This window comes from Martes martes (assembly GCF_963455335.1).
Source record: "Martes martes genome assembly, chromosome: 1".
Taxonomy (NCBI): domain Eukaryota; kingdom Metazoa; phylum Chordata; class Mammalia; order Carnivora; family Mustelidae; genus Martes; species Martes martes.
The window spans coordinates 155,233,968-155,810,683 of record NC_137888.1 but is presented as its reverse complement, the minus strand read 5'-3'; the positions used below and the strand labels follow the sequence as shown (position 1 = coordinate 155,810,683).

Below are 576,716 nucleotides of genomic sequence, written 5' to 3'. Positions count from 1 at the left end.
CCCTACACTCCCATACTCCCTTCACCTCCTCCATCCCCCACATCCCCGAACTCCCCACACCCCCACACATATCCCACACCCCTATACTCCCCACACCCCCACACAAACCCCACACCACCATAATCCCCACACCCTCACACATTCCCTGTACCACCATACTTCCTACACCTCCACCATCCCCCTACATATCCACACTCCCCTCACCCCCATATTCCCCACACCCTCACACACTCCCTACACCCCCACACTCCCCAGACCCCCACACATATCCCACACCCTCACACTCCCTTCCCATACCATCACACACACCCTGCACCCCCACAGCCACCCACCCCACCCCACCCCAGCACCAACATTTCCAGAAGGACAGCCCCGAGTTAGCAGCAGCTCATAGTTTCTGGAGTAGAACCAACCTGGATTCAAATCTTCCCAGCAGCAGGACCTTGAGTGAGTCACTTAACCTTGCCAAGGCTCAGTCTTCTCACGCAAGATATGAGAAGATAATAACACCTTCTCCATCTCCTAAGGGAACTAAATGAGATCATGCAGATAAACCATGCTTGTCTCATGGTAAATACTCAAGAATTGAGACCCTTTATATGATTTTTGCTTCCGCAGAGAACAACTTAGGGGGAAGCCGGGCTCTCCTACAAGAGACTCTCTGGAGTATTTAAAAACAGGGGTTTTCCCTCTCTTTGTGTGTACATCAGGGTGGTGCATGGCAAGGGGGTCCCCAGTATTTTGGACAAGACCTGAGCTTCCTGCTCCCCAGTGGGCAGTGGTGTTGAAGATTCCTACATCAAGATGATCTGATACTCACAGGGCACCTAGCCATTTTAAAAGTGTACTCTTCTATATCAACTTTTTGAAATTCGCATCAATGCAGTAGTATGCCAATCCTAATGATTACACTGTCTTTATTACTTGTCCTACTTACTGATGAAGAAATAGGCCCACAAAAGGTAAATCATATAGCATATCAAAAATATTTTTTAATCTTTTATAGAAAGCACGTTGAAGATATTTTTTATTATGCTTTCCGATGTCCTTTAGATAAGTACCCAGCAAAATAAATTCCCTTTAGAATTTAGCGGCAGATGAATACCCAGATAATTAGAATTCTATGACCTGGATTTATTTTTCCTTTTTGTCTTGGCAATCAGAAGACTATGGGATATATTTAGTTCTCAGTCTCAGCAGTTACATATTTTGGTATTTTGCACTATGCTAGGACCAGGGAAGACTATAAAAAGTGGAGGGCATAGTCTGTGTCCTTCTGCAATTACAATTTTTGTGGGGCAGCTAAGTGACGGCCTAAGACCCATTCCGTGGGTACCATGGCAATCCTCCTGAGGCTGGGTGGTCTAGTTAACTCTCAAGGTGCCAGGGCTGGGGGTTCTCGGAACCCCCCAGTCTCTCAGACTGGGCTTCCGAGAGCCCCCAGCCCTCATGCCCCCTATCATCGACTCCCTGAGGTCCTGTAGCTGGGACTGCAGTGCCCAGAACTCAGGCCTTTTGTAAATACGCATCAGACAGAAACCAAAGAGCAGAAAGAAAGCCTTCTGGATGGGAACCTGGGTGGCTCAGTGGGTTAAAGCCTCTGCTTTCGGCTCAGGTCATGATCCCGGGGTCCTGGGATCGAGTTCCGCATCGGGATCTCTGCTCCGCGGGGAGCCTGCTTCCTCCTCTCCCTCTGCCTGCCTCTCTGCCTACTTGTGATCTCTGTCTGTCAAATAAATAAATAAAAATCTAAAAAAAAAAAAAAAAAGAAAGCCTTCTGGATGTCCCCATGTGGTGCAGGGTCAGGAGCTCCACAGCTGGGAGCTTGCCCAGCCAACAAAGAATTCCCTCCCACCACCTCCCAGCCAGCTTCTGGGACTGAAACCCACAGGTGAGACATCTCTGGCTCCCCAAGGCAGGCCCAACCTGGAGGAATGAAAATGGGGCCTGTGACTGGGCTGGAATTACTCGAGAGGCCGGCAGCTCCCAATCTCTTCTGCAGCGGCTTCTGCTGGGCTGGATTTGGAGATTCTGAAGAGGCACTCGGTTTCAGTCATGCTGCCCTTCCAGCCTCCAGTCAGATCCCCCTGTGTGGGCCATCACCCCGGTCCGCGGGCAACGTCCTCAGGGGAGGCAGCTCCCTCCAGGTTGCTGGGCGTTCTCACAGCAAAGCTGCTTCCTCCGGCGCCTGAAGCCTGGAGTTGATTTATGGTTCATTTTCAGTACACAATAGTGTAATTTTGTGAAATGATAGCAGTATCGATTCCAGAAGATTTTCTCTGTGCTGAGATGAAGGCTAAGGTGCTAACTGCAGCCTCTGAGGGAAGGAACGGCACTTCTCCCCACTTCACCGACTTAATCCGCCTGACCCTCCACTTAGATGGGACCGCCGAGAGCCCCCCAGCCAAGCCTCGGGCCTCTGTGTCCCAGTTCACAGACCCCCATTCCTCCCGAGGGGCCCTGACTGTGAACGCAGGGTGGAAGCAAGGAGTCAGATCAGGGCCCCAAGGAACCTACTCACTCTGGGTTTGGGGATGCTCAAAGAAAGCCACCGTGAGGAATGGACTTGGATCCTCATTCTAAGTGCATTTAATGTTTGCTTCCTGTCCTCTCCTCGAGGCAGGAAAGGAAGCACCATTGACCTTTGAACAACATGGGTTTGAACTGTGAAGGTCCGCTCACACACGGATTGTTTTTTGATGAATACAGTATGGTGCTATAAATATATTTTCTCTTCCTTATGATTTTCTTAGTACATTTTCTTTTCTCTGGCTTTCTTTCCCATAAGAATGCAATGTGTGATACCGATAACATACACAGTATGTGTTATTTGACTGGTTATGTGGTCAGTAAGGCTCAGTAAGGCTCCCAGTAGACAGCAGATTAGTTCTAGCTAATTTTTAGGGGAGTCGAATGTTACTGTGGATTGTCAACTGTGCAGGGGGTTGGCATTTCTAACCCCAATGTTGTTCAAGGGCCAACTGTGCTACCTTTCAGGATTGAAAGCAAAACAGAAAATATGAATCAGTGAATGAACGGATGAGGGTGATGAGTGAGAGAAAGAGGAGTGGAGGGAAGAACAGACAGAGAAAATAAGGAAGGAAAAGAGAAAAGGGAAGGAGGGCATGAGAAAACTAGAAATTCTCAAAGAGTACTGTCAAGGCCAGGTGGGCCAGAATTTTGATTAGAACTGAATGGTCTGCCAGTTCCAACATTAATTTCAGACTGGGATTCTTTGTGGCAGACTGTGAGACGCAGGCCCCTTGTCAGAATCATGGGGCTGTCATTCCACCGCTTCTGGTAATGGCCCAGAAATTTTTTAGAACACAAGATACCAGGCCTGGATTCTCAGCTAAATGGAGATGGACCAGTTTGAAGGAGAAATGCAGCCGTCTGGAAGATGATTAAAAGTTATGAGTTAGGAATGACAAGCTGAAGGGGCTGGGATAAGACCAGAAGAAGAAATCATTGGGGGTGTCTTGATGGGTACGATCTGCCTTCGATGTCCAGCAGGAAGGAGATGGCACCATTTTCCCATTAATTTACTCAACAAATATTTATTGATCATCTATTATGAGCAGACACTGCTGGTTCTTCTGGAGTTTACAGGCTAGAAAGGGAAGCCAATATTAAATGAATCAATTCAGATATACACGCAATTACAATGTCCCCTAAGTGTTTGAAGGAAGAACGCTGAGTTCTACCAGAGAGAGAAGCTGGGGCCCCAATGATTTGGGAATGGGCCCAGAGTCAGAGAAATCCCTCAGATCTGAGGAATGAGAAGAACCTAGCAGGGGGAGCCTGGAAAAGACTTTCCCACTTATTGGTGATGTGTGGAGCTTGTTTTCAGGAAGGCCAGTGTGGCAGGAGTTTGGGGGAAGGAGGGATGGGCTGACTCAGGGGGAAGACTGTGTAGGGCCTGATGAGCCCTACACAGAGTCTGAAGGTTATCCTGCATATGATGGGAAGCCATTGGTGGGCTTAAAACAGGGGAGAGGTACGACTTGAATTGCCTTTTTAAGAAAATCTCTCTTAAGCCATAGAGAGAGCAAAGTGGGGTGGAGGGTGGGGAGAACAGTTTGAGGGTGACTTGGTCATCTGGGCAAGCATAATGTGGCTTTGTCCAAGGTGAAAGGGAGAGAAACGGACAGATGTGTGTCCTAGTTTGAGGAAGGGCGGACAGGACTTGGCGGAGAGCTGGCTGTGGGAAAGGCAGAGCAGAGGACATGACTCCTAGATGCCCAGTAGAAGTGGCCCTGCCTGAGAATGGGAAGACAGAGGATCAAAGAAGAGAGAGAAGCTTCCATCCTGAGCCCGGAAGCCACACTCTCTTCTGGCGCAGCAATGGGCCAGTCTACTGGCCCCCATGCCCCCATGGGAATGTGTGGGCAGGTGGCAGTGAAGGGGCTGCCCAGCCCGTGCAGGACTTTAAACTCTGCGTGAAGATGCCCACAAGTTGGCAACATGGAAGGAGAAGCTGAGTGGGACTGAGCTGTGGAGAAAATATATTCATATTCTCAGTGGTGACCTCAAGACACTTGAGAGAGGGGTTCTGAGTCACTGTAGGGCTGGCTCATCATGGGACCATGATTTTGATCACTTATGTACATAACCAACTTGTAGAAGCTGGAACAGCCTATTGACTGGACTGTTACAACCCTGTTGGATCCTAGAATGAGGACCACGAAGCTGGAAGGAGCCCAGGAGGTCACCTATTCCAAACCCTCCTCTCCACCTGAGTCCCTTGCGGTGTCCCAGTGGGGTGGCCGTTCCAGGCCGGCCTCTCCAACCACCAAACAAACAACTCAAGGCAACATGACCCATCCACGGCACCGCAAGACTTTCTAACCACCACCCACAGTGAGAAATACCTTTCCATGTCATCCCACTGCCTGTGTGTGCACGCGCAGCACACACACAGACACACACACACACACACACACACACACACACACACACAACTACCCTGAAACAATAATTGGTCTTCCTGCATAAAACGCATCCTGATATTTTTTGCTGTTCCACTGCAAACACTGGTGGTCTCAGTCCACTAAATAGATTTTATAGCTAATAGGCTGTGGTCCAAAAAAGCACCAATTCAGGGCACAAACTGCAGACTCTCAGGTTTCAAGCAGACAACAGCAAACACAATTCTATGCTTCTTCAGTTGCTCTGCTTGGTTTAACTCCTTGGGAGCCATCAGATTTTATTTATATAGTATTTTAAATGAACATAAATAATTTTGGTTTTCCTTCTTTCTTTTGGGGGATATCTACTACACAGACTAGTTGTCGATGCCTTTATCACCATGTCCCGAGGCTCCTCTTGATAATATAAAATGCAATAATCCACCAAAGCTACAGTTGCTATATGTGGGCCATTGGCACTTTATTGAGGGGAAAGTTTCTTTTTTAAAAAGTCTGTCATGTCAATAATTGATCAAGGTAAACTTTCAATTTTCTTATTATTTTTGTTCTCGAGAGAAGTATTTTGTGACTCTACAAGGAGGGGGAAAATGATAACAACATACCTCTGGGTCTATAAACCTTTTTAATAAATGCACATTTGGAAAGTGTATTTGTCTAGCAGGTACTCTTCCCTTAGCTGATGTCCCCTGTCTAGATAAAGCCAGGTACTGGGAGAATGGGGAGAGATGCGGAGAAATGGGGGACCCACTGCAGAGCTCACTTATCCTTGGCATCAGTTTAGCCTGACCTTTAGCTCCAAATACAACATGGCTTAGATTCTTCTCAGTTGACAACATTTTTAAAATAAGACCTTTTTATTTCAAAAGTAAATAAAGGCATATTGTAGAAAATGTATCAAATACTAACAAAACCTAAGAGGAAAGGGGGAGGAAGGAAAGTGAGAAGGGAGGGAGGGAAGAACTAAGGAAAAGAAAGAAAAGAAGAAAATTAAATTCAACAGAAGTCTTATCCCCTGGAGAAAACCACAAATAACATTGAGGTGTATTATCTGTGAGTTAATTCCTCAAATTGCTTCTGATCTCACGCATACGAGTTTCCCAAGATTAGTTCTTGTTTCAGCTCAATAAAATTCTCCTCACCATCTCTCTGACCTAAGGGCTGCTCTTGAATTTGGTTTCACAGCTTTGCAAAAGCCCATGATCTCACTAAGTTTGTATGTCATCTGCCTTCTTTTAACACATATAGACTGATAGACTGACTCACTCCAAACTCAGCCTTGGTCAAATAATTCCTACACAGTGTGGGGAGTGCAATGAACTGACCAGGAAGTTGCAGCTGTTGCTATTGTTTTCCACTGGATTTCTGAAACATAGAACTTCCTGAGAATGGTGTCTAAATCTTATTAATGTTATCCCCACAAGATATATTACAATGCCGGATGCATAGTAGGTGCTCAGTAAATGTTTGTGGAATTAAACTGCAGAATGCTGAGTTCATTACTGGGTCACTTCCAAGGACAGACTGAGAACATTTATTGATGATTTAGTCCAGGCAGTTGGTCTTTGAGAAACCATGAGTCAGGCTAGAGTGATTACCAAAGGAAAAAAAAAAAAAGCAAAAAATAAAGGAGGACCCAATCCTATTTGACTGCCAAAAAAGCTATTATATTCCCTGATGGGAAATCCAAAATCTCTGGTCTCAAGATGGCAGAAGACCTTCCAAGTTCCTGCGTAGAAACATATTCACTCTTGAGACTGGGGCATCCATGGAGTCTGGGGTGGCAGCTGCAAATTGGAGGGAGATGCTTATACCACTCTCCCCTTTTTTAAAATGGTGCCTGAGAGTTTGGTCTCATTCTTATAGCAACAACAGGCTTAGAACATTTCTTGATGGTGTCTTGTTTTTAATCTCCTTCCATTTTCAGTGGCCCATATGTCTTTGGCTTGGATTCCCAGTCTCTATCATTTGTTCTGGGATTCAGAGGTCCATTTGCTGTTGGGTCAACTGGCATGAAGTTGTTAGTACTTCTCAAGGTGAATGTTGTCTCTGGTTGCTAGGATTAGCCATGAGGGGACTAGTCAGTACTTACTAGTACAGTCTACCCCATGACATCTTTCTGTAATTGATTTAGGGAAACTCAATCCCTAGAACTCAGTCCTTTCAAGACTGGTTTCTTCCAAATGACAGCTACCATCATACACCCAGAGATTTTCATGGGGTAGCAGTTGCTGTTCTTGTCGGATGGCTTCTCCCTTGTCCCCCACAAAGCCTCCCCTATGCACTCTCCCTCCCAACAGCTAGCACTGCCAGTTTCCCTGAAAGGCAGCCCCTCGGGCTTCTCTAGTCTCTTTGCCTGTGTATACTGGGAGCAGGAAGTGCCTGAATATTTGATTCTGGAGATAGGCCTCAGCCAACCACCCATTGGCTCTATCCCTGGGAAGACCTAGAAACCCTGGAGCAGCCCATTCTCACACTTGGGGATGGTTAATCATTGTACAGAAAGGACCATGTTGCAACCCAAGGTTATAAACTCACAGCAAGTACCAAATGGTTAAGTATAATCAGAAATCTTAAAATCCCAAGATAGTTATCTGAGGCCTTTTGCCTAAGCAAGAGTCAGGGTTCTTCCCCTAACCCTCTCAAAAAGAAACAAACTATACATTACATGGTAATTCATCTTCGAAATGCTTGAAAACTTCAAGTATAATTGCTAAGTAATGAGCTGGAACGTGCAATGAAAGTGCCAGATTTACCACCTCCTCAGCCCCTGAGCTACCTTCTACTGAGGGCCCTCTGCAGACAAGGACATGAGAAGGGATGGAACCAGCAGTGTTCAGCAGGAGACAGAATGGGGAAAAGAAAAGTAAGGAACAGTAGAATTGCCTTGAAGAGACCATCACCCATCATCCTATTATTTACACATGCACACCAACAAGGTAAAAATTCAGGCCTCTCTCCAAATCTGAGTCCACCTGGCCAGGTTTAATTAGTAATTTGTCCCTGAATCTCAGATATGAGCAATGGATGGACTTTGAGACCATCACCTGAGGGTTAGGACTTCTGAGTCCCTCTTCAGCTGTTTAGGTCACAGGGAAACAGCCAGAAGCTGGTCCCCTCTCTGCCATGTCAGTGAAGGTGGAATCTCCAACTCCTGGCTGCTGTGGCAAATCAGAGACACAGTACAATGTGAGACCCAGGAGCACATTTCAGGTTTGAGTTGTCCTAACCACCCCAAAGATCTCCCTGAAACACTGTCTGTTGTGTTGTCTCATCACTGAAATGTATCATATTGCTGCCTGAAGTCAGAAAGAAAGCTCGCTTCTGCTATCTTTGAAGACCAAAGAGTAACATTGGCTGGCCTTTATTGAGCTTCTAGGGTGTCCCAGATGCAGTTCTAAGTCCTTTGGCCATACCACTTAATCATCACCACAATCCTATGAGGTAGGTCTTCTTATCTCATTCTGCCAATGAGAACACAGAGGCACAGAGAAGCAAGTAACATGCTTGAGTTCACGCCAGTGCTCAGTGTGTTTGTGGGCAGGGGTACTAATAAGCTCTAAACCCAAGGATCCTTGCTTCAGAGCTCATAGTCTCCCCTGCTATTTTATGCTGCCTTTCTCTAGAAAAGTTTTACAAGAAAATTAATAGTTTTTGTTCATGATTAAGTATTTTACTATAACTCTTGTCCCCCCTTAACCTACAAATACACAAGAGAGCTTTGAAGCTGCCAACCCTTCACAATATTCCACAATGAATTAATATCCTAGTTCGCCCCCTATAGTCAATGACCTTTCTCTGGACGTTGGGTCTGGGAAAGGGGAATGGATTTGAAGGCCAATAAACATTTATTCAGAGAGAGGTTAACTGTGAAACAGGACACTGCAGGGCTCTGGGATGGAAGGCTCTGGCAGCCAAAGACGATGCAGAGGGCACTGGGAGGCGGGAGTAGGAGGGGCTGTCATAGCTAAAGAGGCATCCCAAGAAAGGAGAGAGAGGACCAAATGTGCTGGGAAGCATGGGGCCACTGAAAGTCTTCTCATGTTCAACCTGGGCATCCTGCCCTGAGTGCTGCTGGCTGCACTATGCCTCAGTCTTACCTTCCATGTCCTGGAGATTTCTGCTTGTGTTAGAGCCAGTAACCTAGTTTCCAGCTACATCCACACCTACCCCTGCAAGAATACGGCCCTAACCATTTCCTCATGCACAGGTGGCCACATTCCATTTCCATCCCGTTTCCGGGACCCACCCCCTCCATCTCTCTGGCCACACTGATTGGACCAAAGGAAGACACCTCTAGCAGATGTTGTCAATGCTCCACTCCTGTATTTGGCCACCTGAATTCTTGGCAGCTGCAGTAGATAGCTCCAGCATGCCAACACCTTCTCACCTCTGGAATTGTGTCTTTCTTCTCTGTTAGGGGTTCTTTCTGTCACAGGGACCTTTGTCAGAGCAAAGGGAGTGGAGAGGCTTAATGGCCCCAAGGTCAGCCTTCAACCAGTTGGAGATGAGAGTTGGGAGATAAAGTCTCCCCTCCTGCTCTGTATGGCAGAGGGTTTCCAGGAAGATGGGAACCTACTCCTTAGCACACTCTTATTAGGTTTCCTCCTTTCCTTGTCTCATTCCCCAGGGTTCCAGCAAGCCCTGAGGTTAGAATTTGGATGCATGCAGTCGGTTTGTTGGGCGATTCCAGAAAACCTGGTGAAGGAATGGGGAAGCAAAGAAGGGAAAAGAGAAAAACCCAAAAAAAGGAGGTGTTATGAAACAAGTTGCTTCCAGAGACTGGTGGGAGACTTCTGAGCCATCTCACAGTGAAGAGCCAGGGAGGCTGGAGGGACTGTTCTACCTAATTCCTTCCCTCATTGGTTGAGAGTTGCCACCAGGAGGGAGCATCAAATTCCTGGCACTTCAGCGCCAAGCCTTCTTTTTGTCTGGAGAACACTTCCCAGCAAGAAGACCCAGAAAGCCATCAGTGTGTGCAAGGATGTCTGCAGTGACCCCCAGGGTGGGCCCAAGGGCTGTGGGCAGGGCCAGTGGAGTCTTGCTATGTCCTGAAACTCAAGCCATCAGAGACCTAAAGAACAGAGGCATCTATAGCATAGACCTCTTGTCCTAATTTCATTACAGAAGATTCCATTCTATTTCTAAACATTGGCTCCCAGAAGTTGTCCTGTGTTTCTAGAAACTCCAGAAGCAGAATCATGCTCTGCTGAGCTGAATAAATGTGCCTTCTTAGGTCTGCCTTTCTTTACGTTTACAAAGGATTTGGGCCTTTGTTATGTCGAAGGAAGAAAAAAAAATGGAATACTTATTCCGGCATTAAAGATTACTATTGCGGGATATTGCACCATATCTTTTTTTCTGCTGAATTATTAATAAAGCTTGTTTTTGTTTAATGCCTGCTAATAATTTCTAAAAACAGATCTACAACTTCAGCTGTAAATGTGTCCATGAATCACTCTACTGAAAACCCAATTTTATGGTTAGTGAAAACCTCTGACAATAAAACCCCATCTTTTCCTGCTTCCTCTCTGGAATCCCTGCAGAATGGCAGACAGACCAAAGCAAGACCCAGGAAGACAAGAGGCAAAAGTAGAAATAAATCTTCCCAAGTCTTGAACAAGAACAATCTTATTCAAGAAGTAATGAAGATGTTGAAAATCTAGAAAATGACATTGAGACAAGCCACTCTCTTACTTCTGACTTTGAGTCAGGCAGGGAAGGACACTCCCACAAAACTGGGGGAAACACGTTCAGTTCAGATTCTGAAATCCCTTTGAGATTTCCAAGAGAAAATGTCAAATAGACCATTGGAAAGATAAATCTACAGAAAACAGTGAGTTGTCTCCTTAGCAGTGGGACTTAAAGCTGTGGTCTTGGATGGATCCTGGAAGGTGAGGAGCCTTTGAGGAAACCTGTCTCCTTTGCAGGCTTAGGTGTCCACCCAGAAGACCTCAGCCATCCAAAAGCTTCTTCAGAGAGGCAGGAGAGAGCCCAGCGAGAGCCCAAAATCAAGTGATGACATGGAAGACGAGAGAAAAGAGTGTGTAGAAGGTAGAGGGGCTCAGCAGTGTTTAGCACTGTCGGAGATATAGGCACATTGAGAGCTGAGAATTGTCCCCTCGACAGTCCCCTAGCAATATGGGCTGATCATGAGGAGAGTAGTGTTGTCAGAATGAAGGGAAGAAACCAGACTAGAGCAGGCAGAGTTACTGGTGGGGGTGAGGGAATGGGACAGGGACCACAGAGCTCACTTCTAGTTGATTCGATAGTGAAGGGAGGATAGAGAAGGAAGGGGACTATGGAGGGTGTGAGGGTTGAAGAGGATCTTGTTTAAATGGGAGAACCGGGGCGCCTGGATGGCTCAGTGGGTTAAGCCTCTGCCTTCGGCTCGGGTCATGACCCCAGGGTCCTGGGATCGAGCCCCAAGTCGGGCTCTCTGCTCGGCAGGGAACCCGCTTCCTCCTCCCTCTCTCTGCCTGCCTCTCTGCCTGCTTGTGATCTCTGTCTGTCAAATAAGTAAATAAAATCTTTAAAATAAAATAAAGTAAATGGGAGAACATGACAGTGTTCCAAAAGCGGCAAGGACCTAGTGGTGGCACAAGGTAGTGGCACGTGGGATGGGGAGCTCGGTGTCTGGGCTGCAGCAGATAGCAGGAACCCAGCACCACATCCTTGCAGCACTCACGAGGATCCTGCAGCGACAGCCAGTTTCTTGCAAACACCTGTGGGCCCATCTGTCTTCACGCCTCTCTGGGGGCTTCTTCTGGAACTTGGAGAGCTTGCCCGTCTGTGCTGTGCCGGTGCCATCTGGAAGTGTGGGGAGACCAGGCCTCAGGGGCCACACTCAGGGTAGGGGGGTGGGATCACGGACAGGTCCTTCAGCTTCCCTGTCCTCAACCAGCATGATTCTAGCTGCGTCCCACACAGCCTCCAAGAAGGACCCCTCGAGACACTGAGGCCCACTTACCTGAGTGGTACTTCGCTCAATGAGCCACTCTTGGCTGACTCTTCTCCCTTCCCTGCCCCACCCTCACTTTTTCCCTAGGCTTCCCCGGATCACCAAGCAAATAAACGTGCTCACCCAACTTCCTGTCACATGGTCTGTCTTCGGGGTGGTGGGGGGGGGGGGGATCTGAATGGAAAATTTAGGGCAAATTCCCTAGGAAAACAAGAGGGGTTTTCCCCACCACCGGTGAACACATGGGAGGCAAGACAACAGAGAAGGGTTTTGGGTGAGCTCCTGTGTTTGGCATTAGGCTGGTGGTGAGTCTTCTCTGATGTCTCCTATGTTCTCTGTAACATGAGAAGTTGGGTCATCAGCCAGAAGAGAACGGGGAAGGCACAAATCAAAAAGGAGAGATACCTGAGCAGGGAAAGCAGGAGGGAATGTGAAGGGTCCGTTTGTGGCTGGTGATCACAAATTTGTGATGAGTCACCCTGCCTGTCATGTGACCTCCTCCAGCAGTGCTCGGCTGCTCTGAGACAGGTGAAGAGGAAGTGGGCAGCTGGGCTCACCCAGAGGGGCCACAGAGGGGGGTGGTGGCAGCAAGAGTCATCAGTAGTGTGAGCCTCTGCTGGGTAAGGAGGGGGTGAAGAGAGGAGGATTTGGTGGGTTACGGTGTTAGATGGGAAAGGCTCTTTCTGCTGAGAGTCGGCTAATAAGCAGGCCTTGAGCCACATGCTATCTTGTCACAACTACTCAACTCTGTTCTTGTCGCTCGAAAGCAGCCGCAGACGACCCATACACAGATGTGCAAGGCTGTGTGCTAATAAAACTTTATTTACAAAAACAGTCAGCATGCTAGGTAGGCCCATGGCCACAATTTGCCTAGCCCTGGATTAGGATAAAGAGGACAGCTGGTTTGGTAAGTTCAGAAGTGGTGCTCTCCAGTGTGGACTGGGTCAGGGTGTAGCCAGGAAGGGCCGAGGGTGTGAGGGAGAGTGCTGACGACAACGAGATGTTGAAATGCTGAGGGTATGGGCTGTGGATGTTGACATCAGTAGGATGGAGGCAAGAGGAAGCATGTGATCCTAGTTTCGAGGGCCTGACCACTCAGCCAATGATGGCAGAGAAACGTACTTGAGTTCCACAAGCACCTCGAAGAAGCAGGGTGGTTAACCAGGGAAGCCAGTCATTGTCTGGGATTTTCCAGAGTGGGAGAGGACCAGACATAGTAGAGGATGTGCTTGGCAGAGGTTAAATGGTTGAGAGACCCGCTGAACATCAAAGCTGTATATTCTAAGGGTGCCCGGGTGGCTTAGTGGGTTAAGCCTCTGCCTTCGGCTCAGGTCATGATCCCAGGGTCCTGGGATCGAGCCCCGCATCGGGCTCTCTGCTAAGCAGGGAGACTGCTTCCTCCTCTCTCTCTGTGATCTCTGTCTGTCAAATAAATAAATTTTAAAAATCTTTAAAAAAAAAAAAAAAGCTGTATATTCTATAGTGAGAGATCAATTGCCCTTTGGAGGCCAAAGAAGCCACTGAGTATCATGAAAGCGCCTACATTCTCTCCCTGTTCCCAAACAGATTCATCTGTGAGAAGCCTGTTTCTACTTGGCCTCTCCTTGGCCCTAGAGCCATCTATGGCTCACCACTGCCCAGCACATAGATCCCAAATATCTTAGCAAGACATTGAAATAAATCCACACCACTTGTCCCCAACCTACTCTTCTAGCCTGTTCACTATTATGCCATTACGCATCAGCAAGCCTAAGATTTACTCTTTCCCATACCCACTCCACAATGCTAGCTTCTTCCCATGTGCCTTTAGCAGAAAAACCCTTTCTCTTCACCTCCAACACCTGCCCATTCTTCCAGGCCCAGCTGGGAAACTTTCTCCAATGACCTTGGCAGACAATGACCTTGCCCTCCTCTCTGTGCCTCCAGAACAGGACTAGGGAGAGTTTACAGCCTGCACAGGCTGAGAACGCGGCATCCCTTTAAACCTGACGTTTTCAAATGGCCTGTTCATGCTGGGGTGTGCTGCAGAGGGGGCAGAAAAGCAGCTCAAGGGAGGGGTCAGCCTGTGTTGTACTGGTGCCCCCAGCAAGCTGCCCAGCTCCCAGCTCAACACGCCTTGGCAAAGCCGATGCCCTTCCGCAGTGCACTCTCGTGACCTGCGGTGGCCCCTGGGTGTTCTCCAAGCCACACACTCACCATCTCAGACTCTCCCTCCCACGTGAGCAAACCTTCCCCTAAAAGACATTCTCGGAAATATCACTTTCTCCTCCCCCGTGTTCCCTGTGAGCCGCGGCAGCTCTAGTATGAGTGGTTCTCGGCTCCTGACCCTGCTGCTTGGCCCACCCCTGCCTAGCACCTCTCTTGGCTCCCTTGTGCTGCAGTCTGGGGCTGCCAGTGCCCCCCCCCAGAGACTGTGACCCCATGAGCCCACTTTTGCACATCTGTGGCCCCTGCACGGTACCCGGCAGTCAGCGGGGGCTTCATAACACAGGCCCAAACTGCCTGCAGCCCCTTGCTTATCTCTGCCTCCCGCTCTCACAGGCTGCGTGGGCTGCCCAGTTTGGAGGACCCATGGAGCTGACCCTTCATGGCTTTAGGGGTGCCCAAGCCATGGGGGGTCTGAGAGATGTGGCATGGGCCTCAGTGGCATGTTCAGAAAAGCAGTTGCTTTAGGATGACACAGCCTGGGCTCCAGGGAACAGAGCTCTGTCCTACATAGACCCTTAGGTGGCATGGGTTTGGTCCTGGACAAGCTCAACCCCACAGGGAAGCACATGGGAAGCTCCATGGCCATCAGCCCCAAGAGCAGCCTGCTTCCCCACAGCCTCACCTCCCTCCTAGAGCCCTCGCCAAAGGGGCTGGACCTTCAAAGGCACAGGACCAAGGAAGCAGCAGCAGCTGCTCCACCAGAAGGCGGACCCTCCCACCGATCCTCCCACACCCCTACACACACACACTTGGGCTCCTGAGGGCAGGTGTTGCCCTGGAGAGCCAAGACTTTGGTGGGTATGGGTGCAGCTCCAGGCGGGGTCCCTCTCCCTTCCCTGGAACTAGAACAATCTGGAAGCACCCACAGGGGCCAGCTCCCCTCATCAATTCTGCATCTTCCTGAAAATGTACTTTTAAGCCCCTTAATTGCATTTTAGAGATAACCCTGCAAGCAAAGTGGCAGGAAGAGAAACCATAGAGAGAGCTTGGTGGTCAGGCTCTTTGTTTTAAATCAATCAAACATCTGCGACTAATGCAGCTTTGGGCTGCTCCTCAGGAAGCATTAGCCCTATTAGTGGGGGCTGGCAGGAACACAAAATAAGATATTTATGGGTTGGGCACGCGTGCATTACCACGGGGACCAAGGGGCTGGGGCAGAGAACGGCACAGGTCAGCATGTCTGCTCACCTCACCTCGCCTCGCCTCGCCTCACCTAGGGCGTCCACGCCAAGCGGGGGAACAGAGGGCCCCACACATCCAGGCACAGCCATACACAGCAGACTCTGCCTTCCGGTTCCAGCCCCAGTCATAGCTGTGAGCCGAGCACAAGTCTCCTCATCTCGCTGGGCTCTGGTTCTCAGTCATAGAACATTGGATCTGAGCAGCTGTTCTGTGAAGCCCCATCTTGGGTCAGGACTGGAGCATTCTCAGGACCAGGGTGAGGAGCCAAGAAGGGACAGGACAGGACATGCACATGGTGCCACCAGGACAAAGTAGCTGGTGAGAAGTTGTTAAAGACAGGATACCCGATACGTGATTTTAGGTCATTGAAGAGCAGCTGTCTGGCAAAACAGTTAATTAAGGTGCTGGTTTACAAGCAACAGCCTTATGCCTGTGGTTGCTTTGGGAGTAGAATCTAGAAGGAAATGTGCTCTGCAGCGGCTAGAAATTAGAGCAAAGATAACAGAGAAGCCATAAGGACAGGACAGAGAACAAGAGGTCCTAGAAATCCTGCACCAGGCCTGGGGGTGTGTGTGCTGGCCAGCAGCTGGGGCAGTACCTGGCAACCTCAGCCAATAGCGGCCAGTGGGGTTTACCAACACAATGAAAGATAAAGGCAGGCCACTTTTCCCTCTCGCACTCTGATGCTGGGGCTGAGGCTGCCGAATCCTTCTCAGGGCAGTGGAAAGAGCCAGGGAGGAAGCCATGGAGACAGCCCCAGCTGGTCCCCACTGCAGGGCCTCGTCAGCAAGTTCCTCAGAGGGTCTCAGGATGGCAGAAGAGGTAGCAAACTGCTTCCTTCCCAGGACTGTTGTGGTCCCGGAGTAAGAGCACAGGTGTTCATCAGGCTGTATCAGTTAACGACCGCGTGGAAAAAAGTACCACAACACCTGGCTACTGAAAACAACCATTTTTCTGCCCCAGTTCTGCCCCTCAAGCTTGGTTCCACAGAGCTTCTCCTGTTGGTCATTACCATGGTCACGCAGGAGGCATTAGTTATCTGAGGCTCACACGGGCCTGGAGAGTCCTAGATGCCCACACTCACACTGGGCCACCTTGGCTCTCCTCCACGTGGTCTCCCCAGTACGTGGGTCAGAATTCTCTACATGGCTGTGCGCTCGAAGAAGGCAAGCAAGCCTCGACATACGGGGCTTATCAAACCTCTGTTTGGGGTGAGTTTGCTGATGTCCCATTAGCCAAAGCAAGTTAGGTGGCCAAGGTCAGAGTGCACGTGCGAGGGGATCACACAAGGGCAACAGGAGGTACACTTCCTTGGAGGCCATGCTTACAACGATCCACTACAATCACTTGGCACAATGCTTGGGACACAAATGCTCAAGAATGTGAATGCTACCACTATTCATTTCTGTGTGCGGACACCAGCTCCACTCCCAGACGGGCCTAGAGGAACCCAAGAGCCCTCGGAAGGGTAACAGCCTCTCCCAGCACAGCGCAGTCCGGCCGTGAGGACACGGCCCGCTAGACATCCTAGGGGATTTCCGTATTTCCTGAAAGGCTCAGCCACCGGCTTCTAGCTGCTGCCCAGAGTGGAAAAGGCCCTTCTGTGGGCAGCTGGCCCCAAGGGCCCCTTTTCCATCAGCCTAACTCATGCCCCAAAGGTGGAAGGACAGATAGGGTGACCAGGGGGCTCAGCGTGCCATCCTCTCTGTGCCCTGCTCACTGTTGTCTGCTGCCCCTTCTCCTTTCCCTCATATGCTGCAGTCTGAGCTTCTGTGCCTTCACCAGCCTAGGGGGATTGTAGATCCCGTCATTTCTGGACCCCAGGACCTGGCATACGGTGGTGCTCAGGAAACGTGTACAGAATGGATAGAGATGGTTGTTGGAGAGTTCTAGAAGGGAGCTGGCAGGCAGTGGGTATGCAGGTTAGGACATTCCAGAAGGTAGCACCTTCCTTTAGGAAAGAGTGAATGGACGGTGTTGCCTGAACCGAACCGTACAGACTCCAGTCTGTGGGCCGCTGGCGTCACCCGGGAACTCGGGCAGATGCAGAGCCTCGCCGCGCCCCATGGAGTCCACACCTGCACCATAGCATGATTGCCGTGTGCTTTGCATGCGCAGTGGCTTGAGAAGAGCTGGTCCAAACGACAGGCTCGCCAACCGATCTAGTCCTGGGCCAGAGGTTAAGGGGGAGTAGGCCAGAAGGTCGCTTCCGAATCACACTGTTGCACCTCTGACACCTCCAGTCCTTGCCGTGATTGTGCTACCTCCACTCAGAGTATCCCCCGGAGCCCACCTGCCCTGTTCGGAAGCTCTTCCTCTTCTCTGCATGGAATCCCGCAGCTGCAGGTTCTACCTCAGGTTCTCTTCTGGGCCCGGAGACCAGACATGGGCTCAGATGTGGGGTGGAGATTATTCTTCAGTGAGACCTGAAATCTACCGTGAAGTGTTCCTAGGCCAGAGGATCTGAGGGGCCAGCTCACCTCAAGAACAGTGAGGAAGGAGGTGGTTGCCATTCCTATCCTTTCCAGCCTCAGGTATCCACACGCCGAGGACTCCTGTGGAAGGTTCGTGCCTAAAAATAAGCACGGTATCATGTGGGAATATATAGGGATGCACGCGGTGCCCGCCCACCTTTCTGAAGAACCTGCTGGGACCTATCTTTCCCAGTGATCTGTGGCTCTGGTGTTCAACATCAGCTCTGATTTGCTGGGCAACATGAGGCAAGGCCCTTGACCTCTCTGGGCCACAGATCCTCCTCTGAATAGCAAGAGAAAAATAAAGATTGTCGTAAAATATTGGCTGTGTTTGAGCTAAGAGACTATTTCTCTCAGAGAAATTTCTTCTCTTCTGGGAGGAGAAATCCCTTAAAGGACCCTCTCAGCTAGGAAACTGTCCAAGCAAAAGAAAACAACTAGAAATCTGTCTCCAACATGAAATTAATCATCCTCGAGCAGCCATTTGACCCAGTCGCTTTGCTGTTCAAATGATTTCCAGGATTTCCAAAACCTGTTGTACTCACCCCAGATTCCCCGGTGGGGGTCCTTGCCACATCTGCCATATCGCCCTCTCTCCAAACACTTGGCCCCTGTCTGATTCTCCTGCCAGTGACCAAGCTTGACTTGCACTTCTGAGTATGTGCTCCTGGGCTCCTAACATCTCACCTCCTCTTCCAGGAAGCCTCCTCTGATCATCTCCAGCCAGACATAAGCTCCCTTCCTCTGGTACTTCTGGGTTTCCAGGTAGTCCGTCCGGTAAGGATCCTGCCATCTGTGGGCCACACCCACCCCTTCCCAGGGCCAGGCTTCTCTCCTCAAGGTTACTGCTTCTACTACGAAGCCAGCACAGCGCCATCCCCACCATGACAGTGCTTCTCACACTTTCCAGTAAAATCTCTTCAGTGGCGGAGGACACTGCTTAAGTCCCATGAGTCCACTAGGAAAGCCACGCTAAGCAGCCTCCACCTCCCATCCCTCCGCCAGCACAGCAGTTCTTTGCTCCTGTTTTAGCATTAAAAGTCACGAACCTTTGCATTCCACACAGTCATTATATATATGTTTTAATATAAAAATCATGATGTCCCCCTGTCCCAGTCTTCCCTGCCACTGATGCTCTGGGAAAATGTGCAACTTCCCATTGCCCCACAAAAGAGGTCTGAAGCCAAAATGCCAATTGCTGAGTCCAGGAAAACGGAGTTGGACAGACAGTTACAAGAGAAGGCCTGCTCCTCACCCAGCCAGCTGGGCTCCAGATGAATGGGAGGCGGAGCCAGGCCTTACGCTTGTACCTCATTCTCTGGCAAAGCCCTTGACACCTCACAAAACACCTTCACAACGTGAATGCCATCTTACTTGGGGTCATGATGAAATGCAAGGGCAGGAGAGTAGGAGATATTATTCTCATTTTATGGAAAGTTTCCTTGCTACTGGAAGCCCTGTAACTAGAAAATCACAGAGGTAGAGCTGAAAAACCTAACTTTCCTAATATGTGGAGCTTCCTGCTCTCAGGACAACTAGTCAACCAACACGACCCGAGGCTCATGTCCTACGCCTCACAGAGGACGCATGGAGATCGCCCAGAGACAACTCATCCGCAGCCCTACTGAGGGTGGGACCCATCTCCCAACCTCACACACACACACACACACACCCTCACCCTTGGGCCTGCAAATGCGTGCTTCTGGATCAAAGTCTTTAGGAGCCCCTCTCTGACATCCTTCCTTGGTGTCACCCATACCAGCAGAGAGAGCCTCCACACACACCCAGAGCTGGGGGGCCTGCCTTCTGGCCCAGGATGCTGAAAAGACTGCAAAGGAAGTTGGAGGGAGAAAGCTGCCTTTCTCTTCCATTTCCTCTCTTCCTGACCCACTTCCCATTTCCTGGCCTGCAGAGGGCGAGGCTCCTGAGGACACAGCCTGAGACAGGAAATGAGAGGGCGTGCAGGAGTTGCTCTGGAGCAGAGCTCACCACAGTGGTGAGTGACTCTGAAGGTGGGTGGCCAGGAGGCACGGCTGACTGGAATCCTGGCCCCTGGTGTGCAGGGTAGCAGTTTGCAGGAACCCTCTTGCAGAGCTGCCTGGGATCTGGGTGTGCCTGTGGGTAGGGCTCGGTGTCACAGGGTCACCCCCCTGCAGCTCCGCACCACAGTCTCTGCCCAAAGGAGCTCCCGGCCCCACCAGAGGGAGGCTGTGCCCCAGAGGATTTCCTCTGGCACGTGGGAGCCATGACACTCTGGGAAACCACTCTGAGACTCAGTTTCTTCACCTTCAACATGGGATAAATCCCGGGATCCCATCAGCCTTCCTTGGAAGGCCGTAACGGAGGTAGGTGCAGAATCACTGTGGAAAAGGTTTCCAAAGATGATGAAATCCAGTCCTTGGCCGAAACCCCAGGGAGTAGACAGCTCATTTTGGTACAAAAGGGGCAAAGACTGCAATGATGTCAAGTGGAGATGGGGGGCAGAGGAGGCTCCACCCTGCCCAGGGCAGTAGTCCAGAGGGCAGAACACTGTCACCCCTGCAGGTGTCAGGTGAGCTCTCACTGACTCAGAGGTCCTCATAGGCCAGGCATACAAATGGCCTGTGACCATTGCAGATGGTACCCTCAGCCCACAGCCACATGGGCACTCGGGCTTATGTTGCCAGAATCTCCAGCTTTCAAGAGAAGCTGGAAGTCTGGATGTCGATGCAAAACTTCCTAATTTTATAAAAGTTGGCATCTACTTCCATTAAAATAGCAAAATCATCTAAGCAACTCCTCACAGACCAAAGCAAATACACTGTCTCCATATGCTGTGGCTGCAAAAAGGGGCCCCTCCGGGTGCTGGAATCCCTGAAGGGAGCCTCCAGCCCAAGTTGCGGAGCCAGGAAGCCAGGGTGTGACTGAGAGGGTCGCCCGGTAGACCAGCTGCTCTGAAGCCTGGGTGGGGAGCTCCAGCTTAACAGGAACAACCAGAGAGGCTCCTCGCAGCGCCCACCCCCTGCCGCCAGGGCCTGTCTGTCTCTGCAGGGCGGCAGCTGCGCAGGATGACTTGCAGGTTTTGCTGGCAAAGCACCCTGGCTCGTGGCTGGGACGTGAGCAGCAGCTCCTCCAGCTGTCACCGTGCACGGCCGTGGGACCTGTGAGCAGGACCAGGGGCAGGAAGGGACACTGCATGTGCCCCTGTCTGCAAAGCCCAGTGCAGCCGGGCCAGTCCAGCTCACCCCATTCTGGGGATTCATCTCCCCTCTCCTGCCAGATGGATCTCCTTACAGGCTCTGTTTTCCCAGTCCGTTTCAGTCAGCGGCTATTGGCTAATTGATTGGGTTTTTGTCCCTTCTGCTCCAAAGGCAGTCAGGAAAGTCCTCACACATCTCTCTGAAGGGGAAATATGATTGAAGAGGAGGGATCTGTAATTGTCCTAAATCCTGCTCTCTTGGGCCTGGAAGGGGCCTTCAAAGGCACCCCCAACTTCTCTTTTCCCCCAGAGGTCCCAAAAAGACATCCAGAGAAGTGAGAAGGCACCCAGACCCCCATTCCAGGGGAAGACCTCCTCCCTAAGTGGAGGTGTCTTTGCTCTTGCACACGAGGACAACTGTACACAGCATGACCTAATGAAGCAAAGATGTTTTATTCTTTTTGAAATGTGTGATTGAAAAAAGCCATCTCACAGCTGAAAAACAGAGTCTCAAGCAGAAGATCAGGCTGCTCTTAATAAGGCTTTGTTGATTTTCTCCCAAATATTCCAAAGTGTTGATGGAAATAATGACCGCTAAATTAAATGCTGCAAAAATTAGTGGTTCAAGTCCTCTTTCCTTCCTCAAGCCTTTCTGAATCTGCAAACTTCAGACTTTACCGTGAAGCACGTCCTGGAAGTTTTTAACAAATTCTGCTTAAGACACTTCAGAACTCTCATCCCCCAAATAAAGAGTTTTCGTACAGATTTCCTTCTCGTATAACCACTTGTGGTAATGAAGTTAATATGATAAAAGCATTGCCGCTTTCCATTAAATTGTATTGCTCTCAAATGAAATCAAAATCAAACTTTAAATAAAAAAGCCATTTCAAAACATAGACATTAAGAAATGGAAGCTGCAGGGGCGCCTGGGTGGCTCAGTGGGTTAGGCCTCTGCCTTCGGCTCAGGTCATGATCTCAGGGTCCTGGGATCGAGCCCCACATCGGGCTCTCTGCTCAGCAGGGAGCCTGCTTCCCCCCCGCCCCGACTACTTGTGATCTCTCTCTCTGTCAAACAAATAAATAAAATTAAAAAAAAAAGAAAAGAAAGAAATGGAAGCTGCAGAGAATGAGCTGGTGGTCACCAGATTGGGGGGAGGAGGGGTGAAATAAGTGAAGGAGATTAAGAGGTATGAACTTACAGTTATAAAATAATTAAGTCATGGAGATGAAAAATACAGCATAGGAAATGCAATCAATCACATTGTAATAATGCTGTGCAGGGCCTGGGTGACTCAGTTGGTTAAGCATCCAACTCTTGATTTCCACTCAGGTCATGGTCTCTGGGTCGTGGGATTAAGCCCCATGCCAGGATCTGCCCTCAGTGCAGAGTCTGCTCAGGATTCTCTCTCCCTCTCTCTCTGCCCTTCCCCAGCTCATGCTCTCTCTCTCTCTCTCTCTCAAATAAACAAATATAATCTTTAAATAATAGTAATAATAATAATAATGTTGTAATAACATTGTATGGTGAGCACACTTACGGTGGTGAGAACTGAGTCACACACAGAATCGTCGCATCGCTATGTGGTACACCTGAAACTAACAGAACGTTGTGTGTCATCTATACTTCAATAATAAAGACATCCAAAATGAAAGGAAAAAAAGACAAAAACTTGGATTTTCACCTCACAAAAGGCAAGAGAGAGAAAGAAAAGAAGGAGAGAGCAAGAAAGAGGAGAGAGAAGCAAGCCTCTGGTGTTGGCCGCAGGAACACATCCCGGAACGCCACTCAATCTCCCTCAGCTCCAGATTTCTATAGGCAAATGGGATTAAAATAATTGTCCTTAGTACCATCCAGAGAGCTGTACACTCACAGTGGGCACAGTTTTCTGGCTGATACTGTACTTGAATCAAACGTTGACCATATATGTAGTAGTCTTTGTTCCTACCTCCCTCCCGGGAGAATCTAAGGGTGGTAGAGGACAGAATCATGCCTGTCAGGTCTTGGCTGGCAAGAGGCAGAGGGAAAATGGGCTATAAGAAGACAGGTTCCATTGGCACCGCCAAGCCATTTACATAAGGATTTAACTTCCCTGTCCCACGTTTACCCACCTATAAAGTGGACACAGTGGTCACGTGGTAAATGCCAGTGGGGTATGCTAATTCTACAACTATGACTCCCAGCCCTCTCTCTCCTGTCTCATTGAAATACCCAGAGACCTCGGCTTGGGTTTCTTCCATATGCTTTCATTCTGGGTGGCAGCTGCACTCTGCCCAGCCCCCCACACCCCTACAGGCTTCACCTGTGCTGGGGTGCCTCTGGGGTGGCATGGTGTCCCTACTGCAGGCCTTCTCAGGCTCTACTCCCCCTTCTCTGTTCACAGACCACCTTCTTTCCCTCTTCATTAAGGGTTTCAGCCTCCCTCAACCAAAGTATCCTTGTGTGAAAAATAAAAATAAAAATGGACAAAGGATTCAAGATAACAGGTTCAGATTCAAAGAAGGCTTCAGGCAGCAGGACAAGGACAGAGGCAAGGCCTTCACCACTCAGAGCATCTTTCCTGACTCTGAGTGGCAAAGTGAGGCACCCAGAGTCACCAAGACAAAAAGTGGCAGCCAGAATTAGAGCCAAGGTAGTCTGGCTCCAAGGTCTGGTCCCACTCTCAGTGGGGAGGAGGGGGGCCTGGAGGGGGTGGCTACAACCCCATCCACCCTATCTTCCACCACGTCCAAACCCTCTAAGCTGAGGGCTCACTATGACACAGTGGGCCACCAGCCTAGTGGCCACCCAGCCCACTGCCTTCCCACCACTCCTGCCGCAGGGACAGGAGTCGGTCCACCCAGGAGCCGCCCCCAACTGGAGGGTCTGGAGGGTGTGGAGGGAGGTGCTGGCTCCCAGCTCTCAGGACTTTGCCTTCCCAGTTCTGGTATATAGGTCACCCTTCAGATCCCTCGTGTGATGACTCACTGCTCTTCTCTGTCACAGCCTGATAAAGAACTTGAGCCATTAAGAAATGGAACAAATTACTAAATGGGAGGCACAAGAGAAACCCAGGATTAAATTAGTTCGTTATTCATAAATCATAAATGACTCTTCCTCTCACTGATTCTCGTGTCTCTCTCTGTCTGCTGGGCTGGAAACAGCCACGGACTTCTACTGGCAGGAGGGCAGGGAAGGTGCCCAGGAGGCCCCCTTCCTCCTCCACGGGGCCTGCGAGGGTGGCGGCCACCTTCAGGCCAGGCACAGGACCTGGCTGGCCCAGGCCCCGATGGGCTGCAAGACCTTGAAAGCCAGTAGCAGCCCAGTAGGGTGGTCTCTGCAGGGCCTGCTGTGCCATGGGCATGGCTCTGCTCCCTGCACTGGCTGGAGAGGCCTGAGTGGTACAGTGCATGGGTCACCCCTCAGGGGCTGGTTCCCTCCGTGGGCCACATCACCTCTGTGGAGCATGTTTCCTCTGTAGGCCATGTCCTTCCCCTGTGGGGTGTGTCAGCTCTGTGGGCTACATCACACCCGAGGGTCATGTCATCTTGTCAGAACATCTGACATCTTCAAGGTGTGTGTCAGGCACCATGTGTGACATGTCTCTGAGGGATGTCTCCGATGGGCGTGTCCCATGACCCAGAGTTTGATGCCTTCTGTCCCCAGTAGAGACAGGACCAGGCTGGGTCTCTCCGGGGGCGGGGGGGGGGGGGGGGGCGTGGTCCTGCCTGGATTGGAGCCAGGAAGGAGAAAGACCAGCGCACCCAGGGCCATGGACGCCAGAGCGAGTGTCCCCTGCCCAAGAGGAGATCCCAGCCATCCCTTCCGCCACGGCCCCTCCCTCTGGGTCCGCCAGACTCCAGCGCAGGTGGAGAAGGAGCCAGGCCAAGTCTGGCGGGGATGGGGAGGAACTGGGAGGCGGAGCCTGGCGGGGTGAGGAGTGGGAGGCCGGATCTGGCGGAGGGGAGTGCACCCTCCCAGGAGGAGCGCGCAGAGGGCCGCGAGCGAGAGGTGCCTCCCCCTGCTGGCCGGAGCTGGGAAAAGCACTGCAATAAACCCGGCCCAGGCCCGGTGTCCTCAGAGGTGGAGGTTTCAGGCCCACCTCTGCTTGTTGCTTCCAGTACCACCCAGGCTGCAACACGATTTCGATATTGCATGGCTCCCACGCTGCGGGTCAGGGATTCCCAAACAAACAGCAAGATTGTTCTGGGACTATTTGTGCAAGGGTGTTTTCTTAACCAGAGATTACTGGGATGGTGCAGATCACCTGGACCTCTTTCCGTGCTCCAAAGGGCCGGCTGCGCTTCAAAGCTGAGAGGGGCTGAAGCGGAGGGAAGGACCGTGAAAGGCCCCTCAAACAGTCAGCGGTGCTCTGAGGCTCTGCCGGCAAGAAGCCGGCACAGGTTCTCGCAGACCAGTAGTAAGCGCCCTGCACAACCAGCTGCCCTGTCCCAGGGGCCCTGCGCTCTCTGAATCCTGCAGCCACCCTGTACTCATCGCGCAGGTGAGGAAACTGTGGCCCAGTAAGTGACTTGAAGCAAGAGGCTGAGCCTGGATTGTAACCCAGGTCCTCAGCAGTTCGACCCCTGCTTTATTCACATCAGTGAATCTGGGCTCATGGGGACACCCACGCGCTGTTACATCACTGCAGCCGAGGCAGGCGTCTGTGGCACTCTCCTGCTCTTGCCACACTGTCCTGGCTCTGCTGACGTCCTACTGGGAGGAAGGTCAGATTTTTCCACACTCTCAGTATCCCAATTCATCTTGTCCACTTTCTCGGATTTGGTCACCCCAACCCTGCCTCTTGCTTAACTGTTCCCTGGGGCCAACGTCCAGTCTTCGCCAGACAGGCACTATTCCTACTAAAGCCAGAAGTCAGAGCCTCCTCCCTGCAGCGTCACCCAGCCCCGGTTGCAGCCAGCTCTCAGAATCTGGCTCTCAGAATCTGCCTGCAGCCCGTAACAGCAGGTGCCCAGGCCCGTCCCTGAAGCCCTGAAGCTCCCGGGGACCCCATGAGCCATCTGAGTTGACACTGATTTTTACAGCTTTGCAAATAATTGCCTCCCTTCCAGTCCTCTGAATGCACTAGAAAGTTAAAGGGAGAGAAAGAAGTCTTTTTAAAATCCCCCAGCTCTCTTAATTAACATGCAGAATGCTTTTCTAGCAGTGCACAGGCTGTGATAAAACGGGAAGCTTCTTAACACAACATATATTTAATCCGTGGCACTCACTTCCACATGAAATTCAGTCAGATATTTTAAGGAAGTTAACAGGGCTTTCGTATCGAACCGTGAATAAATGCAGGTGTGATAAATACGCTCAAGCTACTGAGATGTTTTATCAAAGGATAAAGGTGTAGAGTGGGGGGGGGGCAGTTGAAGGACAAACCTTAATTCTAATTCTGCACATTGTCAAAGAGGGTCAGAGAATTTATTGGACAACGCTCAGGCTATCTAATGACCCGTTGCCTCTGAAAAGTCAATTAGACTTGCTCATTTGTTCTGTGTTTCCAAAAACTAATTCAGGCCTGCTATGTGTCAGGCACAAGGGAGGCCTCGACTGATGAATAATGCGGTTCAGATCTCTGCTCTGCCCCAGACCCAGGCTCACATCTCCCGGGACAGTGAGCAGATATACAGATGAAAGTGTATTGGTTTAGGAGCTCCTGAGGAGCATCTCAGGTGTAATTGGAAACTGGCCCCCACACTCAGAGGGCCAGGAGAGACTGAAGAAGGAGGCCGGCCCCTCCATGGTGGGTGGCGGGTTTTATAAGCAAAGGGAATTATATACAAGGCTTGTCTGGAGTGGCAGCAAGACAAGTGTATCTCTCAGCCACACAGCACATCTTAAAGGTTTGTACAGAGGCCTTAACTGGGTTCAGTCACATATACTATCCAGATGGTCTCCACACCACATCACCACCTCAAGGCCATGTCCCTAGACCAGCCTCTGGGACCAGGAAGGGAAGGGAAACCCATGTTTCAAGGACAGGGGAGCCTCAGATCAACCAGTATCAGCTTCACAGGCCCATTGGAGGTCATGTTTTCTTGATGAGCTCCCCCAACAGAGCAGTAATTTCCAATTGGGTTGAGAAACAAGAGTAAACAGAGGGTGTACAGAGAAGACATCTGTGAGGAGTTGACACTTAAGGTGGGATGTGAAGCATGAGGAAAGGCCCACCATGGGAAGAGGGAACAGCCTGTTCAATGTCCCAGAACCTAGAGGCCCTGGGTGTGGGGGGACTAGAAAGGACGCGAGTGTTGCTGGGACAGGTGAACAGGGCAAGCGCTGAGGACCAGCATTTGGTTGGAGAGTTAGGCCTTCCTACGTATCCTCCACCCACCCCCAACTAAAGTTTGCATCTGCTAAAAATCCATGGGGAAAGGATGACTGGTTTGGCTGCTCTGTGAGGAGAGTAGCTCATCACAGGGGGAAAAATCACGCTGCATCTCACATCACATACGAATCCGGAACACCTCACAGATCCAACAGCGTACTCAGTGTGAAAGCCAGCAGAAATAAGGAGTTAATCACAAGGAAAGGAGCAGAATATCTTTGTGTTGTTGGGATGAGAAAGAGTGTTTTCATCCAAAACACATAAACTTCAGATAATAATTGGATGAATTTAGCTACATTGAAATTAAGGATTTTGTTTTTAAAAAAAGAACACTTTAGACAAAGGCTAACAGCTGGGTCAAGACTTGGAGAAGATTTACATTGTGTAAAACCAAGGGATTGATATTTAGAATAAGGGCTGGCAAAGTACAGCCCACAGGGTCAAGTGCAGCCGGCTGCCTGTTTTTGTAAATAAAGTTTCGTTCAAACCCAACCACGCCCATTTGCTTATGTACTTTCTGTGGCCACTTTTGTGCTAAACCAGCAGTGAGTCATTGTGACAGACTGCATGGCCTGCAGAGCCTGAAATTTAATATCTAGCCCTTTACAGATAACTTTTGTTGGCCTCTGATCTAGAATATGCAGGGAATGGCAGCAAAGACACCAAGAAAATTCACAAATCTATGAGTAGATAATCCATCGGAAAAGAAAGGGGCCAGATAACTATACATGATAAAATGAGTGATCTCCCCAGGATCCAAAAGAGGACATAATAAACCAATACTGAGATCTTCTCAGAGATAGGTAGTACCAAGTGCTGGTGGAGATGGGGAGAAATGGGAACCGCAAGCCAGCAGGTTAGAGTGTAAATGTCATATAACCATCCTGCAGAGAGCGTCCTGGCTGTATGGGCTCAGCCGTGTGAAATCACTGGTACTGAACCTGAGAAATTCCTGGGAAAGCCACCTGTGCCCATGCCCCATCCCAGTCACCTAGACAATAACGTAATGTGCGAACCTTGTTGATGGCCCACCCTCCCTGAAACTCTCCCTTCTCTCATTTTTAGGAGAACCCTGGTGTGTGGGTCATGTATCCTCTTTCAAAAACAGCTCAAGTGTTGGGAAGGGAAGCAGATCCCGTCCCTAGCCGGGCCAGGCTGGGGTAGATTGGTTCAGAAATGGGCATATGGCCAGATGTACGGCACTGAGATTCAAAGCAAGGTTTGTCAGGAGGTTCGGAAGATGTCTTTCCTTACTCTGCTGAAATAGCTCCCAGAATCAGTTCTGTATCTTCTCTTCCCTCGAATGTGAGCAGTGGATGGGATGGCTGGAGTATTTAGGGCCTTATGTCTGTTTGGAAGAGAATCAAGAAAGAAGAATCCCAGGAATCAGAGCTGGGACTTACACTACCTTAACCCTAAAACCCTCCTGTCCTCTGGGCTTCCGGCTGAGCGACTGAGAAATTATTTAAGCTGGTTCATGTTTGATTTCCTACTTGCAGCTTAGGGCACCCTAATCAATAGAAGCTGTTGGAAAGCTATACTTGAGAGGGCATGGAACCTATGCCTCACTTCCCGGTCTCACAGAAGCTAGTCCCCTGACCCTGCGGACCCCCTCCCCCCGACACACACACACACACACACACACACACACACCCCAGCCTCGTGAGGGAGAGGCAGAGGAGAACTGGCTGAGGGCACATGCACGCAGGGACACCTGAGGGTTCCCTGCATTTTCCCACCTCCATGGGACAGAGTAGTGCCTCAGGGCAGTTCCCCAGAGGCAGAAACTAAGATGGGAGTTCTTGTAGAAGCGCCCTAGGAAAAACCCAAAAGAAAATGAGGGGAGCAACATAGGGCAGAAGAAAGAGCAAAGCCAGACTGTGGTCCCAGCCGGAGTCTAGCTACATCCTGATCCCACAGGGAGCTCTGAAGCACGAATTATACCACAGACTTGCTCCCACCTTGGTATGAAAAAAAAAAAAAAATTCAATCTCTGTCCCTGGTTCCTGGAACAGACCCCCTAGCACCTTTGGGATCCCCCAGAGTGGTTAGGAGTGTCTTTTTGTATTCTAATGAGACAACCATGACTGGAGGCCCCTCGGTAGCTTCAGGATGGGGCTGGTGGCCAGAAAGACAAAGCTATGATTAGAGGGTTGGAACCTGCAGACCCAACCCCCAACCTCCAGGCATGAGAAAGGAGCTGCAGCTGAAGCTCAGTCACGAAGGTCAGTTATTTAATCAATCATGCTTATGTAAGGAAACCCCCATAAAAACTCCTCAGTGGTGGTGTGGATAGCTTCCAGGCTGGTCCTGGGTGGGTGGTAGCCCCGAGAGGGCATGGAAGCACCACACCCCTTAACTGTCTTCCCCCGCCCCCATTCCCTGCCCTGAGTATCTCTTCTGTTTACCTCTTCCTGAGTTGTACCTTTCAAAATAGATCAGTAATAGTAAAGAAAGCACTCCCCTAAGTTCTGCAAATCATTCCAGCAATTATTGAATCTGCAGGGGGTTTGTGGAAGCCCCTAAATTTGTAGTAGGCTAGGCAGAAGTGTGGGCCTTCTGGGCAACCCATTGGCAGTTGGCATCTGAAGTAAGAGCAATCTTGTAGAACTGTGAACCCTTAAACCCTATGAGGTTTTATGTTAATTCTGGGTGGTCAGTGTCAGAATTGAATTGTTGGACACTGGGTTGGTGTAGGAGAATTGCACAACTGGTGTTGGAAAAGACTCATTGCATCTGGTGGCGGGGAAAGAACGTCATACCACCTTAAAGCAGGGGATGGTCTTTTGTAGACTGTCCTCAATCAGTCCTGGCAGTAGACCACCCTGGGGAAGAAGACCTCACCTGCCATGGGCCAAGGGCAATTCTCGTGGAAGGCAGCTGTGAGCTTTTAGCTGGGAATGCTCAATTTCCTGGGGCGATGAGCTCTCAGAGAAAAGGTTCTGGGTGAGGCACCACTGGAATCCAATGTTGTCAGTACAGCCAAATATCTCTATGCCCTCAGAGAAGGCATTGAAGGAAGTGACTGGGGGAGCTGGTGGCAAAGACTTGTGGCTGAGACAAGGAAGAGGTGGCAATAGATCAGAGCGGGACTATAGGCCATGGACAGACGAGGACATCATGGCAGACGCCAGTGTGGCGGAAGTCAGCGTGCACTGTCCCATCACGAAGGTGTCAGCCCTTCGTGATGGATGCCAAATGCCAGGGATGCCAGATGACAATAAGGACCCACGTGCCCCCACCCCTTACCACCACCACCAAGGCCTAGACACCACAGCCCATCACCCCTGGCACTCTACCCAAGGACAAGGGGAAAGAGACACGGTCCCAAACTGACTACAGTGAAGTTTTTCACCACCAGGCAGAATGGGACTCCAGGACAGAAATGGGAGACTGAAAGCCAAAATGACACTGGTTTCCCAGTTACTGATTTGCAATCACTGCATGTACTCCTGCTAAAACATAAAAGAATGTCATTAACAGGAAAACACTACCAGCAAGTTCATTAATCATGGTCATTTTCACACTTCCATGGTCAACTACAAGCCTAGTGGTTTAAACTGAGGCCTCCCTACTCAATTATAGTGTTTAGCAATTAACAGTTCGCCCCCTGCCCTGGGCCTGCCCTGGCTTTCAGCAAAAGATAAAGTGCTTGAATTTCACAAGTGTCCTTTGTAGGAATTCCCCCTCCCCTGGGCAAAGGGCAGTGTTTGGTGTCACCAGAACAAGCATCTGTTGCTGAGTGAACAGGCCCATTTTCAGTGATGTTGCTAACGGCCTGGGCTTGTCTATGACCCCCGAGGTGAAAAAGGGCTTTGATGATTCTCTGGTCCTTCACAGGGCAGCTGGGTGACCCAGGAAAACTACTTCCTTCAACCTCAATTTTCTCATCTGTACAATGGGGATTATAATAGAAACCTCCTCAAAAATTTACATGACAATGCATATCTAGTGGCTAGGAAAGCCTGGCATGTAGTGCTTGATTAATTCTAGGTATTAATTAGTATATAGTAAATCTTCCTAAAAGGCTTACTGATGCGCCTGTACAGAAAAGTGCACATACCATAGTTGTACAGGTGGCTGAATTTCCCCCAACTGAATGCGCCCATGTCACCAGCACCCTGATCATGGAAGGGAACATTGCCCCAGAAGCCCCTTCTCATGGCCCTTCTGCCTGTACTCCCCGACACTGGTAACTGCTCTCCAGACATCCACTAGCATAGACCACATATGTCTGGTTTTGTATTTACATAAATGGACCCGTCCCGCATGCACTCTTTTGTGGCTTCCTCACTGCACCTGTGCGATTCGCTCATGTTCCAGATAGTTCTACTTCATTCATGTCCAGCGCTTTATACTGCTCCACTATGTAAATACATCTTCATCTCTTCCTCCGCTCTTTAGTTTTATGGCCCTTGAGGTGGCTTTAAGTTCAAGGTGATTATGAATAAAGCCGCTGTGAATGTTCTGGCCCTAACTCTTCATTTATTTAAACTTTTTATTTTGAGACCATTGTAAATCCACATGCAGTAGGAAAAAATAATACAGAGAGACCTGGTGTGCCTTTTCTCCAGGTTCCCTCAATGGTAACATCTTGCAAAAACGGTTAGGAGTGCATCACAACCAAGATATTGGCATTGATACACTCCACCACGGATCTTGTCCAGATTTCCCATTTCGCTTGTACATGTGTGTGTGCACCTGTGTGTGTGTGTGTGTGTGTGTGTGTGTGTGTTGCGGGCTACACATTTTTATCACCAGTGTAGGAATATTCACTGCCAGCCAAGACTCTGGGTCAGTTCAGTCACCAACAGCCAGTGAGGAATACAAGAGCGCACTTGAAAGTGAATGACATGCTAATGGCAATTTGGGGAGTAACTCAGAGCCAGAACCCCACCCCCACCCCCGGCTAAGCCACTCTGGATTCCTGACCCTCAGAACAGTGAGAGAAGTTTTGTTCTCTTAACCTGCTATGTACTGAGGCAATTTGTGATACAGAAATAGATGAGTAACACAAATACCTATATCAGACCCTCGTCACAAATGTAAATCTCTGGGCTTTACCCCAGACCTAGAATCTACCGAATATAAACTCCCCCGGCAATTCTGATGAGCAGTCGTCATTCGAATCGTGGCTCTGCCACTAACTTCAGGCAGTTACTTCCCTACCCTCGGTTCCATCCCTTAACAATGGGCATAATCATGCCCACATAGGAGGGGTTTTGTTTTTTTATTTTGTTTGGCGTTCTGTGTCTTGTCTGGCCCTTGGTTAAAGGGTTCTGTACACACAGCACAGCAGAGGGCCCTCTGGGTGCCCTGCCCATATCCCCTCCCTCTTTCAGCGTGGGCCTGGGGGTGTGGGGGTGACTGCAAGCACCTGCATGGCTTTGCCTGAGACCTTTCTCTTGCTACTGGGGCTCTTCTTGCTTCCTTAGCAGCAAACCAGAAGTGCTGGGACTTAAGAGCCTCCCCACTCCCCACAACCAACAGCTGACAGGAATTGGTGTGTAAATACCCCAACTCCCTTGCCTCTTGGATAGGACGACTGGTGGCTAGTTCTACACTCCTCCCAGAAGTCTCCAGCAGAACTGAGTTCCCCTCACCCAGGCAGCTCTTCGCTAGATAATATACCATTTATTGGCCTCCTTCCCTTCTCGAGTCATACCTTACTTCCCAAGACCTACATGGTCTTCACTGCCCAAATTAACTACTTACACCAATACTCTTGGCTCAGGGTCTGCTCCAGGGGAACCAGACTAAGGCGAGCACCTCACCCAGGATTGGCAGTCTGTGTTCAGCTAATGGTTTTTTGACTGTATATAAAATGTTGCATGTCTGGCTAATTAAAGGACCCAGGAGAAAATTAATAGGCTAATGACAAACTGTGAGAAAGTATTTGCAGCACTGAAAATCCAAGTTAACTATCTAGGCTTTCAAATATACAAAGTTCACTACAAATTAACAACAACCACAATCTCAAGAGAAAGTAAATGGAAAGCAGTGATCAGGATCAAGCAATGCATGGGAGGGGAGCCCAAATGGCCAACAAGTATGTGAAGAGACGCTCCAGATCAGCAGTGATCAGAGGAATCCAAATTCAGACCAGACGTCCTCTTACATTCACCAGCAGAGGCAAAGGTTTGAAAGGCAGGGAGGTGGGACCCCCAGTGGTGCTGGGAAGTTTAAGCTAGAACCACCTCTCTGGGCAGCTTTTGGTCAGCATTGAGCAAAATTCAGAATCCACTGGTCCATCACCCCACAGTCCCACCTCTGGGCGCATAAATCCCGTGGAAGTTCTCACAAAATACCACGTGATTTATTGTGACATTTTTATGTTGGGGAGCTGGAGGCAGGCTAGTGCTTTTCACTAGGGGAAATAAGTAAACTGTGACAATGCAGACTTTAGAATAATATTCAGCACTCAGAAGCAAAACAGACATCTACAAAGCAACATGCCGAGTGAGAAAAGTGGAACCAGGATGAGATTTATAGCAAAATTCCATTATGTAAATTAAAAACCAACGCAAGGCAGTCCTGCATATTTACAAGGCTGTATACATATGCAAGGACATACACCCAACACATTTAAAAGGGTGGCTGGGTGGGGGCTAGGATGGAGAGTCGCATCAAGAAATTAAAAAATGACTTAAATGAGAAGAGCCAAATTTTAAACCATAAGATGATAACACAGGAGAGGCTCTTCATGACCGTAGAGTAAAAAATAAAATTCTTATGCAAAGCACAAACCTTAATGAAAAAGACTGCTAAATCTGGCAATATTCGAATTTGAATTCTTTCATCCAATACATACCATCTAAGAAATGAAAAGATAAACCACAGACTGAGAGAAGATATTTGGAATGCATGAGGCTGAAAATGGATTGGTACATAGATTATACAAACTCCTCCAAATAATGGCCAATATTTATTGCATACTATTGAATACTTACAAAGTGCCAGCCACCGCACTGTTCAAGGCACTTCACATGGGTAGATTAAAGAGAAGGCAATAAGAAAAAAATACACTGGCAAAGGCAATTCACGGCAAAGGCAAATGACACAAGCAATTCTTGGGTTACTTTGTGTGACATTATGCTAATATCACAGCACACAGAAATTGTGTTCCCTCTTTGCTTGGCATCTCAAAACTCTGCCCCGACTCTCAGAAGGTGAGACGGCTCAGTAAAAGCTCTGATAGCGCTGGGGAGCCGAGATCTCAACCCAAGATCCTGACCCACTCTGACCTTCTGTCCCCCTTTGGGAAGATGATAGTATCTCCAAGCATAGATTGAAGTGCGTAGCCCAGTTAGTAAACACCTCATACATGGTTGTTACTTTGATGGTGCAAAATAATAGTAACTCACATGTGGTGAGGACATGGCCCCAAGCTTTCTCATGCATATTCTAAATTAATGTCCACAGCAGGCCTCTTGAGTAAATTGCTGTTATTATTCCCCTTTTGCAGATGAGGAAGTTGAGTCTTGGGGAAGTTAGGAGGCCATCTGGGTAATGCAGCAAGATCTAAAGTCAGGCCCATGAGGCGCCCTTCCATTCCATCATTAACACATTAGCTTACCAAGGCCAACTTTCAATCCCAAGAAGTATCTGGAACCATAGACATCTTCGGTTGATGAGGCTGAATGTGTTTCCGAGTAAGGCAGGTTGGGGAGAGGGTTGCAGATGTGAAAATATGTATTCAGATCCAGCAGTGTGGGGGAAGTCCCAGAGCATGCTTTCCTACCAAGCTCCCAGGTGATCTGAGACTCCTGGTCCTCACACCTCCCTGAGGAGTTCCGGGTCTGATGGTCACGAAGCCATTTGTCACACACCAAGTAGGCTTGTCTTGTTATGTATGTCAATTCTAATGCTTTGTGTTTGTGCATAGGGACAACAGGGGGTTCTACAAGTTTACAAGATGGTGCACATCATCACACACACCACAGAGGGCAGAGTTCACACCCAGCATGAGTTAAACCCCTCTGCACTTCCGGGTTCACTGTCTTAATACAAGATTGCTCAGGGTGACTCAGGCAGTGACTGTTCTGGGCCCTGGTCAGGTGGCAGCTGATTTTCAGGAAGAATGAGTCACATGGTTTCTTCATCAGTTATGGAGCTCCTGTGATGAGCCAGAGCCTGAACAGTCACGACAGGGAAGGCCAGAATGAACCTATCCTGTAACCAGAAGCTCGAGGTATTTCTGTAAATGCCTTTGGTGGACCAGGTGGACAAAGCTGGGAAGGTTAAGTTGCCCAGGAATTTGCCCCAGAGTCAGTCACTGGCCACAGAAGCCCTCTCCTGAGGCCAAGAGGGGAAGCTGATGGGAGGAGAAGAGTCACCAGGAGAAGCAACAACAATAGTGGGAGGGCAAGGGAGGGAAAGGAGCCGAGGAGCCAGCAGGTGTTCTCATCCCCTCCTCTTCCCTCACCCTCCTGCCAGGCTGGCTCACCTTGCCAGGCCCTGGAACCAGCCTGACTATACGTCAGCCACCAGTGACAAAATCTGTGTCTCTTGGCTCAAATTCTTGAGAGGTAAAAGCCAATGGTTCTGTTTTGTTCAGTGGGCAGGGTGGATTCTTTAGAACTGGCCAAGGTAGCCCAGGCCAGGAAACCTGCCCACTGTGGTCCACCCCTTGCCCACCATGGGCTCACACCCTTTTCCCATACAACACTTCTAAAGGATCTTCCATTTGCCAAGACCCAATGTCACAGTCAAGTGAGTACAGCTGGGGGTGATTCTGCTCCCCACTGTTCCCAGAGTCCACAATTTCCACTAATATCTATCACTCTCTGCGCTCTAAAACAGTCAAGGCCAGTGTTACTGCCCAACAATTGTGTAAGCTAAGGACTGTCACGGTAGATGTCACCAGCACTAATCTATCCCACACACGGCAATGAAATACAGGGTAACTTCAAAAACACTTCCCATATGAAAAGGGTTGAGGCAGGTCCGTCTCCAGGACGGCACCTTACAGCCTTACACTGGCCCTTAGTCCACAGCAAGGCTCCTAATTCTGTACACGATCACAGAGCAGCAGTACGGGTCCTCCTCACCCAGCAGCCATGGAAAGGTGGGATTCTTGGGAATTACCAGAAGTGGGATGGCCCTGGGGAACTCCCGTGAGCATCACTTGCTGACTGTCCTCCCCGGCACAAGAGTGACATCTTTGGTCAGCAAACCGGGCTTCCGGGTGGGCAGGGACCATAGCCTTGTCATCTTTATATTCCTTTCAGTGCTTACTAACATATGGTCTCTGTCCACATGGGCTTTGATTCATTGTAAAAAAAATATCCTTCAGGGTTGAGAAAGTGCAGAATCTCAATGCTTGGTATTCAGAATGGAGAGTGGGAGAAGGGAGAATGGCTGGTTGCTGTTGGATGACAGAGAGATGCCTGGACAGATTAATTGCCAAAGAAGGAGGTTGATGTGGGATGGAGAGCAGGTGCTGTACTGGACTTTTTTTTTTTTCCACTCTGAAGGGCCAAGTGAGGCAGGAACAATGAGGCTTTGCTCTCCTTTTTATACCCATCTCCTCCAGGACAGGCCTCCTTCCACCTGAGAGCCAGCAAATGGTTTTATCTAACAACGAGCTCAGATAGGTAGATAAAGACGCTAATGGATTCCAGCCCTAGCAAGGATATGGAGGCAACAGGCTGGCTCAAGGGAGGGATACCACCATCGATTAACGCATCTTCCTGAAGCACAGGAGGAGGAAGGGAGCTCACATCTGCCCTCCCCATTCTGACATCAACTTAATAGGCCACAGACCTAGAATTTAGGCTTGTGCCATTGTTCCACATAATCATAATATTACTCACGGAGTGTTTGCCGTATCCGAGCAATAGTCTCGGTGCTTTACATTTAAGTATCATTTAATCTTGGGCCAATCCTGTGAAGAAGACGCAGCACTGTCCCCGTTTTCCAGGTGGGTCTCACAGACCTAAGTGGATTACTTGAGGTCACTTGCAGCAGACACAGTCCATGCCCGTCAACTATGCACCTTCACCGCAATAAGCAGTCCCTGTGTCACTTTGTGGGACCTCTGCCCTCAGACTGCCAGAGTCCACTTTGCCTATCTGCAGGAATGCCTTTTGTGCCTGGGAATTCAGGTCTCCTGAGGGAATCCTTAGCCTGGGACTGTTGGGTACAGGAGTGTAAATGTTCTGTTGTCTTGCCTCTGAGAGGGAGCTCTGGGGTATGACCTACAGTGACTCCAGAGCTTCCAGAACTGAGCCAAGTGGGAGCCCCTGTCCAAGGGGATGTTGTTTGATGCTGTGCATTTCACCTCTGCTTGATCCCGCTTCGCTGGTCTCGACTGACTCTTCTGGGAACATTCTCATGAAGCACTTGCAAGTAAAGCCTCATCTCGGGGTCTGCTTCTGGAGAAAGAGACCTGGGACATCACTCGGTTGTGAGTGCCAGAGGCTTAGTTCAAATTCAGGTTCAACTATCTGTTGTATAACTGCCTCAAAAAGAGCACCACCCAGGATGACTCAGTTGGTTAAGATCCCAGGGTCCTGGGATCAAGCCCTGCATTGGGCTCCCTGCTCACCAGGGAGTCTGCTTATTCCTCTCCCTCTGCCCCTCCCCCTGCTCCTGCACACTCTCTCTTTCTCAAATAAATAAATGCAATCTTAAAAATAAATAAATAAAAGAGCACCACCCCACCAGAAACAATGACACCAGCATAACAGCAAACTCCCTAATAGAAAGATGGAAGACAGAAACTAGAACTCTCACCGTTGCCAGGCTTGGAAAGCCTCCGCCTGTGGACCACCTGGAGCTCTAACACCCCCACCCTGATAGTCTTGCAGACTCTGGTGCATCTTCCCCTGACAACATGCCCAGCATAATTATGGTGGAGAAAGTCATTAGAGTTTTGGAAGCTAAGAAGACTTTCCTTAGCCTGCTAATTTTTTTTTCTTTCAAACCTCTCAGCAAAGACTCTAAGTTAATGGATCAGCCTACAGCTCTGTGCGTTCCATTGTTCTCTTTTCCACAGCCCAATGCAAGCATGCGTCTTTGATGTGTGTGAATTAACATCTTCTGCAGCTCCTCCCACTCACTGAGAGAAGGGAAAGACCCTTGCTACCAGCACTTGCTAGTCACACATTCTTACACTAAAGTGGCAGGGACACAAAATGCCTCAAGCTGGGGGTGGAGGCCAGAGCCGGGAAGAGAGTTTTTTCCCTGTCTCACCATGCTTGGGAAATCATCCTAGAAGAGGGAAAACAAAATACCATCGTTGTTAATATAATCTCACATAGAAAGAAAGGAATGTGTCCTGTGACTGTCACAGAAACCCCGTCTATCCAGGGTCTCCTGGAAATGCTGAAGTCCGTGAATCTTGGGGCCCTCACTTAACCCCTCCCCAGTCCTCCAACTCTCTCCCAGCACATGCCTCCCTCCCTCCCCACTGCACGTCCCACACCCAGCCAGAGAACTTTTGTGGAAAGGTTTTGAGGTGCCTTTTGAGTGAGATGATCTAGAGGATTATGTGAGGTAAGAGGACATCTGAGATTGACTGAAGGAAGAGAACAGTCTAGAACATTCTTCCTTTAATTGGGGGGGGGGAGAATTCTACTTTGTAAAGCCAGGTTCTAGGTTCTTCTTTGCTCATGCCCACTCAGAGGCAAGCACTTTTCAGAGAGACTATGGCTTTCTTCAAGAGCACTTACCACTATAGGTTGGCCTCACGAGAGCAACACACGTAAACTTCAACCAGACAGATGCCTTATCTTGCCTTGCCTACATACATTGAGTACTTTGTTTGCTGTTTCCCAAATATTTCTAGTTCATCTTCCTCCATGACTATGATGGGATTGCTTTCCTGGGCCCCTATAGTTGCTTGAGGACATGACTGATTCTAGCCAATAAGTTGTCATGAAGTGGCTTTTAATTGCCAATGCAAGGTCCTGCGGAACCCTCTTTTCCCTGTGGTGTGATGACTAGCAAGTTCAAGATAGCAATACTTCCAACCGCCTTTGCTTCCTGAATGACAATGAGCAGACTCTTCCCATATCCATAATGACCCACAATGAACACATTAACGAGTAAGAAATCAGTCTCTGTTGTTTAAGACACTGAGATTGGTGTTGTTCTTACCATAGCATAACCAAGCCCATCTTGCCTGAAACACACTGTTACCTACAGTTTGGATAACTAAACTCGGTGGCAACTAATGTAATATTTTCTAAAGAATATAGATAAATTACAACTAAATATATAATAATAGGGAGATATCCTTAGGAAAAGCAATGTCTATCAATGAATGATATAAAGGGGGAAAAAAAAGGTAAAAACTGATGTCAGATTATGTTAAGAGATGAAAGCAGGCAACTTGAGGGGATAGATTTTGCCCAGTGGATGAGTTTTAACAAAGGATCTGGCTGGCTCTGGAGGCCTTTATTGGGAATTATGAAGCAGGAGAGTTTGGGCAACAAAAACAGCAACCCAGGTTACAGACCCCTAATGCCAGAACCCCAGCGGAGGAAAGAACACTGTAAAATTGTTCCCAACGGGGCAATAACACCTCCTTTGCTTCTACCAATAGGGGTCAATCAGTCCATGTTACTCAGAACATTGGCACAGTGAGAAAGACGTTGCTACATAATATTCATTTTCCCTTTGTTATTAATAAAATGCAAATTTTGTCCTCATTAGCAATGTGTTCATTAAAAATACTCCCTTTTTGGATTTGAGTTGGTTAAGCAGCTGACTTGGTTTCAGCTCAGGTCATGATCTCAGGGTCCTGGGATCAAGCCCCACGTCAGGCTCCGTGCTCAGTGGGGGATTTGCTGGAGGGCTTTCTCTCTTTCCCTCTCCCTCTGCCCCTCCCCCAACTCACACTCTCTCTTCCCCCTTTCTCCCTCCCTCTCTCTCTCTCTCAAATAAATAAATCTTTAGAAAAAAAAAAAAAAAAGACTCCCTTTTCCAGACTCCCTTTCAGCTAGGGATGGTCAGGAGACCAATTCTAAACAATCCTAACCAATTCTAAAGTATACGGGGTAGAGCTTCCTGAAAGCTATCGCTCCCCTGAAGGGCCAGACCGAAGTAGCTTGTGTCTTTCCCATTTTGCCCTTCGTTCTGGCTGGAACAAGGAAGTGATGCCTGGAAGTGCTGCCGCTTTGCTGTGAGAGGAAGGGTGAAAGCCGCAGAGTCCAGAGAATGGGGCAGAAAGACGAACCAAGCCTGAGTCTCCGACCCAGCCTCGTGAACGGTCCCTACACTACCTCCTGAGACATCTTGTTAAGTGGGAAAGCAAATTCCTGCTTGCTTACACTACCTAGGCATGTCCTTATTACACCCAGCTGAACCTACTCCCCACCAGTACACCTGGGAAACCGCAACTCACGGCTAGGGGCTGGCCCACACAAGGGTCTTGTTTGACCAGCAGAGTGTTTTAAGTAGTAATATTTTAAAAGTGGGACACTTCATTCAAATTCCAAATCTCTGGCTTCCTTTGCGGAGCTAAAGGGCCTAGGAAAATTGGGCCTGCCTTCCTGTAGGGCTGGGCAGCCCTCTGCGCACCTGGGGCTCCCTCTCACTAAGGCAAGGGACACCCCTGAGCTGGTTTACTCCTACAGACCCTCTACCCATCCCCGAGCTGCTCCAGCCACGTTTGGCTTGCTTGGCCATGAGTCTGTGAGCCCTTGGGAAGGAAAGACACGGGCTTGTGAGTGGCCACCTGCTCTGAGTCCGTTAACCAACGTCTCTCATGGATATATTAACAGCTACCAGAAGGGACTGTGGGTCAGAGGGGAAGATGTAAAAGCACTTCACGCACTGTCTGCTATTGCAAATAAATCACTTAGAACCCTTCAATAAATCTTAATTCCCTTTCTCTCCTCTGTACTTTGAGCCATCCCTCCTCCTGGGACTGGATGACTCAGGGCATGATCTCCCAGGCTTAATCACCCCAGTGTCCCTTCCAAAGGCACTGTCCCCAATTTGGTGACGTACAACCTCTGACTTCTGACTTTCAGAGGAGGTGCCCCATAAAGCCTCCTTCACCAACAGCAGAGCTGTATTCTGAAAATTTCCCTTAGTGAACATGAGCCTAAGTGACCAGTGGGTCCCCCTTTCACACCGGGACATTCGTCTGTGTCCCTTGTCCATCTGGACATCCCTCAAGGATTCTGAGCCACAAAAGGGCCATACTCCTTTCTCTGCCTTCCCCCGCTAATCTGGGTGAGCCTGAGGGTGGGAGTCAGATTGAGGTGGGAGAGAAGAGGGGAACAGAGGGAGGGCACAAATGAACAGTGGCTGAGAGAGAGGCACAGCCTCTGCATCAGGAGGGATGTTCTGAGAGGGCCTGTCTCTCCCCTGACCTCTCTGACTGCCCCCAACACACATGTGACACATTTGTGTCTTCACAGCATCCAGCCCAGTCCCTGGCATGAAGCCACCGCCTGGCCTCCCCAAGTCTCCTCTGACTCGCCAGGCCATGGGCCCCACCCCCAGCTCAGGTGCCTTCTGGAGTTGACCATCCTCTCTCCTGACCGCATTTCTATTTCTCCCTTACTGTGGGGGAGAGGGGTCACCTCCTGTCCTCTCTTGGAAGCTGTCACCTCCCAGGCCCACACCCACACCTCCTGAATAAAATTTTTCTCCACAGAAACCTTCTCCCCACAGCTACAAAGACATATTTGCACTTTTTAATGGGGCCATATGGGAAGCTTTTACCCTGGGGAGGGGACAGCTCCTCCTGGCCGGCAGAAGGCTGGCCCATTTCTCCAAACCACAGGGCAGAGAGGATTTTCCACAAACAAGGACTGCAGGCACCTCCTTCCTCGCCCCGGTGGCAGCCCTGTGAGGGCCCTCACTGCAAGTTCTGGTATGTTACTAACTAGCCAGAAACCCTAACAAATCTCATGATTTGAATAATAAATATCCAAGATTCCCTGTGGAGTCCCTCTGTAATACCTTCTGTTGTAGCCAGGAATTACAGATTTTCTTTATGAAACCCCCACCTATATACAAGGAAACTAAATCTAGGAAATCAGTAATATCGAAGATAAGCATGCTGGCCACAACTGACTGACTTTTTCTGTGTGTGTTAAATATTTCACTGCATTTTCTCAGACCTAACTGAAAACTTCTTGACGCTTCTTGTAACTTCTCAACACGAGAAGGGCCACCCCCGCCCATCACACACCAGTGCTAACTCCCAGTGCAGCCCCTGCCACCTCCACGTGTGCTGGGCAGCCACATGCAGGCATGCATTCGTTTCTTCATTCATTCTCTCACTGTACAGTTATTCAGGTCTTACTCTGTGCTGTATTTTCCAGCAAGTTGGAGGTATTTCCCAGATATTGGAGGAAACCGTTGTGAACAAGACCAACAGCAAAATCAGCCCGTGGGTTCTCAACCCCATAGGTAGAAAGAGAAATGAGAACTTCAAAGAGGGCTAGCAAGGAAAAACACAGGGGCGGGCGGGCGGGAGGAGAGGGAGTCTCTGACTTTGAAGCACATCTCTTCAAGGTGACTTTTCCTTCTACCATTCCTTCCCTCCTTGATGCAAAACACTTATTGAGCACCTATTATGTACTGGGCATTTGGCCCTCGGATAAAGCAGTGACTAGAAGAGGCCAGAATGCCTGCCCTCCCGGACCTTACATTCCAGTGGGTGGAAACAGAAGAAAAGGACTAGTATAGAAACTATGTCACATGGGATATTATGGTGGGTCCTTATCCTGAGGTGACAGTTGAACAAGCCAAGGGGAGGGTGAGTGGGGGAAGATCCTTCCAAGGAGAGGGAACAAAATTGCCAAGGAGCTCTAGGTAGAGCCCAAAGGGTACTGAGATAAGACCTACGTGATGAGAAGGAATCAGCCAGGCAGAGCCAGAGCAGAGGGTGCCAGGCCAAGGGAGCAGCAGGGGAAGGCTGTGTGTGACCAAGGAGCAGAGGGGACGTGAGCAGGTGTTGCAGAGCGACAGCTCTCCTGGATGGCATGTACAGCCGACAAGCCAAACATTTCATACCTCCATGTCTTGGCAGATGCTGTTCCCAGGTGGGAATGCCTTTCCCACCCTCTTCTTAGAAAATAGAAAAGGAACACTCATTCATTAAGGCTCACTCCTCCTATGATTTGTCTGTCTTCTCCCCCTGGGCAGAAAGACTTGCTCCCTCTTCAGAGTTTCATTGTTAACTGTGGATCAGTCACATTAAACAGGAGTTAATCTACTAGGAAAGACAGTAAGTATTCTATTTTTTAAAATTTTTTATTTAAATTCAGTTAGCCAACATAGGGCACATTAGTTTCAGAAAGACAGTATTTTAACATTCTCAGCAAGCACTCAGCGCTGGGCTGAGCTTGGTCAGTGTTCAGTAAATAGAACGAATGTTTGTTGACTGGCTGGCTGGTGGGTGGTGGGCCATCTCCGAGGACGGACTGCAAGCAGCTCAAAAGGAACACTTCCTGGTTTAGCCTCAGCCTCTGCCCTGGGCACGACGCTTCTGAGACCATCTTCTCCCGAGGGTGGGTTGGGCGGAGAGCAGCCAGGATGCCTGCATTTCCCCCTCTTTGAACCTGCCACACACACGGAGCAGCCGGAGGAAAGACGGCAAGTGCAGGGCGCGCGGAGGATTCTCTCCTGGCTCAGGCCGCAGCGCTCCCCCACCTCAGATCCCTGCTTCTGTCCTGACCTCATTCGAGGGCTTTCTGCCTGTGCCGGTTCTTTCATCCCTCAGAGCTCCAGCTCTTCTCCCTTCTCTGCCTTCCAGTGGCATCTGCTTCCTAACGCGCAGAGAAGGCCGAAGCCTTCGGGAGAATCCCACAGGCTCCCCCACCCCATTATGTGAGCTCTGTGCCTCAGTTCCCCTTCTCTGCTGTTACTAAGTGGGTCTTGCCTACCAAGGGTAACCCTCCCACCGGACACCCCATTCCCCATCACACTGTTCAGCAGCTCCGGCCATTCTCCCCTCTCTGCTGCAACCTTGTCACCATCACACAAGCGTGTTCCTGCTTCTTCTATCTTAAAGGAAAAGATCCTCTCTCAACCTCACTGTCCTTGAGGTGTTGCCCATTCTCATTCTCTCTACACCAGGCACTTTCAAAGGCTGTGTGGATTGCTTGTCTCCAGCTCTCCCTCCGACGCCCACTGTGAGCCCCACCCCCACAGTTCCGTAGGGCCTCCCCACCCCCACCCCCACCATCTGCCTGCTGTCACTCTCACTCGTGCCTGACAAATGTGAGCCTCCCTTCTGCCCGGTACACATACCCCACATTCTCTTGGTTTTGCCTGGCTGGTTCCTCATCGCCAACATCAACACATTAATGAACCCCCAGCATACAGCCTTTAGATAAAAAAAAAATTTAAAAAAATAATTATATATATATGTATATATACATACACACACCCTCATTCCCTTGATTACCTCATTTAATCTCCTAGATTTAAATGCTATCCCTCACACACACACAAATAAATGTCTACTTCATAAACTTCACAAGAAAAAATCCACTTCCACAAGCAAGAGTTCCTGTTTTCACAACCTTCCCTACCTAGGAAGGAGTTAGAACGAAGTCCTGTGGGTAGTAAGGATTGCCCCTCCAGCGAGGGAGGGTTTCCCAGCTGGGGGCTAGTAAATGTTTAACAACCAGCTTTCTCCGAAAGCCCCAGTTTGGACGGTATGTCACTGACTGTGGTACAAACACCTGCACCGTGGCTGATCTTCACGGAGATTCTCACAACCATCTCACAAATCATCAGCTCCCGTGAGCTGGTAGGAGCCAGCTCTGGCCCTGTCCTGGTTTTAGCCCAAACTCCTTTATCGCACCATTTGACCTAGTCTCCTGAAGAATGAGTAGGGAGGGGACATACACCCAGTCACTGTGACAACACCTTGTGTGTATTATTTAAGACTGGTATTAGTTAGGGGTGCCTGGGTGGCTTGGTCAGTTAAGTGGCTGCCTTCTGCTCAGGTCTTGGAATGGGGAGAGCAGGGAGCCTGCTTCTCCCTCTCTCTCTCTCCTTCTGCCATTCTCCCTGTTCTCTCTCTCTCTCTCTCTCTGTCAAATTAAAAAAAAAAAAAAAAGACTGGTATTAGTTAGTATGTTGATTCCATTGCTTTAATTTAAAAAGACCCAAAAAAACTTGTACACCAGTGTTCATGGAAGCATTATTCACAATAGCAAACAGGTGGAAACAACCCAAGTGTCCACCAACAGATGAATGGGCAAATAATGGTAAGTAGCCACAATGAAAGGCTGTTCAGCCTTAAAAAGGAATGAAGTTCTGACGCAGGCTACAATGGGGATGAGCCTTGAAAACTATGCTAAGTGGATAAGCCAGACACAAAAGGACGAACATTGTGTGAGTCCACTTATATGAAGACCCAGAATAGTCAAACTCATAGACAGAAAGTAAAACCGTGGTTCCCAGGGGCTGGTGGTTGGGGGGACTGAGGAGTTCGTGACTCACGGGTACAGAGTTTCTGTTGGGGATGATGAAAAATTCTGGAAATGGATAGTGGTGATAGTGGCACAACAGGGGCAATGTACTGAATGCCACTGAACTGTCCGCTTAAAAAGGCTTCCAATGGTAGTTAATTCGATGTTCTATATATTTTACCACAGTAAAACAGTTTTAAAGAAGACTCAGAATAATAGAGGCTTACACACCATTTCTGTGGCTCATGAAAGTCTGAACAGGTGGTGCTGCTGGCCAAGGCTTCTGCTCCCTGAGTCCGAAGCCACGGCCACGTGGGCTGTCCCCATCATGGTCCACACAGACAGCTTCTGCTGTCCGGATTCCGACAGCACAGCAGCCAGCAAGAGGAGGGAACGTGGGGGCGGGGCCACGCTCGTTCCCTTTGTGAGTATGGGCTGGATCCTGCACACAAGACCTCCCCTTTTATCCCATTAATCAGAAGGTATTTATCTAACCGCAGCTGAGGCTAAAATTTCTACTACTCCATAAGAGGGGGAGAATGGATATCGGGATGTAGTTAGAAATCCCTCTCAAAAACCATAATAATCTTGCGGAGTTGCCACTATTACCCCCATTTTAGAGAAGAAGAGTCTGAGGCTCAGAGTGATTAACTCACCCGAAACCTGAAATCCTGAAAAACCTGAAAACCCTGTTCTGTCTGGCTGGGAAGCCTGCGCCCGTTCCACTACACAACACTCATTCCCTCCAAGGAGTGACGTTCACCTGATGTCCCCTCCAGAGATATTGCAAAGAAGAGCATGGGCTGGCTGGGGCGGGGAAGGGGAGCCACACAGACTCAGCCCTAGTGGCAGCTGGGATGGTGGCTGTGAAGTGACTTCGGGTTGCTAAATGGCTGTCCGCATGGCACATGCTGGAGTTGCCTCTTCCCTGGCCTGCGGGAACTGCTTATTCAGTGTTCAGGAATTTTCTGAGTTGGTTGGTAAACACAACCATTCTAAAATTAAATCATATACATTTACAATTAAATTATAAAAACAAAGCTAATACTCAGATGTGTCACTTCCTAGTTATTTCACTAGGGTTTACTATTCTTTACGCTGTTGGGGTTATTTGTGTCGATGGTTCTCTGCGCGGTTTACGTATGGTGTAATGGAGAGCTGCTGCCCATTTCCTGCCCGCTCTGTGTCCAGCGACATCGCTCTGGTAACTTGATATCAGCCTTGGCAGGGCGGGGCGTGTTAGCAACACAGCAATCAGCCAAGGTTACGATCAGAGCGTTTGGCCACTCACTGGCAGAGCACTGCACCTACATGGAAAGGTGGTAACGATGGGGTCAAGGGGAAGCAGCCCGCTGGGCCCTGGTAGAGAAAGCACGCTCCTCCATCCCTCTGCATCCCTCCTGCATTCTGACCGCTCAGTATAAACACCTGCAGAAGAAAACCTTCCTAACTGCCCTTTTTTTTTTTTTTAACAGCAGTTTCACGTTCATTTGAAGTTCAATTAGTTTTTGCCTTGCATAGTTGAACGCTCGGTTATTAGGCACGCGCACATTAAGGATTAGTATGTCTTCTTGGAAAATTGACCCCTTTATCATTATGTAAGGCCCTTCCTTATCCCCAGTAACTTTCCTTGCTTGGAATTCTGCTCTGTCTGAAATTAATGCACAACCACTCCAGCTCCCCCGATACGTGTTACATGGTATGTGCTTCTCCATCCATTTACTTTTTTTTTTTTAAAGATTTTATTTATTTATTTGACAGACAGAGATCACAAGTAGACAGAGAGGCAGGCAGAGAGGAGGGGGGAAGCAGGCTCCCTGCTAGGCAGGGAGCCTGATGTGGGGCTCGATCCCAGGACCCTGAGATCATGACCTGAGCCAAAAGCAGAGACCTAACCCACTGAGCCACCCAGGCATCCTCCATCCATTTGCTCTTAATGTATGTGTGTCTTTATATCTAAAGTGGGCTTCTTGTTGTGAGCAACATATAGTTGTTCTTATATGTGAGCAACATATAGTTGGGTCTGGTTTTTTGATTCACCCTGACAATCTCTGACTTTTAACTAGTGTACTGATGTTTAAAGTGATTTTTTTATATAGTTGGATTAATATCCATCATATTCACTACTGTTTTCTATTTGTTGTCCATGTTCTATATTCTTATTTTTGCCTTCCACTTTTTTTCAGCCTTTTGTGCTTTTAATTGAGTGTTTTATTCTTCCATTTCCCTTCTTTGTCAGCATATCAGCTATACTTCCTTTCTTACCTTTTTATTGCCCTAGAGTTTGCAACAGACCTTTGCAGGTAATCCAAGTTCGCTTTCAAATAATACTATAGCACGTCACAGGTAGCGTGAACACCTTATGGCAATCATCATCTGATTTCCTCCTCCACCCCTTCTCTCCTTGCCATCACTCATTTCTCTCATACATAAGCAGATATGTACACTAGCATACACTGTCAAAGGCACCATTGGCATTGTGTTGAGCAAATGCATCTGTTAGATCAACTAAAAATAAAAAAAATAAAAGTTTTGGGGGCACCTGGGTGACTCAGTCAGTTAAGCATTCAGTGTTTGATTTCAGATCAGGTCTTGATCTCAGGGTTGTGAGTTCCAGCCCCACATTGGGCTCCATGCTGGGTGTGGAGCCTACATTTTAAAAAAAAAAAAAGGAAAAAGAAAAGTTTTTATTTTATTTCCATTACACATATTTTATACCATCCTACAGTCCTTGGATATTCTGAACTTTTTTTCCCCCCTAGGCCTTGTTCTCCTTTTCAGTTTTCAAGGACCCTATTTATTGATATATCCTCCAGCTCAGAAAGCCTTTCCTTAGCTGTGCCCAGTCTACCCGGAAGCCCACCAAAGCATTCTCGGTTTCTGTTAGTGTTCGATCTCTAGCAGTTCTTGGTTTTTTTGGTTCCTTCTCAGGATCTCCATCCCTGCTGACATGGCCTATCTGCTCTTACACGCTGTCTACTTTATCCCCTGGAGTCCTCCGCATACACATCCTAGCTGCTTTCAATTCTGGCCTGATCATTCCATCAGCACGGTCCTGTCTGGTTCTGACGCTTGCTCTGTCTCTGCAAATCGTGGTTCTGTCCTTCCGTGTGCCTTGTGCTTTCTTCCTCAAGCCAGAGATGAGGTGCTGGGTCAGAGGAACTGTCAATGGGCCTCCGGGGATGTTCCGGCAAGGTGTGGGGGAGGAAGCCTCCCGCAGTGCCACGGGCAAGTAGGGCTCAGTCTCCTAGTGAACGAGTACCCCTGGACTGTGAACCTCACTTGAGTTTCTCAGTTTATACACACCCTCCCACTTAGGTGGAATGGATGACCAGAGTCGGCTGCAGCTGGGAATTGACCTTCCTCCAGATCACTCAGGCTCTGATTTCCCTTGAGACCAGGCCTTCAGGAAAACAGAGTGCTTGGTGCATTGCAAAATGGTTATTTTCCCTCCCTCTGCCAGGAGCCCGAGATTTTTTTTTTTTTTTTTTTTTTAGATATTTATGGTGGGATCCAGGGGAGCCTCTGGAGGTAAGTCTCATAATACTGTAGGGCCCCCCTTTCACTTGGGCCCCCTGGAGCGAGCTCAGCTGTGCACACTGCACCCCAGCAATGGGCCAGTTGCGGTAGAAGTTTCCCCACCCCTGCACTCGCTCCTGCCACACCTTCCACTCCCAAGTCTCTGCTCAGGGAAGCTGGGACTCCTTGGATTCACCCGTCTCCCCAGTCTTGGGACAGTGGTTGGCCCGTGTCCTCCTCTCTTTCAAGGGTCCCAGAAGAGTTGTGGATCTCCGTGCCTGCAGCTCCTCACTTGCCGGAATGAAATGGCGACTTCAAGCTCCTCACACGTGGAGCTGAAACCCTAAATCCCTGCATGTTTAGAGGTGGAATTTCTGGTAAAGTGTTCAGGGCTCGATGGGGATAAATGATCTGGGCTGGTGTCCACATGCCTATTGCAGCTTTCTGAGGCGCCACTCATGGCTACCTGAGCCCCCTGCCCGCTTCCATTCTAACAAGTCGCTGTGTGAGTCGAGGGCCCCCTTCCTCCCCAGAGGCTGGAGGCCAGAGCCAGGAGGGAGAAGGGATGGGTGCGGACAAACGGCTCTCTGCCGTTTGAGTGGATAACGCCTGTTTCCCTCAGGTGATAATGTGGTGCCCCCTGCCCAGCCCCGGATTCATTATGTGATCTGCAGGCAGTTGGGGGCTGGAGGGTCAGGAGAGAAGACGGACAGCCAGGCAGATGCTGAAGGTAAACCTGTGCGTGATGCAGCCGGGGCAAGAGGCTGCTGCTTCCCCAGGAATCCATGGTCAATGCCTAAGAGCTCGGCTTCCGTCTTAACAAGACACACACACAAACACCCACACCTCCCCTTCAGAAGAGAGAAAACCAAAACCAAAACCAAAACCAGCAGTAAAAGACAGGGAGCCTCCTGCCTCGTTTTTCTGTGCTAAAAACAAAAGTAACGTGGAGAAAACTTGAGCTAGAATGAGAAGCTGAATTCCCTCAGCTCCAACTACAGCCTCCTTCTCTGCAAGGACGGTCTTCACCGTCCAGAGACGTGTTCTGGCTCTGCAAAGGCTCAGAATGGGCTGGCCATGTCCATGTTTGGCCCCAACAGTTAAGCCTTTATGCCCCTGGCTGGCTCGGGTGCCAAGTGCAGGCTGTGACCTTGGGCCAGGTAGATGCGAGGTGCTCCTGCCGGAGATAGCCAGCCACACGGCAATCCTTCATGTCTGCCACACACCCAGCAACGCTCTGATGCCGTGTTAGCGGCTGAGGTTCTCAGCGGGGCTTTATTCGCCTCTCCAAACCAAGAAGGGCTGAAACATTCACTTCACCATTTCCAGCTCTGTGGCCTGAACTCGTTCCCTTATTTCTGACTCTGAGCCTCTGTTTCCTTTTTTATAAAATGGAGTGTGAGGGCTCCATGAGCTCAGGACATGGGAACACTGAACAGATGTGGGTATCCTTGTCCCCTCCTGCCCCCGTCCCCACCTTCCTTCCAGGAGATGGCAAACCCTCTTCTCCTTCATTCTCTACAACACACATTATTCACCCTCATTTCTCTCTCTTCCCCAGGGGTCAGGCTCCTGTCAGCGCTGTCGGCTGAAGGGACTCTTTTCAACGCATCTGACCACTTCCAAAATTCCAGGATCAAGGTCTCTAAAAGAACAACGGCCACCCCCCCACCTCGGCTACTCCCTGCTTCCCCACTTAAAGTCTCAATGGTGTCCTGGAGCTCCCAGGCTGCCTTAGCTCCCCTTTGCTGCTGTCCAAGTGACCACAAGGTTAATAATAACTTAAAGCAACAGAAATCCACTGTTCTGGAGTTCAGACGTCCAAAATGGGCCTCTCTGAACTAAGATCAAGGTGCCCACCAGGCTGCGCTCTTTTCCCCGAGGCTCAAGTGGAAACTCAGTCTCCCGGCATTTTCCTGCTTTCCCGGGCCCATGGCCTCCTCCCAACTTCAACGCCAGCAATGTCCGCTTAAGTGCTTTGCAGCTTCACATCCCTGTGACTTTGCCTCTCCTGCCTCCCTTTTCCACATTTAAGACCCGTGGGACTACACTGGGCCCGCCTGGATACTCCAGGATACTCTTTCTACACTAAGGTCAGCTGATTGGTGACCAAAATCCCTCCTCATCATGGACACAAATTAAGGCACTGTCATCTCTGGGGACACCATTATTGTGTCCATCGCACAGGCCCAGGTCAGAAAGCCCTACGGGGTCTTCTCCGCACAGCACAGCCGGAGGAACTTTCAAAACACAAGGCAGTCAGCCATCCCTTGGCTGCCCTTGTCTGCTGATATTAAGGAAAAGATCTTGAACCAAATCCCCTAGGCCTGGACTGTCTGGCCCCTGCTTTACCCTTTGGCTTCATCTTGAGCCTCTCTCCTCGCCTTTCCCTCCTCCTGACCTACAAGCTTCAAATAGCCCCGTAGCCCCCACACCAGCTCTGTCCTGACACTTGGTCTTCGCAAGTGCTGTTCACTCTGGGTGAACTGCCCTTCTCTTTCCACTCCTTGTGTTGTGTGTCCTCGGCTTCTAGGTCGTGGCCTAAAGGTCACTTCCTCAGGCCTTCACCCCGCTGATGAGGCCGTCCACCTCTCCACCCTTGCATTTGCCATGACCCTTGCATTTGCCATCATTTGTTTAACAGCTACTCAGGTGAAAACTGCCATGGGAACAGTGTAGGCAGCAGAAGGACACCCCTTCCCCAAGGATGTTCACGTCCAAACCCCCAGAATCCGCGAATGCAGTCCCTTGCTGCCAAAGGGGCTTTGCAGGTGTGATCAAGTTAAGGCTCTTGAGATGGGGAGATTAGCCGAGATTCACCAAGTGGGCCCAATGTCATCACAAGGATCCCCACAAGAAGGCTGCAGAAAGCCAAGGGTCAGATGGAGGAGCTGGGGGCATAGAACTGGAGGTGGGCGTGAAGTGCTGGAAGGGGCTTGAATGCGGGGACACAGACAGCCTCCAAAGTTGAGGAAGGCCTTCGGAAGAAGCCAGCCCTGTGGACACCTGGATTCTAGACTTCTGACCTCCAGAACTATCAGATGGTAAGTTTGTGTGGTTTTAGGCCACCAGTCTGTGTTAATTTACTACAGCAGTTTGTAGGCACCTGACCCAAGCAGGCGCTGAGTCTCTACCTACTCGACACGGTATCGCGCGAGGCCAGGACAGAGCTTCCCACGTAGTAAAGGCGTCCTGTATAGTAGAGATGAATGAAAAGTGAACCTGGCAGGAACTGGCTCCCTAAGAAAACGCCCAGTGTTCAGAGGTCACGGCCCCCAGCCCCTCACGGCCCTTCATGTGTCTGCTTCCTCTCTGGGCCGCGCTCAAAGGAAACAATGTGGAAAACCATTCCTTAGACCTCACGGGTGAGCTACGATGAAAGGAAGACCAGGAGGACGTGCTGTAGCTTTGGGAAAGATCAGGACAGGCTGCCTCTTCCACTGCTGCCCAGCCTGACAGGGCCACAGCCTGTAGCCCCTGAGCCTCTGGTAAGGAAGCCAAGGAAGAGGCTCTCCTGAGGGAGCAGACTGTTCCAGGTCACTTAGTCATAGGAGCAGGGAGAGCTTCCAGGGCCTCCGACTGATGGGGTGGTGGGAGGAGGGCATAGTGCCCTACGATGTACATGGTCCCAGGGAGGTGCCAGGCCAGGCTGCCTAGACTGGGCACCCTGCACCCCCAGCTCCCTTGCATCCCCGCATCCCATCCTGCTCCCCCTGCTTGGCTGGGTGCCCAAATGAATGGAGCTCACAGCCAGAACCTTGACAGCTTCTCATGTTTGGAAAGCAGGGAAGCAACAAAGGAGGTGTGAGTGTAGCAGGAGGCCGTGGGTGGAGAGAATGAACCGCCGGTGGGGGCCGGGGGGGCGGTGGTGAGGTTAAGGAGGGAATCCAAACATATCCACAGTGTTTATGTCCTCAAAAATAAAAGAATCTGAATATGGCAAAATGCTAACGTTCATTGAATCTGAGAGTGGGTTATATCCTTTCACTTTTTCTGCATTTAAAATATTTTAAGAAGAATCGAAAAACGGACAAAGTACTGCTCTCTGATATGTATTCATAAAGGAGTCCCACAAATTCTCTATCACACACACACTGCTTTTTACAGAGGCTGACTGCCCACCCTTTCTCCTTTTCTTCCCATCATTAAATCATTTTCTGTGCATGTAGAATTTATAGAATTACAGTACGTAGTCTTAGTGCTTTTTAAAAATTCAATGAGTTTTCTTATCAATTTAATTATTTCAACACATTGTTCGAGTTAATTAACTTTCACTGAGTTGATTTACTTTTATAGTCAAAAAAGGTTTTTAAGCTCAACAAAAAAGATTTTTAGAAGTCAACATAAAAATGTATGTTTATTGTTGAAATTGTAGTTTTAAAAATATTTATCTGCATTTTCCAATCACCGGACCAGCCAGTACCCAGACGTAAACTCTTTCCAGATTTCGTATATTTCCTTTTGATTGCATTTAAGTACAAGGGGAAATATGTGATTGGCACAGGTTTGTCTTCTTTTTTTCCCCTTAGCATTGCACCATAAGCATTTTATCATATTACCAAGAACTTTTTCTAAGCATCATTGTAATGGGTTCTCAACATTCCTTAAGGTATACGTTCCATAAATTGTTTGTGCTCCCCTCCCTGCCAGCATTTAGAATATTCTGGTGTTTCCCTGTAGTGCTGAGGCCAGCATCTCTGTGTGTGAATCTTTGACCCGCAGCGTGTTCGTTTCCTCAGGGCATTTTCTAGAATTGGAGTTACCAGGTGAAAGTGTGACACACAGTGCGTGCGTCAAGCTCTTGGCACCAGCTGCCAAATCCCCACTGCAAAGGATGTGACCCAGCAATGTGGCCGTTAGAGAATATCTGTGAGCCAGTCAGCACAGCAAGAATTTCGGAAACCTATCTCGCTGGTGTAATTTGCTTTTCTTTCATCATGAGCTAGCTTGAACATTCTTTTGCTTAACTGCGTGGAGCGTTTTCCTGTCTGATTGGCTCCTGCTCTCCCCGGAATCTGTGCCCCGTGCCCTGCCTGCATGCACACGCCCTTTATCTATGAAGGACAGCATCCCTTTGTCTACTCGGTCCTTGAAAACCATTTTGTCCCAGTCTGCATTAGCTTCTGCTTCAGGTAAGCCGAGTCTTCGATTCTAGAGTGGCAGCTCGTCCTGTGACCTCAGTTCTGGGATGGTCCAGAGGTCCCGGACCTTCCAGTTTTCCCAGCGTTCTCTGGAGGACAGGAATAATGACTGTTCTGTGTGTTACGTGTTAGGGCTGAAATCAGAAGAGACTTATTTCTTCGGGAGCTTTTAACTTCTGAATTCAACTTCTTTTTTTTTTTTTTTTAAGATTTTATTTATTTATTTGACAGACAGAGATCACAAGTAGGCAGAGAGGCAGGCAGAGAGAGAGGAGGAAGCAGACTCCCCGCTGAGCAGAGAGCCCGATGCGGGGCTCGATCCCAGGGCCCTGGGATCACGACCCGAGCCGAAAGCAGAGGCCCCAACCCACTGAGCCACCCAGGCGCCCCTGAATTCAACTTCTTAATGGTTATAGGACTATTTAACCATTAAAGAAGTTCGATTTGTAATTTAAAAGCTCCCAGAAAGACATCTCTAGGCCCATGGTTACAGTGGAGAAGTCTACCAAACACTGAACAGTTCTAGAGCTTTTTAAAATGTTCTGCCTGAATGATTTTCTAGATCTAATCCTTTCTCTGTTACTACAAATTTTCATTTTAACCCAAAATGTATTTCTAGTTTGTATGTCTAGTTATGTATTTGTCTTCAGTATTGACCACTAGAATATGGGCTGCATGCTTCTTAATCACCATGTTCACTTTATATTTTAGCAAATTCTCCATTCCTCCAATGGAAGCTTCAATTCTCTTTCCTTTCTCTATATATTTCTGACTTTGCTGATAGAATTTTAAACATGTGCTGAGAGAAATGGAGGCCACCTTGTACCAACTGCCTCTGAGAGTAGTGGGAGGTGGGCTCTTTGGATTTTCATTGGCATAAAAACAAAAGCAGCGGGGCACCTGGGTGGTTCAGTGGGTTAAGCCTCTGCCTTCGGCTCAGGTCATGATGCCAGGGTTCTGGGATCGAGCCCCGCATCGAGCTCTCTGCTCGGCAGAGAGCCTGCTTCCCTGCCTCTCTCTGCCTGCTGCTCTGCCTAGTTGTGATCCCTCTTTCTGTCAAATAAATAAATAAAATCTAAAAAAAAAAAAAAAAGGCAGCAAAAAACCACAGGGGAAAAAATCAGTTTCCTGCTTTGTCATCTTTACTTCATACAAAGGTTGGTTTCCCTTACTTGCTCTCTGGGGCCATGGAGGGGCTTGCTGTTGGTGCCATGATGAAACATGGCACTGGGGCCCCTTGGAGGCAGGAACCAGCTCCTAACCCTGAGCTCCTTGTCTCCCTCTTCCAGACTGTAGCACAGTCAGACAGAAAGGCCAAAAACAGCAGGGCAGCTAGGATACTGTTTGGGGCAGTCACTTTAGCTCTGTCCTAGGGCCAGCAGAAATCTCAAGAAGTCCCCTCCGCCAGAATTCCAAAAACCAGGCTGTATGTCCAGTGCACCGAGGAAGCTTGTTAAATACAGACTCCTGGCCTCCAAGCCGAGGGAGACTGATTCTGTAGGCTGGGCCTCAGAAGCTTTAACAAGAACCCCAAGGTTATTCTGCTAGGTGACCAGTTTTGGAAAGCTTCATTGCAGGGCCTTCCTCGGCCTCCACAAATCTGTCCACCTATACACGTCTCAGAACCCATGAGAGGGCTTCTTTCTTTGGAGATCTTTTTTAGAAAAACATTTTTGGGTTTCCCTTCCTGGTGTGATCAGTTCATGAACTTTCCTAATTCCCCTTCAGCTCCTGAGTACACAGCTGGCACCTGAGCGGGACACCCACAGGACCTAGAGTCAAAGCAAGAGATGAGAAGTCTGCTTGAGTTTAATTTCTGGGCAAGCAGTATGAACGGTATCGCCACATAATGTGTCCCCAGCTCCACAGCCAAGATCAGGACTTTAAAAGCAGCAGGTGGAGAAGCTGTTGTTCTCACCAGAACCAGGCCTGTGAGTCTCCTTTGGTAGGTGATGCTCGTGGCCCTGCTGAGCAGGCTAGCCCCTCTCGAAGCAGCGGACTTACGCATCTCCCACCAGGACCTCCTTGCTCTACTGACCACTCCCTATCTGGCTCCAAGTCCATTTCTTCCGCCTTTTCTCATTCACCCCAAGTCCTGAGCACCACATCCATATCCCAGGATCTGCTGGGCAAATGCCCCCATCCAGAGCAGAGCTCCTCATGATGGTTTTTGCCCACGGCCGGAGCTTGTCAGGCAAACACGTTTTCCATCTTGCGTATCCAGTCCTAGCCAAATGCGCTCAAAGCAGCACCTGCTTCAAACCTTTCTTGCACTTTGTCCTGCTCTTGATCTGCTGGAGCAGCTACTGCTGAGAGAGGCCAAAGGTGAAATCAGCTTGACACGGCATCACTGCATCACTGTGTGCCCAACTGCCCTGGGGGCCCAGGAATGGAATTCAGAGGAATTGAGGACTTAGATCTTGTATCTTGTTAGTCCGTCCTCAGATGTGCGCTTTAGCCTCATGGTTTTCCTTCTGTAATGCTGATCAAGCCACTCCCTGCTTCCACGTTGGAGCAGAGCCCCACGAGTGCTGTGAAACGGGAGGGCCACAGTCCATGAAATCAGGTCACCTGGTGGGTCTGCTTTCCTCGCACTCTGGACAACAGGACTTCACGTGATCTTGCATTCTCTCTCTCTCTCTTTTTCAAAAAAAGATCGATTTATTTATTTGACAGAGAGAGAGCAGGAGTAGGCAGAGTGGCAGACAGAGGGAGAGGGGGAAGCAGGCTTCCTGCTGAGCAGAGAGCCCAATGCAGGGCTCTATCCCAGGACCCTGAGATCATGACTGGAGCCGAAGGCAGAGGCTTAACTGACTGAGCCACCCAGGTGCTCTGATCCTGCATTCTCTTGACAACTACTGGGAATCTGATTTTCTTTTTTCTTTTTTTTTCTTTTTCACAATTTTATTTATTTGACAGAGAGAGACAGAGCGAGAGGGAACACCAGCAGGGGGAGTGGGAGAGGGAGAAGCAGGCTTCCCCCCAAGCAGGGAGCCGGATGCGGGGCTCATTCCCAGGACCTCAGGATCGTGACATGAGCCAAAGGCAGACGCTTAACAACTGAGCCACCCAGGTGCCCGGAACCTGATTTTCATGGAGGGCACTACCTTTGGGCAGGTTAACTGGCTCTCCCACTTTCTTCTCCAAGGTCCTTCCACTTTCTGTCCCTCCCACCCCAACAAGGAGCAGGGTGATGCTGTCCAGAGCCTAGCGCTTAGCCATTCCCAGTGTAGGACAGTCTAGATTGTAAGGCTTGTTTTCTTTTTATCTTACCCTCAGGACTATCATGTACAATTGTGCAGGCTGTGCACTGCACAACACCACAGGATGCCATTTACACAGACTAAGGTGCATGAGGCAATGCCTTGCTAACCCTAATCATTCACACTTCTTGTCTCACCCAGATACCTCCTGATCTGTCTATGCAATGTGCCTCTAAGTCAGGGGTTGGCAAACTTTGGCCCACAGACTGGCTGCCTGGTTTTGTAATATTGTATTGGAACACAGCCACACCCATTCATTTACATATTGTCTACGACTACTTTTGCACTGAAAGGGCAGAGTCAAGTAGTTCTGGCAGAGACCATATTACCCACAAAAAAAAAAAAAAAGAAAGAAAGAAAGAAAAAAAAATACTATCTGGCCCTTTACTGAACGTGTGTGCCAATCCCTGCTCCAAATGGAAGGTGGATCTTTATTCTTTCACCCCGTTGTCCAAAGCCTCCAGCTGTAGCTCCCAGTGGAGGGCCTCCCCAGCGCTCTAAAATCACCAGAAAGTTCAGACACACCAAGATTTGTCCATAGGCTCTGATCTCTCATTGTGCAAATCATTTAGCCTCTCAGGGCCCTGTCTCGCCCATGGGAGCGGTGTCAGTGGGACCTATGAGACCTTCAGCCAGTTCTTAAGCCCATTTTACAGTGAAGAACCAGAGTCTGGGAGGTGATTTCTCACTGAGGTTGAGAGGTTCAGGTGAGATGGGTCATGAAAATGTTTGTGGGATGCAGCTGACACCCACTCATTGTCAGTTTTCTTAGTTTCCTTTCTTTGTCTTCTTCTCACCCACCCCAAAGTCCCCCTCCTCAAAAACCTTCATGCCCCATATGAGGATGCAGCCAGGGATCCCTGATGGGCTCAGGAGGTGAGCGGGACGTTTCTAACAGATGCTTGGTGTCCTGGGTTAGGGTCTGGAGGCCATAGTTAGGAACACCAAATATCATTCTGGAGATCTTCACACCTCTGAAGGAGTGCCCACACCAGGATGGCCCTATTCCCCAACTCCAGGTCCTGCCTCCTTCAGCCCATGTCACCATTGTTTAGAAGATGGTCCCCTGTCCATGCGGGCCCTCAGGGAGCATTAGCCAGGAGAGGTCTCCAGCTGAGGGTAACCCCGCTGTCTGTGCTGGCCGTAGCTGAGGGCCTGCACTGAAATTCCAATCCAGAGATGGCTCAGGGCTGGGTGAGGAGAGAGGACTTTCGTTCTCTGGCTCAACATCTTTAATACCTGTATGGCTCCCATCGTTCATTCTGAAAAATCCAGAAGGAGTCCCTCCAAGCTTTCCTTGACCACTCAGTGGCAGGGGGATAAGGAGACACAAAAGAAGTCAAGTGGGTTGAGAACCACAGAGAAGTCTGGGTGTGGGCAAAGCAGCAGGGAGAAGGCCATGTTTCATTATTGAACCATGAATCTCAGCACTCAGGGTCCCAAGTAAGTGAAGCTCTGCTCTGTCCTTATGGGCCCAAGAGGACTGTTACCAGCTTGTGTCCCCTCCCAGACACCGAGAAAAGCAGCGTAGCTCAGCAGAGGAAATCTACTGAAAGGGAATTTCCTCCATCAAGTTTCCCAACCTGGTGGACCATGACTGGTGGTGACAAAGAGAAAGGTCAGAGCCCACTGAGGATGCCCCCAAGGGCTGGCACCTGCCATCTAGACATACCTGCCAAGATGAACTCTTACATGGCTGCTTTCCCCTGGCCCTAATCTCCGTCATGCTGACAAAGGAGCCGGGGCAGTCTGGAGCCCAGAGCCACCAGACTTTTCCTCGTACTCTCTCTCCCTTCTCTCATTTATGCCCCCACCTCTTCTTTCCTACAGTCAAGCCTCTTATAAACATTCCAGGTCCCCTTTCAGAAATTCAGTTTTGTTCAATAATTATTGAGTACCCACCCTGAGCAAGGCATGAGCAGTTCTACTTAGAGGTCCCATCATCAACACAAATGTAAATTGCCTATAAACTAAAGACTACTCATTTATTTAAATATACCTAGTGCTTTAGTGAAAAGCTTCCTGTCTGTTTTTATATCTCACCATTCCCCCATTTTCCTGATGACATACACCCTCAAGCAGATTTAGGAAATTCCACACCCCTGAGTGCTCCCCTTTAAGGTAACTTTCTTGGATCAGAAGTAGATCTCTAGTAACAGAGCCTGAGACAAGAATTCTGTGTTTTGGGTTTAAGGAGGTGCTCAGGAGAGAGGAAAGCAGATGGAATGGGAGAAGGAGGTGAGTACGAATGTGGTTCCCACGGGAACTCAGATCCGTGAATTGTACCACAGACTCAGTCCCACATGGAGGCAGGATGAGGGGATGCGGGTTTCTGCACCCCTGTGTCAGTCAGTCACTGGGTGCGAGGGTGTAGCCTCCCAAGCAAGGACAGTCCTGTTTGGCCCAGGGAAAATCTCCAGAGAAGGAGCTAGCTATGAATGAGCTACTAGTGGCCGCCCTCCCGATGGAGGAACACTACAGCACCCAATCGGACTCACCCTGGAGAGAGCTCTCTGTGGAGGGACAGATCCCTGAATGGATAAGAGAGATTTTTTCATCTCAACCTCTCATTCCACAAACAAGAGAACTATGGTACAGACAGGGAGGGTGACTTGCCAGGGCCACTCAGCTCACCTGTGGTAGAGCTGAGGCAAGAATCTAGACTTCCTGACATGGCTTCAGAGGGCGAGGACTGGCCTATTCTCGTGCCAAGAACAAAACGGTTATAGTGTTAATGAATCAATTCTCCATAATGTCATCTAAAAGGCATTGATGGAGGGGGTGAACATAATGCAGTCACCACCCTTCGCACACAGTATTTTAAAATTTATGGTGGTATTTGTTGTGGAAAAGTGTGTACATATCCCAAAATATGTTTTCCTCCCTGAGTAAAGGACGTTTAAAAGGAAGTGCTATATTTGTTCGAGTTTCTTGGAGAGAAACGTGATTCAAATGTAAATGGCTGTGAAGGGCAGGACTAGGACAATGGTCCAGATGTGAAAGGCAAACACAAGGGTATGCTGTAGAAAATTTTGTTCTTGAATGTTTAAGCTCTTTTTTTTTTTTTTATATGGCATGGCTTGAAATTTTGACCTTAATACAGAAAACTGCCACATCAGTTTTATAATGCAAATTTAAAACAACCTATTCATGGTGCCAGACTCTGTTTTCTCAAGACTGCTTTCATTTGCAGCAAATTGATACATTCATTCAACAAATAGTGACTGTATGATTCCATTTGAAGCCATGTGCTGATATTTGGGGGCAAGACATTTACTCTGTCAACTTCAGGGAGAATAGGCAACGCTTTTTGTAAACCAAGTGTATCACCAAGTTTCTGGTATCTGACAGACCCGACTGTGAATGCATGCAGTGTCAAACAAGCTCAAAGTTGTCCTGCTGACCTCTGTTGCCTTTGTGTGATCTCCTCCCCTGAGTGTGGATGAGATATGTGACTTCTTTTAACCAATAGAGCCTGGCAAAGCTGATGAGATGTTACCTCTCTGATTATAGTACACAAGTGTAACTTCCGTCTTGCTGGTAGATTTGATTGCCTTCTTAGCTTATAAGCTTTGATGATAGGAGTGACCACCCTGGGGAGGTTCATATGGCAAAGAAATGAGGGTGGCCTTAGCTGCCAGCCACTTAGGAACAGAGGCCCTCCAGCCATCAAGCTCTGTGGAACTGAATCCTCCCCCAAGTAATCATGTGAGCTTGGAAAGCTGGTCCTTCCCATTCAAGCCTTCAGATGAGGGCCCCACCCTGGCCACCATGACGGTAGACTTGGGAAGGACCCTGAGCCAGAGGACCCATAACACCATGCCTGGATTCCTGATCCACAAGCTCTGAGATAATAAAAGTGTGTTGCTTTAAGCCACTCATTTTGTGGTTATTTGTTACACAGCAGTAGGTGTGCAAGGATTCGCTGAGGAAAATGCCTACAGAAGGGAGAGAGCTAGAGGAGGTAGGGTGGGGATGACTTGTGTGAAAGCAGAGGAAAAAGAAAGAAGTTGGGCAAGAAGGTCACAGACAGCAGCACAGCTCCAGGGAGGTTTCTGGCAGTGGCCAGGGAGTGACCACTGAGGGAGCCCTGCATCGGGCAGGGACGCCTGGCTTCTGAGCACCACTGCACTCAGTCACTGGCTGGGGCTGCCTGGGATAGGTGTGGCCTTGAGGGAAACGCAGATGGGTCTGAGGGGAGGCTTCTGGGGCTATAAGCTCCTGCGCCACCTTCCATGGTCACCTCACCCTTTTCTGAGAAGTGAGGCCACTTCCTGCAGCCACTCCTCTCAACTTAAGCTCCATTCTTCAGCATGTGCCCAGACACCACCTGCAGTCTCAATCTCAGCACGCTGTATACACCATCACAGTGCTCCTAGGAATTGCAATTATGTGCATATATACAAATCAATGCCTTTTAAGCTGCTCCCCTCCCCAACTTTAAGGGCAATGAGGGCAAGGAGTTCATCCATTCTATTCATTTTATTCAGCTCACTGCCTGTCTCCCACAAATGCACAACACTTACTTTTGAATGAATGAATAAAGATTCACAATTTGGGTGCCTGGGTGGCTCAGTTGGTTAAGTGTCTGCCTTGGGCTCAGGGCATAATCCCAGGGTCCTGGGACCCAGCCCCAAATCGGGATCCCTGCTCAGCGGGGAGTCTGCTTCTCCCTCTCTCTGCCCCTTCCCCTCCCCCCACTCGTGCTTGCACATGCTCTTGCTCTCAAACAAACAAACAAATAAATAAATAAAATCTTTTTAGAAAAGGATTCACAATTTGTTTTGTTTTCTCTTGTAAATTGCAGATAACGGAATTTAAGCCCCATTGTTTTAGAGTATTTGTTTTTTCCTAGTTTTGATTTTGTATTATTTGAGAGTCTGTCTTTTTAATTGAGGGCAAAATAATTTCATATTGCTGGTATAACAAATTACCACAAAGTCAGAGGTTTAAAATAGCACAGACTTATTATCCTACAGTTCTGGAGGTCACGAGTCCAAAATGGGTCTCCCTGGGTAAAAATCAAGGTGTGTTCTTCCAGCTGCACTAGGTGAGAATCCATTTCTTTGCCATTCCCATCTTCTGGAAGCTCCCTGGTTTCCTTAACTTGGGTCCCCTTTCATCATCAAAGCCAGCAATGGCTGATCAAGTCTTGCTTTCATTGCAATCACGATGACCCTGACTCTTCTGCCATTGTTGCCAACCTCAAATTCTTTCTTTTTTTTTCAAAGATTTTATTTATTTATTTGACAGAGATCACAAGTAGGCAGAGAGGCAGGCAGAGAGAGGGGAAGGGAAGCAGGCTCCCTGCGGAGCAGAGAGCCCGATGTGGGGCTCGATCTCAGGACCCTGGGATCATGACCCGAGCCGAAGGCAGAGGCTTTAACCCACTGAGCCACCCAGGCGCCCTCATCCTCAAATTCTTAATATAGGTTTTAATTGGAACCTCCTCATTTTCATTTTATACTGAGCCCCACAAATTATACATCGTATTACCTGGGCTTTTGCATGTTCAAGAGTATTGTTATTTTGCTTTCACTCTTAATGATAGTAAACTGGGTGTAGAATTCCAGGTTCAAAGTTTTTTTTCCCTCAGAACTTTGTAGATAGCTCACACTGGGAAGATGAACAACTGGGTGCCAGTCTGACTGTTGAAACTGTGTGTATTATCTCCCTCTAGAAACTTGTAGAATTCTCTCTTTATTCTTAGCCAAGGATCCTTGGTATCTTTAAGAGTTTGCAATTTCACTAGGTGATGTCTACATTTGACTTTTTATCCCCCCCACTATTGCTTCTCACCACCTGGGGGCACCTCAAGGAAATTCATGTCAAAAATGGACTATTTTCTATTTTCTATTCTCTATTAAAATAAAAATTTTTTAAAGTCTCTCTCTCCGGAATGTCAATTAGATGGAAGATAGATCTGGGAAATCCAACATTCATGTCTGTCATCAGCTGTCCCTCCTATTTTCTCTCTTTGTCAGGAGGTTTCTTTGACTTTGCCTCCAAGTTACGTCTCTGGGTAAGGCTTCTTCCGCTGGCCAAGAGCAGCCCTCAGGAGAAAGGTCAGTGTGAACCACCAGCACCAACACCAGCAGCAGCTAATCCAGGAAAGTCCCCGGTGGCAGTTCACCAACAGCTTCTGCTCCAAGGAGTAAACTCTCTATAAAATAAGTGTACCGGGGCGCCTGGGTGGGTTAAGCCTCTGCCTTCGGCTCAGGTCATGATCTCAGGGTCCTGGGATCAAGCCCCGCATCGGGCTCTCTGCTCAGCAGGGAGCCTGCTTTCTCCTCTCTCTGCCTGCCTCTCTGCCTACTTGTGATCTCTGTCAAATAAATAAAAAATCTTAAAAAAAAATAAAATAAGTGTACCTTCCCACAGAGCTGTTACAAGAATTAAATAATGTTGCAAACCTCATCGTACGCAATTAGTGTTCCATGAGTGATTTTTCTGATGAAAGATGGATAATATTTAAATACAGCTTCTTAAGATTTTGGTTCAAATGTTTTGCCTGCTTCAGCTTTCCGGATGCCTCCCCACCCCAACCCCCACCCCCACCCCCAGGCCAGCTGCAACTCCTTTCTTTGCAACAATGCCTTTACCTTACAGTGTAATTGACAGAAGTTCACAAAGAAACAAGACTCCCAAAGGGCTATGACCCCGTGGGGAAGAGTCCACCCCTGATTCATTTTCTTGACGGGAGTCTCTGAGGCATTGAGTACAGAGCTGGCCTGTACTGTTATGACATTTATTTGAGCACCTTCTATCATAGAGCAACTTGTAATCATTCTGAAAAAGGTTATTTCAGCCTCGCTAAAGTGCTGGTAGCTTTGTGAGATCTGGATCAAAACTTAGCTAGACAACCATGTTACTACTTTGCCACATCCGTAGTTTCTATAAAGATCCTGTCCGCTCTACACCATGGCAGACCAATCCTACGCTATCATTTATAATATTTGGCTAATGTTGTAGAAGGACTTTGAATGAAAAGAACTCTAAAGGGGATGAGACTTTGAGTCCAGTGTCCCTGCGGACCACTCATTAGCTATGTGATCTTGGGCAAGTCCCTTCCCCTCTCCGAGCTTCATTTTCCTCCTTTGTAAAATGGGAACGGTTTTTGGAGATACCTTCTATGTGTGCTTTGCCCCATTCCCCACCCTGCACAACTACCTGCTATCCTTAGGATGAAAGTCAAGCGTTCCTGAGATACACGGAGCAGGGAGTAAGGATGAAGTAAGTATCAGCTTCTTCCTTGCTGCTCAGGCTGTCTCCCAGGAACCAGGAAACCCTCGCCTTCACATGCAGTTTGGCCACTGGCAGATTATCAAGAGCACTTGGGAACTGTGGTGAGGCGGCCAGCAGCTTGAATGCTGAGAGAGGGTCTCTACACCTTCCCACACCCAGGGCTTCGTTTGCAAGCCTCAGTGGTGGCTGTTGTGAGTGCTCAAGCTTTCCTCCTCGTCTTCTGGGTTCTCAGCAGTGTCTCTAATCGTGGAGAGGTATGTGTGTGACACCTGACTTCATGGCTGGCTCCAGTCCCCACGGGCCAAAGATTAATGAATGATGAGGTAGCTGTCAGAGCACCAACTCGTACATCACAGGACTGTGATTGTCAGGATTCCAGACCCTGCTTCCTCAGTGTCAGCATAGTAAATAAAACCCCTTATTAGTTCAGATCATTATTTTCAAGCTCCTTTGTTATCAGCCGTTGGACAGTGGACATAATGGAGGGAATGTGTCAGAAGCATCACCTTTTAAGGTTTTTATGGGTTAGTTTTAGGGAATCATGAAGTTTCCATCAGCAATGCGGAAGATGAAAAGCATTCATCCCTCAAGGCTTTTGCTGATTTCCAGATGAATAAGACTTCACTAATCTTATCCTATAGTCAGATAGGGGTTCTGAGTAATGCAGAATATTGCAGTACTTTACCAACTCAAGTTGCTGGGAGCTTTCTGATTTATGAGGACTTGGCATTTCTCAAGCTTTTAACCATTTTGCTTTTCTTGGCTTAGTAAAAATTTAAAGCACTAGGGGTATTAGATTACAATGAACCAGCAAGGCTCCAACCGTAAATATGAGAAATAAATTCCAGAGAGGGCAGAGGCCTTAGGAACAGTGCACTGGGAAAGTGTTGCAAGTTTCTGGAGCCATTGGTGGGCAGGGTAAGCAAGGCCTGTGAGGCCAGTTAAAGCTAAAGATAGATGGGCCAGGGGAAAAAAAAAAGAAAAGCTTTAGAGAGAAGAGACAGAACTGGTGGTTTCCAGACGGGATATTGACTGCAAACTATATTTGGTTTTCATCTCAGCTAAGTGTAGAGCCTCATTCTCTAAAAGCAGTGCAAATACCACACCACTCTTCCTGCCTTAGCTAATTCTTATTTACATTTTTCCAGTAAAGAGAAACATACACAGATTGCTAGATGTGGCCACAACAGGCTGATGGTGAGTAAAGGAAGTACAGAAATAACATGTGAGTGTGTCTTACAGCAAAACAAGCCTCCACCTAGCCAAGTCTCAAGCTTGTACAAAAAGAGCCCTGGAAAACAGGAGTCCCACTTCCAGGACAGCTGGGGAAGACCCTCCTGGGGCCCAGCCCACCTGCTGACAGCAGCTGTCCACGGGACAGTGTGAAGCAAATACCACACGAAAGCCCTGGACAACGAACAAAAGCAAGATGTCAAATGGAAGGGACTTGATACTAGGAGTGAGAACAGCTTTTTTCACAGCTCTTAGCCTTGAAGAAGGCCGTAACTCAGGGCCACAAGGTAGGGAGGGGCCCAGGACTCTGGCAGAAAACCAGCAGTTCTTCTGGCTTCAAGAACCAGCGGACAGAGTTCCAGGCAAGCACAGCCACTGCAAAATGCGGGGAGTCCTGGAAAGGAGAGAGCCAGACAGGGGTAACACAAAGTCTGAATATAATCTCTGCCCCGATTTCTGGTAGACTACAGTGAAGGATAAAATAATTGAACGGAGACCTCAGCTGCCACCAAGACACAGCAGTTGCAGTTTGAGTCCAACCAAATTAACTGCCTGATGAACCAAACAAAAAACTGATATTTCTCTGTCAGATGTATTAAAGAGATGGGCTGGGGTGGAAAGGGGTCAGGAGGTCTATTGAAAATGTAGATTCCCAGGCCCTACCCACAGATCTGCAGAATGAGAATCTCTTGGCTTTAGTGCCTCAACTCCATTTGCAACAAGCAGCCTGGATGACTCAGACATAGGAGTTTGAGACTCACTTCTTTAAGCCCTGGCAGAGTCCACACCTCATGCTCAGATTCGGCCGAAACAGGCTGCAGTATCTCTTTGGCTGCCAAGGAGATGTGTCAGCTGCCTACATCTTTGGTGCTGGCCACATGAAGCTGAGAGGTCATTCGGAAGCCTAGAGGAGATGCCTCACCCTTAAGATCATCCCTGGAAACGTTTTGCTATTGAAGAGGGCCACAGAGAGTCCCTCCACCGTCTCCTGCGGGTTAGTGCGAGGCCTCCTTCCTCTGCCATCTTTGACTCCCCATATCCCCTCATTCGGGAAGCCCCCAACTCCACTTCACGGAAAGAAGCTCTTTCTTTTTTCTTTCTTTCTTCCCCTTCCTTCCTTCCTTCCTTTGATTGTATTTATTTGACACAGCCAGAGAGGGAACAGAAGTGCGGGAAGTGGGAGAGGGAGAAGCAGGCTTCCCGCCGAGCAGGGAGCCTGATCCAGGGCTCAGTCCCAGGACCCTGGGATCATGACCTGAGCCAAAGGCAGACGCTTAACGCCTGAGCCACCCAGCACCCCGAAGAAGCTTTTTCAAGTCTTGCATAGATACATGTTAAAGATCTGCTGGTGTTTTCACAAATCAGCAGACAGATAGCAAGCTGCTTGGCACGGGAAGGTGAAATACCAGTCACTCGTGTCTGGCATCCTGGTCTCCACATTTCATAGCTTCCATTGCTGTACGTTCCCATTTAAACCATTCACAGATAAAAACTAAGAAATACCTTGTAATCAACATGACAAACACAGCAGTAATGTTTACAAGGCACTTATCCCCCGACCTGGTCATTATGACTAACATGTCTGATCTTACCAAGGAAAAAATGGGCCCGGTCATTTAGCTCTCCATACCTGTCTGCTCAAGTGTCCGGTGTCATACGATGTGGTAAACCTGACTTGGAACTCTAAGCCTTCACATCTGTCAGCCTTGACCCCTCTGTCAAGATGAATGCTTTCTTTTTAATAAAGAAAAAAGTACACATTGGTTATTCTAAATTTTCAATTAGTGGGCACTTCATGGGGAACTTTAAAGCCTGAGCATACAGAATTTTTTTTTTTTAAGATTTCATTCATTTATTTGAGAGGGAGAGTGAGCGAGAGAAAGAGCATGGGAGGGGAGGTGGGGCAGCAGGCAGAGGGAGAAGCAGGGCCCCCCTGCCCACTGAGCAGGGAGCCCCAACGCTGGGCTGGATCCCAGGACCCCAGGATCATGACCTGAGCCAAGGGCAGATGCTTAACCAACTGAGCCACTCAGGCGCCCCCAGAATTGTTTTTAAAGTTTAAAATATATAGTGGAATAAAATTTCTTACTCATTCATTTAGAAAACTACTTGCTAAGAATGTTTTTCAATTTTAAATCTGGGAGCTGATCTAATTAAGTGATCCTAAAGCCAGGCTATAGCCAGAAAACAAATACATTTTAATCCCTTCTAATTTAACATAAAAATAGGAGAGATATGGGGGTGCATAGGAGATGGGGAGAGAAAGGTGGAGCTTAACAGACATAGAGATATAGAGATAATTCTAATTCAGGTGCCCCTTGTAACAAGTTTAAGCAAAATTAAACAAATGCAGAGGACAGTTTCATGCTGTGACTGTTTCTATTTTAGAACACAGACAGACCAATTCTGACTTTATAGCTCAATTTTTGGTAATTAAATTACTGAGGCTTACAGCCTTCCAAACTGAACACCTGTCCCTCTTCCCCCAGCCTGGGACTGCATATCCTCACAGATAGCCCCTTTAGTTATTTTCTTACATATTTGGTATTAACTAAGGTTTTTTTTTTTTCTATTTATATATTTTTACCAAAACATAATGAATGCACAGGATCCAAAATTTATAAGAACATATAAAACAGACTTACTTACTCTTCTTCAAAGTTAACCACTAACAAACTCATGCACATATTTATCCTCCCCCAAATGTCCATTTATATGAGCAAGAAACTATATCTTTATGTGACTTCAGAGACACACTATTCTATATGTATGTGTATATTTGTGTGAAAATATATTTATGTGTGTGATATATATGTATATCTCATGTACATACTATTTTGAATTTTTTCATTTTATTATTTTGAAAAATTTCCAGTCATTTGTAGATTTAAAGATCTACCTCATATTTTTTCAGCTTCATTATTATTATTGGCATATAAATAAGTTTAAGGTATACAATGTGGGGTGCCTGGGCAGCTCAGTCATTAAGGTCTGCCTTCAGCTCAGGTCATGATCCTAGAGTCCTGGGATCGAGCCCCACGTTGGGCTTTCTGCTCAGCAGGAAGCCTGCTTCTCCCTCTCTCACTCCTCCTGCTTGTTTTCCTTCTCTCACTGTGTTTCTCTCTGTCAAATAAATAAGTACAATCTTTAGGGGGATAAAAAGGTATACAATGTGATGATTTGATACACCTAAATATTGAGATCCACCTCATTTTTAAGGGTGCATAATATTCCAGTGTATGGATGACCTGGAATTTAATCATATATGGCGCTCTAGACTTCTAATATTACAATGTCGCAATGAAAATCTTGTAGATGTTTTTGCACATCAGTGCTGGTGTTATTTGTGAGATCGAAAACTGGAAACAAAATTGCTGTGTCAGGTGGCATTTATAATTTTACCATATAAATTACTGGTCAAAGGGTAATAGCTTTGGGGTGCCTGGGTGGCTCAGTGGGTTAAAGCCTCTGCCTTCGGCTCAGGTCATGATCCCAGGGTCCTGGGATCGAGCCCCACATCAGGCTCTCTGCTCAGCAGGGAGCCTACTTCCCTTCCTCTCTCTGCCTGCCTCTCTACTTGTAATCTCTGTCAAATAAATAAATAAAATCTTTAAAAAAAAAAAAGGGTAATAGCTTTTATAGTCCTACCAAGAGTATATGAGAGTACTTATTTGCCCTCAGCTCTGCTAATACATCACCTCAACCATTCTCTCCCGCAGCCCCATCTTCCCCCCATCTCTGCTGGGTTATTCATCAGGTTCCCCCTCCAACTATTACCACTTGTCTGCTCTTTCTTCAAAAATGTTGTCTCTACTGGCAGCCTCCAATCTCTCCCCATTCTCTTCCATCCTTAGATTCCTATTATGTAAATTCCTTTTTTTTTAAAGATTTATTTATTTGATAGAGACAGACACAGAGAGAACGGGAACACAACACAGGGAGAGTGGGAGAGGGAGAAGCAGGCTCCCTGCTGCGCAAAGAGGCCAGTGCAGGGGGTTGGGGGGTGGATCCCAGGACCATGGGATCATGACCTCAGCTGAAGGAAGACGCTTAAGGACTGAGCCACCCAGGCACCCCTATTATGTAAATTCTTAAGTGTGCATAAAAATAAAGTAATAAACCCCTACATAAGCCTCCATGTATCTGTCCCTCAGCTTCAACATAATATTCTGCTCATTTTATTTCCTGCTTCTCTTTTTCCTAGAAATCCCTAAATCCCAGTCATAATTTCAACCATACTTTAGAGTGTATCTCTAATAAATAGGGTTTTTAAAAAACCAACAAACATAGTCATACCATTATTTCACCCAATAAAATTAGTAATTCTTTAATATCACCTGATATCCAATCCATCTTAAATTTTTCTGTATCAAAAAAAGTCTAAAATGGTTTTGTTCAAATCAGGATCCAAACAAGTTCTTTAAGCTCCCCCAGTCTGTAAGTCTCAACCATCCACAGTCTTTATTTTACACCTTCAGTTTGTTGAAGAAACTGGGTTATTCGTTCTATGAAATTTCTCACTTTTCTGTATTTGGTGCACTGTTTAACATGTTCAGTATCCCATGCGCTTACAAATGGATCATTGATGTGGAGGGCTGATTTACATTCAGGTTCAGTTTTGTTTGTTTTGGCCAATAATTCATCACGGTTGGTATCGGGTCCTTGATATTGCAACACATTGGAGACATTAACCTCTGGCTGTTCCTTTTTTTAGTAACACTAGGTTTGCAGGTTATCAGTCTGAGTCATGTAACAAAATGTTTTCCATCAACTTTTCACCTAACACTTTTAGCAACCTGGATCCATTATTTCACTAGAAGTGAATTTCTTAATCCTATCATTTCTCTGGCATTTAGCCAGGATTCTCAAGTGAAGAACTTTCCCTTATCAAGTTAACCTGATACAAAAAGAGGTCAGGATAAATGCTTTTTATTTTTTCGGTTAGCCATTTTCTTTTTTCTTTTTAAGATTTTATTTATTTGATTGAGAAAGAGAGAGCTCAAGCAGGGGGAGTGGCAGACAGAGGGAGAGGCAGGCTCCCAGTTGAGCAAGGAGCCTGACATGGGGCTCAATCCCAGGACCCTGGGATCATGACCTGAGCTGAAGGCAGATGCTTAACCAACCCAAGCCACCTGAGGCGACCACCCAGGCGACCCCTGGTCAGCCATTTTCAAAATAATGGTTTGGTGCCCTAGTAACCTAGGCGACCACCTGGTCAGCCATTTTCAAAATAATGGTTTGGTGCCCTAGTAACCTCCAAAGGTGACCCAGTTTTCAACTATTGTTACAATTTTGTGGATTTTTATGTATCTTGTATTTCAACCCACTATCCTTTTTTTTTTTTTTCAAAGATATTTTATTTATTTATTTGAGAGAGAGAGCATGAGAGGCGAGATCAGAGGGAGAAGCAGACTCCCCATGGAGCTGGGAGCCCTATTCGGGACTCGATCCCGGGACTCCGGGATAGTGACCTGAGCTGAAGGCAGTTGCTTAACCAACTGAGGCACCCAGGCACCCCCTCCACTATCCTTTCTGATGCTCAAATTTCTCCATCTTTAAGTTGGCTCCTGGGTCCTTGTGACATGAACTTACTCTCATTGCTTCCTTGCTTTCAGACACAAATGGTCCAGCCTCATCTTATCCTTTCCCTGTCCCTTTAGTGGGACAGTCTTGGTACTAGGTTGGGCCTCACCACTGGGCTGTGATTGCTTCAAGAACTTTCAGTGGAAAAAAAACTATGTGATTTGTGTTTTTCAGAAAAAGAAAAATAAATCACAGTATTTTACTGGTATTTACAATTTTAATATACAATTGCAGGGTTTTTATTTAGGTCTTGTATCTCTGTGCTAAAACTCTTGGTTTGTGATTTTCCTAACATAATATATGCTCTATCATCTATAAATATGCAGTTTCAAAATAGTAGCACCAATATCATTGTTAAAAATAAAAATACTGAATGCAGTTTCAGATTTCTTTGTGATTCTCTGGTCTGTAGGAAACATAGGATACATTTCATTAGGAAACTGCAGACAAAATGCTGTGTTTTAAAGTCACTTGAAAAAATTCTATATGTGGTTTTACTTCCAGCTTGATACAGTTAACTCTTAGTTTTAAGAGGGTTTTTTCTTTTTCTTCAGTTATAGGAAGCACTGAAAGGATCTGAACGTAAAAAGTATAAAACAAGATACAGATCTAGGTGCCATCACTATCCAGCTCCCTCCCACCACTACAAAGGGAAGTGACTTATTAGTTCTTGGTATAACATACTTTCCATTGTGTTAAAAACTAAAGAAACAGATGCATACTTGTTTGTTTTAATTTGTCCCCTCCCTTCCTACACAATAGTTAGCATACCACAGATCCCATTCTTCACTTCCTCTACTCTAGAATATAGTCTACAGCAATTGTCCTCACACATACAGCTGTCCTGTCACAGCTGTGTAGGATTTCATTGTATGGAGTTTGTACCACAGGTTCCTCCATCAATCCCTCAGTGGAGATTTAGGTGGCCTCCAATCTTTAGTGGTTATAGTGCTGTAATGAAGATCTTTGGGCATACACCATCTCAGATTTTTGCCAGTGTGTCTCAGATTCTTGGGAGTGAGACTGCGCAGATAAGGAACAAACTTATATTTAATTTTGCTAGTTATTAACAAATTCCATCCATAGGAATTTATACTTTTCAGAGTGCCTATTCCCCACTGTGTCAGCAACAGTGTATTGTGTAACTTGGATTCTCCCCACCTGATTAGGTAAGAAATGGTGGTGTCTTGGTAGCTTAAATTTGCCCTTCCCTTAGTAGGCACACCCTCCTGTGTTTAAGGGCCATTTGTATTTTATTTTCTGCGAACTATCTGTTCATATCTTTTTGCCCATTTTTCTTGCAGTTTCTTCTCAAAGTTTCAAAATTCCTCATATGTTAGAGCAATGTATGCCTTCTTTAACAAATAGTGCAAATATTTTTGCCAGTTTATTTATTTACTTTTTAACTTTGGTTTTTTGGCCATCCAAAACTCTTTCAGTTAAAGATGCAAACTTTTCCACTTGCTGCTTCTGGATTTTCAGTCATAGGAAAGTGTTCCCTCCTCTCAGATCACAAAGGAGTTGATACATATCTTCTTGCAGTTACTTAGCTTTCATTTTCACAGCTGGGTCTCTGATCCATTCAGATTTTATCCTTGTGCAGTGTGAGAAATGGATTCAACTTTGTTTTCTTTTGTATAGTTAACCACGTGTTTCTGAACACTATTAAGTCTTCTCCATCAATCACATGCTTCCATTATCATATACTAAATTCCTGGATTTTATATTGTTCTTAGTAATGTTATGATATCCAATAGGGTTATCCCTCCTCCCTCTCGGTTCTTTTCTGGGGCTCTTCCGGCTAGTATTGTTTATTCTTCCCAATAATTTATATAGGAAAGAACTTGTTTTATTGGGATCTAGTACACCCATCTCTCTCTCTCTCTATATATATATATATAATATATATAAGTATGTACATATATAATATACATCTATATAAACAGAGACACATCAAAAGTGTTTTCTAAATAATACTCTGAAACCAACTCTAGGCAAACTTTTTTTTGAAAATTCATTTTAGAAGGAAACAGACATCGCACTAAGGGCTGCATGAACCCAAAATAGCCCATGTATGGAGGTCAGCACAGTGCAGAGCAGCCTCCCCTCCCAAAGCCAACAAGCGTTACTACACACCCACTGGATCCATGGTCCTATGGTAACTAGTATAAACTGACTGGGCTATACCAAAAACTCAAGAAAATATACAGCAGCTGACTTGTTTAACTATCACAGTAAAATTTATTCTGTAAAATAAAGCTGAAGTACGGTGTGTACAATTTAGCAAAGATCAAATACTGTAATAGAATTTTTTAAGGAAACATTTAGCACCCACTGTATTTTTAGGAATTTAAGGATTGTGACCTTCTCGGCTAGTTCAATATTCACAAAATTACATATTCTATAATCCAAGGGAAAATTTAACTTTTAAAATGAATTATGACAGTATTTCTTAAACAAAGCAAAATCAGTTGGTAGGAAAGTAAGTTCCACTTGACATTTGGGTACAATTTTCCTGAATCACTTTGCACATCTGTGGTCAGAAACTCCATTTACTAAGTGAACTAGTAACTTCCCTACAAGGGCTGAGAGCAAGTTTCCTTTGCAGAAACTTTCCTGTGAAAACTGTCACTTACGCAATTAAGAGAGACTGGAGAGTGTGTCAAAAATACAAAAATATTACCCAAACTATTTGTGTCACTTGAAGCCTTGTAGCTAGCCCTCTAAGATACTAAATAAAAAGTATAGACTACTTTTGTTTGTTAGGTAGAGGAGTATGAACCTGTCTTGGCTCTCATGTTACCTTTTGCAGTAACCTAGTTAAGGTGCCAACTGAGACAGACTGTTCACTGGGAAGCTGTTGTGCTTCAGTATAATTTGCCTATTCCTTTGTAGGGAAGACAATGTTGATGTTTCTGGCACTTAATCCACAGTGATACAACCTTACATTTCCTAACTACAGATTTCCTAATTAACCATTTAAAACACCAACAGACAAAACCACTAAACCTTTATTTGCATATAAACAGCTCACTCTTTTTATTTACATAACCACCTTTCTCCTAGACAACCAATGTTAGCCAACATAAGGCAAAGATGCCTTGTTGATGACAATCCTATTCAATTTTCTTTTTTGGAGGGTCTTCTCAGCAGCCAGTTATCACAAGGCAATTTTCACAGTTGCAAAGAAGTTTTCTTCATTTTAAAACAAGAAAGTGTTACACCTGATGGTAGTTATTGTCAAATAGTTCAACCTTATATAGCTTTTATAATATAACTTCAAGTATGTGTATTATTTAACCAACACAAACCTCAAAAACAAAAACCCAACAACCAAACACTATCCCATTTCTGGTGCCATGAGATGTAAGAGCACCACCTATTTTTCTATTTTAGTGGTTAAAAATGGAATCCAGTTTTAGCACCCATCTACAGGAGTCAGAGGTTAGTGACAATATATGATTGGCTTACTGGAAGACAGCAGTCTTAATATCCCCTCAGAAGGACATCTATTCCTTACGCTGCATCCTGGCTCATGGAAAAGAATAGTATTAATGGGGGGGGGCAGGGAAACGACACACTTTTAGTTAAGGCTTTTTAGTACTTAAATCACTTAAATATTAATGTCATATTTCCCTGAAGTATAGAATTATATCACATATAAAATATCCTAAGGAATTATGTGGTTGCAGATACATCAGGATAGACCACACTTAAAATGTTAAACACTGCTTAAATACAGAACAGAGGAAAATCAGAAAAATTAATGCTAGTGATCAAAATCCCATTTTTTAGCCAAAATAGTAGGTATCTCATCACTCCATTTCAAAAATGAAGTGAAAGATTCTAAACAAGTGATAACTTTTCACATTAAAAACACACAAAACTGTGATTAACTATATCAGTTATTAGACATGGTAAATAGAAGCAAAGAAAATAAAGTGCACCATTACAATATATAAAATTATAGACCCAGTAATCACCTTTTAAAATTGGTAATATAGACTGAAATATAAAAAGTACCTGTCATAGCAAAGTTAGATAGAAATGAAAAAATTCAGTTGAAAAATTTAATTTTTCAGTACAGGAGAGGGGCAAATAACCTTTTATTAAAGCTATTACATTTGTAGACTCCTGACTATTTTGATTTTGCATAGGAGAAAGGAAAGCCATTCTTCTAGAAGGCACTAACTGGTTTAAATGTGCAAGCAACTTCATAAAGAAAATATGTGCGAAGTATAGTCAAGAAGACTGCTGGTTCTGTTGTTTTATTCCTTACTCTGCACAGGAGACTGCACAGTATTGCTGAGGAACTCTATCAGTCAGCAGGCTCTCCCACATCCTCTTCGGTGTTCTCAGTCCACAGTGTCACAGATCTCCTTTACTTTCTGGTTGAAGTCCTCTGGTTGATCTGCATACACATAATGCCCTGCCCCAAGAATGGCCTGAGAAAGGAAAAGGAGTCGCAAAAGCACTTACTTAATACAACACAAAAGTAAAGACATTTAGCAATGAAAGAGAGAACAGCTACACAGAAATAAAACATAAAAGAATGAGCAACTTTCATGTATTTCCATCAAATACACAATCTGAGAATAGAAAAATCTACTGGACCTTAGTAAAATTTTATATGCAAAAAAAAATTCCAAACTGACCACTAATGACGGGGCCAGCAAATCAAAATGAATCAAGTGAGAACATGCTGCCTTGTGAGGTGGGAGTGGGACAGGTGCCACTGGCATGTCCCACACCCACCTCGGAGATACCACGGCTCTAAGGACAGGCACGGCCAGTCTGGACATGAAAATGTGTGTGGGTCAAACCCTGTCCCTCATCACAAGTGACATCAGGTCCTGATGGAGGCTGGAAGTCTAGCTCAGATCTGAAAGCACGGTGAAAGTGAAACCTCACTGAAAGCGAACATAACACAGCAGGATTCACCTACAACTGAAAACCCAAACTAAGCCACACACTTACTATTGTCTTCACATATGAATGTGGTCGTAAAGACTGGATGCTGTTGCCAGAATTGCCGTCTATGCAGGATCGGGCGCCGTAGATCACCGAAACCGGAATGTCAGGGTGCATTTTACCAATCCGCTGGAGCATTGGCCTTTTTGCCCATCCATAAGGAATAGTCATATTTTTGAACGCCGTCTCACCACTTAAAGAAAAGGAAAACAACATACACATGACTTCGAGGGATGAGTATGAACTGCACCCCCACCTCCATGAAAAACACTCACGTTTAGCTTCTCCCCCATTTAAGAAAAACCTCAGTCTGAATAGAAAATAATATACTAGGAAGTATAAGAAACAATTCCCACAGAAGATACATGCTTTTGTTTGATAAACAAGGATGCTCTGAATTCTAGTGGATTAAAAGTCACCTTCTTCTAAATCAAACATGCAACCCTATCATTAAATTCCCTGTGGGAGAGTTAAAATGTTTTTTTTTTTCCTACTGTAACTTGTTTCAAATGTAGAAGGTAACTTTTCAACATGTGCATGGCACCAGGTTTTTACCTGTTATAGTTAAAAAACCAGTACCAAGATAAGAAATGTGGAATGTGTATTTACATTTTTTATTTTCTACATAGAAAGACATTTAATGTTTAAAAAAACCTTTCTACCTAAGGAGAGACTGTGTCTCCTGCAGCTAACCCATTCTTAAAGACAGCAAAGGATTCAACTAGGAACACGCCTGTCATATGCCAACTAACCAATCCAGAGCCATGCCTCTTCTGTACTGCCCACACATCCAGGAGGGATTTCCTCTGCCTTAACCAGCCCAGGGCCAGGCACCAGGCAATGAGATCACCCCTACCTCCTAGAGCCCACCGCAATTAGTCAACTACCCAGTCCTAAACTGTCTGCCACACCCCTCCTTGCCTTTCCTGAAGAACCCAATGAAAGTTCTGGCCTCAACTTTCCCTTTTACTGTTTTCTGCCACCTGACCAAAATCTGCTGCTTCCCTGAAACCCTCATGGCATTCAGTGACACCCCCCTCCCCGGCCCAGGACCTATGAGTATAATAAACTTTGCTTTCTTGAGCCTTTGTATCTTTTTCCTTTGCCCACACTTGACTGATCATCACAAGAAAGAGCACACAGCACTTTGCAAACTCCCAGGATAGACCCACTTTGCTGTCACTTCTGTTTCCTTGCAGTACTAGGCACAACTCTGAACTGTCTGTTATGAAGAATTAAAGTTCTACCACAAGAAAGACAACAAACCAGCACTACACAGACACACGTAATCCTGAAATGTAAGTAAATAAAGCATGAAGACCAAGCAGTAAACCAGGTGATGTACGTGGAGCTCAGCACTAAAAACTGTTGGAACAAGTCAGTAGCATGTGAAGTCCTTACCCACCAGACCCAATGGCCTAGTGAGCCACAAAATGTCAGTCTCTTCAGGACCCCAAAACCTCTCCAAGCTTCCCTCATTCTTGGCAGAGAACCTCTAACCTACTTTATTAAAAAAGACTAAGGCTATCGTTCCACCCCAACAGGTGCCACAGCCTCGACCCTTTAATAAAGCAGGTGTGCATGTACTATGCCAAAACTGAGGGAGGCTGGCTCTTCACCTAGCCTCTCGGCCTTGTACCCGAGCCTCCACCTTGGAAAGGCTGAGGTACCACTTCCAGGTCCTGAAGTATGGCCCATGGCCCACCTACACTGGAGTCATCTGAAGCATCAAAATCATAATCTGAAGCATAAAAATCAGCCCAGGATCACCGAATCAGTCTTAGAAACAGGGCTCGGGAATCACATATTTGACAACCCCAGCAATTCTGGTACATCATAAAGCCTGAGAACTGGAGCTCTTCTCTGCCTACACTGTGCCTGACCCTCTCCCTAGCAACTCCAGGGTCTTGTCTTCCAGGCTCCTTCTAGGTCCCCACTATCTTCAGGCTGTTTTCTCCACTGTTGTCTTATATCTCATGTCCATAAGTCATATATTTTAAAAAATAGGAAACCCCTCTCTCTGTTTGGCCCTCCTTCTTCCTGTGGCTACCATGTTCACAGGCTCTTCCTCCTTCTTTCTCCCCTCTTCTAATCACTGTCAAAATACCTGCAAAACCCTCCTCCCAGTCTTCAGCCTCACTTACTCTTCACCCATGTAGCTGTGTTTGTCATGCTGATCCAGGATCATTAAAAAGTGCTCGCCAAAAGAGGGGTGCAGTCATCATGTGAACTGGAACCATGCTGACTGGCATCTCCCATGCACTTGGGGAGACTTAATACCCTTTTGAACAGAAAAAGTTTCTAAGAAGATCCACGGTACAGGAAACATCTACTTTTGCAGTTCAGTCGCCCTTTTTTTGTAAAGTATGCATACTCAGTTTGGAAATGCTGTTTTACTTGAAATTCTTCTTTACCTCTCAACTCCAGCTACCTCCTCGAGGTACCTAGGACCAAAGCTTCCTTAACTTATCCATAAGCACTTTCAGGGAAGACAGTATATCCTGCTTAGTCTCTCATCGGCATCCAGTACAGTGTTTTACATACTAGGCACTCCATGCATAAATAAGTAAATTAGAAGTATTAGTCAGTTAACTACTGATAAAAATTTCCTAGAGTCCTCCCATGTTTTCAAAGAAGAAAAGTGTAAAACACTGACATAGTAAATTCAGAATCCTCACCCTTACCTTGGAGTCTGCACATTACAGTGGTAGATGTACTCTGTCACCGTGTCATCTTCAAACATTGACGAATACTTCCGTTTGAAATCAGGCCTTAAACGCTGCACTAGACTTAAACCTAAGTAAGAGGAAACAAATGTTTTAAATTATAGTTTACTGATAGACTAATAGAGAAAGGTTTTGTGTTTGCTTATAGAATGTATGTTATATGCATACAAATCTACACATATTCAAGTGTATACTTCAGGTAGAAAAGAGCACAGATCCTAGAAGCTGCTCTCCTCAAGTTCCCTAAGAATTAAAATAAGATATAAGGAGTATTCCATATTACCTTACAGAAGTACTTCAGGAGCCCAAAACATACAAGCTAATTTTCTAAAACTTGTTTTTGTAGGAAAATAAATTCTATTAAACATGGCAGGAGAGTAGAGCAGCTCAAGTTCTCTTATTAATTTGTATTTCTCCCATAATTATAACACATTAATATCTAAATGAAGCAAACTGGAATATATAAGTCTTTCTGTGCAAAAATAAATCCAGGGTTTCTGCTTGGGACATTGCCAATCCTCCCAGCTAAGGACATCTACTCCTGAGGTGAGAGACAGGGGCATCCTTTCCCCAGAGGAAAAAGGATGAAGAGTAGAAGCCTCCATCTGGTCATTATTTTCCCTCCTGGGGCCCCAGGGGCTAGCCAGTTTCCCTTTCTGCTATCATTGCCCATTATTCTAGCAAAGTCTTACTTCTTTCCTGGCTCTCCTTCCTGCCTCTGAAGGAACTGTACAGCTCCACAGAAAATTCTTATGACGCAGTTGACTTTCTAAATTCTGTCCCACCCTGACTACGCACAAGCAGTAGTGGGAAACAGAGGGCATGGCATGAGAGGGCCCTTCCTAGGCGTCCTCCCTCCCTTGTCTCCTAGTTTCTTTTCATACTTTACTCTTCCCATAATTGCTCCCTGTGTAACTGTAATCAAGCACAATTCATTTATATTTCAGGACTGCACAGACTAAATGAAGTTCTTAAATAGTCCATCAAAGGAGGAACAAGTACCTAAGAGGAATGACTCTAGTCGGGAGGGGTGAGGGGTTAGGGGTGGGAAAGAAAGGCTATCTGTCAGAGCACTGAGGGAGTGTGGTGTGGTCACCCATCCAATCCCCGTGCAGTCCCATGGCTCTCCTTATCCCAAATGGAGGCAGTAGGACAGAAGAGCCAGAGAAGACCATTTTCCATTCATTCCTTTCTTCTTGCTCAGAGTGCTGCTTTGCGGGATGGGGCTTCCTGCCATAGCAGCCATCAAACACCATGAGGAAAAAGGTCAAGAGAATCATAGTTGCAGGTCCAAACCCCAACATCAATGAGCCAGCTACTATAGAACGAATGCTAAAACTACCTGCCTCCATCCTGTTTGTTAAGGCAATAATGAAAGGCCCTATGGTTTAAACCACTTACGTGTTCAGCTACTTGAAGTTAAAAGGACTCCTCACTGATACAAGTTATAAGAGGGAAAGTGGAGGTCCAGAACACCATCACTGGTAACAATGAGGGAAAGGACAGTCCCTGGGCTTTGGCATGGAAACAGAGCAGCTGAGGGACAAATGAAATTAAATCAGACACTAAACACTGGTACTTCAAAATGTGACCAGAAACACAAATCAGGAGTCCCCAAAATCTCTGTGGAAAAGGATGATTTTATCTTCTTAACATTCTGACACTATGGGGCAAGAAGGGAATCTGATCATGTGATCATACCTGTTATCCCCACAGGCAATCATTGTCAGGCTCTGTGATCTGCCCAGCTGGGTATCATCAACTAGCCAAAGGCTCTCTAACGTCACCAACAGGTCAACATGCGGCACTTCTCCCCATGCCCTGGGTTGACTAACCCCAGGGCTGCATTTCCCACCTTCTCAGTTTTGCCAATTACCTGTAATATTTACAATATAAAGACTCCTCTTTGAGATGATCCTGGTTTCATTATTTTTATGCATTGGCTGATATTTTTTAGGGGAGGAAAAATAGTAATTCAGTAATTCAAAGGAGGAGGAGAAAAAGAGTCAGCTTGTTTTTTAAGATTTTGACTAACAATGGTGATCAGTATATACTCCTCTACTGCCAATCTGTAAACATTTTGCCTTCCTAGGACACAAATATAAGCACTCACCAAAGGGTCCTGCAATCCTGAGGCCAGCTAAAGGATTAAAGGGAGTCAGTGCTGCTCCCAAGGCTCTGATCCACACTGGGATTGGTCTGTCTTGATCAGCAAGGTCCGGTCGCTCAGGAAAACCCCAAGGCTCCACCAAAATGAGATGATTAACCCTGTTGGAGGAAGAACAGGTATATAATTTCATTTGGAAAACTCACCCTAGGACTCTAAAGAATTAACATGATTTATAGAGCAAAGGTAGAAAAAAACCACCTTCCAAAATTTCACATTAAAGAGAAGATCAATGGCTGACCAGTTACATTATGTTATTACCTGTAAACTTTCAGACTTGGTAGGACTTGAGAGGTTTATGGTAGGAGGAGAGTTTCATTTTTCATATATGTAAATGTGGATAAAGAAGGGTATGTGGAAGGGCACAGAACTGTGTGGCTACTCTTGAGGAATGGTATTCATTGTTGAAGCTACCCCCAGCAGATGATACAGATCACTGACAACTCAAAAAAACCCAATGGTTCCATGCAGCACAAGGCTGACACTGCAGAAATGACTGAAGAGTAATATTACACTTATAAAATAGCTTCAGACACCAACAACAGTTCTCTCCTGTAAGCCAATCATTCTAAAAATGTAAGAGGCATTAGCACTTTAGGTGGGTTCAAAAGGACTTTTAAGGGAACTTTTCACAAACACAGAGCTAATGTAATAATGTGGCAGAAATTTCTCCTCGTTTGGTGAACATGAGCACATGGGTAGGGCTACCCACAGTATCATGATATACTGACCTCAGCTTCTATTCCTAACCTTTTGCTAATTTTCTTCTTTACTGACCAAAGAGATAGAAAATTTTCAGCCAAATCTCATATAAAATTGTTTTGTATCACTAATAGTTCTAATTTTTCCATCTTCTGAAAACCTCTTCCTGCTAGGGGAAAACCAAAACTATCAGCAATACTTCCATGTGCCTGCATCATGGTATTATATGTTATTAAGATTCTAAATAAGGCATAAAGGTCTTCATGACACAAATGATACTCAACTATAACCAAAACAGCCATCAAATGCCAGCAAAAACTTTCCAAGGATGAATGGACAATGCTTTCCAAAGTCATAACTGAAACCAGAACATGGGCACAGATGGCTATTATTCCCAAAACAAAATGTTTTATTATTTTTGCCACCACAGACAAGGATGAGTTAGTAATGAGTCCTTTGCTTTGACTGCATTTTCTCAAACAGAAAGCTTTAGAGCATGGACCTAGTGCACAGAGCTCTAAGGGCCCTTGGAGCTCAGCCCAATCTTTCATCTCACGGATGAGAAGGAAGCTGAAATGCACTATGTGACCTGCTCTAAGACATGTAGAAGTAGGGCTAAAACCCCCATTTCCTGACTCCCATATACTAACTGATGCCAACAAGTCACTGGGTAGAAGGCTCTCTCCCAAGAACAGACCAAGCAACATAAGATAACCTATCAGTAAAGGTAAAGTTTAACTTTTATCAACTCTAGGCCAGTTCTAACCCTACTCTAGATTTCAAAGCATCAGTAGAATGTAACTACCAATCTGTGTAGAGATATGTGATAAGTGAGCTTTCCATATACTTAAGAGTTCCTTCACTCTTAAAAGTTTTAGGAGAGTATTTTCTTTTTTTCTTTCTTTTTTTTTAATTTTATTTATTTATTTGACAGACAGAGATCACAAGTAGGCAGAGAGGCAGGCAGAGAGAGAGGAGGAAGCAGGCTCTCTGAGCCTGATGCGGGGCTCGATCCCAGGACCCTGGGATCATGACCTGAGCCAAAAGCAGAGGCCCTAACCCGCTGAGCCACCCAGGCGCCCCAGGGGAGAGTATTTTCTAATAGTGCATGGGAAGGGGGATGGAAAGGAGTTTATTTTTTAATGGCAGAGACTAACTGATAATGACTTCTCCCTAAATTCCTGTTACTACAGTCTACAGCGAGATCTGGAGGAGGGGAAGGGGAAGGGAAGGCATGCCAGAGGTATGGGTGGAATTAATGAAATAGTCACCTAGTTGAAAGCAGCAAAGATTTCCAATATATCAAAACATACTTTACCCTGAAAGATAATTAAATTTTGTGATGAATTTATTTTGATATCCTGCCCAGTTTGCTCTCAGCTCTTACCTGCTAACCCAAGAAGGGAGGACAAAGGAAAACATGAAGGAGGGGAAGTCTCATCTATCTCTAGCTAAGTGATTGTTGTTTCCACCTTCGTTTTAGCTTGCCGTGTTTGATATGGATCTTCAAAATAGTGCCCCTAGATAAAAATTCCAGTTTAACAAATCATGCAAAGTTTATATAGTAAAGAAGATAACTCTTTAAAAAAATTTTTTTAAAAAGATTTATTTGACAGAGAGAGAGTAGGCAGAGAGGCGGGCAGAGAGAGAGGAGGAAGCAGGCTCCCTGCTGAGCAGAGAGTCTGATGTGGGGCTTAATCCCAGGACCCCGGGATCATGACCTGAGCCGAAGGCATAGGTTTTAACCCACTGAGCCACCCAGGCGTCCTAAGATGACTTTTTTTTTAAAGGAAGTGAACTGACCCAACAATTTTTCGATCTGTCTTCAGCTTAGCATGGTGCTTAGTACATAGTAGGTGTTCAGTAAACATATGGAGTATTGTGTTTTTCCAGGTTTCCTTTTAGTCCTTGTCTATAAGAATATGCAAATTTTATAAACTATATTCATAGGGGTGCCTGGGTGGTTCAGTGGGTTAAGCATCTGACTTCAGCTCAGGTCATGATTTCAGGGTCCTGGGATCCAGCCCCATGTTGCGCTCCTCACTCAATGGGGAGTCCGTTTGTCCCCTGCTCATACTCTCTCTCTCTGTCAAATAAAAAAAAAAAAAAAAAAAAAAAAAACCCAAAACTATATTCATAGAATAAGCTAGGATTAGTCCAATCTGGATTTTTCTGGTCCCCAGATGACATTATAACACCATTATTTCTTATAGGAATCTTACAGGTCACTACCCATTAGTGGGTAGGAAAATTTACTTAGAGTCAGTCTGCAGTCTTTTTTAGTTATATAATTTGAAATAGAAAAATATGTAACAAGCCTTCCATGCCACTTTTATTTCAGACACACATATATATAATTCTTATTGAGGGGTTATAGTAAAAAAAAGTCCGAAAACACTTTTTTAAAAGCTCTGCAAAATTGTCTAAACTAGGGGTGCCTGGGTGGCTCAGTGGGTTAAAGCCTCTGCCTTCGGCTCAGGTCACGGTCCCAGGGTCCTGGGATCGAGCCCCGCGTCGGGTTCTCTGCTCAGCGGGGAGCCTGCTTCCCTTCCTCTCTCTCTGCCTGCCTCTCTGCCTATCTGTGATCTCTGTCTGTCAAATAAATAAATAAAAAATCTTAAAAAAAATTGTCTAAACTGGAGTTATATATCATCTCCATCATTACACGTAAAAGGCCTCAGAAAATAACTGTCACTTATTTTGGTTTTAAGACTCATTAAAAAGATAGACCATATGGAGCACTTAGGTTGTGGCTACTGAATAATAAATATCTAGTAAATGTTAGCTAGTTATAGTAGCAAAACTAGGAAGACTACTAGAGAAGACTTTTTTCAGGGAGCGTGGGAAGACTCACATGGAGCTGGAACCATATGAGCAGTGAGTAATTTAATTTTTATTCTTCAGGAAAGCCTGATCACAGGTTTTGGCTCACAGGTTATAATGTTGCACCAGACCAAGTTCTCAGGCTATCTTCTCACCAACTCTTCTAGTGAAAAGATTATCTCCTTATCTGATATAATTTAATTTGCTTTAATGTATATCTAAACTATTATAGTAATCTAGATCTAACCCTCTAATATTCCATAGCAGGTAGCCTGATGGGATTGTTAGTTCATACCCAGGAGTAAGGAATGGGTCTAGCCAGACAACACACTTGAGTCATCCTATCAGACATCTTTGTCAAGAAACAAGAGACTGATTCAAAGTACAAAGGGGTGCCTGGGTGGCTCAGTGACTTAAAGCCTCTGCCTTTGGCTCAGGTCATGATCCCAGGGTCCTGGGATAGAGCCCCACATCGGGCTCTCTGCTCAGCAGGGAGCCTGCTTCCTCCTCTGTCTCTGCCTGCCTCTCTGCCTACTTGTGATCTCTGTCTGTCAAATAAATAAATAAAATATGGAAAAAAAAAAAAAACAACTACAGGAAAAACAAAGAACTGGCAGAGCAGGAAAAAGAGAATAGCTCATCAGCTTCTAAACACTTAAAGAGGCATTCCTCTTCCGGTTAGTCATCAGAGCAAGTCTTGAATTTAAAAACGGTGAATGGTGAGCAGATTACAGCCTAAAGGGCAAAGCAGTGGCTAACATCTGCTCCAAAATGCTGGGATAGCTGAGTCTGAATGCTAACAAGGGTATATTATATAAACCTGACTTTCAAGAGCTTTAAAGTCAGGCACCAGGCAGAAATAATAAAATAAGAACACTCAGGCTCAGATCCAAAATGCACAAGAGAATCTATAGGACACACTTATACAACAAGGAAAGGAACAAGGAAAAGGAACAGGAAGAACTCTAGTCAGTGTACAGGCAAGGCATTCTCAAAATGTAATTAGCCCCAGGTATTTCCCCTTGGCTCTGAGCCTCTGGGGGGAGAATGCAGCAGGCCCAAAGAACAAACAAAAGATCTCCAACTTCAGGTCAAGTAGAGCAGCCTTTCTTGTAGAGAGAGGAGGACAGGAAACACTCAGCCCACTCTGCACATTCAGGAAATAGAGCCAGGCAAGGCTGCAAGGTCTGATGACCTCAAAGTCATTTTGTGCAGAAGTAAAGACCAGTTTGTAACCTCTTCTATTGTACCTATTCTCTTTGCTAAACGCTTTCTAAGTTAATAAAAGTTTCTATAGTCTCCTTTTCCTTAGTTTATAACACGGTGTTTATGGTGTCCTGAACAGCAGGGGCCAGAAGGAAAGGAAAATTAACAGCAAAAAGTGAGTGCACACACGAAAGAAAGGTGACAGCATATTGGGCTATTCATGTTGGCTTGGTCTACTCTCTCCCCAGGCCCACATTAAGGGATCAGGCAGAATGGCAGCCCACGACACCTCACACCACGAGTGGCCGTACTGCTTGTGACACAGCACATTAATTTACAAGTGAAACTACAATGGCATCTCTATTACACATCACAGTAAGAAAACTGAGATGAACAAAGGTCATTTGAAGGGATGGAACATGGGAATCAGGCTGGGGCCCAACTACAAACCAGTTCCTAACTTCTCTGCTCACCAGTCACATGGCCTTTCCTGAATGGCTCAGATGTCTACATAGCAATTTCTGTCCCCATTGCATAGAATGTTCTCCTGCTACTTCCCTTTGATACTCAACCTCAGCTTACATGGCACTTCTTTAAGGTACCACATTGGGCCAGGTTCTCATCAAGAGTTCTCACAGACCTGTCCACTCCCCCCTCACAACCCTCAACAGCTTCCTACTCTTCGGGTGGTTAAGTTGTGTCTCTTCTCCAGCACACCTTAAGCCTTCTAAACACAAATAGTCACTCGACATTCTTTAAACACAATTGACCTACAGGAATATAATGTTAATGTTACAGGATTTTAGTCATCACCAATATCTCAATGGAGGAATCGTCCAGGTGCTTTTACATAAAGCATCATAGTTGCTAAATGATCAGTTTCCAACCATATCAAGAATCAGAAAATATGTGACCACTGCCACAGGTTACGCCATAAAACCACTTCTGTGGACAGAGGCATTCTGCTGCTCATAAAGATGAAGCACCCCGGGTTGATCTAATGTACCAAAAATTAGGAAAAAAAAATGAATTGGGTTTTACCCATTCTCTAGCAAAGAATGCTTCCTAAACAAGTATATTAATCTGGTAAACTAGGCACTTTCATTCTTCTCCTCAAACTGTCCTATAAAAATAAACAAGGAAAAGGGGCACTTGGGTGGCTTAGTTGGTTAAGCCTCTGACTCTTGACTTTGGCTCAGGTCATGATCTCAGGGTCGTGGGATCAATCCCGGTGTCAGGCTCTGCACTCAGTTGGGAGTGTACTTGAGAGTCTCTCTCCCTATCCCTTGGCCCCTCCCCTCACTCCCGTGCACTCTCATACTTTCTCTCTCAATAAATCTTTAAACAAACAAACAAACAAGGAATAAAAGAATGGGGCTGCCCATAAAATGAGGACAGAAATAGCTTTGGACTAAGTAAAAAAAGTTTTGTGGGGCACGTGGGTGGCTCAGTGGGTTGAAGCCTCTGCCTTCGGTGCAGGTCATGATCCCAGGGTCCTGGGATCGAGCCTCGCATCGGGCTCTCTGCTCGGCAGGGAGCCTGCTTCCTCCTCTCTCTCTCTGCCTGCCTCTCTGCCTACTTGTGATCTCCGTCAAATGAATAAATAAAATCTTAAAAAAAAAAGTTTTGTGTTTTTTTTTTCCTGCATGCATAGAAACAGTAATTAAGTAGAATTAAAGAATTAAGGAGAAATTGTTTTACTTCAGAAAGAAAAAAAAAAAAAAAAGGAAAGAATATATTTGATATACCTGAGGAGGCAAAGAATTAAGTAGCTCTCTCAAAGTCCATTAGGAGAAAAAAAGAGACAAGGAAAAAGGCACAGTGAGTGAAGGAAATTAAATGAATCTCATTTGATCTCTAGTAGACCATTTCCTCCTTCTTCTCATCCTTCTCCCTGCAAAATCTTTCAGAAAAGCAAAGATTTACTTTAATCTCATGACAGCACAATAAAAATGTCCCAGTGGGGAAGGCTATGCACATGTAGATGTGGGAATTATATGGGAAACGTCTGTACCTCCCTCTAAATTTTGTTGTAAACTTAACACTGCTCTTAAAACACACACACACACACACACACACACACACACACACAACAAAAACTTTTAGAAAAGCTGGATCAAGTGAGTTAGCTAAGAGATATTTAGAGCACATAGCTCCATCCTCAGTTAATATCGTTAAAAGATAAACTAGGCATACTGAAAATTTTAAGAGTTTATTTGAGCAAAAATCAATTTGAATATAGCAGTGCCATACCTGAGTGGTTAGGTGTGCTCCACCGAGAAGGACAGAATAAAGACTTACATAGAAAAGGTGTGGAAGCAAAGAAACTATCTGATTGGCTTAAAGCCCAGTAGGCTATTTGTGATTGGTTGTTCCTAGGTTTTAATTTCATAACTTTGAAATACTTACAGGCTTAGATTTTGGTTTGCTTATGTAGGCCACCAGAGCATTAGAGCCACCTCAGTCCGATGGCTTCCTTGTTTCATTCATTTAACACTGGGCACCCACTATGTGCCAACCACAGTGGTCTGACTGAATTTCACTCAGGATCTGGGATATTGAAAATCCAGAGAACCTCACTATTTTGAAACGAACTTGTGTTTAATAATGTAAGTTATGGGGGTGCCTGGGTGGCTCAGTGGGTTAAGGCCTCTGCCTTCGGCTCGGGTCATGGTCCCAGGGTCCTGGGATTGAGCCCCACATCCGGCTCTCTGCTCCGCAGGGAGCTTGCTTCCCTCTCTCTCTGCCTGCCTCTCTGCCTACTTGTGATCTCTGCCTGTCAAATAAATAAATTAAATCTTAAGGAATGAAATATAAAAAAAAATAATAATATAAATGCATATAATATTATGCAGTGAAGAACACAGGCTTCAATATCCAACACGGTCTATACAGTTCTTCTAAAAACTCAGCCAATTTAAACATGCTAATTATTTCAAGAATTCTCATATTTATCTATTTACTAATACTTAGTGATTCTTGGTATTGACATAGTACTTTAGTTTTATTTCCTAGCATTAGGTACAAGCATTCAAAAACCATTTTCTAAAATGTAGTCATCCCAATGCAGGGATCATTGGCTTTGCTTTAGATACCTGTTTTGCCCACCATGTTGTTCAAACTATGTTACTATTCTCTTTCATAGATTATTTCAAAGTGTTCATTCTCTTCTGAATCACTGATTTCTTCAGAGCACTTCATAACTGCAAATGAAAACCTCACCAACTGACAAATAATAAATAGCCATGAAAGGTCAGGATCCTAAGACTTAGGGGTTTCATGGCCAGAGTCTAGCCCATATAGTCCTGTATCACGTTGCCAAGGAATAAATACCACAAGATAGACATAATAAACTCCTGATAAGAAACAAAGGAAGCCCAACCAACCCCCACCCCAATGGCCCTGTTTTCTTATGCCAGAAAGGTATCCATTTCATCTTCTCTTACTTTCCATTGTGAATAGAACACAAAAAAAGACAGTAAACCCTAAAAGCCAACTAGAAAAAGAAAATTTGGATTTCTTTTGAGAGAAGGGGTCTGCCAAGTGACAAGACTACACCATCTACCATACACAGAACTACAAACTCTCCAGAAAAACCAAGTGTTAATGCTGAAGTTGAGATAAAGAATCTACAGAGAAAAAGTCGGCTATTCCAGGGGAAGAAAACTTCAGTTACACACAGCTGCTGTTCTACACTTCAAATTCTGTGTTAACAGCACACCTGGAGTTATGCAATGGGGCAGCTTCACAGGTGCATATGTGCAGTCTGAAAATAACCATCATCCCATTTCTTATTCATAGCTTCAATGTCAAAGTTGGTTGCAATTTTGGATTTAAAAATTAGTCCAATGGAAAAATACATTGGCAACATAAAATGTTTTTTTGTTTCTTTCCAAAAGTTAAGCCAAAAAAAAAAAAAAGCTTTTTTTCTATTTTCGTAGCACTCAAATGACCTCCACTCAGAGTTGAAACAAATAATAAGATATAGTATGAGAAAATAAGGTAAAGATAGGAGATATTACAAGATTCCGAAGCAAAATTCTGAAGTCATTAATTCAATTACTTTGAAAAATAATTTTGTAGCCATAAAGGTAGGGCACAGCATAATAAAAGCCCTGTCAGATACAACTTCCAGATATATTTTCTGTACTTTACAAGTGAGAAAACTAAAGCTTCAAGGTTGAAGGATTTGCTCTAAGCCCAAAGATAGCACTGGCACACAGGGCTTCTAATTTCTCACCTTTGCATTTGTCTTAGAGCTTATTATAACCTGGAAAAGTTAGGCAAAGACTGCTCGATCCACAGGTCTAATGATAACAATAATGATAAACAATACCACCAAAACAGTTTTTACTTGTGGCTTAAATTGTAGACATTCTAAGTTTGGCAAATAGAAAGTCCTTTCTCAAGCCTTCTACCAATGTGTAGCATGTGTCACAGAAAACCCTGACATCATTATTTCGGCTATTAAATTGGCCACTGGTTGTGGCTATTTGACCTCCTTTAAGAGAATCTGTCTTGTAAGGCTCAGACAACAACTACCAAGGACAAGAACTAGCACTTGGGTGCCTCTCTTCTGTCAGTTTCACTTACCTTGATGGGTACTTCAGTGAGTAAGCAGCAGCCAAGAACCCACCCAAGTTGTGTCCAAGCAAGATCATTTTGTCCAGTCGTAGGGCACATCTCCACTCTTCAATGGATTCCACAAACTGATTCTCCACTTCTTCCGCATCACTGTCAAACCTGGGCCTACTGCTTCGTCCAAAGCCCAACAGGTCAAAAGCATAGACGGGTCTATCTGTGCAAAGATCTCCAAAATTCAGTGCCCAGAGTCCAAGTCCACCTCCAAAACCATGGAGGAGGACAAGTGGAGTCTTATTTGAAATATTATGAGATAACTTCAGTGTCCATATTTTATTTCCATTAGATATACGAACAGGCTCTTTTTTGTATGTGCAGGGGACACCTAATGAAAATATAAAAAAGAAATTCTGCTTAGCTTCACTACTTCTGAGAAGGGGAATATTTTAAGGGCAATCAGAAACAAATAATCTAGAAATTATCTGGTATCCATTCATATGAGTTTAGCCTTTATTAGCTCATTCCTTAAAAAAAAAAATTACATCTTATTCAAGCAAGTAATTCTCAATTACCATATTTACACCTAAGTGGGAAGTTCTATCTCAGATAACTCTCAAGTACCTTTGGACTTCTTTTCACATTCATCAAATGAGGGTCTTACACTCTTAGAACTAGAGAGGAACTCAGTGCTCACGGGACACATTATTTGAAGGTCTCTAACTTTGCAGACAATAACAAAAGAATACCTTGAATTTGTCTAACAGCTGAAGAGTAATCACTGAAGATTGAAGTCAGACTCACTTTTCCCTAAAAAGTAACCATGAATTTAAGGATGGACTAGCAATATCTGCACTGAACACCTAATTGAAATCCTGAGTCACTTCAAAGTTTAGTAGGAAAGAGGTGACAGGGTATGGCAGGAAGTCCTGGCATGAGGTGCCAGGTAGTATGGGTTCACGTCCAACAATCTCCCTGAAAAATAGAAATAATCGCAATTTTGTAGATAAAAACTTTTACTTGTTTTCAGTGCTGTAGGACTCAATACTTGAAGTCTCCCCCAAGTTGACTAAAGATAAAACCAATTTGAAATTCCTTTACATTAAATTATCAACTGAATATAGACACTTCATATAAAGCACTTATTTGTGCATACTCATCTGCAGAAGACAAATACTGGAGAACTGGGAGTTTCTGTGCTTTAACCAAAGAAATAATCTCGGGTTTTGTACCACACAGTAGCAGCGAAGAGGAAACGCAGCATTCACTTAGAATATTAACAGAGCCCAAGCCTCCAAATGGGGGGAAATGCTATACCAGTTTAGAAGAGATGGTCCAGCAGCATTAGAACCAAACCAAACCATGTCAGCATTTTGAACACAGATGTCTGCATATTTCCATAAAAACCATCTGTAACCTCTAATAGATAGCTCACTCACCCCACTGTATTACAAGTCACTTGCTTTCACATCTGATACTGAACCAAGGGCCAATTCTCATTCCTATTTGCATCCCTAGAATTTAGCAGTAGGGGAATCCTTATGTTTGTAAAATGCATAAATTGAGCATCTAGCACCCTTTTATATCTTCTGACAAGATTTTTCTTTATTTTAGTAAACCACAATGTCAACTTTTCCAGCTTTGTAGAGAACAAGATTACCCAAGTATACAGACTGAATAGAAATTTATTTTCATGCTAAAAATGCATGTAAGATGACTAACTATCTCTTCCTATGGATATATTCAGTTACAGTCGCTTACTCCTGAATCATTCAAATGCACAAATAAAATTCATTTGTGGTAGAGAGAATGAAAAGGAGGCATGGGCAAACATCTGCACATACATCCACAGTAATCATGTATGTGAACTGCTCCTCTGAATCCACACCTAAAATATATCAGCAGAACAAAATTACACAATTAGCACCATTGCTTAAAAGTATACCCAAATGGGCGCCTGGGTGGCTCAGTGGGTTAAAGCCTCTGCCTTCAGCTCAGGTCATGATCTCAGGGTCCTGGGATTGAGCCCCGCATCGGGCTCTCTGCTCAGCAGGGAGCCTGCTTCCCTCTCTCTCTGCCTGCCTCTCTGCCTACTTGTGATCTGTCAAATAAATAAAAAAAAAATCTTAAAAAAAAAAAAAGTATACCCAAAGATACCAGGATAGCCCTGACAGTACAAGTTTGGGTAAATTTCACTGCTCATAAGAAATTTTGTAAAAAGGTTTCCACACCACTAAAATGCACAATTAAAAAAATCCTAGGAAACTAAAACCAGAGGGAACCCTAAGGATCATCCTACCTCTTCATTTTATAGATAACAAATGGGAAACTGAGAAAGTGACTTACCCAAGGTGCTGACATCATCTGGTTGCATATCTGGGCCTGGACCAAGTTATCTTGTTCTACTCCAGTATGTGCTCCATTCCACAAAGCTACCTATTCTGGAACACCTAGAGCCTATTATCAGATTGTAGTCAGGTGCCTTTGGGCAGTCCCTGAGACCCTTTCAGGCAGTTTATGAGGTCAAAACTATTTTCATAACAAAACTAAGACAACTTTTCACTCTCATTCTTTGATGGGTATGCGGCAGAGTTTTACAGAGATCACTAGATGTGATTACCAACAGCCTGAATGCAGAAGCAGATATGAGAATCCAGCTGTCTTATATTAAGCCAGAAATCAAAGAGATTTGCAAACAATGCTACTTTTCTCACTGTATTTCTATTTGAAAAGTAGTTATTTTTAGAAAACATGTTATTTATTTTAACCTATAATGGGTTCCTATTATTTTTAAAAGAATAACATACTTCAAATAATTCAGTTTTAATTTCTAATTGGTAAACAGTCATGGTTGTAACTAATAAACAAAGCTCCTTAAGGCCCTTACTAATTTAAGAGTATAACAGGGACCCATGACCAAAAGTTTAAGAACCCCTGCCTTCCAACACTTCTGTACTTGTTGATGACATGGAAAAGGGGAAAAAGCACTTTTGCCAACAAACTAACACACCACAGAATCTTATCTCCAGTTTCTGGGCAATGTGATCTTAGCAAACAGCTCAGGCAACTTACAAAAAGAAAACCTTACATTTTAAAATTTTCTCTTCAGCTTCTTTAAGGTGTGATGTAGATGTAGGGCACCATGTGGGAAGCCAACCAGTTAGCCATCCTGACCTAGAGCATCAAAAAGAAAATACAAAGACATAAGTTAATGCTCTTCTCAACTTCCAACTGTTACATTTGAAGAAAAGCAAAATAGGAAACTTACTGTCTATGTGATAGTGAAGCTATCTACATCTGGCAGAATCCACCTAATACATACAAAGTATTGTGGTAAAGTACTGGGGAACAGACATTCAACTTCAGCCTGTGAATCTACAAGTAGATATCAAAATCCATATTTATGGATAGTCAGACTCCAAGTAATCAAGCAGAAATAAAAAATAGGCAGAACAAGAAAAGACAAAAAAAAAAAAGGCATTCACCCCAACCCACTCTAAGAAAGCCTCTTACCAGGGTGGAAATACAGAAAAGGTAAAGACCATGAGTGGGTTCACTTAAATGGCAGGCTCACAAGCAAGTATAAAATCTTAAGGTTGAGAGAAGAGAAATCTTATTAAAAAGGAAATTGGTTTGGGGTTTTTTTTTGTTTGTTTGTTTGTTTTTAAAGCTTCAGAGTTCATGATTCAGAGTGGGAATGCACCCCTAATACAAATGCAGAAGTCTGGCCTATGTATAACTTGCCTAGAGTGACTGGGTTAACTGTTAGTGAACATCTCTGGGATCCAACAAATAGTAGATGAAAAGAATGACCAGGCCTTTGGCAGAAGATAGTTTAAAAAAGAGAACAAGGAATCAAGCTTGAGGCAACAAGCAAGGAAAGGTATCGGAACAGGATGCTGGAACAGACAGGCTTTGCTCATAGCCAGCCAAGGAGAGGATAAGCATATAACTCCTGGCCTGGTGGCAGCAGACCACAGGCTTATCCTAACAATCTGGGCTAATGTGGAGCTCCAGCACATATCTGACAGTTAGCAAGGGCGTTAGCACCTGACCAAGAGTATTTAAAGTGAAAGCTTTCTGATGAAAGAGAAAATGAATCAGAGGAGGAAGAAAGACAAACTACTATAGGTTTCAGATGTAAAGTATGGCCCTGAACCAAGGTTTTGGCAACAGGGATGGAGACAAGAAAATGAGGCCAAGGAATATTTAAAAATAAACCAGGCTAAAAGATACAAACTTACAACTAGACAAGGAGTAAGTTCTGGAGATCTAGAGCACAGCATAATGATTATGGTCAATAACACTGGATACTTCAAAACTAAGAGACTAGATCTTAAATGTTCTCACCACAAAAAAGAAATGGTAATTACATGATGTGATAGAGGTGTTAGCTAAATCGTAACCATACTGCAGCATATAAAGGGTATATATAAATGTATCAAATCAACATGGTTGTATGCCTTCAACTTATACAATGTTATACGAAAGGGGGCAGGATCTAATGGAGGAAACGGGTGACCCAGCAACTATGATTACATGATGGAATTAATTCGTTTCACAAGTGTTTATTGGGCACTTACTGTCATTCGGGACATCAATTATCAAACAGAAGTAAGAGTGATTAGTTCTTCTTGAGGGCATCAGGGAGTTGCTTTTGAGCTAGATCTACATAAAATGAATGGGATTATTTCAAAAGGTAGAGTGGCAGTTCAGCCATCCCCAGTGAAGGAAAGGGCAGGAACACATGCACATAAGGAAATGCATAATGTATGTTCTGAGATAACAAACGCATTGTTTCCAACGGCTGTTCTAAAAATTACCACAAACTTGGTAGCTTAAAACAACAGAAATTTATTCAGGGCCACACTCCCAACAGAGGCTCTGGGGAAAATCTATTCCTTGCCCTCTTATTGGTTCTGGTGACTGCTGGTATTCTTTATCTGTGGCAGGGTCACTCCAGCTATCTGTGTCCATTACCACATGCCTTCTATGTGACTTCTCCTCTCCTGCCTGTTTGAAATCTCCCTCTGCCTCTCACTTATAGAATCACTGGTGCTTGCATTTAGGGCCCACCCAGATAACCCAGGATCATCTCACAGTTTCTTTTTATTTTTTTAGATTTTATTTATTTGAGAGAGAGAGAACATGAGAGGGGAGAGGTCAGAGGGAGAAGCAGACTCCCTGCTGAGCAGCGACCCTCCCACCCCCGTGGGGCTTGATCCCAGGACTCCAGGATCATGACCTGAGCTGAAGGCAGTTGCTTAACCAACTGAGCCACCCAGGTGCCCCCAACTCAGTTTCTAACTCTATTGGTTAAACTGGAAGTTTGCAAAATCTTTGCCATGTAAAGTAACACTCAGGGCACCTGGGTGGCTCAGTTGGTTGAGCCTTCAGGTCGGGTCATGATCTCAGGATCCTGGGATCAAGCCCCGTGCCTGGATCCTTGTTAGGCAAGGGGGCTGCTTCTCCCTCTCCCACCCCCTTTGCTTATGTTTCCTCTCTTGCTAGGTCTCTCTCTGTCAAATAAATAGATAAAATCTTAAAAAAAAAAAAAAAAACCCGGGCGCCTGGGTGGCTCAGTGGGTTAAAGCCTCTGCCTTCGGCTCAGGTCATGGTCCCAGGGTTCCAGGATCGAGCCCAGCATCGGGCTCTCTGCTCGGCGGGGAGCTTGCTTCCTCCTCTCTCTCTCTGCCTGCCTCTCTGCCTACTTGTGATCTCTGTCTGTAAAATAAATAAATAAAATCTTTTAAAAAAATTTTAAAAAAAATCTTCAAAAAACCCAAAAAACAAACACAGGTTCTGAGGACTAGAAAATGGACTCATCTTTGGAGACCATTATCTTTGGGGATGACTACCACAAATATGAAGCATGGAGTGTGTTCCAAGATAAAATATTTAAACACCCAATAAATGGTAGTTGACATTATACTGATGACAACAAAACAATTCACTAAAATTACGTGGCATTAATTAGTAATTCCTAAAATAAGAGTTTTAACTAAGGTTCAGAAGTACTTCAGAAATAGAGGGGCGCCTGGGTGGCTCAGTGGGTTAAGCCTTTGGCTCATGTCATGATCTCAGGGTCCTGGGATCAAGCCCTGGCATCGGGCTCCCTCCTGGGCAGGGAGCCTGCATCCCCTTCCCCAACCTCTGCCTACTTGTGATCTGTCAAATAAATAAATAAAATCTTAAAAAAAAAAAAAGTACTTCAGAAATAGAAATGACAAAGAATTGTCATTTTGCATGACTCCTTACCTCAAAGGTAAGGCTACTTCTAGCTGACCTTCAATAGAAAACTCAGCCCTGTTCCAACCTTTTACTTGACACTCTTAAGTATCATTTTTGTCATTTCTTATTCTGTTTTCTAGCCATACAATATTCCCTATTCTCTCGCTTCCTGGTCCTGAATATCCTTGGAATATGCATCTCCCCTTCTCTTCATGATCCATTATACCTCTCACCAACCTCAGATTAGATTTCATTCCCCCTTCCCGATATACCCAAACCAGATTAGATCAGGATAGCAGGATATCACCCAATTCTCAAGATCGATTCTCTTCCTTTTCGAGTTGTATTACAACATTCTTATTTACTCACCAATATCCTCACCCAACTGTATGATCCTTAACGGTAAGAACTCTGTGTTCACCAATGCATATTATTATACATTGATGTTATAAATGAAGTTTTTGCTTCATCTGAAATGTACTGACTACAATGAATTACAAGTGGATCACTTGAGTATTAAGAGAATCTTCTGGGATGATAGTGACATTCTTTATCTTAACAGGTGATTGGATTACACAATTCAGCAAATGAACACTTAAAATTTAAGCATTTCATCATAAAACAATTTTATGCTAAAAAGAAAAAAGTAAAACAGGTTGGATTTGATAACTGGTTGGATAGAAAAAAGGTATAACAGAGGATTCCTAGGTCCTGACTCAGGTACCACTAATAACCATAGAAAACACATGAATAATAGGTATGAGTAGAGAACTGTGCTAAGTTTGGATGGGTGGCTCTAACATCCAGCTTTTTCTAAGCTTTGCAGGCTCATCCTACATTTGCCTGCTTATAGAATTTCTCTGGGCATTAGGTAGAAGAGCTGCTTGGTAAGTGTTTTGCAGAATGATTAATTCATTCACAATACAGGGTATTCTCAATCCAAGTCACTCCCATTTTGTAGATCTGAAAAGGTTTAGGAATGTTAAGCACCAGATCCAAGAGTATTAAGGTAGTAAGGAAATGATACAAGCAGAGATTTAAATCCAATTCCAAGTGACATCAAAGACCTTTTTTCTCAGGTGACTACCTTCCTTAAAATATGTGAGGCGCTATCATGACCTACAGGATAAAGTCACAGGACAAAGTCACATTCTTTAGGCCTGCATGGAAAAAAAGATACATAATAGCCTGCATTATAACCAGGCTCCATTCCAAATGTTCTCTGTGTTAGTTTCAAACCTTCTACATTAACAAGATCAGAGGATATGACCCCAGGTATGCCCCACAAATGTTTCATATAACTTATTATCAAGGTAAAAAACATAATAGAAACAAACATTATTATTAGTCTATTTGTAAATATATAAAGCTATAAATTATCAAGGAAAAACAATTCAAGGTTTTAGCAACGAGTTTTTCAATCATTCAACAATTATCAATTGTTTAAAAAAAAACACTGTTAACAAGCAGTTAAAAGAATCTCATGATCTTTGGAGCTTAAAATTTAAAAAGTAAACATTATTAAGCTGAAGCTGTTTTGTCATTGACCAGGAATGGTCATCAAAGTCTATGTTAGGCCACAAAAATATGAGTTAGTACCAAGAGGAAGTTACTTACAACTCAATCTCATCAGTTTTCTTAAATAGCCCTCAAATCATAGCACAGTTCTTTGCCAGAGAGAATCAGAGGTCAGTACCAAAAAGAAAAAGAAAAAAAAAAAGTCAAATGAACTATAGTCTACTATTGCTCCAACTGCCATCATGTTGGGGCAAAGAAAGCACAAATGCTATCTTCGTTTCAGTCTTTAAAAAAAAATTTACATTCTCTGAATACCTACTAAGTAAGTACAGGTCCTCAAGTTTAAAATGTTATATAACAGACTGCAATAGGAATTATGCCAACCCTCCTCACAAAACCAATTTTCAAAGGATAGGATGTCTTGTCCACTCATTTTTGCCTCCTAGTGATGGGCTTAGCACAAAGAGAAAATGCAAAATAATGTTTTTATGTTTGCAAGTCTAGTGCATTACACTAAAAATCAGGGCTCTACAACCACAAGAGCCACTAACCCTCTTCAGGTTTTCACAGCAACTTTTTCATCAAAGCAGATAATTGTTTTTAAGTGGAGTTTTTCTGAAGTATATTTAAACTGAAAAAATCCATAAACAAAGCATAGTAAAATATTTTATTTTCACTCAATGGAATTGTAGAGATTCCTCTCTTCTCCTAAGCCTTGACAATATTTCTGTCTAATCACCTTTGCCTAAACCAGATAAAATGTTTTAGAGAAACTGTCTTCTACTTCTTTCTTAGAGATACTCTGCCTAATTGAGTCCCACACACATAACTGGCTCAAGGAAACATTTTTAAAGAGTGGAAGGAAAGCTGGGGTCTATCTTTTTTGTTCTTCACTTGATTACCCTTTGTTCTCAAAGTCCCACAGCTGAACTTGCAACATCTATTGCTTCAACTTTCCAAACACCCATTCAGCCTCATCTCCTGTCTTCCAGGTAAATTAAACTCGTCTTCAAAGAGACCCTCTGCCCCTTCCACAAAATCTCCTATGTCCTCCGGTGTTGTTCTAGGCTTAGTGTGTGGAAGACTGAAACTAAGAAACCAAGACTGAAGCTTGTCAGATATCCAGCCATTCTTCTAAGGTCACAAAATCTAAAGTAAAAATTAAATTCATGTGGCCCAGCTATAAAACAGTAAACAAGATACAGGGCTTCCTCCTCACAGCTTTGGAACATAAACAGAAAAGCAAAACTCAATTTCCCTGTTTTATTTAAACAGATAATCAATAAACACCATCATCCATTACTGAGGCCCTAACTTGGGAAGCAACCCAAATGTCAATGGCAATATAAAGAAAATGCCATTCACCATAGGGACTACACCTATTTAAGACAACAGGAAGACATATCAAAAAGTGCACCAAAAGGTTTTCTATGCAGCCACATCAGCTGAGCACTGAACTCTCAGCAAGGCTGAGGATCTAAGCCCTAAAGCATCTTAAAACAACAACAACAACAACAAACCCAGTACAAGGAATCTTGCTTTATAACTCTGTAATAAATATAGAGAAAGAATCTTTAGTCAGCAGACTTCCAAGTGAAAAGAAAAAAAAAACCTTGAAAGACTACACTAGAGGTGGCATTCTAAGGAAAGACAAAAAAGATGTGCTTAACATATTAACAGAATTTATTAACTTAAGAATCTGATTTTAAGCATCCTGAGTTTGAGCGATAAAACACTAGAATTTTTTCTCTTAACTTTCTACCTAATCTTTTTCTTTTTTTTAAAGGATTTTATTTATTTATCATAGAGAGAATAAGCAGGGGGAACAGCAGGCAGAGGGAGAAGCAGGTGGCCCTCTGAACAAGGAAACCAACACGGGTCTTGATCCCATGACCCCAGGATCATGACCTGAGCCACCCAGGAGACCTTACCTAATCTTTTTTTTTTTTTTTAAATAATATTGTACTCAGGTGCCTGGGTGGCTCAGTCCTTAAGCATCTGCCTTCGGCTCAGGTCATGATCCCAGGGTCCTGGGATCCAGCCCTGCATTGGGCTCCCTGATCAACAGGAAACCTGCTTCTCCCTCTCACACTCCCCCTGCTTGTTGTGTTCCGCAACCCCCTCTCTGTAAAATAAATAAGTAAAGTCTTTAAAATAATAAATAAATAAAATAAAATAGCATTGTACTTATACCCTACTGCCATCAACATTTAAGCTTCCTTGTAATCCCTGTTTTGTTCTCTTAGACATAGCTGACTATCTATAGTATTACCAAACCTGAATTGCACAATCTATAAATATTGTGAAACAGGTTTCAAAGATTTCTGAAGAAAATATAGTAAAGTCTGGCCAATTTCCACACACTGTTGGCCACTTAAATAACATTTCTAATTAGGTTATAAGTAAAGAGGATTTCATTATGTTACAATTTTTTTTTTAAATGGCCTCCATCTCTATACTGGTACTATCAAGAGAGAAAAGTTGTTTATTACTGCTCTCTATCCTACTCTAAGTACAGTAGTCTCTCTCATTTAGAGAAACTATGATGTTTTGCTTCTTTTGTAAATATCCAAATTGAAGAGAGGTATGAATATACATATTCTTCTGAAATAATTCCTCAACCAATGAATGGTTAACGACTTTCAAACAAGACATTACAACACTTTTGCAAATAAGGGCCTTTCCTGGGTAATGGAAAATCCTATCATGCCCTTTCATTTTAAATAAATAATAGCTCACATGATTTGAATTATCACTAACCATTAGGTCAATCAAGCCCTCTAATACACTATAACACATTAATTCACATTCTTTAACTTTTTACCCCCTATATTTCTAACCTGTAACTATGAAAGACCCAGAGTTGGAGAATCAGTATTTTAGACACAATCATGTGCTGGTGATATTTTCTCCCCAATTGTCTCCTACCTTTTCTCATACAAACCATCCTGGAGTCAGACACAGCACCAAACACACTTAAAAGAAAACTACAGGTGTACTTTTAGATTTACACTGCTTAACAAATCCAAGTGGCATTTCATGTTACTTCTAAAATAAGTTTATCTAATAGATAAAAACTAAAAATCCCAAGTCTCAAACTGAATAATAACTTTTAATAAAATCATTTTTCCACATAATTCTTTATGATTCACAACCAGGAATGAGGAATTATAGAACAAAGAGGTTAGACTAAAAACCCAACAATATAGTATTTCTGAATGGCTATTACAAATAAGTCAAATCCTTAAGAACTCCATTCAGAGTCATCTGTAATTCTCAAATGTATTATCCAGTGTTGTTTTTATTAAGTGGACCATCCTGGAACTTTACATTTGTCTAAGTTCTTCCTCACAGGCCTGAAATCTCCATTTGCTGGGTCTGTGACTGGCATTTTGAAGAACAGGCAAAAGAATGAAGTATGAGTTGTTTCACCCAAGGTCAAGAAGTAGAATCATATTCCTAACCTCCCAATATAACTTAAGCTTATGATCTTAGTTGTTGTCCTCGTCACATTCAAACTTCGAATTCTTATTGAGTGTATCAAAGAACATCTCTTGATGTTCTTTGAATACCTTAGGGTGAAAAATATCAGGTTATAAAGCTGCAAAACATACAATAACTAGGTTTATCTTAATGTTTGTGTCAGCATAAATTTACAATATTGAACTGTTTAATTCAATAAACATTTATAGAAGTTTACTATTTATGAAACCCATTTAGGCTTTACCAGACATTTGAGTAAGACAAAAGCTTTGACTCCAATGAGCTGACAAAACAAATAACTACACTACAAAACATGGTATAATTGCCATAAAGAAAGCTTAGGAAAATACTATAGGCCTTCAGAGAAGGGAGATCATAATCTGTTTTGGGTCAAAGAAAACAATGTGAACCAATACAAGGGAAACAGGATGAGCAAAGAACATGTTTAGGAAACAATGAAAGACTGGCTAGAGCCCAGGGCACAGGGAGAAAATAAGACTCCAAAGGCAGATAAGAGCCAAGCTGCCTACAAAGGGCTTTAAGTCTGGCTGAGCACCTATAATAAAGCCGCTGTGTGTAGCTGCTACAAACAAGACTGTGCCTCTTGGGGAAAGAAAAGTAACTGATGAAATAAGCTATGCTGAAAGCGTAGGAACGTTGGGTTCCTATGTTATTTATGTTATTATAAATGGGTTATTAAAGACTGCTATAGGGGTACCTGGGTGGCTCAGTTGGTTAAGCATTTACCTTTGGCTCAGGTCATAATCTCAGGGTCCTGGGATGGAGCCCCACATTGGGCTCCCTGCTCAGCGGGGAACCTGCTTCTCTGGCTCCAGCTCCCCCTACTTGTGCTCTAGCACAAGTAGTGCTCTCTGTCAGATAAATAAAATCTTGAAAAATAAATAAATAAAGCCTGTTATAAACCAGAAAAGGGAATATGTAGGGTCAGAATGAGGTGATTTCCAGGAGGCACTGGAACTTAGAATCTGGTACTTAGAATCTACTGGACTTGGTATTCAGGGCCATGAAGATGGAGGGGGGCAGTGAAAAATCAGGCCACAGTTCTAAACCCAGATGACCAGAAGAATATAAGCACCCTAATGAAAATAGGTAAGTTAAGGGCAAAAAGTGGACTCTTTGTACTGTTTAGTTCAGGGGAAGAAAGGTGAAAATGACATCCAAGTCTGCACGTGTTACATTTGAGGAATAAAGTGTAAACATCTGGCACACAATTAGAAACATCACCAGATTTCTAAAAAGGGCTCCATCATGAGAATAAGATTTTAGTTCTCTCCACAGAAAAGATGCTTCAGGGAGTAGAAGTAAACAAGACAAAATATGAAAACACAGATGAAAGAAGAAGTAGAATCTGGGAGAACTGTGACATTTAAAGAATGAAAATAAAAAGAGAACCTAATAAAAGTGACTACTGATCTGAGCTTAAGGCATGAAGCAAAATGTCTTAAGAGTTATAATGTCTGGTAAGAATTTCAATAAGGAGAAGCTATCTTTACAGTGTCAAATACTGAGAAAGACCCAAGGAAGATAAGTACCCCCCCCCCCGGCAAAAGTCCACTAGAATGTATCATTGAGAACTGCAGTGATTCTTAAGAAGTTGGGTAGCAAGGATTTGGGAAGGAGAGATGGCAACAGAGAGGAGTCATTGATCTTAGCGGTCTTTTAAAAACGGCAAAATCCACTATCTTATCTCCAAGGCAAAGGACTATAGTCAAATTCTAATGTAAATCCAGTAGGTGGCTGGTAAACCTACTGGAGGAGAAGGGGAGGAAAAAAAATCCTTTACTTGTAGCACTTTATGATATCCATGATATAAATACTACCACCATGGCTGATTTCAAGCTGCCAAAAGTTGGCAAAATTCTTGAAAGTTTAGCAATGGTTGCTAGTACAAGCCAACTCCAACACACCACTGCAAACCACCTATTTTACTGTCTGCTCTGTAGCTGAGCAATTCTGTCACAGCTTTCCTCTAAACTCAACAGATCATTCAACTTAATCATTCTTTGGGACAACCTCACAGCAATTCACAGAAGTCTTCCCTACTCTTGTTACATTTAGCTTTCTCAACTGTCTTGCAACGAAAAGGATTAGATGTTGAAAGCCAAATGGCTTCCAGGCATGCCTGTCTTCACTGAGAAAGTCACAAAGGAAAAAACAAGATTCATATGCGCCAAAAAGCCTTCCTCCAGCGTTTTATAATTGTTTCCTTTGTTAATGTCAATTCCCCATCTAAACCTGAAGTGTCTTAAAGATCGAGAACTTGATACAAGACCTATTTTCTCACAACCTCTAATGGTTCTTGGCATAGTTCCAGTTGATTAACCAAATTAAAAAAAAAATAAGCTCTGTATCAATGCAAAGATTAAGTAACAAAGTGTTAAGAGAGTAAGCAAGAGACAAGAACCAAACATCCCTCATGAGTCCCAGTTCTACAGAGAAGCACCACTGATACGGCAGATGATATTAAACTAAATCTAGACACCTGGGGAGCTCCAATCCAGCTCTGCCACTCACTAGTGGGCTGCTGGTAGCCCTTTCAGTTGCCGTTGCAAATGAAAAATGGACAGTAATACTGTGCACACAGGGTTGATCTTAGGTTTAATATAAACACATTTAGGCAGCACCTCACAGGACAAGTAGTTGCTCGTCTTCTTGGTACAGTTCAGAAGACTACACTAGTATGCACACTGGATATTGCTTAAGTACATTGCCAAGAGTACCAAGGAGGCCCACCTCTGTCATGGGACTATGGCTCCTCAGCCGCTAAAGATATTTTATAGTCTGTCCCCAATGACCTGGGGATATCACCCCATCCACAAATTCCTTTCACAGTCATGCCCTGGACTCCTGGGCCCCAAAAGAATATGGTGACCAAAAAGTCCACCTAAAAGAAGTTTCAGAAAGATAAAAAAGTGTTATGACAAACTAGGTGGGAACAAGCTACCAGTTAGGTTCCTACTTGTGTCCACATGGGGACATTCAGCATCTTACCTCAACAAGGAAGTTTATCAAGAAACCAAAACAATGGACCCATTCATAATGTCAACAAACTTCAAAAGAAGAACCTAGTTTCTAGTATTTCGAAACTGTCACCTCACCCCCTCCCCCTATCTTTCCAAATACAACTGTCTTCATAGTACTTCATATTACCTTTATCATTTAGGTTATGTTTCATATGCAAGTTTCTCCAGACATCTTAAGTAGAATTATCAAAATATTAAACATATATACAGAAACACAAAAGTTTACTTTCCAAAGGAAATGACCAGCCTTGAGAAATATGGCAATAATATTCGTAATTTAATTTTTCCACTAATTGTTACCTGTCTACTGACAAGGGCATGAAGTTTCTAGCTACAAGTGGAAGAGAATAATTTAAACTTAGTATGTCTGTATGTCAAAAAGTTTCACGTTAGACATCTGTCCTCCAAATTCCATAAAGTTTTCTACATATACATGTGTTCTGAGGCGCAAACACACCCACTTCTCCGGTAACACCACAACACTTAGAAACAAAGGAAGATCGCTGAAAGATTATTAATTCTGAACCTGCTGTTCATACAGTGTTAACATTCTTTCTACTAAGTATCTATAAATTAAACGCTTTCTGAAACCCAAAATTATATACCCACGCCCTCAAACCCCTTTCCCTTTCGCTGCGCTTCTCCTTTCCCCGAGACCCCCCAATCTCCTGCATTTTCCAATACGATTTAGGGTTCTCCACCTCCTGCAGCCCCAGGGAAGCGCCGCCCCTTCCCCCGGGCTCGGGAGGTTCTGCCCAGGCGGCGCATTCGTTCTCATCCCGGGCTGGACGGAGAACAGGGCGCACCTGCAGCCAGAAGCCGCGCTCCGAAGTGCACGAATGACTGAGCCGTTTCCCCTGGCTCGAGGCAGGTGTGAGGACGGCCGGTCACCGCCTGCCGGCTGTCCTGAGGCACGCGGGTCCGAGGAGTCCCCGGATGACGAGCCGGGGGTGGGTGCCGGGCCACCCTTGCCGCCGAGCCCGCGGAGACGCTTACACAACATCACGGCGGCCCCTCGGCGCGGAGGTCCTGCGGCGCGGCAGGGTAGGATTCACACCCTTCCTGCGCCTCCGCGCCTAGGGGCGCCCGGCAGGGACAGAGCCAGGCCGGGGCGTCCTCGGGGCGCAGCGCGGTCTCACGCCGGGCCGCACAACAGAGAGGCAGGCCGGGGTAAGAGTCCTCGGCTACGCCGCCCGGCCCGACCTGGGCCCCTGCAGAAGGAGCGATCCCGAACCCCACGAAGTCGTAGCCGCACTCACCTCTCGCAGGTGTCCGCCGAGTCCACCTCCTCCTCCTCCGCCGCCATGGCCGCCGTCACCGCGCGAGCGCCGGACCGCGCCTCCAAGCCGGCTGACAGGCCGACTGGGACAGCAAGAGCCGCCGCCGCCCTTAAGGCCACCGCCGCCCGCGCATGCGTCACCCACGACACGGCCGCGCGGCCGCGCGCGCGCGCGCGTGCCCGGCTCTCTCCACCCACATTCACCAGCTGCGCGTGCGCCCTAATGCCTGGCGCGATCCTGTGTGGGCGCTGTGTGGGGCTGTCAACCCTGGAACCGGTAAGATTCACCTGGAAATGTTAGGTAGCAAGTGGCTTCAGTAATACCCGTGTTAATGCATCAAACGCTAATATTAACTGTCAGTGCTGGGCACGAGGCAGGCATTCTGGAAGTACCCTGGGACCTTCGCTGGAGGAGCTAAGATAGTATCCGATAGACTCTGCATCAGCGAATGGGACTGCAGCAGTAGAGAGGACTCTGGCCTCCGCCAGCCGGTCCCTCCAGGTGGGTAGCCCAGTGGAAAGGGTGGCTCAAGACTCTAAAGTCAATATTCACTGATGTGCTGGGGTTATAATAGTGGCCAGAACCAGCAACTGCCGTTAGTCTCACGTGGTGTATGTATTGGAGGGATGTAAAGTCAGTGTTTAGGGACTTAAGAGTTCTTGAGAGGGATTTCCTAACATAAATGTCAACATTCTTGACCCGTTTTCAAGTCTTTTAGCCATCGGATACTGCCTGGTTTTGTCAAAGTCAATGCATATTGACGATTTTAAATAGAAGTTATTTAAGAGAATCTATGTAGAAAGGACACTTAGACCCTCCTCTGTCCCCTGAAAACAGGAAATAAATCTCCATGTGATAGGTACCCTCTGTGCACCAGGACATACATAGACAGCCTTATCACCAGAGATGGGAAATTTAGAGCCAAGAAGGCTTTGTAAACAACCCTATCTACTTTTTACTAATTTATGACCCCAGCCCAAATTCGGCTTAGAATTCCTTACTAATTGAAGCTTTCTCCACAGATATATTGTCTCCTTGTCTGCAAAGCATAAACACTGCCTGCCTTGGGCATTTTTTAAGGTCTCAATTTCATTATTGGGCCTCTGTGTACATGTAGTAAACCATTGAATTTTTTTCTCCTGTTAATCTGTCTCATATAAATTTAAGTCCAGTTGGAAGACCTTGAAGGTAGAGAAGAATTTTTCCCTTCCCTTCACTGTCATTCATCCATTTTTATCTACTGTGTGCCTACTGAGTCCACTATGTTTTAGTAGCTGAAAAACAATGTTCTAAAAAGGTCTGAGACGAGATCTCTCAAAGTTCCAGGACAACCTGGTGCTATTTCTAAATCTACTAAATCTTCTTTTTTTTTTTTTTTAATTAGAGTTTTTCAAGTCTTTTTTTTTTTAAAGATTTTTATTTATTCATTTGACAGACAGAAATCACAAGTAGGCAGAGAGGCAGGCAGAGAGAGAGGAGGAAGCAGGCTCCCCACAGAGCAGAGAGCCCGATGCGGGGCTCGATCCCAGGACCCTGGGATCATGACCTGAGCCGAAGGCAGAGGCTTTAACCCACTGAGCCACCCAGGCGCCCCTAAAAATTGACCTTTTTAAAAACTTAATTTGTGAAAACTTCCTACAAAGAAGTTTTTCAAATAATTGAATAATCGCCCGCATGGTAGAGTAAGATAGTCATAAATTCTTTACTGCTTCTCACATTGAAAATTGGAGTCTTGTTTTCTCTCCCCTTCAGTCTGAGCTGTGATTTGTTTTGACTACTAAAATGTGGCAGAAGTGATTCTGTAATTTCCAAGACTGGAACTTAAGGGATCCATAGCTTCAATATTTACCAATTCTTATAATTCCCCTTGAAAGTCTGATATCCGAAGCTCTGCTGGCCATGTGGAGAGCACCAGACTTCTAAGATTTCCAGCCCACTCTCCACTGAATGCAGCCGAATGAATGACACAAACTGACACCATGTGGACTGAAATATGTGTCCAGAGGAGCTTAAATTCCTGACCCAGAGGATGGTGAAAACAAAATGGTGATTGTTTTAAGCCACCGTATTTTGAAATTTTCATTTCCCTGATGACTAGTGATGCTGAAATCTTTTCACATGCTTATTTGCCATTTACAAATGGCAATGGCAATGAAATGCTTTCAATGAGCTTTTCAATGAAATGTCTGTTCATGTCTCTTGCACATTTTCTAACTACTTTAAGAACTTTTTATGTTCTCTAGATACTAGTTCTTTGGTCTGAAAATATTTTCTCCCATAGGCAGCTTATATTCTCAGTCCCTTCACAGGGACTTTTGCAGAACAAAGTTTTTAATCTAATGAAATCCAATGTATTGATTTTTCAATGGGCTTATGCTTTGATGTTGTCTAAGAACTCTTTGCCTAACCTGAGGTCCCGAAGATTTTCTCCTTTGTCTTTTTCTAAAAGTTTTATGGTTTTTCATGTTACATTAAGTCCATGATTCATTTTGAGTTAATGTTTGTATAAAATAAGAGATTTCGGTCAGGGTGTTGTTTGTTTATGGCCTATGGCTATCTAATTTCTCCAGCACCATTTGTTGAAATCACAAATAGTTTTGACACATTGTTCAGTAGCCTTTTATGCTCTTACAAAGGAAGTATGATGTGTGAATTATGGTAGATATTTATGGGGTAAGGAGATTGGGGGGGGTGCTGAAGATGTGCTCAAATCTTCCTTCAGGGAAGGGCTCATTCCCTTAACTGCTGTGAGATTTTCAATGGAACAGCCTTTGGCCCCTTCAGGGAACACCTCACCTACAAAGATCCATCTCACCAACGTCCTGCCCTTTGGAGGAAAACTCACACCTAATAATAGCTGAAGTTAGGAATACAAAGGGCCAAACATTTCCACCCAAAATGGGACAATTCAGATGAGCCTTTATCACAGATCAGCTTCTTCTCAGTCTCACCTTCACCCTCCTTCCCGTCAGTGTTGATCACAAGGGCATTCCATGAACATTAAGCTCTCAGAGATTGCTTCCTGCAGAGGCCAAACTGTGATACTTGTTTTCATTTGTATTTAATAAGCATGGCATTTGGTTTAGGTGTTGACAAGTGAAAAGGTTATAACTTGGTGGTTTTTATACTATGATTATAATAAGGACCAGTCATGACAGGAAAACTTGCCTCAGAAAGTCTACTCTCAACACGCACCACTGCAAATGAGGAATGGAAACTGAAGGTAGGGAGAGGACAAATGTGAGTGGTAAGATTCGCACAGGCATGCATAAAAAAGAAAGAAAGATCACAAGTGAAAAAGAGTGAGAACTGCAAGATGCTGTCCCCTCTTTTACCATGGCTCGTAGTGATGCCGACACTGGGAAGGTAGATGCGTGGGTCAATATCCAGAAGTACAGCAGGGCCAAATCTCCCATCAACATTTGAAGGTGGGGGGCAGAGAGGAGAGGGGAAAGGGGCTACCATTCAGTTTCCAATCATGTCCCCTGCCCCAGGAAATTTGAAGTCATGCTGATTTGGGAAGAGAATTTTAACAGTGTTCTTTTCCTCTACCTTCCATATCATTTGATTATAATAGAAGAACCCTTGATTTTTATTTTCAGTAGCATCAGTGTTTCTTTCTATCTTTATTTATTTATTTGACAGAGAGAGAGATCACAAGTAGGCAGAAAGGCAGGCAGACAGAGAGCTGGAGAAGCAGGCTCCCTGCTGAGCACAGAGCCTGAGGCGGGGCTCAATCCCAGGACCCTGAGATCATAACCTGACCCGAAGGCAGAGGCTTAACCCACTGAGCCACCCAGGCACCCCAGCATCAGTGTTTCTTAAAACATTGATGGAAAAACTTTTTCCTACCATATTTCAGATCTTTTAACCTTTATTTTCCTTCTGGTTGTTTTTTATCAGCACATGCTGAAATAATAGGTTTCCTCAGAAATCAGGAAAATATCCTCTAAAATGTTGACATTGAAAATGTCAGTTGCCTTTCTGTGTTTGAACTTACAAGAGCAAAAACCCTTCTATGTAGTCATTATTTATGCCCCTGAACATTTTGTAGCAGAGGCAGGTTTACACAGTAGCAGAAAGTGTTCATACCCATAATTCCCTCTGACATTAACGTTGGCTCTTGAATCGCTCCCTCACCACTTTGAAAATGCATCCTTCGGTTTAAAACAGCTTATTGAATATCCATTCCATTTAGTCGGCACTCACAGCAGAAAACAAACAGCAACTGATATCTTGGCTCTATTACATTTTCTGACAAGTGGGAAATATCTGTTTGGGATGCAATAAATACTTGGTTCTAAGTAATTCAGCAAATTGGCTTATTTAGCTTGAGCTCTGCAGGGAGGCACTGAGGGAACAATTCCTACCCATCATTGATTCCACATTGAAATATGTTGATTGTCCATGCCCGCAGCTGGAAGAATTTTGTGGTGGTATGAGTGAATGAGCAGTTAGTGGAAATGCTGTCCTAAGTCACTGTAAAACTAGCAGTAATCTTATTGCTTACCTACCTTAGAGCCAGCTCTTATCAGCTCACGAGAGTCAGTTGTTAAATATTCAGGAATTTTTGAGCTGGATATGAAACCTTGGAACTTTGAAATTGGGAAATATTTGTGCCACAGAAATTAGCAGTTGAAATCTGGGTGTTTGTTGTTGTTGTTGTTGTTTTAAAGATCTGGTTAACCAGCACACAATTGCCTACTCTACCTTAGTGTAGGAAAGTTACAAAGGAGATGGTACGATGATTTCTGTCATGTGGAATTTAAGAAACAAAACAGATAAACATAGGGAAAGGAAGGGGAGAAAAAAATAAGACGAAATCAGAGAGGGAGACAAGCTGTAAGAGACTTAACTCTAGGAAATAAACTGAGGGTTGCTGGAGGGGAGGTGAGTGGGGAATGGGGTAACTGGGTAATACATTAAGGAGAGCAAGTGATGGAATGAGCCCTGGATGTTGTATGCAACTGATGAATCATTAAACTCTACCTTCGAAACTAATAATATGATCTATGTTAATTAATCGACTTTAACTTTTAAAAAAGAAGATGGCAAGCAAAAAAATGAAGGTTTCATAAGAAAATGAATAAACTCAAGTAAACTGAAAATACACAAAGAAACAGATGACAAGGATATAACAACTTTCTGTAATGGTACACAGGTATGCATGAACATATTTAAGCACTTAAAAGATAGAAATCTGATTATAAGATCAAGCAAGTGTGGTAAGGATTCATGAAAGTGAGTCTCAAGTAAGGCTTATTTTCTTTTAAGTTGAGGTATATAGCATGGATCATAATAATTACCACAAAGTGAACTCCTCCACATTAGCACAATCCAGATGATTAAGGAAATTTTGCAGGAGAAAAAGGGACACTAGAAGAAAGCAATGGAGTAGGCAATGCAGGTAGGCATGCAAGAGAAGAAATCATGTGCAGCTCCATAACAGATATTTGAGCTTGAAGAATATCAGTTGGACAACATAACCTTCTCGGGATTTTTATTTTGTTTTAATATTAAGATGCTGCAAATCAACGTATGAGAACTTTTTTTAGGTGTGCTGATGAATATACAGTTAATAGCTAAATTTAGGGCTTTTCTTTGAGTAACTCTTCTCCTTTGCGATTTGATGATACTGCTTAGCTATCCTCCCCTCTGAGCGTAGTCTCAGATTTGATGGACCCTTGACACTTAAGCAACACGGGCTTGAAGTGGGTGGGCCCACTTACACGTGGATTTTTTTTTATAAATACAGTACAGTGCTGTAAACATGTTTTTTCTCTTGTGATTTTCTTAATGACATTTTCTTTTCTCTAGTTTACTTTGTTCTAGGAATGAACTATGTAATCCATATAACATACAAAATATATGTTAATTGTTTATGTTATAGTAAGGCTGCCGGTCAACAATAGGTTATTCATAGTTAAATTTGGGGGCATGTGGGGTGCCTGGATGGCTCAGTTGCTTAAGCATCTGCCTTTGGCTCAGGTCATGATCCCAGGGTCCTGGGATGGAGCCCCACGTTCAGCTCCCTGCCCAGTGAGGAGACTGCTTCTCCCTCTGCCTCTCCCACTGCTTATGTACTCTTTCTCTCTCTGTCAAATAAATAAATAAAATCTTTTTTAAAAATTGGGAGAGTCGAAAGTTATACATGAATTTCCACTGTGCAAGGGGTTATTACCCCTAACCTCCACTTATTCAAGGGTCAACTAATTTCTTTACTTGCAGTAGGGGAAATGGGTTATTATTAAATATCTTTCAAGTTAAGTAGCATATGCAGTATGTACATTGCTCTCTGCTTCTTTTGCATTAACTCCCCAGTCTCCTAAAACTAGACTTTTAAACCATCATTTTTGTACATGTGTGCATCTCTGTCTTTTTGGAGGGGGAGAGTTGTATATTATCAAAAGTGATAATTTTAATGATAACGTAGTTTTACTGGATTGAATCTATCCTTTCTTACCATAAAAATTTATTCTGCAGAATAAAACCTTTCAAACAAAAATTACACCGTAGCATGAGATTACACTAAAATGATTTAACCAAAATAATTATACCCTCAGTAGTGAACCCATCCTATAAGCCTTGATTTTCTTCCTTGGGTCCAGCAGAGCTTCTAGTTCTCCACATCTGAGTCTGGTCACAGACCACTGGAGGAATATCAGAGTCCTTGTCAGTGGCTGCAGTTGGTTATACTTTTGTTAGTGTACTCGCCAACTGTCACTGGGGTTGGTCCTATCTCGCCTGAAAGATAATAATTCCTTGAGAATAGAGATGTGTTCTCTACTTCCTTTATAATTCTCAGAAGCTCTTAGAACTATCTTGGAATCTGTACACTGTGAAGACGAAATAAACCGTTTGTTGACTGAGTTATAGCTCAGGTGTAAATAACACCTGCAAGGAATTAAAAATGCTACCTGATTAAGCCAATTCATCTAACCATCATTCTTAGCAGTTATTAGCATTTTCATGAAACTAATGGGAAATCAGGGAATAGAGGTTCTATTACTTACCAACAACTATACAGAGAAATGGTAGCAAGAACCAAGAGTAATTTTCTCTGTCTCATTGTATCATACCCCTAGTGTGGTGGTGCTGGCTGGCCCATGAGGAGGTGGTGGGTTGTTAAAAAGCTATCCTACCACCCACCCCCATTGTTCAAACACTCTCCTGGAGTTGTGTTTCTAGCAACGGTGATAGATTCTGCATCTATTGCAGGGCTGTTGAAAAGACTGATGTAGCTGTCTCCGAACTAGACAAGACTAGTTTTTTGGCCTTCTACCAGCCAAAGGGGTAATTTAAAGCCATAAGGCAACTGTCACCAGCCAGAGGCCACATTCCCATTGCCAATCAGCCCATCCAAGTAGTGCTGTAACCAGTAGATTAGAACAGCTGAGACCTCTGTTGTTAACTAAATTTGTGAAGCAGTCATTCACATGGGCCTTTTAATTATAAGAATGCTGAATCCACTCTTTTTGCCAAGTTCCAATGCTGAGGATTGGGTTGGATGGATTATTTTTCACCCTAACGGGAAACTTGGAAATCCAGTTGGTCCAGTCATAGAAACATTACGTAAAAAATACCACTAAAGTCTGCTTAAAAGTTTAGGCTCGTAACCACAAATCTCCCAACCTATTAGGAAACTAGGAATGATCTCCAGATTTAGGCCCCAGAATTTCATTTAAAAATAAGAATATGGGGGTGCCTGGGTGGCTCAGTGGTTTAAAGCCTCTGCCTTCGGCTCGGGTCATGATCTCAGGGTCTTGGGATCGAGCCCCGCATCGGGCTCTCTGCTTGGCGGGGAGCCTGCTTCCTCCTCTCTCCCTCTCTGCCTGCCTCTCTGCCTACTTGTGATCTCTGTCTGTCAAATAAATAAACAAAATTAAAAAAAAAATAAGAATATGCTTTGAGGGGCACCTGGGTGGCTCAGTGGGTTAAAGCCTCTGCCTTCAGCTCAGGTCATGATCCCAGGGTCCTGGGATCGAGCCCCGCATCGGGCTCCCTGCTCAGCACGGAGCCTGCTTCCCTTCCTCTCTCTCTCTGCCTACCTCTCTGCCTACTTGTGATCTCTGTCTGGCAAATAAGTAAATAAATTCTTAAAAAAAAAAAAAAAGAATATGCTTTGAGTATGATAGAAAGGTAATAGAATACTACTTCAGTATGATAGATACGTAGATGTAAAGACATGCAGCTATAGCCTCTTCTTTTCCCCTCCTCCTGAATATCTTGCCAGCATAACTGTAATTATCTTTATTTGGTTGAAAACAAATGAAAAGAAAGCAATTATCACTCTAGATAAACTATATAGAATCTCCGTTGAATTTAGGTACCTTGTATAAATGTTTAACCATTTAAACAACTTACAGAATGATGGCCAAGTTTAGTTAACAGTTGGATCTTCCAAGTCTAGAATGAGATGTTTTCATCTCCATACAATTGCAAATATTAATCTTTTCCTTTCTCATTGTTTGAATTATCACTGCAGTTTATAGCCTTTACTCAAGTGGAAGATTTTTTTTTTCTCTTGAAAGAAGGAAAACCAAAAGACATTAAATATTTTCTTTTGAATTATTCTTCAGCGCTCAAAATACAGGTTTAATTCAAAACCAGTGCTCGCACTTTGAATAGCATACAAATCAGGATTTGAATTAAAAAACATTGAATCTATGAAAGAAATATAGTGTTGTTTTAAAGTTTCTTTAAAATATAAATGACTTAAAATTACATTAATATAGTTTTTTAAAATGTATTGAAAACAAACAAACAAACAAAAACCCCAGTTAAATATGTAACACTAAAAGCACATGCTAGGGCACCTAGATGGCTCTGTGGTTTAAGTATCTAGCTTCAGTTCAGGTCATAATCCCAGGGTCCTAGGATCCAGCCACCCAAGTTGGGCTCCCTGCTTCACAGAGAGTCTGCTTCTCCCTCTGCCCCCCACCCCCACTTGTTCTCTCAATCTCTTTCTCCCCCAAATAAATACCCAAGGGTTTTTTTTTGTTTTTTAAGATTTATTTAACAGAGAGAGAGATTACAAGCAGGCAGACAGGCAGGCAGAGAGAGAGGAGGAAGCAGGCTCCCCACAGAGCAGAGAGCCCGATGCGGGGCTCGATCCCAGGACCCTGGGATCATGACCTGAGCCGAAGGCAGAGGCTTAACCTACTGAGCCACCCAGGTGCCCCTCCCCCAAATAAATAAATATAAAAAAAATTAAAAACACATGCTAGAACCTATTTATAGTTGTATATTTAAACATCCCCCAGTTGGGAAATATAAAAGTAAAAATTTCATGTAGCAATCAGTTCCCTATCTTGCTCACAAAGAAACCATTTCCCAACTTTACTCATAATGATTTGAACAAAATAATAAACTATAAACTAGTTAATTCAAGTATCAGAATTGGAGCTACAGTCAAATAGTAAATCCAAAATACTTTCCTAGTAACTCATACTCTGTTCCTGAGCAGAAGCAATGTGTTTTTAGAGAGGTGTTGATCGAAGGGAAGGTAAATGAAAAGGGAGGCAGTAGAGCAGTAAATAAAGAGAAATTTACTGACTTTTCTGCAATAAACTGACTTAAGAATCACCATTCTGGAAGGCCAAGTTTTTTCTTTACAACAGAAAAACAAAAACAAAAAAAAATACTGTCTTTTCTTCTTAAAGCTTTTTTTTTTCTGGTAAAATATATATACAGAAAGGTACACAAACAAACAACTATCCCCATGTTTTATTATAAAGTGAACGCTAATGTGTTTATCACCCAGGTCAAGAAATGGAACATTTCAACATCCCCAAGAACTCCCTCCTATGCCACTCAATCATTACTCCAATTCTCTAAAGTTAACTCCTCTCTTAAGAACTAACACCATAGTTTAGTTTTGCCTGGTCTTAACTTTACATAAACAGATTCATAAAGAATGTGAACTTTGGTGTCTGGCTTTTTCCACAGAACATTTATCCATGTGATTGCAATTCCCTATAGATGTACATGTCCACTGTCGGAAGATATCACAATGTATTGATCTGTGCAACTGCTCTTTCTTTGATGACTTGCTTTGTGACCTTAGAGCTGTTTGAATAGTTTATTCACTTACAACCTTTTGTGTGCCTTGGTGACCAATCTGTTCCCATGGGCTTGAGGACCTATCCATTTCCATGGGCTTTAAAAATACACCTTTATTTAAGATATATTAGTTTTCATTGTTCAAGTTCTCAAAAGGGGATTTTTAAAGCTATATTTCCAAAATGATAATTCAAACAACGAGAAAGGAGAATATTTCATATTCTTTCCAAGGACTATTTAAATAGCAACAGTTGTGTGCTTTTACCTGGAAGGAAAGGGGAGTAGTAGGCAAAAGAGAAAGAAGAAAACTCAAAGTACAAATACAAAATACAAATACAAAATATTTAAAATCCTAGAAAGTAACATCAGACTGCTCAGACTGGATACACATCTTATAGGAAAGACCTAAGGACTGTGTAATTTGTTGAAATCTTTAAATATTCCAACACAACAAATAAAAGTAAAACTGCTTTTAAATATGGGATTTGTGAGGACTGATACTCTCTGTATCAGTTTGGTCCTTTGGCTTCAACCACAGTAACTCCCTTGAGCCATTTCAAGCAGGAAGAAATGAACCTAGGCCCCTGGGTGGCTCAGTGGGTTAACCGACTGCCTTCGGCTCAGGTCATGATCCTGGAGTCCTGGAATTGAGTCCCACATCAGGCTCCCTGCTGGGCAGGGAGTCTGCTTCTCTTGCTGACCTCTCTCTTCTTATGCTCTCTCTCTCTCATTCTCTCTCTCTCTCTCTCTCAAATAAATAAATAAAATCTTAAAAAAAAAAAAAGAAAGAAAGAAAAAGAAATGAACCTGAAGGAACACAAAGGCAATATGGTACCTGGGAAGCTGGATAACGAGATCAGCATACAGTCTGTCCCAGAACCTGGAGAGAACCTCAGCAGCCACCTCAAAGCAAGAAGAATCTGAGCAATTGCTGCCAGTCAGATGGAATTAAACTAATTTTCAGTCTCTTTGTTCTTCAGCTCAAGATTCGTATTCCAAGGGGTGAGCAAAGAATTGCTTTGATGTAAGTCAACTACTTTCTCTTTAACTGGGCAGAGTAATGGAAGGAGAACTTCAGTGATAGTCCCACAAGACCTTATGCAGTGATTGAAGGGTAATCATAACGGAAACTAATGAGCTCATAGGAAAGAGAAATAGTTGCAGAGGAGCCCCAAACCAATAATATCTACTGTATTCTCCTACAACACAACTTCTATTTTGGTTCCAACATGGGCCAAAGGAAATTAAAGTCCCTGCTTTATGGATACAGTTTAGGAAAAGGACAATTTAGGTCATTATTGCCCCCCACCTTCTTCAGGCTGGTGGATTGCTGAGATTATTGCTGTTCCTAGATTTTATTTCTGGGCATTTTTGGCCTGATTTTGAAAAATTAAAATAAAATAAAAACCAGAAGTTGCAAGAAGTCAGTGGAGCTCCTTGGAAAAGAGCAAGACTGGAGAAGGAACCCAGACCATCACACTTCAGTGAGTTGTAATGAATCATTCTCAGAATGAAAAGATTCATTTATTTTTGGAGAGGAGTATATTCCCTTCTAAGGTTTTATTTACAAAGATACTTATAAAAAAAAAATGGAAAGGAAAGCCCTGCCCTACATCTTTAACTGTTACCTGCAAAGAATGAAAGCCCTTTCCTTTTACTGGAATCATTGTGTAACATTTACAAAAATATCTCTCTGGTCACTGAAAACTGGTAGAAGGAAAATGATTATTAGAATTTCTAATTTAAAAGAGAATTACATAGTCTGTGATCACTGTGCCTCATGGAATTAATCTGGAAAAAAAAAAAAAAGTCAGTGACCAAAGTAACATCCGTCATCCCTGCTGCTTCAAGCTGTAATTCATTTAATTCTTTTGCTAAGAGCATACTTGTATTTGTGAGCATTCGTGACATCCTCATGTCAGAAAAACCCAAGGGCTCTGCCCACAGAGTGAGAAGTCAGAGGTCGGGTCAGTTTTTTTCCATCAGGGCAGTGCACATATTGTTTATGGCAGGCATCCACCCCAAGGACTGGGGACAGGAACATGCCTGTTCCAGCAGTGGGAATTCCATGAGCATGATCATCTGTCCTCCCTAATCCATCTTCTGGCTCTTCCATACTCAGAATAGGGGAAGAGAAGAATATAAGGAAGAAGGTAAAGAGCTTTCACCTGGCTGGTATCATTTGTGTTACTAGTTCTCACTCAGCTGACATTGGCTGGCTGTCACACCTCCCATGGCAGTGAGCATCCCCTGCTAGCTCTTTGATGAGAAGACTTGTAGTTTGTTGGGAGACCTCAACACAGGGGAGCTCCATTCCAACCTTTCCTGGTGTAGGTAATGATAAATTGCAGTTGGAGATCAGTAAAAATAAAAACGTAATTCATTCCATTAAGCCTACCCACCCTGTGATTTCTATCCGCATCCAAAAGTCTGCAGTGTCTGCCCAAGATGTTGTCGGGGGTGGGGTGGGGGAGGAGACTCAAACTGAGTATTTTAAAGACAGAGGAATAAAGTGATGGCCCTTTGCTATTTGTACTCCCCTTTTGGGGGTTGGTGAAGAGGTAAAGTAACTTACATGTGGTCTATGATGTCAAGTTCCCAAAAACCCTCTCAATCCAGCTCAAATGATAATGAAGTTTATAGCTATAGATTTAAGTCCAGAAGAAAAGGGGCTTCAGGGCTGACTAAATCTGGTGGCTCTGGCTCCATTTTCCTGTAAACCTCTTTTCTCTCTTCCTTTTCCTGGTGTCAGCTGCATCATTAGAGACATTGGGGATGGTTGCAAAGGTCTGGGCTCCTATCTAGGTGTACCAAAGGCCAGGGAAAGACTGGTTACTTCTAGAAGCTTCTAGAACTGCTAGAAGCCCCCTAGCAAGCTGTTCTCTGCATCTCATTGACCTGTATTATCATGATTATCTATGAATCACATGTTAAACCAAGTTCTGTCTGAGGGAATGGGATATTTTGTTATCAACTTTTCCTGAGTACTGGGGTTCTTGGGATTCTAGGAATGAAGAGAGAACAGATTTCTGATATCCCCCAAACAATTATAATGACTAGATCTAATCTCTTACTGTTACGCACTTAAGTTGTTTCTAATTTTTTCACAAAAGTTCACGAGGATATATAACCCTGTACATACTCTTTTGAATAACTCTTGTGTTATTTCTTGGAATGTAATTCCAGAAAGGGAATTGCTCAAAGTAGTAACGTATTTCTAAGCATTTGATTTACATTGCCAAATTGCTTTCAGCCCCATTATTCCGAGTTACACACTCACCAGAAGTATATGAAGATCTTATTTTCCCAAATATTCACCACCCATGGGTATTATACTTTTTAAAACTCTTCACCAATCCAGTGGGTGAGAGAGGCATTTCATTGTGCTTTAATTAGCATTTCTCTAACAACCAATAAATGTTAATATTTTTATATGTATTTGTTGACTAGTTCTATTTCTTATCTTGTGAATTGTCTGTTCATATTCTTTATATTTCTGTTAAAGTATTGATAATTTTCTTATTGATTTTAACTACTCTTTATATATTAAGGATATTATTAAAACTGTGTCTTGTGTAATACATTTTATTAATAGTATTTTTGATAGAGAAATTATAAAAATAATTTACAATCAAGTATAGAAATCATTTTTGTTAACATTTTTTGCCTTGGTAACATGATCAGAAAGGCCTTCTTTGACTCTAGATCACATAAATATCCAACTAAAATTTTCAACTATTTAATCCTTAAGTAGTTTTATTGAGATATAATTCACAAACCATAAAATTCACCCATTTAAAGTGTAGTATTCGGGGCAACTTGGTGGCTCAGTGGGTTAAAGCCTCTGCCTTCAGCTTGGGTTATGATCCCAGGGTCCTGGGATCGAGCCCCGCATCAGGCTCTCTGCTCAGCAGGGAGCCTGCTTCCTCCTCTCTCTCTCTCTCTGCCTGCCTCTCTGCCTACTTGTGATCTCTGTCAAATAAATAAATAAAATCTTTTAGAAAAAATAAAGTTATTCATCAGTTTTTAATATATCCATGGAGTAGTACAACCATCACCATTACCTACTTGTAGATTTTCATCACCCCAAAATGATTACATTTAAAGATTTTTATTTATTTATTTGACAGACAGAGATCATGACCTGAGCCGAAGGCAGAGGCTTTAACCCACTGAGCCACCCAGGCGCCCCCCAAAATGATTACATTTAAATATGATTAATTTTGGATTAATTTTTTCACAGTTAGATAGGGGTCCAACTTCATTCTTTTGCTTGTGAATATCCAGTTGCCTGAGCACCATTTATTGAAAAGACTATTCTTTCCCTATTGAATTGTCTTGGCATTCTTGTTGAAAACCAATTGACTATAAATGTATTAGTTATTTCTGGCTTCTCAGTTCTATTCCATTGATGGAGATGTTTATTTTTCAGTACTATGCGCTCTCTCTTTTTCTCTCTCTTTTTTTAAAAAGATTTTATTTATTTGACAGAGAGAGACCACGAGAGAGGGAACACAAGCAGGGTGAGTGGGAGAAGGAGAAGCAGGCTTCCCTCAGCAGGGAGCCCTATTAGGGCTTGATATTGGGGCTTGGTTTGGGGCTTGATCCCAGAACCCTGGAATCATGACCTGAGCCAAAGGCAGACACTTAATGACTGAGCCACCCAGGTGCCCCAGTATTACACTCTCTTAATTACTGTGTGTTTATAGGAAGTTTGGAAATCAGGAACTGTGAGCCTTCCAACTTTGTTCTTTCTCAAGACAGCTGGCTGTTATGGATCCCTTGCATTTCCATATGAATTTTCTCCTCTGTTACTCAGTTTCTGAAAAATAAATAAATAAAATAAAATAAAATGCCAGCATCTGGGACTCTGACTCATATTACACCAAATCTATAGATCACTTTGGGGATATTGTCATCTTAACAATATTAAGTATTCTGACCCACAGACATGGTATGTCTTCCCATAAATCTAGATCTTCTTTGAAAAGAAAGCTTGTCTTCTAAGAAAGGCCACCTTCCTTATCACTTCCAGCTCCAGAGTTGTAGAACTAGAAGAGACAGATAAAGCAATCTTAACAGCAACCGGCCCAGGACTATGCTGTGAGAGGGAAGAAGTGATTTGAGTCAGATATGACATTAAGTTTTGGACTGGACTGGAGTATGAATCACTAAAAGGGACTGGAACAAGATATCATCTGCCCTTGATATTGTTAAGATCAGGCAAGGAAGATCAGACACAATGGATGAAGCATGATTGGAAAAAGTAAAAAAAAAAAAAAAAAGTTTTTCACATTTAAAACTCAATGGGTTAAGACTCCAATAAACCTGTATGCACAAAGCTGAATAAGAGAAAAGCTCTGCTCTCAAGGAATTCATCATCTTGCCTGTACCAACTTTGCCAAGACTGCCCCTTTTACAGAACGAAATCCTTTGAAAAATGTTATGAATAGTGTTTTTACCCTAAACCTCATCCAAATTTCACATCCATTATTTTGCCTAATTTATTGCCCTCCAAAAATACAACTCTTACTGTCAAACAGCTTTTGTGCAAGGAAAAGAGTATTAATTGAAAAGAACACATGCTTGCTGGCACATCAGAGGGATAAGAAATAAATGGTGTGATGAGCACTTTATTATTCACTTTATCCAAAGGTGCTGCCTCAAGGAGGTCATTATTGTACTCTTTGTGAAAGGAAGGTAATACAGGTGTTTGTTATAATTATACTTCCATGAGTGCATTTGAGGCTGTTGACTTCTTTCAGACAGAGTAAATTGCTCATTTATTACATTAATGTTAACACACACAACTTAATGCACACCATTTGTCAGATGGAAAATAAAAGAAACTGAATTAACACAATCAGAACACAGCTGGCTTAAGATAATTATTTAGGGCTATGGGGAAATGCTCAAAACAGCCTAAAACTTAGAAAATAATGATCTGGTACTTTAATTCTTGCATGTGTACTCTTCCCTAATACCTACCCAGAAATTCTTTGGTAATAGGTTTTTTATTGAGGTTTTTAACTTCTGCAAAAATAATTTCTGATTGCAATTTTTTTCTGTGATTCTCTGTGATTTACGAAAAAAAAGTTAAAGTTACTGCAACTTATTTTTTTAAGCTTAATTTCCTGTTGCTTCTTTTTCTAACCATTCAAAAAGGACACCAGACTTAATATCCTTGATGATTTTGCTTAATAATTTCATGGCTTTCCTCAACTTTTAAAGCAGTTTCTTTTCAATTACCTGTTATTTTTCCTATCTTGCACTCATAAATGGCCTTTTACCTACCTAAGACCTTCCTCACACCTCCCTGCCTCCTACCCAGATTCTACTGTGCTGGATGAATTCCACATCCTCTGTTTCACCTCTGAACCCCAGAAGTCTTGTGAAATTCTCTATCCTCAAGTGGGTGTGTGTATCAGTCACAGAATGATATGTATCTATATGGATTAGAGGGAACTTGCCAGAGTATGTGTGTGTACAACAGAAAACAGGGTTTATGATGAACTCAGAGTGGAGTGGATGAAGGACTAGTCTCATAGGCAGACATCAGCATTGGACACTTATATAGAGAAAGCATTTTTTTTTTAATTTATTTGACAGACAGAGATCACAAGTAGGCAGAGAGGCAGGCAGAGAGGGAGAGAGGAGGAAGCAGGCTCCCCGCCAAGCAAAGAGCCTGATGCGGGGCTCGATCCCAGGACCCTGAGATCATTACCCGAGCCGAAGGCAGAGGCCCCAAACCACTGAGCCACCCAGGCGCCCCAAGAGAAAGCATTTTTAAAGTAGATTTATTGACGTATAATCCACATGACATAAAATTCACCCTTTAAAAGTATCTGCTCCAATAGTGTTTAGAATATTCACAGTGTCATGAATTTATCACTGTCTAATTTCAGAACATTTTCATCATCCACCAAAGAAAACATTAACATCTCTCTGTCCCACCAGATTTAGACAACTGCTAATCTATTTTCTGTCTCTTTAGATGTACCTCTTCTGGATACTCATATAAATGCAATCTCACAATGTTTGGCCGTGTGTGTCTGGCTTCTTTCACTTAGCATATCCATGTTATATCCCCTGTCAATACTTGATTTCTTCTTATGGCCTGATAATATTCCAATGTATGGACATACCACATTTTATCCATTTATCAGTTGATAGACATTTGGGTTGTTTCTACTTTTTGGCTATTATGAATAATGTTGCTACAGACATTCACATTCACATTTCTATGTGGACATATTCTTTGAGTTCTCTTGCATATATACCTAGGAGTGGAATTTTTTGGTCATATAGAAATTATATGTTGAACATTTTGAAGAATAACAAAACACTTTCCAAAGCAGGCACAACATTTTGCATTCCTATCAGCAATGTGTGAGGGTTCCGATTTCTCCACATCCTTGAAATTACTTGTTATTATCCTTCTTTTCTAGTATAGCTATCCTATGGGATGTGAAATTTTATCTCATCATGGTAATGATTAGCATTTCCCTAAGTACTAATGATGTTGAATGTCTTTTCATGTGCTTGTTAGCTATTTGTATATCTTCTGTGAAGAAATGTCTGTTCAAATCATTTGTCCATTTTTTAATTGAGTTATTGGTCTTTTTATGCCGGGTTGCAAGAGTTCTTTATAAATACTAGGTATAAGTCTCTTATCAGATAAATGACTTGCAAATACTTTCTCCCATGCTGGGTGAGAGCTTTATTGATGATGTCATTTGCAGCAAAAAGTTTTAAATTTTTATGAATACACATATATCTATTTTCCCCCTTGGTTCTTGTGCTTTTGATTTCTTATTTAAGAAACTATTGCCTAATCCAAGGTCATGAAGTTTTAACCTATGTTTCCTTCTAAAAACTTTATATTTTTTAGCTCTGATTACATTTACATCTTTGATCCATTTTAGTTAATTTTTGTATATGGTATGAAGTAGGGAACCAACTTCATTCTTTTGCTGGTTGTTCTTGCATCATTTATTTAAAAAAACAGTTCTTTCCCCAGTAGCTCCCTTGCCAAAAATCAATTAGTCATAAATGTAAGGGTATATATCTAGACTCTCAATCCTATTTCATTGCTCTGTCTATACTTATACCAGTACCACACTGACTTGATTACTATAATTTTGCAATAAGTTTGGAAATCCAGAAGTGTGAGTCCTCCAACTTTGTTCTTTTTCAAGACAGTTTTGACTCATTTGGGTTCATTGCATTTCCATATGAATTTTATGATCACTTAAAAGTGTAAGTCAAATTTAGGTCAAATACAAGTGAAAAGGACAGCTGGAATTTTAATAGGAATTATTTGAGTCTGAGATCCAGTTAGGGAGTAAAATGTAAAAATGAGATGTTTCCATTTATTTAGGTCTTTAATTTCCTTTGCTGATATTTGGTAATCTATAGGTCCTTTTATTAAATTAATTTTAAGTATTTTATTTTTTACATTAAGCTGAATATCAAATTTTTTGTTAATTTACTTTTCAAAATTTCATTGCTAGAATATAGATATACAATTGTTTTTTTATATTAGTCTTGTATCCTCCTAACTGGTATGAATTCTAATAGTTTTATTGTGGATTCTGTAAGATTTTCAATATGCAAAACCATGTCTTCTGTGAAGAGAGATAGGTTAACTTCTTCAATTTAAATATGGATATCTCGGGGTGCCTGGGTGGCTCAGTGGGTCAAAGCCTCAGCCTTCGGCTCACGTCATGATCCCAGTGTCCTGGGATCGAGCCCCGTATCAGGCTCTCTGCTTGGCAGGGAGCCTGCTTCCCTTCCTCTCTCTCTGCCTGCCTCTCTGCCTACTTGTGATCTCTGTCAAATAAATATATAAAATCTTTAAAAATAAATAAATAAATATGGATATCTCTTACTTCTTTTTTTTGTCTAATTGCCTTGGTGAGAACTTCTAATACAATTTCAACTAGAAATTGTAAGAGTGGATTTCCTTGTCTTGTTTCTGATAAAAGGGTGAAATCTTTCAGTGATTCACCATGAAGTGTGATACTAGCTGTGAATATTTTTTTGATGTTCTTTATTAGGTTAGAGAAATCCTTTTGTATTTCTAGTTTGTAGAGTGTTTTTATTTGAAAAGGGTGTTGGCTTTTGCCAAATGCTTTTTCTGTGTCTATTGATATTATGTGAGTTTTTTTTCTTTAATCCATTAATATTGTATATTACATTGATTGATTTTATTTGTTAAACCAACTTTGAATTTCTGGGATAAATCCCACTTACTCATAGGGCATTGGGGGTCTTTACATCTTCATTCATAAGGGATAGAGGCCTAGTTTTCTTGTAATTATCTTTGGTTCTGGCATCATAGTAATCATATATTTGAGAGTTATTCTTGCTCATATTTTTCAGAGGAGTTTATAAGAATTGGTACTAAAACTTCTTTAAAGGTTTGATAGAATTCACTAGTGAAGCCATTTTCTTTGAGGGAAGTTTTTAAAATTACTAATTCAATCTCTAGTTATTGGTAAAGTAAGATTTTTAATATCTTCTTGAGTTAGTTTTTGTCTTCCTGTTAATTTTTTCTTTTCATCTAGGTTATCTAATTTGTCATCATATAATTATTTATAGTATCCCCATATTCTCTTTCTGATTTCTCAAAGGTCAGCAGTGATAACTCCTCTTTTATTTTTGATATTAGTAATTTGAGTCGTCTCCCTTTTTTCTTGTACAGTCTAGGTAATGGTTTGTCAGTTTCATGGACATTTTTAAAGAGCCAACTTTTGATTTCTTTGATAGTTTCTATTATATAGATATATATATAGTTTCTATTATTGTTGTTGTTTCTATTATTATTTTTTTCTATTATCTATTTATCTCCTCCCTAATACTTATTATTTCCTTCCTGCTGGTTTAGTCTGCCTTTATATTTTTTTTAATTTATTAAATTGGAAAGTTATGTTATTGATATAAGATTTTTCTTCTTTTTTAATATAGGTATTTACAGCTATAAATTTCAGGCAGAACATTAGCTTTATTCCACAAATTTTGCCATCTTGTTTTTTCATTTCATTAATATCAAACTGTTTTCTAATTTCTCTTGTGATTTTTTTTCTTTTGCCCACTGTTTATTTAAGAGTGTGTTGCTTGATTTCCACATATTTGAGAATTTACTAATTTTTCTTTTATAATTGATTTCCAGTATTATTACTTGCTATCAGAAAACATTCCTCATATATTTCAAATTCTTTTAGATGTATTAAGGCTTCTTTTATGGTCTGACATATGATAATCCTTGGAGAATGTTTCGTGTGCACTTGAGAAGAAAGTAGTACTTTAATTGTTGTTGCGTGGAGTGTTCCATAGATGTCTGTAAGGTCTCACTGGTTTGCAGTGCTGTTCAAGTCTTCTATTTACTTGTCAATCTTCTGCTTCGTTACTCTGTTCATCAATAAAAGTGAGATATTGAAGTCCCCAATTATAATTGTTAAATTTTTCTATTTTTCCCCTTCAATTTTTCATTTTGTGGTTCTGTTGTTAACTATGTATATAAGTATTATATCTTCCTGAGAGATTGAATGCTTTATCATTATAAAGTGTCATTCTTTTACACTAATAACAATTTTTGACTTAAAATCTAATTTGCTTGTTATTAGTTTAGCTCTCTTTTACATTACATTTCACATTAGGTCTCTTTGGGTATTTTTGGCACAGTATATATTTTTTTCATCCTTTTGCTTAACCCCTATTTGAATCTTTCAATCTAGTTGAATCTTGTTTTTGTATCCATTCTGCCAGTTTGTGCCTTTTGAATGGGATGTGTATTCTGTTTGCACTTAGTACAATTATTCATAAGGTAGGATTTGCATCTGACACTTTGTGGGTTTTTTTTTTTCCCGGCATGTCTGATGTGGTTTTTGTTCTCCATTGCTACCTTCTTTTGTGTTAAATAGCTATTTTATAGCATATCATTTTAATTCCCTTGTTTCTTTTACTGTGTTTTGGAGTTACTTTTCTTAGAGGTTGATTATGTGGAAATTAAAACTGAACTTAAAACTATCTTATACGGATTAATACTAACTTGATGTCAATAGTATAAAAAACTTTGTTCCAAAATAGCTCCATTCACTCCTCCTTCATTGTACTATTGTTGTCAGACAAATTGCATCTTTACACATATAACCTCTTTGACACAGTTTTATAATTATTGCTTCAGCAATTGTCTATTAAATCAGCTGTGGAAATAAAGGAGTTATAAACAAAAGTATATTCATACTATCTTTTATCTTCACATATGTACTTACTTTACTGGTACTCTTAATTTCTTCATGTGGATCCAAGCTTCTGCCTGGTGGACTCTCATTTCATTTCAGCCTGAGGACTCTCTTCAGCATTTCTTATAAGGTAGGTTTACTAATGATTAATTCTCTCTGATTTTGTTTATCTGGAAAAGTTTTATTTCTCCTTCATTCCTAAAGGTAATTTTTCTGTATATATTAGTACTTTGAATATATTATCATACCGCCTTTTGGCTTCCGTGGTTTCTGATAAGAAGTCAACTCCTAATATTACTGAAGACCACTTGTACATGAGTTTCTTCTGTTTTCAACATTCCCTCTTTGGAGGCAACCCACAGAATGGGAGAAGATATTCACAAATGACAGTACAGACAAAGGTTGATATCCAGGATCTACAAAGAACTTCTTAAACTCAACACACACAAATAATCATGTCAAAAAATGGGCAGAAGATGTGAACAGACACTTCTCCAATGAAGACATACAAATGGCTATCAGACACGTGAAAAAATGTTCATCATCACTAGCCATCAGGGAAATTCAAATTAAAACCACATTGAGATACCACCTTACACCAGTTAGAATGGCCAAAATTAGCAAGACAGGAAACAACGTGTGTTGGAGAGGATGTGGAGAAAGGGGAACCCTCTTACACTGTTGGTGGGAATGCAAGTTGGTGCAGCCACTTTGGAGAACAGTGTGGAGATTCCTTAAGAAATTAAAAATAAAGCTTCCCTACGACCCTGCAATTGCACTACTGGGTATTTACCCCAAAGATACAGATGTAGTGAAAAGAAGGGCCATCTGAACCTCAATGTTTATAGCAGCAATGGCCACGGTCGCCAAACTGTGGAAAGAACCAAGATGCCCTTCAACAGACGAATGGATAAGGAAGATGTGGTCCATATACACTATGGAGTATTATGCCTCCATCAGGAAGGATGAATACCCAACTTTTGTAGCAACATGGACAGGACTGGAAGAGATTATGCTGAGTGAAATAAGTCAAGCAGAGAGAGTCAATTATCATATGGTTTCACTCATTTGTGGAGCATAACAAATAACATGGAGGACATGGGGAGATAGAGAGGAGAAGGGAGTTGAGGGAAATTGGAAGGGGAGATGAACCTTGAGAGACTATGGACTATGAAAAACAACTGAGGGTTTTGAAGGGGTAGGGAGTGGGAGGTCGGGGGAGCCAGGTGGTGGGTATTATGGAGGGCACAGATTGCATGGAGCACTGGGTGTGGTGCATAAACAATGAATTCTGTTACACTGAAAAGAAATTAAAAAAAAGAAAGAAAAGTCTAATATCAATAATTTACATTCAAATCTCAGGAAATATAAATACTAGATCAATAAATGCAATGTAACAAAAATTAAATTAATTACAATGTAACAAAAAAGGAAAAGAAAAAGATAGGAATAATAAATACTGGAACAAAATCAGTGAAATCCATGGAGAAAATCAAGGAAAAGAAAAAAAATCATTTGAAATTAGGTGATTTCAATTAAAAAGTGCACTTGTTTTGTGAGGAGCACTAGGTGAGGAATCACTATATTATACACCTGAAACTAATATTACGTTGTATCTTAACTAAGTGGAATTTAAATAAATCCTTACAAAAATGATTAATAAAACCGATAAAACTCTAAAAAAAAAAATCCCTCTTTGGCTTTTGACAGTTTGATTCTGATGTGTCTATATGTGGGCTTCTTTGAGCTTATTGTAATTGAACTTTGTTGAGTTACTTTGTGCAGATTAATGTTTTCATCAAATTTGTGATGTTTTTGGACACATTTTAGAAAATGTTCTTTCTGCCCCTTCCTCTCTGTTCTCTCTGAGACTTTAATGATGTGTATTTTGATATGACTGATATTTTCCCTCAGGTCTCTGATGCTCTGTTCCTCTTTACTCATTTTGAAGTGTATCTAGTGATTTTATTCATTTTAGTTATTGTACTTTGCAACTCCAGAAATTGTTAGATTCCTTTTTATGATTTATGTTTGTTTTTTGACATTTTATATTTGGTGAAATATCTTTCTTCTACTTGACTTCTTTAGACATAGCTTCCTTTATGTCTTTGAATGTATGTATAATAGTTGGCTTAAAGTCTTTCTCTAGTAAGTCCAACACCTGAGCTTCCTCAGGCACAGTTTCTATTGACTGCTTTCTTTCCTTAATGTGTGCATAGATCATACTTTCCTGGTGTGTGTGTGTGTGTGTGTGTGTGTGTGTGTGTGTGTGTTTGAATGGCATAATTTTTTTGTAGAAAATCAGACATTTTGTGTGATATAACCTGGGAACTTGGGAAATCAGATGTTTTCCTGCCTCCCCGGGGTTGACTATAGTTCTTGCTATTCATCTGTTGTTGCTGTTGCTGTTTGGTTGGTTTCATGACTTTCCTGATCTAATTCTTTAAAGTCTGTATTCTTTGTGATATGTTGTACCCAAAGACTACTTGGGTAGCTTAGCAATAGACTAGTAATTATGATTTTCTTGTATTCCTAGATCCAATAAGTCTCCTGGCTTTTCCTGAGGGGTTTTGTGTAGTGTTGGGGCAGACACTTTACAAGCTGGTCTTAGTCTTCACTTCCCGTTTCTACAGAACCTCAAGCTCAAGCAGAGGTGAGAGATGCACACTGTACTGTGCATGCATGTGGCATCTATATTCCCAGGAATGTGTTAGCGCTTTGCAAAACCCCTAATGGGCATCTCATTCCCCAGTTTTTCCTTATGTTTTTTGGTCAGTCTCTTGTTAGCTGCAAATGACCTCAGGCAGCTTTAACATTTCTATATTACTACTGCTTGTGGATTAAGATACTTTAATATCTGTATAACTTCTGATTTCTGAACTGTTATTCTCATCTATAAATAAAGAAACCACATCTTCCTTTTTTTTTCTGAAGATTTTATTTGACAGAGATCACAAGTAGGCAGAGAGGCAGGCAGAGAGAGAGGAAGGGAAGCAGGCTCCCTGCTGAGCAGAGAGCCCAATGCGGGGCTTGATCCCAGGACCCTGAGATCATGACCTGAGCTGAAGGCAGAGGCCTTAACCCACTGATCCACCCAGGCGCCCCGAAACCATATCTTCCTTATCCATTCCTCCATTGAAGGGCATCTTGGTTCTTTCCACAGTTTGGCGACCGTGGCCATTGCTGCTATAAACAGTGGGGTACAGATGGCCCTTCTTTTCACTGCATCTGTATCTTTGGGGTAAATACCCAGTAGTGCAATTGCAGGGTCTTAGGGTAGCTCTATTTTTAATTTCTTAAGGAATCTCCACACTGTTTTGCAAAGTGGCTGCACCAACTTGCATTCCCACCAACAGTGTAAGAGGGTTCCCCTTTCTCCACATCCTCTCCAACACATCTTGTTTACTGTCCTGTTCATTTTGGCCATTCTAACTGGTGTAAGGTGGTATCTCAATGTGGTTTTTTAAAAATTAATTTATTTTAATAAACATATAATGTATTTTTATCCCCAGGGGTACAGGTCTGTGAATCGCCAGGTTTACACATTTCACAGCACTCATAGCACATACCCTCCGCAATATCCATATACCCACCACCCTCTCCCATCCCCCCTCCCCCAGCAACCCTCAGTCTGTTTTTTGAGATTGAGTCTTTTATGGTTTGTCTCCCTCCCAATCCCATCTTCTTTCATTTTTTCTTTTCCTACCTCCCCCCAACCCCCCCACATTGCATCTCCACTTCCTCATATCAAAGAGATCACATGATAGTTGTCTTTCTCCTATTGACTTATTTCGCTAAGCATAATACCCTCTAGTTCCATCCACGTCGTCGCAAATGGCAAGATTTCATTTCTTTTGATGGCTGCATAGTATTCCATTGCGTATATATACCACATCATCTTTTTCCATTTATCTGTTGATGGACATCTAGGTTCTTTCCATAGTTTGGCTATTGTGGACATTGCTGCTATAAACATTCGGGTGCACGTGCCCCTTCGCAGCACCACGTTTGTATCTTTAGGATATATACCCAGTAGTGCAATTGCTGGGTCATAAGATAGTTCTAGTTTCAGTTTTTTGAGGAACCTCCACACCGTTTTCCAGAGTGGTTGCACCAGCTTGCATTCCCACCAACACTGGAGGAGGGTTCCCCTCTCTCCGCATCCTCGCCAGCATCTGTCATTTCTTGACTTGTTAATTTTAGCCATTCTGACTGGTATGAGGTGATATCTCATTGTGGTTTTGATTTGTATTTCCCTGATGCCGAGTGATGTGGAGCATTTTTTCATGTGTCTGTTGGCCATCTGGATGTCTTCTTTGCAGAAATGTCTGTTCATGTCCTCTGCCCATTTCTTGATTGGATTATTTGTTCTTTGTGTGTTGAGTTTGATAAGTTCTTTATAGATTTTGGATACTAGCCCTTTATCTGATATGTCGTTTGCAAATATCTTCTCCCATTCTGTCAGTTGTCTTTTGGTTTTGTTAACTGTTTCCTTTGCTGTGCAAAAGCTTCTGATCTTGATGAAATCCCAATAGTTCATTTTTGCCCTTGCTTCTGTTGCCTTTGGTGATGTTCCTAGGAAGAAGTTGCTGCGGTTGAGGTCAAAGAGGTTCCTGCCTGTGTTCTCCTCAAGGATTTTGATGGATTCCTTTCTCACATTGAGGTCCTTCATCCATTTTGAGTCTATTTTTGTTTGTGGTGTAAGGAAATAGTCCAATTTCATTTTTCTGCATGTGGTTGTCCAATTTTCCCAGCACCATTTGTTGAAGAGGCTGTCTTTTTTCCACTGGATATTCCTTCCTGCTTTGTCGAAGATTAGTTGACCATAGAGTTGAGGATCTATTTCTGGGCTCTCTATTCTGTTCCATTGATCTATATGTCTGTTTTTGTGCCAGTACCATACTGTCTTGATGATGACAGCTTTGTAATAGAGCTTGAAGTCTGGAATTGTGATGCCACCGACTTTGGCTTTCTTTTTCAATATTCCTTTGGCTATTCTGGGTCTTTTCTGGTTCCATATAAATTTTAGGATTATTTGTTCTATTTCTTTGAAAAAATGGATGGGATTTTGATAGGGATTGCATTAAATGCGTAGATTGCTTTAGGTAGAATAGACATTTTCACAATATTTGTTCTTCCAATCCATGAGCATGGTATGTTTTTCCATTTCTTTGTGTCTTCCTCAATTTCTTTCATGAGTACTTTATAGTTTTCTGAGTATAGATTCTTTGCCTCTTTGGTTAGATTTATTCCTAGGTATCTTATGGTTTTGGGTGCAATTGTAAATGGGACTGACTCCTCAATTTCTCTTTCTTCTGTCTTGTTGTTAGTGTAAAGAAATGCGACTGATTTCTGTGCATTGACTTTATATCCTGACACTTTACTGAGTTCCTGTACAAGTTCTAGCAGATTTGGAGTGGAGTCTTTTGGGTTTTCCACATATAGTATCATATCATCTGCAAAGAGTGATAGTTTGACTTCTTCTTTGCCAATTTGGATGCCTTTAATTTCTTTTTGTTGTCTGATTGCTGAGGCTAGGACTTCTAGTACTATGTTGAATGTTGAACAGCAGTGGTGATAACGGACATCCTTGCCGTGTTCCTGACCTTAGCAGAAAAGCTTTCAGTTTTTCTCCATTGAGAATGATATTTGCAGTGGGTTTTTCATAGATGGCTTTGATAATATTGCGGTATGTGCCCTCTATCCCTACACTTTAAAGAGTTTTGATCAGGAAGGGATATTGTACTTTGTCAAATGCTTTTTCAGCATCTATTGAGAGTATCATATGATTCTTGTTCTTTCTTTTATTAATGTATTGTATCACATTGATGGATTTGCGGATGTTGAACCAACCTTGCAGCCCTGGAATAAATCCCACTTGGTCGTGGTGAATAATCCTTTTAATGTACTGTGGGATCCTATTGGCCAGTATTTTGGTGAGAATTTTCACATTTGTGTTCATCAAGGATATTGGTCTGTAATTCTCTTTTTTGATGGGATCCTGGTCTGGTTTTGGGATCAAGGTGATGCTGGCCTCAGAAAATGAGTTTGGAAGTTTTCTTTCCATTTCTATTGTTTGGAACAGTTTCAGGAGAATAGGAATTAATTCTTCTTTAGATGTTTGGTAGAATTCCCTGGGAAGCCGTCTGGTCCTGGACTTTTGTTTGTTTGGAGATTTTTGATGACTGTTTCAATCTCCTTACTGGTTATGGGTCTGTTCAGGTTTTCTATTTCTTCCTGGTTCATTCGTGGTAGTTTATATGTCTCTAGAAATGTATCCATTTCTTCCAGATTGTCGAATTTGTTGGCGTAGAGTTGCTCATAGTATGTTTTTATAATTGTTTGTATTTCTTTGGTGTTGGTTGTGATCTCTCCTCTTTCATTTATGATTTTATTTATTTGCGTCCTTTCTCTTTTCTTTTTGATAAGTCTGGCCAGGGGTTTGTCAATCTTATTAATTCTTTCAAAGAACCAGCTCCTAGTTTCGTTGATTTGTTCTATTGTTTTTTTAGTTTCTATTTCATTGATTTCTGCTCTGATCTTTATGATTTCTCTTCTCCTGCTGGGTTTAGGCTTTCTTTGTTGTTCTCTCTCCAGCTCCTTTAGGTGTAGGGTTAGGTTGTGTATTTGAGACCTTTCTTGTTTCTTGAGAAAGGCTTGTACCGCTATATATTTTCCTCTCAGGACTGCCTTTGTTGTGTCCCACAGATTTTCCGTTGTGTTTTCATTATCATTTGTTTCCATGAGTTTTTTCAATTCTTCTTTAATTTCCTGGTTGACCCATTCATTTTTTAGAAGGATGCTGTTTAGTCTCCATATATTTGCGTTCTTTTCAAATTTCCTCTTGTGATTGAGTTCTAGCTTCAGAGCATTGTGGTCTGTAAATATGCAGGGAATGATCCCAATCTTTTGATACCAGTTGAGACCTGATTTATGACCCAGGATGTGGTCTATTCTGGAGAACGTTCCATGTGCACTAGAGAAGAATGTATATTCTGTTGCTTTGGGATGGAATGTTCTGAATATATCTCTGATGTCCATCTGGTCCAGTGTGTCATTTAAGGCCTTTATCTCCTTGTTGATCTTTTGCTTGGATGATCTGTCCATTTCAGTGAGGGGAGTGTTAAAGTCCCCTGCTATTATTGTATTACTGTTGATGTATTTCTTTGATTTTGTTATTAATTGGTTTATATGGTTGGCTGCTCCCATGTTAGGGTCATAGATATTTAAGATTGTTAGGTCTTCTTGTTGGACAGACCCTTTGAGTATGATATAGTGTCCTTCCTCATCTCTTATTATAGCCTTTGGCTTAAAATCTAATTGATCTGATATAAGGATTGCCACCCCAGCTTTCTTCTGATGTCCATTGGCATGGTACATTGTTTTCCACCCCCTCACTTTAAATCTGGAGGTGTCTTCGGGTCTAAAGTGAGTTTCTTATAGGCAGCATATTGATGGTTTTTTTTTTTTATCCATTCTGATACCCTGTGTCTTTTGATTGGGGCATTGAGCCCATTAACATTCAAGGTAACTATTGAGAGATATGAATTTAGTGCCATTGTATTGCCTGTAAGGTGACTGTTACTGTATATTGTCTCTGTTTCTTTCTGATCTACTACTTTTAGTGTCTCTCTTTGCTTAGAGGACTACTTTCAATATTTCCTGTAGAGCTGGTTTGGTGTTTGCAAATTCTTTCAGCTTTTGTTTGTCCTAGAAGCTCTTCATCTCTCCTTCTATTTTCAATGATAGCCTAGCCAGATATAGTATTCTTGACTGCATGTTTTTCTCGTTTAGCGCTCTGAATATATCATGCCAGTTCTTTCTGGCCTGCCAGGTCTCTGTGGATAGGTCCGCTGCCAATCTAATGTTTTTACCCTTGTATGTTACAGACTTCTTTTCCTGGGCTGCTTTCAGGATTTTCTCTTTGTCGCTAAGATTTGTAAATTTTACTATCACGTGACGAGGTGTGGACCTATTTTTATTGATTTTGAGGGGCGTTCTTAGCATCTCCTGGATTTTGATGTTTGTTCCCTTTGCCATATTAGGGAAATTCTCTCCAATAATTGTCTCCAATATACCTTCTGCTCCCCTCTCTCTTTCTTCTTCTTCTGGAATCCCAATTATTCTAATGTTGTGTCATCCTATGGTGTCGCTTATCTCTCGAATTCTCTCCTCATGGTCCAGTATTTGTCTCTCTTTTGCTCAGCTTCTTTATTCTCTGTCATTTGGTCTTCTGTGTCACCAGTTCTTTCTTCTGCCTCATTTATCCTAGCAGTAAGAGGTTCCATTTTTTATTGCACCTCATTAATAGTTTTTTTTTAATTTCAACTTGGTTAGATTTTAGTTCTTTTATTTCTCCAGAAAGGGCTTTTATCTCTCCGGAGAGGGTTTCTCTAATATCTTCTATGCCTTTTTCGAGCCTGGCTAGAACCTTGAGAATCGTCATTCTGAACTCTAGATCTGTCATATTACCAATGTCCATATTGATTAGGTCCCCAGCCTTCGGTACTGCCTCTTGTTCTTTTTTTTGTGGTGAGTTTTTCTGCCTTGTCATTTTGTCCAGATAAGATTTGCTTTCTCCTCCTCTGGAATTCTGCTGTTCTTGGTGAGTGAAATTGGTCTTGGCTGGGTTTCTTTTTGATCTTCTGGGGGAGGGGCTGTTGTAGTGGTTCTCAAGTGTCTTTGCTGCAGGCAAAATTGCACCGCCCTTGCCAGGGGCCGGGCTAAGTAATGTGCTCGGGTTTGCTTTCGGGAGCTTTTGTTCCCTGAGCACTTTCTGTAGAGTTCCGGAGGACGGGAATGAAGATGGCGGCCTCCCAATCTCCGGCCCAGAGGAGCCGAGAGCTTGGGGTCCTGCTCCTCAGTGCGCCCTTAGAGAAAAGTACCCAACCGCCCCTGCCTCCGTGACCTCCGGTCGCACCTGGAGGAAAGCAGTAAATTGCTGGCACTTGGAGAAAAGCGCCCAGTCGCTTCCGTCTCCATGGCCTCTGGCTGTGCTCTGAGCCCACCCAGCCTGTGACCGGCTCAAGGTAACCCGGGCTGAGAGCTCACTCCTCGGCTTTGTCACTGTAGCCGGCTTCCCCGCTCTAGTATCTGCGAGCTCTGTGGCACTCAGACACCCCCAGTCCTTCTGTGACCCCGTGGGACCTGGGGTTATGCTGACCCTGCATGGGCTTCCCCCCGGTTTAGCCCCTGGAGCAATGTCCCTCCCTGGAGCAGAGTTTTAAAAGTCCTGATTTAGTGCTCCGTTGCTCCGCCGCTTGTCGGGAGCTGGCCCCTCCCCCGCGGTCTATCTTCCCGTCACTTTGGATTCACCTCGCCGCCGGTCCTACCTTTCAGAAAGTGATGGATTTTCTGTTTCTAGAATTGTTGCTCTTCTTCTCTTCGATTTCCCATTGGATTTGTAGGTGTTCACAATGGTTAGATAAGCTATCTAGCTGATCTCCTGTTACCTGATGTCATCTCAGCCTGCTACTTCTCTGCCATCTTGACCTCAATGTGGTTTTGATTTTAATCTCCCTGATGGCTAGTGATGATGAACATTTTTTCATGTGTCTGATAGCCATTTGCATGTCTTCATTGGAGAAGTAAGTGTCTGTTCATGTCTTCTGCCCATTTTTGGAAATGATTATCTGTTTTGTGTGTGTTGAGTTTAAGGAGTTCTTTTTTTTTTTTTTTAAAGAAAGTTTTATTTTTTTAAAAGATTTTTTATTTATTTGACAGATAGAGATCACAAGTAGGCAGAGAGGCAGGCAGAGAGAGAAGGGGAAGCAGGCTCCCTACTAAGCAGAGAGCCCGATGTGGGACTCAATCCCATTACCCTGAGACCATGACCCAAGCCGAAGGCAGAGGCTCAACCCACTGAGCCACTCAGGTACCCTGAGTTGGAGGAGTTCTTTATAGATCCTGGATATCAGCCCTTTGTCTGTATTGTCATTTGTGAATATCTTCTCCCATTCCGTGGGTTGCCTCTTTGTTTTGTTGACTGTTTCCTTTACTGTGCAGAAGCTTTTGACCTTGATGAAATCCCAAAAGTTCATTTTCACTTTTGTTCCCTTTCCCTTTGGAGACATGTCTTGAAAGAAGTTGCTGTGCTAATGTCAAAGAGGTTACTGCCTATGTTCCCCTCTAGGGTTCTGATGGATTCCTGCCTCACGTTGAGGTCTTTTATCCATTTTGAGTTTATCTTTGTGTATGGTGTAAGAAATGGTCGAGTTTCATTCTTCTACATATAGCTGTCCAATTTTACCAGCACCATTTATTTTATTTTTATTTTTTTACCAGCACCATTTACTGAAGAGACTTTTTTCCACTGTATATTTTAACCTGCTTTGTCGAAGATTATTTGACCATAGAGTTGAGGGTCCATTTCTGGGCTCTCTACTCTGTTCCCCTGGTCTATGTGTCTGTTTTTATGCCAGTACCATGATTTCTTGGTGATCACAGCTTTGTAGTAAAGCTTGAAATCAGGTACTATGGAGTATTATGCCATCAGAAAGGATGAATACCCAACTTTTGTATCAACATGGACAGGACTGGAAGAGATTATGCTGAGTTAAATAAGTCAAGCAGAGAGAGTCAATCATCATATGGTTTCACTTATTTGTGGAGCATAAGAAATAACATGGAAGACATAGGGATATGGAGAGGAGAAAGGAGTTGGGGGAAATTGGAGGGGGAGATGAACTGTGAGAGACTATGGACTCTGAAAAACAATCCGAGGGTTTTGATCGGCGGGGGGGCAGTGGGAGGTTGGGTGAGCCAGGTGGTGGGTATTATGGAGGGCACATATTGCATGGAGCACTGGGTGTGGTGCAAAAACAATGAATACTGTTACACTGAAAAGAAATTTAAAAAAATAATTAAAAAAAAAGAAAAAAAATGCTTTTCTATAGCAAAGGAAACAGTCAACAAAACCAAAAGACAACCTACAGTATGGGAGAAGGTTTTTGCAACTGTTTTTCAGATAAAGGGGTAGTATCCACAATCTATAGAGAACTTAACCAAACTCAACACCCCAAGGACAAATATAATCCAGTCAAGAAATGGACAGAAGACATGAACAGATATTTCTCCAAAGAGGACATATGAATGACCAACAGATGCATGAAAAAATGCTCACCATCCCTCAGCATCAGGGAAATACAGATGAAAACCACAATGAGATACCATCTCACACCAGTCAGAATGGCTAAAATAAACAAGTGAGGAAACAACAAATGTTGGTGAGGATGCAGAGAAATGGGAACCCTCTTAAATTGCTGGTTGGATTGCAAACTGGTACATTCACTATGGAAAACAGTATGGAGTTTCCTCAAAAAGTTAAAAATGGAGCTACACTATGACCCAGCAAGTGTACTACTAGGTATATATCACAAAGATACAAATGTAGTGATCCGAAGGGACACCTGCACCCAATATTTATAGCAGCAATGCCCATAATAGCCAAACTATGGAAAAAGCCCAGACATCCATCAACAGATGAACAGATAAAGAAGATGTGGTATACATTTATACAAAGAAATAGTACTCAGCCGTCAGAAGAACCCCCAAAATCTTGACATTTCAATGACATGGATGGAACTAGAAGGTATTATGCCGAAGGAAATAAGTCAACCAGAGAATTACAGTTATCATATGATCTCACTCATATGTGGAATTTAAGAAACAATACAGAGGAGTATAGAAAAAGGGAGGGAAAAATAAAACAAGATTTAATCAGTGAGGAAAAAAAACCCATAAGAGACTCTTTTTTAAAAAGTTATTTTATCTTTTAATTTCAGTGTACCAGAATTCATTGTTTATGCACCACACCCAGTGCTCCCTGCAATATGTGCCCTCCATAATACCCATTACCAGGGTCCCCCAACCTCCCACCCCCCGCCCCTTCAAAACCCTCAGGTTGTTTTTCAGAGTCCACAGTCTCTCATGGTTCGTCTCCCACTCCAATTTTCCTCAACTCCCTTCTCCTCTCCATCTCCCCATGTCCTCCGTGTTATTTGTTATGCTCCACAAATAAGTGAAACCATATGATAATTGACTCTCTCTGCTTGACTTATTTCAGTCAGCATAATCTCTTCCAGTCCTGTCCATGTTGCTACAAAAGTTGGGTATTCATCCTTCCTGATGGAGGCATAATACTCCATAGTGTATATGGACCACATCTTCCGTATCCATTCGTCCGTTGGAGGGCATCTTGGTTCTTTCCACAGTTTGGCAACCGTGGCCATTGCTGCTATAAACATTGGGGTACAGATGGCCCTTCTTTTCACTACATCTGTATCTTTGGGGTAAATACCCAGTAGTGCAATTGCAGGGTCATAGGGAAGGTCTATTCCATAAGAGACTCTTAACCATAGGAAAAAAACTGATGGTTGCTGGAGGGGAGGTGGGTGGGGGGATGGGGTATTAGGGTGATGGGCATTAAGGAAGGCACACAATGTAATGAGCATTGGGTGTTATATACAAATGATGAAGCATTGAACTCTACTTCTGAAATGAATAGTACACTATATGTTAATTAATGAAATTAAATAAAAATAAAATTAGGAATAAGAATATGTTTACATATTTGTTTATATTTTCAAAAAGAGGTGATAGAATTAGTTACCTATAGGGGATGAGGAAATGGAAAGGGAGAAAGCTGGAAGTGAAACTTCAGTGATTTTGATTACCTTTTCATACAGTTTATACTTCAGGTTCAGGTAAGTGTTTTACATATTTAAAAAATTAAAATGCAGGTGAAAATAAGTATATTATACAAAACAAGATTTTTGGTGTAAGAAAAGTGAGATGCAAAGCAAATATTAAATTAAAATAATAAAACACTATAAGATTAAATTTGAATTGAGAATAACCCTATGGACTCAACTTTTAAAGTGCGTCTTTCCTATATCTGTGTGCCGAGAGGGCCAGGAAGCAATGATAACCTAGTATCAGTGAACACCCTTGCCCCCAGATCTTGGTTTCTAAATATGATTTCTCACCAATAAGGAGAATGTACTTATTCTTAGGAGATGCATGTTGAAATATTTAGAAGTAAAATAGTATGAATCTACCTGTGGGTAGGTGTGTGTGTGTGTGTGTGTGGTAAGGATCCAATTATTGCACCATGTAATCCCCTTTCCCACACTCGGCATCACTCTGAAGAGTTGGTTCCAGCTGCCCACACTCTCTTGTGGACATGGCCTCCATTCTGAAAATTAATCAAAGTCTGAAAAGATGTAAATTACTAAATTGCATGTCTTTGAGCCTCAGAGACCCTAAAGATGAGCAATGCCATGTGAGCTTTAATTTTCTGCTTAAAGCTACTTGAATCCTTTCAATGTGAGATATTTAAAATAGGACACACGGGACTTCAATCTTAGTGGTCAAAAGTAGTTCATTGAAATACCATTTCCCAGTGCTTCTTTGGTTTCTTCGGCTGTGAGAGCTGAGAGTTTGCATTAGCAGTTACTGGCTTTGCTGTGGCTTTGATCTTTCCACAGGAATTGGGAAATGTGGGTTCTTCTGGGGCTCCATGATTAACTTGTTATGTAGCTTGGGGGCAAGTCATATTGCATTTGGGATGTTTGTTTTTCCACTGCCAAATATGAGTGTTGGACTCGATTTTTTTTCCACTGTAAATTTTTGTGATTTTGAATTTTCTCCAAGTAGAGCAATGTACCTGCAAATAACAGGAACAGTGAGAGAGAGAGAGAGAGAGAGAAGAAGAAGCCTTCATCAGATATGAGGTGCCACCTGGAGTAGTTTAATCTTTTCCAGCCATTTTTTTTTTTATTAATCCTGTATCAAATTCTTTAAACATGTTAAAAATTGGTAAGAGGGGTGCCTGTGTGGCTCAGTGGGTTAAAGCCTCTGCCTTCGGCTCAGGTCATGATCCCAGGGTCCTGGAATCGAGCCCCACATCGGGCTCTCTGCTCAGCAAGGAGCCTGCTTCCCCTTCTCTCTCTGCCTGCCTCTCTGCCTACTTGTGATCTCTGTCTGTCAAGTAAATAAATAAAATCTTAAAAAATAAAAATAGGTAAGGGCAGTAGGTGGTTCCTTGATTATAAGAACAGTATTTTGGGATATGACTTTACTGATAATTATCCTTAATTCCTACAATAATTTTTTGAAAGATTTTATTCATTTATTAGAGAGAGAGAGCACACAGGAGCAGGGGGAGGGGTAGAGGGAGAGGGAGAAGCAGACCGACTGCTGGACAAGGAGCCCAACACAGGGCTCAGTCAGAGATCATGACCTGAACAGAAGTAAATGCTTAACCAATTGAGCCACCCAGGTGCCCCAATAATTTTTCTTAATCTAGGAGCAAAACATGGGTTCTGAGTGGTTCCAGTGCAACAGCTCCCTGTGTCTGCAGCTTATGTGGCTGCCTGCATGGCCATGCCAGAGCTGAGTGACACTGGGTAATATGCTCCCAAATAACTCATCACAGCAGTACCACCGACTCACAGTAAATCCTTGGCTTCCTCACATGTCTGAAGAATTAGACACTCAGCTGTGACCGTCTGTCAAAAGTACTGGAATACGAAATGCACTAAGCATGAAGTCCTATTGAAAATCATTTCAGTCTCTTAATTATTCAGTGGGTTTCTCAGAGTCTGACCAACCTTCAGGATCATTATTATGAGCACCATTTATCAACATAATGTGGCAAGGGAAAAGTCTGTTTGAAAAGAGTTCTGTTTGGTAGAACTCTGCAAGGAAGAAAGGTCACCATTTTGTTTGGGTGTGTGTGACTCTACTCTGCTGCTGGACGGTGAGAGAATGGGAGTATTGGAAGCAGACCTCCAGAGTCTTCTTGCTGCCAGGGATAGTCAGCCATTCTGCATAAACTCCTGTGTGGAGGCCTGGTGGGAGAGGGTGCAGACTGAGCTGGTGGTCGGGGGAAGAAAGAATAACTGAAGCCAGGCAGGGATGGCAAATTCTCCATGGCCAGTGGTGCAGCTTTCCCCGCTAGCCAGTTATTTTTTTCAGTCCAGTCAGCATTGATCATGCTTTATTATGCTTGTGCTGGCTTGGAAAGAGCATCAGAATGGAGCAGGTTGAATGGAGAAGCTTCAAGCAAAGTCTTTCCACAGAATTAGCTGAGAATACACTTTTCAACCATTTTTCTCCATCCCCTTAAAACACACAACCAATATTGAAAGGTACTGTGGAATTTAAACCTATTAAATACCTATGTGCCTAGTGACTGATATGTTTAAGGATCAATTCTTAAAGCAAATCATTGCAAAGTGGTCCATTTTGGAGTGACTGGCCAGCAACATTATTTTCAGACCCCCTCAGTGTCCTCCCCTCCTTGCCACCAAACATGTATTTCTCTGGCCCCAACTCAGGACTAGGCTTGCTTAGGCTAAGGACACACCTCTGAATTCAACTGGTTGTGTTGATATGACAGAATAATGCTGAAAAATTTCTAGGCTGCCATCCAAACAGGCTCATAGTTGACAATACTCTGATCTGTTAGATTCTGCCTTCTGGAAGAAACAGAATCATCTATATTTCCATCACAAATGGATTCCTCAACTTATTTTAGCTGTGTGGATCTATGTATTAAACATTAGCACTAGGAATGTTCCACAAACACCTGGAAAGATGTAGATGTGAGTGCCCTCACATACCAATGTCAGGGTAAGCTGGGTGAGTCATCTGATTCTTGGAGTTGCTTCACTGCACTGATTTAAAATACCAAGTTCAGGGGCATCTGGGTGGTTCAGTTGTTTAGTGTCAGCCTTCCGCTCAGGTCATGATCCCAGGGTCCTGGGATCAAGCCCCACCTTAGGCTCCCTGCTCAGCAAGGAGCCTGCTTCTCCCTCTCCCTCTGCCTGCCATTTCCCTGTTTGTGCTCTCTCTGTCAAATAAATAAATAAAACCTTTAAAAAAAATAAACAAAAATAAAATAAAAAATAAATATCAAGTTCTCTGGGGCACCTGGTGGCTCAGTCGGTTGGGCATCAGACAATTGATCTCAGTTCGAGTCTTGATCTCAGGGTCATGTGTTCAAGACCTGTGTTGGACTCTATGTTAAGCATGAACCTAAAAAAAAAAAAAAAAGAAGAAGTCAAGCTCTTTGACCACCCTGCCTTTGCAGCCATTCAAAAGAAGTAACCTAATTCCCCTCCCCTTGACTGTGGGCTGGACTTACTGACTTGCTTCTAACAAATAGTAGGATGCAGAAATGACAGTATGACTATGGGGATTAGGTGACTAAAAGGCATTAGAACTTCCTGTTTACTTTCTCTGATCCTGTCCTCTTCCAGAAGCCACCTGCCATAAGGAGTCCTCTGAAGAAGTCCATGTGTGAGGACCTGAGGTGTATTCTTCCAGCAGCCACAAGAAAGAGCCACCCTGGGGGCACATCCTGGTGCCCTATTTGAGTCATCAGATAATCGCAGCCCTGGATGACGTCTTGACTGCAAACTTAAGAGAGATCCTGAGCCAGAACCACCCATTCCTCCGCATTTCTGACTCTCAGAAACTGTGTTAGGAAATGAATATTTTGTTGTTTTAAGTCACCATGTCTGGGGTAATTTGTTAAAGCAGCAATAGGTACTACAGGTAGGTGCCTAAGATAGCTGTTGAGAGTTCCCTTTCTTACCCCTCCACTTGGTGGTGCTGCCGTGCAGCCACATACACACATACACAGGCACGCATGCATGCTCCGGAAAGAAAACTATCTCACCCTACAGAGTTGGTACTACTCCTGCCCAGTGCACCCTGAGAGTCAGGACCACTGTTTCACACTATGTGCCAAGCACCTGCTCTCTGGATACCTGTGAGCTAAGTATTTTTACCCTCTAAATACATAATGTAATTGTAATAAGCTTTTCATTTTTCAGAAATTCTAAGGTATGAGAAAAGATCTGTCATTGTATTCCATCCATATCCCATTGAACAGACTGGATATCCAATATTATATGCATTTGTTTTGATTTTGACAGTTAAAAATCCCATGAAAATGACAAATGCTTAAAGGGAAATACAAAATTTCTAATTTGTATTATTTTTAGCATTCTATAAACATATCTTTAAAAAAATTTTTTTTAAGATTTTACTTATTTATTTGAGAGAGAAAGCACGAGAGTGAGAGAGCATAAGTTGGGGGAGGGAGGGGCAGAGGAAGAAGGAGAACCAGACTCCCCCCTGAGCAGGAAGCCTGATGTGGGGCTTGATCCCAGGACCCTGAGATCATGATCTGAGCAGTGGACAAACACTTAACCAACTGAGCCACCTAGGCACTCTCTACGAACATATCTTGAAAAAAGCTTTTCTTCTTAATTTTTTACAAATTTTGATCAAAGAAAATTAAAACAAATCGCATAATTTCAACAAATATTATCTACTACTTGCTTGTGATAAAACATATTTATCTCTCAATTATTCATCTCCTCAATTATAGTGCTAGTTAGAAGGTTATCCTTATAAATGAGTTATCCATAAATGAGTTTATGGTCTAGTGAGTCAATGATTATTGAAACATTTGGTTTTGGAGAAGGCACATTTTTCCCAGGAATAATTTAGAGCTTGGGTTCACAAAGACAACATTAATAATTTTTAGCTTTAATTTAATTAGAAAAATAAGATGCCTCACTTTAATCAGCTTTTATTTGAAGAAAAAGCACAAAGATAAATATAACACACATTTTTCGATACTTCTGGAGGCTTCCAGAAAAACCTGACTGATTCCCCTTTGGGGATTTCATTATCATTCATTCATTGCTACCCACAATATATTTTATATTGTATTCAGAACACGTACTAAGTCCCACTAGCTCTAAGAGGCGAATGGCAACTTTCTGATTTATCATCCAACAACTGGTTACTTTTTTTTTCTTTGCTCCTAATTTTTTTCTTTAAGGTGAGAAATAAAAAGCAAGATGTGAGCGAGGGCCATGGATCAGCTGGAACTGTCAGGTTAGGTCTACAAAGTGAAGTTTCTGAGAGTCAAGCTCCTCTGAGCCACTGGTGCCTGAAAGGCCAAGAAGACATCGTTCAGCTCAGGTATAGTACACACAGCCCTGTCCACACCCTAATCAATTAGGTGAGAGCAAAGTGCCCTGACACTTTGTCTCTTATGTCCTTCCTTTTTCTTCTTAATTTTGCCCCTAATTTCTCCCTAATTCTATTGTGTTTAACTGGGGCCTTTCCAATGGTGACAGAGGTCCGGGTTGTTTTCAGTTTTTGAGGCTTGCAATACATTAAAAAATAAAGAAATGTTAAAGCAGGGTGCTAAAAAAATTTTTAATTGCTGAGTAAACACTTGAAATATCCATATTTAACAAAATATGTCTTTTTTTTTAAGATTTTATTTATTTGACAGAGAAAGTCACAGCAAGAGAGGGAACACAATTAGGCGGAGTGAGAGCGGGAGAAGCAGGCTGCCCATTGAGCAGGAGGCCGGATGGGGGCTGGATTCCAGGATTCTGGGATCAAGACCTGAGCTGAAGGCAGACGCTTAATGCCTGAGCCACCCAGGTGCCCCCCAAATATGTCTTTAAAACAAAAATACAAGGCAATACAATTATGCTAATTATAAGGTAAAGAAAGGATTTGTGAAAAACACTAAATTCATTATACATAACCATTAATATTGTGGTCTGTTACCGGGACACAAATTGAAAGTAACTTAATATCAGTGAGATCATATGACAATTGTCTTTCTCTGACTGACTTATTTAGCTTAGCATAGTATCCTTTCATTCCATCCATGTCATTGTAAATGGCAAGATTTCATTTTTTTGATGGCTGTGCAATATTCCATTGTATATATATATAAATTAAGAAACAAGATAGAGGATCATGGAGAAGGGATGGAAAAATGAAACAAGACCAGACCAGAGGAGGAGACAAACCATAAGAGACTCTTAATCAAAGGAAACAAACTGAGGGTTGCTGGAGAGGAGGGAGTAGAGGGATGGGGTGATGGACATTGGGGAAAGTATGTGTTATAATGAGCACTGGGTATTATATAAGACTGATGAATCATAGACCTGTAACCTGAAACAAATAATATATGTTAATTAATTGAATTTAAATAAATAAAAAAGTTACTTAGTAGACATTTTTCAATCCTGTGTGTATTTCTATAATTACTTCTATACCCTCAGAAATGATGTTTTAGCTCAAATTTGGGGGCATTTGCAAATGTGGACTATGAGCCAATGGCCTCTCTTGGTTCTGTAATGACCCATGTACTAGATGCAGGCAGAGCCCAGACATATCCCCTCAGGACCTTCCATTGGCCAGGATCTGCAACTTGTTGCCTGAGGGCACCTCTGGTGGCAGGAGCACTGGCTTCCCACAGACATGGAGGCCAAAAGTACCAAAGAACTAACCTTCCCAGCTAGCAGTCCTTGTGCAGGAAACTGAAGTGTGTTTTCCACTGGCCCTGGAATTGCCCAGTGGGGTTCAGCCCCGGCCACCTTCAGGAGTGACCTGTGTGATGACACAGCCTCACTCCCGGTCTCTCTTCCTCTCTCCTCTACCCATGTCCCCTGGTTCTCCTCCCAATGAACTGCTTGCCCTCAAATCCTTGTCTTAGGGTCTGCTTCTGGGGACACCCACACTAGGATGCTGTTTCTTGCTTATGTTTTTTTTGTTTGTTTTTTGGGTCTCTTTGTTAAGGATTTGCTATATAAAAATACTTCTCTCTTACACACTGGACTACTCAAAGAGAAGCTATTAGAGTTTACCAAATTGGAGGAACAAAATAAACCAGAACTATAATATCAGATCAAGTCAGACTGTTAAAACCTTTCCATTTTCTACTTCATCATATAGGTTAAAGGGTTATATTTAAAAGTCACATATATAAAAGTCACAATTCATTTTCACCTATGCACTTAGGTTTACTGGACAACACTTACATAGCAGAGTAAAATCTGTAGGGTATATTGGAGAAGTCAGATGGAGGGATTATCTCTGTCTAAGGTAATTGAAAGGACTTGAAGTGATGCTCAGGGCCCTCCAGGGTGATAATCGCCAATATTTGACATAAGTGCGGAGCAATAAATTAGATATGGGGCCTCAGAGGCTCAAGCTAGGCTGCCAGTGTTTTGTTTGTTGTGAAGGAAGGAAGTAGGTGTCAGCAACAAGGTGTCCTAAGCGATGTGGGAGGCGTGGGTTCTCCATTAGTACATTTATTTCTCCTACTCTCATTATTCTTTATAATTAGGTACCTTGTTCCCCTTTACATGCATGAGCTCAGGAAGTGGTCACCAATGGGGAATGCATGAGTAAACGAATTCAGGAATTTCAAAAGTCACTGGATGAAACTGCACTGTTTCTCATTTTAGATTGCTTCATCTGTCTTAAATTTGATTGTTTCTCATGGGTGGGGATATGTGGAGGAGTAGACAAGAATTGGAGGTAGAGGAAAGGCATGAGTATCAATACACAAACCCCAGTCCTTATGTGTGGGGGGGTGTGTATAGAGGGGTGGATAGGAAGGCAGGGGAGGAAGGAAGACAGGAAGATCTTAAATCTCTAGGAAATTCAAAATAAGCTGGTTTCCTCTGGGGAGAGAAAGTGAGTGGTAGAGGATAGGGAGAGAGACATACTTTTCTCTGCCTACTCTCCCACAATTTTTACTTTTGTACTAAGTGTCTGTGTTAATTAACTTTTTTTTAAAATTCAAAGACATGTGAAAAGGAAATCCAGTAATCTTTTGTCCTCTTACAAAGTCTTGTTAACTCTGAAATTCTGCTACCTGTGCAGCCTGTAGTATATACAACTGACCTTGAACAACATAAGTTTGAACTGTGAGGCTCCACTTAGACGTGGATTTTTTACGGTACAATACTGTAAATTTTCTCTCTCTCATGATTTGCTTAACATTTTTTTTCTCTAGCTTACTTTATTGTAAGAATACAGTATATAATCATACAACATGCAAAAATATGTGTTAACTGTTTATGCTATCAGTAAGGCTTTGTTAAATAGTAGGCTATCAGTAGTTAAGTTCTGAGGGAGTCAAAAGTTATACACAGGTTTTTGACTGCTTGTGAGTGTTGGTGCCCCTATCCTTTGTGTTGCTCAAGGGTGAAATATACTTCTGTTGGGAAATTCATGAGTTGTGTTTGTAGCAAGACCATTCCTAACTGTTGGGAAATAATTCTACATGAATCTTAGGCATATCTACACATCTTCTGAGTCAAGGCACTGAAAACCTTTGTTCCAAATTATCTTTTGAAAGATGTTTGTATAGAAAATAGCCTTGAAGCTAGAGCTGGTATCTCTGTGTGGAGCAGAGGGCAATTTGTTTTCTGTTTAGGATTATAAAGATAATGCTTCCCTCAGAAGTAAAGTTCAAGCGCGCTTGCTAACAGCCCCTTTAAAAGACCAGAGTTACCGAAACTCAGAGTTTCTGAGCTATGATGCAAACCCAGTGAGTGTGCAGAATCCACCTGGGCTGCCCCACATTGCCCCCACGGGACATGGGGGACAAGGGGAACTCACACAAACACAGAGCTCACACTGCCACCTATGCAATGAGTCATCAAGTCCTTTGTCTCTGACCCAGGAGTCCCTTGTCTTCTGTTAACATCCATGAAACTGTGACAGGTTAACTTACTTGCTCATAGGTATGGTAAAATGTCATACCCTTTGGAGTTCTTGACACTAATGATATAGATTTTGGTAGTTGAAGATACCCATCTCAATCAAAATCTAATACTTAGGATGAGCAGTTCCCTTCAGGTGAGCAATTTCATAGAGGAATTCTATTATATCAATGGCTTTATTCCAGGAATGTATTAGATATAGAGAAGACACAGAAAGGACCCATTAGCCATTTAGACTGTTCCCTGCTAAGACAGGAAATTGAAATAACACTGGGAGCCAAATTATGTCCTTGCTTATTTGGCAGATGTCAAATCGTCATTACTCTATATTATAGGTTTCCAGTAAAAACATGGTGGAAATAAAACAACACTTTCCCCAGGACATTAAAAATATTTACATGATATTTTGTCTACTCTGGCAAAAAGTGTTTGTACTCAATAGTTACAGGGAGGATGGAAACAGTTTACGTATTTGTTTCTAGGAGGATAAGATAGGTGTTTTAATATATAAGCATGAATTTCTATTTTGGAAAAATATAAAAAATAAAAAATTTTTTTTTCTGTTTAAGTCACCAGTCTATGGTATTTTTGGAATAGCAGCCTGAACTAGCTAAAACACTCATCTTTGACAAACTGGGAGACCCCTGGACCGCACAACCACATGAAACAGATGGGAGAGTACCCACAGCAGTGAGGCTTAGTAGGGACCCAGACAGAAGTGGAGCAAGCACACTCAGGGTTGCAGGTGTCACATAGGGCCGGGGGGCACTCCACAGTGAAGGACCCAGTGGAGAGGGTGCATCAAGCCAAGTCTCAGAGCAGCAGCAGGTCAAGAATGAAGGTAAAAGCAAGGAGGTAGGGCTGCACGAGGACACACACAGACCCGCCACAGATATGCAGGAAGTAGTCTGCCAGTGAGTAGAGAGAAGACTGCACCATGAGCAGTCCTCCAGTGGCCTGTTTTTGGGTGGAAGAAAAGCAAAGGCCGAGCCAATTTGCCAAGTCAATACTGAGCCCTAAGAAGAGCTTCCAGTCAGGGACGTGGACCCTACCCACCATACCCCCTGCCAGTGACTCATATGGAAGAAAGTGAGGCAGGAGGTAGACACAAGCTGGTGGCACTTTGAAAAGAAGTGAAAGTGTAAAAAAAAAAAATTGAAGAATTTTTTTGAATTGAATTCTTCAATTGAAGAATTGAAGGAAAACTGGCCACCTGTCCCTGGAAAATAGACATGACAGCAAATTCAGGAGGAGCCATGGAGAGCCAGAATGAAAACAGCAAAATAGTTTACAGAGATTAGAGAGACTAGGTTACAATCTTGAGTCTGGAGGTGAGAGTAGGCCTCATTGAGAAAACGACATTTTGAATAGTGTTGGAGGAGTGAAGGAGTTAGTGGTGTGCTAGGGAAGAGTGTTCTAGGCAGAGGGAAGAGCAGGTGCAAAGGCCCTGTTTGAGGCAGGGACAACAGTGTTATTTGGTGCATAGATATTCGTAAGTATGTTATCTCACTGTGAATTCTACACATAAGCGTTCCAAACTCCCTTTCTTTGTCTTGTTTAATGCTTTTTGCTCTGAATCCAACCATCTTGGCTTTATTTGTGTTTATATTTGCCTGGCATGCTTTTGGCCATCCTTTTATTGTAAAACTGAAAATTACTTTAGGTTGTCTGTTACGTAGAATATAGAGCTGAGTTTTCATCCATCAATTTGAATATTTTGTTTATTTGCAAGTGATTTAGGTGTGGTTACCATAATTGGCCAAATATGTTCGTCTTAGTGCTGTTATATTATTTCACATTCCCAGTTCTCATCTTACTTGACCTGCCCTCAGAATGTGGCACAGCTTCTTCTTCATTCATGTTCTTTACTTGCTTCTGAGACGTCCCCTCTCCTACTCTCTTGGCTTACTTCCCATCTGACTGGCCAGTCTCTGCAAAACTCCTCTGCTGTTTTTGGTTCTTGGTTTGACCTCTCACTGTTGGAGCTAAGGCCCTGGGCTCAGTCCTTGGTCCTCTTCCCTAGTGGCTCCTGCACCTCTGGGGGACCCAGGCAGGCCTGCAGCTTCAAATACCAGGTTGTGCTAACACTCTGCAAAGGCATCCCTCCAGCTGTGCCTTCTTTCCTGACTGCCAGGGGCCTGTATTCCAACTCAGATTTCCAAAAGGGATCTTAAACAGTGTGTCCAAGACAGAGGTCCTGACTCTCCTCCAAACCCACTCCTCGCACAGTCTTCCCTACTTCAATTAATGACATGCTGTCACTGGTACTTCATATCCAACATGTCTGCAATTCCTGAGAACTTTACCTTCTGGATATTTCTAGAACCTCTATGCTTCTCATCACTGTACCTCTCTGGTATAGTCCATCTCTTGCCTCAATTACTGTAATAGTCCGCTTCTGTCCATGTGCCTCTTCTGTGTGTTCTCAACACAGAAATCTGAGTGATCCTGTTCAGATGTGAGGCACGTAATACCACTCATCTGCTCAGAATTCCTCAATGGCTCTCTATCACTTTCAGAATAAAAGCTAAATAAGGAAACCTACTAATAGAATTCATTATTAACAAGAAAAAAGTTACTATGAATGTCTTCATGGATGATGAAAAGGCATGTTAAAAAATTCAGCATTCATCCTTGATAAATAAAATACTTTCAATGAAATAATAATTCATGGATTCTTACTTAATAATAAAATATATTTATCTCCAACCCAAAGTCAACCTCCTACTTGCTGAGTAAACACCAGAAGCATTTCCTTAATATCAGAAAAAAGAAAAGAAAGCAGGAAAATTCTAATTATTTCCAAATTATGTGACTATGAGATCAGTCACAGTCACAATTACCTGACTTGAGTTCAGGCAGTAGAAGTTAGGAAACTTCTTTGCACCAAGTTCCAGTCTATTTTCAAGCTTCCTGGTATCACATAGCAGTAGTGGTTGTGGACGCTTCTTGATCTAACTCTGAAATCCATGGATCACAGGTTAAACTGTCCATTCTCCATACTCAGGCACTGGGTGTGGTTCTAGCCCTGGTCTGTACACATTTGGTATTGGAAATGGTTGCAGGAATCAGGCCCTCAAGATGGAAGTCTGGGATTGGATCTGACCTGGCTAGGTTTGAAGACAATGGTGACCTTGTCACCAGAGGAAAATGAGATACTATGAATATAGGGCACACAGTGGGAAAAGTTACCTAAACGGTCATCTGTGGTCTCCTGGAATGACCAGTTTACTGAAGGCAAGACTTCAGTGGCTGCTGTACTAGATAGTTATGATGGGAATGAGGGAATCAGAAACTATCAGGGTGGGTTGGCCTTTTCTCACTGTACTGGAGAGTTTAAAGAAAGAAAAAGATGTATTGCAAAAGTCCAAAAATACAGAATGAAATTTAGTATGTGATAATGATGGCATTTAAATCAGTAAGGGAAAGATGGGTTATCAAGTAAACAAAATCAGGCAATTGTGTCGGTACTAAGATATAAAGTAAAGCTAGATCCATTCCACTTATATCAAAACAAATTCCTGATAAGTCAAATTTTAAAAGGAAAAATGTGACTCATGAAACATTAAGAAAAAACCATGGAAAAATTTTCAAAGTAATCTAAGAAAGGTAAAGGTCTTTCTAAGTCTGATACAACCTGGAAATACTAAGTAGTAAAAGAAAAGTGTGGTAAAATTAATTAATTAGAAAAGGAAAAGGCCTGCTTGCTAAAAAAAACAAAGCACAAAACAAGCAAATAAAACAGCATAAGTAAAATAAAAAGATGTGGCAAACTGAGAAAAAGTTTTGACATTCATATCTAAGAAAAGGATTATTTTTACTATTAAAGTTTATCCAGTAGAAAATTGGACAAAATATATAGAGAATTCATAGAAGACAAAATACAAATGTCTCGTTCATACCTGTAATAAGAGAAATGCAAATTGAAACATTTTTTCATCTATCAGTTTGGTAAATTCCAGTTCTGGCCAAAATGCAGTAAGTCGACTGTAGCCTGTGTACCTCTCTGACTACTATTAAAACCTCTAGATAAAATATGCAAAAAAGGCTTTACAAGCTGGACAAAGTGTTTAAAACTCCTGATTGTTTTTTCTTCTCCCTCCTCTGTCCTGAGGCTAGTCCCAGTCCCAGTGCTGGGCTGCTGTAGTAAGGTGACATGGTTATCTAAGAGAATCCCTGTTACTTTCTTCTCTTTTCCCTCATCACTGCCTTTACAATAGCCCCACAACAGATAGAAAGCCTAGGAAACTTCAAGAGCAGCCTAGCTTTCTGGCCAGCAGAACTGGAAATAGGTCCTGGGAGCCACAGAATATGAAGGAAATCCCGCAAAGGACAGAGGAGATGGGAATCCCTAATTGTGTGTTGTGGTTTGTTATGTAGAAATCCATGTCATTAACTCACTCAGGTCCGCTGTTTGTGTTGTCCAACAACTAATCTGTCGTACTTTACCACAAAGTTTTAATTTGTTAATTGTAGAGATGAAATTAGATCTTCCATGTGAAAGGTATTTCTTTATATTTCCATTCAAATTTTGTTTTTGCCAGTCCTTTTGGTCATATAACTATCAGAAGATAAAGTTATGTGGAGGGATGGCAATTCAAGTTCAAGGGGTGAGAAGATAGGAAGACTACAGTTTTAAAAAGCCTCATGAGTACTTAATGTCTAAACCTACTGAAACTCAGAAACAATTTGTCCCAACTTGCAGAAGAGAGAGAACTTCTGGATATAGCCATGTAGGACTTACTAAAAGACAGGCCCTTGAGAGCTGGTCAGTAAGGTTGTGAGCTGTGTTGATGGAGTATTGGAGTTCTAGAAAGAACAACAGCCCCTAGGGAGTAACCAGCCTTCGTTCCTTTCCCCTAGTTTCCCTCCTTCCTGTCTGGAACCTGCAAGAAGGGGTGGAGGAGTGGAAGAGCAGACCTCACTCCTCTGGCTTGGCAGGACTTGGAGGCATCCCTCCGGGCTGAGATGGGTATGGAGGGTGGGGGGTTGGGGTAGTCCTTATAAAGCATTCATTCATTCATTGTTTTCTTTCATTCCACTGAGTTATTGGGTCTGTTGCGGATCTAGGGCTGTCCCAGGCACTGGAAATATACTAGTGGACAAAACTGACAAAAATTTCTGCCCTTGTGAAGTTTACATTCTAGACAGAGACTGAAACTAAACATAATAACATTAAACAGTTAAGTGAGGAGGGCTGTGGAAAAAAGAAATAGGAGAGCAGGTAAGCAGATGGTGAGGCATAGAGGAGGAAAGGGTGGGATTCCGCTCCCTTGAAAGTAAACAACCTTCATAATTAAGGAAGGCAGAGGGAACCGCCAGGCCAAAAGCTCTGAGGTGGGTGGTGCGTAGGATCTAGGAAGGTCAGGGAGACGGAAGAGGCTACAGCAGAGAAAAGGGGAGAGTAGAGGTCTTCTGAGAGAGAAGGGAGGCGGGTATTTGCTTTTATATTTGAAAGTGACAGGAAAAGTGGAATCTGGACCGTAAGAGACTGAAAGGAGGAAAATGTGAAGAGACATACAGGCTTCCTTGGCTCTCCGAAAGCGGAGCATCAGCCTAAATCGAAAAGCGAAGACTAATCCCTCCACCCCCACCCGTCGCTTTCCCAACGTTCCCTTTACGAAAGACCTACGTTAGTACCCGTGTTCGCTAAGGGAAGGAAACCCGAGGAGGACTGCCGCTTTTACGAAAAAAGCTATTACTCTCGGTAACAGGTCTCCCGCGGGAGCCTGGATACGAGTAATTCTTTTTCAGCGGACCTACTAGGTCCCGCCCCCTCTCGGCGCGACGGCCCAGCGAGGCCCCGCCCCTCATAGGAAAGACAGCCCACAAGACGCGCCTCTCCCACTGTGGTCCCGCCCCCCCCGGAATGACAGCTCGTAAGGGCACGCCCTCTCACCGTGGTCCCGCCCCCCACGGTGCGACTGCCCCGGGAAGTCCCGTTCCCCACTCTGTGGTCCGACTCCCTCTCAAGAGTGACAGCGCGCGCGGCACGCCTCTCCCGTGCGCCGCCCCGTTCCCACTCCAGGCCAAAGGCCAGCTAGGCCCATCTCACTTTTCTGCCGCGCCGTTCGGGTCCGCGCCTGGAGCACTCCCTGCTAGGCCCCGCCCCGCTCAGTGCGACGCAGTGCTGGGCCCCGCCTCTCCCGGCGTGGTCCGGCCCTGCCTGAGAGCTCCGGCGTTCTGGGCCCCGCCAGGCCTGCCACACCCAGCGCCCGGCGCGCCCGCCCCTCAGGCCCCGTCCCGCCCCGCCCTCGAGCGTCCACGGCCGGGTCGCGCTGGCTCTCGGGCCCGCCTGCGAAGACGTGGAGTGCCGCTGCGGCCGGTACGTGGGGGAGGGGACCGCAGACCCTCTCGCTGCCGGCGGCGCAGAGTCAGGGTCCGTGCGGAGCTGAGCCCGGGCTGCCCCGCCGCGGCGGGGCGCCTCCAGGGACGCCGCCGGCCCTCCTTCCTTCCCGGGGTACCTCCCAGTACTGGCAGTCCCAGGAATGGGGAAGTGGGACGGGAATGGGCGCAGATGCGGGATGGGGGAGGGAGGGCTGAAGGTGTTGGGGAATGGCAGTCGCAGGTAGGGGCTGGGGAGAGCCGAGATTTGGGGAGGGGTTAGGCGGTGGAGGGTTGAGCAATGAAAGAAACGTAGTGAGGCCGAAACCTGGGGCTGGAATTTGGCTGTGGGGTTGGGGGTCTTCAGAGCTAAGGAGAATGAGGTCGTGGGCGGGGGTGGAAAAGACTGCGAAGCTTAAGGGCGTGTTTTGGAAGGACCAGCTCAGCGGGGCTCAGGATTCACGCTTCCCCCAGACAGTCCCGGGAGCCGGGGGGCGGTTAGGGTATGTCAGAACGAAGTGTGGCTGGAGGGAACTTGCGGGGTCATGCTCTCTTTCACATCAGGGTGATTGGGTTTCCAAGCTCTTGACTGGGACACACTGTACAGTTTAAGTAATAAATGCAAGTCAGGAGCAGTGCCTGGGACACCGAAGAAATGTGGATGGAATAGAGATTTCCTTTAGGCTGCTTCTGTTTTCCCGGTACCTTCACAGCGCCAGGCTTGGTGTGCGCTGTCTGCGGCAAAACACTGTTCCCCAGCCAAGACAGCGTGCGGAGGTTCCGGACTTAAAAATAAATACAGTTGAGGTTCACTCAGACGGAAAAACAGTTGTATCCCATTCTCTTAAATCCTGTGGAGTTTAATTTTTAAAAATCTAATCCCGTGGAGTTAAAAAAAATCTTTATTATTTGTCTCCTTTCAATTTGAAGTCACACTAACCTACAGAGCTGGATGTTGTCTAAGGGCCTATTCTGTATGGTACATAGTTTTCAATTCACTGTGGAAAGTAGACCATATCTGTTCTGACCAGCTATTGCTGAAAGAATCGTAGAATTGCCCGTGAAGAATGAAATTTAAAAGGTCTAAAATAATGGAAGGGAATAGAAATGGCCTGGTAAATTGGAGTGTATGCACTTAAAAAGCCAGTGAAACTTTTTTTTTTTCCCATTGTAGAAACTTGGAACATTGAGAAAAAATAGGATGAAAATTAAAATCCCATGTAATTTCACCAACCCTATTCACATTTGGGTGCAATTCTTCTTAATTCTTTTTGTATTTTATTGTGTATTAAATGTACATGTTACATAATCGAGATCATATTGTTATATTACTTTGCTTTTTCCCCACTTGGCATTTTCCTGGATCATTAAAAAGTTTCCTTAAATATCTTTTTAAATGGTTGTATGGTTATCATATGGATTTATTCTTTTATCACATATTAGAGTTGTTTTGTGTCAAGTGCTATGCTTACAGGTGAGATTTGGTGTTGCCCCAGGTTCTCAGACATCATTCCAGCCCAAATAAGCAAAATTTTGACAGTGTGTGGCATAATGAGAGTAGATAGAAAGTTTGAATGAGAAGTTTGTTGCTTCACTTCATCGGTCAGTCTGTGGCAAGGCTCAATTGGGTGATTCTGTGTCCAGGTGGCCGCCTGCTGGTGTAGCATCTAATCAGGCCTGGGCTTGGGCTACTACGGCCAGGCTGTCTTCAGTTGTCTCACCTGTCCTGCGTCTTCCTGTGGAATCCTGATGCCACCATGTTCCCAAGTATGGGAATAGGCCTCAGCAGCTTCATTACCTTGTTGGTGTCACTGAGTGTCAAATTCTAGTGAGGGTGTGTGTGTGCAGTGCTGATTTTCTACTATCAAATTTGCCCACATCTGATATAACACCAAGAGGCAGCTGCCTTAGGTCTCAAAGAAGGAATATCCCACAGTTGCTCTCATAATTAACTGCCTATTGGAGGTTTCAGAGGATGTCTCTAAGCTGTCTTTACCCTCAGGGCCTCTGGAGGGGCCCTGTCCTTCTTCCTTCTAGCCCTGGCCATTAAAATTGCAACTTTTCTCCTGAAGAAATCCCTCTCATTTTCCAGCTCAATCAGTGTGGCCCTTCATTTTTCTCTCACTGATGTATTCCTATTTTGCTTCATGACAGAAAATTTTGTAATTTTGGTTTATGTTTCTCCTTAAGTCTGAAATAAGGTGATTTCTGAAGATAGCAGGTGCATTTCCTTCTTACTAGCCTCTTAATTTATAATTCCATTGTCCCCTCTCCACCAGTTCAGGAAGAGAATACAGGGTCTCCTATTCTTTTTTTGATCCTTGATAAAATATGCACATACTCTCAGCCCCTCAACCTCCCACCCATGGTTGAACTCACAGTGTGTTTCTCTTCATATGTGCGTTTCAACCTCTATGGACAGGATTTACCTGTTATTATAGGCAAGTGATTCCAGTAGCTAAAGTAAAAGTCATGTGAGTCCAGTTCATTTATAGGCCTCTCTTTGACCCTGTGTGCAGTTCAGCACATGCAAAGAGCAGAATTTGGGATGGCTCTCTTATGCCCCACAGTATCTATGGAACCTGTATGCTAAGCCTTTTAGTCCTTCCTGGCTGCTGTCCTGGCTGACAGCCTGGATAAAAGGGGGAAATTGGTTCTGGTTGTAGAAATCATGCTACCTTCCAGTGTCTAAGAAGACTACATATGTTGAATCATTGTTTTTAGATTGGCCCCAAGTAGTACCATGAGCCTTTCTTCCCATACTTAAAGCCCTCATGTCTGCCCATCTGGTATTTTGGTCCCATGTACTGATCCTGCCTGGTAATGGTGGACCAAGTTCCTATTAAGATCCTCTGGTAAAAGCAGATTACAGAACTCAGCTTAGGCCAAGGCTGCCATGAGGCTTCTTGTTTTCACCACCTTAGACTTGCTATTCACACCACTGGGCTAGCCAATTGGGAGATGTAGGTTTAGGGCACGCCTGGATTACCCTGTCCTGTAAACTGTAAAATTGAATCCTCCTTACCTGTACCCTGCTGTGTACAGAACAGGGACAGGAATCCCCCAAGGAAAGGGCATCACAGAGCTGTTCCTATACAGAAATTTCCTGAGCATTAGGTTCCCCTAGGTGGATTACAGGGACTAGAAGAAGAGACCACAGGAGGTGTTGCAGGGTGGGGAAGGGGCATCTTAGGTAACCAGGTTTGTAAGTACATTGTGGCTCAATGGATGGCATAAGCGTAGGACAGCTGAAAACTGCAAGCATGAACGGAGCAGAGTTGGTCCTGAAAGGGCTGTCATCAACAGTGTGGAAACCTCAAGAGCATTTTCTGTACTAGAGCCTCAAAGGGGTCAAGTCTTACCAAACTCCACTAAAAAGCCTTAGTGGGCCTTCTCCTCCACCCCCCACCTGCCATTCACATTGCTCAGAGCAGTGTCCACACAACACTGACACTTGTGTTAGTCTATGAGACTTCTTTGGAGCTAAAGCATGCCGCTGCACAGTGTGGGCAGGCCAGTGTTCCTTCTAATGATGAGACTGTAAAACTGACTTTATGGACTCAGTTCACAAAAAGGACAAAAAAACCCACACCTTTTTCATGTCATTCAAAGGGCACTGGATTTCAGTCCCATATCTGCCACATATTTGTGTGATTTTGGGTCTGATGAACATGATATGGTGAGGTCATGGAACTAAATGACCCCAAGGGTCCTTCTGCTCTAAAAATTCTATCACTGTGCAGCCCTCTGGTGCTTTTGGCCATTTGCTTCTGGATAGGAGCGGGTGTGCCTAGGTACCGAGTCCTTTCATTGTGTATACTGTCAGACAGAAGGCTTTTCACCATTAGTGAACTTTTACTCCAGTCTTTAAAGTTTGGCAACTTCTTTTGTACAAAGTTGGTATGTTTTTAATCTGGGGACTAGAGCAAAATATTATCTTGTATTATAGTTTTAAAAATATCACTTGACCTTTACTAAAGGGTATATTTTATACTTACTGTTGAAAATGCGGGTCTTTATACTATTCTATATACAACTATATGTGGTATATGTATATAGTTCTATATACAACTGTATATACAATATATTGTATATTCTATATACAACCGTAAAAGCCATTTTTTTCTAATTATAAAAAAAACTCTTGCTCATTAAAATTCAAATCAAAAAGAAAAATGTAAAGAAGAAAATAACAATCAGTTTAAATCCTGCTACTTAGACATGGCAGTTTGGAGAAATATATCTGACTAATCACTGGTGGCACATTTATTAAAATGCATGCTGGGTGGCTTAGTCAATTAAGTGTCTGCTTTCAGCTCATTCATGATCCCAGAGTCCTGAGATCAAGTTCTGCCTGCATCAGACTACTTGCTCAGCAGGGAGCCTGCTTCTCCCTCTGCCTGCTGCTCCCCCTGCTTGTGCTTTCTCTCTCTCTCTCTCTCTGACTAATAAATAAAAAAAATCTTAAAAAACAAAACAAAACCCGCAAACAGTGTAGACTGAAATGTGTGTTTCCACACACGGTTCAGGGTCTAAGCTCTGGCCTCAGACCACTAGAGTTTAAATCCCAGCTTTCCTGCTTGTTACTGTGTGACATAGGACAAACCTACTTACCCTGTTTGACCTCAGTTTTCTCATCTGATAAATGAAAGTGATAGAGTTTCTTCTTCATGGGGTTGGTGTGAGAATTTAATGAGTAGCCCAGTGCTTTGCATGTAGTAAGTCCCCAGCAAAACTAGTGTTGTCATTTTGCTATTAGTATGGATTGTATTTATCCATAACTGGGATCATGCTTTGCATTTTTTTTTAACCTTACAATGTGTTCTAAAATGTTCTCCATGTTAATATAATTGCATCTGGATGCTAGTATTGATGGTTCTGTTGTATAGTTGTGACACACTTTATGTATTTAGCCAATCTCCTCGTTAGACTTTCAGGTCGTAAGTTGTTTCTTTTTCATTTCTTTGCTGTAACTAGAACCCAAAAATAAATAAGAAAGAGAAAAAAAAAGTTGTCATGAACTTTCACTGTATATATATATATATACACATATATATATACACACATACCTATATATATATGTGTATATATATATATTCTACTTTATTATCTCTTTGGCATGAATTCTAAGAAATAGCATTGTTGTGTTAAGTAGTTGGAGTATTTAATATTGCTTTTAATACTGCCACACTGCTTTCTGGAAAGGTGGTATCAGGTTATATCTGTCAGCCATGTGTGAGAGTGCCCAATTTTCATTTTCATTTTTTTTTAAGATTATATTTATTTATTTGACAGAGAAATCACAAGCAGGCAGAGAGGTAGGTAGAGAGAGAGAGGAGGAAGCAGGCTCCTGCTGAGCAGAGAGCCCGATGTGGGGCTCAATCCCAGGACCCTGAGATCATGACCTGAGCCAAAGGCAGAGGCTTAACCCACTAAGCCACCCAGGTACCCCAAGAATGCCCAATTTTCTGCACCTGTTCCAGAACTGGCTTCTGTCCACCTTTCAACTTCAGCAAATCTGAAAAAGGAAAAGCATCTTCTACTTATTTTTCATTTCGTTTATTAGTATGTTTGAACATCTTTTCAAGGTGTGTTGGCTGCTTGTATTCTTTTGTGACTTGTGATTTCAGTTTTTTGTATTTTTTTGTTGATTTGTAGGAACTCTTTGGATATCAGAGATAGTGACACTTTTGTTTGTAATATATTGGAAATCTTGTTAAGGTTGTCTCAAGTAATGAAAGGTGTATAGTATCTCAAATGAGAATAAATCAGTGCATAAGTATTTATTATGAATCTCTAGCTGATGCTCATATACATGTTTAGAATGGAAACCCTCATTTAGTGTCTCAAAAAGATTGTTTTATGACCTGGTAATTATGAATAAGGTAGGCCTTTTATTACTGACATTAGGCAATGCATAATTGCCAGAAAACTGCCATCTTTGATGCATGTCCACATGTACTGTGCTGAACCTTTGATTGTGCCCTTAACCTTACCATTCTTTCCAACATGTCTCTTTATTTACTCTGTCCCATGTCCCAGGTCAGAAGTCTTAGAGTCACCATGTGCCTTTTCCAAGTTGAAGGCTGTCTGGTTTTCAGCCTCCCTTCCCAGAAAGTTAATCCCCGCCTCCTCCGGCTGCCCTGCCCCACCCGGTTACTGCTGTTGTACTCAGGCCTTGTGCTAGAATGATTTGGCGCACACTTGCTTCTGCTAAAAGACCATGAACTCCCCAGAAGTGAGTGAGATGGGACCTGACTGACTTTTGTACCTTCAGACTGTCACAGCATGGCCCAAAATAAGTACTGCAGTAGTGTTCGTTGCATTTGATACTTCCTTTTAAAAGTTGATGATGCTTAAGTCTCTATAATTTACTGGTAGATTAACCATTTTTTCCCACTTTTTGTTATGAAAAATTTCAGAAGTTCAGGGGAATTGAAAGATGAAAAACACTCACAATCTTGCCCCCTAAATTTACATATTGAGATTCATATCATTCTGACATGTTGCTAATGCTCTGCTCAGAAACCTACAGTGACTCCTTTCTGGCCACTGGAGCGGATGTGAAGTGTAGCATTTCTTATCCTTAAATGGTCACAGCTCACAAAATGTTGCCCTCTCTGCTCTGGTCAGGCCAGTCTTACTGTTCTTCTCCTATTCTGTCTTTATTTTTGCATAATTGATTTTATACATGTTCTTTCCCTGTGTAGAACATGCTTCTCTCCCTTTTTTCTTGTTTAAAAACTTTTGCACATCAAGTGTTCTGAGTTCCCATAGCTCTAACTGCTATCTTTTATCATTATTTCATTCTGTATAATTCCTGACCATATCATTTTAACTGTTGGAAAGGGAGTACTGGGTCCTATTTTGATCTGGTTACCTTCATAGAGCCTAGCATGCTGACTTTGGATTTGGCTGGCATTTTAGAATAGCATTCCTGAAGCATTTGTGCTATGATGTGAATCCAGAATTGATTTATGATACTTACGTTGCCCCAAAACTGTGCTCTGTTAGAGAAGAACAAAAGCTTATCACTGTCAAGTCAGATTACTCTGGTCTGTTTGATCAGCTTGTTGCAAGATCATGGTTCACCCCAAAGAGTGGAAAGGTATTCTGTGGTGTTGATCACTCCTTTTGTGATTATTCCCAAGAATTGATTTGAACATGTACTTTGGAATCATTAAAACTTGTATCAAGTACAAAGCTAATACAAGTAAGTCTAAAGTCTAGAAATCGTCCCTGATGTAAGTCACTGGGTCAAAGAGATGCACATGAAAAACATTTTAGAGAGAGGCCATTAAGCCTTCGTGACTGATGCCATTTGGGGTGGGGTGGGGGGGTCCAGGTTGACCTGAGTATTTTTCAGGCTTGGAAATGAAGATAAAGGTGATGTTCCTGAGAAAGAAAAACTAGGAAGGGAAGCTGATGCTGGGGACATCAACTCCATACTGAAACATGAATTCAGACTGTGTTAGTTCCCTGTTCTTACTGACCTGGTGACTCCCATCATTTATTTGACAAAGCCCAGTTCCTTTGTAATCAGGGTCCCTTGTTAGTACCTGCTCATTCCCATCCTAGCACCCTGCCCCCCTCCCCACACCCACAGGTAGTGCTGCAGCCATACTTAATCACTTGTATTCCTCTGATTCTGTTGGTTGTTTTTCATCATTATCTGTAGGGGAATATTATTTCCTCTACTTAGAATGCTGTCCAAGTCTCCCCGGCAAACTCCTATTCATTCTTCTGAATCCTGTTCAGGTGTCACATCCCTCGTAAATACTTTCTTACTTTAACTTCCTGTGTGAGAGCACATTTGACAATACTGTCCTTCCCTTACCTGAATGTCCTCCCTGCCGTGTTCTGAGCTGCTTACAGAAAAGGATGGTCTTCCCCCTGACTTCACATGGGCCTACCTCACATGTGTGCTCTGAACCATTAGTTGAGCCTATTGTGTAACCCAACTAGATCATGAAAAATCTTCCTTTTCTTGGAAGCCAGAATTAGGTGTAGTTAAGAGAAAATACAAATATATATATTTGTCTATATATTTCTATATATTTCTCTTTTCCATTGTAACCCGTGTGCTTTTTATTTTATTTTAATTTTAGCATGTTTGTAAAAGATGAAAGTGACCTTATCAGCTTTGGATACTTGTGAGAGTTCCTTCACCCCTTTGGTCGTTCTAGAACTGGCTCAGGATGTCAAAGAAGAAACTAAAGAATGGCTGAAGAACAGAATTGTCTCTAAAAAGGAAGATGGAGGTAAGTAAAATAAATATAACTCCGACTCAGTCCTGATTAGTGACTAAAAATATATTTTCAAATATGTTTTATAGTTATTTCATTGATATATTTCTAAAATTAATAATCCATTTCTTTGCTCTTTATTATTCATCTGGACTTGAAAAGAGATCTTAAATCTACATTAGACTATAAGTGACATGAGTGATTTTGTTCACAGCTATAAACGCTGTGTCTAGTACACAGCCTGGCACATAGTAGGTCAGTATTTATCAAATGAATGAACAAGTATCTATTGAGTGCTCTCTACGTGTCAGTTATGATGCTAAGGTAAAGATTAATATGGTCTCTGCTTGCAAGGATGTTACTGTCAGTGTAAGGAGACTGAATGCCAATTCCTGGAAATTGAAGTAACAGGTAAACGCCCCCTCCAAAAAACCCTAATGAAAGAGCTGTTACACAGCAGTGCGTGATACTTAAAAATGAATTGTATGTAAACTAGCTGGAAGAGTAACGGGAAGACAGAGGTAACACTTGGTGATGGTTTTTGGGCTCGGAAAGTATGGCTTCATAGAAGCCAAAGCTTAGCTCTCTCCTAGGGTGGAAAGGGATCTAGATTGGGTGAGAGAATGGAGGACATTTCACATGAGCAAACACTTCATAAAACTACACAAAACAAGAATTGTTTTGCGCTTGCACTTCACCTAAAAATTCATCTAAAACTTTAAAAAGTCTCCAAACACTGAATAAAACTTAGATAGACTGGGGCGCCTGGGTGGCTCAGTTGGTTAAGCGGCTGCCTTCGGCTCAGGTCATGATCCCAGCGTCCTGGGATCGAGTCCCACATCGGGCTCCTTGCTCAGCAGAGAGCCTGCTTCTCCCTCTGCCTCTGCCTGCCACTCTGTCTGCCTGTGCTCGCTCTCTCGCTCCTCGCTCTCTCTCTGACAAGTAAATAAATAAAATCTTTAAAAAAAAAAAAACTTAGACTGTTTTAAATAAAGATTTTGACTGTGAACCAAAATGCTTTCTTTATAATAACACCTTGAATCAAAGTGGAATTTTTAAGTTTTTGCAAACAACTGAACCAAACGAAAACTTAAAAACAAGGTACTTTCTTCCCTAAATCTGAGGTGTTTCTCTGGGCTGGAGTCCCTTCTTTAAAATTCCTGTGATGGGACGCCTGGGTGGCTCAGTTGGTTGAGCAGCTGCCTTCGGCTCAGGTCATGATCCCAGCGTCCTGGGATCGAGTCCCACATCGGGCTCCTTGCTTGGCGGGGAGCCTGCTTCTCCCTCTGCCTCTGCCTACCACTCTGTCTGCCTGTGCTCGCTCGCTCTCTCTCTCTCTAACAAATAAATAAATTAAAAAAAAAAAAAAAAAATTTAAAAAAAAAAAAATAAAAAAAAAAAAAAATAAAATTCCTGTGATGGGGGCACCTGAGTGGCTCAGTCGTTAAGCATCTGCCTTGGGATCGGGTCCTGATCCCAGAGTGCTGGGATCAAGGCCTGCAGTGGGCTCCCTGCTCAGCTAGAAGCCTGCTTCTCCCTCTCCCACTCCTCCTTCTTGTGTTCCCTCTCTCACTTTCTCTCTCTCTGTCAAATAAATAACTGAAATCTTTAAAAATGAAATAAAATAAAATTCCTGTCATGGAAGAGCATTTGTAGTGCCTAAGAGGGAGGGACTCCAGTGTATTCCCAGTCTTCCCTGCTCACTGTGTGCCTTCAGCAGAGAAACACAAGGATGACGTGGGGGTGGGCATCTTTCTACCCTGCTGGGAAATATGAAAAGAACGTTCCAAAAACATATTCTGATCTTTCAGGTAAAGGTAGTGGATTTAACACTCATGTTTACTTTTACTCTCTTTCAAACATGACAATAAAATGATTTTTTAAAAAGAGATAAGTCCAGTTTGACAAAGAAAAAGGAAAGAATATAGCAGCATCATCATTTTGGAAGCTAGAAACAGGTGGATGAGTGGTAAATAGCTTCTCAGACTTGAAAAAAGTCAAAGTTGAAGGTGGCAGGGGTATAAATTGAGGTCAGTTTAGTTTAACACCACAGAATACTCCTAAAGCCTTAGCTATTAGTGACTTTAGGGGCTTGCAGAGGTGGAATTAAGTAGTACCAAGAAAAAAAAAAAAAGAATTGACTGAGATTCATGTAAGAAATAGATCCCCAGATCCCTTCTGTATTCTGCCATCACAGCAGAAGACTGAATGCAAGATGCTTGGATTTTGATGTGGGGTCTTTATGCACAGTTGAAAACAGAGATTCTCTACTGAAAATAGAATAATAACTGAGTATTATTCCCCCTATCCTCCATCCTACCAATCTCATATCTAATTTAGTTTCTAAAATGTTAGCAGCTACATTCAAATCATTTAGGAAGCAGGTTGAATAATCTTTCTTAGGGAGTCTGATCAAAGACAAAATAACCAAAGGTGGAGAAATCAAGAGAGTTGACCATGGAAAACAACCTGGCTAGATGACTATGTATTCAAGGTTATCTTTAATGAGTTCCATCTAAGCCTTCAGAACTTAAGTACAGCCTCCTAGAATCCCATTCTTAAATATGCACATACAATAAAAGATCACCAAACATCTGAGGAAAATCCCCAACATGAAAGAGAAAGCTAAAACTAAACAAAAAGATAAAAACAGCAAACTTTGGGGCGCCTGGGTAGCTCAGTGGGTTAAGCCTCTGCCTTCGGCTCGGGTCATGATCCCGGGGTCCTGGGATCGAGTCCCTCATCGGGCTCTCTGCTCGGCGGGGAGCCTGCCTCCCTCTCTCTCTGCCTGTCTCTCTGCCTACTTGTGATCTCTCTCCGTCAAATAAATAATAAATAAAATCTTTAAAAAAACAAAACAAAACAGCAAACTTTGCCAAAGAAGAAAATTTAAAACTCAGATCTCAGTTATGAGAAGCTAGGACAGACCTAGAGTTGGATACTCTTGATAAATCAAGAGATCAGGAGTTGGATACTGTAAAATACTCATTTAGGAAAAAAAGCTCATATATAAAGTAGAAGTATAAAAGCAAAATTTAAAAACTTGGTAAAAGGATTAGAAAATAATTTTGATAAAACCTCCCAGAAAGTAGAGTAAGAGGGATAGAATTGGGAACTTTGACAGAGAAAAAGTAAGGAAGTTAGAGGACTAGTCTAGGAGGTACACATCTGAATAAAAGGAGTTCTAGAAAGTGAATAGAGAAAAAGGAGAAGAAATCATCAAAGGGAAACTTAAGGTTGACGCCATGCTTTTTCAGATGGGAAGGGCCCACACAGTGCCCTGCACTGTAGATGAAAATGGCTTACCATTGGAATGTTCTAGGACTCTGGGAATGGAGAAGATACTACAAACTTTAAGACAGAAAGACAGTAAGTCACACATAAGGGATCAGACTTGTGAGCAGAAATACAGGAAGCTAGAATGCATTTTCTAAAGGAAATCAACTTACTTGTAATTCTTATTTATTTGGAAGATAGATTTGAATTTTGTTAATACATTTGTCTTATATCAAACTAGAAATAATACTTATTTAGAATGTTTTCATTTTTGAAACTTCTCTAAGATTGTGCTTATCTTTTGTTTTTGAAGGTGCCCAGCTCCTGTTTAGACCACTATTAAATAAATATGAGAAAGAAACACTAGAAAATCAGAACTTATATCTTGTTGGTGCCTCTAAGATTACACTGTTACTGGGTGCAGAAGCAATAGGTTTGGTAAAAGAGTGTAATGATAACACTATGAGAGCCTTCACATATGGAACGCGACATAACTTCAAAGATTTTGATGGTGAGTCCCAGGATTGTTTCTATCAGAATCAATTTATTTCAAAAATAAGTTACTGATGAGTAGATCAGGGGTCATCAAACATTTTCAGTAAAGGACCAAATTGTAAATATTTTAGGCTGTGCAGGCCATATGCTTTCTCACTGTTATTTGACACTGCCTTTGGAAAGCAAAAGCAGCCATAGACCATAAGAAATGAATGGGTAAACTGTTCCACTAAAATTTGCTTATAAAATATGGTCCATGGGCCTTACTTAGTTATTTAGTGGGTAAAGGATAATGGTAAAATTCACCTCATTTAGGAGGATTCACTTGCCCAAAAAATACTGTTTTCTTTTTTTTTTTTTTAAGATTTTATTTATTTATTTGAGAGAGAGAGCACAAGTGGGGATGGGAGGGGCAGAGGGAGAGTGAGAAGCAGAGTGTGATGCACAACTGGATCCCAGGACCCTGAGATCATGACCTGAGCCAAAGGCAGGCATTTAACCTAGTGAGCCACCCAGGTGCCCCCAAAATACTATTTTCTTATCAGACTATCTTCTCCCTCATTTATGGGAGAGATGTTAACTCCAGAAGGGACAGGCCTAGGCTTGTGAGTTTGAGGAAGGAGAATTTGTCACACAGCCAAACTTCAGGTCATCCCTAGTTAGAATTAAAGAGCATGTGGCTTTATGCCATTGGTATTAGTTGAGATCAAGCCAAGTAGCTGCCATTTGGATGTTTATACTATATTACATAAGAACTAGTACTGTAGGCCCTCCCATTGGATGCCTGAAATAGCAGGTAGTACTGGACCCTGTATGTGCTGTTTTCCTATATGCACATCCCTATGATAAAGCTTAAATTGTAAACTAGGCACAATAAGAGATTAACAACAACAATAATAAAGTAGAACAATGATAACAATCTACTGTAATAAAAATTATGCAAATGGGGTCTCTCCCTTCCTCAAAGTGCCTTATTTTACTGTACGTACCCTTCTTCTTGTGATGATGAGCTGATAAATTGAGGTGAGGTGAATGACCTAGGCATTGGAACATAGTGTTAGGCTACCACTGACCTTCTGATGATAGTTGAGAGGGAGGGGATCAGCCACTTCTGGACTGTAATTCATGGGGTAACTAACTGCCTGGAAAGAAAAAACTGCAGAATAAGGGGGTAACATCATACAATGATTGAAGAGTTGTATTATGTGAGGGCAAAACAATATTTTTATTCTTAAAGAATATCTAAGGTGCTTTATGTTCTGCTTAATTTATCAGTTTTATACTTTGCTAACTCCTTTTGTTATTTGTTTATATCATCATTTCTGTAATCCCAAGTTATATGAATATTATTAATTTTATTTTGGCTATTAATGAGAAAATAACTGGAAATTTTTGCTTTCATTTAGATGACAATAATGACTTCCTTACAATGGCAGAATGTCAATTCATTATCAAACATGAGCTTGAAAATCTTAGAGCCAGAGAAGAAAAGATGATCCCTGGTTACCCCCAGGCAAAGTTGTATCCAGGAAAATCATTATGTAAGTCATTGTATCAACCAGCTTCATGAATACACATTCTAATGCAATTATCTTTTCTTAGTAGACATGAATAACAAGTTAGAAAAGCTTTATTTTTTTTTCCTCTTACTGAAAAATGCATAGAACTTTACAATAACTTATTTCTGTGTGAACATAGCTTTTGCTACTGGAGCTTCATTATATTGTACCTTTAGATCAATGTATTTGTTTTATATGGTTCGCTACTTATTAATTGCAGTCTCACAGCATTCAGTTAGCTTAAAATTAGGTGTGAATGCATACACGTATTACTCATATTAAGATTAGCAAAGTTTACTTTATGTCCAGACACTCTAGGGAGTCTGGGGAGGAATGAGAACAGGAGCCATCACCTTTTCCTGGAGCCCTCTTTCCATCTCTTCTCATCTCAGTGAGAACTTGGGAGCAAGGCTTAGGAAGAATCACAAAGTGACATAATACCTGAATGCAAATCAGCAGTTTGCAATTTTGTGATTTTGTGTCATTCCATTTGAGTGAGAATACTAGTTTGCAGATGGAAGTGCTCACTACAGTGTGTAATTTCAAGTTTGCCTCAAACCACTCCCCGACCAGGTGGTGGCAAGGCCTCAGAGCATTTTTGCTGTCCAAATGCACTTTAAACATGTAAGTCACTGTGTTCTCTAGGCTGCATAATACTATCTTCCAGTCTTTACCCACTCCTCCGGCCCCAAGCCCTGGGAGGACAGATGCCCGAGAACCAGTCCATTTCAGATTTTCTCAGTTATCCCCAAATATATAGAGTTAGTTTGATCAAACCGAGATCCAATCATAGATCACCCACTTTGTATGGTGGTTTATCTCTTAACTAACTCCCTTTCTCTTAGTGTGATAAAGTACACATAACAAAATTTGAAGATTGAAGATTAAAAATCTTAAAAGATTTTCAATGATATAAATATATTCATAATATTGTACAACTATCATCACCATCCCTCTTCAGAGCTCATTTCATCTTGTAAAACCAGAAGTCTGTATCCATTAAACAATCAGTCTACCTCCCTTCTTCCTCTGACTCTGGCATAATCAACCAGCTTTCTACTTTCTGTCAACATGGGATGTGTTTCCATTTATTTACGTCTTATTTTGTTTAGCATTGTTTTGTAGTTTTTCATTGTGTGCATCTTTTGTCTTTAGTTAATTTCTAAAAAATTAATTAAAAATTCTTTACGATGCTATTATAAATGGGATTGCCATAATTCCTTTTCACAGTGTTCATTCCGTAATTACCTTTTCAGATAGCTCATTGTTAATGTATAGAAATGCAGCTTGTTTTATTTATTCATTTTATATCCTGCTACTTTTCTGAATTCATCTATTAGCCATGACAATGTTTTTACAGAAAAGTTAGGGTTTTTCTACATAAAATACAATATTGCTCATCAACACATAATTTTACTTCTTCTTTTCTAATTTGGAGGCATTTTTTTCTTCTCTAATTGTTTTGGCTAGAACTTCTAATTCTATGTTGAATGGAAGTGGTGAAAGTGGGCTTCTTTATCATATTCCTGATCTGAAGGAAAAACTTTAGTCTTTCACCATTCAGTATGAAGTTTGCTGTGGGCTTTTCCCAGATGGATTTTATTATGTTGAGGTAGTTTCCTTCTATTCCTAGTTTGTTGAGTATAAAAGTGGTGACTCATATTAAATGCTTTTTCTGCATCAATTGAGTTGATCATGTAGTTCCCCCGCCACCCCTTTCTGTTAACATGGTGAACACAGTAGGCTTTTACTGGAACTATCCTTGCATTCCAGGAAAAAATTCCACTTTCTTGCTGTCTCATCTTTCTACTGTGTGGCTAAATTGAATTTGCTAGTATTTTGTTGAGTATTTTTGCATCATTGTTTATAAGGGTTGGTGATCTGTAGTTTTCTTGTGGTATTATTGTCTGGCTTTGTATCAGGGTAATGCTGGCCTCATAGAATGACTTAATAGCACTCCTCATTGGGGCACCTGAGTGGCTTAGTTGGTTAAACAATTGCCTTCGGCTCAGGTCATGATGCTAGGGTCCTGGGCCAAGCCCCTCCTTGGGCTCCCTGCTCAGTGGAGAGCCTACTTCTCCCTCTCCCTGTGCTGCTCCCCCTGCTGTGTGCTCTGGCTCACGCTCTCTCTCTGTCAAATAAATAAATAAGTAAAATCTCTAAAAAATAAAAAACAGCAACAACAAAAAAGTATTCCTCATCAACTTTGGGGGAAAGTTTGAAAAGGATTGGTATTAGTTCTTTAAGTATTTGGTAAAATTCACCAGCAAAGTTGTCAGGTCTAGGGTTTTTCTTTGTCAGGAGATTTTTCAGTGTCCTTACTAATTCAATCTCCTTCCTAATTAACAGATTTTCTATTTCTTATTACCTATGATAGCTTTTCATGGTAGCTTTTGTATTTATAGGAATTTGTCCATTTCATGTGGGGTTACCTAGTTTGTTGTTAGATAGTTGTTAATAGCACTCTCTTACAATCCTTTTTATTTCTGCAGAATTGGTAGTAATGTCCCCATTTCTACTTCCGATCTTAGTAATTAGTAAGTTAAGTCATCTCGTTTTTTCTTAGTTCATCTAGCAAAGTATTTGTCAATTTTTTTGATCTTTTCCAAAAACCACCTTTGATTTCTTTAGTCTTTTCTATTGTCTTTCTTTCCTCTATTTTGTTTGTCTCCGCTCTAATCTTTATTATTTCATTCCTTCTGCTGGCTATGGGTTTAGTTTGTTCTCCTTTTTCTAGTTTCTAAATTAAGGTAGTTTGTTCGTTTGAGGTCCTTAGCCATAAATTTCCTCCTTTTTTCTGTGTTTCCTGAGTTTTGTTGTGTTTTTGTTTTCATTCATCTCTAAGTATTTTCTAATTTCCTGTGTGATGTCTTCTTTGATCCATTAGTTGTTTAAAAATGTGTTTTTTAATTTCCACACATTTGTGAATTCTTCAGCTTTCCTTCTTTACTGATTTCTAACTTTATCCCATTGTGGTCTGAGGATACTTTTTACGATAGATACTTGTAAATCTGTTGAGACTTAATTTGCAGCCTAACACTTGACTGATCTATCCTATCTCAAGTCCCATGTGCACTTGAGAAGAATGTGTTTTTGGTCATTTATTGTCTAATTTACATGTGAACTGGATTTTGTGGACTCCCCTGTCTCTGAGTTATGCTGTAGGTATGTGCTATGGATGCTTTTGTTTGTTCTCTTGTTGATCTGTATGGCTTGCAGAAATCTGAATGTAGGTACTGATTCTTATTTGTCTACATTCCTAGTTATCTGCATATGTCTTGATATTGATTATATTGTAGCAGTTTTTTTTGGACATATATTTTTTCAATGTGTGTATTAAAGATTACAATGATTGCAGAAGAATTTTTTCAGTAAACTTTTATGAGTTATTGGTTGTATTTACTTTCTTCTTGTCTTTAGGTAAGCCAGTTACATGTGTGTGGACTCTTAAATATTCTCTGAAATATTTTTAAGGTTTTATGTAATTTCTTAGGCTTGTCTACCATTTTCCTGTGTTTTCAGTATTTCCTGTTAGCTCTAATTATGACTTTGCATCTGTAGGAGTTTTATGTGTGTCTTAAATCAGTTTTCTGAGCTCTCACCTTCAGCTCTTATAGCTCTTCTTTGGGTTTTAATTTCAGGGAGATGGCTTACTTTCATTTCTTTAATTTCATAGGCTTTCATTGCTCAATGCTATAATTTCCTGCTGTGTTTCTTCTCTGCCTTTGTTTCTGGTTTCCTTTTCCCTGTAATATTTCTGCATAGTTCTATGCCAGTTACTTGTGGTTATTACTTACTTTCTAGAGAGCCCTTATTCTTCCAGACCACTATCTTTTCCAGCAGATGCAGCTCAGGGATCCACCATGAGTCCTTTTTGTCCACATCTGGGCAGTGGGGCAGTCCCCACTCCTCAATGTCCAGGAGAACCCTGCCCCTCTCCTCCTTGACCCCATTGTGCAGAGGCATGGATGCTCTTAGCTTAGCCTGGGCTGACTTTTTAAAGCCTTGTCTCATGGTTTGTGATTTGGGTTTATAAGTGTTTTTCTAGTTTCTTCAAAGATAGGTGTTTCCCTTTATCTGTCTTGTTTCCTTTGCTGTTTTTAACTTTTATCATGAGCAAGAACAGGGCAGAGGCATCTTTCTGCCACTCTTTGTTACCAGGAGTTCTACATTCTGTATTCACCAGCATTTTGGTGCCTTTCCAGAATTTTAAATCTTTCTTAATCTCTTAGTGGAAATAAGACACAGCTGGGTACAAAACAGACTGAGGTACCATCTTGGTTGTTAATGTCAGCCTCCCATTTCTTCCTGTTTATCCACATTCAGATTCTTATGTGGAAGTCCCTGCTTCCTTCTGCTAGCTTCTGCACAGGTACATCCTCTTTCTGTGGCTGGGACAGACTGTGTGTGCATTCCCACCACATGGGACTCTGGAGCAGCAGTTTTCCAAATGCTCCCAGCTGGTTCAGAGAGAAGTTTTCAACTGAATGAAAACCTTGAAAGGAATATATGTAAATGGATTTTTCTTGGGTATATAGGTGCCCTGTGTGGTGTTCTAAAGCTGTAATAGAAATACTTTTCTTGCTGGCAGGATGGGGGTTTTATAAACAAGGATCTCCTCTCTCTCACTCGTTCTTTCTTTCTTTTTGGTAATACATATAAAGATAATAAAATCATCTCATCGTGGTCATTTGAAAATTTTTTGTACATCTGAGGTAAGAATCATATTTCCATTGTCAAGGCTGGATTTTCAAAATCTGCATTATTGTTTTCCTTTATATATTTGAAAAATGTGATCCCTAAAATGCTGTGTTATAATATTTGGTTGAAGAAGAAATGGGATATACATATGGGCTATGGATAATTATAAAGCGTGAACTGTTTTCAGAGTGCAAATATTAGAGCAAATAAAACTCAGAGTAACCTAAAATCTTAGATTTCCATGAAGTTAATCCATAGCAATAAGTAGAAAAGCTTTTTTTCTTTTTAAGATTTTATTTGTGAAGGAGAGAGAGGGAGAAGTGAGAGGCAGAGGGAGAAGCAGGCTCCCCACTGAGCAGGGATTTCCCCCCAACCCTCACCCTCCCCTACCGCGCAACAGGGCTCAATCCCAGACCCCAGGATCATGACCTGAGCTGCAGGCAAACGCTTAACAGCCACTCAGGTGCCCCCCCCCCCCTTTTGGCCTTTCAGTTTCACGGGAGACACTCCCTGGGTGTCCTCTTTCCCACAGCTAATTGGGAGCAGAGATTGTAACCTGCTCATTGTGATCCCATCAGCACTGTGAGAGCTAGCCAGGCCTTTCATGAGAAACTCTCCCTGCTATTGCAGGTTTAATTTGATTTTATATGCAATGATTGTGATTTTGTTTGCCACAACGTTCTGTTTTAATAGCTTGCATTAAGTAGATGGCAACTTTTGTTGGGGTGAATGTGACCTTGAGCCAATTAGGAGGTCCTGGGTGCTTGCAGTCAGGCTCTCCCTTGTCTCACAGCGAGCAATGTGGACGGACGTCTAAAAGTATGTCTCTACATGTGTCTTTGTCGCATTCATCTTGGTTTTCTCTGTGAGCTGAGATCACTCAAAGACTCTGCCTTCTCCTGTTGGTTTCCAATAGTTAATAGTCACGCAAGTAACACAATGAAAGATTTTCTTTAGAAAAAGGAGTTAAGGGAGCTGGGAATTTCTTATATATTGACTGTATCTTAAGGGATGCTATTTAGGTTGAAGCTCTGTCTCCAAATGTCTGTCAGAAGATTATCACGTTTTGATTGATGGGAGATGGCACAGCTCATCTTTAGTTTTATATTGTCATTCTTTTAGGACATTATAGTAACTATTTCTGAATATCTTCTGTTTACACATAGAGTGGTCAGATACACTCTGTCTTCTAATATTATTAATAGACCTTATAAGAGTAATAAAGTTTCAAGTAAATATCATGTAGCAGGCATGTACATAAGAAAATTTAACTATTAATACATATATATCTCTATATTTCTCTTTCTCTCTATAAATACATCTATCACTGGGTGCATCACCATATGCAAACACACACATACACAGACATATGCACACATACATGTACTGTATTTTGGTGCATATATGCAGTTTTTCTATTAAGCAGGATTAAAAACAATACAGGAATATAAATGTATTTTGAGAACACAGGTTATTTCTGAGAAGCAGTCTTTTCCTTATTGAGACACGAGTGGTGTGTTCACACCTGACTGTTCGAGTGCAGTGGGACGTGGGAGAGGGTGCTGGGGCATGGCAGCAACTTCTCCTCTTGTGGGTGCTCTGTGCGCTCCTCATCCCTCTTCTGGATTGGAGGCAGCATGACCTGCACAGAGACGCTGTAAGGAGACATGAGAGAGACTTTTGTTGTTGCTTTTGAAATAAGCATGTGTTAATTAGCCAAAGAGAGAAGCAACTGTGTTAGTATTATTACTGTGTTATTTAATTAGGTGTTAGATAATTAGTGATGACTAGGTTAGTTATCACTTCCCTTCAGTTAGATTTTGCTTTGTTTAGCAAAATAATCATTAAATGGCTGTAATAGTAAGAACCCCTAGTATTTGACAACAGATCATTAGAAGTCTTTTTTTTATTTTTAAAGATTTTATTTATTTATTTATTTGACAGAGAGAGAGACATAGCAAGAGAGGGAACCACAAGCAGGGGGAGTGGGAGAGGGAGAAGCAGGCCTCCCGTCAAGCAGGGAGCCCAATGCGGGCTCAGTCCCAGGACCCTGGAATCATGACCTGAGCCGAAGGCAGATGCTTAAGGACTGAGCCACCCAGGCGCACCATTCAGCATTCTTAAAGGAAGGAATCTTGGTTTAGGTTGTTTAGTTTTATTTTTTTTAATGGAAATATAGTTGACATACAATATTTATTAATTTCAAGTATATGGTATAGTGACTAGACATTTATTTACTTTATAAAATGATCACCATCAGAAGTCTAGTTATAATCTGTCACCATATGAAGTTGTTACAATATTATTGACTATATTCTCTGTGCTGTACTTTATATTTCCATGACTTTCTAATTATAACTGAGAGTTTATATCTCTTAACTCCTTTTACTTATTTCTCCTATCCCTTGATCCCCTTCCCTTCTGGCAACCACCAGTTTGGTCTCTGTATTTATAAGTCTGTTTTGATTTTGTTCATCTGTTTTGCTTTTTTTTTTTTTTTTTTTAAAGAGAAAGCTTGAGGCCAGGGGGAGGAGTGGGAGTGCCAGAGAGAAAGAGAGAGACTCTTAAGCAGGCTCCATACCCAGTGCAGAGCCCAACACCATGGCTCCATCTCACTGCCCCGAGATCATGACCTGAGCTGAAATTGAGAGTCAGACACCTAACTAACTGGGCCATCTGGGTGTCCCTGTTTTGCTTTTTAGACTCCACAGATAAGTGAAATCATCTGGTATTTGTCTTTCTCTGTTCGACTTTTTTCACTTAGCATAATACCCTCTTGGTCCATCCATGTTGTTGCGAATGGCAAGATTTCATTCTTTCTTTTTTATGGCTGAGTAATATTCCACTGTATGTGTGTTTATATACTACATCTTCTTTATCCATTCATCTGTCCATAGGCATTAGGTTTATTCTATATCTTGGCTATTGTGCTATTGCAGCTATAATGCCGCAATGGACATAGAAGTGCAGATTATCTTTTTGAATTAGTGTTTTCATTTTCTTCAGGTATTTACCCAGAAGTGGAATTATTGAATGTTATGAAATTCCTATTTTAGCTTTTTTTTTTTTTTAAATATTTTATTTATTTATTTGTCAGAGAGAGAGAGAGAGCCAGAGAGCGAGCACAGGCAGACAGAGTGTCAGGCAGAGGCAGAGGGAGAAGCAGGCTCCCTGCCGAACAAGGAGCCCGATGTGGGACTCGATCCCAGGACGCTGGGATCATGACCTGAGCCGAAGACAGCCGCTCAACCAACTGAGCCACCCAGGCGTCCCCCTATTTTAGCTTTTTGAGGAAACTCCATACAGTTTTCCATAGTGGCTGCACCAATTTAAATTCCCACCAGCAGTCCTTAAGAGTTCCTTTTTCTCCATATTCTTGCCAGCACTTATTATTTTTTGTCTTTTTGATACTAGTTGCTCTGACACAATGACATGTCATTGTCATTTTGATTTGAATTTCCCTAGTGATTAGTGATATTGAGCATTTTTTCATGTGTCTGTTGGCTTTCTATATGTATTCTTTGGGAAAATGTTCAAGTCCTCTGTCCATTTTTTTAATCAGATTTTTTGTTTTATTTTGTTTTGTTTTTTGGTTGCTGAATTGTATGAGTTCTTTATATATTTTGATGTTAACCCATTATCAGATATATCATTTGCAAGTGTCTTCTCCCATTCAGTAGGTTGCCTTTTCATTTTCTCTGATGGCTTCCTTTGCTGTACAAAGGTTTTTAGTTTGATATAGACTCAGTAGTTTATTTTTGCTTATGTTGCCCTTACCTGAGGAGCCAGAACCAAAAATATATTGCTAAGACCAATGTAGGAGTTTACTGCCTGTATTATTCTTAGGAGTTGTACGGTTTCAGCTCTTATATTTAAGTGTTTAATCCATTTTGAGTTTATTTTTGTATATGGTGTAAGAAATTGATCCATTGATCAAATTTCATTCTTTTACTTGTAGCTGACCAGTCTTCCCAACACCATCTGTTGAAGAGACTGTCATTTCCCCATTGTGTATTCTTGTTTCCTTTGTTGTAGATTGACTGACCATATATGCATGGCTTTATTTCCTGGCTCTGTATTCTGTTCCATAGATCTACATATCTGTTTTTGTGCCAGTACCGTTCTGATTATTATAGATTTGTAGTATAGTTTGAAATCTGGGAACGTGATACCTCCAGTTTTGTTCTTCTTTCTCAAGATGGCTTTGGTTATGAGCTTGCCTGGGTGGCTCATTTGGTTAAGCATCTGCCTTCGTCTCAGGTCATGATACCAGGGTCCTAGGATTGAGCCCACATTGGGCTCCTTGTTCAGCAGGGAGCCTGCTTCCCTGCTCATACACTCACTCTCTCTCTCTCTTGTTATCTCTGTCTCTCTCAAATAAATAAATAAAATCTTTAAAAAAAAAAGAGAGAGAGATAACTTTGGTTATTTGGGGTCTTTTGTGGTTCCGTCCAAATTTTAGAATGATTTGTTCTAGTTCTATAAAAAATGCCATTGGTACATTAGAAGAAGGAAGGGAAAAATGAAGAGGGGAGTGGAAATCGGAGGGAGAGATGAACATGAGAGACTGTGGACTCCGAGAAACAAACTGAGGGGTTTGTTGGGGGGGCGGATGGGGTGGCCTGGTGATGGGTATTAAGGAGGGCATATACTGCATGGAGCACTGTGTGTTATATGTAAACAATGAATCTTGGAACACTGCAGCAAAAACTAATGATGTACTGTATGGTGACTAACGTAACATAATAAAAAATAACAAAAATAAAATGGGATTTGGGGGAGCTACTAAAATATGCAAAATTATAAAATAAAAATAAGTAAATGAGAAAAAGATGCCATTGGTATTTTGATAGTGATTGCCTTGAATTTAGATTGCTTTGGTTAGTATGAACATTTTAACAATCTTAATTCTTCCAATCCATGAGCACAGTATATCTTTCCATTTATTTGTGTTAATCTTCAGTTTCTTCCATCAGTGACTTACAGTTTTCAGAGTACAGGTCTTTCACCTCCTTTGTTAAGTTAATCCTATGTATTTTATTATTTTTGATGCAATTGTAAGTGGAATTGTTTTCTTAATTTCTCTTTATGATATTTTGCTATTAGTGTATAAAAACAGAACAGATTTCTATGTATTAATTTTATCTCATTCATCTTAACTGAATCCATTTAATCTAATAGTTTTTGGTGCATTCTTTAGGTTTTTCTATGTATAATATAATGCTATCTGCCAATAGTGACAATTTAACTTCCCCTTTACCAATTTGAATGCCTTTTATTCCTTTTTGCTGTCTGATTGTTGCAGTTAGAACTTCTAATACTATGTTGAATAAAAGTGGTGAAAGTGGATATCCTTGTCTTGTTCCTAACCTTGAGTTTGATGTTATTTATGTTTTATGTTACATGTGGCCTTTATTATGTTGATATATACTACACCCATTTTATTGAGAGTTTTTTAAAATCATAAATGGATGTAGAATTCATCAAATACTTTTTCTGCATCTATTGAGGTGATCGTATGATTTTTATCCTTCATTTTATGAATGTTGTATATCACATTGACTGATTTGAGGATATTGAACCATCCTTTCATCCCTGGAATAAATTCCACTTGATTATCATGTATAATCCTTTTAATGTATTATTGAATTGGTTTGCTTATATTTTGTTGAGGATTTTTAACCATATTTTCATCAGTGATACTGGCCTGTAATTTTCTTTTTTTGTAGAATCTTTGTCTGGTTTTAGTATCAGGGTAAATTCTGGCCTCATCGAATGAATTTTAAAGTGTTCCTTTCTCTTGAAATTTTTAGAATAGTTTGAGAAAGATAGGTATTAAATCTTCTTTAAATGTTTGGTAGTGGGGCACCTGAATGGTTCAGTCAGTTTAGTGTCCGACTCTGGATTTCAACTCAGGTCATGATCTCAGGATTGTGAGACTGGGCTCCATGTTGGGCTCTGTGCTCAGCATGGAGTCTGCTTGAGATCCTTCCTCTCCCTCTGCTCTCCACCCCGCCCCCCCTGCCCCCCCTCCCCCCACCCCGCTCACACTCTCTAAATAAATAAACAAACAAACAAACAAAATCTTTAAAAAAATAAATGTTTAGTAGAATTCACCTGTGAGGCTGTTTGGTTCTGGTCTTTTCTTTGTTGGATGTTTTTTGATTACTGATTCAGTTTCATTACCAGTAAGCAGTCTGTTCAGATTTTCTCTTTCTTCCTATTTCAGTCTTCCCTGAAAATTGAGTGTTTCCAGGAATTTATCAGTTTCTTCCAGGCTGTCCAGTTTGTTGGCGTGTAACTGTTGGTGGTAGTCTCTTATAATCCTTTGTGGTTTTGTCAGTTGTAACTTCTCTTTCATTTCTAATTGTATTTATTTGGTCTCTCTACTCTCCCTCCCTCCTTCCTTCCTTTCTTTCTTCTTCTTCTTCCCCGTCTCCCTTCCCCCTCCCCCTCCCCCCTTCCCCCTCCCCCTCTCCCCTCCTCCTTCCCTACTCCTCCTCCTTCTTCCTCCTCCTCTTCTTCTTCTTCTTGTTTATCATTTTTGTTTATCCTTTGAAGAACGAGCTACTAGTTTCATTGATCTTTTCCATTATTTTTGAGATCTCTATTTCATTTATTTCCACTTTGATCTTTATTATTTCTTTCCTTTTATTAACTTTGGGCTTTGTTCTTTCTCCAGTTTATTTAGATGTAAGGTTATATTGTTTATTGGAGATTTTTTCTGGTTTCTTGAGGTAGGCCTCTATTACTGTAACTTCCCTTACAGCTGCTTTTGCTGAGTCTCATTGATTTTGGGACACTGTGTTTCCATTTTCATTTGTCTCAAGGGGTTTTTTTGTGGGAATTTTTTTTTAAATTTTCTCATTGATATATTGACCATTGATTGTTTATTAGAGTTTTTTTTTTTTTTTAAAGATTTTATTTATTTATTTGACAGACAGAGATCACAAGTAGGCAGAGAGGCAGGCAGAGAGAGAGGGGGAAGCAGGCTCCCTGCTGAGCAGAGAGCCTGATGCAGGGCTCGATCCCAGGACCCTGAGATCATGACCTGAGCCGAAGGCAGAGGCTTTAACCCACTGAGCCACCCAGGCGCCCTGTTTATTAGAGTTTTGTTTAGCCTCTATGTATATAGATATATATTCATTTTTTCCTTGTAGTTGATTTATTGTCTTATACCATTGTGGTCATAAAAGATGCTTGATATGATTTCAGTCTTCTTCAATTTATTGTAACTTATTTTGTTCCCTAATATGTGATTTATCCTGTTGAATGTTCCATATGGACTTCAAAAGAATATGTGCTCTGCTGGTTTGGGATGAAATTTTTTGTATATATCTGTTAAATCCATCTGGTATAATGTGTCACTTTAAGGCCACTGTTTTTTTTAATTGATTTTCTGCCTGGATGATCTATCCATTTGTGTAAGTGGAGCATTAAAGTCCCCTACGATTATTGTATTATTCTTAGTTTCTCCCTTTTTGGCGGTTAATATTTGCTTTATGTACTTAAGTGCTTCTATGTTGGGTACATAGTTATTTACAATTGTTATATCCTCTTCTTGGATTGATTTTTTTATTATTATGTAGGGCCCTTTCTGTTATACAGTCTTTGTTTTACAGTCCATTTTGTCTGACATAAGTATTGCTACTCTAGCTTTCTTTTCATTTCATTTTCATGGAATATCTTTTATCATCCCTTCACTTTTAGTCTGTGCAAGTCTTTAGATCTGAAATGAGTCTCTTTTAGATAGCATATAGATAAGTTTCATTTATTTATCCATTCAGTCACCCTATATCATTTGGGTACACTTGGCAGACTTTGTCCATTTATATTTACTTATTGATAGGTATGTACTTATTGCCATTTTGTTAATTGTTTTTGTAGTTCTTCTGTGTTTCTTCTTCTCTTGCTTATTCCCTTGTGATTTCCTGGTTTTCTTTAGTATTTGAATTTAATGTTTGAATTCCTTTCTTTTTATTCTTTGTGTATCTATTATAGGTTTTTTGTTTGTGATTACCATGAGGTTCACATATAATACCCTATGTATGTAGCAGTATGTTTCAAGTTGATGGTTGCTTAAGTTTGAACACATTCTAAGAACACTACATTTTTACTCTCCCCCTCCCTGTTTTATGTTTTTGTCATCATATTTCACATCTTTTTATTTTGTGTATCCCTTAACTAACTGTTGTAAATATTGTTGACTTACTACTTTTGTCTTTAACCTTCATATTAGCTTTATAAGTAGTTGATCTACCACCTTTACTTTATATGTTCACTGTTACAGTTAGATTTTTTCTTTCAAAATTTTCTTCTAGTTATGGCCGTTTCTTTTCTGCTTACAGAAGTTCCTTTAACATTTCCTGTAAAGCAGGTTTAGTGGTGATGAACTCTTTTGTCTGGAAAACTCTTTATTTGTACTACAGTTCTGAATGATAACCTTGCTGCATAGATAACCTTGTTTCTCTTTGTGGATTTTTCCCTCTCAGTACTTTGAATATATTGTACCACTCCTTTCTGACCTGCAAAGTCTGCTGAAAAATTAGCTGATAGTATTATGGCTGTTCTCATGTATGTAACTAGTTGCTTATTTCCTGCTGCTTTTAATATTTTCTCATGAATTTTTGATATTTTCATTATTTTTGTATCTTGGTATGAACTTCTTTGGGTTCATCTTTTTTGGGGATGTCTTTCCTTTTTTGGATCTGGATGTCTGTTTTCTTGCCCAGGGCTCTCTTTCATTTTTGGACCTGGATGTCTCTTCCTTGTCTGTTTTAGCTATAACTTCTTTAAAGAAGTTTTCTGCTCCTTTTTCTTTATCTTCTCATTCTGGGACCTGTAAAATGCAAATGTTAGTATCCTTGATGTTGTCCTGAAGGTCTCTTAAACTATATACTCAGTTGTTGTTTTTTTTTTAAGATTTTATTTATTTATTTGATGGGGGTGGGGCAGGGGGAGAGAGGGAGAAGCAGCCTTCCTGCTGCGCAGAGAGTCTGACATGGGGCTTGGTCCCAGGACCTTGGAATCATGACCTGAGCCAAAGGCAGATGCTTAACTGACTGAGCCACCCAGGTGCCCCAACTATCCTCGGTTTTAAAAATTCTTTTTTCTTTTTGCCATTCAGCTAGGGTCATTTCCATTACCCTGTTTTTCAGATTGCTGATCCATTCTTCTGCATCTGAGCCGAAGACAGATGCTTAACTGACTGAGCCACCCAGGTGCCCCACCTATCCTCGGCTTTAAAAATTCTTTTTTCTTTTTGCCATTCAGCTAGGGTCATTTCCATTACCCTGTTTTCCAGCTGATCCATTCTTCTGCATCCTCTAATCTGCTGCTGATTCCCTCTAGTATATTTTTCAACTCAGTCATTATATTGTTTGGCTCTGATTGGTTCTTGTTTTGTATTATTTATCTCTTTCTTGAAGTTTTTGCTGTGTTCATCAATTCTTCACCTGTGTTTGGTGAGCATCTTCATGACCATTACTTGAAAGTCTTTTTCAGGGAGATTGCTTATCTCTTTTTCATTTAATTCTTTTTCTGAGGTTTTATCTTATTCTTTCATTTGGAACATATTCCTCTGTCTTCTCACCTTGTCTCTTTATGTTTGTGTGTTTTAAGTAGATCAGCAACATCTGGTCTTAAAGAAGTGGCCTTCTGTAGAAGGTGTACTGTGGGGCCCAGAAGTGCAGTCCCCTGCTGGTCACCCGAATCAGGAGCCCCAAGAGTGTCCTTTGTGTGTTCCCTCCTGTTTTGGGTGAGCCACAACTGTTGTGGCCTAATGGTAGATGGGAGGCTCTTTCGGGGAGCACCAGTTAAGGTGGAGGTGGCCTGGTGGGTGTGGTGGGGTGGGAGCTACTTTGGGTGGGGGGTGCCTTCCAGGGTGGGGAGAGTTGAGCAGGGCAGGTCTGCAGGGGAATACCAGGGTGGGGCTAACAGTGCTAGCTAGGTAGATGGAGAGTGTCAGAAGTCTTTCTCACCAGTACTAGGCCAGCTAGGTAGGGTGAGAAAAATGGCATCTGCCAGCGCTTCCATTCCTTGAGAATCTTTCTGCAGTTCCCTGAACCTCTGGCACATGTCCTAAAGTTAGTCAGTGAATCTGCTTCATATATGGCCCAGGTACTTTCAAACTGCTGCCTTGGCACTGGGTCTTAGAGCAAGTATGTGGATGGGTCTTTTAAGAGTGGAATCTTGGTTTCCTGTAGCCCTCTTGCTCTCTTGGGATTAAGCCCTGCTGATTTTCAAAACCAGACATTTTGGGGCCCATCTTCTCGTTGCAGGTTCCTGTGGCAAGATTACCCCATGTGGGGCTTGAACGCTTCACAGGGAGGACCTCCCTGTATGTGCTATCCCTCCCACTTGTGGGCTGCCATGCTGTGGGTTTGGGTCCTGATTAGACCACTTCTCTGCCCCTCTTGTGCTTCTCAATGTGACTTTTTCTTTCTAGCTGTGAAAGAGCTGTTCTGTTACTCTTCAGGTCATTCTCAGACAGAGTTGTTCTATATGTAGTTGTAGTCTTGGTGTGTCTGGGGAGAGGTGAGCTCCAATCTGCCATCTCCATCCTCCTGGGAAGCCGTTGTTTCTGTCTTTAAATAGGCCTACACAGCATCTTACCTTTGAAGGTAAGGGGCATTTTAATTACATTCTTCGCTGACAAGAGAAAGTTAAAGGATTAAAAGACAAACCTCTATTTTTAGAAGCTGAAATTGGAACCATGCTTTTGGCATTGGTGGTGAAGAGAAGCCTGGTAATTTAGGACTTGAGGCTTTATATTCTGAGTCTTTCAGTTCACGGTCCTTTTTTTAGAAGTAGCTGGTTTTTATGCCTGCCGAGAAAGTCATCTATAGTAGAATGCAGTCAGTTTTTTAAAAAGAACTTAGAAATAGTAAAATAATTTAGATGTTGTCAGTTCAAAGTTGAATAACTTGACACAGTAACTGAAAAGGATAGTGATGCAAGAAAGAATAAAGTACAGCTGTGCATCTTCAAATAAGAGAGAAGAATCAGAACAGTTGTGGATGATCGACTTTCACTCATGTGAGTGAAAGAAAAACTCACTGAAATACTTCAGAATAAAAACATTAAAAAATGGACTTGACAGCATCAGTGGCTAATATAACTTAAACCATGTATCTTTTCCTGCTAATTAATGAGTATGTGCTTTTTTTAGTCATTAAGGATTTCATCACATCCCTTGCTTTTCAAGACTTTTTAAAAAAAGATTTATTTATTTATAGAGAGAGAGCATGAGAGAAGGGGTAGGGGCACAGGGTGAGGAAGAGGGAGAATCTCCAGCAGACTCTCTCCTGAGCGTGGAGCCCAACCTGGGGTTCGATCTTATGACCCTGAGATCACGACCTGTGCTGAAACTGAGTCTGATGCTCAACTGACTGAGCCACCCAGGTGCTCCTTTAAGACTTTTTTATAACTTCTGTGTGAAATATAATTGTAAGACTCATCGATTAAGGACTTTTCTTTCAGACCCAGGCTTCTTCCTATTGTTGGTATCACACATCTCCTGTTTAGGATTCTTTGTTCATTTCTAAGAAGTTAACTTTATTTTTATTATTTTTATGTTTTAGAGCTGGAGGGGACAGGGATAGAGGGAGTGGGAGAGAGGGAAACTGAAACAGGCTCCACACCCAGGTGTGGAGTATGATCTGGGCTGGATCTCACAACACTGAGATCATTACCTGAACTGAAATCTAGAGTCAGACGCTTAATTGACTGAGACACCCAGGCGCCCCTGCTTTACTTTTAAATTACTCTGAAGATTTTCTGATAGGGCCATCTGTCGAAAATAGCATCTTTCTTTGTTATATATAGTATTTCTACAGGGAAAACTCAAAACATACTTTGCTTCGATGTTGCAGATGTTCATTTTCATCCTCCTTGAAGGGCCTGTTGCTTAATATGCTCATCACTTGTCTTTGGTGACAAGGTAGATAGGAGATAAGAGAGGCAGCCCTTGGAAGAGCCTTGAAGAGCTCAAAGCTTATCAGTGGATGAAAACAGCAAAGCATCTTTTCTTTATGCAAATTCCATCTTATAAGCAACTGTACTCTTAAGTTAGAGACTCTACTAGAAACTTGTGTAGAAAGTAGTTCATCTCCCCACATATGGCTCAAGGCACAGCATCAGAGCTCTTCATGTCTGCTGATCACATCCTGTTAAGATCTGAAGACCCACACACCCAGTGAGTCACTCTAAATAATTTATGGATGAGGGCGCCTGGGTGGCTCAGTGGGTTAAAGCCCAGGGTCCTGGGATCGAGCCCTGCATTGGGCTCTCTGCTCCGTGGAGAGCTGCTTTCTCTCCTCTCTCTGCCTGCCTCTCTGCCTACTTGATCTCTGTCTGTCAAATAAATAAATAAAATCTTTAAAAAAAATAATTTATGGATGTGAGAATGCCCTGTTTTCACATATTACTAGGGGATATTGTCTTTGGGTAAATTCATTTGTCTCATTCAAGTATATGTGCATGAGTGATAAAATCATACTAGTCAGCTGATTGCTGAAAGTATTATTTTATTTGGTTTTGTTATTTGCTGTTTGTAAATGTAAGCCTTTGTTATCAGATTAGAAAAGATGAAAATGATTCTGCAAATATTCAGTATCATCAAGGATGAAAGGAACTGAACACTGTCTTCTTACCTTCACTGTGGTGGGAGGACAGATTAGTAAAGTCTTTCTAGGGGCAATATTATAATTGCTGTTCAGACTTAAAATACATATGCTCTTGGACCTAGCAATTCTACTTCTACTTCTAACTCTACTTCTAATTCTACTGCTAAGTATGTCTGAAGAAATAGTGGGCAGGTGGGAAAAGATATGTGTATAAGAATTTTAACATTTGTTTATTTATTAAGATTTATTTATTAGAGAGAGCAAGCGTATTTGCAGAGTGGGGAGGGGCAAAGGGAGAGAATCTCCAGCAGACTCCTAGCTGAGCATGGAGCCTGATGTGGGGCTGGATCCCACGACCATGATTCCATAACCTGAGCAGAAACCAAGAGTGGTATGCTTAACTGACTGAGCCCCCTAGGCACCCTGAATTTTAACATTTATAATGGCAAAAAAAGAGGGGGCGGGGAACAAGTATTTTTCAATAGAGGATTAAATTTTAGCACTTCATACAAGGGAATATTATGATCCTGTTAAAAAGGACATTTCATGTTCTAGGCAATGGCATTGAAAAACATTTGTTTTACACTACTATATGAGAAAAGATTACAGAACAATGTGTATAGAATGATCCTACTTTTATTTTTATAATATATATTTATGGATGTATGTTTTGAAGTTTGGTTTTAAACAAAATTGTTGTTTACACTGGTTATTTTTTGTGGGAGGATCTGTCCAATTCTAATTTGTACATTTCAGTATGGTTTATAATTTTACATAAAGTTGTATTGCTTTCATAGTTAAAATAGTCAAGATATTTACACTGCGAAGAACAAAAGAATATATACCTTCAGAGTAGGCAGTATACCACTGCTCCTTGTACAACACCCCTTCCATACTGGGCTGGCTCTCTAGCATTTGAAGAAGTATATCACGAGTGATCTCAAAGCCATTTTATCTAGTCTGGCCCATTTTCCGTCTGCAGTGAGAAGATTGCTCACTTCTGGCATCGTGATTCAGGTGTTCCCACTGCATGATAATGAAGCCCTGAAGAAGCTTGAGGACAGCTGGTACACGCGGTTTACTTTGAAGTATCAGCCCCTAGGTATGTGTCAATACCTGTTCTCGTAGGGAAGAGGAAGGACTACCAACCAGATGTCATGATTCAGCAGTGGCTTGTTTCTTAGCATATTGGGTAGATGTTTAATGCTCTGCTGGGCAAGGCTCTGTGGGCAAAAATTGGGGTTAGATAAAATGGTGTCACTGGTAGGGAGGAACCTCTCTACCCTATTGCATGACCTATTTAGTAATTTCTTTTATTTCTAATAGCATCTCAGATGGGCTGAATGGCAAGCTCTCCTTAACTTTCACCAACAACACAGGCTATTCAGAGTGGCCTTCATGAGTACATGTCCGAGTTGGAGTAGAACAGATTTTATGAGAATTTCATTTGACTGTGAATATCTTGTATTGGAAAATTTCTGTTTCTTTAGAGCTAATCATTTGAGCAGACCAAGCTGTGCTCATTTTTAGGGGCAGACTAACAGGCCTAGTTTGTAAGTATCTTGGTGTATATTACTGAATCTATGCATTTTCTCTGAATACAGTTATAAGAGTGTCCATTAGGTTATTTGGTATGTGTTAGCATTACTGTATGCAAACTGACTTCAGAATGAATATTCAGATTTTTTGACTTGTGTTTTTTAAGCATAAGGATTATTAAGCTGTTAGATTTTATGATAAGCATTGCTATCCATATTTCAAGGGTGTTTCTCTTTTGATTTTGTTCAAAGGAATCCCTCTAAAATAATTTTATTTCCAATTTCCATTCCTGAAAACAGCTACTATAATATTGTCACAGTAAATAAAAATCTGTTTTTAAGATGAAAATTTGAAATTGCATTTTGAATTTTTTCTTGAATTCTTTGAAAGGAAAAGTTCATTTTTGATAGTTCTAGGTAAAACACTAGTTGTTTTGTATTACACTAATTGACATTTGTGTGGCATCTAGATGTAGTAAATTTAAGTATTGCCTCTAGGACTTGTAGGTGATAGTATCCAGTAACTGCTTAGAAAGTGAGGGGAAAAGTGAGTTGAGGGTGGAGGCTGAGCATGGTTGTGGTGGAGGGTGTGAGACTTTGGGGAGTGCTGGGACTAGGGATAGCAGGTGGGGCACAGGCAAATCTTGACCTTCCCCTTAAGATCAAAAGAGGGAGGTCATGTGATTTTGGAGACCAGGACCATGAGCACCTTTTTTTGTAGTTGTTGTTTTTCTTTTTCATTTTTTGGATATCCTTTAACCTGATTCAGATTTGAGGTGACCTGATCATACCAACTATTTTATCATGTTCCTGGGTTAGTTGGAAGAATAAGGATAGCGGGAAATAGCTTATCCCAGTTTACTCTGACCTGTCTGCATAGACTGATCTGACACATTATCTTGAAGTTTTAACTGCATGTAACAAACCAAGAAATAATAACCCCATTATTGTACCTCCCCAGCCCCTGCATCGCACCCTGGTCCCAGTGCAGGATGCTTTTACAGCCCAGGCACTCGCCCAGGTAGATGCAGCTGGCAAAGGATGGAGTGTTCGAGAGACCCCTTTTGAGTTAGCTCATGTTGTATTTATAGAGTATTTAACAGTGATGTCATTTGTCCCTTCTTTTGCCCAGTTCTTATATGAAGGTATAGATGAAGGTGTCCCGTGGCTGTTCTAGAAGTTAATGTGTAGAATATTGTTTTATACTTTTGAATAGCTTTTCTTCAGTGTATTGAATCATTTGCCATGGCACATTGATGAAAATTTATATTTTTGGACAGTGGGAGCAGATACTGTGGATGGAGTCTTCTTTGAAAAGAACATCTATAGCTATGATATTAAAGTGAGAGAAAGGTAGAGAACATAAACCCCCAAATTAAAATGGCTCACTGGCTATGACTGAGTTTAGGCTGGATCATGGATATTTGAGATAAGCCCCAAGCTGAATTTTTCTTTGGGAAGAGGGCATCTATCAGATAAGGGAGTAAAGAGGAAACAGATCCTGGGTGCCTTTCAGAGCAGCTCCAGCAGCTATGGCCTGGGCTCTAAGCTGGGGCAAGTATTGGGCTCGATCTCCAGGCAAGTAGGGTCTTGGTACTGCATGGAAGATAGATATACCATTGTACACTGATTGAGAAATGAGAGTATTAAATGATCCCTCACTTAACTACAAAAATAAATAAGTTTACTTGAAATGGTGAAAGTCTTTGGTAGTCTGTACTTACGGTCTTTTTTTTTCCCCCCCTTTCATTATAGACCGTATTCGTGGCTACTTTGGGGAAACAATCGCTCTTTACTTTGGATTTTTGGAATATTTCACTGTTGCCTTAATCCCTATGGCGGTCATTGGGTTACCTTACTATTTGTTTGTGTGGGAAGACTATGATAAGTATGTGATCTTCGCCTCCTTCAACCTGATCTGGTCCACAGTGATCCTGGAAGTGTGGAAGCGTGGCTGTGCCAGTATGACCTACAGGTGGGGGACACTTGTCATGAAGAGACAGTTTGAGGAGCCCCGGCCGGGATTCCATGGGGTCCTAGGTATCAATCCCGTCACTGGTAGGGAGGAGCCTCTCTACCCCAGCTATAAGAGGCAGTTGCGCATTTACCTGGTCTCTCTGCCCTTTGTGTGCCTCTGTCTCTATTTCTCCCTGTATGTCATGATGATTTACTTTGACATGGAGGCCTGGGCCTTGAGTCTACACGAGAGCAGTGGATCGGAGTGGACCAGTGTCCTGTTGTATGTGCCCAGCATCATCTATGCCATTGTGATTGAGATCATGAACCGCCTCTATCGATACGCTGCTGAGTTTCTAACTTCATGGGGTAAGACGTGATGCTTGCATTTATGTCTTATTTGCCTATAGGAAATGTTGCTTGGATCATAGGATTCCCATCCCTGCTGCTTTGCAAAAGCAAGGAGATGTTGCTGTGGGCTCACTATAGAGACATAAGGAGGAATTCATCAGCTTTGTGGGTTCTGATGCTCTCACCTCTTGGTTATTGTGGCAGTCACAGATGAATGTTGGTTACTGCACTCCAGGTGCCCTGCTAACTCTTTGTCCGTGGTACCTCATTTTCACCTCAGGACACTATGAAATGGAAGTTATGTCACCATCTTAGGGATAGAGACACTGAGAGTTAAACAATGTTCGGGCAAATTGTCGAGCCAGGCTAATCCACACCTCTCTGTCTAAAACCTGTGATCCCAATACTATAATTTTGTATTTTTTGTGGGGGGTAAAGTAGGTTGAATTAACTTCAGATACTTTGGCTAGTTGTACTATGTCTGGTGTCTGAGAGCTGATGGTCTAGTGGTTTAGAGCACCGAGGACTGCCACTGGCTTTAGTAGAGCGGGTACTCTTGTGTATATATACATCTGTGGCAAAAGGGAAATGGGTATAGTTTAAAAATGGTTGTGACTGGCCATTCACTCTTTATTTATTCACTCAAACAAGCAAATATGCACTGTTATTCCTTAGGAAGAAGTCTGTATCTTAACTTAATGGACTATAAAGATATTTAAGTTATTTTTATCAGTCATTTAACAACTACTATTTATTGAGTGCTTTCCTTCTGCTGAAACTGAACTGAAGTTTTATATTACTTCTTATCCTGACAGTGATGCTGGGAGGAGGGGGTGTTAGCAGTTTTTGTAGGCAAGGAGGCTGAGTATCCCGAGGTTAAGTGACTTGCCCAAAGACAGACAGTGGCTGAGTAGCTCAGTGGGGTTCCGGTCCAGACAAGCGTAACACCATCTTTCTGCAGGGTGACACTCCTCAAGAATCTTCTTTGTTCTTTCACCCGACTGTCTCAGGGCCTGTCCTGTGTCTCCTTTCCCTAGCTGGGGATGGAAATTTGAGTTGCCCTTTAAATTAATCCTTGTGGGGCGCCTGGGTGGCTCAGTGGGTTAAAGCCTCTGCTTTCGGCTCAGGTCATGATCCCGGGGTCCTGGGATCGAGCCCCGCATCGGGCTCTCTGCTCAGCGGGGAGCCTGCTTCCCTTCCTCTCTCATTGCCTGCCTCTCTGCCTACTTGTGATCTCTGCCTGTCAAATAAACAAATAAAATCTTTAAAAAAAATTAATCCTTGTAAGACACACATACAGAAACTTTACTGCCCTCTTTAGAGGTTGCTCTGTTTTACTTATTCAGGGTCTTTTCCTGGGTGGCTGTCTATGGGATCATTTGCCAATTCTTCCCACATTTCTTCGTTGCAGTAATACTTTAAAAATAATTACAGAACACAGTGCTCTCACAGTACTGTGAAAAATGTGTCCCAAGTGTACTTTCTTCCTGTGAGATGTTGTTGTGGGTTAAGTGGTAACCATGAATGGCAGTCTGGCGTGTTCACTCACTGAGGCTCTGTTGCCTGACGTCTCTGGCTCAGCTCATCTGCCTTCACCCCACGATGGCCTCCCCTACTGTGTGCTTATGTAAGAGAAATTTCCTCTCCTTTCCAATATTTTAGAGAATCACAGATTGGAATCTGCCTACCAGAATCATCTAATTCTGAAAGTTTTAGTGGTGAGTATAGTTTTTATATACAAATCCATTTGAATTTTGAAACCTATGTATATTAGTTAATAGTTAGGAGGATAAATAGGAAGCCTGGCTTCTAATTTACGATCAGATAGTTACTATATTTTGTATAGGCAGGGAAGGATTGATTAAGTGAGTATACATATGCATTCTGTAGTCTTACTACCTATGTGTGTGTTGTAAGACTCCAAGTATAGAAATTAGTAGTGTAGCCAATTTCTAGTTATTTAAAAATCTAATTAATGATGTTATAGACATATTTCTGTTCTTTTCCTCCTGGTGACTTCTTTGTTTCACTCTTCAACAATTCTTCCAATTCAGTTCAGTGATGGACCATTACATTTTTTGAAAGATGTACCATTAAATGAACCATTAATTTTGTGAAAAGTCTAAGATTTTCTCAGCATGTTTTAGTGGGTAGGAGGAAAGAAATGGAGAGAAGGCATGGTGTAACCTGCTTGCTCTTTGTGTAAAAGCTCACACATTATGCCTCTTTCCATCATTATAAATAATAAATTCCAGCTTGGAAGCCCCTCATTTATCAGGAGCATTTATCTCAGCCACTAGTAACATAACTGAGGATCAAGAAAGGTGCAGAAAGAGTCCTCTGAACTCTCAACTGTACATTACTCCTAAGAAAGGGTTCCAGAGAAACAAGTTTTTGTTCCAGCTACAGAAATCATTCTAAGAAGCTTATTGATCTAGTTTTTCAGGCTTTAACAGATTAGAAACTACTGATAGAAAGGTGCTTAGGTTTCTGGAAGGAGGTAAACTTAGGCAAGAGTGGTAAGGAAATGGAAAATTTTTCATAAGTAGGTAATAAAAATTCAACAGTTTAAGCAATTTGGACATAGAAAAGGTCCAAGCAGTCATACATACCTAAAAGTCTGGGAAGCCCTCAGGCTAGCACTGGAAATAATTGATAGTCCAAATGCCAGTGTTGTCTGGCCATCCTGGAATCTCTCTGTGGCGAAGGGGAGTGCCAGGCTTGCAGGAGGGAAGCACTGCTAGTGAGGACTCTGGAGAGATTCCCCCTTGCCAAGTCCACATGACTCTTCAGATGGACAGGGGGTACGGTGAGGTGGGGTGAGCAGGGACTGAGCCCTCCCCGGCTATCTGGGCTGCTGGTTGAGGGTGGGAAAGGCTGGTGTGTTGGAATGTAGTGGAGATGTGCTCGAACTGTCCTGGTCTCCCAAAGCAGTTGTCCTCCAGGCTCTAGGCAGGTACCAGAGTCCTCCTTTGCTCACCCTGGTGTTCTTTCCAGAGTTTATGGACATGCTTAGGGAGGAGGAATAGGGAGAAACAAGTCTATGCCATCTTGTCAGGACTGGAAGTCCCCTCATTACATTTTTAATGCTATATTTATGGTTTTGTTGAAGTACTGTAAAGCAGTGTGAAATCTTGCTCTCTCTCTCTTTTTTTTTTTTTTTTGGGCAGTTCAACTTTCTGAATTGTTTTGCCTCGCTTTTCTACATTGCCTTTGTCTTGAGGGATATGAAGCTGTTGCGTCAGGTGAGTGAATAGCAGAAGGTATCAGTCTTTCAGGTTTTAAAGGTGCTTTCTTATATTCAGGGAGTGTGATTGTCTTCACATTATTATTTTTACAAATAAAATCTTATACTTTGTATCTTTCTAAGCCAACTCTAAATAAAAAACCATTAGCAATTGCACTGTATATCATACTCAACTGAAAACACTTGTAAAATTAACCATGTAGTACTGGAAAATAAACCATTCACCTCAAAGCTTGTAAAAGCAATTCTAATGAAGAAAGTGTATTCCTTAATTGAAGTTTTGTGTGTGTCCCAGAGTGAGGGGTGATTGATAGGACTTTAAATACATTTCATTTTGAAATGAGTAAGTTGTGAAACTTTAGAGACCAGCAGATCCCATGCAGTGCTGAGTCTTTTCTGCAGTGTTTAAGAAGTCTGATGTTACTTTGGTGTGTTGCCATTCTTGGACCACAAATGCCAGGGAATGATAAATTGAGTACAAATTATTGCTATCTAAATTATCTTTTTTATAATTGAGCCAGCTATCAGTAAGTGCTATTCCTTCCTGATTTTAATATACTGTGGTTGTTAGTAAAAAATATCAAAAGCTTAGGCTTCATAATAGTGTTTATATGAGAACTTGGGATCATTTTTTAGGAAATTGTATAATCAGAGACAGAAGATTTTGTAGTTATGGTTCTAACAGCTTGCATAAAGTAAAATTAAATGCTATGTTCTTAAGAACACTGGAAATAAGTCAATCAGAGAAAGACAATTATCATATGACCTCACTGATATGAGAAATTTGAGAAACAAGACAGAGGATCATAGAGGAAAGGAGGGAAAAATGAAACAAGATGAAACCAGAGAGGGAGACAAACCATGAGAGACTCATAATCTCAGGAAACAAATTGAGGGTTGCTGGAGGGGAGGGGGATGGGAGTGATGGGGTGACTGGGTGATGGACATTGGGGAGGGTATATACTATGGGGAGAAAAAAAAGTTTAAAAAAAACAACATTACATATATTGCTACTTTTTTTGAAAATTAAAAGTTCAGAATAATACATTTTGAAATTGATTAAGTTGGATATACATACTGTCTTCTGTCCTGCCTTTAGTGTATTAGTAGGGTATGACTTCTCATTTCTAGTACCTTAGAGAGTCTCCTTTTTAAATAGGAGATAAGGGATAGGGATAGGGGAGGACTTTTTTTTAAAAAAAGAATGTAATTTTAATACCAGCAAAGGTGGTATGTGATGGAAACACTCCTGTCCATCTGGGGTTAGTAGAAATTGACATAGCATTTCAGGAAACTACTTGGGCAGCTTTGCCAAGAACCTTAATCCATCCCTAGTAGATCATCAGAGATTGGGCAAAGAATCATGGTACACAGGTATCCAGGTGGTGGTATTTATAGTAGTGAAGGTTAGGAATAATACAGTCAACAACAGTTTATGGGCTACTTGTATTTTTACATGTGACTGGAAAGAAATATCCTAAGATGTTAGTTAGCATGGTTCCATCATGCATGTGGAATTATGGGTGACTTTTTCTCTTTTCTAGGTTTTCTACAAGGAGGAAGGATGTGTTCGCTTTATAATTTTTTTTTTAAGTTTTGCCAAACTACTTTTTTTTTCCAAAGTTGCCAATATTGTGTAGGTTATTATGTTGTAGCAAGGATGAGATGACAAAAATCACAATTTTAAATAAAATTGTTCCCCTGCCAACTCGTAATTGATTTGTTTCTTATTATAATCTTATTTATATTACAACTTTTTTGTATTTTAGTATGTCTTAACTGAAAAAAACAGTAAATTGGAAACATTATTCTAGCACCTAGCATTTTTGATCATAGTTTTTATTAATAGTGTACTATTTGTTGAAGATTCCATTTTTATTTACTGCGTGATTATACAGATTCCATGATCTTATTAAGCTACATTGTCAGATTCCATTTGTGTGCTTCTTTTTAGAGCTTGGCCACTCTCCTTATTACCTCCCAGATCCTTAATCAAATTATGGAATCTCTTCTTCCTTACTTGCTCCAAAAGAAGCACCATGTGCAGGTGAAGAGGAAGGTGCAGGCCTTAAAAGCTGACATTGATGCTACATTATATGAACAAGTTGTCCTAGAAAAAGAAATGGGAACCTACTTGGTAAGTTTGAATATTGATGAATTAACCATTGACTCAAAGGGAATGACAGTCATACACTGAGCGCAACAAATGTGTATACGCTCACTGTCTCAGATGTGGCCACTTTCCTGCCAGTGTCTTCACCAAGAGCTATGTTAAAGCTTAAAAAAAGGTGGGACTGGGCGTTGAAATGTTGCTGTATTCCATCTGAACTTATGCCTACCAGCAGCAGAAGGAGTTTGGCTGTTTCTGTCGCCACTCTGCAGAGGTTTGAGGGCCATTGCTGCAAAGATGCTGGAGCCTGGGCGGGATGAGAAGGCTGTGGAGAGGCAGCTCTGGCTGGCTCAGGGTGCTGCCGACGCCTGGAGGAGACTGAAGCCTGCTGCTGAACTGGAGGGCCTATCTGCAGATTCATTTCTAGCTTAAATTACTTAGTGGAATGGTAAATGTGACAGAGAATGTCTGAGTTCACCAGGGATCTGCTGGCAGTGTGGCCACTTGTAACTGTGAAGCATCTAGCTCCTGAGACCTGACCATATGTTCATGGGCAAGGGGTGTCGGGCCCTGTCTGCCCCAGGTCACTGTTTCTGTATCCTACACCTTCCTTCTCAGCCTGGGACTCTCCTGAGGGAGACAGACCCTGCAGTGGTTCATCAGGGAGGGTCCGTTACTGGCAAACTCTCTTAGTCTTGTCTTCCATCTTGGTGAATCATCTCGCGAGTTTCTTGGCTCACGTGCCTCTTTTTCTGATGTGCATGTGAGTTTTAGTTGATACGTTCATCTCAAGGAGGAGTATATTCTCTCTCTGCCCACTTTTCCCTGCCTTGTTTTCACAACTGTCCCATGAGCTGTTAAGTCCTTAGTCCAGACCCAGGCATTTGTAGCCCAGAGCTGCCACCTTGTGATGACCTTGGAGATTTTGGAGAGCCAGTAGGTAGCGTGATGTTGACCCAAGCTGTAGTTCCAGAGTGGCAGTTGTGGCTTTTTTCAGCTCCCTTTCAGGGACAGTGGAACACTGTCCTGCCTCCTGGTTTTGTGCAAATGGCCTTACCTTTTTGGCACTTCATGACATCTGATAATACCTTTATGAAGGAAGGTAAGATAAGTGTGGCTTTTCCAGTTATGTGGCTCTGGAGTGGGGTGCCTTTGTCCCCTGCCCCACAGATGCAGATCTAGCTGCCACTGTTGGCCAGGCTCCGGCTTACCACCTTGCATTCTGTTCCATTTCTCACCTATGCTGCTGTTTTTCTAGTTTTTGAGTGGTAATATGCCTGTAATAAAAATACATGTATACACACTAGCATTTTCTGTCACTGCTCTCTTTGGGAGAGAATGTGATTCAGAGTATAAATTTATAGCACACTTGACCAGTAACACGATTTATGCTTATTCGTGAAGTGTCAGAGAAAACACAGGAGTGTATGTACACATGCACACACACAACACAGAGGCATGTGCACTCAGTACGAGTTAAAGGAACATATTTGCACAGTGGGATGCCATCTTGCCTGAATTGGTTGAGGGCTAGCTTACTGTGGCCTAAAGACTCCGTCTAATTCACACTGCATCCGAATCCTTTCCTTGCTTGTTCTGGGGACTGGTATTTCTGACTGTATATATTTTTCGTCCTTCCACTCTTTTATGGAAGACAACCAGCAGTCTTTCTCCCCCCGGCCCAAGCTCTTTATTCCGTTGCCTCTGCATCTCCTTTCATTTTTACATGCCTCTTTTCCCAGGGCTCACCTGGAGCTCCCACATCTCCCATTTCCCCTTCTCCCTGCCCCACCTGTCAGCAGCCCCCTGTCCCAAACCAAGCAAACCCTCACACTTCTCCTGTTTGTGTCCTGTCTTTCCTGCCCCTCACAGTTTCTTGAAATAATTCTCTATATTATTATCATCTCTACTTCCCTACTTCTCTTCCTGTAATCAGTTAGAATCTGCTTCCATCTCTTTTTCCTCCGAATTATTTGGGCAAACAACATCATCCCCTGAAGTACTCCAAATCAAATTCACACTCTTCTCTAGACCAGTTTCTTCTCCTTTTCCCCTGGCTCAGTGAATGATACACCATAATTCAAACAGTGTGCCCCTTGCCCCAGCAATTTTAATTCATCTAAGAATTGTAGAATCTTAGACCCTGCCAGAATCTTAGACCTTCCTTTTTTTGGTACTTGATGACATCCGATAATACCTTTATGAAGAAAGGTAAGATAAGCGTGGCTTTTCCCATGTTAATAAAAGGCAAATGAAGTTCTGTGTTCTTAATCACTTGGCCACTAAATCAGGAACAAAATTCAAGACTCTGCTTTTCCCATGTTAATAAAAGGCAAATGAAGTTCTGTGTTCTTAATCACTTGGCCACTAAATCAGGAACAAAATTCAAGACTCTGCTTTTCCATTCAATGACAGTCTTTCTGTCATTGAACACAGGCTATCTGATGTGAAGTAAAGGAAGGAGAGCACTAGTTTCTCTCGCAGTCCTGGGTCTGTGCGTGAACACTGGGGTTGGCAGTGCTACTCCTTGGCTTAGTTGCAGGACCCTGTGTGATCTGATACGTTTTGTCCTCCTCCTCTCCTATATGTCCCCCTCTACTCTCTTCACTGGAGTGACAATCCAATATATGTTATTTCAACTCTCTCCATATATTGGGAGAGAGGGGACATGCTTTTTGGTCACATTTGATCTAGGTCATTGTTTCCCATGCACTGATCCTTCCCTCTTGATGAATTTTTCTCCTCACTGACATCAGTGAACTTAGAACTGTGTTTTCTGTAAAGCTCATCCTGACTGCTATATGAGACTCTAAAATAATATTACCAGGTTTGGGGGGAAAAAACCAATCCAACTGAAACATAAAAAACATTGTAAAAGTAATACTTATTATGCACTATAGGAAACTTGGATAATGAAGGACAGAGTAAAAATTAAGGAAAAAGAAAACCTCCATAATGTCCCCACCAGGGGTAATCTGCTAGGGTCTTCTGACCTTGCTGTCAGCCATAGGGCTAAGGCTGAGTCACGCCTCGGTCTGCACTGTGCACCACTCCCCCTCGCCTGTGAACAGCCAGTTCCCATCCACCTGCATAGCTGCGTGAGTATGAATTTGCATGGCGAGTACTCCAGTTAGAGCAGCATATTGCCGCACAGTAAATGAGCTGCCTTCTAGTAAGACAGACATTAAGAAATTTGCTAAAAACATAAACGAGTGTTACTCTTTACACTGAATGTTTTTGTCTTAGAAAATGTACTTACTTTTCAAGCAGTATTTTATTGTTGTTAATGTTTTTATTTACATGAATCAATGAGACTTTTTTTTTTTTTTTTACAGTTTTGAGTTTTAATTTCAAATATGGTAAACGTCATTAGGTAGAACTCCTACAAACAAAAGGCCTTTGGTGTCCTCAGTCATTTTTTTTTTTTAATTTTATTTTATTTTTTCAGTATTCCAAGATTCATTGTTTATGCACCACACCCAGTGCTCCATGCACTGCATGCCCTTCTTAATACCCACCACAGGCTTGCCCATCCACCTACCCCCTCTCCTCCAAAAACCTGTTTGTTTCTCAGAGTCCACAGTCTCTCATGCTTCATCTCCCCCTCCGATTCCCCCCATTTCACTTTTCCTTTCCTTCTCCTGATGTCCTCCATGTTATTCCTTATGTTCCACAAGCAAGTGAAACCGTATGATAATTGACTCTCTCTGCTTGACTTATTTCACTCAGCATAATCTCTTCCAGTCCCATGCATGTTGATACAAAAGTTGGGTATTCATCCTTTCTGATGGAGGCATAATACTCCATTGTATATATGGACCATATCTTCTTTATCCATTTGTCTGTTGAAGGCCAAGATGACTCTTTTCACAGTTTGGCAGTTGTGGCCATTGCCGCTATGAACATTGGCCATTGCCGCTATGAACATATGGCCCTTCTTTTCACTACATTTGTATCTTTGGGGTAAATACCCAGTACTGCAATTGCCCTGTCATAGGGAAGCTCTATTTTTCATTTCTTAAGGAATCTCCACACAGTTTTCCAAAGTGGCTGCACCAGCTTGCATTTCCACCAACAGTGTAAGAGGGTTCCCCTTTCTCCACATCCTCTCCAATACTTTTTGTTTACTGTCTTGTTGATTTTGGCCATTCTAACCGGTGTAAGGTGGTATCTCAATGTGGTCTTGATTTGCATCTCCCTGATGGCTAATGATGATGAACATTTTTTCATGTGTCTGTTAGCCATTTGTATGTCTTCTTTGGAGAAGTGTCTGTTCAGGTCTTCTGCCCATTTTTTGACGTGATTATCTGATTTTTGAGTGTTGAGTTTGAGGAGTTCTTTATAGATCTTGGATATCAGCCCTTTGTCTATAGTGTCATTAGTGAATATCTTCCCCCCTTCTGTGGGTTGCCTCTTTGTTTTGTTTACTGTTTCCTTTGCTGTGCAGAAGCTTTTTATCTTGATGAAGTCCCAAAAGTTCATTTTTGCTTTTGTTTCCTTTGCCTTGTCCTCAGTCATTTTTAAGAGTTTAGAGCTCCAAAGACCAAAAAGCTTGAAAACTGTAAATCTGGGATAACCTCCCTGCCTTTTTTGTTTTTCAAGGCATTGGCTCTGGTGCAGCCAGGTGGTCCCCTTGTTTCCTCATAAGATTCAAGCTTAGCAGTTACTGAAGGTATCATTATTATACCCCATCAGGGGGCATGATGTCAGGTTGCCAAACCCGCCCCCCCCCCCCCCCGCCCGTGTGGGGCCTCCTTGTTCTATCCCTTGATTGACCTGATGATAAGCAGATTGTAGAGGCGGTTTTTCACTTTGTAATGAATCTACTACTAGATACTTTGAGACTTTGCTGTTGATTTTTGTATGTTTTATCAAGCAACCTTGCTGAATCCTGCCATTATTTCCAATCAACTTTCTTGGATTTTCATGTAGATGGATATTTCAACTGTAAATAAATAATGACTGTTTTCTTTCTTCCTTCATCTTGATAGTTATTGTCTATTGGGTTCACTAATATGTTCAGCATAATTTGGACAGAATTAGTTACAACAGGAATCTTTCTCTTGTTCCTGATTTTTTTTCTTCCCTCATCATTGAGTGTGATGTCACATGTTTCTGGTAGATAACTTTTTATCAGTTTAAAAATGGCTCTTTTCCCCTATTTACTAAGGGTTTGTATTGTGAAGGATGTTAAATTTTATCAAATTCTTCATTTATTTCTTCTTTTGAGATTATCATATTAAATAAAGTGTTTTCTTTTTTTAATATTTTTATTTACAATAATATATTTCCTAGTGGAATACCATGTTACATTTAAATGATTAACTTCACTTGGTAAGTATTTTTAAATACATATTGTCATATTGAATATGTCAGTATTTTATTTAGGATTTTGTGTCACTTAATAATTTTCCTTTCTCGATCGCTGAGGGCAGGGTACCCATGTTATTTATCATGGTAGCTCTCTGCAGACATTCAATATAATATGGAATAAGGAACAGTTTAAGGAGAAGAATGGTCAGCCTTGATGTCTGTGTGCTGCTTGCTGCCCTCAGTGTACTTTTTCTTTGTCCTGCACTCAGCATAGGGAACTCTCAGACATGGTGTTTCTCCAGGGCTGGTTTGAGGAGCCAGTGTGATGGATCACCTGAAACCTGAAACTTTTTTTCATTCATTTAATAAATGGATGTGTAAAAGTAGTTATAATTTCATAGCAAGTATTGTTAATGACTTCTTTGTTTTTAAAATTTTGTAAGTTTGTCTTGGTTGGTCCTTGCTAACTTGCAGCTGATAGGGTAGAGTGTTTCTTAGTTAATGTATTTTTGTTTATGTATGCAGTTATTTACTTTGTCGAATGTGCATTTTTTTTCCTTCTTGCTGTTGGAGTATGTCCCTGATTTGCTAAATTTACTGGCTTAAAAGTGCTCAGTAGTGTTAAGAGTACTGATAAAGTGTTAACATGTGCATACGACACTCACTTGATGTGTGAGATAGAAACAGAACATGTGGTGTGCTGCTGTGTGGGGTAGGGACTCCCTGGGTGCTGTATGCTAAAATGCCAAGAAGACTTGGGCATGCCTCTGGAGGCTGCCTAGCGGCACATCCAGGAGAATTTGTCTATACATCTCTGCAGAGGCCCAGCCTTGTACTGTTGGAGCTGAAACAGTGGTTTTGAAAGCCAAATGGAGGCTATCAGGATTTCTTAAGACTGAATTGTGGTAAAAATGGCTTACTAGCTAAGATTTTCACTCTTTCCTAACTCTTTATTTCTACACTTTTCAGAGAAATGAATCGATGCTATATCAGTCGGTATATTTTAAAACCACATCTATATGCCGCAACACAGCATAAGGAAATACATAGAAGCAAATGCAACCAAAGAGTGGTTTAGAAACTACTCACCACTGAATCTCCAGCTGAGTGCCAACCCCCCGCCTCTCTCTGCCTCCCCCCTCACCCCCCCCAGCTCCGGAGGCACCCATGAGCCTTGAAAATAGCCAGAGACTAACTCAGAATCCCTGGGTTCCTGCTTCGTCCACATACCCAGAGCATCTGGAGGAAGCACTTTCTGCCATTCCCAGTACTTATGTTTGGGTATTTTCTATTTTAGTGAAATACAAAACAAGAAAAGAAACTGACTAGAAGTGGAATCTGACCTACACTAAGCTCAGCTACTGAGCCTAATACACATGTCTTGGTGAAAGATGGACTCTGAGATACCATAATAGTAATTATAATAATTCATTTTAGAATTATTCTATATAATATAGAATATGTATAGAATATAATATAGAATATTTAATAATATATTACATAAACATATACTTATATATTTTTATATAATTCATCAAATTTATATAATTTATTTATATAATTACATATTCTTTTTTAAAAGATTTTATTTATTTATTTGACAGAGAGAGAAGGATCACAAGTAGGCAGAGAGGCAGGCAGAGAGAGAGGGGGAAGCAGTTTTCCTGCTGAGCAGAGAGCCTGATGCAGGGCTCGATCCCAGGACCCTGAGATCATGACCTAAACCGAAAGCAGAGGCTTATTAATCCACTGAGCCACCCAGGCGCCCCTATAAGTATATATTCTATATATAATCTCTGTATATTCTAGATATATTCTATATAATTATATGTTCTATATAATCTATATAATTACATATTCTATTATATAATGCCTATATTATATAATTCTAGATATTATGTAAATATATAATAATATATAGTATATATGTATATATACTATCTCTAGTGTATAGTTATACATATATTTATATTTTATAGAGAATATATGTAGAACATATTATAGAATATATACATATAAAAATACTTGTCACAATATTTTAAAGCAATATATATTATATTCTATATACTATAGAATATTAATGCTTAATAATTGCTTTAAAATATTGTGACAAGTACTTTTACTAAGCTGGAGTTGTTGCAGCCTGTGCACTTGGATGGTCATGAGGAGGCCTGAGGGTGCTGGAAGTAGGCAAGCCTGGCTTTAGGCCTTATGAGGGCTGGGTCTGTCACTCAGTCACTGCATGGCGTAGAGCACTGCTTGGCTTCTCTGGGTCAGAATAAATGTGTGTTGTGAGTAGTGGGCCTCTAGTGAGGAGTGAGGAGTTTGAGTAGCATGTCATTGGGTCCTGGAGAGTTGTGATGTCACTCAAGTGGCAAGTGAGAGTCACCAATGCCCAGGCATCCTACTTCGGTGAAGGCTCCTTTGTCTAATTATTAAGTAACTGAGTAACTTAACTCATACTGATGTTTATGTTTCTCCCCCACCAAGCTGAGGGCATAAAATGATTGTTGCCCCTTTCTTCCTTTAGACTAAACCTATTAAAACCTATTAGCAAGGTTTTTAAACATAGTTTGAGAAAGATTTCTTCCTGCTTCTATGGTTTCCCCACTTTCTGCTGTGGATTTTCTCGTTGGCCTCTTTGGTATACCTGCTGCTTCTGATGGAGTGACTCTCAGGAGGTCCCTTGTTACTACCAGCTTTTTTTTTTCTTTACTTTAAAAAAAATTGGGATCTAATTCACATGCCATAAAATTCACCATTTTGAATCAGTACAATGTAATGATTTTTCGTGAATTCACAAGGTTTTACAACAATGGCCACTAAGTCCAGAATGTTTCCTCATCCCTGAAAGAAATCCCACACCCATTAAGCTGTCAGTCCCTACCCCAGTGTCTGTCAACCACCAGTGTGCATTCTGTCTCTGTGGATTTGCCTGCTGTATGCATGTCATGTACATGGAATCCTCCAGTATGTGGCTTTTGTGTCTAGTTTCTTTCACTAAACATAGTACTTTCAGGGTTCATCCATGAGATAGCATATATTCATACTTCATTCCTTTCTATGGTTGGATAATATTCCCTTGTATGAATATACTACATTTTATATATTCATTCATCAGTTGATAGACATTTGGATTGTTTCCACTTTTTGGCTATTAGAAATAATGCTGGTATGAACATTTGTGTGCAAGCTTTTATATGAACATATGTTTCTTATGAACATATGTTACCATAGGCTAGGTCATATGTTCACTCTCTGTTTCACTTTTTGAGGAACTGCCAGACTATTTTCAGAGGCCATGGTACCATTTTATATCCCTGCCAGTCCATTTTTTTCTACATCTCTATCAACACTTGTTATGTAAGATTTATTTATGAGAGAGACAGCATGTGCACAAGTAGGGGGAGGGCCAGAGGAGGAGAGAGAGAGAATCTCAAGTAGACCCCATGCTGAGCACAGAGCCAGACTTGGGACTTGATCTCATGACCATGAGATCATGACCTCAACAAGACCAAGAGTCAGACACAACCAACTGAGCCACCCAGGCGTCCCTCCCCTTTTTTAATGAGAGCCACACCTAATACATGTGAAATGGTATTTCATTGTGGGTTTGATTTGCGTTTTCTTTCTTTCTTTCTTTCTTTCTTTCTTTCTTTCTTTCTTTCTTTCTTTTTAAGATTTTATTTATTTATTTGACAGACAGAGATCACAAGTAGGCAGAGAGAGAGGAAGGGAAGCAGGCTCCTTGCTGAGCAGAAAGCCCAGTGCGGGGCTCGATCCCAGGACCCTGGGATCATGACCTGAGCAGAAGACAGAGGCTTTAACCCACTGAGCCACCCAGGCACCCCTGATTTGCATTTACTTAATGCCTAAAGATACTGATCATCTTTTCATGTGCTTTTTGACCATTGTGTCTCTTCTTTGGGGAAGTACATATTCATATTCTTTGCCCATTTTTCATTGGATTATGTGTCTTTTTATTATTTCATTGCAAAAATTCTTCATCTATTCTGAATATAAATTTCTTTCTTTCTTTTTTTTTTTTTTTTTTTTAAAGAGAGAGTGTGAGAGGGGTGGAGAGAGGGGCAGAGATGGTGGGAGAGAGAGAATCTGAAGCAGGCTCCCTACGTAGCACAGAACTTGATCAGGGCTCAGTCTCATCACCCTGAGATCATGACCTGAGCTGAAATCAAGAGTTGGCTGCTTAACTGACTGAGCCACCCAGATGCCCCTGAATATAAATTTCTTATCAGCTATATGATTTGCAAATATATCTTCCTGTTCTGTGGGTTAGCTTATTTTCTTGAGTGTCCTTTGATGCATAAAAGTTTTTAATTTTGATGGAGTCAAGATTTCTCTCTTTTTTGTTGCTTGTTCTTTTGCTGTCATCTCTAAGAAACCATTGCCTTATCTAAACACAGGAAGATTTACTTACTCCTATATTTTCTACTAAGAATTTTATAGACTTAGCTTTTACATTTAGGTCTGATCCATTTTGAATTAATTTTTGTAGGTAGTATGAGGAAGGAGTCCAGATTCATTCTTTTGCATGTGGATATCCAGCTGTCCTACTACCATTTGTTTTAAAAAAATCATTTTTTTCTTCATTGAATGATCTTCACATATTTGTTGAAAATTGTAAGTCTATAGATACATGGATTTGTTTCTGGACTCTCAGTGCTATTCCTCTACATTTCTATCCTTATGCCGGTACTACACTCTCCTGATTACTGTAGCTTAGTAGTAGGTTTTCAAATCAGGAAATGTGATTTCTCTAATTTTGTTCTTTTTCAAGATTGTTTTGGCAATTCTGGGTCCCTTGCAGTTCATTATGATTTTAGGATTAGCTTGTCCATTTCTTTTAAAAATGCAGTTGGAAGTTTGATTGCATTGACTCTATTCATCAATTTGGGGATTATTTCCATCTTAATATTAAGTTTTCTAATCTGTAAACATGGAATGTCTTTCTGTTTATTTAAGTCTTCTTTAATTTCTTTCAGCAATGATTTGCGGTTTTCAGTGTACAAATCTTGCATTCTGTTAAATGTATTACTAAGTGTTTTATTCTTTTTGGTACTATTGTAAATGAATTTTTAAAAAATTTCATTTTGAGGTTGTTCATTGCTGGTTTCTAGAAATACCATTGATTTTTGTATGTTGATCTTATATCCTGCAACTGCACTTTAGTTTATTATTAGATTGCTTATAATTAGACCTGATAATCTTTTGGGGGGGTTCCTTAGAGTTTTTTGGTATGTAATATCATGTCCTGGGCAAATAGAAATAGTTCTACGTTTTTTCTTGTTCTGGATGGCTCTTATTTCTTTCTTTGCCTTATTGTTCTGGTCAGAACCCTAAGGACAGTGTTGAATAGCAGAGTTAAGAGCAGACATTCTTGTCTTGTTCCTGATCTTAGGTGGGAAGCTTTTAATTTTTCACCATTAAATATGATGTTAGCTGTGGTGATTCATAGATGCTGTTTATCAGTTTGAGAAAATTCTGTGTGATTACAATTTGTTGAGTGTTTTTATCATGAAAGGGTATCAGATTTTTTTTTCTGTATCCATTGAAATTATTATAAATAATTATATAAAGATATATATTTAGGGATCTCTGGGTGGCTCAGTTGGTTAAGCATCTTCCTTTGGCTCAGATCATGATTCCAGGGTCCTGGAATCGAGTCCCACATCAGGCTCCTTACTCAGTGAAGAACCTGCTTCTCCCTCTGCCTATTACTCCCTCTGCTTGTGCTCTCTCACTCTCTCTCTCTGACAAATAAACAAAATCTTAAAATGTATATATATTATATAAATTATATATATCTATCAAATTTTGTTGTGTTTATGTATTTCCTTTTGTTTGCTCTAGATTTAGTTTACTGTTCTTTTACTAAATTTATAAGGTGAAAATTTTAGTTGTTTTGAGATCTGCCTTTTTTTTTTTAATTTTTTATTTCTTTTCAGCGTAACAGTATTCATTGTTTTTTCACCACACCCAGTGCTCCATGCAATCTGTGCCCTCCCTAATACCCACCACCTGGTTCCCCCAACCTCCTACCCCCTGCCCCTTCAAAACCCTCAGGTTGTTTTTCAGAGTCCATAGTCTCTCGTGGTTCACCTCCCCTTCCAATTTCCCTCAACTCCCTTCTCCTCTCCATCTCCTTTTGTCCTCCATGTTATTATGCTCCACCAATAAGTGAAACCATATGATACTTGACTTTCTCTGCTTGACTTATTTCACTCAGCATAACCTCTTCCAGTCCCGTCCATGTTGCTGCAAAAGTTGGGTATTTATCCTTTCTGATGGAGGCATAATACTCCATAGTGTATATAGACCACATCTTCCTTATCCATTCGTCCGTTGGAGGGCATCTTGGTTCTTTCTACAGTTTGGCAACCGTGGCCATTGCTGCTATGAACACTGCGGTACAGATGGCCCTTCTTTTCACTGCGTCTGTATCTTTGGGGTAAATACCCAGTAGTGCAATTGGCAGGGTCATAGGGAAGCTCTATTTTTAATTTCTTGAGGAATCTCCACACTGTTCTCCAAAGTGGCTGCACCAACTTGCATTCCCACCAACAGTGTAAGAGGGTTCCCCTTTCTCCACATCCTCTCCAACACATGTTATTTCCTGTCTTGCTAATTTTGGCCATTCTAACTGGTGTAAGGTGGTATTTCAATGTGGTTTTAATTTGAATTTCCCTGACGGCTAGTGATGAAGAACATTTTTTCACGTGTCTGATAGCCATTTGTATGTCTTCATTGGAGAAGTGTCTGTTCATATCTTCTGCCCATTTTTTGATACGATTATCTGTTTTGTGTGTGTTGAGTTTGAGGAATTCTTTATAGATCCTGGATATCAACCTTTTGTCTGTACTGTCATTTGCAAATATCTTCTCCCATTCCGTGGGTTGGCTCTTTGTTTTGTTGACTGTTTCCTTTGCTGTGCAGAAGCTTTTGATCCAATGTACAGAAATCACTGGCTTTCTTATACACTAAAAATGAAAATACAGAAAGGGAAATTAGAGAATCGATTCCATTTACTATAGCACCAAGAACCATAAGATACCTGGGAATAAACCTAACCAAAGAGGTAAAGTATCTGTACTCGAGGAACTATAGAACACTCATGAAAGAAATTGAAGAAGACACAAAAAGATGGAAGACCATTCCATGCTCTTGGATCGGAAGAATAAACATTGTTAAAATGTCTATACTGCTTAGAGCAATCTATACTTTTAATGCCATTCCGATCAAAATTCCACCGGTATTTTTCAAAGAGCTGGAGCAAATAATCCTAAAATTTGTATGGAATCAGAAGAGACCCCGAATCGCTAAGGAAATGTTGAAAAACAAAAATAAAACTGGCGGCATCACATTACCTGATTTCAAGCTTTACTACAAAGCTGTGATCACCAAGACAGCATGGTACTGGCATAAAAACAGACACATAGACCAGTGGAACAGAGTAGAGAGCCCAGATATGGACCCTCAACTCTATGGTCAAATAATCTTCGACAAAACAGGAAAAAATATCCAGTGGAAAAAAGACAGTCTCTTCAATAAATGGTGCAGGGAAAACTGGACAGCTATATGTAGAAGAATGAAACTTGACCATTCTCTTACACCATACACAAAGATAAACTCAAAATGAATAAAAGACCTCAACGTGAGACAGGAATCCATCAGAATCCTCTAGGAGAACATAGGCAGGAACCTCTTTGATATCAGCCACAGCAACTTCTTTCAAGATATGTCTCCAAAGGCAAAGGAAACAAAAGAGAAAATGAACTTTTGCCTTTTTTTTTTTTAATGAAAGCATTTATACCCATGAACTTCTATCTGAGCTCTGTTTTTACAGCATCCTATAAGTTTTGATATATTTTATCTTAATTTTCATTCATCTCAAAGTATTTTCTAATTTTTCTTGTGATTTCTTCTTTGACTTATTGTTTTTTAGGAGTATATTGCTTAATATCCATACAGTGTGTGAATTTCCCAAATTTCCCTCTGTTATTGATTTCCACTTTCATTCCATTGTGGTCAAAGAGTATTTTGTATGATTTGTAAGCCTTTCAGATTTGTTGAGAATTGTTTTACGATCTAACATCTCATCTATCCTGAAGAACGTTTCATGTGTACTTGGGAAGAATGAATATTCTGTTGTTGGGTTCAGTGTTTTGTAGATGTTGATGTGGGGCTGCAAGTGAAAGGTCAAGAAAGAATTGCTTTCTGTCCACAGGGACAGGACCTTTGGGCAGAAGGAGTTACACTTTTGCTTTATGAATCTGGTGGTTATGTGCTTAATACTCAAGGGGGAAGGGACATGTAGGGAGTGTTAAATCGTAAGTGTTTCTTCAAATTCTAGTCGTGACATTACTTTTGCAAGATTTTTCTTGTGCTTATCAATCAATTTGACCGAGATTAACTATCAGTGAGATGTACAGGTAGTCTTGAGATCCTTTAAGAATGTAGCAACAAGCACTTAATTTGATCCTTATCAAACTTATGCAGGCCATAGATCAACCTACTGGGCTAAAGGTGAACATTTTTCTGCTTCTGTCCTTCATCACATGTCTTTAGGTCTCTCTTTTTGTGGTGGGGAATGCTTTCAGCAGTAAACCAGGGAGTTTAAAATTGTGCCTTAACATTCTCTTCCTGCTTAAGCAGAGGTGAGATCTTAGACAGAGCCTTCTAAGATCTTTCTTGAGATTATGCATGATCCTAGGCATGTGCCTGGTTGTCTAGATTTCCAGGAAAATGTTGGAGCTTTTCAACCCCCTGTGAATGTCTGTTTCCTTAGCTTGCCCTTTTGAGCTCCCTGGCTAGTCTCTTGTTTGCCCCAACTGCTATCCATTACCTCAGGCAGACCGATGTTTAAAAATTCACCTGATATACCCAGGGAGAAGCCTTTAGCACTCAACAAGATTTGGTGAAGTTGAATAAAGATGGGTCTTTCAAGTGAGGTTTTCTGGGGTCCTACTAACCAGGTCAGATAATGATCTCCCTTTGGGAATGAGGCTTTCAAAGATCTCCAGGCCCACCTTGCTGCCTCTGGTCCTGGGAGTGCATGCTGTTTTTGGTTTGTTTGGTTTTTTTTCAATGTTCCTACAGAGCTGGGGAATAGGAGATGAGACTAGAATAACTTAAATGCCAGAAGATTGAGATGTTTGTCATGACTGTATGCAGCCAGAATTGCTACAAGCCTTTGGTTAATTTCCAGAGTACCCGAAAAGTTGATTCTGACACATTTTGCCATCTTTTCTATTTTCATGGAGGGGCTAACTTCTGGAGGTCCTTACTCTTCCATTTTCGCTGACATCACTGATACAGGAACGACATTAGTTTCGAAGCCAACAGCCAAGAAAGAATTTTTGAGATGTCTTTAGTGCAAAAAGGTGGTTTTATTAAAGCATGGGGACAAGATCCCTGGGCAGAAAGAGCTGCACTGAGGGGATGAGGAGTGTCCCATTATAAACTTTCAAGTTGGAAGGGGGTTAAGCGTAGTATAAGCCTTCCATGTATTTTAGAAACAAGGTTTTCAGGATCCTGAGGGGGCTAGCTCTTGTTAAGAAAAGGCCATTCATTATTGTTTAGTAAGCCTTCAATCATTAGACCCTTCAGATATATATACTTGGATCATATGCGTGGAGGATGATTGCCAACATGTATCTTGGCGGGGGCCGGGGGTGGGTGGTGAGATAAAGGAAGTTTCCAAAGGAATTTTTATGTTAAAGTAGACTTTACAGCATCCTGGGGGTTTGGGCCTGACTTTGCCTTTTGCCCTTAGCAAAGTATTAATGTTGAGGCAGCTTAGTTCTTAGAGGAAGGTCACTCTGCTTGTTTTAAGGACTTGTCAATGGGCTGTAAGTAGTGAGGAAATTTAATAATTTTTCTTTTGCCTTTGTTTCCCATATCATCCCCACCTCGGTTTTTTATTGGAAGGTCAGGGACTGAGATTCTGGGGTACCCATGGTGTGAGGGGGCAGTCATGCAAGATTTTTTTTTTAATTTAACTTGATTTTTCAGTGTTCCAAGATTCATTGTTTATGCACCACACCCAGTGCTCCAAGCAATATGTGCCCTCCTTAATAAGATTTCTAATGGTGATATTGAATCATTTCTTTTCAGTTGATCAAGAGCAAACATCTTTAGCTTTGCTGTTATTATGTAATAATTCAGTGATTTGGCACAATGAAATGAGTAGCTAAATCATTTTTTCATTCTTTCAGGAACTTACTTATAAAATTGCTTTTGAATTTATGTAAAATCTGTTGTTGAAAAGAAGAAATTGAGAGGAATTCTGAGATTTTTTTTTTTGGTTGGAGGCCGGTGTCTTGGGCAGTATTGCTAAACGTTGTTCCTGTTATATGATATAAAACAATGCCTTTTTTTTTCTTGTGGTTTACATTTCCAGGGTACCTTTGATGATTACTTGGAATTATTCCTTCAGTTTGGTTACGTGAGCCTTTTCTCCTGCGTTTACCCATTAGCAGCTGCCTTTGCTGTGTTAAATAACTTCACTGAAGTTAATTCAGATGCCTTAAAAATGTGCAGAGTCCTCAAACGGCCATTCTCAGAACCTTCAGCCAATATTGGTGTATGGCAGGTAATTAATTGGTGTATGGCAGATAAAAAATTGTTCCTTTGGGGGAAAAATTAGCAAAATGGAAACTTATGATTAAAAACAAAAGTGCTCAGGAGAGATTTGGAAAAACTGGATGTTATCCTGTTTATTTTTATTTATTAATTTTTTTGGCCACAAACTAGCTGTGTGACTTCACATAGTTATTAACTTCTTCTGGACCTTGCTTTTCTTGTTTTTAAAATTAGGGATGGAGCGGGGGAGGTAAATTATAATTTTTATGACCCTTTCAGACGTAAAATTCTAATAGTTTTCTAGGAAAGTAACCAGCTGGGATTTTACCCATTAGGTGGTAAAGAGGCCCTCCCACTGCAGTGTCAGTGCAGGTCATGTGGGGAGCCTGGACTTCCACACTTACCCAGGAATAATGAGGTTCCCTTTCTAGTTTCTGCTGCAGTGATCTCAGATAAAGCCTAATGGAGAGTCAGACATTTCACCACCACCCAGCACAGCACAGGCCACATGGGAGTGCACATGAGCCATTTGTACCCCTCCAAGCAAAAGAGATATCAGTGGGGAGGTTAGTGGGAAGCCAGAACTCTGATCCCTGTCCAGTGATAATAAGGATCCCATCCCCCACTTTGGGTGTCAGTGGTGTCCAAATGGGCCACCTAACAAGATGTCACTTCTTTCCCTGCTGGAGTGATGTCAGAGGAACCAACTAAAACAAAAGTTTTAAATAAAATGTAGAATCTTATAACACCCAAAATGTCCAGGGTTCTATTAAAAAATCATCATACCAAGAACCAGGATGTTACCCCCCAAAAAAGGTGATGTAGTCAGTAGATGCCACAATCAAGGTATCAGATGTTAGAAGTATCAGACAAAAATTCTAAAGCAGCCTTGATAAAATGAATACACCTAAAACAGATGGAAAAATAGAATATCTCAGCAAAGAAATAGAAGATATGAGGGAGAGGCAAATAGATATTTTAGAAGTGGAAAATATAATTAAAATAAAAAACTCAGGGGCGCCTGGGTGGCTCAGTAGGTTAAAGCCTTTGCCTTCGGTTCAGGTCATGATCCCGGGGTCCTGGGATCCGAGCCCTGCATCGGGCTCTCTGCTCAGCAGGGAGCCTGCTTCCCTTCCCCTCTCTCTGCCTGCCTCTCTGCCTACTTGTGATCTCTGTCTGTCAAATAAATAAATAAAATCTTAAAAAAATAATAAAAATCTCAGTGGATGAGGGCAGGAGCAGAATGGAAGAAGTAAAGATCAGAAACTGGAAAACAGTGCAATAGAAATGATTCAGTCTGAATAGCAGTCAAAAAATAGCCAAAGTAAATACAACCTCAGAGACCTGCATGGCTCTAACAGAAAATCTAACATTCCTGCTGTCGGTGTTCCAGAAGGACAGGAGAAAGGAGGGGCTAAAAAATATTTGAAGTAATAATGGCCAAAACTTTTTGATTTGGCAAGAGAACTAAAACTACAGATTCAAGAAATTGATTGAATCGCAAATAGAATAAGCCCCAAAAGTCTGTGCCAAACACATTGTAACTAAACACATGAAAACTAAAGACAAAGAAACACTTGAAAGCACCAGGAGAGAAATGACTTGTTCCCTACTATAGGGGAAGACAATTAGAATGACAGCCAGTTTTTCATCAGAAACCATGGAGGCCGGAGGCAAGTGGCATAGTATCTTTTAAGCACCTAAAGAAAAGTACCATTAGTACAGAATCCTGTATTCAGAGAAAATATCCTTCAGGATTAAAAAGAAAATCAAGACACTCTTAGATGAAGGAAAACTAAGAGAATTTGTTGCCAGAAGACCTATCCTAAAAGAATAGCTAAAAGAAGCTCTCTAAACTTAAGGAAATGACAAAAGAAGGGACCTGGGAGCATTAGGAAGAAAAACCATGGTAAGCAAAAATACAAGTAAACATATTAGACTTTTCCTGTCTTGAGTCTCTAAAGTTATATATGACAATTGAAATAGAAATTATAACAGTATCTAATGATTCTAAATATATGTAGAGAAAATATTAAGATACTATACAGAATGGTAAAAGGAGGTGAGGTTTCTTTATATCACTCAAACTAATAAATGATGACACAAGTAGACTGATTATATATAGACGGTCCCCAATTTACAATAGTTCAAATTACAATTTTTTGACTTTACAACAGTGTGAAAACAATACGTATTCAATAGAAACCATACCTCAAATCTTTAATTTGGATCTTTTCCTAAGCCAGTGGTATGCAGTATGATCCTCTCTCATGATTCTGGGCAGCAAGCTGTATAGTCATAAGGGTCAACAGCCGATACACTTAGAACTGTCTGTACCCACATAACCATTATGTTTTTTACTTTCAATACAGTGTTTAACAAATTACATGAGATATTCAACACTTTATTATAAAGTAGGCTTTGTGTTAGATGATTTTGCTAATGATGATAGGCTAATCTAAGTGTTCTGAGTACATTTAAGGTAAGCTAGGCTAAATTACGATAATTCGGGTAAGTTAGGTATATTAAATGCATTTTTGTCTTACAATATTTTAAACTTACAGTGGGTTTTTTGGGATAAAACTCTTCAATCAAGGAAGATCTACACAGACGCACACACAATATAATATGAAATGTATGTAATATATAAAGCATATCTATATAATCATATATGTATGTAATGTAATACCTAGAGCAACCATTACAAAGCTACAAAAAAGATACATTCAAAAACAGATAAATCAAAATGTAGTTCTAAAAGATGTTCAAATAACCCACAATAAGGCATGACAAGTAAAACACAGAAATGGAAAAACAGAAGGAACAAATGGAAAACAAAGAAACGGCGAACTAAAGTCCTAACATATCAATAATTATATTAACTGTAGAAGGTCTAAAGATACCAGTTAAAAATTGATATTGGCAGAGTGGATTAAAACACATAACCCAACTATATGCTGTCTGTAAGAAATTGAGTTCAAATATAATGCTATAAGCAGGGTAAAGGTAAAAGGACAAAGAATAAAAAAACCCATGTATAGAACTATTAATCAGAAGAAAGCAAGAGTGGTTGTATTAGTATCAGATAAAGTAGACTTCAGAAAAAAAAGAAATTCACAGAGAGGAACATTCTATGATGATAAAAGGGTAAAATTACCAAGAAGACATAGCAATCTTAATGTATCTGCCCTGAACAACAAAGTTTTAAAATTGTGTGAATCCAAAATTTATAGAACTAAAAGGAGAAATAGATAAATCCACAGTGATAGTTGGAGACGTCAACATTCCTCTCTCAACAGTTGACAGAACAAGAGCTAGAAAGTCAGCAAGGGTATGGAAGAACTCAGCACCACCACCGTCATCAGATAACAGAATCTAATCCGTGTTACAGAGCACTCTGCTCAACAATAGTAGGGCACACATTTCAAGTCCTTACAGAACATTCAAACTGGGGAAACAAACTTTAGAAATTGAAATCATGTATAGTATGTCTCTGACTACAGTAGAATCAAACTAGAAATCAGTAACAGAACAATAACAGGGAAATCTCTAAACACTTGAAGACTAAATGACACATTCCTTAAATAATCATGGGGTCAAAAGAAAGTGTCAAGTGAACTCAGAAGACACGGAAAACGAAAAGACAGCATATCAAAGTTGGTGAGACATAGCTAAAGCTGTGGTGACCGGGAAATTTGTAGCATTAAATGCATACATTGGAAAAGAGGAAAATGTTTCAAACAGTAATCTAAACTCCTACTTAGGAAACTGGAGACAAAGAAACAAAACCAACAGAAGCAGAAAGAAGAAAATAATAGAGTACAAGTCGATGAAATGAAAAACAGAAAAATAATAGAGAAGATTAATGATATTAAAGAGTTGATTCTTTGGAAAGAGCAATATAGTTGATAAACCTCCAGCAGGACTAAAGCAAGAAAGAAGAATCAACCATTATAAAAATGAAACAGCAGATATCACTACAGACCCTTCAGATACCAAAAGTATAAAAGGGACTATTACAAGCAACTCTACACATATAAATTTTTTTAAATTTATTTATTTGTTTATTTTAATAAACATATAATGTGTTTTTATCCCCAGGGGTACAGGTCTGTGAATCGCCAGGTTTACACATTTCACAGCACTCATCATAGCACATACCCTCCCCAATGTCCATATCCCCACCACCCTCTCCCATCCCCCCTCCCCCCAGCAACCCTCAGTCTGTTTTTTGAGATTGAGTCTTTTATGGTTTGTCTCCCTCCCAATCCCATCTTCTTTCATTTTTTCTTTTCCTACCCCCCCAAACCCCCCCACATTGCATCTCCACTTCCTCATATCAGGGAGATCATATGATAGTTGTCTTTCTCCGATTGACTTATTTCGCTAAGCATAATACCCTCTAGTTCCATCCACATCATCTCAAATGGCAAGATTTCATTTCTTTTGATGGCTGCATAGTATTCCATTTACACATATAAATTTTTTTAAAAAGATTTTATTTATTCATTAACAGAGGGAGAAGGAAAAGCAGGCTTCCCGCTGAGCAAGGAGCCTGGTGTGGGACTCGGTCCCAGGACCCTGGGATCATGACCTGAGCCGAAGGCAAACGCTTAACCAACTGAGCCATGCAAGCATCCCTATACATACAAATTTGACAACTTGGATAAAATGGACCAATTCTTCCAAAACACAGACTACCACAACTCACCCAATATGAAGTAGATAATTTGAGTAGCTCCATAACTGTAAGGAAATTGAATCTGTAGTTACAAATTTCCAAAAAAGAGATGCCCTGGCCCAAATGATTTTACTGGCAAATTCTAATTTAAAGAAGAATTAATACTGATTTTATACAATTTCTTCAAGAAACAGGACATGGGAGTATTTCCCAATTCACTTTATGGAGCTGGTATCATGTGATAGAAAACCAGAGAGAGTATGAAAAAGGAAAACAACAAACCAATATCCCTTGTGAATAAATATATAAAACATCTTAATAAACTGTTAGCAAATATAATTCAGCAATCTATAAAAAGAGGTATGGGACCATGACAAGTAGGATTTAGTCCAGGGATGCCAGCTGGGTTCAATATAATCCTACCATATTCATAGTCTACATGGTTATATCAATCAATAGATATAAAACATAGAAAAATAGAAATTGGTAATGAACATTTATTTTTTAAAAACCTAAAGCTAACATCATACTTCTTGGTGAAAGACTGAATGCTTTCCTTATAAGATTAGGAACAATGCAAGGAAATCCACTCTCACTACCCTTATTGAACATAGTACTAGAAGTTCTAAGTAGCATAATAAGGTCAGTGATACCTCCAGTTTACCATTGAGGTCCCTAGCTGACCTCAAGTATATGAGCATATCCAGTCAAAGTCAGCTGAGACCAGAATTGCTTGGATCAGCACATCCTAAATTGTCCACCCACAGAATGAGGAGTTTAAAAAAATGGCTGTTTGAAGTCACAGAGTTTGGGGTGGTTGGTTATGTAGTAATAGCTAACTGACTCAGTACTTGTAATAGATCAGTTCTCCTTTAATTTACAAATTTATAAATTAACCTACAAATTAATTCACAAATGTACCAGTATCCCAGTGAAAGTTTTTCTTTTAACTAGGTAAACTTATTGTCAAATTCACAGGGAAAAATAAATGAAATAGAATAGCAAGAAAATTCTAAAGAAGAATAAGGACACTTACCACATATTAATACTTACTATTAACTTCAGTTATTAAAGTAGTGTGATAGTGGTGCGTTAGTAGACAATCACACCAGTGGAACAGAATAAAAAGTCCAGAAATGCATTATATGGTATAGGTGAAATCTCAGTTCAGTAGGGGAAATGACTATCCATTAATAGCATTGAGATAACTAGGTCTCCAGATAAGGGGGAAAAAGTTTGCTGTTCTAAAATTACAAGATAACAGGACAAGACTCAGAATGGGAGAAAATATTCATAAACATACGTCTTTCAGAGGACTCGTATTCAGATTAAGAACTCTTAAAACTCAATGAGGCATTTCAGCCAATAAAAATGCAGATAATGATTTGAAGAAGTACTTCACCAAAAAAATATGCAGATCATGCTGTATATGACTTCAATTATATGACATTCTAGAGCATACAAACTAATTCATAATGACAAAAAGCAGATTAGTGTTTGGGGCCAGGTTTGAAGAGAAGGTTGGATTACAAAGGGTCATGAGGAATCTTTTGAGGGGAAATGGAAATATTCTGTATTTTGTGGTAGTGATTTTATAGGTAAATACAACTATCAAAACTTAATAAAGTGTGTACCTTCAGTGAATGCAGTTTATCACACAAATTATAACTCAATATCGCTGTATTTGAAAAATCACATTTTTTGGTAAATGTATTAAAAGTGCAGGAAGCCAGGCACTCTTATATGCTACTGACAGGAGTGCAGCTTGGCATTATTTATCAAAATTATGAATGCATGGTACCTTTGACTCAGGTAATCCATGTTTAGGAATTTATCATAATTCCACACTTGTTAAATGATGTATTTACATGATAACTAATTGAGCATTGTTTGTAACAGCAGCTAATGCCTACCGATAAGGAAATAGTAAAATAAGTTCTGGTACATCTATGCAATAAAATATTTAAGCAGTTGTGACAAAGAATGAAGGCTTTCTTTGAGATCTGACATAGAATATTCTTCAAGACATTTAGTGACAAAAGCAAGGGACCTGACACTAAGGGTATATACATTCAAGTTTGTTTATATTTGTATATAAAGTGTCTGGAGAGGTACAAAAGAAAATAATAGTGATCATTTTGTAGGGAGAACAGGAGCTGGTTAGGGGGGAAGGGATACACAAGGGCAAGGAGACTCTTCACTTTTTGCTTTAAAGAGAAAGTAAACAAAGTCCAGAGTAGGTTTGTTATAAAGAAAACTATGGAAAAATAGATTACACAAGAATTCCTAAAATAAAAGATAGCAGAAATTCTCCATGAAACAATATTCAGTTTGGATCCAATCATGTTTCATTTTGCTTCTTTTAAAATTTTAATTTCTGGGACACCTTGGTGGCTCATTTGGTTAAACGTCTGCCTTCGGTTCAGGTCTTGATCCCGGGCTCCTTGCTCAGTGCAGAGCTTGCTTCTCCTTCTGCCTACTGCTCCCACTGCTTGTGCCCTCTCTCTCTCTGATGAATGAATAAAATCTTAAATTTTTAAAAAAAATTTAATTTCTAAAAGTAATTGCATTTCTTAGAATTAGTGGGACTTTTTTTCTGATCTTTTTAAAATAACACACAATTGACACATAGTGTTATATTTGTTGCAGGTGTGCAACGTAGTGATTAGATAAGGCTATATGTTATGCTATGCTCACCGCAAGTTAGCTCCCATCTGTCACCATACATTGCTACTGTAATACCATTGACTGTATTCCTTATGCTGTGCCTTTCATCCCCATGATTCTTTTTTTTTTTTTTTTTAAGATTTTATTCATTTATTTGAGAGAGAGAGAAAGAGAGAGCATGAGAGGAGAGAGATCAGCGGGAGAAGCAGACTCGCTGCCAATCAGGGAGCCCGACTTGGGACTTGATCCTGGGACTCCAGGATCATGACCTGAGTCCAAGGCAGTTGCTTAACCTACTGAGCCACCCAGGCGCCCCCCCATGACTTCTTCATTCTGTAACTACAGGTCTATCTCCCATTCCCGATGGTTAAATTATTAAGTAGTGGTCAAGTGTTACACATTAAAGGAAAGAAAGAGGGACCGAGCAGTGGTAACAACATTTCCACAGTCAGTACTCAGTAGTGTGCTCCATGAGACTCCTCATGGGACCTTGGATCACTCTGTTAAGTAGCTGAGTGGGGGCATCTGTATTTTCCTTGAAGTCCCACAAGTAAATGCCACTAGAAAAGGATCACTGTTATGGTGCCTCAGGTATAGTTGAATCAGATGTGTGTGATGTGTCAAAGTAGGGCAGTCACAAAATAAATTCTATTTGAAATAATACCTGACTGTTTTTGAAAGTGAAACATTTTTTTCTGGTGGCCCCATTTTAGGTTCCCTGTAGATATGAGTAGAGTAACTTTAACAGTGTACTCCTCTAGGGTGTATTCCAAATTTTCAGGTCCCTGGCCACCTCCAGTTGGGAAGGTAGAACATACTGCTTTGGATATTCAAGCCATTAGTATCTAAGATACCTTGTAACAGTGTGGCTTTTTATTTTTTATTTTTTTTATTTTTATTTTTTTTTTTTTAAAGATTTTTTATTTTATTTTTTATTTGACAGAGAGAGAGAGAGAGAGATCACAAGTAGGCAGAGAGGCAGGCAGAGAGAGAGAGAGGAGGAAGCAGGCTCCCCGCTGAGCGGAGAGCCCGATGCGGGGCTCGATCCCAGGACCCTGGGATCATGACCTGAGCCGAAGGCAGAGGCTTTAACCCACTGAGCCACCCAGGCGCCCCTAGTGTGGCTTTTTAAAGCTGATTTTAAAGAAAATCACAGCATTATAGAGAAAAAGCTTAAAATGTACTTGGAATATTTAGAACAAGGGAAAGGCTTTTGCTTTGATTTTAGATAATACAAAAAAGGTATGAGGAAATATGGAAGAGGTCATTGTGGTTTTTAATTTCACATTTTTTGTTCTTTTAGTTGGCTTTTGAAACGATGAGTGTTATATCTGTGGTGACCAACTGTGCTCTAATTGGAATGTCACCACAAGTGAACGCCCTCTTCCCAGAGTCAAAATTGGACCTCATTTTGATTGTAGTAGCAGTGGAGGTAAGTGAAAATTTAAACCTGTTTTAAATAGTCTCCACATCAGATGCCTCTGTTAAAGCAGAGATGACCTAAAGCAGTGATGTCCCCAACTGTCAATGACTAGCAATTTAGTGACATCCATTTCCTGGGTCAGGTAATGGAGAGCCATGAGGTTTGAGGCTGTGCGTTTCTGGTTGTTTCCCAGGTATGAGAAAGTCCCCATGGTGCAGATGGGAAAGTGACCTTTCCAGCCGTTGTACTGACCTGTCCAGTGCTGAGTAGATAAATCCTATTTGAAAAAGAATTCTATAGATTTAATATTTTTTAAGTTTCTTCTAGGGATCTGTCATTTCCACTTTCTTAAGCAAGTAAATTGTAAGAAATGCTTTTTGATTAACAATTTAAATCTCATTAGCAACAGGTGTAAAATTCATTGTGAAACTCTGAAACACTGAAATGTGACATATAGTAAGAAGACTCATAATTTCACATACAAAGTACAAGCGGTCTGTCTGTGTACTTTTTTTTTTTTTTTTTTACAGATTTTATTTATTTATTTGACAGAGAGATCACAAGTAGGCAGAGAGGCAGGCGGCGGTGGGGGGCAGGGCGGGTTGGCAGCGCAGTTGGGGGAATCAGGCTCCCCACTGGGCAGAGAGCCCGATGAGGCTCTATCCCAGGACCCTGAGACCATGACCCGAGCTGAAGGCAGAGGCTTAACCCACTGAGCCACCCAGGTGCCCCTGTCTGTGTACTTTTTAGGTTTTCATTTTATCATGTTTCTCAATATGGCTTTACTGTAACGTTTTGAAAATTCAGTACTGACCAATTGCAAAGGGAAGAATTTGCAGGAATTTTTTTATTGCTAGTGATTATTATTGCCTGGAATATTGTGACCTTTCATTTTTAGGTATTTAAAAATAGAACAGTTGTGGAAATTTATTAAAATAGAATTTAGCAGGATTATAGAGTGGCCTAAGGCCTTAGGCCTGAAGGCTGACTAGGAATGAAACTATGAACTTGTACATTTCCAGTAGTGGCTGAAGAAATAGATTGTGCTTTGCTGTATTTACTCTTTCTGTGTATTTAATAGGAATCTGTGTTCATGGTAGATGCTATATGCAGGGTATGCATTTGGAGAATGATTTTAGACAGTGAGTAGGAGGGAAAGGGAATGGCTCTAGCAGATAAAAGTGGGTCTGTTTTGAATTTTGAGAGTTGAATAGGATTTTGGAGAGCTATTTGTAAGGCTGATTTCTCACCTGTGTGAGAGATCAAAACAGGTATTTTAGGGGATGGCCAGCTGCCCAGGCTCATAGCATACCTTCTAGATATAGGATATGGCCCTTAACTTTGCCAGTACATCCAGAGTTAATTAAGCTTTTGGGGCTGACTTACATTTAAAACTAATGAGTCTCACAAAGGACTGACCAGAATGCCAGGCAGTTAATTTACCATAAGGAGATCTTTCCCAATGACTGTAACAGTTGGTGTTATAGTGAAATTGGTTTATTAGATTTCTTGGTAAAGTGGGAACCAGAGAAGAGCAGTATGTCTTGAAAGACAAGGAAATGGAAACCCTGAAAACCATCCCTTCCCTGAACTTGAGCAGACCTCTGCCACAAGCCAGATCTGGGTATTCCATTGCCAGCTTCTGAGCAATGCTGGATGTGTTCACTGCCCACCTCTTGATTTTGCCTTCACTTTCTCTAGATTTCTGGCCAGTCCAGTGTTGCGTATATTGCCTTTGCCACTGCTTTCTTTTGTGTTTGGTGATGTCTTAGCATCGGCTAGCCAGGGCCTGCTCTTACTTAATTTGGGAGACTGCCTGGCCTCTGGGGCTGTTCTTGCAGCTGGCACTCCCCCAGGGATTTGCTGGCATGCATGGGATGGGGCCCCAGGATTTCTGCCACATTAGTCTAGAGTGTCCAAAAGTTTGGTCTTGCTATGCCTCCCCTGTGCTGGCCTTTGGCTGGAGAGCAGGCTTTTCTGGTTGATTTTTGTTTGTGCCCATTGGCATTTCTGGTTCTGCTTCCTCAGCCCTTAGTCTGACACATACGAGGTAAAGAGGGATCCCTGGGAACTCACCACCATGTTGCTCCTTAGGGTCCTGGGGTCCCTGGTGAGTCTGTTTTCTTTCTACCCTTCAGAGTTTTCTTATGTTTATTTTATGTATAATGTCAGTGGCTTTTAGTTGTACTTAGCAGGAGGAGTAGTGAAGAGTACTTCTATTCTACCTGCCCAGAAGTAGAAGTCCTCACTTTTTTATTCCTTTTTTTCCCTCTCTTTGGCTTAGGACCTTTGCCCTTACAAAGTCCTTTCTTTGGGCCTAGCTAGCATACTTTTATTCCTTAAGTCTCAGCTCAGATGTCACTGGGCTCCCAGCCTTTTCTGATCCCTCCATCTCTTCTGGATCTCTTCTGTTAGTCTCTCACGAAGCCTTCATTGTCTTCCCTCATGGTGATTATCCCACTTATATGCCTGGCATTTCCTGGTAGGCGTGTTTATGTAATGTCTGTTTCTCCCTGTGCACTGTCAGCTTCAGAAGAGCAGGGACGGTGTCTACTTTTCTATTAAGTAAATCAGACTACTAGCTAGAATAGTAACTAAAACATGGTAGGTAGGCATTTCAGTGTTGACATGAATGTGGAATTAATAAATTAAGCTATTAGAAAGGGAAATGGGCACTTTTTTTATTTAAAAAGGAAAAAATGGATATTATTCTTTTGGTTAATTTATATTCAGTATTAAGTTATGACTATATTTGTGTATAAAATTTTCTTCTAAGTTCTATTTAGAGAACACAAGGTGGCAAGTGCTCATTTTTTTTATTCCTTAATTAAATTATACTCAGTATATAAAACTTACATGTATATGACACTGAATCTGGTGCTAAGGAAAGACAAAGCTGTCTTTCTGTGTCTATCCTCAAGAACTCTGCTTCTTTTTTTTTTTTAATGATTTTTTTTTTAAAGATTTTATTTATTTATTTGACAGAGAGAGAGATCACAAGTAGGCAGAGAGGCATGCAGAGAGAGGAGGAAGCAGGCTCCCTGCTGAGCAGAGAGCCTGATGCGGGGCTCCATCCCAGGACCCTGGGATCATGACCTGAGCCGAAGGCAGAGACTTAACCCACTGAGCCACCCAGGTGCCCCAAGAACTCTGCTTCTTAATGTAGCTGAGAAGATGTGCACTTTTTGACCACACAGACACACACACACGTGCATATCTCTGCGTGCAGACTGGTTAAATTCATCTACTAGAAATGCAACTATGAAGTATGACACACAGACACACACACGCATGCATATCCCCACGTACAGACTGGTTCCATTCATCTACTAGAGATGCAGCTAGGAAGTATGAATGACGTGCCAAGTGAATGGTCAGTGGCAACATGGAGGAAGATAATCATGGAGAGCATCCGAAGACAGGAGACCCTATGCTGGCTTTATCTTCTCCCTTCGGTGACGTCTGGGGCCTCCTGTCGCATATTTTGGGAAGGCTTGGGTGTGAGTGAATCCTGATTTCCCAGAGCAGTTTAAAAGGCAGTTTCTTGGGGGCACCTGGGTGGCTCAGTGGATTAAGCCTCTGCCTTCGGCTCGGGTCATGATCTCAGGGTCCTGGTGATCGAGCCCCACATCGGGCTCTCTGCTCAGCGGGGAGCCTGCTTCCTCCTCTCTCTCTGCCTGCCTCTCTGCCTACTTGTGATCTATCTCTCTCTGTCAAATAAATAAGTAAATTAAAAAAAAAAAAAAAGGGCAATTTCTTCCATGCTAGTAGAGACTTCTCACTCTGAATTCTGTAACCTACTCCTAAGTTAAGGATCCCCGGCAACCTGAGGGTGGGAGATAAAAGCACAGCCCAGGCTGATTTAGAGTCAGTCATGACTTAGAAGAAAGATAGTTTTCAGCTTAAAATTAATCCACAGAGGCCAGAATGCCAGCAATGTTTTAGGCCATTTCATTACCAGCTAGACTTAGACCTATAGACAAGAAGTATTTCCTTGGGTTACCAAGATTAAATCCTTATAGGATAAAAGTGATCATTTTGATATGTATTGGTTTTTTTTAAAATAAGATAACTCATTAGAATGTTATCAACAATTATTAATATAGAGATCATTACTAATATTGAGATCACCCAGAGTTAAAGGTAAGGGGGGATGAAGAGGTGGTAACTAAATGTATACTACTCTTTTCATTTTTTTATTGTGATAACGTAAACATAACAAATTTAGCACTGTAACCTCTTTAAAATTTTTTAACTGTGATAAAAAAAACACGTAATATGAAATTTACCCTCTTAACAAGGCATTGACTGAAATTCTGTATCTCTTAAACACTAACTCCCCTCCCCACCCCCATTCTACTTTTGTTTCTATGAATTTGATTACACTAGGAATCTCCTATAATGGAATCACCCCATATTTGTCCTTTTGTGTCTGGGTTATTTCCCTTGGCATAAGGTCTTTAAGGTTCATTCATACTGTAGCATATGTCAGAATTTCCTTCCTTTTTAAGAATGAATGATATTCCATTGATGTATATACCACATTTTATTTATCCAGGCATCAATCGATGGGCATTCATATTGCTTCTACATTTTAGCTATCATGAATAATGCTACTGTGAACATGGGTATACAAATAATCTGTTTGAGTCTCTGTTTCACTTCTTTTGAGTATATAGCCAGAAACAGAATTTCTGGATATATGGTAATTCTACATGGAATTTTTTGAGGAAATTAACTGTACCATTTTCCATAGCAGCTACACCATTTTGCATTCCCATCAGCAATGTGGGAATTTCATTCCAATTTCTCCACATCCTTGTCAATACTTGTTATTTTATGCTGCTTCTTTTTGTTGTTTTTTTTTAAGTAATAGTTACCCTAATGTGTATAATGTAGTATCTCATTATAGTTTTGATTTCCCTGATAATCAGTGATATTAAACATCTTTTCATGTGGTTTTTGGCCATTTGTATATCTTTTTTAGGTATCTTCAAGTTCTTTGCCTATTTTTAAATTGTGCTGTTTGCTTTTTGGTTGTTGATTTGTAGGAGTTCTTTATTCTGGCTATCAATCCCTTATTAGATGTCTGACTTGCAGATATTTACTCCCATTCTGTGGATTACCTCTTTGTTCCCCTGATACTACCTCTTGTTGCACAGAAGTCTAATTTTTCTACTTTTTCCTTTTTTTGCCTGTGCTTTAGTGTCATATCCGAGAAATCATTGCCAGATCTAATGTCATGAAGCTTTTGCCCTATGTTTTTTTCCAGGAGTTTTATAGTTTTAGGCCTTAAGTTTAGGTGTTTGATCCATTTTAGGTTAATTTTTGTATGTGCTGTAGTGTCCAAATTCATTCTTTTGCATGTGGATATTCAGTGCTTCCAGCATCATGTAGAAAAGACTCTCCATTCCCCAGTAAGTGGTATTGGCACCCTTGTTGAGAATCATTTGACCATATATGTGAGGTAGTTTATTTCTGGACTCTATTCAGTTTCATTGGTCTATCTATATGTCTGTCTGTTTTAAAACCACTTTATTGATGTGTGATTGACATACAAAAAGCTGTACATATTTAATGTATACAACTTGATGAATTTGGTGATGAGTATATATCTATCTTTATGTCAGTTACCATACTGCTTTTCTTACTGTAGCTTTGTAGTAAGTTTTCATATCAGGAAGTGTGAGGCTCCCTACTTTGTTCTTTTTCGAGGCTGTAAAAGATTGTTTCGGCTGTCAGGTATGTGTTTGTTTTAATGTGCTTGTAGTAACTGAAGATACTTACTGATTTTTTAAAAACTATTGATTAAAAGCTGGGTTTATATTGGCACAGATTCATATTAAAATGTCTTCCCTTTCTACCACAGTGGTATCTTTGAAGATTTATTTGTTTTTATTTTATTGACATTCTTCCTATTGCGAGGACCCCAGCTTTGTTTTCTAAATTGAAAGTTTTGTGTGTTAGAACAAAATCTAGCTCAGAGAAACTGTTAGAAGTAACCAAGAAATTAGTAAGTTAGCTAGTTTTATTTTAGTGTTGCTAAGACCTGAGCTGAATGCCATCTGGTCTTGTAATGAATCCAAAAAGTAGAAAGTTTAATATAAATTAGAAAGCATACTTTTTTGGTTTATTACCATGCAAGTTTGTAAAATCATACTGAAATTCTAATTCAGAATGTTATAGAAGATTCCCTAAAACCATCCATGGGTCAAGTTAACATGTTTCTGTGTATAAGATTTTTCCTTTTGATCTGTAGAAGTATTTTCAAATAAGGAAGTAAAATGTTAAAATTACATTTAATTATATGGGTTTTTTTTTGAGACTCAAGGTAAACTATCAGTATTAATTGATATGGTTTTGGAATATAGATGAGGTTCTGTGGGGTGCAGTCTGGAGCCTATGATCAAGAAAGAATTCTTGAGACATCTTTAGTGCAAGATGGTGGTTTATTAAAAGCACAGGGACAGGACCCGTAGGCAGAAAGAGCTGCTGCCCCAGGAATGTGAGGGGTGGCTGATTATATTGATTACATTATATTGGGGGAGGTAAGGAAAAGGGAGGTCTCAAAGGATTTTTACATGTTAAAATAGACTCCCAGGGTACTGGTGGTTATGCCATTGTCGAGTTAAGATTGTTTTTCCCGCTGGCAAGGCATTAACATGAAGACAGTTGGGAGATTCCTGGAGGAACATCACACTCTGCCTGCTTCAGGTATCTGGCAATGGGCTGCAGGTTATAAGGACATTTGATTGTATCTACAGTTTCTTCTGGAAGCTAGGTAATTGATAGAAATGCTTTGTTCTTGTAGATCGCTAAGACATTTGTAAGCTGAGGGAAACTCATGTCTTGCAGGATTGTGATCTCTGTAAGTTAACTATTTCTTTTTCCTTTCCTTAGCTTTAGGGCAGTCAGGAGTGCCCGAGGGATGTCAAGTAAATCCCATGTTGGGGGGAAGGGGGTTGTGGGGTGTCAGCTTGTGCTTTGTCCTCAGCTTGCCTTCTGTCCCCTCACCCTTAATTATTAAGTTATAAAAAACGTTTTGTCTGTAGGACATTAAATTAATAGCATGCTATACTTATGTATATTCATTCATAATCCCTAAAATAATAGAAATTTCACTAATTCAAACCCCCCAAAATAAGCCATAAATAAAGTTCTTATGTAAATTTTTTAGCATCTTGATGGAAACAGCAGTTTAAGAGATCTTATTTTAGTTATTTTCTCCAAATTAAGTAACATCAAAAACATGTTTATGTGATTAGAATTTGTTAACAAGACAAAAGATACTTAGAACATGTAACAATTTTATAAAGCTGGTGTTGAGAGTATTCTCATAATTTTTAATTGTGGATGAAGTTTTTCTTGTTCAGACTTTTAAAGTCAGGAAACTTTAGCTTTTATTTAATTTTTGATTCTTTAGGTTAGTTTTGTTTTGTTTTAAAGCTTGACATAGTGCAGCGTAAAATTCAGTAAAAGGCAAAAATGGTCAGTAATGTTTGCTGGTAAGCACCAGGTCATATGTCACAACTTTTGTGTAATTACTGCCATCTAGTGTTTACTTCAAAAACAAAGGACACTTGAACGCTACTTTTATTGCTAAAATGTTACAAAATTATGGGCTATCAAAGAATAGCCTACCAATGTATGAAAACATGTGAAAATTCCATTTCTAGATTAAAAATAGCCAAATAATGGAAGTCTTATGTCCACAAGTTCAGCCCATAAGATTAAATCATCATCCAAATAATTTCTTTTAAATAATAATCATTATCCACATTTTTGAGGCAAATTTCATTTACTTTTTAGATGTAATTTCAAACAAAGGATCACTACTGGTTTGTTTTTGTTTTTGTTTGTTTGTTTGTTTTGCAAAGCATCACTTCTTTAAATGAGGAAATGAGGAATCGCACAAGAACTCCCAATTCCTAAAAAATAGAAATGACCTAAATTTTCTAAATATCACATGTTGGTAATCCATTATTTTAGTATTAAATACATTCACAGTTCTCTTTTAATTCTAAACTTGGCAAGATGAAGCAGTCATACATTCTGAATGTGGACCATTCACCTACTAAACGCTACTTTTTTCCTCAGGTGAAAGTGAATTAACTATTCACCCCAGAAGTGTTATACTGCATTTCTAATGCTCAGGTCCTGGTGCCTAGCAAGCTAATTTGCACCATGCATGTTTAATTGGTAGTTTTAAAAATATCGCTTAATTACAGTTTCTTAAAAAAAGGGGGGGGGATGTTATGTGATTTCCACCCCCCCACCCCAGAGCTGTCTAGAAACAGAATTGATTCTCACCTGCTTGTAATGACTAAGGTGTCTTTTGAGAATGGACAGAGCCCTTTGAGCTCTTTTATGCCCTGACTCACAGGGTTTATTTTTCTATTATTTATTTATTTACTTACTTTACTTACTTATGATCTTAACTATTTATTTATTTATTTAGAGAGAGAGGTAGAGCATGAGTTGGGGGGGCAGAGGGAGAGAGAGAGAATCTGAAGCAGGCTCTAGCCTGAGCAGGGAGCCCAGCGAGGGAGGCTTGATCTCTGGACCCTGAGATTGTGACATGAGCCGAAATCAGGAGTTGGGCACTTAACTGACTGATCCACCCAGGTGTCCCTATTTTTCTATTCTTTAAAAATGGTTTCAGACTTTAAAAATGGTTTCAGAAAAGCTGCAACTCATAATACAGGTAATTCCTATATTTATTAGGATTCACTCATTTTGAACCTTTTGCCGCATGAATGCTCTCTCTTACTCCCTCTCTCCGTTAATTCGTATTTACATCTGTGTGTATGAATACATATGGGTACTTCAGAGTGTGGAGATTCTGTCCCTCTCCTGCTCCTTAGTGCACCATGGCCCTGGGCCAGTCACCTCATCTTGTAGACCTGTTACCATTTTTTCTTTTATAATTTTTCTTATTATGTTAATTATTATGCAGTACCTCATTAGTTTTTGATATAGTGTTCCATGATTCATTGTTTGTGCATAACACCCAGTGCTTCATGCAATCTGTGCCCTCTTTAGTACCCATCACTGGGCTCACCCATCCCTCCACCCTACCCCTCCTCTAAAACCCTCAGTTTGTTTCCCGGAGGCCACAGTCTCTCATGGTTCATCTCCTACTCTGATTCCCCCTCTTCAGTTTTCCCTTCCTTCTCCTAATGTCCTCCATGCTATACCTTATGTTCCACGGTTAAGTGAAACCATATGATAATCTCTTTCTCTGACTTATTTCACTCAGCATAATCTCCAGTTCCATGCATGTTGACACAAATATTGGGTGTCATCTTTTCTGGTGGCTGAGTAATATTCCAATGTGTATATGGACCACCTCTTCTCTATCCATTCATCTGTTGAAGGGCATCTCAGCTCCTTCCACAGTTTGGTTGTTGTGGACATTGCTGCTATGAACATTGGGGTGCATTTTCACTATACCTGTATCTTTGGGGTAAATACCCAGTAGTGCAATTGCTGGTATGCCTGTTTCCTTAACTACAGATTGAGACCAGGGCAGCTTCTCTTCAGGGATGTACTGAGGAGTAGAAATGACACATGTGACCCTAATCACAAGGGTCTGGCCTTGTGCAGATTCTTGGTAAATGCAGGTTGTGTTACCGCTCTTACAAGACAAGATACAGACATGATTGTGCATGTGAAATTCCACATACAGAGCTGGGCATTTGGCGGAGGCCCAGAGCTGAGAGCTGCAGTTCCAGCTGGCTTGGCAGTGGCAGAGTGAAGCTGTCGTTGTCTTGATTGTCACTGTCATCATTATTTGTTAAGCAGCATAGCAACATGGAAGTAGCTTGGGGTGTCAGAGGCCAGAGGTAGCTGAATTAGCACCTCCGCCCTTCCTCTTCGTCTCTGTGTGCCACGGTGGCTCAGATGTAGAATGAGGGCGTTGGTCAATCATAGCGGAAGCGACAGACGCCAGGTCTGATGCGGAGGAGGACTTGAGAAAGTGGTAACGGTGAACAGTGACACCGCTGTTAATGGGTTCATATTTTAGCAGCTAGCTTGTATGTGTCCCTCCTCTCACAGATGCCTCTCCCCGGCTCTGCTCCCCCCATGCAACAGTGAATTGGTTTTGTTTGTGCTGCAGTTTCTCGATTATATGTTAGTCTCTATCTCATGTTTCCATCTTGTGACAGGACTCCCATTTTTCTTCTCTTCCCAATCTTCCTGCTCCCACACCTCAGTCCAGCCCTCCTTCCTGCCCATCATCTCACCAAGTCTTGCTGATTCTGACTTTGAATATCTGTTGCGCCACTCTTCCCTTTGACCATTGGTGTGGTTTGAGTTCAGGCTTTTACCATTTCCCATTTAGACTTTTTTGTAAATTTTTAAAATTTTTATTTGTTTGATACAAAGAGAGAGAGCGCGCAGAAGCAGGGGAAGTGGCATTGGGAGAGGGAGAAGCAGGCTCCGCTTCAGGAACCTGATGCCGGGCTCCATCTCAGGATCCTGGGGTCGCAACCTGAGCTGAAGGCTGACACTTAACCAATTGAGCCACCAGACGCCCCATCTAGACTTTTTAAAAAACAACTTTATAGATATAATTCATATATCATACAGTTCCCTTATTTAAAGTGTACCTTCCCCAACTCTCACTTAGACTTTCATAGCCACCAGTGTGACTGGGTCCTTACTAGCCTTCTGGCTTTATGCTTTCTCTCATCTGCTCCGTGCTTTCTACTTCTGGCCCGGTTATTCCAAAACAAAATTCTGATCATATTTCTCCTCTGCGGTGGTCCTTAACACGAATCTCTAGAGCTTACAGAAGAAATGCCTAGGTTGAATATCAGAGTCTTTACAATGTCTCTTCCCCTGCCGTCCCTTTTTATATTTGGACACCCCAGAGCCCTTCCTGCAAGTTACCGTTAGCATTTACTAAAACTGTAGGACAGTGATGCCTTTCTTCTATCAGAAGGAGCCTCCTGAAAGCATTGGCAAGGACAGGCATGCAGTAAATACTCAACAACTGAAAAGTGTCCACTGAATCGCTTTTACTGTGTTTTTAAGTGATTAAGCAATTGCTTGTGAAATGGTTTTTTTTTTTTAAGATTTTATTTATTTATTTGGCAGACAGAGAGAGATCACAAGTAGACAGAGCGGCAGGAAGAGAGAGAGGGGAAAGCAGGCTCCCTGCCGAGCAGAGAGCCTAATGCAGGGCTGGATCCCAGGACCCTGAGATCATGACCTGAGCCAAGGGCAGAGGTTCAACCCACTGAGCCACCTAGGTGCCCCTGTGAAATGTTTTTTAATGAATAACTATAGTCATGTTTGGTGGTTGTTTTCACAGTGAATATACAGTTAGTGGGAATTATTCAAGAATTAACTTTAACTTTATAATTAAAGACTTGGATATATTTTGGGGAGGTATATCAACAAAACCCTTAGGTAGAACATTAAAATGGTTTATAAAAAAAGGTGAGCTTAACTAGGCAGTATGACACTGTGGTTTAGAACATGGCCCTTGGGGTCAAATCCTGGCTCCACCATTGATAAGCTATCTGTCTTTGAAAGAGTTTAGTACCTACAATTATTATGAGGATTAAATGTATAAATACACATGGCATGCTTACTACAGGGCCTGGCAAGATTAAGTATTCAGTATTTGTCAGTTGTTTGTTTTAGGAAGACAATCTCTTCTCATAGAAGCCTCTTTACCTAACTGAAAGGTCTGATTAAATTCTGAGAATTTAACTGAAAGGCTTGACTGGGAAGAAAACCACAACCACTATTCTTCTGGTACCACGTGCAGCATCAGCATGTATTGGGCTCCTAGGAAGGTTTTTGACCTTTGGATTAGGGTACTTTTGAATGGAATTGTTGAGCTGGGTTTTTCCCTTCCCCCTTTTGTTTCCTTTATTTCTGTGATAATCATGGGAATTTTCTGGTCTTTCTGTACGCTGGCACCCTCTTCATTTTTTATCCAAATGAAACATTGCTTTATGTTCTTTTAAAGGTGTTGGAATAATTAAAGATAGTCAAGGCAAATTCTTTCACTGAAAATAGGTATTGGGTGCTTAAACTATGCCAGGTATTACCAAGATACAGCCCTGGCTTTAGCAGTGCTTGCAGACAGAACCCTCCAGGAGATGGGTCAGTGATAGAAGGCCTGCTTTCCAGCCTCCCCAGGTGACCCCCTCCGTTCCCCTCCCAGCAGTGCCTGGACTGGCGCAGGTGCTCCCAGCCCGCTAGGTGGAAGACAGTGAAGATGTCTGCTCACTGAAGTAAGTGCTCACCAAGAGGCATTTTGTTTCCCAATCTATGTATGGCATTCTTGTTACTGTAATTGGCATAATTTCATTAAGTGGAATGAAAACTGATGAAATGTGTGTGCTAAAACAGAGAGAGCCATCATTTCTATGAAAACCTTTGGAAAGACTCCATAAAGACAAATTATTATCAGATTGGATAAAGATGAGGCAATTATAAAAGATTAGGGACAAATCATAAAAACATGGACAGCTTCCAGGTTCTGTTTTCACTTTGCTCCACATGTGTCTGTAAGTTTTCATTCTTCTTTAAAGAAAACAATCCTGATGATCTTCAACATTGTCTCATGGGTGTTATTTGTGTATGGAAGACTGTGGAACTCTATCCCTGGGTCCTATCCGAAGAAAAGGTCTTGGCCCTACATTAAAATCTTTGCAAATAAATGTACATTTAAATGTTTGCTGAAATAAAACATGAAAGATAGGCATTTTTATGATTCCTCATTTCAGCTACTTTGTTGAATAACTGGTCTCAGGTATGGCATCTTTATAAATGAGATTCTTCTGTCCTTGGGGAGTGTGGAATTAGGGGTCTGGCTTATAAATTTGTCAGTTGGTGGGTAATACTTGTTTTGAAGAACCAGTTTAATAACCCATTTCCTTTAGGAAACCTCCTCCATTAACAATATCCCAAGCTCAAAATGTTGTGTTAGTATTCGAGGTCAGATCCCACTTTAAGAAACACTTAGCTGCTTTTTGCTTTGGAATTTTGTTTCAAAAATTGGGTCAGGTTTGGGCACGTGGGTGGCTCAGTGGGTTAAGTCTCTGCCTTCGGCTCAGGTCATGATCTCAGGGTCCTGGGATCGAGCCCCGCATTGGGCTCTCTGCTCAGCAGGGAGCCTGCTTCCCCCTCTCTCTCTGCCTGCCTCTCTGCCTACTTGAGATCTCTCTCTCTCTGTCAAATAAATAAATAAAATCTTTAGGAAAAAAAATTGGGTCAGGCTTGAATTATCACTTTCTCAACATCATAGACATTGATACATTAATTGGATTGGGTGAAATAGTATCAGTTTGACCAGCGTATAATTTTCTGTTATATTTGTTATATTATAATTGTTTTTTTGTTTTGTTGTCACTTCTGTTTTCCTTCTGCCGCAACTTTACTCTCTAGCTTAAAAGTTTCAGAAGGCTTTAGTTTCTTTTATAGTCCCCCAAGGTGCTGTGTTGCAAACACTGGATTAAATTAGAAGCCATGTGAGTGTTTTATAGATTCTAAGGTGCTTATAAATGTAAGATGTTAATATTACTGCTGTCATTTCTTCCTAATTAATAAAACATGTTCCCAGTCCCATTATGTTATGTTATATGTTACTAAAAATCAACTATTTCCAAAGAGGTTAAAAACTATGAAAGGGAAAACTTCCTACATACTTTAGTTAAAAGCCCTTATGTTCCAACTGAAGGAATAGAAATGCCATGTTTCACACACACGTGTGTATATATGTGTGTGTGAGTTTGTGTCTGTTTGTGAGAGATACGATATGCCTAATCAGAACCTGTAGACCACGGTTCTCCTCTGACAGCCGGGGCATAAGGAGGAAGATGAGTTGCAAAGTATAGGGATGTGATTATCCCTGTGCTGCTGTCAGTGGGCCCCAGCTGTAACCATTTCTACAAATGCAAGCAAGGTTATAGTGCTTCCATTTCAGGTTCATTGTAGCACGTCATGGGGAAACTAATTGGCACCATCTATGTGAATGACTAAGTCTGTAATGTGGTCACTGGCACACAAAGAACTCAGGTTGAGGGAGTATTTCAAGCAAAAAGGTGGTGGGATTGGAGCAGAAAAAATACCACTGGTTGATATTCTTTTATAGTCATCAGTTGTAGAAGCTCAACTCCAAGGGGAAGGTGCAGCTCTGTGGTAGGTCAACAGCATCCTTCCACTGAGGGTTTAGGAAGGACATATAAGCAAGGCTATGGGGAGGGCTCGTTGCCGTTGTCTTCTCTCTGCTGTGAGATTTGTCCTATGCATCCATTCTAAATTTTCAACATTTAAATTTACTGCAGGGTGATTGCCACGGATTGGGAATAAGGTGTGTGTTTGATTACAAGGGTACAGCACAAGGATAGTTTTTGGAATGATGGATTTCTTCTGTATCTTGATTATGATGATGGTTTCACACCTCACTGCATTTGTAAAAATTCAAAGAGCTTTATGAGTGATTTTTACTCTGTGTAAATTTAAAAATGAATTTTATTTTATTTTATTCTATTTTTTTAAAAAGATTTTATTTATTTATTTGACAGAGAGAGACACAGTGAGAGAGGGAACACAAGCAGAGAGAGAGGGAGAAGCAGGCTTTCTACCGAGCAGAAAGCCTGATGTGGGGCTTGATCCCAGGACTCTGGGATCATGACCTGAGCTGAAGGCAGATGCTTAATGACTGAGCCACCCAGGCACCCCTAAAAATGAATTTTAAAATGTATAAAACTTTATTGAAAAGCATGCTTTGAAAAATCTTTTGCCTGTGGCTCAGGGTATGTTTGCAAGGTGAAAGAAATGATTTTTTTTTTAAGATTTTATTCATTTATTTGACAGAGAGAGAGAGACAGAGCAAATGAGACAGAGAGAGAGCACAAGCAGGAGGGAGGGGGAGGAGGAGAAGCAGATTCCCCACTGAGCAGGGAGCCTGATTCCAGGGTCCTGAGATCATGACCTGAGCCAAAGGCAGACTGAGCTACCCAGGTGCCCCAGTGATTTTTTTCCCCCAAACTAACTGAGAATGAAATTACCTAATACCAGTTAATCTAAAATTTGATTTTGTATAGCAAGTGGCTTTTTTCAAGCTCCAAATAAGATTTTAGAATAGAATTTTCATAAATTCTGCTAAAGGGAACATGCTAAAGATGTATTGGGTTTTCCATTCTTCAGTTTCTCATAATGCCTGTCAACATTAAAGGAGCTGCTCATGCAGAGTACTGTTTTGCTGATTGGGGAAAATTAATGAGGTGAGCCATAGTTCAGACATCTGAGAATTCACTGATCATGCTTAAGAACAAAAATGAGCCACTGTTTTCTATTTTGTTGCTTTCAGAATGTGGGCCATGTGCATAAATGCTGATAGTTGTATGGAAAATAATATGGTATTGCTGTTAAGCTTTTCAAAGGCAAAGATATTTGCCTTTGTGCTCATTTTGCTCATGTGCTTCTAAAATCGTCAGTGCGTGGGCAATAGGCAGTAGCACACTGGGAGTGATCGAGAGAGAATTCCAGTGTTATAAGGAGAGAGGGAATGAGGTTGATGTCCACTAGTGGAGTCATCAAAAACCATAAGTTTGTATTTGGTAATTTTTAAGTAAATAATTTCAAACTAAAAGAAACATTTTAAACAATTTGGAACGTTACATTTGTTCATGAGTTTGACTTTTCTAGGGAATGTTTCAATAGTTCTAAGTTAAAAGCTGTTTAAGGGTTTAACCTAAAGAATATTTTCTTTTAGATATAAAAGACTAAGTAGTATGTAATTGTGATCTAACCGAAAATTGGTTTATCAATTGGGTAACAAATACTTGAGTACTTACTTGTAGTTTTTATGCTTTAAAATAAGGGTCAGAAAAAAATAAAATAAAATAAGGGTCAGTGACCTTTCAAATGGGGTGCTAAACCGTTTGTTTATTCATTCCTTTGGAAGAGAGAGGTTTATATTCTGAAGTCCCGAGGAGGGTCTTATCTCGAACCCTGATTAACTGATACAGTTCTTAAGTCACTTATTAGCTGAGATTAATGGAATTTGCATTTTTGGAATTTTTTTTTCCCCTGTTGTCTTGGTCAGAACATCACTAAAACTTGCTGTCAGTGGTACTCACCATAGTTCATGGTGCTTCCCTCAGTATGGCTCCCACACTGGGCTTGCTGGTCTGCGAACTGTTTGTGGTAGTTTGCAGAAAGATAAGGAGCTCATGCTAAAATGTAAATCAGCAGGCTGCTTCCTTCATTGCAAATGTGTAGATATGGAAAGCAATGTCAGCTGAACTCTGAGCATCCTTCCTGAGAGATGATGTGCGTTCTGGCACAAGTCTTGGAGTCTGATGGTATTGTTTGATACAGTTGCATTTTTGTTGTTAGCCGATACAATGGAAATTACAAAGGGTATTTCCTTACAGAAATAATGATCTTCTTTATGTAAATGTTTTAATTTATTCTGTGAATATAGTGTATTTACATGGCTCAAACTTGAAAGATTCAAAAATGCAGTGATAAAATCCCTCTACTTCTATCTCTCAGTCAATAAATTTCCTTTCCTGGGGGTAGTCAATGTACTAGGATCCTTACATCTGCTTCCTGGGATAGTTAATGTGCAGATAAACAAATATATATGAGAATAATGATTTATGAGCAGAATTTAGTGGATTCATTTTACATCTAGTTGTTTAGTACAAATAATGCTGTCAGTAATTTTTTAAAATTTTGCATAAATTTTTTATGTCCTATGTGAGATGACCTCTCATGTTGTTGAGCTTTAGAATTGATGACTTGAGTGGTATTTTACAAGGCAGTTTTGACCTTTCCAGGATAGCAGAAATTCATGCGTTGTGAGTAGATGATGGGTTGAAAGATAATGAATGACTGGTGTGCTTGTAATTTTAGGTTTGGGTCTGTTAAACCTACAGGTTAGGAAAAACAAAAGCTGCTTATTAATAACAAATATTTTGTCCTGCTTGTCATCAGGGGTAGTACCAAGATTGGGTTGGGGTCCAAGGAAAGGAGCAGTCTATTTGTGTATTTGTCCTAATTTTTTAATAAGAGTGAATTTCTTTAAAACTGCTTCTGAGGCCAAAGCTTTTTTAAGCAGATAATCGTGCAACTCTGGGAAGAGAATCAATTCCAACAGTGTCATTCAACAAAACTGCCCTGGGTTAGGGAGTTTTTGAAGTTGTCTTTTTAAAAAACAAGCTTCATAAAATTTAAATAAATGTGAAATAGGTATATTCTTTGACCCTGAAATTCTACTTGAAATAATTTATCCTCACAAGAGAAAATTTAGGATGGGGTAGTTTAGGCTAATGATACAGTTCTCTGGATGGAGTTTTCAGCCTGTTTCTCACTCTCATTTACTACTGTGTTTCTCTTTCTCAATAGCACTTCACATCCTTTGGCTTTCTTCTCATTGTCATCCTCTGAAATGTATTACCACCTCTTTTCTGCTGACAACCCCTACTTTAGGCTTCTTTGTTGTTGGAGTTTTCTCTGACTGCTTCCTGACGTCTGGGTCTGTGTCCTGGGCTAGGAGCACCAGAGATTTACTGAGCCCTTCTGGGCTTGGCATAGAGGCCACAAAGGCAGAGAGAAAAGGGAACATCTGTCTGGTATGGAACAGAACAATTAAATCCCTAATCAGAGAATGATGTCTTTGGAGCACGGCACACATTTTGTGTGAATTCTTGATAGGACTGAGAAAGGAACTGAGCACGCATAAACCTTACCCTATCACTGTGTCTTTGAATCTTTGGGTCGGTGATCCTTGGATGCTTTGGAGGGATTGTTTTGGTTGTTCTGTTTTGTTTTACTCTTTCACGGGAAAAAACATTAAAATAAAGTGAATTAAAATTAATTTTGTTTTGAGTGACTATAAAGACATAGCATGAGGGATTTTGGAGGTTGATGGAACTGTTCAGTACTCAAAATATGGTGGTGGTCATGCAAATCTATGCATTTGTTGAAATTCATGGAACTACACACAAAAATGTCAACTTTATTATATGATATAAAATAAAATTTAAAAACAAAATAACTTGAACAATTTCGTGTACCCTGCAAATAGTGGTACATCTGTGGATGTCATTAATTAAGGAATCACTATTATACTGGATGAACTGTTGTATGGCCCCATTATAAATATTGGGATTTCCAAGAACATTATTTCCCAGTCTATAGCTACTTCTCCTACCTTTTACACACCTGTCTGTATTTTCATATTTAATGAAAAATCAGTTCTAAATTGAATGAGGATAGCCAGTCAGGGATATTAGCTGATAGTTTCATTTGTTTTTTTTTAAATCCTTAAGAAGAATTTTGAGCCAGTTTGTATGGGAAGTTTAAGCAAAAGCAAGGCATTTGCAACCGTGAAAGCATCAGTTACTATTGCATCTTTAGAGAGAAAGAGAGGGACTCCTCGTCCCTTTGACTATCAGAACTTTAGTCTCCTCTTTGCATTATTAATATTGCTGTGGGAGTTATTGAGACTTTAATCCAGGCTGCCTATGATTCTGCTCTTCTCCTTGCTGGAAAGGAACAATTGACGTCACACATGGGGCTGCCAGAGGATTGATAGGGTAAAAGTTGAGGATATATCCATGGTGGCTCTCAGTGAGGAGAATCTCTATTTAGTGGGCAAAACATCACTGGATTTATGACAGTGCTTTTGGCTCTCTGATTATGGTTTTAATTACCACCTAAACCCCAGAATTGTGAGATCACGTGTTGTAGAATATTTATTTCAAGACCTGCTATTAGTATTTTTAAAGCAATTACAAAGCAGAAATATAATATGGTAACTTTGTTTCATACATTAAAACATTAATGCAAGAAAACTCTGCCATAGACATCAGAAAGAAGATAATTTTTAAAGATTTTATTTATTTATTTATTTATTAGAGAGGGTGTGTGTATGTGGGTGCGGAAGGGGCAGAGAAGGGGGAGACAGATAAACAGACTCAGCACTGAGCGGAGCCCAAGGTGGGGCCCCATTCAAGCTGAAATCAAGAGTCGGATGCTTAATGGATGGAGCCACCCAGGTACCCCAGAAAGAAGACATTTTTATCTGAGTCATGAGAGGCTCTTATTTTACCTTCATTCTTGTAAAACAGTTTGGGAAATTAGAATAATCTATGAATCTTAAGATTAAAATCAAGTAGAGTATGGTGAATTCTGTGGATAAAGAGTAAGCCAGGATTTGTAATTTTAAAGAAGGTTAAAAATATTTCTCCAAAGTAAAATGGAGTTTGCTTTTAGTTTTTTTTTTTGTTTTTTTTTTTAAGATTTTAATTATTTATTTAACGGAGAGAGAGATCACAAGTAGGCAGATAGGCAGGCAGAGAGAGGAAGGGAAGCAGGCTCCCTGCTGAGCAGAGAGCCTGATGTGGGACTCGATCCCAGGACCCTGAGATCATGACCTGAGCTGAAGGCAGAGGCTTAACTCACTGAACCACCCAGGTGCCCCTGGAGTTTGCTTTTAAAATATATGTTGATTCTTGAGAATCTATTATTTTGCTGTGTCTTCAGAATAGTTGACTATTACTTAAACAGTGTGTGAATGTAGTCAAAAGTTAGAATACCTATACTTATGGTCTTAGACTCCTTTTTTTGTCTTCTTGCCTGGAGTTTATAATGGTATTGCACATAGAGGTTTTATTTAAGAGAATGTTTAGATTTTCCCTTTTAGATAAATACATGCCATTTAAGTTTGAGGCATTTTCTGTGACTTGACATAAGATCAGGCATTTAAATGTTCTACATGTGCTTGAGAATAAAATAGGCCCTTTATTATACTCATGTAGTGTTATCAGTGTCTGTATCTGTTTTTAAGCTCCACCATTGTAAACATGTTGTTTAGGTCTCCTAAATTGTCCATTCATCTTTTTTTATTTTAAAGATTTTCTGTTTATTTATTTGATAGAGAGAGAGAGAGAGAGATCATAAGTAGGCAGAGCAGCAGGCAGAGAGAAAGCAGGCTCCCTGCTGAGCAGAGAGCCCAATGCCGGGCTTGATCCCAGGACCCTGAGATCATGACCTGAGATGAAGGCAGAGGCTTAACCCACTGAGCCACCCAGGCGTCCCTCTACTCATCTTGATTTAAGAGTGGTAAAGTCTTCTATTAAATACTATGCTCCTATTACAAAGCATCTATTTATTTTCTGGTTCATGAATGTAATTACTATGTTACTTGATACGTAGAGATATGTAACTGCTGTATTTTCATTTTGAATTGTGACCTTTAACATTATAAAAATATTTTTCATTTTTAATGTCTTTTGACCTAATTTTGCTGTCTGATATTAGAATTATATCCCCTCCTTTCTATTTTTCTGTTTTTCTTTAGTATACCCTTATTTTTAACTTTCCTGAATCACTTTCATTGAGGTGTGTCTCTTGTCTATAGCATAAGATTTAGTTTTCTTCTGGAAGACAGTTTGAAGTATTTTAATTGATGCCGTTGTGTTTGGTCTCAACTTTGTTATGTTATTTTGTGTTATGTATTCTGTGGTATTATGTTATATTTACTTTGTTTTCTCTCTATATGTTACATACTCTCTTTTTGTGGGGAGGTGTTTAGGAAGATTTGTTTTGTATCTTTATAGTTACAGCTATCTCAATGTCCTTAATTATCTTTTTCTTTTCTTAGATTTCTACATTTGGTTTGTCAGTTTTAAAAAACATCCCTTGATTATGTCTTATCTGTTTGACTTCATTAATGTATTTTCCTTTCTCTTTTCTCCTCTCATTATTTCAGTTGTATTATTTCTACATTGTCAAAATATTCAGCATTTGCATGTATCTTTTTTAGCCCTAGGAGACAGTCAAATCTCTCTGGTGCTTGCCACACTCTGCCAAGGTTTCCCTCTTTAGTCACCTCTTTTTTCATGAAACTTGTTCTCTAGTGCGTTGTTTCTCCAACAATAATGGGCATATGAATCATTTGGACTTCTTGGAAAGCGCCTAGATTTTCATTCCTTACATACTTCCAAATGATGTCATTGCTGTGCCAATGAACCCTACTTTGAGTAGCAAAAGTTTCTTCAAGAAGAGTTTTTAAGTTCTTGAATGTTTAAGACTATTCTTCTATAACATTAATGTTTGAAGGACAATTTACTGTATAAAAAATGTTTTGGTTCGGTTTTCTTAAAATTTCTTGAAAATGCTACTGCAATGTTGTCTTGGTTTACTGCTGTCAAACTTTGATGTCAGTGTGACTTTTCTCTTTTTATGAGTGATTTGGTCATTTGCTTTGAGGCCTGAGGGTTTATGATTACTTTTTAAATTTATCTTTAAAATCTACTAGTTTTATAGGTAGGTATATGTCTCAAGAGTTGACTGGTCCAGATCACAGATACACAGTGGGCCTTTTCAAATGTAGTTTTAGGTCTTCTTTTACTTCTGGGATATTTTCTTATCTTCTTATTATTCTCATTATATTTTTAAATATTAATTGCATTCTCTTGTTTTGTTTTTCTTCAGGGTCTTCAGGTGTATGTAGGTTGGATCTTCTTTTCCTGTCTTCTGTAGCAATAATTTTATTTCACTTTGACATCTCTATTTTATTTTTGTCATCTTGGCTTTTCAGTCCTTTCTTTTCTTGTCCCTTATTTTCATTTCCATCTATTCTCCCTTGGCTACTTTGTGGTTTAATCCTCATTTCTAAGATGATTTTGTCTTTTTCTTTAATTCTTTGCTAGGTTGTCATTCTCATTTCACATCTTCCTCTTTGTTGGTTTGTTTGATATTTCTGTTCTGAGTTTTTAGATTTTTTTACTTGGAGGTTTCCTTTCATATTTGCAAATGCTTAATATAATTTAATTCAGGTTTTAATCTTGAGTCATAACTTTCATAATTTAATTCAGGTTTAAATCTTGAGTTATAAGTTTCCTGTGGTTTCTGTTTTGTTTTATTGGTTTTTTTAATCATTTAAAAAAATTTTGTTGGTGAGCAAATCCTAAAACTGAAACCCATTGATTCTCAATGTCTGTTTTATATTCCTAATAACTCTGTGCAGATGCTATTGCTGTTTTTATGTTCATTTTGAAATGAATGATTTTCCTGGGCTAGCTTTACTATTTCGAGTTGGCAAGGGTGAGATTTACTCTATGGTTTTCTTAGCTCCCTAGTTCACAGTGCTCCCTTCTTCTGATATGGCAAAAACACTGTATCTTTTTTCCCCCTTTTTCTTTGGTTAAGCACTCTTTTTTTTTTTAATTGAGATACAATTGACATATAATATTACATCAGTTTCAGGTGTATAACATAATGATTAGATGTTGTGTGTATTGTGAAATGATAACTACAATTAGTCTAGTTAGCATCCAACACCATACAGTTACAAAATTTTTTTCTCATGATGGGAACTTTTAAGATTTATTCTCTTAGCAGCTTTCAAATATTCAATACAGTGTTAACTATAGTCACAACATTGTATGTTACAGCCCCATGATTTATTTATTATATAACTGAAAGTTTGTACCTTTTGATGCTCTCACCCATTTTATAGGGACACTGAAGTTGGTTCCATATCTCAGCTATTGTAAGTAATGCTGGGTGCATATGTCTTTTCAAACTAGTGTTTCCTTTTCTTCAAATATGTACACAGTAGAACTGCTGAATCATATGGCAGATCTAGTTTTGATTTTTTGAGGTACCTCCATACTGTTTTCCACAGTGGCTGCACCAATTAACATTCCCACCAACAGCACACCACAGGGGTTCTCTTTCCTCTGCAACCTTGCCAGCACTTGTCATTTCTTGTCTCTTTAATAGTAGTCATTCTAACTGGTGTGAGGTAACATCTCATTGTGGTTTTGATTTGCAAAAAAATGCCATTTCTTTAATGAGTACCTTCTTTGTGGTGAGAAGTGTGAGTGTTGCTCTGGGTTGTACAGGACCATAATTTCTACCTTTTACTTTCTTCTTTCCAGTAATCACTAGCCTCCATGAGATACCTGATCCTTCTTTGTAATCCTTTCCCCCAGAAATGGTGCCTTCCTAAGACTACAATCTCTGGTTCTGTTCATTTTCAAGCTCTGTCCTTTGGATTTTCCAGGAAACCCTCTGATCCACTTGTCTCAGACAAGTTTTCAGTAGTTACAGTGGAAATTTCTTTTCTTGTGGGTGATTTTATTTTTGTCCAAACACTCCTAGAACTCTGTTTCCCTCTCTACTTTTTTTTTCCCCCCAAAGTTTCTGACTTGACTCCCCACATAGATATGGGCTCTAAAGCTGGTGTTACTGGATTTGGGTGTTGATTTCCCTATTTTCATGTAACCTGTCTCCTAGTTATGTTGTAGTCATGAATAATGGATACCTTCATTTGTTCTCTCCTTGTTGATCCATTTGGTTTTGTTTGTTTGAGGATGTATTGAGCAGTTTGGATTTAGGTAGCTCCATTAACCTATAAAAACCCAGAATTCTGTAATAGTATTTTTATCTGGAAAAAATTGAGTTTATTTTGATGTTTTCAGACAGTTTTAATATACGATACTCATTTATGAACTAAAGAAGAATACTTCATCTTCTGTTTAGCTTATACCATATTTTATATTACTTGGATTGTCATTATACTTATTTTGATTTATACCTAGTTCACTACAAAATCCATTCTTGTCAACATAATAGTAAACTTCTAATATATTACCTATAAGGGGCATACTGGGCATGTTGTAATATTTTAATTGGATAAGAGGCATTTTGAAATTCAATTTTTATAAATACATAAGCATTGAACAAAATGTGAAAACTTTTCCGAAAACCTTGTTACACGTAAATCCTTGTAACTTTGTCCCACGACACTGAAGAACAGCATAGCATGTGTGTATGTGTGTCCATCTATGTCTATGTCTGTTTGTGTATGTATGTGTGTTTGTGTTATATCTGTTGTATGTGCAAGCATGTGCCAGTTGAAGTCAGTCAAGTTTGAAATTATTTAGACCCTGAGAGAATTTTAAGGGACCTCTACTATTACTTCTTAAAGTAGGGCTGAAATAAGGATAAAGGTGGTATATCCTGTAATATTTATAAGATGTTTTAAGTGACTATTAAAATTATTTTAGGGAGCTTGTTATTAAGGTATCACATACATATGTATACTGGTTATGGGTGTCAAGCTAAGTGGAGTTTCAAGAAGTGCACATATCCGTAAGACCTAGAACAATGTACCAGAAGTCCCTTCTTGCCCTTCCAGTGAGTGCTAACCAAAGTAACCATTTTCCTGACTTCTGTTGCCACTTAGTTTTGCCTCTTTTTAAATTTTGTATAGATTGTATCATATACTATGTTCTCTCAATATATTTTTTCAGTGATCTCAGTCTGTTGCAATTTTTTCCCAGCTGTGGTGCTTTTTAAGCCGTTTTTTCCTCTGACATGTTAATTAATCATTTAGTATCGCAGTGTTGATATGCATGCTGACACTTCTGGTGGCTGGCAGCAAGCGGCAGTGCCACACAGACATGCTGTTTCAGCATTATACAAGTGATCATAAATATTACATCTCCAAGTCCAGTGAGGAAATTCTCAAGATGATGGCTAATTAGAGAGATTAATAAAATATGGGTATAGTTAAAGATGTGGTGACAGAACAAGACAATTAGTATGTTGCTAATTCTGAGAGTGAGTCTAAAATGAGAAAGATAATTCTGCAGTCCATATGTTAGTCACACCCCTGACTAAAGAGATAAGTTGGCAGTCTTTTTTAAGCTTCCTCATTTTCATCATTTGATTGGTTTTAGTTCTCTCAATGTGCTGATTTCAATGACTTTTTTACTTAATACTTTCTAAGTATATTATGTGATTATGCTGGAGTACATTGAATGTTGTAATTTGAAAATAGACGTGATCGCTCTGTTGGGAAACAAACAAATAAATCCAAAACATTGAGATGATGTTGGCACGTCATAGCAGCAAGCAGATCCTTGGATTTGGAGGGATTGGTTCCCAGAAAATCCGAGGTTTGAAGTGACCAGTCTCCATTAGATTCCTCATAAATTGGTAGCATTTTGATATTGAAAACAGAAGAAGAATTTGCTGTGGAAAAGAGCAGATTTGGAAACTGGGCCTCTGCTGGTCCTAACTGCATCAGCCTCCCCACCCCCACCCCACCCCCTGCCAGTCAGGTTTATTTAGGAACTTAGGAAGAGGAGCGAAGAGAGAACGTGGCCAGAATGTTCTGTGGTGTTGTAGAAGGGAAGTGTAATGGCCTCTACCTGCCCCCTCCCCAAGGTTGATTGTGCTTGCTGCTCCTCTCCCCCAAGGCACAGTCACCTGGCAGTTACTTGGGGACTGCCTGTACCTTGTTCTGGGTCCTGAGCAGAGGCAAGATTCATCCCTTGCCCCTTGGAGCTTCATCTAGTGTGGACACAGAGCACCAAGTAGTCACACAGAGAGATGTAAAATGGCTGGAGTGTAGAGAAGAACTCAACCTCCTCAGGAGTCAGAGAGGTGTTATTTTTGAGGAGGAGTGACCAGTTTCATGGAGCCTGGAGTGAGGGGCTAGGGACAGGACACTTTGGGCAGAGAAGAAGGTGGTCCTGCTGAAGGAGCGTGGAGTCTCTGGGGCAGTTCTCTCCTTAAAAGCCTTCAGGCTCTCTACCATTTTCAGGATTGAAATCCAGATATAGTTTTGCAGTCCGTCTGTGAAATCATACAGCTCTTCCCCCCTGCTCTCCTTCCCACACTTTAATAACACCCAGCTCCTTGATGTTCCTCCAAAGGACTGAGCTCTTCCCTGCTTGGTAATTTAGGTCTGCTGCTTCCTCTGCTGAGAACCCTTGTCAGACATACTTAGCTGAAATTGCTAATTTGCAAATTGGTTTGCCTAAAGACATGGTGCAGTGAACATGAGTCATTCTTTTTGATCTCTGAGCATCTAACCCCCTTTTGTGTCCACAGAATCTCTGACCTTGGAAGGCAGAAGCCCCCCACGCCCCTCCACTTAGCACCCAGGCAGCAGACAATGCTGGGTGCTCCCTTCCTAGCCTCCCTTGCTGCTGGGGCATGGACATGGGCACATGATCTGTATTCCGGCAGTCATAACCTTGCCACTGCAAACTTGGAACTGGAAGCTAGTGGTCCCAGCAAGGTGGTACTGTGCAGAATCCACTCTGGTGAGGGATGCCGAGGCAGTGGCTGTTGTCCGGGGGTTAGGTCTCTGTCTTGCAGCTGTGGCCCTAGCATCCTTATGAAATGAACTTGGTGCTTGATTCTGGATGCTGCTCCTGGCTGAGTGACTGCTAAACCTGGTTCTTTAGACTTTTTAGAGGTTATGCCAACTGCCTGATTTCCTTTGAACAAACCCCTTCTTTGTCCAAATAAAACAAAATTGGGTGTTTGTAGCTTCCAAAGAAGAACCCTGCTTGACTCAAGTAGATTCTAGCATTAGTACTTTCAAGAGCAGGGGCAGAATATAGTTATCTATGTAACTGCCGTGACATGCCCCTCACGCGTAAGAATTGTAGGAGTCTCTTACCCTGCAGGTAAGCGAATAGTCACAATACTTACCAAGAGGAGCTTGTGCTATGTATATCAGTGATGTAACTCGAGTCACAAAGCTTTCCCAAGAAAAGAACATAAAAATATTGCTATGATAGTAAAGACGGTAAAAATGTGGGTGTAGGAATAGCTGTGGGCCTTTTTATTACATTTTCTATTGTTGGTTAAGTATGAAAAACAATATTTGCCATTTTGACCATTTTAAGTGTACAATGCAGTGACATTAATTACGTTCACTGTGTGTTCCCTCACCATTAAGCATTAACTCTCCAGACTCCTTTCACCCAATCCCTCCTGACCTCTACTTTCTGTCTCTGTGAAGTTGTATATTCTAGGTATTTCCCGTAAGTGATTCATAGAATTGTTTGCCCTTTTCCGTCTGCCTCCTTCACTTACCATAGTGTTTTCAAGGTTCATCCATGTTGTAGCCTGTGTCAGAACTCAGTTCCTTTTTATATCTGAGAGATATTGCATTGTATGGATAGACCACATTTTGTTCGTCCATTTATGTGTTGATGGACATTTGAGTTGTTTCCACCTTTTGGCTATTTTAATGTCATTGTAACTAATGCTGCAGTGAACATTGGCATATGGTTATCTGTTTGAGTCCCTACTTGCAGTTCTTTTGGATACGTATTGAGGAGTGGAATTGCTGAATCATATAGTAATTCTACATTACATTTTCTGAGGAACCACCAAACTCTTTTCCCTACAGCTGCATTATTTTACTTTCCCACCAGCAGTGTACAAGGATACCAGTTTCTCCATGTCCTGGCCGACACTTATTTTCTGGGTTTGTTGCTCTTGTTGTTTTAATTATAGCCATCCTAGTGGGTGCAAAGTGGTAATCTCATTGTGGTTTTGCTTTTCATTTCCCTGATAGCTAGTGATGGTGAGCACCTTCTCATGTATGTAGAGCTTCTCTACTGTCTCATTTGTGCCAAGAGCAGCTGGGTTAGTTAAGTGAAGTTTCATTCTGTAATTGGCATTTTTTCCTGGAAGTGAGCAAACAGAGCTGCTTTACATGTATCATTGTATCACCAAGTCCAGTTCTTAAACATAAGACTCCCCTGTAAATAGTAGTAAAGGCTTGACAGTTAGCAGGGTTTCAAAAATCATCCCCATTCTTCAAACTGATTAAGGGTATCTATACAAAACCTCCAGCAAACATCACATTTATTGGTGAAAGACCGAAAGCTTTCTCATTAAGATCAGGAACAAGACAAAGATGCCTACTCCTGACTCTTGCCACTTTTGGTTAACATTTCCCTGTAAATTCTAGCCAAGACAGGTAAGAAAATGAAATAAAAGCCATCTAGATTGGAAAGGAAGAAGTGAAACACACCATCATTTGCAGAGGACGCAATTTAGTTAATAGAAAATGCTAAGGAATTCACTAAACAACTATTAGAACTAGTAAATGAGTTCAGCAGGATTGGAGAAGACAGAAACAATACACAAAAAGGAATTGTATTTATATACAATAGCAATGAGCAGTCAAAAAATGGAATTAACACAGTTCCATTTATAATAGTATCAAAAAGCATAAAATGAAACTTAATACTGTTAAGATGGCAATACTCCTCAAATTCATCTACAGATCCAACATATTAAAATCCAAACTAATTTGTGTGCAGAAATTCGTCCTAAACTTCATATGGAAATGCAAAGAACCCAGGATAACTGAAAGAATCTTGAAAAAGAATAATGCATGAGGACTCATTCTTCCCAATTTCAAAACTTACTACAAAGCTACAGTCATCAAGACTGTGTGGTACTGGTATAAGAATGGAGATATATATATATATATCGATCAGTGGAATAGAATTGAAAGTTCAGAAATTAACACTCACATTTATGGTCAGTTGATTTTTTTTTCCCCCCCACAAGAGTGCCAAGACAGTTCAGTGGGGGAAAGAACAGTCTTTTCAACAAATGGGGCTGGGACAACTGAATATCCATATGGAATGTACACCATGTACAAAATCATGTACAAAATGAACACCATGTACAAAAGTCAACTCAAGGTGGATCAGTGACCTAAATGTAAGACCTGAGTTTGAGGTGGGTGTGAGGAAATGTTTTATGGACCAGGCCTGGAAGGTCATTTCTTTTCGCATTCTGCTGTCTATGGAAATCAGCCATAGCCATTGGGAGAACATGTGGCCACTGGAAACCTGGGGAAATGTGTTCCAGCTCTATGTCCAAAAGAAAGAAAAAATTTATTTAGGTGAATAGCTGGCATCTTTGCTACAAGGAGGTTGCTTTGCTGTTGGTTATTCTGGGCCTTTGCAGTTTTGAAATTCTGTTCTTTTACTAGCTCTTCCTCGTTGAGTCCTGTAGTTTTAAGAACTGTGAAGGAGTGAGAATGCTAACACTAAATTACTTTTTCCTTGGACATAGAAAAAAGAGGAAAATCCAGCCAGCAAAGTTTTTCACAGCAATCCTGTTTGCAAAAATATTCTTTCGTCTTGTAAACCTACCTGTTTGCCAAGGCATGATGCTGGCTTGAAACCATGATGATCTCCACTCATTTCTGGCCTGTTTCCATGCATGCTGAAAAGGTAATCCTTGTCCTCAATTGTGCTATCGAAGCTACATAAAGCTTTTGAAGATGAACGAACACTTCTTCATAGGAAACAAACCAGTAGTAGCTCGGAGTGAAAACCAAATGCATATGTTAGATTGCATGCATCAAAGATCCTCTGGAATGGCCATCAGAAAGTTGAACATTTCTTCACTGGGAGCACAGGATCCTCATCTCAATGGCAGGATCATGGGAGTTAATTTGCTTATCCATCCAAGTCAGAGTCCCTCGAGGGCATCTGTTTGGTGAGTTTGGTATATAGTTAATTGAAGAAGTCATACTCCAGCTTTGAGCTTATAATCTAATTATAATGCACTCTGTGGATATGATTACAGAGACTGAAGGAAGAGCAAAAGAAAAATAGAATACAAGAGGTGCTATAAACAAGGCACAGTGCTGTTCATTTTTAAGAACCTGCATTCTGCAGTGGCTTGAGGGATCTTAGCGAGATACGTGGTAGAATCCTGAGCTTCTCTGTTATTTCCCTCACCCTATAGCATATTTCTGATTTCAAATGTGTTTAATATTCTTTCCTTTATTTTGAGTTCTAGGCCTAAGTAAGCTAAATATTGCATTAAAAAAAAAAATCACAGAAAGACTATAAACCAGTACTGGTTGAAGTGTGGTCTGCAGACTGCTATTAGTCCACAAAGTGTTTGATACCAGTCAGCAGTGAGATTAGCTCAGAAGTAGGGTGTTAAGTGTTTCAAAATGTCTAAGGCAGTTTGACATTGCTGTGACATTAAGCATATAGCCAGTGGTCTCATGTTGTTGAACGAGGTATAGATGAAGCAGAGTGGTGTGCGACTTGCATGTTGTGCAGCTCATTTTGATCACCTGTGGTATGCATTAGTCTGCTCTCATTGCATAACAAAATACCACAGACTGGGTGGCTGTTCCAACAACAGAAAGTAGTTCTCAAAGTTCTAGAGGCTGGAGGTTCAAGATCAGGGTGTCAGTGGGCAGATTCCATTCGGAGGCCTCTTCCCTTGTCTTGTAGGTGGCCGCCATCTTGCTGTGTGCTCACATGACCTCTCCTTCATGTACATTCAGAGGAAGGCAGAGAGAGAGCTCTTTGGGAGCTCTTCTTATAAGGACACTAGTCCTGTCACATCAGGGACCCACCCTTATAGCCTCATTTAATCCTAATTATGCGTTGGTCAACCCTGTCTCTAAGTTATAGCCACAGTGGGGGTTAGGACCTCAACATATGAATTTGGGTGGTACATAGTTCCATTCACAGTAGGGACATAGGTAGGTCCATAATGGACTAGGAATTTAAAACATTGGTCCTTAACCACGAATAGTTTGAGAAGCTGTGCTGTAGACATAAATGGGGGTAATAACTTAATTACAAGTAAATATTAATATCAGAGCAGGAAACAATTTGCTGTAGGTTTTAACGTTTGAATATTCTTGAAGCTTATGTATCTTGATTTTCAATAAAATTGTTTGTGGGAAATGTTGACCCTTTGGAATAGATTAGATTAAAGACTGGAGAAGATGTATTGAGTGGTTAATTCTTAAAGAGGCCTGGGCTTAAGCTGGGTGTAATTACTGTACGGTCACTGCTCTTGTAGAGTAGCTGTCTTGTCTGTGCTACGGGCTTATAAATCCGTGCCTCTGTCTGCTGGCTCTGCTTTCTGGCTGCCTGAGGACACCTCCCCATGGCCATTCTGTAGGCACCACTATACAGCCACTCAGAAGTGAGGTCCCCCTCCCAGGGACCTCACTCTTGTGCTTTCTCCTTTCTCTGGTTTTCTATTGAAACACATGCGATCACTATCTTCATGGTAACTCACTTTGAAACCATGGAACATGTTTGCTTTCCTCTTTGCCTTTAGAGATTTCTTTTGTCTCCCACCTGCTGATTCTGCCTCTAGAATGCCTTCTCCATCAGCCTCCTTCCTGAGGCGCCGTCAACCTTGTACCAGGGCCCCTCTTGTCATGCCTCACTGGAGCATTTCAGTGAGCTCTCAGCTGCTCTCTTGACTTCGGTTTCTTCCTGTACCATCTAATTTGTAACACACATCTCACCTGTGATCTGAAAGCCTTTGGTTGTTCCCTTTTTCATAAAATAAAGTCCAGCATCCTTAGCAAGGGACTTAAGATCCTCTGTGATCTGCCTCTTAGCTGTCTCCCCTCCCCTCCCCCACTGCTCCTTTCACAACACCACAGCACTGCGGTGTCTGTCTGCCTGGAGTTTCCTTAGTTCTTGAATTTTCTCCTATCTAGTTGCTGCTATTAGAGGATCCCTTGGTCTTCAAGGACCAGCTTAGACATCACCTTTCCCTGGTCTCCCCATTTAGAATTAATGATTATTTACTGTGCTTCCATAACGTGTTCTGGTGTCATACCATGTTTCCCATGTATTCTCTCTCCTCTGACTAGTGTTGACATGGTAGCCTTTTTTTTTTCCCCCTCAACATCCTTCTCCTAACCTATTTCTGTCTATATTTTAAGGATTTTTTTTTTTTAGGCAGCATATGATTAGGTCTTAATATTTTTTTAATTCTTTATTTAAATTCAATTTAGTTAACATAGAGTGTAGTATTGGTTTCAGGGGTAGAATTTAGTGATTCATCAGTAGCATAGAACACCCAGTGCTCATTCCATCAAGTGCCCTCCTTAATGCCCATCACGCAGTTACCCCATCCCCCCACCCACCTCCTGTCCAGCAACCCTCAGTTTGCTTCTTAGAGTTCAGGGAAAATAAAATAGGTCTTACTGTTTTATCCAGTTTGAGAGTCTCTGCCCTTTAGTTGGGATGTTATGGCATTTATATTTAACCTGGTCATTGATATAGTTAGATGTGAGTCTACCCTCTCACTATTTGTTCCCTTTTCTGCCATCTAATGAATTCACAGAAGTTTGTGTGGATGTGTGTGATTCCACCATCAGGGGCTCTAGCCCTCTCCACACTCTCACCCCACCTCACAACCTGGGCCATCCTTGAGGGACAGCTTGTGACCCCTGAGTTTAGGTGACAAGACTATGTGCTGCTCTACAGTTCGGCCCTTGTACCATAGACCTCAGTGTCCTGTGCCTATCCTGCCCTGATGCCTGCAGGCACAGATTTAACCTCACACCGAAGAGCCCTTCTACTTCGTGAGTGGTTTCTGAGCTCCAGAGAAGCCGATAGCAGGCCTGTTCTTACGGCACTGCATACATGCGCCCCTCTGATACTCTCTGGTATCAGGGCCCATTCAGGGCACACATCCTAAATCTAAAAGTGGGGTGCTAAGGTGGCAGCGCACACATGAAGGGCAATGACAGTATCAGACATGAACCAAACCAGGCAGATGTCCTCTGCCTGACTGTGTATTCACAATCATGATTTGCATGTGAAGAGAGATGCTTAAGTTTGTTTTACAAAGGATTATTTTCAGACAGAAATAGAGGTTGGTTGTTAGACAGACATTAATTTAATATGGAAGAGCTTATGCAGACTCCACTCTCAGGCTAAATAGAATTGGAAATGTCATTCTAGGACTAGGACCTTGTTAAAACATTTTTCTGAGATTTTGCAGATACTGTCAAGTCAATAAACTGATACATGGACTATATTTTGTAAATTTTTAAAAAATCTAATTTGTGTTACTAGAGCAGCAATAAAAAGGCGAAGTAACCATAATGTATAAGTAAATTATGTTGGAAATATAATAACACTCTTTTTTGTATGTATTGCACTCCATCATTTTATTGCCATTTTTTTTGTTTAACTGTCTTTGTATCACTTAAAGCTATAGTGTCTAAAAATGATATCATTAACCTGATCATGAAATTTTGGACATTGCTTATAAAAATTCACTAATTGGTCACATTAATCAAATAATACTATTTTTGTTCAAAATAATTATAATTAAACCATGAAATGGGATAACCATTAGGTAGTTAATTTTTGTCACCTTGAGAACAGTACCAAAACTAAATGTGATTATGTCATATTTAACATATTACTATTTAAAAAGATAATCTTTTTTTCCAACTAACTGGAAATACAAATAGTGTGCAGAATGTGAACTCAAGCTGACTTAGTAGTATTATTGGGGAGTTTTTCGTAAATCTGGTGGGTTTATTTAACCATCAATTGAATCAACTATATAAGCTCCCTTGTACAGTGACATACTCAGTTAGGTCCTAAAGGCTTGGGAGACCAAGGCTAGTCAGACCATGGCAAAGTAATGACTTTATGATTTTTTTCATTGAAATTTTTATTGAGATAATTGTAGGTTCACATGCTTGTAAGAAATAATACACAGAGATCCCATGTACATTTTCTCCAGTTTCCTCCAATGGTAACATCTTATAAAACTATAGAGCCGTGTCACAAATTAGGGTATTAACCTTGATACAATCTACTGACCTTGGTCAGATTTCCCCAGTTTTACTTGTGCTCGTGTGTTTGTGTTTTCTATATTATATATATATATTCTATATATAATAATATAATTTCTATATAATTATTTCTATATAATTCTATATACATGTGTAGGTTTGTGAGTTCACCATCATAGTCAGGATACAGAACAGCTCACTAGTCCTTTAATAACCCCACCTACCTCTGCCCCCTCTACCCCCACCCTCTGCATCTCTTACCCCTGGCAACTACTACCTGTTCTCCATTTACAAAATTTTGCCTTTTAAAAAATGTCACATGAATGGGATGCCTGGGTGGCTCAGTCAGTTAAACGTCTGACTCTTGATTCTGGCTCAGGTCATGATCTCAGGGTCCTGGGATCAAGTCCTCCGTCAGGCTCCGGGCTCACTGGGGAGTCTGCTCGAGGATTCCTTCTCTCCTTCCCCCTCTTCCCTATCCCCTGCTCATACACATGCGTGCACTCTCTCTCTCTCTCTCTCTCTCTCCCCCCACCCGAAATAAATAAATAAATCTTTTTAAAAAATGTTAACATGAATAAGTCATGCAGTATATACCCTTTTAAGATTGGCCTTTTTCACTCAGCCCAGTTTCCTGGAGATTCATTCAAGTTAGTGTGTGTATCCGCAGCTTGTTCCTTTTTATTGTTGAGTATTATTCTGTGATGTGGGTGTACTGCAGTTGGTTTAACCATTCAGCAGTTGAAGAACATCTTGGCTGATCCCAGTTCAGGGGCTGTGAACATTTTTGTACAGATTTTGTGTGAACTAAAGTTTTCATTTCTCTGGATAAATGTCCAAGAATAACATTGCTGGGCTCTATTTGCATGTTTAGTTTTATAAGAAACCACTAAACTGCTTTTCAGGGTGCCTGTACCATTTTGCATTTCCACCAGCAATGGGTGAGGGAACCAGTTTCCACATCCTTGCCAGAATGGTGGTGTCACTAATCTTTATTTCAGCCATTCTGATGAGTTTATATTAATATCTCATTGTGATTTTAATTTGCATTTTTCTTACAGCTAATGATGTTGGACATCTTTTCAGGTGCTTATATGTCATCTGTATTTCCTCTTCGGTAAAATGTCCATTGATGTCTTGTGCCTATTTTTTTTTTTTTTTAAGATTTTATCCATTTATGAGGGGTGGGGAGAGAGAGAATATGAGCAGGGGAAGGAGCAGAGGGAGAGGGAGAGACTTCCTGCTGAGTATAGAGCCTGATTCGGGGCTTGATCCCGGGACCCTGAGATTATGACCTGAGCCAAAGTCAGATACTTAACCCACTGATCCTGTCAGGCACCCCTGCCCATTTTCTAACTTGGTTTTTCTTTTTAGACAGTGAGTTTGTAAAGTTCTTCATGTAATCTAGATAGTAGTCCTTTGCTGGATATGTGGTTTGCCAATATTTCCCCCCAGTCTGTAGCTTCATATAACTTTTACAGAACAGAAGTTTTTAGTCTGGATGAGGTCCTTTTCATGACTTTTATGGCCTTTAAAAAAAAAAATAGGGAGAAGTGCCTTCAATAGAATTAGAACATTTTTCAAATTAATTTTATTCCTCTTTTATTCACTTTCTACTTTCCCCCACTTTTGCTCTCTCTTTAGCATCATAAACTTTTTCTTGGTTGTAAAAAATACTGTTAATTATTCAAACCATAATTTATTTCAAGTGTTCTTGAATAAGTATGTTTATACTTTCCTCTTACACTTTACAGACATCTAGAGCATTTCCTCTTTATTTGACCACATTATTTGTAAGCATTTCTTGGGATTGTTCATTTATTCACATGCTAACTGTAGAATTTTACCTTTCTTTTCAAAACCAGACCCATGTGCTGGTGGCACTTCATTTTATCACAGTTAATAGTGATAGAGTGGCTCCCTAGAGCTTATAAAGAACATCCCAAGGTTTAAGATTCGTTGGCTCTACTTATGTAAAGGCTCCCACTATCTATGGGGTTCTAGAGACATGCCTTTACTTTCTTTTTTTTTTAAGATTTTATTTATTTCAGAGAGAGAGAGAGTACAAAAGCATTAGCAGGAGGTGAGGCAGAGGGAGAAACAGACTCCCTGCTGAGCACGGACCATAAAGCAGAGCTTATCCCGGGAGCTTGGGATCATGACCTTAGCCCAAGGCAAATGCTTAACTGAGCCACCTAGGCACCCTGAGATGTGCCCTTCCTGAGTGCCCTGGTCACTCAGTCACCAGTGGCTGATGAACTATAACCACCATCAGAAGTTTGGGATGTTTCCTTTTTCTGTCTTTTCGTGAGGGGTTGGCCTTAGCTATGAGGATGTCCAGGCAGTGCTGGCTGATGGAGGGCCAGTCTTCCAGGGACTAGCAGCAGCAGGGGTCATGGGAGGAGAGTTGTCTCACACACTTGACCTGTCTGCATGTGGTGCTGGTTGAGGAAGCAGCTGTGGGCAAGGAGCATGCCCCAGTTCCACGTGAGTCCTGGGCCTGTGGCAGATCCTGAGCCTTGCAGGATGCCTGTTCTTCCTTCCTGTGAAGAGCAGAGAGCACCCGCCCTGTCTCTCTCAAAGGACTTATCAGGACAATTCTCAGTTCTCACCCCCACCCCCACCATCTTATCTGGACTCTGGCTAGAGAAGAAAGCACTGGTGACTTTACAGAGAGAAATGTGTTTATCAACTCTAAGGTAAAAAGGTAGCAATGTCAAATCTATTAGCAAATAAAGCACTGAAGTCCTTTTTTTTTTTTTTCCCAAACCAGATGAGTTCTAGAGTCTTCCAGTAAATAGTAATTACAACTCATTCAGTTAACTCAGTAAGGATTTGTTAGCACCTCCTCAGTGCCAGACATGTTTCTTGGCAATGATGATACAGCAGCAAGCAAAAAGAAAAAAAACTCTGCCCTCATGCAGTATGTATTTTAGGGTGGAAGATAGATAATGAGTAAGATAAGTAAATGTTTAGTATTAAAGGTAAGTGCTATGGGGAAAAATAAGGTGAGGAAGGAAGATGGGTAATGTTCTGATGGGATGGTGAGAAGGCTTCGAAGGGAGAATGACACTGAGTCAGGACCTGGAGTCAGCCTCTGAGGTGGGCCTGGGCCCAGTGTGTTCAAGAACAGAGAGGAGGCTCATGTCACCACACTGGAGTGAGCAGGGATAGAGGAGATGAATCAGACATACGACAAGGGGAATGGGAAGGCAGCTCATGTTGGGCTTTTTGCGGCATGGGCAAGACTGTGGTGTGACTCCAGGGAATGTGGAAGTCACTAGAGGTTCTGAGCTGCGGGCGGGGTGGGGGGTGGTTGGAAGTGCGTGTTAGTGAGGCCACTCTTGGCTGCTGTGGTGACACACACTGGAGGAGATAGGGGCAGAAAGAGCAGTCGAGAGGGCATGGCAGTGATCTGGGATAGTGATGGCAGTTTCCTTGGCCAGGCCAGTAAGTGTGGGGGCACTAGGGGGGGTTGGGTTTTGTATATATTCTCAAGGCAGAATCAGAAGGATTTGGTAATAGGTTGCAGGTAGGATGGGACAAAAGCAAGGCATCAAGGATGACCCCTGAGTTTGGCCTGAGCAACTTAGAGAATGGAGCCGTCATTTATGAGATAAGGATATCATGAATCAGTTGTGGCAAGTAAGGTCTAGATAGTAGTTTAAGAGCATTAGATCTTTTTAAGAAGTCTGTGATTAGCAAGCATACACAAAGTGTAATAAAGTATGCTTATTTTGAATTGAAGTTTATAGGAACACTATATCATATATTTTATTCATCAAAGAAATTTTTGGATGGAATTTTTAAAAATTATTTACATCTTAAATTCCTTACCTTTCTTTAGCTCTTCTAAGAGAAATGGTGCAGCTATCTGTGCTACAAGTTGAAATGTAAAATTCATTTCTTCTGCAAGTATCTTTTATCTCTATTTTGCATCCTCATAATATCCTGACCCTATGGTGGAAGAAGAAAGGTATGACCTCTGCCCTGAGGCACCATGACTGTTTTGTTAAATGTAAATAAAAGATGTGAAAACTGCAGAGTAGTGACCAGATTGAAACAGAGTCCCCTGGCTGACAGCTTTGGCTTCTCGACTGTGTGTGTACACATCACATACCCCTCTGGAGTATCTGTCACAAAATGACAGTGTTTTGGTTCTACAGTCTGAAAGATGGCATGAAAGGAACGTGAAGAAAATGTGATACCTCACCCCTGATAAGTAAGAAAGCCAGTCTGAGGTTCTGAAACACACCTCAGGTAAAGGGTTTTGATGTAGCATAATTTGGGGCTTCCCTGGAACCTGGGTAAAGCCCCGGAGATGATGACATCTTATGTAAACCGCATGCCCTTCAGTCAGTCCACTAGTGAAAGCTGTCAAGGGAGTCAAGCCTGGAGGCAGTCCCTGGGCTCAGCAGGAAAAATGCTCTTACACTTAAAGCAACTTTAATTTGAATCTGATTTTCCCATAGCAGAAGTAGTGTGAGTGAGAGTTTTATTCTGAGCCGGGATCCAATGTTCGACTATACCTGGCGCACTAGTCAGTATACAGCTTTGTCCTTAGGAACCCAGTTCATAGTCATGCAGCCTTAGTGATTCGGACACCATCTCCTTTACTGGAAAGCTGCTTTTGTTTTCCTGGGTTCTCAGTTTTACTGGAGCAGATCAGAGAAACTGCTGTGGTACTTAGGGAATGCCAAAGAATTTCATCCGATTTTTAAACCATCTTTGAAAGAGACTTTGGACTAGTTGGTGATTTTTTGAGAAACTGATTCAAGAATAATTTTCTGGAAAGACTTTCTCCTGTAAATGAAGTAAACCAACAACCCGAGTTTTAAATACCTCCCTTCGCAATGGCAGAAAAAAACAGGCCATTGCAGCCATAGCGGTAATCTCTTAGGTAGCTGTTATGTGTCTCATCTGCTTTGTAATTGTTACTTAATATTTCTTAGTGGAGGTGTGGGTCAAGCTCTTCCTCTGGTTCCTCTGCCTTTGGCCTTTTCGTTTGTTTGTATTGACTGTGCTCATCTGGAGCTCCCCAGCCCTTTACTGCACCATGACGGAACAAGACTCAGGGTGTCAGTGCAAGCTGCGCTCAGGGTTGCTACGCAGTAAAAAAAAAAAAAAAAAAAAAAAAAAATCCCTTCCTTCTCAGCTGTAACACCGCCTCACTAGAGCACAGTGTTTAGTTGGATGCGTGATCCCGGGCAGTGATGAGATCCCTCTTTACATGACAGCGTCAAAACATTGAGTCAGAGCAGCTGCAGCAGCCTGTGGAGCTTGGCTGGGATTGGCCTGAAGTCTGTTAGAAGCCGGTCCTCTTTTTTTTTTTTTTTTTAAGATTTTATTCATTTATTTGACAGACAGAGCTCACAAGTAGGCAGAGAGGCAGGCAGAGAGAGAGAGGAGGAAGCATGCTCCCTGCTGAGCAGAGAGCCTGACCCGGGGCTCGATCCCAGGACCCTGAGATCATGACCCAAGCCGAAGGTAGAGGCTTAACCCACTGAACCACCCAGGCACCCCAGAAGCCGGTCCTTTTTAATTTCTGCAGAGATGGTTGTGAGAAAATGATCTTTTTTTTTCAAAAAACTTTTAAAAACTGTAGATAGTTAACATATAGTGTAATATTGGTTTCCAGAGTAGAATTTAGTGATTCGTCAGTTGTGTGTAACACCCAGTGCTCCTCACAAGTGCCCTCCTCAATGCCCATCCCCCAGCTACCCACCCCCCCACCCCCGCTTCCCTCCAGCAGCCCTCACTTTGTTCTCTGTGAACTTTTTTAATGTTGTGGTTGCAGCTCACTTCCCTTGGCCTAATGCCCGTCTTTTTTCCTGGTCTCCGAGCATCATACAGCCTTGCTCTGTCTGTCCCCATCCCATCACTCATGGGTGCTTACATTGACCTTGAAGGGGCAGAGAAACTTGCTATGTGACTTAGGAGCCATCACATTTGATCTCTGGGCCTACCCCTCTCTTTATCTACTGGGATGAAATTTGCAGTGCACTATCTGTAAGATGTGGATTTCCCCAGAGGAAAAGGACTGGATGATACAAAAAATAAAAATAAATGATCAAAGAAAGGTAGAAACCTCTTCAAAGTATCTGAGAGTATTTAAAGGTATTTAAGCCACTAGAGGGAGCTCATATTGTTCTGATTTCTAAAAACTATACTGTTTAACAGATTGATTTTATTGGCTGTAGAAAAGGATACCTTCCACCAATGACTCATGCATGCACAGTTTCAGGGATCTCCATCAGTTTGCTTTTAAGTTGAAAACGGGAGACCACCAGGTCCAGACCACTGTCTACACCGGGGATCTTGTGCTCCATGTCACAGAACGTGGTGCAGGTGAAGTGATTGAGCAAGACCTTTGCTTGGCTCCAGGGTCTCAGGCTCCTTCCCCTTCATTTCCCCTTTCACCCTCTTCCTCCCAATAAGCCCTGCAGATTTAGTCCCATTTAACAAAATGTCAGGCATGTGAAACTATTATGCTGGGCTTTGGGCAGTTGTGAATAATACAGCCATCCTTCTTGTTCAGATAAGACTCTCAGGCTCACAAACACCCGGGTATCGTGTGTCGTGGCCTCTTTCCACCTTCTCTTCACCTCCCCCCAGATGGCTATGTCCCAGTGATTTCTCTGGTTCCCTCACCTCTTCAGATTCTCCAGGTTTCCCATCTTTCCATTAATGGAGTTCTGTTAGTGTTTTATTTTCTGCCGAAGGCCTTGTGCATAGAAAGGATTACTCAAAATTACTTGCATTTTAATATTCAGGTAATTAAAACTGTGAATATGAAAAATAGTGTTTCTGATGCTCAACTTATAGGCCTTTGTTTTATTTGTAAATCTAGTAAATTTTACATGAAAATCATAATCGCTTTCATGTATATTCTGAATAATATTCAATAAACTTATAAACAAACACATTAGGATTCCTTAAACTATTAACCTCCACACAAAATTAGTTAATTAAGTTAAACTTTATTTGCAGACTTTATCTGACTCAAACATGTTGAAAGCTTGGCAGAGCATCCCTGGACTCTTAACAAGCAAGCTCTTCTGAGCAATAAGCAACTCAGATCAAATACATTTAACTCGAAAAGTAGGTTAGAGTCTGTTAAGCATTTCAAACGTTAAAAGAAGAAAGCACAAAATAGCTCAATGAGTTTTAGAAAATGTTGTTGTGACCTTGTGATAGGATGTACCCAAAGTTGTTTATATTCACTTCTTCACCCCAGGGCTCCTCATCTACCCAGAGGGGGCAGAATTACTGTCTCAGACCCACACAGAGCTGAGGTTAGGGACTTGGCAAGACTGAGCCAAGGCAAGGACTGGGAACGCTTCCAGTATTTCTACCGAAGCCACAGTTTATTGAGCCCATTTGATAGGGATGGCTTTATAGTCCTAAGACTTTTGAAAAGAAAACATTTGGAACTTATAATAGCCCTTCTACTCCAGATACGACTGATTTTGTTACTGAGAAATTTGGGCTAATTCAGTTCTTCACCCACCACCCCTCCCAGTCCTCCTGCAGACCTTTTACAGGTTGCTTCCCCTTTTATTGGTTTCTATGGCCACCATTCTAGACTGATCTATAAGAAGTCAAATAGACTGGAAGCTTATCCAGCCTTTGTAAACCTTCATAGATTACCCCAGGCCAATGCAGAATGCATACACAGACAAAGCTAAAATATTTATTGGGATCATTTCTGTAACGGGCACATTTGCCTCTGTGTGTGTATGTGCACATGTGCACACACACATCTTAACTACTGCATCTTTTCAGGGTTTAAAAGACAAATCCTGTCCTCAGGTTAATTACATTCAAGGGTGATTTTAGTACCAATATCTGTGGAGTTATAGTCTAGGATAAAAGCTTAATACATCACACGACCACATTTCATTGATTCTAAGGGCACATTTTCTCACTTTAACACCTCTGAAAGTGACTGCATTTCACAGTGGCTGCCACGATAGAGTTGCTGTTGCCAGTACACGGGTGTATTGAATGTTTCTCCTGGTAGCATGATTTGGCAACTGCAACTCCTCCTGGTTTCAGCCAACAAGCTGTTGAGCACTCTTTGAAAAAGGGAAAATGAGCCCTGGGTGGTGCAGAAAACCTCTCCCTGACTCCTTCTGTTTAGATCCGGCAAGGAGCAGCATTGGAACTTACAAGTGGGTGTGTCAGCGGCTTGGAGGGGTGGCCTGGGTGCATGGTAAACCCGCCTTTAACCACTGCTGCGCCCCTGCACTGCTGGGCTGCCCGAGGAAGTGGCTCTCTGCTGACACCCTGAGCACCCTCGACTCTGAGACAAGACTAGATTCTGAAGTGCTGGGCTCTGAATGTGGGGGGTTAAAGAAAAAAAAAAAAAAGAGCATGTTAACTGGTGTATCGTGCTTTGTTTTCTTGTATGTAGCGTAAGAGTGATGATTTTAAAAACTTTTCTGAAATTTTTTTTCTTTTTTCTTTTTCTTTTCTTTTTTTTTTCTGAAAATTTTTAAAAGCCCCTTCAAGTTGGGATTCTAGGTGATGAAAACACATGGTGTAAGATTGGGTGAAATGAGGTAGCAGCAGGAAAGGGGCGGTTTCCACCTGTTTCTCACCTCTTCCTCTCCCAACACCCAGTTTTTTCACACCACGCCAACTTCAGCTTCTGTGCCTCGCCACTGCCCCCTTCCTCTGGTCAGTGGCCTTCCCATCTGCCTACTGAAACCCTACACTTCCTATAACAAACCCTTCTTTAGTAGACTCTTCCCCCATCTGGGGCATTTCTTTATATTCAGGGTCCTTCTCTGGAGGTGTGTAATTTGAACCACACATGAATATCTGTTACTATGGAAATGTTTTGTGTTTGCTTCACGCCTGGATTCCACATCCGTAATAGATTGTTAAGTTCCTTGTGATAGGGTCTGTGTCTTCTGTGTTCCTGTCATATTACCCGTAATGCCAGCATTGTAGTGTGCTCACTTGGTAAATACTTGTTGATTTTAGCTGGGCTCTCAATTTTACTAGAAGTCAGAAATATGAAAACTTTTTTAAAGTCTTTATTTTTAATTTCTTTTTTTAGCAACGGAGAGAGAAAAAGAGAGAGGGTGAGGGGAGGGACAGAGGATGAGGGAAAGAGAGAGACAGGGCTCAATCTCATAACCCTGAGATCAAGACCTGAACCGAAATCAAGAGTCAGACACTTAACTAACTGAGCCACCCTGATGCCCCAGAAATATGAAAACATTTTGAGAAAAACAGGGGCAAATGCTTCAACTGGTCCCTCTTCAGTGGTTTTTCCACATGAGCTCTGGGACTCTGATGAAGAATGCTGTAGGTGATCCCCTAATTTTGCCAGGGGTATGATTTTTTGCTTCTTGCTCAGTATTCACCGCTACCTTAAGTTACTCAGGTCTGGGGGCGTACTGCAATGCCCAAGCACCACAGCCTCAAGACTGTTGCATTGCAAAACCATTTGATGGTGAAAAGAACAGACATACCCAGTAGCTTCCCAGAAGGTGGGAGGGAAAAACAGCCCCCTGCTCTACCTGCCCATGGCCAGACAGCAACCCTGTCAGTCACTGGGGCCTTATTCTGCTGCACGTACTACACCCCTCACAGCACCAAACAAGGATTCAGAACTTCATGCCTTAAAAAAAATACATGAGCAGAGCAAGTCTATGTTACTTCATTCTTTAAGATAATTGCCATGTTGTTAATGACTTGATTTACAGCTGAGAATTTATTCTGATAGGGACAAAATCAGTGAGTCATTCCATATAAGAAGTACAGAGATGAAGTAACAAAATAAGAAATTAAACAACATTAAGATTTGTACCATGAATGTCACTTTAAGGTTCTCTAATTTTATGTTTAGATTAGCTCAATTTGTATTGCTCTTTTCCTTCTCTCTTTGAATATATCATAAAAGCAATATCAAAGATATTATATTTGGGAACCTGGGTGGCTCAGTGGGTTAAAGCCTCTGCTTTCGGCTCAGGTCGTGATCCCAGGGTCCTGGGATCGAGTCCCACATCGGGCTCTCTGCTCGGCAGGGAGCCTGCTTCCTCCTCTCTCTCTGCCTGCCTCTCTGCCTACTTGTGATCTCTGTCTGTTAAATAAATAAATAAAATCTTTAAAAAAAAAACCAAACATATTATATTTGAGTGGTGCCTGGGTGGCTCAGTCAATTAAGTGTCCGGCTCTTGATCTCAGCTCAGGTCTTGATCTTAGGGTTGTGAGTTCAATCCCTTGTGTTACTTAAAAAATATATGTCTGTGTGTCTGTGTGTGTGTGTGTCTGTGTGTATTTGGGGTAAAAGCTACAGCTTTTAATGAACTTGCTGCAGGGGGTCTTTGCCCAAATCACAGGCGTGTCAAGGGTCCATGGGGGCAGAGGGTGTGTGCAAAGTGGTGGGGTTATGGGAAACTCAAAAGGTGACATCTCCCCCAGCTCTAGGCCTCTCCCTGCTGGGCGTAACAGGAGCCTGAAAGAGAACCCCTCTTTCTTTGGATCAGAAAAAGAACAACAGGAATGAATCTTGTATGGATCGCCTGGTGTCCATTTACATTTAAGTTTATGTTAAACATTTAACTCACTTGGAAATTATTTTTATTTTTGTGGTAGGAGTCCAACTTTGTATTTCCCAAATGAATAGGCATTTATATTCGTACCATTTATTAAATAAGCCATCTTTTCTAGCAACCTGAAATCTTTATCATGTATGTTTTACGATTCTCTGTTTTATTTCACTGACCTTTCTGTCTCTTTTTGAGCCAATCCATATTGTTTTAATTATAGTTGCTAGCGTTTTAGTATTTGGTATGACAATTTTTTCCCTAAAATTTTCCCTCCTGGGGCGCCTGGGTGGCTCAGTGGATTAAAGCCTCTACCTTTGGCTCGGGTCATGATCCCGGGGTCCTGGGATTGAGCCCCTCATCGGGCTCTCCGCTCTGTGGAGAGCCTGCTTTCTCCTCTCTCTCTGCCTGCCCCTCTGCCTACTTGTGATCTCTGTCTGTCAAATAAATTAAAAAAAAAAAAAATTTCCCTCCTATGTTTTTTTCCCTAAAAATTTGTTGGTAATTCTCATACATTTATTTTTCCATATGAACTTGAAAATTATTCAATTCAGTCTAAATAAAATCCATTGGGTTCTGATTGAAAGTGTGTTAAAGTTATATATGAAAAAAATGGAAAGATCAATACTTTGTGATAAGTTTGCCTATCCAAGAACACTGTATTTAGGGTCTCTGTTTATCAATGTCTTATTACATACCCTTCAATAAAAATTTATGATTTTCTTCATATAAGCTCTGTACATTTCTTGTTTTTCTTTGGTAATTCATTACTTTTATTGTTTCCATGAATAATATTTTTCTAATCAATTTCCATTCCTAACTACTTATTACTAGCATAAAGAAAAGCTTTTTTAAAAAAATAATTATATCCAACAATATTAAGCTCTCTTATTTGTTATAATTGGTTGTTACTTCTTTCTTGGGCTTATACTGTAATGTAGATCATGTTTTTTCTTCTCTGCCAATACTTAATTTATTTGTGTCTTCTATTACTGCATTAGTAGCTAGGGCTTTCAAAAACAATGTTGATTATAAACATGGTTTAGTCTTGACTTAAATAGTAGTGGCCTTCGTATTACACCATTGAATAGGTTGTTTGTTTTAAGTTTGTAGTAAATGGCTTTGATCTTACTCTATTTTAGGTAGTTGTTTTTTGCTTGCTTGTTTTAATTAGGAATGACTTTTGAATTTTATCAAGGGTTTTTTTAGTCTCTATGCTTTCTTGATAGGGTTTTTATTTTTTCACTTTTTAAAAAATGTAATAAATTATGCTGATAGCTTTCCAAATGGTGAGCCATGTCAGCAGTCCTGAAATAAGCCATGCTTGGTCATGATATATTGTTCTGTTCATTCACTGCTGGATTCTACTTGCCAGCACTGTATTTAGAATTTTTGCGTTTATATTTATAAGTGAAATTGGTCTCTGGTTTTCTTTATCAAGTTTTCTATTAAATATATTCCAGCTTCCTTTTTCTTTTCAAGATTTATTTATTTATTTATTTGAGAGAAAGAGAGAGAGAGAGAGCAGGGGGAGGGGCAGAGGGAGAGGAAGAGATTCCTCAAGCAGATTCCCTGCTGAGTGCAGAGCCTGACATGGGGCTCCATCCCAGGATCCTGAGATCATGACCTCAGTTTTAGTACAGAGCAAGTACCTGTTCTCTGATGCTGTCTCTTACCCAGTATTAATAAGGGTATGGGATAGCACCAAGCTTTTGATCTTTACCATTATTATTTAAAAATATGATCTTGCTACTTTAGAGGAAGAGCTCTAAAATGCTTTTTCACCCCTCTGTCCAGAACTGCCAGGATTTGCGTTATTTATTTATTTATTTATTTATTTTGCTTTTATTATGCTTATGTTGATATAAAAAGAGTTTCAGTAATTTTTAGGCTGAAGGCTCATTGCAACAAGGCGGGAGAGCTATCTATGGAGAATCAAGGCTTTTGTGTTGCATGGTTGGAGATCTGAGAAGGGGAAGGGACACAGATTTAGCAAGAAAAAGAGAACAGGGCCCCTTGTGGAAAGCCTGATTCTACCCCCAGCTCCCTCACTGGATGACTATAAGCGAGTCTACTGTGGCTACAAGTTGTTTTTGCCTCATCCATGTGTCATGTTCATAACTGCGTGCTGCAATTACTTTGAGGGTCGGAAGAAATAATAATAGCCAAGGACTTCAAGATCCTTAAAGCGCTACATTGATGCAAAGGGTACTTTTATAGAATTATTCTTTTCAGATTATTATCAATAAAAGGAAAAAATTTTTTTAACCATGAAATAAGGAGTCTCCCTCCTATTTCCTGTGAAAGGAAATTTTTATTTGTAGGTGTTTAGATAGCTGTTGATTTATTGTAAACCATCTTCTTTGATCAGAACAGCTACTGACCATGAGCTAATAGAACAGGTTTTTAGTTTTTTAAGTAATCTCAATTTTAAAGATGTTACACTGTACCCCAGTGAGCGAGGCCAGGTAACTCTTTTAACTTCCAGGTGCCTTTGCAATATTTATTTAGAGAGTAATAGGTCATTTATCTTGTAGGTGTCACTACCTACCCTTTCTGCCTTCTTTCTAGTCCTCATAGAGAAAGACCTTTTTTTTTAATGCCCTTTATTTAGTCACCTGGAAATTAGATGCTTTTTATTTTTTAATAGCAAAATGCTCCTCTAGCACAAAAAAGGAAGAGAAAAATGGTTTTCTTTAGCATGTCCTCACAGTACCAGCTGACTGAATCACACATGTTTTGAGTACCTGAAATAAAAGTTACTGAAGAGTTCACATCATCAAACTGTGTACTAATCTCCGTAGTATTGTGATGAAAATACACTGCAGCCTCCTTTGGCTCCCATGTCTCCAGTGCTCACCCTGAGAGGGCAAAATCAGTTCTGTCAGCTTAGAGCAGGCCCCTACTCAGCAGTGCAATCAGCTGCGAACAAAGAAAGTCCGAATTTGGAGTCAATGGGGGAGACTACAGCCCCCACCTCTACTCATTCACGGACGGTATGGACTGATGAACCCGTGGAGCAGGGTGAGGCACCCGGGCAAGCGATTACAGTCATTTATGTTTAGTGCATGGTTGGCAATAAGGCCAGGTGTGGAGTGGTGCCCCAGGGTGCGTCAGCATGAGCGCTTACCCAGAAGTTAGTTACAGAAGCGTGGCTTCCTTAGTGAAGTCGCCATCTTACAATGCAAAGGCAGAGAACAAAACATGCCACCCAAAGGAAAAACTGCCAGATTCTTTCCAGATACCAGAAAAATACGCAGTTACTAAATTTTTCTAAGGAAAAGGCCTCAGATCTGGAAGCAGATCTTTTTTATTCTGGGTAAAGTCACTTAAGGAAATTGTTCTTTCCACAACAATGAGCAAAAAGCAAAGAAGGGAATGAAATACTTTTCTCAAGGAACGATCGCCTTGTTGGATTTCTGCTTTGTGACATTTGATGGTGATCACTCATTAGGGCCCAGAGCACAGGAAGCCAATAGCAAATAATCATTTGTTCCAAGAGAAGATATAATTAAATAATTCCTAAACATGACCAAAAATTGAATCTCTTAAGAGACAAATTCAATAAGCAGTCTCTTTCTCTAACATCAATGTTCTAATTATTGGACTGCCTGCCCATTACTTTTTTCTTCTGGAAACTGCGCCCCCACCCTCTGCAGCCCCCGTGCCTGACTGCAGCTGTGCCTCCACCCTGTCAGGTTCCCTGCCTCATGGCAGGTATGGGAGCATCCAACCTAGGCTCAACCATTCGGCCCTTCCTTGGAGGGTTTGGAATTGCGCCCCAGGGCAGCCTGTGTCCATCTGGCTGCTCTTCTGCAGAGGGGAATTGTGTACTCAGGAGCTGTTGTTCATGGCCCTTTTTGCCATGTGGTTTGTGAAACAGCACCCCTCAGAAGGTAGAGAGCTGCCAGAAGTGAAACTCCCAAAAGAAGAGGTTTCAGGGGCCATGGAGGGTGAGCCTGGTCATCTGAGTGTGTCCTCCCATGTCCGTCTGGAGGGCATGGCTGTACTGGGAGCAGTTTAGGGAGCAGAGGTGTTCAGGAGGTAGCTGGTTTCCCACTGGGAAGCAGGTGGCGTAACTTAGATAACCGTTGAGGTGCTTCCAACCCTGAAATCCCATGGTTCCCTAAAGGCACAAGCGAGGTATCGCTCTTAGTACTTGACTGTAATTTAGAAACTGAATCTTACAAATCTTTCTGCTTATGGTTGACCAAACATATTGTTTCTTTTTTAAATTATATTTTATTTTTTGAAAGTAATACATATTCATGATGTTAAAGCCAAATATTCCTTTAAGACTAATAACAAAGTAACACGTCACTGCGCTTTTCTAATTTCCTGGAGTCAGTGACTCAATATTTTAGGTCTTTCTTCTGCTAGTTACCTCTATGTTCCTAAATAATGTGTTTTTCAGTTTTGTTGACTCCCTGCTCTGTGATATGAATGTTTTTACACCCGCATACACTGTTCTTCTATCCCCCTAATACCGTTTTACATCCCAACTTTTGGTCAAATTCATCCTTGATGATTCTATTATTTTGCAACTATTATGCACAGATAAGCATATAGTGTGCCATGGTTATGTTTCCTTAAATGTAATTGAGTTGATAATTGCCTTATTTTTTATTTGCTTCATTTTCGATATACCTGTTATTGATTCTGGAACATACTGTGCTTAAACACATCAGACATCGTATCAGTGTTATGTTTTGTTGTTTTCTATGGAGAGTGTATTCCTGGAATCTGAGTTGTCCTATTTCAATCTGGGCAGATTACTTGTCCTTATTTCCAACTTCTTGAGAATTTGCTTTTCTTTGTTCCCCATACCATTTCTTAGTCCCCTTCCTTATTTTGGCAAGTGCATGAGAGAGATTTTGGAATCTTGTGTGAAAACATCTTTGTTCCCATTTTCCCTCCAAATTTGGAAGGCATTGCTCAGTTCCCTCCAGCATTGCCATTGAGAGGCTGATTTCATTCTGATCCCCAGTCCTTCATATGTGACCTCATTCTCTCTAGAATAGTTTCCAGAATCTTCTCTTTATCTCCGATATTCTGAAATTTTATAGTGATATTCTTTTGTGGTTTGGTGATTGTTGTTTTTTTTCTTTCCCAGCAGTTGAACATGACACTTGCAAACCCCTGTTCTTCATTTCTGTGAAATGTCTTGAATTGTTTTTTTTGACAGAGAGAGAGAGAGAGAGAGAGATCACAAGTAGGCAGAGAGGCAGGCAGAGAGAGAGAGGAGGAAGCAGGCTCCCCGCGGAGCGGAGAGCCCGATGCGGGGCTCGATCCCAGGACCCTGGGATCATGACCTGAGCCGAAGGCAGAGGCTTTAACCCACTGAGCCACCCAGGCGCCCCTTGAATTGTTTTTTTGAAAACGATCATTTCCACATCTCCTGTCTTCTCTATTTCTGGGCCTCTCTTGCATTATCCAGACTTACCATTTGTTATAGATCCCCCCTGCTTCAGTCCCGACCATTGTGTCTCCTTTTTTGGTTTGTTTTGCTCTGTGTTTGTTTTTGTCTATTTGAGAAGCCTTTCTCAACTGTATTTTCTAATTGTTCTATTGAATTTATTTCTATCGTATGTTTAATATCCAAGAGCTCTTCTTTGTTTTCTGAATATTCTCCCCCTGCCCCTTTTAAAAATAGTGTTCTGTAGTCTGTTTCAGGAATGCGACCTTACTTGTCTTCCCTTCCCTGCCTTGTTTCTGTCTCTGCCTGAGTCTCCTGTCAGATGAGGGCATGTGCTTAGGCATGGCCAGTCTCTTGGCAGGTCCTAGAATCCGCCCCAAAGCCCCTCCAGGCCTTGGAGCCCAGCTCCTGAGCTGCCAGCTGTCTGGGCACTGTGGGCTGGCCTTGTGGTGACATTTGGGAGGAGGTGACAGCAGAAATAAGTTCATCTGTTTGTTCTAGAAGCCTCTCACACCTCAGAGTTGCATTTTGATTTTAACCATGTGGTGATTAACTTTTATCCTCCTTAGTCTGTTCAGTACTGATGACTTAGAAATGCCTGCAACTGTAAACTGGGTTTTTTCTTTTTCCTCCATTCTTTAATTCTTTTAAAGCTTCCTTCAGGGCAAACATACCAATCACAATTTAATAAAGGTGGTTACTTCTCTGATTCTTTTCTTATCTTTAAGCTCTAGAAGTTTGATGATTTTTTAAAAGATTTTTTATTTATTTATTTGACAGAGAGAGAAATCAAAAGTAGGCAGAAGTAGGCAGAGAGAGAGGGAGAAGCAGGCTCCCCACTAAGCAGAGAGCCCAATGTGGGGCTCAATCCCAGGACCCTGGAATCATGACCTGAGCCGAAGGGTGAGGCTTAACCCACTGAGCCACTCAGGTGCCCTTAAGTTTGATGATTTTTGGTACATCATTGAATTTTGGATTGCCAGCTTCTATATTATTTCACTTAAGTTTGATATTTATTTTTTATTTCTTCTTTGACCTACTTGAAGAAGAAAGTAACAATGAAATTAAAAATGCAAATAGGATAATGAGGTTAAGAAACTTTTAGAGGATATCTGAAATAAAACTGGACAGTATGTGCTTATCCATCCTCATGAGATGAGATACTTCATCTTGTGCTTAAGTTGTCCTGTCAGCTGAAGTGAAAAAGGAAGGTAGTAAATCTTCTTTTGTTATTTAAAAAAAAAAGAAGAAGAAGAAGGCGCATAAACCAAGAAATAGAGTCTTAACTATGGCGAACAATGATGGTTACCAGACGGGAGGTGTGTGGGGGGATGGGTGAGATAGGTGATGGGGATTAAGGAGAGCATTTGTGATGAGCACTGGGCGATGTACGGAAGTGTTGAATCACTAAATTGGATACTAAATCACTTACACTAACTATACAGGAATTAAAATAAAAACTTAAAAAAAAGCAGAAAAATTCTTCTTCAGAGAAAATTAAACTCAAAGATGACCTTATCATATAATTCCTTGAAGAGGAAACCTTGATTTGCATAATGTACAATGTCCTCAAGGATAGTTTTAGAAAATGTGTGTAGTGTGCCGTTCGGATGGTTCAGTATGGTTTCTAACGTGCCTTAACTTAGTAGAGGCATTTCCTTAGGGGGCAGTGAAAATATTACTTAGGCACTTGGCTTTGCTTTTTTTTTTTTTTTTAAAGATTTTATTTATTTATTTGACAGACAGAGATCACAAATAGGCAGAGAGGCAGGCAGAGAGAGAGGAGAAAGCAGGCTCTCCATGGAGCAGAGAGCCCGATGTGGGACTCGATCCCAGGACTCTGGGACCATGACCTGAGCCGAAGGCAGAGGCCTTAACCCACTGAGCCACCCAGGCGCCCATTGGCTTTGCTTTTTTTAAGGTGAGAGCTTTTAGGTGCTCTCACTTTAAAATAAAGACAGAATTTGGAAGTCTAATGACTTATTTGATTTCTCAAGCTTTTGCCAAATGGTAGATCACAGTCAGTTTATTCTTGAATTATCTGCCACATAAGCATGGTGTCAGTATTTCATAGTGTTTAAATGAGAAAAATTGTACCAACCAAGAACGCAACATAGAGATGAGACTTAAATTTTTATTGAATTAATTACTTTTGCCTGAAAACTTCTCCCCAGGTAGAAGGCCAGCCTACGTTATCACAGGCATAAGCTATCAGAGTAAACAGAGCCACTATGAGGTGGGAACTGTTGCTCAGTTTCCTTACCGGTGAGATGGGGATAAAGTTCGTACCTCCTGGGATTGCTTTGATTTAATATCCTTTTAGAGGAGGACCTGGTACATGATATCACATGTATTAAAGCAAAGCATAAGAAGCAGGCCTGCTTCTGCAGAGACTGCCTCTGGTAACATAATTTCAGGACACCCTGGCCCTGGCCCACGATACGTGCCTGTTTCTATGAGGCTCGGCCCTCTTCTGCCAAAGTCCAGGGGATCTGCCTGTGTGTGAGTGATACTTCTCTTTCTGCTCATAACCAGCAGCAAGAACCCTCTGTGCTAAGATTATACTTTGTCCAAGCAGGGAGGCCACGTCCACTCACCTTCCTGGGAGCTGTGTGTATGACCCCACCCCAGGTTCATCTGACAGTAGAGGGAGGTGTAAGGACATCTGAGATGGGGTCTAGGATCTGAGGAAGTATATGAGCTGTTGATCTGTGCTAAGATTAAAAAAAAAAAAGACTTAAAAAAAAAAACCCATCAACTGTTCTTAACTGTTTTCTTAATACAATGAACTGAAGGTTAACAGTGAGTAGATCATGTCTTGTTTTGTTTTTGTCCCTGTGTCCTATGACAGTACCTAGCATATGGTAGATGCTCGATAAATCTTTGTTGAATGAACATTTCATGAATTATTTTCATATTCATAAATAAAAAAGAAAATATACTATATCTTTTTTTATATATCTTGACAACTCTTATCCAATGTAACACTTTTGATATGCTAGCTTTCTTAACAGTTTATAAGACTGTATCTTCTCAAAGTCATGTAATAGGCCAGAATTTAATTTGAGGAATAATAAAGGACTTCTCTATTTGTAGACCAGCAGATAAATAACGGCTTATTTCTAGGCAGAGTGTTGCAGGATAGGGGACAAGAGGCAGGTCAGGAATGGATGGAAGATCTACTTTTTGGTGTACCCTTTGACTATTTTTTCTAATCATGTGTACACATTACTTTCTCAAATGAAAAAAATATGACCCATGCTAAAAGAAAAAAAAGTACTGTTATTTGTGCCTTAACATGAAGACAACATACCCATGTTGCTAATTAGGTGAATAGGGCCACAATTGTAGCTCACCTTCCAGGGCATACCCAGTAGTTGTTAGGACTAGAAATCTTTTCAAGAAATGTTTGTTTGTTTGTTTGTTTTTAGAGAGAGAGAGTGAGAGAGCAGGGTTGGGGGGCAGAGGGAGAGAGAGAATCCTGAGCGTGCCCTGTGCCCAGCATGGAGCCCAAAACGGGGGCTCCATCCCAGACCCCAAGATCATGACCTGAGCTGTAAATAAGAGTTGGATGCTTAACAGACTGAGCCACCCAGGCACCCGTTCAAGATTTTTTTTAATAGATTGTTCACTCAGTTGGATATTATAATACAGTAGAGCCCTTAGCTTTTCTCTGGGAAAAGCCCCCAAATCTGCCTACCCTATAGCTCAGCTTCTGTCGAATAGGCCAGGGAAATCACTTATCAATCATAATCATCAATCATAAATCATACCATGATTTATTTCTTCTTCCAAAATCCATACTGTGGTCACCCATGAATTCAGATCTAGACTTGTTTTCTTTTAACAGTTAATTTTAAGTTATTTCATTATTTTAATGCTTATTACTAGTGCAGCTTGCTCATACAAAGTTCTACAAAGTGGTCTAACTCAAGATTTCCTGAGAAGATGATGAAGTAAGGGGATAAACCAGCAAACATTACAAAGAAAAACGAAAGTTTGGGGGAAAGTACATCAGTACAGAAACAGGGAGCTCATGGGAAAGCGGTACCCAATGCAGCCTATAAGGATTGATAGGTTTTCACCTGATAGAACAGGTGAAGGAAGGAAGGACAGACCAACTTCAGAAAGACACCGAGAACCAACCCATGACTTCCCTTCCTGAGGAAGTTGGTGCAGTGTGAGGAGAATTCAGTTTAACAAATGCTGTCTGACTGCTACAAACCCTGCTCAGCAGAGAGCCAAGGGCAGGCCCAGGAGAAGTGGAGGCCCTTTTCTACCCAGGATTCAGGAACATTCAGAGACTAGGGGCAAGATATTGCCACGATGAGCCAGAGTTTAGGGACAACCATCAGGCCTACTGACAATTATTTTATGGAGCTTTCTTTTGTTTCTTTTAGTATTTAATTAGATATGATTAAGGACATGGTAGTTGTAGGTGAAAGTAAATAAGCTAAAAGAGAAATCCATCATCCAAATCTACCACCAGAGAAAAACACTTATATTATAAAATGAGTAAACAGTGTATGAAAACATATGAATCTGAATAAGTCAGGTAGAATAAATGTGAGATAATGGTCATGAACATTTTTGAAGACAATAATGCAGTGGTAAGGCTTTACCCTATCATATCACATCAGAACGTATATATAAATGGAATAGAACAGAAAGTCCAAGGACTGTCGGAAGTATAGATGTACACAAATTTGGTGTATGTTATCATAGGTATTTCCCATCAGTAGAAAAATGATAGATTGGTTGTTGAATGGTGTTGAGACAACTGGCTAGCCATTTAGAGGAAATAGATAAAGGTCAATCCCCTCTTTAAATTATACACTGAATTTAAATTTAGTAAAATTAAGGATATAAATGTAAACATGAAAACCATAAAAATATTCAAAAGTATTATAGGTAAATATTTAGCTGACCTTTGGATGGGGAGATCTTTACTATATGAGTGGCACCAAAGGAAGAAACTGTGAGAAGATTCACAAATTCTTTAGTTAATGTTGAATGTCAAGTTCAGGACTAAAGGGAGCTGTGTGTCCAACATTAGGTAATTGATTAAAACCTCTTAAAATGGTGTACCTTGCTGCCATAAAAATAAAACTGTATTTGACTCTTTATTATTGGAAAGATGGCCCCAGTAATGAATGAGAAGTGAATAACTTGTACATTTGTGTATTTGCATTATTATATGCATTTCTGTAGTAAAAGGCCTGGCTGGTTGTGATCCACATTCAACAGTGGTAGTTTTTAAGTTAAGATTTGGACAATTTATTTCCTTTTGCTTTTTCTATGTCTTATTTATTTTTTTTCCCCTATAGTGATTACATATTTAGTCCAGTTTAGTTAAAAACCAAGACAAAAATTTCCATAAAATAATTGGTGATTATTGGAGAGAAAAGTAAGCTTTAAACTTCCCTCTCGCCTAGATCAAATAAGCTTCTTAAAGGGATCTTGGGAACCATCTGTTTTATTGCAAGATTACTCTGTTTCATTGGGTGGTAACTTGAGTCCACATGACCATAAATGTAAATTCCTTTCAACATAAAAACCGAATGTATACATGCCTACTAAAATGACTCTAAAAGATTATATATATATAAATATATAATATATATGTATTTTAAGATTTTATTTATTTATTTGATAGAGAGAGACTCAGCAAGAGAGGGAACGCTAGCAGGGAGAGTGGAAGAGGGGGAAGCAGGATTCCGCTGAGCAGGAAGCCTGATGTGGCCTCAATCTCAGGACGCTGGGATCATGACCTGAGCTGAAGGAAGTCGCTTAACCACCTGAGTCACCGAAGCACCCCATAAAAGATTATATTTTAAATGGTGATTTCTCTTATTATACCTGATACTTGATTTTCTTATACATTTATTCTTTTTAACCAGCCTTTGTTTTGTCTAGTTTCTCTGACTTGTGCAGCAGAGAGCTGTTTTAACATCCAAATTTATTTTGGATAAACAAAATTAGTGAAAATGCCTTTTAATGAAAGCTTTGGTTCGGCCAATTTAAGCTGTTTATAAATCAAAAACATAATCAAGGAGAGATTATTTTAGCTCATTGTCCACCAAGAAACTTTTAGCTGCCAAGAAAAGTCCTCATTTCTGGAGAAACATTGCCCCTCCTGCTTCGAGTCCTCCAGTGGTTTACTGACTTGGAGAAACAGCATGGCGGTTTCGGATAATCAAGTTTGATGGACTTTTTTGAGCCCACCAGCTTTCTCTTTTGAGCCATTGGGTTGACAGTCTCCTAATAGGAACAAGGAAGAGATTAGAAGAAAAGAGCTCTAATTTTCTCCATTCTCAGACCTCCTTCTCCCCTTCACCCCTGGCAACCACCTCCTTGACTACAGTTTTGCCTTTTCCAGAGTATAATGGAAATGGGGCCTTTTGAGTCTGTTTCTTTCACTTAGAATAATGCATTTGAGAGTCATCCGTGTTACTGCACTTACCAATAGTCCCTTTGCACTGCGGGATAGCATACCAATGTGTGGATGCACCATAGTCTGTCTGTCCATTTTTTAGAAGAGGGATATTTTGATTGTTTCTGGTTTTTGCAATTTTTGAATACACCTGTTATAAGCATTTGCCTAATGTTTGTGTAAATAAAGTTTTTCATTGTATTTGGGTAAATAGGAGTAGGATTATTGTTTCATATGTAAAGGGAATATTTGACATTGTGAGAAACCACTGGTTGTTTTGCATAGTGGCTGTACCATTGTGGGTTCCCGCCAGGCATGTATTAGAGTACCAGTTCCTCCACATCCTTGCCAGCACTTGGTGGTGTCAGTTTTTTTGTTTGTTTGTTTAAAATGTTATTTATTTATTTGAAAGGGAAAGAGCACAAGCAGGGAAAGGACAATGGGAGAAACAGACTCCTTGCTGAGCAGGGAACCTGATATGGGTCTCAATCCCAGGACTCTGGGATCATGACCCAAGTCAAAGGCAGACGCTTAACCAACTGGTGGTGTCAGTTTTGTTCAGTTTAGCTACTCTAGTGGTCGTGTTGTGCTGTCTACACTTGTGTTTCTCTGATGACCAGTGATGTTGAACATCTTCTCAGGTATTTACCTGTGATCATGTATTTCCTTTGATGACGCGACCATGGCAGTGACTATTGAAGCGTGTAGTTTCAGTTACAGTTCTCATGTTGATGTTTCACGGTGTCAGGTCTGTCTGATTGTCTCTTAAGTTGTGTTTGTTTCTTCTTCCTCCTTTTTTTTTTCTTAAACTGATCCCCCTGTCCCAATGTTTTATTAGAAATTAGGTTTAGAGACTAAATTAGATTCAGTTTCAACAGTTTTGTCAAGAACATTTCATGAGCGATATATATGTGAGGGATAAAAAAAATGCATCACACCATGATGATACCACCTATTGCATTGTAGCAGCTTCCCCAAAAGTGGGAACAGCTGGAATAGTGTCCTGGACTCTGCGAGAAGGACAGCTGGAATCAAACCCAGGTGAACAGGTTGGACCTCAGTGCAGAGGGAATGGATGGTGGGGGGTATGGGTCCATCCAGGTGTGGGAACTGACAGATATCCTCTTCTGAAGGCTTCTGTTCTCTCAAAATAGCAAGTAAGGTTGGTGCTGACATTGAGGACATTGAGAGAGGTATTGGAAGTTTAAAGAGACAGGAGAACGTGTAGAATCAAACTGGGGAGTGGGAGATTGAATGGACCAAGGGAAAGTAGCATATGCCAGGCCCAAAGGGCCCTCTTGAGGACATGAGTTGAACATGGAGATCACTTGAAGTTGTTTTTCCCCTAACCATTGTTGTGACTGTATTGTTAATAATTAGAGCAATTTTAGAGCAATCGTGGGCTTTCACTTGTAAATTGTCAACTTGTGAATGTGAGAGTATATCACATACAGAAATGTCATTGGTAAAACTGGTTACAGTGTAGAATTTTAACCCCCAAGATATTCACCTGGAGGCCCGGGACACCCATCCTCTGCAAGGGAAGGACATTATGAAGTTTCAAATCAAGAGTAGAAAATCTTGCAAGCAATATTCTATTTCCTAAGCATAGAATTTTGAAATGTTGAAACTCTGTGTCTCTAAAATGTGAGACATTTTATGGCAAATAAGGGTAAAATCAGTGTTTTATTTATTCTTGATTTCTTTTCTTAGTCTTTCTTTTGAAATTGGATTCACTTTTACTGTTAGTTAAACCTGGGACTGAATGTTTGATGTTACTTTAAATAGGTTTCCAACAGAGGGAAAGTGTTTTCTGAATATTTTCTGGGCCATCACAGCAATGTTATGTAAGAGAGAAAATTGTTATAATATTTTTCTAAAAATACTTCAGTGGAAAATTATTTTGCAATTAGAATATGTCTGTTTAAAGATGTAATATTAAAAACTGCAATTTTTAATTAAGCCACCTGGGTGGCTCAGTGGGTTAAGCCTCTGCCTTCAGCCCAGGTCATGATCTCAGGGTCCTGGGATCAAGGCCTGCATTGGGCTCTCTGCTCAGCAAGGAACCTGCTTCCCCCTCTCTCTCTGCCTGCCTCTCTGCCTACTTGTGATCTCTCTCTCTTTGTCAAATAAATAAATAAAATCTTTATTTTTAAAAAAACTGCAATTTTGATTAACAATGTAATTTTTTACACTGATTTTATTTTTAGAGCAGTTTTAGTTTCATAGAAAAATTATATAGAATATAGAATATACCATGTAATCCCAATACCCCCAAACAGTTTCCCTTATTATTAACTTGCTGCATTAGTGTGGTACATTGGTTACAGTTGATGAACCAATATTGAGGCATTATTATTAATAAAGGTCTACAGTTCACATTAGAGCCCACTCTGTGTGGTACATTCTACAGCCCTTAACAAGTGCACAATGCCATGTATCTACCATTATAATATCATATGAAAGAGTTTTACTATCCTCAAAAATCTCCTACATGTCACCTGCTCATCCCACCCTTCCTCCCACTCCATCCCCTAATCCCCTGGCCACCATTGATCTTTTCACTGTCTCTACAGTTCTGCCTTTTCCAGAATATCATATAGTTAAAGTCATATCGTATGTAGCCTTTTAAGATTAGATTCTTTCACCTAGTAAAATGCATTTAAAATTCCTACATGCCTTTTTGTGGCTTAATAGCTCATTTCTTCTCATCACTGAATAGTATGCAATTGTGTAGATGTCCCATGGTTTGTTTAGTCAGTTAGGTACTAAAGGACATTGCAGTTGCTTCCAATTTTTGGCAAATGAATTAGGGTGCTATAAACTACAATGTGGCTTTTAAAATATAATTGTAATGGTTGATACTTTTCTCAAGTTAAGTAGTGCTGACATTTGATAGACCAGGCTTTGACCGGTTGCTCACCGTAAGTAGGTCCAAGAATGTTTCCAGATGGCACTAGCCATCACAAAATCAGGCAGTCAAGCTCCTCCTTGCCTTGTGGGGCTTGTAGTCTATCTAGTGAAGGGCTAAGTTACATAAAACATATATCTAAGGACTTAAATACTAAACAAACATGTGAACCCCTACGAGAGAACTTTTAGGTACTTTCGTTATTAGAAGATTAAACACTAGACACCGAACTATGTTTAAGGAATAATTAGAGACCCAAGGCAGTGGGTTTCCTTAGGAAGAGTCCTAAGGAAGAAGCAGCCTTTGACTGTGGTATCTCTATTTATTATGGTTGTATTTCTAAAGGTAAAAGTTATGGCCCTTGGGACTTTCAGAAACTTTCCAAGTTTTCACTCCTTATAGTACAAGTATTGAAAAAATGATCTTAACAAGCCCTGAAATACTGTAAAAGAGAATAGTAAAATGTCCCTCTGTGGGTCATGTGCTGTGAAGTCCTAATCGATAGGAGATTAATTCAATATGAACCTGAAAGAACTGTTAGGAAGGCAAATCATAAAAAGAAACAATTTGATATAGGACCAAAACCCACCTCAAAGTTTAGAGAAGAGATTCCCAAACCACCACCACGCTCTAACCTATCGAGGTTGCTTGGCTTGAAGTCTGGACGCATTCATTACAGCAGTAGGCTTGAAAATCTTGACTTAAATTCAGAGTCTATGTGAGGGCCAAAAGCCCTGTGAGATCACTCCCTCCTACAGCCCTCTGTCCAGGGGGAGCCACGTGCAGATGTGCCAGGCGCTGGGCGGCACTTCTTTCACCAGAGAAGTGTCCCCCACCCCCACGCGCACCCCCACATGCTCCGTCCCCGTGGCTCCTGTGCAGGAACTTTCCATTTTTCCAGGGCACTTCCTGTTACAGAAAATCCCGTGGGCTAGAGACGGTTCCCGCATCCATCCTTCCAGCACTTTTTGAGGACTCTGTGCTATGCTGTACTGCACACTGGGGATACGACGGTGACTGAAACAACTGTGGGAATTAAGAAACTGACATGTAGAACAGATCAGAATCCTTTAGAATCACCTGCCCAGCCAGCATAGTGCCCACAGCTATTTTTTTGACTGTGATATTATATAATGCACATGAGAAGGCACTGCCAAAAATTACAAGGCCTTGTGGCTAAAACAGGGAAGTAATTAATTTTGCTATGAAAGAAAAACAGGTTGTGGTTTGAACTCTTTATAATTAAAACTTAAAATATGACCCAAAAGGCTTGCATTACATTTTCTCAGGCAACTCAAAAGAATACTTATGCTCAAATACTATGAAGTCCATTGTTGTGATGAAAGCTGAAAAAAATTCCTGTGTATCTTACTTTAATTCTCTTTACAACTTGGTTTGTACGTATCTCAATCTGACACACATCTATTGCAGATGAAGTTGAAAGAGTTGAGGATTCACTGCATCATTCTGTTGTGCAGTCTTCTTAATCAGTTTTTCGAGGTATAATTTGCATACAATAAAATGGACTGATTTTAAATGTTTCGTTTGATGGGTCCTGACAATTGTATCCACCCATGTAATGGCCACTACAGAACAACTTAGACTATTTCCACATCTCCAGCAAGTTCCTCCTCCCTCTCTGCAGTTAGTCTCTTCCCTATCACAGACCATCGCTGAAGTGCTTTCTATCACTGTGCATTATAGTTGCCTATTCTGGAAATTTATATGAATGCACAACACCATAAATAATGTTTGCATCTGGCTTTTTTATTTAGCATAATGCCTTTGAGATGCATCCGTGGCATTGTGTGTAGTGTGATGTGTTTTTTATATTGCTGAGTACTATTCCATTATCTGAATATACCACAATTTTCTTTTTTTTTAGTTTTGTTATGTTAATCACCATAAAATACATCATTAGTTTTTGATGCACTAAGATTCATTGTTTATGCACCACACCCAGTGCTCCATGCAATACGTGCCCTCCTTAATACCTACCACCAGGCTCACGCATCCCCCCACTGCTCTCCCCTCTAAAACCCTCCATTTGTTTCTCAGAGTCCACAGTCTCTTATGGTTCATCCTCCCCTCCGGTTTTCCCCAATTCACTTTTTTTCCTTCTCCTAATGTCCTCCATGTTATTCTTTATACTCCACAAGTGAAACCACTTTCTCTGCTTGACTTTTTTCACTCAACATAATCTCCTCCAGTCCCATCCAAGTAGATGCACAAGTTGGATATTCATCCTTTCTGATGGCTGAGTAATAGTCCATTATATATATGGACTATATCTTCTCTATCCATTCATCTGTTGAAGGGCATCTTGTCTCTTTCCACAGTTTGGCAGTTGTGGACCTTGCTGCTATCAACATTGGGGTACATATGGCCCTTCTTTTCACTACCCCTGTATCTTGGGGTAAATACTCAGTAGTGCAATTGCCGAGTCATAGGGTAGCTCTATTTTTAATTTTTTGAAGAATCTCCACGCTGTTTTCCAAAGTGGCTGCACCAACTTGCATTCCCACCAACAGTATAAGAGGGTTCCCCTTTCTTCACATCCTCTCCAACACACATTGTTTCCTGCCTTATTAATCTTTGCCATTCTAACTGGTGTAAGGTATCTCAATGTGGTTTTTGATTTGAATTTCCCTGATGGTTAATGATGATGAACATTTTTTCATGTGTCTCCTAGCCATTTGTATGTCTTCATTGAGGAAGTGTTTGTTCATGTCTTCTGCCCATTTTTTGACCTGATTATTTGTTTTTTGGGCATTGTGTTGAGTTTGAGACGTTCTTTATAGATCTTGGATATCAGCCCTCTGTTGTGTCATTTGCAAATATCTTCTCCTCTTCTATGGGTTGCCTCTTTGTTTTGTTGACTGTTTCCTTTGCTGTGCAGAAGCTTTTTATCTTGATGAAGTCCCAAAAGTTCATTTTTGCTTTTGTTTCCTTTGCCTTTGGAAACATGTCTTGAAAGAAGTTGCTGTGGCCAATGTGGAAGAGGTTACTGTCTATGTTCTCCTCTAGGATTTTTTTTTTAAATATTTTATTTATTTATTTGACAGAGATCACAAGTAGGCAGAGAGGCAGGCAGAGAGAGAGGAGGAAGCAGGCTCCCTGCCGAGCAGAGAGCCCGATGCGGGACTCAATCCCAGGACCCTAGGATCATGACCTGAGCAGAAGGCAGAGGCTTTAACCCATTGAGCCACCCAGGCGCCTCTCCTCTAGGATTTTGATGGATTCCTGTCTCACATGGAGGTCTTTCATCCATTTTGAGCTTATCTTTTTGTATGGTATAAGAGAATGGTCGAGTTTCATTCTTTTCCACATAGCTGTCTCCAGTTTTCCCAGCACCATTTATTGAAGAGACTGTCTTTTTTCCACTGGATATTTTTTCCTGCTGTGTCAAAGATTATTTGACCAGAGTTGCAGGCCTATATCTGGGCTCTCTACTCTGTTTCATTGGTCTATGTGAATATACCACAATTTTCTTACCCATTCACCTGCTGATGAACATTTTGGTTGTTCCCATATTTTTACTGTTATGAGTGAAGCTGCAGTGAACATTCTCATACATGCTTTTTCATGTACATATATCTTCATTCCCCTTGGGTAATTAACCTCAGGATGGATTTGCTGAGTCTTATGGTAAGTATATGTTTAATTGCACAACAAACTGTCAAATTGTTTCCAGAGTGTTTCTAACACTTTATACCTCCACCAACAAAAGCTGTGAGAGGTACTCCAAATCCATGCTTATGTCAGTTTTTTAGTTTAGTTTTGTTTTAGCCATTTTAACAGTTGCGTGGTGATATCTCCTTGTGGTTTTAATTCGCATTTCTTTGGTGACTGATTATGTTAGAGCATCTTTTCATTGGTGTATTGTTAGCTATAGTTTATTCCTAGAGGCCTTTTTAAGGTTTAGGAATTTCCCTCTATTTCTGTTTTACTGAGTATTTTTATCATGTAAGAATATTGAGTTTTGTCAGAATGTTCTGTGTGATAGGCCGTTTTTCTCCTTTATTCTGTTAATGTGTTGAATTCCATTTATAACTTTCTGTTGTAAACCAAACTTATATTACTGTGATATATCCCACTTGGGTATATTTTGTTACAGATTGTTAGATTCAATTTCCTAATATTTTGCTAAGGACTTTTATATCTATACCAATAAGAGATTTGGTCTGTAACTTTCTTTTCTTGTAATGTCTCTGTCAAGTTTTGGTATTAGAGTAATACTCTCCTCATAAATTGCCTTCCTCTTCCTTTTTTCTGAAAGAGATTTTGTAGGATTACTTGTTGTTTGTTTTTTGTTTTTACTGGTATTATTTTTTCCTTAAATGTTTGATGTAATTTTCCAATAAAACCATCTGAGACTGAGAAGTTTTTAAATTAGGAATTTAATGTCTTTAATAGCTATAGGGAGGTATTCACATTTTATATTTCTTCCTGCGTCAGTTTTAGTGACTGGTTCTTTTAAGCAATTTGTCTATTTCATCTAAGTTGTTAGATGTATTGACATAAAGTTATTGATAATATTTTCTCATTGTTCTAATTTTTATAGAACTTTTAATGGTATCCCCTTTCTCATTCCTGATGTTGGTAATTTCTTTCTTCTCTTTTTACTATTAATCTGTTTAACTAGGGTTTATCAATTTTATTGATATTTTCAAAGAAACAACTTTTGATTTCATTGATTTTCTCTACTGTTTGTTTCCTATTTCACTGAATGCTGAATTTTCTTTTAGTATTTTCTTTATTCTGTTTGATTTTTGTTTGGTTCTTTTTCTAGCCCCTCTTAATTCTATTTCTTGAAAGACTTCTTAGACTAGATCCCCTAGCTCTTATAGTGAAGTTTTTATTTGGGGAGTCATTTGGTAATTTTCTTTTTTTTTTTAATTTTATTTTTTTTATTTTAATTTTTTTATTTTAATAAACATATAATGTATTTTTATCCCCAGGGGTACAGGTCTGTGAATCGCCAGGTTTACACATTTCACAGCACTCATCATAGCACATACCCTCCGCAATGTCCATTTCCCCACCACCCTCTCCCGTCCCCCCTCCCCCCTATTTGGTAATTTTCAAGAACTCTTCCTGGTTTTCTGATTTTTTTCCTTTTTCACAAGTGTCTGTTCTTGCTATATGAATGCAAGGTTTTCTTACTTCTCCCTAAAGGATCCTTTAAAAAAAAACAAAACAAAACAAAACCTTCTCTCTGTTCCCTAAATTATGTTTCCTCTGGCATCCATTTTCTTCTTTTTCACCTTGGGGTATGTATGTATAACTATGTGTCTGTCTGTGGGGGGTTTTTTGTTTTTGTTTTTGAAGGCTTTTCTCAGATGTCTGATGGTTCTTGGCTCTGTGTTTATAATTGAGGACTAGCCAATAGCATGGCTTGCTGAGGATAAAGGCAGGGTCTCTGCTTTATGCTGGTTGCTTGCTGGTAGGCTAGATTATACTGCCAGTCCTTTAGGGCCAGCGCATGGAATGTGTTGCTGAACTCCCCTCCCAAGGACGTTCATTAATTTCTCTAGTAAAGACCTCTTTTACGTGTGCATATGAGAGTTCTTTTAGCTGTAAGCCATTTGCTCAAAGGGCTGGGGAGGGACTGAGCCCTCTTATCACTTCCCCCCCCCTTATGAGAACAGTGTACCAGTATGGAGCCTTTCCAGGGTTCTGTCAAGTTGGTTGGCTTCTTCCATGGCTGAAGCTCCCACCTCCATCAGAGTTCTAGACTCAGTTTCCTATGCTCAGTTTCATCATCCTATATTCCTTCATCTGTTTTCAGATTTCCATAAATTTGTAGAAATTTCCCACATGCTCATCATCTCCTTCCCATTTCCTTTGTTATTATGAAATTGTACCTTTTGTATTTCTTTGCTGTCCTTTGGATGGTCTTTCCAGATGTTTGTGAGAGATAGATGGGAATCTTATCTTAAACCAATGTACCTCATTCCTTTTTAGCTGCGTTGCATAGAAGTCTATAATTTCTACTCCTGTGTTCTGTGCCCCTGGGCAAGTTGTTTAACCACTGTGTTCCTCCATCTTAAAATAGAGCTAGTAGTACCTACTTCATACAGTTATTTTGAGGACAAAATGAATTACTGTATATAAAGCCCTTAGAATAATTTATAACAGAAGTAAGACCTACATAAAGGTTCTTTTTGCTGTGCTTCGGTTGTAGCCTAGCTGTTTGTGCGCACTGGGCATTTAGCTCTGTATGTGTTCCACCAGTGCTGTGATAGGTGTCCCAGCTTAGTTTCATAATCTGGATGCATGTGAGATCTGTCCACCAGAGATCAACAATGCTGAGGGGAAGCCACCATGCATTCTGGATTTTCATAGAGATACCACATCACTTTCTGTTCTACCCTCCAACCAATGGTGGATCAAAGAATTCTCTTTTTTTCATCTTGTTTCTAATCTGATAGATGAATGCAGATGGATAATGTACTTCCATCCCTCAGCCAGAGGGTTATGGTAATAATTAAATAAACACACTTAATTAAATTAGATTTATATTTAGAATCTCTAACAATCCTGAGGAGCCGCATGAGGCCCCCAACCAACCAGGGATGTGTCCATGAAGCAAGTCAGGTGGAGGCTGGGAAAGGCCCACTGTGGTGGTGGAAGAATTAGAGCTCATCCACAGCCTGAAGCACAGGCTTCTGCTGCCACAGCTAAGCTTCATCAGCCCCACCAGCCGGGGCCGAGCTTTATGAAGGCATGAAAAACAACGTGTTGGCCGTGACTGTTGGAAGCCTGAGCAGAAGCTTCTGATAGCACCAGCCTGCGGTGGCAGCTGAGAAGCACCTTCATCAGGAGCATCCCACCCAGAGCCTGGCAGCTGCCCTACGCCTTTCAGCCATGTCACCTGCTTGCCCACACGCATCCACTCCATGCCCCAAGCTTCTCTGCACAAGTCCTTCTTTCTCTGCGGCCCACAGGCAAGTACTGCCACAGGCCACTAGAACCATGTTCCATCACCTTTGAGCCTTTTCTCACCCTCAGCCTTGTCACACATGACTCTATCATATGGAAACCTTGCTTCCCCCCATTAGTTCCACCCACTGTGTGGTGGGTACTAACTGGGTGATGTTCCGGCTTGTAATTCTCCCTTTACTAGGGAAGCACACGAGGTAAATAGAGGTCTGAAGGCAATCCCAGTCCTTTTCACTCAACAGCACTGACTCCTGAAGGGGTGGGGGCTATGGCCACCAACAGAATAGAACAGAAGGTGAAGATGACATGGTGGCAGGAGGTGGCGGTAGTGGAGATGGGTGGACACAAAGCGAGTCATGGAAAGAGGTGCCACACTAGGTAGGAAGTGACAGTCAGCCATTGCTCTTAGAGCTATCCAGTGGCCTTGGGGCTAGAGTTTGCCCACCTTACACTAAATGGTGCTGCCTCTTTACTATGACCTAATTCCACACAACTCAGGGAGCTCAGAAACTTTGCCTCACCCTTGTAGAAACATGGGGTTAGAAGCTCATGGCATACAAGACATTGGTTTAAGTCTAATTGGAGAGTTAACAGTCTGCATTTCCTGTCTACTGCTAATTTCATTTGATGTTAATGGGAATTTGTAATCTGTAAGAGAATCCATTAGAAATATCTTCTGTGTGGAAATATTTTCAGAATATTTTATTGTTATAGTCAGTAAAAGGAAGATGTGGAGTAGTTTTGTGGAACAATCAAATTATTTCAGCTTAAACTCAAAAACTTTTCAGGGCTACATTGTCTTGTGCTAAGACCATCCTTCCAAGAAGGGGGAAACAGGTATGGTGGAAACTTTGTTAAACTTCTCCTTAGAACGTATTTTTCTAAAGTGTGTCTTAGACCTTTAAGAAGATTCACCTGCTGGGTGCTATATGGCTCTTGTTGAACAATAGTCTCTATTGTAAAGGATTTCTTGACAAGGACTCTGGGATCAGCACTTATAACCGGCCTCCAGGGTTTTAATATTTCTATTTTATAAGTAACAAAGGTCACATGTGGCACAGTGGGGATATGTTGTTATCTCCCCTTTTCATAGGTACTAAGCTGGGAACAAAAAGGGTTCTTGACCCTTCTTCCTGTATTCATTCATCCACTGTCTTTGTTGGCAGGAACTCGGTGAAAGTAAGGCAGAGAAACTTGAGCAATTATTCTAAGATCACACAAAACTTCCACAGGGGTAGGAAATGGGGCTCCTTGAGTCTTGGTTGGCCTGATCCTGAGCCCAGTGGGCCCCAGATACATGATGGTACAGCTCTCCCTGTAGCACTGAGCTCCATCTCAAGTGGCAGCTTCTCAGAGCCCATTAATTTGATTTCCATCTGGTGCTGATCTCCTCCTTGCAGTCGATTTTATTTGAGAATAGAATTTATAGTTTAGAGATGGAAAACAAAAAGCATTTTGTGAACTAGGAGCCTGTTGGAAACATACATTTATTATAAAGTGAAACATGAGCACATTTTTGCAATAAGCTCTGCCTGTCAGGGTAGGCTCTGATGTGTGTGGTTAGCATTCGGCTAAGAAGTATTTCGTGTACTAAGTTATTAATCATAGTGTCAAGTCCAATTCTATAGGAGTCTTTTTATCTACTTTTCTCTCTTGATATTTCAAATTATGATTAAAGCTTTACCGTTTATTAGATTCAGGATTGACTAATTTAGTTTTTGGCAACTGTTACTCCAGATCCTATTAAATACCATTCATGAATTGAGATAATGATTGTACCAAAATGTGTCAAGTTTATAGAATGGAGATACACTGTTGCGTGATTATCATGCTATGTTATAGTTATCTCTGGAGCAAGATATATAAGTAACAAATAATAGAAAGCTTCACGTATGAAAAACACATACCTACTAACTGTATTTCTTTTCTAAGAATACTCTACTCCCTTGCTCCATGATCACTACCTCAGATAAACAAATCAAGTTGATCCTATGTCTTGATTCTTGATACAGGCATCTTTGCTTGTATTTTATTTCATTTATTCCTACTTCTGTGGCACTCCCACACTGGCATCAATGTCCATCCTTCACTTCCACTCATTTATTTAATTGTGTTGTTCTGTGCACGTTCTTAAATTTATGTGTATAGTCTTGGGCTCTGAACCTGTAATTATTTTTCACTTATTACTATGTTGATGATGTCCATGTTACTGTGTGTGTGTGTGTATCTGGCTCATTGTTTCATACCACTGCATAGATTTCAATCTTCTGAATATCCCAGAATTTATTTGTCCATTATCACTGTCTCTGATTATTCTACTTAACATTTTCTCTTTACCATCACTCCACCAAAATGTCACTTCTCAAGGTCACCAGTGACCAGCATTGCTGACACTATTGTCGTTCCTCAGGCCTCATCCTACTTGACTCCCTTTTCCTGGAAACACTTTTCTGTTTGACTTATGTCACCTGCTTTTCCTCCTGTCTTTCTGGCCACTCTTCCTTAGTGTTTCTCTCTCCCTCTCTGCTTCTTGCTGTCTTTTCTGTCTTCCCTGTGTGCATGTGTGTGTTTGCATATGTACATGTGCATATGTGTGTGTCTGTATGAGCACATGTGTTCCCGACCCCTGAGGCTGCCCTCTGAGGCGAGGCTGCCTCGGACCCTGTCTTTGTACCCATCTCCTGGTCTGCATGCATCGCCTTGGCAATCTCATCTGTTATAAGTGCCGTTTAGATGCTTTTGAATCTCAAATTTTTATTCAGAGCTCTGTAAACAAAAGTTCCTGTTTGACTTCTTCATTAGGGTTAGATATCTCAAAAATTAATGTTTCCAGAGATGAAATAAGCTGATGGTGTCCCCGAAGCCACCCTTTCTGCAGACTTTTCTGTCACGATCAGTGGAAACTTCATCTTTCCAGTGCCTTAGGCCTAAAACCTTAAGTTTCCAACTCCCCACTTTCTCATTTCCCCATCTGTCTTCAGGCCAATCTGCCTGGCTTCCCCTTCAGAGTCAGGGCACTCCTCTCATCACCCTCACTCACCCCCACTCGGTGGGGCACAGGCCACCACCGTCTCTCATCATCCCCTCACTGGCCCCTGCTGCTACCCTCCCTCCCTAGTCTAGTCTCAACTCAGCAGCCATAGTGGTCTATTAATCACTTTACCCAGACTATGCTATTCCTCCACCCAGAAACTTCCAACAGGTTTCCATTCCATGCAAGGCAAAGCCTGTGTCCTCACAATAGCCTATGAAGCACCCCCAGGATCCAGCCCCATGTTTACCTCTTTCTCATTCTCAGTTCCTCCCCTTCATTCACTGCGTTTGAGACATACTGGCCCCTCTCATTCTTCAAACAGCCTTTCAGGCCACTGCCCTTGCTTTCCCCTCTAACTAAAGTGCTTCCCCACAGATGTCAGCATGCCCAGCTTCTTTACCTTCTGTGGGTCTTTGTTCAACACTCAGCTTCTTGGCAAGGCCTGTCCTGGCTCTCCTGTCTGAATTTAGCCCTCCCCCCAATACTTCGTATTCCCTTCTTTGCTTCCTAAGTGATACTTATCAATCTCTGACAAACTGTATGTATTACTCATAGACAGTTTAATTATGTGTTTCTGCATAAAGCTAAGCTCCAAGCAAGTTTTAGTTCAGTTGAGATTCCGCAGCACCTCAAAGAGTGACACCCAATGTCATGGGTGCCCAGTGAGCATTCATGATGAATGAGTACACATAGCAGTTATCTTCAGGATTCCCTGTGTGATACTAGCATAAGGATAGACTTACAGACTAATGGAATAGAATCGAGAGTCCAGAAATAAACCGCCATGTATGATTTTCAGTAAGGGTGCCAAGACAACTCAGTAGAGAAACTATATTCTTCTCAAGAAATGGGGTTGGGACAACTGGATAGCCACATGTGAAAGAATGAAGGTAGACTCCTACTAACACCAGATATAAAAATTAACTCAAAATAGACCAGAGACCTAAATACAAGCGCAAAAACTACAGAGTTCTTTGAATGAACATCGATGTAAATCCTTGTGCCATTGAGTTAGGCAGTGGTTTTTTAAACATGACACCCAAAGTACAGACCACAAAAAGACAAAAAACTAGACATCATAAAAATGTACAAGGTTTGTACTTCATAGGACATCATCAAGAAAGGGAGAAGACAGGAACAGAAGGGGAGAAAAGTTTTGTGAACATCTGATAAAGGACTTATATCTAGAATATACGAAGAACTCAATACTAGAAAGACAAATAATTTTAAAATGGGCAAAGGATCTGAATAGACATTTTTCCAAATATGAAAAATGGCCGATAAGCACATGTAAAGATGTTCACATTGTTAACCATCAGAAAAATACAAATCAAAACCACAGTGAGATACTTCATACTCATAGGAAGGTTATAATAAAAAAGCAGATAATAGCAAGATAATAGAAGAACTGGAATTCTTATACATTGCTGGTAGGAATGTGAAGTGGTATAGCCACTGTGGAAAACAGTCTAACAATTCCTCAAATATTAAACATAGAGTTAGCATATGGTCCATCAATTCTACTCCTAGGTATATACTCAAAAGAAATGAAAATATATATTCACACAAAAATTTGTACATTAAGTTCAGAGCAGCATTATTTATTTCTCAAAAGTGGAAATAACACATATGTCCATCACCTGACAAGTGGATAAATAAGGTATGGTTTGTTCATTCAATTGGATTTATTAGATAGCAAAAAGAAATGAATTATTAATATACTCTATAATATGGATGAAATTTGAAAACATTATGCTAAGTGAAAAGTCAGTCACATATGATTCCATTTATATGAAATGTCTAAAATAAGCAAATCTATAGATATAGAAAGTAGGTTAATGATCATCTAGATTAGGGGATATGGAGGATTTGTAAGTGATAGCTAAGGAGGCTGGTTGTTTGGAGGGATGTAAGGAAATTGTTCTAAAATTGACTGTGGTTATGGTTGCACAACCCTGTGAATATATTAAAAGCCATTGGATTATACACTTCAGATGGGAGAATTATGTACCAATCAAGCTGTTTTTTAGAGAGGAGAATGCATTTACAAGTTGAGAGAATGTTAGGGAAGTCTCTTAGAATTGCCCTGCAACCTATTTTATTAGTAATATCTTTAGCCTTTGAGGGTGGATTTGACTTTTAGAATAGAAAAAATAATTGGTACTGAATCTTGGCAGTTTACTGGGTCACCAAACTACATACTACAATTGGAAATGAAAACCAGTGACAGCAAAAACCATTTTCACTCACTCGCTCTGGTTGTACATCTAAGTGTTCCAAAAATCTTTGTGATTTTTCTATTCTAGTTCTTTAAAATAATTATACAGCCTCCCAGATTCATTGCTAATTGAACAACAGTCATTTGAATATAAAATTCTAGTGTATTTGTTTAAATTTCCTCTATATTTATAGTCTCATCTAAGTGCATTTGGATTCCTCAACTACATTGAAGGGTACTTGTGTGGAAGGGTTTGTGTTGTACTAATTTTGTAAGCTCTCCCACCCCTCTGCTCCCATCCTCCATTTCTAACCACCATGCCTAGACAAAGTCTAGATGCTTTATTTGTTCATTTTTAAAGATTTTATTTATTTGACAGAGAGCACAAGTAGGCAGAGCAGCAGGCAGAGGAAGAGGAAGAAGCAGGCTGTCCGCTGAGCAGGGAGTATGATGTGGGACTCGATCCCAGGACCCTGAGATCATGATCAGAGCGGTAGGCAGTCGCTTAACCCACTGAGCCACCCAGGAGCCCCAGTAAGGTGCTTTAAAATCCTCATTATTTGACTGATTGCTGTCACAGTTCACTTTCCCTGGGAAGCAAACTCAGAGACAGAAGCTAGTGTGGGGGGCATTTGTTAGGGACAGCTCTTGAGAATCACCACCTGAAAAGAAGGGGAAAGAAGCAGGAAGGAGCAGAGGGAGAAGATGAGCAGCAATATAGTATCAACAGAGACCTCAGCTGATTCCACACTTAAACTGGGATGATCCTGCATAGTTATCCTGAGTTGGGACACAGTGGCCAGGCTTTTTTTTTTTTTTAAGATGTATTTATTGTTATATGCAACTAATGAATCACTGAATTCTACTTCTGAAACTAATAGTGCACTATTTGTTAATTAAATTGAATTTAAATAAAATTTTTTAAAGACTTATTTATTTAAGAAAGAGAAAGCAGTCGAACAGAGGGAGGGGCAGAGGGCAAGGGAGGAAATCTCAAGCAGACTCGCTGCTGAGCATGGGACTCCATCTTAAGACCCTGAAACCAAGAGCTGGGCCAAAATGAGGAGTCTGATGCTTAACTGACTAAGCCACCCAGGTGCCCCTCAGTGACCAGGATTTTGTTCTTCCCCCCTCATAAACACCCCTCATAAACACCCTTCACTAGGTGAAGGCTGCCTCAGGGGAAGGGTGGGCATTGATGTGCCTTCCAGCAGCACCCTCAAAACCTGGGAGAATACGTCCTACAGTCCTGATGAGGCATTTAGAAGACATGTTCCTGCATTCTGTACAATTACTTTACACTCTCAAGTATTACTCCTCTTAAGATTCAACTCCTTAAGCAACTGTTGTGGCAGTAGGCTCAGAGGGCACAATTCAGATGTTATAAATTTGTGCTGTGATACATTTTGAAAATAAGGTTTCTTCTTACCAGATGGTCATTAACTTTAAGATTATATAAGATACCTATCAATACTGTATTATAAAGCCTAAGCAATAGAAGAGAATGCCTGAACTTGTCATTCATCTAGTCCATTCACAGAAGTTCATCTGTGAGGACAGTAGAAGCTAAGGAATTTATAACCAACATGCAGTTTTTCAGAACTGTGCCACAGTTTGTTAGAAACACTGTTTAAGCTTGCTGTATTGCATCACAAAAGATGGCACAGTGTTCTCAATAATATTTTCTAAACCACAGGTTCCTTTGATATGGCTTTGGTTCACGTGGACTTGAATATTATGTTCAGGAATCTTATTTAAAGTTTATCACTTGATTTTTAAAAATGTATCACAAAGGACAAAGTTATTGATACAAGATTCCTTTATTATAACCAGGGAACTCTCTAAGATATCTGATTCTAATACAGGTGAAAAGCCAGATATGTAATTTTTCACAGCTTCAAGAATCAGATTTTCTGTATTTTCAGTTGCATCCACAGACATATAGACAACTATTTTTCTGCTTGATTCTAAAAACAATGGTAAAATTTAGTAGAACAAAAGTCAGTTGTTTTCTGATATATGAGCAATGAAAATTGGAATTTGAAATTTAAAATATGATACCATTTACATTAGCACCCCCCTCAAAAAGCTGAAATATTTAGGCATAAGTCTAACAAAATATGTGTAAGATCTTGATAAGGAAAACTGTAAAACTCTGATGAAATAAATCAAAGAAAATGTAAGTAAATGGAGAGATAGTCCATGTTCATGGCTGGGAACACTCACTATTTTTAAGATGTCAGTTCTTCCCATTTTGCTCTATATAGATTCAGTGCAGTCCCAGTCAGACTTCCAGCAAGGTCTCTTATGGATATCAACAAATTGATTCTACAGTTTATATGGAGAGGCAAGGGCCCAGAATAGCCAACATAATATTGAAGAAGAAGAACAAAGTCAGAGGACTGACACTAGCTGGTTTCAAGAGTTAATGTAACATTTCAGGAATCAAGACTGGTATCGGCAAAAGAATAGAGAAACAGACCAATGGAACAAAATAGGGGGACCAGTAATATATACACTTACATATATCCAACTGGTCTTTGACAAAGGAGTGAAGGCAATTCAATGGAGAAAAGATGGTCTTTTCAACAAATGGTGAACAACTGGACATACACATGCAAACTAATGAATCTAGACACACACAGATCTTAAACCCTTCATAAAAATTAACTCAAAATGGATCAGAGACCTAAATGTAAAATACAAAAGTATAAAGCTTCTAGAAAATCTGGGTGTCCTAGGGTTTGGCAATGATTTTTTAGATACAGTTCCAAAAGCATGAAATAAATAATTGATAGGTTGGACTTTTTTAAATTAAAAACTTATGCTCTGCAAAAGATAATGCTGTAAGAGACTGAAAAGACAAGCCACAGACTGGGAGAAAATATCTGCAAAAGACACCTCTCTTAAAGGACTTGTATCTAAAATACACAAAGAACTCTTAAAACTCAACCTAATAAAACAACCCATGAATAAACAATCCAACAGCTCATTCACTGCTGGTGGGAATGCAAAGTGGCACAACCCTTACAGACTGGACTCTTTCGCTTAGCTGTGGAAGACAATTTGGCAGTTTCTTACAAAGCTAAACATACTCCTTACCTTAGATTTTAGCAATTGCCCACCTAGACATTTACCCAACTAAGTCAAAAACATGTCCACACAAAAACCTGCACATGAATGTTTATATCAGGTTTATTTATGACTGATGAAAATTGGAAGCAATCAAGATGTCCTTTAATAGATGACTAGATACATAAACTGTGGTACATCCATACAAATGGAATGTGTTTCAGTGTTAAATTAAAAAGAAATGAGCTATCAAGCCATGAAAAGATGTAGAGGAAACTTAAATACATATAACTAAGTGGAAGAATTCAGTCTGTAAAGGCTATAATCATGTATGAGTCCAACTATATGACGTTGTAGAAAAGGCAGACTGTAGAGACAGTAAAATGATTATTGGTTACCAGAGGTCTCAGAGGAGGGAGAAGGGATGGGACGAGTAGGTGACCCACAGATGTTTAGGGCAGTAAAACTATTCTTATGGTAAGTAATGGTGGGTACATGACACTATGCATTTGTACAATAAACCCTGATTTGAACTGTGGACCTTAATTAATAATAATGTGGCATTATTGGTCCATCAATTGTAACAAATTCACCACACTAATGCAAAATGTTAATAATAGGGGAAACTGAAGGAAGGGAGGGTATATGGGAACTCTGTACTTTCTGTGCAATTTTTCTCAAAACTAAAACTGTTCTAAAAATAGAATTTCTTAATAAAAAATAATAGCAAAACATCATTAGAATTTGACATGTTCCAATATAAATTAGGCTAATATAAGCCCAAAATGTGAGGTCTCTATCCTTGTACAGAACTGAATAGATGTATTTTCTTTCTCCTCTCCCTTACTTTTTTTCCTTCCCTCAATCCTCCAACCTTCCCAGATGCTTTTCTTTTTTTTTTTTTTAAAGGTTTTATTTATTTATTTGACAGACAGAGATGACAAGCAGGCAGAGAGGAAGCAGAGAGAGAGAGGAGGAAGCAGGCTCCCTGCTGAGCAGAGAGCCCGACGCGGGGCTCGATCCCAGGACCCTGGGATCACGACCTGAGCCGAAAGCAGAGGCTTTAACCCGCTGAGCCACCCAGGCGCCCCCCCCAGATGCTTTTCATTGTGAACAGAAAGTTCACATTAATAAAATGCAGATGGATGTTAAAGCGTATAAACAGATGCTCAACACCACTCAAAGTAAGAAATGCAAATTGAAACTAAACTGAAATACCGGTTGTCACCTATCAGACTAGAAGAAACCCGCAAAAGACATATTATTCTGGGTCTACCCAGGGGGAGCAATGCGTACCGCATACTCAGCTGCTGGGAGTGCATACTGGCTCAACGCCACGTATGAAACAATTTGGCAAAATCTGCTTGAATTGAAACTGCATGTGTCCATGGACCTAGCAGTTCTATATTTGGAATTTTATCTCACAAATATATTTGCATACACACGAAATGATAAATACATGGGGTTATTCACTGCAGCATCCTTAATAATAACAAAATACTGGAAAGAACGTATATGTCCATGAGGGTTAAGTAAATTATAGTTGCTTTCTGTGTACCAATATGGAAAGAGCCCTAGGGTGCCTGGGTGACTCATTCAGTTAAGTGTCTGACTCTTGATTTCAGCTCAGTTCATGATCTCAGGGTCCTGGGATTAAGCCCTGCGTGGGCTCTGCGCTCAGTGGGGAGTCTGCCCTCTTGCCTGCTACTCCCCCCTCAATAAATAAGTAAAATCTTTTTAAAAATATGGGAAGAGTTCTGATATTAGTAAGTCAAAAATCAAAGTGCAGAACAATATTGCTGTGTGTTCTTTTTATGTAAAAATAGCGAAAAGTAATGACATACTCATATTTACTTGTATATACGAGTATGGGACACAGGAGGGCACTGGCAGACAGGGACAGAGGGAGAGTTTTCTGGCTAGCTTTTTTCTCCTCTAACCAATACCTTTAAACATGTATTTCAAAAACCTAAGTACGAACATGAACATTTTTAAAATAATAAACTCAGAATAGCTAGGAAAGATTGTCTTTGCTATTGTCAAGCCTTAGAAATTATTTTTATCTCCCTATGAAAATCCCTCCCTTGAGAGTTTCCAGCAGGGTGATTGTTAATGTGATTTTGTAACTTTGAGGGTCCCTGGTGAAAACCTGACTTTGCCAAAGAGGTAGTTCAGATTTCTCTGCTCTTCTAACAGTAATGTTCATGAAACATATCTAGTTGACTTGTTTAAGAAAGAGAAAAGTAAGAAACCAGTGTTTTCTTTAAGAAAATATCTCAGTGAAGAATATAAAGTTTAACTTTGATCTTGAAAAAAAAAAAAAAACGTAACTGTAGAGTCCTAGCCCTTTTCTTCTTTGATAGCAACTCTACTCAGTTGTATGAAGTTTCTCTCTTTTTGAGTAAAGACTCTTGAACCAGCTTTATTTTTTACCTCCTCTTTCTTCTACATCCACTGCCTCTATGCAGCTCGTTTTCCCACTTCCTTTGCTCTGGCAAAGAAGTAAGATGTTACATTAAGGCAAAACCTGACAAGTGCCAGATATTGCTGGTAATTTCTACAAGGAGTAGACATGAATGCTGAATCCTAGTGAGCCCAGGGGAAAGACAAGGTAGGAAGCATTCTTTATTGAAGCCATCCCTAATGTATACTGAAATGTGGGAAAAAAACCCAGTCCCCAGAAGCAAATACCAGTGGAGGCTGTAGCCTTCCCTACCAGCAGCTCTTTCTAAGAACTGAACACACCTGTGTTAGCTCCCTCTGCCTGGCGTGTTGCCTTCACTCTCATCTGTGTTTGGACAGCTCCTGAGAAACTGACAGCAGGGACAGGATATATTGCTTCTGCTGTAGGAAGCATCGACATAGGTTTGAAGCCATAGGACCTGAGAACTGATTAACAAGTATTTAGCTGAATTGTTTTTAGAAGGTTTCTTTCAAACCCTAGTTTGTTTTACCTGAAAAATTTTAGGAAATGTATATGATAAGAGAATCGTGTTAAATTTACCAGGAAGTTGGCACAGTAGTGCAGAAACTTCTCATATACCTCCTATTTTTAATATCTAACATTACTATTATTAGTGAACTCCTGCTAATACATTATTGCTAACTAAAGTTCATAGTTTATTCAGATTTCTGTACTTTTTTCTAAAAGTCCTCTCTCTGTCCCAGGATTCCATCCAGACTACTGTATTGCCTTTAGGTGTCATGTCTCCTTAGATTCCTCTTGGCTGTGACAGTTTCTCAAACTTTCCTTGTTTTTGACGACTTTGACAATTTTGAGGAGTACTGGTCAATATTTTGGACATCCCTCACTTGGGATTTGTCTGATGTTTTTCTCGGACTGTGGATTGGAGGGAAGAAGACCATGGAGGTGAAGTGCTCTTCTCATCAGGGGCATACACTGTCAACATGACTTATCAGTGTTCACCAGGTGAGGTAGTATGTGTCAGGTTTCTGCACTATAAAGTTGCTCTGTTGCGCCCATTCCATATGTACTCTTTGGAAGGAGGTCCCTATGCTCAGCCCACACTTAAGGAGTGGGGCTTTATGCTTTTTTGGAATTCTTCACAAGGGAAATTTGTCGCTTCCCCCCCGTATTTATTTATACGATCATTTATTTGTATCAATATAGATTCATGGATATTCATTTTATATTTTGGGTTATTGGCCTTTGGGGGCTCTTTTAACTGGCTCCTCTGTCTCTTTGACACCCCCCATCCCATTTATGTGTATGTGCATGTGTGTGTTTCCTTTTTTGAGCACTCCCTTACTTTCTGGCATGATAAGATGCTCCGGGCTCATCTTATGTATTTCCTGCCCCAGTCCTAGAATCAGCCATTTCTCTAGTGAGCTCTAGTTCCTTGTATTGAAGAATGAGATTAGAAACCAAGATCTGGGGGCACCTGGGTGGCTCAGTGGGTTAAAGCCTCTGCCTTCGGCTCAGGTCATGATCCCAGGGTCCTGGGATCGAGCCCCGCATCGGGCTCTCTGCTCCGCGGAGAGCCTGCTTCCTCCTCTCTCTGCCTGCCTCCCTGCCTACTTGTGATCTCTCTCTCTGTCAAATAAATAAAAATAAAGAAAGGAAAGAAAGAAAGGAAGGAAGAAAGAAAGAAAAGAAAAGAAACCAAGATCTGGGGTGCCTGGGTGGTGCAGTGAGTTAAACACCCAACTTCTGGTTTTGGCTCAGGGCCGTGGGATCAGCCCCCACGTCTAGCTCCACGCTCGACCCAGAGTCTGCTTGGGAATCTCTCTCCCTCTGCCCCTCCCACTGTGATCTCTCCCTCTCTAGGATAAAAATAAATCAATCTTTTAAAAAAAAGAAGAAGAAGAAGAAGAAACCAAGATCTGGAGCATTCTTTGCTTTTAACTTATCTGAGTCTTTGTATTTAAGGTGGACTTCTTATAGATAACATATAGTTAAGCTTTGCTTTTTATCCACTCTGGTATTCTCTGTCTCTTAGTACATTTAGACCATTTACATTTAAATGATAATTGATATAGTTGGGTTAATATTACCATGCTTTTAACTGTTGCCTATTTGTTATATTTGCTTTTTATTTCTTTTAAATACCACTTACAAAGTCTTTCTCCTTCACAGAAAGATAATTTTGCTGGATGTAAACTCTGATTTGGCGGGGGTTTCTTCCCACACTTTATAAGCACTTCATTTCATTCTTGCTGGCATGTTCTTACCCTTGTTCCCCTGTCCGCGAGGTGTTTTTCTCCTCTCTGGCTTCTCTCAAGATTATCTCTTTGGTTTTCTGCAGTTTTGAATATGATATGCCTGGGGATAGACTTTTGGCATTTATCCAACTTGATGTTTTATGGGCTTCCTGGATCTCTGACTTGGTGTTCAGCATTAATTTGGGGAAGTTCTCTGGTACTACTTCTTCAAATATTTCTTCTGTTCCATTCTTTCTTTGTTCTTCTTCTGGGATTATAATTATGCATATGTTATACCTTTTACTTTTGTCTCATAGTTGTTGGATATTTTCTTACATTTTTCATCTCTGTGCTTACATTATTTGTTTGTTCTTAACATTTTGTCTACTTTTCCCAGTAGAGCCCTTAACAGTACTAATCATAGTTATTTGAAACTCCCTGTCTGTTCCAGATTCTGTTCCAGAACCTGTTATGTCTGAGTCTGGTGCTGATGATTTCTTCATCTCTTCAGAGTGTGTTTTCCTTGTCTTATGGCATGCCTTATAATTCCCTATTGAAAGCCAGACCTGTTGCATCAGGCAGTAGCAGCTGAGGTAAAGTAGGCCTTTGGTGTTAGGATTTGTGTTAATCTGGCTGGAAGTTGGGCTGTACTTGATGTTTATTTTGGCTATAGATACCACAGGCTTTAAGTTCCCATCCTGTCCTTGCTTTTGTCTCCCTCTTTAGGTTGGGCTTCCCTGTGTTTCCCTCCTCAGAGAAAGGGTGTATTGCAGCTCTTTTAACTGTAATGTACTATTATACTGGAGCCCTGTTGGTGTGTGATAAGCTGTTGAGGAGGGGACGAATTCTCTGATTTTCAGATCAACCCTTGGGCTTTAAGTGAGGCAGTGTTTCAGGAGAGTGGTCTCCAAAAGTGTTGTTACATGAGTAGAGCTCTCTGCCTGCCCTTGCCCCCTTCCCTGTCTGCAGTGCTCCAGACTACTTCTTTGAAGCCCTGACTGCTGTTCCCTCTGTTTTATTTTTGTTTTCCCTCCACGAGACAGGAAAGCTGGAGAGGCAGAAGTGGGGAGGAATTTCCTTGCTGAAGCTGGAACCACGGTCTAGAATTTGCTCTGGTAAAGTCCTTCCTCCTAGAGAGTAAGCCTTTTGTATGGAGAAGGCTACGAACAGTATATCATAATGTCTACTCTTCCTTTCTCCCTGTAAGATCTGTGAGGTGATCCTTCTTCTGTTCTCAGCATGAGAACCAGGTTGGGTTCCTGGAGGGAACACCTATGAAAGTATGGGGCCCCTATCACTCTACCTTGTAATGGTTTCTCACTTATGCTGATCATGCCCAGCCACCAACAATTCATCAAAATCACCTTTTAAGTGTTCCTATCAGTTTATGGCTCTGGCAGTTTCCATTCTGAGTAAGTACATCTTGGTTGCTACAGCTCTCTAGATGCACCTAACTCCCCAGATTTTGAGCAGTGGTTCACCCTCGATTCTTTGACAGGTCCAAGAAAAGTAGTTGGTCTTCCATTTGTCCAGTGTTTTATTGTTGTATTGACAGGAATGAGACTTCCAAGCTTTCCTTACATGTTGGAGCTAAAACCAGAAGTGCTCAAAAGTCTTTTTTGAAGAGATTTTATTTGGTTTCATATAAATTTGCCAGTTACCAAAATAGTAAATCAAACCATATATTCAGTAGTAAATATGCTGAATTTTGTTTTAGGGAAACATGAAGCAAATGTTTCAATAACTGAGCAAACTATTTGCTCACTGATAGTAGCAGTGAAAGGTCCACTGTGGAGGGGACAGAAATCTGAGGCCCTCCTGCTCCATACCCCTGGTCTTTCTGGCTCTTCTCCTCTGCAGAATAGATTTTCCCATGAAAATGGACCTGACGCTCAGTTTATTGACTGTCTGTCACCTGCCATCCAGTTAATCAGCTGACACCTCTGGTGTGGTTTGGTACTAGAGATGTGAAGCCCATTTAGAATCATATTTTGGGGAGAGACATTTGTCCAGCTGCATATCTCCTAAAACTGCTGCTAGTGACACTATGGCCTTCAGCAAAACATGTACATATGCAGATGACCAGTATTAACTGCATTAGATTGAGGACTTAGAAAGATGAAAGTAAGAGGAGGTGCTTTTCTCTTTTCATTTATAAACAGATAACCATCTGATTTTTAGGAGGCCTCATTGAAGGACTCTAATATTCTTTGCAGTAATTTCTTTCTTCAGAAGAATGCCCGATTAGTTAAATACCTGCCACTAAGGTTTGGATGCCCAAACTGAGTTGAAGGTGGTCAGAAACCAACCTGACAAAATAGTAACATAGGAACTTCAGAAAGTAGCATTTCTGGGACACCTGGGTGGCTCAGTAGGTTAGGTGTCTGCCTTCAGCTCAGGTCATGATCCCAGGGTCCTGGATTTGAGTCCCAAATCCTTCTGCCTCTGCTGCTCCCCCTGCTTGTGCCCTCTCTCTCTCTCTCTCTCTCTGACAAATAAATAAACTCTTGAAAAAAAAAAGTAAGTAGCATTTCTGTGTCTTGACTACTCACCATTTGTCAGGTGCGACAGTGGGAAAGGAGGCTCACTGACCTGCACCTTGTCCTGCCCTCTGTGCAGATGCCTCCCTGGCTCCCAAGCCTGTGCTCTCCCACCCACAGTGTCTTCACAGAACTTCCTCAGGCAGGTTGTTGGGGGGAGGCAACAGCAGTGTGTACAGTGAAGAACCTAGAACTTCGCTGTCAGCCCTGACATAGTCTCTGAAGGTTAGTTTCTTGCCCTTAAAGTGACGAACTGATTCAAAGGCTCACTCAGCTTCTTACAGCTCTAAAATCTCTGCATTCCTTATGGGGCAAGAGACATCTCTACCCACCAGGTGGCCCTTCTCTGGAAGCTCTTTGCCACGATTTCCTTCTCTACGTATCAGTTGGGCTTCACAACAACTGTGTAGCATAATAAGAGTAAAGGAGGATGAAGCTCCAGCAAAGGAGGGGGAAGCACAGGCCTTGCAGGGACGGCACAGAAGCAGCAGCTCCTGGAGGGGGCCATTTCAGAGGCCAAGTCCACAGAGGGTCTTGGCAAATTGAAGCTTGTCCAAAGCAGGCAGGTAGAAGCAAGAAGATAGGACAGAGCTTTCTGCCTGGTAGTGTCAAAGAAATGCCAGGTAGCTTTACTTCGTTCTTGGTCCTTGAAGAAGTGGTATTAAACATGATTGGTTCTCATTTAGTTCTGTAATAAACAAATGTTTCCCATGGCCGTAGCATCTAAATTACAAGGAAAACAACAGCAACAAAACTAGAAGGAAAACAAAAGACTAAGAGGGAAGGAGATGAAGTCTGTGAACACAGAGCCATCCTGAGATCACAGCTTTATGTCACGTCTGTCACATCCTGCTATCACCACGGTGAAGGGAGAAGACCTCTCCTCCTGTCTTGTACCTGTAGCTTGGGATTCCCACCACCATTGGGCCTTTGAGACTTTTTTTTTTCCCAACTTAAAGATTCTTCCAGTGTCCGCCATGCCTGTGTATCTCTGAAGATAAACAGTGTTTGGTGAGGCCAGTACATAAAGGACTGTTTAGTTGGCCCCGGGCTGGATCTTAAAAGGAAAAGTAATTATGTTTCCTGTAAGACTTCACATGTGGAGTCTCCTGAGCCTTGCCCTCCTCACTCTCTGTCACTGACCAGGCAAGCATCAGGCAGGTGACTTAAGCAGGCTGATTGTGTGTCTTTCTTGCATTTTGGTAGAGCCACCACCCCTCAGAGGGCCCTTGGAGTGCACCATGGCTCGCCTTTGTGACAACAAGTGTGTGTTTCTCCAGCGCTATTTAAATTTTCAATTGGTTGTCCAATTTAAGTAAATGAAGTAAGTATATAGTGAAACAAAACCACAATCTTAGGGTATCACTTTGCTTGTAGGCCTTAGAAAACATTTCCAAGTACAGTTATTAAGTGTTGCTTGGTTTTTTTCCTTGCCGAGTGATCAAAATAATTGTTGGAAAAACAAAACAAGCTCCAAATAAAACATAACCCTCCTACAGATTGTACTTTCACAGTCATCAAATCTGGCCTAGAAATTGCTTTGTACATGGAATGTAGCTGTGAATGGAAAGAGAAAAGGTTTTGCACATGTAAATCGCTTCAACACTGCATAGGACCTGCTCTTGGATGACATCAGAATTGCCAAGGCCTTGAAAGCCAGCTTCTTCACCCCGCTGACCAAAGACAATGCCATCACTCAGGGTCCTTCACCTATAAGGTGCTAGTCTTGCTAATCTTTTGTTAGCAAGTCTCAACAATGGTGATTATACTTTCAAAAGGGAAGAGCTGATGAGGCATTCAGCTTAATTTACTTGTAACCCTTTAATTCCTTCTGTTCATTTGGTCTAATTGGCATTGGTTCTATTAAGTGATAAGATGGAGGAAGAAGTAGTAAAAGAATTTTTATGTTTTTATTATAATGTTTCTCTTCTCTGTCTTATTGTTTTTTTTTTTTAAAGATTTTATTTATTTATTTGTCAGAGAGAGAGAGAGAGAGAGAGCGAGAGCGAGCACAGGCAGACAGAGTGGCAGAGGGAGAAGCAGGCTCCCTGCGGAGCAAGGAGCCCGATGTGGGACTCGATCCCAGGACGCTGGGATCATGACCTGAGCCGAAGGCAGCCGCTCAACCAACTGAGCCACCCAGGCGTCCCTCTGTCTTATTGTTTTAATCAACTAACTCTCCTAACATTTTTTCATTGCTTTTTTCCCTGTACACTTATTTTAGATTCCAACTTTCCACTAACCTTTTCAACCCAACTCTTCACTCATTTGACTGATCTTGAGAAATAGCTCATGTAGACAAGCCAAAGGTCTAGGGTCTTTGTGATGATGGTGACTCCCTGTCATGCCCTGTGTGCATCCTCACTGCACCAAGCATGCACCATGACCTTGGTCAGGAGCATAATGTACTGTTACCACAGGAGATACCCTGCCCCCACTGCATCCCTCAGGGTCCATCAGTGACCCATCAGGTGTTAGGAACTGAAGACACCAGTACAAGAAGCCTCCTTTGAAACTACAGAGAAGATTCCTATTCATTGTGTTATTGAGACAAAGACAGATTTTTTTAATGCTTTCTAATTCATTTGCATGGAATATCTTTTTACATCTTTTCACTTTTATGCTATGTGTGTCCTTAATTCTAAAGTGAGTCTCTTGTAGATAGCATATAGTTGGATCCTGTTTTTTAATCCATTTAGCTACTCTGTGTTTTTCAGAGTTTAATCTGTTTACATTTAAAGTAACTACTGATAGTAGCAAATTTTCTGTTGCCATTTCATTGTTTTCTGTGTGTCTCATAGTTATTTTGTTCCTCTTTTTCTCCTCAGTGCCTTTCTTTGTGTTTCATTGATTTTTTTTTTTGGTGCTGCCTTACTTTGATTCTCATTTCTCTTTTGTGTCTCTTCTATAGGTATTTCTTGTGGTTAACATGGTGGGTATATAAAACATAGTTATAACAATCTATTTTAAACTGATAAAAACTTTATTCACATGTAAATCTCTGCTCCTTTACATGTCTCCCCTCCAATTTTATGTTATTGATGTCACAGATTATGTTTTTTTATATACTGTATTCATTCACAGAGTTTTATAGTTATTTTGTATGCTTTTATCCTTTAAGTTGTACACCAGAATTAAAAACAGTGTGTACACCACCACTACAGCATTACAGGATTCTGTGTTTGTCAATATTTACCTTTGTAATATTTGGTACTATGTAATATGGCAATATTTACCATATGTTTGTATATGCTTTTGTGTTGCTGTCTAGCATCCTTTATTTCAACATGATGGATGCCCATTAGCATTTCTCGTAAGGTAGATCTGGTGGTGATGAATTCTCTCAGCTTTTATTTATCTGGAAAGGTCTTAATTTCTCCTTCACTTTTGAAGGACAGTTTTGATGAATTTAGTATTCCTAGCTGAGAGGGTTATTCTTTCAGCATATTGAATATATCATCTCACTCCCTTCTAGCTTGTATTATTTCTGCTAAGAAACGCTCTGATAATTTTATGGGTCCTCTCTTGTTGATGATGCAATACTTATGTCTGCTGCTTTTAAGATTTTCTCTTTTTCTTTCAACAATTTGATTACATTGTGTCTCAGTGTGGGCCTTTTTGGGTTTATCTAGTTGGAATCTTTTGTGCTTCTTGAATTTGTATGTCCATTTCCTTTCTCAGACTTGGAACTTTTTGACACTTGTTTCTTCAAATAAGCTCTCTGACTTTTAATCTCTTCTCTTTCTGGGACTCCCATAATGCGTATATTGGTCTGTTTGTTGATATACCTTAAGTCCTTTAGGCTTTCTTCATTCCTTTTTTTTTTTTTTTTTCCCCTTCCGTTCCTCTGACTTGACAATTTCAAATGGCCTCTCTTCGGGTTCACTGATTCTCCTGCTTGAACAAGGCAGCTGTTGAGGCCATCTAGTGAATTTTTTGATTATTGAAATCTTCAGCTTCAGAAGTTCTGTTTGGTTCTTTTATAGTTTCTTTCTCTTTGTTTATATTCTCATTTTTTTCATGCATTATTTTCCAGATTTCAGTTAGTTTTCTTTCTTGTAGCCCATCGAGTTTCTTCAGGTTAATTATTTTGAATTGTCAGGTAATTTATACATTTCTGTTTCTTTAGGGTTGGTTTTTCAAGATTTATTACTTTCTGTTGATTGTGCCATGTTTCCCTGTTTCTTCATATGCCTTATTATTTTTCAGTGAGGTTTTTGCATTTAAAAAAAATAGCCACCTCTCCCAGTCTTTACAGACTAGCTTTTTATATTGAAAAAACTCCATCAGTCAGCCCAGCTAGAGAGCTGGAGGTGTCTCACACCTTTTCTGGGAATGTGTCTTCTCTGAACTTGTGCATGTAATTTCCCAGTTAGGAAGGTTGTCAGTTTCGTTTTCAGGAGTTTATGATTTCTTGCTCCCTCCATTGTCTGTCTGCAGTACTGCAGGTACTTCAGCATACCATCAAGCTCATGTTGCTCTTAGTGGCCCCCAGGCATCCAAAACATGTCACATCCTTTCCAGGACTCTGAGTCTACTGAGATAGAAATCAGTCCCTGGGACAAAGCCCTGAAAACACAGAACATTGGATATATGTTCGACTCTTCTTCTCCTCTCCTGAGGGAGAAGCCATGAGTTGGGTATTTCCTCCCAATTGTGCTTAGTTGTGCCAGCTTGGAGGAGGAGCTATTGCAGGTGAAATCCAGTGGCTTTTCTTATGTATTTCAAAGTAGCTGTTCTTGACTTTGTGCTATCCTGGAATACTGCAACTTCTTAACTGGTTTCTGGAGTTCTCATAAAGGCTTTTTGGATGGTATATTGCTGTTAGGTCGATATCTCAGTGGAGGAACAAGGTTTGGGCTTTCTATTTCAGCATCTTGTTGACTTCAGTCTGGCCTCTATGTCTTTAGTAGGAGCCTGGTATGACTGGGCGTGGCTTCTCTCTTGGGCCTGGCAGTCCCACACAAAGACTCTCCCAGATGATCACATGCTTTCTTTAAAGGGCAAGTCACTGGCTTTAGTGCAAGAGAAGAACCTTGCGGTCACTCTGTTACAAGGTGGCATAAGAAAGGGCTCCCTGTGGCCCTAGTTTTTCTGAAGGCAGGTTTTTAATACATTTACTTTGGTGAACACTCCCTGTCCCAATCCTTTCTTTTTGTGGGGCTGAATCTGACATCGGTGTCTTTCTGAGTCTTCTTTGGGAGGACCTGCCTTTATGTCAGGAGATGTGCTACACTTTCTGCCTCATCAGTCCTATATTCAGAATTTCTGACAAATTCTCTTGGTTCCTCTTCTCATTCTTTTTATTTTTTCCTTTTTCCTTTCTTTATTTTTTTTATTTTTATTTAAATTCAATTAATTAACATATAATGTATTGTTGGTTTTAGAGGTAGAGGTCACTGATTCATCAGTCTTATATAATACCTAGTACTCATTACATCACATGCCCTCCTTAATGTCCATAACCCAGTTACCCCAACCCCCCTCCTCTCCAACAACCCTGTTTGTTTCCTATGATTAAGAGTCTCTTATGGTTTGTCTCCCTCTCTGATTTTTGTCTTGTTTTATTTTTTCCTTCTCTTTCCTCTGTACTATTTCTTAAATTCCACAGATGAGTGAGATCATGTGATAACTGTCTTTCTCTGATTGACTCATTTTGCTTAGCATAGTATCCTGTAGTTCCATCCACATCATTGCAAATGCTAAGATTTCATTTTTTTATGGCTGAATAGTATTCTAATATATAGATAGATAGATAGATAGATAAATATAGAGAGAGATAATTATATATAATTCCACATCTTTATCCACTCATCTGTTGATGGACATCTGGGTGATTTCCGTAGTTTGCCTATTATGGACCTTGCTGCCATAAACACTGGGGTGTAGTTACATTTGGCTCACTAGATTTGTATCTTTGGGGTAAATACCCAGTAGTGCAATTGCTGAGTCATAGAATAGCTCTATTTTCAATTTTTTGAGGAAACTCCGTACTGTTTTCCAGAGTGGTTGCACCAGTTTGCACTCCCACCAATCTTTGCCAACAACTGTGGTTTTCTGAGTTGTTAATTTTAGCCATTTTAACTGGTATGAGGTGGTATCTCATTGTGGTTTTGATCTGTATTTCCCTGATGCCGAGTAATGTTGAGCACTTTTCATGTATCTGTTGGCCATTTGGATATCTTCTTTGGAGAAGTATCTGTTCATGTCCACTGCCCACTTATTGATTGGATTATTTGTTCTTTGGGTGTTGAGATTGATAAGTTCTTTATAGATTTTGGATACTAGCCCTTTATCTGATAAGATATTTGCAAATATCTTCTCCCATTCTGTCGGTTGTCTTTTGGTTTTGTCAGCTGTTCCCTTTAAGGTAAAAAAGTTTTCTATCTTAATGAATTCCCAATTGTTCATTTTTACCTTTGTTTCCCTTGCCTTTAGAGATGTGTCTAGCAAGAAGTTGCTGCAGCTGAGGTCACAAATGAAGCTTGCCTGTGTTCTCCTCTAGGATTTTGATGGATTCCTGTCTCACATTTATATCCTTCATCCATTGTCTATTTTTGTGTATGGTGTCAAGGAAATGGTCCAGTTTCATTCTTCTGTATATATACAGCTATCCAATATTCCCAACACCATTTGTTGAAGTGACTGTCTTTTTTCCATTAGATATTCTTTCCTGCTTTGTTGAATACTAGTTGACCACAGAGTTGAGGGTCCATTTCTGGGTTCTCGCTTCTGTTCCATTTACCTATGTATTTGTTTTTGTGTCAGGACCATACTGTGTTGATGATTACAGCTTTGTAATAGAGCTTGAAGTCCAGAATTGTGGGGCCACCAGCTTTGGTTTTCTTTTTTCAACATTCCTTTGACTATTCGGGGTCTTTTATGGTTCCGTACAAATGTTAGGATTATTTGTTCCAGCTCTTTGAAAAAAAGTTGACAGTATTTTGATAGGAATTGCATTGAATGTGTATATTGCTCTAGGTAGCATAGACACTTCAACAATATTTGTTCTTCCAATCCATGAGAATGGAACATTTTTCCATTTCTTTGTGTCTTCCTCAATTTCTTTCATGAGTGTTCTATAGTTTTCTGAGTACAGATTCTTTGTCTCTTTGGTTAGGTTTATTCCAAGGTATCTTATGACTTTGGGTGCAATTCTATATGAGATTGACTCCTTGATTTCTCTTTTTTCTGTCTCATTGTTAGTGGATAGAAATGTAACTGATTACTGTGCATAGATTTTATATCCTGCCACTTTGCTGAATTCCTATACAAGTTCTTGCAAATTTGGGGTGAAATCTTTCAGGTTTTCCACATAGAGTATTGTGTCATCTGTGAAAAGTGAGAATTTGACTTATTCTGTGCTGATTTGGGTGACTTTTATTTCTTTTTGTTGTCTGATTGCTGAGGCTAGCACTTCTAGTACTATGGTGAATAGCAGTGGTGATAGTGGACATCCTTGCCATGTTCCTGACCTTAGCAGGAAAACTCTCATTTTTCCCCATTGTGAATGATACTCACCGTGGGTTTTTCATAGATGGCTTTTATGATACTGAGTTACGTTCCCTCTATCCCTATACTGTGAAGAGTTTTAATCAAAAAAAAAAAGGAGGCTATATTTTGTTAAATCTTTTTCTGAATCTATTGAAAGGATTATATGGTTCTTGTCTTTTTTTTTATTAACTTAGTATATCATATTAATGTACTGTATCACACTGTAGTGTACTACATTGATTGATTTGTGGATGTTGAATAACCTTGCATCCCAAGAATAAATCCCACTTGGTCATGGTGAATAATCCTTCTAATGTACTGTTGGGTCTTATTGACTAGTATCTTGGTGAGAATTTTGGCATCTGTGTTCATCAGGGATATTGGTCTATAGTTATCCTTTTTGGTGGGGCCTTTGGTTTTGGAATCAGGGTAATGCTGGCCTCATAAACGAGTTTGGAACTTTTCTTTCCATTTCTATTTTTTGAAACACCTTCAGAAGAATAAGTATTAATTCTTTCAGTGTTTGTTAGAATTCCCCTGGGAAGTCATCTGGCCCTGGACACTTGTTTTTTGGGGGATTTTTTTATTTCCTTACTGGTTATGGGTCTGTTCAGGTTTTCTGTTTCTTCCTGTTTCAGTTTTGATAGTTTATATGTTTGTAGGAATGCATCCTTTTTTCCAGATTTCCTAATTTGCTGGCTTATAGTTGCTCATAATATGTTCTTATAATTGTATTTCTTCAGTGTTGGTTGTGATCTCTCCTCTTTCATTCATGATTTTATTAATTTGGGTCCTATCTCTTTTCTTTTTGCTAAGTCTGACTAGAGGGTTATTAATCTTATTAATTCTTTCAGAGAACCAACTCTCAGTTTCATTGATCTGTTCTACTGTATTTTGGTTTCTATTTCATTGTTTTCTGCTCTAATATTTATTAATTCTTGTCTCCTGCTTGGTTTAGGCTTTACTTGCTGTTTTTTCTCCAGCTCTTAGGTGTATGGTTAGGTTGTATATTTGAGACCTTTCTTGTTTCTTGAGAAAAGCTTGTATTGCTATGTACTTCCCTCTTAGGACTGCCTTTGCTGCATCCCAAAGGTTTTGAACAGTTGTGTTTTTGTTTTCATTTTTTTCCATGAATTTTTAAAAATTCTTCTTTAATTTTCTCATTGACCCATTCATTCTTTAGTAGGATGCTCTTTTTTTTTTTTTTTTTAAGATTTTATTTATTTATTTGTCAGAGAGAGAGAGAGCAGAAGCAGGCAGAGAGAGAAGCAGGCTCCCTTCTGGACAAGGAGCCTAATGTGGGACTCGATCCCAGGACCCCAGGATCATGACCCAAGCTGAAGGCAGTAGCTTAACTGACTGAGCCACCCGGGCACCCCAGTAGGATGCTCTTTAATCTCTCTCTCTTTTTTTTTAAGTTCTTTCTTCTTGTGATTGAATTCCAGTTTCACAGCACTGTGGTCTGAAAATATTCAGGGAATGATCCTAATCTTTTGGTACCAGTTGAAACCTGATTTATGACCTAGTGTGTGGTCTATTCTGGAGAATGTCACATGGGCACTTGAGAAGAATGTGTGTTCTGTTGCTTTAGGATGGAATGTTCTGAATACATCTGTGAAGTCCATCTGGTCCAATGTGTCATTCAGAGCCCTTGTTTCCTTGTTGAACTTCTGCCTAGATGATCTGTCCATTGCAGTGAGTTGGGGGGGGTGTTAAAGTCCCCTACTACTATTGTATTATTATCAATATGTTTCTTTAATTTTTTTATTAATTGATTTACATAATTGGCTGCTCCCACGTTAGGGACATAAAAACTTAAAACCGTTAGATCTTCTTGTTGGATAGACCTTTTAGTTATGATATAATGTCCTTCCTCATCTCTTATTACAGTGTTTGGTTTTAAATCTAATTTGTCTGATATAAGGATTGCTATCCCAGCTTTCTTTTGATATTTATTAGCATGAAAACTGATTTTCCACCTTCTCACTCTAAATCTGGAGGTGTCTTTGGGTCTAAAATGAGTCTCTTGAAGACAGTATACTGATGGGTCTTGCTTTTTTATCCAGTCTGATACCCTGTGTCTTTTGATTGGGCATTTTGCCCATTTAACTACTGAATGATATGAATTTAGTGCCACTGTATTACCTGTAAAGTTCCTGCTTCTATATATTGTCTCTGTTCCTTTCTGGTCTGTGTTACTTTTGGGATCTCTCTCTGCTTAAAGGATCCCCTTGAGTATTTTTTGCAGGGCTGGTTTAATGGTCACAAATTCTTTAGTTTCTGTTTGTCCTGGAAGGCTTTTATCTCCCCTTCTATTTTTGAATGACATCCTAGCGGGATGAAGTATTCTTAGCTGCTTATTTTTGTCATTTAGCACCCTGAATATATCACGCCAGTCCTTTCTGGCTTGCCAGGTCTGTGTGGATAGGTATGTTGCCAGTCTAATGTTTCTACCATTGTAGGTTACAGGCCTCTTGTCCCAAGCTGCTTTCAGGATTTTCTCTTTGTCTTTGAGATTTGCAAACTTCACTATTAGATGTCAGGGTGTTGACCTGTTTTTGTTGATTTTGAGGAGAGTTCTCTGTGCCTCCTGGACTTGCATGCCTGTTTCCTTCTCCAGATTAGGGAAGTTCTCAGCTATAATTTGCTCAAATATACCTTCTGCCCTGCCTCCCTTTCCTCTGCTTCTGGAATTCCAATTATTCTAATATAGTTAGAATGGTATCACTTATCTCATGAATTCTCCCCTTGTGATTCAGTAGTTGTTTAGCTCTCTTTTTCTCAGTTTCTTTATTCTCCATCATTTGGTCTTCTATATCACTAATTCTCTCTTCTGACTCATTTATCCTAGCAGTTAGAGTCTCTATTTTTTATTGCATCTCTTAATAGCCTCTTTGATTTTGACTTGATTAGATTTTAGTTCTTTTATTCCTCTAGTGTCTTCTGTGCTTTTTTCAAGCATAGCTAGTATCTTTATAATAACTATTCTCAACTCTAGTTCTTATATCTTACTTATATCCATACTAATTAGGTCCCTGGCAGTCAGTACTGCCTGTTGTTCTCTTTTTGGGGGTGATTTTTTCCATCTTGTCATTCTGTCCAGAGAAGAATAGATGAATGAGAGAACAAAATACTAGAATGGCAACAACAATCCCAGAAAAATATACACTAAACAAATCAGAAGAAACCTAAAACCAAAAAATATTAAAAATTTTTAAAAAGAGAGAATATAATCAGACAGGTGAACAGAACAGAGCAATACACTGGATCCTGTATTTTTTGGTATGTTTGTTAGAAAACTAGTTCCCAAAATTGTAAAGAAAGAAAAACTTATATATGTATAAAAATAAAATTAAATATAATGAAAGGATAGAATGTAGCTGTAGAAATGAAAATTAAAAGACCAAAAAAAAAAAAAAAAAGGAATATAAACAGACAGGTGAAAAGAACAGAGTTATACACTATATCCTGAGTGTATTTTGGTCAGTTTGTTAGAAGAAATTACATCTCAAATTTGTAAAGAAAGAAAACTTATATATCTACAAAAATAAAGTTAAATACATTGAAAGGATAGAATGTAACTGTAAATATGAAAATATAAAAAGACTTTGACAAAAAAAAAAAAAGAAGAAAAAGAGAGAGAAAATATGATCAGACAGATGAAAAGAATAGAGCCATACACTGAATTCAGGATGAATTTTGGTCTGTTTGTTAGAGGAAAGTGCATCCCAAAATTGTAAAGAAAGAAAAACTTACACACACACACACACACTCACACAAATAAATACAAGGAAAGGATAGAATGTAAATGTAAAAATGAAAATAAATGATTTTTAAAAAGAATTGATGAAATAAATTGGTTAAAAGGGAAAGAGAAAAAAATTAAAATTGAAAGACTAAAGAATTGTGGTGGGAAAAAAACATGAATTCTATATACTATTTTCCTCTAGTTCTGGAGTTTTACAGTTATCTGTGATTGGTAAACTTGATCTTGGCTGGATGTTCTTGCTGATCTTCTGGGGGAGGGGCCTGTTGCAGTGATTCTCAAATGTCTTTGCCTGAGGCAGAATTGTACCACCCTTGCCAGGGGCCAGGCTAAGTAATCTCCTCGGGTTCAGTGTCGGTAGCTTTTGTTCCATGAACGCTTTCCATAGAGCTCTGGAGGACGGGAATGAAGATGGCGGCCTCCCAGTCTCTGGCCCCTGAGCCAAGAGCTCCGGCCCCCCTCTTCAGGGTGCCCTCAGGGAAAAGCAGTCAAATTATTCTTGTCTCCCTGGTCTCTCTGTGCATTCCATGCTCACCTAGCCTGTGACCAAGGATTTCTATCTCAGGCACACAACCCTGTTTTGAGTTTCTAACCCCCAAAGACTCCTATGGTATGCTCTCCTACCACTCCTCCCTGGGGTGGAAGGAGGGGGTCTTGCTGTGGTTCTGCCACTCGCTGGGCCCCTGCTCAGAGAGCAGTCACCCAACTGTGCTGAGGTTCATGGTTTATGGCAATCCAGACCTTAGAGCCCACTGTGTTTGCAGCTGGCTTCCCGGCTCCAATGCTTGGGAACTCTGTCACACTCAGGAATCCCTTGTCTTTCTGTGACCCCCGAGAATTCTAAGACCACTCTGCCCCACCTAGGATTGTGCCCTGCTTCGCCACCTGAGCACCTTTCAGGCAGGGACATCTCTCACCAAGAGCAGATTTCTAAGAGTTCTTTTCCCTGTTGTATACTTTTGCTTTCTTTGTCATAAATTAATTGACCATATATGCTTGTGTTTATTTCTGGGCTCTCGATTCTGTTTCATTTATGTCAATACTGTGCTGTTTGAATGCTATAACTTTGTACTGAAATTTGAAATCAGCGAGTGTAGGACCCTCCGTTTTGTTCTTTCTCAGGATTGTTTTGGCTATTTGAGGTCTTTTGTGGTCCCATGCAAATTTGAGAATTATTCTAGTTCTATGAAAAAAATATCATTGGAGGGGCGCCTGGGTGGCTCAGTGGGTTAAGCCGCTACCTTCGGCTCAGGTCATGATCTCAGGGTCCTGGGATCGAGTCCCGCATCGGGCTCTCTGCTCAGCGGGGAGCCTGCTTCCCTCTCTCTCTCTCTCTCTCTATCTGCCTCTCTGCCTACTTGTGATCTCTGTCAAATAAATAAAATCTTTAAAAAAAATATCATTGGAATTTTGATATGGATTGTATTGAATCTGTAGATTGCTTTGGGTAGTATAGACATTTTAATAATACTAATTCTTCCAGTCCATGAGTGCTGAATATCTTTCCATTCACTTCTGTCTTCTTCAGTTTATTAATGTTTTATAGTTTTTATAGTACAAGGCCTTCACCTCTTTGGCCAAATTTATACCTAGCTATTTTATTCTTTTTGATACAGTTGTAAATGAGATTATTTTCTTGATTTCTCTTTCTGATAACTTGTTATCAGAGTACAGAAATGGAACAGATTTTTGTATAATAATTTTTTTTTGAAAATCTGTGGAATCCATTTATTCTAGAAGTTTTTTTGGTAGCATCTTTAGGGTGTTCTATATATAACATCATGTCATCTGCAAATAGTGACAGTTTTATTTCTTCCTTTCTAATTTATATGCCTTTTGTTTCTTGACTAATTGCTTCCTAGGACTTCCAGTACGTACTGTGTTGAATAAAAGTAGGAATAGTGGTCGTTCTTGCCTTTGTTCCTGATCTTAGAGGAAAAGCTTTCAGCTTTTCACCATTGAGTATGATGTCAGCTGTGGGTTTGTTATCTATGGTCTTTACTATGTTGAGGTACATGTCCTTTATACCCACTTTGTTGAGAGTTTTTGTCATAAATTGATGTTGAATTTTGTCAAATGCTTTTACTGCATCATCATTCAGTTTGTTAATGTATTGTTGATTTATTTGCAGTTGTTGAATCATCCTTTCATCACTGGAATAATTCCCACTTGATCATGGTATGATCCTTTTAATGTATCTTAAATTCAGCTTGCTAATATTTTGTTGGTGGGGGAGTTTGCATCTATTTTTATCCCCAGCCTATAATTTTCTTTTTTTGTGATGTCCTTGTCTGCTTTTGGGAGCAAGGTTATGCTGGCCTCATAAAATGAGGAGAGCTTTCCATATTCTTTAATGTTTTGGAAGAGTTTGAGAGGGATAGGTATTAAATCTTATTTGAATGTTTGGTAGAATTCAGTAAAAAAGCCATTTGATCCTGGGCTTTCATTTGTTGGGAGCTATTGATTACTGATTCAATTTCTTAATAATCAGCCTGTTCCAATTTTCTATTTCTTCATGATTCAGTCTGGATGATTTTCTGTTTCTAGGACTTTATCCATTTCTTCTAGCTTGTCCAATTTGTTGGCCTATCATTGTGCCTAGTAGTTTGTTATGATCCTTTGTATTTCTGTGGTATCAGTAACTTCTATTCCATTTCTGATTTTATTTATTTGAGCCCTCTCTTTTTTTCTTGATGAGTCTAAAGATGTGTTAATGTTGTTTATCTTTTCAAGGAGTCTGCTCTTAGTTTCATTGATCCTTTTTTATTTTTAGTCTCTATTTCATTTATTTCCACTCCGATCTTTATTATTTCCTTTCTTCTACCAACTTTGGGCTTTATTTATTCTTTTTTTCCCCTTAGTTCCTTTAGGGTTTGAAGTTAAATGGTTAATTTGAATTTCTCTTATTTCTTGAGGCAGGCCTATATTGCTATGAACTTCCCTCTTAGAAATGTTTTTGCTGGAACCCATAGATTTTGGTATGTTGTATTTCTGTTTGTCTGAGGCTTGCTTCTTAAGAGCCTAATTCCATATTTTTTTTCAATCTTGGATCTATTAATCATTTCTTATTAATTGGCATTTGGCATGTAATTTGGTAATCAGCAGAGGATGCTCTTTTGGAGTTTCTTTTATTCAGCGGTGGCTGGACTCTGAATGGAAAGAGGTACCATGGCTGACATTCCACTGTAGAGATCAAATTATCTTTTCAGAATTCTAAGAACTATCTCTAATTTGCATTTTGTATTTCATAAGAGACAGGGTTGGGGACATGCTGCTACAAACACAGCTGCTACTGTCGATTGTGTCATAGTTTCCAGTTTTTGTAAAATAAAAAGGTTCTGCTCACAGACTGTGCACCTGCCACAAGACTCCCAAGAGCTTGACCTCCTGGGGTGACCAGAGGTGCATGGCACCAGTGGCTGGGTGGGCAGTACTGTGGTTCTGGGAAATACTTAGCTCTGGATGCTCCTTTTCTTTGGTCTTGTCCTTTTCTTCTTTCCTGACTAATACACCCTATAATCATTACTTGAAGCATATTGTTATGGGGAGCCAACTTCTTTGTATTTACTACTTTTAAAATTCTGCCCATTTTCCCACCCCACCCCCCAACTGTTTCTTTTCTTCTTTGCTTTGTTTAGGATACAATTTTGTGAGTTTTACTTTAAAAGAAGATTGTCAATGAAGGAAGAATCATAATCATGGCCACAAAATGTCTTCTCTTTTCACAGGCTATGAAAAGCCAACCGAAGTATTCATTTTTGAATATGTTTTTCTTCAAATCTGAATAGATTCACATTTTGTCTTAGGTTTGCTTTTATTTATGAAAACAAGTAGAAATAGCTAAAATGCCTTTTGCAATTTTTTTTCTCAGTTCAGTTAGCATAAAGCAGTTCCCAGCCTTGAAACAGATTTGCTGTAGGGAATATATAAACAACATTTTAAAGGTTGATTTTTTTTTTTTTTTTGAAACATGGTGCTGTAACTGTTATTTAGGTTTCCAGGCTAGCCTACGAAAGCTTACTTAATCCATTAACTTGAACTCTGGATCCTGGGTACAAGAAACCGTAAAGAGACCGTGATGGTGGCTGGATGTCTCATTTATCCTTTCCTGAGCATTAAGATAGTGTTAGTTCCATTCTCATTCTATTTACTCCTCTTCCTCAAAGCCAGTATCCTACTGCTGAAGCTGCTGTGGCATATCCCCCTACTTCTGAGCACTCAAGAGTATTGGGGGTGGGTGGAGGACAGAGTTTGCTAGCACTGGCTAATTAAACTTATTGACAGTTACCTGTGAATGGCAATGTTCCTTCACCCTCCCAGGGATATGTCAAACCAGATAAGCCTGTTAATTGGTGGAACTTCTGGAGTACTGCAGAGTGGGGCAGGGTGAGGGTTGGATCAGTGTGACAAGGTTTGAGGAGGGAAGGAAGTGGTGAAAGAAGGCCAGCATCTGGGTGGCCTGGCTGTGTGTAAGTGCTCTCCTACATATTTGCAGAAGGAATGAGTACAAAGTGATGCCCTTCACCAGCTGCTTGTCATCTCGGACCCCAGATTAAAAAACCAGACTCCCTGGGCTGCAAGTTTTCTGGTTTGGGTCTGTCTCCTGGGCATATGGGCAGTTATAGTGAAGGGGGGTTAGGAGCTTTAGCATATGTAATTCCTTTAGGTGAGTGTCAGTTCACAACCCTCCCAGGAGCTTCCTGGGTGAAATCTGAGCTGACCCCTGAGTGTGGAGGGCAGGAAGAGATGGAAGAAAGAGGCCAGCCTCTCCAAGTGGGAAGATGACAGTTAAATAGCAAAGGGAACTTACTTACCTAGCAGGCTTGTCTTGGGCGGCAGCAAGATGAGTGGATCCTTGCACCTCCTTGCCACATCTAAAAGGTTTTTATGAACTTTTATCAATAGAGACCTTCGCTGGGTTTGGTCAACTATACCATCAACTATACTGTTCTCAATACCACCTCACCATCTCAAGGTGATGTCCTTACAGCAGCTTCTGGGAGTGGGAGGGGCAAGCTCACTCCCACATTCCAAGGACAGGGGAGGAAGTGAGCAGCCTCCAGTTATCTAGGTCCAGCTCACAGGTTCACTAGTGGTCATGTCTTCTCCCTGACCTTCCCCAGCTGTGAGGAACACTTGCATTCTTTTTGACTGAAGTGGGTTTTTCCCCCTTATAAAAGGGGGAATGTGCAGCCCTATGTTTGTAGCAGCATTATTTACAATAGCCAAGATATGGGAGGAGCCCAAGTGTCCAGTGATTGATGAATGGAAAAGAAGATGTGCTGCGTATGTGTGTATATATGTGTGTGTGTGTGTGTGTGTGTGTGTGTGTGTGTGTGTGTGTGTGTAATGGAACATTATTCAGCCATAAAAAAGAATGAAATCTTGCCATTTGCAACAACACGTATAGAACTAAAGAGTATAATGCTAAGCGAAATAAGTCCGAGAAAGACAAAGACCATATGGTTTCACTCGTATGTGGAACTGAAGAAACAAAACAAATGAGCAAAAGGGAAAAAAAAGACAAACCAAGAAATGGACTCTTTAACGATAGAGAACAAACTGATGGCTACCAGAGGGAAGGTGAGGGGGCATGAGCTAAATAAGTGATGGGGATTAAGGAGCACAGTTGCTGTGATGAGCACAGGGTGATGTATGGAGGTGCTGAATCACTGTATTGTACACCTGAAACTAATACTACACTGTATGTTAACTAACTGGAATTAAAGTAAAAACAAAAAAAAATGTAGAAAAGGAAAAAAGAAGTAATGCATGTTATCAGAGACTAAAGATAAAGAGATTGCCCATATTGCCAACCATCTAAAGAAAACTATTGCCAAGATGTTGATATATCTTCTTCTCATCTGGTTAATAATATTGGCATTTTTGTTTTGCTCTTTAAGGCACTTTTTTTCTTCTGTTGAAGATTATGAGGATCTGTTTTGAGGAAAGGATACTTAGTGATGGTTTAAGATGAGGTCTGTAAAAGAAAAATGAGAACACTATGGGATGGTCACCTGTTTCCTCATTTTAAGTATGAATTGCCAATTCTGAACAATAAATTTCTTCTTAGAGTTCTTCTCTTCTTTAAAATGAGTGCCCCCAGTGCCTTTGTTTCCCTGAGTCAGCCCTCCCTCCTCAGTGTGACAAGCCCTGCTTCCTCCATTCTTGCTTCCCAGGCCCTTCTTGGCTCACCTTGGTCTTGCTTCTGTGACCTCCACTCACCTGAAACCACTCCCACCAGAGCCACCAAAGGCCTTCTGGTGGTTAAAAACCAAAGGTTGCTCCCCAGCCTCCATGTACATGACCTTCCAGTGCCCACTTGACCGGCTTCTTTCTCTCTGCTTTGTTTCTGTAACCCCACAAGCTCCCTGATTTCTGCCTCCCCCCATGTGCTGCTTCTCAAGCTACTTTTCAGACCTCTCCCTCTGCTCATCACACCTGATACATTCCTCCAATTCCATCCTGTGCCGACTTCTTACCTCGTCTCATCTTTTCTCCCTCACTGTGCATCCCTGCAGATCTCAGCCTTTCCCATGACATTATGTGCCCCTTATGCATATACCCTAGCAACTCCCAGGTGTTTGCCTCCAGCCCTGTCATGAACTTGAGACCCCTCTGCCCCACTGCCTGCTGAGCATCTCTACCCAGATATCCCACAATCCCCTGAAAGTGCATAGGGCGTGCAGACCCTCTCCTTCCAGCCTGCTCCTCATCCTGCACACGTCATGATGGAGGAGCCATGGAAGCCTGTCTGGTCCTCTGCTGGCAAGCCCTCCATTCAGCCGTGGAGGTTCCGTCCCATTACTCTTGCACACACTGGCTCACCCTGATTACCTGCCTATACTGCTGCACACTCCACACTTGTCTGCTATCCATGCCACAAATGGAGACCTCCAAGCCTGTCATTCCTGTGTCGGCATCTTCAGTGCCTCCTCACTCCTCACTCAGCTCCTGTGTCTTCCAGTATCTGAGAGCCTCCATGTCCCCTCTCTCCTCAACCCCACTGCCCCTCTGTGTGTTGGTTTCCTTTCTGGGAACACTCTTTCCCTCTCCTAGCCAACTCCTCATCCTATATGTCTCTGAAAACATACTTCCCTCTCCAAATTAATAAATACCGACGTACTGCCAGTCTGTAGGCTCCTTGTCCTGTGTATACTGGGTGGGACCACTCATGCGTGGCATTAGGGGATGGTCCGTAATTACCCTCTCCTCCTCTAGACCGTGTGCCGGGACATCATCTCCTTCCCTGTAGAATCCTCCAACATGTGACCCATGTCTAGCACACTAGTCACTAATATACGTGAAAGGAGGGACACAGTACAGCTTCCCTCTGGCTTTGTGGTGCTGGTAGCCAGCTAAGGAGTATTCAGCTGTGTGCGTTGTGTGGAACTCTTCAAGAAACATAACCCTGGAGGTGTTCAGTGGGAAGTTAAAAGCTTAAAATAAGCAGGCCTATTAGGAACCTATTTGCAAATACAGCTCAAAAGAAATTGATCTCTCTACATATGGGCCTTTAAAAACATTTAACATAAAATTATTTCAGGAAAACAAACTACAGAACTACTCATAACTTACCAGGTTATGGTATGTTATGGTAACTACTCATAACTTACCAGGATTTCCAAACTACTCAGAACTTACTGCTATGTAAGTATTCTAACCATATTAAAATGACTTCCTATATCAACTGATATTGTTTAATAAATACCAACATTTTTAATTCATGAGGGTTATGGACATTTTGTATGGCACCTGTGAGCACTGAGGTCTGTGGCAGCCTTGCTCGGTTGCCCAGTAACCAGTCCTTGTTCCCAAAGGAGAGTTGACACATCTTACAGGAACCTTGTTTCCAAGGGAAGACCTTGGCAGGGTCTTTTTTTTCACTGGTTCCCTCCAAGACTCCAAAGAAGAGAAAATGGGTACAGATTTGTTAGGAGAGATGGAAAGTGGCCAGTGACTGGCTCATGATGGGGTTCTGGCAGTTTGAGGACACCCCTTTCCTGGAAAATGTGGAAGATTTCTTTTCATCTGCTCATTTGTTTATTTCTTGTCTAGTATTTCTACTGAAGAGGTTAAGTCTTATATAAAAAACTATGTGTCAGTACTCCAATGGAATGAAATAATGACACAGTATACCTTTTTTGAATTATTTATTTGTTCTTTGTAGATTTTATCCAGGTTCCTGTTAATTTAATTCAATTAGTTCAGACTTACAACAGATGATGTCACCTGATCCGTGCTGTGTTATCTACTAGTTTTCACACTGTAGATACTTAATCAGCACCTTGCAGGTGTCCTCTGGGGTCCCAGCAGTCACACTCTGGTGAAGACTGCCTGGCCCTGGTCCAGTCCACATCTCCTGTTAATACCAGGAGCGCCTGGCCTGCTCTGGGGCTCTGCCCATTTCCAGGTCTTTGGATTGAATTATTGCTTGTTCTGGCATGATGCTGATTTCCTTCATTATTTCATGCCTCTCCCAGTAGATAGCCACATGATATTCATCCTTCATCCTCCTTTTGAAAATATCACAGTAAGGGGTTCATCTAATTTTTTTAAGCTGTCCTCCTTTTCTGTCAGTAATTCAATGCAACATTTCTTAGAGGCTGTTCCATATCCTTCACTGATTTTCAAAATGCCTTTTAATCATTTCTTACCTTTAAAAATCATTTCACAGCTTTTAATATTTAGTAATTCATGCTGTCATCAAAGAGGCAACTTTATTCTTTTCATCATTCAGACTTCTGTGGGTGTTGATCCTGGATCACAAGATGATACTAGAATTGCAGAAGCATCCATAGGTCGAGTCCATGCATCTGAAGAGCAGGCTTACCAATGGAAACAATCCTGTTGGTTTATTCTGTTCTGCAGAGAAAAAAGCATAATTATAAACTTCATATCATTATGGTATGAAAAACCCTGAATAATTTTGGTGGAGCACGGTTCTAAGCTTCCCGTGTTATAATGGATACACTCTATGTTTCTGTGTACCTGCCCTACCATATAGAGGGAGTCAGCAGCATAAAGTAGTACATTGCAACCAATCAATTCATCAATATTTATTGATTATCATTTCATGAAAGAAACAGTAGCAGATTCTTGTGGGGGTGCAGAGGATTCAAGGCACCTGGTGTTTAAGGCACCGTATGTTTCACATAATAGCCGGAAGCACAGCACAGGGAAGAGGTTATTGGGCAAAGAATAGAGGGAGTCTGCCAGTGTTGTATGCTAACGTACACTGGGAAGGCGGACACAGGTAGAAAAAACACATTTTGTGAAAGACTTCTCAGAGTAAATTTCATTTTTCTGTAAAACACTGAAAATAATGTATGGTATCAATTTGGATGAATAACCAGTTTTAGAAGAATAAAGCAAATAAGACAGGAGTTATTGAGTGGGCCACAGTGGTGGGTGGGTTAAATAGAACTCTTGGACCTGGTTGATCTCTGATAAAGGACAGGCCAGTCATAAGAAATTAATAAGACTAATGAGAAGAATCACAGATTGCTTAGGTCCCTTGTTGTCTCATTGCACACTGTAGCCTAGTGTGGCATGTCAACATGTACTCTTTCTTGTTTTCAGCATGCACTCCTGGCTTTAAAGTTCATACTTGCATTTGCCATACCTGATAAACCACGACATATCCAGATGAAACTGGCCAGATTGGAGTTCGAGTCTTTGGAGGCACTCAAGCGGCAGGTAAGGGCAACTGTGCTGAAAATCAGTGTATGTCTTTAGCAAATGCCAGGGGCTGTAATTTAGAGAGCTCACTCTCAGTATTTCCTTCAGCCTTGAAGTTACCAGCATAAATAAATACAGAAGCCTCCAGTTTAGATGGCATAACAAAACCAAAATCATAATAATATGAGCAACAAATAGTTGGAAGAACTAAACTCAGCAAAACAAAATTATCTGAGCAATGTTAAAGAACATTCTGTAGAAGAACAAGACCAGGATTTCCAAGAATCATCCTGGGGCAGCTCCTACGTTTCTAGGTCTGCCTTCTACAAAAACATGAAGCAAGAAGTGAGTAAATAGAATCTTGCATAATATTTTGCAGAGAATGAAGGAGAACAAGAAAGTGTGGGCAAAAGCAGCAAAAATGCCATCAAAGTAGAAACTTCCTTCCAGGGATTTCCACATTATACCAGAGGCGAAGCTGGAGGTCTTCATTTTGACTTTCTACTCGTAGCAGAATATGAGCAGGAAGATAGAGACTTCTCCATGCCCAGAGCTAGTTCTCTCTAGTGAGAGATACATAGAAACTAAACCAATGAGAAAATTAGTAAGGCATTTATCATCGGAGAGGCAAGCTGTGGATCCAGGACATGGCTTCTGACCCTCACTGCCCATTAGGCTTCCAAACCACCTTGTACAGAAATATTTCCTTTGATGTTTGGGGAGCTGGGAGGAAAAAAATTGCAAGGAAGACCCCTCCCCAAACTGACCCTGTGATAGAAGCAAGGGCTCCAGGACAGTGCACAAGATGGGAGGTCCCACACTGGAGCAGAATGTGCCCCTGATTAGGCAGGGTGTCCCCAGGATAAGACTTGTAATAAGAGCATAGAGAAGAAGGAGAAGTGCAGGTCCACCAGCGGGGTGCAGCAGCGGAGAAGGCTAGATGACTGCGTTTCAGTTTCTAAGTTGCAGGGCGTGTTCACCTAGCCAGTGTGTCTGTGTCTTACATCAGAGCACAAGCATCATGCTCCACAGTGAGCCACCAGAAGCATTCTCAGCAATGTCAGGAAGCCCATTACCACCGCTGGTACTTTCCGTGGTGCTGGGGCTGCTGACCAATGCACTTCTACAGGAGGAAAAAGTGAGAAGGTCAAGTAACCTGCAGGAAGCAAATGTATCACTCCTTGAAGATTAGAAGGTTATAAATCTAAAAATCACTAGATGCGTTATCGGACACAATAGGAAAACTTGGTAAGGAGGTAGGTTACAAGGTTTGTCTAAAATTGTTTGTTTCCTTTTGTTTGTTTGTTTCCCTTTAATAGCCATTTGAAAATATTATTGAAGAAAAGGCCCCATGTACCAAAGAAGCCAAAAGAGAAAACGTGTAGTAATTTATAAAAATAATATTAATAATCTATATGAAGAATATTTTTAAAACTCTGCTGGGACCAAAAGATTCAGTCTTGTGAAAATGTGATGCCAATTCAAATATATAGGAATAAGCATTTGAAAACAGCAAGGAGATTTCTGAAAAAGAAGAAAAATGAGGTCTTTAGCTCTGCCAGATACTAAAATGTATTCTGAGTAATATAATAGTTAGAGTAATTAAATACATTTTAAATTAGGGAAGAAATAGATCAGTGGAATAGAGCAGAGAGCCTGTAAATGGACCAAAATAAAACTGGGACTTTAGTTTATGGTAAAATTAACATTCTGTAGTAGTGGGGGAAAAGAAGGATTGTTTGTTACATGGTCTGATGACAATTGTTTGGGAAAATTATTACATTTTATTTTACCTCATTCCTTACATACCTCTTGCCACCACGCTCCAGCAAAATTCAGACAGGTAAGAGATACAAAAAGTATGGGAATTTAAAACTTCTTTATGACCAAAAAAACCTCAAAAGAGAAATTGGACATAATAGGGAAATATTTGCAACATATGAAAAATGGTTAATATCTTTAATTCAAGTAGCATTTTGATAAATTCATACAAAAAGACAACCCAGTAATCAAAGCATAACCTAAGAAGAGGTGCTCAGCCTCACTCACAGTTAAAGAAATTTAAGTTCAAACAACGGGGAAACGTGACATTTTACTCACTCTGTCAGCAAACGCTGGTTGATGACCTGTTCTTGCCCGGTGTGAAGAAGTGGACACTTTTCTATACTTGACAGAAGTGTAAATTGGCTCAGGCTTTCTAGAATGCAGTTGAATCAAAATTTAGATTACCCTCCAACCAGAATGACTCTTGCTAGGGTAATGGTAATAACTGCAAAGTGGGCCAAAATAATGTTGTCAAAGCGTTTCTATTAGCAAGAACCCAGACGCAGCTAAACTGAGCAGGAGACAGTTTAAGACAATTATAGTAAGATAATGGTTCCACAGAACCTTGTTTTTAAAAGGCCTCTTTGTGCTGGGGTGGGTGTTGTTGCATGTGCATGCACGTGCATGTGTGAGTGTGTGTTTGCTATTTTAGTAAGTAGAGAAAGCAAGGTACAGAACAAGTTTGAGTTAAATTTTGAAGAAGGGAAGGAAGGGACAAGAAATCGGTGAATGCGAACACGTCCTTTGTTTTTCCTAGAAGGGCTTCCGGGAAACCCGGTACAGTACAGTAGCTGCCTTTGAGGAAAAATTAAGATATCTCTGGGCGCCTGGGTGGCTCAGTCAGTTAAATGTCTGCCTTCAGCTCAGGTCATGATCTCAGGGTTCTGGGATCGAGCCCCGTATCAGGCTCCCTGCTCAGGTGGGGGAGTTTGCTTCCCCCTCTGTCCCTCCCCACCATTTGTGTTCTTTCTTGCTCTGTCTCTCAAATAAATAACATCTTTAAAAAAAAAAAATTAAGGTAACCGTTTTCGCATACAGCTTGGATTTTCTGGCCAGGCACGTGTACTACTTGTTGAAGGACAACAGGAATTCTTTGGGTGGAGCGTGATTTGCCATTTGTTATCTGTATGTTTTCTGCATTTAAAACACTCCTGTAAGTAAATGAGAAATAAAGTCCTCCCTCATGTTGGTGGTTTGAATAATTCCTTAAATTCCCTAATGCCATTTTCAGATACACCTGAGTGCATCTTTCACACACTGTTCCTCCTCCTTCCTTATTCTTTTTACAAACATTCATATGCTTTGGTTTTTTACTTAGAAAAAAAATTTAAACATCAGTTGAAATTTTTGGAGTAAAATTTATTTTCATATAATATGTGTTTTACACACAAGATTTGAGGGCACGAATTGAATGTGGAAACCTAGAATCGATGTGAGGCAAAGTGGGATTGGGCCTCAGTGAACCTCAGGAGGGGTCGGGATCAGGATGAGACCAAGGCTGAGGACAGACCAACCTGAATTTGGAGTCCCACTCAGTATTTCAGAGTACTTGTTCAGCCCCCATTTAAAGGAGAGGCTGAAACTGTAGGGGTGGAAATAGAGCACCGTCCCTCCCCATAGCCTAGTTCCTTAAACTTGTGAGGAGTCTGTGGGCACAGACAATTATGAGAGCCTCAATATTCAGATCCCCAATTTATATGCGTCCTCTTTTTTTCTAAAATGTCCTCTTAGGAGGCATGAGTACCCTATGGTCCCTCTGGGCTGTCCTGGGCCACACGGCCTCTCTGCCTATAGTTGTTCCCCCTGCTTAATAGAAGAAGGCACCCCTCACTGCCTTGAACCCTGCCCTGTGCCTTGACCCCAGGGTGAAAGGTTCGAAGCTGAGAGAGAGCCTTATAACATGGAGGTGTCAGGGGCTAAATGTCCATAAAGACATCACAATCTCCCACCTGCCAGAACCAAATCCATCTCTCTAAAAGGTGCATTTCCAAAATGTATCCAGGAATTTATGTCTAATAATTGCTTACCAATATGTATATTATATTTGTGTATTTTTTATCATTTATGCCCAGTCATAACTATAATGACCAGTTGGTCCAGAAGAAAATTTTAAACACTTAAAGTGAGACTTAGAGTCACGGGAAATTTTTTAAACTTTTAAATTTCCATTTATGAGCATATCAGTGAAGTAAAGTGTGACAGTAATTGATACTTCCAAGCAAAAAAAATATATTTTATTAGGATAAAATTCTTAGAAAAAGAATTTTCCATGCTAGTGAGGCTTTCCTCTCGCTCAAGATTTCATGTTATCATTATTTGTCTAAAAAGCAAAGGGTCTGTAATGATGTTGGATATTAACATGGCTTGTATTACTCAATACACTTACCAAGAAGTCCTACTGCAGAGCTGTTATACTTGCTTTGAGGGGGCTCATAGCTGTGAGTGCTTGCTGTGGACATGGCTAAATGATCTCTGAGGTCATCTCAGCTCCTGGCTTCCCCTGCTTCAGATACACACTACCTAACAGCAAAGCAAAGCCCTAATTCAAAGACAGAATTTATTTATACATATTGTCATTGGGAAATGAAGCACTAACCAAAATTCTGTCTCATTTTTTAAAATTTGTTTTTATTTACTTACTTTTTTTCAGTAAGCTCTATGCCCCATGTGGGGCTTGAGCTCACCACCCTGAGATCAAGAATTATATGCTTTACTGATTGAGCCAGCCAGGTGCACCTCCCTGTCTCATATTATTTTAAAAGAAGAAAAAACCCGAGGGTCACCTGTGTGAGTCAGTTGGTTAAGCATCTGACTCTCGATCTCAGCTCAGGTCTTAATCTCAGGGTCTTGAGTTCAAGCCCCGCATTGGGCTCCACACTGGGCACGGAGCCTACTTAAATAAAAATAAATAAATAAAATTTTAAAAGAAGAAAAAATCTAAAAGATTTTAAGTCTCTTTGGGCCTTTCTCTTCTGGAGACATAGATGTGATTCTCTAATTAATAGCACCTTCTAAGAAAACATGACTTTGGTACTGATTTTGCTATTAAGATTCTGGAAGGACAGAAATGTCCCGCAGGCTTTGACTCATTATATTTATCAAATGCCTTCAAACAGGGCATTCTAGCTTGTCCTAGCCAGCTTGCACTAAATGTGGTTTTACATCTGTGCATGTGCGGCTCACATGTGCCTGATTCATCAAGCAGGCAGGAGGCAGGGATGAATGCTGTGGTCAAGGTTTCCCAGGGTCCTGAATGGCAAACCACGTAAAAGTAGTCTCCTCTCCACTCCTTGTTTGTTAAAGTTAGAATCTGAGAAGGACAGATCCAGGATAGAAGCCTGGTGGGAGAGCCCGTGCCAGCTGCCCCTCTCATGTCCTCTCTTGCTGGCCCAGGGCTTTGTTGGGTGGTTGGCACTGCTGCTTGGGCCTCGCAAGTTCATGTGGCTCTGAGTCCAGCAAAGATTCTTACTATACTGCCTGTTTAGTCTCACTGTCCAGAGGTCTGAAGAAGCCCAGAAGGTCCTAGATATGAAAGTTCACCCACAGAGTGCTTTTCAAAAACTCAGATTAACTGGCAGGTCTTCAGTTTACTTATTGAACTACTGACATTTCTAGGATATAGAATTTTTCTTTAATCTGACATTTAACTATCTGCTTTTTAAATAAGTAGAGCCTCACTTCACTGGGCCATTCCTATGTATCAGAGGCAGAGGGAGCTTGTGGTGGGCCCTGGTCAAAAACAGAGTTCTTGAAGACATACTTAGGAGTAATTCTCATGAATGCCTCGCCTATCCCCTGATATTTTCACTGTTAAGTGACCAGAAATTGACAGTAAATCGGTCAAAAGAAATCATTACTTATAGGAAATCAGTATATTGTGTTTAATTTTCACTTGAATTGCTGCTTTTCAGTTCAGGTTCCCATTTTATAGATAAAACATGACTGAGAAATTTAGGTCATTGGACATTTCTTAAATCGGGCTGTGCATCTTGAATGTAGAACCTTGGAAAGATACCTGTGCCTGGGCCCCACACCTGAAGAGTCGGATTCCCTAGATCTAAGGTGGGGCCCAGGCACCTACACTTAAACATCCCTTCCTATTGCTCCACCCCCCCCACCCCTCATCCTCAGCCCCCAGCAAAATAGATCCCAAGCATGGTCAGGTGAGTGCCAGGAACAAATGTGGTCTGGGCCATAAATGAGGCAGGTAGTCTCTTTTGTTTTATAAAATGTGTTTCGTTTTATAAAATGAAAGGCTGGATTGCATGGTCTGTGGAATGGCCCAGAAATCTGCATTTTTGCCCCACACTGCTTCTAATGCAGGAGCCCTGAAGCCCATTTGGAGAAGTGCTCTGTGGGTCGTAGTTACTGCTCTTAGTTGCGATGGGAGGCATGGAGGAAAGGCGAGGTACTGGGAGCAGTTCCCTCTTCTGGATCAGGTAGGAAGCTATGACTTGTCTAAATATATAGGCAAGTCAGATGTACTTGAAGGTGAGGCAAACTAGGGAACATAAAACTGTTTGCAGAGGACATTTTCAAAGAATCAGGCTTCCGCTGGTGAGACCTTTGCAAAGAACTCTAGATGGTAAATATCCGAATGATGTGCTTTTCTTTCTTTTCAAATTGATTTATTCAATGCTGGATAATTTTGAGGTTTAATTAAAAATAGGAGTCACTCAGGGTCCTGGAGCCCAAGGACACCACAACTTCTTTAACTGGCCTCTGGGCAGCCAGCCGTCCCCGAGCCAAGCACCTACAGAAGCCAGAGGGCTAGGTCCAAACGCAGGTTTTGAGAAAGATAACAGCCCCAGAAATCAGTCAGAAAGAACAAGATAAGGACTTTAAGAGGATACCACAGGGCTAATTATAGCCCTCAAGAGCCTCAAATCAGGTGTGGGACCTTGCCAGGCTGGGCCATCTGGGCCAGAGGCCTTAAATAAAGTCTTTGCTTCCTAGGATTGAGTATATTTAAACCATTTCTAGCATTTACTAATAGCCTCTGAACTTCTCTTCCCTGCATCTGTGCTCTCGAGTTGTGGTAGATAAATAAACATTTTTAAGGGAAAGTTAAAAGTTTCACAGTCTGGAATGAAGGTGCTAAAGCATTTGGCTATTGGATATGTAATCACAAGCTGGTTTGCCAACATGTGGTTCAGAAGGAAATGAGCCCAGAGAAAGAATCCGCTTCCAAGAAACTTAGTGGCAGACGGTGCCAGAGCCTCGGTTCATGGGGAGGGATGGTCCATGGCCCCAAACCAGGTACTGGCCTGGTAAGCTCCAGGGCTTTGGGATGGCCCCTCTCAGCTGGCCTCTCCCTTTCTCCTCTGTCGTCGTCTTCCCACTACAACAAGGCCCTGGGAGGCGGTGCCTACCACATAAGATCAGAGTGGGGCCCGAGTGGGAGAGCGTGAGTAGGACAGTGTGACGTTGGGACAGGCAAGGACTGCCTTGCGCTTGGGTGCCCTGTATCACCAGGTGAGCCAGGCAGTAATTCTGGGGAAAATGAGGCCATGAAACCAGATTAGGAGATGAGTCGCCATTCCACCTTTGCAGCAGGCCTGCCTGCTTTCGAGCCCGCAAGCGGCTGAGCAGCTGTGAGAGCGGAGGGGAGGAAGGCTGGCCTGCAGCGGGTGGTCACGGGAGCCAGGCGCTTTTCCAAGCCTCTGTGCATGCAGTCACTCCTCTGAAAAGTTCCTGGCCACTTGCATGGGGTTTCTCTCCAGTCCCCGCAGGATACTTCTTCACAGGTGGTCAGTGCTTTAACAAATGCTGGCTCTGTGTGGCCCCTCAGCCCCCTCTCCCATTCTTCTTCCTCTTCCTCTCCGGTCTGGTAGGATGCACTGCTCATGGAGTCCCAGGTCCCCCTGCCACTTTATAACTGACCACCCCTACAGTTCCCCTCTGCCCTCAGCTTCACTCACCTCACCTTCCGGGGGGATGGGGTGGTGTAGCGCTCCCTCTGCTGTGAGGATGGTGGCCACTTATGTGCATTCCCCCGCTGCACTCGGGCCGGTGGTTCTCTACCCCCACGTCCCCTCATCTGGCACAGGGCCTGATAACCAGCAGACTCTGAATAAATCTCCACTTCATCAAACTGAGTTTGTTGACTCATACATAGTTCAGAAGCTAATATATTAAGTAAATGACAAGTGATGTCCTTGGACAAGAAAAGAGGAATCTTAAAATAGGTTCTGTGGCAAAAATGGAAACAGTTAGGTCATATGCCTTTCTGGGATCACCAGGGAAGAGAGCGCACTCTGAGGAATTGCATCCAAGCACTTTATAAGGTCCCCATACCTAGCCTTGATAAAGCTCAAATTCTATTTTTTTTTTCCCAAAAGACTGACTGTGGTTGATATCAGTAACAGTCATGGCTCCCAGAAGATGGTAAAAAAAAAAAAGCCCAAATCAAGCCAGATAGAATTCTAAAATAGTTTCTACTTTGCAAAGTTCAGACTCTGGAACAGTCCTCTCCTTACCACTGATGTGAAGACATTTTCCCCCCTGCATTTTCTGTTGTCACTAGAGAAAAAAATGCGGTAGTGTACATAGAGTCAAACAGACATTAAAATAAGATGTTTCACTAAAGCTCTAGAAAGCCTTTGATCATTTTTGTCTTCCTAGTAAACAATCCATAGAAATTGTTACTTATCTCATTCCCCTGGTTTTCTAAGCAAAATTTTAAATTTGTAAATCCTAATTATTTTTCCAGATGTAAGAAACATAGCCAAATCAGTACCAGATTTATTTTTACTTTGGAAATTACTGAATAGGCCATGAAACAGAATTAAATTTAGCATTTTCCTAGCCAGCACGTGAGTAAACCAGAAGCAGGGTGGGCAGAAGGGACTTGGAAGTACAGTTCCTTTCTGCTCAGAAGGGCCTCAAGTTTATCATGCTGTAGGAGGAACACACTGTGCTTTGGACCAGGGTCACGTTTGTCGTCAAAATGTGTCTGAATTTGTAAAGAAGAAAGTTCATCTTATAACTAATTATCTTAGAGATTTCAGAAGGCCTAAAACTATATATACATATAGATAGATAGATAGATAGATGTATGTATACATAAGGGTTTTTTTTTTTAATTTCTGGCATAAATAACATACTGGGTTGTATTAGTGTCAGGCATGCGGTATAGTGATTCAAAAATTCTGTACATGACTCAGTGCTCCATCGTGAGAAGTGTACTCTTAATCCCTTTTACCTCTTTCTCCCATCAAAGCTATATATTTTAAGAGGAAAAACACATATTCTGATAAGATACTTAAAGTTCTAAGGGTTCTTATCTCAGACTCTGTAATAGTTACATTACCTTGCAGGCCAGCAGTGTGGTAACAGGCTTTTCTTTCTAGGAAAATGCCTGGGCTGTTATGAATGTAGCTATTTACCTTTTTTTTTTTTTAAACCATATATTCCAGGATATTAAAGATTATATTGTTGACTCACTGAGGTCAAAGATATTTGTCTGTGACCACCAGACTAGAAGCTTCTTAGGGACAAGATTACGCCAGACACAGAATTTACATTTGTTGAATGAGTAAGTCAGTAATTAAATGAACATCACTAGGGTCAAAGCCCCATCTCTTTGTGCCTTTCTCTATTACTAAATTCTAGTCTTTTGACTTTGAAATTCTCTTTTGCGTGTTATATTTGGGATTCAGGAAACCGTTATTGAGTACTTGCTATGTCAGGAAACCACAGACTTTTTTTTAACTTTTGTTTTTAATTACTAGTAAATTGCTAAAGTAGAAAATATTCAATGTAATAAGAAAATATTCAATATAATAAGTGATATTATTTTCCATTGATTTCTAATGCTATAGAACCTCAGGGATACGATTGAATATTGCATCATGCAATGAATACAAACCTAGGAGGTTGGGCTGAAAATACAGTGATTGGTAGACTAGAAATTTTAGACTTTAAATCCTTAAGAACAACACAGATTTGCCTCTGTCTTCTAAGAATAGAGTACAGAAAACAGGGGATGTTTGGATTTAGGAACTTTTTGAAATACTACCTAATTAAAGGAAAATAATCCACATAAATAATGGCTCTAAGAGCATAAATAGTAAATTACGCTGAATTCATATATGTCAAAATTAAAATACAGATATTAAAATTCAACAAATATTGAGTACATTCATTCTGTGGCCAATACACAAAAATATAAATCGTCAGAAATGGCCTATATCATGTAATTGTCAAATGTTAGAGGAAAAATTATTGATCCTGTCCCAAACCCTGATTGTACAGATTAAGGAAAGGGTCACTGACTGTGATTGTTAGCTTCCAAGGTCCCCAGTGATCCCTGCCTCCCAAGTATTTACACCCTTTTGAAGTCCCATCCCAATAGGATACTACAGAATGTTGGTATGTCCCTTCTGAGGCTAGGTCACTTTTAAAAAAATGTGTGTGTGTGTATGTGTGTGTGTATATATTTTTTTCACATATATATATGTACATACACATATATATGTGTGTGTATGTGCATATATATATATATGGCTTCTGTCATCTTCTTCTCCCTCTTGGGTCATTTGCTCTCGGGAAACTGGCTGCCATGTTGTGAGGACACAACGTTGGAGGGATCAAGAAAGTCTAACTGCTGGTTGACCCAGGAGTTGGACCTAGGCAGTCAGAGCCTCCTCCCTGTCCTTGAAATGTACGTTCTGACCACCATTCCCACACTAAGAGCCATTTCAGGGACAGAACCTTGAGAGAGTAGGTGTTGAGACCCTCTGGGTTGCATATGTGACTGAGCCCCCTTGAGGTCTCTGTATAAACTGTAAGATTCTGGTGGGCAGATATGGAGATCTACTTGTCTTGTGACCACCCAAATCAAGCCTTCCATGTCCTTTTCCTTGATTGTTAAACCAGCCACCTACCAATCTGGAGTGGCTGGCCTCTTTCTTCAGTCTCTCCTTGTCCTTGATGTATGGGGCCCAGTTTCAGATTTCACCCAGAGAACCCCCAGGGTTGTGAACCAACCCTTAAGCAGCCAATGGAGGGCCCACATAACTAGAAGCATGACCTACTGCTGACAGCCAAGTGAGTGCACCATCTTGGAAACATTCTCTAGTCTGAGGGTTAGCAGACATTTTCTGTAGAGAATCAGGTAGTAAATAGTCACAGTGTGTAGGCCATACAGTCTCAATCAAAACTCCTTGGTTCTGCTATTGCCATGCAAAGGCAGCCATTGGCAATATGTGAATGAAAGAAAGAGGCTATATTCCAGTAGAACCATATTTATAGGCACAGGCTGTGGGCCGGGTTTGGCTTGTGGACCGTAGTTTGTCATCCCCAGCTCTTAGCCTCAGTCAGGCCTTCAGATGCCTCAGCCCCTGCCCTACCTCCTGACTGCACATTCGTGGGAGGCCCTGAGCCAGAGCCACCCAGCTGCTTCCAGATTCCCACCCGACAGAAAGCATGGAAATAAACGCATGTTGTTTTAAAGCCACAAGATTTTGGATTAATCTGTTCCACAGTAATAGATACTTAATGCACCAGAAATCCAGGAAAGGAGGCCGGGTGACTATGAGGTAGTCATTATTGAGGCTAAGCAATAGGGGGATTCTTTACACTATTCTCTCTACTTTTGTGTAATAAGTTTAAAGAAAAAGAAAAAGAAAAAAACTGGTAAGTGATTCGTCTAAAATCACAAAGCCCATGCTGCATACCCAGGTTTCTGGCTCTGAAATCCTGTGTTCTCTTGGCTTCTCCTTTCTGCATAAATAGGAACCAGAAGAGCTGTAGCTATTTGCTCAAGTTCTCCCCTCAATTCTTGCTACCTGAGTACCTCCAACTTAACATGCAAGATAGTTCTTTGGACTTTGATACCATTGCTCTTGTTGAGCTGTCCTGAAGGCCTTTCTGCTTCTTTATACCTCTTTATACCATGGACTACAGAATTAGTCATTCCTGGGGGATGGAGCCTTGCTCAGAGATCTACAGAGTCCTACCTCAGTGTGGCCTGGAGTAGAACAAAGCTTGCTGTTTACATTCTTACTGAATGTGCTGTCACCAGAGCACTTGCAAGTCCATTAACTGTAATTAATTCTTACACAGCCTATGAAGATTGGCTTGGCAAGTTTCACTCCAGGATTTTGTAGATGAGAAGACAGAGACTCCGAAAGTTTAAACGGTCAGACAGATAAAGGCAGCCGAGTCCAGAGTCTGGCTCCCGGCCCAGTGTTCTTTATTCCTTCCTATATTACCTCTTCTCGTGCTTAAGGAGAAACAGGGAGACACCCAGATGGCTCAGTCTGTTAAGTGTCTGGCTCTTGATTTCGCTCAGGTCATGATCTCAGGGTCGTGGGATCAAGCCCTGAGTGGGGCTATGCACTCAGTGGGGAGTCTGCTTGAGCTTCTCCTCTCTCCCTCTGCCTCTCCCCACTGCATTCTCCATCTCTCTCTTTCTCTAAAATAATAAATAAACACATCTTTTGGGGGGGAAAAACAGGTAGAATTTGACATTAAATAAAATACAATTCACTATATAAAAGAACTTTTACCACAATAGTGGGTACATAGTAAGTTCTAAAACAGTGAGTTTAACTTTCCTTTAAAATCCCTTTGAAATTGGAAATCACCCTGAAAGGTTTTAACTGGTAATATAAATTACGTAATGTATTGATAGGTAGGTACACGAGACGGATATTTGAAACAACTGGTCTTTTGATCCCTTGCAATGCATGTATTCACCTCCTCAGAGTGGTTGAATGGGTCTGGAAGAGAATGCTCCCGCAGTTCCCCAGGATAACCACAAAATAAGATTTAGTGTTGGATTTTGAATAACCAAATGTCCTTGGTGATGCCATTTACAAGGGAGATTTAATGATGAGAATAGGTAAGGAAGGTGGTAGGACAACAAAGAACAAAACACCAGGCCTGATGAAATGTCCTTGGATTATGAAATTTAGTTCAAAAGTCCATCACCTTCCCTTTCCTTTATCCTTCCAAAAATCTGTTTAATATTGTATTTTAAGGTTTTTTTTTTAAACATTTTTATATTGGTGGCTGTCCTTTCAGATCAAGTATGCAATGCAGTTGCTGTCTACCAGGTAACTACGTTATCAGGGCTGTAACTTTAAATTCCTGATCTCCCCTACAAGCCAATTTGGAAAAAGAAAACAAACTCTTATTTGTTATTTGGAAAGTAAATGGATCTCAAGATTCTCTCCACTTCTTCATTCAAGTTGCTTAAAGCAGTGTTCTTGTGGGTAGATTTACAGGCTCTTTTGTTTGAATTGTCTTGAAAAAAAAAAAGAAATGAGAGGCGTTTATTTTTAATTTTCAAGTCTGGTTTTAGTCACAGGCACGAGAGAAAATGAACTGCCAAATGTCTGGGAAACAGCACCAACGCCTCTCCTTTCACATGTGATAAATATTGTTTTGATTAGAAGCAGAATAAAGCCAGGTTGCTTTTTTTGACTTCTTGGACTAATGAATTCACTTTTTTTTTCATGTAAGTTGTAGAAAAACATTTCCAAAAACATCAGTCTGGGTTATTTAGACTTTATTCAGGATAGCTGTGCACAAATCATTTCTGTGAAAATTATGTGTGATTAAACAGTTACCATCAGCGAGAAACTTGCTAAGGAACTGTCATCTTTATGTCTGTGCCAAACCATTGGCCTTAAATGAAGCATTTTGGTTCTCTGAAGTATATAAAATGTGCCTGGAGCAGGATGGGTTTGCATGCTCCGGGTGTTAAGAGAATGGCTTTTGGAGTCAGGTATATCCGAGCTGTGCTACTAAGTAACCCTGGGCCTCAAATTTACTCAGAGTAACTAAACATCTCTGGGCCTCAGCTTCTTCCTCTGTGAAATGGGCATAATGATGGGAATAACCACATAGGGAGAATAAGTAGTCAGGTCCAGGCAGACAACTAATTCTGAGTCTATGGCTTTTCTACCATTTTCCACCACAGAGCATATGGGTATAAATAACAGAATTCTCGGGGCGCCTGGGTGGCTCAGTGGTTTAAAGCCTCTGCTGTTGGCTCAGGCCAGGATTCCGGGGTCCTGGGATCGAGCCCCGCATCATCGGGCTCTCTGCTCAGCAGGGAGCCTGCTTCCCTTCCTTTCTCTCTGCCTGCCTCTCTGCCTACTTGTGATCTCTATCAAAGAAATAAATAAAATCTTTAAAAAAAAAATAACAGAATTCTCTGTTGGGTGCAATGAAGAACTTGACCATTGGGAGACAAAATACTCCTTTTTAATACTCCATCCTTAGAAATGGAGGTTTTAATTCTCCATCCTTGGAGATCTTGCAGAAGAGAAGGAACTCCTAGTTTGGAGATTTACCTACTTTCTCACTATCTCAGATACCCTCCAGCCTGTGATTCCTTAAAAATGGTTACTATCCAGCTGTATTATAACCAAATAGGTCGTCTTGAAATCCTGATCAACCAAGACTAATTTGGATTTCAAATGAATACCTGGGAATAAAAACGGGTGTCAAGTCCCTGGGCAGTGCCCTTCCTTCAAAACTTGAGTTGGGGCTCTGTTGGATAGCTCTTCTTGGGCTCACACTTGCTCTTTCCATGGCAGAATTCATGAGTGGATTTGAAACAAATTAGAGCACAGCGTTTCTTTTTTTTTTTTTTAAGATTTTTATTTATTTATTTGACAGAGATCACAAGTAGGCAGAGAGGGAGGCAGAGAGAGAGGAGGAAGCAGTCTCCCTGCTGAGCAGAGAGCCCGATGCGGGGCTCGATCCCAGGACCCTGAGATCATGACCTGAGCTGAAGGCAGAGGCTTTAACCCACTGAGCCACCCAGGTGCCCCACAGCGTTTCTATCTAGGAAGAATAGTGATGGAGTTCAGCCAGCCCTGGGGCTACATTCTGTAGAGTCTGTGTGCGTACTGTCAGTCACGCTTCTCTTTTCTTCTACCTCCTCCTCCCCACTCTCCATCAATATCTCTTCCTTCTTTGTTTTTCTGTTTTTTGGGAAAGGAAAAGGCCTATATGCCCAGAGTGTCCATTCTTTGAATTTTATGTTATCCAAACACCCTCCTTTTAACCTTCCTTCTTTGTGCTTGGGTTACTATTTACAGTCTCTCTCTCTTTTATTTTCTGCTTCATTTCCTTTTAGCAAATTACCCTGCTCTCTCTTCCGTTTATCTTTGCAGATGCTCACGCACCCCTCTTGCATTCTGCTGGTTCTGTCTTCCAGTCTTCAGAGCACTAGGTCTCAAACCCCCCTCTGGGATGGCCGCAGACCTCATTGTCTGTGCTCTGGGCCAGCATTCCTACTTAGGAAGCTGTGTGTTGGGGATGACTACCCTCCTGAAGGCTGCCCTCTCTCCATGGGGAGCCTGGGGGTGGGGGCCCTCAGAGCCCTCCCATCTCTGTGGGGCGGCAGTGCAGCTGACCCCTGTGGGGCCTGGGAGACTTGCAGGCCGCTTTCCTGGTCACAGCAGGTGAGATGAGAACGGACCTCAGTCAGATCTTGCTGTCAGAGATGTAGCCCTAGCACCAGCAACTTGCTGTCCCCCAAAGAAAGTGGTCCACCTCTGCCAGTGGTCATAATGAACTCCCCATCCCAGACGGCAGACAAGTGACTGTCTCAAACGAGAACCAAGGAGTGCATACACTCTAGGGAAGAGAGCACTTCCAGTCCATCCTCTCCAGAAACCTCTCCACAGACTGAGGCGGGGTGGGGGGGGGGGGGGAGTACAAAGGAGGGTGGGAGAAATAGGAAACAAAAGGCCGAGCAGCTGAGAGCTCTAGCAGAAGGTCCCTCCTGCTGGGGCCTGAGTGCAGGCTTTGTTTGTGGCTCTGCTGTAGGAAGCTCTTGCTTCAGACGTAGTGCAGGTCATTCTCATTGTGCTAATGGCAGGGAATAAAGATGATTGTTGGCCATTTGTATGGTCCTTTCATTTGGTCAGAGAAGCCCTGAGGTCTAGACAGCACTAGCTTTCAGATGAGTTGCTGACTCAGCAGTGCTGGAGAGCCCTTTGGAATGGGGACAGTGGCTACAGGAAGTGGGGGGAGGCTTTCAAGCAGCCAGCCCAGCACCGGCACATTGGCTGTGTCTTGGGCCATCGCCAGTGTGATGCCTGAGACACTGGAGACCACCTGGCATCTTTTTTTTTTTTTTAAGATTTATGTATTTGTTTTAGCGCACATATGTGGGGGTGGGGGGCGGGCAGAGGAAGAGGAAGAGTGAAAGAAGCAGACACCTGGCTCAGCTTGGAATCCGACACAGGGCCATTATGAGGTGATCTCACGATCTTGAGACCGTGACCTGAGCCAAAATCAGGAGTTGGACGTTCACCTGATTCAGCCACCTAGCCACCCCTAAACCATCAGGCATCTTGACAGTCATCTCTGGTTGCCTCCTTTTCGATATTCTCTTAAAATAAGTTTCATCTGCATTTCTGATCTCCTGCCTGTCTAAAGCTCCATGTCACCCAGCACCTGCTGGGCTCCCTCAGATCCCCTTTCAAACCACCAGCCCTTGGTTGAGGTTGGTTAAGTGGAAAGGAGTTGTTCTCATTGTGGGAGGGTGGAGTGGGTTTGATTTTCATGTACATTTGGTTGTAGGAGCTGGCTGTTTTTCATCCTTGGCCTCAGGAGTCCATCACGTGTCAGCTTGTGACAGTTGAGATATCCCAATTATTTGGAATTGTTTGTTAAAAATACATACATACTTACCTACATATAAATATACATGTCTTCTATCTCAGGAACTTGGGCTTATCCTGTCTACAGACACAGGGTGTCCAAATCAAACGGGTTAGCTGGGGAAAGAAAAAAACTAAGTTCTTGTGAGTTAATTGTGTCTTAATACAGTGGCAGTCTCAGAGTGAAATGGTTGGTTAGCACATACCCTTGAAGTTAATTTTTCTGGGAAACAATAACTTTAAGACACAGTTGTTCCTGAGCTCCAAAATATACAGACTGAGGCATCTTTAAATGGTCCTCCATTAGACTTGAAACCATCTGCTTGTTTGCAGCGAAAGTATAAATTTTCCACTGTTCTGAGCTCTGTGACGATGGCATCACTCCAGAGAGAGAAGCAGCATAAACGGGGCCCTGTGGAAGCGCTCTTGCCAGCCTGCTCTGCAAGGCACTTCAAGTTCATTTCCATTGATTTGATTAGGGAACAGAGAACTAATGAAAAATGTAATGCCTTTTCAAAATTAAGCTCCCCTTCTCTAATACCATCCTGGGCTTCCAGAGGATTAAATCTCACTCAGTCTTCCTTCATCGAGTTTCCTTTTGCATTTGGACTCTCAACGGCTCTAAGATTGTGGTCAGAATCAGTACGATCTACTTTTGAAGGAGTATAAATTAAACGGGAAGGCGAGTTTCTCTGACAGGAAACTCCCTGGACTACGGTGGTATTAAGTGCAGCCGCAGAGTGGGCTGTGACTCTCTCTGCTTGTTGAGGCAGGTGGCAGTGAAGTGGGATTAACATTTTAGTTCTGCCGTCAGTGTTCTAAAACCACCTCCCCACAGTGTCACTACCCTTCAGCGGACCAGAGAACTTAAACACCTGTTGCCTAAGGCTATAGACATAATCGTTGGTTTCAGTGCACACACCACCTGAGGGATCTCGTCATGCTCGTGTTCCAGAACTTTTCATGCATGTACATCAGTGAGAAAGGTGTTAGCATCTGTTTGCCATGTTACCAGAATGGCATCATATATTTGAGAGTCATCCAAGAAGAGTTATTTTTCAGACCACTTGGAGTCATGGCCTCCACCTGGAAATGTTCACAGAAAGCCTCTTTTTCACAAATATAGCACCGCTGTATTCAGAGTATATTTTCTCATGCAACTAAATGCAGTTGGCCATCATGGATTTTCTGAGTGTTCAGTTAGATGAGGTAAGTGGGACGGAATGGGTTTGGTAGCATTACCTTCTTGCCAGTTATATAAATGGCAGTCTGCTTGAAAAGGCACATCAGTGTTTTCTTATGGTTCCAAGAGCACCTCAGAGTAGTTTACTATGCTGCAGGCTTGGAACGTCTTCCCTCCTTCCTTCCTTCCTTCCTTCCTTCCTTCCTTCCTTCCTTCCTTTCTTTCTTTCCTTTCTCTCAAGAAAATATAAATAGAGGAAGACTCACGATATTGTAGTCATAAAAGGTTCTGTCACAATCTAGGTAATGGAATCCGAATACTCTTGCTGCAGAATCAGATATGAGCCAAGCAAGAAGAGTTTAATATTTTTAAACTACATTTTTTAAATGGCAGTAATAGGATATGTTTAAAATTACTTAGAGGAAAAGTTGTTTTGCAACAATTTCTTAGTAAACTACAGTTAAAAACAACTTGTGTAACATTCTTATTCCCTTGTTTTACCTTTCTCTCAGCTTCCGTTAAATATGGTAGATTTTGTGAGGGAGGAGAAAGCTAGATAATCTCATGTAACGTAATACATTTTATTGTTCATTTTCAAAGCCATTAGCATGGTAGAAACAATCCCAACTTCTCATTTAACACAAATGAAGGACTCACATCACTCTCTTCCTTCTTCTAGTTTCCCTTTTAAAGAATGGGTCTTCAGGAATTATATGCTGAAAAAAGAAGATATTATGCAAATGTAATATGAAAAAGCAAACTCCCCTTGAAACATTTGAGAGACAGTCAGCCTTTATACTGTTTTTTTTTCATCCAGTATTTTGTTAACACATTAACCCCAAGTGTGAAATACAAATTAGATGGGTTAGCTGCTTTTTATCTTACTTACTCACAGTTGAGTAATGTAATATGCGCATGCTTTTGACTGTTTTTTGTTGTTGTAATGACTCTTTTATTGTATATTAAAATTAACTGGTAAAATTCACTCCAGTTCCCTGGGCTAATTAGTGATAAGTAACGCAAACTGCATTTTATATCTGGGAAAGATGGTTTTGAAATATACAGGCACTCGGCTATAGAGGTAGTAAGAATAGTATGTACTTCCTTTCTTCCCCAAAGGCTGTGGCTCCACAGACTCTTCCATTTCCATTCCTTTTCCGTGGATGCGGCAGTGGTGGTGATGTGGGCTTTGGATCACCCTCAAACGGTCCTGTTGAATAGTACACAATGAAGGCAGCTCGAAAGCAAGAGAAAATTAGTGGACAGACAGTATAACTTGCCAGAAAGTATCTAGAGCTACAAAGCTGTTACACTGATCTCAGTACCTAGACTCCTCAGCCAAAATGTAAAGGTGAAAAGCCATGAGGAGAGGGACCCAGTCCTGGCCTCCCGCCGCTGTGCCCCCTGCAGGTCACGCCATTCACACCTTCACTCAGCAGACATTTCATGAGCCTTCTGTGTTTCGTAAACAGGACTGTAAATAGAACATAGGGCGGTATGGAAGGAGCAGATTTGGAAGTGATATATATTTGGTGAAATTGTAAGTGCTGATTATAATTTTTCAGTTGCCAGACTCTTAAATTATACCTTTGAATTCCTCAAAGGAGCAAGCACTAAGTTGAAAATCAAACCCATTTTCAAAATCACAGTATATCCTGCTGGTTTCCCTTATGTCTCTATTTTCATTTGGTACTTTAAAAAGCACAGAAATTATCATTCTCCAGAGTATAATAATAGAGCTTAAGCCTCTAAGATGTAATTAATAGATGAACTATGTTAATAAATCAGTGTTTAGATGAACTAAGATTCTTTTACATCATCTAAGAATTTTCTATGACCAAGAAACAGTCATTAAGGTAACAAGCTGTGTTTTTAGGTTTCCCTTGCTGGGGTTAGGAATTCAGGTCCCTGACTTGTCCTTTTCAATGGTATCAGTCCTTGTGTAGTGAAACTTTTCCTTTAATTGGGAATATGTCGAGGAATCAGTTAAGGGGCTCTTACCCTCTCTTCCAGGATGGCTCCTACAGCCTCTGACTGCCATCGGTCTCTCCTCTGTCCCATCCACTTGCTCTTTTGCTACCACAGCTTGCTCTCCCAATTCCGAATGTAAGTCTATTGGGGGGATGCCAGGGTGGCTCAGCCAGTTAGGTGTCTGCCTTCTGCTTAGGTTGTGATCTCCAGGTCCTGGGATCAAGTCCTGTGGCTGGCTCCCTGCTCAGCGATAAGCCTGCCTCTCCCTCTGCCTGCTGCTCACCCTGCTTGTGTGCGCGCGTGCTCTCTCTCTCTCTCTCTGACAAATAAATTAATTTAATTAAATTAAAAACTCTATGGTATGCTTCTGCTCAAAATCCTTTAGCCTCCACATTCCAGAGAAACCCCGGCCCACCCCCATGGCTGTTTCCAGCCTCACCTCCCTGGCCAGATCCTCTCTCTGACCACATGGAAGTAACCAGGTTCCTGAGTCACCCCAGATGGTTTTGCCTCTGCACACTCCTCTCATTCTGCTGGCTCCCTTCTTTCTGTCCAGCTTGTCTTCCTGGAAATGTTCCCGTCCTCTCTTAAGCCTCCTGGGTCACCACCACAGTGAAGTCCTCCTTTGTGCTACCTGTGGTCACAGTTTACTTATCTGTGTCCTGGAATAGCCACAGCCAGCATGTGGCTTCTGTTTCCTTAGTACCTAGCTTGTGGCGGATATGCGTGGAAGAGTGACCTTGCACCCGTTGACTGGCAATTCCATCTTTGTCTGTGTGTGTTCCCAGAGAAGGTGGGGGTGCAGTGCTGCTCGAGGCAGCAGACTTCACCTAACAGGATCCTCAAGGATCCTGTCCCTGGGCGTCCAAGAAGCGCAGGGAGAAAAGTATTCACTTTGGGGTTAGAACACCCGTAGTCAATCAGGCAGTCTCCTTGAGGTCAAGGGACCTTATGCAACATTCTAGGATTTACAAATCCGAGGCATGGGTTCCGGTCTGTCCTCTAGCACAGAGAAGCCATGCAAGCCTGGGCTTGCTTCAGGGCCCTCCTGGCTAAACTTGAGGACTTGGACCAGACCACCCCAGAGGCCCCTCCATTGCCGTAGGGCAGCTCTTGCAGGGAGACTCGAGTGCACACTGCAGGGTGGGGCAGCCCACTAGGCTACTCCCCTAGTGTTCAAATGACAGTCATGAGATCCAATGGCATCATCCTTTAAAATATCAGTACTCCCCAAGACGGGTGAATTTGGAAAATTGTAAATGGAATTTAGTGTTCATCGTTTTTGCTTTGGAGTTGTTAATTTTACCTTTCTAAGAGGACACAGTACAACTCTAAGTCACTGGGGAGATAAAGAAGCAGTTGGCTTTGGGCAGAGACTAATAGCACTGACTTCAGAGTGCGTTCTGCACATTTTGACTGTCATGAATTGGGTGCCATGAGATTCATCACATGAGCCCCTCAGTGTTATAAGTAACCCGTGCTCCCCTCAGCCATGATGCATGTACAAGAGACAGCTCTCCAGGTGCTAATAACTTATCAGCATTACAATGTGACTGTTGTTTCCAAATCAGCAACAAACAGGTGATGATGGCTCCTTTTTTGCCTCTAAGATTTCATCATTGGCTCATAAGGTTTAAAAATGTGGTCACAATCAGTTTTAACCCAATACCCCAAAGTTTTGAAAATGAGTTGAATGTAGCAAGTGAAAACATACACACATCATCTGCTTTGGGTGTTTCATCATGTTTCTGAGCAGTGACAGCTCCGACTCAGCATGGACCATTTGCAGCCTGCTCCCGACACCACAGAGGAGGCCACGCCAACCCCAGGGTGCAGGAGCCCCACGTCACCCCTCACCCAGGAGCACCCTTACTACTGTACCACTTAGCGGAAATTAGAGCAAAATTGTTTCCCTCTTCAGACCCAAAGAAGTAGATAATTACCTTTGACAAAGGAGCTGATGATAATCTAACAATATTCGATAAATTTGTCAATAATTAGGTAATAAGTATACATTCTAGGTTGAAATTCTAGTTCTTTGGAAAAAATATACAGATTAAAAAGTGTTAAGGAATAATTTGTCAATTTCTCATAAATTAACAGAAAGCTTTGAATCTTCATGAAGTTACAATACAGTGGGTTGATAAAGGGTCACTGGGTCAAAGTGACCATCCCTGGGCCACATCCTGGGTCAAAGTGGACATTTTCACATCCCACCTGGCCTCCTCCCTGCACACTGCTCTAGGAGTCCACAGGTACAACACCCTGTTTACCCCCAGGACTCCTCCAGGTGGGATTGTGTAGAATTAAAGTGTTTAGAATTCACCAAAGGATAAAGTTTCTTAAAAATTAGAGCCATCAAAATCCTGAAAAACCAGGATCAGTTTGCCAAAAGAGCCAAGCAACACAGCTTAAAATTAAAAGGATGGGTTAGATCAATTTGCAGATGAAAATTGTAGCATAGATTTAAAACATATTTTTAAATCTTTATTTATTTAGGGTGCCTGGGTGGCTCAGTCAGGTAAGCATCTGCCTTCAGCTTAGGTCATGATCCCAGGGTCCTGGAATCGAGTCCCGCATCAGGCTCCCTGCTCAGTGGGGAGTCTGCCTCTCCCTCTACCTCTGCTCCTCACCCACCACTCGTGCTGTCTGACTCTCTCTCTCAAATAAATAAATAAATAAATTTTCAAAAATTATCATTTATTTAAAGCTATAAAATGTTTGGAGATCATTTCTGCTTAACTGTTTCACGTACTCAGTGCATCAAGAATGTGGCATAAGTAGTTTCTACCTTGGGCACTGTGTTAGTTTTCTATTGTTCTGTAAGAAAAAACCAAAAACTTAGTGGGCCTAAAACAATACATTTAGTATTTCACAGTTTCCATGGGCACAGCTTAACTCGTTCCTTTCTGCAAGGTCTCAGCAGCTGCAGTCAAAAAGCTTGGGCAGGGCTTTGGTCTCATCAGAGCCTCAACTGGAAAGGGATCTTCAGGCTCTCTGCGGTTGTTAGCAAATGCATCTCCCATGATAGACTGAAGTTCCCATTTTCTTGCTAGCTGTGTGCTAGGGTCTGCTCTTTGCTCCTGAAGGTCACTCACAGTTCCTTCCCATGTTCTTTCCATAGACCTCCACAATATGGCAGCCTACTTCTTCAGAGTCAGCAGTGAAGAGTCTCTCCACTTCAGTCTCTACCCTCAGAGACAGCCTATTCCCTTTTTTAAAAGACTCTCAATCTATTAAGTCCAGCTTACTCTGGATAATCTCTGTTTTGGTTAACTTTTTTTTTTTTTAAGATTTGTTGATTTTTTTTTTGGTGGGGGAGGGGGTGGCAGAGAGCAGGTTCCACACCCAACATGGGGCCCAGTCTTACAACCCTGTGATCATGACCTGAGCTGAGTCAGACACTTAACAAACTGAGCCACCCCAGCGCCCCTCTTTTGGTTAACTTAAAAATCAGCTCATTAATTATATCTGCAAAATCTCTTCACTTTTCTCATATAATGCAACCTATCAGAGGAGTGACATCCCATTACCTTTGTCATATTCTGTTGATTGGAAGCAAGTTCCAGCTCCCACTCATATTCTAGGAATGGGGGCTATCCAAGTCATGAAACAGGAGATGGAAATCATTGGGGGTGAACCCTAGGACATACCTTAGGATGTCCACCACAGGCACTCAGTGACTAGTTATTAAGTTGAAAGATCCTTGTATAAGGCTGTGGTTTGGAATGCAGAACCCATGTTCTAAGACGGAGAGGATGATCAGTTGTAACTAAGTTTATAGGTGAGCTGACTAAGCCCATGTCATAAAGTGTAGCCAATCTAAAATATCACTATGCGACTTACCTTGTGCTTGGAATAAGATCAGGGTGTGTGCAGTGCTGGAGAAAAACTTTTTCACATCTTCTGGAGGAATAGGGGGCTCCTGTCCATCAGCACCTCACCACACCCACTCTAGCCCTGGTTGGTGAGAGGCCACATCTGCTGCTTCATTTCCCACACACCTCGAGCAGCCCAGCCTTCTTGTGCTGCCCTCAGCACTTTGCTGCCACACCCCCACAGGCCCAGCCTAGCCCCAAGCTCCCCAGGTACTCAGCGACCTTTCTTCTGCTTCACTAGTCAAAATCATCCCCGTTAGTAAGGCTTATCCCACTGATGTTAGACTCTGCACCTATCTTGACTGACATCTGATAGATGCTGAGTGTCACTGTGTTTTTCTCCAAAATTCAAAATATCTTGTGGCACCCCTGTGAGTTCGCTGCAGTGCTCAAGGGTGCCTCTGTGCACAGTCTGAGAACTGTCTCTACCTGGTGCAGGATTCCATCTGCATGGAGTACTCACTGTTTGCAGGGTCCAGTGTTCAGGGCAGGGGCAGCAAGTAGAGGAAGAAATATGCCACCAACTGGCTTGAAAACTGAGCAGGGTGAAGGAGAAGCTTAGCAGACCTGGTGGGGGAGGACAGAGAAGGCACATTCAATCCTGGGTTGGTACGGAAGGTGGCAGCTTGCCTTAAGACAAAACATATGTCAGCCATGGCACAGCGTTTCCTGATAAAGAGTCCCTTTCATATGTCTGTCACTAGACTGCGGATGAGGTCTTGTTTAATCTGCTGATTGTTGTAGAGCATTTGCTTCCTGTTGGAGGCAACAGTTGTCTCATTCTCCTCAGTGAGGACACCGAGGTGTGTTTTTAGATGAGCTTCACCAGAAGGCATGTAATTGTATGTCCCTCCTCAGCACTGCCTGCCCTGTGGAGCTGGTGGGGCCTAGGGTGGAGGGCAGCTGTGGGACAGAGAGCACAGGAGGAGGGCATGCCCTTGCCCAGGAGCCAAGGGAATCAGCACCCCACCACACTGGGAGCCAGTTCACCCTGGAGCCCTGTGTGCACAGCTCTTGTTACTGACAGGAAGTTTTAACACTTGCAGAGTAATACTATGTGTCATTTAGGTGTAACACATCTAGGGGAGAAGAACCACATGGGAATGATGAGTACCAAATCCAGGGGAGTGTTCCTCTTTGGGGGAGGAGGGTAGAAGATGAGGTTCAGAGGGGCTGTCAAGGTGGAATCCATCATATTACCAATGTCCATTTCTTTTCTTTTTTTTTTTTTTTAAGATTTTGTTTATTTATTTGACAGAGAGAGAGAGAACACAAACAGGGGAAAAGGCAGACAGAGGGAGAAGCAGACTCCCCACTGAGCAAGGAGCCCAATGTGGGACTTGATCCCAGAACTGTATGATCATGAAGTGAGCCGAAGGCAAATGCTTCACCGACTAAGCCACCCAGGCATCCATTTCTTAAGGAAGCTGGATAGTGGGGCAGTTAGAGCATTCTTTCCAACACCATGTTTTTGTGCAATAGTTTGTGATTTTGAATAGGAAGAGTAATACTTTTATATTTTATAGATTTATGAGAATTAGATTTTTTTTGTTTATGTTCATTTGCTTTAAGGAAAACCAGGAATTGAGCAGGTATGCCTGGGGGTCCGTCTCTTGTTTACTGAGTTTTACAGCCACTGAGCTGAGGGGAAAGCCTGCTGGGAGATATTCCAGGCTCTGTTTGCCCACACCAGCCTGTCCCCTTGCTTTCCCCCGGGGCACAGGGACCCCTTCTTAGAGTCTGTGCAAGGTAGCAGTGCCCGAGCCCAGCATTTACTCCAGATTATGCATCAGCTACACCTGGATTTCACAATGTGATGGTTTCTGGACCCTTCAGAGAATGAAAGGGGAAGGTTAAGAAATACGGGGATATATTTGTATTTTTATCTATTATGCTATTACTGAACGTTCTTACATCTATGGGAAGGACTGTATTCTGTAATTAGAACAAAAAAAGCAATCATGTAGAATTGTTCCAATTTCAATTCATTAATTTCTCCAACCTGAAAAAAAAAATTTTTTTTGTGACGCTTCATTTTGCCTGAGACAAATTGAACCATGAAACTACTGGTCTGTGAAATGATTGAACAAATTAAGAAATGTGTGTAAACAGCCAGATCAAAATTAACAAGAGAGTCTAACAGCATAAGCAAAGGCCTGTTGGCCAAGAAGCAAGTCTTTAAGTCCATTATAGCAGGCTTATTTTGTGTTTGCTTTTCCCTGCCTTTTTAAAATGTAATGTATCTTCACCCAGAGTGCTTTCATAACAAGACTTGAGCCGAGAAGGAAACATGAAATTTTGGAGTTCTTTATTTTGTTTTTTTAAGATGAAACTATGTTCTCCTTCAGATCAAGAATGATTATATGATGGAGAGTGTTTGATAGTGCTGGTTCCTTTGTAAATGCTGTGGCCAGCCTGTCTTAACATAAAATACTTCAGAAACTAAGACAAACAGTCTGTGGGGCCAAGATTATTGATACTTTTTTTTTTAAGATTTTATTTATTTACTTAAGAGAGAGGCAGTGAGAGAGAGCATAAGAGGGAAGAAGGTCAGAGGGAGAGGCAGACTCCCCGTGGAACTGGGAGCCCGATGAGAGACTCAATCCTGGAACTCTGGGATCATGACCTGAGCCAAAGGCAGTCGCTCAACCAACTGAGCCATCCAGGTACCTGATTATTGATACTTTTAAGGATCTCCCCCACCACCACCAAAAAAAAAAACCAAAAAAACAAAAAAAACCCTCTTAATATAGTTGTTTTAAAACAGTGCTCCAGGGGCACCTGGGTGACTCAGTTGGTTGAGCATCTGCCTTCAGCTCAGGTCTTGATCTCAGGGTTCTGGGATGGAGCCCCACCTCAGGTTCCAGCCCCACCTCGGGCTCCCCGCGCAGTGGACAGTCTGCTCCTCCCTCTCCCTCTTCTTTCCTCCCATCCCTGGTCGTGTCCTCTCTCTCTCTCAAATAAATAAATAAAATCCTTAAAAAAAAAAAAATGCTAGTGCTTCTAATTACTGACTAGATAGGAGAATTACATACACATATATACTTCTCTTCCAAAAAAACAAAAAAACAAAAAAAACCCAGATAGAGACAGACCCAAGACTGTGAAAGATGATTAAGGAAAACAGAAAAAGGCCTTGTCGTGATGGCTGTGGGCTTGATTCATGACAAAGTATGTCCTACTGAACCTGTGCTTTCCTGCATCCCTGCTCTTTGTGGAGCCCGGCACCTGTCCCCCGCCTCCCTTACACAGAGCCATAGTCTTTCATGGCCAGAAGAGCTTTTAAAGACATGGGGGAGATCACAGCCAGCCAGCCAGCTTTCTGTATGTGGTAGCTCTGGTTGGCCTGGCGACTGCTCCAGTTCTGCTTTTTGTCTCTGGGTATGACCTCGCAGATATTCTGTGGGAAGGTGAATCCATACATTCCCTAACACTACCATCTAACAGGACTTCCCATTTATTTCTGCCTCGTCTAAAAACCATATTTAAACAAAAGGGAAAATACAGGAAAAGCATAAATCCATTTAAAAGGTTGGAAAACAAGAAAGTGTACCATCAGCTAACCAAAAAAGGTTGGGAAATTCCTGTAAAATAGGCAGTAGAAAAGACAGGTTGACTGGGAACTGGAGCCGAGATGTTGCAGCCCCATCAGACAAAGCCAAGTGCTGTCTGGTGAGAGCAGCCCCAAGCTGGCGGCCAGTCCAGCCAGAAAGGGAACCAGGACCAGGTGGCTTCAGGCAGTTCTGTCGAGAGAGCAGCACCTCCCCAGCAGGAGAAAATGAGCAGGAAGAGCTTTGCGACTGTGAGGGATGTCTAGGCTTCTCTGGGCCTCCGTGACCCATGGGGAGAAGATACAAGGAATGCATAGTATCCCAGGATGGAAGATGCTTTTCTCATGTGGCTCCTAATGAAACCTGCAGGTCACCTACCTGCTGCCTACACACACCCTGAAAAAAAAACAGGGTCATTGGTGTATGCATACAGAGCCTACCCAGAGCACCTCCTCCCCATCCAGGGAGAAAAAAGCCCTGGAAGGGGCCCATTCTTGTCACCTAGTCTTTGGTGGAGTACGTACACAAGGATCACCTAGTACTTCTGTCAGAAATGTGAAGGAACTATCTAAGAGCATCAGATATTTGAAGAAAACCAAAAGTATGAGAAAGACACCAGGATATACTACTGATTTTTAACAAAGACACAAATATGGTGCGTTAGAGAAAGGATAGTCTTTTCAATAAATAACGTGTCAACAATTGGATATCCATATGTAAAAACAATAACAACAAAAAAATGAACACGGACCCATACTTCATACCAACATGGCTTGTAAACCTAAACAGAAAACCTAAAATTTTAAATCTTCTAGAAAAAAAGCAGGATAAAATCTTTGTGACTTGCATTAGCCAAAGATTTCTTAGATACAGCTTCTGAAGCACAGCCCATAAAAGAACAAATGAATAAATAGGCATGTCATCAAAACTGAAAACATGCTTTTCTGAATCTGTCATTTATACAATGAGAAAGCTAAAAGAAAAGCAGGAGAATCTGCTAGAAAACAGTTCTGGGGACCTCTCAAACACTGACTGTTACTCTCTGTGGGCAGGAAACATGCCGTGTCAGACAGTTCAGGCTCCCAGTGTCTTCCCCCCAGCTCAAACCCCTTTCTCTACCAGGCACGAGCAAAAGCAGAGCGGCAAACAGTCCAGCAAAGTCATAGTTTCCTGAAATCTAAAAACTGAGTTGACCCTTGAGCAACATGGGGGTTAGGGACACTGACCCTGCTCATTCAGTAAAAAATTTTCTTAACTTTCGACCAGCCCAAAACTTAACTACTAATAGTCTGCTGTTGACCAGAAGCCTTACTGAGAACATACACAGTCGATTCATAGATATTTTGTATGTTGTATGTATTATGTACTGTATTTTTATAATTAAGTCAGCTACAGAAAAGAAAATGTTATGTAGCAAATCATAAGGGAAAGAAATTTATAGTACTGTACTGTATTTGTTTAAAAAAAAAATACATGGATAAGTGGACCTGCACAGTTCAAACCTGCATTGTTCAAGGGTCAATTATACCTTCCTCAAATCCCAGAAAATACAGAAATTGAGGGAATTGAGAAGAACAGTTGTTTGATGCCAAGTGGCTTGGCATCAAGACCTAAGTGTCCTAAGACCTAAGCTTATTAGCTGTAGGTGTGTGACCTAACCTTTGTGCAGGACACTTACTGCATGTGCCAAGTGGGAAGCACTGTGAGAACTAGGGTTAGGGTGGCCGGGTGCCCGATAACCAGGCCTGCCACTTATGCAGGGGTGCCTCCTGCTTTCTTTGACAGCAAGAGACATGATTCTGTCAAGTGTAAAAACTACATGCAAGTGTAAGGGTTATTTTTTTCATTGTTTCCTATGAAATCTAGCTGATGTTTTTGCTAGAAAAAGTCTAGGCTCTAACATTTTAGAAGGGATTAAATTTTCCTGTGCAAGATGGAAAAAATTCAGGAAGGAAGCCAGAAAAACAAATATCCTGAAGAGACTTTAGAGTCAAGAGGTAAGGGTGGAAGAATTTGACACAAGGGAAAAAGAAAAATGCAGAGCTACTGGTGATATGTTTGTAACAGGAGGTTTTCCCATAGATGATAAATCTGGACTTCCCAAGGAAAAGCTGCATGTCAGGCCTCAGGACAAGAAGAAAAAATGATAGGTCAGAGGAATCTTGTTGCTGACCACAAGGGGTCACAATGCCTGAGGGTGGGCCAGAGGACATAAACACAAGGTCTGCACTGCCAAGCAAGAAGGATGCTTTGGCACATATGTGAAAGCAAATCTGCCCACACTTATCAGCCCTTGCAATCACCCTAAACTTCCCCTGATTCTCCTGAAAATGAAGTGTGACAGAAAAAAGCAGTTATGATATCCTGTGAGTGTTTATACCTTTTCCCTTCCCTAGGAGTGTTCCTTATCTACCAGCTCTGCCCCTAGGCTTGTATATAGTGCTGACTTATGAGGGGGTGGGAGGAAAGATATCAAGTTTGACTGCCTTCCAGTGGAAAGGGCGTATGAGAAGGGAAGAGCTCTGGGAATGGAGGAGGGTGCAGAGAGGAAAGCCGGGAGAGCTTTCCGAGGAGGCATGGAGGAAGGAGCCACAGTTGGGGGTCTCAGGGAGCTCAGCTCACAGGAGATAACTCAGGTTACTTCCCTACTGATGTTGGAGCACCTGCAGGAGAGGGAGACCAAGTGTTGGTCTATGTTGGAGGTCAAGACTTGTAACTGAAAGGAAAGGGAGATAAATAGCTGCATGGGATGTCAAAGAACATGATTTTGGTGTCTAAATGAGGCTTAAAATACTGGAGTGTAACAACCAATAGAAAGTACCTCAAAATTCACAAGAAGAATGAATTTCTCAGAAAATTGCCTGGTATAAATAAGAGAACTTTGTAATTTAAGGGAGAAAAACATGCCCAGATAATGCCTTCAGTCTACATAGAATTACAAACCGCAGCTACAATATATTTAGTTGAGAGGGTGCTCAGTAACGTACTGGTGAACACAAGAGTGATGAAACATAGGGACTTACATGGCCTGGGATATTTTTGAGTTGTTCCCATTTAAAGAATAAAATTTATTAGGGCTTTGAATGACACACTGAACCAGATGGACTTCACAGATAAATTCAGAACATTTCATTCCAAAGGAACAGAATGCATATTCTCCTGGAGTACACATGGAATATTCTCTAGTATAGATCACATACTGGGTCACAAGTCAGGTGTCAAGCTATACAAAAAGATTGAGATTATACCATGCATATTTTCAGACCACAATGCTTTGAGACTTGAAGTCAACCACAAGAAAAATTTGGAAGGAACCACAAGAAAAATTTGGAAGGAACACAAACACATGGAGGTTAAAGTGTGTCCTACTAAAGAATGAATGGGTCAATCAGGAAATTAAAGAAGAATTAAAAAATACATGGAAGCAAATGGAAATGAAAAATGCAACAGTTCAGAACCTTTGGGATGCAGCAAAGGCTGTCCTAAGAGGATGTATGTAGCAATACAAGCCTTTCTCAAGAAACAAGAAAGGTCTCAAATATACAGCCCAACCTTACATCTAAAGGACCTGGAGAAAGAACAGCAAATAAAGCCTAAACCAAGCAGGAGAAAGGAATTAATAAATATTAGAGCAGAAATCAATGAAATAGAAACAAGATTTTATTTACTTATTTGACAGACAGAGATCACAAGTAGGCAGAGAGGCAGGCAGAGAGAGAGAGGAAGGGAAGCAGGCTCCATGCTGAGCAGGGAGCCCAATGCAGGGCTCAATCCCAGGACCCTGGGATCATGACCTGAGCTGAAGGCAGAGGCTTTAACCCACTGAGCCACCCAGGTGCCCCAATGAAATAGAAACAAAAAAAGAGTAGAAGGGATCAACAAAACTGTGAGCTGTTTCTTTGAAAGAATAAGATCAATAAGTCCCTGGTCAGGCTTACCAAAAAGAAAAGAAAAGACCCAAATTAATAAAATCATGAATGAAAGAGGAGAGATCACAACCAATACTGAAGAAATATAAACAATTATAAGAATATATTACGAGCTTGGGGCACCTGGGGGCTCAGTGGGTTAAAGCCTCTGCCTTTGGCTCAGGTCATGATTCCAGGGTCCTGGGATTAGCCCCACATCGGGCTCTCTGCTCAGCAGGGAGCCTGCTTCCTCCTCTCTCTCTGCCTGCCTCTCTGCCTACTTGTGATCTCTGTCTGTCAAATAAATAAATAAAATCTTAAGGAAAAAAAAAATATATATATATTATGAGCAGCTATAAGCCAGCAAATTAGGCAATCTGGAAGAAAGGATGCATTCCTAGAAACATATAAACTACCAAAACTGAAATGGGAAGAAATAGAAAACCTGAACAGACACATAACCAGCAAGGAAATTAAGTCTCCTAACAAACGAGAGTCCAGGGCCAGATGGCTTCCCAGGGGAATTCTACCAAACACTGAAAGAAGAACTAATACCTATTCTTCTGAAGCTGTTTCAAAAAACAAAAATGGAAGGAAAACTTCCAAACTCTTTCTATGAGGCCAGCATTACCTCGATCCCCAAACTAGACAAAGACCCCACCAAAAAGAATTACAGACTAAATTCCTAATGAACATAGATGCCAAAATTCTCACCAAGATACCAGCCAATAGGATCCAACATTAGATTAAAAGGATTATTCACTATGAGCAAGTGGGATTTATTCCCGGGCTGCAAGGGTGGCTCAACATCCACAAATCAATCGATGTCATACACATACATTAATAAAAAAAGGACAAGAACCATATGATCCTCTCAATAGATGCAGAAAAGCATTTGACAAAATACAGCATCTTTTCTTGATTAAAACTCTCTGCAGTGTAGGGATAGAAGGAACATACCTCAGTTGATAAAAACCATGTATGAAAGATTCACAGCAAATGTCATCCTCAATGGGGAAAAACTGAGAGCTTTTCCCCTAAGGTCAGGAAAATGGCAGAGATATCCACTATCACCACTGTTATTCAACATAGTACTGGAAGTCCTAGCCTCAGTAATCAGACAACAAAAAGAAATAAAAACCATTCAAAGCAGCAAAGAAGTAGTCAAACTTTAACTCTTCACAGACAACATAATACTCTATGTAGAAAAACCCCCACTATCACCACTGTTATTCAACATAGTACTGGAAGTCCTAGCCTCAGTAATCAGATAACAAAAAGAAATAAAAGCCATTCAAAGCAGCAAAGAAGTAGTCAAACTTTAACTCTTCACAGACAACATAATACTCTATGTAGAAAAACCCAAAGGATTCCACCAAAAAATTGTTAGAACTGATAACAGGAATTTAGCAAAGTTGCAGGATACAAAATCAATGCACAGAAGTCAGTTGCATTTCTAAACATGAACAATGAACAAAGAGAAATCAAGGAAAAGAATATTCAGTAGAAAGAAGGACAGTCTCTTCAATGAATGGTGTTGGGAAAATTGTATAGCCACGTGCAGAAGAATGAAACTGGACCAATTTCTTACACCACACACAAAAATAAACTCAAAATGGATGAAAGACCTAAATTTTGAGACAGGAATCCATCAAAATCCTGGAGGAAAACACAGGCAGTAACCTCTTCCACCTCAGCCACAGCAACTTCTTACTAGACATCTCCAAAGGCAAGGGAAGCAAGGGCAAAAATGAACCATTGGGACTTCATCAAGATAAAAAGCTTTTACACGGCTAAGAAAACAGTCAACAAAACTAAAAGGCAACTGACAGAATTGGAGAAGATATTTGCAAATGTCTTATCGGATAAAGGCTAGTATCCAGAATCTATATATATCAAACTCAACATCCAAAAAAAAAAATCTAGTCAAGAAATGTGCTGAAGATATGAACAGACATGTCTCCAAAGAAGACATACAAATGGCCAACAGACACATGAAAAAATGCTCAACATCACTCAGCATCAAAGAAATAAGGATCAAAACCGCAATGAGATACAATCTCACACCAGTCAGAATGGCTAAAATTAACAACTCAGGAAAAACAGATGTTGGTGAGGATGCAGAACGAGGGAAACCCTCTTACACTGCTGGTGGGAGTGCAAAACTGGTGCAGCTACTCTAGGAAACAGTATGGAGGTTCCTCAGACTTGGAAATAGAGCTAGTCTATGACCCAGCAATTACACTACTGGGTATTTACCCCAAAGATACAAATGTAGTGATACAAAGGGACACCTGCACCCCAATGCTTATAGCAGCGATGTCCACAATAGCCAAACTATGGAAAGAGCCCAGATGTTCATCAACAGATGAGTGGATAAAGAACATGTGGTATATATCTACAATGGAATATTACTCAGCTATCAAAAAGAATGAAAGCTCACCATTTGCAATGACATGGATGGAACCAGAGGATATTACGCTAAGTGAGATAATTTAGTCAGAGTAAGACAAATACCATACGATTTCTCTCATATGTAGAATTTAAGAAACAAAATAGATGAACATAAGGGATTAAGATTAAGAATGTAAGGGATAAGATTAAAATTGAAAGGGAGGCAAACCATAAGAGATGCTGAACTCCAGGAAACAAACTGAGGGCTGCTGGGGGGAGGTAAATAGGGAGGGGGATGGAGTAACTGGGTGTTGGGCATTAAGGAAGGTATGTAATGTAATTAGCACTGGGTATTACATGCAACTGATGAGCCACTAAATTCTGCTTCTGAAACTAATAGAAAAGAACAGAAGTTATTAAGTGAACCTGAGGTGTAATATAACAATAAATCCATAAGTGGGCCTCTCCCAAGGTTGAGGGAACAGCCCAGTGATGGCATTATGGAACTAGGTAGGCTTTGGCTCTCTTCCCATCCAGCCATCATCAGTATGTTGGCTTTCATCATGGTCACAAGGTGGATGCCATAGCTCCAGGCATCATATCTTCACACACTCTTGTCCAAAGGCAAGGGAGGCTTCTTGTCAGAGTCTCTTTATATTAGGAAGGAAAACCTTGCCCGAAAGTCCCCCAGGAGACTTACTAGTTCATTCCCTAACTATTGGGAAGACTAAGAAATAGCACCTGGCATTGCTGACTTCCAGAGTGAAAGATAGGCTTTTAAAGTAGGGAAGAGGTAGAGACCAGGCAGGGAGTAAAGACACTACGTAGCAGTTGAAGGGAATCGATCTTGTTCTGCCTGACTAAAGTTTGCAGTAAGCTCTGAGGGTCAAAAAAATGTACACAGTGGGAGATGGTGAAAAGGCAATGGAATGTGCTGAATGAAGGCATTCAGAAAGATCATGGTGGGTTTCAATGATGAAGGTCCGAAAAGACAGGTTAAAATTTAATCAGGATAAACTGAAGGTCTTGCATTCTATTTTTAAAAAATCACAAAAGTACAGGCAAAAAAAAAAAAAAAAATTCTGACCAAACGAAGCGCACATAGAAAAAGCTGGCCCGTCTCCCTAGCTGCAAGTTCCAATGAGCTAAAGGCTCGGCTGCCAGAGCAGCTTATGTAACCAGAGGCTGCAGGAATAATATCCAGAACAAAGGGACGTGACCCCAAGGCTTCCTGGACCACCTCTCCTGCCCAATCTCTGTCTCTGGATTTTTTTTTTTTTTTTGCCACCTTTTCCTTTGGTGTCACACCCTCCCTGCTCAGAAAGCCCCTTTGAGAGACTGCTCAGTGGATCCCATCCCTCAATGACTCTTGGTCAAGTGCTTGCTTCTCCAGCCTTTCCTGATCCCAGTCCTCCAGGCCCCAAATAAAATGGACCACTGCTGCCTTGTTTCCTGACTAACTCCCAGCACTTACTGGGGCTCAGCTCTGCTCATCTTGAAGCTGGACCCAAGCTCGACTTTGAGAGCTGGGAGGGTCCCTGACATCTGCATGGTGCATGGCATCCATGACCTTCGGTAATGGATAACTAAGTGTGCTCCAGCTGTACTGTGACATGCTGAGAGTGGTATCTCTCATACTCAAGGGTACTGTGAGGACACACGATGGGGGAGGCAGAGGGGATGCGATAAGCCAGTAGTGAGGCCGCTGCACCAGTTCCACGATGGATTCATAAGACAGTGACCAAGATGTAGAGTGCAGACCAATTAGGAATAGTCCAGAAGGTGAAGTCAACCACACCTGCTTTTCCAAGGTTCTGAAGCTGTGCGATTCACTAGGTGGGAAGACAGCCTGGCTTCAGGAAATGACCTTGAGTTTAGCGTTGTCGGTTTAGTGACATCCAAAGGAAAATGTCAGGGCATTGGTTTTGTGAGTGTTCTGTGAGCTGGGAAGGAAACCTGGGATGAGAGTAGGGATGAGTGTATATATGCTCTGCACACAAGTGGTAGCTGCCGCTGGCTCTGTGCGATCTCTCGCAGGGAGAGCGCTGTCCACGGTAGCTGCCAGCCACCTGTTGCTCTTTATATTTAAATTCGTTCACATTAAATCAAATTAAAAATTCAGCACTTAAGTTGCACTAACCACGTCTTAAGTGCTTATAAAACATTCCTGTTATCTCAGAGTGTTCTGGTGGGTGGTGTTGATCTAAGTGAAAAGAGGAGAGGGCCTGGAGTTGACCCTTGAGGATTGTTTCCAGAAAAGAGCAGGCACAGGGCAGGAGAGGTGGGAGGACTGGAGGGCCAGGTGAGGGGTCATGTCATAGTCACGGGCAGAAAGGAGTTGGTGGCAAGATGTCCAGTGCAGCTGTGAACGCATCAGATGAAGACGGGAAAAACACCCTTGGATTTAGCCACATGGCAGCTGGGTGACCTTAGAGGGAACTCTTCCAGTGGGTTCACTGGCCAGGAGTCACAGTGGGGTGGTTGGGGAGTCAGAGTGAGAAAACAGCCAAGGGAGACCATTCCATTGACAGGTTTGGCTGGGAGAGGGAGGAGGAAACTGAAATGTCCACAGAGGGGAGAGTGAGGGTAGGAGGTAGAGAGGAGGATTTTGTTTGTCTGTTTAATGAGAGAGAGTAGGATGGTTAATAGCCTAAAGAAAATTCCAAGAATTTATTCCCTAGATATACTCACACGTTCATAAGTACACCGTGGTTTAGGGGACTAGTTAGCAAATTGTTCCATGACAAACCCCATACACATTCAAAAGAAAAAGAATTTTCTACAATTCCTCATATAGGACTATCTCCAAGATTTATTTTGCAAGATGCAGAACAGGGTATATTATGCTACCCTTGTATTAAAAACAAGAAGGATATCCTCAGATAGCATATGCTGATATTTGGCATGGGGGACAAAACATCTGAAAGAATGATCATGAAATTGGTCATGTATTAAGAAGTTTCCTCCCAAAATGAGGGACTGGGGGACAAAAGTGGGAGTGAATCTTTATTAATGGTATTTTTCTAGTGTGTGATCCTTTTAAAACTATGCACATGTATTTTAAAAATAAAAGTATTTTTCATAGTCACTAGGACAGAATTTGGTTGAAAGAGAGAGAGGTTAAATAATCAGGAAAGGTAAACCACCTCCTGCTTTTCTGGCCAGGACCCCTTGGCCTTTGATTACTCCATCGAGCTCTCCATGAAATCAGGCATATTTTAACGTAATGAGTTTTTGTGATATTCCACATTAACCATCCCATATTGTCTACTGCTAGATAACAAATTACCCCCGAACAATAAAACACTGGTTCTCTCACAGTGTCTGAATCTGTACATGCCTACCAGGGTGCCTTCTCATGTTGGGCAGAGCTGCAGGTGTCCCAGGACTGGCTGGGCTCACACCCATGGCTGGGAGCCTCAGGGCCCAGAACAGGAGTTCCTCACCATGTGGGCCTCTTCACGTGTGAGGGCCACTCCCAACAGCCAGCTCCTGTCAGAGCCAGTGTGCGCGCGCACGAGAGAGAACGCACCTGAGCCAGAAGCCACAGTCTCTTTGTAACCTAATCTCCAAAGTGACATCCTCTCACTTCTGTTGTGTCGTGTTGTTGAGAAGTGAGTCGCTAGGTCCAGCCCACACTCCAGGAGAGAGGGTTCCACAAAGGAGTCATACCAGGGACAGGGACCACTGAGGGCCAGCAGAGGATGCCCACCACATATCCCCAAATTCAACTCAATTGAATGCTTCTTTATATGGTGATGTTCTATTCTAGTTCACCAAAAGATCTTTTGCATCCTGAATAAAAGGGAACTCCTGCATTCATCACTGTAACCTCTCCCATAACCTTATAGCCTCAGAATAACCAGCTGCTATTTTGTCATTCTGCAGTAATACTTGGGGGACTCCCTTCTGTTTTTGATAACTTCCTGAATTCTATCAGTTTGATGAAATTTGGAAAGTTTGATAAAAAAAGGAAAGTAGCATCACTTCACCCTCCAAAATCACTTCGGGGACAGAACATTCTCCCCTATCATGTAAGAGACAGGCCTTGACTTTAGGAAATACACACTGATGTGTTTAGGGCCCAAGGGGCTTATGGTCTGCAACTTACTATCAAATGCCCCCCCCCCAAAAAAACAAAAGAGAATAATGAAGCAAATAGGGCAAATGAAAGCAGTTGGTACACTTGATCTTAGCCAAAAGGCCGAGAAGCGATGAATGAAAGCAGTTGGTAAATCTGAGTAAGAGTATTTCTGACTCCCTAATACCATGTGTGCAATTTTTCTGTAAGTTTGAAGTATCAAAATTAAAAGTTTGAGAAACAGTTCTCAGACCCATCCCCAGACCTGTTAAATGAGAATTGCAAATGGGACCAGAAAAACTCGTTTTATGAAAGATCCTCAGATACATTCTGGTTGTCAGTCAGCAAGGCTGAGGGCCGACTGCATGAAAGTCTGTCTCATTCTTAAAGCTGCCTGCGTAGAGCATCTGAATTTGCCAGTTGGACTTTGCTTCCTTGGGTCCCCGTGGTAGTGCCATGGTCCGTTCCCTAACTGCCGCCCTTGGTTCTCCTCCAGCTGTAGAACTGGCCCCTTGGAGGGATGGGTTTTGGTGGCAAAGGGGGAGTCTGACTGTGCAGCCAGGGAAGAAGGGAGACTCCCAGGATGTGTTTGTGGTCACTGTAAAGGGCAGAAACACTGGATCTCATCACAAAGTGGCGCAGAAGCCCTCTCCAGCCTGGCTTGTTTGGCTCCTGTGCCATGCTTCAGAGCTGTGGATCCCCCCAGTGACCAGGCCTGCCCTTGGGAGCACACTCTGCCTCAGGGAGGCCAGCAGGCAGACAGCATCCTACCAGCTCTTACATCAGGGTCATCCACTGAGTGCACAGAGGCCGGTGCACAGAGGCCTGCCTATCCTGCGTGTGGCAGTCTAGAGAAGCTTCCGGGAGTGTGCCTGCTGTGCCATGTCTTCAAAGAGCAGTAGGCATGCAGAGGCGTAGGTGAGACCCCTGGACTAGAAGCTGCTGCCAGGTCAGTGTGCTGGAGAGGTCAGGAGAGAACCACTTCCCTCTGAGCTCCCTGCACACCAGCCTGCCCCGAAGCAGGGTAAAAGGGCCAGTGAAGATGGTAGGGTGAGGCTGGAGGTGGGCTCTGAGAGGTGGGCTCAAGGTCCAGTCCAGGCGTATCCACCGGAGCCAGAAATGCTGGGGTCTCCAGCTCTCCCCCAGGGGCTGCAGCTGCTTCACAGCATTGGGGTAGTTAGCAGGTGCCACAGTGACCTATTGTGGGTGGGGTCAGTGGGACTCTGCTGCCCTGAGGACCCAGAAGGCAAGAACTCAAGACCCGTGGGCGTGGGTCATTACTGGTGGTGAGCCTTTGCCCCTGATGAGGTCTTTGTTTGGAAAGAGCTGTCCTCGAATTGTGTGGAGGCCCTTCAGCTCTGACACACCCACTGTCTTGTTCTGTTCCATTTCCGCCTCGTGCATGTTTTCCGCTTGCGGTTAGCCCTCACTTCCTCCCAGCCCGGTACAGCTGGCTGCTGCACTGTGCATGCTGGGGGAGTGTCTGGCTTTTCCAGCACACCAGGGCAGTCTCGATACTGGTACCAGTTCCTTCTTGAGGGGTGGTGGATCTTGGTCTGCAAGCTGCTTTTGTTACCATTAAGGATGTCTTCCTCTTCTAGTGGTCTTCAGACCCTTCCAGTTAAGCCTACAGAAGTTAAGAGCATTTACCCATGTGCTTTGCCACATGCTTACCCAGAATGCTCGATTCAAAGGAGGGGAAATATACAGCATATACCCACAACCTGCTGCAACTGGATGATTCTTGATTTGGTGCATGCTTGGTTTTTGGCTTGTTCAAAACAACTTATGGAAACACGGATTTGCTTCCCCCTCCTAGACCCATGTGAGCAAACTGTGCCTCAGCTGCAGGCTTTGCTAGGTGACACAGAATCACCCCACAAACACCTGGTGTGCGCCTAAAACATTTGTCCCATGCCCTCTTAACAAAATGACCTGCAGATCATTCAGGGTAAGAGGCAAAAATCATCTGTATTTTATTACTTTTACCGGGGCTTCCCTTTCAGCAAACAGCTTATCTCCTGTGCCATCTGCTGTTCTTGGCTTCATGCAGGGAAATGGCAGTAATGGTAGAGGAGGAACTAAATATTTGAAAGCATGTTTAATTCAACACCTATTAGGTGGATCAGCTCGTGTTTCCAAATAGCAAAGCAAGGAGGCAGAGTTCTGACACTCCAGATACTGGGACCTGCTTAGAAAGCTAAGTCCGCAGCCACGTGGCTTAAGCAGGATTGTGCTGGCTGACAGCTCAACCCAGACTGTGACTGTGATCTCTTCCAGAGGTCGCACTAAAGACAGCACTGATCACACGGGCTGGACTCCATCCTTCTAGAACTTTCCAGATTCTGGAAAGTGTGTGATGGAAACAGAAGGAAGCCTTTGCTGCTCTCCCAGCATGAAATGCAGTCACGTTTTGAGACCTGGAAGCAGTGAGTGGAATCAGGCGCTGTTGGAATGAAGTATTGGTACTAGCTTCTTCTGTGCAGTGATTTCTAGGAGCCTCATGAAGTGCCCTTTTACCACTTCTCCCCCTATTTTGTGTGCCCTTCTGAATGCGGTATGCAGATAAAATGGCAACGTTTTAGTCCTAGTTTTTCTTCTTTCTGAATTTGTAACATTTTTTTAACCAAAAAACACCTGAATTTAGTAATATTGGCCTCACCCAAAGAACCAAGAACATCTTCTAAGTCCATTTGTACATCGTGCATTTAGGGCCTAAGAACAATCAGAACTTTCATATTCCCATTAGATGGACAAAGTAAACCTGTGGTGTTGCATTTAAAATAATAAAGTAACTATTATTCTCCTTCTGTTATCTTGGAGAGAACACAAAAGAGCCTTTGGAATAGGGTCATAAAAGGGGTAAGCCCATGCATTTGTTCATGCTGCCTTTCAGAGCCTCCCCTGATACCTGGGAGTGCTGATCTTCAAGGCCTAGAGGGGTACATGTATGACGCACTGAGGGGCTCACCTAGGATCGGTTTCGTAATTAATTTCAGTGAAACTGTAATCATTGCAATTTAGAAAACCCCATTTTGGCTCATGTAACACCAACACATACTGGGCCACGTCTCCCCCGGAGCACGTGCACACTTGGAAGAAACCTCACCGGGTCTGACCAGACTGTATGTGGGGTGTCAGTCATGAATGCTCCCATTTCTTCTTCATCTAGACTCTGTGTTCTGGTAACACTAGGTTCTTAGATGTCTTTGATCTCTAAGAAACATGTTTGCAAAAAAAAAAAAGTCCTTTCTTCCTCACAGAAGCAGTGAATTTCATGCCTGTATTATACCATAGACATGAACTTAAAAAAAGTCATCTAGCCTGCTTCTAACTCCACCTGTTAGAAAGTCTGACCCGGACCCCGTCCCCTCAGAGGAAAGTTAATGGAAAGATAATCCGTGGGACAGAGGTGGTTTGGTGCCATGGATAGGTTTCAATGGCACCAACTAGGACAGCGTTGTGTCACTCCAGTTCTAGATTTCAGGACGTGCTAGACAGCCTAAATGTGCTCACGACCCTGGGACACAGCAATGAGGTGTGTTGGTGTGTTCGGTGACATTCTCGTCACCCAAAATTCAGCCATCAGTGCTGGTTACGGTCGCTGCCACTCACCCAGGAGGGAATATAAGGCGATGGAAAGAAAAGTGGAGTAAAAGATGGAGGTGAAAAGCAGGAATTTTTCCATTTAATGAGGCTAATAGATGGGAATGAGTAGACCTTAGCTTCTCTGAGGGAAAGGGATGTCCAGTGAATGGAGGCTAGAGCCCCACCTTCCACTGAGGGTGTTTTTGTTGGAGAAGAAGATCAGGTGTGATCAAGTAGACCATCCCGGGCTCCAGCTTTGCCCAGGCTCCTCCGAAGGGGCGCTGATGGTGGCAGTCCTGCTGGCTCCCGGCACGGGCACCCAGGGCAGCCGTTCTTACCTGCTGGAGACGGGATCCTACCCCCGCCCTCCCCCACCCGGGGTGAGGGGAACATGCCAATGACTTAGGCAATGGAGGCAATGTGGCCTTGTCAAAATCGCAGTCAATGTTACAACTATTGGTTGGGTTTTAGTCATATTATTGGTTGTGAACTGTTAGATTAACAGAGGATAGAGATGTCCGTGTTTATCAAAGAGCCATCCAGTGTTTAGATGGGGAGAAACAACCTCACTGCTCTGGGAAGATCCTAAAGATGGGGGGTGGTGTGTGTGGCATGTGCTTTCTCTGCGGTCTGAAATTGAGCATGCATTTTATAAACATCTTTCACAAGATGCTTTGGTGATGGATGAGGTGTGTCTAAAGGCTGGAACCACTCTGCAACAGACAGGAGCCCTTTCCGTGCTTACACATACCCCAGACCCCCATGGCAGCCACACAGAAGGGGTACCGATGCCTCTTGGGGCAGAGAGGCAGCTCGCCCTGTGTGGTCATGCCCATTCATCCTGCCCTCTCACTCCTTGTTAGTACTGATGGCATTGTTTTCATAGATTAAAGGTTATTCCCCCTTAATATTAATGAAAAATGTTTATTTTAAATTGAAAAAAATCTTTAGTTGAAACCCTGCTGTGGGGCGTAGACTGTCTCCTATATTTAATTCAGTGGACTGTTTACCTCAGCCCTTTATTTTCTAAACTGTCTGGGTTTCTGCTTCATGGCACAGTGAAATCCTGCCCCTCCTGCTCCTTGACTCAGGACTCGGATGAGAGGCTGGGCTCCAGGTTCCCTCTGACCGACCTCCACACCACCCACTCACCCCACAGTCGAGGTCCTGTTAGAGACCTTTGATTTCTCTTCCTGGGGCTCTTACGCCTTTGTGTATCACATTGACCCAACCAAATTGTTGACGTTTCAGTTGCTCAGTTCCTAAATGCCCCCCAGCCATGGCTTTCAGTGAGCCTATGGGGGTTTTCTTTGGAGGAACCATGGGTGCTTTCTGTCCTTTCTCCCTGTCTACTTCTCCACTCACAGCCTGAGCCCTGGGATGCCCCTGCTGTCCACCTAGGACCTGCAGATAAAGACAATGCCTTGCCTGGTCAAAAATCTCTCTGGGTCTCATCTCCTAAGGGACTCCAGTGACCTGTGTGTAAGCTTATGCAGGGAGAGAAGAGCACTACCTCCTTCTTTGGCTCCCAGGGCTTCCAGACAAAGAGGGAGTTACATCCTGAAGCCCCAGCACATCCTTCCTATAGTCAGATCAAGAGCAGGCCAGTTCCTGAGTAGGGGACACTATGACAGTCTTGTCCAGGAAGTGCCTCCTGCAGACGCTTGGTCATCTGGGTGATCGGAAGCACAGGAGTCCTGTCTTGGTAAAGTAACATCACTGGGTATTCAGTATCGCAGGTGATGAAGAGCGATCAGATTATCCCCCTCCCTCTCTTCTGATGAACGGCCCAGGACCATATTGTAGCAGATGGGGTGGATGGAGGGCTGTCTCCTGCGCTTCACTGCAAAATAACATCACACCTGGAGACCTAGTTCTTTCAGTGAAAGGTGCCATTCGAAAAGGAACTCAATTTATAAAGGAAATTTAGTTATTTGTCCCCTGATTTGAGGCAAACTGACCACCATCCTTTAAAAAAAAAAAAGATTGTATTTATGTATTTATTTATTTGAGAAAGAAAGAAAGGGGGGGTAAGAGTGGGGGAGGGTGAGAAAGGGGGAAGAATCCCAAACAGACTCTGTGCTGAGTATGCAGCCGACACAGGGTTTGATCTCACGACCCTGAGATCATGACCTAAGCCGAAACCAAGAGTCAGACACTTAACGGACTGAGGCCCCCAGGTACCCCCACCATATTCTTTTTACGTGATTATTTACCAAAACACAAAATGATTTTTCCCCCTTTCTCATACAGAATTGGTGGCCCCTTCATCCGACTTCTGTGACTCGTCAAGGGCTCCCATTCTGTGTCTTCCTCACCCTTCCTTTTATCCCCTCCTTCTTCTGTGGTCATGATATGCACTCTGTGGATGGTCGTTCCAGAAGTACTGAGTGTCTTATCTATATATTCTCTTATTTCCTTAGAGCTACTCATACCTTGCTTTTGGTCTCAGGGACTCTGGCTCTTGTTATTTCTAATGACATTTCGATTCCACATATTCCGTCTGCATTCTGACCTGACCCCCATGGCGGGCCACGGGGAGGGCAGGGTTAACGCCTTCCGCCTAGGCTGCCGCTGGGCTGTCTCCCCTTTCGGGGTGTCCCCAGGCACTCCAGGGCCCAGCCATCCTTCTTCTCTACACTTGGGTCTGGGTGTTTCCAAAATGCGTCCATTCAGTTCAGCTGCCTTTTAAGCAACATCTGTTACCAGTTTTCTCTCCTCATCTAACGAAGGAGACATCGCTTATTTTAACCTTGGTTGTTCCTGAATAATGTATGACTGTCTGTACTCCCCTTTCTGTGCTTGGTGAACTGCACTTTGTTGCCACATTTAAGTCCTGGTTCTTTCCATTTTCCTTCTTGGAGGGGCTCTCCTTAGCGGTTCAACCATCGCTAGCCTTCTTCCCGTGTTGGAGCTGTTGGAGCACTTGTGATTTTGCCAACTAACATTCCCACAGCATTTCCCACTTTTAATGGCTCGTGTGCCCTTCAGAGGCCTTTCCGTTTAAAAAAAGAGAAAAAAAAAAAAGCCAAGGATGTCTGACTTCTTAAAAAATTTAACTCTTAAAACTTCTTTCCTGGCGTTGTAAGCAACTTTTTAAAACCTTGCTTAAATTTGTGCTTACAGGTCAGGAGAGGGGTTAACGTGGTAGGTTCTAGAGCCAGAATCTGGTGGTTTAGAGACTTAGCAGAAGCAGAGACTCTGAGCCAGGTGGGATGGGAACAAAATTGAGACCTTACCAAGAATCAGAAAGATCTCAGCAAACCCTCCCGAGACGGAAGCGTGAGCCAGCTGACCCTGAGTCTCCCAGCACAGGGGCCTAGGCGTGACATCATAACAGCGTGAAACCAGAGATGCAGCAGCAGGCTGGGCTCAAACCTCCTGGGCGCTGTGTGACCTTGGGCAGGCTTCTCAGCCTCCCTGGGCCTCGATTCCATCTTGAACATGATGACAATGTGATGTTTCTCATAGGGTGGTTCTGAGGAGCAAATGAGTAAATAGATTGCATTTAGAAGAGTATCTGGTATGTATTGTGATGTAACTGTTGGTCACCAAGTTACACAAAAACAATAGAATGAAACAGACATTGAAAGTGAAATCAATAAAGCAGGAGGGAAAAAGAGTTTGGATATACAAGCACAGTTAGAAGTGCAGGAAATGGGCAGGCAGGGAGTAAGTTGCCAAGAATGACATGAAGCTGGTACAGAAAACATGCATAAAGCATGGGGCTAGTGCTCTGGACACGCCTGCCTGTGCTCCACAGTCCCTGCGGAACCATCTTGATGGAGTGTGCCCGTCCCATGCTGAAAGCCCAGGTGCCAGCAAAGGGTCTGCTGCATTCATTACTTGGTGATCTCATGCGAATTTTGGATAAGTGAGAGGATCGTATTTAGGGACCCATACCTCATAGAAAATACCAGAACCCACTGATGGACTGCAGAAGGACAGAGGCCATGAGCAGCCCAGATGAGGGCCTTCTGCACTTCCCAAACCCAGTGAGGTAGCCCAGTTTCTCATCGATTTCACTTTGTCATTTTTGTGTGCATTCAGCAGCTTGTAGCCACCTATAGAACTCCATAGCTTTAGCAGACACATAATTTTAGCAGCCCAGGTTTCAGAGATGGCTGTAGCTCATCAGACGTACTTGGCTCTCTGATTCCAGAAACCTGGGGATGGCTGGGAAGCAGGCCTTAGGCTTCTGCAGGCTCCTCACACTCTATAGAAAATAGTTTGCATTCTCAGGCTATCTATGGAGTTTTCCTTCCAAGAGCCTTTAGTTTCTGCTTTTGGAAATTTAGCTCTGAATCCCAATTACACAGAGAAAGCAGGACCTAAATGATAATTTTAAAAGTAGATAAAATTTGTTTAATGTTAAACTGATTTTACAGTCCCCAGAGTCAGCCTGTGCAATTAATGAACTCGTGGACTCCGGAATGTCACCCTTTGGGTGAGCTGGGCTGGGCCACCAAGTCCTAAAGCCTCTTTAGAGCTAGGTTTTTATCTTGGAGGGTTTTCGTTTCCAGCTGGGATCAAGCTGGTCATCCGGCAGCCTTCCTGGTGGCCCTTGACTCTGCTCCTCCCTCCACCTCCCCGGCTGTCATTGCAGACCCCCTGAGCCAGAACCACACCTGAGGGCTTGGGGGAACCACAATTCCTGTTCCCACTGAGCCACAGGCCTAAGGGGCCCAGACCTGCATTGCTACCAGGGCAGGTAACCGGCCTCTGAACGACATCCTGGGCCTTCTGACATAAAGCTCATGCTGCGGTGGGCTTTTTGGGACACCATACATGTGACCGACAGACCTGTGATCCAGATAGTGATGTTGCCTTCAAGAATATGAGTGTGTCTCCTTTACATACCCGCGAGAAAGGAAGACTCCCCAGTTCACTGCAGTCATGCCGAGCTCTGGGCTGAACAGTGATCATGCCGGATGTCCCAGAGCTCCAGGCTGTGCTTCCCCTTCCACCCATATTGGCGGGGTGCGGGCTGTAGCTTGCAGTGCTGTGTTGTGGGCTGTGGGGACAGAGCCATGCCCCCTCTCCAGAGAGTCCACACTGGGTGGGATAGAACATCAAAGCAGGAAAAACCCTCACATAAACATTGACAAAAGCAGATGGTGTGTGTGGAGCACAGGAATCACGGTGGAGGGTGAAAGTGACAGGCAGCCCTTCTGGGCTGAGCAACCTGGGGTTGAGTCCAGAATCTCTGGGAAGCTTCTGTGATTGCATGTTCTTGTCCCCTGTTTTAAAACCTGGCTTGGGCTGTGTTTAGATGACGACATTGAGGAGTGCGAGGCCGGCACTGAGAGCAGGGGGTGTGCTGGGCAGGCGGGGTGAGCAGGGCCCCATGGCGGACCGAAGAGGAGGGGCACAGAAGCACCCACCATAAGGGCTCCAGTTCTGATCCGAGCAACCAGGTGGTTGTGGCCCCTGAGATGAGGTGACTGGGAGAGCAGTTGGCAGGGGTGAGGACGTGGGACTTAGAACGCCGGCGTGTCTAATGGTCAGTAGACCTCACATTTTGTACGTTTTGTCAAATACTGAGGAACCAGGCCACCCCCAGAGGGAGAGGTGGTGTAGGCAATGCCCACAGGACGGCCTGAAGGGCCACTGCCCCTGCCCCTCCTGCCCTTCCCCCACTACAGTGGGGCTTGTCACAGCCTGAAGGCATTGCCAGTTCCCGGGGCAGAGCTGGAGTGTTTCACCATTGTATTAGTGTATGTCCAAAATCCTGCTTGTTTGAGGTAAGCTTTCCTCTAGATGTAACAAATAAAAAGAGTCCTGAGGCACCTGGCTGGGTCAGTCAGAAGAGCACACAACTCTTGATCACTGGGGTTGTGAGTTTGAGCCCCATGCTGGGTGTAGAGATTACTTAAGAAAATTTTGTGTGTGTGTGTAAAATGTCCCATTCTTTACTTTCTTTTTCACCTGAACAGCCAGACCCTTGCTTAATTTTGCCTTGATTCTAGCTACATGACCTCAGACAAGTTGCTTAGCCTCGGCCTCGTCAGTGAATGACCCAGAGAAGACCTCGCTTGTGCTAATGAGGGATGCGTGGTCAGGGCTGTGCCCGAGGGAGGCTTCCAGGCCTGCTCCTTCCTGCTCCCTAGAGCTGGAGTGGCTTCCTTCCACCCACCTTCGCCTTCGTGACAGACTCGCCCTGGGGGAGCCAGTTACATCAGCAAGGAGGTGGGGAGGGGGCGTGCTCTCAGCCATGGCGCTATCACCAGGCCTCCACATGCGAGGCCACAGGCAAGATTTGGGGGAGCTGGGTGCCGCAGGTGCCGTTGCCGGACTGAACTGGCCCCGGGAACACAGTGCCTGTCTGAGCCCGTGAGGCCAACAGCCAGCCTGCATGGCAGCCTCTGAGCTCTGCACAGAGCCAGCTCCTGGCCAGTGAAGCTTCCAGTAAACAGGAAGAGGTGAATGCACAGGCTCTCTCTGTCCTTCAGCCAGGAGCTGCCCAAATAGAGTCTTTCTGTGGGTGGTTGTTGCTCTTGAGGGGAAGGGGTAATGGAGTAGCTGCTAACAGATTTCCTATTGGGCAATAATGTAATCCATTGGTTGTGATTTCCTGAGTGCTGTGAATAGAAAGATCCCGGAGCTGACTGCGGGGTCAGCCAGAGAGTCTCTGCTACCAGCCCAGGAGGGGGAAGGGGTCATCCCAGGTCTGTAGAAAGCACTGCAGGGCTCAGGAAGCATTTCTGTGCTTCTCCACAGGGAAAAATAGATCTGATTATGTGTCCTTTCTTCTGTTAAGCTGTGCATTTGAACAACACACTTCGTGATTAGGTTCCTCTGATAATCATTACTAATAATGATGCAAGAAGTCAGTCTGGGCTTTTTAAAGAATTATTCGGAGCATGAGTGTTTTAATGAGTCACGATTAGGGAAGATTTCATTTTCTTCATTCTGATGCTTTTTGTAGGGAAGATGTTAGTGCTATTATCTTTCTTATATTTTTAATAAGACTTTAAGAATCCCTAAAGAAGCCAGGTTTGTTTGTTTGTTTGTTTGTTTGTTTAGGGGATAATGTTGTTCCCTCCCACCTCATCCCCCTAGGCAGGGCTGCTAAAGAGCAGAGGCGGCCAAAGAGCTGGGCTGCAGGAGGCAGCCTGGTGCCAGAGGGCTGCTCTTTGCCTCCTGGCCTGAGCCCACAGTGTGGCCTAGAAGGGACCTGCTCATCCCCCTCCACTCCAGCTTACTGATCTGTGAGAGATGGCAGGCAACAAATCGGAGTCTCCCAAGTCGGGAGAAATTTCGAGGGCTTGTTAAAATTCAGAGACCTTGGACCCCACTACAGACAGGGGAGTTAGCAGCACCTCAGGGAGGGGCCAGTGAGTCTGCATTTAAGAGGCGCTCCAGACTCTTAAGTGGCCACAGGACTGAATGATTATCAAGGTTCTTCCAGATTAGAAAATCTGTGCTTCTGGAGTTCATTCTGCGAGTGCTCACGGTCTCCCCCAGTAGGGGAAGATGTGGGAAGCAGAGTGGACTGGGGCTCAGCCTCCTGGCTCCTCTGCACCAGGAGGGTGGGGTTAGGGTTCTTTTCCAAGTTCATGACAGCAGATAGAAGAGTAATGGACAGCAGCTGGCTTACCTGAGAGAACCCGTCTCAAGGCGCAGTGGAGGAATGGCGAAGGCCTGCCCGTTTGCACAGGACAGGGCTGGCTGTCACTCACCGACCTCAAAACCAGTTTAAGTCTCCTTCTGTGGCAAGCAGGCTGCTGCACCTTGTTTCTTCTAATCTGCTCCGACGTTTCTTGAGCCATAGGTCTGAAGTTCTGCTTCGGCCACTGGCTACCACGTCCAGCAGGGAGGACAGGAGATGCAGGGAGACAAGCCAAGCATCTGCCCCCCTCGCAGCCAGGATGCTCAGCCCTACACTGGCAAAGGCCTGGGGAGCACAAGCCTTCCCACCCACCATGGGTCATGTTTCCTGTGGGGGTCAGGATGCTCCACAAGGCAGATCAGGCCCTGAGGGAGCCACCACTGAGGGAAAGGGCTGTGGGCAGGCTTGGCCAAACCCAGCAGAGGGAGGGGCCTGGTCACTGCACTCGTAGAGACAGGTACTCCTGCTGCCTGGGCTGGGGCTTGACAGGATGGTGGAGTCCCTGGCCAGCGTTCCTGCCTTTGCTCCCAGTAGTGCAGCTCAGGGTGGATAGCCCGTGACCTCCCATACATCCCCTGTGCTCAGGAGCCACCCTGAGCAGGGCAGGTGCCACAGGTGGGGTGGTGGGTTCTGAATCCCTCCCCGGTCCTGAGTGAAGCTCCTACCTTGGCCTGGGTCATCCAGGGGAGAGGGCACATCAGACAGAACCCTCCTTCTAGCCGCTGTGGGGCAGGACGCCCCCTCCTCGGAGATCTGAGGACAGCTCCGTGGTCCTTCGCCTGTTGGCCGGGGACCTCCCAGCCATAGCCACACACAGAATGGGAGAACAGCTTGCACCCTGCAGGGAGCCTCACAGGCTCCTTTGGACCAAAGCCCACTTTGATTTACCTCCCCATGTGGAACGCTAGGGAGGCCTGGCTAGAAGATTCCATGACAAGCTAGGGAATAGTTTATCCTCATTCTAGTTCTAGTTTAGTTAATGTTATTTAGCCTTTAATTTCTTATGGCTGCTTATCAAATCAGGAAATGGATTCATATTCTCTCTCACAAAAAGACATTTGAAAAGGTCTCCTCAAGTGTTAATTGACACCAACTAGAAGAGTCGGCAGTGACCTTATGATTGTATTTTACATCGGCAGTTAACAGGGAAAGTGGCCTCGTTAGAGGATAGGAAGTGCTAGTAGCCACAGAAAAGGGAGCAGATGCACTACGTAACTTCCGGGAGACTCTCACGTGGCCTGGCAGTTCTGCTGCTCCAGCCCTGAGAACTAAATCAGACTGTCACCCTGGCAGGCTGAAGGCTGTGCAGACCCCGCAGCCGTGGGGCCTGAGGCTGGTGTCGGCCCCTGTGGGGAGGCTTGGGGAAATGCTGTGGCCCGTGCAGCAGGAGCTCACGGGTCCCTGTGACTCACCTGCCTCCTTCCCCATAAAAGCCATCCCCTGAAGCCTGTTCCTGTGTAGACCATGGGCAGTCCCCTCCACAGCTCATGGGGGGAGGGACAGCCGCCAGACTGAGAGAAAGTGACTGTCCGGAGTGAACTGGCGTCCCCTGAGGTACTACAGATCTAAAGGATTCTCACTGGGTGAAATGGGGTTGAATCAGGAGGCAGAGGCATTTGATTCCAGAGTATGAATGGGACTCCTCTCCCTGAAACAGAGAGAGCATGGCATTGTGTCCAGCCCTGGGTGGTGCTGGGGGCCCCCAAGAGGGACGCCCAGCTACCTGGAGCAGCGGCAGTGCTTGTGCTCAGAGCTATGTCTTTCCCAGAAGTAAGTAACTGTTATCAAAAATCAGTGTATGTATTTTAAGCCAAATTCCAAAGGAGTTGATCATTTTTTCAACAAACAGGGCAGAGCTATAGTCATGTTTTCTAGCACGCACGGGACAGAGGTGGCTGGGAGCTCTAGGGGCCTCGGGGATGGGCAGGGGGCACCCCAGGACTGGGAGCAGCAGGACCTCCTCGCCCCCAGCTGCCTTGGCTGTGGGCTCCTTCTGACACCTCCCTGTGAGCCTGGCAGGCTGCCCCTCCGTCTCGGCCTGGCTCTCTAGAAGATTTCATAGGATGGCCCTGCTGGCTCTGGATGGCTCAATGGCTCAGAATGGTCCTGTGGCCCTAGGGTCAGAGGCCTGGTGAAAATGTCTGTTGTTTTGGCGTATCTGCTCTGGGCCAGGGACTTCACGTTCAGTGACCCCCGTGGCCACCTTGCAAACATGCACCGTGACTGCCCACGTGCAGATGTGGAAACAAAGGCTCAGAGAGGTCCACTTGCCAGGGTCACCAAGTTTACAGGCACAGAGCAAGGACTTGGCCCCAAGTCAGTGCTCCAGGCCCCTGCTCTGCCCTTTCCCCTCCCCACTGGCCCTGGGGATCCAGGGAGGAGGAGATTCCAGCTGCTGCTTCTCATTTCTGCCTCAGTAGATTCCCCACTGGGCTAGGAGGTTCACACAACACGATGTTCCCAGCCTACGCCTGCAGGCTCCCATCTCTTCGGGGTCAGTAGTGGGGGCTCTGCACTCTGGGGAGACCGTGGGCAGTGTCAGAGTGCCCCCACTTCCCGGCTTCTTGGGCCACAGAGTGTGCTGTGATGGAGCTCAATGGACACCACCACCCAGGGCCTCTCACAGAGGGGGCGGGAGCCTGTGTCCCCCTCTCCTGGGGGCCACCATGCAAGCTGGCATGGCTCACCCCGTGTTCTGTGTTCTCTCAACAGCAAATGAAGCTCATGGCCCAGAACCTGAAGGAGGACTCAAGGGAAGGCAATAAGGAGGAGGAGGCCTGAGCGCCCACCCGGGCCGCCCTGAGCGAGGGCAGAGGGGCACCTGGAGCAACATGGCGGCCCCTGAACCCAGACCCAGGGTGTGGCCGCAAGTAGCGGCGGCCCCTCCTCCCCTCTGCGGTGTCCCGGTATGGGCCACGGAGAGGGCAGCTGAGACCCAACCCCTCCCAGTCCCCCGCCCAGCCTGCGCCTTCCTTCCTGTCCCCGCCGAGGGCCCCCATGCCCCTGCAGCAGCACGACCGAGGCCCAGAGCCTGGCTTGTGGTGGACCGCCGCTCCCTGTGCGCCCCTCACAGCGGTGGTCAGCCCGGGGGCTGGGCGGCGTGTCAGGGGGTGTGCCCACCGCACCGCCAGCGGGCCACCAACAGGCCAAGTGCGGGGGCTTCCTGCGGGGCCTCCCTGCAGAGGGACAGGGGTGAGCCAGTGTTTCCAGCACCTGGACAGCTCCAGATACCTCTTGCCTGGTTCTCCTTTGCAGTATGTGAACAGACCCTTTCTCAACAAAAACCATAGTAACTGAGCTATTAAAGGCTACACGTACCTCTCTGACTCCTGCTTACCGCACGTGGACTGAAAAGGCCCTCCTTCTGAAACGAGCCCTAGTCAGGTCGTTAGAGCTCCGAGCTGAGAGTGGGGCTCTGCTTGAGGCTGGGCACCTGTGTGCCACTTGCAAAGCCTGTGGCCAGGCCCAGCCAGTTCTCAGGAGGTTCCGCTGCCACTGGAGCCCATCCCTTCATGGGAATGCAGGGGCCCCTGGGGCTGCTTTCATGCCCATTGCACCCGGCACCCTGGTGTGGGCTCACCCCCCACAGAAGAAGAGAGCTTCTGCCCAAGGGTGCCATCCACCCCGTGCCTGTGCCCAGAGGGCAGCACACACCTCTTTCACGGGCACAAAAGCGGTAACCCTGGAGCTCAGGCTGCTCCCCTGGCTGTGTCTTACCTCGTCTGACCACAAGTGTCACCCGGGAGGGCAGAGCCTGGCTCCCTTTCCCTACCAGCTCTCCGGCTCAGCCTCGTGCAGCAGCCGGACCCTCTGTGCCTGGGCCCATGTTCCTCACAACAGGGCACCACAGACCCATGGGCCCTTCCTTCCACCGGGGAAAGAACAGCTGGGGAAAGGGACTGAGGACCTTCTAGCTTCTAGACCTGTCTACCTCGGGGGCCCAGCGCCTTGATTCTCTCCTTCACCTCAGAGTGGAGATGGCCTCAGTGGACCTGTTCAGCAGTCGGCTGGAAGGCCCGACGCCCCCGTCTGCCCCTCAGTGTGGTCAGGTGGGTCCTGCCAGACTGCCGAGTCAGCGCGGACCTTTCTGAGTCGGCTCTACCCAACCCCTGCTTGGTCTAAGGCACCAGGGCCCAACTATCCAGTGGTGGTTCCAGGCTTGATGAAGACTTTCTGGAACATGCTCAGGTTCTGCAGCCCTGGTGAATGGCCGCCACCACTGTGGTAGTAAACCGAGTCCCCAGGAGTTTCCTCACAGTCCAGCCCGAGTTCTGTGTTTGCTGCGGAAGGGGCAGGTGTCGATGGGGTCCTTGGACCAGCTCTTGGTCTTCCACAGGTCCTGGCCATGAACAGGAGTTAACTCCCTGCCCCTGGGCTCCCAGCTGCAGGTGGCCGCTCTCCAGGCTGGCCCTCCTTACCCTGTGAGGTTCCCGTGCAGAACCGGGGGTCCCTGCACTGGAGGCAGTCTCTCCCAGGAACCTCCCTGTGCCCTTCCTCGGTACCACCGGCAGAAGCGCAGAGCTTAACCAGGGCGCAGACTGCCCTGTTGGGGGCAAACGGTGCCTCTGGGGTAGGCCAGTGCGCACAGGACTCGCCTCCACCGGGGCCGACAGGGACACGGAGGCTAGACGTGGGATCAGCCAGGTTGTGTCAAAGGGAGGTGGGGAGTAGGGGGTGCTGTGTAGGTCTGCTGGCCCCAGAGCTGCTCTGTGCCTTCCAGCTTATGGAGGGTACTCAGGAGCGGGCATGGGAGATGCCAGGACCTTTCACTGCTCCACTTTCTGGGGTCCCTTATCCTCCTGAGTGGAGAGGGACATGGAGGACCACGCTGCCCTGTCCCCACCCAGCACTGCTCGCCACAGCCTGCGCCCTGCGCTTCTCCCTCCACTTTTCGGCCGACTGATTTGTTCTCTTGTTTCTGGCCTCACTCCCACCTACAGAGTCAAGCCACAGCCCTGCTCCACTTCCTGCCCACTGCCCCGGGCCTCCCTGCTCTGTTCCCCAGTTCTCCCAGTGTCCCGGAGGATGGCAGCAAGCGAGCACCACGCTCCCACGTCTGCAGCCCACCTGGCCCCCAGAGTGGGCATGAGAGGAGGACCCCGCCTGCCTTGACACACGTGGACTCCGGGTCTTCGGCCCCATGCTGTCCCATGAGGGAGCAGTACCAACGGGGCTCCAGCAGCAGCTCCCCACGGGTGGATCAGGCTTGGACGAACAGGAGCCTCAGGAGTCCAGCCCTGGGTTTCTCAGGGGTGGGCAGAGGGGTTGCCCACACTGTGGTCAGCCAGAGAAGGTGGAACCCGAGTGTCGGGACCCCCGGCCCAGTCGGCCCTGGCTTTCCTGGAGGACAGCGAAAAAACACCTCGGCCCCAAGGGGACCACGGCTCCCGCTGGGCTGGAAAGGGCCAAGGACTGCTCCCCCAACTCGCTAGAAGGCTCTGCACACCCCACTGGGGAAGGCACCCAGCAGTCTCTCCCCATGGCCGATGCTCCCCACCATCCACCCCACTCACCTCGCTGAGGCCCTGGGATGCTGATTGTCCCTAAGCCCATAGATTGTCAGTGGGCCTTGACCCTGGTACGGTTTGGCCATGGCCTGGTTCATGCCTCAGCCCAACCCCCCTCACACCATCAGTGGGACATCTGTGGACACCCCAGTAGACAGCCGGGCTGTCACACGCCACACAGGTGCCACAGAGACCCTGGAGTGTCCCTCTGATGAGGCCCAGACTTCTGCTGGCCGAGTCCAGCCCCTGGCTGCAGCCTTGGGAAGAGGGGGTCAGACAGTGTGGACCTCCTGTCCCTCCTGAGGGCCGCACTGCCCCACTCCTCAGCAGCAGCTCAGACGCTCAGACCTGAGGACACCCCTTTATATTGGTGGCTTAGGGGAGGAAACCAGAAGCCAGGATACCCAGGGATACCCAGCCCTACGATGAAGCTGGAGGCCAGGAGCCCACTGCCCTCCCTGACACACCGTGCGGGCCTCGGTTTCCTTATATTGTTCTCTTTTATAGATGAGGAAGCTGAGGCACACAGGCTTCCCCTAGCAGTGCGGCCACTCTCCACACTGCTCGTGGGCCCACATCTGCCAGGATCCTACCACAGCCGGCACTGAGCGGTCTGCCTCCCGCGCTCTCCTCAGCAGCTCCCACGCTTTCTTCCCCAGGACACTAGCCACAGAAGGAAGAAGGCCTGGGATCCTCCAGCTGAGTTACTCCAAGAATCCCACGACCCTGCGAGGACGGTACCTGGCCCCAACCCTTGGCCAACAGCAGGCAACAAGGCCAAGTCTGAAGAAGCAGGCCAGGCTTGGCTCCCTGTCCCCCACGCTCCCCCAAGGGGGGCTTGAAGAGTGGGGGACATGAGCCTGGAGCCCCCAGCGCCTCCAGGAGGCCACCGGAGCCTGGAGGAAAGACGCGGCCCCCAAGCCAGGGCAGCTGTATCCTTCAGCTTGGGATCATCCATTCGTCCCAGTCACAAGAGGGACCACGGCCTTTTCAGGGGAAGGAAGACACTTTTTCTGGTCCTGTTGAAGGCCCATTGATGGTCTTCTCATCCGTGAAGTGGGCACCCGGGAAGGCGGTGGGACACTGGCAAGCCGGCCAGGGGGCCCCACCCAGGCCCACCCCGGATGGGCGGCAAGGCGAGGACTGGGGCCCCGTGGCGGTGGGACTGGCTTAGGCTGCTCAGAGGATGTTTGTGTCCCCTCCACTGTCCCCTCCACCCACCCCACGAACGCAGCCCCTGGACGTTGTTCAAGCAGGTGCCCTGCTCCCTGCCCCCTGGGCCTGAGGACGAGGATAAGAGCAGGTTGGCCCCAGAGTCGCATCTCTGAAGATGCCCGCAGTCAACACCACTCACACTGAGGTTTGAGAGCCACTGCGGGGGCAGAGGCCTTTCTGGCTTCTCCCCAGAAGTAGCTAGCTTCCTTCCCCAATTCCTTGTCTGCATGGTGCCAGGTGGGGGAACTTCCCCACCCACCACCCGGGGCCCCCGGGCCTGAATAGGAGGTGGTCCAGAGGCCTCTCAACTCCCGGGGTGCCAGCTGTGGGGACCCCCATGTGCCCCGGCCTGCTACAGGCCCCTGGGACATTTGGGCCAGTCAGGGGAAGAAGGGGGTGCTGATCTCTTTGCTGACTGGTATATGGGCTTCACGTGATGAGTAAATAAGTCCAGGAGGGATGGCGGCCTCATGCCCTATGTGTGGCATGGATCACGCCGATGACACAGGGCCCGCAGGCATCCTGGCCTCCTCTCTAGACTGGGGAAGGAGGACACAGGGCACGAAGTGGCCAGAGCACGTGGCCCATTCCCCTCTCACTGTCCTCTCTTCCTCACCCCGAGCATTCCGAGGCCCAGGAAGGAGGACGCAGCGGGCAGAGCCAGGTTTAGTCTAGGTCTGCTGCCCCTCGTGGGGAGCAGAACCCCACGGCTGTCCCCAGACTCCGACAGGCCCAGGAGGGCACAACCAGCCTTGAGGCCGAATCCTCACTTTAAAGGGCTGTTCAGCACCGGGGAAATCATGGCAGAGTGCTGAATAATTAACCAGAAGGCAGCTCCAGTGTAGACACAGGGACATGCCTCCCTTTACACAGCTGTCTGGCTCGAAAAAGGGAAACCGGTTATGTCACCCCTCTGACAGAGGCTGAGGCAAGGCTGAAAACAGGCCCTCCAGGCTTTGTCCATCACGGGTGCAGGCAGCCCCGTACAGCCAGGGAGACCTGGAGCGTGGCAGGAATGACCGCAGGCAGGGGAGGGGAGAGGTTTCTCTTTGCCCACCCACCCTCCCTGACCCCCGTCGGCCCTGGGCCCTGCAGAGTCGCTGGAAGCCATTCTGCAGCACCGCACCTCTGGGCCACTCCTGAAGGGAGGAGGCGGGTTGGGGTTTGCATCAACCACTCGAACCAACCCATCGATGAGGCGGGCTTCCCCCTAACCTGCGTGTCCATCAGGCTGGGTCGTCACTGTGCTTTCTACACTAACACACTGAAGGTCCAGTTTCCTAACAGATCCCGGACATCTTGGGGACCGAGAGATACTTCCTCCCAGGTGGCGGGCCCCAGGGATTACCCATCCAGCCCAGGGAAGCAGCAGCCGGCTGAAATTCCTGGGGAAATGTCTCGAGACCAGCTTTCAGCCTTGACTCTAAATGATCTCGCCTCACAGTGTGTGTGATAAGCTGCCCAATCTGGTCTCACCTACAGGTCCACAATCCCCAAGGACCAGCTGTGTCTCCGAATGTGGTAATTTCAGGCTTTAGAAAGGTAACAAGATGCATATACACAGGTCAGGTATGAGCTCCAGTGTGGTTGAAGTGGAACTGTACAGGTCAAGGCTTAATACTGCTTTGCCTGGCTCTAATACCGCTGGTATTAGAAGGTCACAGGTAATGTCGAGGGGATCTCACCTCTCGCCATCCGGGTGGGCAAGCTGAGGAGTGAGCTCTGGGACCAGATCCCTGGGCAGGCCCTTATCTCTGTGAGCCTCAGGGCCCGCATGGTGAGGAAGGGGCAGTGCGCTGCCCGTCTGCCCGTCCTTCAGTGTGGACAGATCAAAGGGACACCCACACGCTCACTTTACCATTTCCGCCTCGCTCCAGACTCTTCTCAGAGAGCCCTCCAAGAACCTGCTTCCATCTCATTCTCCACAAGCTCAGGGGAGCCTCTGGTGCTCAGAGCTGATCCACAGACCACTCGGCCTCAGCAAGGAGTTCTCAGGCTCGCCTGCTGGCCTTGCAGTCAGTGGTCTCTGCTCCCTGCCTCCTCGATGCTCTCTCTTACCCCACACTGGAGGTGGCCTGGGCTCCTGTCTCTGGCCTTTGCTGCTCCCTCAGGGTCTGTGCTCTTGCCAGAGTCCCCCCTTCTCCAGGTTGAGATGACCTTCCATACTTGTGGAATACAGATCTGCAAGGAATCTCTCTGTCAGGGGCAGAACCCAAGGGGCCCAGTGCAAAATGAAAACACAGTCCCCTTGCTTGAACGTTTTTAAGAATTTCAAGATGACAAACTAGGAGCAGAACATTAAATCGAGGGGACCCTTCAAGCCTGGGGCCACACACAACGGGCACTGATTCAGTGTCACTTGCCCTTCATGCATGCCTTCTGCTCAGTCCACTCCTTCCAGCTGTGCCCTCCAACTCCCAGTTCTTCCAGTCCTCCAGTCTGGAAAGATTAGCATCCTGGTGAAAGGATGAGGGAGCCAAGAAGCAAAGTGGACTCTCCTTAGCAAAGTCCACAGCTGGCTCCTGGCACCTACATGGCCCAATGATTTGCATCTGCCCAGCTCTTCAGCTCTCCATCCCCGGCAGTTGATTCGGACTCACTCCCCAGACTCACCCTCCTTGGAACTCTCTGGACCCTCCCAGCAGTGCCCTGTAACATGTCATCTCTGATCTTCATCTAGGTTGAATTTGGATCCTCATGTGTGATTCAAGGGCATTATGAACACACGAGGACCAAGATTCAGTTTTTTTCTCCTCCTAACTTCTCAACCCGTGTCGCACCCTGCTTGGAGTGGGGTGTCCAGTAGGTGCTCAGTTCTGGAGTCAAGGGTCCTCAGAAACACGATGTGCTGTCAGTCAACAAGGTGCTTGGGTACCCTTAGCTCAAGGAGGCCTCAAGTCCCATTTCCCTTTCTCACCTATCCCTTCCCAGAGCCCCGTGGGCAGATGTGGAGGACAGCAAGGCAAGGTGCATCCTGAAGTCTGATGTGTCCTCCAGTGGAGTGACATATCACTTCATTGGAGTGCTTAGGACGTATTGTATCAGTGTGGGTCAAATTGCCCTAGAGACAGCTCTGGATCTGTCCTAAAACACTCTAGAAGCAAAACTCCAAAGGACCTCCCTGCTTCCAAGTAACTATATGCCAAAATGAAAACCAACACTTTTTACATGAATAGAAAAGTCTAGCATTCAACAATGTAACATGTATTGTCCGGCATTGCAATAAAAATCAACCTAGAAGTCTATACCCAATGCAAATTTCCTTCATGAATTAAGTAAAAGTACTTTTTTAGACAAGCAAAAGCAGATAGAATATATTGCCAGCAGACCTGCACTGTATGAAAATTTAAAATTCTAAAGACAGAAGGAAAATACCAAAATGTGGATCTACAGAGAGAATTGAAGAATGCTGGAGATGGTAAGATGTGGGTAAAAGAGACTTTTCCCCCTTCTGTTTTATCTCTTAGAAAGAAAACAATTTAAGACAAATATATTTATGCATATATAAAAATAAAATGTACTCCAATAGCACAAAGAGGAAAGTGGAAATACAGTTGTAAGTTTCTTACATTCTACATGAGGTAGATTGCAGTTTTATATATATATCACTTATCTATATATTATGTATATTACATAAATAAAAACAATGTGCTATAAATATATATATAAAACCATCCCTATAGCAACCACTAAAAAGTTAAAGATGCACAACCAGTAAGCCAATAAAAAGTTAAACAAAAAGCTCAGTTAAACAAAAAGAACATAGTAAAGAGGGGAAAACAAGAAACACGAGACAAATAGAAAACCAGAAAGATTGTAGATTTAAATTCAACCATGTTGATAATTACACTAAATGTACTTGACCTAAAATACTGCAAATAAAAGGCAAAGATTTGCAGGTTAGGGAAAAAAAGCAAGACCCCACTATACGCTGTCCATAAAAAGGAAACAAAACACCCAAAACCAAAACAACTCTACCTTAAATATAAAGACACCTATAGGGTAAAAGTTAGGATGGAAAAAGAAATACTCCCACCAATCAAAGAAAGCTAGAGTGGCTATATCACACAAAGTAGAGTTTATGACAAAGAATCGTTTACCAGAGATAAAGAGGAACATTTGAACATGATGAAAAAGGCCAGTCCATCAGGACTTAAGAATCTTAAATGTGTATGTGTCTAACAACAAACCTTCAAATTTTGTGAAGTAAAGCCATTAGAACTAAAAGGAGAAATAGGCCAATCCACAATTCTAGATTTCAATACTCCTCTCTCACTAACTGATATGAGACAGAAAATCAGTGAAGATTCAGAAGACTTGACGACATTAATAAGCAACTGGGACTGACGTGTAGAACACTTTACCAACAACTGCACTTTTGCAGCACTCACAAAAACATTCACCAAAAAGGCCATTAGCTGAGCCATAAGAAGAGTTTTGGTAAGTTTTAAAAGATTTCAATTATACAAAGCATGATTTCTGGACAAATCAGACCTGCACTAGAAATAAGTAACAGAAACTTATGTGGAAAATCCTCAAATATTTGGAAAACACCTTTCATTAAAACATGACATGCTCTAGCTTTTAAAAGGATCACTCAACCTGCTGTACAGAGAACAGACAAGAAAAAGGCAAGGGCAAAAGCAGCAAGACCATCCAGGAGGCATTTAGTTGTCCAATTGTGATGAGGGCATCATGGACTAGAGGGTCAGCAGGGAAGGCAGTAAGAACGGGTCCTTTTTTGAATGGTACTTAAGATTTGCTGATGGCTTGGATATTGGAATGATAGAGGGAAGGATACCCAGGTTCTTGACTTGTGCAAAAGGTTTGGAGCCACTACTGATGAGAAGGGAAGCTTTAAGAAGGTAAGGATTTGAAGGAAAGGTTTAAGTTTTGAGCATGTAAAAACTTAGATGCTTATTAGACACATCCATGTCGATAAGTCAAATAGGTTGTTGGAATCGGATGTTCCTGGGAGGTAGGCTACATATATTTTTTGGTTCTATCTGCATGTAAACTTTAGACTGAATGGGATGACCGACAGAAAGTGCAGAGAACGATCCAGATATGAACCCTGGGGTACTCCAAGTTCAGAGGTTGGGAGAAGAGCCAGTGGGATGAAGAATAGCGAGGTGGAAGTGGGTCCAGAATGATAGGAGGTTTATGAAGAAGGGTGACCAACTCATCAAACGCTACCATGGGTGAGAAGCTGACTACTGGGGTTAGTGGTCACCAGGGGCTAAGGTTGCGGTGGGGAGCTGAAAGGGAGGAAGTGCAAACTGGTACAGGTTTCTTTTTGGCTTTACAGTAATGGTTACACCAACTGAGAATACAGTGAAAAGCACTGAATTGTACAAATGGTGAACTGTGTGCTATGTGGATTACATCTCAAAGCTGGTTTTAAAAGCTGACCACTGGTTTTTAGCACATGGAGGTCACTGCTGACCTTGAGCAAAGCAGTTATAGTGGGGTGACAGCAGCAAGAGCCTGATTGGAAGGGTTCAAAGAGCGAAGATGAGAGAGAACAATAAAGACATCTCTTTAAGGTAGGGGAATAAAGTCACGTTTGTTTTACTTGCTGTTAGGAATGACCTAGCAGTGAAGCAAAGATTGATGGTGCAAGAAAGAAGAGAATGAGTAGTCCTCGTGGCTGCCTCACTCATCCCCATAAAAGCCTCAAGATGTAAGGGAACTGACCTTGGGATCACACAATGAGGAGCAAGGGCAGGGCATGAGGACTCAGATGAAGGTGGGAGGGTGAAGAGGGAGACTGTGGCAGTTCTAATGGCTTCAGTTTATTCCATTATCTGGGAGCATGGTGACAAGCCAAGTGAGGGAAGCAATGAGTTGGGGAAATAAAGTACGATTAATGGGGCCTGGGGCCACCTGAGTCTTGTGGTCGAGTTCAAGGCAGGGACAGTCACAATGATATCTTTCCAGTCACACCTGGCAGCGCAGGTGCATGGCACATGCAAAGTTGCGAGTCACCCAGGCTGGGTCTGTACAAGGATACGTTCAGAAGAAACAGAAACATGGGACGCAGTTTATATTGCTGAACACCAATATGCCACTTTATTATTTGGATTTTTTTTTCCCACTTGTCACATACCTGTCAATGTTTACACAATGAGGAAAATCAACCAGCAGTGGAAGCGACTGACCAAATCAGCTGATAATTCTGTACCCTCTTAACACACATCAATTCTTACTTGGTAGGGATATCTTTACTTTGATTCAGTCTCACAGCTATTCTTAAAATAGGTGTCAAGATTGTCACATCTTTAAATACAGATAGAATTGCCAGAAGTACATAATTTTATATATATATGTATATATATATGTGTATATATATATAATATATGTACACACACATACAGAAAAATACAAGACTAATTGTTTTTCCACAATATTTAATTTACACACTACTATAACTCTATGCAACTTCTGAAGACAGGTTAAGGGGTACAAGAAACTGTTTAGAGCTAGTAAATAGTTTGGTCCAATATTATCTTAATGTAATGGTTATTTGCTCCCTCCCTTTTATGTGACGACATACTATGACATACAACACATGCACAATCATTCACTTATGAACAAATGAGTAAGACGCCACTCAGACTAACATCTGTATACCCAGAGGGTCAACCAACCACACACAACTAATAAGGCTATAATACAGCTATGCAGCATAAACGGTCAACACTGCTGATCCTAAAGTGAGCACCATATATACATCTGAATATAAAAAACCATTGAAAACCAAACACATACGGGTTAGTTAAAAGGTGCCATTCCAAGGCTATACATAATCACAGGAAGAAGTATTTACATTACTTGGAAAACAGCTGCAACAAAGAGTTTATTGCCAATGCCCTTTATAAACTTCTTTCCTACGTTTAATACAGATGTTACGCTCACTATCTATGTGAACCACACATCTTATTTCTGGCCCTTTATAAGATCCCTGCTCAAGAATTTCAAGCAAATATGTTCTATGGCTTCACCCACACATCTTTTCTGGTAGCTTTCAATTATAAATATCACAATAAACTAGAGCTGTAGCTTAAAACATATCTAGCCTAGGTCTAGAAAGTAAAATAAGTATTTTAGGTATCATCTTAGTTTAGTAAGTATACTGTGAAATTCAGAGTTCGGAGTAAAATCTATGAATCCTAAGTAGCAGAGTCAGTGTGTACTTGGAGAAACCGTGACCAATGGAATGCAGTCCTTTGGTGCTCTGCCCACTCTACAGACAAAGTGACTGTCACTTCAGAGCCATGAAGGAAAGCTGCTGAGTATGGGAAGGCCCCCTCCCCCCAGCTCCTCCCAGCCACATCCTATCACCAATGTGGATAAGGGTTGCTTTGAAGACCCCCAGGGCACAGCCTGAAAAAGTAGCATCTGGCCCCTTCCAAAATTAGCAATCTGCAATACACTGCGTCTTACAAGATAAAATGCCATGAAAGATGATTATCTGGTCAAAGTAGTCTTTGTACAGGAACAGTTTAAAGCAAGAGTTCTTTGATTATTGTTTTGGCCGGAAGGCAAAGTGAAAAACACTCCCAGAAAAAAAAAAAAAAAGCAAAAATGAAAACGACAACAACAAAAAAAAACAAAGCAGGCTTTGTGCATTTTTGTTTGCTGTATGTGTGAATTTTGGTCTTTTATATGTGTTTTTGACCAGCCAGTTTTCATAGCTTACTAAGCTAAAGGACATAGTAGAGTGGAAAAAACAAGAGAGACAGCCTAATTACCAAACTCCTAAAAATCAAATCCTAGTTTTTTTTTTAATTTATAGGGTTTTGACTTTGCCAACCTCTGTGTGCACCTTTGCTCCCGTATTAGGCCCTACAGTTTCTTCTATCTACATGGTTTTAAAGGAAAGTCTAGGGTGTGCCCTCTAGGAAGGAATTTACACCGAGCATCTTTTTGTTCTGTTAGACAGACTATACACTCTATAAGTAGAGTTAAGACACCATCAGTTCACTTCATCACATTACAAAATAGGATTGTCTGCTTGTAATTTATCACTACGGGGGAAGCTGCCTTATAAATCTAAGTACTTTATATCACCTAGTACAAAACAAGAAAATCTTTTTCAGTTAAATTTTAAGAGCCCAAACTTGTTTTCGCACTATAGCTTAAGACAAACAGGTGTGGGTGTGTTGAAATCATGGTTTTAAGGTTCTCAGTGCAGACCCCCGCTGTACTCTGCTCTGCACAGGCCTCGGAAGGTGGGGCGCGCATGCGCTCACAGGCTCCAGGCCTGTCAGCATCACAACGTTATTGCTTTGGTTCTGTCTCAGACACCACAGAGTGTGCCTCCGAGCACGGGGTCCCCGTTAGCACAGAAGGTCAGGACAGGAATTTAGATTTTTCACAAGGAAACAAAAGCATTTTTTTCTCTCTAGATTAAGTGCAGAACATCAAATTTCTAAGTGCTCCATTTATATTAGGTTCCAAATATACATTTTAATGTAATCCTGATCATCCACATTAAAATTATAAATGTAAAAATTACACAATAGACTTCTCGGCTGGAAAAGAAGTGTCTAGCAGCATGCACAAAGACCATGCATTGTCACATCGTCAGGCGAACAAATGAAAAGGTAATAAATAACTGCTCCTAACGCCCACTTTAAAGAGTAAAACCAAAAAGAGAAGAGTGAAGCGAGCCAGTCTTCACCGCTCCGAGCAGGAACAGTGCCAGTGGCCAGAGCGGGTTGCAGTCAGATGACATGGCAGCAGCTGGCCTGGCTGGAGGCGCACAGCAGCCCGTCCTTAGGGTTCCGCTGGATGTTCACAGAGATGGTCTTTTCACACAGAGGTAGCTGTAGCACGTTATTTTTCAGGTTCTTGCTCTTTATCCGTTCTAACTCAGTGCTGCTGTCTGCCACGTGGTCAGAGAAGAACTTTATGCTGCCCACGCCCGGGGCCTGGCCTGCGTTCCCCGTAGAGCTGATGCACATCTTCCACGTGGACTTCTCCTGGACCTTGACGCTGGAGAAGGACAAGCCACCCTGTGGGTCGAGAATGTACTTGGCGCCGCCGTGCAGCTGGGAGCCGAGGCAGAGGCTCATGAGTTTGAGGCTCTGCACCAGCTCGCCAGGCCCAGGGCCAGCGCAGCGGCGCGTGCTGCCCGACGTGCCCGTGGGCTTGCCGCCCGAGCCACCCGCAGGGCTACCCCCGCCCGCGTTGTTCTCGCTTGGGCTGGCCTTGTCCGCACCGCTGCTGCCAGCACTCGGCTTGCCCTGGCCCCCGCCGTCGCCCTCGCTGCCAGGGGGCCCCTCACTGCTATCCCGCCGGTGCCAGGAGTAGGTGAAGCCGCTGTCTTTGTCCAGCCGCCGGCGGCTCTCAGAGTCGTCGTCACTGGTCTCTGAGCTGCTGCAGCTGGAGCCACGGCCCTGGCTTTTCCTGCGGTGGTAGCGCTTGTGCACCGTGCCCGGGGAGGCGATGTTCATCTTGAGTCGGCTCAGCTTGGGGGGCAGGTTCTCATCCATGTCGAACTCATCATCCGACTCCCCTTCCTCAAAGATCTGGTTCAGGACGGGAGCACTCTTCCTTGACGTCAACCGGTTGGTCACCGAGGGCTTCCGGCGCAGAACCACTTGTGTCGAGAGGGACATAGGCTTCTTGTCCTCCTCATCTTCCTCTTCGTCCTCCTCCACACGGAACAGGCACTTGCGCCCGCTGGCCGTGGATTTCAAGCTCGCCGAGGACACCGTGGAGAGCGCCGGTCCGGCCAACTCGGGGAGGTCATCCTTCTTAGACGAGTCACACAGGCCTTTGCTCCTGTGGCCATTGAGGACATTGTCGGCGGCCCGAGCAGGAGACTGAGGGACAGTCGCATGGGACAGAGGAGTAGCTGTGAGATCATCCTCAAGGTCCTGGGGTACATCAATTTTGGTGGGCCATGACTGTCTGTGTAAACAGATTGGAAGAAGCCATGTAATAATATGCAGACTTTACTCAAACTACATCACATAACACTGACTGGGGCAAAATCCACAGACTAAGAAAAGAAATACATAAAAGAGAAAAGAAAAAAAGAAAAGAAATAGCAGCTTCGCAAACCCATTCAACATCCTATAAAGATCAATAAGGACACCAGCAAGGACACCAGCAGGGCACGTGTGCTTCCGAAACATGGCTCAGTCTGTGGCTAACCAGCCAGAAAAGAACTTCATCAGAGCTGTCAGGACAAGAGGGCCAAGAGCCATACTCCATCTTCCCTATATGAGTCTTACACCACAAGAAAAACAATTTTAAAAAGCACAAGGGAGATCACCAAAGCAAAACCAAAACACCACACATTTTGTTCCTCTGGGTCTTAGGTCACAACCTTTGAAGGCATATGGTTTGCTAATAAAATTCACCTAAAAAAAAAAAATATATATATATATATAAAATTCACCTAAAAGTCCCAGTCTTCCAGATATGACAGGATGGTATAAAAGTTTTGTTTATAAAATAAATGGAAATAGTTCAGTGGATTAAACATAGGAATACGGCAAAGAAAAGTCAATGTGCATGGGCATACATACAACTCTTCTTCACCAATTAAAAAACACATGATGCTAAATATGAGTCCATGTATTTTTAAATGTCCACCCAAGTGTAGTAAGTAACAAATCCACAATTATTTAAACATTGATTTTAATCCCCAGTCTAGTGTCTCCCAAGTAACAAGAACATTGTTTGGCAGCCAAAGAAAAATATTTTTGAAAATGAGGTCTCTAGCCTGTTTTGGAATTCTTCACTGTCCTCTCTGTCTAGGGGAATAGTAGATGCCAGAGATCTTTAAAACAGCCACTTCCACACTACAACACTTTGGTTTCACACCAATTATGTTACCCTACAAGTAAAACCCAATTAAATCTATGGCTCTGAAAAACTCACAGGAATTTACAACAGACCTCTTTCCCCCAACACAGAACCTCCTCTTTGTCCATGCAGTAGACAAAGTTCTTAAAAGTTGAGTGTTGGATAATGTCTCTGAGGTCACTGAGTGTCTCTAGACAAGTCATCTGCCCCCATCATCACAAATGCACGAAGCCCTGGTGATGCCTGTAGCTCTGGAGAATGGCACTCCCAGTTCCTGGAAGAGCAGCCCCGCCCCTCACACAAACAACCTGGGGGCCCTGCGCTGGTGGGGGCCCACACATGGTGGAGGCTCTTCTCTCCCCACCTCCTACCCCACCTGAAAAGAAAGCCAAAACCGTTCTCAGAGCCCAACCCCCAAAACAGGATGGGTGGGTACGGCCACTGGGCTGGCTCCTCCACGGGCCACTTCTGAACCAACAGCTCTGATTTACAGGAATAAGTCGAGCCATTCAACTACTCACACTAACCGAGCACACATCTGAGCTCCATGTTGTGCTGAATGAAGTATGTGATCTTCACTGCCACAACACTGGGAGCAAATTATGGCTTAGCTTGACAAAAGAGAGGAGAGATGGCTAAACAAGAATTACAGATGAGTCACGGGGACAGAACAATTCACAGGGCCTGAGCGCTTCTCCAAGCCAGCGCTGTGGGGAGAGCCAGACAGGGGTGAATGCACTTTATCACTTCATCCCCTCAGCTCTCTACAAGTTGGCACCATGATCCTCCCCCAAGGTCATGCAGGCTGGGTCCCAAGGCTACCACCCTGCCCCCCCAACCCCGTCCCCGGGGGCAACCTTGGAAGCTTCTGAGTGGCCACTGCCCAGCCTGGCTTCTGGTCTAGCCTCAGGGATTCTCCTCACTTCCTGGGGCCAGAGAGGATGCTGGCACCAAGCCCTCCGGTGCTGGGGTCCTCTGCTAACACGCAGGCCATGCCATGCTTCGGGTCCACCCTGGCAGGACCCAAAAGAGGTGCTCTCTCTGCAGCTGTGGCTCCCTGGCTCACCCTGCCTACCCCACCCCGAAGAGTTGTGCTTGCTTCCACACCCGTCTCCTGATTCAGTCCAGGGTCCTGAGCCCCAGGTCACTCTGACCTAAAGGCATGTCCACTGACAGAACTAATTCAGGTCCAGGGTTTTGACAATAAAGTCACAGTGACAGTAAAAAGAAGGCAAGGAAGCAGATGTGCCACCTGCCCTGGGCCGGGGAGGAGGCGAGGCCCACTCCACTCTGGTATCCCCAGGAGGATAAAAGGAAAACTTGAGGGAAGGCTCTGATATTTCTTTATAACCTCCATGGACTTTGTAGCTTTTATAATAAGGACAGCCAACTTAAATCATTTACATATGTGATCAACTTTAGATTGAGTTCTGATCTGTTCCACCAAAAACGGCTCAAATCCAAATATTCCATTCTCTAAGGCTGGACTGACTCCAGACTTGGTGGCCTGATGTGTGGTGACTGTGCTCTTCCCCATTGGGGGGCTCAGGTCAGGACTAGGATGACCTCACTGCTTGAAGTCACCATCCTGGTTGGTCTCAAGCCCGAGACCCTGGCTCCCTGGGATGTAGTCCTCTTCCACACAGACAGCAGACAGCCTGCCTAGGTTTCATTACAGAAGCCTCCATCTAGGATCTAAAGGAAGTTACTAAGTCAACTTTCCAGTTCTAGACTTCTAAATCTTTATTCTTTGGCCACCCAGCAATGTTTTGTTTTTCTCTTCTCTGTTCCTGCATCCCAAGTAACAACCTATACATGGTAAGCTGATTCCAAGTAATTTAAATCCAATGGCTTCCTGCCTATTTTAAATAATTATTATTACACATTCGCACACAGATATTTATATATGGATGTACGCATAGAGAATATTCAGAATTGGGACCATCCTTTTGTTTTTGAATCACTACACTTCCATGGATTACTTTATCTGAAGAGGGAAAGATAAATTCTACAAAACTTTCATAGTGGTGATGTAAAAATGTAATCCTTCCATCCTTTGATTTTAAATGGAAAGCTAATATGGCAGAAGAAAAAGCAAGGTGGGAAAGAGGGAGTGGGAGGAAGGGAGAAGGAGGAAAAAATGGGGTAGAGCATATTTATGACTTGGCCGAAGACACCAGTGGTGGTGAAATAGTCCTAACAGTGACAGCGAACACCTAGAGTCCAGCTCAGGAGAGAGTATTATACTCTCATTTCACAGACCAGGAAACTAAGTCAAAAAGAGGTGAAGTGATCTCTCAAGGTCAAGCAGCCAATAAATCAACTAGCTGATCTGTCAAGTCACTGAAATCCTGAGATAATATCATGGCACAGAAATGCCCTTAAATGTTCTTAAAAATTATTTCAAGTAACAGAGGGAAAATTTGGTCCTGTTTCTGGAATGAAAACTTGAAGAAAATAACACATTAATACATATAAGATCTGTAAGAGTTTAATGAAAACAGTTGACACTCTGCTTGAGGCTGCTTCTCCAAACATGTTTTCCTGGCCAGGCCAGCAGCCACAGCCCCACTCCCCTGAGCCCAGGAAGGAAGGTGTCCTTGGTGACAAAGGAACAAGACTCCCCACACAGGAATAGCCCATGCGTGGCCTCTCCAATGAGGCCGTCACCACTGTTTATACTCTCAGGCCCCAAAGAGTTATTAGGAAGCATATTTTTTAAAGGGGTTCTCTATTTCAAAACGTTAACTTACTAAAATCAGTGAAGATTTTTTTCTCACCTAAACTGGGCCTTGATATTGCTAGGACTTGCAGATCTGGTTTGTATTTCTTTCTCTTGCTTCTCCCTCAGGATCCTTTCAGCAAGCAAGAAGTAAGTGGCTGTGATATGATTATACCTGTTGGTTTCCAGGGCCCTGAGGAAAATAAGGGAGAATAAATGTAAGCCACATCAGCAGGTTTGCTTTTTTATAAGTAGAACTCATCCCCTCCACCCCCACCAAAGTACAAGCAAATGAAATCCAATGATCTGGAATCTTTAAAATTATTTAAAAAAAAAAACCCCACAAACAAGAAGAAAAACCTAGTAGTTATTTAGATCACTCATGAAATTCTAAAAAACTACATAAAAAATGTTCAGTAAGTAAGAAAAATCCAAAATGCGAGAGCAGCTGAGCTGGATGTCAGTTTTCGATGCATAAAAAAGGTGATGAAGCTTTCCAAGAATGTATGCATTATACAAAACTTTAATCTGTGTCAAAGTGTTCATTTTCATTAAGCTGGCTTACTTGATTCCATCAGAAGTACAAAATGAGCTGTATGAATGTGCACTGAAATACTAGCATCAATCCGAAAAACAAGGGTAAGTTTTTATTTTTATACCCTTTGCATTTAATGAATTACTAATGTAACTGAGACCGTATCATTAGCCTCTTCTTTGAATAAAATCAGCGTATTCATTCATCTACTTCAAAAGAGTGCTCCAAGTCCCTAGTCTGAACAGGCACCCTGCAGGCCAGCTCAGGACATTCCGCCCATGGGGCACATGGCCACCTATCCTCCCGCAGCTGGCCTGGCCTGAGGACTGCACAAGAGCACTACAAATGGTCTATAAGGGCCCAGAAACCGTCATGGTGAGTGAAAATACACAATGAACGCTTAGGAAAGAAGCAATACAAGGATCCCCTTTCACAAAATTAACAGGAGGGGGTCACAGCTAATGAGGCAGGGCAAACTGAGGTGCAAGCTCTAGAAGTTAAGAGCCCTGATGAAACTCGGGGCTCAGAATGACTTCGAGTGGTTTCCTAAGCGGAGTATCAGCTAAGGTCACTGGCTTCTTCTGATGGGACCAAAAAACACGTGGCTTTGAGTTGAGGCGTCATGCTCAGGAGGAGGAGCTGGTCACAGATGCAAGCCACGAGCAAGAGCTGAGGTCAGCTGGGGGCCGTGAGCTCAGGCCTCCCAGCCCCTGCTTCACCGTGTACCTGCTCACTAGTGCACGTGCAAATGGAGTCACCTGAACCAATGAAACTGACCCTCCCTGAGGATCTATCATTGAACTGACATGAATCAAATAGTTCTAAATGATACCGCTGCACATATTCATTTAAGCTAAGAACATTGAGCCAATTCAGGGAGATACAAATAAGCCTTCTATGCACTCAAAATGAAAAACCACTTTCTACACATTCCTAAAACAAGTGTCCTTGGCAGGCACAGCCAAGTGTCCTGCTCTCTCTGTTCATTTAGGTCATTAAGTATGACAACTCATAATGCAGCTGGAAATCTGCAGAAATTTGTACTTAAACCAAAATTTTGAATCTGAGGTTTTTTTTTGTTTTTTTTTTTTTTGCCTCCCCACCCCTCCACCCTGAGTATCTCTTCTTTTCATCATACCTGATGGTTTCATGCAACAGGTTAAAGAACACTTTGACTTTTCATTTGTGGCAATACTTCATGATTTTCTAGACAGGACCTCTTATAGAAATAAATCATTACTAAGACAAAGCAACTGCATCTTTATATTATCCTTGATTCCAAACTTCTTAGATTATTAAAAACTGGCTTTGGTTTTAAATGACTTAATTAACAATTTTGTATCTTGTGGGTTGCAGGTTGTTCCGGCAAGGGCTCTGAAGGGCCAGAAAGCAAACATTTTATAGGCATTGTGGGTCTGTGGTCTCTCTCAACAACTACTCTGTCTGATACTGTAGCACAATGTGGCCAATGACAATACCCAAGGCATCTGGCATGACTGTAGCCCACTAAAACTTCCCTTACAACAATGTGTGACCAGTCCCATGTGTCAACCCCTGAATTAGAGGACTGTGGTCTGCCCCATTCTCCCCACTCATGGTGGGGAGCAGAGGGAGACACAACAATGAAGATGCTGCCATGGAAAAGACATGTACTGGGATACAAAAGAAGCTATTCCAATCCACCCCGACAGGAAGGGAGAGAGGCCACAGCATTTGATGACACCACCCAGCAATGGTGTACTTATTCACTAGCACAAAAATAAAAACAACACAACAATAAAACCTATGAGAGAGGCACTGGGCCAGGAACTCTAGAAATGAATGACATGACTTCTGCCAACTGGGAACTCTACTCATTACAGTGTCCGCAGGCCCTGACAAGCTAAGAGGAAAGACCATTCCAAGAATCCTAAACCCATGGCCCGTGCTGGTGAGTGCTGACATACTCCACAATGGCATCGCGGTCTGCTATGTCTCCGAGCACCATGCGCTGAATGATGCTGTTGTGTTCCTCCTCTGAGAGGTTTTTGTACGACACGAGGGGGATGTTATACTTTGTGGCTGGTGAAGGGTCCACTCCCTGAAGCCAAGGATGATTTTCAATCTCTTCTAAGGAGGCCCTTCTCTTGGGATCTCTCTGTAGCATCCGTGTGATCAGGCTGGAAAGGAAGGTAAGTCCACTGTTAAAGCAAACTATTGGCAGGGCTTAATAATGGTGGATTATTTTATTAATCAGAATTCTTTCCTACACTTATACCATCAAATTTCATTAGGCTCACTAGTGGTGGTGGTAGTGTGGCAGATGGTAATAAAGAAAATTTAGTGCCATCAGATTCATAAATAGAAAATCACAACTGCCAGATATACTGGTAAGCCAAACAGCTTCCTATCATCTGGAATTAGCTCTAGATATCAACATCTGTTGCTGAATTAACAGTGGCTTAGTGGCATGCCAGAACCAGATATAATAATCAACGATGACATACAAAATACAGTGCATGAGCCAACTTCTGCTTCAGAAAGAATAGAATAAATGATCCTGATGAAAACCATCAAAATGCCACAGGCTTTTAAACATATATTTTCTTTAAATGCATTGTGTGGGCAAAAAAATAAATATATATATAAAGATGGAAGGAAGCAGACTCAACAGGAAAAAAACGGAATAAAAGCAGGAATTTTAGGAGGTGAATGACAAAGCTAACCTTTGACCTGAAGGCTTCTGCTTTGGTTTTGAAAGCTATACTGAGTGCAAAAAATAGAATATAACTTGTAGGCAGGGAGTACAACTAGAGCCCTCATAAAAAACTGGGGTCCCAGCTTCAGTGGCAGGGGGGATGAGAAATAAGAAACCAATCTGTTACGATATCAAGAAGGAAAACTGCCTGCCTCAACAGTGGCTGTGGAGGTGGGGCAGGGAAATATCTTCTAAGAATTTCTAGCCACATGCTGGTCCTCACACACATTTGTGGTCCAAATTAATGATATCTGTGTGGTACATGTCAGGAAGAAGTTAATTTCAGGTAGTTTTAAAGCTGGAGTGCTCCTAAGTAACAAGACAGAGAAGGAAATGTAAAACCTTTCCCTAGGAACAGAACTTAAAAGAACTGCCCAGATAATATTATAAGGAATATGACCTCATAGTCAAAAAATACAAAGGAAATAAGTACTAACAAAAACTAGTAATACATGATGGCAAAATCAGAATGCAAAGTCTTCAAATACTGAAATTTTCAGACACAGAAGATAACTGTGTTGAATATGTTTAAGACATGGAGAAGCGTGAAATACAAAAGACTGAAAAAAAAAAGCGATAGACAAATTTTTTAAATTAGATATAAAGAGAATTAATGAATTGGAAGACCGAGCCAAGGAAATAACCCTGCACCAGTGGACTAAGAGAAAATATGAAGAGATGAAAAGACAAGGAGGAGAGAGTGAAAATACCTAACATATATCTAATCAGAGTTCCAGAAGGGAATAAAGGAATGGGCAAGAAACTATATTTGAAATTATCATAGCTAAAGATTTTCCAAAATCATGGACGAACACAAATCCTGACCCAGGGAGCCTAACACATCCTAAGCAGAATGAATAGAAGCTCTTAGAGCAGCCTGAGCAGACAATATCACCTGAGCAAGAACAGTAACAACATGAATAGATGATATCCCAAAAGCAACAAGACGTATCAGAAGATGTGGTAACATCTTCAATAACCTGAGAGAAAACTGTCCACACCTAGAATTCTACACTCAATGAAACTTTCAAGGGCATATGTAACATAGAAAGATTTTCAATGAAAAACTGAGGAAGTCAATCACCAATAAACGTTCCTCAAAGAAATTCTAAAGGGTATAATATTAGCAGAAGAATGTGATCCCAAGTGGAAGGATATACAAAGTTTTTAATCAAGCATCTGGGTAATTCTAAACAATATTTTTACTATACAGAATAATAATAATAACTGTTTAATTTGTGGAGTTAGAAAATATTGAATGGTAAAGTGTCCTAAGGATTTTGTGTTGTTCAGAAAGACATAAAGGTAAGGATTAACCATCAATTTTATTAAATTAAGCATATAGTGGACACCTGGTGGCTCAGTCAGTTAAGCATCTGCCATCAGTTAAGCATCTGCCATCAGTTAAGCATCTGCCATCAGTTCAGGTCATGAACCCAGAGTCCTGAGATGGAGCCTCACATAGGGGGCTCCCTGCTCAGCAGAAACTCTGCTCCTCCCTCTGCCCCTCCCTCTCCCATGCACTTTCATCCCCCCTCAAATAAATAAATGAAATTGCAAAAAAAATATAATTAATTAAGCATATAAATATGTATGTGTGTGTTAAAACAGGATACTCACTAAAAACAACTGACTATAACTTCTAGGCTAGTTGAAGGGAGAAAGCCAAATAAGGGGAAAAAGAAAAATCTCTAGCTAAGTAAGGGGAAAAAGAAAAATCTCTATCAATCCTAAAGAAAGAACAGACCAAAAAAGAACGAGGGGGGGTGTAGGACAAATATGAAGCATATAAAAAGAGCATAAATATATCTACATCTTTCAGTGAAGACATCATCAGATAAACTCTGATGAAAAGACAAAAACTCTTGGAAGGGATAAAACCCCAGCTCCAGCTATTAAAAAAGACTTACTTAAAACCAAGACAATGAAAGGTTTAAAGTAAATGAATGGAAAACTAGATAGCACATCAATGCTAACCAAAGGAAGACTGGTGCGGCTAGCTAGAACTAGATAACACAGATTGACTTTAAGGCAAAAGGCATTATTAGAGATAAACAAGTGAATTACAAGTTCAATTCATCAGTAAGATACAATTTGTACCTAATACCATTGCCTCAAAACACTTAAAGCTAAAACTGACAGACCTCCAAGGAAAAAAACAATAAATCTACCATCATAGTGGAAGAATATCTTAGTAAGTGTTAAGTCAAATCATCAAAAAACTCAGAAAAGATGTAAGTAATTCAGAACAGCCTAATTAACAAGCTTGATCTTAAGGATTTATATATCTCTGACCCCCAAAATGGGAAAATAAACATTCTTTTCTAGAACAAAAGGATCATTTACAAAAACTGACTCCATGATAGGTGTTAAGCAAGCCTCAACAATGTGAAAAACAGCAACAAAAAACTAGTATTATATAGACTATATTCTTGGACTGCAATGAAATTAAGTTAGAAATGAATAACAAAAAAGTAATTAGAAAAATTTTATATATTTGGAAATTGTAAAACACTCTTCTAAAAATCTTAGCGGTCAAATATAGCATGTGAAGCTAGAAAATACTCAGAACTGAATAATAACAGGGTTATAAATCAAAACTAGTTAAGGTACCCGCAGAAATGGTACAAGAAGGCAAATCTGATAGCCTTAACTATGACATTAGAAAAGGAAAGTTTGTGAGCCAAGTCTCCAACATAAGAAAAAAAGAAAGAACAAGAGACTCACCCCATGAAGTAGGTAGAAGGAAATAATACAGGTAAGAGAAAATTTACAATGTAAAACAAAAAAATACAAGGAAATGAATAAAGAAAAAAGGCAGTTCTTTGAAAAAGACTAATAAAATTAACAAATCTCAGGCAAGACTAATCAAGACAAAAACAAGAGAAGGCAGAAATTCAATACTGGAATGATAAAGGGCAACATCCCACTGATCTATATACTTTACAAATATACCAGAGGATATAAATACTTCAGGCCAATAAATTTGAAAATTTAGATAAAATGGGCAAGCTCCTTAAAAAACAAAAGTCAGCAAAACTGACACAGGAAAAGTAGAAAACTGAATGGTTCTACAATTACTAAGAATAATCCCTCTACAAGGGAGAAATAGAGAAGGCTCCTAAGATATTACAACTGTTCTATTTCTGACTCTAGATAACAGGTTCTACCATTCTCACATTATCAGTAGATAGAGAAGCCTGTATCTGAATCCAGAGAGTTTGAATAGGTAAGATAACCATCCACCACATTGGGACTAAGATGTAGGTCCACCTGGAGAAAAGATTTCTCAAACCATCAGATTTCCTTCTTACCAGCTGATGGGAAAAATTCACAACTTTGTTACTGCAACAAAATCCTTAAAGTAGTAGCTATAATCTCAGCTGAACTCACTTAAAAATATCACCCATTAAAATAAAGTATATATATATGTACATATATATACACACACACACACACATATCACCCATAACGTCCATGAAATACTTGAGTTTCTAACAGTTCTTTTATTCCATTATTATATTTCTCACTATATATATCACAGAACTATAAAGTTCTTTAAATTCCAAATAATCAACTTGACTGTATTTTTGGTTGCTGGTTTCCCATAATCACATAAACCAATAGGGGAGAGCGGTATATGGATAAAATTAAGGGACACATTATGTAAAACCTAAAACGGTGTGTTGGTGGTCTATTTCATGAAAAGGAATGCCTTAATTTTTCTCTGGAATTTAAAATAATTCTAGGTGGTCTTGTTTTTTTTGCTTATGCAAAACAGAAAGATAGTTCCCATGGTAATATCTTCATTTCAAGTGAGTAACCACCACTCCTGGAAGCTGAAGAGGCATGTAATGGGTTTCTTGAAAACAAGCATATTTAAGAAATAGACTTACACATTTTGTACTCTAGTATTAAATTTCAAGTCATATTCTGGGCTTAACTCCCCCAATTTTCTTAACAAAAACAAAATATCAAGTTCAAAAATTAAAATGAACTCAGATGTTTATAAATTGAAGTAACTTCAATTTTTTTTTTACATGTTAATGGAATAAAACAAAACTTCTGAGGGTGCCTGGGTGGCTTAGTTGGTTAAGCATCCAACTCTTAATTTCAACTCAAGTCATGATCTCAGGGACATGAGATTGAGTCCAGGGTAGGGCTCCTTACTCAGCACAGAGTCTGCTTGCGACTGATTCTCTATCTTTCTGTCTCTCCTCCTACCCCCACCCCTCCCCTCCCCATGCTTGCACTCTACATACATACATACATACATACATACATCATAAATAAAATAAATTAAACTTTTGGTTTTAACATTCTTTTTCTATTTTTACTTACTCTTTACACTCTTTGGACACATGGGATGGTACTGTATATTTGCAATCCATGATCATTGTCAATGTTTCACTGTCATTGGCCTCTTGAAAAGGTGGTTGCCCACACACCAACATGAAAAGGATCACTCCCAGACTCCATATATCTACAAAGCAAAGACACACTGTTAAATATTGGATGAGTTAGAAAACCAAAAGCACTAAGAAGAGCAAAAGTAGACTAACAATATTATTTTATTTGAATAGTGAAAAGCATTTATATCTCAAAAGAAAACATCTAGGGAAGAAAACTTAAGTCCCAATAAGGCAGGGGAAGGTATCTGTCTTATTTACTGTTTTTATATTCACCTCAGCCGCATAGTGAATAGTCAATAAATGTTCAACAAAGAGATAAATTAATTCATTAATGGCAAGAACATCGAGTAAAAGTACCTATCAAGGTTCTCAAGCCACTGAATAACAGACTGCTGTCTTTCTCATGACATTATTTACCAGAGAAAATCTAAACCTAGTATTTTAATACTCTGAAACATGAAAAGGATTTTGCCTAATGTCACAATTATCTCAGTTGTTCTTTACCTCAATCCTGGTGAGATAACCAGCTGATGTAAATCACAGTCACTTTATAGTTAAGAAAATTAAAATTCAGAGAGAGAAATATTTCTGTGCTGTCAATGCAGAAAAAGATAGGTTATACATTATTTCAGAGGACAAAATTAGGTCTGAAGGTATAAGTAACCAGGAGGCACACTTTGGCTTAAAAACAACAGAAGCTACTTAATAAAGCACTGGGAAAGACAGTAGGCTTCCCATAACTCTAAGTATTTTGGCAAAGTCTGGGCAACCATCTGTCTAATACTCTGCATAAGACATTCCTGTAGTGATTGTAAGACTGGACTAGTTGACATCCGAGGACCCTCCCAACTGTAGCATTAGCCTAACTCCTACAAGTGCCAATAGCCCCCTACTTCTTGCCATTAGATAAAATCTCACCAATCAGTTGGAAAAATGATGGCTTTTCAAATGAAAAAAGGATGAATCCATCATTCAGGAAGGGTATCACAAATCATTCATTCATTCCAGAAACTGAAGTACAGACATGATTACATAAACATTAATATAACAAGAGATGAATTCAAGAAGCTTTCTACCACAAAAGGCTTAGAAGAGAATGTAAGCCACATGGACTCTGCCACATCTGTTAATACTCAACTGCTGTTTTCACTTAGCTTACACAACCAAAATAATGTAGGATCCATGTTATTTTCAGCAGAATTATAACTTGTTAATAAAATACCTTCTCCTTGGTCCAAACCAAATAAAGAGGGCAATAAAGGCAAAAACACAAAAGTTAAATATACTGTGATTTTTTATACATACAACAAATTTTACTAAGGATGCTTTAATGAAAATTGGTTAAGCAGACAGAAAAATCTACTAAAATTAAAACATTACATATGTAAGAAGAAAAGGGACCTAAAGATCATTCAGTTCAAACTCGTGGCTCTTCAGTGTCCCTAAGAGGTGTGCCTGGCATTGCTTGTTGGATGCATAAATTATGTAACCTACAGCCCCAGGACAGCAAGTTGGCTCAGGACTCCACTCAACTCACTAACCCACATTTTTTTACCTTGATCTTGGAATGCAGAGGGCCATCCCTGTACAAAGTCAAACGTCATGAGTAATGGTGGCTAGCTGCACCTGTTCTTTAAATATCCAGTGAGAATTTATAACCCCAATACTAGCTCTAACTTATTAAGAGTTTCAAAGGAAATCTACATAGTTGTAACTTAAACCCTCTCTGAACAACCTGAACCTATTTTTGGTTACCTGCCCCACCTCTCAAGCCACTACTGTGAACAAGTGGCAATTATAATTATTCTCCCTTTAATACGTGTGTTCCTTATTTTACAAAGCAGTTGTATTCCTGAAATTCACTATCAAGTAAACCCATCTTTTCACCAATGTTTATTAGATAAGAATGGAAATATACCATGGCTTTATTTTTGGTTGATTTACACTATTTTGTTTAGTTTTGGCTATCTCCTCCCCAAAGAAGAGAAGGGATTTTATAAGTGGTTTGCAATAAAAACACATAAACATAAAAATCAGGGTAGTTAAAACAAACCACTCTCTCTCTTTTGTTGTTCAAATATTGACTAATGTCTAAGGCTACCACTATAACCAAGCCCAACCATTAATACATATGTATTTGAGATATAATAAATTCTTATCTCTCTATATAAATCCTACAAAACAACAATTTTTATAAAATGAATTTGGTTACATTGTTTCTTCTATCATCTCATACTTTAACTGTGGATAAACCAGCTTGGTTATTTAGTTTTTTACTTTTTCTCCATGCTAAATTGGAGGTGATATCTAAGAGTACAATATACAAAGCTGAAGTTTTAAAAGGTTAGCAAATAGTATAAACATCAACTAATAATTACCCCCAAATTCTTATCTGGCTGAAGGAAACTTTCTTTTCCTGTTAAATATCAACCTCAACAGCAATAAGGAAGTCCAATTATCTGGAAATGTTCTCTTCGGGATCACCTGGCCAAGCAGACTCACACACCGCTTGCTAGGAAGTGGTGCGTGATTCAAAGGGAAAAAGGAGAACAACAACAAAAATATATATACTGTTTCTACTGTTTCCAGTCAGGGCTCATATAATTTCTGAATGAGGAAGTGCTTAAAATATGTGAAATTTAGAAACACAATTCTGTGCCTGGTAGTTCACAAAGCGAAGTGACATGATGCAAAGCGTGTGAAAGAGCAGCAGCACTGCGGCTAAGGGAGCCAAGTTTCAGGAAGTTTCAGGAAGGGCAAATGACCTTCTCACAGAGACAACGTGATTATTCAAGGGTTTACTTATTCCATTTACTTCTTTCCTAGATTTAATTTTTCTTCTTATTCTTGTCTTTGAATGATTTTACTTTTCCATCCTAAGGACCAAAGGAAAGAGATAAAAACCATCACGAAACAAACACAGAGTGGTATGACTTTAACCAAGTATTTAAACGAGTTCTCCATCGTTAAATGGGAATACAGCAGTAATGCAATTCCTCTTAATGCTGTGGTGGGCATTAAAGAGATGAAAATCAAATCCATGCTGAGTATTCGGGACAGAGCCCAGAATAGAGAAAGCATTCTGAGGAGGCTGTACTGTCCCGCCCTCGTTCATCTGTGCCGGCTGGGCATTGTTCCTGAGCACAGAGGACACAGAGATGAATGGGGGACACCCTTGCCCTTACAGGGCTCTCAGTTCACTGTGAGAGACAGCCAGCAGATAAGCTCAAGAAGGCACAAAGCCAACACAGACAAGAAAAACTAGTGAAGATTGGGGGAGAAAACAGGAATGGCCTCTTAGTAATGCAGCTACAAAAGGGGACAATTTAAGATCTTGGGTCCCCAGGACAAGACATCTGGTATTACAGGACTAACAACAGCATCAGGAAGGATTATCTATTACATTCTCCTCAAGTGGGGGAGGGAGCTGCTACTTGTCTTAAAAACTCATGTTTGTGAATATTTAAAAATTTTTTCCTTTTTTTTTTTAAACTTGCTTACAAAACTATATACTCCCAAGGTATAGATCATGGATCAGCTTGGGATCCACCAAGTCCGTAACTGGGGACAGTGGATGGACAGGGAGAAGGTGAGAGAAAGATAATGGAATAGGGACTTCACATTGTATTTATTTCAAAAAGATGTTAATGGAATTGTCTATTCATATTAAAGGTACACAGGTTAACAAACATCAACCATCTGAAAAATCAAATTTAATGTTGATACTATCTGAAGCATATGTTTTTATTTCAGACCCAGCTATAGAGTCTTCGTTAATAAAAAGGGAAAAAGAAAGTATCACTTCATAAATACAGTTCCTTTGGTTAAAAAACCACTTCCAACTCATGGAACTGTGGGAAGGGGTGGAAAGATAATGAGGTCTTTGTTAGTACAAAGAATGGGAGTTACTGGTCCCCCTTACTGGCAGCTCTCAAGCTAGCTGGAAATAAGAGCACCAAACTGAGCACTGATGTCTCTTTCACCTGCTAACAACATTCAGCAGGTCAACTTGTCATAATACAATATATGCCATTTCTAGGGTTGGAAGTGGAGTTTCTACTACAAAGGTCATGTTACGCAGGCTAACAAAAGATCAAAATGAAAACAAAGCAGAATAAAAGAAAATGCTAGTGATTAATCTGAGGAAAAGCTACTGCCAAATGGTGGGGCGGGGGGGGGGCGGTGGTAGAGGATGTCATGACTGCAGAAAAGTTTTCTAAAAAAATCATTTCTGAAGTGAATTATCTAGAGAGCAAAAGAGCGAGCATTGATTAAAAAGTAATAAAAATGGGAAGACCAGAAGAAAAGTTTCAGATGGAAACTTCTATTTTTTTCTTCTGGCTTTCTTTTATCAGTGTAACTATCAATCTAACAGAAGCAACAGAATGTTTTAAAACCACTACAGATGAAGCAGGGACCAGCACCTTTTATGACACCACTTAAAACCAGCAGGATTTATGCAATCACTTTTCAGTTCCAACTGTGGTTACCAGCAACTGACATATGACCCAAAACTAATGTAAAAGGCAATGCTTTCTTAGAATAGCAAGTACTGTTACACAAGCATGTAGGTCTCAGGACCTTTGTTCCTTGTACGAATATTCAGAAACCCTAAGGTCAACTGATGTGAATTGCTCCCTACACACCAAGAACTACTCATGTGCATTCAACATCACCTAGAGCTCTGGTTACAAAAGATTCTTGTTCGCAACAAGATCAATGGTTGGTTCTGAGGGACTGGACTAGAGACCATTCTACAAGTGGTCTTCTGAACTAACAGGGGAAGGCGGGGGCAGAGGAGGAATGAAGCATTTGGACAAGTTCCTGTTTTATGGTATCTATATTATCCCTAGTTTTACTAACACTTTAGTTAGAAGCAAAGTTTTACTATTTAACAAGTAATCATTTCTTAAGCAGAAAGTTAGAATGAATGCCATCACTCATACCTACTTCAAAAAACTTTCCCACACCTGAATCCATCTAAATGCCCCCTTGAGGACTTAAAAAATCAATGCTGTCCAAACAAAGCTTATCACCTTTTTAAAAAACCTAGTTCTCTCATCTGGGTTCTAGTGTGGTCTGCGGCACCTCCACCTCTCCAATCAAAATTCAGAAGGCACCCCAGACTGCACTTCTCATTCAGGTCAGGAAGATCCTGCCAATTTCAGTACATGCCCAGAATCCTCCAACGCTCCTACCGGTGACCCTCAGCTCCCCGTGAAAGCTCCCCAAACTGCCCTCCCAACCTGGTGACCAGGGCATCACCACAGTGAGCCGTCATTACAGATGTTTTCCTCTATTACTCAGAGCTCCCTGAGAGCAGAATACATCCCCTGCACACTCAGCAGTTTGCTGGATGTCACAATGAACCTACAGCTAAAGAGAACGCAGTACTTTTGTAAACACTGTTGGGTTAGGGCCCCAAAAAAGGCAGCTGCAGCAGGGGGCAGTCCTTAATTATTAATGACCTTCAAATAAAAACTAAGAGAAAAAGAAGACTAAGTACCTGCCATGGGGGGGGGGGGGCAGTGCAGACAAGCTACAGTTTGTTTTAGTTAGGGGTTTAACGCCTTGTGCAAACTTGTTTTTTCAAGTCAAAAGAAAACAGGGAAAAGTTCTAGAAGTCCAAAGATTATCAATCACACACTGTGGGACTGCACACGTTCATAAATCCAAACCAGACAAGCGGAAGACACCCTTTCAACTCAGCATTCTTCCATAAATCACTTTACAAATCTGATTTTAATGAACTTTAGAGAAGAAGAGCAAAAAAGGCCAGGCTATAATCATGTGATTTCCCTCAGTATGGCCTGATGAAAAGAGCATGCCTGGGCTAACGCATAAGAAAGCCCTGGGCTCAAATCCTACCTCAGCCATTTAATTAGTTACATATTCTTGGCCAAGTTCTACCTGTCTTCTGTGCCTGAGTCTTCTCTTTCACAAAAGGTGGACATCACCACTCACCTGGCAATTTCTGAGAGGGTATCTGGGGCAAAGAGCTCCATGTATCAGTACAGAAACTGTAAGAATTGAGAAAATCCTTACCTCTAAGTACAGGAGGGAGACGGGCAAGGAAAAGCAAAAGGAATTTAATACTTCTTATTCAATCTACTTCTGTACTATCTGAATTATCTTACAGGAACATAAGGAAAAACAAAAGGAATTTAATACTTCTTATTCAATCTACTTCTGTACTATCTGAATTATCTTACAGGAACATTCATTTATTGCTTGTAAAAAAAGTAATTAAAAATTAGCTGTGCTTAACAGAACATTATGAAGTATATGCACTTCAGTGGGATAAGCAGAAACATCTTTAGAGGAATGTAAAGGAAATAAAAATAAAAAGCCTACTCTCACTGAGACAGTGATTCTCAACCTGTGGCCTGGGGACACTTGGTTCTCTGCGAAGTTCCCTTAATGAATTCACAGACCAATCTCTCCACAACATAAACACTTACAGTAGGAATAATTTTAGTTTGAATTTTTAGCACAACTAACTTCCTTCAAGGACTTAAAAAAAAACAAAACCCTCAAATATCAAAATGCTGGGTCTTGTCAAGCCAAGGAAGGGGCCAGGTCCGTGCTGTTGGTCATTTCACCCTCTAGTTCCATTTCCGTGCTTCAAGACTCACCTGAGGTTTCACCAGGGGAAGGGGCCACCAAAGCCAGAGCCCCCAGAATGCAACCCACCTCAGGGACATTCCCAAAGTCTGTCTCCAAATCTCCACCTAATCAAAACAGTACCTCTCAAGGCATTTCTAAACACCTAGGTGAGGCAAGAACCCATTACAAATTCACAGTTTTCCAAAATTACATCTTTTAAATTACATCCAAATTTACATCTAATACCTTGTGAAAACTAAATACTTCCTTTTATAACAAGCTTACAGGGGGAAAATCTCTGGCTTTTGTCCAGTTTTATAACACTAGCCAAAAAGTCTAAAATGTTCATATTTTAGAAATACTTTTAAAATGTGGAGACAGGGCCATCAGCCTGGCAACATGTACATGAGCACCTGCTATACATTTCCACATGAATGCTCTTCAAGGAAGGGAGCTGTTGCTGTGGATACACAGCGACTATAGATGGGGTTTTCAGAAGTGATTTCACATGTCAACTTCCTACAAGACTATGACAAATGCAAATTTCACAAGTCTAACTTTGATCTAGAAAGTAGGAATGTTCAGATACAGTATCACATCTAAAACTGTCCAGTTCTATTTGTTGAGTCAAACAATATAAACCATGCAGACCAAAGGACTGTATGATTAGCATTTTATAAATGTGAAGTCTGCTTGATGCTTTAATTTAATAGGTAGTGAGTATTTTAATGTTCTCTTAAATGTATTCTAAAAACACTGAGCTTTTTGCAGAAGGTTGAGGTATGCTAATGTAAGACAAATATACAAGCCATTAAAATATCAGTTAATAAAAATCACCTGCATATGGCGACTCCCATGGGTTCTCTTTCAAAAGGCACACATTATTCAATGCATGTGGGGGATACAAAGTCAAATGAAATTTGTCCTTTAACAGACCACATTATTCTAGATTGCCCAAAATGTTTAAAATTGTCAAAAAGACTTTAACTTTCTTGAGGATAAAGAAAAAAAAACAACTTTAAAATAGTGTATTTGCTGTAACAAGATTCAAGATTCAAAATGTTGATTCTTGAAATGTTTGATTCTGGTTAGTTCTCCATGCAAAACACCTGACAGGCATGTGGTTGAAAAGTGTACACAATTTATTTTCCTACATTCAAAAAAGTTAGCAAGATATGTTATATCTTCTTAGAATTATAATAAACATACAACCTGGTTGGTTCTATATAGAATTAGGACTATTCCTTCATATAAAACTTTAGCTAGAAAGTTCTCTCAAATATAACCACATTTCCCAGTTTTTAAGTTAACATTTACTCCTTCAGATTATCAAAGTAACACATGTTCAGTGACAGTAAAATTCTATTAGCAGCCCCTCTCAATCCTCAACACTACAGACATTCTTTAATATTAATTAGCCTATCAGACAGGTAAAGATATGATTGGTTTGCTCTTATTTGTACTGTCCTGATTATTTTTCCCTCATTTCTTCAAGGTTTAATTTACATGCACTGGAAGTCACCATCTGGGAGTTCTAACAAACGCAGTCACGCAACCACTACCACAATCAAGATATAGAGCAGCTCTATCACCCCCAACAGTTCTCTGTACTTCGTATTCCATGGTTCCTCCTGGCCAGCTTCGGGCAACCACAAGTCTATCTCTGTCCCTCTAAGTCTTGCCTGTAAAGGGAATCATACAGTATGTAGTCTGGCTTCTTTAACTAATGCATTTCAGATTCATCCACGTTGCTGTACGTATCAAAAGGTCATCACTTTTTATTGTTTAAGTGGTATCCCACTGCACAGATGTTCCAAAGATTATTTCTGTTTGGGGCAATTATGAATAAAATCACTAAAACCATCTGTGTACTGACGCTTATGCAAGCTTAAATGTTCATTTCTCTTGGGTAAATACCTAGGAACAGGCTTGCTGAGCCATATATTAAGTCTTTATAAGGAACTGCCTAATGACTTTCCAAAGGTGGCTCTAGGATTTTATAGTCTCATCAGCAAAGTATGAGGATTCCAGTTGCTCCATTTACATTCCTAGCAACTCTTGGTACTGGCTGTTAAAAAATTTTAACCATTCCAATAGCTTTAATTTGCATTTTCCCTAATGACTAATGATGTATAGCATCTACATGTGCTTATTTGCCATATTATGTCTTCCTTGGTGAACTGTTTGTTCACATCTTTTGCTCATTTTAACATCGGGCTGCCTTTTAATTTATTGAGTTTTGACAGTTCTTTTTTTATGTACAATCTCTAGCAATACAGAAAAACGCTTTATTTTAAAACAGTCATATTGGGCACCTCGGTGGCTTAGTCGTTAAGCATCTTACTTCAGCTCGGGTCATGATCCCAGGGTCCTGGGATTGAGCCCTGCATTGGGCTCTCTGCTCAGTGGGAAGCCTGCTTCTCCCTCTCCCACTCCCCCTGCTTATGTTCCCTCTCTATCTCTGTCAAATACATCTTTAAAAAAATAAAATAAAAAATAAAAGTCATATTGACTGTACTCACATTATTTCCTGAAAATAGCTAAGTAAGCTTTTAAAAAGAATTACTGAAGTATAGTTGACATACAATGTTGTATTAGTTTCAAGTGTACAACATAGTGATTTGACAACTCTACACATTACTCAGTGCTCAACCATGGTAAGTGTAGTCACCATACAATGTTGTTATAATATTACTTGTACTTTCCATTTCCATGACTTAAATTTCTACCTCTCAAATCCCCTTTATCTATTTCACCCCTCCTACTCCCCACCACCCCTCTGGCAACCACCCATTTGTTCTCTGTATTTAAGAGTCTGATTTCTTTTGTACCTTTTGTTTTTTAGATTCTATATGTAAGTGCAACCACATGGCATTTGACTTTCTGTTTGACTTATTTCTCTAAGCATAATATCCTCCTGGTCCATCCATGTTGTTGCCAATGGCAAATTTCATCCTTTTTATGGCTGAGTAATACTCCTGTGTGTGTGTGTTGTGTGTGTGTGTGTGTGTATGCGCATGCACATGCACTACATTTCCTTTACCCACTCATCCATCAATGGACACTTATGTTGCTTCCATATCTTGCTACTGTAAATAATGCTGCAATAAACATAAAGGTGCATAAATCTTTTCAAATTATTATTTTTGTTTTCTTTGTGTAAATATCCAGTAGTGGAATTAATGGTATTTCTATTTTTAACTTTTTGAGGAACCACCATACTGTTTTCCACAGTTGTTGCACCAAATTATTTTCCCACCAACAGTGCATAGGAGTTCCCTTTTCTCTGCATCCTTGCCAACACTTGTTACTTCTTGTCTTTTCTGACTGGTATGAGGCAATTTGCTACTGTGGTTTTGATGTGCATTTCCCTGATGACTAGCGATGCTGAATGTCTTTCATGTGTCTATTGGCATCTGTATGTATCCTTGGGAAAAATTAGGCCCCATTTTTTAATTGGACTATTTGTGTTTTTGCTATTGAGTTGTATATGTTCTTAATATATTTCAGATTTTAACCCGCTATGGATTTATCATTTGCAAATATCTTCTAAGCTTTCAGAATCTTTATATATTCTCTATCAGATATGTGATTTGCAAGTATTTTCTCCCTGTTGGTGGTAGCTTAACAATATCTTTCAGAAGGAGAAGTTGATTTTTATAAAATCTAATTTATCAGATTTTTCTTTTACACATCATGCTTTGGTGTTTTATCTAAAACAGTTTTTCCTCAGTCAAAGATGCAAAGATCTTCTATGTTTTCTTCTAGAACTTTTACAATTTTATGATTCACATTAAAGTCTCTGATGCACATTGAGTTTTTTTAAGTGGCATAAGGAATGGATCAAGGTTCACTTTTTTGCATATAGATATCTAATTGCTCTAGCAACATTACTGAAAAACTACTTCCTCTATCGAACTGCTTTAGCATTTCTGCTGAAAATCAATTGACCATGTATGTGTGGATTTATTTATGGACTCTATTCCACTGATCTATATGTATGCCTTTTTGTTAATATCATACAGTCATTACTGTAGTTTTATACTAAGTCTTGAATACTCCAATTACTTAAAAATTAAACTTTTCCATCTTTATTGGTTATTTATATAACTTTCTAATGGACTCCTTTCATTTGTCTTCAGGAGAGTTCCTCATTAATTTCTAAGAGCTCTTTCTACAGTAAGAATAGTAATCATCTATAATACAAATCATTTCCTTGTTTCCCATAATGATTTCTAAAAAAACCAGATGTGCACCATACCCAAAAACTATAATCAAATCTATTACTTTTCCTTATGATACCTATTTGGAAAGGCCAAGATCATATGAATATTACTTTGGGGCGGGTGGCTTAATTCTTTATATACAAATCCTTAATTTACCTAGAATTTATTTTGACACAGAATACAGATAGGGATCTACATTCCTTCTTCCTTTTTTCCACTACAATTTATTAAATAATTTCTCCTCTGATGCCTTCTGATAATTGAGGAAGTTAGAACTATTTAGAGCCGGTTTTTCTACATCACTTAAAATTACCAGCTAAAGAACCTGCTAAGATACAGTGGTGTCCTTGGGGACACTGGTTCTTGTACTAAATGGCTACAAAGCAGACACTGAAGTGAATATTCAAAAAATGTGTGGTACCATTTGCCAGGCACTGTGCTATAATCATAATGAGACCTTAGAGGTTGGCAATGAAGGGAGAATGTCCAGGAGAGATGGCACTACTGCCCTTTATGTCCTTGCCACATAATTTTTCTCTGTTCTTTCATTGGCAGAGAAAGTAACAACTATCTGGCTTATAAAAGATGGCTCCATCTTACCTTTCATTTAGGATACCCCTGTTAGTGCTGCTTCAATAACAAGTATATACCTCGTCCTATATCCAAGAGCCCATAAGCAATGCTAAAGGCCTGACTCCATGTAGTGAACAAAGGGGTCTATCATGTTTGGTTTTTTTCTTCTCCCAGTTTCACTGAGCACTGACATACGTTATGTGTAACTTTAAGGTACGCAGAATGATGGTTTGGTTTATGTGTGTTGTGAAATGATTACAACAGATTTACTTAACAGCCACTATCTCACAGATACAATAAAAAGAAAAATTAGTATCTCCTTGTGTTAAGAATTTTTAGGACCTATTCTCTTAAGTCTCCTATATATCATACAACAATGTTAATTAACTATTGTCATCATGCTGTTCATTACATTCCCAGTACTTATTTATCTTATAATTGGGATTTTGTACTTTCTGAACACCTTTCTCCAATTCCATCTTCCCCTTGCCTCTGGTAACCACAAATCTGATCTCTTTTTCTAAGTATGGTGTTCGTTTTGGTTTGGTTTTAGATTCTACATACAAGTGAGATCATACAGTATGTGTGTCTTATTTCACTTAGCATATCTTCATGGTTCATTATTGTCACAAATGGTAGGATTTCCTAATTTTTATGGCTGAATAATATCTAATGTGTGTGTATGTACATATGTACATATATATATGCATAAATATATATATGTATATATATGTTGTGATATATATATATATATATATATATATATATATATATATCTCACACAACTTCTTCATCCATTTATCCACTGAGGGACCCTTACAGTTGTTTCAATGTCTCGGCTATTGTAAATAATGCTGTTCTGAACATGGGGGTGTAGCTATCTTTTTAAGTTAGTATTTTTGTCTCCTTTGGATATATTTCTTCTAGAGGTGGAACTACTGAATCATACAGTAGTTCTGCTTTAGTTTTCTGAGGAATATCCATATTGTTTTCCATACTAGCTATACCAATTTACATTCCAACCAACAGTGCACAAGGGTTCCACTTTTCTCCGCATCCACACTAGCATTTGTGATAACAAATGTCTTTTTGATGATGGTCTTTCTAACAGGCATTAAGGGAATATATCATTGTGATGTTAATCTGCATTTCTCAAAAGACTAGTGATGCTGAGCATCTTTGCTGAGCATCTTTTTCATGTATATTTTCTTTGGAAAAATGTCTATTTAGGTTCTTTACCCATTTTTAACTAGATTATTTGATTTTGCCACTGTTGAGTTGTAGGAGTTCTTTATATGTTTTGCATACTAATCGCTTACCAGGTACATGATTTGCAAATATTTCTTCCCATTCCACAGGTTGTCTTTTCACTTTTTTAGTGATTTCTTTTCCTGTGTGGAAGCTTTTTTGTCTGATGTAATCCGACTTGTTTTTTATTTTATTGCTTATACTTTAGGTGTCATATTCAAAGAAATCATTACCAAGACCCATGTCAAGGAGGTTTTTCTGTTTTCTTCTAGGAGTTTCATGGCTTCAAGTCTTATACTTAAGTCTTTCGTTCATCTCAAGTTAATTTCTGTGAGTGATGTAAGATGGATAAAGTTCTATTCTTCTACATGTGAATATCCAACTTTTTTCAATTTATTGAAGAGAGTTTATTGAATGAGTATTCCAGGTTCCCTTGTCAAATATTAGTTGACTGTATATACTTAAGTTTATTTCTGGGCTCTTGATTCTGTTCCACTAGTCCATTCGTCTGTTTTTATGCCCATACCATACTGTCTTCATGACTACAGCTTAACAGCATATTCTGAAATCAGAAAGTATGCCTCCTGCTTTGTTCTTCTTTCTTGGGATGTCTTTGGCTACATCTTGGGTCTACTATGATTCCATATAAATTTTAGGAATGTTTTTTTCTATTTCTGTAAAAAAAAAAAAATGCCACTGGAATCTTAATAGGAGTGGCATTAAATCTATAGGTGGCTTTTGGTAATACTGACATTTTAACAATATTAATTCTTCCAATCCAACACAAGCTACTTTCCATTTATTTGTATCTTTGATTTCTTTCATCAATGTCTTATAGTTTTCAAAGTAGAGATCTTTCACCTCCTCATTTAAATTTATTCCTAAGTATTTTATTGTTTTTGATGCTATTGTAAATGAGATCAATTTATTCACTTTCAGAAAATCGGTTAGTGTACAGAAATGCCACTGATCTGTTAATTTTGTATCCTGCAATTTTACTGAATTTGATTAGTCCTGACAGTAACTAGAGACAATTCTACTTCTTCCTTCTCAATTTTGATGTCTTTAATTTCTTTTCATTTGTCTTGAGAAACTTTCACATCCTTTTTAATTTCCTCTTTGATCCATTGGTTGTTCAGGAATATCATGTTTTCAAGTTCCCAATTATGATTTCATGATTCTTTCTCATCTTTGCTATCAGTGTGCCAGCCTCTAAAAAGTCCCTAATGTTACCATCTATGGGCTGAAGGTTGAAAATACAAATCGACTAAAACTGCTAGAACTTTATATGTAAAATTAACTAAGTAAGGATCCGAGTAAGGCCCTGAATGAAAACTATGAACAAAATACATGAACTTTTACATGGGCTTATTCAGACAGTCCATTTCAGCATCCCAGGAGGTTTTCTTTGCTTGCTTTCATGGTGCTCTGCTATAGAACAACTCAAAAACTCATCTAAAGAGAAGTGACCAATAAACAGTTCTCTAACTGTTAAGGGGATTCTGAAGTTCATTTCTTACATGAAGTAACACAAGAATGAAGCCTTAGAAAGCAACCTTACACATGAAAAGCAATCTCCTTTTCATGGCAGCAGCTAGAAGAGTCAAAAGTCAGAAACAAAACACAACTACTCTAACTATTGTTGTCTCTGCTGACTAACGAATTCATTTTGATACTGAAGCTGGAGAGTAAATCCAAAAAATTTTTATCAAGCTTTTTACTGACAACTTGATAATAATGGCTGTCCTTGTTTGGGACAGACAGGAACATATCTTACTCACAAACTGATGACTGAGAACAAAATTACAATTAAACTAAAACCACTGGGAATCCTCTGCTTCTAGGTAGAATATAATGTGGTAATAAGCAAACTGAAGATCCTGCTACCACAACTAGAAACACAATAGTAACTTGCAGAAACCATGTTTTCAAGGCCTTGGAAGGAAAAGAAATAAATGAACTGAAATTCCGAACTGGTAAGGGCCCCTTCTAAGATCTGAGGCAGAAATCCAAACAAGAATCATGTGACCTCAGGAATATCAATGGATCACAAATGTTCCTCAGAATGGTTTAATCTAATCATTTTATACTATCCCTAAAAGAAAATCTTATGTCTGCCAACGTTTTAGAACTTGAAAAAAAATAGGTAAATTTAGGAAAATATCACTAATCTGAATCAAGAATATAAGCTTGCAATGGACTGACATTTAAAGTCTCTTATATCAATTAATTGGTATTTGTATATATTAGTCTCCTAAGAATTTGTTAAGCCAGTTTCGGTCCTCTAGGTACTAATTACCACTGAGCACAAAACTGAAAATCACACCTTAGAACACAGAGATCACACCATCTGAGGGGCTTCCCTGCCATCTACTGGAGCTCCTAATCTATGTTAAGCCTCTTTAAACGGTAACAAGGACCTTCTAATATCAGTGAATAGTTGATACATACAAACTGTTAACAACATAAAATGGGTTTACAAACCCCCCCCCCAAAAAACACATATCAAACACACTAAATACCTACAAACTGACTCTTTGACTTTAAAAAACAAAAAAGCACACCATATCCCCCATTACTTGATCTTCCTTTTGGAAGAAGCCCCGTCTATAAGCTTACCTCCAATTTTCCAATACAATATTCCCAACTCATAACTAGGGAATTTAAAACACGGTAAGGGAAATGAGAGATCTAAATGTATAAAACAACAAGTCAGGGTCAAGCAGACAAAACACAAAAATAAGGACACTATTCCTCACCTATAATTTATGCTCCAAAGCTTATTTCAAAACTGCCTATGCTCATCCTTCCTGTCAAAGTTGTGAGCCTTTTTTTTTTTTTAACTCAGCCCAACAAGCCTGCAAGATCAGATCCAAAAAAGGTGTCATAGTGATCCATAACATGCCTGAAACTGCAACTCTGCCTCTCCATGGAAAGAGAAACCATGGCTTCCATCAGACTCATTAATATATACACATTAATAAATGTACATATATATGTATAATGCATATATATGCATTAATATATGTACAGAAAGCAGGGAAAAAGTTCCAACCTGAGCAAGGACATCAGGAAGGACCATGGGAAGTGGCCACAATTATACTTTGTAAACAAGTTTAAAGGAATGTAAATTTTCATTTCTTTAGTTTGTCTCTGTAATATTTACTCATTTAAACAAACATTAAGAACTTGTAGTATTTACCAGGTGATAGGGATGGGACACAGATAAGATATAAACACACAGATCTCTCTCTCAGAGACCTTACTATTGAGCAAGAGGGACAAGTGAGCCATCTGAACTGAGCAAGGTCTGGCCGTCACCCCAACCAATTCCAAAGGCAAAAGGCCATCAGGGCATGGGTCCCCTGCACCTCATCATCCTGTTTTTATTTTTTTTTTATTTTTTATTTTTATTTTTTTTTTATTTATTTGACAGACAGAGATCACAAGTAGGCAGAGAGGCAGGCAGAGAGAGAGGAAGGGAAGCAGGCTCCCTACTGAGCAGAGAGCCCGATGTGAGGCTCGATCCCAGGACCCTGGGATCATGACCTGCGCCGAAGGCAGAGGCTTTAACCCACTGAGCCACCCAGGCGCCCCTCATCATCCTGTTTTTAAATGCCATCTACAACCCCTCTGTTATTTTTATCTAGTACACCTACTCTATGCCTGGCTGCATTCTAGGCAGAATTTAAGATGTATCTATAAAGACGATCTTATTTCACAAAGTCATGTTCTCCTACTCACCAGACAATGCTTCAAACACTGAGGTCCTATGATGTTTGCCTTAGGTTCCAAGGTTTAAAATAACTGAATTATAATATTAAATTAGGTACTGTTCTACATTATACTGGATACAATTTTAAAGATATCACCATAAGCCTAGGTCAGCAAAAACTAGGTAAGATAAAACAATGTTTTCCAAAGACAAAGTGGGTTAGGTAGCAAATGGGTTATAGAGAATGGGTTATGGAAGAAGACATTTAAAAACAGCAAAGACATGTATTTGGAATCACAGTTGTAAGGAAGCTCTGGTTCCACAGTACATCTCTGCTAATTAGCTTGGCTTAGCTCTGTGGTGCCCTGTTCTATGTCTGCTCTCCATCTTTCTCCCCCAAAGTCTGTGTCAACATGTGAGGATCCAACTGAGAGAAGCCACAGCCCTTGAAAGAAGAAAACCACACTACTATGTATGTTAATGTGACTGTGAAAGCATTTCCCAAGCAGTTGCTCTGGGAGTCATGACAACTCCAGGACCACACAGACAATTTCCTGATGTGGAGGGACAGTTTCCCCAGAAACGGAGATGTGTCACTAACAAGTCCCAGCAGGCTGTCTCAGAGCAAGAACAAGAGCACAACTAAGCACAGCACCTACATGTCAATAGTTATACCAGTTCTTAAAAACACTCCAGTGACTTTATGCAACATTTGCATTCAGAGTCTATCCATCAATGTATATTGTGACTAACAAGTTTCCAAGTTTATTGTGTGAAAAGTATGTGCTAACTACTTATTTTTTGTTTTGCAAACTAGTCTTTCTTCAACAGGTTTATGCTTCTCCCTACAAAAAAAAACCAAAAAAACCCCAAGCAGATTTGATGTTTTCAACTCCCTAAAGGTTTCCTAGGCTATACCCTGAAGTAAATAGAAGTATATTTAATTCTGTATTTCTGTATTAAGATAGTTAGCTATTTTAAGTGGTTTAAAAAAAGCTCTTCTAAAGTTCCAAGAAACTAACCAGTTATCAAATAAATACTTCCCTTTGCTTTTATCTAACGTAAAACACATACACACACACACACACACAAAAAGAAAAATCCCTACTTTAGAAGTTAACCTATTTCCTACATTCTGAAAGTTAAATACAACTAAAAACATGTGTGAGAAAAGCTCAAGAGCAAAGGTCCTGGGCCTGCCTCTTCCTCCCAGTTTTCCCACGGCAGCCAACATTTCAGAAATTCCCCTGAGGACAAATTTCCAAAGGAGAAGAAAACACCTCGAAAGGAAAATGAGGCCATGATCTTTAAACACTCTTTGGCACCACAGTCCTAGTACCACAGAAACAAGGCATTCTGTGATCCCTCCAAAAGGCTGACTGAGACAGTTACATCTGACTTGAAGACTGATTTTGTGTCTGGCATTATGCTAAGTACGAAAAAGTTTTTCATTCATCTAACTCCTTCAACAACCCTAAAGGTGAGAACTAGTACATTTCACAAATGGAAGTAACACAGACCACAGAAATGAGTCAAGAGGGGAGGGAGAATAGGCAGTGCTGGGGCCCTCCACCTTTGGAGTAGAGGGTGGGGCCGGGCTAAGAAGGCGGCAGTAGGCAAGAACCTAAGTAGAGGAAAGGGAGACAGAAGGGCCCCAAGGCAGGACTGGATGTGGAATGTGACTAACAGCAAGAAGGCAGCACCGTTGGAGCTGAGAAAGCAACTGAAAAAAGAGTGGGAGGAAAAAGTGAGGGAGAAAATGAGGAAGCCCATCTTGAGGCCATGCTGGACTCCGGTTTTGACTGTGAAGGACATGTTAAGTCTTTGAAGTGTTCTAAGCAGAGGAGAAAGACGCATATAAATTTTAAAAGGAACTGATAAGAATTTTTTTCCCTTATGAGTGGTAACTACCTAAAACTGCCACCTCCATAGGAATTCCCCTCTCTTACAGCTGTTCCACACAACAATTCACGGCTTACTGCTGACCAGAGCCCCAGAGCCTCCTCTCACCTGCAACTGTCAATGTCTGAAAACAAGCAGCACATACAAATGACAAGAAACTTGTCTTTAAACTCTCTTCCTTCTCTTGTCTTCTTTCAAAGATGCGCACAGTCATGTCAGTCAGCCCAACTCCCACTTCCTCACATGAAGTACCAAAAGACTCCAAACTTGGGCGCTAGTCTGCAAAGTAAATAAATAGTAACTTCCAGTTTTTATTCTAGTGAGACCTATGATTATCAGTCCTGCACACCCTCGTCTCTCCACACAGGCTGTGAGAGGAAAGGATTAAGAGGAGTACCAAGGCCCATGTAAAACCAAACCAAACCCAAGTCTAGTTAGTAGCAGCAAGAGCCTTAGAAAAGTGCGAAGGTGCTATAAATCTTCTGAAGAAAATGGTTTTATATAAGGCAGTGAGGCAACCTTCTGACCTGCACAATGCCAGGGGACACCCTGACAAGCAGCTCCAGGCACAGCAGTGGAAAGCAAACAAGGAGGACAGTCTCCAGGCTCCTAACAGGAAAGCTAAGGGGTGTCTACCCTGAAGTTCCTGGCACTGGAACAACACTGGAAAAAATTTCCAAAGGACCTGAAATTTGGTTTTGACTTACTTATCCCTAAATAAGCAAAGGGTGTGATTAAAATGGGGGAGGGAGAATACAGAGAAATTTAAGCTCAATTATCAACATCAAAAAAGAATGTATGTTCTTGTTCAGTTTTTGAAATTAAAGAGGTTTAAACATTTTTTTCTGAACACTTATTCTTTAAAGATTATTAGAATTAAAATGTTAGGAATCTATTTTTCCACTAATAACCAAAAACATTTGACTCTAGGATTTCACCTCATAAGGTAGGCAAGGCTAGAAGCCCATTAGAATCTCATAAAAGCTTCTGGATGAGGGCCTCACCTAAGACTATCTGAATCACGATCTCTAGGGTGGGGCCCTCACAAGGTTTGCTTGGTTTTAAATCTACTCTAGGTGAAACTTAAAGATGGGAAGGAGAGAACCACCAATTTAGATCTTACCATATCACCAGTAGAATAAATTATACCTTTCAAAGTAGTGTCAACATATATTTCACTTGATCTGAATCTTAAAACACATCGAGAACAATAAGCACCAGAGGTAAAAATGCAGTAGGGAAAACATGAAAAGCACGTAAGTCATTTTTACCTCGTTTTCTCTCACTGAAAAAATCAATGGTTGAGTTAGCCTAAAAAACTCATTTGTATGGTACCTATAGATTACACTACCCATAACATTTCATGCTCAAGAATCTTAATGACAAATATTAAATCCAATAATGGCTTATTTATAAAACTGAAAAGATTTTATTCAGCACAGAACTTTTGTTGTTTCCTAAATACATAATTACACAAATTCACACTATAAAGCCAGTACATCATGGATACAGAGCTAATACCATAAAGTGCTTTTATTTACACAGGGTTCAGGTCAGATCAATTTTTAATTGTGATGTCTGAAGTAACTGTCACTTCTCATAGGCATGTGAAACTTCAGAAAGTTTAGCATTTTTTTCTTTTGGTTTTATATGACAAGTGATGATGTCACACTCTGTAAAGGTATCTTTCAGAGTCTGTGACCATGCACTTGGCAGCTAGATTGTGAGGTGTGGGCCACATTTCTATGGATACGGTTTTTAGTTCTGTACAACTGAACACCACAGGCATTTGCCTGGGCCCAGGCTGCAGGTCGTCTCAGACACGTACCATGCAGGCAGGTTTTATGTAGATCTTTTTAAATAAAAGAAACAAGATACTACTTCCCTATGCACAAAAAAAAAAAAAAAGCACAAATCATCCCTTAAAAAATGTATAACCCCGGGGCGCCTGGGTGGCTCAGTGGGTTAAAGTCTCTGCTTTCGGCTTGGGTCATGGTCCCGGGGTCCTCGGATCAAGCCCCACATCGGGCTCTCTGCTGAGCAGGGAGCCTGCTTTCTCCTCTCTCTCTGCCTGCCTCTCTGCCTACTTGTGATCTCTGTCAAATAAATAAATAAAATCTTTAAAAAAAAATGTATAATCCCAAACTCCACTCTTGGGCCTAAAACTCTGTGACACAAGCCAACATCTTCTAATCTGGAATCCATCAGGGCCCACGGTCCGAATGGGCAAACTGTGTAAGAGTAATACAAAATTTAACCAGAATCTGACTTGGAGAAGAGAAGGTTCAAGTCGGAAAACATGGTAACATTGCTAAGACACCTATCTCTAATAAATGGGGGGGAAATGAAACTGTACGCACTCAGATTGGGGGGGGTGGGGGGCTACTATAAAAACAAGCACATTAACAGTTTTTCTGGAAGAAATCATAAATAAAAGCAAGGACTTTTCTATTAATAACAAACTATAATAGCGGATTTAGATAAACCAAAGAGAAAACGACTGATTTATGTCCTTTTGGACTATTCAAAGTTCTATCACAAAGGTATTACAGCTGGGGCACCTGGGTGGCTCAGTGGGTTAGAGCCTCTGCCCTCTGCTCAGGTCATGATCCCAGGGTCCTGGGATCAAGCCCCACATCAGGCTCTCTGCTCAGCAGGGAGCCTGCTTCCCTTCCTCTCTCTCTGCCTGCCTCTCTGCCTGCTTGTGATCTCTGTCTGTCAAATAAATAAATAAAATCTTTAAAAAAAAAAACAAAAAAAAACAAAGGTATTACAGCTTAGGCTGTAATACAATCTGTATAGAAAGGAGTAATCCTTTTAAAAGTTTTCAGAGAGAAAATAATTAAACATATTATAACACGTAGTACTACAATTACAGTTCTGGTGGCTGCCCATTTCCTAAACTCTCTAAGAGACTCTTTTGTAGGAAGGAGCATGCTGAGATATTTCTTCTGAGATATTTCTTCACAGTGCTAAAGGAGAGCAAGGAACAGACTGCCTTAATTACATTCAATGTGGTTTCTAGTTAAACCACAACTCTTGGCTTGAATATGCCAAGATTTCCAAAAGCTGGCATATTACACAAACTATAAGTCACACATAAATTAATAGCCAAGAATGTCTCAATTTATGTTTTAGTAATCTAATTTTTCACAAGATAATGCTTTTCAGGTATATCAGCTGCCCCCCCCCCCCCCCCCGCTCAGCTAGTCACTTTTAAATTCACAATGGGGGTGCCTGGGTGGCTCAGTGGGTTAGGCCTCTGCCTTCAACAGGTCATGATCTCAGGGTCCTAGGATCAAGTCCCACATTGGGCTCTCTGCTCAGCAGGGAGCCTGCTTCCCCCCCTCTCTGCCGGCCTCTCTGCCTACTTGTGATCTCTCTCTGTGTGTCAAATAAATAAATAAAATCTTAAAAAAAAAAGAAAAAAAATAAATTCACAATGGATTTTGAGATGTTCTTCACATGCAGGAAGTTAGGTCAAAGAAAGGAATAATTAAAGATGCTTAAGAACAAAATTTTAAGATTTATCTACATTCTTCATCAGATCTTAAAGCATTACTGAACCAGAAAAAAAGTATTAAGAAATAAAAGCAAATTAAAAATCTATAACTAAAAGGGAAGTAAAAGCAAACTACATATAGTTCTTGTTTGTAGGGCAAAGGGAATGATATGGATATCAATTAGCACTGAATATTAAAGTAAGACACTAATACATCCTAAAACAACAAAATATAACCCATGGCAACAAAGCACAGTTTCATACTGAAAAAACGTATACTTCATCATGTAAAATAAATCACAAAACTTTATATACCTCACACAGCTTGAAAATAACATATATAAAGTAAAAGTTGATTGAAATACAAAATTCAGATTAGAGTAGGAAACTAGCATAATTCTCTCAGAAAATAACATCAGAATAAAACATGATACAAAGGAACAAAATACATAATTAACAACCTTAATTATGCATAAAAACTTTGTATATGCTAAAAATATGAATATTTTAATCATACAGGGAATAATTACCAAAAATCACTGTATAATAAGCCACACAGAAAATCTAAAAATACTTCCCAAAGCAAAAACCAATCAGGTTGCAGTGTACATTACTAAATGCAATGTACTACAATTACAAGTAAAAAACCAAATACGTAAGGGAAAAATAAATCTATCCAATTTGAATTAAAAAAAAGAATTTTGGGTTAAACAGAAACAAAACAGTAAAGATAAACTTGAGCAATGACGGCAGAGTGAAAACCCCAGGATGTGACCAGAGACTGCAGGAGAGAACCACACACAGACTTAAATGTGAGAAATTAGGACAATAAAGAAAAAAAGCTTTCAATTCAAGAAAAAAGAAAAAAAAAAAGGAAAGAAAAGGGAACCTGAAAGATCCTGGAAAAATTTAGTAACAGTGAAAAAAAAGGTAACGCCAAAGAAAACAGAAGTGCAGCTGATACATAAAATCAAAATCTGACTCTGAAAATAGCAGATGATCCCTAAACCAAGTGTCAATGTTAAGGACCAGTGGACTCTAAAACACTTATAAAACTGAACCAAAGTTGTTTAATTCAGCAACATCTGGTAATTTAATAAAAGGACAGATTTTAATCTCTGTACTAATTCTACTACATATTTGTGAAAAATCACTGACTGATTCTGGCACAATAAACTAGCACTACATTAGCAGAAAGGTAACTGTCCATTTGTTTTTGAAAGCAATTCTGTTATCTCAATCACACAATTACATAAAATTAAAGTAAATTCAAATAAGAAAAGTTACTCATGAACTCCACCCAATACATACTTCACCAACCATTTATCAGACTGGTAAGCATCCTCCCAGACACTTTTCTTTTCCTTTTTAAAAACTTTAAAGTTTTATTAGGCAATACTTAAGGAAAAAAAAAAAAAAAGAGAGAGAGAGAACATTACAGTGAGTACCTAGGTACTCACCACCCAAGTCAGGAAGTAAACATGACCAACACAGCTGAAACACTCTAGGTATGCCTGCCCTTTAGAAGTAACTATCTTAACCTCATGCATTCATTAGTACCTTACTACATGTGCGAGCAACCCCCCTAACAATATAACACTGCTTTGTCTGTTTAAAATTTTACATAGATGTTATAATACTGTAAGTACTATCACCGAATTGATCTTCTTAAACAGTATGTTTGTGAACACTAGCCACGACGACATACATAGTTCATTAATTTTTACCAATTCCATCATATGAATATGAAATGATGTATTCCCCTACTGATGAATACACAATAATGCTGTCAAACAAACATTCTTTGAAAATCTGTGTACACGAGTGAAAGCAAGTCTAGGGTGTGCACACAGGAAGAGAACTGCTGGGTTTCAGGATTGTGTACATCTTTAACTTTAGTAGACACTGACAAATTGTCTTCTACATACTAGAAGAGTTCCCAATGACCTATAGTCTTACCTATGCTTAGATTTGTCTGACTTTAATTTTTCCTAATGTGAAAAGTATGAAACAGTATCTGATCATGATTTTATCTTCCCTGGTCATTAGTGAGGTTAAACATCATTTTCATGTTCGGACATTTATGTTTCCTGTTAATTCTTGGCTTCATTTTATGATTAGCCTGCTCCACTCATCAAAAATCTCTGACTCAAATATTCTAATGAAAAGTTTCAGTGAAACCTTGTTATCTGTAGTGGGCAGGAACCATTCGATAACCCTTTCTTTTCCAGAACAGAGTCTAACATGAAAAGCAGTGTCTTGGTGTACAGAATATTCAGTATAAAAATCAGCACTCTTCAATGTGTTCTTCAATGTGTGTCTTTCATATTCTGTAACATGCATTTCAAACGACTTCTATTTATGAAGTATGATATCATATACATACAGTATTAGGGCATACTGTTTCAAAATTAAACTAAAAACTGTAAAAGCTGACTACACATTCAACTTAGCAAATCCTTAAAAATTATAAACAAATTCTCATATGACCTTCAAAACAGATACGATCCCAAGGGACAAAACTGACATAAGCTGAAAAGCAATAAACACTTCTACCCCAACTAGATAACTCATCACAAGAGAGAACACAATAATGTACTGGAGTGGAAAGAGGGTAGCTGGAAATGCCCACGGCTACCAAGATTCTGGATGTCTGTATGTCAATTACCTGTCCTATAAAATGAGGCAGACAATAACAGCCCCACAGGTCTCTGTGGATGGTAAACATGATAACATAGGATGCGATACCTCTATCTGATCCAATTTATTTCATGGATGAGGAAATAAAGCAGAGAGATCAAGTGCACTCTTCGAGGTCACAACTAATAAATGATTCCCATGTCCAAATTCTTCATAATGTATTTTAATATTCATAGCACCTTTCCAATATAAGTCTTAATGACTGTTAAAGGATATACACAGAAAGAAGCTGACTAGGGGCACTACCAGAAGACTCTAAGAAGATAGGAAACGTACTCAGACCTTCAAAAGAATTACAATGAGTAGATGATGGTTACCTTAAATGATAACTTACTCATTTTTCTTTATGCTGAAATATACTTTAAACATTTGCCATCTAAAGGGTAAAACAAACTGACTGTGAGCTTTAGGGATATACGGCATTCATGAAACCAAATCTGTTAATTAAGACATTTTAAGAGGGGCACCTGGGTGGCTCAGTGGGTTAAAGCCTCTACCTTAGACTCGGGTCATGATGCCAGGGTTCTGAGATCGAGCCCCACATCGGGCTCTCTGCTCAGCAGGGAGCCTGCTTCCTCCTCTCTCTCTCTGCCTGCTTCTCTGCCTACTTGTGATCTCTGTCTGTCAAATAAATAAATAAAATCTTTAAAAAAAAAAAAGAAAGACACATTTAAGAAAGTCCCTTAAGAAATTATTTTCAGATATCGCTTCTCGGCCTTTTGGCTAAGATCAAGTGTAGAAATTATTTTCAGATAAACAACCACCGATTTGATCAACTACATTCTAGCTGGTGGAATTCAAGTGGGCAAATACTGGAAGGAGGTTACCTACCTACTGCAGGTGCATCATACTCATCACCAAGCAGAATTTCTGGAGCAGAATATGCAAGAGATCCACAGCTTGTAGTGAGCTTCTTCCCTGGTTGAAATTTGTTGCTGAAACCAAAGTCTGTCAACTTTACAAGACCTTGTTTTTCAAAGAAGACCACATTCTCTGGTTTTAAGTCTCTGTGAACCACGTGGAGTTTATGGCAATAAGATATGGCATGAACAATCTGAGCAAAGTACTTCTTAGCCAAATCTTCATTAAGTCCCTCTTCGTGTTTCATTATATAATCGAACATATCTCCTCCATCCCCAAGTTCTAGAATAAGATATAGTTTGGTCTGGGTGTCAATAACTTCATAAAGGCGTACGATGTTGGGATGCTGCACTAGTTTCATGCATCTCACTTCTTGGAAAAGATGACCAGTGGCTAAAGTGTCCAATTTTGTCTTGTCAATAACTTTTACTGCTACTTTTTCACCTGTAAAGACATGCCTGGCAAGTTTAACCACTGCAAAATGACCTCGACCCAAGGTTTTATCCAGATCATATAATCCAGCAATCTTTCCATCATACCCTCGCTTGAATCCTGCCATGCTGGTCCAACAGAAGGAAAAATATCTAGACTCTTTGAAACGGATCTTCTCATATAAGAATATCTGGTGAAAATAAGGAATTCATTTTCAATGTCGCCATGGACATCTACAAAAGAAGAGGAGAAACAAAATTAAGTTTCTGTAGCTTTTTCTCTTATAGCTCTCTCTCTTTCTTTTTAAGTTTTAAGAGAAGCCTGAAGTAAACAGAGACAAAAAATGAGTAAGGGCCATTTATACAATCTCTATATTTTGGGTTTACGTTACAAAGGCTGAGAATTTAAATGCCATATTAAAATTTGCAAACTGAAAGAAGTTAGTTGAAGTAAGTTTTTGGTGATGTCAGAAATAAGAAAACTAGCAAGTTTGATAAACTATGTTTAAAAAAAAATCTTACAAAAGTAATTTCATTTAGTGTCTTAAAAAACAAGGCAAGAACTGACAAAAAAGGGAAAACAAAATAAACATTTGGACAGAAACTCGGCAACTTTTTCCTGTTATTCCAAAGCTAGCACCATTTCCTGTAAGCACAGACAGATCCCTTTAGTGAGGCCTCCTCTAACCCCCCCAGCTGGAATGACCTTTCCTACTCCGTATCTCCAACAGCAGCTCTGGACCCCGTGTGGTCTTATTCCATGGGTTTTTGTATACGCCATCCCCATCCTAAGACTGTGAAGTTCTGAGGACTCTAAGGTTCTTTTTTTTTTTTTCCCCCTTCTAACCTCCCTTGAACAGTGTTTAACATACAACAGGTAATCAACAGTTTATTAAATTCTGAAATTCAACTTCTTTTCAAAATGTTTACAGGGCAATTGTTTGCTCTTCTTATCACACTAGTGCCTAGAACAACATGTTGACACACAGTAGGTGCTTAATATATGTTTGCTGACTGACTGGTACTCACTCTTTGTACTTACCAGTTATGCTTATCTTTATTAGTTTTCCAACTCTCAAACATAACCCACCATGATCTGATTATATTTCAAAAATGAACAAGCATGCATTCGTAAACCATCTTAAAGACCATTCAGTTTTAAAGACCATATCTCACATGGCATTTAAAATTCTAAACCTTTACAAACTCTAAATACAGAAACAGGCTCTTATAAAATTATACAAATTAAGATATCACCTTAAATCTCACAAATCCAACTCCCATTATTATTCTTCCTGACCAAAATTTAATAGAATTATAGCAAAATCCAATGGAGAATACAGCCATCTCCCAAGACTAGCTCTGTCCTGTGAGTACATAGCGTTCCTTCTGTGAAACCTTTTCTATTGCATGTTTCCAGTAGAAACAGAATAGTAGTTACATTTATCTATTCCTGCTTAGATTGAAAATACCCCAAAAAAGTAAATTGTACATAAAATGAGGTGGCTTTTTTTTATTTTAAAGCTCTAGCATTACACTTCTTTAATCTCATTTTTGCTTAAAAGAAGAAAAGCTAACATTTATTAAAAGCCCACTGTACATATTTGTGCAAAATGAATCAAAGTGCTACAACTAAGCTTTAAACTGAATTATTTCAAAGCTCACCTTCCTTATAAGCATTTAACCACTCTAAATGATGTTATATTTAGGATAATATCTAGAGAGTTAAAGTACCAACTTTAAAAGAGGAATAGGGGCACCTGGGTGGCTCAGTGGGTTAAAGCCTCTGCCTTCGGCTCAGGTCATGGTCCCAGGGTCCTGGGATCGAGCCCCACATCGGGCTCTCTGCTTGGCGGGGAGCCTGCTTCCTCCTCTCTCTCTGCCTGCCTCTCTGCCTACTTGTGATCTCTGTCTGTCAAATAAATAGACAAAATCTTTAAAAAAAAAAAAGAAAAAAAATAAAAGAAGAAATAAAATCACTCTCCCATGCAAATTGAAATTATCAGAAACACATATCTGAGGTCACCTGAAAAAAAAAATATATGTATATATATATACAGAGAGAGCTTAAAAAGCCAATGTTAGTATGTTTAATGCTTTTTTTTATATTTTAGCAATTACTGTAAATATAAATATTAACTACCATTCACTAAGTACAATATGTCACTCATATACCAAATACTTTATGTCATCCTCATTTAATACTTACAACTGCCCTAAGAGATAGGGATTATTAGCCACATTTTGAGGCATAGAAATGGTAACTCACTTGGCATTGGCTACCAGGCCAGTGTGTAAAGAAGCTAGGATTTGAACTTAGGGCTACATGACCTCAAAGTCTCTGCTTTTAACTATACTACACTGTTTCTACAAACTTATTTCAAAACCAAACTAAATTAATCCTGTTTCTATAAAGATTTTTAAAATAAGAAGCCAGTACTATGTACAAGTGTTGGAGAAAAAGCAAATTTCTTCCATACTGTATATTATCTCATCATCTGGGCTATTAATTTTAATGATGAGATTAACAGGAAAATCTGAGTGAAAAGATCTTGCTTTAATGGGACAGCAGTTCTCCAAAAGAAAGTTTAATTCAGGCATATTTAATCTTCAAAAATAGAAACACTAAGCTAACTCCAGGGGGCAAAAAACTATCTTTAAATCTCTAATTTTGATTAATTATAAGGGCAGTAATTATCCTTAAAATTCTATCTGAGTCTACGTTTCTATTGTACAAGCTTGTAAATGCAACTTAAGCTTTCAAAACAATTTCAGGTCGCCTCCAGGTTATACAATATTTGTTTTTTCATCTATCACTTTAGTTTAGATGTATTCTTATAAAGTGGCATATAAAAAATATAAAGTGGCATATAAGTGGCATATGAAAAATCAGATTTTAGGAATAAATATGAATTTAATTTTATTTTAATTAAATTACTTAGGTTTTCCCAGTTTCAATTTTGCCTTATTTCTAAAGTAACAAATGTGTATACAGATGAGGAAAGACAGTCTTTTGTTAGGGTCTCCGACACCCAGAAACGATTACAACTAACATTCTGAGGTTTCTCTTCCCAGAACTGTGCCAGCAAAAGGGTACAATGAAAAGAGTTTTTAATCTACTAAAGAGTTCATGAGGAAAAAATCTAAAAAGGTCTCTTCATAATGAGACTACTCTGGAGTGAAATAGTGATCACTTCCAGTATTAAGAAACTCTTTTTCTACTTTGTTTTGTACACATATCCCTTTCCAGGGTCTATGAAACTATAATTATATACCTAAAAACAGGATGTTATGATTATCTGAAGGTTGGAAGGAAAAATATCCTTGTGACTGAACATCTTCTTTAAGTACCAGCCCACTGTGCAACCCCACCATCGAGTGCATTTTGTGTTGGCATAGGAATAACTAAATTGTCTTTGATCTCTGAGGACCTTCCAATGCCACAAGTCACTCTGAACATCAATGCCGAACATGCACATGTGGCTTATAGAAAGCACAGGTGACTCTGTGATGGCTCCAGCACATACCCTGCAAACCGCACACTGAATAATCCTTGTTACCACTGTCTTTTGTTAGTTGCTTCTTTTTCCTAAAAGAAAATACAGAAGGAGATCTTAGTTTAGTTCTATTTAACTTTGCTTAAAGTCAAAATATACATCTCAAAGGTGGATCCAAACATATAAAAAGGGCAAGTTTGTTTATAGTGACCCTGTCTCCTCTCCCACCATCTCTCTCCCCTCTGTGAATTATAACCCATTCAAAGAATCTTGAGTGAACAGAAGTTAACAGTGAACAGATACACAGAGATAGTTCCAGGTAGCCCGATCAGACAGATTGTTCCACTAGAAGGAGGAGGAAATAATAATCACAAACAACAGACGATTTGCCATTTTCTGAATGTTTCCCGGGTAAAACAGGCACCAAATCCACATTTCATGGATCATCACTAAGAGCCTGCAAGCTAGGCACAATGAGGCTTGACTTGCCCAATCAGCAGCAGCAGGCAGCCCCAATCCTGCCCAGCCTAGTTTCCAAGCCCAGCTTGCCTGCAAGAACCCTTGACGGTTCCTGCAACACTCACTCCCACAGCCAGGGAGGGCAACCTTTACAACATATGATCTTCTAGCAGGCCAGCAGAAATCAATTAAAATTCCAGCATCTGAGAACACACGAAACACCTTCACACCAGAGGCTTTCCATTCAACAGTAAAGAAGAACTATCACTATGAACACAGAAAATGTGAACAGATCACAGACATCTAAGTCTGTGGCACAGTGAAGAGTACTTGGCTGAGGTGCCCTTACAGTCCTTTCCATAACACTGAAATATCCCACAAATACTGAAAGGCCTAAACATTCACACTAGGCCAAGGCAATTTACACATTAAAGGTGAGCATCCAGGTAATCATTAAGCTCACAAAGAGGGCCAGCAAGGTCATGGGCACAGGGCCACCTCTAGAGACCTACAAACGCTAGAATGATACCTGCTCCTTCAGCTCCAAGGGAGGTGGTGGCTCCTGACATTACCCTTGCTTGCTTCTCTCTTTCCACCATCCAGTCTCTAGGCAGGGCAGGCAGTGTGGCTGAGCACTGGTTCTGCCAGTGACTGGATCTGAATCCCACCTCACCTATTACTAGCCACAGGACCTCAGCAAGACCTGACGTCTCTCTGATCAGCCTCCTCATGAAAAAATGTTAATAGTAAGAGTACAGCTTCATAGGTTAGAGTGAGAATTAAGTAAGTTAGTACAGGAAGAGTATTCAGAGTGAAGCCTGGCACAGAGTACACAGGAAACACTAGCTATCGTTGTTAAAACAATGGTTTTAAATAATGGTATACTCCCTCATCCAAGTAGAAATTCTTCTACCCTACTTCAAGAGAATGAATTCATTGAGCTGCTTTAGTACATTACTAAAATAAACTAAACTGAAAATGACTGATGTACGACCATAATATAAAGAAAAGAGTAACTCTAGTTGGGCATCAAAGTCTGATTATTTTTCAATAAAACATCACATAAAACCCAAGTATTTGTTTTTAAAATGGTATCAAGATGACTTTCTTTCAAATCTACCTTTTCAAAAAGAATTAAATGCTCCTTTACATTTTTTCCCCCAAAAGTAATATATTCTTACGGAAAATCTGGAAAATACAGACTAGGAAGTAGAAAGAATAAAAAGGCATCCATAGTCCTACCCCTGAAGATAAGCACTACCAATATTTTGGTGATCTTTCTGCAAATACTTATATACAGCTTCTTCTTTATTTTGTCTTACAAAGGTGTGATCATTCTATACATAACTTTATATCTTGTAGCCTGCTTTTTCCACTTGATATATCACTTTCGTTTTAGTATTTTGCTTCTATTATGAAGTTATGAAAGAAATACCTGTACAATATAGGAAAGTATACAATTAGAACATATAAACTGGCAAAAATAATTTTTTATACAGATCATCCATTATCCTACTCTCTGTGACAATCTCTATTAACAGTCTGATACACAGCCTTCCTTCCCAATTATTTTCTACACATAATATATACCAGACACAAATTTTTTTTATAAAATGGAATATAAAGAGACACAGACACAGAGAGGAGAAAAGTTTACAACCATTTAAAAAGTATTTCTCTCTACACATAATATATACCCAGACACAAATTTTTTTAATAAAATGGAATATAAAGAGACACAGACAGAGAGAGAAGGAGAAAAGTTTACAACCATTTAAAAAGTATTTCTCTCTACAAAACAAGTTGATACAATTCACTTCAGAAAATTCGGAAAGTGCAGAAAAGCACAACACGGGGTAGGGGGGAATCACCCGTAATTTCATCTACATCATTTCTCTTTAACTATTAGTATATATTCTTTATACCTACGTTTCTTTACAAAGCTAAGATACTATATATGAAGTTTGAGACTACCTTTTCCTCTACTGTATATAATGAACATTTTCTCATGCACTGAGTTCTTGTAAATCAGTATTTTTAATGACTACATAACAAAGACTCCATCTTTTAAAAGAGCAAAACCACTAAATTAGACTATTCTAAAGCAATCTTATTTAGCATATGTTCACACATGCATATAACTGGGCTGGACCTAAATGAAACAGGCCAACTAGTCAAAAGTGTTTATAATACAGAAATTCATGTTTGAGAAACAACCACCAGTATATGTTGCAAGAATATACTGATGTTCTCCCAACTAAAGAGAGAAGCAAACTGAAGTGTGCGGGTGTGGCTGGAGAAGAGGAAGGAAGTGTGGGTGGCCCTACACACATTTTGCAAGCTGCTGAAAACAGTTGTAGAACCAGCCTCTGTTAAATCTACTGTCAATTTGGAATTCACCCTGTTATTCTTGTCAAAATTCACTTTTAGATTTTCATTGACAACATCACCACTGTAGTGTGGTCTGTATACCAAACAAACGTCTCCTACCCACACCTCTAGGGGAGGACAAAACAGCACACTGAACAAAGGTAGCTCTGCACGGCCAATCCACGGCATGAGAAAGTAGAGGAGTGGAACAAAAAGGACAATGTGCTTCTCTACATTTTATTTAGGATACTACAAAGTTCCTAAAATCAGACCACCAATATTTAAATATGCAAAAATCTCCCCCCAAATTAAGTACTTAAAAAAAAATCTGTGTCAATGCTCTTCCTCTAATACAGATAACTGAAGATGAGTTTTTGCAAAGCCACACTAAAATCGCCATTTAAGCTTCTTACATATGGAAATTATCTGGTATCTTTTACAAACACCAAAAATGAAAACTGTAATTTTTACTCATGGAAAATACTAAACTGCATGTTTATAGAAAAACTAATGGAAGTAGAGAAACACTCATCCAATGATTACTACCACCCCAATCTTACCACTAAAATGTCAACAATACCCATAGGCTGAAAGGAAGACAGCAGACTAAATCCTCTGAGAATATCAACAACCGCATGGTCAAGCAAAATAAACACAATCCTACATGCAGTTGCCACTGCTCTTCCCACTATCCAAAATAAACAATATTCCACATTTCTAGAATAGCACTCTTCCCCCTGGTAGTTACCAACATAAGCTATAAATCAAAGACAAAGAAACCACAAATAGGTCAAGAGGTCCTAAGTTACGGAAGGATCAAAAGCTTTTCACTGGATTGGCTGAATATTACCACGTGGTTATCAATGTAGTATTATGTGGTTATAAGGCTACACTCACTGAATGGACTCAAGATAGGAACTACAAATTAAAAGATTTAATTAATTAATTAATTAGATTTTTATCTATCCATTTGACAGGGAGAGACACAGCGAGAGAGGGAATACAAGCAGGGAGAGTGAGAGAGGGAGAAGCAGGCTCACTGCTAATCAGGGAGCCCGATTCGGGGCTTGATCCCAGGACTCTGGGATCATGACTAGAGCCGAAGGGGGACACCCAACCAACCGAACCACCCAGGCACCCCAAAGGTTAAATTATTTATTATGAGAAATGTCCAAAGAGGTAAAATTATACCTCCAAATGTCTAGGAAAGTATTTTCCAAGGGAAGATAACTGCCTCCTAAAGTATGTTCTATTAAGTTTTCTTCTAAGCAGCCAATTTTAATGGACTGGGGGCAACTGAGGTGACCAGGAATGGCAGGCTGAAAGGACTGCTCTGCTCTCCAGGAAGCGACTGGGTCAACAGTGCAGATTGATCTCATGAAACGTCGGTTTATGTAATCTTTATTTTCTCTAAGTGAAACAAGCAATGGTCCGGGATATATCACAGAATTTTAATGTATCCAGGAGTCAGGCAATTTATTAACTGATGTAGAGTAGTACTAATTATTTGTAAAGCAAAGGGGGTTAACATCCAAGACACAAAACCCAGGCCAGCAGTGCAGACAGATATTAAGTTCGAATTCCTAAACAGAATCTGCCTCTTGTTAAAATGATGAAAAATGCTAAGTGTGTCACCATTTCTGGTGACAGCCAGGATACAAAGTGCTCGCATAACAAACAAATAATGATTGAAGCAAAAGCTGGTATGTAGAAGTTACTCCAAAATAAATAAAGCTAACCCACAATTACTCCTTGTTGCCAGGAAGACAATATAAGTTGGAAGCTTGGAGAATTCAAAAACTTAATAATCTAAATCTTCCAAACTTTTATTAAAGCTATCAAGACTCATTTTCACTTCCTGTCATCTTTTTCTTTCCCTGCTGATATTGTGATGAAGATGGTTGTTAAAAAATGGTCAAAAAAGAATACTGGAACAGAAAAAAGTAAACTAATCTATGAACAAAAATACTGGTACCTAACATTACACTGACTTTGACTCAAAAGACTAAATCATTTGAGATTCTCTTACACTGTTAGGACTGTAAATTATTTCACATGCCTCACACCTCATGCAAGGATTAAATGGAAATGTGTAATATCTCTAAATGTAAAACGTGAAACTAGAAAACTTGCAGAAGAAAAAGAGGCAAATATGTTGTGGTCCTAAGCTAGGCAAAGATTTCTTAGACACAACAGTAAATTCATGATCCATAAGAAAAAAAGAGAGACAGCAAATTATTTTATTTCTGAAAATCTGATTTCCGAAATTTCTGAAAAGCAATGTGGCAATACATATATCAAAAGCCTTACAATAATTACTATCCTTGATTTAATAATCTCACTACTAGATTATGTCTTAAAGAAATAAAGATTTTTATAGTCAACGATGTTCAATGATATTTATACATTCAAAAAATCAGAAATAATCGAAAGATCTGCATAAGAAAACAATTAAATCACAGTACACCTAACATTAACACTATGCAGTCCTATTTTGAGGCTATTTAATCTCACGGGGGAATTCTCACAATAAAATGTTAAGTTAAAAAAATTCATACACCAAATTTCATGGCATGATCTCAATTTTTTTAAAAAAAAGCATATAATTTGTCTGCATATATATTTTTAAAATACCAAAATGTTAAGTTGGTAAGATTATAGAATTTTTTTCTCTTTATGCTCTCCTGTTCTTTTCAAATTTTTGGCAATGAATGTGTGCTGCTTTTATAATCTAAAAAAGATAGTTTATTAAAATTTTGACTTTTTTGTATATGATTTTCAATTTACTTTTCCACTGAGATCTATGAAAAGACTAACTTCCCTAAAAATATATTGTCTAAAACCTACTTATTTCATCTTAATAAACAAGACATATTCAAGGAAATATTTTGCTTCCCGTGAGGGACAAGGTATGCAATTCCTTCAGGCTGAGAAAGGAACAGGAGCAGAGTCTATTTTCATTAGCAAATATTTGAGCCCTAATTGTGTAGAACACAACTGATTTATAACCTTACAAATAAGTTATCTACATATAAATAGTTAAATAACTATACAGGTTAACCTGGGTGAGGTGTGCCAAAGGAAGAGTAGAGGACACAAAGAAGGCAGGATTTCCAAGGGCAGGGTAGCCCATAGACCGGAGCTTACCCTTCAAGAGGGAGCAGTGGAATGCCATTCCTAAAAGTGGGAAAAACCAAGGCAGCAGAGCACACAGTTGGCTGGCTGGCCAACCTCCTCGGAAAGGAGAACATCAGCTTGGGTGAAGTTATGACTTGGGATAGACATGAGATAAGTTAGTAAGGTTAAGGAGGCTGATCCTGAAAAATACCTACTGGCTCACCACCTAGGCAACTATGATGTTCTCTTACTTTCTCAAAACGAATGAATGGAAAACGTGTCATACTCAGTTCACCACTTATATATCTCTGAATTACATTTAAGTTTAATTAAAGTGTCATTAAAAAGATAAAAATGCACAGAACCAGCTTCTAATCACATATCTGATAAGGTCTAAACAGAAGAGGAAAACTCTTTGGGTAGCAACATGAAAGCAACATAGAAATAACGTCATTAGAGAAGTTAAACCAATTTTAAAAGTTCACTGTCCACTTTAATGTTCCATAAAACACCAATTTTTGTTCTGACTTAGATTAGAACGCTCTCATTATACCCATACTACCTTCCTAAAACCCTACTACAAACCTAAATACATGTACACAGAAATGCATCCAGTCCCATTAAAAAAAAAAACAAACCACAATTGACTTTGTCTCACTTCAAATTTCAAAAATGTCTTCCATACCACAACAGTTCATTTTAGAATTCCAGTTTTTTATTAATGCAGGTCTCAAAAGGGTAAACAATGTAATAACTGGGAATCTATGTTGGTACTAAACTCTGTATTTGTTTCATCACTTATTTCACACAACCAGCAATATAATGGAAATATCATACCCATTTCACAGATAAGAAAGCAGGGCCAAAGAGGATAAGGACTTCCTTTGCCCCAGTCCTACACCCAGCTAAGCAGTGCCTGGGTTGGACTCCAGGTCCTCTCCCCAACCCGAGTCCTGGGCCCTCCACTTTTTCCTGCAACAATACAATGCCTCCCATTTACCTAGGCCTTTCTAGCTCCCAGGGAAACAACAGCACTAAAATAAATCAATTTTGACATTTCTTGTGTTCTTCCAATTCTGATATGCTATGCTAGCTACCCAGCCCAGCAATCAATTAAATGGAGGAAATTCCCTAGCACCACTTAATAAACATTATTAACAAACAATTCCATTAAAGGTTTTGAAACTGCTTTTCAAGAAAGGAAGTAACAGGCAAATAACTATTCAAAAAACAGATATTTACCGATCATGTAAAAATGGAATGGCACCTTAAAAATAACTTCACCTTAGAATTTACATACAATTTTGTGATGGCAAGAACAGCTACAGCCAACACCAAGCAAGTAATTCAGATAAATTTAGGAAGTTTCTATTTTCTGCTTAAAAATTATATCCTTTCCCACAATGCAATTTTAATATACTTTGCAAATTACATTTTCTCCATTTGTTTCTGAAAAAGCATTTTCCTTCACAAGAGGATTAGCAAATACACATAAAACAGGAGCGCAAAGGACAAAAACAAGCCCTGAAACGGAGAATGTATGAATATTCTCATTCCAAATTTCTTCAATAGTCCTCAAAATATTTTATGCCAATAAAAAAAAACTGTTTCACCTGTAGAAAATGAGCTAAAACAGAAAGCTAAACTCTACTTTTAAATTCAATTGCTCTGCTTTTGTCCACTGCTAAACAAAAGGCTACAGAGTATTATGACTATTATATAAAGAGATCCAGAGATACATTATGTTCTAGCTTCATACTCTCACCATGAATATTTGTTAGTATCCTGTTGTAAGGCTGAGATGAACGTTATTATACCATAAGGGTAAAACTTACATTGTCTAAAACATAACTTCTCTAATAAAGAAAAACCAACATGGATGAATGTGTATTAAATTTGGACGTTTTCCCCAGCTATGCAATATAAAGACATCCCGAGCTATGCAATACAAAGACAACATAATAGCCTAAGAGGTATGTACAGAGAGGGGGAGGGAACATCGGAGAGGAGAGAGCATCCTAAGATTCAGCATTTCAAACTACCACAAGGTCAAACTTTATTATATCCTCACCACAGAGGTGTACTTTAAAATGATCAAAATTCATTTATTCAGCAACATGAGCAGCAGCATCATAGTGCAGTAGAAAGAGTACCCCAGAACCTGGAGCCCAGCAAGTTCCTCAACTTCTACAAACAGGCACATCTTAATCTATAAAACAAAGATAATCACCACCTTAGACAGTTATTATTAGGAAGGCTAAGTGGGATAATATATATTAGCAAGATGCAAGGAGGCTCAAAGTCATCCACCATTTTCCCCCCAACTTTTCAGAACTGGCTTTCCTCCCAGGAGAGTCTGATATTTGAGAGGGGTTATATACTTAGTTTCCCACCTTATTTTGATATCCCCTAAAGGCCCATCAAGCTGCCCTTAAATGCCTCTACTAGACATATCAGGAAGATCCCTGCCACAAGGTCTGTATAATCTCTTACAGGGACAGATACAACAGAAGAGGTGTTCTTTCCCCAAAACCTACCTTGGGAAGTTCACAGGAGGCATCTCAGAGAAATGCATTTCCTTGTTTGAGCTAAGAATTGTAATTGTCAACGATGGGGAAGAGGCTTTTCAGAAAAGACACCTGACAGAGCTCAGTGTGCCTGGGACAGTAATACATACAGAGCATAGGAAATGAGATCAGACAGGAAGGCAGGGGCCAGATACCCAAAGGGCCCTGTATTCCAAGCAAATCAGCTGCAATTCCCTGGATCTGGCAAACCCTTACCAGAGGGCTTTAGGGCCCAGCTGAAAAGTCACCCTCCCAAGTGTGTCCTTCCCCTTCCCACACCCCTGCATACCAGCTCCCATGCACTCACACAGTGCCATTTCCTTCCCATCAGGGCCATTATCACAACTGCAGTTATATAATTACATGAGTAATAATCTGTGTCCCCACTCAACTAAATGATAACTTCAGTCTGTGTAAGCCCCATGTCCATTTTATTCTACTCTGTATCCCAAAGCCTGCTGAGTACAGCATCTACCCAAAATATACAGATACATATTATTAAAGGAACAAATGAAAGCTGGCACTAAGAAGGGGGCACCTGGGTGACTCAGTCAGTTAAGCTTCTGCCTTCAGGTCAGGTCATGATCCCAACATCCTGGGATCGCTTCCTGCTCAGTGGGGAGTCTGCCTCTCCCTCTTCATCTGCCTTCCCCCTGCCCCCAACTCGTGCCTGTGTGCCCTCTCTCTCTCTCAAATAAATAAAATCTTTAAAGAAGAGGAAGAAGCAGCAGCAGCAGTAGCCACCACTGCTGCCAAAGAAGAATTCTGAGCAGAGGAATGGCAATCAGAGATGACAGTTACACAAACCACTCCAGTAGCAAAGTGAAGACCAACCTGGCAGGGCAAGACTAGAGCTGGGGGACAGGTAAAGAGACAACTGAAAATATCTCCAGGTAAATGATCACTTAATGACCTAAAAATGAAAGCAGCCAGTATGTGGGCAGTGATGAGGATTAATCAAGGAGACACGTTTAGAAAGTAGAATCTCAGAACTCAATGCATGGGGGGCGAAGCAAAGAAGGAAATCCAGAATGATTCTAATGGAGAGCGGTAGCAAATGGTGCCATTCACTCAGACCAGAAATAAAAGGACAGGAACAAACATTTCCTGGGCATCTACTACATGCCAGGATCAAATGAAAGATTTGCTTCTAGTTCCAAAATTCTATGATTGAAAAACAATTCAAATTTAGCCCAGCTATATTAAAATGGCGTACGTCTATTAATAGGCTGATAAAACCAATAAAATAAGTTTAGATTTTTTGAAGTTTCTTCATCGAGACACCACATGAGGCATTAAGCTCATCTGGGGATGTTGAAATCAAAGAAGTGGGCTCTACCTTCGAGGAGCCAACAGTCTTTTAAGTTTGAGAAAAATAACTGCACATTGACCAATGAGCAACTGAGGCCCAGTGGGACTAGGATCGGACCATTTATATGACCTGTACCCCACATATCTGGAGCACAGACTTCATAATCTACATTTCCAGGCCAATATGTAGTTGAGGGGATATGTATGTAGGTACCCAATCCTGCTTCGAGCCTGGCTTAAAACATCACAGCACATGGTCTGTGAATGACTTTGAAGTAACTGCTGAACAGCCACATAACAGCACTTTGGAGGGTACAATACAACAGGTCAGGAGAGAGAAAGAAGCCTGATTTGTTAAGGAAGAGCCTACCTGAGCAGAAGCCAAATGCTGGAGGTGCCAAAGCAGAATCTCAGGAGGCTCTGGAAGCAGCAGAGAAATAAAAATTCAGGCAAGGTACAGCAGGAATCCTCTTTAGACAGGGTCCTTCCCTACAACCAGCAAGAAATGGTTTCTCATGGGATATAAGGCCTCAACCCAAAGCAGACTTCTAGAAAAACAGATGAGGAAACCATCCACCAGTGTGAATAATGTAGCTCCAGATCATCCACAGCCTCTCATGAGGCTATTAAGTCTGACAGATTTTACACCAGCTCTTGGCAAACAAAAACAGAATACTGAAAAACTTCCCTTCCCATCCCAAGCTCCTGCCCCATTCCTTTTCCTTCCTTTTCATATTCTTAAAAAGAAAAGAAAAGAACTGCTGTACTCTCTTTACCTCCTCAATTCCCTTCCATCCACTTGGATCTAAGTTCCTTCTCCATCACGTAGCTCTGTCTTCTCATCCTCCCTGAGCCCTCTGAGAACTTTCCCCTTTTCTCTGCCTGGGAACTCTACTTGTACTTTAAGATGTGTTCAATGTCACCTCCTCTGTGAAGCATTCCCAAATCAGATTGTTCCTTGCCCCCATCTTTGTGCTTCCGCAGGATTTTGCCTATGCCTTGCCACAGCATTTGCTGGATTCTACTGTTACTGTTTACTTCAGTGACCCCAACAGCCTATAAGCTCCTCGAGGTAGCAACTGGTTTTTATTCATTTTTCTATTGCTACCCTTGAACCCAGAGCCCTGAAAATAGACACACAAAGGCGCCATGAATAAATGATCATAGGTTAAGTTTATTTTCAAAACTGCTAGAATCTACTCAAGTAACTTTTCCACTGAAGTTGCTCTAAGAATTTACCTGCACAGTCATACACCTAGAAGTACCTAAATTATGAGTAATAGTTTTATTATAAAAGCATTTGGCTAAAAATTCCATCCTCTGGCTGTTAAGAAAACCGCGCACGCAGTTAAAATATGTCTTTAGAGTTCCTCATCTATGTTTTTAATTCCTAAAATTCTGGCCATGTGGAAAGTTCACTTGTGCCCTTTCCTTCCTGGGCAGTGTACTAAGTGAGCTCTAAGGTTCAGACAAGCTGCTACAGAGAAGACATCATGCCTTATTTATACCAGTGCTTAGAACCACGGCTGCTCAATTATCTCCAAGAATAAATAACTTTTTTCCCCATTTAGTTTCACTTTCTATAAGACAGAAACACCCACAGTAAGGTTTAGATGAACAGTATTTCCTGTGACCAGTAAAAATATCATGAAAGCCCTTCAACTTTAATAAGGACATATAAAAGCCTGCATTTGAGGATTATGGGATTAAATTTGAACATAAAGTCCCAATTTATATTTCCGTTCTAGAAAAACAGAAATTAGGATAACTTCTGGGTTCTTGTATGCTTTAAATTAACTGATCTTACTGCAACGATGCTGAAAAATTTACTCTAAATAGTAAAATATTAATAGGGTGAGAGCCATTTCTACGCATAAAATAAAACAACAAAAACTGAGAGTGCATATTTAAAAAACAGAAAGGTGAAGTTCCCTGCCTGGAAAACCCTGAAGATGTAAGAGAAGTTAGCATCGGGCACTTAATTTTTCAGCTACTACACTGCTTTAATATGTGACCTTGGGAATGTCATGTAATTTCTCTCATTTCTTGTTCTGTAAAATGGGCATGCCATGTTTTCTTAAGAGGGACAATAAGCTAGTTGGATAAAAGAATCAATACTTTTTTTTTTAAAGGAAACTTGTCTAATTAGTATGCTTTAATCACCACTTGTACAGTACATTCCTCCTCAGGAATCCAATTCCAAAAGAAATATTTAAGCAGACGCTGAAGACAGATTTCCTTAAGGGAATGATTTTATAAATTTGGAAAGCAATGTAACAAGATTATAAATTAACAAACTGATTACATAAACCTTGACAGCCCCTGGCTTTAAAAGTACACTAATATACATTCTGATAAATTAGGCTGATTTGAGACAGTGTCCCAACCCCATACAAGGAACCCCAACTGAGGCATCTGATGTTTGACAAAAATTTGGTGAAAATTCAGCAGGATATTTGCAGTCCCATGTAAGCCATGCTTCACCTTAAAACCCGATAAAATGTGAAACTCATTAAATCAGCTTTACCACCCGCATCTAAGACTGAGAATGCACTCAATTTTTAAAAAGAGAAAAAAGTAACCTGACAGAGTGAAAGGTCCTATATCCTTAGACCTCTACAGATTTAAGAACCCTGCGGTTAAATTCTCCCCAATTACTAAGCTTGAACCGATCTTCCCAAGAAGCTATCGGATCGGATCGGATCGGATTCAACTATTAGGAATAGCACAGCTCCAGGATCCCCACCCCACCCCCCCACTCCCCAGGATAAGACCGTCACTTTTCTAGATCCCAAGTCCAAGTGAAAGGCAGTAAGGTTTTTGCAAAATGGTCTAGAAAGCAATCAACAGGCGATGACTATGGAAAAGAACGGAGGTTTCCCGATCGGGGCGGGGGGGGGGGGAGTTGGGGGGCGGGGGGAATTCCAGCTCTCCCTCGGGAATGGCACTGCTCCTCCTTCCCTACTCCGATGCCCTTTCTCTACAGCAACAATATCTCTATTCTATTGTAAGGCTGCAGTTTTACCAAGGAACCCCCCCTTGCTGCGGCCAAATCTCCAGATTCGTTTGAAAAAGGAAACACATTCCGAGAACACACACCCCATGAGAGAACCTGGGCGCGGGGAGCGTGGCCCGACCTCGGGGGCCCCGCGGCGTCGCACTCGGCCCGCTCGGGGCGGGGCGCGGGGATGCGGGCACCTCCCGAGGTGCCGCAATCTGGCCGCGGCCGCAAGGGCAGGGCCTCCGGGAGCCCGCGGCCGGCCGCCGCAGTGCCGGCTCCCGTCGGGCTCGCCGCCGCCCCGCCGCCAGGCCGCGCCGCCGCCGCGCCGGCTCCGGCCGCCGCAGCCCGGGCTCCGCGTCCTCCCGGGCCCGCGCTGCGGCCGGCGCGGGGAGCGCAGAGCGCGCAACTTACTTTCCGCCTGCGGCGAGCTCCCCGGCCCGGACTCCCAGCCCGGCAACGGCGCAGGCTACCAGGCGGCGGAGGCCGGCCCGCACCGAGATCCACGGTCGCTACGCCCAGCCGCGCTCCGCGCTCGCTCCTACCTCAGCCGGCAGGCAGGCGTCCGTCCGCAGCGGCCGCGGCGCCGACGACTCCCTCCCGGCCGCCGAATCCCCGCACCCAGCGCTAATCATAATACCGAGCGGGCGGCCGGCCGCGGGGAGGGGGGGTGGGGCCGAGCTGCGCCTGCGCGGGACGCGCGTCACTGTGACGCAACGCCGGGGCGGGGCCGCGGGGAGGGCGGGGCCGAACGGCACCTGCGGGCTCTGGACCGCGGGCGGCTGGAGGGCATTCTGGCGGCGTTTCACCCCAGCGAATTTGGCTGTGGCTGGCGGTAGGAAGCAGGCGAGGCGCCCGAGGAGAGGGGACGGTGAAGGAGGAAGCACCGGGGATATGGGACAATGGCTTAAAAGAGTAGCGCGAGCTGTCGGGGGAAATCGGAGGGAGGGACTGCGTGCGCACCTGACTGCGTCCTGGAGCTCGGGCTAAGGGCAGCAAGCACTTCACCTTTCTAAAGGTTCACCACATTTCCCGCCCAAGTTTAAGCACGGGGAGGGGAAAAATTAAGTATACATTCATATGTATATATATATACTCATATGCACATGTTCTTTATTTTTCCTACAATTTTATTCCTTGGGAACCCAGTTTGAAGGAATTTTATTGATTTTGTTGCTATTTAAACAAAAGGAAAAAAGCCCACCATCTGAATGCGGCGCTGGCTTTAAAGGTCTACTACGGGAGACACTACCGCGGCCCCATCAGTTAGCTGCCTCCACTGGAAACCGCTTGGAAAGGCAAAAGGTCGTGGAGAATATTAAAGCATATGAAGTCCGGGATTCAAAACAGCAGACATTAACCGTGGTTAACTAGATGGTTCAGCGGCATGGTCACCAAGCCAGGTGTCTCGGGAAGGGAGCTTAGCCAAAACCAGAGAGGGGTGCTGGAGGCGACGGTAGGGGGTTGGGGGCGCGGGCGCGGGGGCCTTCTGACTCCCACCCTTGAAAGAGTGTCTTGGAATGGCTAATCAGCTCTCTGAGTTGCCTGAAAGGGACAGCCAACAAGCCAGGTGCCAGGTTTCTCCAACCCGCTTTTCCCTTTCTGTTTCTGCTTTCTTTCCACCCTTCCAATAAAAAACACCTAGTGAAGAAGGACACAAGAAAAGATAAATATACAAATAAAAGCTGCTTAGATGCTCCAAATTTGATTAGATTGACTGGGTGCAGAAAAGAAATCTAGATGGCTTTAGCAAATGTCTTTGTTGACCTGCAAATGTCAGGGTTTGTTTTTTTGTTTGTTTGTTTTTCCAGACTCTCTTCATAGCATCAATTTTGCATGTCTGAAGAAGATTGAAAAGTAAGAGTCGATTGTGGGAGGGGCAAACTCTCAGGGTGATAACTTAAGGTTTTTTGTTAAAGGGGGACTCCCAGTTACCCTAATGCTCTAGCATGGAGTGATGAATCATTGGCTGGGGAAAGCCTTGGGCTCTAGGACTCTACCCCTTAAGGATGAGTCAAAACCCAATTTTGGGATCACTTTGATTTAGGAAGATCGTAAAAGAAAAATCTCACTTTGACGCTGACATTCTAACTCTAGCCATATGTTAAGCAATAGCTCCTTTGTAGAATTCAGTCCTTTATTACTGAAAAGTTGGAAGACCATGCACTTTCCCCCTCAGGGAGATAGCACTACTTAAGGAACCCTGTAAAGGGAAAAAAAATGCTACTCTAATGGTCTCCCATGGGAATTCCAGTAGTTGATAGCCTCTGCCACCAGGCTTATAGCCCCTGAGATGTAACAGTAACCACAAAACAATGGCCATAATAAGGTAAGCCCTTGCAGAACAGTTTTTATATTGTTGCCATGCGACTCATTTTTTGACTAAAATCTATAAGGTAACAAGGACATAAGCATAGCAAAACAATAAATGAAAAGCAACAGAATAACAAATTGATTCAAATAAAGTCAGGGATACAGTCAGTACTGGCCACATGGTAAATCATTTATTCATTCCCCTTGTTTCTTGGGAAACGGGAGTGCTGCTGGCAAGAACATGACCCATTTTCAGTTCTACACCATAAATGTGGTAACATGATCTGATTATGCTTAGGCAATATTTAAGAATATTCAAGTGCAAATTAATATGTTATTACTTAACTTTGAATTCAAGCAAATATGTTTATTGTTAATGAAGAAAACCCTCCTCCAATCTTCCCAGGGGCTTCCTCCAACACAGACTGCTTTTTTAATGTTAGGTCTTTTTATGGACCTGTAAGAAGCTTTAATTAGATATACAGCACTCTACAAAACGACAAGATGGAGCATGCAGGTTTGTATTACAGTCTCTGTGATTCAGATCTCAAACATAATGCCACCAATTTAAGGAAGAAGTTGTTTATTGGAAGGCAACCAGGGAGATGCTACAAATTAGATAAGATGTGAAAAGCAAGCACATTCTTGAAAGAATTGCAATTTTCATCTTGGGATGCCCTCCCCCCCCCCCAAACACACACAAAGCATCACATGATCTTCTCCAGATATTGTTAGTTTTCATAATTTGTAAAAAATTTTTTAAATAAACCTATTTAAAATAATAGATATTAAGTACTCATCTGCGGTTCAATTTTGAGTTGTGACATGGTATTTAAAGATTTTCTTTTGCATATTTAATTAGTCATTTTTATACATTGATACTCGTGCATTTCTAAATCCTGGCTTCATCCCAGTAGGATCAAAATAATACTCTATTGGAATGGCCCACAGAGTTCCTCAAAGTCTTTCTTACCACCCCGTTGGCATCAACATGTTTTAGTCTTGTATCTCAGATGTCAGTTAAGACCAACCTCTGTGTGTGTGTGTGTGTGTGTAATATATTTTTGATAGTTGTAAACAAATTGAAAATGCCAGCCCTTAACCCCATTTTTTTGCAACCCGTGAACTAGGAGACACGGCAGTCATTGCCTGACATTGAATCCCAGCCCTATCACTAAGGCTACATGGCTTTGGGCAGGTTGCTTAACTGTTTTCTCTTCTGTAACACTGGGATGGCAATGATAATGATACCTTTCTTCTAAAGTTGGTATAAAGCCACTGGTAAACTTGGTGTAAAGCAATGGTTCTCAAAGTGTTCTCCCTCGACCAGCAGCATCAGCTTATTCCAGGGACTGAATCAAAATGCAAATTCTCAGGCTCCACTCCAGATGTACTAAATCAAAAATTGTGGTGATTGTGATGCAAGTTAGAGTTTGAAAACCACTGTTGATGGGATTAAATGAGTTTATTTAAAGTATTAAAACAGTGCCTGGTACCCAGTAAGTGGTATACTAATGAATATGTTTGAGTACATATGAGTACAATATGATGTTGCCAATCTTTACAAAGTTTAATTTAGGCCAAAAGAAGCATGCCCGTGTTCTCCAACAAGTAAATTCCTTCCTAATCTCATGTCCAAAAACTTTAACATGGCCTGCCAAACCCTTCATGATGGGGCCCCCACCTTCCTTTCCTGCTCTTTCCATTCTCCATGTGCACCACATCTCCAGCCTCCCCAGTTCTCAAAGGGAGCTGCTTTTTCACACCTCCAAGACTTTGCCGATTCTGTTCCCTCTGCCTGGAAATGTCACCTGCCCCTTTTCCCTACTTCCCACATTGCAATCTCCTAAATTCCTACTCATGCTTCAGACCTAACTGTAGCGTCCAACCTCCTCTGTGGTGCTTCAGCCCACACCCAGTCAGCGCCAAGGACTCTCTCAACCCATATCTCCCTGCACAACCCACTTAGAGCATTTATCTTTAGCTGTTGTAATTGTTTACTTTCCCCTTTTTTGCCATTGGATCTTCAACTCCTAGAAAACAAGGATTTTATTTCACTTAAATTTCTATTCATGCCACTTGGCCCTGACATTTCAAGAGGGCGGCCCAAGGACTTACACCACACACTTGGGGTATTTTTTTTTGTTTCACAAAGATCTTTTTAAGAATTTGAATTAATTGTGAACACTTTAAAATTGGGAGATTTAATTTTTATTTTAACCACTTTACTGAGGTCTAATTTGTGTATTGTAAAGTTCACCCAGAATACATGGTAATTCATTGATTTTTAATCAATTTATAAAGTTGTCTTAATCCATTTTTAAAATATTTTCATTTCTCCCCAAAAGTTTTCTCATGTGCATATATAGTCAATCACACTCTAATTTCAAGTCCTCAGTGACCAATAATGTTTTCTATCTCTATAGGTTTGCCTTTCTAGAAATGTTATATAAATAGAATTATATAATGTGTAGTCTATAGTGTCTGACTTCTTTCACTTAGCTTAAGATTTATCCATGTTGTAGTTCATGTAGTTTTATCAGTTCTTTCCTTTGTATTGCTGAATAATACTCCATTATATGGATAAATTATACTTTATTTCCACATTTTTGCTATTGTGGATCATGCTGCCATAAATAATTATACAAGCTCTAAATGGGGACATGTTTTCATTTTTCTTGGGTATATTGCTGGGTTGAATTATTGGGTCATGTCATAACATTTTAAGGAAGTGATAAATTATTTTCTAAAGTGATTAACTATTTCGTATTCCCAACATCAGAATATGAGGGCTCGAGTTTCCCCACATCCTTGGCAACACTTGGCATTATTTGACTTTTAGGTTATCACTATTCTAGTAAAAGTGTAAAGGTATCTCACTATGATTTTAATTTGCATTTCTCTGATGATCAACAATGTTGATCATCTTTTCATGTGCTTTATAGTCATTCATATATCTTCTTTAGTGATAGATCTATTCATGTCTTTTGCCCATTTTTAGTTGGATTATTTGTCTTAATGAGTTTTAAGCATTTTTTACTATATTTCCAATACAATCCCTTAATTAGATATATGACTTGCAAATATTTTCTTCCAGGCTGTGGTTTATCTTCTCATATTTTTAATGATATCTTTAGATGTGCCAAAGTTTTGCATTTTGATGAATTCCAATTGATCAAATTTTTCTTTTATGAATCATGTTTTGGATGTCATATCTAAGAAATTTTTTTTTTATTTTTTTTTTAAAGATTTTATTTATTTATTTGTCAGAGAGAGAGAGAGAGAGAGCTAGCACAGGCAGACAGAGTGGCAGAGGGAGAAGCAGGCTCCCTGCGGAGCAAGGAGCCCGATGCGGGACTCGATCCCAGGACGCTGGGATCATGACCTGAGCTGAAGGCAGCCGCTTAACCAACTGAGCCACCCAGGCGTCCCCATATCTAAGAAATTTTTGCCTGAGCCAAAGCAAAAGATTTTTCTCCTGTGTTTTTTTTTCAAGTTTCTAGTTTTCAATTTGACAATTTAGTCTGTAATCCAATTTGAATTGTTATGCTGATATAAAGTAAGTGTCTACATACATTGTCAATTAATTCATTTTTTGCATATTGGTAGTCAGTTGCCCCTGAACCATTTGTCAAAGAGTATCATTTCCCAATTGAATTGCCTTGTCACATTCATTGAGAATCTATTTACCATAAATTAAAGGATTTTCTGGACTTCCTATTCATTTCTTTTGATCTATATGTCTATCTTTACACCACTGTGACATGGTCTTTGACTACTGTTGTTTTATAGTAACTTTTGAAAATGTACAGAAGAAGTACTCCAACTATGTTCTTTTTCAAAATTGTTTTGCTATTCTAGGTATGTTGCAATGCCATGTAAACTTTAAGATCAGCTTGTCAATTTTCAAAAAACAGTTTTTTTGGAGGATGGGATTTATTGGAGTTGTGTTGTATGTATAGATAAATTTGGGGGGAATTGCCATCTTAACAATAATGTTTTAGCAGTTCATGAATATGGTATATCACCCCATTTATTTAGATCTCTTAAAATTTCTGTCAGCAATGTTTTTTAGTTTTTAGGTGTTACACATTTTTGTTACCCTTATTTCTAAGTATTTTGATTTTTACTGCTACTGTCATATTTCTAGGTTATTCATTATCAGAAAATAAAAATACTGATTTTTATATCCTTCAACATTCTCATTCATTAGTTCCAGTTGGTGTTTTCAGATTCACTAGTATTTTCCAGATACAGGATCATATAATCTGCAAATAAAGACAGTTTTCTTTTCTTTTCTTCTTAAGATTTTATTTATTTATTTGTGGGGGGACACAAGCAGGAGGAGCAACAGGAAGAAGGAGAAGCAAGCTCCCCACTGAACAGGGAGCCCAATGTGGGACTTGATTCCAGGACCTTAGATCAAGATCTGAGCCAAAGGCAGGTGCTTAACCAACGGAGCCACCCAGGTGTCCCATGACAGTTTTATTTCTTCTTTTCCAGTCTAAATGCCTTTAATGTCTTTTTCTTATCTTCTTGGCAGCCTATAACTTACCGTATGTTATTCAATAGAAGTGATTAATTCTTAGGGTTTCCTGGCTCCATCAGTAAAGCACGTGACTCTTGATCTCAGGTTTGTAAGTCTGAGCCCCACATTGGGTATAGAGATTACATAAAAATAAAATCTTTTTTAAAAATTTGATGAAAGATATTCTTGCTTTGTTCTCAAAAACACATTTAGTCTCCCACTATTATGATATTTGCTATAGGTTTTTCTTAGGTGCTTTTTATCTGTTTGAATAAATTCCATTATATTCAGAGTTTTTTAAAATTAATTTATTTATTTTAATAAACATATAATGTATTTTTATCCCCAGGGGTACAGGTCTGTGAATCACCAGGTTTACACATTTCACAGCACTCATTATAGCACATACCCTCCCCAATGTCCATATCCCCACCACCCTCTCCTGTCCCGCCTCCCCCCAGCAACCCTCCGTCTGTTTTTTGAGATTGAGTCTTTTATGGTTTGTCTCCCTCCCAATCCCATCTTTTCATTTTTTCTTTTCCTACCTCCCCCCAACCCCCCCACATTGCATCTCCACTTCCTCAATCAAAGAGATCGTATGATAGTTGTCTTTCTCCTATTGACTTATTTCGCTAAGCATAATACCCTCTAGTTCCATCCACGTCGTCGCAAATGGCAAGATTTCATTTCTTTTGATGGCTGCATAGTATTCCATTGTGTATATATACCTTATCTTCTTTATCCATTCATCTGTTGATGGACATCTAGGTTCTTTCCACAGTTTGGCTATTGTGGACATTGCTGCTATAAACATTCGGGTGCACGTGCCCCTTCGGAGCACCACGTTTGTATCTTTAGGATATATACCCAGTAGTGCAATTGCTGGGTCATAGGGTAGCTCTATTTTCAGTTTTTTGAGGAACCTCCACACTGTTTTCCAGAGTGGTTGCACCAGCTTGCATTCCCACCAGGAGTGTGGGAGGGTTCCCCTCTCTCTGCATCCTCACTAGCATCTGTCATTTCTTGACTTGTTAATTTTAGCCATTCTGACTGGTGTGAGGTGGTATCTCATTGTGGTCTTGATTTGTATTTCCCTGATGCCGAGTGATGTGGAGCATTTTTTCATGTGTCTGTTGGCCATCTGGATGTCTTCTTTGCAGAAATGTCTGTTCATGTCCTCTGCCCATTTCTTGATTGGATTATTTGTTCTTCGGGTGTTGAGTTTGCTAAGCTCTTTATAGATTTTGGATACTAGCCCTTTATCTGATATGTCGTTTGCAAATATCTTCTCCCATTCTGTCAGTTGTCTTTTGGTTTTGTTAACTGTTTCCTTTGCTGTGCAAAAGCTTTTGATCTTGATGAAATCCCAATAGTTCATTTTTGCCCTTGCTTCTGTTGCCTTTGGCGATGTTCCTAGGAAGAAGTTGCTGCGGTTGAGGTCAAAGAGGTTGCTGCCTGCGTTCTCCTCAAGGATTTTGATGGATTCCTTTCTCACATTGAGGTCCTTCATCCATTTTGAGTCTATTTTCGTGTGTGGTGTAAGGAAATAGTCCAATTTCATTTTTCTGCATGTGGCTGTCCAATTTTCCCAGCACCATTTGTTGAAGAGGCTGTCTTTTTTCCATTGGACATTCCTTCCTGCTTTGTTGAAGATTAGTTGACCATAGAGTTGAGGGTCTATTTCTGGGCTCTCTATTCTGTTCCATTGATCTATATGTCTGTTTTTGTGCCAGTACCATACTGTCTTGATGATGACAGCTTTGTAATAGAGCTTGAAGTCTGGAATTGTGATGCCACCGACTTTGGCTTACTTTCTCAATATTCCTTTGGCTATTCGAGGTCTTTTCTGGTTCCATATAAATTTTAGGATTATTTGTTCCTTTTCTTTAAAAAAATGGATGGGATTTTGATAGGGATTGCATTAAATGCGTAGATTGCTTTAGGTAGAATAGACATTTTCACAATATTTGTTCTTCCAATCCATGAGCATGGAATATTTTTCCATTGCTTTGTGTCTTCCTCAATTTCTTTCAGGAGTACTTTATAGTTTTCTGAGTGTAGATTCTTTGCCTCTTTGGTTAGATTTATTCCTAGGTATCCTATGGTTTTGGGTGCAATTGTAAATGGGATTGACTCCTCAATTTCTCTTTCTTCTGTCTTGTTGTTAGTGTAAAGAAATGTGACTGATTTCTGTACATTGACTTTATATCCTGACACTTTACTGAATTCCTGTACAAGTTCTGGCAGTTTTGGAGTGGAGTCTTTAGGGTTTTCCACATATAGTATCATATCATCTGCAAAGAGTGATAGTTTGACTTCTTCTTTGCCGATTTGGATGCCTTTAATTTCTTTTTGTTGTCTGATTGCTGAAGCTAGGACTTCTAGTTCTATGTTGAACAGCAGTGGTGATAACGGATATCCTTGCCATGTTCCTGACCTTAGCGGAAAAGCTTTCAGTTTTTCTCCATTGAGAATGATATTTGCGGTGGGTTTTTCATAGATGGCTTTGATAATATTGAGGTATGTGCCCTCTGTCCCTACACTTTGAAGAGTTTTAATCAGGAAGGGATGCTGCACTTTGTCAAATGCTTTTTCGGCATCTATTGAGAGTATCATATGGTTTTTATTCTTTCTTTTATTAATGTATTGTATCACGTTGATGGATTTGTGGATGTTGAACCAACCTTGAAGCCCTGGAATAAATCCCACTTGGTCGTGGTGAATAATCCTTTTAATGTACTGTTGGATCCTATTGGCCAGTATTTTGGTGAGAATTTTCGCATCTGTGTTCATCAAGGATATTGGTCTGTAATTCTCTTTTTTGGTGGGATCCTTGTCTGGTTTTGGGATCAAGGTGATGCTGGCCTCATAAAATGAGTTTGGAAGTTTTCCTTCCATTTCTATTTCTTGGACTAGTTTCAGGAGAATAGGAATTAATTCTTCTTTAAATGTTTGGTAGAATTCCCCTGGGAAGCCGTCTGGTCCTGGACTTTTGTTTGTTTGGAGATTTTTGATGACTGTTTCCATCTCCTTACTGGTTATGGGTCTGTTCAGGTTTTCTATTTCTTCCTGGTTCAGTTCTGGTAGTTTATATGTCTCTAGAAATGTATCCATTTCTTCCAGGTTGTCAAATTTGTTGGCGTAGAGTTGCTCGTAGTATGTTCTTATAATTGTTTGTATTTCTTTGGTGTTGGTTGTGATCTCTCCTTTTTCATTCATGATTTTATTTATTTGCGTCCTTTCTCTTTTCTTTTTGATAAGTCTGGCCAGGGGTTTGTCAATCTTATTAATTCTTTCAAGAACCAGCTCCTAGTTTTGTTGATTTGTTCTACTGTTTTTTGAGTTTCTATTTCATTGATTTCTGCTCTGATCTTTATGATTTCTCTTCTCCTGCTGGGTTTAGGCTTTCTCTGTTGTTCTTTCTCCAGCTCCTTTAGGTGTAGGGTTAGGTTGTGTATTTGAGACCCTTCTTGTTTCTTGAGACAGGCTTGTACCGCTATATATTTTCCTCTCAGGACTGCCTTTGTTGTGTCCCACAGATTTTGAACCGTTGTGTTTTCATTATCATTTGTTTCCATGAATTTTTTCAATTCTTTAATTTCCTGGTTGACCCATTCATTTTTTAGAAGGATGTTGGTTAGTCTCCATGTATTTGCGTTCTTTCCAAATTTCCTCTTGTGATTGAGTTCTAGCTTCAGAGCATTGTGGTCTGTAAACATGCAGGGAATGATCCCAATCTTTTGAATCCGGTTGAGACCTGATTTATGTCCCAGGATGTGGTCTATTCTGGAGAACATTCCATGTGCACTAGAGAAGAATGTATATTCTGTTGCTTTGGGATGGAATGTTCTGAATATATCTGTGATGTCCATCTGGTCCAGTGTGTCATTTAAGGGGCCTTTATTTCCTTGTTGATCTTTTGCTTAGATGATCTGTCCATTTCAGTGAGGGGAGTGTTAAAGTCCCCTGCTATTATTGTATTACTGTCGATGTATTTCTTTGATTTTGTTATTAATTGGTTTATATAGTTGGCTGCTTCCATGTTAGGGGCATAGATATTTAAGATTGTTAGGTCTTCTTGTTGGACAGACCCTTCGAGTATGATATAGTGTCCTTCCTCTTCTCTTATTATAGTCTTTGGCTTAAAATCTAATTGATCTTATATAAAGATTGCCACCCCAGCTTTATTCTGATGTCCATCAGCATGGTACATTGTTTTCCACCCCCTCACTTTAAATCTGGAGGTGTCTTCGGGTCTAAAGTGAGTTTCTTGTAGGCAGCATATTGATGGGTTTTGTTTTTTTATCCATTCTAATACCCTGTGTCTTTTGGTTGGGGCATTTACCCCATTAACATTCAGGGTAACTATTGAGAGATATGAATTTAGTGCCATTGTATTGCCTGTAAGGTGACTGTTACTGTATATTGTCTCTGTTTCTTTCTGATCTACTACTTTTAGGGTCTCTCTTTGCTTAGAGGACCCCTTTCAATATTTCCTGTAGAGCTGGTTTGGTGTTTGCAAATTCTTTCAGCTTTTGTTTGTCCTGGAAGCTCTTTATCTCTCCTTCTATTTTCAATGATAGCCTAGCTGGATATAGTATTCTTGGCTACATGTTTTTCTCGTTTTGTGCTCTGAATATATCATGCCAGTTCTTTCTGGCCTGCCAGGTCTCTGTGGATAGGTCTGCTGCCAATCTAATGTTTTTACCCTTGTATGTTACAGACTTCTTTTCCCGGGCTGCTTTCAGGATTTTCTCTTTGTCGCTAAGACTTGTAAATTTTACTATCAGGTGACGAGGTGTGGACCTATTTTTATTGATTTTGAAGGGCGTTCTTAGCATCTCCTGAATTTTGATGTTTGTTCCCTTTGCCATATTAGGGAAATTCTCTCCAATAATTGTCTCCAATATACCTTCTGCTCCCCTCTCTCTTTCTTCTTCTTCTGGAATCCCAATTATTCTAATGTTATGTCATCTTATGGTGTCGCTTATCTCTCGAATTCTCTCCTCGTGGTCCAGTATTTGTTTGTCTCTCTTTTGCTCAGCTTCTTTATTCTCTGTCATTTGGTCTTCTATGTCACTAATTCTTTCTTCTGCCTCATTTATCCTGGCAGTGAGAGCTTCCATTTTTGATTGCACCTCATGAATAGCTTTTTTGATTTCAACTTGGTTAGATTTTAGTTCTTTTATATCTCCAGAAAGGGCTTTTATCTCTCCGGAGAGGGTATCTCTAATATCTTCTATGCCTTTTTCGAGCCTGGCTAGAACCTTGAGAATCGTCATTCTGAACTCTAGATCTGTCATATTACCAATGTCCTTATTGATTAGGTCCCCAGCCTTCGGTACTGCCTCTTGTTCTTTTTTTGTGGTGAGTTTTTCCGCCTTGTCATTTTGTCCAGATAAGATTTGCTTTCTCCTCCTCTGGAATTCCACTGTTTTCCTTGGTGAGTGAAGCTGGTCTTGGCTGGGTTTCTTGTTGATCTTCTGGGGGAGGGGCCTGTTGTAGTGATTCTCAAGTGTCTTTGCCGCAGGCGGAATTGCACCGCCCTTGCCAGGGGCCGGGCTAAGTAATCCGCTCCGGTTTGCTTTCGGGAGCTTTTGTTCCCTGAGCGCTTTCTGTAGAGTTCCGGAGGATGGGAATGAAGATGGTGGCCTCCCAATCTCTGGCCCGGAGGAGCCGAGAGCTTGGGGTTCCACTCCTCAGTGCGCCCTCAGAGAAAAGCACCCAACTGCCTCGCCTCCCTGGCCTGTGGTGGCGCCTGGAGGAAAGTAGTCAATTGCTGGCACTTGGAGAAAAGCGCCCATTCGCTTCCATCTCCGTGGCCTCCGGCCGCTCTCCGAGCCCACCCAGCCTGCGACCGGCACAAGGTAACCCCGGGCTGAGAGCTCACTCCTCAGCTTTGTCGCTGTAGCCGGCTTCCCCGCTCTAATACCTGCGAGCTCTGCGGCACTCAGACACCCCTGGTCCTTCTGTGACCCCACAGGACCTGGGGTTACGCTGACTCCGCCTGGGCTTCCGCCCCGGTTTATCCTCTGGAGCGATGTCCCTCCGTGGAGCCGACTTTTAAAAGTCCCGATTTTGTGCTCCGTTGCTCTGCCGCTTGCCGGGATCCGGCCCCTCCCGCCGCGGTCTGTCTTCCCGTCGCTTTAGATTCACTTCTCCGCAGGTCCTACCTTTCAGAAAGTGATCGGTTTTCTGTTTCTAGAATTGTTGCTCTTCTTCTCTTCGATTTCCCATTGGATTTGTAGGTGTTCATAATGGTTAGATAAGCTATCCAGCTGATCTCCTGCTACCCGCTGTCGTCTCAGCCTGCTACTTCTCCGCCATCTTGACCCCTGGACCATATTCAGAGTTTTTTGAGAGCTTCATCATGAATGAGTTTTGGATTTTGTCAAATGCTTTCTCTGCATGCATTGACATGACTGTGTAGGTTTTGTGTATTACATTAATATGTCACATTGCATTAATTAATTTTCAGATGCCAAATCAACCTTGCGTCCCCAAGATAAATTCCATTTAATTCATTGTTACATGCTGCTGGATTTGATTTCCTTATATATGTTCATGTGGCATAATGTGATGACTTCAGCCTCGATGAGCTTGGAAATGAATTCTTTTCCAAAACCTCTAGTTAAGAACCTATCTAGCTGACACCTTGATTTGAGCCCTGTTGAGTCTGCCTGTACATCTGTCCTACAAGAACTGGGAGTTAACAAATATATGTTGATGGGGCTGTTAAGTTTGTGATAATCTGTTACATAGCAATAGAAAACTAATATACCAACTTTGTCTGATTTTACTCTGCCATAGCTAGAAGTCCAGCCTCATGGCAGAGTTAATTTTAAAAAATGAAATCAAGATTTCTGGGCCTCTTATAAAATGGGAAGATATGACAACTTGAGATTTGAGTTTTTCACATGTCAAAGTAGCTGTTAGAGCTAAGCAATGGCTCTCCTCACCCTCTTTATTAACCAAGGCCTAGGTCCTCCTTCATCTGCTCTGGTCCGTCAGCCCAGGCCTACATCTCTAATTACAGGCCTGGCCCTGGGACCTCTGAATCTGTAACACCTGATCAGCACATGCCCAACTTATTGAGCCCAAGTGCTCAATCAGTATTTGTTGAATAAGTGAACCAAACCACAGAACATGGTGACATGGGGGAATTTTATATAACAGTGCATGAATGGACATTTGGGATGACTGAAGCTGATGGTAGTATATGCTTCAGTGCACTCAGGGAGGAGTTCTGAGACTGTTTGCCTGAAGGAGATTCCCTGGAAGTCCCATGGGTTTTCACATGCATCTCATTGGCCCTAAGTGTATCATATGACCAGCCCTAGTTCCAAAGGAGGCTGGGAAATGTGGTTTTCAGCTCCTCAGCTGCCACGTTCACCCCTACAAGGAGATCAGATTCTGATAGAAAGGAGAATGGAGAAGATAGATACTGGGTTAATGAACAGCAGTTTCAATACCTAGATCATGAAAAAGAATAAAACCAGCACCCCAGAGACCTTCTTGTTCCCTTCCCTACCCATGCGTCCCCCGAAGAGTAACCACTTGTGATTTTTTATAGTCTTTCCTCTTCTTCAACTTATTATTAATGGAATCATATAGAGTGTGTTCTTTTGTGTCTGGCTTCTTTTGCTTGCAGCATGAATATTTTTTTTTTAAAGATTTTATTTATTTATTTGACAGACAGAGATCACAAGTAGGCAGAGAGGCAGACAGAGAGAGGAGGAAGCAGGCTCCCCGCTGAGCAGAGAGCCCGATGCGGGGCTCGATCCCAGGACCCTGGGATCATGACCTGAGCTGAAGGCAGAGGCCTTAACCCACTGAGCCACCCAGGTGCCCCTTGCAGCATGAATATTAAAGGAAAAATAAAACTAGTATCAGAACAACTCAGGTTCTCTAATATGAGACTCATTAGCCTCGAGGAAATCAAGATTGTCACTGATGGAATTACCCACTTCCATTCCTTGAGTTGGTTATCATTTGCCTTTCAGCCACGGACAGTCCAGAAAAATGACCAGTAGGGATAGTAAAAGTGTTCTTTCTCATGGAAGATAGTAAAAAGATTTTTAAATTACCTCTAAATGTACAGACATGGAATGGACAGCCCTGGTGCTGGTGGGAATAGGGACTTAGGGCCCCTGCTAGGCCAGGCCTTGGCTTTCAGTTGCTGGATTGTAAGGAGGTCATAGGCAAGGGTGGTGGGTTCCTCAGAGAGGAGCCGGTATGGCCAAGCCAATAGGACTGTGAGGCTCCAGGCAGTGGCTGCCTATCAGTCAGTGCAGAATAAGCTCAGTGCACCAGTGTCAGTGGAGTGCTGGCTGAAGGTTAGCCCTTCTCTTGGCCAGAACAGAGCAAAGGTTGAGTGGCTTCTGTGAACCTGTAGCCGCAAGGTATTCTGGCATCATGTGGATCACTACAGCTCAGATGAGGTGTCTCTTGATGAAGGCGAGACTGCTCTGTCCCTGGGCAGACAGGAGATGGGAACTTGGCTGCGCAGATCCTGCAGCTGGAGTTGGCATCTGATAACTGAACAGAGCTAAGCTGAGCCATCAGGGCACGGATGTCAAAACAGCTGATACTCATTTCCTTAGAGCAGTCCTACAAATGAAGTTTTATTCATTTCCAGCTCATAATTCTTTTTGACTGCCCCCCCCCCGGCTTCAAGATGAAGGAATATTAGACATTATGTAAAAATTTTAAAATAGGCACACCTGAGTAGCTCAGTCAAGTTAAGTTAAGCATCTGACTCTTGATTTTGGCTCAGGTCATGATCTCATGGATCCTGAGATCACCTCCCACCCCCCAGGTTGGGCTCCCTGCTCAGCATGGAGTCCACTTGAAGAGTCTTTCCTTTTGCCCCTTTCCACTTCACACACACACACATACACACACACACACACGTGCACGCATGCATGTGCGCGCACTCTCAAATGAAATATTCTAATTTTAAAAAACTAATAAAAATTTTAAAATAGAGTATAAAATGTTGATTCAGGACTCAAGACTCCTCTCCCGGAACTAGTAGCCCTATATTCACTCTCAGACCCCACTCCCTTGCCTGCTTGGACTATGGAACCCAACAAAACTAAATGGTCACTTTCCTGGCCTCCCTTAAAAGTAGGGGTGTCCATTTAATCCCTTCTGGCCAATAAGATCTGGGTAGAATTCAGCTGAGTTGGGGGGTTGGTTTGCAGAAAGCTTTTGCTTTTCTGATACAAAGGGACAGCTGCAGCTGGCTCTGGCTTTCCTGTTTCTTCCTGCCCCAATTGGGCATGATGCCTGGAATAGGAGCTGCCATTTTGCAACCAGGAAGGAGAGGCCAAGAGAATCACAGCAGTGTTGGCTCTGGACCTCATGAGCTGCTGAACAAATGCTAACAGCTGCCTGCTCCAGACTTTATGTTCTGTGAAAAAATTGAAAATTCTATTTGTTCATTATCCTTGCTTATTAGTTGAAAGCCTTCCTGACTGATACAACTTTGTCATGGATAGGCAAAATAAAAGGTAGTGGGGATGGGAGTATAAAGATTTTCCCAAGTCTAGTGAATTCATCAAAAAGAAGCTGTTAGAGAGGCGCCTGGGTGGCTCAGTCAGTTAGGCCTTTGTCTTCAGTTTAGGTCATGATCCCGAGGTCCTGGGATGGAGCCTTGTGTCAAGCTCTCTGCTCAGTGAGGAGTCTGCTTTTCTCTCTCCCTCTGCCCCTCCCCTGCTCATGCATGCACACTCATACTCTCTCTCAAATAAAATCTTTTAAAAAATCAGTAAATAAAGAATCTGTATACACTTGTTTAAAAAGCAAGGGAGGTATCAAGTCCCACTAGGGTCAGTTCAAGACAACCCAGAAGGTGACTTGAGAAGACATCACTGGCCAAGGAGGAGACAGTTTGAGCATTGGAAAACAATGCCTCCAATTGATTAAATTGAGTTTAGAGTGGGTAAAGGGAGACAACCAAGCATTTCTCCTGCCTTTCTAGTATGAACTGTATTTCAGAGCAACCAAAGAGATGAGGAGTTCTTTGTAGAAGAATTCCAGCTAATAAAGACAGGAGGAATGCTAGAGTTAGAAGACTACCACACTGGAACACCTAATGAAATAAAGAATTCAGGCAAATACCGTCAATAACTATTACACGAAAGGTTGACAGGGAACCTTTGGATGGACCATGCTGATAACGCCAAAACCCACTGATGAGTTTTTCCATTTCTAAAAGTAGGACAGTCATACACCATGCACCTCATGATGTAATACATCAGAAAACACAAGGCATCTGTGAAGTTTACTAGCCAAAAAAATATCTTAACAAGAATCTAATCCAGCTTACAATAAATACAAGAACAAGTTGAATGACACTAGGAGGAAGCAATCAGCCAAATCCAGAATGCAGGATATCATACAGGACAATGACTCATTTCTCCCCTTCCTCAAGTAAATGGTATAAAAACAGGGAGGGGAGAAGAATTTGCAGAGCAAAAGAGACTTAAGAGTTCTTTCAATTAAACATGATGTGTAGATCTTTTTTTTTAAGATTTTATTTATTTGAGAGAGAGACAGTAAGAGAGAGCATGAGAGGGGAGAAGGTCAGAGGGAGAAGCAGACTCTCTGTGGAGCTGGGAGCCTGATGAGAGACTTGATCCCAGGATTCTGGGATCATGACCTGAGCTGAAGGCAATTGCTTAGCCAACTGAGCCACCCAGGCACCCACTGTGTAGATCTTATTTGGATCCTGATTTGAATGAAACAGCTATAAAAATATTATTGGAGCTATTTAGGAAAATTTGCTATGTTCTGGGTATTGCATCACATGAAAATGGTACTGTGGTTATGTTTTTTAAAGTTATTCTTTGATAGAGATATGTACTGTAATATTTAGGGATGAAATGAAATGATGCTTAGACTTTCTTTTAATTACTTGAGCAAAGCCAAATAAAAATTGTGTTGTGTATGATGGGGGAGAAGACAAATCAGGGGTTCATTGTATTTTGTCCTTCACTTTTATGCATGGTTGAACATTTTGTATGAATTTTTAAAAAATATTACTATTCTTATTGGGTTTTCCTGCATTGTAGATGCTAAAAGCAACAAAAACAAGAAAGCAAGTTAAAAAAAGAACAATCCTGTCAAAGTCCCTAAAGTCTGTTTCCTTCCTTCGTGGTGTTATTTTCATAAAAGCTAAATAAATGCTATAATCACAAAGCTAGGATATAAAACAGTGTCATGTGACTGTACTTGAAAGCATGGGATGTTAGGGGCACTTTAGAGACACTAATCCTGCCGAGCACACTTTCCATGTTCTTGTTCACGTGTGGAACACCCACATTGGTTCTGCACTCTGTTCATGCATGTTGCCAAGAGTACCTTGCTCTTTCCATTGACTTGCAATGACTTGTCCATCCTCTTCCACCAGGCTGTGAGCCATCCCCTCCCTAACTCTCAATCAAGGACCAAAACATCAGTGCCATGTACACCATTTCCAATGCTCCCTCAACCCCCAAGCCCTCACAACAAATTCATAGTGTCACCACCATGACATTATTGCCTCTTCCTAGAAGACATTACTCCAATTTGTTTTAAGCAGAGGAGATTGTAAGTAATTATATTACGTAGACAACAGAGTATTGTTTTTAAAACTAGCAACAATAATACATGAGATCCTGAGCACTAGTAACTCTAGTTACTTAGAGCTAGTAACTCTTCCTTTCTTTCTCCTCTAGCCTCTAATTTGCTAAGTCAAAAAAAGGGAACCAGGAAATATCCTCAGTGTTTCTTGAATTTTGGTCCCAAAGTCATGGGCACTGTGGTATACATGGTGATCTACTCTTAACCGAAAATAACCTTGGTTTTCTTTGAGTTTTGATGACGACTCTGAGCCAGCGTTTGGTGAGAGGTTGGTCATACTCGGGTAGTGCATTCAGCTGACCTTTAGGAAAGACCTATCCTTTTTCTGATACCCCCAAAGTTACAAATCACAGTGATGGAAAGGCAAACTGAGTATCTATTTCCTATCCGCATTGTTGACTTCTGTGTCTCTCAGGTCTTAGCTGCAACGTCATAGCGTCTTATTTACCCTCTCCCCAATCTGGATTTGGTGGTCTCCTTTGTGTTCCCATAACACATCATGGACCATGTGACACGGCTCTTCCAACACATGAATACAATCACCTCTTACCTTCAAGCAACAAAAACAAGAAACCAAGTTAAAAAAAGAACAATCCTGTCAAAGTCCCTAAATTCTGTTTAAGGTTCAAGATTACAAGCTCCTCCAAGATGGAGACTGAAAGTGTTCACCATTATATCCCCAGTGCTTTGCACATGGTAGCTACTCAATGAACACTTGTTTAATAAATATACAAGTAATCAAATGAGTGGCTTTCAAGATTCCAAAGTTCAGAAGTAAGACTCTAAATTTCAGTCATCCTGCTTCTTAAGATGTTGAAAACCCTTTGTTCTCAAAGAATAATGTTGAAAGAGAAGGAACCATCTAGTCCTCAGAAAACAATTGAAAGGTTGGAGAGGAGAAGTTGGATGAGTTAGGCAGGTGCCCACCACCCACCCTCTCTTTCTCTTCTCAGTCTCTCTCTCTCTCTCTCTCTTTCTCAAGCCACTCCTGGAATGGCCAGCCTGAGGTTTTGCTTGTCCTTATCCAGTCATCTCTTCTGCCCTGTAGAGTGGAGGAGGATTGGGCATGCGGGTAGTGGTTAAAGGAACAAAACAGCTGGCAAGAGCTGAATCCTCCTTTAACAACACTTAACGCACTCCTTTACAATGCTTGGGGGCTTGACTCACCAGAGATGACTAAACTCTGGTCCCCAGTCAGCACTTGGGTCCTCCCAACAGGGGCCCTTTGCCTGAACCTGATGCTAATTAGTAGATCTCAGTCTGCACTGTGGATGGCTGTGGCTTATTCGTGATAATCCCCAAATTTCTTGAATAGTGAACTTGCGGTTTAGTGGAGTATTCATGTGAGCTCAGAGCCATGGGAAGGGCCAGAAATTGGGAGTGAAGACAGGATGGTTTCTTTTACAGTCTGTGAGCTAAATCTAACTCAGCACCAAATGGAATCAACCGAAATGGCCTGATTCAGATTTCAGGGTCTAATCATGGTTATGAACAGGGGTGGGGTGAATCACTAGTCTAAACCAGCTGGGGTTCAATGAACATGAAATGCAGTGTCCACAAACTCAGGACTGGATTGTTCAAATCATTAATATTCACAAAGGTATCTTGGCATAGATGTACCCATCATTAATTCTGGTAGGAAAATACCAGTTGTATTACCATTGTAATCATACATTCAATGTCTACAATGGCTGCCCCAGCTGGAAGGCCATTTAGGAAAGGAAGAAGGCTAGGGACTCTTGGGCCTAGGGCCATGTTCATGCTCAAAGCCAGTTACCCCATCATCCTGAGCATCAGGAATATGAAAACTCTAAGCCATGCATTTGTCCTTGATGAGGCTACTGTTGGTTATCGTTAAGGTGTCATCAAGTAAGTGCCTGTACACGGTGTAGACACATAAGAGCATGGGTTTTAGAGAAAGAGGGGGAAAGACTGTTTCCGTAAGCAGATATGTATATTGCTTCTGACTGATACAGCTTTAATGTCCACTGGTAACTAACTTCCATGAGGGAAGGAACTGGATGTATTTTGTTTACCACCGTAGCTCAAGCACCCTGCAGCGGTGCAAGGCACAGACCAAGAGCTCAATAAACATTTGTCAAATGAATGAATGAATGGGCGTACTGTTTCATTGTTTATTTAGGGAAAGAAAACTAAGAAGTAGAGAGGCAACTGATGTATTTGAGTTGGTGGTCACCCACTCAGCATTTGCCCATAGGACTCTTTACAGTTAGTTGCTCATAAAACATAGCCAAACTTGTATCCTGGTGTTCCTTTCATATTTTTCTAAAAGGCAGGGGAACATAGAAACATGAATAAATGACAAATACATGTAGAACTAAGGACAAGTCTTGACTTGTGTCTAAAAAGCGATGTCTACCATCTCCTATTCATAATACCATCGACATGAAGAAAAATCCTTAGAAAGAGAGGAAGCAGGGGCCAGAACATGGGTTTTGATGTTTTCAACAGTGGAATGACAGTCTCTAAGCCCCTTTTTGTTAGACTATGCTACTGCTTTGCTCTGTAGCCACAGTGCCCCCCAGTTAATCTTCTTGTATTAGTAGAGGACAGAACAAGGAATTTATATAGGTCAGAGAATATTTTGAAATTCCAAACAGAAGAGCTGCTAATGAATTTAGTTTAGGGTGTCTTGCCACCAGAAAAATGATAGACCTTCCCAAACACCTTTGGCTGTTTGCTCATCAAGAAAAGTCACACATTTTCTCTCTGTAAAACTGGCAAAGAAAAAAACCAGGCGGAGTGTAACTGTGCTCCTGAAGGACGGAGGCCTGGGGCTGCTGTTAAATTCAGCATCTATCACTATAACCCTGGAGAACTGGAAGAAAGGTCCACTCAGAAGGCACACGAGGTCAGTGGCTTCTTATTCCAGGTCAGGGAAAGAGCCCAGGTACAGACTGAGATGCTGACGCCCGGGCATATCCTCATTCATGGACAAAAACAAAGTTGGCTTACGCTTCCCTTGTTTCCAATAGTGCTTTTTCAGTGACTTCCCCCCAAATTTCTGTCTCTGCTGCAGCGGCTCCTAAGGAGACTTTGACCAGCATTCAGATGAAGCTCTGGATGGGACTTTTACATACTATAGCATCCCCTGCATTGCAGACCCTACCGGTTTTACTATAGGGGTAATTTCTTCATGATTTCTTGAGATAAGTCAACTACGAATATGCCTTTGAACAAGTCTCAGTCCAAGTATGTGAGTTTAGATACTGCTGGTCCCTTGCTTACCCAGAATCTGAACAGCCAGTGAGGGAATGCACCAGACACTGACTTGGAATCTCACATGGGCACCTTCTTTACCTTCCGGTCTTGGTCAGGGCCTCAGTCTGGAGCTGGCATTCTGGGAGTACCCACCTCAAAGGATCAGGTACGTGGAGACAAAATAAGGAGCCCATGGACAGTGTTGAGAAGGTTCAATGCTCATCGGCTATACTGATCCTAGGAAGTGAGATCAAGCACCTTTGCAGCATCATCTGTTCCAAGGCTGTAACATAAGGTCCAATTCCAGACTTCGTGGGAAATCAACCCCAAAACAAAGAGATTAAACTTGAAGGTGCAAAGCTCTGAAAGGGTCTAGCCATTTTGGCAATAACATGTAAATACGTAAAATGCTCATCCCTCCGTCACCAACAATTCCATTTTCCAACCCTTTACTATTTCTGCACTAAAGAAACCCACACACTCTGGTGCAAGAGGTGTGTTCAAGAATGTTCACTATAGCATTGCAGAAGAACTGTAAATAACCCAACTGCCCACTAATGGCTTAAAAAAATGTGCATAAGGGAATAGCTGGTGGTCTTTGTACAAGGAGGCCCTCTGCTTTCTAACACAGAAAGTTCCTCAAAACATATTGCTGAATGTGAAGAAGAAAGTTCCAGAATGACATGAAGGTTACCATATGTATAAAACGTAGAATATGTGATTTCTCTCGGAATTATACATGTGTGTGGAAATACAATGAAGTTGTTCTGGGAACAGGACAGCCACAGGGTATGGTGGTTAAATGAGAGGTCATTTGTTACAATGTGTTTCATGTATTAAGTAAAAATCGTCACATACAGTAACGAATAACATACGTATTTTTAAAAGATGTTATTTACTTATTAGAGAGAGAGAGAGAGCACAAGCAGAGGGGGCAACAGGCAGAGGAAAAACTAGGCTCCCTACTGAGCAAGGGGCCTGATGTGAGACTTGATCCCAGGATCCCGGGATCATGACCTGAGCTGAAGGCAGGCGCTAAACCAACTGAGCCACCCAGGTGTCCCTAACATACATACTTATATTTGATATCTAATGTCTATAGCAATGTAAACTAATTTATAATTAGTACAATTAAAATTACTACTGAAATAATTTTTAAAATTTACTTACTATTAAAATTATAGTGATTTGTGATTTTTTTATACAATATTCAATTTATAAAGAAAATACAAGAGAATCACATCAGGGTGTCAAACATGAAGATTCCTGGGTCTCACCCCCAGAAGTTCCAATCCCTCTGTCTTTGGGATATGACCAGGAGTCTACATTTCTGTCATGGTGATTCTGCTGCTGTTGATGGCCTCAGGGCCCCACCAGAGATCATTTCATATCAAAGTTTCCTCTCCCGTTGTAAGGTACACGGAAACCACACAACGATCTGGGGAAGCACAGCTCTGTGGCTGAAGGTCTGAGGTGGTCCTAGTAGTCTATGTCTTTAACACACTGACGATGCCTGTCCTTGGGCCCCACAGTGAAGCTTGACCTGACTCAGGGTTGGAAATGGGTAGAAATTCAACGGGAGCAGGAAGGACCTCTGAAAAAGAGGGGCAGATGCTTGGGGGCAGAAGCGAGGAAGCGTGGGAGACTGGTCTGACCAGTCTGGAGGGAGTTTTAATGCCAGGCTGAGGGTCGGCACTTGGTCCATGAGGACTGCTAGTGGCCTTAGGCAGGAGCCCAGCATCCCAGTAGCAAGGGGAGGGAGAATAAAGATGGGTAAGAGCCGGGGGTTTGCAGGAGCAGCCAGTGACCCAGGGCTGGGCCTGGATCTGAGGTCAGGGATATTCAGCAAGACTTCCCCAGGCAGAAGGAAGTCATTCTGGTCCCTGTCCTGGGACAGAGGTATGATCCCAAATTACAGGGGGCTCCAGAGCTACTGATTCTCTGCAGTGGACAAAGGACCACTTTCCACATCCTAAGACGAGGGGAGTATATTCAGAGAAACACTTCACACTTTTCTTCATGTGAAATGGCACTTCTTCCAATGTGGTAAAAGAAAGCTTTAATTTGTCAGGATTCAGATCCACTCATACACCTTTTGAGACGTCTTGGAGAGAAAGTTGATGATTACAGTCAAGCTGAGAATATAAGATGGGGTAAGGCAGGGTCAGAGTACTGCAAGACCCCATAACTCCTTGGTCACATAGGACTCTTCCTTTGGTGATTGGACAATGAATAGTTAATTCTCTGCCTCACTTTGCAGAAGGGGATGGAGCCACCCACTTTTTTCCAAACTCACATGTAGAATGATTTCAGAGCAGCAGGCTCCCGTTAGCACCCATTCTACATCTCCAGCCTCAGAGGCAGCTTCTCCCATTCCCCCAGCAGGGAGCTGAGGTCAAGTGGTATCACAAAGAGTGGCACAGGACCTTCCCGGTCCCGCCTGACCACACCACCCACACACACTATGACGATGATGGGTGGTCTTGAAGGGGCTGAGAGGACCTTCAGAACCTCTACATGATCTAGATCAGCAGCTGTGCATTTTGAGCACTTGTCAGTTGAAGATTTCCACACATCTGCTCTAATTGCATCGGCAGGAGGTATAAGCCAGGCACCTGCAGTAAACCTCGACAGCCCCAATCCCATTGCATCTTCACAGCATTATTTTTACACGTGAACAGCTAAGTGCCAAACTGAGAATCCGGTTTTGTCATAGTAGTAAGATTATGAATTATTACATCTTTTACACTTTGATCATAATGGTGCCACTCTGTTTTCAATTAAAAACAATACTTATACAAACTTATACACACTATTTTCTAAACCAAGCCATTTAATTATTTTTACTAAAAACACTTCATTTCCTAATTTAAAAAGCAATACACACTATTGTAGAACACAGAGGAGGTGTAATAAAGACAATGAAAGTCATCTACCATTTCTCCATGCAGAGGTTTATATTTTATAACACTTAAAAATAACAGAGTGGATGAAGTCTTCTCTTAAATAAACTTTTTACGTTGGAATAATTTTAGATTTACGTAAAAATCGCAAGGATGGGCCACCTGGGTGGCTCAGTTGGTTAAACATCCAACTCTTGATTTCAGTTCAGGTCATGATCTCAGGGTCCTGGGGATCAAGCCCTGCATCAGGCTCTGCACTGAGCATGGAACCTGCTTGGGATTCTTTCTCTCCCTCTCCTTCTGCCACCCACTCCCCACACATGCTCTCTCTCTCTCTCTCTCTCTCTCAAAAACAAAACAGAACAAAAACAGTTGCAAACAAAAACAGTAACAAAGATAATACAGAGTTTGTGTACACACCCTTCACCCAGTTTCCCCAGTGTTAACATACTGCATAACTTTGGAGCGTTCATCAAAACCAAGATAGGAACACCGATAAGATACTATTTCTTAAACTGCGAAGTCTATTCAGATTCCTGTTTTTCCACTAATGTCTTTTTCTGGTCCAGGATCCCACCCAGGGTACAACACTGGGTAGACTTAGTGCTTAGTTTTTTTAAGTCTCCTTTCTTCCCACGTCTCATATGTAAAATACTAATAAGAAAACACCACGTTTATATTTGGTATTTTTTTAAGCTGCAGAAAAAAGCATCAAATATCTATAGCCTTCATGTCTGACGTGTGGTATAGTAGGTGTCTTAGTCCTTTCGGGCTGCTATAAAGTGCCACAGACTGGGTAATGTATAAGTAGCAGAAACTGCATGTATCACAGTATCGCCTCTCTTAAGGGCAAAGATAAGTGGGGACAATATCATAATGTGGTCACCAGAAGGCCCAGAGGGAGAGCTGCGGCCCTTCCATCCTTGCTCCCTCCCTCCCTTCTTTCCTCTTCACCTTCACTCCTTTGTTCATTTATTCAACAAATGATTCTTGTGTGTCAGACACTGTAGCATGCAGTGCTGAGGATGCCTCTGTGAACAGGACAGGCACCGTCCCCGCTCTCATGGTGCCTGCTGTGTATCAAGGAAGAAGGCCTTTCTTCAAACAACCCCACCAATAACTGGCTACACAATTAGAACTCTGACATGCGCTGTATGGTGAGGTCCCAAGGTCCCGGAGACCTAATCTGAGCCTGAAGGGACGAAATGTGAATGATGGGTAGGAGTGGTTCAGACAAGGCAGAAAGAGAAATCTGGGCAGGGGACACAGCTTGGGCAAAGGCCCTGAGGTGGGAAAGAGTGCTGACTGACATGGCATCTTGTGCAAAGGAAGAGGCCCTTCATAAACCTTGCTGAAGGGATGAATACATTTTTCGCTTCACAGTGTATTTGAAGGGATGTTCACTTAAGCCCGATCAACAATACTTGCCAAGAGCACACCAAATCCCCACCATGGCACTCAGTGTCCCAATCCCTGTCAAAACAATTCCTCAGCATCACCTGGAGTCTCCAGGTAGCCCCCTGCTTCTCTCTCAGGGCATAGGGTGGCCCAGCATGTGGTTAACCAGCTATCCCAGTCACTCTTGTTGGAGTAGATGGTACTGTGCTCTCCTGGCATGGGCCAGACCCCAGCATTGTCTGTTACATCTCCCTCTGGTGCTAGCTGGGTCCTCCTTTGCTGCCCAGGGTGAGGAGAGAGTCTTCTGCTCAGATTCAACTTCAGCTCTGTGTATTTTGACAGCTCAGCCCTGTCACCCATTGAGTCTAATCACAGAAAAACACATCATTTCCTCCTGCAGGGCTCTGTAGACCTGGGAGTTAACTTCATGACTGCCAGTGTCACTTCGTAGCCAACTACCAAGAGACAGGCAGCTCTCAGCGAGTCAGGAGCTCACATGGTTGACTGGAGGCTGGAGAGCCAATCTGGGAGCTTTGGCAGGCCACTTAGCAGAAATGACAAGTATGACCTCCGTCCGCCCTGGCATCACTGCATTCCTTATGCTCTCTGGAAGGATGGCCCGGGCAGTGAGAGGAACGTCTTCCCTTTCAACTCCCCTCACTCCCAAGGCCACACACACAGAGAAGTCCCAAAGAGTGACCAGGACAGAAGAGGACAGGAAGTTGGACACAGGACAGCCTGAAGTACGACATATGTCCACTACAATGATTTTATTCCTTCAGCCATTATCTGATGACTGCTTGATACGAGCCAATCCCTGGGCCAGATACTGGGGCCCAAAGGTGAATTTGACATGGAACCTTCTCTCCAGGGGTCTTCCTTTACTTGCAGAGAGTAGCAGATGGGAAACACATGGGCACTCTGAGTGTTGGAAGGGCCTGTGGCATGTCTGTACTGACACAGAAAGGGAGGGGTGGTTAATTCTGCATGGGGAGGCCAGGGGGTGAATGATAAAGCTTGATGGTAGAGGTAACACTGAAACTGTGTATTGAAGGAGGACTGTTTGGCTGGCAGGCAGTTTGCGGGCGTGTTTGGGCAGGAATGATAACATTCCAGGCAGAGAGAACAGCAGATGCCAGTGCACAGAGGTGTGAAGTGGGCACAGGGTTTTAGGGAGTTGTAAGTCATTTGCTATGGCTGGAATTCCCAGTTTGAATGAATTCTGGCAAACAAATTAAACTTGCTCAAATAGGGCTAGGACATGCCTGGCACTTGGGATTTCATTCTCTAACTCGGCAGTGTCTAATGTGTAGCCTCTAGCCATATGTGGCAATTTCTATTTCAATTAATTGAAATAAAATGCAACTAAAAATTCAGTTCATCAGACACATTACCCACATTTCAAGTGCTCAGTAGTTACATGTGGTTAGGGTCACCATATTGGACAGCAGAGATGTAGAATATGCCCATCGTCACAGAAAGTCCTGATGAACAGTGCTTCTCCAGGCTGCAGGAATCACGGGAGGATTTTAGGCAAGCAAATAGCAGCTTCATATTTCACAGAACACTCCCTGTAGCCAGTGAGGATGGATCCGAAGGGGCCGTGACTGAAGGCTAGAGACCAGTTAGAAGATTATTGGACCAGTCCAGCCAACAAGCTGCTTTTTGGGAACTGTCTCCTTTTGCCTGGAATTTATCCTTATCCAAAGTTGGGTGGAGAATCATTCAGGACGACGAATGTTTCACCGAACTCCCGATGTCCACCCACCCCAGCCTGAGAGATAGGTGCCCCCCAAGGATCAGAGCAAAGTTGGGCAGTCAACACAGTGGGATTGGATCTTGTTTCATCGCCAGTAAGGCTTGAGGCTTGTTATGTAAAGTGAGGGTGTGTCTGCAGGCACAAGGACCCCAAATCTAGGCCTCCTCACACCAAATGGATGAAGAAGACTCAAGTTTTGCCACCATGAAAGTCAGGTCAGATGGTCAACAGAATGCTCAGTTGCCTGTTGTCCTTAACACTGAAGCAGTCACAAGTTGGGAGACAGAGAAAGCAGGAATATTCCATGAACCCCGATAAATACCCCATGAGCTCCGGTAAGTTTCCCTGTCTGTTTGCAGTTGTAGACATAGAATCTGGGAATACTGACACATCCTTGCTTTGAGTATAATTAATGACAATATGCCTAGTGTGCCATCGACTCAGATGGAACACCTGACAGAGATTTCCCTTGAGGCTGCACTCCGGGGGTGTGGGTGTGCCCACATGAACCGCTCTGAAGTGTGTGAACATCACCCCTGTGTTTCTGGCTGAGTCAGAAGAAGGTCTAGGGCTCAGAAGTCCTGGTCCAAAGCCTAGCCTTGCCAGTAAGCTAGAAACAGTCTTAAGAATGCTTCTCCCACTGGCCTTCACTATAAGCGGCCCAGTCCTGGAGATATTCATTCACTTAATCCTCATAACAACTCATGATGCTGATGTTATTATTATCTATACTTGACTGAGGAAACTGAGGCATGGAGGTTAAGCCACTTGCCCATGCTTACATAGCTATCAGTATCCAACCCTAGCCCCTTGGCTCCAACACCCACCCACTGTGGGCTACTGAGAAGCACATACCTGATATGAGCCACTGCCCTGTGGAAGCCTTCATTGCCAGACAAGTGAGTGCTTTTGTTGTTAGTGCTATGGTCCTCCTGGTGATGGTGATTCCGTGGATGGGCATGAGTTCCTTTGGGGAGGGGTTGCCTCAAGCACCCCCATCACACACCAAGTCCACAGCTTTTAGTACTACCCCAAGCAAGAAGGTCTTGTCACCCTCATGACTGGATGCCACTGGTATGAAAATCTTATCCTGGTTCCTCCCATTTCCCCCCTGGCAATACCACAAGCCTCCACCGCAGGCTTTGGAGAAACACCTCTTTGTGAGGCGATTGTAGCACATGGCATGCTGGCACAGAGATGACGATGCACACCTGCAGGCATTCCCGGTGCTGAGCCAAGCAAAGCCTGCCTCCCACGCAACTCCAGCTGCAGTGAGCTGGGCCTGCTCATCTTCTCACTGCCAGCTTCAGAGGGCCAACATGGGTGTGTCTGAGGATAGTTTGGATTACTGAATATGCTGCCCGGAGGGGCTGTTGTTGCGGAGGACCAAGTCCATTGGTGAAAGACATCACCAACCAAACTCTGGCCCCGGGGTCAAGGTAGTGATTTGAGAGCTCAGCATCTGCAGAGTTAGATATTTCCATTTTTCTATTGGGTGAAACCAGCAAACTATATAAGAATCTAAATGTAATGGAAAAATCCCAGGATACCTCTCTGGCTTTAAGTGTAGCTTGATCCAGGGCCCAAAAGAGTGTCATTAGGACTTGTTTTGCCTTGATATCATAGCTCTGCCATACATCGTTGGCTCCATTTTTGATCTCCATGTCATGACTGTCTCCTTGCTACAGCCAAGATGGCTGCAGGATGACTAAGCGCAGGGTTTCACTCAATGGGAAGGAATAAAAAACTCTTCCAGTGACTTCCACAAAAATTCCCAAGATTCACTTTGACTGGACTGACTTAGGGTGTGTGTCTGTCCTTAAACCAATCATTGTTGCCAGAGGTATGAGCTCCACTACTGAAGAATGAAGCAAGCAAAAATCAGAGGCCTTATTAGACAAAAGGGAACAGATGCTAAGTAGTCAAATCACAGATGTCCACAACAGGTACATAAGAAAATTTTCCTCAGTGAGACTTGGACAAATGGTGTGATATTTGCAGGACAGCATGGCAAGAAAATGGCAGAGGGTGTAGTGTCTTAAACCCATCTTTAAGATCTCCTCTGTACATGTGACCTGACCTAACCCTGAGTGTCCCAATTGTGGCTAAAATGTCAAAGAGAAGCCCAGATAGAGGCTTTACAATGCCGTGTACATGCACAGACTGTCCTCATGGATCCTTTTTATTTTATGGCAAGGTCTGCTGTTGCCTATACATATATTACCCTCAATTACCTCCTTCTTTACGTTTTGTCTTGCCTCTACTAGATTATAGCAACAGCCCTCCAGCTTGCACCCTGCTCAGCCTCTACAACCCTTCCCGCCCACTGCAGGGAACAGCCTTTCCCCTCTGCAGCTCTTCAACATAGAACACGTTCAAGAATGGTCCTGCTCATACGCTATATTCAAAATGATAGAGAGGGAAAAACCTACAGCCAAGAATGCTCTATCCAGCAAGGATGTTATTAAGAATAGATACAGAGATGGAGTTTCTCAGACAAACAAAAACTAACCACTAAACCAGCCCTACAAGAAGTATTAAAGGGAACTCTATGAGTGGAAAGGAAAGACCATAAGTGAGAGTGTGAAACAAAAAACAGTAAAAGTAAGTATTTCTGTAAAAAAAAAAGTCAGTCAAGCCATTCACAGAATAAAAGGGTGTTAAGTATGACACCATATACCTAAAATGTGGGAGGAAGAGGAAGAAAGAATCAGTTCAAACTCAAGTGACCATCAACCTAATTTAAACTGCTATATGCAGAAGATGTTGTATACAAATCTAATGGTAACTACAAATAAAAACCTGCATATCTTTGCATGATATGCAAAGAATAAACAGAAAATAATCCAAGTATGTCACTAAAGAAAGCCAGCAAACCATAAAAAAGATTAAAAAAAGGATCAGAGAAAAACTACAAAAACAACCACAAACAAGTAACAAATGGCAAAACATACATAGCTATCAATAATTGCTTTGAATGTAAATGAACTAAACACTTCAATCAAAAGACATAGGGTTGGGGCGCCTGGGTGGCTCAGTGGGTTAAAGCCTCTGCCTTTGGCTCAGGTCATGATCCCAGGGTCCTGGGATTGAGTCCCACATCGGGCTCTCTGCTCAGTGGGGAGTCTGCTTCCTCCTTTGTCTCTCTTCCTGCCTCTCTGCCTACTTGTGATCTCTGTCTGTCAAATAAACAAATAAAAAAAATCTTTAAATCATAAAAAAAAAGACATAGGGTATCAGAATGGAAAAAAAATAAGACCCATCTATATGCTGCCTATAAAAGACTCATTTCAGACATAAAGACACCTGTAGATTAAAAGTGAGGGGATGGAGAACCATCTATCATGCAAATGGATGTCAAAAGAAAGCCAGAATAGCAATACTTACATCAGACAAAATGGATTTTAAAATGAAGGCTGTAAAAAGAGACAAAGAAGGACACTATATAATGACAAAGGGGACAATCCAACAAGGAGATGTAACAATGGTAAATATTTATGCACCCAACATGGGAGCACCCAAATACATAAACCAGTTAATAACAAACATAAAGAAACTAACTGATAACGATACAATAATGGTAGGGGACTTTAACACTCCACTTACATGAATGCACAGAGCATTGAAACAGAAAATCAATAAGGAAAGAGAGCCTTTGAATGACACATAGGAACAGATGGATTTAACAGATATATTCAGAACATTGCATCCTAAAACAGCAGAATATGCTTTCTTTTCAAGTGCACACGGAACATTCTCCAGAATAGATCACATATCAGGCCACAAAACAAGCCTTGACAAATACAAGAAGATCAAAGTCATACCATGCATCTTTTCTGACCACAATGCTATGAAACTAGCAATCAACCACAAGAAAACATCTTGAAAGAACACAAATAATTGAGGTTAAACAACATGCTACTAAACAATAAATGGGTCAACCAGGAAATTAAAGAAGCAATAAAAAAATAGATGGAAACAAACAAAAATGGAAACACAATGGTCCAAAACCTTTGAGATGCAGCAAAAGTGGTTCTAAGAAGGAAGTTTATAGCAATATAGGCCTAGTTAAAGAAGCAAAAACAATCTCAAATACACAACCTAACCACCCAGCTTAAGGAGCTAGAAAAAGAACAAACAACACTCAAAACCAGCAGAAAAAAATAATAAAGACTAGAACAGAAATAAATGACATAGAAACTGAAAGAACAATAGAACAGATCAATGAAACCAGGAGCTGGTTCTTTGAAAAGATCAACAAAATTGATTAACATCTAGCCAGACTCATCAGTGAGAGAGAGAGAGGACTCAAGACTCAAATAAAATCACAAAGGAAAGAGGAGAAATAACAACGAATACCACAGAAACACAAACAATTGTAAGAGAATATTATAAAACACTATATGCCAACAAATTACACAACCTGGAAAAAATGTGTCAGTTCCTAGAAACATATAAATTCCCAAAACTGAAGTAGGAAGAAATAGAAAATTCGAACAGATCAATTACCAGCAAGGAGATTGAATCAACAACCAAAAAACTCCCAACAAACCAAAGTTCAGAGCCAGATGGCCTCACAGGCAAATTCTACCAAACATTTAAAGAAGAGTTAATACCTATTCTTCTCAAACTTTTCCAAAAAATAGGAGAAAAAGAAAAACTTCCAAACTCAATTCTATAAGCCAGCATTACCGTGAGGCCAAAACCAGATAAATACACCACTAGAAAAGAGAACTACAAACCAGTATCTCTGATGAACATAGATGCAAAAATCCTCAACAACTACACTAGCAAATTGAGTCCAACAGAAAATCATCCACCACGATCAAGTGGGATTTACTCCTGGGCTGCAGGGGTGGTTCAATATTCACAAATCAACAAACCAATCAATCAATGTTATGTCACATCAAATCAATCAATCAATGTTATGTCACATCAATAAGAGAAAGGACAAGAACCATATGATCATTTCAGTAGATGCAGAAAAGGCATTTGACAAATTACAACATCCATTCATGATAAAAGCCCTCAACAAAGTAGATTTAGAGGGAACATAACTCAACATAATAAAGTCCATCTGTGGAAAACTCACAGGTAACATCATACTGAATGGGGAAAAACTGAAATATTTTCCCCTAAGGTCAGGAACAAGACAAAGATGTCTACTCTCACCACTTTCATTCAACATAATATGGAAGTCCTAACCACAGCAATTAGACAACATAAAGAAATAAAAGGGATCAAATTGGTAAGGAAGAAGTAAAACTTCCACTTCCACTATGTATAAATGCATGATGCCATATATAGAAAACCCTAAAGACTCCACCAAAAAGTTACTAGAACTGATAAATGAATTCAGTAAAGTCACAGAATACAAAATCAATGTGCAGAAATTTGTTGCATTTCTACACACTAACAGTGAAGCAGTAGAGAGAGAAGTTAAGAAAACCATCCTAACTTACAATTGTACCAAAAATAATAAGATACTTAGGAATAAACCTAAACAAAGAAGAGAAAGAACTATACTCTGAAAACTATAAAACACTAATGAAAGAAATTGAAGATGACACAAAGAAATGGAATGACATTCCGTGCTCATGAATTGGAAGAATAGATAGTTAAAATGTCTGTCCAACCCAAAACAATCTACACATTTAATGCAGTCCCTATCAAAACACCAATAACATTTTTCATCGAACTATAACAAACAATCCTGAGATTTATATGGAACTACAAAAGACCCTGAATAGGCAAAGCAATTTTAAAAAAGAAAAGCAAAGCTGGAGGTATCAAAATCCCAGACTTCAAGTTATTTTACAAATCTGTAGTAATGAAAGCATTATGGTATCGGCACAGAAACAGACACATAGGTCAATAGAACAGAATAGAAATCCAGAGATAAATCCACAATTATATGGTCAAATAATCTTAACAAAGCAGAAAAGAATATCCAAAGGGAAAAAGAATATCCAATCATCTCTTCAACAAATGGAGTTGGGAAAACTGGTCAGCTTCATGCAAAAGAATGAAACTGGACCACTTTTTTACATCACACACAAAAATAAACTCAAAATGGATTAAGGACCTAAATGTGAGACCTGAAACCATAAAAGTCCTAGAAGAGATCATAGGCAGTAATGTCTCTGAAACTGGCCATGGCAACATTTTTCTAGATTTGTCTCCTGAGGCAAGGGGAACACAAGCAAAAATAAACTATTGGAATGACATCAAACTAAAAAGCTTACTCTTATTTCCCCTGTGCAGCAAGGGAAACAATCAACAAAACTAAAAGGCAGCCTGTGGAATGGGAGAAAATGTTTGCAAGTGACATATCCAATAAATATATATTTGGATATAAAGATATCCAAAAAATATAAAGAACTGACACAACTCAACACTAAAAAGACAAATAATCCAATTTAAAAAATGGGCAGAAGACAAGAACAGATACTTCTCCAAAGACATCTGGATGCCCAACAGACACATGAAAAGATGCTCATCATTACTCATCATCAGAGAAATGCAAATTGAAACCATAATGAGATAGCACCTCACACCTATCAGAATGGCTAAAATTAAAAACACAAGAAATAACAAGTGTTGATGAGGATGGGGAGAAAAAAGAACTGTCTTGCTCTGTTGGTGTCAATGCAAACCGGTGCAGTCACTGTGGAAAACAGTATGGAGATTCCTCAAAAAGTTAAACATAGTAGTACACTTTGATGTAATAATCACACTACTGGGTATTTACCCAAAAAATACTAAAATACTAATTCAAAGAGATACATGCATTCCTATGTTATAGCAGCATTATTTACAATAGCCAAATTACAGAGGCAGCCAAAGTGCCCATCAGTAGATGAATGGATGAAGAAGAGGTAGTGTATATTCAATGGAATATTTTTCAGCCCTAAAAAAGAATGAAATCTTGTCATTGGAACGACATGGGTGGAACTAGAAAGTATAATACTAAAGCAAAATAAGTCAGAGAAAGGCAAATACCATATGATCTCACTCATATGTAGAATTTAAGAAACAAACAAGCAAAGGGAAAAAGAGAGAGAGGAAAACCAAGAAGCAGACTCTTAACTATGGAGAACAAACTGATGGTCACCAGAGGGGAGGTGGGCGGAGGACAGGTGAGATAGATGATGGAGATTAAGGAGAGCACTTGTTGTGGTGAGCACTAGGTGATGGATGTAATTGTTGAATCACTATGTTGTACACTTGAAACAAATATAACACTGTATATTAACAATACTGGAATTTAAAATATATATATATTTTTTTTTTGGAAAAATGGCCCTGCTGGCCTCGACACGCCTTTCCCCACCCAGGTATGCTCAGGCTGGGCATCAAGTCCAAAGAGAGGCCAATATCCTACATTCCAAGTCATCATGACCTGAGGCTGCACCATCAACCAATTACTCCTTTAAGAATAAGGAATCATGTAAATTGGGGAAATATGGTTCTTATCGCTTCTAAAACTTCTTGAGGCTTTATAGCATCCAGTCATTGGCAGCCCTCTGACACAGCATTCTTCAACTGCCCATTCCCCTTGGCTTGGCTGACTTCTACTAATCTTCCACATCGCACTATGTTGCTTGTCTCCCTCAAGAAAGTCTATTCCCCTCTAGAGGAGCACCTCAGTTTCCTCATGGACAATCCCCCATAGAATGTGCTCTCATTAGGGCAGCAACTACAATGACCCTCACCTCCTACAAATGTAGGGCTCATCCCTACCATGACCATCTCCACACAGCAAGGGACAGAAGTGAGGCCTCTGGTTGGTCACTGTAATGCATTCTCCTCGGATACACAACATTCTTCTGCTATTAAACCATTCCTGTGATTTCTCCTTTTAGCCCCTCCAACCTGAGCTGCCTTTCCTGTGTCCAAGGCACTTCTAAACTTCTTCCAATTCTGTGGCTCATTAGCCTTTCAATAAATTCAGTTTTGCTCCTCTTAGACAAAATCTGTTTCTGTTGCCTGCAATCAAGGTCCTTGACTGACACAATTTATTTCTATTTCTTTCCTATGTGTGTGATGTCCCCAACACCCCTCATGGTCCCCAGCACAGAGGAGGCGCCAAATGGCTGTTGCATGAATGCCTTCTGAACTGGCTCCTATGGGCCCCACCTCTTGCTCTAGGCCTCCAGCAGCTGACATGGTTGTCTCAGACCACAGTGTGGCCAATTCAGTCACATGGCAGGAGTTTGGGCCCCCTACCTCCTTGTTCCCCACTCAGTGCACAGTAATGACCTTGCTTTCTTCCCAGAGGCAGAAGCTGTCTTGCTTTTGGATCAGTACCTGTAAGACCAGTACTTCTCAGAGCTTCTGCTCAGCCAACTATCCTATTCCTCAAATTCTCCTTCCTCATCATTTCACTGAAAAACACATTGGGTGTTATTGATGTTGGGTGGTATTACAGTAATCTTAATGTCCTATAGTTTAGTAACAAATGATCAGGGCCCCATTTTTGTTTTTGTTTTTCACACTATTCTGATTTAGGATCTGGTTGTTTTCAGTACACAGCCAAATTGCAGAAGAAAATGATAGGAACTTTCTATCTACCTACAGATAAAGACAGAAATTCACCTGAAGTATAGATTTCATTCCAGGTTCGGCAAAACTTTTGACATTTTCTGGACCCACTATCCAAAACGAAATCCATATGACCATTAAGTGTGGGCCCATCACTTCATTTGGAGATGGTATGGATATATATTTTTTATTTTAAAGTGTAATACACTTGAATCACAGTAATGTGAGCTCATGGTAATGAATTAAAGAGAACAGAAAAACCAATGGTGGAAAGCAAGCCTCCTACCTCAGTTCCAACCCCTCATGGTTATTGGCATCTGCTTAACTGTCTCTATCTCTATGATTCTGTAGTAAGCCTTTTTCCTGAGTATAGCTTCCCCCTTATGTCTTAGGTCAGGTTTCCCAGAAGCAGAGCCTGATGTGGGGTTCAGATGCATGTGATTCCTTGAGTGTAGGCCTATCCTCAGGACAAGGGTGAAGGGAGTGGGGCAGCAAGGGAAGGAGCTGAGCAAACAAGGACTCTTGGCTGGAGTTGGCCTGTGGCTGATCCCAGGGGAGCTCTGGAGTGTGAACTGCATCACAGAGGTGATCCCCTCTTGAGGCAAAGAAACTTGAGTCAGTTATGGGCAAGGGGTCAGCTGTTTGTTGCCAAACAGTTTCCACCCCGGGGTGGAAACGGTGCTCTGGCATTGTTAAGGGGGTATGGGTGGGGCATCAGTAGTAACTGTCCCACCCTCTTTGGGTGATCTCTTTGGAATATATTCCAAGAAGTGAGATCATTTGATAAAGTGGAGTGGAACAGGCTTGTAACTCTTAATACCATTTCATGGTACAGGAAATACAGGCATTAGCCCAGGCATGAATACTTTACCATGAGACAACTTATCAAATGTGACAGCCAAATGGGGCAGGTCCCTTAGTTGGTGAAATGGAATATGCTATAAGTAGGTTTGGGTAGGATAGGAGAGCTATCTCCCAAGGTTTCTTGCAGAGAACTGCAGAGCGGGGAGGGGAGGGGGGAGATGGGCAGGAAGGGGAGAAGCCATTCATGGGGTAAAGGCATTGAGTTTCTGATCCAGGTGGGTCCACAATACTGAGTAGGGGGGTAGGGGTGGGGAGAGTCTGGAGGGGATTGGATTTGTGCTTGCTAAGAAACTAGTATTATACCTCTACTTTGTTCCTGTGTTTCCTTGATCAATTATTTTCATTGTTATAAAAGCTTCCAAATAACTCAGAAAGGGGCAGTACAGAAAGACACCCCCTTCCGTTCCTCCTCATAAACTCACCTGCCAACAGCAACAGCTGTTAAGATGTAGCTTGTGGATAATAACTGTTCTTTGGTTTTGTTCATCTTTTTGAGAGAGGTAAACCCTTCCTCCTCCTCTTAGCTTACAGGTGTTTTCAGATTCCAGACCCCATGAAGTATAAACAGTAATAGAGGTAAAGGACTCAGAGCCCAGGCAGAGTGTCCCTACCAGGCAACAGGACCCTGAAAGGTGTTGCTCCAGCGTCAGGCAAGAGACCTGGAACTTGTGGCTACTGTCATGGGACTTGGTACTTTGGGCTCCTGCTTGGCTTCCCCAATTCTCATATTCTCCTTCCATGCCCACGTTCCTCTCGGAGCACAGAGGCAGGTTTCCTGAGGTGTCTTGAATACTTCTTTCTCTGCCGTGGGTCATCAAAGGTGCACCCAGACCCTCTCTCCAGTTTGTGTTTCTCAAAATTTCCATGTCAGGGAAGGAGCTCTGTTTTCATTAAAACTGAAATGATATTCCAACTGGTTTAATCCTAGAGAGCCAGAAAGGAAACTCTTGTTTAACCAAACTCTAAATAATATGGAAGCTTGAAGAGCCAGACAATATTCTACACATCACATCTCTAAGACACAGATACAATGGGAACAATCCAAATGGGGCAGTCAGTCCAGAGAGCAACTCCCAGAGCAATTGCAGTCTTGCTTCTAATTCCTGACACTCCTAAATCTACAGGACCATGTGAGACAATCAAACAAGAAGGAGAAAACCTTCCAGGCTCTCTCCAGGCTCTGCCAAGCTCTGGCCAATAGAGTCCATGACAATTCTGTTTTGTGTGGGAAGAGTTTGGTAGATCCACCCATTCATGGAATTCATTGAATATCTCCCATGTGTCTGGCTGAGTGCTAAGCACTCTGTGGGATCAAAAAGAAATAAATCAGTCCAGGTGTCTGGTTTTGAGGACACATGACAACATGGTGTGATCTCAGGACAAGGAACCATCGTGCAGAGCAAGGTAGGTGAAAGAGCTGGCAGACGAGTTCAAGGTGTTGGAGTCCCGTGCAGGTGTGGCAGCTTCCAAACAGGGCTATAGGGAGGGCTTCTTGGAAGAGGAAGGGGCATTTGCCTTGAATTCTGAGGGTCGGGGTTGATTTGGCAGGTACATGTGGAGACCGGGTTGGGACAGTGAGGGACAGAACTTCTAGGTGGGAGGAGTCAGGAGCAAAGCTGCATGGGCCTAAATTATACTCTTTAGCAGCGGGGCAGAATTTTATGCACCCAATGCTGAGTGAAGGAAGCTGCTGGAGAGGACCTATGGTAGAGCTATGTTTTATAAGGTTTAAAAGGCAAACTGAACCATGGTGATTAGGGACTCACAGTTAGTGGTAAAAGGATAAAGAAAAGCAAGGGAGTCTTTACCATAAAAACAAGCAGTGCTGTTCCTCTTAGGGGAGGGAGCATCATGATCTGTCTGTTGCCCTCAGTGGCCATCATACAGGTGTTTACTCTCCAATAATTCATGGAGCTCTACAGGTATGTTTTATTTTTCTATTTTTATGCTATGTTTCATAGTGGCTCATAATAACCTCACCTGTCCATGCTTGAAGGTGAAACAGTTCATGTGTCCCTTATCACCCTCTCGTCTTTGGAATCTAGTTCACCTGGTTTCCTTGTGACCTTATTTCTCTGATGAGCTTTTGTAGATTATCTGTCTTTTCACACTGTGGGAGGTGGTTAGGAGGGGTGGAGTGAAGTTCTCTTGTTGCTGTTTTCATACTAAATGGGATTTTTAATGTTATAACTCATAATGAAAAATTTTTTTAAAGATTTTATTTATTTATTTGACAGAGAGCGATCACAAGTAGGCAGAGAGGTGGGGGGGGGCAGGCTCCCTGCCGAGCGCAGAGCCTGATGCGGGGCTCAATCTCAGGACCCTGGGATCATGACCTGAGCTGAAGGCAGAGGCTTAACCTACTGAGCCACCCAAGTGCCCCCCAAAATTTTTTTTTAGAAAGGGAGAAAGAGGCAGCATCAGCCAGAGCATGTAACACTGGAGAAGAGGGTACCTGCAGGGCTGTCAGGGAAGAGAGGTTGAGGATGGGGCTGGGGGGAAGAGGGCTCAGGGAGTCAGGCTGGGGATGTGGTCAAGTCTGGAAGGCAGTGGGGGGCAGGTGGCAGCAGGAGAGGACAGAGGCTTGGGCACATGGCTCAGCAGTCAGGGCAAGAGTCCAGCTGGGCTGCAGAGCCCTGAGCAGGGGAGGGCAAAGGGAATGGGAAAGGAGGGGATGCATGTGAGCAACATGGTGGCTGCTAGGCAAGAGGGGTTCAGGGCCTCAATGGTAAGAGTCTAAGAATGTCCTGGGCAGGGGTGATATAGGAGCATGCCAAGATATTGTCAGCTAAGAGGTGATGATTGGGGTGACATTGATACCACATTTGGTGCCAGGAGGACATCTGCAGACAGTTTTAAATGGGGGAAATATTAGTACCCCTCTAAGAGCTGCTGGGATGAATTAGGAAAACAAGGAAGGGCTTGGTGATTCCCAACAGGTAATGTCCCTCTTGGAAGATGAGAAGCCTGTGCTTCACAGCAGACTGGGGGATAGTTAGTTTGATCCTAGAATTTGTATTTATTTTATTTTTTTAAAAGATTTTATTTGTTTATTTGACAGAGAGAGACACAGCGAGAAAGGGAATACAAGCAGGAGAAGTGGGAGAGGGAGAAGCAGACTCTCTGCTGAGCAGGGAGCCCAATGAGGGGCTCGATCCTAGGACCCTGGGATCATGACCCTAGCCAAAGGCAGATGCTTAATGACTGAGCCACCCAGGCGCCTTGGCGTTCATATTTAATGTCCTCTCTTCTACTTTGCAACTCCATTAACATCATTGAGTTGAGTCTCGTCCCCACCATCTGTGAGTCACCATCCTTCCCTTCATCCATCATCCCTGTGTGTCCCTGGTGATAGCTGTGAGGCCCCTGGGATCTTTGCTGAGTGTCAAGTCATCCATACCTGCATTACCCTGGCAGACCTCAGTCTGGCTGGAGTACAAATAGAAGGGTTTATCCTCTACATTTGCAATTCAGCTCTGGAATCTGGAAGAACAGCCCAGTGTTCCTGTCACAAACAATACTGTTGATTCTTGACTTTTAGCCATGCCTCAACCTTAATTCTAAGCCTCACTCTCAACTCTTTATATTTGATTTCCTGGAACATCACAACTTATGTCAAAAAGTCAGCCCAAAACACTGGGGGAAAGGTCCATTTTGTTCCTAGAACCTCCCTGAATTAAATTCTTCAAAATATAAAAGAATCAACCTCAGTTTGTTGGTAAGGGAGTCTTGTTTACTGATTGTCTGGGTTTAATTGGCATCATGGGCTCCCCTGCCCCATGGGAAAGAACTGAGGAAATTTCCTCATGGTAATCTTGAGAGCTTCTGGGGACCAGGATGGAATACAATCCCACCAATCTTTAGTGGGTCTCCCAAGGGGACAAGGAGCACTGGCTGCGGTAAATTATACACTAAGATGAAATAGACCATTACAGAGAGGCGTGTCACTAGAACAGAGGCATGGAGAAAAAAACATGGTGCCTGTATAGGTTAGTTAGTAAAGTTTTAATACTTAGAGGTAGCAGTGCCTTGGTCTGGGTCTTATTTCCCCTAATCTGCATGCACACTCTAGGGAGTGGACAGGGCCCCAGAAACTCCGGATGTGCAACTTCTCAGGATCTTGTCTTTCAATCTCCCTTTTTAGCATGGTGATCATGGTCTTCTCATAGAAAGAAGGAGCTGTTCCTAGGTCTGCCTGAGGCATTTCAAATGAACTGGCAATGACAAGTTTTTGGTTCTTATATTGCCCAGTGAAACTGATGGTACTTACCTTGTTTTACCATGTTCTTTACTTTTCCTTTACTCCTCCTAATATCATCCGTCTTTTCTTTATTCAAAAGTTTGAGCAAAGTTAATGTTTAAAAAATTTTGGTGGGTATGATTTATAGAGTAAACAACATAAAGAACACTGGTTTTAATGTTCAGCTCAGTTTTCAGTGAGTTTTTTTGCAAGTGTGAAAATAAATGAATAAAATAAAATAAACAAGTGGGAACAAGCAGAAGCTATTTATTCAGAACTTGCCCTAGCAAGGGAGTTAGCAATTGCCTTTGGTAGGGATTCCAAGGCAGAAGGGTGGGAAAGCTCTACAGGGAAAGAAAGTGATGGCCTCAGGAGTCCTCTGATTAGAGGCTGGAGGAGGGGACATGGGTGAGCCAGAGGCCCATAAACTAGAAGCAGGGCATCCTATGTAATTGGTTAGGGGAGCGTAGTTGGTATTAGGCTTCCTCTAGTTGGCCTAGAATTAGAAGCAGGCTGTAGGGTCAGTGGTGGCAAACAAACAAACAAACAAAAAAACAAACAAAAACCAAGGGAAGTTGGCCTCTATTGACCAAATCCTGACTCTGTTCTGGGCCAATTGCTGTAGACACTGTGGTTTGGCTCCTTGGGCTTCTTGTGTGAGTCAGAATCCTATTGTCATACATGGTCAGGCTGTTGTCCGTTTGCTACTCTGTCTCTCACATGTGTCCATCCATGTCACCACCAACCAGAACAAAGACAGAAGAGTGTTTGAATGTATTCGTGTCCTTGATTCGTGTGTTTGAAATTTATTCAGTGTTGTTGAGCCCATGGAGTACAAACAATGTTAGAGCCACTTCCTATCTATGGAAGGCCTCCACTGTATTTAGGGAGGTGATTGTTTAAAGTGGTCAAGTTAATACATAGAGTTACATCTAGAAAAAATCCTTGCCAGATTTCATGAAAGATGGGACTTTGTCTTTCCTTATTTTTAAGCTTCTCCTCTTTGTGTGAAGAAGAGAATATGAAAAGAGGAGGACAAAAGAGAGTTCTGTTTGGGACCATGGAGCCCAGGAGGAAGAGGATATGACAAAGAGGAAGTTGAGGTACTGTGTGGGGCACAGGAAAAGAAGTGCTGGGGTTAGAGGAGGACGAGGAGAGACAACTAATGAAGGAGCATGGAATGGGAGACTTCTAACAGGGAGCCAAAATTTGACTGCCATCTCCCCTTATGCCTTCAGACTGCCTCTCTCCTGCTTCCAAAGAAATACAATTCTTGGCTGGGTGCATGGCTACCCAGAAAAAAAAAATTAAGTTACATTTCCAGTCTCCCTTGCAGGTAGATATGGACACATGACTGTCTCCGGACCAAAGGGAAGGGTTATGCGGAACATCCAGACTGTTCTCTTGTTGGGTAGAAGAGTGCCCTGCTTTTCTCCTTTGCTGCTGGAATGGGCACATGGTGGTGATAAGTCATCTTGAACCATGTAGATGAGGGGAATACCTTAGGGACAGCAGAGAACAAGATTGAAGGAGACTGGGTCCCTCCATCATAAGCCATCAGACCTGCCCTGGACTCTTGATGTCCAGGTTGTTACAGGAGAGGGAAGTAGCTTCCATCTTGTTCAAGCCACCATTATTTAGATCTCTCCTACATTGTGTCAACTTCTGTGAGGCTTACCTTTTCTATCTACTGATTTATGTGCTCTGCTGTATATAATAGTTGGTACTTTGCTTCCCAATACTCCCCTTGAAATCTGCCCAGAGACAAGCCTACTGGTCTTATCCCCAAGGCATCTGCTGGAAGTAGCCTAAGGGGGAAGGGAAGCAATCACAATGATGCCATGGGCGCCTTTTGGTTCTGACTTCATAACATCCACCAGCAAACCAAGATGTTACCACACTTGAACACCAGAACTCCACACTCTGACAGCCAGGCTCACTGGACATTTATGGCCATGAGGCTGGTTTGGGGATTTCATTGCCATCCTTTCTTGCGCACAGCTGACAGCTTTAAGCTGACAACTTTTTTTTGGTCCTGAATGGAAGCATCTGTGTTGAGTATCATGGTTCTGTTCCAAATCTAGTTTCTGTTCATCAGCTGTTTTGTTAACAATATCGGTTTACTTCTTTTCTTCTTCTTCTTTTTAATATATTAGCACTAGGGTCTGGGTCAATTCACCCCAGAACACCTGTGAGTCTCAGGGAGGTCCAGCTCCCAGCAAGCCTAGTGTTTGTAAAACAAGGACCACTTACTTTCCTGGACTATTGCACCACTAAATTAACATTCATAAAACTTCCTGAGATGTTCCAGGCGCAAGCCATTACTCACAACATGTTGCTGTGTTCCAGTGGGCCCCTTATACTGCTAATTGCTGGAGTTCCATAATTCTTTGCCCTGATCTGTGCAGAGGGTGGCCAAATAGTGGTCCCTCTACTATTTCCTCTTGCCTGGTTAATTGTTGCCAGACTTGCTGTTCTCTAAGCTAGAAACCATGCCAGCTGAATCGGCTTTGTGTTTGGGGCATTTGCCTCAAATGATGCCAAATCCATTCTTGACCCTAATTATATGAAATATGCTTCAGTAATTTTCCACTAGGTGAATTAAAATAATGCCTGCACCACTGCTTGAACCTCCCCCCTTCATTGTAACATGATTAAGAAGAATTCAAGGATCCTGAAACATATCATATATTTCTTCCCGGGCTATTTTATTCCGGATCCCTCAAGGAGCTGCCACAACCCAAGCGTAGTGCCAGGACTCCACTGAAAGAGACTGAGATGAATTGTGGGCTGAATTTTAATTGTAGAGCATTTCCAACCACTGAATCTGAGTTTCTCTGCTCTTCTCTCTCCCTTTCTGCCTCTCTCTGTGTCTCTTGCACAAACACGTTTTATTTGGCTGCTAAAAAATCTTTGCTCCCAACTTTTTCCCATACAACTCCTTAACCATCCTTTCATATCTGTTATCCAGCAAAGTTTTGTTAAGGAGCCGCTCACTTTGAGAACACAGGGACCCCAGCATTTCATTGGGCAGTTGTTTGTTTTGACTGCCTTCCAGATGGATGCTTCCGGCCTCATTGTTTACCATGGGACACACACGCAGGCTCTTGTTTCCCCTCATTCTTCTTTGGGCACCAAGTTTCTCTGAGTCTCAGTAGTCACGGAAATCTCTCCTCTAAATACATCCTGTGAAACACAAAGACCAAAACAGCCCAAACTGGAAGGGTCCTTGTGCTTGTTTCCCACTACCCAAGTTCATCAGATTTTACACATTCTAACAGCATGTGTACTGCTAGCCAAGAAGGGGAATAATATTCTGTTGTCAGGATAAATGTCCTGATTTTACTTCATGTCTCTGAATAGATGCCCAACCATCATACATGTCTAGCCCTTTAAGATGCCCCAATCTGTAGAGTTAAAGCTGGTCCAGTTGCCAAGATGACAACTGGCTTGACAGGGATCCTCCTTGATCTCCATATTTGTTTCAGCTCTTTGCCAAAGCCCCATATTCATTTATCTTCTCTGCATGAGGTTGGGAAGCTCAATCCTGCCCTTGTCTCACTCTGTAATGAGCCTTGGGCCAGCTGATGGCAGGACTCCCCTCAGGCAGGTTTCATTCCTTTGCTGCTAGGGAAGTCCTAGAAGACCCAAGAACCCCTCAACTGGCCACCACACTCCAACTCCAGTGGAGGGGTTGGCGATTCCTCTCTCTTTCAACAGTGTTCTCACTATAAACTTCTTTAGGAATATGTCCTCCCCAGGTGAGCTGGGTTGGTCCAGGGTTCTGGGCTATATATCCGTCAGGAAATTGTCCTGGCCTACTCCCCAACTTCTTCATGGTTCTCTGAATTACCATGATAAGGAACTCAGCTGTGGCAGCTCATGGGTCCTTCCCTACAGGGCATTCTTCTGTAAATAAGAGTGCTTCCCTCTGTGTCCCATCTTCCCGACATCAGTTAACCTCAAATTCAATTCAGCATGCAAATGTTGAACGCCTTCTCCATGTCAAACAGAACAGTCAGTGTATTCGTAACCATCTTTGAATCTTGCATCTCTTTGGAAATCCCATGACAGCTATAGATCACCTTTCTAGAAAAATGCATAGATTTTTCTAGGCAATCTCTTGAAGCCAGACAAAAAGCCTAGATTTAAAAGCTGCCAAATGAAAAGAAAGAACTTGGTAGCTCTGTCATTACCAACAATAGGACGAATGGGGAACCCCCTCAAACTCTCCAACCCTTAGTTTGTTTAACCATAAGATGCAACTGGTAGTACTTGCCCAGATTATCCTTGTGGGATTGTAGTGAGGCTTTACCAGAGTATAGTTGTAAACAGAAAATGTTGTTCCTGAGCACTTCCCACACATGAGAGTTGATAAGGATTTCAAAATCTCAGCTCTTGGAAAGGGGGAAGTGAGGATTTGTGATTGCCAGTGTTTTACAAATGGAGATTCCAAGGTGGATTAGATGAGTTCTTTGCCAAATAGAATCTAATCTTACAATTATGCAGGGACAGGAAGATAATCAAATATCGGGGGTTATGGAGTTTTCCAATCAGGTTCAGGCTCTGATTGTCTTAGGGAGCCCCCTCACTTGCCAACAGGGTGAAGAGCTACCTTGGCCCTCATCCCTGGAAACATTCCTGTTGGTCAATGTCTCCCTGAAGACTGCAACGCTGGAGTGGGGAAACCTATTCGGCTAGAAATCCAATGTAGCCATGATTCATTTGGCTCAGAACTAATCTGGGAGAGGTTTGTTGGGGGTATTAAACTGTATCCCCTTCATCTTCAGTGCTTTCACAGTATTTTCCAGGTATTTTGCCCTTACTCCAGCTTCCCCAAGATGATTTTAGGTTGAGAGTTTTGATGATACTGCCAGAAATGTGATTGGTTCAGAAAATCTGAGCCCATGTTCTGTGCTAAGAAAATGGTGAAGGGTCCAAGGCTTGGCTCCCATTTGCTTTCGATAGTTTTGTTGATACTCAGACCTGGAGCAGCTATTCTGCTAATACATGGGGAAGTTGGAAGAACCGGAAATTTTCTGTTCAAAATCTATCAGAGCTGGACAGAATCTATTCCCCCAGAGGTTTCCAGAAGCTCCTTAAAACAACATGTGATTGTGTTTACTTCTAAAAGTAGAGCGCAACAGCTTGGTGTACAAAAGGTATGTCAGCAGCCCTGTGTGCCAAAGGTTTCAACATCACAAAAGTTCGGAAGGCAGGGAGGGAGGAAGGAAGTAATGAAGGCCAACAGAAAATCGAAGCCAGTATGAAAATTCAATGTCAGCAGTTCCCAAATGAACAGGAACTGGATCTGTAGCTAACAAGTAGAGTAAGAACATGGTCTAGGAGGCACCTGTCTGTACAGGGCTGAGCATCCTCTTCACAGGGGTGTTTCATGGTATGTATCTGAGGACACTGACCCCCTCCTTCCATATTTAAGATTTCTTTGAGTAGGAAAATATTTCATTAAACCCTTTGCTTTCTTAGATGAGAAAACAACAACACTGGCTGTTTGGAGAGTCACTAACGTTACTGTGTAGCATCAAAAATTAAATTATATAAAAAATAGATAATAACAAGGAATATTTGTATTGGGCTTTCCAGTGAACATCAGACCTAGGTAGACTTTTATTCCTTTGATCTTTCAACAGCCCTGCAAGGCAGACAAAACAGGTATCTTTTATTAATGTCATTATGGGATGAAACTAAGGCTCTATGGGATGTCCAAGCCTACAGACTGTCTGGTCTCAGCCGTGTGGTTCAATTGAAGTTCTCAGGCCACAGCAAGGGAGAGGGAAAAAGCCCTAGGCCAAGGGGAAGGGGATAGGAGTTGGGACATGGGCTTTTATGAGCCCCCAGAAACACCAGGTACAATCCAGGACTGCTTAAGTCTTAGTCTGAGGAATAAACACAGGGAGGGCTAAGATGGCAAGGAGGCCATGAGAGTGATATGCAGGGCTGCCCGAGGAATTTGAGATGCCCACATCCTCTTCTGGGAGGGTTTTCAGTGAAGGGTGCGAGTCTGCTTCCATTTGCCTTTGATGGTTTTGTTGATACTTGAACTGGGACTGGTAGTCCACTAATGCATGGGCAGAGCTTCAAACCCAGGTTTTTCTACATTCCTCACTTACTCCAGTGTTCTTTCCACTTCAGTCAATGGTTTGTGAGGGAAAACCAAAAATATGTGTTTGTATTTTAACAGCTTGTCTCTGGCAGCAAAATGAAAACCATGCATCAGCTAGAGTTAAATTCTGCATGCAGGACATACCTGACCCTAATCACAAAAATGTGCCTGTCAACAAGGGGCTGGAAATGCTGGAAAGTGCTCATGTGCCTGAGCCATCTGGGAACTGACACCGCCCAGCTAGGGGATGCTTCATTTCTTCTGCAAGGAGGTAAGTGAAAATACCTCCCACCCACCCTGGGCCTGTTGGAGACTAAATGTGGTTTCCCATAGGTGAGCCCAGCAAACCTTCTTTTCTACTGAACAAGTTTCCACTGTGTTACGGAGGTTATCCAAAGGAAGGAGTGGGAGCCAAGCATGGTGTTGAGATCAACAAAGATTCAACAGGTTTTCCACTGCGAAACCTTCAGAACCCTCAGTATGTCAAAGTGCGTCGTACAGCTCCAGGAGGGACATTCAAGATAGAGGTGTTCCCAGATTTCTTTGATCATAAGACTTGTTGTGAGCATCTTGGGGGAAGGATGGGCCACAGAAAAATCTCTGGCTGTAGCATGATTTGGATCTTCTCACATTGCGTTCACATGAGCAAAGGAAATCTAGTTCTTGCATTTTTGTCAGGAGAGCCTGCCCCGTCAGGTAGCAGGCGTAAGGGACAGGAGCAGCCATGTTTACAAGGTCCAGTGCACTTGGTTAAATGCAGTCACTGACACAGTCTTTCTAGGTCTTCGGGGGAAGTGCTCCACTTTCTGAGGTGATGTGTAAATATAAGGGAGAGGGCTGTATTTTACAGGACCCTGCGATATCAGAAGGAGGGTGGGATGGTTGGATAGATGTGAGGGCCAGTCTCAGCCATGGGGCAGCAGGCTGAGATTGCTGTGTGGATGGTGACGACTGGGTCTGGGTGTCCTATTGGTGTTGCTGCTGTCACTCACAGACTGGTTCCTCTCAGGCTGACTTGGCCCACTGTTGCTCCTGTTGGCACCACACAGTCTTCTGAGTGTCTCTCCCACTCTCCTCTGCTCAGGGACAACCTCACCTTCACCAAGGGGCTCTCAGTAGGCCCAGTGCCTCTCAATTCAGCTTCGTTGTACCCTGAGAGGGCACATGGAGACTGAGGAGTACCTTCCAAATCACATAAGACCCAAACTCCTTCTGCCAGATCACACTGTGCCTCTGAGTGTTCTCAAGCCATGGTAGGTTGGTGTGGGGAGCTTATGGGGTCATCTCCTCCCAGGGTCCCAAATGAGACATGGGCAGAAGTGGTGTCCTCAGTTTCTCTCCACTCATCTGACACACTACGCAAGCCCAGAGGCAGTGTTTAGGACACATATCCGAAACTGGCTTCTCTCTCCTAAGCCCCTTTACTCTTCTCAATTGAATAGGACTCTGTGACCTAAAAGGCTGGGGTCACCCTCAGGTCCACCAGGACTGCCATTCTCTCTAAAGGGTAGGCAAAGAAGGACTTACAAAACTTTTTCCCTAAAGGCATTTCTTGATTTAAAATCCTAGTTTGGGGGCACCTGGGTGGCTCAGTCAGTTTCAGCTCAGGTCATGATCTCTTGCTCTTGGGATTGAGCCCTGTGACCCACTCCTTGCTCAACATGGAATCTGTTTGTCCTCTGCCTCTGCCTCTCCTTCCCCCTCTGCTCCAACCCTTCCCCTCATCCCCTGCTCCCTGCACTTGTGTGCTGTGCTCTCTCACTCTAAAATAGTTAAATAAAATCTTTTCAAAAAAATAAAATCCTAGTTTGGATGTTAGATGCTAAATGCATTTATAAAATCCCTAAAACTCCCCAAGGCCAAAGAATTCCTCTTGAAGAAAAGGGGGAGGCATTAGTACCAGAAAATACATATTTTAAAATATTATTTTGATTAAACGATGTTTGCTGCTCAGAGAATTGGATAACCATGCCAAATGCAGTTAGTGGAAACTAAAACATTTAATTGAACAAAATGGGGGGGTCATTCCTATGCGGGTTATTGAAAAACCGTTGTTTTTAGTCAGTCTATACAATTACGAAAAGCATAAAAGTTAAATAGTGGAATGTGTACTGCACTCAACTGCCTCCAGCTCGACTGAGAAAGCCCGAAATGCCTGCTGGTCAGTGGCTGCCTCATCCTGCCCACTGCAAACTTAACCCTTAGCCCAGTCCCACATGTGCACAGGGGCTGTAGAGCCCTGGCCAGCTTCCAGATCTGCACAGTCCTAGTGTGTGCTATCATAGGCTTTCACTGGGATGATAACAACCCAATAGGTTTACAACTTTTCGAGTAATCCAGGCCCAGATTTTAGGGGACAGATATGCACAGTTCTACTTGAGACTGCCCAAACTCATAGCTTTCATGGCTGGAAGTTCTTGAAAATTATTATTATGAAAAATTTCAAAAATACAGAAATGGAGAATAGTAGCATGAATCTCCACACATCCATACTTGAGATTTAACAATTGTTAGCATTTTCCTGTATTTGCTTCATTTCTTCTTCTGATGTGATTTTAAAGTAAATTACAGACATCTTGGCATTTCATCCCTCAATACTTCTTTAAACTATAGAAACAATTCCTTACATAACCCTAATACCATTTCTTTAAAAGTGGACTTTATTTTTTTAAGAGCAGTTTTAGATTTCCAGCAAAATTGAGTGGGAAGTGCAGAGATTTCCCATATATCCCTTGCCCCACACACATATAGACTCCTCCATTATGAACACCTGTCACTAGAGTGGTACTTTTGTGACAACTGATGATCCTACATGACTCATCGTGATCACCCCCAAACTCGTACTTTACATTATAATTCACTTTTGGTGTTGTGCGTTCTATTTTTTTTTTAAAGATTTTATTTATTTATTTGACAGACAGAGATCACAGGTAGGCAGAGAGGCAGACAGAGAGAGAGGAGGAAGCAGGCCCCTCGCTGAGCAGAGAGCCAGATGCGGGGCTCGATCCCAGGACCCTGGGATCATGACCTGAGCTGAAGGCAGAGGATTTAACCCACTGAGCCACCCAGGTGCCCCCGTTATATTGTTTTGATAAGTGTATAATGACATCTATCCACCATTATACCATCATGCAAAATCGTTTCATTGCCCTAAAAATCCTGTGTGCTCAGCCTTTTTGTCTAACCCCCAACCTTTGGCAACCACTAATATTTTCATTATCTTCATAGTTTTGTCTTTTCCAGAGCATCGTATAGTTGCAATTATAAGGTATGTGGCCTTTTTAGATTAGGTTTTTTCACTTTATAATATGCATTAGGATCTCTCCCTACATTCTCATGGCTTGATAGTTCATTTCTTTTTAGTGCTGAATAATATTCCATTGCCTAGATGCACCTCAGTGTGTTCACCCATTCACCTACTAAAGGACAGTAGCTCTTGGTTGTTTCTAAGTCTGGGCAATTATGAATAAAGCTACTGTAAATATCTATGTGAATGCTTTTGTGTAGACATAACTTTTCACCTAACTTGGGAAAATACCAAAGAGCACAGCACTGCTGGACGGTGTGACGAGAATATGTTCAGTTTTGTAAGAAACTGCCAAATTATCTTCCAAAGGGGCTGTACCATTCTGCATCCTCACCAGCAAAGAGTGAGAGTTCCTGTTGCTCCGCATCCTTGACAGCATTTGTTGTTGTCAGTGTTTAGGGTTTTGGCCATTCTTATATGTAAGTATGTAGTGGTATCTTGTTGCTTTAACTTGCAATTACCTAATGATTATATGATGTCGAACACCTTTTCATATGCTTACTTGCCATCTGTATATCTTCTTTAGTGTCTGTTAAGATCTTTTCCTCATTTTAAAAATCAGATTGTTCATTTTCTTATTGTTGAGTCTTAAGAATTCTTTGGCTTGGATAGCAGTCCTTCATCTCTTTTGCAAATGTTTTCTCCCAAGTCTGTGGTTCGTCTTCTTATTCTCTTGACAGAGTCTTTTGCAGAGCAGAAGTTTTTAATTTTAATGAGGTTCAACTTTTCAATTATAAGGCTATGATTGTGATTTTGGTGCTGTATCTAAAAAGTCATTGCCATACCCAAGGTCATTCAGATTTTCTCCTGTGTTAGCGTCTAGTTTTAGAGTTTTGCATTTTACATTGAGATCTGTGATCCATGTCAAGTTAATTGGTGAGTGGCATAAGGTCTGTGTTTACATACATATTTCTGATTGTTCCAGCACCGTTCATCGAAATGACTTTTTCCTTGCATTGTATTGTCTTTGCCACTTTGTCAAAGATCTGTTGACTATATTTATGTGGGTCCATTTTTGGACTATTTATTCTGTACCATTGATCAATTTGTCTATTCTTGATTAATATGTCTTTTTCTTAAAACTTGAAGTCAGGTAGTTTCAATTCTCGCCATCCTGGGAATTTTGCCATTCTCTATACACTTTAGAATCAGTTTGTTAATATCCACAAAATAATCTGCTAGGACTTTGATTGGGATTGGGATTGGGATTGAATCTATAGACCAAGTTGAGAAACATGGGTGGGTTTTTTTGTTTTTTTGTTTGTTTGTTTGTTTGTTTTTTGGATATGACCTTTATTGAGCTTATCCACTGGAGTGGAAATAATGTCTGTACAAAACCAAATGTTTGTTACTATAACTTCTGCATCACAATTAAAATCCAAACAGTTTTTTATAAACAGTCAACTCAATCAAAACCTACCACTTCAGAATCAATAGCTTCTTTGAAGCCACAATAACACTTAAATATGGTTAAGACTCAAACGCAGAAATTTGGTTGGTTCGAAAGCTAATTAAACTTCCAACTTGCTCAGATAGAATTACAAAAAGGCAAAATTGTGTTTTTCACAGTGATACAGTTCCCTGCAATCACCAACGCTGGACAGCTGTTAAGAGTATTTAGAGTCCCGAGATAATAAGGAATCCAGGCATCCTTGAAAGAGTCTTCCTTTGTCCTTTCTTCCCAGTCAGAGATTTGTGGATGTGTGGGATGACACCACCACCAGCAACTGCAGCCTTGATGAAAGAGCCCAATTCTTGATCTCCACCAATAGCAAGCTGCAAGTGACGAGGAGTAATACGCTTTACCTTTAAGTCTTTTGATGCATTTCCTGCCAATTCAAGTACTTTTGCGATTCCTATACTCCAGGATGGCTGCGCTGTACACAGCTGCAGTCGTGCCCACACATCCATAACTGGTCGTCCTAGTTTCAGGTGTGGATGAACGCGGCCCACTGAGAACTGCAAGCCGGCTCTCTCTGTGAGCGGGAAACCGCCTTTGTCTTGGCCATTCCTGAGTCCTTCCCGGCCTTACCGCCAGCCATTTCGAATTCTGCTAAAGCTCAAACAAGCAAAGCTGAGAAAGAACTAGTCAGATAGCTAGCGAGATCCCACTGCCTATTCCTTCGTCGCACCGCGATTCAAACTGCCGAAAAATGAGCATCTTGACAATTTTGAGTCTTTTTATCCATGGGCATCTATTTATTTGTTCTTTGATTTCTTCTATTAGAGTCTTGTAGTTTTCCTCATGTATAGCTCTTGTACATGTTTTTTGGATTTATACCTAAGTGTTTTATTTTGGGGGTGCTAGTGTAAATGATGTGGTTTTCAAAATAGTTTTTTTTAAGTATAGTTGACATAGGTAATATGTTTTTAATTTCAAGTTCCACTTGTTCATTGCTGATATGTAGAAAAGCAATAGACTTTTGTATGTTAATCTTATATCCTGCAACCCTGCTATAATAGCTTATTTGTTCCAGGAGGTTTTTTTGTTGTTGTTGATTTTTTCAGATTTTCTACATAGACAACCATGTTGTCTGTAAACAAAGACAGTTTTATTTCTTCTATCCCAATCTGTGTCATTTTTCATTTTCTTGTCTTATTGCATCCGCTAGGACTTCTTGTACAATGTTGAAAAGAAGAGGGAACATCTTTGTTTCATTCATGACCTTAGTGGGAAAACTTTGAGTTTCTCCCACATAATGATGTTAGCTGTAGGGTTTTTTTTATAGGTGTTCTTTATCAGGTTGAGGAAGTACCCTTCTATTCCTCCATAATATTTTTATGCCTAAAATATTAGCATGAGTTCTTTAATATTATCTATAATTGGTTTCAAATTTTTCCAAATATCTTTTTACATTTAGTTGGTTCAAACCAGAATCCAATTAAGGTTGGCCTAAAATTCTTTTTTTAAATTATTTTTTAATGTGTATTATTTATATTGACTATGATAAATGGACACATATTTACCCCTTTTCAAAAGGGACAGATCCAGCATGTGGTAGGAAATGTTTAATTGGCTTTCTGGGTCAGGTTGGGGGTAGTTCTTACAGATTTTGCTGGTTTCTGTGAGGTAATTACCCTTACAATGCCTGATTTCAATCTACCAATGTAATGCTATGAATAGGACATTTTGAAGAGCTATGAGCAACTGGTTTTCTTAAGCCAATGGGAACTGGCTCTGGCACACCACTGGTTGAAATGAGGGATTAAACCAGCAGATAAAACCAGGGTGTGGCAGCTCATGTGAACCTGGAACTGGCTAGACTAAGGACCATGGGAGCAATAGGTGTGAAAGTAGGCCAGTCACAGATGAGAAGAGTAACTACATAGAAAGGTGGATGTACACAGGGTGGGTCACCCACATGTTTTGAGGGCTGAATCTTGGTGCCTCTCAGATACTCTTTTGTGATGCAAATAGCCTTCAGAGTCACAGTAACCTGCTCAAGAGGCTGCTGCCAAGGTTCTGTTGCCCTATGATAACAGTGCAGCCAGCCAGATCCAACAATTTTCTGTGCCATGAAGTGCTGCATGAGGCTTGCCTGGGCTGACTTTGCCTCCAGAAGCTGAAATGAAATCAAAGAGAGAGGATAAATGGAGGCTTTTCCTTCTCTTTGGTGTGGGCCTATGTGATATAAGCATATTTTCCATCAAGAATTAGTTGCTTAGAGAAGAAGGATCCAAGCAAATCTGGACCAGGTGTTCACTCCGCTTAGTCCTAGAGCCAAGAAAAACCGTTTTCTGGGCACAGAGAAGAAGGAAAGGGGGAAGGCTAGTTAATGGTCCTCTTTCTAATGGTTTCTGCTTGTCCCAGGGAGTGGGCTTCATTTGACCCTTCAAGCTCCAGTGGGCAATGGGACCTTATTTCTGCAGAGCATTTTCTTTTTTTTTTTTTTTTTTTTTTAATTTTTTTTATTTTAATAAACATATAATGTATTTTTATCCCCAGGGGTACAGGTCTGTGAATCGTCTGGTTTACACATTTCACAGCACTCATCATAGCACATACCCTCCCCAATGTCCATTTCCCCACCACCCTCTCCCATCCCCCTTCCCCCCCGCAACCCTCAGTGTGTTTCTTGAGATTGAGTCTTTTATGGTTTGTCTCCCTCCCAATCCCATCTTTTCATTTTTTCTTTTCCTACCTCCCCCCAAACCCCCCCACCTTGCATCTCCACTTCCTCATATCAAAGAGATCATATGATAGTTATATTTCTCCGATTGACTTACTTCGCTAAGCATGATACCCTCTAGTTCCATCCACGTCGTCGCAAATGGCAAGATTTCATGTCTTTTGATGGCTGCATAGTATTCCATTGTGTATATATACCACATCTTCTTTATCCATTCATCTGTTGATGGACATCTAGGCGCTTTCCACAGTTTGGCTATTGTGGACATTGCTGCTATAAACATTCGGGTGCACGTGCCCCTTCGGAGCACCACGTTTGTATCTTTAGGATATATACCCAGGAGTGCAATTGCTGGGTCGTAGGGTAGCTCTATTTTCAGTTTTTTGAGGAACCTCCACACTGTTTTCCAGAGTGGTTGCACCAGCTTCTGCAGAGCATTTTCTGATGATCATGAGGAAGTCACCCTGTGGGGAGTTTTAAAAATCGATGACTTCCTCTATGAAGTCAAAGCTTTACCTGCAGCAGTGTCTTTAGGAAACCAATATAGGTAACAGAAAATAAGAAATTCAGCTACTCAATCTGGGAAGGGCAAGCAGAAGGCTGTGGGATGTCACATAAGCAGGCTGATGGATTTTTCACAGAGTCGACGGGTGTTTTGGCAGAATTGTCCTGAGTGACTGGTTGCTTAGGCAATGTGCAGACACAGCTTTCTTCTAACTCAATATGATGTCAATTATCTTTCTCTTTACCTGCTAGACTCTAGGAGAAATAAATCTGTATATTTTAGGAGGGTGCATATATTTCCTTTGTGAATGAAATGAAACCAAGGGGATAATTTTAATAAATTATGAGTGCTCATTTATTCTGAAGGGGAGAAAAGAAAGGGTGATTCTCTTTCCAGAGCAGTCTCTTGATCTGTCCAATCTCTTAAAGAATAATTGAACCAGCAACAATCACTTCCATGAAGTATCTATTAATTACGCTGCTCTATAAACAGTCTCTGCATTCAGACACGCTGACTGCTAAAAACGGATCATTACATCAACAAGAGTGTCGTTAGAGTTTTAACTACTCCCAGATTCAGATCTAACCCTGAAAAATCAGGGCTGTTGCTTTATTTTGCCTTTCCTTACTGTGCCCCAAATCTCATCTCACATATTCTGAAGCCTTTGCTTTCCTCCAGATTCAAGTCTTTTATCTTCTTTTGTGTTATCAATCTCATAAGGTATCCCAAAATACACCATTTCTCTTAAATGATTCATTTTTTTTCTTATTCAGCAAACTCCCCGACAGCTGGCAGAAAAGGCACCACGAACCAAGCCTGATATAGTCCATTCAGGCCTGCATTTTTATCTTTCAAATGAGGAAGTTGGATTATGTGTCACTTAGGATTAGGTTCAGCTGTAATGGAGACCAAAATAACAGTGGCTTAAATTAAACATGGGGGTTATTTCTCTCCCACATAGTGAAGCCCGGCGGTAAAGAGTACAGGGTTGGCACAGTAACTCCATGATCATCAAGGACCCAGGCTCCTTCTATCTTGTTGCTCTGACATCCTCCAAACTTGACTTCCACCTCCTGGTCTAAGATGGCTGCTTTAGATTAAGCTGGCATGTCCACATTTATTTATGCTATCAGTAAAAAAAGGGTGCATTGCCTCTGACAGGACACTACCAGGAGTCACACTCAACACTTCCACTTAAAAGCTATTGGATAGCTGCAAGAAAGTCTGGGAAATGAGGTGTTTATTCTGAGAAGCTACTGGCCAGCTAAAAATAGGATATTCTATTACCACAGAGGAACAGGAGAATAGATATTGGGAAGAGTTAGCTGTTTGTACCACAGATTAGATCTGTGATTTGAATTCCTGTCTTCAAAGTCCTAAGGTTTAGGTGTGTTGCCAGGGACTACTGTGGGTTTGAGAAGGGGTGATGTATGGGTAAATTTGCATAGGATCCCAGAAATTTTATCAAAATCAGAGCATATGAATCCCCCACTTTGAATTGCATCGAAATTTCTGATGAGAGGTAGTGGTCTAGACTGAGAGCCATGGGCAGCCAACGTGTAAGAATTCTCAGAGCCCCAGGGTAAGAGGTGGTTCAGGGAAGTGCCCTCAGTTGGTCAAGGTGAAATTTGATTCTGGAGCAGGGAGCTAATTTGGACAAGGACACATTGAGCTGATGTTTAGACTGGTTTTCATCACTGACCTCATGTATGTAGCATTGACAGAAGCACCAGCAGCTGACAGCTGGGCCCTGAAATTGAACTGATAAGATTCTGTCTTTTTCTCCCTGAATGGGTTGTGATCCAAGTGATGGTTACAATAGAGTAGCGCTGTGAACCTTGGCATGATTGACATTCTGGGCCAGATGATTCTCTGTTGTGTATAGCTATAATGTGCATTGTAGGATGATTAGCAGCATCCTTGGCCTCTGCTCAACAGATGCCAGTAGTATCTCTCCCATTGTGAAAACCAAAATACCTCCAGACATTGTCGGATGTCCCCTGAGGGCAAAATCTCTCAGCATCCAACCACTAGACTAGGATCTAGGTAATGGTGCCCATTTTTGTATTTGCTCATGGTTGTGTAATTTGGTGTCCACCCTTTCAAAAATTAGATGGGCTACATATCAAAGGCCTTAATATGTTCATGACTTTGACTTAATAATCCATTTCTTGGCCTTTGCCCTAAGGGAAAATATTGCAGGAGGTTTTCTGTCTAAAAATGTTCCTTGTAATACCATTTTCAATAGAGAAAAGTTGGAAAAAATAAAAAATATTTAAAAGTAAGAAATAAATTGAGTAAACCATGGTAGATCCTTGCACCCACTGAAATGCATGTATGAGTTTATAATAACATGGGAAAATACTTATGATAAGTGAGCACATAAAAAACTATGCAGAGAAAAAAGGCAGGAAGGAATTCACAAAAATGGTAGACTCTGGGAAGTGGGAATTCGGACCAGTTTTTTCCTCCTTCCATTTTCCTATAATTTCCAAACTTTCTATGCTCAATACAAATGATGTTATAGCAAACTACAAAACGAAACTTAAAAAAAACAAATCCTGATTTAAAAAAAAAGTTCAGGTGCTCAAAGGAGGAAAGCAATTCTCACAGCATTCCTTGGGAAAGAGTGCCTGTCTTGGAGCATCCACAGACCTTTGTAAACACTCCTGGAGGGGCGCCTGGGTGGCTCACTGATTAGGTGTCTGCCTTTGGCTTGGGTCATGGCCCCAGCGTCCTGGGATGAAGCCCCGTATCAGGCTCCTTGCTCTGTGGGAAGCCTGCTTCTCCCTCTCCAGCTCCGCTGTGCTTATGTTTCCTTCCCCACTCTCTCTCTCTGTCATAATTAAATAAAATCTTAAAAAACAAAAAAACCACTCCTGGAAGCAACACTGTGGGCAGAGAGGCCAAACAGTGTCTCATACTACCCTACCAGCTGGCATTGAATGGGGAATCCCTAGTAAAGGCTCTGATAGGCTAGATGGAAGGAGCCCACACCACCTATGAGAAAGCTTGACCGAAGCCACTGTCAAATAAGAGTCCTCGATATTGGATAGTGAAAAACAGGGCCAATCAGATCCTGTCTCAGGACGAGTGCATAAAAACACTCCCTGAGGAATCTTCTCTGCCCACTCCTAAGAGTCAGGAGGTTCCGGGCAGTAAGCCGCTGAGTCCTGAGCTGTGAGAGCTATTATCCTGGTTCCTCCCCAGACAGGAAGATAGCTTTCCTTACTCCGTCACTTTCTTGCAAGAAGTTTCTGCCATAGGTGGAGAGCAAAGCAGCGTGGGATCTGTGTCTTACAAAGCTTGTTTCCCTTTGGGTGTGTGTAGTAGATACTGCGGGGGCAGCTGGAGCCCTCCTCCCTGCACCTGATGGCTCCATAGGCCACCCTAGAGATGAGTGGCACAGGGAACTTGTATTAAATTCCAGATTCCCAGCTCCTCCCCTAGATAATCTCATTTAATAGTCTTGGAAAATGGGGCACTCATTTGCACGTGAGTTCCCAGGTAATTCTGATGCATATCCAGTTTGGGAACCATTGTTTTACCCACTCCTGGAAAAAATACACCCTCATGCTCTTCTTCCGAAGTAATCCTTAACAGTATGGAGGTTCCTCAAAAACAGAACTCTGTATCCCCATGTTCATAGCAGCATTATTCACAATAGCAGAAATGTGGAAGCAACCTAAGGGGCCATCGCAGATGAATGGGTAAAGAAACAAAACGTGGGATAGCCACCCAACAGAGTATTTTTGTTCAGCCTTCAAAAGGAGCAAAATTCTGACACATTGTATCAGAGATGAACCTTGAAGACATTATCCTGAATGAAATAAGTCAGACAGGAAAGGACCAATATGGTGTGATTCCTCTTACACGTGGTTCCTAGAGAAGTCAAATTCCTCCAGACAGAAAGTGGAACGGCTGTTGCCAGGAGCCAAGGGGCAGGAGGGGTGGGAAGTTATTTAATGGGTATGGAGTTTCAGGTTGCAGAAATGAAAAAATTGTGGAGATCCGTGGTGGTGGTGTTCTTAATGCCAGGAAACTGGATGGTTAAAAATGGTAAACAGGGTAAGTTGTACATACAAAACCCCAAGAAACCAGCCAAACATCCACCAAAATAAAATCTGCAATTCTTTCTAGCAAGGAAATAAGCCAACATGAAGAAGCTTAAAGCCAAGAAAAATCACTTTTTCGGGAGTACAAAATACTATCAGCGATGAAAGTCTTTAGGAAAGAAAATTAGTACAAAACACACTTCTTGTATCACATCGGGGTCCCTTATAAAATAAATAGAAACAGAAAAAGTAGATCTCTGGTTAAAGGGGAAAAAAATAATTCCTGGAAGTTTATAAGCAGGTCTTTTTGGGTCTCGAACAATGTCTCTGAAATGTTGAAGTTCAAAGCTTTCAGAATACTATACCTCCTGCCCCCACTCTGCAGATGGGGGACATGGGGTTACTTTCTCTCCTGTAAACATAATCTGTCTTTGATGTTCAAACAGATTCAGAGACTCTGGGGTCTTCTTGTGCTGGGTGCCAACAGAGGAGCTCCGTTCCTTGCATCAGCGGGAAACCCTTCCGGGTGCGTGATGACTTGCTATATAGACTAAAGAGAGCCTGGTCAGTTGGGGACTGTGTGATCTAAAAGGGCCCAGTGGGTGGGGGGCTTGTATGAACGTGAAAGATTACTATTAGGGTGGTTAGCTGCTCATCATCATTTTCCCAGCTTTACATATAGCGTGAGTGATGTTTCAGTTCAGATTGGATCTGTCCTGTCTGTGTGAGTGAAAATCTGAAACAACAGTGGCTGAAACAACACAGAAGTTTATTTGGCAGTCCTGTAAATGCATCCAGAGCTAGGGAGTCTGGGCTGCTGTGGTGGCTCTGCGAAGCTCTTTAGGGATTCAAGCTCCTTCCGCCTTATCACTGCCGTCCTGGGCTCACGGCCCAATACCATTATTTGACTCTTTGGCTTCAGCCATCTAGTTGATGCTCTGGCCCAGGAGAGAGAGGAGGGGTACAGAGGCCACTCCTTCCCAAAACACCAGATGCACAGGACACTCCCATGTAAATGGAGTGTCCCAAGGGCCAGGATGTCCTCTTACGGCCACAGCTAGCTACAGGGGAGGCTGGGCCATGCAAGCTCTATTCCAGGGAGCTATTGCCTGGCTAGGAAGGAAGGGCTGATATTGGGGTGGATGATTAGCTAGCTGTCTTTGTTCCCAGGAAGACAGCCAGAGGATAGGATACTGGCAGTTCTTCTTGAGCCCTGTGCTGCATGTCTCTGTGAGACTTTTCGGGGCCCTCGGACCTCAGTCTCTTTTAATTTTTACAATTTCCCCAGGTTTCTGTTATTTTTCACTTTACAAACAGAGGTACTAAGACCCTGAGAGCTTATGTCACTTGTCCAAGGCAGCTCCATAAACAGTGCCATTGGCCTCCAAATTCTTCAGAATCAGTTTTGGATGGTCCCAAAGTCTTTCATGTGTAGCACCCAACAGTGCTAAGTAGTGTCTGGCCCCGGGGATGCCTGTGTTGGTCTACTGTGGGTCTCTCAATTCTGGGCAGCATCACCTCTAAACGTATGTCTTATTAACTCCTGAGTCTGCTATGCCAGAGCCTAGGAGCCCGTTGTGCGGAAAGCTGCACATCAGCCCTGTCTTTACCCAGGAAGCTCAAAACCTTCAGTTGGGTTGCTGCCTTGCTTGTTTTTGAGCTCACGTGAGCATTCCAGTGTGGATTTACCATCCTAGGTTGGGCTTCTGTACACACTTTAATTAAGGACATGCATGTACTAAGCTGAGGAGGAGGACGCTTGTTCCAGACCTCAGAGGGACAAGGAGAAAAAGGAGCAGCCATCCAGAGCTGGGCTCCCCCAGTGCTGAGATGTCTGTTGGTAGAGGGAAACGCCTCAGAATGAGAAAGCTGGGGGGAAATATCCCCCTTTGGCTGGCTCCGTTTTCTCTTGATGTTTATATGAGTTCCTTCCATACTTTCAAAGACTACTCTTGAGGGATTAGGGAATTACATGTTTAAATCAATGAGGAATAAGCCAAGAAGTGTAGCTTTTAAGAAAGATGCTGGTGTCCTGTGTTTTGTTCCAGCCCAGGAGCTGCCTCTCCCCCTCGCCTTTACCCCTGTCCATCCCCGCTGGTGGAAGTCTTCTTCTTAGGGGCAGTTCTAAGATGCACCGACAGCCCTGCCTTCTTGAGGGAAGACCACAGAGGCTTCTTTTCAGCTCCACGGCAGGGTTGTTCCATGCAAGGTTGGGGCTCAGTGCCTTAGCATCCCATCTCCTTTGAAGGAGCACAGAGTAGGTTGCACGTTCCTTCCCATACTTCTTTTCTTTCGTGGATGACACCTCCACCATCCTGCCTTTTGGCTGCTACAGAGAATCCTCTAATTCTAGCTCTTAATTTCTGTTTTTAAATAGCCTTTCAACAGCAAACATAAAAGTAAATTCTTGTTTATTATTTTAAAAAGTTTAGAAAACAGAGATACCTAAAAGAAGAAAAGAAAATGTGTCTCTTATTCTATTACCCAGATAAAATTGTGACCAATTATTCATACATCTCTCTAAGCACCTAAGCATATGCATGTGTGGATAAAAAGCTTTAGAGAAGCAAAAGTGAGGTCAGGCTACTTTATAACCAGCTTTTTGTCTTTCTATGTCAGTAAATACATTTCTGCAGTTTGTTCCTAATGGCTGAGGACAGTACATCACACCATCATTTTTTGTTTTTGTTGTTTCCACCTCTTTTTTTTTTTTTTTAACATGTAATGTATTATTTGCTTTTGGGGTACAGGTCTGTGAATCATCAGTCTTATATAATTCACAGGACTCGCCATATCACATACCCTCCCCAATGTCCAACACCCAGCCACCCTATCCCTACCCCCCACCCCGCCCCAGCAGCCCTCAGTTTGTTTCCTGAGATTAAGAGTCTCTTATGGTCTCCCTCCATGGTCCCATCTTGTTTCATTTTTCCTTCCCTTCCCTTCACAAGCCCCCACCCTGCCTCTCAAATTCCTCATACCAGAGAGATCATATGATAATTGTCTTTCTCTGAATGACTTATTTCGTTTAGTATAATACCCTCTAGTTCCATCTACATCGTTGCAAATGGCAGGATTTGCGGGGGGGTTGATAGTTGCATAGTATTCCATTGTAGATATATTTACCACATCTTCTTTATCCATTCATCTGTTGATGGACATCTAGGTTCTTTCCATAGTTTGGCTATTGTGGACATTGCTGCCGTAAACATTCGGGTGCATGTGCACCTTCAGATCACTACATTTATCTCTTTAGGATAAATACTCAGTAGTGCGATTGTGGGGTCGTAGGGTAGCTCTATTTTCAAGTTTTGAGGAACCTCCATACTGTTTTCCAGATTAGCTGCACCAGCTTACATTCCCACCAACAGTGGAGGAGTTTCCCCTTTCTCCACATCCTCACCAGCACTTGTCATTCCCTGACTGGTTAATTTCAGCCATTATGATTGCTGTGAAGTGGTATCTCACTGTGGTTTTGACTTGTATTTCCCTGATGTCAAGAGAGGTTGAGCATTTTTTTCACGTGTCTTTGGCCATTTGGATGTCTCCTTTGCAGAAATGTCTGTTCATGTCTTCTGCCCATTTCTTGATTGGATTATTTGTTCTTTGGCTGTTGAGTTTGATAAGTTCTTTATAGATTTTGGATACTAGCCCTTTATCTGATATGTCATTTGTAAATATCTTTTCCCATTCTGTCAGTTGTCTTTTGGTTTTGTTGACTGTTTCCTTTGCTGTGCAAAAGCTTTTGATCTTGGTGAAGTCTCAATAGTTCATTTTTACACTTGTTTACATTGCCTTTGGTGATATGTCCGAGAAGAAGTTGCTGTGGCTGAGGTCAAAGAGGTTGCTCCCTGTGTTCTCCTCAAGGATTTTGATGGATCCCTGTCACATTGAGGTCTTTCATCCATTTTGAGTCTATTTTTGTGTATGGTGTAAGAAAATGGTCCAGTTTCATTCTTCTGCGTGTGACTGTCCAATTTTCCCAACACCATTTGTTGAAGAGACTGTCTTTTTTTCCATTGGACATTCTTTCCTGCTTTGTCAAAGATTTGTTGACCATAGAGTTGAAGGTCCATTTCTGGGTTTTCTATTCTGTTCCACTGATCTATGTGTCTGTTTTTGTGCCAGTACTACTTAGGATTATTGATCATTTCTTTGAAAAAAGTTGATGGTATTTTGATAGGGATTGCATTAAATATCCCCTAATGTTGGGCAGTAAGATTAGTTCATTGTTCTATTTTTGAAAAAATTTATTATTTTTTAATCTTTATTTTTAATATAAATAAGATCTTAGGGTGCATCCTTGATTATTTCCTTAGAATAAATTCCTAGAAGTGGAGTACTGTGCAACTTTTAGGGTTTTTAAAAATATAAATGTCAAATTTATCTGTAGAGAAGCAGTAATAATTTACACTCATCTGCCGTGTATGAGAGGATTCCCTGCATTCTGGTTCAGTGTTTTTCTTTTTTCTTTTTCTAACTTTATTTAAATTAAAAAAAAAAAAAAAAGATTTTTAAGTAGGCTCCATGCCCAGCATGGAGCCCGATAAGGGCCTGAACTCACAACTCTGAGATCAAGACCTGAGCTGAGATTGAGAGTTGAAAGCTTAACCAACTGAGCCACCCAGGGACCCTGACACTGTATTTTTCTTTCAAGTTCTGGAAAGTCAATGACATTCTGTAACCTTTTGAGAAAGAACCACAATTGCAGATCTATCATATACAGAAAGTCTTCCTTCCATGACAACTCCATCTGAGAACTCAGGACCAAAGTCTGCCCAAAAAGGAGACAAATTAGACCCAAAGTCAGATATGTCTATCTCAGAACATTCTCTCGTTTCCATCAGCTCCTGAACACACATCTGCCCAAACCACTCACTGTTATTTATGACCTAGGCTGGATTCAATGCTGACCTAGATATAGAATGCTTTGGATCTCATTACCAGCACTCTGAACCATCTGGTCCTGGCTAAACACGTTAGCCTGCAGTTGGAACCTTCATCACTCAACCAGCTTTCTGCTTGCCAGTTTTCTAATAAAAAATATTTCCTTGCTTTCTACACAAAAATAAAGGGTGTGGATATCTTTTGTTTATTTTTACCTGATAGCCAAGTTGCTTATTTTTCAGACCTTGGCAATCCTGCAGATTTTGTCACAGCATCCTGAAAGCCCCAGGAGAGCGTGGAAAGAGAAGAGAAGGAATGGATTCCTGTAGTCACAAGGACTTGGGCTGGAGGAGTTGCCTCTGCATGTTATCTCACTTATGTTAATACTTAAAATATTTGTGCTTGGGGGGAAATGCCAATTATTTTCAAAACCAAGATTCTGTTCTTCACTACAAGCATTTTTTTCAAGTTCCTAGAATGAACTACTGGATTGTTCTTCCAAGCTCATAAGATATTTTTATCTACAGCAATATGGAGCACACACACACCTGTTTGCACATACACCTACCTGCATGGACACTTGGGTTCATTATGTTGAAGGTAGAGCTAAGAAACAGTAAGCCCGGTGTTTTACCACCAATGTAGAAGTGTATTGTTGGGGCACAAAAGACTGTCTTCCTTCATAGGTACTCATTTTCTCAAATAATACTTTGGAATCTTATAATCAGTCATATGGGAAAAAAAGACCTAGTATTAGAACCTTCTATTTTTTTAAAAGATTTTATTTATTTATTTGACAGACAGAGATCACAGTAGGCAGAGAGGCAGGCAGAGAGAGAGAGGGAGAAGCAGGCTCCCTGCTGAGCAGAGAGCCCCGTATGGGGCTCGATCCCAGGACCCTGAGATCATAACCTAAGCTGAAGCAGAGGCTTTAACCCACTGAGCCACCCAGGAGCCCCAGAACCTTCTATTGTTAATTGTGTTGTGTTGTTAGGGTCTCTATTTAATCATTCAAAGTTTCCTTATCAAGAGCCTACTGTGGGCAAAGCCCTCTGCTGGACGCTGTGAAAGCCATGAAGACAGAATCCTTAGTCCAGCTCTGTCACCCATCAGCTGTCATGAAAGTGTCCTTTTCCTTTACACGGTCTGTTTATGCACCTTTAAAACAAGGCACCTGGACTTATTGCTCATGGAGCGGTAATTCCTGGACGCTTGTGGGCTCCTCCTGGTGGAGTGACAAGCCCTGCATCCCCTGCCACAAGTCGGAGAAACCCAAGGCTCATTCTGGAGGTGAAGCAGGTCAAAACTGCAGGGAACTACTCCCCAGACATGGATGCAAGCCCTGGTCAGCCCAGCAGATGCTGAGGTGGCACCAAAGGTGTCTGATCCAGCACCTAACATTACTTGTAGTCATACAATAGTGACTTTATGAAAGGTTGGACTACAAAAACTTTCAGAAAATACACAGTGCAGCTAGAAGGGTGTGATGAAAACTCAGGCACTCATTGCCCAGATCCAGCCATTTGACTCTATCCCCTCTTACTCCCTGACTCTGTGAATCCCAGATCCATGTCATTTCAGCCGTAAATACTTCAAAGTGCATCTGTAATTGGAAGGACTTTTTAGAAATGTAACTACCACAAATCACTCCTACAAAATTAACAGTCATTCCTTAATATTAGATCAGTTCTCTTAAAGATGTCTCTTTAGTGTGTTTTGAAGTGTTTTGTTTTCAAATCAGAACCCAAACAAGTCTCATGCATTTCTTTTGATGCTTCCTATGGCTTAGGTCTTTTTCTTTTTCAAGATTTTACTTATTTGAGAGAGAGCACACACACAAGCAAGAGGAGGGGCAGAGGGAGAGAGAGAAGCAGACTCCCCTTAGAGCAGAGAGGCCAATGTGGGGCTCCATCCCAGGACCGTGTGATCATGACCTGAGCCAAAGGCAGATGCTTACCTGACTGAGCCACCCAGGTGCCCCTCTTGGGTCTTTTTTATTCTTTAACAATTTCCACTCTTTTCTTCCCTTTTTCCATGCTGTTGATTTGTCATGGATACTAGGTCATTTATCTTGTAGAACATCCCACATTCTGGATTGGGCTGATTGTGTCTTTATAGTGTTGCTTAATTTCTTCTTCAATCCCTATATTTTCTGTAAACTGTTAAGAGATCCAAAGGCTTGATTAGTTTCAGGGTCAATTTTTTAAAGGCAACGATGTGTCCAAGTTGGTGCTGTGTATCTTACATTGCATCACCTTAGGCTGCGCTTAAGGCCCAGTTATCCTATTTATAGTGCTACATCAGAGGGCCCAATTGATTGGGTAAATAGACCACCTTGACAAGAGGCAGAGGGGATGGGGTTTGGACCTTCTCAATCTGATCTCCAAATCCATACTTTGAGCCACTACCCCATTCTTCAGGAAGGACAAGTGCTCCATTTTCATACCTTGCTCTCTTCCTGAAGTCCCTACGACCTGCACTCATGCTTTCTCGTACCAAAATGCTGTGGGTTGGCTTATATATATTAAACTAGGGAGGACGACAGGTGCAATGGTTTCAAGTATCAAGAAGGCCCAGCATGTGGCTCCTTCTCTTCTCTCCCAGCTGTGGTGGAAGTCATGAGAGGTGGGAGGGTCTGGGGAGAGTCTAGCATCTGACAAGTTTTCCTCAGCACCTGCATTTCCCTTTGGCCCTAAAACCTTCAGGCTCCAGCTGTGAGTGTATTGCTTGTTAAAGGGATTGAGGACTGTACCAAAATATGAACACATTTTCAGGCTTCATGCAGTCTTTATTGTGAATTTCCCATCTCCTTGTCTTGCCTCCTTTTCTTTCTTTTTTTTTTTTTTAAGATTTTATGTATTTATTTGACAGAGATCACAAGTAAGCAGAGAGGCAGGCAGAGAGAGAGGAAGGGAAGCAGGCTCCCTGCTGAGCAGAGAGCCCGATGTGGGGCTCGATCCCAAGACCCTGAGATCATGACCTGAGCTGAAGGCAGAGGCTTTAACCCACTGAGCCACCCAGGTGCCCCATTCTTTTCACACACTCTTTCTGCCATGATTTTTCTCATATGGTGAGATGGGGTTTCCATTGGGCTCATCCATCTTGTCCCTCCCTCAAGGGACAGGGAGATTTAGCACAATCCCACACTGAACTTGCACTTCCAAATATGGCTGAGGCAGCAAGGGAAAGGTGGGTGTCATAGGTTCTGCCCTCTGAAGTCTCTGAGGGCCCCAAACCTGAGGGTCTACCTCCACCCTGGAGGTAGGGAAAGAGCTGCACAAGGGAACTCCTGGTCAGGTTCTGGGCTCCCTGAGTCCAGGTTGCTGAGGAGTGGAGAAGGCAGAGAAACAAGAGAAGACAGAAAGGCCATCTGACAGAACATAGAGGAATCCATTGCACCTGCCTTTGGCCCATGGGTTTCTCCTCAATTCACCCAAGTTGAAGGTGTGTTCTTTCTGTCTAAGGGCGATCAGCGCTGTAGGCCTCCTAGATGTGGGCCGTGAGAGAGGGAGCAGCTGGAACACTTGTTCTTGCCGTGGTGGCTATTATCTTCTGTGCCCTCCTCTCCTTCATTTGCAAGTAATATTTACAGAGCTTCTGGCAATTTGCAAAGCCAGGGACTCTCATGGTGCCTTCAGAAGAGGAGAAACAGGGGTAACACTCACAGTCTATTTGTCGAGGTTCCCCCACAATGAAGTGGCTGAGCTGGGGATTGAACCCACGTCCCTGGAATGCTGAGTGGCTTCCCCTATGACACCGTCCCTCTATACAAGCTTCACTTCAGAGAAGTAAGAGGGGCTTGGGTGTCACTTTCTTCAGGGCCCAGTGACTCTTCTTTTCAGGCTCTTAGGTGAGAATGCCGATTGCATTTGCTCTGCCTGTGATCAGTATCCTGTAAGAAAGGGTCGGCTGCTGTTCAGAATGGGAAAGAATTTTCTGTGAGCCCCCCCCTTTTCTGCATTAATTAATAATGGCATTTATACAGCCCACCGGGGCCTCCTCAGTACACATTCCTTATTGCTGTTATGGGTGTTGATATGGTTGGTGTTTTGACTTTTTAAATTTAAAAATCATATTTCCCGCAATTCCAGGAGTCGCATGTGCTCATTTTGAAAATATTAGAAAAACAGAGAAAAGCATGAAGAAGAGAAGAAAGCTTGTCCAGTCTCCTGCTGTCCTGAGTCAAGCGAGGCTTGGTGGGTTTCCTTCCGTCTTCTTGCTGCCTATGCCCCTCCGGATCCTTGCCCCACTCTCCTCCTTGTCTCACACCATATTGGCAGGCCCTGTGCCCTCTCCTAGGGCTGGCTTCAGCTATATGGGAGACCCGCCAGAAGGAAAGAGAGTAAGGTTGAGGAATTTATGTCCCTGGCTCTCTGTACGCAAGATCACCTCTGCTGAAGGCCACTGCTCCTCTCAAGACCCAGGGGCCTAACGAGACACCCTCTCCCTGCAAATTCTGGTACCTAGCCCCAATCTCCTTCCTTTGAGCCTGAAAGTGGTAAGGCCGCAGCCACTGTACCACCGGTTGTGCTCCCACATACCCACACTTTTATAAATAACCCCTCCCCAGATCATGCTGCTATGAACGTGCCATCTGTTTTCCTGCTGGGAACCTGACTGATGCACCTTCAGACTCACAGACAATTTTGAGGCCTTTCTCTGGAAGTTCTCGTTGCTATGACGTTTTCTGAGGTTTCCAAAGCATTGTATGAAGTGCCCAGAATAAACTTGGGGGTCCTCAGGAGAGAGGGCTTTTTTAATTTCCTGACTGCCGCCTGGTACCCCCACCACTGCGCTGGCATGGAGTAGGACGAGGCCCGTGTCCATGTGTTGTGATATGAGGGATTCTACACTCCCACCCTGTCCCAAACACCCCAACTCCTGCTGTCCCTACACCTCCATTAAAGCCACTCCTTCAATCACCAGGATTTCTCCATAAGGTCCCAGATAGAGAAGAGGAATGACTGGCTCGTGCTGAGGCCTTAGCATGTAAAGCCACCTGAGGCCCCCACTCACTGTCTGGCTGAGCCTTCCTGCCCCTCTTGTTGCAGTTTCGATGAGACCTCCCCCACAAAGCCTCTGAGCCCTCCATCCTAGCTGGGGTCCCCTCCTCATGACTCCTACAACAATGTCTTGTACCTCTCCTGAGGCTGTGAGGCCTGTGAGGGCAAGAACTGTGTCCTACTCACCCTTCCTTCTGGCACCCCCCATAACACTTGGCACATGATACATGCTCCATAAATAGGCTGGATATTACATGTTTGGGACACTGTCCAGAATCATATTTCTCCACTGGATCCATTTTGAAAGGACTGTTTCCAGTTGGAAGAAACTTGATTTGAACCAGCCAGCCACTTCTTCCTTGAATATTGTACACACGACAATCCATTCACCCATCCCCACAGGCACCGATGTGAATGGACCCCTGGACAGGTGAGTTTGGTGGAGGTGGAGGTGGACCTTTGTCAGGGCCCCTTGTGGGATTGTCAACATGGGAGGAGGCAGAGGAGCAAGGGACATAGGGAAAAACTATTCTATTGCTTTCTCAAGAGCCAGGTATATTTTTAAAAGGTCACGGCTGCTGACAGTCACAGGAAGATAAACCTCAGAGGCAATTTCAGTCTTCTGGGGTCACTTCTGAATTTATCTACCTCATTTAATATTACCCTTTAATGTGGGGTCAGGGGAGCTCTGTGCATTAGTGAAATATTAAAAACCTCTCTTTTGGGGGCACCTGGGTGGCACAGTCAGTAAGCGTCTGCCTTCGGCTCGGGTCATGATCCCAGGGTCCTGGGATCGAGCCCCGCATCGGGCTCTCTGCTCGGCGGGGTGCCTGCTTTCCCCCCTCTCTCTCTCTGCCTGCTTCTCTGCCTACTTGTGATCTCTCTCTGTCAAATAAATAAAAATCTTTAAAAAAAATTAAAAAAAAAAACAAAAAAAAACCCCTCTCTTTTTGAAGAAAATACTCTGTATTGGCATAAAGCCACACTGAAGGGTTTACAAGAAACAGATACAGTGGTGACTTCTAGGGTGAGCAGTGGATGATCCATGTAGACTGGGGAGTGGTGGGAACGAAATGTCTCAATTCTACCTTTTAGTATCATGTTGACTTTTGAATCCCAGGAATTTATAATGTATTAAAAAATAAAATTACATTTAGAGAACCTTTCCAATGGAAAAAAGATAAGAACTTGTTTACAATAGCGTCACCGGACAAGTAGCTTGCTTTTTAAAAATTTTTATTTATCTTTATTATTTATTTATTTATTTATTTTTTAAATTTATTTTTATTTTATTTTTTATTAACATATAATGTATTGCTTTGCTTTTGCAATAGGGACATCGATGATTCCTATCTGAACCACAGTGTACGCATATCTTCCAATCTAGTTATTAGACAATTATGGGCACCAACCACCAATGGGATGAATATGGGATCCTAAGCACTGAAAAGAAGATCAGATCATCGGTTACCAACTGCAGTACATGGATAACATAGTAGCAACAACTGATGAAAGCGATAACTGAGCTTGCTTCCTCCTCAGTGTGGACATTCTGGCCATGCACAGTGAGGAATGCCCAGAAGGAGCTGTGCAAGTTGCCACATGTGGCATGGCTGACGGAATCTGGGTCAGAATGCAGAGTAAAAGTATTCCAGTCACACACTAATTTTGGTTTGCAAATTCCAAATTCAGTCATCCTTGGTGATTCACTTAATAAGTTACTGGTAAGAAGCGGTAAGTTCTTCATAAACGACAGTTGAAGGATGGTGTGGCATTCAATCAGACAAGCAGAAGTAAAGACTCCCATGTTTGGAGAGCAATTTGCATCCATCACAGAATTCATGCATCCCACCAGTGGCCTTCCAGCCCACTTTGAAAATGATTATGTTAGAATTTCTGTATTGCCAAAGTCATAAGGAATTTGAACTCTGATGGAAAGGATCACTCATCCAAATCAGGCTTTTTCCCGGTGGGAAGTAGCCCTTCAAATGAGGAAGGTCTCTGATATATCAGCTTTGGCATCTGGAATAACTTTTCTAGGAGGAACTTGCTATGTGAGCTAGCTGCTAACACTCGGGAAAATCTTTTCACAAGCAGGTTATAAGGTAAGTATAGAGTAGCTCCATCCCTTCCTTACACTGAGCCATGCTAAGCTTCCCAAGGCAAGGATGATAGAGTTTTTGAGGCAATGGATTTAGACTCCCTTGCTTCCCTATGCTCTGGTCCTCTTGACCCTCTAGGACGCTCTAGGATCTTCCCAGCATCTGCCTTGATTGTCCTGTCTCTCAGGTCTAACTCTACACTTGTCCTTTGGACTTGGGGACACTCTTGGGCTTCTCCAGGTTTGACCGTTGCATGCTATCTTTTGGTACTGACACTCACTTCCCACATCTGTTCACCCAACCTATCTCCAATTCTACATCCAGCTCCAGTGGCCCAGAGGGGAAGTGGCATGTACTAAAATGAAATCTTCAAGGTTCTTGAATCCAAACTCTTCTGCTCCTTACCACCTGCCGTAACCAACCTTCATGTATGCTTAGGGACAAGTCTACGTCCAGCCACATAGGATGAATCTGTACTCTCTAGGAATTGAGAATATGTGTGCATTTAGGGTTGACAGTCTGCTTGTTAAACATGGAATTATGTCCCTGTCACGTGATACAGTCATTGTCCTGCTGCCCTGACTACCTAGACTCCTTCCTTGGAACTTCCAGGACCTTCATCTAATCCTGCAGCTTTAGGAACACTGCCTGGCCAACAGAGTGTGGAGGGGGGCCTAGTGCCCTTGTTGGGTACCCTGGCTGACCTCCATTCTGATTGATCAACACCTGAGCATACTAGTTGCTGTATGTATTACATAACCATCTCGTGCAAGTGAGCCATGGGCAGGATTTCCATATTAAAAAAATGAAAAAGAAAGAAAGTCAAGGGGCTGCTGTCAGGTATTCCCAGCCAGCAGCCTCTTCTCCGTAAGGCTGCCCCAGAGGCGTGAGGGTTTGTTTGCAACAAGCAGATGATTCAGTAAATATTGCTTTTGCCAAATCCCCAGAGGCTCTCAAATGTTAGGTGCTAATAAAGCCCATGTTATTATTAGACATGTGGTCCATGTAGGTCATTGCTAAGTACCACCATGACAGAGAGCAAAGAAAATAAGCTAAGCCCAGACAGAAGGTGGATGGGGAATGGCAACCCTATCTCCAAAGAGGAAACATGCTTGAAATCTCTGTTGTTTCCTGAAGGACTCTGTTTCTTCACCCGTAAAATGAGGGTCATGTGAACAACCCCCTTCGCTAGTGTCTTGGGAGTTTGGACAAAAAATAGGCCTTTGCAGTAGAGGGTGGGGGAACCCCCTGGAGAATAGCACTGGGAGATTCGCCCCCATCCTCTAGCTGTAGGCTTTCAGGGGCGGCCCTGTCAGAACAGCGTTTGGCTTTCATTTGACCTAGCGGCCCCAGAGAGCGAGTGTGGCTGTGAGCACAAGCAGGAAATAGCTCCAGGAACCCAAGCTCTGGACTGAAGGAAACAGCAGATGTGTGATGTGTGTGCCTGATTCCACTTGGACACAGGCTTTTTTAGATGTTCGCAGAAAGATGACTTATGTCAAGCTCTCAACCGCTTGGACCAAGTTCAGGATTGTTCTTGAGGGAGTCCTCTTCCTGAGCAATAAGGAACACACGCGTTTCCCAAGCATCCTGTTGGGCGGTGACGTGCCCTTCCTTCCCATGGTGCTCAGAGCTGGACGGGAGTCCGTGCTGGCAGGAGAGGCAGCTGGATGGTCTGGAGCTGGGGGAGGGTGCTGGGATTGGGGGTGTCTGGGAATATTGTTGGACCCCAGATTGAGTAGGATGTTCCCAGGGCTGAAGGAAGAGGGAGTACAGAAGGAGGCAGTGAATCTACCTGAGCTGATAGCAACTCTGGTGGAGGTTTCCAGCAAACCTGGGGCATTTCATCTGAGCCTGGCAAAGGATAGGAAACATTCAAGAGAAAGAGCAGGAGGAGCTGAACTCAAGCCATGCTGCAGGGAGGGGACAGGCTGCAAGGCTTAGATGACAGCAGAGCCCAAAGTGAGCCCTGAGCATGCTCCATTTTTTTTAAACACGAGTATAGTTGACACATGATGTTACATTAGTTTCAGGTGTACAACTTAGTGATTTGACAGGTTCATACGTGATGCTATGTTCACCACAAGTATAGCTACCATCTGTCCCATTACATCCCTATTACAATATCACTGACTGTACTCCTTATGCTCTGCTTTTTATTCTTGGGATCTACTCATTCCGTAACTGCAGATCTGTATCTTCCTCTCCCTTTCACCAATTTTGCCCAACTCTCCACTGGCAACCATCAGTTTGTTCTCTGTATTTATAGCTCTGATTCTGCTTTTTATTTATCCATTTTTTGTTTAGATTCCATTTATGAGTGGAATCATACAGTATTTATCTTTCTCAGCCTGACTTATTCCACTTAACATAATACCCTCTAGGTCCATCCATATTGTCTCAAATGGCACCCTCTCGTCCTTTTTATGGCTACATAATATTCCTCTGTGTGTGCATGCATGTATGCACATTTGTGTCGCATTTTCCTTATCCATTTGTCTATTGATGAACACCTGAGTTGCTTCCATGTCTTGACTATTGTAAACAATGCCGCAGTAAACATAGGGATGCATGTATCTTTTTGAGTTAATGTTTTCCCTGGGTCAATAGCCAATAGTGGAATTACTGGATCGTATGGTATTTCTTTTTTTTTTTTTTTTAAAGATTTTATTTATTTATTTGACAGAGAGAGATCACAAGTAGACAGAGAGGCAGGCAGAGAGAGAGAGAGAGAGAGGGAAGCAGGCTCCCTGCTGAGCAGAGAGCCCGATGCGGGACTCGATCCCAGGACCCCGAGATCATGACCTGAGCCGAAGGCAGTGGCTTAACCCACTGAGCCACCCAGGTGCCCGATCGTATGATATTTCCGTTTCTATTTTTTCTGAGGAATCTCCATTCTATTTTCCACAGTGGTTGCACCAATTTACATTCCCACCAGCAGCGTGCATATGTTACCTTTTCTCCAGATCCTCACCCACCCTTGTTGTTTCCTTTTTTTTTTTTTTTAAGAAAAATAAAAACTTGTCTAGTGTGCACTCTTCTTCCTCCATAGAACAAGTGAGGGGACCTTTAGTTTTAGGTATTAAATGAGCACTAGCAGCACTTACTTTGGGCCACGCACTCTTCCAGAGTTTAGTCCCCAAGAGAGGCAGAGCTACTGAGATCATCCCCATTTGACAGTGAAAAAACCAAGGCACAAAATGTTTAAGTGGCTTATCCAAGCTGATGACAGACAGGATTGGACCCAAGGCAACCTGGCTTCCAAGTGTGTGCTCTTGGCGCTTGATTTTTTAAAAATAGACTTTATTTTTTAGAACAGTTTCCGGTTTACAGAAAAATTAAGATAGCACAGACGGTTCCAATACATTCCATACCCCATTTTTAATATTTATAAATATCTTATATTAGCTGGTACATTTGTTACAATTAATTAACTAACATATTTTTAAAAGATTTTATCTATCTATCTATCTCTCTATCTCTCTATCATTTATCTAGAAAGCAGAGGGAAAGAGGCAGAGGGAGAGAATCCCAAGCAAACCCTGTGTTGATTGAGGAGCCCCATGTGGGGCTCATTAATGAACTAATACTGATATATTATTAACGAAAGTCCATAGTTGATTTGGATTTTCTTGGTTTTTACCTAATGTCTCTTTCTGTTGCAGGATCCCATCCAGGATTCCACATTACACTTTGTCCCCAGGTCTTCTTAGGATCTTCTCGGCTGTGGCAGTTCCTCTGACTTCCTTGTTGTCAATGACCTTGATGGTTCTGAGGAGTCCTGGTTAGGTGTTGGGGACACATTTGGTGATTTTTCTCACAATTAGACTGAGGCCTAACCTTGACCTTCGATAGTGACAGGGAGCTCTTGTGAGGCAGGTATAAACTCAACAGGGACATTTCTGTTGCTTTATTTGGCAGAATTCCATACTATGTCAACTTTTTCTCTTACATCTTTGCTTCCTTTCAGAAGGAAATGGAGACTCCTGTTTTGTAGTTGTGCCGAGTCATCTGGTTCCATTTAAAAGAAGTCATCCGGTTCCATTTAAAAGAAGTCATCCTAACTCAGGCTCTCTGCTGGTGAGAGGCCCTTGGTCGATGTTGGGCCCCATGTTTCAGGGTCACAGATTGCACTTGGGTCCTTCAGCCCTCCAGCCTGGCCTTGTTCATCACCGCTAAGACTGGGACCCTGAAGCCCAGGTACGGTGCATGGCTGGCTGCCTCCCAGCTCCCTACACTAGGCTCTGTCTCTGCAACTCTCTGTCTCTGCTGTCTCTGTGGAGGCATCTCCTCAGCCCAGCAGAAGCTCCCTCAACTCCCTGCCTTCCTCTGGTGCTGTCCTGGTGGGTGGACCCCCAGCCCAGGCGACAGACCACACCATCAGATGGATCCTTCTAGGCCAGCCTTCCCCAGGGAGGACTCCAGTACTAAAGATGTTTACACACCAGAGAAGTGCTTGAGATGTGGTCTTGAGATGATAAAAATACACACAACCTTTTAAAACCATGGCAACACAAGAGGCAGGAATGCTGCCAATTAAAAAGCATTTAAAATATGGCTCCAGGCTGCAGGTTTGGAAATAAAGTAGACGAGGAAAACAGATGGATGGCACAGAGTCCTGCCTTCATGCTCGCCTGTGCTGCGGCCCAGGTGAGAGCCCCACCGAGCTCCAAGCCCAACCCCCTATAAATATTGCTCATGAGTGAAGAAAGGGTGTAGCGTGGGCACAGCCCCTACTTCCAATCCCTCTGCTCCTTAAGTCTGGATGGGCAGGGGCCTAATAGCTTCCCAACCGTTCTAATACCACATTGAGTCACTGATCTCAATCTCCACCTTTGGCTGCATCCATACCCTTTGCTGTGTGATTTTGCGTTTCCTCCTATAATTTCTGGAAGGGAACACTTCTCTGCCCCAAGACTTTGGGCTTGGCCAGGGATCTTAGGAGATGTGACGCATACAGCGGTTTGAAATGTGCTGGTGTGATTGGGTGTGACCTCTTGTGCCTCTGCCATTGCCAGGAGAAGAACATGCCCCAGCTAGCTTGCTGGTCCCCGGAAGATGAGAGACATGTGTCACAGACCTGGACCCCAGTGGCAGCCTGGAGCCCAAGCCAGCTGATGCCACCAGCATCTCAAAATGTGGCTGACCTGCAGTATGTGACTAGAGGCTCAGTTGTCTGCTGCTGACGCTTTCAGTCATTTATCACCAGCAGTAGCTAATGGATATACATATCCCCTTCAGTGCCTCTTGGACACCTACACAGGAGAACGATTTCTGGGAAGAGGAGGCGTCATGGGAAACCCTGTCCCAGGAGACCATTCCTTCCTCATGTGAGTCTCGATAGTGATGTCACAGTCACTGTGACTCACCTCTCCCAAAAGCATTAGTGTGTTAGTAATAACAGTAATTAGCATTCACCTGGGGTTTTACAAGCAGGAGGTAACGGCGACATAGAACTATCTCATGAGGTGGAAAGGCCGAGATTATCATGTCCATTTTGCAAAGAGAAAATAAAAAACAGACAAGGTGGGTGACTCACCAGAACTGGACCAGGAGACAGCTGTCTGGAGAAACAACAAGATAAGGACTTCCTTGTACCCAGGGGGAAGTCACGCGTGTGTTTTAATTTTTATAACCTTTTCTTTAAAAAGGGGATACATGCCAATTGTAGAAAAATAGGGAAATAGAGAAAGCATAAAAATGAAATTTCCCATTCCACCTCATAGTGTTTTGGTTTATTTCTCTTTGTGATTTTTATTTATTTTTAAAGATTTTATTTATTTATTTATTATTTTTATTTATTTATTTATTTATTTGACAGAGAGAGAGAGAGAGAACAAGCTGGGGAGCAGCAGGCAGAGGGAGAGGGAGAAGCAGGCTCCCCACTGAGCAGGGAGCCATACACAGGACTCAGTCCCAGGACGTGGAGATCATGACATGACCTGAGCCAAAGGCAGATGCTTAACAGACTGAGCCACCCTGGCACCCCATCTCTTGGTTATTTTTAATGCACATATGTTTGTTATATTTATTATATTTATATATTTATTTATATATATTAAATTACTATATATAATTTATATATAAATATATATTAACTATATATTAAATTAAATATATTAAAATATATTTATTATATATATTTTAGAAATTAAAATCTTACTCTATATATAAGAGCATTTTGTGCAGCATTCAAAATTCTTAAAAAAACAGTTTACTAATGCATAGTATTATGTTCTGTGGACTTAATCTAATTTGTTAAGTATTCTTTATTATTGCAAACGTCACTTGTTTCTGATTTTTTGTCATTAAAAACAATGTTTTGGTGAACATCTTGGCTGCTAGAGGAGATAATTAATGTATTTGATGCATAGTACATGGTATGTGCTCAATAAATAGTAGCTGGTATAAATATTTGTCTAAATCCCCAGTGACTTCTTAGAATAAACTGTTCAATCAGCTTTAACATTTAGTTCTGATGCACGCTGTCAATTCACTTTCCAGAAAGATGTCCCGGGCACTATTACTAATTATGGTGCTATAGGTGTCCATCCTACAGGCTCCACACTGTTTTCTTTCAAACAAACCATTGCTAATTTGACAGGGGGAAAAGAGTGGTTCATTGTTACATTCTTTATTACAACTGAGGCTAAAAATTCTCCCATAACTATCAACCATCAGTAACACATTGGAGGGGGAAGGAGCCATTGGGTCAGGGCCTGGTAGAATAAATAGTTTCAAATAAATGAATTATCAAAGGTGGGCCACACTGTGGGTAAGAGTAGAACCACTAGGGCTGTATGGGAAGGCCTGGAGTTGTGGAATTGTTGCTTATATAAACAGGAATTTATTCCGAGTCTTTCCTTGCTCAATTGGAAGTACTTTCAAATGGACAGAACTCTGTGGTAGAAGGGAGGTTTGGAAGTGTCTATTGGGGTGCCGAGAAGCAGGTGCTGGAATTTGGAGCTGACCAACCAGCCAGCGGGAACCCCAATCAGGAAAGGGAGCCCCTGGTCAGCAAACCAAGGGACTGGGGCTGCCAGTGGTGCCCTTACTCCCACAGTCTCCCCGCTCACAGCCCAAGCACACACTTGTGGCAATGGGGTGTATTTGGGCTCTGCTCTCCAGGAGAAGCCAGGGATGTAGGCTGTAGCTTTCCCATCTGACTGCATCATGATTTGACTCAGCCATTGGACTGGGTGAACTGGGTTAACCCTTGCCAACTTCCCATGTTTCCTTCCTCCTGGTTGGGCTGAGGCCCCCCTTCTCCTTCCTCCCCTATGTCTCCTTCAACCCCAAACCACAGTTCTCTTGTAGTATTTGCTACCCTGAATTGTAATGTTTCATTTACCAGTCACAGTCCTCTCCTTGATTCAAGCTACTTCAGGGTCTTACCATCTTTGTATCTTCAGCAGCTGAGCGTGAGAATGAATGAATGAATATACACTCCAGGAGCATCCAGAGTGCGCCAAGGATAAACTAAGGGCTCCGAACCTGTTTGGGAGAAGTAGCTAGAGGTTATTCTCTATTAATATGTTTCATCACAGAGTTCTATTGAATTGGGGAAGTTACAACTCAGATGTTAGACTCTGTGGTTGGTTGGGGATTTGACATCACGTATCCATGTGCCCTGAAGGTTTCTGTGTTTGCTCTGATTTGACTTTACACTGAGAGCCAGCTCTTAACTAAAGCAGGATTTTTTTTTAAACCATCTGCCCAGCTTTCCCTTAAAGCAGTGGTTCTCAAACTGCTCAATATCAGAATCACTAGGAGTACTTGTCAACACATGGAAATCTGAGCTTTTTTTTTTTAAGGATTTTTTTTATTTATTTGTTTGACAGAGAGAGAGATCACAAGTAAGCAGAGAGAGAGGAGGAAGCAGGCTCCCTGCTGAGCAGAGAGCCCCATGCGGGGCTCGATCCCAGGACCTGAGATCATGACCTGAGCCAAAGGCAGAGGCTTAACCCACTGAGCCACCCATGCCTCCAGAGTTTTTGACTTAGCATTTCTAACAACTTCCCACGTGGTGCTGATGCCGCTGGTCCGGGGACCACACTTTGAAAACCACTTGTCTAAATGTTCTAACATGGCACCTGGATAAAGAGACAGATTGACCTTCTCCCGAGGCCAAGGAGCTGGGGGTTTGAAATGTTTGGCCACGGTGCCAGGGCCCGGCTCTGTTTACCCTCAGGGTCAGACTTGGACTATCTTTCCTTGGCAGCCTGCAGGGGCACACTGGGACATTCCAGCCTGTGTCAAAAGGCCACCAGGACCTAAAAATCACTGTAGCAGGATCTGAAGCCTTCTCAGAATAAATACCCGCTTTTAGGAGAAGCACCTGAAGCTTCAGGGAAGAGAATTTTACATCCTGGGAAAACCCCAAGCTCCGGGAGCCAAACCTTGAACAGGAAGCAGCAACCAGGGATCTCATCTGCCCCCTTCCAAAGGCCAAGGGACTCCTGGTCCTCATCTGTGAATGTCTCCATGTACTCTCCATGCCACCTGGTCTGTGCCTGAGCCCACATCCTCTTTCTCTCTTGACCTTTACAGGAGAAGGTGAGAAGGGCTAAGATATACTTTCCCCATCATGATTCAAATAAAATCCGAACTCCTGACCATGGCCTGCCTGGTGCTCAGACCCCATCTCCCTGCTCTGCAGCCTCTCAGCTCCACTCTGGCCCTCTGGCCCCACTGCCGTCCCTCAGACACCAAGCTTGTTCCCATCCTGGAGCTGTTCGGTCCCTCTGTCTGCTAAGGCAAGGACCCAGATGACATGTGACACCAGTGGTTCAGCGTCCTCTTCACCCTCCATAAAACAGCCTCACCCCCCACCCTTTCCTTCTGTCCCTATCTTCAGAAGCACTTGCCACTGTCTAACACCACCTCCAGGGTGGCAGCCCCATGAAGGCCAGAACCTTGTCTGCCTCTCTCAGCCATGTCCCCAGCACCTGGACCATGCCCAGCACACCATACATATTCAATACAGATTTATGGAATGAATGTATGGATGCTACTAGATACACTATGGGAGGCAAGGTCTAGAATTCTTAAGTGATATACCCCAGACCTTGACCCTAAAGTCCAGATTCTATCTGCAGGTCTATTTCTTAATAGCTTATTCAGATGGGAAGGACCAGGGCCATAAATGAGATTTCTGCCACCCTTACTACCCGTCACCCTGAACAAAGCCCTCCACAGTTGTTGACCTGACCTGCCTCACCTGCCAAAGGGTGGGGTAACATTTGTGCCACCTTGCCTCCAAGACCATGTCAAGGCTCAATGATGTAATTGCTGAGAAACTACTATGCCAAGATAAAGGGGCTGACAAATTTGAGGTTTGGAGATGGTTGTACTTCTGTGTGGCTTTAAAATCTGTACACAGAATATAATTTTACATAAGCTTTTCATTCTGGCAGTTTAAAAGTCATAAAGCATTGTTGTCTTCATTAGCATAGGATAAGCTGATCACAGACAAAAAAATCTAAGGAGTTACATTCGAAAAAGAAATCCTGGAATTTGAGCCCCTGCTAAGAATGTCTTACCTTGGTTATTTCTCTGCCTCCGTTTTCCTGCCCGTGAACACATTTGACAGCCATCTCCCCAAGGCAGCTGGGCTTTCTGCTTGGCATTAGGGAACTTAAGAATGAGTTAAAGAACAGTTTGGGGTCTACGTTCCTCATCCCAGCAACAGTTGAGAATCTTAAAAAGTGATTTTAGTTGACTTCAGATAAATGGCTGGATTGGAGAGATCCGAACCACACCCCCCCCACCATGTGGCTGAAATGGAGTCCCCCATGGTTATCAGGGCTTCTGGTTCTCACCTAGGCAGGGACTTAAAGGAGTAAAGTCTTCCTGGAGAAGACCTTGGGTTTTGGGTTGCCAGGGTTGATGACTCTGACAAATAAAAACGTAAGACGTCAGGTTCATCTGAATTTCAGATGAGCAACAGATCAGGTTTTATTATAAGCATATCCCATGAGCTATTTGAGACATACTTATACTAAAAATATATATATTCATGGTTTATCTGACGTGTAGGTATAGCTACGTGCCCTCTGTTTTATCTGGCCCGCCTACCTTGAAGACCTCTTCTGATCTTCAAGTCCTCAGTCCAAAGAATGGAGGGTCAGGGACACTGTACTTTTCCTAACCCACTTTACCCTACAGATAAGAAATGCTTCGCTCTCAGTCTCCTCTCCAATTCCTTTTCCTTCCTTCCTGGCCCTGGCCTATTGGTCAAGGGCGATAGATGGATGTGACCTTAGGTAACCCATCTGCCTGGGCTGCTGCTGAGATGCCGCCCACGCAGCCACAGTCCTTGGAATCAGCAGGGCATTTACCAAAGCGCAGATGCCAGGAAAATGCTCAGGTCCTAAGACAAACCAGGGCAGGAGTGTTTTATGGATGCTGGGAGCATTTGATTCTTAGATAAAGGGCCTACGAGACCCAGAACACTTCCCTGAATGCAGAGCAAAACTCCCGTCAGTCTATTTATTTTGGTATTACTAAACACCACCTTTCTTACTAATAATACCTCGCACCCATGTAGTGCTTTTCATCCAGAGATCTCTAGGTGCAATATTAGCATTAAGTGGCCCAGCCCTGTGACCCATGGATTATGTAATTATACAGAGAGCTTCCTCAGCTGGAAGGGTTGGCCCTTCATGGGATAGACCTAGATGGAAGCCAGGAATAGTTGAGTCCAAACCTGAGGCAGGGGGGAGAGGGGACAGAAATTTCAGTACATGTTCCCCATCCACCCTATGACACTTTAGCTTCTCAGCTACAAGACTGGCTCTGTCTTCTTCTTCCTTTGCATCTCCAACATTTAGCACAATGACTGGAATGTAGCAGGTGAATGAATGAGTGATGAGCAAACAAATTAACCTGAAAATAAGTTCCGCCTTTCTTCCTTGCTTCCTTCCCTTGCAGATAAGGCGTATAGCAGTGGCTATCAGTCCTAATTTGCTATTCCCTCCAATCATTTTGCTGTTTCTGGGCACAAGCATCCTCCTGATGCTTCCGTTCCCAGGCTCACCTCCATCTCTATGTCAGAGGATGAGCCACAGGCTACTTACTGGAACAGCTTCAGCTATGTCCCATATGACCCACTCCTGTACCCTCTAACCAATGACTGAGGGATATAAACTCTCCAACTCCCTCATTCCTGATGGGGATACTTAGGTGTGACCTATTCTGTGCCAACATTACCCTCCTAGGGACTTGGCTTGACATCATAGCCTTGTTTGTTCTTCTTCCCTTCCCAGGCCCGTTTCCCCACCCTATAGAACATGGAGGACACCGGGAACACTTCCTAATGAGTCACCTTCACTGGATTAATCTGTCAGGATCTGCTTCTGGGGAACCTAGCTTAAAACCGGATCATTTTCATTTCTTGACCATGGCTCATTTTCCCCATGATGCTGACTCTTTTTCCTGCACAAGGAAGGATCTTCAAATAGAATACAACAATAATGACAGTCACAAACACTCTACCTATTGGAAGAGAAACAATGGAAGATAAGGAGCAATCAAGACTTTACAACGGCTTGGGCCAGAATATAGAATTTTGGCTTGGAATTTTCTTGAGCAAAGATAGGGCAACAAAGTAAGCTTCTAATTCTTGCACCCAAGAGTATGTGGCCCTCCTTATAGGCTCCCCACCTGGAGGCTCTCTTTAGACAAACCTCTGCAGGAGACAGAGTGAAGACCAGTGGTTCCCAAATGACCACCACAGGGCCTTATGATTTGAGGCCGGGAAGGACCTGGGACACCTCCCCCATTTAGATCAAGGCAGCCTTGTAGCAAAGCCATGGCAGGTGCTTCACTGAGACAATGTGATGGGTTAGTGGCCATGTTTCCTCAAAAAGACTTTTAAAGAGTCATTTCTCCATTCCCTTGGGCTTTCCTGTCCCCAGACTTCCCATCTTTGGAGATCAAGTTCAGATGTGGAGGGACATCCAAGGGTTTCAGGAAAAATGGAACAGCATTTAATAACTTTCCTGACTGTACCATAAACACAATGACAGGGGTAGGTGTTCCTGAGCTCCCTGGGATTTTATTAGTTTGTTATACTTCAAAGGGCTCTGGTGATGTTGCCGTAACCTACTTGGGAGGAAAACATTTATTATTAACATTGGTTTAACACTTAACTTTCTAGGGTATTTGTGGATGACACAGTCATACATCTGCCTTTTTATAGTGCTTCACAGCAGAGCACAAGACCTTCTGGCTGACACCTCATAGATCATCAAAATTAAGACCTCTAGGCAAACAGAGGAAAGTAGGGCGGGGGTGGGGTGGGGGACAGCAACTGGGGATGACTCAAATGATTTCCCAGTTAACTTTCTTTTAGAGAGAGGCTGTTTCCATTAAGGAGCAAATTATTCTTAACATTAAGACATCCTTGTTTCCGTGGCAACCTATCATAACTGGAAAGGAACGGTCTGCGGTGGCCATAAGGCCAAGTGATGCTTCCTACCTGACAGGTAGCTGGTGGAGATTAACCCAGACATGGGGTCAGCCAGGCAGGGGTCAACCTCCACCTGCTTGGCATTCAGCGCCCTGGTGCTCCCATGCTAGCCAGAAGAAATCCAGAAATCAGCAAGCCAGGGTGAGAGCAGGCTCTCCAGCCTTTATAAACGGAAACTGTTTCTTCATAGTGTCAGGCTCTTTGCTGAAGACATCGAAAATGATGGCAGAAAACGATCAACAAAAGAAAAAAAAAACTCTTTTTTTTTTTTTTTTAAACTGACTCCCCTTCATGGTCCAAGCAGTGGCTGACATTTTGGGATCTCTTAGACCCGTCTATAAAAAGATAAGCAAGAGGCCGTACTTGTGTGGTTTCATATGCTCTTACACCCAGGAGTCTTTCTCACCCAAACTGGCCAAATGTGGCAGTGGGGAGGGAGGTATTTTCTGTGGCCATTTAGTAGAGATCGTGTTGGTCCAGCTTTATGTGGGTCATAAACCCTACTTCGTACAAAGGACCCTGACCTTTATTTTGAGAAGAACAACAATCATTGCCCCTAAGCCCTAAGACCAGCAGTATCTTTGAGGAGGGACAAAAAGAACCATGAAAAAGAAAATTTACTGACAAGTGGGTAAGAACCCCAAAACAGCCATTTGGGGGAATTCTTGCTGGAGACGACATAAAACCTTGCACCTCTCCCACTGATAAAGTGGCTGCTGTTTGCTTTGGGCTGTCAGGAATCAACTGTGCGTAGTAGAAAATGTAACACCAAGCCATCTGCTGGGAGCCTTTTCTTGTCTTCTTTTGTCAATGGTATGACATTAGCCACACCATATGACATTTGCGCCATGCATCAAATACATGCCTGTTGCTTTCCAAACATCCTGTCCGGAGAGAACGAGAGCATATTACAACTCAAATAAGGAAGCAGGAAGGGGAAGGGCACTCTGCCCCATGCTGTTGCTGGTCAATAAGACTGCTGTAAAGGCGCTATGCACTGGAAGATGGGGAAAGCAGAGAAAGCCTTTCACATTCTGGAAAAAAGGAAAAATGTGCGGGGAGAAGCATGGCTGCTCTTCTCAGAAAGATAAAAGCAATTACGTTAAGCCACAGCTTCCTTTCCCTGATGTTTTTTCTTCAAGTCCAGATAGCCAATCTGTACTGGTCAGTACCCAGTTACGCTACATTTGTTATTTTCAATTCTTGAATGATGGGACACTGTCTGCAGAAACATGAAACACAAACTGTGCATTAATGGGCATGACACCGAAGTCTTTCTGGTAGGGGGACTAGGGGTCTCATGCTAAAGGAGGGAAGGCACAGCTGCACTTGACATCACCCTTGTTTGGACGGCTAATCAGAGAGCACACACTACTCCAGAGGAAATGTAATTAGTTTGATTGGTCACAAAAATGGCTGAATGGGACTAGATTCATGGCGACTGATAAACCAGTAAGGGTCAGTGTAAGACCGCTGGGCAACACAGCAATCTCTTCATCCTCCAGGACCTTGTGCAAAGTGCTTATCTGACTTCCTCTGTGCCTTCCCCTCCCCAAGCCCTCCATTCCCTTCCCTTCCTCCATTCCCTGCCCTCTCCTACCTCCCCAAGTGCCAACAGGGAGTCACCATGTCCCTCCATCCTGGCCAGCTGTCCTCCTTCCTCTCTGCTGATGCACGCAGGCCGGTGTTCTGAATGCAAAGGGGAGACCAGGTGAACCTGCTCAGTGATGCCTTTTCTACTTTCCTGGTGGCCAGTGGGGAATGCCTTTGAGTCACACTGAAAGAGACAAGATGTGGGGGTGATAAAGGGAGAGTTTCTAAGAATGTAGCCTGGAGGTAGAACTGGGTTGTGTGTGCGCGCATGTGCGTGTGCACACTAAGGGACAAGAAAAATCAAGCCAGGGCTTAACCAGCTGGATTCCTGTGCAAAATCCCCAGGCTCCTGAGTCTAATAGCAGCTGGGAGGAAGGGGCTTCCTCAGACCCACAGCTGTCCTCTCCTGACTTATCTGGGCTCAGAGACTCCGAGGCCTTCCCAGTGTGAACTTCATCCCCACCCTCCTCATCATCTTTAAAATGTCACTAAGCCCCTTAAGCCAGGTTTGAGCAAAGGCTGCATTTTTAAAGAAGTAAAGTTATGGATTCCCTTGTGAAGGGAAAGATTCCTCAACCCTGCTGTATAGACCTGAATATAGACACAAGAGGAAAAAAATGTGTGTCTCCCCCCAACCCAAGTCTTTCCTTGATTTATCCTGAGAAGCAGTTGAGCCTAATGGTCTGGGTCATGGACTGGAGGACCACATTGCCTGGGTCTGCGTCTTTCCTCTGCCAGTGGCAGGAGCTGTGAAAATGGGCAAGTCATTCAATTTCCCAGCGCCTCATGTTTTGTATCTGAAAAGTGGGGTAATAACTTACATGCTATTTGCATTTGCCAGGAAACCTCAATGAGTTCCTACATATAAAGCTCTTGAACCAGTGCCTGGTCACCATAGGCTCTCTCTACCATGCGGATGGGCCAGGCCAGTTCCATGGGAGCACACGGCTACCCATATAATGCTTTGCTGTCACCATCTTGAAATTATTAATGAGTTTATCTTTGAACTTGGGTTTTGGAAGAAAAGTCAATGAGACAATGGAGCATGCAGGTAAGCAGAGATGTGTGAGCAATATGGATATCTGTCATTCCCCGCTGCCCCAGCTCAAATAACATTTTTGATGTCCCGTGAGCACAGAATTCCCACAGACCCACAATGAGTACAAGGGAAACGGGTTACCAATTTGACTGGCTAAGCAGGGGAGCAGGGGGGAGTCAAGCTTGCTATTCAACCACGGCAGGCTTTGACTGCAGAAAGAAAACAATGGTGTTCCAAGAAAGGCCAAGGAAACCTATCGTATTCTTACATTACCTCCCTGTATTAACTAACCACCGACACTGAAAATGAGGATATAGAAGGAATGACAAAGACAAGGCAACCATAGTATCTTTTCCTTTCAATCCTTCCCTACTTGTCAGTAAGAGAATGGTACAGACAGTGGATAGGATGAGTGTGTTTCAAGAACCAAAATAAGAATAGGGCCTGGGGGGCTCAGTCAGTTAAGCACTGGACTCGGTTTTGGCTCAGGTCCTGATCTCAGCTGAGCTCCTGGCTCAGCGCAGTCTGCCTAAGATTCTCTCTCTCTCTCGCTCTCTCTCTTGCTCTCGATCTCTCTCTCTCTCGCTCTCGCTCTCCCTCTGCCCCTCCCTCTACTCTCTCTCTAAAATAAATAAATCTTTCAAAAAAGAAGTGAAATAAGAACACTATCACGCAGCATTTCCATTGTTCTGATAGAAATTAATTATATGTGCATTATGAAATAGGAGATATGAACTGTGTCATTTTGGTGATTCCACATCTGTTTTAAAAGCTCTTACAGGTTCATTTAAAACTCACTGTATAATAGAAAGATGCATGGTAGAATTTATGATAATAATATTTTATTCATTTATTTATTTATGTTTGCTTAAAACCATGACAAATCAGAGAGAGACCACAGAAGAAAGGTTAAAAACCTTCTATTTTCGTACCTTTAATGATAGTTTTTTCTGCTTTTTTGAACAAGGGGTCCCACATTTTCATTTCCCACTGGGCTTTGGAGATGATGTAGCAGGCTGTGCCCACAGGCTAACTCCTTGCTTCAGCTTCTTGCGAGCCTCCTGTTCAGTGTCATTTCTCTGACAGCTGGGAGAGCTTAAAGAGAGGGGGTGCAGGGGCAGAAAGAAGGCTACTGAGGGGGTGGTACCTGGGTGGCTCAGTCCACTAAGCATCTGCCTTCAGCTCGGGTCATGATCCCAGGATCCCGGGACCAAGCCGCATGTCAGGCTTTCTATTCGTCAAGCTTCTCCCTCTGTCTGCTGCTCTGCTTGCTTCTGCTCTCTCTCTGTCCAATAAATTAAAAAATCTTTAAAAAGGCGGGGGGGCTACTGAGGTATTGTCAACAGGGCCTGACATCCCAGGGACCCTTAATTTCTCGGGAGAATCCTTGGAGGCCCCTCGGCAACCTGTGAACAACACTGCCACCGGCTAAGAGAATGGTGTGGTATCCACCCCCACCCCCAACCACAGGCCCTGTCCAGTGTTTGCCAGATGTCAAGTCTGAAAGGCAATTCCAACCCCAGGAAGGAAAGAGGATACAGAAGACCCACGTGGTGTGGATGGGTGTTGCCAGCCAGGACCCACGCCTAGGGACCAGCCTGGCGCCTTGGTTTGAGTGGCAGGAGTAGAGTGGGCTTGTCACTTCTCTTCCTGGGATCAAAATCAGACAAATCTCCTCTCTGGCTTACCAGGCAGTAAGTGGATCACGCCAGTGAATGTCAGTGCAAATTACAGCTCCAGCCTCCTGTCGTCAGCTTTGTGCTGCTTCTTGTCACTTTAATGCAAAGAGACAGCATGGAGCTGATAATAAGCCAGAAGGGTGGGGGCTTGGAGATGGTGGCTGCATCGGAGACAGGGAAAATGCATGTTGGAGAAATGGATTCAAGACCGTAAAAACCCATAGCAATGATTTCCTTGATTTCCTGTTGGAAAGGGGGCGTTTAAGGGAGTCAGGACAATGCTTCTTAGATATTCACGAAACTGAACAGCTACCTCTTCCATTCATTCACCCACCCATTCACCTCTCCACCCATCTGCCCCAACTCATCCATCTACCAACCATCCATCCATCCACCCACCCATCCATCTACCAACCATCCATCCTCATCTGCTAATGAGTGCTGGCCTAGGCCTCACACACTGAAATTCAGAGGGACTCATCATGCCTCCGTTTGCTGCTTACAGCCACTCTCCATGGGTTGCCTCTAAGAAGAAACTTCGAGAATCAGAGGAGACCATTTTTCCTAGCAAAAAAAAAAAAAAAAAAAAAAAAAATGTGGGCTTCAAGGCCTTTTAATTTTGTGCAAAACAGCCCAGGGATAGCTCAAAAGCTCCAGCTCTCCTCATTTAAGTTGCCTTTTCTAAGCTGGTGGGTGAATGTTACTGTTTCAGAGACCCTCTGCTGAGAGCTGAGACCTCCTTCCAGCCAGCAGAAGAGGAAGTCTTGTATTTTGCAGGCCAGGGCATGAGTGTGTCCGTGTGTCTTCAAGCCTTCATGGGTCAGCTCCCAGGAACATACAGGCTTGTTGCAGCTCCACCCACATTACACATTTGAGGAACTGGTGCAGTTAAAAGAAGAATCCGGGCCTTCCTAGGGCTGTGCTGGTGAGTTAGTTGCTGAGGAATTCAAAAAGGGACAAAGAAGGTAACAATACGGGACCCACATCTTTCTATCTTCTTAGGTTGCTCAGTGACTTTGTTTGTTTTGACTGGTGCCCCACTCACTACTGGGTGCTCTCCACTTTGGGACTTGGATGAAATTCCTCACTGTGGGGCATGGGTGATGGCTTCCTGGGCATTTATGAAGGGCTGGAAAATTGAGGGAGCCAGCTTCGTTTGGGGCAAATACTTTCCTAGGAGACAGATGATGCAAGCAGGGCAGAGAAATTCCTCACCTTCCTTTCTCCCATGATCACTAGATCATGACTCCTTCCTGCTTTTCCAGAGAAGTCCCATGCTAAGAGAGCCTGGTGTCCCCTCCCTATTCGCAGGGGAACAGGGGTTTTCACAGTGCATCATATGCCTTCTTGTCTCTCTTTCTTCCCTCATCTCCATTGACCTAGGCTTGCTCCTTCTAACCAAATTATTAGAACCTTAATCCTTTGTTAGGTTCTGCTTTCTGGAAGGCCTGGACCAAGGCAGTGAATATTCAATGCCTGCTATGTGCCCACAGATGCTTCCGATACATTTGAAACAGACTATGGAACATGAACACTCATTCAAGAGAGCAGGACAGGAGTCCCCGATCACCTAGAAAATCTGAAGCTGAGTGGGAGTAAAGCTGGTGTGAAAAACAGCTCATGAGAAAAAGAAGGAAAAGGGGAATGAAGTGGGGATGGGGAGGTGCTTAGTTTCCATGAGGACCTCTCCTCGGACTGAGTGTTTTCACCACATGGTGGCTGGCACCGCCTAGAGCTAGCAATCCAAGAGAGCCCAGCAGACACCACCATGCCCTTTATGACTTTGCTCCAGAAGTCACACATGGCCCTCTCTATCCTATTGTGCTGTTCACATGGAAATCCCAGATTCAGTGCCCATGGAGCATCCGCAGGGCATGGATACTGGGAGGTGCGGATCCCTGGGAGAAGGAGACTGGACCACGACAGCATCCTGGAATGGCAGAGCTGGGGCAGTGTTCAGAGATCTCTGTCTCAGCAACCTCATGTGGTAGCTGAGAACCCAGATGTCAGAGACATTAAGCAGCTTACTCCAGGGCTCAGCAACTCTTCTGGTCACACTTGATTCAGGACTCCGCAGTGCCTTCAGGGAGGCTTGGAGCCCAAGCTTGAGGCTTGGGCTCACCGGCATCCCTGTGCTGACAGAGGAAGTCAGAGGCAATGCTTTAAACTAGAACTACTGGATGAATCCAATGCAAAGCTGATTATAAGAGTTCGCTCATTCATTGCAGAGCTATTTATTGAGTGCTTTCCTTAGCCTGGCTGTGTTCTGGGCGCTGGTACACCTGTGAGCAAACGTGGGCTCCTGCTCGCGTGGACCTTCCGGTGCAGGGGGAAAGGCAGACATGTGTCGGATAGTCCTGCAAACAACGGGAGTATGACAAGGAGGGCAAGTGCTTTGAAGGGGAGGTTGAAGCACCATGAGAGCACAGAATATGGAGTTCGTTCCAGCCAGGGACGCTTCTACAAGGGAGCGGTGATTCAATTATCACTTGACAGCCTGCAAGTGAATCCCACGGTCGAGATAATGAATGTTGGTCTCAATGTGTTTTTCAAATATTGTATTTTCCACCTCCAGGAGTTTCATTTGGGGGGTTCTTCGATAACTTCCATTTCTCTCACAGTCGAGTTCATGTTCTGCTTTAACATCCTTGAATGCATTGATAAGATTCATGATGGCTATTTTAATATCCTTGTCCGCTGTTCCATCCTGTCTGCCACTTCTGGGCCTCTTTCTTTGTTTGTTTGTTTCTTTTCTCCACTTACAAGCCATATTCTCCTGCTGTCTTGCATGCCTGTTAATTTCCTACTGGATGCCAGGTGATGCAAATTTTGCAGTGTTTGGTATTGGGTTTTGTTTTATTTCTTGAAAGAGTGTTGGACTTTGTTCTAACAGTTACTAGGAAACAGTGTGATCATTTCAGGGCTTGCTTTTGTTTGGTAGAAGCCAGACTTGAGCATCGGAAGGAATGCTCCAAGGCAGACAAAGTCTCAGGTCCATGATGATGGGATGGTGGAGACATGAGCTGGAGGCCGGGACGGTGATAAATAAGCTACACGTTGAAAGTCTGGGGGGCACAGCATCCTGACCTTGTAGGTTCCAAGACCTTGGGCCTGACCCATCAAGAGCCATGGGTGGGGAGCTTGCACTTTCCTCCTCCACCTCCACCCCAGGGTAACCCCTAACTCGTTATAATGCATTTGTACTGCCGGTACAGCCCTGCCTGATGGGGAAAGCCGCCATGACCTCATAGGGTCAAAAACTCCCCTCCTGACCTGTGGGAGGAGTTTTCCAAATGACCGGAAGCAGCCTCCATGAGAGACCACCCAACTCTGTCACAGCTCCTCCCAGCCCAGAGACACCCAATAATGTCAAATCCCAAAACAACCCAGGGACCAGCTCCACCTCCCGGAACCTGGCTCTTCTCCCACCTTGAGAGTGTATTTCCACCTTAACAGAGTGTTCTGTGCTTGCGACTTTCTTTCTGGCTGTCTTTCCATGCGCTCCGATTCCCACGTAAATGTCTTCCTGGGGAATCCGAGGACCGGACCGAGACCGCCATTCACACGGTGCAGTTTCTCTCACTGATTATTTTCAGGTTTATGCTAGGCCCAGAACTCATGTAGATCTATTATTAAGGCAACACCCCCCCCCTTTTTTTTAAGGTTTTATTTATTTATTTGAGAGAGAGAGCATTAGGTAGGCAGCCAAGGGGGAAGCAGCTTTCCCGCTGAGCCCAACGCGGGAGTCAATCCCAGGACCCCGAGATTATGACTGGAGCTAAAGGCAGACGCTTAACTGACTGAGCCACCCAGGCGCCCCACGGCAATACCTTTCTGAGGGCCCTACCCATGTATTCCAAGGCCTCCACTTCGGCTAGTGAGAATACTAGTCCTTTCTGGTCCTGTAAGCCCTCCAAGAATTGTCCTGTCTGAGACTTTCAGGTGGTTCTTTCCACTGCCCAGAGGAGTATCTTTGTATGCTGCCACCAATCAGAAATTAAAGACTTGAAGTTTTTATCTGACAGTCTCTGGAGTTGTCTCTGTTTATAGAGCTGCTCCTATCTGGTACTCTGCCCTGCAAAGTTGAGCTGTCTTGACCTTCTGGAACTCAGACCTCCTGTCTCCTCCCTCTTCAAGACTACCCGGCTTCATCTGGGTTTTCTCTAGGCAGTAAGCTGGTCCCATTGCAGGATTCACCTTGTGTGTTCCCCTTCTCTCTGTGACCACAGCCCTGCCTCACTTGTTGTCCAGCATTGGAAATTATTGCTTCATATATTTTTTCTGGTTTTCTAGTTGTTTAAGGCAGGGGTATATAAGTAGTCCCTGTTATTTTTTCTAAACAGCTTTATTGAGGCATAATTGATATAATAAACTGCATACATTTAACATATACAATGGACAAGTCTTGATATATATGTACACATAAACCCATCATCATATTCAAGGCAGTAAACATATCTATCACCCCCCAAAATTTCGTCAAGTCCCCTTTCTATCCCCTCATTCCCTGCATCCTTCCCCCCAAGGCAAACCCTGATCTGCTATAAGCCACCACAGATTAGTTTGCATTTTTTAGAGTTTTATATAAATTCCTATTTATAAGGACTTAGGTAAATATATTTTAAAAACTTATATAAATAAGTTGCATATAAATTTTGCCTAGCTTCTTTCGCTCACTGTAATTATTTTGATTTACCCGCATTGTTGTTTGTATCACCAGTTTCTCCTTTTTCACTGCTGAATAGTATTCCACTGCGTTGCCAATACCACAATTTGTTTGATTGTTTTCTTCATATGGTATCTCTTCGTTATTGGTTGGCATTTGGATTGCTTTCCAGTTTTAGCTATTGCAAATAAAACTGCTATTTCACATTCATGTGAAAGTTTCTGTATGGACATGTGTTTCATTTTTTTTTCACTTGGTAAATACTAGGTAGTCGAATGGCTGGAACATATGGTGAGTGTACGTGGACTTTTTTAAGAACCTGCCAAACTGTTTTTGCAATGGCATTTGTTTCAAAGCCAGTCTTTGTTTGTTTACAGATCCGTGTGGCGATGTGGTAAATCAATGAGACGTTTGGATGTCAATGTTCGCTTTCTTTTATTCCAAAGCAGTAAGCACGCTATGGCAACTGTCGGCTTGATTCCTGTCAGCCCTCACCGGGTTGGAAAGTGGACTTTCACCACAAGGCGGGAGAGTAAGAGGGGAGAATAGCGAGGGCCTTGTCTGTCAGGGCCTGGCTGACAGCAGTGGGAGCAGAGTCTGAACTCTTGGACTTTTTTGCTTTGAGGCATTTCAACGGAAATTAAAGTGAATTTGCTCTTTTTGGATCGTTCATCTCTTTCTTGTGATTTTTGAAAATATGAAACATGGGAGAACTTGGGTCAGGCTGTTTTTTGAAGTTGTGAGCTGTTCCCTTGATGTTTGGGCTTTGAAACTCCTGTCTGTGAGCAAAGTCAGCCTTTGTTTCACCTCTCCCTGTTGAACAATGCCCGTGAATTAGAAGGAAATATCCAGTAGGGATAAGTAGCTTTTCTTTGATCCGCATACAAATCGAGCTTCCTGTAGCCAATAAGGGAACAGGATTCACAAAGGCCTGTGTGGCTCTGAACTACTCATCCTATTTAATGGGGTGGGCAGGGGTGGCTCGATTTTGAACCACCTCCCCCCCTTCCCAGATGCCCCGGCACAGGTGGATTCTCTTATGGGAGTTTCCTTATGACAGCCACACACACCAGGCCTTGTTTCCGTGCTTCCATCAATACCTCACACAATTTGAGATTTCTGGCACTTGGCAGTTATGTTTAAGTGTGGGGACCCCTGAAAGTCACAGTGCCTGGGGAGGTGGGAAGAACATGGTAGGAAAAGAGCGCCGATTCACACCTCCATTCAGCCTTGCTTGGCATCCTAAGGATGCAGAATAAATGAGAGATCAAACGTCCAGAGCCCTCACATGATGCCAGATTCTCAAAGCAGGTGGCGTCTTCCCTGGAAACAGAAGTCACCGTCCCCTCAGGGACACCACACCTGTGGCTCTGTGACTGGCTTAGCTCGCAGTGCCGCTTGAGGAGATCCATTACAGGACATTCAGGCCCACGGTCACAAACCACCCAGCCAGACCTGATCAATCTGTGTGATTTTGGCTACAATCAGAATAGGGCCGGCTAATTATTTTTAGTTTCCCCTGCTGGTTTTAGACTTTGTTCTTAACGACGATGTTGCCTTCCTGCTGAGTTCTGTAGGGTTCTGCCTCCCACCCTCCCGTCCACAAACATGGTTTGCACTGAGGCTCCCAGCCCTGCAGACCAGGGCTAGATACATGGCCACTCAACCCAGCTTAGAGCCAGACCTCCTCACCTGGGCTCCCTGTAGACTCCCAACCACTGGAGTCAACCCGATTGACACAGGTGAAAAGTTCGACACAGCGCCCAGCTGAAATGGTATCACAGCCGACGGTGGGTTGTTCCAGAAAGGAGGGCCAACCCCCACCCTACGCCCTAGTTCCTGGGCAGGTGAAAGGTGGAGGACCCAAGGCACCTCCTTCTTGGCTTCCACCTCCTTAGGGATGCTGGTTGTGCTGGGGAAATAAATGTTTGATTGATTTTGTTGCCTCTTAACTGTTGGGATTGTGGCTGAATGATCACAGTTGTCATGGCAGCAAGCACCATTTTATTATCATCTGTGGCCTTTTCCCCTCTCCCAGGAAACATCTGACATGATTCTGGCCTGTCACCCTAGTTCCATTCCTTGTCTTGTGGTGAATGCTGCTTCCTCCCTGCCTCCGATTGTGGGGGGTTCCTGGTGTTGGGATGGGCCTGGCTGAGGCATGGGAGGGATGTGTGTGGGGGTGGGGTGAAAGTAGAAAGTCAGAGGAGAGACCCACCTTGTCTGTGTCTGTTGGGGGGGTGGGCACCAAAGCATGCAGAGTGCTGTCTCTGGGAGACAGGGGAGGGAGGGACACAGGAACAGAGAAAGATGGGAGCGGACATGCGGAGGGGTAGGGTGGCCCTTGCTTGGACACACAGACGAGCAGAGCCCCTCTCCTCTGCCGGCACCCAGCTCTCTGCCCTCCACGAGCCGGTAGGTTCTGGAGGGCAGGGAAGCTTGTGTTCCTCGGTCCACAGCCTCTACTACGTGCCTCCTAAGAGCCAGCAGTTCGATGCTGAATGAATAAATGCATGAATAGACATTGGAACACTTTTTAAAAATTGTTATTAATGAATAAAGAAGCCTGATTGATGGGAATCAAAATCACTGAAGACAGATGGTCAGACTCGCATCCCAACGTGTGGATTTGTTCCGAGAAGCTCCGCTTGGAAGAAGAGTGGGAGATAACACATTGGCTGGTCAGAGGGTGCTGCTCCTCGAGGGAATGCCCCCATCCTGGGCACCTGCCCTCAAGCCACCCCCTTGGTATGCCGACTCTGATGGAAGCAAAACAGGCACCATTGGCCCTGGGGTGGGGAGGCCAGCTTCCCTGGGGTCTTCACCCAGAAATGCTTTAGGTTCCTGCCCCACTAGACTCTGACCCTACAAGACTTCCTACCTGCTCAAGACCACGCCTGGCTGCTCTGTCTCCATTTACGAGTGTACATGTATGTGTACACACCCAGAGCCCTTGTGATTCCTGCTGCAGTCAGGGCCAGGTGACTGAATCAGGGGTTCCTACTCAGTGGACCCAGTTTCCAAGCCCCATGGAGGGAGGCAGGGGTGGCAGAGTCCTGTGTTCTGCGGTGTTGGTGATGGGCAAGGATGATGGGCCCCGGACCCCCTACCTGGGGAGCAAACACGGCAGGGCAGCTGTGGTAGAGGTGCTCACAGTGAAGCTGCTCTGGCAGGACAGGGTCAATGGGCAACCTCTTGATCTCTCTTTCCATGACAGAGCCCCTCCCAGATGCTGTGCGGGTGGGCAACGCCGGCGGGTAGAAGGAAGCTGGGCCCGGGGAAGCGCGGCCGTCGCTGGGACTGTGGGGGACAACCCAGAGCTCCAAGGGACAAGGCTCATTGGCACCAGTGTGCGAGGGATGGAAGGACCCAGGCTGCAAACCCTTCAGACTGTACTGAAGAGGGAACCCCACAGCTGGCAGACACTCCAGCACAGCCAAGCAGGGTCTTCATGGCCTGGTGTTAGGTCAGAGGTGCAAACTGTGCTTCTGGGGACTCTGAGATTCCTCGATAGTGTCCCAGGGGCCCCCAAAGGGGTCAAGGGGATCCCAGGGCAGCTCCATTTTGTCCCTGTAACATACCAGGGGCCCATCAGGACTGGGGGTGCCCTCAGAATGGTGTAGTGAAGAACAATTTAAGGAAAGACACATCAGTGGGGGTAGGGCAGTTGCAGGGTTAAGGAACCACCCGTGGAGAGGGTGAGGCCCCCAGATACCGCCACAGTGGGAAGCAGAAACCCTCTGAGGGACTGGGAGCAGGAATCGGTGTAACAGAGCCTGGGGGGCTGGAGCTTTGGAGGAGGGCTGGCCTGCTGAACACAATTGCTCATAGGCCACCAGGACGCCAGCTAGCGGGACACCAACGCATGCTGTCGACAAAGCCAGCCTCTTGGACACTGAGCAGGGTGGGGAGCAGGGTGGGGTGGGGGGGAGAAGGAAGAGCTCAATGAGAGGGGTAAAGCGAGAACAAGCAGTGTTTAGAGCATCCACGGAGCCAAGAGTCTGATAATAAGCAGGAAAAACCAAACTTGAAAGGCCCTTACACTAACTACAAATCTGGGTCCAGCTCCTAACTCTGTCTCTCACTTGGTGATCTTGGCCAAGTCCCAATAGTCTCTGATCCTGCAGCCCTCACTGCACCAAGGGATGGCAAGGACTTCCTTGCTAATTCACAGTCATCACGGGAGGGCATCAGGTAATGACTGTGACCACCGTAGGTAGAGCATAGAGCTATGTCACGATTGTCCCCATGATGGTCCCAGAGCATCTCCTGGGGTGGAGATCCTAACTATTCTGGGCACAGGCCCTCCTGGCATGCTCCTTGGATGGGGGTGACAACAAAGAGAGGGCAAAATGAGAAAGGAGAGGGGAGAATGTCTCTGTTCTTGCATCCTGGGAATGTTTCCAGTTGTGATATGTAACCTTCAATTCTTTCGGATATGATCAGAGCTCTGTGTGACCTCATGCCCCAGCCCAGCCCTGGGAAGAGGAAAAGGATCACAGTGGTAAATCCCACTTCTGTCCAGCACTGGCAGCTGGCATTCTGTGGGAACAAACAGAGCTAAAGGGGAAAACTGATCTACACTGATTGAACTCATAGAGGACTGATAGATAAACCCAAATGCTACTTATTTGTGCTGCATTCTTCAAGTTCTTTGATATCTGAAAACCTGCTCCAGTGAAAAAAGTAAAATTAGAGTTTCTGTATGGCTCAGCAGGTAGCACTGTCTAGAAAAGAAAAGGATCCATTAAGCCCTGTTCCCAAGAAAGGCAGGAAATGGGGCAGGGAACAAGTGCGTTGTTCTCTGCACTTAGTAATTCTAGCTTTTTGACTCAAGCAAGGGAACTTGATTAGAGGGGAAATAAATTTGTGCTAAATGCCAACCCTTATCCTTCCCTTGCGGATGTAACGCAGATATTAGCCCCCACCCCAGACGTCTCTCCCCGTCATGAACATCCGGTTAGAGTTGACTTGAGCCATCAGATCCATGGCCTTTAGGAAACTAAAGCTCTCCCCAAGACTTCTGTAGCCCTTATGGGGCCTGCGTACTTGTGTCCCCTTCTGCCCCCTCCTACCATGCCCCACCCTGTCTCCTGCTTAAGTGTGTGTAGCCCCTGTTCTGGGCTGTTACCTGCACAGCATTTGTCAAGTACATCACGAATCCTTCAGACACAAAATATTTATGAGCAGAGCAGAATTTGCCAACTATGTCAGGAGTGAAAGGGCTGGGAGAGGAGACAAGAGCACGTTCAATCAGAGCAACACAACTTCAAACCAACAGAAGAGCATCTGTGATCCTTCAGCCTCTGGCCGCCCCACACTGACCTCCCCCACTCCCTCCCGCCCCTCTCCATCTTTCCCTCCTCCCCATCTTTCCTTTATCCTCTCTCAGACTCTCCTGGGGGCTGAAAAATAACTCTTGTGTTGTTTTGTATGGCAGAGTAGCTTCCCCTTCGAGACCTGGCACTCTACACCAAGCATTTATTAAGGTCTATTTTTCCCTCCCTAAGAGGCACTCCCATACTGCTGAGATGAGAGAGGCGTCAGATCTCTTTTCCTAGACAGACCCCTACTGCCATTCTTCATCTCCATTTGCTCTAAGCACTCCAAGGGCTTAGCTGTCATCAGCCCAGCCCAGACGTTGCTCCCCTCAGGAAAGCCTTCTGACTAACTCCTTGTTATTTCCTGGCTGTTTGTGGGAGAAGCCAGCTGTGGGATCTTGGACAAAGTGCTGAATCCACTCCCATCTCCCTGGGCCTCCCTTGGGAAGGGAATGACAGGTAACATAGGAAGGGGTTGCAGGGATCCAGGAACAGGATTCACGCGAAAATGCTCTGCCAGCCACAGAGCTCCGTGAAACTTACGAAGGCTTACCTAAGGGGCCACACTAGCCAGATACCAAGCAAGGCAGCCATTGGCTGAATGTATGACTTCCTTTCTCGATGACAGCAGATGTCCTGACGCATCAGGCTTTCTCAAGTGTGGTCAGAAGCTGTTCAACTGGTATGCACAAAGAACACCTGATGGGTAGAGAACTAGCAGTCCTGCCAAACTTGGAGCATCTTAGACTAGGGAGAGTCTCTATCTGAGGGATTTAGAAATGCCCAGATGTCTGCAGACAATCCTCGCCTCTGGATATCTTATAATTTATACCAAGTGCCAGGTTATTTTTTTATTTTTTATTTAGATTCAGTTGACCAACATATAGTACATCATTAGTTTCAGATGTAGTGTTCAATGATTCTTCAGTTGCTCATAACACCCAGTGCTCATCACACCATGTGACCCTCCTCCATGCCCATCACCCAGTTACTATGCCCCTACCTGCCTCTCCCCTCCAGCAACCCTCAGTTTGTTCCCTAGGGTTGAGTCTCTCATGGTTTATCTCCCTCTCTGATGACTTCTCGTTCAGTTTTCCCTCCCTTCCCCTGTTGTCCTCTGCACTATTCCTTATGTTCCATGTATGAGTGAAACCATATGATAATTGTCTTTCTCTGATTGACTTATTTCACCTAGCATAATACCTTCTAGTTCCATCCATGTCAATGTAAATGGTAAATATTCATCCTTTCTGATGGCTGAGTAATATTGTATTCTATATATAAATCACATCTTCTTTACCCATTCATCTGTCAAGGGACATTGGGGCTCTTTCCATAGTTTGGCTATTGTGGACATTGCTTCTACAAACATTGGGGTGCAGGTGCCCGTTCAAATCATACAAGATACATCTGTATCTCTGGGATTAATACCCAGTAATGCAATTGCTGGGTCATAGGGTAGCTCTATTTTTAATGTCCTGAGGAACCTCCAAAGTGTTTTTCCAAGCGGCTGTATGAGCTTGCATTCCTACCAACAGTGTAACAGTGTAAGAGGGTTCCTCTTTCTCCACAACCTCACCGACATCTGTTGTTTCCTGTCTTGTTAATTTTAGTCATTCTTACTGGTGTGAGGTGGGACCTCACTATGGTTTTGATTTGTATTTCCCTGATAGCAAGCACCAGATTTTTAAAAATTACTCCTTTATTTTACTTCATTACACAAACATATACTGTGGATTAATTAGAAATAATGGACAGATAAAAATAGAGAGAGAGAGAAAGAATGTCATCTGCAGCTCCCTGCCCCCCGATGCCCAAGAAAAACCTCTATAACATTTTAGTGTCATTGCAGCCTGATTTTCCCTGTGTTTACTTGGTGTGAACCTCTCCATGACACTTTTGTATACAGTAGGTCATACTTCTTTTATTTTTCCAAATTCAATTAAAACTATCAGTCAGTCACCCACCTTTTCACCCATTCACTCATTCAATAGATATTTGTTGAATGCTTATTATGTGCCAAGCACTCATCTGGGTGCTAGGCAAACAGCAGTGATAGAGAGCAAAACACTCTATAGTTGCCCAACTGACACTCTGGTCAGGGAAGACAGACAAGAAACAAATGAATATGAAAAATAGTATGACAGCTGGGGATATGCGCAATGGAAACATCACAACAGGGGAAGAACTTTGGCAGTGTCCAGCAGGTTAAAATTCTCAATGGGGTGATCAGAGAAAGCCTGAAAGCAACAACCTGAAGGAGTCAAAGGACTGAACCATCTGGAGAGGATGGAGAAGAGTGTTCCAGCAGAGGAAACAGCATGTGCAAATGCCCTGGGGCAGAAGTGTGCCAGGCATGACTTAAGGACAGAGGAGGTCAGTGTGCCTGGAAGAGATAGTGTGTCAGTGAGAATAGGGTGTGGGAGGCAAGATAAGCAGGCCATGGAGCCGGACTGTACGAGGCCTTGTGGCTGAGAAGAATCGGGCTATTCTTTGAGTGAGATGGGACACTACTGGAAGATTCGAGCAAAGCAGTTAGGAAAAAGGATTTAACACTGACAATGAACTGTACACGGGCAAAGGTAGGAGCAGGGGACATGTTATGAAGCTATTAAAACAATACAAGTGAGAGACAATTGTTATTTGGACCAGGAGGATATCGGATGTGGTGGCTTGTTGTATTTGAAGATAGAACTGAAGGGGTTTCCTAGTGGAAATGTGAGATGGGAGAGAAGGTCAAGGTGACTCCAAGATTGCCATGAGGCAGCCAGAGAACGGAGAGATGGGGAGACTGTGGGAGGACTAGGTGGGGACACAGATCAGAAGTTGGTTTTAAAATGTTAAGTTTGAGGGGCGCCTGGGTGGCTCAGAGGGTTAAGCCTCTGCCTTCGGCTCGGGTCATGGTCTCAGGGTCCTGGGATCGAGCCCCACATCGGGCTCTCTGCTCAGCAGGGAGCCTGCTTCCCCCACCTCTCTCTGCCTGCCTCTCTGCATACTTGTGATCTCTCTCTCTGTGTCTAATAAATAAATAAATAAAATCTAAAATGTTAAGTTTGATTAATAAATACCCATGTGAGATGTCAAGGAGGTCAGTCTGGGGTTTGGGGAGAGGCTTGGTCTAGAAACATAAATTTGAGTTTCAAAAGCAAAATGTTAATATTAAAGCCATAGGATCATCAGGAAGTACCTACAGGTACTTGTCTTGGAGACAAGATTTTGGAGCCAGTCTTAGATTAGCAGGAAGAGCCACATCTCCCTCCTGGGGCACCCCCAGATCCCTGCATGACCCAGGAACAGGTGCTGGGTTTACAGAGAAGTGGTCTGATTTCCATTCTGAAGTGACCCCTAAATTCCACTACAGCTACTGATCCACTTGCCTTTAGTGACCACATCAGGTCATGGGGATCACGGCACCACTGTGGCCACAGAGAGGTGGCTGAGCGGGGCCTCACGATAACCTCACTCCTAATCCCTCCAATACCACCCCATCAAGTCCACCCCAAACTTAGGACCTCTAGGTCCCACACAGCCCACCCCACATGGGTCCATATGCTCTGGGAGCTTATAGTCCAAATCCTCCTGATGTCCAGTCCCAGCTGCCTTTCCCTCCAGGGATAAGCTCCCAGAATCAGAGAGCTTAGCTTTCCAACCCTTGAACAGAAGGAGTTGGAACCACTCTCTTGCTTCCAAAAGAGGGCCCAGAATGTTGAGACATTTGAGTGGGCCCCGCGAATAGCATCCACTTTCTCCATGTCCTCACTTGAGTCCCAAACCCATTGAGAAATTAAAGGAAGGAATAGTAAGGCAGATGGAGACCAGAAGGTCACTTGTACTGATAAAGTGGATGTTGGAAAAAGAGGCTACATGTCCTTCCAATTCTGAATCCCAGAGTTAGGATCTAACTCACCCAGTCCTGGCAAAGCCGGACCAAGACCCCCATCCTGTGAGATCTACAACACAGGAAAGTAGAGAGAGCCAAGAGGGTTTGGGCTATTCCTACCCAGTTTTTCCTTCCAAGCTCTCTATCAGATTAAGCTCCTCCCTCCAAGGAGGGTGACAGGATGGGGAGCTGGAGGGACGGAGAGAATCCTGTCATCCCAGGGGCACTGCCTCCACATGGATGAAAGCATCTTGGGGATAAGCTATCGCCACTCCCAACTCCCCACCAACACACACCTTCTGAAAGTCCCCTTTAGATCGTTTGGAAGTGATGATTCACTCTTCCAGGGATGAACAAGGGGACCCTGGCACAGGCCTTGTCAAGATGATGAAATACCAAACCCTGGGTCATGTGTAGACTTTGATATGCAGGTGTGTGTGTGTGTGTGTGTGTGTGTGTGTGTGTGTGTACATACCCATACAAATGGGATCCTAATGTATATATGTTCACAGCATATTTTATAACTCCTTTCCCTTAATAGTATATCAAGACTCCTCTTCCGGTAAATCTACTTTTACAAAATCATTGTAATGACCAAGTATCACTCCTCTGTGTAATACACCTATCTTTTGGCAACCAGCCCCCTCTTTTTGCTCATCTGGCTCGTTTCCAATCCTTTGCTACTATTAAAAACAAATAAAAAGTAAAAAGTAAAACCAAAACAAACCCCCCAAATTGTCTGAACCTTCTTGTAGCTAAATTGTTTCATGTGCTTGATTATTCCCTTCAGCTAAATTTCTGAATTTGGAATTGTGGGTTAAAAGGGACGCATGTTTTTAACACTTTGGATAAATTTTGCAAAATTATGCAGCAGGTACCGCTGACATTGCGCAACGTGCAAAGGATGAAAAGAAGGCTGCAGGCTCTGAGCCCTCCTGCCACCTTTCCTGCACACCACCCCTCACTCCGCCCCCCGTGGAGCCTTGCGCGGTGCTGGCCATGACAGCCGTGGGCTGGTAGGCAGAAGAGAACGAATGGGAAGGGATGTTAGGTCTGGGCCTTCTGCATGTGACAAAGGCAAGTGCATTTTCCGGGGGAGCAGGGGTCTCTCTCTAGTTGGTCCAGGTAAACATCCTGGTTTCTGCTACCTCCCCCCCGCCCATGCTGTTTCTCCATGCCTGAGCAGATCTAAAATCGGAAAAGCAGTATCTTCTGCCTTTGTCTGTTGTGAGATTCTCCCAGATGACCCATTGCCAGAACAACCATCTGTGGGCTCAAGTGCACACATGGCGTTGCGCTGTCCTCAGATCTGGGCCTGGAACCTGGACGTCTGTGGGCCATTCTCACTCTCAGCAATTTCTGAAACACTTGTATCTCTTTGGATCGCATCTCTGAATGGCTATTTAGTTCGTGGGCTAATATTTTCCACGAAGCACCTCCAAAGAAAACATGAGAGCACACAGCCCCATGAAAGAAGCTGACGGCCAGCGCTCCTGGTTGCTGGAAAGTTTTTCTGGTGCGGAGGCGAGAAGCTGCTGAAGCGTTTCCAGTTTCTCAGGGATAGAAGGAGGGAGGGTCCCTCTGTGCCCAGGGAAGGTGGCCCTCCATAATAGGGAATTGAGCTCCCCGAGGAGAGGTCTTAGCTCTCCCAGGCCTCCCGGAGCATGGTGGAGGGGAGAGGAGTGAAAAAGGTGTCTGTTCAGACATTTCTGCAAGGAAGACATCCAGATGGCCAACAGACACATGAAAAAATGCTCCACATCACTCGGCATCAGGGAAATACAAATCAAAACCACAATGAGATACCACCTCACACCAGTCAGAATGGCTAAAATTAACAAGTCAAGAAATGACAGATGCTGGCGAGGATGCGGAGAGAGGGGAACCCTCCTACACTGTTGGTGGGAATGCAAGCTGGTGCAACCACTCTGGAAAACAGTGTGGAGGTTCCTCAAAAAACTGAAAATAGAGCTACCCTACGACCCAGCAATTGCACTCCTGGGTATATATCCTAAAGATACAAACGTGGTGCTCCGAAGGGGCACGTGCACCCGAATGTTTATAGCAGCAATGTCCACAATAGCCAAACTGTGGAAAGCGCCTAGATGTCCATCAACAGATGAATGGATAAAGAAGATGTGGTATATATACACAATGGAATACTATGCAGCCATCAAAAGACATGAAATCTTGCCATTTGCGACGACGTGGATGGAACTAGAGGGTATCATGCTTAGCGAAATAAGTCAATCGGAGAAATATAACTATCATATGATCTCTTTGATATGAGGAAGTGGAGATGCAAGGTGGGGGGGTTTGGGGGGAGGTAGGAAAAGAAAAAATGAAAAGATGGGATTGGGAGGGAGACAAACCATAAAAGACTCAATCTCAAGAAACAGACTGAGGGTTGCGGGGGGGAAGGGGGATGGGAGAGGGTGGTGGGGAAATGGACATTGGGGAGGGTATGTGCTATGATGAGTGCTGTGAAATGTGTAAACCAGACGATTCACAGACCTGTACCCCTGGGGATAAAAATACATTATATGTTTATTAAAATTAAAAAAAAAAATAAAACAAAACAAAACAAAAAAAAAAAAAAAAAAAAAAAGGTGTCTGTTCAGATCCTGCGTTGGCACCCCCTCCCTGCAGGGATGTGGGCAGGTTTCCTGACCTCTCCAAGCCTTTCTGTTCCTCAGCTGGAAATGAAGGTAGCAACACTTTGCACCTAGGGTTGTGCACGGATCTAATTGGGTCATGTGTATATGAATGACATGGCCAGTGCCCAGTTACTGGTAGATCAATAATAGCGAGTGTAGACAATCAGGAAGCCAGAGAAATCCCAAAGAAATGGCCAAAAGAACCACTGGACAGACATCCCTCACGTACCACATATCCTAATGTCCCCAGGGCATAGCACTTGGTCGGCACTCAGCAAATGCCTTCTAAATTTGATGGACGATTATGTGCCAGGCTCTGGCCAACATGGAGGCAGCAATGAGGGGAAGCAGCTGGGCACTGGAGATCTAAGATAACTCCCAAGACAATACTAACGCTATTAATAAAACTAGCAGACGGTTATGTCACACTTACTGGATGCCTTACACTAAGCCTCACTACACCCCTTCTGAAGCGGTGCTTCGCCTCCATTGTACAGAGGGGGAAACTGAGGCACGGAGAGGTCACACAGCTTGTCTCATGTTGCGCAGTGAATGAGGGTGGAGCAGCGTCCAAGTCTGGATCCCGGGTAGGAGGATGGCCGACCAGGGACTCTCTCCTGGCTTGGCTAAGGTGGTGGCAGGCAAGGATAACGAATTCGGCTCAGGGCTGAAGGTGGGGAGAACAGGGACACTCGCTCCCACAGGAGGGGCGGACCAGGCTCAGACCACAGAGACAGGTGACAGAACAGAAAAAAGAGGAGCCCTGTTACCTCATCTCTTGAGCAGTCTCTTCTGCCTCACAGCTACCCTATGGGCCACGAGCTATTACTACCCCCATCGGGAAACTGAGGCACAGAGAGGTGAAGGTCGCCCAGCCAGCAAGGGTGTACCTGGGATGTGCTGTCGGTTCACAACCCTCCCAGGAGCTTTCTTGGTGAAATCTGAGCTGGCCCCTGAGCGTGGAGGGCATGGAAGAAAGAGGCTGGCCCCTCCGGGTGGGTAGATGGCAGTTTAATAGCAAAGGGAATTTCCTATGGGGCGGCAAGACGAGTGGGTCCCCACACCCGCCCACCACATCTTAAAAGTTTATAAGGAGAGAGGCCCTAGGTGGGGTCAGACACGGATATCGCACAGGAGCTCTCAACGTCACATCACCAACTCCAGACTTCATCCTTGGAGCAGCCTCTGGGAGTGGGAAAGGCAAACCACATTCCCACATCCCAAGGACAGGGCTGGGGGTGAGGAGCCTCTGGTCGCCTGGGTCCAGCACTCATGCCTTTTCGATGACCTTCCTCAACACGTGCACCAGGCACTGTGGGTTGGTGACAGGGCTGCCATGGACTTAGCAAGTGTTCCCAAGGACCTGTTCTGTCCCCAGCCCCGTGTGGGGGCTGGGGAGGCAGTGGTTAACCGGGTGGAGACAGCTCCTTCTCAGGGAGAGCTGAGGGCAGGGACACACCGTGTGCATGGTGCTCCCGCAGCTGGCCACTGGGTGCCCCGTCCCAGGGCTGCAGAGACCAGTCTGCACGTTGGGATGCCCAGCTGTCACAGGCTTTGCTCCTCGCTTGAGGTTGGGGGGCTGTGCAGCCGTTGTTAGGCGATGCTGAAACCACCCGACGTACTGCGAAGCTCAAGGTCTGCGCAGTCAGTGTGGCTTGCATTCGTCACTTTCAGCTGCTCAAGAGGTCTGTGTTACTGACTTTCCTACTGCAAGCAAATGGCATTGCTATTATAAATTGGGAACTCTGCAGCCCACAAGCCTCTTGTTTCATGCAAAGTTTCTTAGGGGCATTTTTATCACCTCTACCTAAGGACAAACAGGAAAACTGTGAGGACCAAAAAAGTCCTGACTTGGGTGCCTGGGTGCCACAGTTGTTTAAGCCTCTGCCTTTGGCTCCGGTCATGGTCCCAGAGTCCCAGTTTCGAGTCCCCCATTGCGCTCCCTACTTGGCGGGGTGTCTGCTTCTCCCTCTGCCCCTCACCCTACTTGTGCTCCCTCTCTCTCTCAAATAAATAAATAAAATCTTAAAAAAAAAAAAAGTCCTGTCTCCATGGCTGGGGGTCCTCCTATGAGGAGCTATCTCGGGCCTGGCAGGGATTCCTGAGCCCCATTCCAAGTGATTGAAGCCACCTGCCTCCCCATTTGCCTGGACTATGGATGAGAGCGTCCAGCCTGAGCCTTGCCCAGCTCCTGTGGTGTGACCAGACTCGTAGGCAGGATGGCTGCCAGTGTGTCAGGATGATTCCCGGTGAAGACACTGGCTGGGTGAGGGGTGAGCCAGGGGAGCTTCACCGGTCCTTGGTGGCTGACCCAAGAGGTGAATGGGTCATGAGAGCTGAGCCGGTCATAAGGACTCCCTCAGAGTATGACCCAGGCACAGAGGAGGGAAACACTGTCCCACTGGGACCTACAGGGCCCTGCAGCTGAGAGGAGTGGAAGTTCCCTGCCAAAGTGGGCTATTCCAAGAAATGTGAGCTGGAGGGAAATATGGGAACCACAAGGGAATGCACGGTGGGACTTAGCTTTGGGCACCAGAGAGGAGGCCCAAGATGGGTGCTTGTGGAGGATGACCCCAGTCCCTGGGGCCGACTCATCACGTGGGCCAACATTTGCAGGTTCCCTCCTGGGTCTGATCAGATCCCATTGACTCTGCACCAGGCAGTCTCCTCTCCCTCTCCCGTGTCTGGGAAAATTTTCCACAACTTCTGTTTCCCTCCTGAGCTTTCCCACCTCCGAGCCCTTAGGGGAGGGATGAAGAAAGGCAGCCATTTGAAAGCTGGTAAGTGGGTCCGTACCGGTGCTTTGCAAGGAGGCAGTGAGTTCGGCCTCAGTCAGCTTTAGGCACCAGCAGCCTCTCACGTGCTGCCCAGGCCAACCCAGCTGAAGTGGGCTCTGAATTCCCAGGTTCCCTGAGCCTTCGGGCCCTTCCTCCACTTCCTTAGCTCTCTGTCTCCCTCCTTCCTGTGCCGTCCAGCCCTTGCCCTCCAGGAATCCCACCCTGTCTCCATTTCCTTCTCCCAGGGGCCAGGGCGTTCCTAAACTCTAGCCATGGGGAGGGACCCAGCCTCCACAGCTATGCGTTACATATTATCTGTTGTATGAACAGCATCACTGTTTCTGTCATGCGGCTTTGAGCAACTTGTTTGACTTTAATGGGCTTGAGTTGCCGGGTCCATATAGTGCATACCAATCATCACCTTGTAGGGTTACTGTGGAGATTAAATGAGATCATCACAGCTGTAGGATGGTCGGGGCTCGGTGCTCCGTCACCCCCCAGCTTCCCCACTTGCTCGCCTCTCGCCCGTCACTGGGCCTGGGGCCTGCTCCTCCAGGAGGTGATCCAGAGCCAGGGAGGACATACAGAAACGTCTCTGCAAGCATGTGCTCCCTCGTGGCCCCAAGGATCCCAACTTCTCTTCTAGTTTGTTCTCACTTTTCAGTTCCCTCAGGATCTCTTCCTGTCCACTCCCTGCTGGGCCCTCCAGTTGGAATTGGGAATAACCAAAAAGGCCTATCCATGATGGGCAGAGGGGCTGAGTGATTATGGCCTGGGTTCCCAGTTCCTGCCTCCAGGGCTGTGGTTTCATTACCAAGTACCCTAATCCACTGTCAGGAATGAGAACTCAGTCCTGGTGGGCTTCAGGGAGGAGGTGTGGCATACTTCAGCTTGGAGCCAGAATGATGTGTGTTCAAACCATGACTCCTAGTCCCCAAACTCTGTGATTTTAAGCAAAGTTATTTATCTGAGTCCTTATCTGTAAACTTTGGTGATAACCTCTTTCTTAAGGGACTGTAGGGAGGCTTTGAAGGAGTTTCTGTGGAAACTCTCTGACACACAGAAGGTGTGCAATAAATCCTCCCACGTCCTGCACCATGTGATCTCCACAGGCTCGCCAGAACAGGTAATACCAGCACGCTCCCAGGACGCCCGGTGCCCCAGGACTGTTCCAAGGGCCTTGCATATCTCCCCACATGGTATTCCCATCAAGATCCCATGAGGTAAGTTTTGTTAATACAACGCTCAACTTTTCCAGATGAGAAAACAGAAACACAGTGAAGTAACTTGCTCAAGGTCACCCAGCATGGCAGAGCTGGGGATGACTATCACAGTAATTGGTGGGCATTTCCAGCTTGACTTGCATGGCAATTTTTCCTATGGAACTTTGGAGAAGGGATGGGAGTCCTACACCCCAGAGTGGACACAACTCCAGGACCTGCCATGACCCCCTTGCAGAGGGAGCTCACAGGGAATGCAGAAGAGTCAGACAAGGCCACACATCCAGGTACCTTGTCTGTAGGCACTGCCAGATTTATGATCAGCAGCTCCTGCTGGACCTGCCTTCCTCTTGTATCCTGGTTTGGTCACGCTCCATCGCGATGGCCAGCTCATCTCTGGAGCAACTCGCAGCAAGTTCATTAAATGCAGGTACCAAACAAGCAGGGCCAACCTGGATCTCAGAGGTCAGGAGACTTCTGGCTACAAAGCCTGAAGCTTATTTGCTTTGTTACCTGAAATTATCTTCTTAAATGTCAAAGGCTTAATCAGGAAGATCCAGATGTTTACCAGGGCTCCCATTGGTGAAGAAAAATGTATTTTAAAGGCCAACTGCAGAAGCAAACCCTTTTTCCTTTGCCATTCTCTCAGGCAGCATCCTGGCCTTGACGTTGAAAGAGCTCAGTACATGCGCTGACGGTGTTCCGTGCACGCCCGCAGGATTTCCTGCTCTCCACTTCACCCTCACTGCTTCCTCTCCGCCTCTGAGCTTGTCCCCTTTGTCTCTCCTCTTTCCCTCCCCACGGCTTGCTCAGATCTGGGGGTAAATTTGGGGGCATGTTCTGGGGAGTGGGAATATTTTGGCTCCAGCCAGACCGGGGTTCAAATTCCGGTTTGACCATTTCCCGGCTGTGCAAACATGGGCAGTTTACCTCTCCGAGGGTCAGGTTTCCATCTGGAAACTGTGAGGGTGAATGAAAATGATTGAACCTGGAGCCTGGCTCTGGGGAAAGGGACAGCACGTAGAGGAGACTGGGGACATGCCTTTCTCCCAAAGCTAACCGCAAGCCTGAGACAGTTGGACCTTAGCCCTCTCCCACACCCTTCTGAAGACTCTGCCTCCGGTTTGTCTCTCCCCACAGACTTCACCTCAGACACCGTTTCCTTTTGCCCTGGGTCTGCCTCTGAGAAGGGTGACCCCACCTCCTCACAGCGTCTCCTGTGACGCCCTCCTGACAGAACTGACCTGTCCCAGTCTCTGCTCCGGATTTGGCCCTGCTGATGAACGAGCCTGGATGGGCACTACCAGAGCAAGGTCGTATTTTGCCATGGACCGGAGGAAGATGCTTCAGGGAAGCATGGACTGTCCCTGTCACTTGTCCAAGGCTTCCTAAATGTCTTGGACCAGGGGCTCACTTTGGGCAATTCTGCCATGGATGGCACCAACCTCCCCAAGGGGGAGGAATGATAGCCAGTGGAGCAGCTGTGCAACCAAGGGGGAAGATCTTTGACCTTGAACTCAAGGTCACACTGCTCAAATAACTGCTGGGCCCATCTGTGCATCTTCCATCCACCTTCCCACAGCAAGCGGGAGGCCTGGAAAGGAGGAAAGAGCGCCCTCCAGAGCTGTGTGCACACGCGTGTGTTCCCTCCTCCCGCTACTGAGGGCCAGGACAGGGGGCTGCACCAGGGTCCAGAGAGCAGGGTTGAAACCCCACTCCGCTCATGACTCACACATGACACAAAGCAGGTCATTACCCTTCTGTTCTGGCTAAAGGCTATAATAGCATTTGGCCTCTCCCTGCCTCATAATGGTGACTCGGAGGACTATAATAAGGGAATGAGTGCTAAGCTTTGTGAATGTGAGCTTTGTTCCCAAGTTGGTTCCTCTGATTATTCCACAAAGCTGACAAATAGCAAAGGTCAAAGCTCCCTTTATGAGAGGCTGAGGGCCGAGGTCGCCAGAGGTGCCTCCCCAGGTGTGGCTTGAGCTCTGCGTCTCTGTCCCCCTCATGGGAGGCCCAGAGGACACACTTACCGAAAACAGGAGGGGAGGGGTGGGGGGAATCTAGTAAGGAAGGGGAATCTCCAAGCTCAGGGCATGTGCCTGGGCCATTTCACATGGCAAGTTAGCCCAAGGAATGGATCTCACTAGACCTTCTGGAAGTTTCCAATAGCAAAACGCACAGACTGTGCTGCACTTCTTAAGGTCGGAGTGAGCAGCACAGCCTCTGTCCCTCCAGGATTCCCTTGTTTTCCAGGTCAGCTTTCCTGTGTAAGTTGGCTTTGCTCTCTCTCCTGAATACGTGGCTGCGGCTGGAGCCCTACCTAGCAAGACAGGAGGAGGCAATGCAGCAGGTGGGGTGCTCCACGGAACCAACTCAGAGAAACCACTTCCCTCCGCGCCCTGGCTTTTCCGGCTCCAGATTTGGAGCTTCCTCAGTGAAAGGTCTAGATGGACTTAAACGGACTCCCCTCTATAATCCGACTTGAGGTGGGGCAGATTCTTTTCCAGGTTAATTTTGTCTGGAATTCACATGGTTCAAAAATCAAAATAATAGCAATGAGACAGAGTGAGAAATCTGACTGCCCCTCTGCGCTAGCTCACTGTTTCCTCCCCCAGTGCCCCCGTGATAAGCTACTCTTACCGGTTTCTTTCTTGTTCAATAACTGCAAGTGCGTACTTCCTAATCCCCCTCGTCTGTCTCACCCATCCCCCCACTCCTCCAGCAACCACGGATTTGTTCCCTGTATTTAGGATTTTGTTTCCGTTTGTGTGTTTGGTTTTCAAGATCCCTCATGAAAGTGAAATCTCGTGTTTTTATGCAAATTCCAATGTGTATTTTCACTCTGCCTCCTCCCTTAAGTGCACAAAAGTTAGCATATGGTATGTCCTGTAGATCTGCCAGGGTCTCTGTCGGAAGCAAATGGCAGACTGGAAACACAGGGACGGTGCAATAGCCCTGGGCTGGTGCCCCTGGGGAGCCCTAGCAGCAGGGATGAGGGGAAGGAGCAGATGCTGGAAGCCAGAGAGAGACAGAGAGAGAAGGGGAGAACCTTGTGGAGGAGGCTCAAGGTAGAGGGACAGCTGCCCATAAGACTGCAGGAAAGGACCAGGAACTCGGTGCCTCCCCCTCACTCCCTCCCACCCTCTGGACCTTCAGCAGGGCCCCCACTGGCCAGTCCCTGCCGAAAGTTGTGGGGCAAGGAGGCTACCATGTGTCCACTTCGCCTGCCAGCCTCCTGAAGCGCAGAGCAGGCTGAAAGGGAATGGGTGTCTCTGGGGGGGCAGGCGGGGAACGCGTTTCCCACCTGTGAGCACACCATGCTGCTCTGATCACCGGACAGCATGTCCTGGAGACATTTCCACATAATTCACTAGCTTGGATTTTCACCCTGGCTTGTTGCATGTCCTCACCTTTCAGCCGGCACTGCGGCCAGACTTCCCGGACCCCCACTGCCCAGCATGCCTGAGGATAGTACAACATCCTGGCATCGGCCAGCCTCTTAGGGTGATCCTTCCTTTCAAGACCCAAATGAAACACTTAGCTGCCTTGTGCATCCCTGCCAGCAGCCCAAGGCTCTGGTGGACCCGTGCAAGGATTTCCGGGCGTCATGCTGTCCTCACAGTTGTCTGACCTTTCAGTCTCTACCCTTGCTTCTCACCTGCCCTCCTCACCTCTGGCTGTCAGGCCTTGGCTTTGTGCATCACTGTCCTCACCTGGCCCTGCTTTGACCCCGCATGGACAGCGCTCCCCCTGCCCCACGCAGTCTGTCCTTGGGGTGCCGGGACAGCAGAGGAGTCCTACAGCAGAGAACGGGAACAAATTTAAATTTACCTACAGACCCCACCTGGAGCAAAACTCACTGCTGGCCCTGCCTCAGGGACTCAGGGAGCCCCTTTCTCAGCCATCTGTCTCCCTGGTCTCTAGCTATGGCCGGCCGCAATCCTGGGCCTCTCTCCCACCCTGCCTCCATTTCCCTTTCCCTGAGCCCTGGCCCCCGGCCATACTCATCTGTCCTAGTCCATTCTGTTACTTTCCCTTTCTTCTACTTTCTTTTACAAAGCAGTTGACCTCCCATCTGCCTCAGAGTCTTCCCTAGGTCTGGGTCCAAAAACTTGTTTTCTCAAACCAAAAGGCAGTTTTCTCTCTAGCTGGCTTCCACTGAATTTCCAGTTGCTGCACTTAAAATAGGGGCACCTGGGTGGCTCAGTTGCTTAAGCATCCGACTCTCGATTTTGGCTCAGATCATGATCTCAGGGTTATGAGATCGGGCCCTGCTTTGGGCTCCACACTTAGCGCGGAGTCTGCTTGGGATTCTCTCTCCCTCACCCTCTGCCCTCCCCACCACCCCCACCCCCCTCCCACTCTAAATAAATAAATAAAATCCTGTTAAAAAGAAAGAAAGAAACAGGTGGGATTAATTTTAATATTCTCTGTTTAACTTAATTTATCCAAAATGTTATCATTTCAAAATTTACCCAATTTAAAATTATTAATGAGATAGTTTAATACTGGTATGTGACAAGATATGTTAAATCTGGTGTGTATTTGGATGTACGGCACATCTCAATTCAGACTAACCACTTTTCAAACGCTCGATAACCACATGTGGCTAGTAGCAACCATGTTGGGCAGAAGAGCCCTAAAATACAGAAAGACCTGCAACCACCTTTTAAAAAATAACCAGAATTACACCACTTAGTGGGTACAGTGGATTCTCATTAATGGTAACAGCCCATATTTCACTGTGGTTGCTCTTCTTGCCATGAATTCCTCCATGTCTCTCTTTGCAGCTCACTCGGGTGTTTCTGGAAAGGAATCTCACACTCTTCTTCTCCTGTGTCTTTGCCTCCTGCCCAGGAAGGCACCCAGCCTAGGACTCCCTCACCCGCTACTGCCAGCAGCTGTGGAGAGCGTGAGCACCTGCCCCAGGACCCCAGCTGCATTCCTTTGGGTGCCCCAGTGGCCAGAGTTTGAATCTAACCTCCCAGTGGCATAGATTCTTCAGGAAATTTAAACGCTGGTCCAGAGGTCTGGAGAAAGGACCAGTACCTAAGAGCCCCAACACCTTGTCCCGCCTTTCCTTCTCTCTCCAAGTACCTGTGCAAACCTCCTGAACTTGCCCCATTCTTGTACATTACTGTGAGGATATGGGGGGCGCCAGGAGGGAATGGGAAGATTATGATTAATGAAAGTGGGTTTCCAAGTTGTTAATTGCTATTACTAGAGAAAAGGTGGGGTAGTCCCAGAGTTAAATATGTTTGGGGAGCATTAAGTTCACAGATGTCTGAACTATGGTTGTGGAGCTTCTAATAGCTTAATGTCTACAGTTGCTGGGAAAGGTCATTGCAAAGACATGACAGCCAGATGACCTGTGAGCTGGACACAGGCACTTGGAAGTCCTCACCTCTGCCCTGTCTTTGGAACGTGGAGTCCCCTTGCCTTTCCTGCTCCAAGCACACAGCCTTGAGATGTGATGCAGTGCTGAGGACACCTGCATGGTATATGTGAACGAGCCCACTTAGTGCCCCTCTATATTTAAACTTTTACAATGTGGTGGGTGAATGGGGGATTCACTCATCTTGCTGCCCCCCCCCCCACAGACTAGCCTCGTATGTAAATTCCCTTTGCTTATTAAAACTGCCACCTCCCAACCTGGGGTGGCTGGTCTCCTCCTTTATCTCTCCCTGCCCTCCATATGTGACTAGTTTCGGATTTCACCCGTGAAGCTCCCTGGAGGGTTCTGAACCAAGAACAGCGTGGAACATTCCCCTAGCTAGTTGACTATGGAGTCCCTGTTCTACAGATTATCATGAGAGATGAGAATTGTGGGAACTATTTCTCAGGTATCCCCATAAATAAGTTAAAATGTCCCTGGTAAAAACGGGGCTTTGGGAAAGAACTCCTGCTCGATGCCCATGTCCTCTGTGATCACATCCTCTGTTGGGACACCACACCTTCCCCTCACACACTGAACTCAAGCCAGACCCTGGGGACTTGCCTTCTAGGCAAGAACCTGGAGCTGGTGCCGGTCCTGGGAGCCTTGTTCAGAGCTATCTCGGCCATTTGTTTGTTAATATGTTCTTGTTAATAGGTAAACAATAAACCTCAATCTCGCTCAATCTCAATAGCTGCACAGGGATAAGAGCTAGTAGCAGTTTGGTCCCTGACCTTCACTGTTTTCTCTGCGTTTATTCACACATGTAAGTACCTGTGGAAACACTGATTTTGTGTGTGGATTTCTTTGGTTATTTTATTTTCACATCTGCAAACAAAGTTGCAGTAAACATCTCTATGCACATGGGTATTTCTCTAGGGTTCCAAAACTGAAAGAGGAATGATTAAATCAAAGATTATACATTTAGGGGAGTCTCACGGTGACTTAGTTGGTTAAGTGCCCAACTCTTGATCTCAGCTCAGGTATTGATTTCAGGGTTATGAGTTTAAACCCCATGTTGGTCTCCATGCTGGGCATGGAGCCTACTTTAAAAAAAAAAAAAAGGTCATACACATTTAGATTTTAAAGGTATTTTCAAATCATCCTCCAAATGGTTATCAACTTCTACAGAAGTGTTCAGAGAATCCAAATCCCCGCACCCTAGACAACTCTTGGATCATCAAAATTTAGATTGCTTGCTGATGTGAGGGCAGACAGAAGCAGGAAAGCAAAATATTTAAGAGCCAGCATCACAAAAGATAGGCTTCTGGCCCTACAGGTAGTTGGGCCCAACTTCCCAGGAAACAAAGTTAACAAAGCAAATGTAAGGAGACTTTATTATTTGCAAATGCAATTAATATCCCTGGAAGAATTGAAGAGAACATTGTAGCCATTGAAGACCAGGTCGATATGAAAATTGAAACAAAGACAGTGGAAATAAAAGTTTGACTTTTAAAAATCATTTTAAGCTCAGTAGTTGAGAACGGGACAACTGAAGAACGAGTTACTTCTTGTAAAATCTGGTTGAGGTTTCTTTTAAAAAGGGCACAGAAATAAGCAAAGATGTGGCAGATATGAGGGCAAAATTAAAAGAGACAGTCCTCAAAGTTTGAGCATTCATCTGATAAGGAGGAAGAAACGAAATAATCAAAGAATAGTCAAGGGAAGCTTCTTCCCTGAGCTGAAGAAACCCTGACAAGAAGAAAGTAGTCCCCTAACCTCAACGATGATAGTTTTTCACTGAGAAATCATCTTCTATCAGAGCGCAAACATCTACCTCATCCTTTCAGGTGGTTGCATGGAACTCCATGATGGGTGCACACATGCATAATGTACACACTCACACACTGTAATTTATGTTTCTGTTAATCAACACTTACATGATTTCCAATAGTCACAGTTACAAACAATGGCCCAATGAACATCTTTATCTATAGGTCTTGGTGGATATGGGTGAAAATTTCTACCGAACGGATGTTCGGTAGAACACCACCCAGGGGTGCCTGGGTGGCTCAGTCAGTTAAGCATCCCACTCTTGATTTCAGCTCAGGTCATGATATCAGGGTCATGAGATCGAGCCCTGTGTTGGGCTCCATGCTCAGCACAGAGTCGGCTTGAGATTCCCTCTCCCTCTCCCCTTGCTCACACATGTTCTCTCTGTCTCTCTAAAATAAATAAATGAAATATTTATTTTAAAAGAATGGATTTCTAGAAATCAAGTGTTGAATTACATTTAAGATTTTCATAGTTTCTGCCAAGATGCCCTCTGGCAGGCTATAATAAATGACATTTGTGAAATTGCTGATTTATCATATCATCAACACAGGATATTGTGGCGTTTCATGTATGCCAGTTTCATGAGTATAAAGTATTTATATTTCCCTGATGATATGTATCTTCTGTGAATTATCTATGCTCTGTATCCATTTTCTAGGAGATCCATTGACTTTTTTTGAAAACTGAGTTTTAGAAACTTGCTTTATTCTTGCTCAGCTCTCTCTGGGTCCTTTTCTACCTGAAGTGTTTCTTCGGCACTGGGACATTTTCTTCTACTGTATCTTTTTTATTTCCTTCTATCCATTCTCTGTGTTCTCTGAGTCTCCTCTGGAACTCCCATAAGAAGATGTATCAGTGTCTAATTCTATACTTCATACCCCATAACTTAGTAAATGATGGCACCTCTTTATTTTTCTTCTGACATATTTTTGGAAAATCCCTTAGCTTGAACTCCCAGTTTACCAGTTTGGTTTTCATTTGTCTATTTAGCCCGTGTATTGTGTTTTTAAAATTTTGGCAATCATGGCTTTAATTTCCAAGAAATTGGTATATTTTTCATAGAGGCTTTATTATATTTTTTTAAATGGATAGGATAGTCACTTACCTCTTTCAAGGATACTCATTTTAGTTAAAGCTTTCTTCTGTTTTAGGTATTAATTCTGTTTTCTTGGAGTCAGTTCTATTTTTGCACTTCTTTCAGATTCTGGCTTTTCGGAAACGTCTGGCAATTCTTGGCTGTCTGTTGATACTTGTAGATGAACATCTGGGCAGACCATCTGGGTGGTGGCTGAAGGGCACTTCTTTACCCCACGAGAATCCCATTTGGCTGGCCAGGAGTGCAGTCTGGGATACAGGAGCTGGCCTCAGGTGACTGTGTGTGTGCAGGGGAACAGATGGTGGACAGTGGGAAGGAACTAGCTCAACCGCCCTCCCATCCGTTGCCTGCTCACTCCTGCACCCAGTGTTTTTTGTCCTCCTCATGTCTCCCTCCCTGCAGGGAGAAGTCACCTGTGATGTTGTGCATTCAGCTCTGAAGCATTACAGCTTCCCCTTCAACTCATCATCAATCTTCTATTTTCCAGAAAATTCCTCCTTCTTCTGAACAATGCCCCCACTCCTCCTGACTGTCCACAACCACTAGGACTCTACCTTTATTTCTGTATTTGTTTTATAATTTCAGTGGGATTTGGGGGAGAAGAAGGGTACACAGTAGTGTGTCCTTAGCATCCTGAACTGTAGGACACTTATCCCGCATTCAGAATTATTGCATATGAACAGATTACCAGACGTGGGATTGTTGGATCAAAGAGCAGGGACATTTTTGAGGTTGTTAACATATTTACAACTGCATACTAGAATGAGGATTAGGACAGAGGAAGGGACTGGCTCTGGCAGAGAGGGAGCTTGGTTATGGTCTTAGCTCCTTCCCTTGCCAGTCATGTAACCTAAGTGAGTCAGGGAAACTCTCTGAATCTCCTTGGTAAAACGGGCACAGTAGTGGTACCAACAGTTAAGAATACGATGAGGATGAATTACACAAACTATCGTCCCCAGGGCCCAGCCTATAAAAGGTGCTTGATAGATGCTGTTAGTCAGCATTATTTCAAATAAGTAATTGGTAGGCATCAAATAATTGTGCATTCAATCAGGTGCTTGGAAAAGCATTCCCTTTCTTGGTCATTGGCATTTCACGCTCTCAGATAAATCATTTCTTGGCTTGGTACCTCCATCTTCAAAGAGAGAAGCCTCCTTCCTATCCCTTCCTATCTGCTGGCCTCTCTTCTGTGAAGATTTGCTGTTATTTGTAAAGCTCTTAGAGATGCCCCAGTGAAAATCCCTGTGCATACTTAGGTTGTTTTCATTGGAATGATGGGTCCTGAGGCCCTGTCTCCAGATCCAGACTGAGCCTCTATAAGACAATTCTTCCTTCTGAACTTGGTCAAGTGTGAACTCCTGTGGAAGAAAATACCTGGTCTTTATTCTGGGCCAACTTCCAGAAATTGAATTTCTTCCTCAGCTGGGATATTGGGTCTGATGACTCCTTTTTCATTTTGACAACTTATTAATCAGAAATTGTCGGCAAACCTGCCCCAGCGAGGCAGGCTGAGCTCTCACCATGGCCACATGCTGGTCCAGGCCCAGGATGCCAGGAGCCTGGTATTCATGCCCAGCCCACAGGAAGGGCTGGAGGTAGCTCTTGCTAGAACCTCTGAAGTCAGTGTCCTCAGGGATAGGTGTCAGGAAGCATAGAAGGTAAGAATATTTACAAATAAACAAGCTCCATGACAAAGAGAGAGAGAGAAGTTTGCACTTGCAGAACCCAGGAAGTGGTGGGCCAGGAACCGGCACCGTGAAAGTTTCCTGAGGCAGACTGGGCTGAGGCCAAGGGGAGATCTCATCTGAAGAAATAACAGGAACGTGGTAGGGCAACCACAAGACCTGAAGCATTTTATTTCTGTTTTCATCCAGTAAGCAGTGAACAAAAAAAAAAAAAAACCAGAGTGCTGGGCATGAGCCTGACCAGGAGCGGGCCTTCACACAGTAAGAATAGCCTCTACGAGAGTCTCTTCCTCACTTCCTCTTTCTGGCCTCAGAGGGGCTGGATGCAGCCAGGGAGGGCCAGTAGGAAATGCTTTCCAGGAGCTGAACAAGCACAGGGCAAGAAGGACAGGGAGGACCGATGAAGACGAAGGAAGAGGTCATTCACTGGGGGGGCTCTTCGCTCCCCATGCCTTCAGCTCCTCCCTCCACACAACTGGCCATTGTCTCTGCTCCCTGAAGGGCTGCGGGCAGCCAACACATGGCGTGCCATCTGGGAGCCCTCCCTCGGCGCCAGGAAGACCACAAAGGTGGCTAAATCTTCCCCCTTCCACTTGCTGTGAGATAAGAGATCAAGCCGCAGAAAGACCGGATACGGGCTCAGGTCACACGGTGCGGAAGCGGGAAGCTGGAATCCAAGCCAGGCGACTTCCCAAGTTTCTGCATGGCGGAGGTTTAACGACTGAAGAAGCTCTAGAAAGAGTAGAAGATAAAGTTCCCAGAGGGCTCTCAAGCCCCGCAGTGTGTGCTCAAGGGCAGAAAGTCCTAGTTAGAGTTGGGCTGGGGGTGGGGAGCAGGGAGAGATTACTGGAGCAGCCAAGGCAAGAGCAGCCCTGGGGACATGATGCTGGTCTCATACCCCCAGCAGATCTTGAATTTTGCACATATCTGGCGGGATTCGCTGGGAAAAGGAAGAAGGAGTGATTCTTAAATGCTGTGGGGACTCCTGGCTCAGTCCCAGCCTCTCTCCCAGGGCCCTCCCCAGTGGCAGAGGGCGCCCCTTCTCTCTGCTCTCCTTCTGCTCTCAGGGCTAGGGTTCTTGGGCTCCACATGCAACCCCCCCGCTGCCCCCACCCCACCCCACCCACTCTTCTTAGATCGGAATCCCCAGTACATGCACTTCTTTGGGAGAAATAGCCCAGTCTCTTTCTGATTCCCAGTCAAATACCTGTTAAGTGCAGAAACAAGAAATGCATGACTATGATCTTTCAACAGTCCATCTGCAGAATGGAGAGCTACTTAACCATAAAGAGAAGAGCGAGGACTCCCATTATAACTCTGTATGGACAAGATTCACAGTGAAGTTAGTACAGGAAGGTGCTAAGCAGTGTGCACAACAGGCCCTATGTGGGCCACACTCTCCCCAAGGACATTCAGGTGACTGGTAATATTAGTTGCTATCTAGAAGGAGAATGGGGTGGTTTGAAGATTTTCACTAGATAATCTTTTAGAGCTTTTGACTTTTATGCCATGGGATTTTATTACTTTTTCAAAGGTTAAATAAAAATTTGAAAAAGAGTATGGGGCACCTGGGTGGCTCAGTGGGTTAAAGCCTCTGCCTTCGGCTCAGGTCATGATCCCAGGGTCCTGGGATCTAGCCCCACATCAGGCTCTCTGCTCAGTGGAGAGCCTGCTTCCTCCTCTCTCTCTGCCTGCCTCTCTGCCTACTTGTGATCTCTCTGTCAAATAAACAAATAAAATCTTTTTTTAAAAATTTGAAAAAGTGTACTTTATGATGTGGTACTCAGTGAAAATCACTCTTCTCTTATATATCCTTCCAAATCTTATTTTACACACACACACACACACACACAGGCACACGTATGTGTTTTGTTTATTTCTATAAAACTGAGGTCATGTTGTCATGAATCATAACCTGCTTCCCCCTCTTCACTATATTATAGAGAACTTTCCATATCAATGTATATACCCTGCATTAAGGAGTTACCAAGGAATCCACTGTATTCTTTTATCATAATAGCTGAAACTAAACCCCTAGAATTTTAACAGCTTTATTGACCCTTACATGCCATAAACTATCCACTTCAAGTGCCCAGTTTAGTCAGTTTAGTTTATATTCAGAGTGTGCAACCATCACCAGTATCTAATTTTAGAACATTTTCATCATCCCAGAGAGAAACCCCATGCCCATTAGCAGACGCTCCCCATCCTTCCTCCTCTCCCAGTTCTGGCAGACACTCACCTGCTTTCTGTCTCTGTGGATTTGCCTATTCTGGACATTTCTTATAAATAGAGTGCAGCCAGTATATCGCCTTTTACGTCTGCCTTCTTTCACTTAACCTAAAGTATTCCAGGTTCGTCCATGTTGTACCATGAGTAAGGACAGCATTCCTTTTCACTGACAAGTAATATTCCACTGTGTGGCTAGTCCGTAGTTTTTAACCCATTCATCAATTGATAGACACTTGGATTTTTCCAAGGTTGACTGTGATCAATAATGCTGTTATGAGAAGTTGTGCACAGGGTTTTTGTGTGAACATATGTTTTTATTTTTTCTCTGAGAGGTAGATTGGCTGGGCCTCTAGAAACAATATGTTTAACTTTTTGAGAGACTGCCAATTGTTTTCCAGAATGGCCACCCTATTTGACAAGCCCATCGGCAGCATAGGAGGGTTCCGGTTTCTCCGCATCTTCACCAACACCTGTTGTCTGTGCTTTTGATTATAGCCGTCCTAGTGGATGTGAACCAACATCATGATGGTTTTGATTTACATTTCTCCAATGGCTAAGGGTGACTGAACTATGGAACATGTTTTCCTGTGCTTGTTAGCTATTTGTCTCTTTTGGGGAAATGTCTGTTCAGATCTTTGCTTATTTTCAAGTTAGGTTATTTGTCTTTTGATTATCAAGTTGTAAGAGTTCATATGTAGTCAGGATATGAGTCCCTTATCAGATAGACGATTGGCAAATTTGTTTTTCTGTTCTGTGGGTTGTCTTCTCATTTTGTAAAAGTGCCATTTGCTGCAAAAAGTTTTGATCCTGGTGAAGCCCAACTAACCTGTCTTCACTTTCATGAACTGTGATTTTTTGTGTCACGCATAAGAAACCATTGTTTAACCTGAAGTCACAAACATTTAGTTCTATCCTTTCTTCTAAGATTTTCATAGTTTTGGCTCTTACATTTAGGTCCATTATTCATTTTGAGTTAATTTTGGTGTGAAATGTGAGGTACGGATCCACACTCATTCTTTTCCATGTGGCTCTCCAGCTGTGCTGGCACAGTGTGTTGAAAAGACTATTCCTACCCACTGAACTGTCACGGCACCCTTGTTGAAAATCGATTGAGCATAAGGGTAAGGGCTTATCTCTAGACTGTTGATTCTATTTTATGGATCTAATGGTCTATTCTTATGCTAATACCATGCTGGCTTAATGCCTGTAGCTTTATTTGTATTTTTTAAAAGATTTTATTTATTTATTTGAGAGAGAGAGTGTGAGAGAGAACATGGGAACGAGGAACAGAAGGAGAAGTAGATTCCTCGCTGAGCAGGGAGCCCAATGTGGGGCTCGATTCCAGGACATTGGGACCATGACCTGAGCCAAAGGAAGATGCTTAACTGACTGAGTCACCCAGATGCCCCGACTGTAGCCTTATGGTAACTTTAGAAACAAGAATGTGTGATTCCCCCCAGCTTTTTCTTCTTATTCAGGATTATTTTGGCTCTTCTGTGTTCCTTGTATTTCCATATGATTTTTAGGATCAGTCTGTCAAGTTCTGGAAAAAGCAAGCTGGTGTTCTGATAGGCACTACACTGAATCTATATTAGAGGGTTTTGGTGTCAGGTTAATATTGGCCTCATTTAATGAGTTATGAAGTACTCCTTCCTCTTCTAGTTTTTGAAAGACTCTGTGAAGCATTAATTTTTATTCTTTAAATATTTGGTATCATTCACCAATGAAGACATATGGGCCTGGGCCTCTCTTTGGGGGGAGGTTTTCAGTCTCTGATCCAGGCTCTCCATTCAGTATAAGTCTATTGAGAATGTTTATTTCTTCCTGAGTCCATTTTTATAGCCTTTGCCTTTCTAGGAATTCATTCATTTCATGTAGGTTACCTAATTTGCAGGCATCCCATAGTTCGTAGCAATCCCTTAAAAACCCTTGTTTTTGTAAACCCAGTAGTAAAGTCTCACTTTCATTCCCGATTTTTGCTCTTCTTCTGTTCTCTTATTGCCCCTTCCTCTCCCCTCTCCCCCAGCCCCAGTGTCAGGTCTGGACTATTTGGAAGGTTCCATCCCATGGAAACCAATATTGTAAGCCAATATTGCTAAGTGCCAGTGGAGAACCATCTTAGACCAGCGCTGAAGTGGGAGAATCCTCACCAAAATTCCTTAGTGCAGCGGGGTACTGCAGCCTGAGCAGCAGGGGCGCCCCTGCCCTGGATGGCTGCTCACCTAGTCCCAGTGTCCTGGCGTAGCATGAATGATACTCTTATCCTAACAAGAATGAGTTTCTCTGCTTCAGAATGCACTTTAGAACCAGGGATCCTGCCTGCCCTACGCCAAGCTATTGTTATCTCTTTCCTTCTCCGAACTGAGAGATGAGGGAGTGTGGAACCTGGAAGAGCTAAGGGACACGGGACAGCCTGCAGTGGCCCTGCCCGGGCACAGTTCTGGCCCTGAGTCACCGTGGGGACAAAGTGCAGGACCCTGACTCACTTGCTCAGTGTGAGGATCCATCACGACGCCCTGCCTCCTGCAGAATGGGACTTGGGTGCCCATTCTGGCTCTCCCCTTGGAGAAGAGGAGGACATCCTAAGGCGGCCACCTCAGCTATTGTAGAACCAGCTTGGTCAACATGAAGATAAGCTTGCTTGACCAGCTGGCTTGAAGCCCTGTCCAGCCTAGCCTACCTAGGATTAGGATTCCAGAGAACACACAGGCTTTGCCTGAACATTCTGAGCCTAGGGACACTCCCCTCCCCCAGCCCCTGCAGCAGTGCCTGGTTTGGGAGTCAAGCTGCCTGGGCCAGAATCCCCTTCCCACCTTCTACTGGCTTGCATGTGACCTTGGGCACAGGATTCGGTTTCTCTCTTCCTCAGTTTCTTCACCTATACAATGGGGGCAATACCAGTAGCTTTCTCAGGCGGCTGCTGGGAGCACTTGTGAATGAGACAACACATTACATACCCCCCCTCCAACTGTGCCTGGGGGACAGAAAGCATTTGAGAGATGTTAGTGTTGAAAACAAATCTGTGCCTTCAGAGTTCCACCATTGCCCCCAGCCCTGCCCTCTGCAGCCATCGTCAGTCTCTGCAGCAGGAAATCTGCTGGGTTGGGGCCTAACAAGCTCTGGGCCAGGCTGTTCGCAGCCCAGGGAAGGGTGAGGAGACGGGCCAAGGAGATGGGCCAAGGAGACGGGCCGTGGAATCTCAGTGTCTTGCTTCTGTCCTGCTTCAGGGGAGGGGACTTAGGACTTAGGACCTCTCTCCAGTGCAATACCCAGAGCTTAGTGACCCAACTTCGAGCACCCACTCTGCCACCTACTCACCCTGGGACTCTATGAGCGGTGAGTTCCCCGACCTCTGAATGCCATTCGTTCATTTTTAAAATGGAAATAACAGTACCCACCACCTCCCCTGCCAGGATCGGGGAGATTAAATTGCTAATGCTTCAAATCTGTTAAACACCAGCTGGCAAAGACTAAGAATTTATTTCAGGGACACTCAGTCAGTTAACTCTGTGCTTTCAGCCCAGGTCATGATCCCAGGGTCCTGGGATCGAGTGCCGCATGGGGCTCTCTGCTCACCTCCCTCTGCCTGCTGTGCCCCTTGCTTGTATTCTCTCTCTCTCTGGTAAATGAAAAAATAAAATCTTAATTTAAAAAAAATCATTTCATGAAACAAGATGGGATCAGGAGGGAGGCAAACCATAAGAGACTCTTAATGTCACAAGACTTACTGAGGGTTGCCAGGGGGAGGGGGTAGGGAAGGGGTGGTGGGGTTATGGACACTGGGGAGGGTATGTGCTATGGGGAGTGCTGTGAAGTGTGTAAACCTGGTGATTCACAGACCTGTACCCCTGGGGCTAATAGTACATTATATGTTAATAAAAAGATTAAAAAAATCATTTCAGATCATAAAAAGTAACTGTTCTGCTCTTACTTTTTCTCTTTCATGATGAAGAGTCAGTCCTCTCCTCACCCCCACCCAAGTCCCCACCCCGGTTTCAAATAAAGGACACACTAAAGTTTCAGTAAATTCGGTCTTATTTGAGATCAAGCAGAGGTTGCTGATGTGATGCGACAAAGGTTCAGTCTGGGCCCAGTCTTACACCAACTGCCTCCTCTTTGGGCCGATGATGTGATCTAGCTGCTCTATGCTCTCTTCCTGTCACCAGCGCTCAGACCGCAAGCTAAAATCAGAAGGAGTCCAAGGTTAACTCAGTCCAACACTCTTCCACTGTGATGTCATGGGGGCCTCAGCCTCAAGGGCCCAGGAGCCCGGGGTGCTGTGTGGTTGGGCACCTCCCGTCCTTCCCCTGGCTGGCCCCGGGACCTGGGGTGCGGGAGAGGGGCCAGCCTGCCAGTGCTCAGAGAACAGACCCACAGCCCCACACCCGGGACCTCACCAACACCACCACTTTGTCTCCACAAAGTCAAGGCTTTCTCTTCTGTGTGACCATTTCCAGAATGCAAAGGGCTCCTGGCGAGGTCCAGGGGCTGTGCCTTGGCGGCTGCCAGGAGCCCGTGCTGAGCAGATTTGGCAGGAAGGACGCAGCGGGCACAGTTGGCAGCCACAAGGGGCAGAGGAGCATTCCGTGCCATTTTTACAGAGTCACGTTTCCGACTTGATTGAAAGTAGAATCTTTAATAATATATAGGTTTTAAGTGACTGAAGGCTTGCTCTTGCCAAATCCTAGCATAAAGCGGATTTTTACAGCTGGGATGATAAATCCCAGAAAGGCGGCTCTTACCATGGAAACGCTGACACAGCCTTTCATTCCCCTTCACAGTGATTAAAATCCTCATTTCAATTTGTTTTTCTTTATTTTGAGCCGGAGTCATTTGCAAGCCCAGGAATAGGCCTCGCTCTGATAGAAGACTAAATGCTGCCCCCTGTCGGAAGTAAGCCGGAACTGTCCTCAGCCGGCCGGAGGAGGCGAAGCTGCCTTGGAAGAGTTACGGAAACGCACGGAAACGGGTTTGCTTTGTAATCATCTCGCCAGGAAGGAAATTCCTGCAGGACTTACGCTCCTCTTCCTAGGGCAAGAGAGGCCGGGACGGGAATGCAGCTAATGAAGGGTGTGGTATCGAACTAGAGGTCGCTATGGGCAACTGGAAATCCAGCCACTGGGGAGCGGGCAGCCACTGTGGACTCCGCACGGCGGCCATCCCGCCCGAGAGGCAGGGGAGCCTCTCGTGGGCTGCAAGCCGCTCCGCATCAGTTCTTATACACTCCTGGCCTGCTTGCCATCGCAGGCTCCAGCGGCCCCGGGAGCTCCTCGGGCCGAGATGCAGATTTAGGCAGATGGAGGTCCAGCCCTTGCTACGTTGAGGCCGTTGGGGTATGGGCACCATTGACCTGTCCGTTGCACATATTCCCCGTTATTCCTTGAATTTTCCTTTGGGGTGCTTCATTTGCAGGCATATTTTATGCCCCTGGAATGCATGTGCCCTCTGTTTATTAATCAAAAGCTCAGTAATCCTACAAAGCAAATGTCCAGGAATGTCTTTCTATTTTCCTGATCTCTTCATTGGTAATAAATCCCATAAGGGATCCAGCCACACTTCTTAATCTACCACGGAGACCCCAGCAGAGTTCCTGGTCTGAGCGCTGCCAGGGTCCCAAATTTCCCCACTAAACATGGCTTCATTCACTTATGCCCATCACATTAGAATGTGGCTGAATAACTCTCGAGCATTTCTCTGATTCTGCACTCAGCCAGCGCTTCAGAATAAGGTTTTCTAAAGTGTGTCCCACAGATAACGGGTGAGCAGAGATACTGCTCCCAAGAGGGGTTCAGAGATTGAACAGGGTTAATAACATTGCTAGCTATCACATGCTCTTAAGATCATGATACTCCTCAGTGTCTTAAAGGCTCTGAGAAGTCCTGAAGGGACAAAGTCCAATGAACTTTAACTCAGTGTTTCCCAGCTTGCTTGCTCACTGGACCAAGTCCGCGTTCTGCAACACACTAGGTGACGCCACACATAACATGCTTTGCCTTCTATTTGTCCTTTTTATTTTTGGTTTTACAGAGTTTTAAAAAATATTTTTATTATACAAGTATTACCTGTTCGCTATAGAAAACAGGAAATAGGCAAATGAGCAAAAAGAAGGGGAGAAGGACTGAGGCTAATTATCATGGGCATTTTGGATTCGATGGGCACATGTTTGGGTTGTAGTGTTCCCTTGTGAAAAGGGAGATTGGTTGTTGCAGGAGCCAGTCTGTTCCCTGGACTATGTTCAGTTTTATGGCCCCTGACTCTAAGTAGCAGATTTCATAAAATAAAGCACACATTTCAGCCAACTGTGGCCAAAGAATCATTTTGAATGATTTCCAAACCCTGGGTGAAGGAAAATTCCTGTACCATATGTTGCGCCTTTTACAGGGAGTGGCAGGCCAGGAAACAAACAAATTGGTAGGAGGAGAAAAAAATTATATATGATGATTTCTCAACTATTTGAAAATAATTATTATTAAAAAGATAGGAATTAAATTCTTCCCAAGAATTAGGAAGGTTACCTCTGGAAAATGGGCTCAACTTATTTTCTCTGCTATTGTCAAAGCAAAACTTAAAACTAAGTATTTTTAGGGGCACCTGGGTGGCACAGTGGGTTAAGCGTCTGCCTTCGGCTCAGGTCATGGTCCCGGGGTCCTGGGATCGAGCCATGCATTGGGCTCCCTGATCAATGTGGAACCTGCTTTCCACCTCTGCCTCCCACTTCCCCTGCGTGTGCACGATCTCTCTCTCTCTCTCTCTCTCTGACAAATAAATAAATAAATAAGATCTTAAAAAATAATAATAAGTATTTTTTAAAGTTCCCCCTATATACACCAGGCCAATTTCAGTGGGGATTAAAGCAGTGCAGGGAATAGGGAAGGGTTGGGGGCCCTTGCTTAGGAGGGGCAACTGCCCCCACCCCAGAGGCACTGATCTTGCTCAGGGTAGCATCACCTCATTTTCCTCCAAATCGACAAGCCATATTTGGGAGTTGTGGGTGACTCAGGGAGAAGTGGGGGGTGGAGCTGTTTACACTGACCCTCAGAGCAGCTGTAGAAGGGAACAGCCTTTTATTACCGCTTTTCATCAATGTTCCCTGAACACAAGCTCATTTCTGCCCCAGAGGCTTTGTGCCGTCTCTTCGCTCTGCCTGGGGCACTCTTCTTTCAGGTCTGAACTCAGAGAGGGTCTGTGAAGCCCCCTAGAGCACACCGCATGGGGTGGAGCCAATGTCTGCCTGACTGCAAATCCGGCAGGCATAAGCTGAATTCCAGAAGGGTTCTCAGATAGTTACCGTTTCAGGAAATTCCCACCCTAAATATGACATTGGAGGCCAGGATGCTAACTGAAGTCAGGGGGGAGAATACCTAGCCTGTAACTCCAGTTCTCCTTTTCAAGATAATGGCTTCTCTGAAGGGCTGAGGACCACTCTGATGCCATCCTTGGGTGGCTAGAAGGCCATTCCAGGGGGTCCAGCTCCACATGCGCAGTGAGAAGCCGCAGCCCCTTGCTTCCAACCATCCCCTCGCCTGCTCGGAGCAGGAGCCACTGGGCTTCTGATCAGTGCAGCCCCTACTGTGGACCCAGAGGAGGCCCACCAGGCAGATGACCAATGTCCGCTGAGTGCCCACCGTCTGCCCAGCTGCCTTGTTGACTCCACCACATTTTCCTGACATGGGAGAGGGGACCCAGAGAAACCACGCTCAGGGGTCTCATGCTGTTGGAGCCCCTTCTCATGAGCCCCCCCTCTGGCCCCCTTTACAACATGGCAGCTTCCATCACTCTTGAACCCCTGGTCCCTGGTGTCTTCTCTTCTTAGCATTTCTCGCTCGCTGGTGTTCTGTTTTCTTTCTTTCCTTTGTGAGAGGTGGATATGTGGGTGGTTGTGTTCACCTTGATTCTCCAGCACCCAGAACACTATCTGGCACAAACAGATGCTCTATAAATGTCTGTTAGTTGAATGGCTGCCCGATATTTTAACAAGATGAAAGCTTATCAGAGCATCGGGAGTCCAGGTGAGGGCTGTTCTAGGTGATTTGCTTGGTTTGCTTCAAGTTCAAACTCTGACTCCTGCCTCAGTGATTCCAGTGGACCGCCAAGACTGTAGGAGTGGAGACTCCCATTGGAGTCCAGCTGTTGGAGCAACAGGGGGTGAGATTCTGCAGCCTAAGTGCTGGGCTTCGCCTGTCCTATGCGACCTCCAGCAAATGCCTTCCCCTCCTTGCCTAACCAGCAGATAAGGAAGTGAGCGGATGCACTCTGTTTACCTACCCCATGACAAGCATTCATGGGAAAGCAGTTTACTAAAAAGAAAAACCCGGAGTGTGGAAGTGGGACCAAGGAGGAAGGAGGCCACGCTAGGGGGTGGCAAAGTCCCCTAGAGGCTCCCATTTGTCCCCATCCCACAGGGAACCTCAGCGACAGTGTAGGTCACACCCAGAGTGTCTTAACCGTGAGTGAGAGAGCTGGAGCATTTCTAACCCTACACAGATGATCCAGCGGGCACCCCTGGAGGGGTGTGAATTCCAGCTTGCCAGGGGCACAGGCCAGTGGATGCCAGTAACCCCCAGACAGGCCAGTGGATGCCAGCAGCCCCCAGACAAAAAGGAAGCTGTTGCCTTTCAGGGATGAGAAAAGAGGGCCCTGAGGCAATATGGGTGAGGTTCTGACATGGTCTCTAATGTGATCTGGAAGCGGGCCCTTCCCCACAAAGTTCTCTACAAACCCGCTGGAAATGCAGGTTTGAGTCCTGTAATGCACTGCTCATTGGCTCCCTCACTGGACTGTGAGTGTCCCGAGAGCAGGGAGACTGTCCTGTCCATCCTTCCTGCCTCAGCACCTGCAGCCAAACCTGGCACCCGGTTCCTGGTTTCTGCTCCACAAGTACCACATGCGCAGATGAAAGAAAGAATAATGATGGGGGAGATTGAGGTCCTGTTTTTGGTCCTTGCCTGCCTCCCTGGGCTGCCTGACCTCACAGGGGGCTACTGTGGGCAGAGCTGATTCCCCTGCTCCGTTGATGTCACACTTGACCATGGCCATGCGGGCAAAGGGACGGAGCCAGTTTGGAGTCAAGGTTTTAGGAGGCATCCTGTACTTCTGCACTCCTGTGATCTCGGCCAGAAAGAATGCATAATCCTGAGAAGAACAAGTGAGGGACACACAGAGCAGGCCTGAACCAACTCAGAACCCAAAGCCAAGGCCAAATGGCCAGCACTTGAAGCAGAGCTGCCCCTGCTGACCCACTGGCCTACAAGCAGGAGGAAAATGCTTGCTCTAAGACGCTGAGTTGGAGGGTTTGTTGCGTAGTGTATGTGGTAGTAGTGTCTCAGGCCAAGTTCTCCAGGAAGCAGACTCAGAATTGTGGGTAGGAGGTTTGTTATGGAGTGGCCCGGGACCAACGCCTGTGGACAGGAGGGAAAGCAAGCTGAACTCAGCAGAGGGGGAAGCTGAGGGGAGCTGTGGTGCAGTTCCAATGAAGGCTCAGTTTTGGAGCTGTCCCAAGTTGGGCCGAGGAGTTTTAAATACCTCTGGGTTGACCAAATGTTTTGGTCAATTGATCCAGGAAGGGGTGTGACCTTGGGCAAGGCAGTTTTCTTGAGTGGAAGCCCTTCCCTGGGAAAGCTACTGACAGTGCTCTGTGCATCTGAAGGAATAAGTCCTTCATGCCCCAAAGGGCATCTGGACAGTACATCCAAAGTCCTCAACTATACGTGATTGATACGATGGTGTCCATCATATTCCAAGGCTGCCTCCCCACACCTTTATTACTACATGATCAAAGATTTCAAATGCATTTAATTATTTCTAAAATACCATTGAGAAAACAGACTCGCTACCATCTAGTAAATTGCAAAGAAAAAAGGTCATTAATGTTGGCTTACAAGCTCAGTTTTACAATGCTTGTACACCCGACAGTCTCTCTTCATTTGGCAGTCACCAGGAAGCTGCCTGTGGTGTGAGCTGCACAAAGTGGACAGCAAAGTGTTAGTCCTTTCTTGTGTGATTTCTTCCAGGCAAATGTGTCCTTCCTGGAGCCACTGAGATGGCTCTCCTTATGAAGCTACAGTACACCCCCTGGTCCCCCTAGAAGCCCCAAAACAGTGACATGAGTCCTGACTTGCTCCAAAGCTCTCAGCTGATGAGGCTTATAGAGAGGCAGGACATGAGGGCTCTATTCACAGCCCAGCAGTTGTGGGAGGAGCAGTCCTTACCTGACCAAAGTTGAACAGAAAAAAAACCCCACTAGAGGGAATGAGTTCCTTGAACTACCCACCCCCCCCACCATGGTATCCCGTAAATAGTTGGCCTTATCCTTGGGCACCTGGGAGCCTTGAGTCACTCCCCAAAGTCACCCATTGACTCGCAGGCTGATTGTGGGGATCATCTACCATTCCTTTCCTTCTTAGAAGAAAAGCTGGAATGGAAATGCTATCAAAGAGGTCATAAAGCCGTATCAGGGAAGGCAAGATTAGAAAACTCTGGTGTCTTCTTTTTTTTTTTTTTCTTTCTTTTCTTCTTCTTCTTCTTCTTCTTCTTCTTTTTTTTTTTTTTTTTTTGAATGGCTTTAAATAACCAAGGCAAAAGAAACCCAACTCATAAATTAACACTGCAATTGGTCTACAGATTCCCACAAAGGATGTTTTGCAAGTCACCCAGCCTTGCCCCTTGGTTGCTCAGGACTACACTACATACTGACATCTGACACCTGGAGAGGGCAGATGACTCCAGCATCTGGTGAGGCCAGACTGACTGGTGGTGGGCACCATTCAGTAAAAGACACCTGGGAGCCTTGACGGCTATAGGGTACAGGGACCCCATCAGGCAACTGGTCCAAATGGACACTAACTATAGCCCTTTGAGAGTTTCTGACTCAGAAAGAACTTCAGGGGTAGAATCTCTCCACCCAGGAGGCTAGGGATCCACCCAACCTTCTCAGGACTGAAGGGATCCTGCTGCCCAAGGTAGGTGTACTACGCATGTGCGACCTGCCACTTTGGGGAGAGTGGGGGAGGACAAACCAGGCTCTGGAGAGGACGGTCCCAGGAGCAGGCTGTTGGGGGTACATGCATCTGCCTCCTTCCAAGCCCCAATCTACAGAAGCTCGCATCCATGATCCTTCTGAAGGGGAAGCTCGAGGAGTGTGGACAGCCTTGCCCCGCTGGGGACTGTGGGGCTGCTGGGGCTCCTCCTACAAGGGACACTGGGAGCAGTGATCGCTGGGAAGGGAAGCCCAGGACCCCATCAGACGGTCAGTGGAAATGGGGACTGAGTAGGGGCACTCTCAAGCTGCCACCTCAGAAAGATGTTTGGGCGTGGGCTCCTCTGCCCTGAGCCCAGGCACGCAGTTCTGGAACCAATGAGCTGCTCAGTCTCCCAGGACCCCGGCTGTCCTCAAAGGGCTGGCGCAGGGCATACTTCAATGGATGGACTGCCTAGGGAGTATAGGCAGAGTCTCGCAACAGGACAATGTCAGGGGAAGTGGTTTAAAGTTGTGGGGTTGTTGCTTGGTGTACTTGGCATCTGCCTAATTCCAAGCTTTCATGGTCACAAATGGGCATATTCTGCTTGAAATGAGAGCTGGAGGCATCCGGATAGCCTTTCCAGGATGGGGCAGACAGGGATGGTCGGGGTATTTTTTATTAACCGATACCTGGGAGCCTTGATGGTTGAAGTCTGGGGCTGACTGTTCCCAGTTTAAAACACCATCTCAGAAAGATTTGTGGGGAGTAGACAACTTCCTCCCCAGAAGCTAGGCAGGATTTGGGACTGGCCTGAGTCTAACTGGGTTAGACTCAGTGAGTTGCTGAGGGCAGAGTTGCCTCTGTCTGTAATAGGGCAACATTGGAGCCTGGCCACACGATCAGACTCTTTGTGGTACAAGGTGTTGGCCTAACTGCAAGGCCTATCTATTCCAGCTGCCTAAAGCTGGCTGAGAGAGGGCACACTGCGCATGTGCATGCTGCCCAGGTGGCCAGAGACAGGGACCTGGAATACGGCAGCTGTAGGGAGAGGCCAGGTCACGGGAATAGGCTATTTGGGGTACTTGGCAGCTGCATAATTCCAAGCTTTTCTTTAACACAAATGTGCATATTCTTTCTGAAGCAGAGTTTCAACAACTCAACTACTTCCAGGGCTGGGCCTGGAGAGCTGGCCTCGGTATCCTTTAATAGCAGAGAGCAGGGACGCTTCATTTCTGCAGAAGCTCGGGGCACGTGGGGATGGACTTCCTTCTTCAGCAGCAGCCTCTGTGCAGTATTCTGGGCATATTCACCCTTGAGGCAATGCTGGTGGGTGGGGACAGGCCCGAACACTGCAGTCTGGAGGGCCTGGCTGTCCAGGGGCATCCGATCGGTTACCTACCAGCATGGGTGAGTTACTGCGGGCAGAGTTGCCTCTGTCTGTAATAGGGCAACATTGGAGCCTGGCTACGCGATCAGGCTCTTTGTGGTACAAGGTGTTGGCCTAACTGCAAGGCCTATCTATTCATTATGGAATATTCCCCCAGAGTCAGAGATCCAAGTTTTTCAAATGCTTTGCCATGGAGGAGCTGGGGGCAGGACGGAGTATCTCTTCTCCCTTAGGGGACATCTGGGACGCTTGGTTCCTGGAGAGCCCGGGACCCCATAGGGCAGCAGTCCACATGAGGACTGAATGTTACCCCTTTGCAGCTGCGACCTCAGGATGATTTTGGGGGGCAGGCCCCTTTCCACACTGTAGCCTATGCTGGTATTTTGCCTGGCCACAGCTTCCGCCCCTCAGGGAGTCCCAGCTGCCTCAGACTGGCTCAGTGGGATAAGCTGAGCATGGACCTATAGCCCATGTTAGGGTCGCCAGGGACCTAGAAAAGTGCCGTTATCTTGATAGGCTGAGTGAGAAGTGTGGACCTTGGTGACAAGCCCTAACCAACCCGGTGGGCAGGATTCCCCACGAGTGTAGAGATTTGTCTTGCTGGACTGCCTTTGCAGTTCACCGGGCAGGGAAACCTGGCCAGGGTTCCATCTAGGAAGAGACTCTGGGGAGCACTGGTGGCTGAAGAAGCCCCAGAACCCCTAAGGCAGCAAGTCCAGATGGGGACTGATAGTGGCCAATTGGCAGCTGGTGCCTCCCCATGCTGTTTGGGAGTGGGCCTCTCTGGACTGAATAGTTGTTTGGGTTCAAGCCCCAGTTCCAGCAGCCTGGTGTGCCCCAGCTGCGGAACAGTCCCAGTGGGGATTGTTCATGCCCTGACTGCACAGTTCAGGGTAGTAGGAATCTGGAACTCGGATAAGAGACAGGAGAGGACAGCTCTCTAGAGTGGACTCCCGAGTGTCTGCAGATCTGCCTAGTTCTAGGCCCGAACCTCCACACGTGTGCTATTCCTTCTAAAGTTCAAGCTAGAGGAATCTGCACTTCCTTTCCAGGCCAGGGTTGGGCACACTGGCCCAGGTAGCCTTCAGTAGGAAACACCCAGGGACCATGATTGCTGGAGAAGCCCGGGGCTTGATCAGGCAGCCAGGCTGAATGTGAACTGGTTGTTGCTATTTCCAAGCTGCCGCTGCGGGAGGATTTCAGGGGATGGGCTTGCCGCTTCCTGGTGGTTCTGCAGGTGGTGGTGCACAGCCCCTGCTCCACAGGCCTCGAGAGCCCCAGCTGCCCAAGGATGGCTCCTGGAGTGGGTCCTGTGCAGGTCAGGAAAGCTGGCCAGCTGGAACAGGGCAAGTATAGGGAGAGTTCGGGTCATGGCAGTAGGATCTTGGGGACCTAAGACATCTGCCTCATTTTAAGACCTAACAAACACAAAGGCATATACTCCCTCTGGAGAGAGACCGGGAGGATGCTGGCCTCCCCGTCACAGCAGACCCGGGCAGACTGGCCGGGGTATCTATCATCCGATAGGAGAGACCCGGCAGTCCTTGCTGCAGGACCCCTTCAGGCAGCAAGCACACATCGAGACAGATCAGGCCAATTAGTGCTTCCACTTTGGGGTGATCTGTGGGGCTGGGCCCCCCTTCGCCAGAACCAATGCAGGTGTTTAGGCCTGAAGGGTCCCAGCTGCCTCACGCTGGCTGAAGGGGTCCAACCCCACATGCTCAGCAAGTATGGTTCAAGGTAGCCAGCAGCCTGGAAAAGGGCACGGATCCAGGGAGGCTGTGGCCGACACAAGGCACCTGCCTCGATCCAAGTCCTAACCTATATGAATTCACACATTCCCTTTGAAAACAGGACTGGGTGATACTGGGCCTCCTTGCCAGGGCAGGACCAGGAGGGCTGGCTGGGGCTTCTATCATCTGTTGAGGGACGCCTGGGATTCCTATTTGCTGGGCAAGCCTGGGACCCCTTCAGAGAGCAAGTCTAAAGGGGGTCTGATAGTGGCTGATCTGCTCCTGCCACCTGAGGGTGATTTTCAGGGGTGGGCCCCCTCCCCACTGTGGTCTACACAGGTATGGTGCCTGGCCCCAGCACCACCCCACTTGGGCTGCCCAGGCTGCCCAGACCTAGAGCAAGGCATTTGGTCTTGAGAGGCTGGCTCAGAGGAGAGGCTCTTGCGG

The 576,716-nt window shown here is 42.7% G+C and overlaps 3 protein-coding genes and 1 pseudogene across 10 annotated transcripts; 1 reads left to right on the top strand and 3 right to left on the bottom strand.

Annotated features, from left to right (window-relative positions):
* Positions 1-73,833: 73,833 nt before the first annotated feature.
* ABHD5 (abhydrolase domain containing 5, lysophosphatidic acid acyltransferase) lies at positions 73,834-106,504 on the bottom strand. 2 transcript variants are annotated; one of them, XM_080796669.1, is made up of 7 exons: positions 106,327-106,504; positions 93,880-93,965; positions 90,807-91,179; positions 81,429-81,583; positions 79,274-79,385; positions 76,596-76,782; positions 73,834-76,063 (listed from the first exon to the last, which is right to left on the bottom strand). In XM_080796669.1, exons 1-7 carry the CDS (start codon positions 106,371-106,373, stop codon positions 75,974-75,976), a joined length of 1,050 nt encoding a protein of 349 aa, XP_080652795.1. In that variant the 5' UTR covers positions 106,374-106,504; the 3' UTR covers positions 73,834-75,973. The 2 variants fall into 2 exon arrangements, with proteins under 2 accessions (XP_080652795.1, XP_080652796.1); XM_080796670.1 differs by lacking the exon at positions 76,596-76,782 and having other exon boundaries at positions 75,872-76,063; positions 106,327-106,409.
* Positions 106,505-155,471: 48,967 nt separating this feature from the next.
* ANO10 (anoctamin 10) lies at positions 155,472-374,437 on the top strand. 4 transcript variants are annotated; one of them, XM_080796633.1, is made up of 13 exons: positions 155,472-155,546; positions 163,654-163,806; positions 167,381-167,578; positions 168,969-169,103; positions 187,431-187,550; positions 189,916-190,311; positions 191,956-192,011; positions 193,464-193,538; positions 195,495-195,677; positions 211,384-211,575; positions 220,217-220,345; positions 322,390-322,506; positions 373,824-374,437. In XM_080796633.1, the coding sequence occupies exons 2-13, from the start codon at positions 163,668-163,670 to the stop codon at positions 373,890-373,892; spliced, it is 1,809 nt and encodes a 602-aa protein (XP_080652759.1). In that variant the 5' UTR covers positions 155,472-155,546; positions 163,654-163,667; the 3' UTR covers positions 373,893-374,437. The 4 variants fall into 4 exon arrangements, with proteins under 4 accessions (XP_080652759.1, XP_080652756.1, XP_080652757.1 ...); XM_080796630.1 differs by having other exon boundaries at positions 189,742-190,311; XM_080796631.1 differs by lacking the exons at positions 322,390-322,506; positions 373,824-374,437 and adding an exon at positions 300,051-300,174 and having other exon boundaries at positions 155,477-155,546; positions 189,742-190,311.
* A 9,803-nt stretch (positions 374,438-384,240) lies between these two features.
* On the bottom strand, positions 384,241-441,781 carry SNRK (SNF related kinase; the record flags this gene model as incomplete). 3 transcript variants are annotated; one of them, XM_080820600.1, is made up of 9 exons in its annotated part: positions 384,241-387,754; positions 391,438-391,572; positions 393,861-394,073; positions 398,993-399,134; positions 424,367-424,840; positions 424,936-425,061; positions 428,355-428,416; positions 438,519-438,568; positions 441,692-441,781. In XM_080820600.1, 9 exons carry the CDS (start codon positions 441,779-441,781, stop codon positions 386,563-386,565), a joined length of 2,484 nt encoding a protein of 827 aa, XP_080676726.1. In that variant the 3' UTR covers positions 384,241-386,562. The 3 variants fall into 3 exon arrangements, with proteins under 3 accessions (XP_080676726.1, XP_080676724.1, XP_080676725.1); XM_080820598.1 differs by lacking the exon at positions 438,519-438,568 and having other exon boundaries at positions 424,367-425,061; positions 441,692-441,752; XM_080820599.1 differs by lacking the exons at positions 428,355-428,416; positions 438,519-438,568 and having other exon boundaries at positions 424,367-425,061; positions 441,692-441,763.
* Positions 441,782-493,593: 51,812 nt separating this feature from the next.
* On the bottom strand, positions 493,594-494,018 carry LOC308347298 (histone H2A.Z-like; annotated as a pseudogene). The gene is made up of 2 exons: positions 493,822-494,018; positions 493,594-493,752 (listed from the first exon to the last, which is right to left on the bottom strand). The product of its transcript is annotated as a histone H2A.Z-like (transcript).
* Between the last annotated feature and the right edge of the window lie 82,698 nt (positions 494,019-576,716).

Excerpts from the sequence above, each read along its gene's own strand:
- ABHD5 (XM_080796669.1), bottom strand. The coding sequence starts at position 106,373 with ATGGCGGCGGAGGAGGAGGAGGTGGACTCGGCGGACACCTGCGAGAG. Across the intron at positions 79,386-81,428 it reads CAGGATTGCAGGACCCTTTG|GTTTAAGTCTAGTGCAGCGT; the intron begins GTGAGTGCTTAT and ends CCTCTTACTTAG. Across the intron at positions 76,783-79,273 it reads TGTAATGTGCAGACTCCAAG|TGGTGAGACGGCGTTCAAAA; the intron begins GTAAGGGTGAGG and ends CTTTTCTTTAAG.
- ANO10 (XM_080796630.1), top strand. The coding sequence starts at position 163,668 with ATGAAAGTGACCTTATCAGCTTTGGATACTTGTGAGAGTTCCTTCACC. Across the intron at positions 167,579-168,968 it reads TAACTTCAAAGATTTTGATG|ATGACAATAATGACTTCCTT; the intron begins GTGAGTCCCAGG and ends GCTTTCATTTAG. Across the intron at positions 190,312-191,955 it reads TGAGTTTCTAACTTCATGGG|AGAATCACAGATTGGAATCT; the intron begins GTAAGACGTGAT and ends CCAATATTTTAG.